The sequence below is a fragment of the Podarcis melisellensis genome (genome assembly GCF_964234715.1).
Source record: "Podarcis melisellensis genome assembly, chromosome: 6".
Lineage (NCBI taxonomy): Eukaryota > Metazoa > Chordata > Lepidosauria > Squamata > Lacertidae > Podarcis > Podarcis melisellensis.
The window spans coordinates 35,011,002-35,453,506 of NC_138538.1; the positions used below are offsets into that span (position 1 = coordinate 35,011,002).

General features: G+C 43.3%; 4 protein-coding genes and 1 long non-coding RNA gene across 7 annotated transcripts; 4 read left to right on the forward strand and 1 right to left on the reverse strand.

Annotated features, from left to right (window-relative positions):
- Positions 1-98,130: 98,130 nt before the first annotated feature.
- LOC309372175 (protein-glutamine gamma-glutamyltransferase E-like) lies at positions 98,131-107,011 on the forward strand (the record flags this gene model as incomplete). Its single annotated transcript, XM_081915476.1, has 9 exons — positions 98,131-98,375; positions 99,697-99,864; positions 100,166-100,408; positions 100,530-100,735; positions 102,283-102,411; positions 102,781-102,958; positions 104,666-104,765; positions 106,214-106,320; positions 106,779-107,011. The coding sequence occupies exons 1-9, from the start codon at positions 98,369-98,371 to the stop codon at positions 107,009-107,011; spliced, it is 1,371 nt and encodes a 456-aa protein (XP_081771602.1). The 5' UTR covers positions 98,131-98,368.
- Positions 107,012-107,917: 906 nt separating this feature from the next.
- On the forward strand, positions 107,918-110,328 carry LOC309372665 (protein-glutamine gamma-glutamyltransferase E-like). Its single transcript, XM_081916487.1, has 4 exons — positions 107,918-108,092; positions 109,094-109,245; positions 109,530-109,663; positions 110,166-110,328. The coding sequence occupies exons 1-4, from the start codon at positions 108,005-108,007 to the stop codon at positions 110,311-110,313; spliced, it is 522 nt and encodes a 173-aa protein (XP_081772613.1). The 5' UTR covers positions 107,918-108,004; the 3' UTR covers positions 110,314-110,328.
- Positions 110,329-118,533: 8,205 nt separating this feature from the next.
- On the forward strand, positions 118,534-362,285 carry LOC309372701. Its single transcript, XR_014169632.1, has 2 exons — positions 118,534-118,609; positions 362,036-362,285. It is a non-coding gene; the product is annotated as an uncharacterized lncRNA (long non-coding RNA).
- TAFA3 (TAFA chemokine like family member 3) lies at positions 290,024-378,513 on the reverse strand. The gene is made up of 6 exons (XM_081916490.1): positions 378,249-378,513; positions 346,794-346,882; positions 345,456-345,571; positions 305,600-305,749; positions 298,295-298,419; positions 290,024-292,042 (listed from the first exon to the last, which is right to left on the reverse strand). Exons 3-6 carry the CDS (start codon positions 345,568-345,570, stop codon positions 292,031-292,033), a joined length of 402 nt encoding a protein of 133 aa, XP_081772616.1. The 5' UTR covers position 345,571; positions 346,794-346,882; positions 378,249-378,513; the 3' UTR covers positions 290,024-292,030.
- Positions 378,514-413,455: 34,942 nt separating this feature from the next.
- Positions 413,456-438,275, forward strand: PPM1J (protein phosphatase, Mg2+/Mn2+ dependent 1J). 3 transcript variants are annotated; one of them, XR_014169575.1, is made up of 11 exons: positions 413,456-413,996; positions 421,407-421,530; positions 422,056-422,379; positions 425,136-425,248; positions 429,344-429,428; positions 432,745-432,863; positions 433,567-433,630; positions 434,435-434,542; positions 435,532-435,683; positions 436,462-438,134; positions 438,165-438,275. XR_014169575.1 is itself a non-coding variant. In XM_081916401.1 (10 exons), the coding sequence occupies exons 1-10, from the start codon at positions 413,665-413,667 to the stop codon at positions 436,607-436,609; spliced, it is 1,569 nt and encodes a 522-aa protein (XP_081772527.1). In that variant the 5' UTR covers positions 413,456-413,664; the 3' UTR covers positions 436,610-438,275. The 3 variants fall into 3 exon arrangements, 1 of the variants encoding a protein (XP_081772527.1); XR_014169576.1 differs by having other exon boundaries at positions 436,462-436,965; positions 437,041-438,275; XM_081916401.1 differs by having other exon boundaries at positions 436,462-438,275.
- Positions 438,276-442,505: the final 4,230 nt, after the last annotated feature.

Sequence of the window (442,505 nt, forward strand, 5' to 3'; positions counted from 1 at the left end):
TTCCTTCAATAACCCTGTAATTGTGTTATTTTGTGGATTTGTCTCAATAATCTATTGTGCTTGGTCAGCCGATAATAGGTGTTTTGGCATGTGAGAACAGTCCATAGAATGGATAGCTGCAAGTCCATTATATACTAAGCAACTTCCACCTTGAGAAAGAGAAGTGTCATCACAGGAACAAGAATCATACAAAGGTTACATTTGGGCGTGTGGGCATTGTGTTGATGTGAGTTTGCAATTAGGGATAGGTGGTAGATCCTTCTGTGCTGGTTTTGCATGTGTTCTGTTAATTCATAATTCCCATTCTGTCTCATTTTCACATCAATCTGCATTTTTTTATAAAAAGAACAGTCTGCACAAAATTTGTACACTATTTTATCCCCCAAATTGCATTTAAATACCTATTTTAATGTATGCAGTTATAAATGTGTTTTATCCCAAAATATACATATTTAACGCATTCGGGTGCCCATCCCTTTTTTGGAAACCAAGCACTGTATTGTAGGAAAAGTGCAAAAATCCATGAATCAAATTCATCAAGCATCTCTATTTGGATATATATATATATATATATATATATATATATATATATATATAAGAAAATGCTGTTATGAGATGTTACGAATGTGCCACTAAAATATTGTTATTTCTTGTTTTGTTTTGGAATAGCTTTTCATTCAACAGCAAAAAAAAAAAAATTACCAGACCAATTGAAATTCCCCCAACTCTTCTTCAGGGAATAGCTCAAGGCTGCCGATTCCTGAGTGCTTTTCAGTTTCTGTTTATCATGAAATAATTTCCCAGTGCTATGTTTTCTAAACTGCATTGAGAGAAACAAAGCAAAGGGTCTGAGGGTTGGTTTCAACAGACGACAGCCTGGCGGAATTGCAGGTTTGACCTCATTTTATCCTCTGAGTATTTAGAGATTGCTTTCATGCCCAGCAACCATATGAGAAGAATATAGATTCCTTCCTGAGTACATTGAACTTGGAAACAATAAGTGACCTCTAAAGTTGAATTCTACAGCTACAGGAATAGAGAAATATTTTTTCTCCCTCCCCCTTTCAGAAATGATGAGGACAAATTTTATATCAGCACAGAGAATGAACAGCTGTTCAACTAAAAATAACCAATAAAGTGAAAATAGGAAAGCTTTTCCAAATTATACCCTTTTAAAGAAATCGTTATGTGTAGCTCTGTGTCTTCTTTATTCCATCCCTATCTCTGCCACTATCTAGGAGCACAGATAGCAGAACATAAGGGACTTGACAGGAAGTTGATAGCTTCCTATCTGTTGTTTCTCTGCAAACATTTGCTTGCACAAAATATGATTCATGCCAGCTTGGGCTCCATGCTATTTCAGTATTGGAAGAAAGGAGGCTGGAATGAAAGATGTGTCAGAAGTCTATTACTGCCACTACCAGCTAATATTTATTTAGTGCAAAAGCATTACCCGCTGCCTTGTGGGACATCTCTGGGAGAGGAAACGGTAAGGAGTTAACCCCACACAGTGGAGTTCCTAAGATGTTTGGATGGCATCTTTTACTCCTCCTTTTGGCAACTCCTGCAGCCAAGCTGCTGCCAAATGTGTGGCTCTGCTTTCCTTTGGACCACAGCAGCAAGCCTGTGTGTGTGTGTTTTGTGGTCTGGGCAGCCCTTGACCTCCATACAAACTGCCCAGGATTGTACCCTGATTGTACCTTCTGCCAATGCAACAAAAAACAACATGGGAGGCAGCAGTTACAAATTACTGGTTTCTGCAGCCACAGTAGGAGCTGTGATTCTCCAGCGGTTGCACTTCACCCCCAGAGGTGCACTCCATTGTCTCTCAAGACATACAGATGCCAACAAGTGCCAAAGCAGTGATCTAGGTGCTGTCCATTACATACTGGTTAGACATATTACTCTAAAATTCTGGGCTCAATACCACTAGGGCTGCATTCAGAGGTCACTTTATTTCATTTCCCCCATGTTTCATTATCTCACCATTTTCATGTTTTATATGATCTCTCACATCATGTAAAAGCCACTTCTGGAAAGCTAACAGAAAGTAGCAAAAGTTTAGCAATCATTTCCATGTTATTTTCTTCCCCCCAATATATATACAGTATATATATAATCTTTTTGCTACCCCGTTAACCCAGAAAGTAGACTTTGTTCTGCCTTGTGATCTCATGTGATAAGATTTGGAGCTGTATTCAGGCATACAATTATTTCCTGCCATTTAAAATTTAGCATGGCAAGGTGGTATATTGGTCAAAAAGCCACAGGTCTGTAATGCAGCAGGTAATGCAGTGTGAAAAGAACTTTAGAATCTGGGATAGAAGTGCTAGCATTAAAATAAGAGAACCTTAACACAATAATCCCCACATTTGAAGGCATCCTAACTATCCTCCAAAACATGGAGAAATCACACACACTATTTTGCATCCAGTGTGCCCATTATATTGCACTGAGAAAGCAAATGGATGTTTCACTGCTCCAATAAGGAATGTAGCTTTGATTCACAAATCAGAGATCCAAAATGCACTTCCATCCAGTATCTTTGTGAACACAAGGGAAATATCCAACTAGGATGCATTTAAAGACAGTCTATTTATTAACTCACCCTTTGTATTTTTTTGATATCTCTTCAGTAGGTTCACTGATCTTCTAGCACCATCAGGTATCCTTCCTGGGATCACCAAGGAGAGCGATCACAACACTTACAACTTTGATTTATCCCCCCCCCTCCATCCTCTTTCAGTTCTTTCAGCTGTCTCCCCCCTCCTCATAGTATGATTTCTATTGCATACCCTTTCACCTCCTAGCTAGCTGTTTGGTGTATCCCAACAGAAACTTAGTCTGGTTGAAGTGCCCACCCTCCATAGCATGACAACACAATGGGTATCATACTCCCCAGTTTCCCAATTATCTGAATTATGTAAGTTGCCTCTGTCAATTTCAGGTGGGAAAAGAGATTTTAAAATGTAACATTATAAACCTACAAACAGGCAATAGTCGATGATATTTACATAATATGGGGATTAACTTTCTTTTTGATAGACACTATTTAAATCCCCTGGTCAAATGAACATTAAGGCTGCAGTCAGTCCTAACCTTCCTGAAAGTAAGACACATTGAATTCAGAATGATTTAATTCTGGGCAGGTATGGATAGGATTCTGCTGCACGTCATCTTGATAATGGTCTGAAGGCACATATGGTGTTTCTTTCTATGTCTGATGGTAAGCATGATTGTTCCTATATACGGCATGGATTGGATACATGGATAAGACATGGTGAGCTCTTTGGAGAAAGAGTGGAGCATAATGGTAATGAATGACTATGCAAATAAAAACCATATTTTAAATACAACGAAAGGGGGGCATTGTGAGGCCCTTTTCAACATGTGCAAACTTTAGATGAATACCAAAATAATGCCAGCCCAAATAAAAGCTGTTCATCCTTTCCTTGTTGATACCAACATCCAACAGATATGTTCACAATGTCACCCCAAAGTGAAACTTCAGCCCTGCTATTCATTCCCATCTCTATAGAACAAGGGATACTTTGCATTAAAAAAAGCCAAGGAATGGATTCGGAAACAACCAGATACAAGAGCTTTAACTGACATTTGCTGATCAGTTGAGTTTTCTCTATTTTTGCTCACTTTTGCACATTTCCCCACTAATGCTCACAAACTCTCAGAGCTGGATTTTCTTGGGTCATGACATTGGTTAAATGTTTCTGCTTCAGGTGACTTTATTAAGCAGTGCATAACTCAATGCCTGTCTGCCTGTTTTACCTATGCCTAGTCATTATTTCTTTAATGGGCACACACTGAGAGACTTTCAATTCACAATACATTTCATTGACATTAATACAAATGCAGGGGAAGTTGCCTGTAACACAGTATTAATGTGCCATGAAAAATCAAATGAAAAGCCTTAGCTTATTAAACATAATTGACAAACCTGCACAAATTTCAGAAGTTCAATAGTTGGCTCTGCTGCAAGCAGGACAAAAGTCCTGTTGATGTACACAATACCAGAATTGCATGAGAACAAGAAGGCTGTGTCATATAGCCTCCAGTCATATGACCTCTGTATAGAATTAAATGCTTTAGGGGAAATGTACGAGAAGCCACAAAGCAATTATGGATGCTTCATTCAAACTGTATCCTTTACTCCCAAATAATCACTGCCCCAAAGGTTTGACTGTAGGAGATTTGGAGCATCATGTTTGCACACTTCCATCAATTATAAGTACACTAAACCTCTTTCTGAAACAATTATAGCATCATTCTTTATAATGCATGTGCAGCTACCACAGATAAGGAATATTCCATCCAATCAGGTCAAGCACCACATAGATTCACTGTGCCAAATTTCAAACACTTGGAACAAATTATCAGAACAATCATGTTTTACAGTGGTGTAAGAAACCATCTTTTTCTATCAAAGGACCTGTAGCTAATGATGATTATCCTCAAAAAACCATCATTCAGATTTTGGTATGGAAGTTCAGCACCATGATTTGAAATTAACTTTGGTTAAATTAATTGATAGTCTTGATTTGCAATGTATTTGCTTCTAAGTCAACTTTTAGGGTGCATGGGATGCCATCAATAGATATGGAGAGCATCTGGGTTTTTTAGCTCATTCCATAAAGTACTTGTGGTTCCACCCAGTATTGGTTCATTCACAAGTGTATCTTGATTTCAGTAAGGTTTTGACAAAGTCTCCTATGATATTCTCGTAAGGAAGCTGGTAAAATGTGGATTGAACGAGGTAACTGTTAAGTTGTGGGCGAACATATCAGATGACACAGCGATTCTCCCAAAGCAGCTCTTTATTTGTAAGCTGGAACAGAACTGGCTGAGGAGCTCAGTCAGCCTGCTTATATTGCGCTCCAGAACAATGTAACTGTTGCCATTTTCTAAAACTATCCAATCACTGAACGTCACTTTCAATCCTTCATTTGCATACAAACTATCCAATCACTGAACGTCACTTTCGATCCTTCATTTGCATAACTATCTACAGTATCCCCCTGCTGGCCCACGGTGAGAACTTCAGTACATAACAGTAACTGTCAGGTGGTTATATAGCTGGTTGACCAAACCCTAAGAGTACTTATTAATGGTTCCTCATAATCCTGTAAAAAGGTGACAAGTGGGGTGCTGCAGGGTTCTGGCCTCAGCCCATTGTTGTTCAACGTCTTTATAAATGACTTTAATGAAGGAATTGAGGGGATGCTCATCAAATTTGCAGATTACATGAAACTGGGAGAGGTAGCTAATGCCACAGAAGACAGAATTTAAATTCAAAATGACCTTAACAGATTGGAGAACTGGGCGCAAGCTAACAAAATGAATTTCAATAGGGGCAAATGTAAGGTTCTGCATTTAAGACAGGAAGAATCAGATGCACAAATATAGGATGAAGGGGACCTGGCTTACTAGCAGTTCATGCGAATCGGATCTAGGGGTCTTGGTGGACCACAAGCTTATGTCAACAGGACCACAAACTTATGTCAACAGTGTAAAGCAGCAGGAAAAAAAAGCTAATGCTATTCTAGCCTGTCTAATGTCCAGATCAAGCGAAGTAATAGTACCACTCTATTCTGCCTTGGTCAGACCACACCTGGAATACTGTGTCCAGTTCTGGGCACCACAATTTAAAAAGGATGTTGACAAGCTGGAACATTTGCAGAGGAGGGCAACTAGGATGATGAAGGATCTAGAAGCCAAGCCTTATGAGGAATGGTTGAAGGAGGCTTAGCCTGGAAAAGTTGCAGACTGAGAGGAGATATGATAGCCATCTTCAAATATCTGAAGGGCTGTCACATGGAGGATGAGCAAGCTTGTTTTCTCCTGCTCTATATGGTAGGACTCAAACCAATGGCTTCAAGTTGCATGAAAGGAGATTCTGACTAAACATTTGGAAAAACTGATAGTAAGAGCTGTTTGATAGTGGAAAAGTCTCCCTTGGGATGTTATGGATTCTCCTTCCTTGGAGGTTTTTAAGCAAAGATTGGATGGCCATCTGTCATGGATGCTTTAACTGAGATTCCTGCATTGCAGGGGCTTGGACTAGATGACCCTTGGGTCCCTTCCAATTCTAAGATTGCATGTTTCTACGTTTGATGAGTATGCTGCCCAGTCTTTCTTTTAGGTTTTATGGATCTGTACAAAAGAGCAATGAATTTTCCTTCAGAAGTCTAGCTCAATATTGTGATGCACTGGATATTGTAATGCACTTGGTATTCATTATTACTTCCAGCTAAATAAATAAATAAATAAATAAATAAATAAATAAATAAGCAATTGTTTAAAATTGATACTTGAGAATACATCAAGGGGTTGCATGGCCACTTCTGCAGTCACAGAGCTCCCTCTGCCCCTACTGATAACAAATTGGTCACTATTCTCACTACTGACACCAGTGTTTATTAGAGGAGCAGGAACTGTCTTGGACTGAATTCAGTACTCAATCTTCTGTCACCCCACTTAACAAGTGGCTGGTACTATTAAACTTGATTCAGCCAAAAGTCTGGCATTACATTCAGAAGAAGTGAGTATTTACTGCATGTGCACCTAGGTGCTGGATATTCCTCCTGCATACTGGAGATGGAAATGCTGAATCAAGGTATGAGTAACATTACAGAAAGATTTGTACTGCAAAATTGATATCTGCAAGGTATTTTTGGGGTGAATCTCTGCCTCTGTCATGTGGGTTATACAGATTTTTAAAAATCATTTCTGTGAGAAGCAAAAGTACCTACATATGATTCTGAATTTGTCTTGGTTAATGTGACTGGGTAACTAAGCGGTGGGAAACTAATGGGTGATTAGAGGCTTAACAAAAGAATATTGGCATACCTTGCTGGTTGAAAATCTCTTCCTTATAAAGCGTTCCCTCTTTTGGCCTTTTTGGGCGGGGGCGGGGGGGGGCGCTTCCTGCAGAAGGGACAGAGAAGCAGTTTGCAGCAAGTGTGGGCATGCAAAGGTTCAAATAGAACTGGTCGTTTTTAGCTGGAATTTGTTAAAAGTGAGCCACCCTTTAAATACACTTGTTTATTTGAATACCAGATGCATGACTGGTGGTTAAGCTATCTGCCTCAGGAGTGTGATCCTAATGTGCTCTATTTGTAGAACTGTAATTTCTTTTTTAAAAATCATTACAAACACATCTTAAGACTTCAGTGTCCCTCTGCCATCCAAAGGAAACAAAATCCTGCAACGCCAGCCCTTGGGGAACATGTAACTATATTTTATACTAACTAATCATTTTAGCTTTTCCTGCCCTTAATTTCTCTGAGCTGAACTGTACAGGGATTCCACTTTGTTTGTGTACACCTGTACCATTTCCTCAGAGGGCCTTTTGTGTTTGCTTTAATCAAGCACTGTTTATTAGATAACTGTCTTCCCGTGCTTGATCAACACAAAAGAGCACAATTCCCTTGACAGCGCATTAAATTGGTCTGAGGGGAAATGGGAAGAGCTGCGTGCCATTGGAATGCCAAGCCTTGCTGTGCAGGAGAAGAGGATATTATTGACACAACCTGTTGGGTTGCTCTGGAAGGAATGCCAAATGGAGGGACGGGAGGTATCAGGGAAATTAGAATCCATATAAATGAAAAATTCTAGTATCAAAACTCATTTGATTAAAGAGTAGAGTTAAAGCATTAACAAATTGCTTCATGTAGTACCAAAAGCTTCAAAATTTTCAATTGTGGAAACACCCTTAATCCCCATGCCATGAAGGCAATAAGTATGTTCTACCAACAGATATATTGTGCTTGCTTACAATTTAGTTTCACCGTACCCACATTTTCTCGGCTGCCGAGAGGCTGCCGAGACCATATAACACTGGTCTTGAAAAACCTACACTGGCTCCCAGTACATTTCTGAGCACAATTCAAAGTGTTGGTGCTGACCTTTAAAGCCCTAAACGGCCTTGGTCCAGTATACCTGAAGGAGCGTCTCCACCCCCATCGTTCTGCCCGGACACTGAGGTCCAGTGCCAAGGGCCTTCTGGTGATTCCCTCACTGCGAGAAGCCAAGTTACAGGGAACCAGGCAGAGGGCCTTCTCGATAGTGGCACCCACCCTGGGGAACGCCCTCCCACCAGATGTCAAAGAGAAAAACAACCACCAGACTTTTAGAAGACATCTGAAGGATGCCCTGTTTAGGGAAGCTTTTAATGTTTAATAGGTTATTGTATTTTAATATTATGTTGTAAGCCGCCCAGAGTGGCTGGGGAAACCCAGCCAGATGGGTGGGGTATAAATAATAAGTTGTTGTTGTTGTTGTTGTTGTTATTTTCTCTTGGTCTTTCAGTTCCAATCCTCCTGTCCACAGATTAGGGAACACCCATGCCAGGGTCACTGCTACATTAAGATTTAATAAGATATATGCTTTTAAATTCGCAACTCCCATATCTGATAACCAATTTTTCGCAGCTTTTCTTAAGCTGCAAATCACAGCCCCATGGATGTTTAACAACTTGGTTTGCTGTGGCTATACATTTCTAAACCATCTAATTCTGACAGCTGTTGTGCCAGAAGCTTCTCTGTGTTTTCAGCCGCAAACTTGTACATGTTTAACCAAAAACACGAAGAGCAAAGTAACTATTCCAGAGTATCAGACCACCAAATTTCTGATGTTTAAACCCGCTCTGCTTGAAAATTCTAAAGGTGTAATCAATTCATTCAAGAGTCAACCTCTTGCAAAAGCCAATTCTTTGCACATTTAGACACAAAACTTGCCTCCTTTTTTTGGTCACCCCATCTTTACCCCATGATACCATTTTTACCCCCAATGTCCATCCAACTTTTTTGATTGTGTCACGAGAATGGTCAGGCTCCATAATGATTAGGAATGGAGGTTGTCTGACTTTTTCACCTTAACTATACTTCTTGTGAGCTTAAATACAGTATGAGCAGTGTTTTCTTTTCTTGGGGGATGCAGGGGTATGCATACCCCTAAACATTTTGTGAATCTTTGTACTTTTGTCCATTTACTGTATTTATTTCCCCCGATTTGAACTATAAAATGGTGATTTTCTTGAGTCAAAATGAGAGTACGCCTAAACATTTTTTTTAAAGAAAAAAGCACTGAGTGTGAGATTAGTAAAGCAGCTTTCTACCTTCCTACTGAAAAATGCTAGTTTTTTGTCCTTGCAGAAGCTACACAAACTGTATCATAGCTCATCACTATGCACTTTGTCATTTCTGATATTCAGAAAACTATGCATGTTATTGTACTTTACAGCATTTCAAAAAGCTATCACATGTGAATTGCTTTGGTTGTAAAAGCATTCTGACAGCTCAACACAAGTCAAAGCATTTGGTTTTAAACTACTTGGCCCCTTGGCCCCTGTACCTCTCATTATACTGTTTATTGATATCTGGTATGCCATGGAAAGATGGTTCATATCTGGCTTTGGCTTATGTCTTTTTAAGAAGTGATGGTTTGTATCCAACATTATTCATACTCCAGATAGACTCACTGAAACAAATGCATGTGAGTGGAATAGGACCACCCCCTCTCCAATTCCCAAAACTGTAATTTGCTCGAATTTTTTTAATTCTGAATTTTAAATTAGGGTAACCCACACTGGGATACGCTGTAATGAATTTAACAGCAACTATCCTCAATTTTTACAGGTCTACTTTAAGTAAATCTTTGTTGGATAAAACCCGATCAATCATATCAATCAATGCTGTGTTTTGATTGATACTGGGTATTTCACAACAAATTCAACATGTTGCAATGTTTGTAAAATTCATTTGAACTGTTTGGCGTGCTAAAATGTTTTGAAATGAATTTGGCCAAGATGGTTTGTTGTACTAGTGCTTTGATACTGTACTGATGCATTGCTACTTTTCTAGCTGTTTGAGGCTTATTTATGTGGAAAAGCATAACAACAATAAATAATACATGGCAAAGAGCAGCTTGTGCTAATAAAGCAACCCAGCACTGGCAGCACCATCCTGGGCAAGCCAAATGGATCAATATCCACCCAGCTGTGCCAGCTATCAACTGCAATCCTCATATAACATGTTGAAACCATATATTATGGCAGAACCAATATATCTGGCTGTGTGGTAGTATAGAAAGGAGATGACTTTCTTTGTTTTATTTTTCTAGTCTTACTGTGTCTGTTCTCTAGTGAACAACTCTGGTTTCTTTCTTTCTTTCTTTGCAAATTATAAGTAACAAGGGTTGTTGTTGCTTGTTTCCAAGACCCAAAGTGTAGCATTTCACTGTAGCTGATGTTAGAATTGATTTGTGGAGGCAGCTGTTTGATTTTTATTTATTTAATTTATTAAATTTATATACCACCCTACATCCAAGGATCATAGAGCAGTTTGCAATGTAGAAACACACACAAAAAAACCACATAAACTCCAGCTTAAAATGCCACAGATTGTTTAATTAGCCAGAAGAAGAGGAATGTTTTTGCCTGGCTCCTAAAGATATGCCAGGTGCCAGGTGAGCCTACCTGTGCAGAAGAAGAAGAGTTTGGACTTGATATCCCACCTTTCACTCCCCTTAAGTAGTCTCAAAGCGGCTAACAATCTCCTTTCCCTTCCTCCCCCACAACAAACACTCTGTGAGGTCTGGAAACGATGCCTTATGAGGAACGGCTAAGGGAGCTGGGCATGTTTAGCCTGGAGAAGAGGAGGTTAAGGAGTGATATGATAGCCATGTTCAAATATATAAAAGGATGTCACATAGAGGAGGGAGAAAGGTTGTTTTCTGCTGCTCCAGAGAAGCAATGGATCCAAACTACAAGAAAGAAGATTCCACCTAAACATTAGGAAGAACTTCCTGACAGTAAGAGCTGTTCGACAGTGGAATTTGCTGCCAAGGAGTGTGGTGGAGTCTCCTTCTTTGGAGGTCTTTAAGCAGAGGCTTGACAACCATATGTCAGGAGTGCTCTGATGGTGTTTCCTGCTTGGCAGGGTGTTGGACTCGATGGCCCTTGTGGTCTCTTCCAACTCTATGATTCTATGATTCTAGGTGAGTGAGGCTGAGAGGCTTCAGAGAAGTGGGACTAGCCCAAGGTCACCCAGGAGCTGCATGTGGAGGAGCAGGGAATTGAACCCGATTCACCAGATTACGAGTCCACTGCTCTTAACCACTACACCACACTGGCTACTGGAATGCTCTTAACCACTATGCCACAGAGCATTCCACAAGTGGGAAGACACCGCAGAAAAGGCCCATTCTCCTGTTGCTACACTCTGGACCTCTTATCTTATCTGGATTGAGCTTTCATTTATTGGCTCTCATCCAGTCCATTACCAAGGCAAGAGAATGGTCCAGCACATCCCCTGCCATATCTGCAGATGTAAAGGAGAAGTAGTAGCATGCTGCTGACAACATACTCCAAAATTTTGGATAACCCCCCTCAGAGGTTTCCTGTAGATGTTAAACATCACGAGAGATAAAATCAAACTCTGAGGAAATCCACACTGAAGTATCCATGGGGCTGAAGAGCACTCCCTAAGCATCACCCTTTGGAAACAACCATCCAAGTAGGATTGGAAACACCACAAAGTGATACCACCACTCCTAACTTGGACAGTCGCTCCAGAAGGATACTATGGTTGGTGATATCGAAAGCTGCTGAGATGCTGAGGAGAATTAACAAGGGCACATTTATCCTGTCTCTCTCCCAACAGATGTCACCAAACAGGCACTGGTGGAGGAAGAGGAGTGTGGGGGGAGTGCACCGCCCCCTGCAGCATGATCCTGGTGGGGTGCCATTGCGGCTGCCCCCCACACACTGGGCATTATGCCCCCTCAGGCAGTGTGCCATGCCCCCAGGATGCGCATCACGCCCCTGCGGATGGCACGTCACACTTCCCAGACACGCGTCACGCCCCTGGGATGCGCGCCAGCCCTGCCCCCGCTTGCTCTCCAATCCCAGTGCTGGAGCATGAAGCTCGGCCACTGCAAACAGGGTGACTAAAATATTTTCTGTGCCTCTCTCCATGCCCCATAATTTCTCTCTCTCTCTCCCTCCCTCCCTCCCTCTGTTCATAACTGGACTGCTACTGCAGAGAAGGTTTCACCTCTGGCAGCCATCCAGCTGAACTCCAAAGATCCAGGGATCCAGGTAAGTTCCCAAAATTTGGGTAGGTCTGTATAGGAGCAGGTGGTCCTTGAGCAAATGGTTTAATAACATGTCTCAGTTTAGAGATGGGTGTCTCCAACAGAGACCCTTGGTCTCAACTTGTTGAATGCTCTTTACAGATAACCACTACAAGTATGGAATACCAAAAGTCTCGAACTAGCTGTTGAAATCTCTAAAATGACTGGCTGCTCAAATACTGCAGGAAGATCAACTGGTAAAAATACTCATGTCCCTGGCCCTCTTTGGACAGTTACTCATGGCTGGTCTGCACAACAGCTCTCTCTCCTGATCACTTGAAATGGCATTAGTCCTGGTGCAGTCCTTTTGATCTGAATCGCTGAATGCTCAAGGGCTCTTATCCACTTATGGCAGAGCTATACCACTGTATTAAATTCCAAAGATGTTTCTTTTTCTAGACTGAGCCTGAATTGGTTTCTAAGCTTTTAGCCTAAATGATAGGATGGCAGAGAGAGCAATCGGAGGAAAACACCATCTCTCCAGAGAATCACAAATTACAAATAGGATTACAGTTCCCAAGTGATGCTCTCTCTCTAATACACATTAAACAGTGTGAAATGCAGCTATTTGACTTCTCTTAGTTCCCAAAATAAAGTGAATAAAATACACTTATATACTGTGAACTTTTCACACTCCATTTTCCCATATAAATAAATACCATTCCTCTTGGAAGTGGTCAGAGCAACCACACTGAAGATGTGCAACACCTAGCCCATAAGGCAATTTGTGAGGACTCTTTAAAAACCACCTGTCATATAAACATCATATTTCTAGTGCACTTAAAGGTAAATAAAGGACCCCTGACAGTTAAGTCCAGTCGCGAATGACTCTGGGGTTGCGGCTCTCATCTCACTTTACTGGCCAAGGGGGCCGACTTTTGTCTGCAGACATGTGGCCAGCATGTCTAAGCCACTTCTAGTGAAACCAGAGTAGCACATGGAAACGTCGTTTACCTTCCTGCTGGAGTGGTACCTATTTATCTACTTGCACTTTGACATGCTTTCGAACTGCTAGGTTGGCAGCAGCTCACTCCGTTGCAGGGATTTGAACTGCCTACCTTCCAATCAGCAAGCCCTAGGCTCAGTGCCACCCATGTCACTCTAGTAAAACCTAAAAGTACATCACAGTGTATGAGTGACCCTGTGTCCTCCTCAAATCTACGTGCACCCTGTGCCCTCCTCAAATCTGCTCCAGAGAGTAGGGGGGGAAACCCAGAACAGATTAAGTTGGCAAGTGAGGATAAGAGAGGAGGGGGAATTCCCCTGCACATGCTGAAACCCATGCAATGATTGAATGAGTTAGTTAGAAACTGCCCCATGCCATTTGTAAGGACCCAGTGCTTTCCAGTAGCATCAGAGCTTTTGGTGGTCAAGCAGCATGGCTAGGTTTTTCCAAAAGGAGGAAATCAGGCAGAGCAACCATCTCCTTGAGGAATGCAGACAGCTATAGTCTGTTCCAAAAATTAGTTCAGCCAGACACAATGGCAGAGAAAGGATTGGGTAACAAGGCTACTGGACCAAGAAACAGAGATGAGGACAGCAGAGTTGCAGTGAAATATTGAGTCTTAGCTACACACAGCAAATGTTCTGTACCCCCAGGCAAAGTCTGCCAGCAGAATAAGGATACAGAAGCAGAGAAAGGCACTGATAGATGAAGGCAGAAAATTGATGAAGCCCCTTGGAGTCCAGAAGTTTTCTGGTTTTCAAGGAGGAGAACAATGCTCTAGATCAGTTTCCATGGTTGAGCTTTGACACTGATGTAAAGCCCCAGAAACCAAGAAGCACATAAAGAGACATATGGGAAACCCCTGTAAATAACAGTGTTAGGTTTATAAGGGCTGTCAACTCACATATCAATCTGTCCAAGAGTTAAAATTTTCATAAGTGGGACTTCTCTAAGTGACTTCCCTGCCCCCCATCAAAGTTGAGGTGGGCCTTTTCAGTGATGGCACCTCTGCATATGAAACGCCTTCCCCAAAGAGTTTTGTCTGGTGCTTTTATAGTTAAGCATAAGGTACCAGGTTAAATCCTATTTATTTGTCCAAACTGTTAATGAATATTGACTCTGATTTTACCAAAAAGGGGGCACACATTGTTAGACTGGTTTTCCCCTGCTGTTTTATCTGTTGCTCACTTGTGTCTTAACTGTTTATTTGTTGTTTACTTGCTTAAAGCTTTTGTATACTGCCTACTGTCACAAGTGATTTCAAAGTAGTTTACACATATCAATAATAAAACCCCACAAATCATGAAGCATAATTAAACCATCAACTTTAAAATAATTATAACCCACACAAATACACCAAGGGAGACAGAGGCTGAAAATAATATAGACAGTTTCTAAATGCTTGGGGAAAGAGGAATGATCTTACTTTGCAGTTAAATTGCATCAAAGTCATGGCCATTGTTGTTTCAGCAGCTGTTGCATTCACTTTTTACGTCCTTTATTATTACTGTTTTTACTGCATAATGCTACTTTGAACTTGTGGTTTGCTTTTTAAATCTGATTTTATTTTATTTTCTGCCTTTATTTTTGTTGATCCCCCCATTGTATGTCACTTTGGATACTTAAAGCTTAAAAACGGGATATCAGTTTTTGAAACAAACAAGCAAATAAACCAATAATAAAATCTTACCCCCCCAGTCAATCTCATGATTGTCTCCCATAAATTTGAAACGCTTGTATACGAAAGTTCACAAACAAACCAGTTGTCAAAAGTTAGGGACACAATTGGACATGGATGCATGTTTAAGGCATGTGTTTCCCAATATGTTTTGCGGAATGCCATTTGAAATCCAAATTGTTTATGTGTCCATGATCAGTTGTAAACCCTTTTGGTGGTAGCAGCAGACAGGTTTTCTGGACAGGCAGAAGGACCCACACAAGCACAGGAACAATCAGTCCCCATGTGTTGCACATGGGAATTGTGTACGTGAGCTGAAGATTAGCTCCAAAATCTCCCTGCAAGAACTGCCATCATCACTGAATTTATTTCTATGCTTTCCCAAATTATGCTCAAAACAGCTCACAAGAACAGTAAACAAATCCTCAATATGTAGGTATGGCAGAAACATTGACATATTTATGACTAACACTTCATAAGATAGTATTTATAACCCCATCAGCAAGCTAACAAACATTACAGTTGAAATTTCCCTGAACGTAATGAAAAGCACTTCTTTCTCTCTCTGTAATACTTGCACTTGTCTGTCATCATGCTGTAGTTTGTGTGGCTGTCAACAGTTGGCAGTAGCCCTGTGAACTACCACATGATGACAGTTCGGGAGAGGAGGCTGTAGTGAGGAAGTCCAAAGGAGGTTGCCACAGCTCAGCTGAGAGGATGGGCAGGAGAACCTTTGTGGGGCTGACCCATGGAGGCCACATTTTGAGGAGGCAGGTTGGATCAAAGCTGATCAGAGATGGCCAGCAAATAGGGTGCTGGTTAGAAGGGCTTGCAGGACAGCATAAAAACAAATTTTGGAATTTATCAAATAAACAAGCATCTAAATTTGAGGCCCCTTTAATAATGAGTTTGGATTTGATATCCCGCTTTATCACTACCCGAAGGAGTCTCAAAGCGGCTATCATTCTCCTTTCCCTTCCTCCTCCACAACAAACACTCTGTGAGGTGAGTGAGGCTGAGAGACTTCAAAGAAGTGTGACTAGCCCAAGGTCACCCAGCAGCTGCATGTGGAGGAGCGGGGAATCGAACCCGATTCCCCAGATTACGAGTCTATCACTCTTAACCACTACACCACACTGGCTCTCACAGGGCCTTTGAGCACTTCCCATAAGATTCACCAAATGATAGACTACAAGTAGAGTTGGAAGGGACTCTGAGGGCCATCTAGTTCAACTCCCTGCAATGCAGGAATCTCAACTAAAGCATCCATGACAGGTGGCCATGCAACCTCTGCTTTAAAACCTCCAATGACAGAGTGTTTACAACCTCCCAAGGAAGTCCATTCCACTGTCGGATAGCTCTTAATGTCAGAAACGTCTTCCTGATGTTTAGTTGTAACTTGAATCCATTGGTTTGGGACCTAGCCTCCAGAGCAGGAGGAAAGAATCTTGCTCCATCTTCCATGTGACAGCCCTTTAGATATTTGTTAATGGCTATCAATGGAGTGCTTTTTATATACAGTGGTACTTCTAGTTACAAACTTTATTTATTCTGGAGGTCCGTTCTTAACCTGAAACTGTTCTTAACTAGAGGTGTGCTTTCGCTAATGGGGCCTCTTGCTGCCACTGCACCTCCGGCACATGATTTCCGTTCTCATCCTGGGGCAAAGTACTCAACTTGAGGTAACTCTTCCGGTTAGCAGAGTTTGTAACCTGAAGTGTATGTAACCTGAGGTGGTTGTAAGCAGAGGTTCTACTGTATAAAGGTAAAGGTAAAGGGACCCCTGACCATTAGGTCCAGTCATGACCGACTCTGGGGTTGCGGCGCTCATCTCACTTTATTGGCCGAGGGAGCTGGCGTACAGATTCTGGGTCATGTGGCCAGCATGACTAAGCCGCTTCTCGCAAACCAGAGCAGCACACAGAAACACCGTTTACCTTCCTGCCGGAGTAGTACCTCTTGATGTACTTGCACTTTGACGTGCTTTTGAACTGCTAGGTTGGCAGGAGCAGGGACCGAGCAATGGGAGCTCACCCTGTTGTGGGGATTCAAACCACTGACCTTCTGATCGGCAAGTCCTAGGCTCTGTGGTTTAACTCACAGCGCCACCCGCGTCCCTACTGTATATACCATGTTAAATGGTTAAAAAAATTGGGCCATTGAGATTTCACAAAAAGGTACGGTAACTTAGAAAAACACACACAAAAACTTACCAGATTTTCTCCAGAAAGGGCAAATCCAGATTTGATTCCAAAGACCATCCTCAGAAGCTCAGGATGGAGCTGGTGGCTCTATGGTAGCCCCTAAGTGGTGGAACTCCCTCCCCACAGAGGTGGTTCTGGCACCTTCATTATACAGTTTTTGGCAAATGCTGGAGATCCACCTGTTTACTCTGACTTCTGACACTTAAGAAGTATATTTTTACGACCCATCTTATTTTTTGTAATTTTAAATTGCTCCTAACTGTTTTAAATATTGTGTGATGTTGTATTTCAATATTTATGTGTTTTAATTGTTGTAACCTGTCCAGCAACCTTCCACACTAAACACCCACCAGGAAAGATCCCCAGTCATATGGCATTCAAAGAAAGGAAAAGCTCTAGTAAAGTTACTGCAAGATGTTCCCTTATGTGTCCAACCGAACTCTATCCACTGAGATATTTGTTTTGCTGCAAATTTATTGCATCAGGCCATGTGAACTTAGAAAACTGGATTGCACAGATTTAATTTTCACTGCACTTAGAATCCTGGTCAGAGGTTTTCTTTGCTCTCTAGTCCTCCTATTCTCTCTCCCCCCCCCCCCATATTTCATATTCATTTGTTTTCAGAGTGTTGGGGAGGACACCAAGACCTCACTGCAGAAGGCTACACTGTTATTACTCAGGTAAAGTGAAACATTTTCTGGGACATTATTAGCTCTTATTTGCTAATGGATTAAAGGGCTTTAATGAGCTACTGGGGGCCTGGTGAAACAGCTCTTGCTAATGGGCCTCCTACTCTTAGCTTGGGGTTGTTTATTCTCATTCTGTACTTTGGGCAAGGAGAGGAGAGGTCAGTGGGTGTCATGCTGATTGATGCATTTAAGATACTCCTCCTATGCCTGATGATAAGGACAGCAGTTTTCCTTTTACTTCTGTTCCCTGCCTTACAAAAGGGACCCATGTATTCTGCTCAGTGCTCAAGATGCAGCTGGATAAGTGCTGACTTTTATTTTAAAAACACATGGTCATAGTTTATCTATCTCCAGGTGATTGGGTAAAAGCTTGAAATTATAGCCTTTTATTTTTTTAAACTTTAAATATCTGTATGGCACCTTCCATACCAACCCAAAGCAGATTACAGTCTTAAATGGATCACCAGTAAACAAACTGTGAAAGATAATTTCCACTCGTCTCAACGTAAATTACAGCACAATCCTAACCATGCCTACTCTGAAGTAAGTCCTACTAAAGGTGAATGTTTAAAATCTTAGGAGGAATCTTTTTTTTTTATATATAGATTTTTATTAAAATTTTCCATAAAAAGCAATAAACAAATCCATTTATGTATCACATATTTTGCCTTACTTGGACCTCCCCCAACCTCTCTGACAATCGTTTGTATTTCAAATCTTCTCTTCACATTCCTTAGTTTTGTATTGCCATTAAATAATATTTCTATCCTTGCTTGTCTTTCGACAATACTCCTTCTATTTTCACAAAGCTTCTTTAAAACACGCTAGCGTTGTACTATCCTCACATATACTTTCCAAATACTCTGTAAATTTCCCCCAGTCCTCAATAAAATTCTGGTCCTTTTTGTATCTAATTCTCCCTGTTAATTTGTCTAGCTCTGCGTAATCTATTAATTTTAACCTCCATTCCTCCAAGGTCGGAACCTTTTCTTGTTTCCACCTTTGTGCTAGCAGTGTCCTTGCTGCAACAATAGCATATTGAAACAGTTTGAGATCTCTCCTACTTATATCCGTTCTTGTTATTCCCAGAAGGAAGGTTTCTGGTTTTTTAGCAAAGCTATATTTTAGCATTTTCTTTAGTTCGTTGTATATCGTTTCCCAGAACCCCCTTACTTTTTTACAGTCCCACCACATATGCATGAATGTACCCTCCTTCTCCTTGCACCTCCAGCATTTATTACAGGTTTTATACATTTTTGCCAATTTTGCTGGTGTCATGACACCATGACAGTAGGAGGAATCTGTATAGAATTTGAAAAACACCTTTATGGCTATCTCCCATTGAAACAATTACAATAGAGAGAGTTAATATGGACGGACAATGGTTGAGTTACAGGGAACTGCTGAATTTTACAGGTGGGGTGGGGAGCCAAAACTGAAACCAATGGAAAACTTAAGGAGCCAGGTTGGTTGCAATATCACCAGTTCCACGACATGTTTAAATTGGATAGAAAGAATGGATTTCTGGACCAAAGCTCACAATTTGAAAAAAGAACTCTTACATAATAAGGATAAACTTTTGTTTAAAATGTATAATTTTTTACTAGAATGGGAAACAAAAGACAAGCTTGTTAAAACTTCATTGACACACTGGGCAATAGATATAGGAAATAATATAGACCTCCACCTCAACAGAGTAAATAATTATTGATGGCTGTAAAAGTGGAAAACTGATTTGAATGGTTATAGTAACATATGCAGGGAAGTATGATATGCAAACTGAACCATGGAAAGAGAAGAAGGGAAGTCATTGGATATTTTAAAGTTTGTAAAATGTTTATTTGGAAATGTAAAATTGAAAATTTAATAAAAAATATTAAGAGAGGATTAAAAAAAAAATGATGAAATAGTTTCATTGAGTATTTTAATTTTGTGTGTTTTGTAATTGGTTTCATACTTGTAAGGCACCTAGAAGTCAATTTTGGCCATTAAGTAGTTCATACGTTGTTGTTGTTGTTGTTTGCCTACTCCTGGGCCAGTGAGGTTAAGGACTGCAGCTTTAATATGCACAAATCAATTGCTTGAATTGTGGATGCAAAAATATGGGAAGCCTTATTGGAGTCTACAAGTCCCACCACACTCACTCCAATCTAGCTAAATCATTGTCTTCATGTCCTTTAGAACATGGGCCAATAAACAAAGTATGAAGCAACAGTGGGGATGTCCATTAGTTTGTGGGGATGAACCACTCACCTGACCCAGCTGAGTCAGTGTGGGATACCTGGAGACAGAGAGAGGTGATGAGTTCAACACAATGCCAAAACGCAAAAAAAGATCCACTCCACTGTTCTTGCTGGTGTCTTTGTATTGCAGTGGCCTCCCCACCACCATATTTCCTCTCCATTTCCCTCCTGGTATGCTGCAATGACTCAGCTGGACAGATGTCAGATAAGCAGAGCATCTCCATCTTGCCATGCACAGATGCTCTGCAATGTAAGCATAGCAAAGAACTTCTTGAAACTCTATGTCTCTACAATGGTACCTCTGGTTACGAACTTAATTTGTTCCGGAGGTCCGTTCTTAACCTGAAACTGTTCTTAACCTGAGCTAATGGGGCCTCCTGCTGCCACCATGCCGCTGCTGTGTGATTTCTGTTCTCATCCTGGGCCAAAGTTCTTAACCCAATGTACTACTTCTGGGTTAGCGGAGTCTGTAACCCGAAGTGTTTGTAACCCAAGATGTTTGTAACCAGAGGTACCACTGTACTACTCCAGGATGTCTGTACCAGCACCATCTTTTTCTCTCACCCTCATTGCATAAGTATTTAAAACATTCATCAACCACTTTTTAGGGAGAAACAGCAACAAAATCTCTTCACAATAACCACCTGTACTTGCCTCCAGAATTCATTGTACCTCCAAAATATTTTTTCTACGGCCAAAACAAAAACAGAAATAATAATAATAATAATTTATTATTTGTACCTTGCCCATCTGGCTGGGTTTCCCCAGCCACTCTGGGCGGCTTCCACAAAAACAAAAAATACACTAAAATATCACACATTAAGAACTCCCCTGAACAGGGCTCAGCTTAAAATTAAACCATGGTAGCAAGCATATGGCAGCACCTTTTTGTACCTCTTATGAATGGGGAATTTTCGGTGAATGTCTGGTAGTCTCTTGCTGCTATTAAGAACAAGTGTTTTGCATGGTTGCTCGGCGCTGGAGGGGCTCTGAAAAACATCAGGCCCTGTTACCGCCTAGCTTGTAACTTGTGCACCGTTGTCTGTATAATGGATTGTACGAATGAACCTCCATCCTCTGTACAGGACAGAATTCTGAGGCCATAATAGCTCATTAGCAGGGCCCCTCTTTGCCCCTGCTCTCTGATTGGCCACAGCTGCTCCTCCAATCCCATCTGCTCCAGCTGCCCGTCAATGTCAATTTTCTTTCCCATCCAATTAATCATGTCTGACGTTCCCTGTGCAACCTCAAAGAAGAGAAACTTTCTTGCTGTGTCCTCGGATGCGCCTTCACACAGTGGGAGAAAAGGAAAGCAGGACTTGAATGGGTAAATGAGCAGACTAATGAGAAGAAGATGCATCTCGGCTTCAATTTTTAATGGCTGCTCTGCTATGCAGCACCACAACTACCTGCTGTGAAAACAAGCAATCCCCTTCGACCTGGCAAGCCCGGCTTTCTATCTGGAGGCTTGTCCCAGAACTTCCTTTGGCCTCAGGTGGCCTAATCATATCTATAGGTCCTACTGAGTTCAGTGGAACTTTCTCCCAAGGAAGTATGCATTGGTGTGTGGCTTCAGGGTGTCCCACAAATATCCTCCAGGGGTTAGCAAACTTAGCTTGCTCTTAGGGATGGAGGGGAAATTCAATTCATTTGATGACATTTAAAGGCAAAACCACACAATTTGCACTTTTCTAAATTTTGCAGTGCAGTTCTCCAGCTGAGGAATGCAGAAAAATGCATGCATTAGTGAAACTGACTCTCAAATTGGTATGGAAATATGGAGAACTGAGTGTACAATGGGAAAATGAGAAGCTAAGAGGAACCAAACCTGACATGGTTATCTAACTGTACCTGGAATTGAGAATGTTTTTGCCATTCCACCTTCTCCTTCATAGAACAGATCCCATTTCCCCATGTGCATCCTCTACATCAGACTTCTCCAGCTTGGTGCTGTCTTGGTATTTTGGACTATAATGTCCACCTGCCCCAGCCAACACAGTGAGGGAAAGGTGCTATGCTTCCTTTCCTTGGAATAAGCCACATTGAATTCGGAGGAACTTACTTCTGAGAAAATATGTATAGAATCTGGTTACCAGCTTCCTATACAGTGAAACCTAGGGTTAAGTACTTAATTCGTTCCGGAGGTCCGTTCTTAACCTGAAACTGTTCTTAAGCTGAAGCACCACTTTAGCTAGTGGGGTCTCCTGCTGCTGCTGCGCTGCCAGAGCACAATTTCTGTTCTCATCCTGAAGCAAAGTTCTTAACCCGAGGTACTATTTCTGGTTTAGTGGAGTCTGTAATCTGAAGCGTATGTAACCCGAGGAACCACTGTATTTAATAGGCAAAATAATTTGATTTGATGTTCTCTGCATGGAGCTACCTCTGAACAGTTTTCGGAAGCTGCAGTTGATCCAGAAGGCAGCAGAAGGATGCTGCTGTGTTCTTGCATATGGATCATATTGCACCTGTCCCATAAGTGTGTGGTGTTGGCTGAAAAGAAAACAGATTCTATGTTAGGAAAGGGACTGAAACTTGGAATATTGCATACAGTTCTGGTCCTCACACATCAAAAGGGTTATTGTAAAACAAAAACAAAAAAAGGGCAGCCAAAATGATCAAGGACTTGGAGCAACCTCCCCATGAGGAAATGTTGTAACACTTGTGACTTCTTAGTTTAGAAAAAAGATAAGAGGTGGGGGACATGGTAGAGGTATTACATTATGCATGTTTCTTTTGTCTTTCACTCACAGTTTGAGATGGAATGATTTCTCAGTTTAAGTTATTTCGGTTTTTTATTTCTCTGATCTTAAATTTGGTTCTCCACATTTCTGCATAAATTTGTGAGTTTTCTTTTAAAATATCCTGAAGAAAAATTATTCAGCATGTTATTGTGAATTTCTCTTAATAAATGCATTTTTGTATGTAGTTTTGACTAATGGACACATTTTTGCAGTAATTTCAACCCATACGTTTATCTAATATATGCATTTTTGTAAACACTGGTTGGTTGGAAAACTGCATTGCAAAATTTGGATCAGCATGAATACCCTCTTCCATGCAGAAGCAGATCACTCTTCAGCAACTGAAGTCTAGGGTAGCCAGTTATGCATTGCTAAAAGGAAGGATTTGCAACATCATAAAAAGAGAGTTGTGTCTGCCTGTCTGCCTGTCTGTCTACCTATCTATCCATGTATAATTTACATAGATATGCAACATATCTCTGCATAGCGGATTAGACATCAGATGACGTGTGTGTCTGCTCAGTCTGTTGACTAGGAGCTGCTAAATGTTAATGAGCAAATTCAGGGATCCTGTCCTCTCTTTTTATGGTTCCTAATCTTTTAGTTGGACTTTGACCAAAGAAAGGATACTTTCAAAACAGAGGACTGTAGACACATGGCCTCCTTACAAGAGCCTCATATCATTTCCAGACAGGCAAGAATGAATAATATACGGGACCTGATCATCCTCAGGAGGCACAGCCAAGACCACCACCCCTCCCACTGTGCAATGCCTGATCCTGTAGCAAAACAAAATCAGGGCAATAATTCAAGGGAAAGAGTGAGGTGGGAAAACAAGAAAGAACAATGCAGAACTGCTGGGATGTAGAATAGGAAGGAGCAGGGTTGCAATTACATGGCATTTCATACTTTCTAAAGGGCTTATTGGAATTACAGCACAGTAGCTTTTAATCGTTTCCACCCTAAAAATAAACATGTATTTCTGCTATTTCTGGTTTCACAGAAACCTTGATCTATATTCTTTTGACGGTGTGGTCTGTTGTGATGTTTCCTTTTGAGGAAAGTAGTTTGTATCATCCCGAGACTTTGTTGCCCTTGCTGGGCTAGAAATAATCTTCCTTGCCAGCTATGCTGCCTTGTCGTAGTATAGCAATGAGCTGAGGAAGCGTTTCAAAAGCTAGGCCATTTATCTTGCCCCACTATTTGAACAGCTGTTTCTAGGAAGGCTGCATGGCTGCATGGAATCAGCAGGTTGGCCCATAATGGCATCACACCATAATAAAAAACTAACAGCCAGTCTACAAGGTGCAAGATACCACACAGGACAGGCACACAAGGCAAGCTCCAATGTCTAGGGGTGAGTTGCATATGCCTGGAAGAGGTTGGAGCATGGATGCATATTCCCGTAATCTTTGGTAATCCATGCTTTGGATCACCTCCAAACTGCCATGAGTTAAGATGCCATGAATTCCAGTTCATAAAAAAAAATCTTCAAAAATAAATGCCAAGTTCAGGTTTTTAAATAGGTAGACAAATGTTCATTTTATTCAAAGGGGAGATTTGGGCACTTATTCTCATTTCCAGAGAAGTGGAATTCCTAGATTATAGTGCAGGACAGACACCAGCCCATTAAAATTCCAGAGGCATAAGAAGGCAGGTTTGTTGCTTCTGAAATCACCGGGTTAATGTTTTCTCAGTCTATACACAGAGATTTACCATAAGCATCCTTCCCAGATCTTAAAGCCTCCAGCTTCCTTTTGAAATGGAGTCCTCCTGTTTAACCTTTATGAAGCACATCAAATTGCAAATCTCCAAATGACACTTGCATCCAAACCTCACACAGCAGTGAGGCCATGGACTCAATTGACTTAAATGAGGAATCAAAGTGCTGTCCAAATATAACCAGGAGCTGCATAGCAACTTATCCCTTTCCAAACCTGTGTGTGAGGAGGGTGTCACAAAGCTAATTGTTCTCAAAATGTCTCCCAGTGACTCTCCCCCTGCCCTAGACACAGGGAGAAGCTTTACTTTGTGTGGCTGTTGTTTTACAGGAACATGGATTAGTATTCTAATGCAGAGCTAATACATCAAAAGCGGCAGTGTGCCATTTGCTCTGCCTTTTTTCCTAATTATTACAATGGTTAAATGATTAATACAGTGTAGAATGTCTTTCAGGAGACCTTCATACAGGCAATAATTAAAAAGGACCTTTTCAGTCCTGAACTGGTTTCTTCATCTACTGATTGTAGGAGAAACTTGCAGGCTGCTCTTTATGATGCTGCCAAATCAGTGTTCAGATGCCAGGCTGCATCTACAGACCAATAAAATAAACAGGAGATTAAGAATAATCTCAAAAGGACAGAGTTTAATATAAAGGCTATTTCAAGCCACTTAGAGGTTATTGGTGTGGAGTTTAGGGCTGAATGATCTGGTCTGGTCTGATCTGTTCAGTAAAAATTAGAAGGCGTGCGCCTTCTAAACCACCATTTCCAGGTGATTTATTCATAAGATAATTAAAAACAAAAATTACACATACATTTTAAACAAGACTCAAACAAATATATATATTGCTGGTAGAGCATAAAAAGCATAAAAAGCTGGTAGAGCATAAAAAGGAACTCAGTTTATTTCAAAGGAGCTACGTATATTTCAAGTATACGTAGGTGTTCATTGTTACTGCAATCAATTTGTTCTGATGTTTTCATCAGCATCTGGAGACCACAGTTTCTTTGTCCCTGTAAGCCATTCTTCTCAAACCTGGGACTCCACCAGTTCAGGGCAACATGGCCAATGATTTATGGGAATTGTACCCCAGCAACATTGGGAAAATCCCAGGCTGGTGAAAACTGCTGCTAGCAATTAATCCAAAGCCTTTCCCCTTTAAGATGCCAAAATCACTGGGATTTCCTGAAATTTGCAATTATTAGGTGCCATTTGAGACATTAGGTACAGAATCTACACTGTACCACAGTGTACCTTATCAATGGGAATGGTGCTAATTGCCTATTGTTTCGATGATGGATAGAATAGGAAAAACATTGCCCATAAGATCTGTTTTGAAGGCATCTGTGGTACAGTGTAGATTCTGCAGCATGTGTGCTCAGGATATTTCTCTTCAGGTCATGGCTTGGTTTTGTTTCCCTCTAGTGCAACTTGTCAGAAAGGAAGCTGCAAGGTTTGTGTCTGGAACTTGCATCCTAAAGCAGAACTCTGATCTTGGATTGCAGCTTACAATATAATGATGAGATGTTTCATTCTTTATCTGACTGCCTTTCCCGTATTAAGTTGGTAAAGTTCTTTGGCTGCCTGAGGCCCTGTGACAGCAAGAGAATCTTCGTCTTTGGTGATCACTCGTAGCCGAGTAAGATTGTCTTAGATAAACATGGTTTTAACAATGAGTCCGTAAGTGACTGTGGAGGCCAATTCTGGAACCACACGACCTTCCACAGTGGGGACATTGGTTTCTGCCTTGCACACTGTTATGCACAGGCTAAGACCCAGCACATCCCCACCATCCCTACTATTTCAGGAAAAGAAGATTCAGATGACAATTACAGGTGCAGGGCAGTGTCAAGGGATATCATTGTCTTATGAGAATCACTAGTTTCCAAACTGAAAAGCAATTGCTTGGATACTAAGATAAATTAAGGGTGATGACAGAAGGAAATTTCCCCATTCCTTTCACCCCAGTACAGCCTCCTGGAAAAGCCTCTTTGGAAGAGGGCGGGGATTCTAAATGGTGTGAGATGGGGTATGTAAGACTGCTGTGAAGGGAAGAATTCCTCCAACTTATGGAGTGGACGCTCGGGTTGCGAATGTGATCCATGTGGGATGCATGTTTGCAACCCACAGTGTTTACAACCTGCATCTGTGCATCTGCGCACGCGCGGGTTGTGATTCGGCACTTCTGCGCAAGCACAAAGCATGATTTAGTGCTTTGCGCATGCATGACCGCCGAAACCCGGAAGTAACCCATTCTGGTACTTCCAGGTTTCGGCGGTCCACAACCCGAAAAAACGCAATCTGAAGTGTCTGTAACCCAAGGTATGACTGTAGTTACATAATTTGGGGTGATCATCTCCTTTAGCAACCCCCAGTGTTTCTTCCCATGCTCTTCAGGAGACCTCCCTTCCTCAAACCTCTGGTAATTTTTTTGAGGGGGGTGAGATGGCTCCAGGGGAGGTGGGTATGGGAAACTTTCATTCAATGAACCTCTGTAATTCATCAATCAAATGGGAGATGAAGTAGTTGCAGTGCCTTTTACTTCTTGCTCTTTTTACCAGTGTTCATGCTTCCCCCTTGGAGGGGAAATCAGGAGGTGCACAACTGAGTTTTGGGCAGAAAAACATTTGGAGAAGAAAAGGTTAAATAGCCCATCCCCCCCCACATCCTTCAAGGCCCCGGTTCTTCCAAGTCTCAATTTATCTAACATATATAGTAGCTACATTTAAACTTAGTTCCCATGGCTTGGAACCAGGCTACTTGAAGAAATACCCACCTCAGCATCAACCTGTTGGTCCATCAAGATCACCTGATGCAGTGGCACAGGGTGGAGGGTGGGAGTGGGAAGGAAATGGACAGAGTACGCATGCACATTCAACTGCCTAATGGCATCAGCATCACCCAGGAGATCTCAGTCACAGAGATAAGTAAAGAAGAGTCGTGCTGTTGTTTGGGAAGGTCACTTCCTGGTTTGCACGGAGAAGTAATTTTCAATGCAGCCCAGTGACGGAAGCACACAGCTGTATTGAGGCATCACTGGGTGTTGAAATTTTGCACCTGGGGCAACCACCCCTGTGCCCCCCCATGTTACCCCACTGACCTGATTCCCTTGCTATCAAATCTGAGTTGACTCTCTTGGTGGTGACTCAGGGCAGGGCCTTCTTAGTGGTGGTGCCCCATGTACACAAAGTGTGTATGTCCAATGGCTAACTCTCCTGGAATTTATTCAGGTTTTCTCCTCATCTGTTTGCATTGGTACCCAATAATTAATCTGCACTGTTAATAGGAGTTCTCATTGTTAAAAGGACAGGCTTTGATAACTAATTCTGAATATACTCAGCTAGAATTATTTCTTCTATAAGTGTACAGTAAATATGTAAGTACAAGAAAAAAACTTTTGCTTTTTACATTTTCAAAATGGACTGAGTTGATTAGCCTCAATTTTGATTTTGTGGCAGCAGATTCATTGTGGTTGTTCATCTGCCCCGATCACATACAAAAGCAGGGGTGGGAGTCCATTTTCAAAGTGCATGGGTGAAGGGCAATGAACCCCTCTCATGCCTGTTTCTATTCTTTCCAGAGGCTCTCCTCACTTCTGGTATTGAAGCCTGGCTGAGTGCAAAGTGCTTTGGGAAAACAACTGGTCAGGCAAAAGTAATGATAGAAGAGAAATTTGTGTGCACAAATATGTCCCTTTGCTTCTCCAGAAACCGCATGCTTCACACTATTTAGCAGTACAACTGCCCCAGAGGCAATCTGGAAGTACAACCCTTAAGAGGAATGGCTCACATTGGTGTAACAGCACAATCAAAGGGTTAATCAGGATGGCTGCAAGCTTTTTGGTGCAGCCCAGGGATTTTTTGTGTGTGGAAGCAATGTTTGTTCCAAAACATCTGGGGCTTGTTAATGGCTTGTTCTGCTCCATTTAACTGAATACTTTTCCAAAACATTTACCTGGAAACTCAAGGCATATAGCAATTGCTTGCAATCTACTAAATTATGCACTTTAACTGCTATCTACTTTCCTTAACGAGGAAGAGTGCTTGCGATTTTATTAGGTCATCAGCTAGTAAAATGGAATATATATATATATATATTCATTCACACATTCCAGACTTTGGAGGAAATTTTGGTGTTTGTGGAGGGCAAGAACACATGCTAGGGGACTGCTAGGTGTAGCAGAATGAAGGAGGAGGTATCCTCGTTTCTTTTCCACAGTCTTAATCTGGGGTGGAGGTTTATTGATTGGGGGGGTTGTTCTTGTTTTTATTATGTATTCTGTGTTTTTATATTATATTTTTATGTTGTGAACCACCCCAAGATCTACAGATGAAGGGCAGCATACAAGTGTACTTAATAAATAAAATAAACAAAAGGAACTGGAGAAGGAGACAGTTACTTGCACCATTTTATGGGATTCTACTCACATCTAATCCAGGCTAGAACAACTTGTGTTTAGGGATGGGTTATCTTCTTTGTTCCATGATGCTTCCATGTATGCTCAATAACAGGTCCAGGAAAAACCATAAACCCCCATGTTCATAGCTTTATGGAATTTCAAAGAACTCATTTCAGGAAAGAAGATGGGCACCAGTGGACATCTCAGTCATGCCAGTTATCTAGACTCTAATACTGTGAGGAAACTCAGCATAATAACTAATGCAGGTGACGCTGAGCAACTTCCAATCCTAATCACAGCTAACAGGTAAAGTTCATGACTCAAAGGCCAGGTAGATGTTTCCATTCTCATCCAGGCTAAAACACTGTCTCTGTTTTTAAAGCCAGATGGTGAATGTGGCTGTATGAAGAACATCTAGGCATTTCAAACACTGTCTGGAGTCGAACCTTCTGAGATGCTATTCGAAAGTGCCAGAGGCACACAGAACAGCAACAGTTCCCTCAGGGCCAATTTATATTTGACTTGGGGTAAGTCCTGATGGCTGAGTCCTAGGCACATGTTGATTTTTCAGTGTGCAACCAAGTCCTCATCTGACTGCTTTACCCTCAGCTACATTCCCACTTGAGCCCATATCGAGCTGTGTACATTGGACAGTGCACATCATATCCTTGTAGGATTGCCGGATCCCAGCCCACAGGCTCTCTCGCTACAAGGCAGCCAAAAAAACTTAACGTAGCTGTATCTTCCACCCCAGTGTCACACATTCTTCTCCCCACCAATGATCTTTTTACAATTTTGCATTTCCTGGCCTAGAAATATGCACCTCAGCAGCTTGTAATGTGCACTTCAAATAAGAGACTATTATCACTCTGATGCGACATTTCAATCTGAGATGGAGAAGTCCTCCTCCCTCCTGACATCTGGAAAATTGTATTTGCCATTGTTCCTGATACCTTGCTTGCCTCTCCCTCCCATTGTCACCAGAACGAGTCAAGTAAGCAGAGTGTGCATATGTGTGTGTGTGGAGGAGATGGCAGGAATGATTTAACAGCCCATGTTGTGTTCCCAAAAACAAGTGAGTCTGACTGGGCTTTGAATAAATCACATGGTGAAGACAAGAGTGGACAGGTAAGAACATAAAAAGAGCCCCGCTAAATCTGACCAGGTGGCTGCCTAGTCTAGTTTCCTGTTTCCTTCACCTATGGGAATCCCACAAGCAGGAGATCAAGGCAATAGTGTGTCCCATCACTGTTCCCCAGCACCTAGAAATTCAACAGCAGGCTGACTCGTATGTGATATTGGAGGTATCACATAGAACTATCATGCCTAGTATCCATTGATATTGTTATCCTCCATTAACTTGTATAATCCCCTTTTAAAGGCATCTTAGTTGCTGGCCAACCTAGACAGATTAACAGTTTAGTAGCTCTGGGATAATAGGACAGGTACTCTTCAGTTAAAGAACACAAAGTATTAAATGGACAGCTCTCACAATCAGGGCCAGATTTAAGTTTGATGAGGCCCTAAGCTACTGAAGGTAATGGGGCCCTCTTTGTCAACAACAAATTGTCACTGTTTTTTTGTGTTATATGCTATATGCTATATGGTAATTTATGGACCTAATAGGTATCTAAAGCCATTTGCCACTGTTGCTGTATGTAGGTTTTATTTCATTTGTTTTTTATCTTATATTTTGGAAATGTACATCCAGTTTTTTTCCTCTTTAATTTTTTTGCCCTCCCTCCAAGAGAGTGGGGCCCTAATCTATAGCTTGTTTAGCTTATATGTAAATCTGGCACTGCTCACAATGGATGGATGTAAGAACTGTGGTTCCCCATAGATCTGTATCGGGAGTGGTACCTTTTATCTTGCTCATAAATGATCTCGAATTCAGGGTGAACAGTGAGATGACAAAATTTACTGATAATGCACAATTAGTCAAGGTTGCGGGGAAAACAAAATGGACTGTGAGGAGTTCCAAAAGGTTCTCAACAAGCTGTGTGAATGGGCATTACACTGGCAAATGAGGTTCAGTGTAAACAAGAGATGCATATTGGGGCAAAAAATTCATTACACCAGATCCAACATACAGCATCACTGACAGGCCAGAAAGCATTAACAAAAAAGGCCACCAGGGCAGGACAATATGGAGCAGGCTTCAGATTTAGAGCCAGATATTCAGTCTGCTGCTTAGAAATGGATCGTGCATACTAGTCAGAATCTGCTGTTTCTTCCTCAAAAGCTTCTGTATAGGTTGAGAATCTAGTAATGCAATATTCTCCCCAGCCAACTACAACCTGGATATGGGCCATGGAATGCTGACGTTTGCCAGCAGCTGAGGCTCATGGCAAGCAAAGGTTTTTACTGCGCCAAAGGCAGCGCTGGCCCAAAGCAGTGAAATTGCTAACCCACATTTAGTATTCCTTCCCCAAGTGTTCCTGGCTGTCACCCTTCCTTTTTGGAGTTTTGAATCTGCTTCAATTTTTGAATTGGTAGAGTGTGAAAAAACAACAACAACCCCTAGTAGACTCACACTGCAGTACTGTAAGTGTTGAGCCAAAATTTCCAAAACGTTGAACATTTGTCATGCCTATATTTGACAGGAACTGAAACTATGGAGTGAATGAAAATAAATGCCAAGTCGAATTGCAGAACCACCATGCACAGATCTAAACCTGCTTTGATTTTTCTCTGCGTGCATTTCTCCCTTCTTTTTGCCAGTGTTATTTGGCAAACTCTGCATGAGGAGCCAGGGATCTTGGAATTGTTCTGCTCATTTAACACTTGATGAGATGCTCCTCAAGCACCTTGTGACTGCCATATGCGACCCCTTTTAAATGGCATTAATGCAAATTCTGCTCCCAATTAAGCCATAGCTGTTATCATTAGGCTGTGTCAGCTCCCTGGAAGATGCCCCGGTCAATTAGATAACCCAATTAAGCTGCCAGCTCCCATAGAAGAGACTAAACTGGATGGTGTCGGTATAGTATTGTCCATAGTGCCAGCCTGCCATTGTGGGATAGCAAACCAAAGCCTGGCCACAACCCTGTCTGTTTTACAGGTTGTGAAAATGCTGATCACAACATAAATTTCTTCCTGATTGACTGTTTACATGTTGTGCTGCCAGCCTGAAGGCCACAGCCAGCTGGTTCTGCCTTCAGGGAACAGATGTCATGTTTTGGAGCATCTGATTCATACAGTCCAGATGTGCAGAGCTTAGTGGTTGCTGGAAATCACAAGTGGGGGAGGGCTGTTGCACCCAGGTCTGCCTGCAGGCTCCCCATATACCTATTCTACTAGCCACTGTGAGCACAAGAAGCTGGATGCAATTAGACTGTGCCAGCAGTGATCTTCTTACACTTTTATGTTCTCCAGGATATAGCTGTCCCTCCACTAATCCCCTTCTCCCATTCTGCTTTCCTGCGGGTCACAAGTTTAAACCACATTCTAGCTTGCTATTATAGGGGAGGGCGGAAGAGGGTTTCCTCTGTTTCCAGCGTCTTGAAGCCTACTCATCCACAGTGAGTGCAGGTAAGCTCTGAGAGAAAAGTTCTCTTGCCTCACCTAGGACACTTTCTGTGCTGCCTGGTATGTCTCAGCTGAACTGTAGCATAAAAACCCTCTCTCTTTAAAGAGTAGATTTGGGGCTTCAGAAATGGCCCTCTCCCAGTGGTTCTCAACCTGTGGGTCCCCAGATGTTGTTGGACTACAACTTCTGTCATCCCTTAGCTTGGGATGCTAGCTAGGGGTGATGGGAGTTGTAGTTCAACAACATCTGGGGACCCACAGGTTGAGAAAGGCTGGAATCCCAAGCATGGGTGAATACATGTGCTGTTTAACCAAATCCCAGCTGCAGGATTTGGTCAGAGTGGGTTGAAGCAGCCCAGGTTTGCCCTGGATCAGGTCTACCACATGATCTGTCAAAAGTGGGGTCACTTGGTTGGCAAGAAGATAGGGGAGGATGAGATGCAATCACATGTTTTAAACCCTGATTAAAGATGTTAAAATGTGGTGTGGAGTGGTGGAGACATCCTAAATAAAACCCTAATACATATGTCAGAGACCATGGAGTGCTGCTTCTAGTTAATGTAGGCAATACTGAATCAGATGAACTAATATTCTGACTTTCTATGTTCCTATGGGCAGAGTCAGTGGAAACAATGGCAACTGCCTCTGAAACACTGATTGCTATCTCCTCTAGCTTGTATGTACTAAAGGCATATTATTTTAAATAAACCTCTAAATTTTACATATTTACTAGAAAGAAAATCACTTGTGTGTGTGTGCTTTGGTAACAAACTTTAATGGGATGTCCCCATATATTTTAATTAATTCCTTCTGAGCGAAAACAAATGTCTTCAGACTTCCTTTGTCGGTTCCAATCTCCTTTTCAACTCCCATCTGCTTTCCTCATGGTTTCTGAACTTTAAAAAAAGGAAAAGAAGCCATTGATTTGAGTTCTTCTTACTGAAGGCAGTTGCAATAGTTAGGCTCTTGGGATCCCAGGGAAAGGTTGCCTGAGCCTCCACTGAAGTATAAACAGCTGTGAGAAATGCCCTTTACTTATAGAAGCCAAATGGAGGGCATTAATAATCTAGCATTTTTCATTAGTTATCCGTAGGCATTAAATCCAGCACATAGTGGGACTAACTGAGGCTCACACTGTGTAATCGGTGTTTAAACTTAGGCACTTTGGAAAGTTGGTTTAGGCTTATCAATAAGATCAATGGCCTTATATTGCAATTATCAGCATTCTCAACTATTAGACATCTTTATGGAGGCTAAGGGGTTTTGCAAGTTGACAGACGTGTGTTCATGGGCATTCACAAAGGCAGATATACGATGATTAGACTTTACAGCAGAGAACCTTTGGCCCTCCAGATACTGTTGGACTTCAACTCCCATCAGCCTTAGGCAACTCAACCAATGGTTGCAAGTAATGGGAGTTGGAGTCCAATAACATCTGAAGGGCCAGAGGTTGCTCATCCCTGCTTCTCAGGCTATCTACAGAAAACACAAATATAAGCACCAACATGCATACAGCTTTTGGGTTTGCTGTGTAAAGTATGGAGCTATCCTTAGTCACTGAGCAATTAAGATGATGATGATGATGATTATCCACATAAGGAAAATCAGTACGAGACAGGTAGGAGTGCTAGGTGCACAAATGGCAGAACAGACTAGACAGGAGTACAGAGGTGGCATGGAAGCTGTGCAGCATTTAGATATATTGTCCAGAAGCACTACTCCAGATGCAGGGAAAACATTGCTGAGATGCAGTTGAGAGAGACTGGGTGCAGAAACTGCATGTACAGAAGGAAAAACACACACCGCTGAATCAAAGTTTGGGAAGCCAAACAATAATTAAAGTGAGCAAAGATTAGCCCGCCTCTATCTGTTTAATAGGCAAATGGAAAAAGAAAGGAAGAAAGGAATAGAGCAGGAAAGAGAACCAAAATTCAGCACCACTATTAGGGATAGCAGGAAGGTATGATAGGAAACTAAAAACCCCTCCAGAATGATGTTTTATTCCAGCTGAATTCTTCAACGTGCTCTCGACACAATAATAATGCATTAGTGGTGGGTTTATTGTGCTTTAGTTTGTACTGCAATGCTTCCTGCAAGCTAACACATTATTGCTGTCTGGTGGGGTTACAGGACAAAATTAGCAAAACATTTGTGGAATAAAAAGTTATGGGATTTCAGGAGGTCGTTGTGAAATATACACTGATTGGAAATGAATTGGTGCCGCCACCCCAACACTTTTGCTGGCACAAACAGTGTTAAAAGCAGGATCACATGTGATTAACCCAAAAGAATCGCAAGCACAAATAATCATGAATGTGCAATATAAAGTACGTCTGTAGGGGCCACATGGTAATATGTAGCAATGTGAGAAATATGTAAAAAGTAAAATACTGAAAAATAATGTGTTGTATCCAATGCCCCCTTCTGCTCTTTAATTCAGTGTAGCCTTCTATGAATTGAATGGGGAGGGTCAGACTATTTTTTCCTTTCCTTTTCTTTTCTTGCTAATTTCCCCCTTGTCATGCAGTCCCTTGCATCACCTGACACATTGTTCTGGGGTGTGTGTGTCAAACCCCTGGGTTTTTGGGGGGTGGCAGGGGCCATATTGGACTACTCTTGGATATTTCAGCTAATCCAAAATTATGTACCTTTACCTCCTAAATGCGTTTCCGTGCGCTGCTCTGGTTCACCAGAAATGGCTTAGTCATGCTGGCCACATGACCCAGAAGTTGTACGCCGGCTCCCTCGGCCAATAAAGCAAGATGAGCGCCGCAACCCCAGAGTCGGTCACAACTGGACCTAATGGTCAGGGGTACCTTTACCATTTACCTTACCTCCTAAATAGAGTCTAACAACATTTCCCTTTCAATAGATAAAGGAAAGCCAATTCACACAGAAGTGCTCCCCACTTTCCTGCAGTAATCCATGCAGTTTGATTGGCTTAATCCAAGAACAGTACAATCCGGAGCTGCTTTTGTGCTTTTTTGGATACCTCCAATGACTATTTTAAAATATGATTTTGTAACCCTGGCCTAGGAGCTTGTTTATATGGGAAAAAGGTTTCTGGGGGGCAAATGGTGTTCTTCTGAGTGACCTTTGGATTGCATCAGTGCTGCCAGACAGCAAGACCTTTGGAGAAGGTTCATGTTTGCAGATTTGAAGTGACCTGGGATTAATCAAGGAGTGAGGTGTGTGAGCATGTCCCACTGTGCCTCATTTATTTACACTCACAAAACATGCTCAGGAAATGATATGCTCCCCCCCTCCTCATTAAAGTGATCAGTGGCCCAGGAATGCATCAGTGAACATCCACCAGCTGTTAGAGAGCAAACCTATTTAATAGAGACAATATATATTTTCTTAAGGCACATGTTGACAATAATTCACTGGGCAGAGTGCACCCTATTCTGAGATACTCCGCTCTCCACAAGCAGCACAAATATTTCCAAGCCTGAGACTTGAGAGAATTGCTGCTAGTCAATATTAAAAGTATATCTGTTATTCTAGCGAAATGTGTGGACAAAAGCAATAATGACATGGGACTGAAAAAAGAGCAACTTGTTTTCTATAAGCTTGCATGATGCTGATACCTATAGAATACTTTCAAAGTCAGCATGGTGTAGTGGTTAGAGCAGGCATAGGCAAACTTGACCCTCCAGATGTTTTGGGACTACAACTCCCATGATCCCTAGCTAACAGGACCAGTGGTCAGGGATGATGGGAACTGTAGTCCAAAACAGCTGGAGGGCTGAGTTTGCCTATGCCTGGGTTAGAGTGCCAGATGAGGACCTGGGGGACCAGGGTTCAAATGCTCACTTGGCTGCGAAGCTCCTTGAGTGACCTTGGGCCAGTCACTGCCTCTTAGCCTAACCTACCTCACAGGGTTGTTGTCAGGATGAAATGAGGAGGGGGAGAACCATGTATGTCACATTGAGCACACTGGAGGAGAAAGGTGAGATAATAATAACAACAAAAACGACAACAATGCGGTCACTCTAAAGTGGTGTGTGAAAGTTATGAAGGATGTTTCTTGATCTTGTGTAGAGCAGAGCAGAGCAGAGAGCAGTGTAACCTCAAGGGAAAGTGTGCAAACAAACAAATGGCCATGCAAGCACACACATAAGTAACAGTCTTCCTAAATTTACACCAGGGATGAGGGACCTTGGTCCCAGGGGCCAAATACAACCATCCCAAGTCACTGTCAGGCAGTAGAGGAACCAACCCCCACGGCAGGTTTCCAGGAATGGACAAGACAAGGGAAAATGCTTACCATCAGTGTTTATCCAATATTCACAGAGAGAGGCTTGGGAATGTGGCCTCTTGAAATAATGGCATTGTTCCGAGTAATCCTCCCCTCCTCTCCCCTCCCCCTCCCCTCCTCTCTCACTTCCTCATTTATCATCTCTTCTATGGCTGGAACTGAGGGCCTTTTGCTTCTGAGCCCTTTGCTCTCCTTTTTTTTTTTTTTTTGGAGTTCCCCTGTTCTGGTTCAGCTGCATTTATTTATTTATTTTTTAATTAAGTTTTGCATAAATATATTTCACAGACATACAACAGACAAAAGTAAATGAAATAAACATAAAAAGAAAAGAAAAAAAGAAAAGAAAAAGAACATAAAATACGTACAACATGAACAACACAACTTACATTAATTTTACAACAACATTGATCGACTTCCCTTTATCTCGATTTCGGATAATGTTATCTTAATTATCTTTCTGCTGTATCTATTCCAAAATAAAATTTATAACATAGTAAGCGTTATCTCATGCCTACTGTGAATTTTTTTTTTTTAGATACATCTATATTTCTGATTAACATTTTGATTTTCCCTTTGTCTCTATTTCCATATATATTCTAAATTTATCCCATTCATTACTAAATTTTGTATGTTTTTGATTTCTTATTTTCTGAGTCAATTTTGCCAATTCTAAATAATCCATTAATTTAAATTGCCACTCCTTTAATGTTGGGGTTTTTGCTGTTTTCCAGTACTGTGCTATGAGGGTTCTAGCGGCCGCTGTTGCGTATTGAAGAAGAGTTCTATCTTCTTCTTTAATATCTTTGCCAATTATCCCCAGCAGGAAGGTTTCAGGTTTTTTGAGAAATGTATATTTGAGAATTTTTTTTAATTCATTATAGATAGATTCCCAGAATTTTTTGAGAATCTCGCACGTCCACCACATGTGAATAAATTCGCCCTCTTTACTCTTACATTTCCAACACAGTTTGTCGCCTGTTCTATAAATTTTATACAATTTTATCGGCGTTATGTACCATCTGTACATCATCTTGTACATATTTTCCTTAAGTGTCGTGCATGCCGAAAAGTTCATATCTTTACACCATAAAGCCTTCCATTTATCAAACTCTAGATCTACCCTAGATCTACCGCCCACCTCACCATCACCTCCTTTACTTCCTCATCCTTGGTGTCCCACTCAAGCAACTGGTTATACATTTTTGATAATAATTTTGTTTTACTTTCTATTATTTCAATCTGGAATCTAGATTTTTTCTCATTTATTCCAATCTTTTTGTCTTCCGTCCACATTGAATTTATTTGATGATATTGAATCCAACCAGTCAACTTATTTTTTATTTCTTCGTATGGTCTGATCCTCCACCCGGATTCTGTTTTAGTTAGTAAGTCCTCATACGTCCATCGTTCCCCCTCAATGTTTAATTTTTTAATTGTTAAAATATCAATTGGTGATAGCCACCAGGGTGTCTTCTGCTCCAGCAATTTTTTATTCCTTTCCCAGACTTCCAGTAGTGGCCCTCTGAAAATATGGTTAGAAAAACCTTTATGAACCCTTCCCTTATCTCGCCATAGATAAGCGTGCCAACCGAATCTTAAATTAAACCCCTCTAGATCTAACATCTCTCTATTTTTAATGACGATCCAGTCTTTTACCCAACAAAGACATGCGGCCTCATAGTATAACCTCAGATTTGGGACCGCAAGACCCCCCCATCTCTTTGGTCTGTAAGTAGTTTAAATTTAATTCTGGGTCTTTTTCCCTGCCAAATAAATTTGGAAAGTAGTCTTTGCCATTCTTTAAATATTGCAATTCCCCTAATTATTGGAATGTTCTGGAATAAGAAGAGTAATTTGGGTAATAAACTCATTTTAATTGCCGCCATTCTGCCCATCCATGAGAGATGTAATCTGCTCCATGTGTCCAAGTCCTTCATTATCTCTTTCCATGTTTTCTTATAATTATTTTCCATCAAATTTATATTTTTCATAGTCATCCAAATTCCAAGGTATTTTACTTTTTTGGTTATTTTAATTTCAGTTTGTCTTTCAAGCTCATTTATGGTGTCTTCTTTCATATTTTTAGTCATTATTTTGGTTTTTTCTTTGTTCAATTTAAATCCCGATAGTTTTCCAAATTCTTCTAGTAATTTTATAACTTTGCCGATGCTCTCCTTTGGTTCTTCCAATGACAACATAAGGTCATCTGCATATGTTTTCAATTTATGTTCATTCGCGCCGATTTTTATACCACGGATCTCTGGGGTTTTCCTTATCTTATTTGTAATTGTCTCTAAGACTATGATAAACAGCAGCGGTGATAGAGGGCACCCCTGTCGAGTACCTTGCTCTCCTATTTTTAAGGCTCACCAGGTTCTGGGAGATGGTGGGTCTAGAATGCTTTCTAGTGATAATGTGTCAACCAGCTACTCCAGTTCTGCCTCCTCCTCCTCTCCTATTACTTCCCAACTTTCCCCCTCATCTTCCTCTGAGCTGTGATCTCCCTCAAACCCCAGTTGTAATTCTGAACTGTCTTCTTCCCCTCTGGAAGGGTCAGCCTGGGGAGGCGGTCTCCACCATTCCTCCTCTGCCCAGTCCCTGACAGTCACACCCTCAGGCCTCATCCCTCATCAGCCTTGCTTCATATTCTCTGTGAATGCTTTTACCTGGCTGAAATGTGTTTTTGGACTCTGGTGTTGCCTACATAGATGGAGGACAGAGAGGGGGAATATGAACATGTGTAGAAACTAGCCTTCCATACAAAGGTACAATTTATATTCATATTTGCCTCTGGCCACCACTAATATGTGTCCCTGAATGAAATGTGATCCTCAGGTTGTAAAACATCGCCCCACTTTTGATTTACACCAATTAGGCAAGATGTTAACAGAGCATTGTGTCTTTGGAGCAACAAATATATTATTGCTATGCCACTGCATGCACACTAGAGTTTTACAAATTCACATTGAATGATGTGTTAAGCATTAGTAATGTTGTTGTATTTACCTTTGGCACTTGTGGGTAGTTGGGTCAAGGATTGTTGTGAGGACACGCTGTCAGATCAGCAGGATGATATGAAATTGATGGAGGCAGCCAACAGGCACACTTATAGGCCTTGTCGTGCCAATACCAAATTGGCTGCTGTGCCAGAAGCTTAATCTGAGGCAAAGGGAGATTTCTGTGAATGCATAGGTAGACTTGACGCTGCACTGGCGTAACACAATGCAACTCAAAACATCCTTGCAGTTTGTTGGTACAAACACCATAATTGCTGTGGCTCCTAAAGGTTTTGCAAACACAGTCGTTCACTTGGACTGGTAACATTTTTAAAAAGGTCTTTAGGGCAGAAATAAAAGGGATCTGCTGAAAAACTACAGAAGCAAAATACCATTAAGGAATTGATATTACAACAAGGAATATAAGATGTTCCATAGAACATGGAAAGTGGTCTGAAAAGTCACCAAATATGTTTAAATAATCTGACTTGTTCCATTTGAAACAAGCATATAGAAACCCTTCCCACAATGGTCAGTGAAATATATGCACAGGCTGATATCTGACTATTTGTGTAACAAGCTGCTTCCTGTCTTCTGCTTCCAAAACAAAACACAGAGAGAAAAACAGGGGATGCAGTAAAGTAATAGATTTTTACTACTTCGTCCTCTTCAGGTGTCACTTAGGGCTGTGCCAGACTCCCTAAAAACAGTAGACCATGGTGAGGGTTTGCCAAGTGTGCCTTCCTCTTAGCACATTTCTCCCTTTCATCCTGAGTTTGAGCGTCTTCAAAGCCCATAACAGTTTTGATAAAGGCTGTTCTCCAATTGGAGCGCTCACAGGCCACTGTTTCTCAATTGTCAGCGTTTATACTACATTTTTAAAGATTTGCCTTGAGAGAGTCTTTAAACCTCTTTTGTTGACCACTGGCATTGCACTTTCCATTTTAAGTTTGGAATAGAGTAGTTGCTTTGGAAGAGAGTGCCTGGGCTGGGACAAGAATTGGGGGATAGCTGGGAGCAGAAGAATCTGATGTGCTATAAAGACTAGCTACTCATACAGTGAGCCAGGAAGGAAACAACCATATTCTGAAAGAAGATGTAGAATGCAGAGACTGGTCTCAGTCAGTGATTATGGGTGCAATGAGCCTTGACTGGTCCAGGTGTCCAGCAGCTATCAATACTACCCACTGCTGAAGGTACAACAGTGATAGGCTTCTATTTCCAGGTTCTCTTTATTAAAAAAAAATATTTGAAAAGCATTTCAGATTAAAATTATCCATATGAAATAAGGGGTTATCTCTGACATGGTACTTGGAGGTGAGGTGATTGCATGTGTGGGCATTGTAAATTAAATTCCTCCACATGTTTAGCATGAGGTGGTGCAATCACCACATGAGAACACTTGTACCCAAGTTGGGCATATTTGAATTGACCTTTAGCAGAGCTCAGGTCTGTGGGAAGCAAATCCCTAGGTAATGTGAATCTCTATTGAGATTAAAAGTCTGTGGTAAAATAGCCTAGATATTTCAGTTAAGCAGTGAGCTAACCATTATAGTAAGCCGTTGATTTTCATGCCTTTTTATATGCTGTATTAGCAGAGTAACAAACCTTGTTACAGTTTAATAAACCTTATTTCAGCCTCAACAGCCTTGTTTCAGTACTGGTGGCTAATGCATAAGAAACGGAGCACACTGAAGTCAAAAACCCATATGGAAAGAAGAGAAGATTTCGAATTAGGTTTAATACAATAAGCTGAACATTCCGTACAATTTCACATTCCTACCACATGTGAAAGAAACTGGTGCAGAAAATGGAAAAAAACCACCATTTCTTAAGCTGTGCCATCAAATGCTGCTCAACATAGGAGAGGGGCATATTTTCTAGTCGCCTCCTGGTTCAATGGGCAGTATTCAATTCTCTTTTCCTTACAGCACAAGGGTTTCCACTTTTCAATGTGATTTCCCCTACTTCCCTGTGCCCTCCTCAAATCTGCTCTGGAGGATTGGTGGAACCCTTAGAAAAGATTTAGGAGCCTGCACAAAGAAGAGAGGCAGAAGTAGAAATCCTTGTGCTAACAGGAAGTTTACTTAGCACTGCACTGGCTACCAGTCAGTATTTTTTAACCTTCTCCTTCACATAGATGCTAATGGGAGTGAAAACAACAATGGCATTTCTTGGGCTGGCATACTTTTAAAGCCTTTTTTAGTCTGTGTGTGGAGGGGACAGGGAAACTTTAGAACTGGCAGATCCAAGGCTTCTCTGAAACAGTCCATTTTTTTTAAGGATGTGAGCATTACACAGATAGCAACAGAGCTTTCCTCAGCCTTCTTTCCCCCGCATGAGGAGACCTCTGCCTATCGGCTGTGCCATAAAAGAGGGACGTCCACATAGCATTTAATTCCCCAGTGAACCCCCCTGGGAGCTTAGGCTTGCTCCCTTAGTGTTTCTCAAACATGAAAAAATGCACTGCTGTGCTTTCTAACAAAAATGTGGCAAGAATATAATTAAGGACTGCTGGATGAGATTGAGGTCTATCCAGTCCTGCATTCTGCCTGCAACTGTATGTGATCAGATGCCTCTGGGAATCATACAAACAGCAGGGCATTGATGGTGATAGCTACCCTGTGTCCAGAAACCATCAGCTCATTCTGCTAATCTATTAAAACTGTATCTATAGTGATCTTCACTAGCTCCCAGTCCCTTGCAAGGCAAATGGGGATCACACATTTTCTACCAAGTTTCCAACTCATCCCAGCACCAGCCCTGCCTACGTTCTCTTTGATTTAAAGGTCTCTGTCCTAATGTAACCAATCAGTCAAGCTCTGTGAATGCGCCAACAATTAATCAACCTCAGACTAGACTTTGCTCCTCTTGTGCAAAAAAAGAAAGAAAGAAGAGAAGCTCTTGCTGATAGGAATGAGCAGGATGATGTCATGACCAAAGGAAAAATAAGGTTTAAGTGCTGTTCCATTTCAATTCCTTGTCCCTGCTAAAAGTTAAGGCAATATTTACAAATTAAATGCCTGGGTAAAAGCAACACAGAGAGGCTAATGGCCTTGGATTTAGCCCTTGATTAAATTGCTAGGCTGGCCATCTGATTCCTTTCTACTCTCTGTGACCTTTTGTGTTGCTTTTATTCGTGGCAAAATGAATTTATACACCATGTAATTATAGAAAGAAAATAGTTTTGACCTCAGCTCCATCCTCCCTATCTTAATGTGCATAATTGTTTTGCAAGCCGTTTATTACTGTCACTATTTCCAGTCAGGTGCAGCCGAGAGCACCAGAAGGAGGGGCACGAGGATAAGGGAGGTCAGGAGGTTTAAAGGAATAGAAAACGATTTACCCATCGGGTATTAATTATAGATATGGGCCCAGAAGCTGACATAACTTAGACACAAAACACTTAATGTTGGGTAAACACTAGCGTGACAAACAGTGTTTGTGCCATTCTGGAAGATCACAAAGCGCTTGACTGCCATCAGTTCAGTCAACCCATAAGACTGTTTCGAGACATCCTATCACTCCTGCCCTCCTAAAATAGCACATAGGGATCTGTTTTCTGATGAAATTGTATTGTGCCTGATTGTGGCAGTTCCCAGTACTCTGTTAAAAAAACAAAAACACTTATTGTGGGTCCAGAAATAGAACATTCCACTGCTGGACAAAAGTCATGTGCAGTGTGGGAACATGCACCATTAATAGACATGTAGAATATTTGTGTGATGTCGCAGGTTCAAGCCCTGGCCTCTCCAGGTAGGGCTGGAGAAGACTGAAACCCTGGAGAGCTGCTGCCAGTCAGTGTAGACAATACCGAGCTAGAAGGATCAAGTATCTGATAAAATTATGGAATGTTGGTTTGAGATTTACAGGATGTATGGCTTTAAAGGAGAATGTATTAAAAATGATGTATAGATGGCATTTGATGCCAACTAAATCAGCTAAAATGTATAGGAAAAGAGATAGAAAATGTTGGAAATGTAGGGAAATAGACGGAGATTACTTTCGTATGTGGTGGACTTGTGGCAAGGTAAAAAGATTCTGGGAGTTAATCTATAATGAACTTAAAAATATATTTAAGTATACTTTTCCGAAAAGACCAGAGGCATTTCTGCTAGGTCTGGTGGGTAAAGAAATTAAAATAAAAGACCAGAACTTGTTCATGTACGCCACAGCCGCCGCAAGAACTTTACTGGTCTGAAGATGGAAAACACAAGATTTACCAACCATCCAGGAGTGGCAGGTGAAGATGATAGATTTTGCGGAACTTGCCAAATTGACAGGAAGGATCAGGGACCAAGAGGACCAGAGATACAATAACAATTGGAATAAATTTATTGAATATATAAAGGAGAACAACAAAAATATTAAGACACTAGCAGGATTGGAATAACACCTCCAATGTAAAACAGCAGAGTTATGACAATAATATACGCAAAAAGTAATTGATGTATATACCAGCGGTCGGGAGGGAGGGAAGTCAGGACTCAGCAGAGTCAAAGGGATTATAATGTGACAATAAGGATTCTTGGGAAAAGAATTACATGTTGAAAACAATAAAAAAAATTATTTGCAAGAAGGACCAAGTATCTGACTCAACATAAGGCAGCTTCCTATGTTCCTATGAAATGCATTCTTCAACACAACTATTAAAGGTGAAGGAGTCCCATCCTATTTTGCATCCTGACCACCCTACTATGAGTATATATAACTCCACAAGCGGAGAAAAAATATCCATAATCTCAAGTATTGATGAACATCCATGGAACAGAACTCTCTTAATATTGAAAAGTAACATGTAGGTGCCCCAGAGAAATTGCAGCATGTAAGTTCTCCACCCTAAAATGCCAGGGGCAAGGGAGTGGGGAGGATGGCATGTTACAAACCTGGTGCTTCTGGCACTGTGTTTGCACCACACCAACCTCCCCATTTGGTCACCCCTTGCTCTCTCCTTCCTGGTAAGGAGCAGCGACTCATTGTTGGGAGATCAGGTGAGTGCCACTGCCCTGCCACATCATCTGATACCGCTGATCCCAAATGAAAAATACTAATGCCGCTTTCTATCAAGATTCTATTCTTGGTTAGAATTTGTAGTATTCTGGCAATTGAATATTAACCTTCAAAATGTGCGCTATGAATGTATGGATTTTCTAGGCAATATTTTAAAGCCTTTCTACACCAAGCATGGTAAAATATCCCTTCATGTTCTTGACATTTCCAACAAACAATTGAAACACCTTTAAACATTCTAAATAATTTCTCAGAAGTACCAATGTATCATCATTTTATAAAATTTCTCTTTAAGATCGTAACACAATGTAAATTTTAACCCCTTAGTCTACATATATTCCAACTGTTCCATCTCTATTATATTATAGCCAATTTTTTTGGTCATTTAATCATGCATTCTTTAACCTGTCCTTCTTCTGTTTTGAATTTCAGCAAGAGGTTATACATTTTCGCAATATCATGTTCAGCATCTGTACACAGTATAATTTCAAAGTCCGTCTTTCCTTGCTCTGTACCAAAAGTCTTTTTATCTCCTAATTGCATATAAGAAAACCACTGAAAATTATGGTGTCCCACTGAATTCAGAAAAAAATAAATCCTTAGGGTAAGGCTCCTTCCCTTTTGTACTGACTCAATGGTGGGCAGTCAAACAGTAGGATTGCCTCACCCACCTTTTGTGACCAGATTCTGGTCCCTTTAAGACAGCTGCTGACTGGCAGAAAGCTCCCAAAATGAAGCGTTCCCCATTACTTCATTTCTGTTATGGAAAGCATAGCTTCCAATCAGTCTTAAAACGGGGGACAACTGATGCAAAACATTTATGTCTTGGTTTGGTGGCAATGACCCCTGCATTCCAGTACAGTGGCTCTGTTATGAATGCCTCTGTTATTACAAGAGGACTTATTATTGCATGCAATACAGTAAAGCTAAATAACTTGGATTGGGGTGGAAGCTGCCATATGCATCTTATAAATATCCTCTGTGATGTTTACTTTGCTCAGAGAAATCCATTTTAATATGCTTGCAAGCATATTGTATTGGAGTGAAAAGTTCATTTCCGAATAAAGGACCCACTACCTTACCAGCAACTCTTGAAGTCTTATGTTCTCTTATAGGGGGAAAAATCTCTTTAGCACCGCATTAGTATAAGTACCAAGGACAACAGAAGCTTTCCACAGCGGATTCTTTCTGCTTCTACTATTTGAGCAACCTTGAAAAAGGGCATGTTCCTTCTTTCCTCTTTCTCCTTCTGGGTGACTTCATCTTTTTACCTTTATTTGTATCACAAACCTGAGAGACCTTAGAGACCCTGGATACTGCTTTCATTATATGCAAAGGAACATGGTCCCATAGTTTTGCCTTATTCATAATCCTATTAAATATCTATGCCAGGGATGGCTAACCCACAGCCTTTGAGCCAGAAGGTTTTTTCCTCGTCCCTAAGGACCCTCCCCACCCTGAATATTTGTACAAGACACTGCAAGCTTGTTTATTTATTTTCATGAGTGCCCAGGAGCAGTCATGTGCTCTGCTTATCACGTTTCTGCCTTTTCCCACTACAATCACTCACTGTTAGGGGCTGACTGTGTTGCCTTCAATTGACAAAGAGATAAGAGCTCTCATGATTGTTTTTCCGACCTGAAGCACACATTTCATAACTTTTTGTGATTTTCTAGATCCATTTTAATCAAGGGTCAGACCCAGTTTTCACATAGGAAACTGATTTGGCCACCTCTGTTGGGGGAGTGATGGGGGAGATATGTTTCTGTTTATTCTCTTTGACCTCTCAGTGGCTCTTGATAACATCGACTATGGTATCCTTCTAGAGTGGCTGTCCGAGTTAGGGGTGGGCAGCACTGCTTTGCAGTGAATCGCGCTTTGATCTTCAGACGAAGGGCAGTATACAAAATAAATAAATAAATAGCTCCATAGAATGATCACAAAACATCACCTCTCTTTATCAACCGAAGGCATTGCAACCAACTGGAAGATAGTGACATTAGTAAGGAAAGCTGAAGCAGCAATAGCACTAGTGAGAGTCATTTTTAAATAAAAATAAAAAATATCAAGGAGTTATCAAGGAGCATCTGGAGCATTCTGGAGCATTGAGAATTAAAAGACCTGAGAGTCAAGGGAGAAAGTGCAGTAATGGGCAGCCATGAAATTAAGTGTAAAGGGGGAAGGGGAAAAATTAATGCTGGAGGGGAAAGGGGGAAGTTGATACATTAGTGGAGCAAAGATTGATTTTTAATGATGGAAGGGAATGCAATTAATTTTGGGCTGGGGGTTCTTATTCATTCCTAACAAATTAGTAAAAATATAAAGTGATGAATTAATAAAGTGATAGCTTCTTAATGAAATAATAATCCAGTTGATTAATATTACTGTGGAATATCGTGGGAAATCCTTCAATGACGTCCACTTCAATACGGCGGCCCTCCAAAGGGTCAATGAAGCTCCAAACCAAATAAAAGGTTAGATACCCCAATCTGGAATAAATTGCCAACCCCCCAGGAATAGGGGAATCATTGCTAAATAATTTCTGACAGATGGCCATCCAACCTCTTTTTAAAAACCTTCAATGAAGGAGAGTCCACCACTTTCCGAGGGAGTTCATTCCACTGTTGAACTGCTCTTATTGTCAGAAAGTTCTTCCTAATGTTGAATTGGAATCTCTTTTCTTGTAATTGGGAAGCCATTGGTTGAAATCTTACCCTCTGGAGCATCAGAAAACTAGCTTACTCCATCTTCCGTGTGACAGCCTTTAAGTTATTTGAAGACACCTCCAGGTTAAATATACCCAACTTTCTCAACTGTTCCTCATAACGCTTGGTTTCCAACTTGTCTATATTTTACATTGGTGGAGTCCGACTTGAATTGCAGCTTTGCATCCACATTTTCCTCTATATTTCTTTGCACTAAGATTACATTCCACATAGAACAGTGTTCTGTAAAATTATAGGAAGGCAGGGAGACTTACTCATACATTAATTCCACTTTTCCTCTTCATTAGCAAACCCTCTGGAGGTCATCTTAATCAAGTACTCTGAAAAGAGTATTCTATAGCAATTGACATCACAAGGCGTGCCCTTACTTTATGGCATTGCAGGCACTATTGAATGAAGCTTGATTACTAATTTCCCCCCTTTTCTACTGACCGTATTAAAAAAAAGTTTCTATACTTAAAAAAAAACCTCAGCAAGACATCATAAATTAATCGCTTCATGGGAATATGGTTTAATGACCCTTACAGTCCTATAGGTTAGTGAAAATCAGCTTAAATGACTTCAGTTCTTTCAAGCCAATCCTTATAATGTTTATGTTGAAGAAATCTCTAGTGAGTTGAGGGGGATTTATTTCTTTGTAATTTAAGTGTGCCTAAGACTGAACCTTAGTGATGTATGGAAGTGAGAGTTGGACCAAAAAGAAGGCTGACCACCAATGAATTGATGCTTTTTAATTATGGTGCTGGAGGAGACTCTTGAGAGTCCCATGGACTGCAAGAAGAACAAACCTATCCATTCTGAGGAAAATCAGCCCTGAGTGCTCACTGGAAGGACAGATCCTGAAGCTGAGGCTCCAATACTTTGGCCACCTCATGAGAAGAGAAGACTCCCTGGAAAAGACCCTGATGTTGGGAAAGATGGAGGGCACAAGGAGAAGGGGACGACAGAGGATGAGATGGTTGGACAGTGTTCTCGAAGCTACAAACATGAGTCTGACCAAACTGCGGGAGGCAGTGGAAGACAGAAGTGCCTGGCATGCTCTGGTCCATGGGGTCACAAAGAGTCGGACACGACTAAACGACTAAACATCAAACTAGACTGAACCTACAAATGCTTACTTGGTATAGGGGTTAGGTACCCTCCATATGTTTTTGGACTCCAACTCCTATCAGCCCCAGGTAGTATGGTCAGGAATGTCTAGCAACACAGGTACACCGCCTCGCCCTCACATGGATGCATGACTCACTGGGTACAGTAGGGCACACACTCAAGGAATGTACCTTGGATTGCAGCTTTTCAAGTGTGATGTTATGCATGCCTACTCATAAGTAAACTCAGCTGAGTGCAATGGGACTGAGTCCCAGGTAAGTGCATATAGGAGTGCACCTGTAGCCTATTATAGCAGTAAGAAGTGAGAGCAAAGCTGTTTGTCAAATGCAAGTATTTCTTTCTGTTGATGGTGCTCACTCAGATTCACTTCAGGCGCTTCAACTTTGTTTAATGCACACTGACATCCTTAATTCACTTCAGCTGCATTTCTTCCGCTTTGACAACTTCAGTTGAATCGGAAGCAGGCACTTTGCTCTTGTCTGGTGATGTCTGCAACAAATTGGGGTGTGTATGAGTGTGTGTTTAACAGCAGAAGTATTGTTCAATCTGAAATAGCAAGACAAGGATTCTATGCAAATCTTTAATGATCTGCGTCACCATCATGCATCCCACTCTTCTACTAAAAATACCCGGAGCAGCTTTTGACACAGCACTACAAAGAGCAAAATGAAAACAAAACGAGAAGGTACAAGGAAGTGGTGGGTTCTTAAGTGACAGTTTCACACTTCAACCGCAACTCCACTAGCTGCAGAGATGAAACCCCAGTTGCCTGCATGCACCACACTTTACCATTTCTTTCTAGGTCCTAAACAGTGGATGTAGTAGGCACAAGTAATGGCTGACCCATTTTTTTATATAAGCAAGCAACTAAGGGTCAAACTACATGTCAATCAATTCATGTGGCTGTATTTGTCTTTTTTATTTTTTTATTTATCACAACAAGAGGAAAATGGCATTGCTTTGGGGATAACAGTGCATGGGAAAGAGAGGCTGATCCACCTTCCCCAAGCAAATACTTTCTCAACAGTTTGGCTACAAGGCATAGAAAAGGGTTCCCATTGGTGCCCCATTGCTCGTGATTGGTGATAATGTTTCTGTTAGCGATTTCACACCTCCGATGCTGCAGATGATATTGTTGCAAATCATATGCCAGTCTGGGACAAGTCTGGGAAAGGAGGAAGGTCTTATCTCTTCCGCTGAGGGTACTGTTACACTGTGCTTTTGCTTTTATTTCTGTCTGTTTTATTTTATTTCTGCTGGAGAGAACGGACGCCATTATGCTTTTGTCTGTAGTACATAGTGTGTAAATAAATAGTAGATTAGCTCTACGATGTCTCACTCTTCTTGCTGCGTTATGCCAGAAGATTAGTGTGCATATATCAATATGATGTATGTCTCTAGAAGCGCACAGGAGAAGAAGGGAGATGCCTTTTCCAGAACTGCAGAGCACACTCAGATATCTGGGGGCTTGCAGGTGCCCCCAGGGCATTTTCCAACAGTTTCTACCCTTTATAGGTCTGTAGTAATACCAGGAGTGTCCAGTATGAAGGGTCCTGAGAGTGGTATCAGTGTTCCTTACTGGGATGGAGGAGGGTAAGGTGGTGGGAAGGTTGGGGCTGCATGAGCACACAAGCAGGAGCACTGGATTGGTTCCACAAAACCTAAACTCACTGCTGCACAGCTCCATTCTCACAGTGTCCCAGAAAGCTGCTGCACCTCTGCTGTTGGGAGAATGGTGGGGTGGTACTGGCTCTCCATGCCAGCTACTCTTGAGTTACACCCCAGTGCTGCTATAGGGAAACAAACTCCCAGCAGGACCTCTGTGTCCATTTGCATGAACTGCCATACCACCCCAAGTGGGTCAACTGAATCCACGTTTTCTTCTTGCAGCATATCATCTGCCAAGCTGCCTTCTTTGCTCTCTTGCCTCTGTTTGTTTAGAACAGACGCTATTTATTTTCAGTTTTTAAAAGCTCTTGCTCTACCCAAAACGGTGGTAGTTTCCTGTAGAAATGCACTTAAGCTAATTGAGTTTAAAGATACCTTTGAATTCAATTTGCAGGAATAGGGGGTATAATCAAGTTTCTGTGAAATTTCAGAAATAGCCCGTAAGGTCCCCACTGGTTATGGGAAATGAGGGCATGAAAAATGCATGCATTTTGGGGGGTAGGCTCAAGATCCTGTGATGGAGGAAAGATCAAAGAAATCATATGCATTCTAGCTAGCAGCACAGTCGGTTCCTGCCCCTTAGTTCCCAGTCACAAAGTAAGTTTTACTGGACAGCTGGGAGAGCAAGGTTTTATCAGCAAATCGCAAGACACTGAACCAGATGTTATGGAGTAAGCCACTCATCTTTCCGATGGTCTGAGGACTGAGCTAAAGCCTGGGTTATCTGCATGAAGAGATGGTGAGCAAAACTCCATTGCAAAGTCAGGAGGGTCAATAATATCCATTAGTGCTAATGGGAGGTCAGGAGCGAAGCTCAAAAATCCCTGCACTGCTGTGAATCTGTTGCCCCTGCTTTGTCTTGTGTAAAATCTTTTCATTATAAGGTGCTGCAAGGTGAATACGACTAAGGCTAATGAGCTATTGATTTGCAGATAATAGGAGTGGCTTTGCTCCTAATGACTTGGTTGTTTACTGGTCTCAGACCACCTCTACAATACTAATTATTGCAAATATGTTCTCTTTAAATTAAACTCTGTGTATCAAAGAGGGTGCTGAGGTAGCCCTGGAAAGAAATAATAATAATAATAATAATAATAATAATAATAATAATAATAGGCTAGCATATTCCTATAGGGGCCAAACTGGACATGATGTGAGGGCTCCATGATGAGAAATATTCAGTTTCGTGTGCATGTTTAAAAACTAGCAACCCCAAGTGGCTGCTTTAAAGATGGGAGAAGTGACACTGCAGGAGGGGGCATTTAACACTTAACATTTCCACCAAATGAAAGCCCCTCCCCCCTGCCCACTGCTATTAGTTCTACCAGGGAACACATAGTTGTTGGAAATACAGTGGTACCCCGGGTTAAGTACTTAATTCGTTCCTGAGGTCTGTTCTCAACCTGAAACTGTTCTTAACCTGAAGACCACTTTAGCTAATGGGGCCTCCCGCTGTTGCCGCGCCACCGCTGTGCGATTTCTGTTCTCATCCTGAAGCAAAGTTCTTAACCTGAGGTACTATTTTGGGGTTAGCGGAGTCTGTAACCTGAAGCGTATGTAACCTGAAGCATATGTAACCCGAGGTACCACTGTATCCATGTAGACTATGGATAAGTCAGTCCATGGAACAAAACTTTACTGCATTTCCTGAGGTTTTTCATTCACAGGGTATGTACACAGTGACTTAAAACCAGTGCGGCTATTCCCCATGCATTGCATTTCAAGCAGCATTTGCTTAGTGTTCACATCAGAGGAGTGAGTATGTTCTTTCAATGGGCATAATGTTTTTGGTTTCTGGCAACCTTCCTCAATAAAGATAGGAGTGAGGTAATGTGACTTGATAATATTCTCCTCCCCACCTAGTTCTCTCTCTCTCTCTCTCTCTCTCTCTCTCTCTCTCTCTCTCTCTCTCTCTCTCTCTCTCTCTCCCCCCCCCCCAGTCTGAGCATGCTCACAGCTCAATAGGCTGTTTTGGGAGTTTCTGTCACATAGCCCTTTCCATTTTTTAGTTACCTCTCCAAACCCTGAGGTTCCCCTAAGCCACTTGATATCTCTTTACTGTGTGTGGCTATACAGTGGTACCTCAGGTTACATATGCTTCAGGTTACAGACTCCGCTAACCCAGAAATAGTGCTTCAGGTTAAGAACTTTGCTTCAGGATGAGAACAGAAATCATACTCTGGCGGCGTGGTGGCAGCAGGAGGCCCCATTAGCTAAAGTGGTGCTTCAGGTTAAGAACAGTTTCAGGTTAAGTATGAGCCTCCAGAACGAATTAAGTACTTAACCTGAGGTACCACTGTATAAGTATCCAAACTTAGCTCTGAACTTTAAAAACAGTGAGAATGATAAGGTACTGACACACTAAGAAACCTTCATAGGCAAGTCAGCCACTTCGAGTTACTCCATTCCATGAACCTTTTTTGTAAGTTTAGTTACTTTTCAGTAAAAAAAGGGGGCAATAATAAGTCCAGAAAATAAAAGTATATAGCAAAATTTCAGCAGTATTTTACTTAATATTTTTGTGTGGTATTCACTCCTGTTAAAAGAAAACACATACTTTTTTTTTTTTGCAATCAATCGATCATTCAGGAATGTCAGGGGTTTTACATCATCTTTAACTGTGTTATTTCCCCCCTTTTCTTCTATTTTTCCAAAACAACGCTAGTTGAAATTTGGCTGCTATTAAAAGGATTACATCTCTTGCCTGCACCTATTCTGAGGGAGTTTGGTAGGACTGGAACTATATTTACCTTTAATATTTAATATGATTCCCCATCAAAGGTGTGTCTTGTGAATTAGCTTTTAGTATATTTGATTGGAAAGCATTACAGTATATGTGTTTCCCTTTTGTATTATAGCAGTAAGGGTTAGTTATCCTTTATCACTGGCAATTAAAAACAAGTTACTATCCATAATAATTTCTCATTTTTAAAAATCTCCTATGAAGGCTAGATTTTACTTGGTATCTAAACATATTTTCAGGGATTCTGCCACACTCTCCCATTCGGTGAAAGACTACATGCAATTCACTTTGTAAAAACCTATTAAAAGTGACACTCAAAGAGTCAATAAACCAATAGCTCCACTTTGGTTGCTTTATCAGTATTGATTCAGCTCATAATTATTTCTCTTAATCCTCCGCTCTGTGAAGGTGTCTGATTTAACCCTTTGCAGAAATGTCTCACTCAGTTTTCTGTTCCTCGGCTTGCCTCTCACCTTCCAAGGTGCCAGAAGCGGTTTCCTTTTCCTGGGCAATTTTATGCTTGCAGTAGCAAAGGTGACTGCAGCGGATGATCCATAGGATTGAAAGATAAATGTTGGAATAAGCAGCCTTATAATGCAAGGTGAAAGAATGCATTGAGTGGAGTTTTTGGTCTGTCCACAGACAGATATAACTGCTAGGCATAGCCAACATGGTACCCTCCATACCTTGCCAAGTTAAAATACCATGGAGGCCAGAAAGAAGAACCAATAGCCAAGGACAGGCATGGCCAAACTTGGCCCTCCAGCTGTTTTGGGACTACAATTCTCTTCATCCCTGACTACTGGTCCTGTTAGCTATGGATGATGGAAGTTGTAGTCCCAATACAGCTGGAGGGCCAAGTCTGGCCATGCCTGGCCAAGGATAATGAGAGTTGTTGACTCACAACATCTAGATGGCACCATGCTGGCTACACTTACACTACTCCTATTTGATACATTTCAGCTGACTTGATATGGGGAGACGAAAGTCCTACCCCAACCTTCCTGTGCTGAGTGGGAAGATCTAAAGGGGACTTCTAAATATGTTTTGGTGAACACGCTTCTAATCCTTGATGCACATGGAAACTCCAATAATGCGGGGTTCTTGTTTGTGTGGAGGATTCTAGGTGCCTTCACTCAAAGTGTTTGGTAACCTCTTTCCTATCTTCCCATTTAGTGTGAGCCTTCTACATGCAAAACATTTGCTCTAAGACTGAGCTATGGAACATCCTCCACAGCCCTTCATTGGGCTAGACTTAATGCCTCACCTTCTGCCTAGTCATCACCATTCATCCATCTGGTGGGGTCCCCCTGTCCACTTTAGCTAAGATTTCACTCATACCTTTTAGTAAAAGATATTGCACCCCATCATTTTCTTTCCCAAACACCGAGGAACATATTCAGTTGTTCTCACAAAACCCTTATCTTCAGGACTCCTCCCACTTAAATAACTACAATATTTCCAGCAAAAGGTGAGTTACCATAAATGATCTAAGGAGTTTGCAGTAGTTTTCTATATTAGCTGTTCACTTGGGCAAAGATTTTTTTTTAAAAAATGGTACAGGATTCCAAACAGGCTACAATTTGCATATGTTCAGGACAGAAAACTGATGCTTTCATTTCTCTCCCTTTTTAATTGGTTGCCTTCTGATCCCCAAAACCCAAGCATCTTTAACTACAGTCTCCAGCATTGCTTTTGTAGGATAGGTCTTTCCATTTGTTCCTCCCTTTTGTACATTGGGTCTCCCGCTTTGCAGGAGGATTTCACATACTCTCCGAGAATGTTTGTCAAATCACTGATCAATGAAGCAAACCACCTCAAGCACAACGCTGGCCTAATGCTAGTATCTGTCAGCACCATCTGGATATATCTTTCTGCTAAAGGGATCTAGAATGAAGCTTTAAACATGCTTGCTTATTTGTGGGATTTCAGCCAAATGTTTGTAGTGATGGTGCCAGCCATTTGATTTATAACAAGCATACTTACCTGGGTGTGGATTCCACATCAAAAAGACATCAGAGATGCTGACTGAAAGCTAATAAACCCCACTGTGACTTGAAGTGATAACCTGCAGGGCTCAGGAGAGAGGCTTCAAGCAGAGAGAGACAACAAACTTTGGTGCTGTATTGCTTTGACACCAGTAAGGTGAGGAAAGAGGGATAGATTTCTTTTACTCCATTCATTTATATTTGTATAGCCTACCATCAAAGTCTCATAAATCAAAGCAATGCTGTAGTTCCCTGGAGTTATACTACTATTTTGATGCCCAGCTGTTAGTAAGCTGGAAGTGCCTCATCTCTGGCCCTCAGTTGTATCCTGTTGAATTCGACATGGTGATTCTCAGAGCAGAGCTGCCCATTCAGAAAAAAGCTCATGGTATAGCCCTGCTGGACCTATACACAGTAGAAGTCTCGGTAAGGGATTATTTGTTTGGATAATTGCTCATAGATCTTGGTCCTTTGTTCTTTGTTTTTAACCTATCTTTCACACACAAAATCAACATGTCAGAAAAAAGGCTTGGTTGGAACCCCTCTCTTTGACATATTGGCTTTCTGTGGATTTTTCAAACATATGGAACATTGAAAATGAAATAACCACCTGCATTTTTAAATGGTGCGACCGCATGCCACACTATATCTCCTGAAATTTCTTCTCCTGCACAACTGTCAAAGGCGCAAAATCTTGATCCTCTTTCACCTGGCAGTTCTCATAAGAACTGCCTCAAATATGAGAGAGAGAGAGAGAGAGAGAGAGAGAGAGAGAGAGAGAGAGAGAGAGATTGAGAGAGAGAGAGAGGGAGATTGAGTATCAGTGTAAATTCAGATCATACCTTGAGCTTCTTTAAATTGGTCTTCTGAAGGGCAGATATCAAAGATCCTCCCCTCTTCCAACATTGGCACCATCAAAAATTTGTCATATTTTATGTGGTACCACAGGTTAGGAACTTAATTCGTTCTGGAGGTCCGTTCTTAACCTGAAACTGTTCTTAACCTGAGGTACCATTTTAGCTAAGGGGGCCTCGCGCCACCGCAGTGCCACCAGAGCATGATTTCTGTTCTCACCCTGAAGCAAAGTTCTTAACCCGAGGTACTATTTCTGGGTTAGCGGAGTCTGTAACCTGAAGCGTCTGTAACCCGAGGTACCACTGTACTTTGCAAACCCACTCAAAAAGATGTCCTTATTGACTTCAATAGGGCTTACTCCTCCAGCTAAGTGTGTATAGCATTGTAACAATGTTGCAAATATTACATATGTACCTACCCTCTGAATGTATGCTGGTTCCCTCGGCCAGTAAAGCAAGATGAGCGCCGCAACCCCAGAGTCATCCGTGACTGGACCTAATAGTCAGGGGTCCCTTTACTTTTCCCCTCTGAATGGGCATTTGTCAAACCCAGATATGAAATTACATTTATTAATTGTCCCTTGCACAAGAATATTCTTTTAAAGACAGTTACAGATAGGTAGCCGTGTTGGTCTGCCATAGTCAAAACAAAAAAAATTCCTTCCAGTAGCACCTTAAAGACCAACTAAGTTAGTTCTTGGTATGAGCTTGGTATGAGAAGAAGTGTGCATGCACACGAAAGCTCATACCAAGAACTGACTTAGTTGGTCTTTAAGGTGCTACTGGAAGGAATTATTTTTTGTCTTGTAAAGACAATTCTTTCACACTGAACTATGCCATTTGCAATAAGTCTATTAGGTGATAGTCAACCAAGTTTTACTCAGAGTAGAACAATTTAAATTAATAAGCATGATTAAGTTAGAGCTATTAATTATGATTGATCTTCCCATAGACTCTGATGTAGATTGACAAATATTTTATCGGTTAGCTACCAGCTAAATGGGGTTCTTTAGGCATGTGCTCAGGGCAGGTGTGCTTTTTATAAGATCACACAGAGAAGTGACAAGGTACTTGGCACAGGAATCTCAAACATACTGCTTTGTGCGCTCTATTTTAGCTGCAAGAACTCATAGAATTTGCATGTAATTTCCTAGTTTTCAGGTTCCATGCAAAAATTAACATGTGAAGAATAGCAAGGAAATTTGGAAGGTTATCGGGGGGAGGGCATTCATGTGTGTGCTAATTTTGCAAAGATGGATATCCACACATCCATGAGAGTACTTGTGTTTTATTAATACGGTTTCCTACAAGTGGCTCATAAGTTAGAACTAGCATTTATATCTGTACCAGATGTAAGCCTGCAGATTTTAATTCATGCACAGTGCCTTGGTAGACTTGGTATACTTTTATAAATAATAAATTATGATGATATTCAGGAATCCCCAAATCATTACACCATTTCTGCTACATTTGTTTTGCACTTTTTTCTAGTTAACAACATCACAATAATTTATAACCACAAATTCACACAAGAACACACTTCCTAATTATTCAAGTGCCTTGTTTCTTCTTGTCACTTTCCAGTTCTGCTATTAGCACCTCTGCCTTTCTCCAGTTCCTTTATTTCCACAGAAATGCCCTTCTTATTTTAACTCCTAACAGCTTTCCTAAAGCCATAACCTGCTTTGTCTGTTGTTTAATAGGAAATCAATATTGTTGTAATACAATGAAATTAACATTGATTTATTTCATTGTAACTGGCAGCTAAACCAATAAGGCATTAGTCAATGTGCACACAGTGGGAGGTCCAATGGTCTCTCCAAACCTGATGTATTTCTCTTTGCTTATAATTAATTACAAAATCTGGCTTGAGGTTTGCAGAAGAGATTAAGACAGAATTTCAACTACCAGTAGTTCTCAGTCCTAATGCAACCCCCCCCCCCGAAAACCAGGAGCCATCAGATCGAAATGCATTTCAAGGTATGCATGTTATGTGCAATGGCTTACAAGTTTTTCCTGGGGGTGTGATCTGGCTGAGTGGATACAGAAAATGAAACTGGCAAAACAAATGTAGAAGAACTTCAGTATCTTAAGGTTGGTGAGAGGGAATAGGAAGAACTGCTAAATTATCTGTTACTCAGGAGACCCAGGCTTAGCTTACCTAACTTTAATAGACTTTCATTGTGACCTTGTCAAAATATTTATAAAAGAGATGCAGAACTTTTTTTCCCTTCACACCGAGGGCCACATTCCCTTCCGGGCAATCTTCTGGAGCTCCATATACCAGCAGGCAGAACTAGAAGCAAAAGTGGGTGAAGGAACAAATGGAATAAGCTAGACTAGTTTTTATACATACCATCATATCCTTCATTCATTGTCCACCCAGGCAAACCAGAGGCATTATAAAAGATCAAGGACATATTCTATCCATGCAAAAGCACTCAAAGAAGGTGTGGAGCTGGGGAGGGTGGGCTGGGGAGAAGGTGTGTGGCTGACTATGGTGTGAATTCTGGGAAAGTCCCAAGAGCCAGCTAGAGGAGTCCAGAAGGCTGCATTTGGCCTCTTGGGCTGAGGCTCCCCATCTGATCTGTAACCACTTCCTGTTCCTCTAAATGAAAAGTTTATGTGATGCAATTGTCAAGCCATGCCATGTTTTAGGGCTCCAGCTATTGCTGTTCTTGTTGGCATCTGTCTGTGGAGAGGGACAATGGAGTATATAGTATGTTCAGAAACTACCTTCTTTATCACTGGACCCACTCTTGGTCTTGTCCACTCAATCTGCCAGAGCCTGTCTTCACATGCAGGAGAAGCTCCTAACTCACTGAGTGTTTGAGACCCATCAGCTAGCCTCACCTGGTTTAGCTGACAGTCAAATTCATTCCCAAGGTTGTGTGTTGGCTGCAGTTGCATGCTGACAGCTTCTAGGAGCTACAGGTGAGAGCTGAGTGCAGGGTGGGGACCAGAAGGAGCATGACACATCCTCCACCAGAGGTATGATCCTCTCCCCTAACATCTCATATGCCCCAGATAGTGTAATCTCAGAGATTGTAACTGCGGAATGACATTGAGCTGATGAGTTGCAATGATTTTTAAGCAGCAGTTTCCCCCTTCTCTCATGACAATCTGGTGATTAAATGCACTTATTTATATACATAGTCAGGCAGGTAAATCACATTCAGTATCAACACTTGCCTGTAAATAGAACTGAAAACTCTCCCTACGTGCTTCTATCTTCAGTTCAATCTTCTTTCTTTTATTTTTACTTTTTACTTTTTTGGATGAGAGTAGAATCATGCAACTCTCACATGCCTATGGAGTGTTCACATCGCATGTGATGTTAATTGCATATGGTCTTCCCAACACAAAGGTGCTTTGGCCCCCAGTGAATATATGATATGAGACTTCGGCTTGTACCTAATTTCTTAAAATGCAGGGTGCCTGGGCTTAAACCTGCTTCAGAGTCATACCCTTTGTCCTGCCATCAACTGGTGGCGTGAAGCAGAGCAGTAATGGCCCACTGTGGATATAGTGCATGCTGTCAAATAATGGAGCAGACCTAATGAGATAATCTGCAGAGATTTAATACCAATGGCAACTCTTTCCAGGAGTCTTCTTCCTTAGGCAGAAGTGCCCTCTGAAGGTATACTTGAAGCAACTACATTTATTCCCTTCTTTGGGTAAGAATCACTATCACTTGGACCCTTTCTCTTGTCCCGGCAACAGCTATTAAACTAACATCTGTTCTAAAACTTAGGTGAGTAAGTTTCTTAATTGTATGTCATGGTTAGGGATGTAAGAAAACACCACTTTCCATTCCAACCCCTGTTTGTTTCATGCAGTGCTGCTTCTGCAACATTTTTGCTTCTGACAAAAGCTGTGATATCGGTCACACTGCCTACTGTGGCAGAATTTTACATAATGATGTAATAATTTATATTACTATTTCACGCCATCATGTCACTGCAAAGGAAACACAATTTAAATAGTGGGGGAAGAGTCATCAGTTACGTATAATTTTTACACTGCAAACAACAGTAAATACCAGTTGTATTTACTGGATTGATTTCCATTCTGGACAGGGGATGAATAAGCAAACTTCAACTATTTCCACTCCTGTTTCCATTTCTGTTGGAATTCTCTGACATTCCCAGTTATGGCAGCCGTTTGCTTATGCCATAGAAACTAAGCTTAGTGTTCCCAGACAGTTTAAACATATTTTGGTGCTATTCCACACCTGGCTACATTAAATGGCTGGCGTCTAGCCCATACTCTTGCAAGCAGACAGGCAAATGGGTACCAACTCCCTCTGCTTGATCCCAGGTGTGTGTGAGATGTCAGTAGCAGTGGTGCTGGTGATAGGGAAGGCCTGCAGCTATTCTATGTCTTGCCTTTGCCTTCTCTTTTCAGTGCACTCCTGATGAGCTCTCAGGCTGATTCCTTGCTCAAATTAGGACACAGGTGTAGTTAACAATATATGAGGGGCTTAACTGCTGCCATGCAAGTGAAGGAACAAATCCAAACTGTTTTGCTGTATCTATTTCAGTATTCTAATTGGTTTTGGCAGCCTCCTGCCTTTCAATAGACTGAGATGTGACACACACACACACACACACACACACAGAGAGAGAGAGACTTGTAATCAGCAATTTAAAAACAACAACATAGGAATCATTTCTCGATGGCTCCACCCTAACAACACAATTAACCAATTAAACTATCCTAATCATCAAAGCCAAGGGAGGTGAGTGTGATTAAGCTCTGATTATTTAATGAATTCAAGAAAACAAAGCTGAATGCTGGAAGGGGTAATGGAACCTTTCCTTAGGCTTGGCATGCCATTAAACCCTGGGATGAAGACGGCAGGATGGCAGGACTGCCAGTATTAAAAGGAGGCAGAAATTTCAAGGAGCAGGTAAAATCAATAGAAACATCTACTAATATTGAATTGTCGTTTTCATTAACAGTTACTTACAACCTTATATAAAAAGTATCTATCTGTCTATCTATAGTGCCAAACAGCTTGTGAATAATTTAAAAGCAAATACATAAAACACAACAGAAATAAAGCTTCTAAAGGTGTTCATCCAAGAACAAAAATAAGAAGGCTGGCTCCTGCTCCACCCAACTAAAACATGAACACCCCAACTATGATCTAAGTCTAAATAAACACCACCACCAAAATCCTGGGCAAGCAGGAACATCTTAGCCCAAAAGCTGACAATGGGATAAGCAGTGTGCTTTAATTGAAATTTGAGACTCCAAGGTCCCCTCACTGCAGGGGTGCTGAAGTTTTGCTAAGCCTTAAGTCCAACATTCAGCACAGGGAAAGTAAGAGAGGAAATGAAGGGAGATGGAGGCATGGGGGAAGAGATGGAGAATATCCACTGTGCATTATTATATGCATTACTAACATATATGCATATCCTTTATGACAGATACACAATCACTGCTATATTAATGTCCCGGTTTTGCATTGTATTCCTTTTATGAGGCAGTGAAGCTCCATTACCTGACTTAGGGAAAACACATGGCTTTCATCCAGATGGATAGATTAGAACATCAGCTCAGTCCTATGAAGATACGCCTCAGTTTAGAAAATTGTGATCTGATGTCTACATTATTTTAAGGGGCTTTGTTGTAATGTCTCTGATGGTTTACACCATCTTTTCTCCGCAGTATTTTTGAAACAAGTTTGATTTTATTTTTGTCCATCAACCTGGTTTGAGAAAGGGCCACATGACTCAGTCCCTTCACCTTACCTCGAGGCTAAACTGATTGTCAAATACTAAGCATAGTTGTGATAGATAATGTACAGTGGTACCTCAGGTTAAGAAGTTAATTCGTTCTGGAGGTCCGTTCTTAACCTGAAACTGTTCCTAACCTGAGGTACCACTTTAGCTAAAGGGGCTCCTGCTGCTGCCACGCCGCTGCCATGCAATTTCTGTTCTTATCCTGAAGTAAAGTTCTTAACCTGAGGTACTACTTCCAGGTTAGTGGAGTCTGTAACCTGAAGCATTTGTAACCCGAAGTGTTTGTAACCTGAGGTACCACTGTATATACATACAGGGAGGTGGGACCGATTCGGATGGTCCGCCCCCACCACTTAATGGATCCAAATGGTTTCCAGAGAGTGGTAGGGGATGCTTTATCCCATGTTGATGGCCTTTCAGCCGATTCCCTGGTGGCCCGCTGGAATGTGGAGTTAACCAGGGCTATTGACTGTTTGGCTCCGAAGCGCCCTCTCCGATTGCATGAAGCCCGGAGAGCCCCGTGGTTTTCCACAGATCTGAGGGCAATGAAACAATCGTTGAGACGGCTAGAGCGCCGGTGGCGGATAACTCATTCTGAATCTGACCGGACACGGGTTAGAGCTCAACGTCGAGCCTACCAAGTGGCGATAGCGACGGCGAAGAAGACTTTCTTCACCGCCTCTATTGCATCTGCAGAAAACAGCAGCAGGAGACTCTTTCAGGTGGTTCACAATCTAGCGGAACCACCTGTAACATCGGGGCCCAGTACGGGCCACATGTTCTCCTGCAATGATTTTGCAAATTTTTTTGCAGATAAAATCGCTCAGATTCGGGAAGAAGTAGACTCCACCGTGGGAGCAGGGCCGGGGCGGGAGAGTGCTAGAGTCCTGTCTGGTCAAGTTGTGTGGGATCAATTTCAATCTGTTACCTCCAAGGATATGGACAGGCTGCTTGGACGAGTGAAGCCAACCACCTGTCTCCTGGATCCTTGCCCATCCTGGCTTATAAAAGCTAGCCGGGAAGGACTGGGCGATGGGCTTCGTGGGGTGGTGAATGCTTCCCTCCGTGAGGGAGCCTTCCCAGACCCGCTGAAAGAGGCGGTTATCAAACCACTTCTTAAAAAACCATCTTTAGATGCGGCCACGATGGCCAATTATCGCCCAGTCTCAAACCTTCCATTCTTGGGCAAGGTGATTGAGCGAGTGGTTGCTGAACAACTCCAGGCACGCCTGGAAGAAGCGGACCATTTGGATCCCTTCCAGTCGGGATTCAGGCCTCATCATGGGACTGAAACTGCCTTGGTCGCACTGGTTGATGATCTCCGGCGGGCTAGGGACAAAGGTGAGAGCTGTTTCCTAGTTCTGCTGGATCTCTCAGTGGCGTTTGATACCATCGACCATGACATCCTTCTGGACCGTCTTGGGGGGCTGGGAGCTGGGGGCACTGTCATACAGTGGTTCCGCTCCTTCCTCCTGGGCCGTGTTCAGAAAGTGGTGGTGGGGGATGAGTGTTCAGACCCCTGGCCGCTCACTTGTGGGGTGCCTCAGGGTTCTGTCCTCTCCCCCATGCTTTTCAACATCTACATGCAGCCGCTGGGAGGGATCATCAGGAGGTTTGGGCTGGGTGTTCATCAGTATGCAGATGATACCCAGCTCTACCTCTCTTTTAAATCAGAACCAGTGAAGGCGGTAAAGGTCCTGTGTGAGTGTCTGGAAGCGGTTGGAGGATGGATGGCGGCTAACAGATTGAGGTTGAATCCTGACAAGACAGAAGTACTGTTTTTGGTGGACAGGAGGCGGGCAGGTGTGGAGGATTCCCTGGTCCTGAATGGGGTAACTGTGCCCCTGAAGGACCAGGTGCGCAGCCTGGGAGTCATTTTGGACTCACAGCTGTCCATGGAGGCACAGGTCAAATCTGTATCCAGGGCAGCTGTTTACCAGCTCCATCTGGTACGTAGGCTGAGACCCTATCTGCCTGCGGACTGTCTTGCCAGAGTGGTACATGCTCTGGTTATCTCCCGCTTGGACTACTGCAATGCGCTCTACGTGGGGCTACCTTTGAAGGTGACCCGGAAACTACAACTAATCCAGAATGCGGCAGCTAGACTGGTGACTGGGAGTGGCCGCCGAGACCATATAACACCGGTCTTGAAAGACCTACATTGGCTCCCAGTACGTTTCCGAGCACAATTCAAAGTGTTGGTGCTGACCTTTAAAGCCCTAAATGGCCTCGGTCCAGTATATCTGAAGGAGCGTCTCCTCCCCCATCGTTCTGCCCGGACACTGAGGTCCAGCTCCGAGGGCCTTCTGGCGGTTCCCTCCCTGCAAGAGGCCAAGTTGCAGGGAACCAGGCAGAGGGCCTTCTCGGTGGTGGCACCCGCCCTGTGGAATGCCCTCCCACCGGATGTAAAGGCGATGGACAACTACCTGACATTCAGAAGACATCTGAAGGCAGCCCTGTTCAGGGAAGTTTTTAATATGTGACATTTTAGTGTATTTTTCATTTCTGTTGGAAGCCGCCCAGAGTGGCTGGGGAAACCCAGCCAGATGGGCAGGGTACAAATAATAAATTATTATTATTATTATTAACCCGTTTGTGTTTTTCACAAGCTAAAGTGGGTTGTTTTCTTGCTACTTCCATCTCGGGTATCTTTCGGGGGAATCTTTTTCACTTATATCTGTGAATTTAGATAGATACATATGGAACCATTGGATGGATTCATGCTATTAAATATACCTAGTAAACCAAATTGAAAAATAAAATCCAGTACAAAAGTGAGATGATCCCTAAAGATGAATTCAGCCCCCCCCCATTTAGTTAGATTCTGAATGTAGCCTGAAAAATATCTTTAAAATTATATACAAAGCTGGTTGAATGCTTTTGTTTGATTAAAAATCAACATATTAATCAACACATCAACAAAAATCAACATACTAATTTAATAGACAGTGACTTTGAATCAGTTATTTCGTATTCATCTAATGGGAGACCTTGAGAATGTATGGTATCTTACACTTTAATATTCCATATCCTAAATTCTTATTAAGGACGTGCTTTGTGTTGGGGCTGCATAACAAAGTGAATTGGGGTGATTTGGGGCTAAGTTACATTTTGAGGATGTAAGAATTTGAACATGACTTATGTGGGTAAAATCTAATGCATGAAACCTAAAGTTGCAGAGCTGGTCCCCAGAAAAATGTAGTTTGTCTAAACATAATCTTACATGTGACAGTCATATATATTGTGAAGAGATGTTGGAAGTGGGGAAGATGTGCTTGGTGGGCTAAGAGGATAGGTTTGCTGCTGCTACTCTCCTCCATCCAGTGGGTCATATTGGGGAGAAATACTGTCAGATTTAGCTGAACGTTAGCTACACTATAAGCTAAATGAAAAGAACAACAGAAACTACTTGCCTTATTTTTTTCAAAGCAGTTCGTGAAATTCAGCAGTTGTGGTGTGTCTCAAAGCCTTGTGGACCCTTTGAGTAATGTACATAATGTGGTTCTACCACACATGCTGACCATCAGAAAATAAATTGCACTTGATTCTTTCTCTCCCAAAACAAATATTGTGCAAATTAAAAAGGGTTTTCAGAATTCGACCCTCTTGTCAAATCATCACAATCACCATCCAGATGAAATTATCCATTGTTAACTAGTTAGATGGGGGTTTGCATTTCTGCATGAATGTCATTTTTAAGAATATGTTCCCACTCTCTCATTCCATCCATTTTAACATAAGTTAAAGGGCCTTCACCCTCTGCCAGTCAGCCTCCTCAACCTTGAGACTCATGCCTTAAGGCATACCTTCATTTCAAATCACAGTTCTGATTAAAATATGGGAATGAAGCATGGTGATAAGTATACTAAACTCTCCTTAGCCACATTACATACTGGTTCAAGGTCCCTGCCTACTGTGAGCAGAATACTGTCTCCTCTTGCAGTTTAGTGCATGAAAAACATAATTCAAACCTCTAAAAAAAATAAGGAAAAACAAGGCCCAGTAGATGAGCAGCTCACAAAACATTGTAGGTATACTGTTTGACATCTAATAAAACACATACTTAATGGGCAATGTTTCTTTTTTATGCAAATGCTTTGAGAGATGATGATATGGAGAGGCAGCCATGCTTTGAAACTCAGCAAGCAGAGAAATGATTGAGGAAAGGTAGCTTAGAGTAGGGAAATGATGGCTGGGTTAAGCACTCTTTCCAGTCATTTCTCTACTCTGAGTCACTCAGGGAAACCTACAACTAATAAGAAGCTCAAGGGTTAACTAGAGTCTGGTTACAGTGGTACCTCGGGCTAATAACTTAATTCGTTCCGGAGGTCCATTTTTAACCTGAAACTGTTCTTAACCTGAGGTACCACTTTAGCTAATGGGGCCTCCCGCTACCACCACACGATTTCTGTTCTCATCCTGAAGCAAAATTCTTATCCCGAGGTACTATTTCTGGGTTAGCGGAGTCTGTAACCTGAAGCATCTGTAACCTGAAGCATCTGTAACCTGAGGTACCACTGTACTAGATTTATGTAAATGGGAACAGGAATACAGAGCACAAAGGGGGAAAGTCATTCAACAGATCACTCACAAGTTCCCATACAATAGGCCTGCCCACATAGCTCCAAACACAACAGGGGATAATTACTGAATGATGATGGCTCACTGCACACATGACGGACACCTTCATTAAAGTGGAATGACCAGTCTGCAGGTGAAAGCACGATCTATACGTTTTCCAGTCACCCCAGGTAAAGAATTCACTGATGGAATAGGCAGGCTGATGGAACAGGCATATACATACCAGTGAGCCCCTGCTGAAAGCTTAAGTGTCACCTTGTCTCAAGTCAACACAACTGGAGCTGATTGCTTTAGATAGTCCTCACTTTGAAGTGTCACTCTGCTAACTGTTCAGTAAAGCCTGTATACAGAGAAGCAAGGCACTCCCTATGCTATCCTGCAATACTGAGGCCACCCAGACAACGCATTGGTGTCAGCAAGCTAGTCCAGTGGGGTTAGGGAAAGCAATATAATAAATTCAATGCATGCACTGACCACCCCCCCAAGCCTTGACCAGAGGTTTAACCACACACTGTACACACAAAGAATGTTTCCTGGACAAAACACCACAGCCCTGTTAACTTCTACAAAGATCTGGACCTTCGTCAGCTGGCTATAATAATGCAGACCTACATGATGCTGCCAATCTAGTGATTAAGGGGAGCATTTTGAATCCACCCAATGCCTAAAATTATTAGCAATCAATATGAACAAACATGTTGGAAACCCTTCTGGATGAAATGAGAAATCATATAGAGCCAGAACACTGCAGGAAATGAGCTTTGGTCAGGTACTGAACAAAAAGAGGGAGAAATATCAGGAATCTAGGACGCATTTTGGAAGCAGAAAAAAAGCACATCAGAAATCTTGATAGAACAACATTAAGAATAGAGACTGCAGGTGTGAGGAAAATGAGGTTAAAACAAGAAAGGCATTAGAAGAGGAGCTTGCAGGATGAAGAAGATGAAGCATGTGAAAAGTGAACTGTACAAATGGGGACAAGCCTTGGGCAACAACCAGCATATTGTTCACAAGCCACTAGGAATGCAGTGATGTTGGCCAACCAGTCCAGCAGTATCAGCAAAGGACAGTCAGACAGATTACTGATGGCAAGAGAGAGCACTTAAGAAAGCTGCCTTAGAAAGACTTTTCTACATTTGGAGAAAGCACATGCTCAGCACTTGGATAGCTCCATACATTAGGAGCTAACTCCATAGAATCATAAAATTGTCGAGTTGGAATGGATCCTAAGGACAATCTAGTCCAGCCCCTTGCAATGCAGGAATATGCAGCTGTCCCATACAGGGATCACACCTGCAACCTTGGCACTAATAGCACCACACTCTCCTCAACTGAGCTACCTTGCTTGGAACCTCCCAGGACTTCAAAATCCAAATGATGCACATAGGGGGAGAGGTTACCTTGGTTGTGACAGCATGTGCATGCTGCTAAATAGATTTGTATGCATTATTGCTGTTGCCAGAGGTTGTAATTTCCTGATTTGGTATCAAAATTGTAACATTTTCCCCGAAGCTCTTCCGCCCATGCTTTTTCAGTAGTTCAGGCATCCAAAGCCAGATGCTTTGTAAGTGTATTCACTTTTTTAAAATAATAATAATAATTTTTTTGCTTTTGATTAAACTCTGGTTGATCTCTCTGAATGGATCCAGGCCACATTACCAAGCAGAATTTGGGTTGGTGAGTGTCTTCTTTATTTGTATCAGTTCTCTTGATTGTTTGTTATAACCATTTATGTGGTTGGTCCCCATCTGGATCGAAAACCACGTCTCATTTATTTGGGTTTGAGTGCTTGAAGGGGCAGCTAAATTCCCAAGAGTTTTCCAGTATGGTTGGCGCTATGGGATGTGTGCAGGGCAGGTGATGCCTGAGTACAATTTCTAGAAGGCATTGTGATAAGTGTATTTACATGGCACTAGCAGTGCTTATGTGACAACCTTTAACCAGCAGCGGCTCTCCAGGGTTTCAGGCGGGGCTGTTCCACACTACCTTCTACCTGAACCTTTTAAAACTGGAGGTGTCAGGGATTGAACTTGGGACTTCTTGTGTGCAAAGTATATCCTCGGCCCCTGAGCTGTGGTGCCTTCCTCACTGGCCAATTCCACATGAAGCCAAGGGAAGTTCACCCACCCCAAATGTGTGCTGCACATGGCCAGTTATAAGTGGCTTACACACATTAGATGCCCAGAAGTGCTTTCCATGCAGGTGGTCCATCAAATACATAGCAGATCTCTCTCAGGCACCACTCAGTAGTCCCAGCTAGTTTGAGCACCACAAATCTTCGCATTTTCTTGGAGCTCAAAGGGGGAAATGCAAGGGAGTGTTTGCTTTGAGGATTGGCAAAGCAAATCTCTGCAAATGTTTGAATAATTAAGTGATTCATTTGAAACTGGAGGGAGTATTCCTGTGAGATGGGCAATACCCTTGACAGCAGTTTATATCAAATTTCCAGTGATTCTGTTGTATTAATATAATTACCAGGCAATCAATTTCAATAACTGTAATCATGGACCCATATTTCACTCCTCAATTACCACCCTTATTAGGATTGTTTCTAAATCATCACCTCCTTAAAGAACCCATTGCTAAAATGATTTTCTGAAAAGAGAACAATTCAATAATTACTCTCCATGTTGAGCCAATTAGCCCAGTGGCAGCGGAGCAGAAAGGCATTCTGGCTCTCTGGGACTTCATCAGTGATAACCGCTGAAACCTCAAGCTACTCAACTAGGTTTGTTGGGCTTTTGTTTAAATTTACTTTTAAACGAATTCCAACTTCACAGCTTTCGAACATGAAAAATCTGAATGCATGAACCCATTTTAAGACACAGGACAGGAAGACATATATGGAGGTAATTACTGTAACATAATATTATGTTGACTGACTCCTACCTGAATCCATTGTGTATACAGTGGTACCTCAGGTTACATACGCTTCAGGTTACATATGCTTCAGGTTACAGACTCCGCTAACCCAGAAATAGTGCTTCAGGATGAGAACAGAAATCATGCTCCAGCAGTGCAGCGGCAGCAAGAGGCCCCATTAGCTAAAGTGGTGCTTCAGGTTAAGAACAGTTTCAGGTTAAGAACGGACCGCCGGAACGAATTAAGAACTTAACCCGAGGTCTCACTGTACTTTGTGTGGTGTGGGACCTAGTGTGTTTTCTTTTCCAGTTTAACTTAATCATCACATATCAGTGTTTCCTTCTGATATCCCAGTCTTAAACATGTTCATATGGAAGACCCTCTGAATTCAGTGGAAGTTTTTTCCAATTAAGTCTGAGGACAGGTGCTTTCTCCATATGCAGATGTATTGTTTATTTAGTCAAAGTATTTTAAATCAACCCTTAACTTCAAAGTCTCAGGGTAAAAATATACACAGTCTAAACCAAAAATGTGCAATAAGATTAAAATGGAAATAAACAAAAATGCAGGCTTCAATTCCCCACCTACCTCCCCCCCCCAAAAAAAAACCCTAGAGAAACCTAGCAACAGAAACTCAAATGGTCAATAAACTTCACCCATCCCCAAATGTTTGGGCAAAGACACATGTCTTCACTTGCTGATGAAATGACATCAACGTCATGTTGAGATACACCTCAGAGGAGAAGCAAGTCTAAAGGTGAGGGGTCATCCAGGTAGGACTAAGAGATAACTCCGTCTGAAATCCTGGAGAGCCCCTGGCAGTCAGTAGAGAAAATACTGAGCTAGATGGACCATTGGTTGACTCCGTATAAGGTAGCACCCTATGTTTCTGACATGCTCACTGAAACTGATACACTTACTATGCTTAAAGCATAAGAAAAAAAGGTCATTGCCCAAAGAACCTGCAATCTCAAGTGTTACAGCAGGTGTTGGGAACCTTTGGTGTTCCAGATGTTGCCTAACTACGACTCCCACCAGCCCCAGTAAGGAGGGCCAATGGGCAGGGATGATGAGATTTGTAGTTCAGCAACATCTAGATAGCCTGTATTACAGTGTGGAGGAACAAGAAGAAGGAAATAGATTGGAGAAGAAGGGGTAATGTGTGCCGAGTGCAGTCAAGTGTAGATATTCCTATTTCTTGCTGAAATGAAATGAAATCTGCCAAACGTGAGATTTTGCTGAAACAAGGAGCTCTCTTCTCGGTGTTAAGCAGCCAACAAGGTGCTTTGACTTGCAAATCTCTGAGCTGTCACAGCATTGTTGCATGCTGAAAACTTTTTGGAATATTACATTCTCAAGTGCTACGCCAGAAACAGCCCGTTTAAATGTTCTAAATTCTAACAAATTACATTTCCAACTGTCCAGGAGATCACAGTAACACACAATGAATGCATTTGTGCACACTTCAGGTATAGAATTAAACAGGAAAAATATGATTGTTTGCAGTAAGAAAAGCAGTTCAGAAAGAGTTGCATATAATACATTACCATGTTATACATGATGGTTTTGCACTGCAGTCCTCTGAGATTGTAATGAATAAAATCTTGACAACATTCTTTCCTGCATTAATCATTTTAAGCTGATCCTACAGGATACAAGGGCAAATTAAATTCTATTTGCAATTTCATGCATGGAGCACAGGAGCGGGCAATTCCTGAGCTAGCAGTTTTTCAGTAAGACAAGCGTGTAAGTTGCAATTATGCAGCTACTTTCTCCCATGTGCCAGCTCTCTTATTACTGACAAATTTTGTAAATGAAAATGTATGAATGGTATTAAATTCACCTTCAAGGAGGTAGAAAATTAAAATGAATAACATCAGGCCATGTTTACTGGGGGGTGGGGTGGGGAATCCCACACTGCTTTTAATGTTGAAAATCACAAATGGAAGCCCTTGTTATCTTGGGGTAGGCTGATCTTCTTGTTGATCTTACATGACCCGTCAGAACAAAACAGAACAACCACAAGCTCACAATGAAAACCCCACTTGGTATCATTGGAACAAGCAGAACTATTTCAAGATGAAATCCAAATGGTTCACTGTCTTTTGGTAGTTGTTTATAATTGTATGGCCTACTGTTTCCTCACCACAAAGATATCTTGCTTAACGGGATGGCAGGTTTTTGCTTTTGTTTAAACAGCCAATGATGATAAATACTGCTTTGGCTGCTTTAATTTGGCTGAGATCCAGAGACATGCATTCTGTTCTCTGCTGTGTCATGGGCTCGCTGCAGTTGTTTTTCCATTTCCAACTGAATCCTTCGAAGCAGAGTGGTGCAAGAATTTATATAATGCACTCAAGAAGTGCTAAATGTTTCATGTTCTGCACTTCCCTGAGTCGTAAGGATTTTGAGGGTCAGCCTTTTACAGCATCAGTTCCTTTATGAATGCTCATCAGAGATTTATGTGTGTCTGTAATCTCTCTCCCTCTCTGAATGGGTATATGTATGTGTCTATATCTACACACACACACAAGCCCACAAGCAACCAGGCAGTGCTAATGTGTAAAGCAGAGTCAGTTTCACAAAATATAAATGCCTTGCAGTAACAGCACCCCTCAAAAGACTGCTTCTTAGCAGCCAGTTGCATAAGTCCGCTGGTTACATTCCTACATCTTAACTGTAGGTGGGAAGTGTCCAGTAGTCTCCAGTCATCAAAAGCCACAATTGAAGCAACCATCTTACAGACTTATAGACTCATTCTGCCATTAGCCTGGAAATGGCTATCCTCTTCAATTGACTTAATAGTATTCCTATTACATAGATGTAAAAATGTTACTGCTATTGCGTGCCAAGGCCCTGTGGCCCTGTCTCTCCCTACATGATGCATAACCAGACAAGAAAACAATATTTTGGGTTCAAATGGGCCACAACTTTATTGATTACAAATGTGAGTGGTTGGGCAAAGGGGTGTTGTGTGCTGGATTCTGTGGCCCCAGCCTGACAATTTTTAAGGAGGCACGAACCAGAATTTTACACAGGTCATTTTCACTCAGTCCTAAGCCCCACTGAACTCATCCCTCTGCTCCTGTCAAGAACTGTCGAGCACTGCCCCTTGTGGTGAGGAGTGTCATTACAGAGCTGAAATGTGCCTTGCATTTATAGCCTTGTTTCTCAGTCCTGGCATCTAGCTTGTTCTCTGGTCCTGCACCCTGATATTTCCTCTGACCCTAATTGCTCTGCATTCCTTAGTCCTGGAGCGGCCAGTAGCGGGGCTGATATCAAGGCTGTGTTCACACTCCTGTTTACTGTGGGGAAGTGAACTTTCAAATGGTTATTTTCTGTTCATCTGCCAGAAAAGCAGAAGGGGTACAACCTCTGCTCATTTTAATGGGGGGGGGGGGTCAAAGATGTTAACTTAACAGTTAATGGCCCCAGAGTTGGATATCCTGTAGACACAGTTGTTGCTGCATCAGTGCCAGGTGGAATGTGTCAAATATTTTGCATGCCACCACTGTTGCCAAAAGGATCTCAGGAACCTTGTATCTTCCAACAGGTACCAACATGAAAGATTTTTTTTTAAAAAAAACACCAATTGGTTTGCAGAGCCATCCTCTTCAGTAAGGGAAGGTTTCCAGCTGATGAGCTTCAATTGTCTCTCAGAAACAGACTTTACAGGTGGCTTAATTCTCTCAGCCAGAGAAGACTTTTTATCGAGGCCTCTTTGCGCTCTGTTGCTTCACACTGAAAGCTAGCTCTCCAGCAGAGATTTACAGTTACCATCTGACCTGTTAAGGCAACAATCTGTCACATCTGTGAGATTAACTATATCTGTCCAAGCTGACAGAGGCTCATGCTGCTAATTTCGCATGATCTACCGTCCTAATGGCGCTTTTCAATTGTGGAGGGACCACGTGCGCCAAAGTTGTACAATATAATGGCCTCCCTCGGCGGCATAATGAGGCCATGTAGAATGATCTTAGGCAATTTATTGTGAGCCAGTGCTCGGCATGTAGGAGTTATGGGTCCAAGTCTCACCTCAGCCAAGGATTCATTGGGCGGCCTTTGAGGCTCAATTCCCTGTCTTTAAAAAGGAAACAATGGTATGGTACATAGGCCTGAGGGTGCATTTAGGCAGCACTTTATTCCATTTTCATAATGTTTCCATGCCTGGTAATTTCCACATTTTATGTGATATTTCACACTATGTAAAAGCCACTTCTGGAAAACTAGTAGAATCTAGTGGGCGTTTGGCACTTATCTCCATGTTGTTGGCTTCCAGGAAAAAAATATTTTTACAACCTCCTTAACTGGAAAAAAATCTGGGGGTTTGGTGTTGTTAGTTCATGAGATGAAATTTTGCATGGTATTATGGCACCTAGTTTTTCCCCAGCAACATGGCGGTATATCAGTCTGAAAGCCACAGTTTCTTAGTGCAACAGGTAAAGCAGTGTAAAAAAATGGTAGTCTCTGGGATAGAAGGCACTAACGTTATACTAAGCAAGACTGATGCAATAATCCCCAAGCCTGAATGCATCCTTAGCAGTTTGCCCCAGATTTCTCTAACGCATAAGATTGGACTATGTTTTGGATTCCTGTTTTAGCTGAAAGACTAGGCAGGTTAGTCTTGTTATTTATTAAGCACTTAAATGACATGCAACATCACGGACATCATGTACATAAATTGTACAAGGCCAAAATGCACTCAGTTTCCATACTTAAAACAAACTTCCCAAACAATATTACAACACATTCTTTTGAGCTGGAACCTTCTTTACTTTGGGCAGGTACCTACTGAACGAAGGCAGATTTGTAAGTGTGTCGTACATAAAAACTACTGACTCCTGTGCAAAGGCCACTGCTGACAGAGAGTTCAAGCAGGGAGAAAAGCAGATTTTGTGTTCATTTTGCTGTTGTTGCTGTTTTAGAATAGGGTGTCTGACAGCGAATTTGCGCAGCTGGAAAAATCTGTTTTAAAAAACCCTGGGCCAGGGATGAAGAACCTCAGGCCCAGGGCCAAATGCAGCCCTTCAGGGCTTTCTAGCCAACCCTTGGAGCTCTGCCCAAGACACTTCTCTCACTGGTCCTGCTCAGTGTCCCCCTCATGTGCTTCTATCTGGCTGGAATGTGCTTTTGACTTGGGATAATGCCTTTTCCTTCCTTCCTTCCTTCCTTCCTTCCTTCCTTCCTTCCTTCCTTCCTTCCTTCCTTCCTTGGATAGTGTGATGGAAGTATCTATAGAAAACTCTGACTTGTGTGTGGCCAGACTAGAACCTACTGTAGAAAGTTATAGCCACATCCATTACTTCTTTCCCTTTTTCCATCTGGTCCATTCCACCACTGGCAAATGCCCTCGCCCCAAGTTTGCCCACAATGCAGCTCTCAGTTTGGAAACACCCCCCCCCCCTGAACTGGGCTGTGAATTTTCACGCAACAAATGCTCCAGAAATAAATATATCAAAACTTAAAAGCGAGGAGAGGATTTCTGAACACACACACCATTAATGAGAAAAAAAAATGGTCCCAAGCTACTTGTCTCAAAATTGCTGATTTCTATTTAGATCAGTGGGATATTTATAACCTTGAAGCATCTTTGTGTTATACAGGACAGCCTGAGCAGCATGTATCTTTTACTGACACACTGCCTCTATTGTTTCCTCTTTTCCCCTCCTCTTGACCATCTGTAAGATTACAAATGAAGCAGAGAGACACTTCTGAGTCAATTAAAGGTACCTTGTCAAGACTCAAACATCAGCTCCTGCAGGCTGATATTGATTAGGGGTTTTAAACTGCAGCGCTTGTCAGGGAACACCCCGCTGGAAATAATAATAATAGATATAACAGTAAGAATCCAACAAATTTGATGTGTGTCTTGTAAAGGCAACTGTGTCCTTTACAGACTAATAATTAATTGTTATGGTGCCCACTCACACAAAAGGACAAAAATGTTCATCGGAATAGATCAGTACATGTTACTATCTTCAGGATCAAGAAGTTGTTCCATGATAAGTAATGCTAAATGATAATACTGACCCCATCTCAAGCCTCCCTCTCGCCCCTAGATGTGACATTAATTGCAAAAATAGATGTGATTAATTGTGTGGGATGTGAAACATATAGCAGTCAAGTACAACATTCCTAGAGTGGACATGCTAGGGGATGCTTTGTACCAGCCAGGAGAAAACTTCCTGTTTCCGCCTGAGCTGGGACAAACTTCCTCTGCATGTGACTAGAGGTGGGCATGATCTATTCTGGCCCTCTCTCTGCCCCGGGGAACAAGACCAAGGCAGGGAGCATGCCTCTCTCTCTTTCTGCTCTTCTCCATTTTGTTTTTCTGTGTGTGAGGAGAAGTGACTGCTTGTTTGCAGTCACTTAGGAACTAACTCCCTTATGGGATAGTTCCACATGTGTATATACTTTTGTAACATAAGTCTGCCTTTAGGGATCCAACTGTGAACTGAATGAATGTGAGTAAACTACTGACTTTAATAAGATTGCTGTGTTTATTCTTTTTAAGAGGGACAAGAAGGTAGCTTACCAGGAATCCTATATTCAGAGGCTAAAACTAGCCTGTAACAAGCAAACCACTGTGCGTTTAAAGGGGAATGTTTAAACTCTGCTTAGATATAGAACTTGCTAATGCAAGTTAGGAAGGACATAATTAAACAATATATCCTCTCCTGCATCCCTGAACATTCCCACAAATTGCATGAATGTGAATTAAGGTGCATATTTTTAAAATGTGTGAGTGGGAGAGCAGTGGAGTTGCAGGTGGTGGGGAGGGTCAGTTTGTCTTCTTTCCCTGTCCTCCACCCTGTGGTTTTTAAAAAGCACCACTGGAGCTTCAGTTTTTTGTTTTGTTCCCATCCCTTGCAGCAGCAACATTATTCACTGAGCCTGGCTCCTTGGTTTCTCACTCCTGGCTCTCACTCTGCTAGCACTGACTTCCGGTTCTTGATTCCTTGCTCCACCACCACTGCCTCCAGCTCTGACAGCGGCACCTCTTCTTCACTTTTCATGAAACCGCCTGTCCCCATTTCCTCTTAAGAGCCGTGCTGCTTGCCAGCTTGCTGCCATTTAATCAGCAGAATCCTATCTCCACCCCACCCCCTCCCCATGTCTCTCGGAGCTGCCGTAATCTGCACTTTGTAGGAATTTATTTCTCTCTCTTCTCACCAGCAAGGGGAAGCGGCGGACTCTTGCTCTTCTCCATTGTGCAGCAATGTATGCTGATCATGCTCTGTGCAAAAGTTCAAAGCCCTTTTCAAATGCATTCACAAGGCACCTGGGTGTTAATCAGGTTCTAATGTAATATGCTGTCCAAACCTCTGGAGGGTAAACCCACACTTTCTTCAAAGCAGGCTTCTCTGATAACTTATAACCTCCCTGCACCCCCATCTGCATATTCTCTCCCCTGTGAAAGGAAGTGGGTTTTGCAAAGGCATAAAGGAAAATATTATGCACTGTTTTCCTCTCCTTTGGATCGTCTCTAATGTTATTGTGCTTCTTACTGGTTGGGTGAGATTGGGGAAAATAATCCAGTCATGAGCCAAAGCACCAGATGAAATCCAAATCAGGGCATATTTAATTTTTAAGTGGATTGCTTTGCTTTTTAAAATATGTGCCAGTGCTCTGGAATTTGGGGGAGAATTTAAAGAGGCCTTTATCTGTAGTTAACCAAACATGGTTCCTCGCTCTGGCATGAGAATTTTGCTTTTGTTTTATAGCAAATGAAAAACTGAAATGCTTGGGGCCCATTTAATGCCAGAACCACAATTGAACTCCAATGTCATTTATTCATGTGTTAGTCTTTTGGAGCTTATTCTTTTCCTTTCATTTTACTCTAGATCCAAAATAAAGCAATTTGGGGGGGGGGTGGGAGCAGGAAGAGAGAGAGAGAGAGAGAGAGAGAGAGAGAGAGAGAGAGAGAGAGAGAGAGAAGGGCAAAGAAAACTGACCAATTAACAACTCAATACACTTTTAAGCAAAAGCATTCAATAGTCTTTCTGCACAGAATTTTCCGATGTTAATGTCAAAGGGAGGGAGTAATGAAAGTAAAGAAAGGCAAAAGCTTTCTTGTTGGTTATGTAAAGCCTTTCTCTTTGGCTTGAGGTGTGTTCTGACCATGAATAGGAGCCTGTGGCGGCCCTTAAGGGTGGTGTGGTCAGATATATGGCCAGTAGCAGCATCCTAGACAGTTCCATGTGAACAAATTTCTCCAACCAGATTTTGAGTGTGAGATGAGGCCTTATATTCCACCTGGGCCAGATTGCCTACCAGATGTTGCAGCTTTCTGAAGAACAGAGCCTTGAAGAGCCTCCTCAGGGTTGGCCCCTCAGAGGTGCATGACCCAGTGGAAGCTATGCCTGAGGTCTCTAGCTTGGGGATCTCTGGCTGAAGGAGTTCAGTCTCGGTCTCGGCAGCTTGTGCCTCTGTCTTCCTGATCCAGCTGGTTCCTTCCTCTCTGTGTCAGAGTTCCCTCTATCTGAAATGGCTGCTATTCACAATTGATTTGCCACCTCCAGTAGCAGAAGCACGATGCCTCTGAATACCACTGGCTGGAGATCATGAGCAGAAGAGTGCTATGGCATCATAGGTGGCCACTAAAAGAACAGAAAACTGAACTAGATTGGCCCTTGGTTTGATCCAGCGGGGCTTTTGTTATATTCTTAAATCTTGCAGGGCTGATGCCTTCAAGGGTTAGTTGAAGGCCTGGAAATGTGACACTGGTTGGGTGGAAAACACATATTATGGGTAACAGAAGAGCAGCTGGGTCTTCTATTGAAAGCAATGGAAAAGGAATGGTGATAATGAAAGAATCAATCATGAAAATGAATGTAATTTGGGACAGATGAATAATGAAATTAAAGAGGCTTGAGAGAAAATGGAGTAATGAGATAAACATTTTATTTTCATTATGAATGAAACTATGGGCAAAGTGTCTAACATAATCTCACTAAAATTTAGTTAGGGCTGCTAGAGGCTAAGTAAAATTGCTTCATGGGCTGCCATGTCACCATCTTTGAGCTCTGAGACCGGAGCTGTAAACTGACCCGAGATATGGAGTCATTGTGCAGCCTTTGCAAAGTCATCAACTTCAGCATTTTATCTTTAAATTGGGACTAACACTGACCTACCTTACAGAGGTTTTGTGGTGCCCCATATAAAAATGCCAGTGGAGCACATTTTCATTTATATAACATTTAACTTGCCAATAGTTGCAGCGATTGTGACGCTGTCTTCGTGTTTTCATGCTTTGAAGGAAAAAGGAGGTAGCTTAGGCAGATGCAAAGGAGGACAGGGCTGCTATATCTTTAATAATTGCATGGAAAAGGGGATTTCAGCAAGTGCTGCATTCACCACCCCTGCCTGACAAGCCACATCTGTCGAAACTTTTTCTTCAACAAAGTTATCCAAAGGTACAAAAACGCTGTCCTCCTTTCCATCTGGCTACCACAAGAGGAGGGATGTAGGGCTATTCTTTGCTCCTAATGAGTGTTTCAGTTATGCAGAATTTTATGCAGGATAGGAGTGGTGGTGGAATTTGCTACAAGTGGACAGAGCACGAAAGTGACCCATAGTCACTTGTCTCCTCTCTTTGCAAAGCGGTCTCGCATGCAGCAACTTTCTGCTAATTTCCCTGATACCATTTTTTTGGGGGGAGGGGGTATTTTTAGATTTATTTCTTTTCCAAGTATGGCAACATTTGTTTCAGTGCTATTTAGTCAGCTATTTGATCTGCTAATGGTATTGCTGAAATTTGCACATTAAGCCAACAACTTACATGGGGGTTAAATTCTGGGGATTGTGCCTAAAGCCAAAATTGTGTATAGTCAAAACACAAAAAATGGGAGGGAGAGGAGATTGCCAAAGTCATTTTCCCTGTGACTCACCCTCTTTTAATTCCCCCCGCCCAATAAAACTGAATCCAGTTAAAAGTGTGTAAGTTGTGCGCTTGCTGTATTCACTTTAACTTCTGTCTGACTGATTCACTGTTGAGGTGATCATGTTAGCCATTAACTACCACTAACATTCATTTTTAATTAACCTTTCTTTCACTATTTTGCACTCTGCCTTAGCCTAATGCACTCAAAAAATGCAGTCATTGTCTTACGTCTTAATGCAAACCTATAATATTTATTAATATAACCATAAATGAGCTTCATTTGTATTTTGTGAGTGATAAAATGTGAGTCTGGTGTATATATTATTTACATTATTTATTTAACAGTATAATAAATGGGTGTGTGCTTTTGACATGTTTATGCTTATTGTGTTTCCTTATTAATCCATGAGAATAATTTAAAATAGCAAACTAAAGCAAAATTGTATGGGTAATGAATCCATCGGATGAAAATCCAAATCTGTTCCATGAATTGGATTACATCCCTAATGCTGGTTCATCTTAGGTTTCATAGTGGACTAGAAAAAAAAGATAATCTGCAGAGAAGCATTGTATAACATCTTGGCCATGTGTATGCTGGGACTTGGGACATGAAATTTTCTGGTCAGCATTTACCTCTCAGATAGCAAACCTCAGTGCTTGTTATTTCAAAGGCTTCCAGGCAGTAGGCAACGCCCAATTGTATCCTGTGATGTGGCATTGCTTTGAGATTCTCCTGTGTTTGTTTTCTTGATTTTGCAAATTAAAACCTGAGGCTTGCCTGTCTCCAGATGTTTCAAGTCTCTTGGTGGAAACATGCAATAATCTAGAGGTGCCTTAGGGAAAACTTAAGTGTGTCATTCGCTCCCAACGTGTCCATATCTTAAGCACTGAATGATCATTCGAAACTAAAAGATGAACAACTATTCCCCAACATGAGTTGTGCAATAAGTTGATAAAGGTTTTGCTATTACATATTGAAGAGGAACAGATGTGTCCCAGCTCTCCCCTCCCCTCCCCACCTGCTCTCCCTTCCTTCCCGCACCCTCCTCATTGATACCAGATTGCTTTTGAAAAGCCAACAATGATTTCAGATTATTTTTTCCTAAAGTGATAGCATAAACAGCCTTCCTGGACCAGGTACCCTCTGGATATTTTAGCCTACAATTCCCATCAACCCCAGATAGCAGCCAAGTTGGGGGAGGCTAGCATAAGTTGGTGAAGGCTGCTCCATTCTTACAACCTTTTCATGAGAATTCCAATGTCAAAATCATTCCGTGAATGCACTAATGAGGTCTAAAAGGACACTTGTCAAAGCAAAAACAGATTTCTGTCTTGCACCTTTGTGTACCAGCTAATCTTACTTATTTAGAATTAACAATAGAGTATAAAAATGCAGAAGCACTGGAAATATTAGACCCAATGCACTAGGAACTCCATTCATTGAACTAAATGGGTGTTGTGGGAAATTGCAAGTATCCCATTCATTTCAGTGGGGCATATGCTCCTGGTGGATTATACAGCTGCTGACATTAGCTAAGGAACGTCAGAGAATTCTCAAAACCTATTAGTGAAGCTAGTTTATCCCCCTCCTAAGATTGCTACTTCATTCTGTCCAAAATCTTTTGAGAGCACTGCTAAAGCACCATTTCTGTTCAGACACACACTAACTTGTTCACATTTTAGGCCTTGCTGAATTTTTAATCTATCTTTAGTCAGCCAGAGCTAATAGTGCGACAAGGAGCCATGTAAAAGCCTGTGGCAGTAGCTGCAAATTGCTTTTTACTCTGTTTTCCTTGCAGAATCTCTAGTCCCACTTTTGTTGCATTGCGTTTTGCTGCATTGTTTCAGCACAGGGCAAAGACACAGTGGCCAAATCTGTCCATGTATTCCCCTTACCACCAAGGGCAACACAGCGTTGCAGCAATGATGGCATCCTGCTGCCTCCGTAGACTCTTCCGCCAGGGTTCCTAGCAGGTGGGGGGTGCAAAAAGTCTCTCTCGCCTGCTGGGGATCATTTGACAGGGGTGAAACCAGGCTTTATTTCACCTGGTTCTAAGACCCAGTTTGGCACCCTCCCAAACAAATTTGCGTACACACACAACAGTCAATTTTGACTGAGTACTTTTTACCCCTATGTAGTCCACACACAGGACGCGGGTGGCACTTTGGGTAAAACCACAGTGCCTAGGCTTGCCGATCATATGGTCGGCAGTTCGAATCCCCGTGGTGGGGTGAGCTCCTGTCTTTCGGTCCCAGCTCCTGCCCACCTAGCAGTTCGAAAGCACCCTTAAGTGCAAGTAGATAAATAGGTACTGCTTTATAGCGGGAAGGTAAACGGTGTTTCCGTGTGCTGTGCTGGTGCTGGCTCGCCAGAGCAGCTTCGTCACGCTGGACACGTGACCCGGAAGTGTCTCCGGACAGCGCTGGCCCCCGGCCTCTTAAGTGAGATGGGCGCACAACCCTAGAGTCGGACATGACTGGCCCGTACGGGCAGGGGTACCTTTACCTTTACTAGTCCACACACAGTCTAGATCTACTGCATATTTTTTGTCCCTGAAAAGTGCTTCTTGAGAACTACAGTGGTACCTCGGGTTACATATGCTTCGGGTTACATATGCTTCAGGTTACAGACTCTGCTAACCCAGAAATAGTGCTTCAGGTTAAGAACTTTGCTTCAGGATGAGAACAGAAATCATGCTCCGGCGGCACGGCAGCAGCAGGAGGCCCCATTAGCTAAAGTGGTGCTTCAGGTTAAGAACAGTTTCAGGTTAAGTATGGACCTCCGGAACGAATTAAGTACTTAACCTGAGGTACCACTGTACTTCCCTTCCAAAAATAAAATCCCACTGCAGATCGCTTATCCCTTGCCTTGCTGCCATTTGAAAACAGATGAAAACAGTTGAAGGCAGTTGGGAAGGTTGATTGGGGCTGATGGGAGTTGGAGTTTAACAGCATCATGAGGGCCACAGTTTCCTCATCCCTGGTTTACTAGTCATACCAATCAGGAAGCTAGAAAAAACTGTGTCTGTCTTTCTCAAACCACAATAGCAACAGGAAGTGCCTGACTTCAGATATAAGGAACCCCAGTGCCACTTGGTGATTAAACTAGTTAATGCCACTTTCCACATATACATGATGAGGGGCTATAGGGAAAGAGACTCAGGGCAACTAACAACAGTAATGAAATGGAACAGCAATAGAATAAAAGAAATACAATCCCTAGAAATTCAGAATATACACTCAAATTCATTAAGTTAATATGCAACCCATCTAACAGATCTAGCAATGCAAAAAATAGTATTGAACCAAACCAGCTAAACCTTAAAAAGTCCTTTAAAAAGGTCAGGTCTTCATCAACTGCCTGAAACAGCATAGTAATGGATTCTGGTGGAACTCACTCAGCAAGATGAGTAGGTGCCACAACCAGAAAAGGTCCTAGCCCTAGTTGACCCCAGCCTTGCCTCTGGAGGTGGTGAGGTTTGGAGCAGGGTTCCAGATGACTATCATAGCATGCAGGAAGGAATGTACAAGGAAAGGTGCTTCCTAAGGTACTCAGGTGGCAAGCTATCAAGGCTTTTAAGAACAGCAACTTGATTTGAGCCTGGAAACTAAGCAGCAAGTGAACTTGAAGAGAAGGGAAGTGATCATAATTCTGTTTAAAAGCAATCACATTTTTGAAGCAACAGCTTTGAGGTATCTTACACAGGAAAAACGGGATAGAAATCATGGAAGTAAATAAAAATAAAGTAATGTGTTCCTTGGTGTGAGAACAGAAGATGTGGAAATGTCTTGTAAAATGGACAGGCTCCTGACTAGAGCAGGTTGTCTGGGAATAACAGTGTCTCAGCTGTCATTTTGCCCTACCAGCATATCTGTAGAAGAGAAACTGTGAAGCTTTTTCCTAATGAGCAGTCATATGCTCTTACTCCCTCAACCACTTGGGTCAGCAGGTCTCTGTTAACACCTTTCTAGAGCAGAGCGCCAGATGACGAAGAGGCCACAGCTCAGGTTGGCTGCCGGTGGGACTTGTGGATGCAGGTTAACAAGACAAAATTTCAGCATGCGACACAAAGCACAGAAAAGCTAGTTTTCAGGCAGAGAGTAAAGAGGTGGAGGTCACAACTATAGCTTCTGTTTTTGATGCAAGGTAGAAAAAGAACTTCCAGTGAACCCCAATGTACAAAATGGATATGAGCTCTAGCTGGAATAGATGCATCTGTTTAATTCTGGATCCCTTCCAGTCGGGATTCAGGCCTCATCATGGGACTGAAACTGCCTTGGTCGCACTGGTTGATGATCTCCAGCAGGCTAGGGACAAAGGTGAGAGCTGTTTCCTAGTTCTGCTGGATCTCTCAGTGGCTTTTGACACCATCGACCATAACATCCTTCTGGACCGTCTAGAGGGGCTGGGAGCTAGGGGCACTGTTATACAGTGGTTCCACTCCTTCCTCCTGAGCCGTGTTCAGACAGTGGGGGGGGGTGAGTGTTCAGACCCCTGGGCTCTAATTGGGGGGTGCCTCAGGATTCTGTCCTCTCCCCCATGCTTTTCAACATCTACATGCAGCTGCTGGGAGAGATCATCAGGGAGTTTGGGCTGGGTGTTCATCAGTATGTGGATGATACCCAGCTCTACCTCTCTTTCAAATCAGAACCAGTGAAGGTGGTGAAGGTCCTGTGTGAGTGTCTGGAGGCGGTTGGAGGATGGATGGTGGCTAACGGATTGAGGCTGAATCCTGAAAAGACAGAAGTACTGTTTTGGGGGGGACAGGGGGCGGGCGGGGGCGGAGGACTCCCTGGTCCTGAATGAGGTAACTGTGCCCCTGAAGGACCAGGTGCGCAGCCTGGAAGTCATTTTGGACTCACAACTGTCCATGTAGGCACAGGTCAAGTCTGTGTCCAGGGCAGCTGTTTATCAGCTCCATCTGGTATGAAGCTTGAGACCCTACCCTACCTGCTCGCAGACTGTCTCGCCAGAGTGGTGCATGCTCTAGTTATCATCCCCTTGGGCTATTGCAATGCGCTCTATGTGGGGCTACCTCAGTAACTACAACTAATCCAGAATGTGGCAGCTAGACTGGTGACTGGGAGCGGCCGCCGAGACCACATAAATTGAAAGACCTACATTGGCTCCCAGTACATTTCCGAGCATAATTCAAAGTGTCAGCACCTTTAAAGCCCTAAACAGCCTCGGCCCAGTATACCTGAGCGTCTCCACCCCCATCGTTCTGCCCAGACCCTAAGGTTCAATGCTGAGGGCCTTCTGGCGGTTCCCTCACTACGAGAAGCCAAGTTACAGGGAACCAGGCAGAGGGCCTTCTCAGTAGTGGCAACCGCCCTGTGGAACATCCTCCCACCAGATGTCAAAGCGAAAAATTACTACCAGACTTTTAGAAGACATCTGAAGGCAGCCCTGTTTAGGGAAGCTTTTAATGTATTTTAATATTTTGTTGGAAGCAGCCCAGAGTGGCTGGGGAAACCCAGCCAGATAAGCAGGGTATAAATAAATTATTATTATTATTAGTAGTAGTAGTAGTAGTAGTAGTAGTAGTAGTAGTATGTGTTCTTTCAAAAAGCCATTCTGCCATGCTTCCAGATTAAACCTTTTTTAAAAAAATATCTGTATGAAGATTTATCTTTAGAGACTATTTAAATACATATTTATTTATAAGAAAATAGTTATACACCAATATATATAAAATATCAGAGCAGTTTACAACAGTTGTACACAATACCGTACAATAAAAACCACATTAAATGTTAAATTTAGAAATTGGGCAACTATTGTGGAAATATATATTCTCAATTGCTTGTATAAGCCTGATGGAACAGAAATGTTTTCAGCAGGTGCTTAAAAGTTGAAACACCTGCTGAATCTCTGGTGGCAGAGTATTCTATGACAGTGGGCCAATGACACTAATGGTTCTGCTTCTTGTTGTTTTCAAACGAACCTTGCCAACATGAGGAATGATCAGCAGTGCTCCTTTATATGACCTCAGTAATTGAGCTTTGATATAAAGGTTCAGGAAGTCCCCAAGTTACCCCGAACCTTTGTAAATTAATACAAGAACCTTTAATTTGGCTCAGTGCAGATGTTTCAACAATACTGTCACAGTGGTTAGACAGGTGCCCCCACCAGCAGTCTGGCTGATGTATTCTGTAGCAGCTGGAGCTTTCAAACCTGGCCCAAGGGCAGTTCTACATAGTGCACATTGCAGTAATCTAGCTTGAGCTTACCATTGCATCATGTACAGTGCTCAGGCTAAATACTATATATGTATTTCAATGTATGACTTTCTAAACTATCTTATCATGAAATAAACATTTTTTTTAAACTACTTTGGGTCAAGACTATATCATAAAATTCAGAGAAGTGCAAAAACCAAAGCATAATTATGTTCCATTTCACATTATTTTCACATTTCACATTATTTTAGGGAAGCCAAAAGTTAGAGTCAGACCAGGAAAATTCTTCAGGTAGGAGAGATGAAACAAACACAAGGTAAGAGAACCTAATCACCCAGGGAATATTTTCTATGTTTCCAAGTGTGTGTGTTTTTGGTCACTGATTAACAACTTCAGCTTGTAAACAGATCAGACATTTAAAATGCATTAGAGACAGTTAACTACTTTAGAATAATCAGTTAATTAAAAGCATGTTGTAAGATTGCCAACGAGCCAATCAAGAGTTGTGTTGTGTGTGTGTGTTGTTGTTTTTTTAAAAAAAATATCATGGTACATCATGCATCATGTTGTCAAGGATGTATGCCAGATTAATGAGAAGAAACGGTAAAAGTTGAGGAAATTACATTATAGACTGACATTTGAGAAATGGGGAAAAGGTATAGAATAAGCAAGAAGAAATGTAATTTAAATATTTATGTTATAATGTATTCCCTGTATTCCTAGTACAGATTAAGCCACAATTATTACACACTTTAAAATCACATTTTAAAAAATGAGAACAATCCCAACAATAAAAAAATTTGCAATATAACAACCACACATTAAAAGTATAGCAATAATATGAGTTAGCAGGTCATGTTCAAGATGTTGTTATTAACATATACAGACATGGCAATCTGGGAACAGATTACCTGAAAGACCACCTGTATACCTGTAAAATCACTTAGATCACTTGAGGAAATTCTACTTGTCGGAAGGAAAGCCCTTCACATAGGTAAAGGTGAAGGACCCTTGGATGGTTAAGTCTAGTCGAATTTGACTATGGAGTGTGGTGCTCATCTCTGCTTTCAGGCCAAGGGAACCAACGTTTGTGTGCAGACAGCTTTCCAGGTCATATGGCCAGCATGACTAAACCGCTTCTGGTGCAATGGGACACTGTGGCAGAAGCCAGAGTGCATGGAAACACTATTTACCTTCCCTCCACAGCTCCACAGCTCCCATGATCCCTAGCTAGTAGGATCAGTGGCCAGGGATGATGGGAATTGTAGTCCAAAAACAGCTGGAGATGCAGTTTGGGGTAACTCTGCTTTAAGAAAACAAATGACTGCCAGTGCTGAAACTGAGTCTGAAAAAGACAAATTCCTAATGTGCCCTCAATGAGAATCCTGTGCTATGGCATTGGGGGTTTCCTTATATAGGAGAAAGGCATAATATCTGTAGAAGTTAATGATGTCAATCCTTATCTTCTGCTCACCCTGGATATATGTGTAAATAAACCTTATATCATAGAAACATCTTAAGTCTTCAATGAAATCATTCAAGGAAACCAGCTCGGGTTATATGCTTGAACATGTGGAACTGCTTCCTGCTTGGAAAATGGGGTGTGTATAATTATCCTGTACTGTGTTATACATGTTCCTTAGTCACCTACTGTCCTGATTTGCCTGGAACAGCCCCCAGAGTCTTGCCTCTGGTAGAAGTCCCCAGTATGGGATTATTTTTTAATTAAGTGTGGTTTAGAAATATAAATAAATACAATATATGAAATACTACTTTGGTTGTCTGTAATCTAATCTAGTTTTTTTACCTGTATCTAGAACACTTTTTCCACACTCCTAGATCCATCCCAGCTAGCTAATAAAAATGTGTGTGCGTAATATACAGCAATAAACTTTTATTGTCAAACCACTCATGTTTAATGTTGAGTATAGTGAAATGTTTGTATTTGTGGAAATTAATAACCGAGGAATTCTACCACCCAGTCTGAGCACATGTTTCTTTTATTATCTGTTGGTGAACTGAGGAAGTTTTCTTCCATAATCTGTAAACATAATATAGAAGACATTTTCCAATGGATCAACTTTGTTAAGTGCAGCAGTATGCAAACTTCGGTTACACTGAACTGTTAGGCAGGATCTGCTTCAGGTGAAAGTGAAATCTGCACCACTCCAGTGCATATAGCAAGACTCCAAAAAACCCGGAGTCAATGATTTTGAGTGGATTTTGTGAGCTTTACAGTTTTCTGCTCATTAACAACAATTCTGGGAAAAAGGAGATCTAAATTAATTAATTCCAGTGCTCACCGGAAGGACAGATCCTGAAGCCGAGACTCCAATACTTTGGCCACCTCATGAGAAGAGAAGACTCCCTGGAAAAGACTCTGATGTTGGGAAAGATGGAGGGCACAAGGAGAAGAGAATGACAGAGGATGAGATGGTTGGACAGTGTCTCGAAGCTACAAACATGAGTCTGACCAAACTGCGGGAGGCAGGGGAAGACAGGAGTGCCTGGCGCGCTCTGGTCCATGGCGTCACGAAGAGTCAGACACGATTAAATGACTAAACAACAACAAATTAATTGCAATGTGACATGACCAGGAACCCAGGTATAGTTTCCTGCATGCTGTTTTAAGAGCAGCTAATGTGGAATAGCTAATGTGGAAAAGCTGTATAATGTTCTTCATCTACCATGCCAGTTATCCGTCTAAGAGTGATACATGGGTGAATGATTCATTTTAGCCCCATATGGAGCAGTCCTCAAGCTGGTATGAATTTCAAGATTCTGCTTTTACTTGTTGGAAAACAACAACAACAACAAACCTTATGTAAAAGCATGTGGAATCAGCAAGCACTGTGTGTATTGGGGGGAGGGGGGTTGCCATACATCCAGAATTTCCAGGACATATCCAAAATACTGGAGTTGGAAGCAGTGTCTGGGCAGAAGTTCCTAAAGTGTCGTTTGGGACATTTCCCCTTAAAAATAGCCAAAAGAGCTTGACAACTTTTCTGTCCGAATTTTCACTGTTTGAAATATGGCAAACAGTCCTCCCTCCCTCCCATTAGGGGGCATATGCCCATAGCTTTATCCAGATACTCTCACAAAGGAGTGCACTTAGTTTCATCAGTGAGATATTGATAGCTGGGTGTCCATTTATCAGGGTCAATGCAGCAGCACCACAGCCTAGGACCCTCGTACCTACGGGATCGCCTCTCCTGGTATACCCCATGGAGGACCTTAAGGTCCATAAATAGCAACACCCTAGAGGTCCCAGGCCCTGAGGAAGTTAGATTAGCCTCAACCAGAGCCAGGGCCTTTTCAACACTGGCTCCAGCCTGGTGGAACGCTCTGTCTCATGAGACCAGGGCCCTGCTGGATCTGATTTCTTTCTGCAGGGCCTGTAAGACAGAGTTGTTCTGCCTGGCCTTTGGCTTAGAATCAATTTGATTCTCTTTCCCTCTTTCTTTTTTCCTTTCTTCTCCTGTGAAGAGGCTGCATCTTAATATTTAATGTTGTATTTTAATCTTGTTTTTTAAGTTGTATTTTAATCAACTTGTTTTTATTATTGGTTGTTAGCTGCCCTGAGCCTGTTCTTAGCTGGGGAGGGTGGCGTATAAATAAAATTTATTATTATTATTATTATTATTATTATTATTATTATTATTATTATTTGTTGCAGATTCTGAAGTGAGTACTGCACTGAGTATTTGGACTGAATACGAGGGTGATGCCTGCCCTCCATACTTTATGCCCTCACATGTTCTTTGAATGCTTAAACAGGGCTGATGAGTCTATGTGGATGTATAGGGCTATCCTCTTTTTCTCTCCTTTTAGAAGTGACTTGTCCACTCCCCGCTCAGTGCAGAATCTGAAATACAGGACGCAGTGACAGTAACACTGACAAATGGACACCCAGTCACCAACGTTTTGCAGGTAGGTGGGAGATAGCTTCCCTTGGTGTTGTATCAAAGCATTCTCTATTGATTTCCTCCAATTTTCTAGAATGCAAGAAATAAAACCTCAAAATGTAGCCTGGCTCTTTGCCACAAAGACTTCATGGGCTTTCTCAGCCTTTAACGCTACCCAGCTGCTGGCTGATTTGTCAGTACTAATTAAGCACAGTGCATTCGTACCAGATTAAGTGTTTTTTTATACTTCTGAATAGGTAATTTATAGAGCAACAAAATAAGGTTACAGGCTATTCATATAATGTTGCAAATAAAACACAGCATGTGCTGCCGCTTTGAAAAAAAAATACAAATATAAAGTTCCTCTTTGAGGTCCCATCACCTAAATTACGAGAAATCTCCCAATGTGCAGGCAGAAAACAACTCCTAAAAACTAGTAAGCATTTAGAGCAGCATGCCAGGTCAGTTAAAATGTTGGGTTCATTTCAGAACTTCAGCAGAGGGAATTTTTAAGCATCACACCCATAATTTAAAAGGAAGCAACCAACAGCAATTCAGCCTAGAGAGCCTCTTCTAAAGGCCCATGGCTTTTAGGAAGTCCATATTGATTTCAGAGCATGTTGCTGTAAGCAAGCAACATACCCATCTAAGCCCATGCAGTGTGGCTGGACATCAGAACAGGCTGACCCAATAGAGATATTATAATGCTTGGAGGCCTGCTGTGACAACTTTGCAAAGGAATTTGAGGGTAAAATCACTTGCATTCATATTGCACTGCACAGAAATAGTATATATCTGAAGGTGTCTAAAGCACCATCTGGCATGGGATCAAATTCAGTTGTTGTGGCCTGATGATGTGGGCAAGAGAGGGGTGACTGGGTAGGTCCTGTGGGAGACTGCAGTTAAACATAACTATGAGTGACTGAGAATTATTTGTAAATGACCACAGAGTTGTAACTTAGCTGGTTAGGTCACATCCCCTCTCCTCCAGAGTGGGAGGAAGTGAAGCCTTTCTTCTCGCTGTCCTCCCTTTGCATCATGTAATAAGCCAGGATGGATGTGCTTAAGCTAGTTCTAAGCTTAGAGCATGTGTCTGATGTTATCTTGCTGTACTTTCTACCCAAAAATATGTTGCCTGTATTATCCTTGCAGCTTAATGAATGAAGGAGACCTTGAATCTGTAAGTAAAGCATTTTAAACTTACTTAACAGGTCTGCTCATTGCAAGGGAGGTAGAAAGAGGCCAGCTGCTTTGTGCAGCTGAACGAAATAGAAAGATCTAACAACGTATATTCCTAAAGCTTTTCTGTGTTGCTTATTTTTGTGAGTTTAATGCTCTGTACTGGTGCTCCCTGCGTGCAAGCCCTGTGTTTTGAATACAGGCACCCAGCCATTTCTTTCATTGTTCACCCATACACATCTTTCCACAGGGATTCATATACAATTGTACCTTGGAAGTCGAACAGAATCTGTTCTGGTAGTTCATTCGATTTAAAACGTTTGGAAACCAAAGCGCAGCTTCTGATTGGCTGCAGGAAGCTCCTGCAGCCAATCAGAAGTCACAGAAAACCCGTTGGATGTTTGGCTTCCAAAAATAGTTCGCAAACCGGAACAGTCACTTCTGCTTTTTGATCATTTGGGAGCCAAAATGTTTGAGAACTAAATTGTTCGAAAACCAAGGTACGACTGTATTTATTTCCTCACAGGTCCAGGGAGTAGTGAATGTTTTGCAGAACCATGCAATGCCATTTGTTTCCATGCAGAAATGTTCCACTGAATTTAATGGATGTACACCTTAATGTTGATTTGGTTTGAGGTAATGATATACATGGATCGATTTCAGAAATACTATGAAACAGGAACAGTGAAATTTCAAAGCGAAATTCTGTCATTTGATGAAATGAATAAACTTTTGACACTTGAGTTGTATATTTTTTGGGAATTACCCTGTTCTTGTGATTGCAATTGGTTTTTAATGCTAGGTTTTAAATTACTCTGACTCGCTTTGGAACTTTAGGATTGAAGGTGAGTAATAAACCAAAATAAGAACTATTACTACTAAAAAAAAACCTTCAAGAAAGTAGCTCCAAGATTTTGTCGTTTTGTTTTTTAATTTTTTTTCTTTAAACTGAACGAAATATCGGAGAGAAGGTTCTTTTGATCAGATGCTTGATAAATGTCTGGGCCTGTGCAGCTTCCTTTTTCTCTGGAGAGATAGTTTTATATGAGTTGCTTTTGGCTCCATTGTCAGTTTCACACACACCTCCTACATTCAGGAAGCAAAAAACTGTCAATCTAGCACTTTCTTTCTTTCTTTCTTTCTTTCTTTCTTTCTTTCTTTCTTTCTTTCTTTCTTTCTTTCTTTCTTTCTTCACTCTTTCTCCTCCCCTCAGAAATCTACACCCATCACACCAAAACAAGCAAACAAAATAGAACATAAACTGTGCTGATAAAGTAGGAACACTCTAATTTATGTTCCACTTTTTGCTGGGACTTGTCTCTTATAAAACTCTGCACAATGGACACTTTCAAGACATGTCATTGAAGCCATTCCTGCCACTGGCAACATGGCAGGACTTGATAGGCTAGAATTCAGGAATCAGAACAGCTCCCATTCAGCTCTCACCACTGGCGAATGCACAAGCGTGCTTTATTCAATGTGCAAGCGGCCAAATGTATGTATGATCCAATGCCTGCACGGGAATGTGTTAAGAACATGTACACTACTACACACGAGTGCACACCACTTGATTTGTACAAGGATGTCTAAACGGGACTGCTGTCACAGGCTGCATACACACCATACGCTGAAAGCACACACACACACCCCCCGCCCAAGAACCCTGGGAACCTCTGTTTGTTAAGAGTGCTGGGAATTGTAGCTCTGTGAGGAACAAACTACAGTTCCCAGGATTTTTTTTGGAGGGAATGTGCTTTAAATGTATGGGGTGTGTGCAACTCTCCTTAACTGGGGAAGAGAGGCTAAGATCAGCAACATGAAGCAATCTAAAAAGAACATAAGAAGAGCCTGTGAACTCAGAGCACTAAGAAAACATTGCTAAAGAAAACCAATTGACTAAGCTTTTTTTCCCTGTCTAAGTGATGCAACCATGCCAACTAATGCATGGAACAGCCACTACCCTGGATTCAAGATTAGTGCTGGAAACTACAGGAAAGGAGAGTGCTCTTATGCTCAAATCCTGCTTGCTGGTTTCCCACATGCAGGGACAAAACTTCCCTCGGCAAAGACCCAGTTTGACACCTCCCTAAACACATTTGCATACACACAGAGAAAGACTGGGAGCTCAATGGTGCCCCTCTGAAGGCTTCAGAGACATTCCCCCCCCCCCCCGTAGCTATGGCTCTGCCCACATGCATCTGTTCAGCCACTGTGAGAGCAGGATGGCCCATTAGCCTGATCTGGCAAGCTCTTCTTATGTTAATAGCTGTTCCCTTGTCCTCCTGGTTTTCCCTGACTCTTTACCTTAGCGTTGGATAGCTTCAGTCTGTGCCAGTTGGGGAGAGCAGCACCGGGACATTTCCACCCCCCTCTTTCTAGATAAAGAGAGGAAAGAAATAGGAGAACACACACACACACACACACACACACACACACGTCTCGCTAATTTCCTTCTTGCTAAAGGCGTGCCAATTTGGATTTTAGATCTCTCATGTGATTCTGATATTGGCACCTGCCTCCTAACCATTCAGGCTTCCTGGCATGGTTCCCGCTATTTCTATCACCATGTCTTTATTCCAAGCGATAACGAGCTCATCCAAAGCAAGTAATGTTTAAGGGAGTGGGGCAGAGATAAACCACAAGCAAGACAAAATAAGCATAAATTCTGCATTCCAGGGAGCCTAACACTCAGAAATCAACTAACTTATCCAGCATATGTAGGGATCTTCACGATTGTATGATGAAGACCGAAAATGGTGAAAGAAAGAAAGAAAGATAGAATCACCTCACCTGTATCTTGTTTGGCCAAAGGGTGAATGGAGGGGGGTGCCTTCAATGAGGAAAGGACTTAACAAGGTGTGGCAAGGCACTTACTTTTAATATGGATTTGGTGGGGCAGGGCAATTGCTTCTATGCTTAGGGGACAGAAGAGGTGTTAATCGGAAGGATCTCTTTGTGGGCTCCTCTCTGACAGATTTAGCTAAGGAGGAATCAGTATCATGTATTGGAAGGATGCTTTGCTTGTGACTATCCAGCCTTTGAGCAATGGAGTCTTTGGTGTAAAGCAGAGACAAACAACAGCTTGGGGCCAATATGTGGGGGCGGGGGACATGCAGCATAGAAAGATGTGTAAAGCATGGACAGCAAACATTAAGTCAACACGATTCTTCAGTGACTTGTAAGTAGGGATATCTGAGAACTGAAACAATGATTTTTTTTTCATCCCATGTTTGGAACAGGAACCATTCCATTGAATACGATCAGTATTCACCGTTCTTGATTCTTTCAGTTTACAAATGATATGTAATTGTTTACATTCACAGTGCTGTGTATGATTAATACAAGGTAGAACAGAAAATGATGCCTTCTTGCACCCCTACTTGGAAGGACAGGTTCCTTTCACAGTAATCAGTACATCGCAATAAATAATAAAAAAAATGCTCAGTATAGTGAAGAGTAAACAGTGCATAACATCATTGGCTATACGAAAGTATGATGATGATGAGTTAATTTCTATGCAATTTAATATATTTAAGATATCTCTAAGCAATGTACAGAAAACTGAAGCAACAGCAGACAAAATAAACAGAAATATTACAAAAACAGGCAATTACATATAAAAATGTTGCATTAATACAACTGGGAAGTAGCTTTCCCAGTAAAGGACCATCACAATTTTGCTTTTTTTTTGTTTATGATAGGTCATAGGTTGCAGGGAGATTGTGCCACAGTAGCTCAGAGTTCCAAGGAAGTATTGTACAGTAAAATAAAACCACTTGGCTGAGTACCTTTCCCCCTGGCTACCTGATACAGCCATGCATAGGACAGCTACCACACTGGGTTCAAGATGAGGGGAGGGGTTGCCATCATCACACAGAAGAAGAAATACATCTGCATCTCCAGAGATTTCCCTCTTTGATGAGGCAACAAAGGATGAAGAGTTAATCTCTATTATCTTTTTTTCCAACTTTTGCTGTGGCATCTCCACCCCTTTTTCTTGGAACTGGATAATTCCTTTCAACTTGTCAGTCAATTTATTTGCAGGAAGGGTTTGTCATCATAATGGCTTTCCACAATACGTCTGTATCATTAGAGATGCCCTCCTTTGATGAGGCCACAGGGGATGAACAATCTCTGTTCCATTTTCCCTCTGGCATATCCACCCCTTTTCCTTAAAATTGGGCTAAGCTTTTGAAGTTGTCAGGCAATCAAAGTATGGACAACGGAGAGCTAATCTGCATTTTAGATCCCTCATTTAGTCTGGTATTGGCATCCACCCCTTACCATTCAGACTTGCTGGCATGGCTCTCTCTTTTTCTTAATGCACCAGCAATATTTCTGTTACAAGCTGGTACTGTCTTCACATGTGTTGACACTCTTTTTCACTCAAGAAAACATCAGAAAGAACTATCTGATGGTAAGAGATGATCAACAGTGGAACAGACTCCCTTGGAATGTGGTGGACTCTGCTTCCTTGTTGGTTTTTAGGCAAAGATTGAATGGCTATCTGTCATTGATGCTTTAGTTGGGATTCCTACATTGCAGGGTTTGGGATTAGATGACCCTCCTGTCCCTTCCAACTCTGGCTTTGCATGCACTGCTGTTTTTCACTTCTTAGACCACCCTAGGGTTGCCATATTTCTAACAGTGAAAATCTGGACAGAAAAGTTGTTGAGATTTTTTTAGCTTTGCCCCAAAATGACAAAAATGGCACTGCAGACATGAGCTGCCATATGTCTGGATTTTCACAGACATTTTCCCAATTTCTGTCCAGAAAATCCAGACATATGGGAACCCTAGACCACCCTCTTTGAGAGGATAGTTTCATTCTTTGCTTGTTCTCCTGGCTGCATCTTCTTTTACCAACTCTCACTTCCAACTTCCCAAAGGGGAAAGATAAGTTTTCTCTTTCTTCTTCAGAGGGCAAACAGGAATACAGAAGGATGGGTGTAAAAGGGATGAATCATGTCATCAGTTTATATGCTGATGATATGACATTCCTTTTGGATGACCTGGTTGTTCTGACCTGGGCATTAAAAGTCAAATTAGACAAGTGATTGGTTTGAGGGTCAATTTCAAGAGAGCTGAACTACTGTGTTTTTATAAAAAAATTCCTTCCAGTAGCACCTTAAAGACCAACTAAGTTAGTTCTTGGTATGAGCTTTCGTGTGCATGCACACTTCTTCAGATACACTTCTTCAGTGTGCATGCACACGAAAGCTCATACCAAGAACTAACTTCTTGTTGTTTAGTCGTTCAGTCGTGTCCGACTCTTCGTGACCCCATGGACCAGAGAACGCCAGGCACCTCTGTCCTCCACTGCCTCCCGCAGTTTGGTCAGACTCATGCTGGTAACCTCGAAAACACTATCCAACCATCTCGTCCTCTGTCGCCCCCTTCTCCTTGTGCCCTCCATCTTTCCCAACATCAGGGTCTTCTCCAGGGAATCTTCTCTTCTCATGAGGTGGCCAAAGTACTGGAGCCTCAGCTTCACAATCTGTCCTTCCAGTGAGCACTCAGGGTTGATTTCCTTCAGTATGGAGAGGTTACTTAGTAACCTAACTTAGTTGGTCTTTAAAGTGCTAACTAACTAACTAACTAACTAACTAACTAACTAACTAACTAAGTTGGTCTTTAAGGTGCTACTGGAAGGAATTTTGTTTTGTTTTGACTATGGCAGACCAACACGGCTACCTATCTGTAACTGTGTCATTATGTTACCTCATCTATTCAGTTAAAATTTTCTAAAGACCTAAACATCCTCCTAGTAAACAGACATTTCAGATACTATGGGATACAAGTCACAAAGAACTTAAATAATCTGTTTGCTATGAACTATGTGACAGTCTGGAAAGGAATAGCAAAGGAAAGGAATAGCAACATGGTGGACTAAAATGCCCCCCTCTTTTTCAGGTTGTATAGCTACCTTTAAAATGGTGGTGCTTCCAAAATTATCATATTTATTTTACAAACACACATTACAAATATCTGACAAAAATCCTCAATACTTGGCAATCTAAAATAGCATACTTTCCCCTGAAAGTCACAACCCCAGGGTTCCTAAAACATCAAGATACAAAGCAACTTTGTAGGGTGGATGATCCCAAATTTTCAGATCTATTTTGAAGCTATCAAATTGGACATCTGATCTCTTTATTAGAAGAAGCAGCAATGGGCACAAGTTGAGAGAGTTTTAATGGGCCAAAGTTTTCCAGAGCAAAGCATTATTAATACCCCCCCACACACATTTCAGCCTTACAATGCACCACTACTATGAAAGCAGTCTGGCATGTTGGGCAGAAACACAAGGAAAAACTGGTGCCTGGGATCTACCCTCTAATTCCAATTCATTGTCGGGAGCAGACAATTCCCCTTTAAGTTTCTGCAAACCGTAGGAATGTACAATACAATTTCTCCCAAAGGATTTGTGGAGGACTCAACTGGAAAAAAGGGTATCCCATGGCCGGTGTGGTACCAGGTTAAAATTTGGGTGAATCAACCACACATTAAGGAACAGGCCCTAGGCAAACTCATTTTATTTGAAAGGTTTGTGGACTCAGCAGATGGGATGGATCCTGGGCTGGTCTCTATGCTATATAAAATATTACTCTGGGTGGACATGGGTACAACTAATGAGCTGTGGCCTATGTGACAAATTTCTATTGAAGAGGCAGATTCGACGTGGGGCAAATTAGCCTTCAAATTGGTGTCAGCCTCAATGAAAGAAATGACACTGAAAATTCTACAGAAGTGGCACCTACTCCAGTTCATCTGGCCCACATTAGTCCTACCCACCACCCACCTGTTGGAGGGCATCACAATGATGGGTTCACATCAGAACACTACTGGGAGGAAGTGTTCAAAGAAATTAGAGAGATAACTGGGCAAAATATAGTCAGAGGCCTGGAGTTGGTTTATTTAATTTTTACATAGGGAACAATATGTATCTGTATTTCAAGCACCTTATTGGCCAGCTTTTATTGGCAGCCATGATAGAAATAGCTAGATATTGTAAATATTTAGATAGAATGACATTGACCACATGGTATAATAACTCTGGTGATTAGCACTGAAAGAAAAACAAAACTATAAAGTTTGGGGGAGGTACAAAGGTTTTATTTGATTTGTGGTTTTATTTTCTCATCTTCCTGCTGCCAACACAGAAATAAGTTCGGTTATCCCTACCTGCCAGTGTGAGACGAAGACCAGCAAAAACCAACTCTTCCTGGTAGTACTGCCACCACCCCTGTAGTCCCCCAATCCTGACCCAAGGGAAACCTAGCTTACATGTGGACACCCTTAGGATTTGCAAGGACAAGAACCAAATAGTCTGCTCCCTTCCTTTAGAGCTGTACACCCCAAAATTACTCTGCACATTATGACCATGAAGCCAGGTACCAGATTCAGAGCCAAGCTTACTCCAAGAAGGCACACAAGGGATAAATGCCACACTTAATTAAGGAGGTTATAAACATGAGAATAAGCACCCTTTAGCAATATAAAAGACAGTTCAGAATTGCCAACAGTATAAAGGTACCTTTGGGAATTCGGGTACAGAACAAAATAATGTAGGTTGTTGGTCTCACCCTGATACCAGCCATTAGAGTCATGAACCCCACCACCAATCATCGTTCAGGTACTGCTATTGTAGTTCATGGCTGATCATCTGAATGGAGACCACAGACCAGTTTTTGTACAAAAAGGCCTGGCTCCAGAAGGGTAGGTTTTCTTTCAGCCATTCAGGACTTAGGGCATATTTTCACAGTACTAGAGGGTGTATGTGTTGGAAAATCATGCAGGCACTCAGTGGATTTCTGCACGGATATTGTGACCAAGTTATTGTGACCTTGACATTGTCATAAATCACACTGCTAACAAGATAAACTAATTAAATGGGACTTCTTCCTCAGGAAGTCAGGAAGACTGCACCCAGAACTCTGAGTAAAAAGAAAATAATAATAAATAGGCCAAAAAAGTGGGGTTTCTTATAGGAGAAGTACGTCATCACCTCAGCTTTCCTTAATACTTCTAAATGTTGCTGTTTCCCCCTCCTTCCCTCCCCCATTTATCTCTGGCCCATCTACTTGTTTTGCTTACAACTGGGTGATTCATTAGAACTGGCCAGGTAATCTGTTTGCTAAAGATGTGCAGATATGGATTTTAGATGCCTCATGTGATTCTGATATTGTCATCTGCCTCCAACCAGACTTCCTGGAATGGATCCCACAATTTTATTGGACTGTCCCTTGCTTGTACAGCAAGAAAATCCTCTTTTTTGCAGTATATAAGATGCTTCCAAACCCCATTAGAACTTCATCCTACGACAGCAAGGACTCCATAGCAAATCAGAACTCAAAGAGCAAGAGATAATGGCTGGTGAGTATGAGCAGTCAGCAAACGTCTGCCTTGACAATTTGAGGAAGCAGGGCTTGAGGTAGGTGGGTGGGTGTGAAGACTTAGAGGGGTCAATGGAAAACCCAGAAAATAGGAGGTCTGGGTTCTCTTACAGGCTTCTTTTCAGAAATGGAGGCTCTAGAGATCTCTGCAGCCAAGTTCCACCAGATGAAAAGAAAATATCCCAGAGAGCCTATTGGACAACAGAGGGAACCCCCAATATCACTTGATACATAGCATTTTAAAGCTCTAACTCATCTCATTACGCTCACCATTTGAGTGAATGCATGCATCTATAGGTGCAGAAGTGATCAGAATTTTGGCTATTCTGCGTGAATAAATTCAGAGTAAGAAGGGTAACACCTTGCTAACGTAGCACCAGCTTGCCAAAGTTCCTCATGTGTGCATAGGGAGCTTGAGGCCATAAAGAGGGAAGGCAGACTACATAAGCCCTCTCTCATGCCGCCCCCCAATTACTAACAGCTCTGTAGGCTGCTCTGCTGGGACAATGTGTGTACAGCTGCATTGCTGCTAAGCAGTAGGGATGGGATTCAGAATCACTGATCAATGTGAGTTTTTTCACAATTCCCTTTGGCAAACTTGATTCCTTCCACAAAATGGTTCATAAAAACCCCTTGGTGCAGCCATCTCCTTGACCATTGACCATGCTGACCAGGACAGACAAGGTTTTTCATCAAATCTGATAGTAGCTGGACTGCTTGTGTGCCTTATTCTCACTTGATTAAGCATGTAAGTATGTTTCTATGTTCATTTGGGCATGTCATACTATGTCCAGAAGAACATAGAAGTCAATGGGCTTGCCATGAATTACAAGGACATTTCCAAGTATGGTTTGCATTAATGACTTTTTAAGAATGATACTTGCTTAATATAAAAAGAAGCATTAACAAAATATTCAGTAACATCCACCTTTTAAATAAAAACATGAACTCTTTCCTTACCTGTCTCCTAGCTCTCCTCTATCCATTTATCTAGAAAAAAAAAGTGGCAGAACTCTGCATGAACACCTCCCTTGTTCTCTTATAGTGGCAATGGTGCCCCCCTGAGAGGTGCCAGAACTGAGTCTGGTGAGTTCCGGCTGAAAAAGTCCCAGTTTCATTTTGTCATCATGCAATGGAGAGAGGAGAGCTAGGAGACCTTTAAGAAACGTAACGATGAATAGCTCTGTTGACACCTAAATGAAACAGGATGGTCCTGGGGAGGACTGCTATAGAGGAACTGCACTTAGTCCCATTCATAGCTTGCTGTTAGTGGCTCCATTTTCCTCCTGATGTTCTTGCAGGTTTGGTAAACACTGATTGGAAACTGAGAGAAAACACCATCAAGCACCGTACTGATGAATATCCCGGCAAGGAACTGGTTGTGCGACGAGGACAAGCCTTTTTGATCTCTCTGACATCCAGAGGAGCGTTGCCAGCTGCAGACAAACTAACATTTATTGTAGAAACAGGTAAATACTTTATCTTCCCCTGTCCTCTCAAAAGGGAAAACAGTCCCTCATCTGTAGAGTGGAACTAACCAAGCTTCACTCATATAGTCTTTCTCCAGCCTTCCCCACAAAACCTGCAGTAGGCTATGTGCTGCACAAATCCACAGAAATGTGTAGCATGACTAGGTAAGTCCTCTGATCTCCTTGCAAAGAGGGCATCTATCTTGACACACCAATCCATTTGATGGTGCGTGGATTTCTCAAAATATGAAGTCAACATACAGAGAAGCCACCTCTTCCTCCTCTTACCTTTTCTTTCCAGGGTCAACCTGTGCTCTACAGGCAGAGACACGAGTGGCATTTGGCATCACTAGCACACCAAGCAGAAGATGTTGGAGCGCAGTACAGACCTCTGCTGGTTATGGCTCTCTGAGTGTCTCCATTTTGAGCCCAGTGGATGCTGCCATTGGACGCTACCAGCTCAGCATCAAGACAGACAGCAGCAGAAGCACACTCCCCTCCAGCCTTGGCACTTTTGTGTTGCTGTTTAACCCCTGGATGCCAGGTACAAAACATGTTCCCTAAGTCAGTGCTAGCCTAGCAGTTCAAAACCTGATCTCCTCCAGGTCCACCTGTAGGCTTCTGCATGATTGGTGGTAGACATAATCACTGTGTTGTATGTGTAGAAAGGTTAGAGATAGGAGAGCACTGGCATGATGCCGCGCTACCTGGACAAAGAGAAGTGCTATCACAGTACCTGCTTGTCATTCATCTTTCAGAGGATGATGTGTTCATGGCTAATGAGGCAGAGCGCAAAGAATATGTCCTCTCAGAGTTTGGTGTCATCTTTTGCAACAATGGAAAAACTTTACTGCCATGGAATTATGGCCAGGTAAATATAAAGTGGAGGGATTTCAAACTAGGGATGGAGAAGAGTTTGAACAATGATTAGGAGGCTGGAGGGATTTGCAAACAAGCTGACCCACTGAGAAATCCCCAAACCTTTTTGAAGTGAGTTCCACCAATCAATGGGGAGGAAATGAATTTAATGCAAACCGATCTAATTTGTACTTACCAAACCAAAATGCAACTAACCTTCATAACTGGCATATCTCTGAATTTTGTGATGCAATTCTCTAACTAAAAAAAATCTATACCAAAAGGCATACATTGGGGAACATGTGTGCAAAGGTGCATATATTGCATGGTCAGGCACCACAGCCCCTACCACCCCAACCAGAGAGAAATAACCAGTCAAAACACATACTTTTGGGGTCAAATGAGACCACAACATTATTGATGACTGATGTACAGGTTTTGGCGTAGGCACTGGGAATGGCCTGAATAACCAGCTCACCTGATGGAAGCATATCCTTGGGATGGTCCTATGACTTACATAAAATGGGTATCCCCCCATCCAGATTGCCACCTTGAGGACAGCTATGGCCCTAGCCTCCAACGGGGCATTGGACATCTGAAAATCATTTTATAGAACTAAAACTTGGGAAACTGGCAGATGAAAGGGTTGCAGATGATGAAGAAGTTCCCTGGGCTGGATCTTAACAGACTTTGGATAATTCTCTGGAAAAGCTTGAGATTTCTCTGAGAATATGTGTGCTGGTCCCGGGGGAAGGTACCGTGGGTGTAAGCAGAGTCCACACGAAGAGGGGCGAGGTCCAAGACGGGGAGCCGGGCGGGGAACAGGTACGCTGGAACAGGAGGCCGAGCTGGGAACTGGAACACCGGATAGTCAGGAACAGGAGGCCGAGCAGGGATCAGGAACACCGGTTAGTCAGGAACAGGAGGCCAAGCAGGGATCAGGAACACAGGAAGGTCCAAAGCCAACAACGACGTTGCTCCCGCAACCTGGGGCCAGACTGACTGGGCTTTTATCCTCTTCTAAGGCCGGGGGCGGTCCCGGCCCCCAGGAGCCCCGCCTCCTCTGGCCTTAAGGCGAGCACTCCTCCTGGGGGCAACCAGTTCCCTTTGCCTCTCTGCCCTAAGCCTCTGCAGATCAGGAGAGGCCGAAGGGTTACTGGGCCCTGGAGGAGGCTCACCTGTGGCCACTGAGTCGTCAAGCCCCTCTGGGGCCAGAAGGGCTTCACCTGGGGCCAGCTCCTGATGCTCTGTCACAGGTGCAGGCTCTTCAGCATCTAGGCCTTGCCCCAGTTCAGCCGGCCCTGGAGGCGGGGACTCCTGTGCAGGCTGGGATTCCTCTGGTTCATCCTCTGAATCGGAATCCCAGGCCATCACAATATGTCACATGGAAGGAAGGAAGTTTGGAATCAGTATTGGCAGCTGCCACCCATCAAACCCATTTCACTTGGGGACACTGGAATTCCTGTCACTCCGGTATTCTTAGAAAGCTCTCTCTGTGCTAATAATTTGATGGTGGTGGTGCATTTCACTCACTTGTCGAATATTTTCTTCTGTGGACAGTTTCAAAATGGCATTCTGGATATCTGCCTTTCTATGCTGGACATGGGCTTAAAATACCACAAGGACTCAACTGCTGGTGTGAGCCAACTAAGTGACCCCATACATATTGGGCGAGTGCTCAGCGCTATGGTAAGGAAAGACTTACAATTTTCACTCTTAACACAAATACAGTAGGCAAGTTTTTCTGTGGAGCAGCCTTTGCTAACATGGTGGTTTCCAGCTGCTTTGGATTACAACTTTCATTACCTCTAGCTGCTCATTAGGATTTATGGGAGCTGTATTCCAAAACACCTGGAGGGCACCAGGTTGGCAAAGGCTTCTGTAGAGCCACAAGAGTGACTCCCACCTTCCTTCATGCAGGTGCACATTTTTTTGGTGGTGGCAAAATGCTGGTAATATGTGGCATCCCTAAACAGAGACTGGATTCTGCACAGCATATGAAGAGCAGCAGTGTGTTGATTGCACAATAAATGCGCAAATATTTTGACTTTTTTCCAGATCAACTGCAATGATGGAGACAGAGGAGTGTTGCTTGGATCCTGGGAGGCTTGCCTTGATGGGAAAGACCCAGGAAGCTGGTCAGGAAGTGTGGAGATATTGAGGCAATGGGAAAGCTCTGGATTTGAACCTGTCCGGTATGGGCAATGCTGGGTCTTTGCAGGAGTTCTGACTACGGGTATGTCTCCTTGGAACCTTCTGTGACATTGCCCTTCCAGACATGGCGTTGGGATGAGGAATGTGCTCAAGCACCAGGAACTACATTGTGCTATAGTGGAAGGCAGTGTGAGATTTTTGCAAGTACTGCTGCAGCTGGTTAACAGCCCAACTAAAGGAGGTCAATGTGCATCACTGGAAAGCATGGGTGGCTGGATAAATGCAAAGGGAATCATGGAACTCATTTTAAAATGCATGCCCTGCACAACATGTTCTAAGTACTCAGGGAATAAAAGAATCACAGTCTCCCCTAATTGCTCCCTGGACTGACCCAGAGAGCCAGTCCAGGGAACAAACATGAGGGAGTGGATGGAAGAGAAAGGGGAAGCCCCTATGCTGCTGGTAGAAGTGTAGCATTTGGGAAGACTACCTAGGGCTGGCCCAATATATTCTGGCACCTGAGGTGAACCACAAAATGGTGCCTTCCCCCTCCTCCGACTGCCGCTGCCAGGGAAGAAGGGGTGAGTGAAAATCTACATTGGAAAAAGCAGGGGAAATTAACATTATCCAATGATTGAAGTTGGAATCAAAGCCTGTTGTTGGGAGGAGAGACCCACTCTGGTCCAGAGCCCAGCAAACACCAGAGGGCAGTGGGAGGAAACCAGCAGCACCTCCTCTTCACTGAGAGGCTATTGTAGAGGCATCATTGGGAATGGGCTGCTGAGAAGGCAGGTTATATGGCCTCCAAAGAGTGCACTGCAATAACTGCTGCCTCTGCAAAAGCAGCAGAGGGTGATGCAGGCCAGATCTGCTGCCCCTGTGGATCTTGCCGTCTGAGGCAGTCACCTCACCTTACCTCATAGGTGGGCTGGGCCTGACCTATTAAGCCATACTTCCAGCTGCCCTTGATCTGCAGGAGGGAAGATGCATCTGTCGCAGCTTAAGAGGTACAGTTGCAGCCATTGTCGTGTTCCAGCCAACACAGTGTTGTTGCTTAGATTTCCCAGGTTCCTAGCAAGGCCAAGGAGCTGTCCAGCAGCATAAGTAGCCGATCTCTTGCCAGGCTGCTGAAGCAGTAAGTGAAAAGTCCAGCCCATAAGCAGAATTATCACACAAGACAAGGAGCTGGTCAGCAGGATGTGCTGGGCAGATGGACGAGCTATTAGCCATGATGGATATTATGCCGTGCATCCATGAATCATGAATGTTCTGCCTCCATGGATAAAGGCAGCAATGGTTTTAAATACCATTTGCCTGGAAACTGCAGGTGGGGAGAGTGTTCTTGTGGTCAGACCAGCTTGTGGGTTTCCCACAGGCATCTGGTCAACCATTGTGAGAACAGGATGCTGTACAAGATGGGCCACTGGCCTGATCTGGCAGGCTCTTCTTATGTTCTTATGCACTAGAAACAGACAGGTGGCAAGTGGAAGGTTTTATAGTTGACCCTGTTGGCCCAGAATTTCTGGGAACATCTAGAGAGTACTTTGGCATATGGTTCTTCCTCCTTAGTAGGACTCAGAGCCCCTTGTGCTGTCATGGGCCACAGGGGCCAGTGAGCCAGGCAATTCATTCCATGCTGCTGCCTGGCAATGTGACATTTGATCCAAGGAGCCAACAAAGGGTATCTTAGAAAGAAGTGCTGGCTAAAGAGCATAGTAAGGAACAATGTTGCTGAATACCAGTGAGTCCCATTATTTCCATATTCTCTCTCTCTCTCTTCTTTTTGTAGTCCTCCGGTGCATAGGAATTCCCACTCGCATCATTTCCAACTTCAGTTCTGGCTGTGACAAAAATGAAAATCTGATTCTGGAACCATCAGAGTGTACCTGGTAAATCAGCCTTCTTCTCATCCACCACAATACATCTAGGGCTCCTATACACCAGCATCTGTTGACGAAACCAGAGATGAAAACTGAGGCACAACAGCTGTAGGACAAAACCAGACATCTTTGTCCTTTGCCCCCACTTCTCTGCCACACTTGGCAGGATCTGTGACCTTCCCTACATCCAGACATGCAAAACATCTCCTTGCAGTGACTAATAATTCTTTACTTTCTGTGATAGAAGGCCCAGTTACAGCTAGCTAAAAGGAGGGAGAAAACAGCACTTTGAGAGGGGGAAAGAGAAGAGCTTTGTGCCTGATGTCCAGCTGTATAAGAGTGTGGCCTCTTAGCTGTGTAAAATCCACCCCAAGGGAATATTTACAGCCAAAAAGGCAGTCTGTGAGCTGGGGGTAGGGGTGGGGAGGTTAGATTGAAAGACAGTGGTTATTGTCTTTTAAGGGTATACTGACATAAGAGAACTGGGAAGCTGTGTGGGAACGCTCTACTTAAGTCCCAATTCATTAGGGTGGGGATGTATATTCTAGGAAGAGAAGAAGAATCCCAAACCATTTAGAAGGTCTGATATACAGAGTCTACTACAGGAGCCTCAGGAATGAAATTTCTAAAGGTGGAGGACCTGAAACACAACAGGACCAAAAGAATCAGCCTGTTTTAATACCCACAAGTTATCGAAGTCTAAGTTATAACACCTTATGTGTTAGATGTAAATTTGCTATCTTATTGAAAAGCCTGAGACATCTGCTGAGTTCAGCATATATAATTTGCTAATTCTTTGAAGTTTTCCAACTTCTGAAACATTCTTGTTCGTCATTCTTGTTGTGAAATAGACCCTTTTTCTGTTTAATCTTATAAGTGCCAGAGTTTTCTTTTTGGAAAAAAATAGTCAGAAGGAGAGGGGCACGCCTCATCTCCCTGGACAGCTCACTCTCTATGCTCTGCATTATTCAGATACAGTGGTAGTGACCCACTGTACCATTCTGTTCCAGCAGCACCAGACAGTGCTTGCTCAGTCATAGGATGCTCTGAGGTGTGAGCTTCCCAAAGCCATTTGTGTCACACTGATGCTATTTTGCCTCTTTCTGATGCAAAACACTTTGAGCGTGATATATATAAAATGAACAATTTCCACCATGGCTGCTGTTGGAAGCAGATTGTTAGTTTAGGTAGACTCACCTTGGTCTAATTCAGCTGCAAGGCTCCTTCTTTGTTTTCCTCCTATCCTCTCAACATTCATTCACCCCCAGAAAATCTTGTCACCATGGGTCAGTTGCGTCAAACACAGCATGGCCTGCTAACTACAACAAAAACAAGCAGACTTAGGGCTCCCAGGTGCTCTTGGAAATCAGCTCCACTCACCTCTGAAAGCAGCTGACCCTAAGATTCGGGGCATCGTTGCAAACCTGCACATCAGATGTATTTACTCTTGGCTGCAGGAACTACCATGTGTGGAATGAATGCTGGTTTGCTCGACCTGACCTTGGCTGCATGTACAATGGATGGCAAGTTCTGGACGCAACTCCACAAGGTCGAAGTACTACAGGTACAAGAGCTGACTGCTGGGGGAGTTGGTTGTGTTCAGATCTCTGTTCAGCTTCTCACCATGCTATTGCTGTATGATAGAAATGCCCAGATTCTGTCATGCCCCCTCCATATTTAGAGGCAGTATGAGCCCTCAGCACCAGTTGCTGAAATATAAAATGAATGGGGGAAAGCTGTTGTTTAGAGATATACTTCCCCCAAATGTGGAGGCTTCATTGAGCTGTCATTGCCCATAACTACTGACAGACTCACTATCCATGATTTTGTGTAGTCCTTTTCTGAGCAATTTAAGCTAGCAGTCCTTACCACAAATCCCATGGGTTCACCGTGCAGCATGTAATGTCACACTTGTCTTATTTAAAACAACCTATTTTGTCCCCAGGACATACAGTAGTTCTGCTTGATCATTTTTGCACACACTGCAGATGCAGACCTTTTCTCTTTCCCTTAACTCTCCAGAGAAACTCGAGTGTGGTCCAGCTTCAGTGAAGGCCATCAAGGAGGGAGATGTGGACCTGCCATATGACACCGCATTCGTCTTTTCAGAGGTCAATGCTGACATCGAGGGCTCATTGGACACCAAGTCCATTGGGCAAAACATAAGCACAAAGGCTGTGGGCAGCAATGATCGCCTGGATGTCACTGATAATTATAAATACAAAGAAGGTGATGCAAAAGAGCTTCCTCTATAAATAGGTGGAGATGATTGGGTCTCTGCTATGACACTGGCCTGTATTCAATTTAGGAATAAGCAGATCATTTCATCAGTGCAAGGATTTCTCTTTATGCAGTGTAAAATCCCCCCTCCCCTGCCCTCTAAATCTGTTTACCAACCCCTACCCAGAGTAGACCCCATTGTGCTAAAACTAACATTTGTCTTACCACAAGTATTTAGCTGAATATCACCATTTTACAGTCAATGGCCACTTAACCCATGTTGGCAGCAACCACGCTTTTTCATGATGTTGGACAATTTGAGATTCAACACACTTCTGCCTGCAGCTAAGAATGGTCTACATATATTGTCAGAGCAGGCACAGATGCTAGGCATAAGGAAACCAAAACACACAGATCCAGAGGCAGTTCAAATGCATTTTCAGGCACCTTGTTTTTTGTCCAAGTAAGTGTTGGGCTGGGGCAGTGAAGACAAAACGGATGACATCTTCTCTCTAAATCTGCACTCCAGGCACAACCAATTGTATCTGAATCCATGTGCAACATCCAAGCTAGACCTAGGTCAGTAGTCAACTTGCCAGTGAACCCTACATACCCCAACCATGCTCTGTGTTAGAACTTGCACTGCTGTGACATTTGAGTAGTTAAAGTGCTCTCTGGCCTAGGGAAAGCCAGAGAGAGAAGGCTGATGAGCTTCATGCAATGCACTCTTGATCCCAGGGGCTGCTAATGAACTTGCATCATTTGAGTCAGAGGGCCCTGTCAAATTTTGCCATCCTATTCTTACTTTTTCAGGCTCTGTCAAGGAAAGGGAAGTATTTGCAAAGGCTTGTGCCAAACTCAATCTGAAAGCAAGCCACTCTGAATCTGCCAGAAGCCCGAGAGAAGCTGCAAAGCCCAGTGTCTTAGGGAAAATCAAGGTGAAGAGCCCCCTGGAGATTGGCAAGGATGTCCACTTGGTCTTGAGGCTGACAAACCTTGGCTCTACAACTGAATACCTAACACCCGATATGGCTGCTTGGTCAATTAACAACACTGGGAAACCCATTCATGAGATCTGGAAAGCCTCCATCTTGGTGACCCTTGGCCCCAAAGAAGGTAAGTTTTTTCATGGGTTTCTTCATAACCAGGTATGACTTAAGCCAGAGAATGTGGGCAAGGAAGGAGGATCATTTGGCACCTCAACCAGATGAGGGGACTACTGAAGTTGAACACACATCATTGATAAAACCTGGTGAAATGAATCCTAAATGGTCCATCCTTGTTAACTGATGTGAGGGACAGAACACTCCAAATTACCTGTTGCAGCCTAGCAGGAGATAGTAGACATGGATACATTGCATGTTACATGCCTCTGGAAAATCAAATCACAGAGTTATATCAAACTAAGTTCCACATTGAAATTAATGGATTTAAGTAATTAATTTCAGTAGATCTATTCTGAGCACACCAAACATGAATATAATCTACAGCAGGCATGTCCAACTTCCAAAAGACTGCGATCTACTCCCACTAACACGGACCCCCCCCAATCGTCCAGTAGATCGCAATCGACCTGTTGGACATCCCTGATCTACAGGAAATAAGTTTACCACCACCAAGTGCTGTTGAACCAAACACTACTTGGCAATGATGGCTTCTTCCCTTGGGTTGTTCCATCCCAGGTGGTCTTCTAGTCAGCCTTTGACCAGCAAAGTGGCTGCCTCATGCCTCACCAGAGTGCAGTGATGGACAGTTCCTGCTTTCTCACATCCGGGGAATACGGAGAATTGCCTGTGTGGTGACATCAGTGCATGCCTGCCTCCTTTCCACTTGCTCCATCCCAAGCAAGAAACAGGAAATGATGGAGAAGGGCCTTGCTTTTTCAGCTATTGGCAACTGAGGGAGGGATGCAAAGTTTTTATGATTCTCCTATCCCTCGCCATCCCCCTTCCAGCTAGGACAGAATTACAACAAAGTGGGCCCCAAAGGGGGAGCCCCTCCTTGGGAACATTCTGGTCATTCTTCATCAGAACAACATAAGGAGGGTCTTCTTAAATAAGGAACAACCATCTGCCAGGCTTGTGCAACCACACCTCATAGTGATTTTTTTCCCCTAGAAAAAGAATTTCCTATCAATATTTCATATGCTATGTACAAGCAGTACCTGCTGATAGACAACCTGATTAAAGTCGCAGCTTCATGGTCAAAAAAAGAGGGGGGAAATGTGAACAGAGTCATAATCCTCGAGAAACCCAGCGTCGTAATAAAGGTAAACCCTTAGTCATTATGAGCTGCCATTATGAGCTGATTCCCTTGTGTCTGCCTAGGGTTAAGGCAGGCTCAAATGTCATACATAAAAACACCCCAAGAATCACTGCACTTCGCTACCTGCAACTCTGAGTGCAGGCAGACAGAGGAACCAGCAAGAGGAGGTGGTTCCAAGGGAAAGGAGGAGGAGGGAGCTGTGTCTCTATGGACCTATCATTTTGAACCTGGGTCAGGGTAGCCTTAGGAAGGGTTGCCAGTAACTCTGTTCAACTTTGTTCTGAGCAGTTGCTGGGAGAGGCAAAAGTGGGCAAGGAAGTGAAGGTGGCAGTGACCATCGACAACTGTTTTGATGAGGAGCTGAAGGATGGTGTGCTGAAGGCGGAGGGTAGTGGCTTACTGGAAAAAACCTTCAAGAAAAAGTGAGTATACAAAAAGAAAAAAAGAAAAAGTAAGTATGTGGGGCATCTGGGCAAGTGTGGTGGCTCTGCACAGGGTACCACCTTCCCTTCTCACTGGGTCACAGAGTGAGAATGGAGGGGCAACATCTCAAACAAGACATTCCTCTCCCCTTTGTGGCCTTGTTCTTTTGCTTTCCAATTATCCATCTGCACTTGCAGAGCAAGCAAAGTCTGCACTCCAGTGTGGAGAGCTACAGCAACCAGTATGGAAACAGGCATCTAGAACAGCATTCATTTTGCCCAGCTTGTGATACCTGTGATTGATTGAGTTAATAAAATGATGCTCTACCTATCTATCAAACAGTCTCCAAGGGAGCTTTTCAGCACATGCAAAATACTACCCACTGGCCAGCCTTAACAGACCAGCCTCTGATCCCCCTTAACAGACCATCCTAAGGCATGCACTGTGCTGGCAATCTTCCCAGGCCCAGGCTGACTTATCTCCTTTGCTCCTTATCCACAGTGTACCACCACTGAATCCCCAGGACAGCTATCAAGTCCAGTTTAAGTTCATTCCCAGAAAAAGTGGGACCAAGTATCTGCTTGTCAACTTCTCCTGTAACAAATTTAAAGACAGCGTAACCTATCAGGACATTAATGTGGTCGACTGATTCAAAGCCCTGAATTTGGCCAGCCAGGCCACAGATGGAGGAGGTATGCAGTGAATGAGTCCTGGGCTGCAGGGAAGCAAATGTTTAATATGCATCACATAAGCAATTACCTGAGTGACAGAGTTTAATAAAACTTTCCTTCTTGTATCCCAAACTTGTGGTCTTCTTTTCTTAGGTCTGTTGAATTCCTTTGACAAATCCCTGTAGTCAGAATGTAAGAGCATCCATTGCTGGGGCAGACTAAGACCTGCCTGACTCAGCAAGACATTCCTGGAAAGCTCGTAAGTCAGACATCTCTAGATTGCTTTTGTGCATGGACTCTCCACTGAGCTATCAGTGAGCTGTTGACTCCTCCTCCCTGAACATCTTCAATAGCCCTTTTACAAAACAGCATCTTATACCTCTGAGTGCAGAAAAGTGCCCAGCTACCGGCAGTTGAATCCAGCCTGGGACATTTCTATTTAGGCTTAGTACCACCTAGGAACTGACTAGATGTGGAGGAAGTTTTCATTGCGACCACAGCATACAGGGAAGGCAAATTCAACCCATTCCCTCTCTGTTGAAGTCCTAACAGAAAGGGCTTCCCCTGCCAGCTGCCACTAGTCCCAGAAGGAAAACTCCTTTCTGACCACAGTGATGGAAAACAAATGTAAACTTTTCCTCCCCCATCTCAAAAGTTGGGTTCGCCCATGTGCCTTTTATCATTTTTTTTTTAAAGTGCAGGTGTATTGACTACCTCTAAGGGACCCTTAGCAGCACAGCCAATAAAACCTGTTCCCCTTTGAGGTTGGAATTCCACCTTTGTTTGGCCAGGACACTCCATATTTACAATAGCTTTACAATCCTCACCTATGCAGGACTCTTTCCCTCACAAGATTTAACGTCTTACCATCTGCAGTTTTGCAAGGTAGATTTTTGAAAATCCCATACTCTGAAGGATACTGCCTTTGTGGCACAAAACAGGTCGAATCCATCAGACACATTTTATTTTATTGCCTGTTTTATGCAAAAATATATGATAAGTATTTGACGCCCTTATTTCAGGAGGGGATTTACCGCACTGACTCTTTCAGGGTGTATTATCTGCTGAACAACTGTAGGCATGACGTAGAAAATGTGGCAAGATTTTTGAGTGACACCTTGAAATCACGTCACCATAGGTCCTAAGAGCCATTTTCGTACCTCACAATGCCTGGACAGTTTTATCCTAAAGTATCTCCTACTTTGTTTTCTTAACTGTGTTGTGTCCTGATCCATGTATACGATGCACTTTTTCTATGCCAGTAAAGAAGATTGATTGATTGATTGATTGTATCTAGGGTCACAACTAGTTTAGTCACAGGATAAAATCTGGCAGGAAATGTACACAACCTTGTAGTAAAGCACTGAACAGTGTAATCCTATGTATCTCTGAAAAGTAACCATCACTGATTTTCAATGGAGGTTAGTTTATAGCAGCTGATGTGGTTGGGGGGAGCTGCAGAGCCACCCTTCCAACACTGACATCACTACAACTGGGGTTACTCCAAAGTAAGTGTTTACACTACTACAACCTTAGTGACCAGCACCTATGTGAAGCCTGTTTTCAATCATAAAACCATCAGAACTAAAGAAGGAAGAATCAATTTTGGTTTCTTTTAGTTTCTCATTTTTCCAGTCTTGACCAGTTCTTCTTGACCAATTCTTCTCATTGATGCAGGAGTCTGCATTGGGGGGGGGGATCCTTATGAAAATTTGTCAGCATTTCAGTGTGAATTTTTCCTAATATACACATTTTTGTGTGTAGTTTTGAGTAATATGCATATCTTACAAGCAACTTTTCCTAGTACAGTGGTACCTCTGGTTACGAACTTAATTTGTTCCAGTGGTCCATTCTTAACCTGAAACCATTCTTAACCTGAGGTACCACTTTAGCTAATGGGGCCTCCCACTGCTGCCGCATAATTTCTGTTCTCATTCTGAGGTAAAGTTATTTACCCGAGGTACTACTTCTGGGTTAGCGGAGTCTGTAACCCGAAGTGTTGTAACCTGAGGTATTTGTAACCCAAGGTACCATGTATATTGTACTTTTCCGTGTATAAGACTAGGTTTTTTTACTTAAAAATTATGTGAAAAACTGTGGGTCATCTTATACATGGAGCAATCTCCCCCGCTATTTTCTTAAATTGGAGTCCCTAAAAATACGGGGTGTCATACATGGGAGCATCTTATACACGGAAAAATATGGTAATGTATTTTTTGCATCCTATTTTCAGTAATATATGGATCTGTATGCAAAATTCAAGAAGTACAAATTTTGAACGATAGCTTTGGTTCTGTTTGCATATTGCTATGAGGAGTGTGGATTTGATAGTTTATTGTAAAAATGCAAACAAAATCAAGTTTCTCTCCCATTCATAGTCAGCACTCACACAGCCTTACAATTACAACATAGGGCTTTGAACAGATTTTTGTGACTCTAGGAGACTTACAAAGAAAAATCTATGAACTAGATTCATTTAGGGCAAACCAATAGCATATGTGTGACCCACCCAGGCAGTCAACTGCAACCCTAATCCCAGCTATGTGTACACAATGCCCAGATTCATACTGGCCTCCTGGCTGTCTTCCACTCTGCAAATATTTCTCTAATTTTACTCCTCCATAAATACGTGCTTGTTTCTTCCTCCATTGTTTCCCTGCCTATTTTCAATTTGGCGTTGCACTTCAGTACATTTCAAACCGATCAACCCCACCCCCCATCACCTGATAAATGCATTTTGGAAACATAACACCTAATCCTGAGATATTCTTGTTCTCAGAGTTATTCCACAGGAGCAGGTGGCAATTTACAAACAGCAGATTCTAAGGAGAAAAGGAAATACCAATGCTAATAGCTTACAGAAGGCATTTGGCTCATTTGTGCAAGATAATGGTTTATTGCCACTATAGAAAGGTGATTCGATTAAAACAGACAGCAAGAGAGCGGCAGGAAAAGGACACCGAAGGAACCACAAGATAATAACTACATTTAAAATATCACTTAGCAGATTGATTCACCTCTTAGAAATACAGCTGGTAGATAATACAGTCTGCCATATCCTTTGTAGTTCCCAGACACTGTGCTGATGAATCTGAAGTACTTTTTTTTTTTTAAGAAGATGTGCTTTCTGTTAATGGCATCGAAACCCCATAATGCAGGAATGTGTCTCTCTAAAGCCTCAGATAGTGGGCACTTTTGGTTGGGATTCAATCACATCCCAGCAAATTCAAACCAGAGTTTTCGCAGTGTGAAGTTAAAAACAGGGGTACAGAGCGGGGCTGCAGAACAGAAGAAAGAAGTGGCTTCAGAAATGGGCAAGCTTGATTAGGGCAGAAAAGGGAAGCTCTAGGGGGGTAATATGAAGAAAATGGCAGGGGGGGCAAGGGAAATGAGCAAGGGTGCAGCCCCTAATAAGAACATCACAATACAAGAAGAGTCTTGCTGGATTAGGTCAATGACTCATCTAGTCCAGCATCGTGTTCTGACAGTGGCCCACCATATACCCATGGCAAGCCCCAAAGCAGGACCTGAGTGCAACAGCAGTCTCCCCACTTGTGGTTCCCAGCAACTAGTATCTGTACTTCTGAGTAGACATGCTTAGGATTGCCCTGCACAACAGGAAAAGGGCAAGGGAATTAGCTTGCCAGTGGCTATGAGGCAGCTAATACATTTCTCTGGCTCATGCTCTCAAGGCTATGAACTTCAAACATAGCTGAGGTCAAATATAAAATGATTTGATCTCAGGAGGGCATGACACACCCACACACCACACACCTTTGTTCCGGCAATGTAGCCCAGACCTGCGAGGGGCAGGAGACACAGAGAAGGGCAAGGAAGTGTTTGGCAGGACAGGATTGGCATTTGCTGACTTGCTCTTTTGCAGGTCCCTGAAACACTGCCACAGAAGTAAACGTTTTGTTATTCATCTCATGGCCCAGGAGTTATCAAGGACAGGGCAGTAATAATTACTGAGACTGAGAGTGGAATCAGCCAATGTCAACCTGATTCATTTGATGTGGAAGAGAAGAGAGCTGTATTTCTAGTCTCAGGTAAACCAGGAGAAATTGCCCTGGGCCAAATGTTCCTATGATGTAAGTGGCCACAACTCCCTTTGGAGTCTATGTCTGCCTGTGGAGAATGTAGGGACTTACAGAGTGCCACTGAAAAGGGAGTTTTCATAGAAAGGGGGTGTCTTCTCTCATTTGGCACCTGGAGTATGAATTACCATGGGTGGTATAGCATGAAATGCTTTTATGTTAACCTCTGAAGAAAAGAACACATGCAAAGAAGGAGGAGGAGGAAGAGGAGGAGTTTGGATTTGATATCCCGCTTTATCACTACCCGAAGGAGTCTCAAAGCGGCTAACATTCTCCTTTCCCCTTCCTCCCCCACAACAAACACTCTGTGAGGTGAGTGGGGTGAGAGACTTCAGAGAAGTGTGACTAGCCCAAGGTCACCCAGTAGCTGCATGTGGAGGAGCAGAGTCGTGAACCCAGTTCCCCAGATTACAAGTCTATCGCTCCTAACCACTACATCATACTGGCTCTCCACACAGCAGATACAAATACACAGCCTAGAACATGGGTCACCAACATGACCTGCAGGAACACATGTGCCCATAGACGGCTTATCTAGGGGCCACAGGATCTCAGCCCCCAGCCTCCTGCCACTGAAATTAGGATCTCACTGTGCATGCATAAATGTGTGGTTGCAATGCATACACAGTTGTGGTGCAAATGTGATGCCCACAACAGTTTTTCTGCTTTGCAAATGTGCACATGGGTCCAAAAAGGTTGGCAACCCCTGCTTTGGAATAAACTGGATTATGACCTGATAGCGACTGACCAATGAACAAATCCAGCCCAAGACTTTTTGCCGCCTAAGGCAGAACCCTGCTTTCATCTATTTCCTTTTTTTTAACATAATTTTTATTAACAAGCCAATCATATCACATTATTTCAAATCACATTAATTCCAAATTATACAGCCAATTTTTAAAATTTTGTTGGGGGTACCCATACATCATGCTCCGGACGAGAATCCAAACATCACTTCTATTACTGCATTAATTAAACAGTTCTATCCAGTTCTATCCAGATAGTCTCTTTTTTACTTTCTTCATTCTTGTTGTTGTCATATATTCCTTTCTTTGCGATCTCTGATAATCTTCACAGGCAGGTTAAGAACAAACATCGTCTGCGTGGGTTTTACGCACTCCATAAGTCATATTTCATAGGGACAGCCGCCATTCCACTCCTACTTCGAAAATTTATCTTCAGTCTGCCCATTAGTTGTCCCAGGCTTGTAAAATATCTCCTAGAGGGGTCTGCCAGTTTAAAGATCAAATTCCAAACATCATTCACTTTCAAACAGTCCTGGTTCTCCTTCCCCCATCTTTCTTAAACAAGCCTGTCTTGCGAGACGCCATTTTAAAACTGCGTCATAAAATTTTCCATTCTCCGATCTTTACCAATCCTCTCTTCGTTCATCATTAATTCATCCCACACAGTTTTTAGATTTCTGCTTGTGTAGTAAAATACGGCGGTTCTTTTTTCTTTGGGGTGGAAGGTTATTTATGCTCATATAATATAAAGAAAGAAAACTTTTTCCTCCACCCCACCTTCTTAGCTCCAAACATACCCATCTCTTAATGGCGCAGCCCGCCACTCCGATCCCAGAAATCGATTAATCAGCAGTCTTATCTCCCGACCTTTGCTTGACATATGTGCTTTAACATCTCCAATTATATATTTCCAATTATATTTTCGTGTTAAAGCAAGCCAGCATGCGCGAATTGGAGACGGCGTCCGGGAAGAGCCAAACACACCGAGGGCTTAGCCAAGTGACCGGCGCACCCCCTTCTCTCAAATCTGGGGGTGCATTGTGGCCACTGCTGGCAAGGCAGTCCCCCCATATCCTTGGGGGGGGGGGAAAGACTGCATATTTCCCATAGCAGCCTCTTAATTACCTTGTATGGGTCGGAGAGCTGTTATTGTCGGCCATCTTCCAATGCGCCACCTGGTGGCCCCCCGCTTTCATCTATTTCCATCCAACTTGTGTGCCTCCTGAAACAAATTATTTCATTCTCCTGCATGGCAGTTCCCTGTCGGTGAGAAACCTGGCACAAAAAGAGTCCCCTTAGCAAAACAATTATGAGACAGCAGAATAAATTTCCCAGGATCACTGTGTTCTGGGGGTAGCCGCTATACACCTGTCTGCTGGGGCTGAGACTGGGCCATTTTTAAGAGTAAGGATTTATTAAGGTTTGCCCCCTCCTTAGAAAACATGGATAAACATTGTTTTTGAGGCATGTTGAAAATAGGTCATCTGGAAAAGGATTATATTGCTGACTCTGTGCTGGTGAATTGTTTGAAAAGAACTAAGGCTAGCATTTATTTTTTATTATTAAAATGAAATTGAAATATGAATTCTATATTTGTAGCATCCGTTAGTCAGATCTGGGTTCTGATGAATCAGATGTTAGGTCTGTTATCTGAGGAATGTTCTGCATCTTTATGGCTGCTTCTTGTTTCAGTTTATTTTTGTACTATAGCAACTAGGTTGGGGTAAGTGGGTTAGCTCATGAAGAAAACCATCTAGAACATAATTGTAGTCTGACTATATGATTCAACTTTTTAATGAACATATTCACAACAAAATCCCCCCATGAGACTCCTGCAGAATAATCTGACTGAAGACACTCAAGGTTGCCATTGCTAGATCTTCTAGTCCTTCCGTAGCTCATGTGCTCTTCTAAATGAGCTTCATTCTGGGAAGCAGAATGTTTTTGGCATTGTAACAATATATCCATGTCTGATTATTTATTTTCCGTTATGCAAAGAACTTTTGGATTGATTCCCATATTTTAGGATCTGGAATATGTACTGACTTTATGGTTATGTTGTGTCTCTTTGTTGAGTAAAAATCAATGGAGCACTGGGGATCTAATGGCTCTCCAAATAGTCAGAATTCAATCTCTAATTTCAGTGCATTAGCAGCCAAAGAGAAAATTGTGTATGTTAAGTGAGGTGCGGTAGCAGAATTTGATAAAATCTGAAATGTTTTCTTAGACTGTTTCATTCAGTAATTCTCTATTACCCGTTTCCTTCCTACACCATGTGTCCAATTTCCCCCGATTGACTCTTTTTGTTAATCCAGGTAACATTTAATAAGAAGTGGAAGCCTGAGGTGTTTTATGTTCACCTAATATGAATGTTTCTCACAATTGTAATTTTATGTTTCATTTGAAAAAGCCACAAAAGCTTTTATTTGTAGTAAGGTCAGAAGTGGTAGAAAATAAATTAGAGTTTATTTCTGTCCCCAAAAATGCATTAGGTCAGGTTGCTTTGGAATAGAAGACCCAATATTTGGTCTTACTTGGGGAATTTAGGGAATTTGAAAACTAAAACTACACTTGTTTTATTTACTGTATTTACAGCTTTCATGATGTGCAAATGCATATCCACTTTAGGACATGTTGATCAGTTTATACTGCAGTCATCAGTGACTGTGTAATTCCATTGACACATGTATAAGCTCCGGTTTCACATGTGTTTTTGAAAAGTGATGGCAAGCAAATAATCTAGGTGTTTGGAATGCAATTTGTGCTTATGTTATTTCTATCCAGAAGATTAATTCTGTTCAAGGAAGGACTGTGGTAAACAATTCTATCTATCATCTATCTATCTTTCTAGCAACTAGCATCTATCTATCATCTATCTATCTATCTATCTATCTATCTATCTATCTATCTATCTATATCTATCATCTATCTATCTATCATCTATCTATCTATCTATCTATCTATCATCTATCTGTCTATCTATCTATCATCTATCTATCTATCTATCTATCTATCATCATCATCATCATCATCATCATCATCTATCATCTATCTATCTTTCTAGCAACTAGCATCTATCTATCATCTATATCTATCTATCTATCTATATCTATCTATCTATCTATCTATCTATCTATCTATCATCTATCTATCATCTATCTATATCTATCATCTAGCAATAATAATAATAATAATAATAATAATTTATTTATACCCCGCCTATCTGGCTGGGTTTCTCCAGCCACTCTGGGCAGCTTCCAACAGAATATTAAAATACAATAGTGTATTAAACATTAAAAGCTTCCCGAGCTATCTATCTATTTATCTATAATAGTCATGTGTATAGATGATAGATGATAGATAGATAGATAGATAGATAGATAGATAGATAGATAGATGATAGATGATAGATGATAGATAGATAGTATATAGTCCATCTTTCACCAAATGGTCCCAGGGCAGAAATATTCCACAAAAGTATTATAAAATAAAACCAACACACAAACACACATGCATCAACAAAATGCACAAGTTCAGACTATGTTTAATCATGAGATAAGTAAGAATACTTAAATGGCTCGTGAAACATTACCACCATCCAAAAGTCTGGGTAAAGAGGTGACGCCTATGCTCCTGATTAAAGGCTAAGAGTATTGACAGTAGGTGCATTTAAGGAAGATAATCATTCTAGAGATCGAAAGCCACAACAATGAATGGCTGCTCAGGTCACACTGTCCCTCCCATGCGTCCCCCAAAAGTAGGAGCACCAAGTCTCCCTGCAGATCTTAATTCATTAGCAGGGCAAGGTGGAATGAGGTGCTTTGTCAGATATTTGGAGCCCAAGTCAGTTGGGGCTTTATATGTCAACAAAATCACATTGAATTAGGATTGGAAGTGGCAACCAGCATTGCTCCTTTAAACCTAGCATTGCACAAGCTTGACCAGGAGTGACTATCAGCACTCTGGCCACTGAATTGTGCACCAATTTCAGCTACAAGTTCAAGGGCAGCCCTACACCGAGTGCATTAAATAGTGCACTGCAGCATTGTATGATACAATAGATCATGTACAAACAACTCTCCCCATCACTGTTTTTTGCAAGACCAGGTCGGCGAGAGCCCATATGAAATGGATACGTGACCATCTGCTATGAAGACATGGAAAACATAGCAGTATTAAGTCACCACTGACCACTGTGAATAGTCAAGAAATTTGTGGGAAAACACAAATGAAAAAACCTGGTTGAATGTAAATTCCTAAGAGAAAGTAGGAAATTCCAAACAGCCTGCTACCTAAACTAGCCTACTGAATAGCCTACAAGCATTTAATCAACAAGAAGGGTCAAGGTTCAAATTCTGAAGCTGATTATATACTTTTAGAAAAAGCTCATTATTTGTCTCTAACTAGCAGCTTACAAAAGTTTCTACCCAAAACTCTGTGACTGGAAGTAAAAAATGAGATACCAAGTAAATTTATTCCCTGATTGTATAGCTAGAATTGTCACTCAGTTACAAAATCATTTCCTCATCCTCTCCTTCCCACTCCCCTTGTCTGTTATTTTAATTGTATGGAGAGCTTTGGGGCTCTCCTGTATCCTGCAAATCTTGGAAGCAGATATGAGGCTTTGGGAGCAACCCAGTTTGCTTTGAGCCACTTTGGGAAAGCCCTGCCTTACTTTGGACAAAATCAGAATCACTCCACTACTGTTGCTATCAAAGGGTTAAAAGAGTAGCAGAAACGCTCTAATCACTGAGCAGCTGGAGGTCATTAGGCTTCCAGGAACATGAGTCTGTATAAATAGTCCCCCTGTTTGTTTGTTCTTCCCCTTCTCCCTTTTGGGTGTGTGTTTTGCTGAGATGTGTGGTTCGTCGCCAGGGTTGTTTTTTGGTGTTTTGTAAATAAACCTTATTTTTGATTTACAAACCGCATGCTCCAGGACTCTTTTTTGGGAAGATGCTGCCTCTCCTGCCCTTCTTAGCTGCTGCGCGAAATCCTCTGCCGTGGTGAGACTTTTAAAGAAGGAAGTGCACTGGGCATTTACATTAAACTAATTAAAGTTTAATGGGACAGGTTATGGATGTTTGTACGTCAAGAAGGAGATAAGGAGAGCAGTTCAGAGTGATTTATGCAAGGACTGGAGTGAAGACAGAAGCGGTTGCCGACAACGAAAGCCTCCAAAGCAGCTTGAGTCCTGCAACGTGCCTAGAAAAGTTTTAAAGAGGCACTGCGCAGTTTGTACTCGCTGGAAGACGTCTGATTCCTCAAGGAGCCACCTCAGCAGCTGGGAGACGGTCTACAGGTGTGTGAGTATCGTTCCTAAGCCCCAGGGAGGATGGCAGAGTCCCAGGAAAGTTTTACTGTCCCGTTTACGCGACTCAATGGGAAAAATTGGCAAGATTGGAAGGCTAGAGTAAGGGTTTGGTTGCAAGCAAAAGAGTTGTGGAGCTGTACTGAAGCACCGCCTTTACAGGCAGCTGCAGACGCGTCTGCAGAAGCCAAAGCAGCAGCAGCAGCTTCACAGAAACGCGACAGGAAAGCCCAAGGTCTACTAGTTTTGGCAGTGGGACCAGAGCAAATGCCTTATGTTTCTGAGTTAAAGAACACGCATGAGGTCTGGACGGTTCTGCAGCGGTTAAATTCCAGAAACACTGCGGGGGCCAAGATCCATGCTACAAGATGTTTGTTTGATTTACGTCTCCAACCGGGAGCGTGTGTGAAAGAACATATTGCCAAAATGGTGTCTGCCTTTAATCAACTAAGACAGCTGGGCATTCCTTTCTCTATGGAGCAGCAGTCATACATATTGTTGTCTTCTCTTGATAAAAGCTATGAGACTCTAGCTCTAACTTTGGAAGCTATGCCTTCAACTGAATTAACCCTTGAATACATTTCTTCTCGGCTTGCGGATGAACAGGATAAAAGGCAAAGAGAAAGAGGTTTGTCTTTAAAGGGGAGTTATGCTGTGCCTAGGAGTGTTAATGCTGAGTTTGAGCACACAGTAAATGCTTTTGCAGCTAGACACTGTTTTCGCTGTGGTTCCCCTTCCCATCTAATCAGGAATTGCACACGTGAACCTGGTCAAGACAGCAACAAGGCCGTTACCCCTAGTTACCAGACAAGGAGTTCCAGGGGACGTCGAAGAAGAGGAGGAGGTCGTGGCTACTCCCACAGCACACAGCACATGGCTTCAGCAATGGCGTTGATGCAAGGGCGTGGCCAAGGCAGCAATCTACGCTGGTTGATCGACAGTGGTGCATCTCACCACCTGGTGGCGCCATCTAGTGTACGTTTGCAGAATTGCAGACATTTGCAAACCCCTAAAGTTGTGACAATGGCAGATTCAACTAAACGTTCCTTAGAGACTGTAGGCACAGTGTTCTTGAATTGTTTGCAAACAGAAATTGATGCCTACGTGCTAAAGGGACTGAAGGGGTGTATTTTGTCTGTGTCAGAACTTGATAGAAATGGGTTTAAAACTGTGTTTGAAAATGGGGTTTGCACTATTTCAAAGAATAACGTATCTCTTTTGCAGGTGGAATGCAGAAATGGGTTATATTATTTTGAGACAAGTCCAGATGAAGTTGAACAGGTTCATGCTGGTTGTGTGAACACGCCTACCCATAATTCTTGTGTTCATTTATGGCACCGCCGTTTAGGGCATATTAATTTTCAGTATGTTAAAAGGCAACCTGAATTATCAGAAGGGTGCAAATTGAACAAATGTAATAAGTATTTGGATTGTACTGCATGCAAAAGTGCGAAGGTTCATAGATGCAGCTATCCCAGTTCAGATAGGAAATCTGACAAAGTATTCCAACTTGTGCATATGGACCTGTGTGGCCCAATGCCTGTTGCTAGCATGGGAGGTTCGAAGTATGCACTGTGTCTCTCGGATGACAAAACAAAGGTTACATGGTTTTTTCCTCTCAAAACAAAAGCAGATACTGCAGAAACAGTTAAAAATTGGGTTCATGCGGTAGAACTTGAATTCGGTACTAGAGTACTTGCTTTTCAGACAGACAGAGGGTCAGAATTTACCGGGTCTGTGTTGCAGAATTTCTTTAAGAAAAAGGGAATTAAGCATCGTCTGTCTACACCTTATTCCCCCCAAGAAGGAGGCGTGGCCGAACGTAAAAATAGGGTTCTGCAAGAGTTGGCAAACTCTATGTTGTTTGATGCTAAACTTCCTCAAAGTTACTGGGCGGAAGCCTGGCAGGCGGCTACTCATATTCTGAACCGAGTATATAATTCGGTAATTGATACTACGCCTTATTTTGCTTTATATGGGAAGAAGCCCAAAGTTAATTACTTTCGGGTGTTTGGATCTCAAGCCTATGTACTTATCCCAAAAGCGTTAAGGAAAAAGGGAAGTCCAAGGGCTAGGAAACTCATCTTTTGCGGGTACGAACCACATGCCAAATCTTGGAGGTTTGTGGACCCAGGTGGGGATACTACAAGAGTGGTCCTCAGTAGGAGCGCTGATTTTTGTGAGCAGTCCGGATGGACTCACTTACACGCTAACCCTGACATTTTGAGAGATGATTTAGGCATTCATGCTGAGAAAGAAAGTCCAGAGAGTGATGAGCCAGAAGGGGATGGTGCACATGGTTCAGATGCAGATTCTGATCAGGCACGAGGTTCTTCTCCTAAGGTAGAAAAGCCAGAATCTAGGAGTGCTCCAACTTCGCCAGTCAGTAGGCCTAGCAGACAGCAAAAGCAAAGCAGGTCACCTGCAACACCAAGCCCAAGGGAGGTATCTAAACGGAGGTCTTTATCCCTAGGGGCGCGTCCAGATATAAAGTCTGAGACAGATTCTGACAGCCAACGGTCAGAGGGGGCACAAGAGGAGCAATTGCGCAGGTCAAAACGCGCCACGAAGGGCAAGCCGCCAGAGCGGTTTAAGGTGACAAGTGTATACGTAAATATGGCACAGTGTGAGCCAGAAAGCTATATGGAAGTACAACAGCTTCCAAGCTCAGAAGCCGTAAAGTGGCAGGAAGCAATGGAAAAAGAGATGGCTTCAATGAAGTCTCTCGGTGTGTTTACAAGTACAGAGCTTCCGAAAGGGCAACAAGCTGTAGGTTGTCGATGGGTATATCGTTTAAAGCCCACAACTACTGAAGAGTTGCAATATAAAGCCCGGCTAGTTGCAAAAGGGTTTTCGCAGCGCAAAGGTGTTCACTATTCTCAAATCTATGCCCCTACTTCAAGATCGGAGTCATTAAGAATGCTTCTAGCCTCTTCAGCTAAGAAGGGAAATAAGCTGTTTCATTTTGATGTCAATGTGGCTTATTTAAATGCAGACTTACAGGAGGAAGTCTATATGACACCACCACCAGGTTTTGAAGGAGACAAGCCAAACCAGGTCTGGCGCCTACACAAATCCATTTATGGGTTGAAACAGTCCGCCCGTAATTGGAATTCCTGCTTAAACGATGCTCTAGAGAGCATGGGGTTCAGAAAGAGCGCAGCAGATGCGTGTCTTTATCTAAAAGGCTCGGGATGTGAACAAGAAGCAGTTTTGATATTTGTTGACGATTTATTATACAGTGGAAAGGATGATAAACTTGCACAACAATTTGCCACAAAGCTTGGAGAAAGGTTTCAGATAAAATCACTAGGCAATGTATCTGTTTATCTAGGAGTTAAAATTCAGCAAGATGAAAATGGTAACTATTGGCTTAGCCAAGAAGCTAAAATCCAGCAGTTGCTGGAAAGGTTTAAAATGAACAACTGTGCTGGTGTTAAAACCCCAATGGAGTTAAGTTACACAAAGGATGCTCAAACTGAGCAAAAGGCAGAGTTCTGTAATCCCGGGGTTTACCAGTCAGCGATAGGCAGTCTACTCCACATTGCACAGTGGACTCGGCCCGATATAACATATGCTGTCAACATGCTGTGTAGACAAGCTGAAAAACCATCAATGCATGCTTGGCAAGGAGTAAAAAGAGTTTTAAGGTATCTCCAAACTACCAAAAGCTTTCGCTTAAAACTATCAGCAGAGGGCAGCACACAACTTGAATGTTGGGCCGACAGCAGTTGGGCAGATGCTGGACCAGATAGAAAATCAGTGTCAGGAATGGCGATAAAATTTGGAAATGCACTAATTGGTTGGAGATCAAGAAAACAATCACTTATAGCTTTAAGTTCAACTGAATCTGAGTTCAATGCGTTATCAGATATATGTAGAGAACTGGAATTTTATAAGCAACTGGTACAAGAATTGTTTGGAGAATGTTCCCTACCTATCAGAGTTTGGGAAGACAATCAACCTTGTATTAAACTAGCTAAATCAGGTCAATTCAAGGCGCACACAAAACACTTGGATATCCGTTATCAAAATGTATGCCAAAGTGTAAAACAAGGTTTAATTGAACTAAAGTATTGTCCAAGCCAAGAAAATCTCGCAGACGGTTTTACAAAAGCTTTGAGTCCGCAATCTCATAAATGTTTCTGTTCAGGTTTAAATTTGTATTAAGGTTGGTACAGCTCAGTGTTACGAGCGAGAGGGGGTGTTGCTATCAAAGGGTTAAAAGAGTAGCAGAAACGCTCTAATCACTGAGCAGCTGGAGGTCATTAGGCTTCCAGGAACATGAGTCTGTATAAATAGTCCCCCTGTTTGTTTGTTCTTCCCCTTCTCCCTTTTGGGTGTGTGTTTTGCTGAGATGTGTGGTTCGTCGCCAGGGTTGTTTTTTGGTGTTTTGTAAATAAACCTTATTTTTGATTTACAAACCGCATGCTCCAGGACTCTTTTTTGGGAAGATGCTGCCTCTCCTGCCCTTCTTAGCTGCTGCGCGAAATCCTCTGCCGTGGTGAGACTTTTAAAGAAGGAAGTGCATTGGGCATTTACATTAAACTAATTAAAGTTTAATGGGACAACTACTTTGATTCTGGAATTGGCCTTAATCTGAATCAAACACAGACTCCAACTATTATTATTTTTTTCTATACAGATAATATTGTTATGGTTCTTAAGTGAAAGCTAATGTATTATGTCACACAGCCAAAAGCCCTGAAATTTGTAAGTTACATAACAAGCAACCTAGCTTTCGTGGACAATAAGGAAAATCGAATTTGGACACCACTCTTACAGTGACTGAAACACATCTTAAGGAACATCTTAAGGAAGCTAACCAGAAACAGATAAGAAGATTCATTTGAGCAATCATCTAATATTCATTTAGAGAATTTTTGATTACGTGTTTTCCAAGCTGCTTGTAACAGCAATATTCTTCAGACTAATTTGTAATTCCCAAGCATTCCCTGGGCTGTTCTAGAGGGATATAAACCCTACAGTGTTCTGTTAGAGTAAGAATGTGAATAATTGCCAGTCTTCCAAGTGTGGGAGGAGAAGGCTGTCAGCCTTGTGTTTGTAAAATGAGAGATGTTTGCTCAAGCCAGAGGGTTGGAGATGAGCCGCGTTAGCATAATCAGCCTTCCTCAGTTGCACTGGTTTCCACTCCAGGTTTTCCAACCAAATTTTTAACCTCCTAGTAATAATGCAATTCATTCTGTGCTCTCTCCTTTTATCAATGTCACCCTGTTGTGTGTAAAAATAGGTAATTCAATGATAACATTAACTGCTTCAGTTTGCACTAATGGAATCTCTAACTGGGGTCAGTAATTGCACATCAAGGAAAGAGGAGAACCGAGAGCCTTACATGAAGTCGCCAGTGCCGAAATTGTTTGTGGCAGATCAGCCAGCCCAGTTTCTGCATTTCTTGCTCTGTTGCGGTGGAAAACGTAAGGGAAATATTACAGGAAGCATCAAAGGGGGATCTTAGGAAAGTATTGTTAACCCACATCAAAGATGGAGACCTGAGCAAGTAGCTTGGCAGGGAGAGCTGGCGTCACTGTAGTAAGATCAAACGGAATAAAATACAAAGACTTGCCACATTCCTTCATCAGATGTGCAGATAAATAACGGAGCTTCAAAGCATTTCCCACATTCATGAATGACTGGTAAATAAATAAACAAACAAATAAAAGGGCTGGGCTCCTTGGGAGCTGAGCAACAAGGAAGTGGGGAGCAATAAAGTGCGGCAAGACCAGGCAGTTCCAGACAGGCAATAAAAGAGAAATAAAACAAACAAAGTTGGACATTTCCTTTGCCACCATCATCCCGAGAGCCCCCTTCTCACATTAGCACCTTTTTAGCTACTGCAGTTGCTATTGAAAGCGTTTTTCTATGAAACACAGGGATATATGGATTCTGCAATTCCATGCAAGGACAGAATTTGCTGCCAGGTGCAAAATCCAGCAGCTTGAGGAATTGTGCTTTCATTTAACAAACACATTTTTTCAAGCACTTAACCCTGCAAAGAGAAGAAGTGGGAAACTTGCATGACAAAGCCTCTGAGGCAGGTGGGAGCTGGAGAGGATTCACAATAGCAGGGGATGGGAATTCAGTGTCCCACATAGCTCCTTGTCCCATCTGGAGCAGCATAGAAAAATAAATAATGACAAATAAGCAAATATTCAGTCCATATGTCACATATAGTCCTCCTGAGCAGGTACGGCATGCAACTACGTTTGCAACATTTAAGCTCACAGACTAGATAAATGGTCAGCTGTCTCCAGACTCCTTAAAAGACCCAGCAGTAAGACCACAACAGGCTGCAGAGAATTCACTTATTAAAGTAATAAAACTGAGCATCTCTTTTCATTATTGCTCCTAAACCTTGGCATGTGCCTGCACAAAACAGGGTGGATTGGAGGAGCTTGCATTGAAATTCTTCAACACACTTTTCTCATCATCCATCACACATCAGGGGGGAGGAGGCAATAACCCGTAAATGGGCCACAAGATGTTTGCTTGCATGAAAACACCATATAAAGCAGTTTTCATACGACACACAAAATGAAGGGGGAAATGCCTAATACAAAATCCAGGCAATGCAATAGAGCATCAGTATATGGAGTTTTGGGAAGGAAACTGGTGGAGTGAAGGGACAGAGGAGCATGAAAGAATGCCACTGAGCATGATTCACCTATTCTGCATCCTTAAAGGCTTTTAAAGTAGTGTTGTTTGCAAAAAGTGCCGCCTTCCTTCTGCCATTTGTTAGACTGAGGTATAGAGCAGAAGGGTCTCCCCATTCAGGGAGAGGGCAAGAAGTTGTGCCATAAATGTAGGTGAGCTTTTGATGGTTTCAGGGCTGGCCTACACATGAGGCAAGGTGAGGCAGCCACCTCAGGTGGCAGGATCCACAGGGGCAGCGGTTCCAGCCTCTGATGCATTGCCTGCTGCTTCTGCTGCTGCCATGGTGGTAGCACTACACCAGCCATAGGCAACCTTCAGCCCTCCAGATGTTTTGGACAACAATTCCCATCATCCCTGACCACTGGTCCTGTTAGCTAGGGATCATGGGAGTTGTAGGCCAAAACATCTGGAGGGCTGAAGGTTGCCTATACCTACACTACACTATCTAGTGACCACTGATCCTTAGCATGAATCTTACTTACATATTCTGTTGAAAATTATCGGCTGATGAAGATTATTACAAAACAGTAGTATCATTCTGGAGACACTGTCCTTTTGAGGCTTTTTAGACGTCTTCCGTTGAAACTTTTGAAAGACTATTGAGAGACTTTACTTCTGAAACTTTTGAGACGTCTTCTGTTGAAATTTTTGAAAGATTATTGTGAGACTGTCCTTAGATATCTGTTTTGAAAACACGGCTTGACAGTCCTCGCTACCACTCTGTTATATTGTAGATATGAACTTTGATTGGCTTATTCCTACAGTTTGAATGATATCATTACTCTATTATATATTCAGTACTAACTATTAGTCTTACCCATCGGGTAAGGTGGATTTAATCCTCCTTTTGTTCCAGAGGAAGATATTCACTTCTTCCCTTGTTCCCAATAACCCTTTCTTCCCTGGTAGGAAGAGAGAACACCTCTTTTGTGGTTCACCTCAGGTGCCAAAATGTCTTGGGCCAGTCTTTGATATTTTCATATAGTCATATCTGATTGGCTTCATGGTTGCACCATTCATAGTGAAGTAGGAAAACAGCATCCCACTAAAAATTAAGAACAGAAAATTTCTCACAAGAGAAGCAATAGCCCCTGTTAGAGCAAAAAAAAGGGAGGAAATAGTTGCCAGATCTGTTGCAAAGTAATTTAAATTGAATTGCAGATTCTATAAAGCTGGAAACCAGAGCACATAGCATTTCAAAGAAGTGTCACCTGAAATATTTAATCTTAAAGACTATAGCCCAATACTTTTTTTTGAAAGGATATATGCAGTGACAGATAAATATCTAGAATCATATAAAGCAGTGTTGTTTCATGAAAATTGCTGACCAGGGCAATTAGTATTTCAGTGAGGGAAAGTATGTGTTTTCCAAAGACTTAAGTGACAGTTAAAATAGTATCTATTTTCTTTTCATCATTACCAGTTTATAGGTGCAATAATAAAGTGTAAGCTTCAATGAATTTTGTTGAAGCCACCCAATCTAATAAGCAGAACAACATTAGCTGTTGTGTCCCACTTTGTGTTACCAGTGGATGAAGGGTGAGAAGCATTTAGCGATACCAAAATAACAGCTTAAAGAACGCATCTGTTTTTCTGTTCCCCAGGATTCCAGCTTCTCAGGGAAATGCATCTTTTGAGCCTCAGAAGCAATGCTGACCTTTATAAGAGCAAACTTTTAAAAGGCTCATTTCTTTGCAACAGGATAATTTGAGATTTGTTCACATTTTAAGCCAGCTCATTTCCCTGCTTATTATCAGAATTTGCTGTTTAGACAGCAGAACTGTGGTCTTTGTTCAAATAACGGCTCTGGATTTAGGAGGCTTTGTCACATTTCTGCAGCAGTGGAGGTGGAGGAGAGGGGAATAAATGCATGAAACAAATATTAAACACTAAACACTTTTTCATACAATGGCCAGAAGTGGGTGGTCCTTGTTAATCAAACCTATAATTCCACTTACTCTCAGTGTTTCATTCTGGATTTTTTTCTAATACACAAGCAAAATACAATGGGGAAAGCATAAGAAACTGGCATTAAAAGTTAACCATCCAGAGAATGCAGCCTAGGCATGCATGTGTGTGAATGAACACACACACAAACACACACACAGAGAGAGGATGCTCCTTTATACCAAGTCAGACCATTCCTCTACCTAGCTCAGTATTGCCTACCTCAGCCTTCCCCAATTTAGTGTCCTCCAGATGTTCTGGACTACAGCTCCCATAATCCCAGCTTTTGGGCACGCTTGCTGAGGCTAATGGAAGCTATAGTCCAAAACATCTAGAAGGCACCACGTTAGGGAAGGCAGGTCTACCCAAATTGGTAGTGGCTCTCCAGGAGTCATTTGCTGCCCTCCCTGGCTATGCTAGGGATTGTCCTGGTCCTCAAACACTCTGCACTTCAATTGGGAGAAAGCTGCACTTGCAGAGCACAGGCGATGCTGGATTTCAGCATCAGTGTTGGTCCTTGTGGAAAAATAACTGCCTAGGTAGGAGAAGTGATCAACATTTTCCAACGTTACATCATTGAGTTGGATTTGTGGTACAGCAGAGGAGTTATTTTGTACTTGTTGGTGCAGCACGGTCAACAAAAGAAGACTGTCTCAAGGCAAATCTAAAAAAAGTAGTATAAACACTGACAACTGGGAAACACTGGCCTGTGAGCACTCCAGTTGGGGAACAGGTGTCATAGGCTTTGAAGACACTCGAACTCAGGATGAAAGGGAGAAACGTACTAAGAGTAAGGCATGCTTGTCAAATCCACACTGTGATCAACTCCCGTCTGGAAACCAATGTCCCTACTGTGGAAGGACGTGTGGATCCAGAATTGGCCTCCACAGTCACTTACGGACTCATGGTTAAAACCGTGTTTATGGAAAACAGTCTTACTCGGCTACGAGTGATCGCCAAAGAAGAAGAAGCAGCAGCTAGGGATTGAACCAGGAAGCTTTTGCAGGCAAAATGTTTGTCCTACCATGGGTCTACAACACTTTCCCCACATACACATATATGTGGGATCCTGCTTCTTCAAATAAAAGGTCTTATCTGAAGGATCTGCCTTTGCTATCTGCAACTCAACCTATGAACCTGATGAATGCAGAGAAATGTGGGTTATTCTGCCCTTCTTCCTCCTTCTTTCTGGAGGCTGATGACAGCCTACTCTACTGCTGACTCTTTTCCCCACAGCTTCTAGCTCCTGGCTTCTTATCAGGAATCACTATTACCACAAAGGAACAGAAATACCAGAATCTCACAGCGTTCCTCTCATGTGGCTGTTCCAAGGGAGGTGGCCTTGCATACATGAAAGGTGTGTAGGAGGCCTAGTCATTGTCCCCATGTTACAGAGGCCTAACTGGCTTCAACCAGAAGTCAGGTATTTAATGCTGCCTGTCCCATGCTATGGAACACACTTTCCCAGCAAAGTTTTGGCAAGCACCCTCACGTTTGACTTTCTGATATTCCTTGGAGAGTTGGTGGTTGTTGTTTTTTTATACTAACAGGCCAATGCAGTTGCTTAAATTTTATTGAGTACCCAAACAGAAAGATTATTCTGTACTGCTCTCTCTCTCTCTCTCTCTCTCTCTCTCTCTCTCTCTCTCTCTCTCTCTCTTTCTTGCTGTGTTTGTGTACATACACCTATATGTACAGTGAGTGCCCTGATAAATAAATGGCAGGAATAGTTGGGTATGTCCTTGACTACAGAAGGGAACTGAATGATTAAGTCCTGTGTTCCCTTTCCCTTCTTTAATAACTCACCCAGTGTCTCCAGGTAATATTTACTTATTAAAGAAGATGTGGGGTTGTACCCAGTGTTGCATGAAGAGAGTTTGAATTGCAGAAATGGATGTCTGTTTTCACTTCATTTCCTGTGCACCCCAAAAAATCTGCTCTGGAGAGGCCCCCTACCCTCCAGAGCTGATTTTGAGAATGTGCATCATATATCTTGCTGAGTGAAACATTGCTGTGAATACAAGGAGATGTGGAGTGGAAGCAGCCATGCATCCCTCCCACAATAATCAAATTTGCAGATGACACCAAACTGGGAGGGGTGGCTAACACCCCAGAGGACAGGATCACACTCCAATACGACCTTGACAGATTAGAGAACTGGGCCAAAACAAACAAGATGAATTTTAACAGGGAGAAATGTAAAGTATTGCACTTGGGCAAAAAAAATGAGAGGCACAAATACAAGATGGGTGACACCTGGCTTGAGAGCAGTACATGTGAAAAGGATCTAGGAGTCTTGGTTGACCACAAACTTGACATGAGCCAACAGTGTGACGTGGCAGCTAAAAAAGCCAATGCAATTCTGGGCTGCATCAATAGGAGTATAGCATCTAGATCAAGGGAAGTAATAGTGCCACTGTATTCTGCTCTGGTCAGACCTGACCTGGAGTACTGTGTCCAGTTCTGGGCACCACAGTTCAAGAAGGACACTGACAAACTGGAACGTGTCCAGAGGAGGGCAACCAAAATGGTCAAAGGCCTGGAAACGATGCCTTATGAGGAACGGCTAAGGGAGCTGGGCATGTTTAGCTTGGAGAAGAGGAGGTTAAGGGGTGATATGATGGCCATGTTCAAATATATAAAAGGATGTCACATAGAGGAGGGAGAAAGGTTGTGTTCTGCTGCTCCAGAGAAGCGGACACGGAGCAATGGTTCCAAACTACAAGAAAGAAGATTCCACCTAAACATTAGGAAGAACTTCCTGACAGTAAGAGCTGTTGGACAGTGGAATTTGCTGCCAAGGAGTGTGGTGGAGTCTCCTTCTTTGGAGGTCTTTAAGCAGAGGCTTGACAGCCATATGTCAGGAGTGCTCTGATCGTGTTTCCTGCTTGGCAGGGGGTTGGACTCGATGACCTTTGTGGTCTCTTCCAACTCTATGATTCTATGATTCAATATGGTGCTTAGGGCCATGTCACAGGTGCTTGGTCATGATTCTGTAACAACAGCCACAGTGACGACAACTTGCATGTGTGATGCCATCACATATTAAGAACAACAGCACAGATATCATCTCTGTTGCAATATTGAATTAGCCAGTTCAGGGCTGAATTACATATATTATCTGGTGATGAAATATGCATGTGTGAATTAGTCATTAGTGTGTCACAGAGGCAGGTGATGGTATTTGTACCCCACCCATCTGACTGGGTTGCCCCAGCCACTCTGATATAAAAAAGCATAATAAAACACTACACATTAAAAAGCTGCCTTCAGGTGTCTTCTAGAGATTGATTTACTGCTGGTGTGTGGGTGTGGGTGTTGTTTTGAAATGCATGTTTTATAGAAATATGAAGGACTTTAAAAATGTGCACTCTTAGGGATAAAAATAAAATACATATCTCTGCATCATGTATTGGTTGATGTATAAATTGCCCAACTAAGGAAATGCATGAATGAACAAATGTCAACAAAGGTCTTCCCTGTAAAGGAGTGACAATTTCTGGCTCATCTGTGGCACAGGCATTGTGAGACATTAGCAAGGCTTCTAGGCCAAGGATGCAGCAAACCTTGAATGGAAATGTAATGCATTCATATTTGGATCAAAAGAAATAAAGTGTGCAAAAGCCTGAAAGTTTTTGAAGCACTCTGCATTTACATTATAAAGTAGTTAGGATTTCATGTCTTAGTCAATAACATCTTTAAGTGTTGTCCTTTTCAAAACAACAAAACTGCCTTTTGAAGAACCTGTTTTTGAAAAGGCAGTTGTCACGGCCACCCAGGACTGGTCCCAGCTCACAAGAGACCTCACTCCGTTGCAGCTTATTTACAGGAATAGTTTATTGAAGATTTCTGCTTCTCATACAGTTCAGCATTGTGGCCGTACGTCTGCCACGTTAGACCGCTGAAGTCCCCTCTGACTCCTCCCCTCTTCCGCACCAACTTAATAGCCTGGCTCTAGACCACCTCTTCCTCTCCTTTCTTTTCCGCAGGGTCTTCCTGCCCCCCTGGGTTCCCTCTCTCCGTGACTCGCCTGAGGCTGAATCCTCTGCCGCCTCTTCCCCCCTCTTTCTGGCTTTAGGGCCGGGCTCCTCCCCTGAGCTCTCTCCACTTCCGCGCGCCTCTACGTTTGAACTTGGCGCGCGTACGTTGCTGCTGACCTTTCTTTCGACCGCTACACCACCCCCTGCTCTGCTCTCCACCCTTTCCGGCTGAACACCCTGCTCCAACCCCCTCTCTCTGTTCTCTCCTAATCCTGCTCCCTCCGAGAGGCTGACGACTCCACCCCCTTTACTCCGTTCCGGCTGAGACGTCTCTTGCTTCCTCTGTCTTCCACTGGGCTCCTCTCCGCTTCTCCCTTCTCCTCCCCTTTGCTTGATTAAGGTAACCCCCTTTTGAGAGTCCTCTGACTCGCTGCTCAGACTCGTGGATTCCCTCAGAATTCCGTCATCTTCTTCCTCATCCTTCTGCCCCTCCTCCCACTCGCTCTCCGTCTCCTCTGTCATCTCCTCCTCTCTCCCAGAAACCCTGACATCCATCCCCCCCTCGAAGCCCCCCCTTCCCCCCTCCCGCTCGCCGGGGACCGGTTGTGGAAACTGCGGCTCTTCGGGGGTAGGCTCAGGATACAGGTCGTCTACGTCAATGTTCTCTGCTGGCAGTTCTGTGTAAGCGTATTCGAAGTCGGGTTCTTCCCCCAAATGCTTCTCAGTCTCTGCTTCCATCGCTACTTCCTCCGGTGCTGCCCGCCCAGGACCTATCAGCCACCTCTTACGCCATTCCTCCTCTGGCTGCTCCTCCCACCAATAAGGGGTTTCCGTGTCCACCCCCGAGCACGATCCCCTGGGCGGGCTTGATTCTGGTGTTCTTTCCTCGGGGGAAGAGAAACCCCTGAACGTGCTATCTGACAATGTGGGTGTGAAAAGCCAGTCATCAAAGTACTCAGCTGGCATGGGTCTATGTGGGAAAAGTGCATGGAACTCTTCTTTCAAAAGGGGTTCGTCTAACTCGTAGCCTGGCACCCAACTATTAGCAGCGGCTGGTGTGCCCTCCCTGGCGAGAAAATATTCAACTCCCTCCTCCCCCCATCTCGAGTCCAGTATCTCTGTGACCTCGTTAAGAGGTCCTGGTCTTGGCGATTCCCCCCTCTCAGGCGCCCTCCTACGTGGCTCTGGGGGTGCTCCTGACTCTTGAAACCTGTGTGGGGTTTTGTAGGGAGTGAGCACCGACCTATGAAAGACCGGGTGCACCCTGGAACCTTCCGGAAGGGCTAGACGAAAAGCCACCGGATTGATCTTAGCCTCAACTTGATATGGCCCTAGCTGCCTGTGTCCTAACTTCTTCTTGGCCAATGACCTGGCCGGCATCGCGTGGGCTGCTAACCACACCCAGTCCCCAACCTGGATGTCCTCTCCCGCCCTCCTGTGCTTATCGGCCTGCACCTTATACGCCTGTTTTGCCAGCTCCAAATGTCTCCGCAGCTCCTCGTGCACCTCTTGCAACTCCGCTGCAAACTGGTCGGCATCTTGAGGCCCCCCCCCTCCTGGTGCCGCAAATCTCGGGAAGGTTCTGGGATGACGGCCATTGTTCGCGAAGAAAGGCGTCACCCCGGTGGAAGCGTGTTTCGTGTTGTTGTAGGCGAATTCAGCCATCGGCAGAAAGTCCACCCACGCCGCAGGTCGCTGGTTGGCGTAGCACCGCAGGTACTGCTGCATGATCGCGTTGACCCTCTCCGCTTGACCGTTGGTTTGTGGATGCCTCGCCGATGTCAGGTTGATTTTGACGTGCAAGATGCCCAGAAGCTTTCGCCAGAAAGTGGAAACAAACTGGCGCCCCCTGTCGGACAAGACGGACTGCGGAAGTCCATGCACTCTGAAGACGTGATCGATGAAGAGCTTTGCGGTCTGTTCTGCCGTCGCCACCTTGGCACAAGGGATGAAGTGCGCCATCTTGGTGAACAAGTCCACCACCACTAACACCGCCGTCTTACCTCTGGAGCTGGGCAGGTCTGTAACAAAGTCCAACGCTACCCTCTCCCATGGTTGCTGCGGTGTCTCCAGCGGTTCTAGCAATCCCGCCTGCTTCTGGTGCACCGGTTTGGACCTCTGGCAGATATCACACCTGGCGACGTAGTCCGCCACCTCTCCTCTCATCTGGGGCCACCAAAAGTCTCTAGCCACCAACTCCATCGTCTTCTCTTTGCCGAAATGGCCTGCACTAGGGGCGTCATGCAACTGTTGCAGAACCTTGGCTCGAAGATCGTCGGTGGGCACGTAAAGGGCACCCTTACGAGTCAAAAGTCCATCTTGTAATTGAAACCCATCGGTGTGTCGCGACCCTCCGCGTAGCTCCTCCATCTTAGACTGTGCAAACTGATCCCTTTGCAACGCGCGTCGCACCGCGTCCAGGTCGACTGCGATGGTAGCGCACGTCCACGCCTGCGGTGCGAAAATGTGCTTTGCTGCGATTGGAGCTGCTTCCTCCAAGTATTGCGGCTTTCGGGACAGCGCGTCTGCAATAACATTGGAGTCTCCTGGGATGTATTCTATTTTGAAGTCGAAATCCGCAAAGAACTCCGCCCAGCGCATGTGTCGCTGGGTCTGCAACTTAGCCGTCCGCCAATACTCTAAGTTCTTGTGATCCGTGCGGACCTGCACCGTGTGCTTGGCTCCTATCAAGAAGTGTCGCCACGCTTTGAAAGCTGCATGAATGGCCAACAACTCCCTGTCCCATATGGTATAATTGCGCTCCGCCTTGCTGAGCTTCCGGGAGTAGAACGCACCCGGTCGCCAGTTGCCTTGTGAATCCTCTTGCAAAAGAACGGCCCCAACCGCTCTATCTGACGCATCGGTTTCTACCCGCATGGGTCTGCCGGGATTCACGTGGAGCAGCTGCTCTTCGGAGGCGAAAAGACCTTTAAGCGTCCGGAAGGACCGCTCCGCTTGTTCGGTCCAGACGAACTTCTTCTTCTTGGAACTGAGGGTGTCAGTGATCGCCGCCGTCGCGTTCGCAAAACCTTTGATAAACTTGCGGTAAAAATTGGCAAAGCCGATGAACCTCTGGACCTCTTTCCGATTTCGAGGGCTTTTCCAGTCCAACAGCGCTTGAACCTTAGCCCTGTCCATGGCCAGTCCCTCGTCGGACAACTTGTAGCCAAGGAAATCAACCTCTCTGACATCAAACTGGCACTTTTCCAACTTGGCGTACAGCCTGTGTTCCTTCAGCCTCTGCAGGACCTCCCTCACGTCCTTATCGTGATCCTCCGGCGATTCCGAGAAAATCAGGATATCGTCGAGAAAGCAGACACACTTCTTGTAGAGGAGACCTGCTAGCACGTGGTGCATAAATGCTTGAAAAACGTGGCTGCCATTTTGGAGGCCGAAAGGCATGACTCTGTATTCGTATGTGCCCAGAGGGGTGAACATGGCGGTCTTCCACTCATCCCCTTTCCGGATGCGGATGAGATTGTAAGCTCCACGTAGGTCCAGCTTGGTGAAAATCTTGCCCCTCCTGACGGTCGCTAAAAGGTCGTCAATCTTGGGCATGGGGAAAGCTTTGGGCTTAGTCAAGCTGTTGATGAACCTGTAATCCACTATAAGCCTTTTTTGGGGCGTGTCCTTCTTCTTCACAAAGAAAACAGGGCTGCCTCCCGCTGCTTTAGATTCCTGGATGAAACCTCGCTTGAGGTTATGGTCTATGAACTCCCGAAGCTCTTGCATTTCGTCCTCCGACATGGAGTACAGCTTGGCAGCAGGCAATTGCGCCCCTGGCACTAAATCAATCGCGCAGTCGTAAGGTCTATGAGGCGGCAACTTGTCAGCTTCCTTCTCACAGAAAACCTCCAAGAATTCCTGGTACTTGTGAGGCACTGTTTGCACCATACCCAGATGCAATGGCTGCTCAGCTTCTCCTCCCTGATCGGTCTGAAAGCAATGCTGAGCACAATACGATGAACAAAAGTTGATCTGCCTCTGGTACCACGCAACCGCGGGACTGTGCCTCTCCAGCCAACTCATGCCTAACACGATGGGTGTGTCCGATAAGTGGGTGACATTGAAACTAATAAGTTCTCGATGGTTGCCAATCTGCATCATCATGGGAGGGGTTTGCTGCACCACTTGCCCCCCCAGCAACTTCCTGCCGTCCACCGTGACCACGTTCAGAGGCGTCGTTGCAGGCAGGAGCGCCATGTTGTGCTGCTTAACGAACTGCAGTCCCATGAAGTCGGCGTTGCTTCCCGAATCGATCGTTATTGGAACCTCGAGGAGTCTCCCATCAGGCAACTGGAGTGTTGCTGTGAGCAGAACTGCCGGTTTGGGAGGCAAAGGGTCCACGCTCTGCAGTGATGCTGGGGGCTTGTCTACAGATCCGCCTGGCTGAGCCCCAGTAGCTCTGCTTCCAGCCAGGCACTGTCGTTTCCCTGAAGCTGCTCCCCTGGTTGCACCTCTGCTGTTACAGTTGCCAGCGCTGCAGTGTGCTTCTGGAGCCTCTGGGGGCATTCTTTCGCCATGTGGTGCGCACTGTCACAGATGTAACACTTCCTGGTTCCTCTAGGAGGCTTCGCTTTGGCTGCACCAGGGACAGGGCTCTGGGATGGCTTCTGAGCCCTAGCACCACCAATCTCCATTGGCTCCTCTCTGTCCTTCCCCATTGGCGAGGGGTGCGCACGGCTGAAGTCCCTGTGCACAAAAGGGAGAGTCCTTGCTTGCGCACGCGCTTGGGGCCCGTCCTCCTCGTGCCACGGACGCGCCTCATGTCGAATTCCAAGAGCTAAAGCCCGTTGCACCACGTCTTCTAGGGTCTGGGGTCTGTCCCCCCTAGCGATCTCATCCTTGATGGGGGGGCTCAATCCCTCCCAAAAAAGATCTCTGACCGGTTTACTGTCCTTTGGCCAATCTAAGGCGGTGAGCAATGCAAAAAATTTAGAGTGGTATTGGCGCACAGTCGCTTTCCCCTGCCTCAGCCCGTGCATTTGACGGCGCGCAATGTCCACATCCACAGAGGATTGAAAACAAGAATCCATCGCTTTGATGAACGCAGTTGAATCGCGACGGGCCGGTCCATCTTCGCGCCACAAATTGCGTAGCCAAGCCCTGGCCTCCCCATGCAGGTGCGAAACAATGAACCCCACTCTCTCCTCCTCATCTTTAAAATCGTGACGGAGTAAGTGCAGTGCATATACAACGTCCGCTCTGAAATTGGGATAGTCTTGCAAGTTGCCATTAAAATGCGGAACTAGGGCACCCCCCCTTCGTCCAAGCGCAATGCCCTCCGCTCTGGATCCTGGGGCCCCCGCCTTGTCCGCGCGCTCCCACCTTGCCTGCAAATCCTGGCACGTCTTCTCCAAGTCGTCATTCTTCTTCTGCGAAGCAATGACTGCCGATGTGAGAGCGGTAACCTGATTCCGCAATGCAACCAGCTGCTCCTCAGCGCTCATGGCTGCTCCCGTTCGTGAGCTTCGCAAAAAAAATTTTTGCTTTCAGAGAGGGGACTTACTGTCACGGCCACCCAGGACTGGTCCCAGCTCACAAGAGACCTCACTCCGTTGCAGCTTATTTACAGGAATAGTTTATTGAAGATTTCTGCTTCTCATACAGTTCAGCATTGTGGCCGTACGTCTGCCACGTTAGACCGCTGAAGTCCCCTCTGACTCCTCCCCTCTTCCGCACCAACTTAATAGCCTGGCTCTAGACCACCTCTTCCTCTCCTTTCTTTTCCGCAGGGTCTTCCTGCCCCCCTGGGTTCCCTCTCTCCGTGACTCGCCTGAGGCTGAATCCTCTGCCGCCTCTTCCCCCCTCTTTCTGGCTTTAGGGCCGGGCTCCTCCCCTGAGCTCTCTCCACTTCCGCGCGCCTCTACGTTTGAACTTGGCGCGCGTACGTTGCTGCTGACCTTTCTTTCGACCGCTACACCACCCCCTGCTCTGCTCTCCACCCTTTCCGGCTGAACACCCTGCTCCAACCCCCTCTCTCTGTTCTCTCCTAATCCTGCTCCCTCCGAGAGGCTGACGACTCCACCCCCTTTACTCCGTTCCGGCTGAGACGTCTCTTGCTTCCTCTGTCTTCCACTGGGCTCCTCTCCGCTTCTCCCTTCTCCTCCCCTTTGCTTGATTAAGGTAACCCCCTTTTGAGAGTCCTCTGACTCGCTGCTCAGACTCGTGGATTCCCTCAGAATTCCGTCATCTTCTTCCTCATCCTTCTGCCCCTCCTCCCACTCGCTCTCCGTCTCCTCTGTCATCTCCTCCTCTCTCCCAGAAACCCTGACAGCAGTGTTGTACTTTGAAGAAAGATCTTGACCTCTGGGCATGCTCTGGTACTTAGGGATTGCAAACAATCCAGTTTAAAAGGTGTCTTTTCCTCATGGTGCTAGAGAAGCATTATCACAACATCTGTCTTTCCACAGTAGCTGCCTTACTGAGGAAACCTCTTGCCTCCTCTACACAGCTGAACCAGTTTAACGATTTCCCAAATCCAACACCCTGTTTCCAAAAGTGGTTGGACAGATTTCTTGGGAAGCAGACAAGCATGGTGTAAAGGCAACAGCCCTTTGCCATTGTGTGCTCAGGTTCAAAATTTCAGCCAACTGGCTATCCCTCTCTCAGTATACTCCATTCCATTCCCTCTCTGTTCCCTGCCAACAACCAGTCAGCATTATTTGCCTACTGAGCATGCTCAGTCTTCATAGGGCCATTTTTGAGGTAGCCTACCATTCTTTGTGTTCTTTTCTGAAGATCTTTAAATATATATTTTTGCAAATATATTTCACCCAGGCTTGCTGGTAACCCCCCCTTTTTAATGTTGGCTGGGGCTGTTTTATTTACATAAGGACCCACACTTGGATTAGTACATATAATACCCTGCCTTGGAACCAGGATGCTTTAGTTGAGATTTCTGCATTGCAGGGGATTGGACCATATAGCCCTCAGAGTCCCTTCCAACTCTCCAATTCTATGATTCTAGGTCAGTGCAGTGCAGCTGCAAGAGTAGGAGGAGCAGACTGGCTCCACCAGCGCACCCCCACCATGCCAACCTCCTTGCTGCCTTGCTTCTTCCCCTCCCAATAAGCAGCAGTGACATACTTGCTAGGAAGCTTGTGTGATTGTGCCCAAGTTGTCAAACCACTTCAGCCATATAGCCACCATGACTAACGGCATTCAATAGGCCAAATCTTCCGTGGATTTGTCTTATTTCCTCTTAAAGCCATCTATGCCAGTGTCCATCACCACATTTTGTGACTGTGAACTGGTAGACATCAGCAAGTAAAACGGGAAATTTAGCACTCATGTTTTATACAGTATGAATCTGGGTGACATATCCTCAGTCATCTGCTCCACACTGTAGGTGTTAAATTGCCTTGATTTTAGGCACACTTCTCTTCTTTTCTATTGTAAAAAAGAAGGAAAAAAATTATCTTTGCTGTCAGCCGAAGGAAGAAATATTCATGGCTTGAATGGTAAAACTCAGTAAAATTCACTTTTAATGAGATTGCATTGTAATTTATCCATTACATCATTTTTATTGAACTTATTTATGTCCATTGTACTTTACAGTTTCTATTAGAAGCAGTGGGGAAAAAAGCTAATAAAATATTGTACTCTTCCTTTTGTCATGATATCCTCATTCCATGGGGAGCTGCACAAAACATAGGGGACTGAAAATCATGTGTCCTGACCTGACCTAGGGTTTGTGGCAATGTGAAATATGTTAACTGCACAGTTCCAAGCTATACAGAGAGAGCACAACAAATGAGACTGGCATCCTGGCGCAAAACATGTTTACTTACCAAATCCTGGCATCTCAGGGTAGAGCTGGGAGAGACTTCTGTCTCAAATCCTAGAAAGCTGCTGCCAGATAATGTCAACCAGCCTTCACTGATCTGGTATGCTCCAGATGTTTTGGACTACAGCTTGTATCAGCTTCAGGCAGTGTTACCTGAGACTGAATGGAGTTGTTGTCTAAAACATCTGGAGGGCACCAGGTTAGCAAAGGTTGGGGTGATCAGTACTGAGCTTGATGGGACAGTGGTTTCAGTTGGTATTAGGCAGCTTCCTATGTTCACAGTAAGCATTACTAGCAGGTTAAATTCATATTCCAAATCATGTAATCACAGATGTCAAAGTTCAATGGCACCATTAGTCCAGCTATCCTACGAGTTGAGAAAATGTTTTCAGCTCTAACAAAAACACTACCTTACGGCATTGATTTACCTTTTCGCCAGATGTTGTTGCAAATAGCCTCAGCCTTTTTCTACTCCTTGTTGCATAACTTGCAAAAGAAATCCATAAAAGAACTGGCAGCAGATGACCTGCTTAAAAATGACCATTATTCCTATAGACAGCATCGCCATCAAAGACATTGTGGAGTTTCAAGTTTACGAAATATATATATTTCTGGCAGAAGCAGCTTAGCTGGTAGGCCAGAGACACTATGTTTGCTTCCTGGAAGATGGGTTGTTGTTGTTTATCAGGAGAGTGAGGCAGAGGGGAGGTCAGTGCAATGTGAATGCACCAGCTGAATCAATCCAGTGCTTCAGCTGTTCTGACCTCCTCGCCGCTGAGCACCCCACCTCTGGGTAAGCAACAGTGACCCACCTGCCAGGAACCAAGTACCACTGGAGAAGGAAGAGGGGGGCGGGCAGAGCACACCGCCCTAGCAGCGGAATCCCCCACCCGCGCTGGGTGCCACGCCCCCAGGACGAGTGCCACGCCCCTGTGGGTGGTGTGCCACACCCCCAGGATGCATGCCAGCCACACCCCCGCCTGCTCTCCACCCCCCGGTGCCGTAGCCAAGCACAGTGAGTTCCAAACAACTTTCTAGGTTTCTCTGTATTCAGAGCCCTCCAGGTTAGGGGCCAGGGTCCCAAATGCATATAAAGTGCAGCAAGGGAGCAGAATACCACATTTCTTGGCAATATTTGAAGTGGAATACCTGGAGTTGATAGACGTTTGAGACAGACCGTAGTGATTTCTGAACAGTCCTGGAGTCAGAGCCCAGTGCTAAATGTTTCTAACTACCTAAAATGTAGAACTTTAGGAAAAATTGCTTCCAGATTTTTTTCTCCTGGTGGGAAAACAGCCCTACTTGCATGTGATTCAGGAAAGAGCACATGATCTGGATGCTGTGGACTTCTTATTGGCAAGGAGAAGCAAAAGATACTGTTCATGTTCACCACTCAGCATATATACACAGCGGTGGGGGAGAAATTCAGCCCAGTGCACATTTTATTATGAGCCTGCTTAATTGGTACTTCCTGAATCTCTATGAGGACTGGAACAGCTCTCCTTTGAAATTTGCAGTTCTCCAGATTTTGTGATGCACTTCATGAAGCAAAACATGCACACACAAAATGCATAGGGAACGTATGTGTATACTAGTGAAAGTAATGCATCAAAATGCATTATATTCAGGACAACGGTATGCAAAAACACATATTTTAGGCAAAACTGTGTACAAAATTGGGCACGTTAGGAGAAAAGTACATGAAAATATGCATAAATTTTTGTGTAGGTTTTTCAATTGAAAGAATTGCGGACTGATGTAGAAATGGGGCAAACAACTTAAGACTGGAAAAATGAGAAACTGGGAGAAACCACAATTGACAGTTTCCTCCATGCCTACACACACACACACACACACACAGCCACACATCCCAATAGATTGAAACTCCTGTGTTTAATGCTATGGAATTTAACACATATGGGCCACCACTGTTGTGATATTTAGACCTAAGATCCCCAAGATCTACGGATATGCCACTTAATGGCATCCAAATGCAAAACAACAACAACAAAACCACAACCTCAGAAACTGCAGATAATTCCCTGGAGGCTATTCTGCTTCAGGATTACATTTGCAAGCCCCACCTTCCCCAACGCTCCTAATCTGTATGTACAGAAGGATGAATAAAACGTTAACATATTAGGAAGCCTAATCGGCTCTGTGATGTACATATGCTCTTTTACTCCTGGCAAACGCATTTTAGGGATATGTTGAGGTCAGCATGAAATAATACAAATGCTGTTTAAAGAGAAATACATTTTTCAGTCCCAGCTGGCTGCAGAACTCACAGCCAACTGTGCATTAAAATCCCCAGCTCAGCCTTTCATATAAACTGCTTTTCTTTTTTTGTTTCCATCTAAGTGTGGCCATCATTCAACCTTATAACTGTAATATAAGGTTGTCAAAATGCTTCCAAACAAGCCAGTGTGATATGGCACAGGCAGTTAACCCACATCAATTCTCTTAGGAAATGTCATGTTGGTCCGTAGAATACATTCTCTTTACAATTATTCAGATAAGTTGTCGCAGAGGGCACTGCTCAGCACTGCAGGAGGAAAGGCGGAACCTAAACAAAGGCAGGAGTAAGGCTTGAAATTTGTAAAATGAGAGAGGGGCAGAGAAACACACCCCACACATGCAGGAGTTAGAGGTATGCCGCAAACACTTCAGATAAGTTCACTGTAGAGAAAGAAGGAAAGAAAAGTAAGCAGGAAGCTGCTGTCCTGTCCCCACTTACCTGAGAGTAACCCCCATTGAGCTCACAGGGACTTACTTCCAAGTAGATGTGAAGAAGCATGCGCTGTGCATAAACAAAACTCCAAGGGACTCGAGTTGATTCAAAGAGAAATGTATTTAATTTAAAACAACTCATTTTAGAGAGCTCCAAACGGGGATAAACGTGCTAAATAATTGATCAGCCAAGGCCTAGGAAGGCAGGAGAAGAGGGAGATTTTTTATTTTTTAAAGAAAGAAACCCACACAAACAGAATGAAAGGCAAGATTCCGTAGCAGAGAAAAAGCAACTTAAAAAGAAAGCTCACACAAACATTTTTAGCATTCCGTACATACCTGGCAAACACATTTCTGTTTTCATTTGCTTCCAGCAGGGGTTAATTTCATAATGAATTAGTGAGCACTGAAGGGAAGTCCCAGAATGGCAACCATCTTACAATGTTCTGCACTAACCTGTCAAATTAGGCTATGCTCGACAAAGCACCTGAAAAAGCCGGCACCAGCAGACCCGCCTCTCTGCAGGGGTCTTGTTTTACAGCCAGAAAACCCCTTGGGCTTCTCTTTGTATTAGTTTCGCTCTCATGTTCTTGAGAACATTTCCCCTGTTCCTTTCTGTGAAATAAAATTGGTGGGCGGAAAGGCACAGAAAGCAGGGGATGGAGGATCTGGGGCTGGACTCTGTCTCCCATCAGCACGGCCAATAGCCAGGGGTTATGGGAGTCATAGTCCAACAATATCTGAAGGGTCACAGGTTTCCCACAAGGTTTATAGTGATTTATTCAATGAAAAATACATTGCACCCCCCAACTCTGAGTCTCTGTCTCCAACCCACCCATCTTTGCCTTTGCAAAAACTCTCCATCCCCACCTCACCAGGCCAGTGCAAACCTCTTCCATCAAATAAAACAAACAACCCCATGTAGTTTCATTAAAGCCAATGGGGGGGGGGAGTGCATTAAAAAATCCCATCCACTTCTAAAAGGCCACAGGTAGTTAAAGGCCACAGGTGGTTATACAGTAGTACCTCGGGTTACATACGCTTCAGGTTACATACGCTTCAGGTTACATACGCTTCAGGTTACACACTCCACTAACCCAGAAATAGTGCTTCAGATTAAGAACTTTGCTTCAGGATAAGAACAGAAATCGTGCTCCAGCGGCATGGCGGCAGCAGGAGGCCCCATTAGCTAAAGTGGTGCTTCAGGTTAAGAACAGTTTCAGGTTAAGAACGGACCTCCAGAACGAATTAAGTACTTAACCCGAGGTACCACTGTATAGGAAAGCTTTTGCCTGGCGCCTAAAGGCTGGGAAGGGTACTTTGAAGGAAACAAAACACAACCTGAACAAATGCCGCCGAACTCTTTATAGGACTGTATTTCTGTATTTGCAGCACCGAAGTGACACCTCTGGGGCGCAAGCCTGAGCAGTGTGTATGGAGGTCCTGGGCTGCCCAGATGACAAGACAAGGGGGGCCATTGGAGGACAAACTAGCGAGAAGGTGCACAATGTGTCTCCCACCAGAGATACTGCCCCTCCCCATGCATTAAAACACATTTAAACACCCACACACATAGACCAAATAAACCTGGGAGCTGTAGTTCACCACTGGCAGAGCTATAATTTTCAGCAGCCTTAAAAAGTACCCAGGATTCTCTAAATGTATAATATGCGCACAGCCTGGAGACAAAATTTATGAAAGAACGAAGGCAGTATGAGCTTGCTGCAATTCAAAACAAAACTTCCCCCTTCCCCAAATTGCAGAATGTTGAGTTAATTTCTAGCCCTTGATTGGAAGTTAGTACTCTTAATGAGTAAAATTCAGCTCCTGTCCTCTTCATTCCCTTCTCCCTACTCTGTTGTTCTTATATGGTACTATAATTAATAACTGCAACACTTTGGATACAGACTGTCTGGTTTTAACGAGATGGTTTTTAGTTCCTGACCAATACAAATGTCTACAAATTGTTTCAGGTCCATCCGCTGTGCTCTGTAGTGATTTGTAGCTATTGTAAGTCGGCATAAATGGATATAAAATGGCCTGATTTGATTCAGGATTCACAGCCCTACAAAAGACCTCTTTTGCACGTGAGCACACACACACCAGCAGCGGTGTGATGGCTGCTATGTCTGAGGTTCCATTCCCAATTGCACGCAAAGAGTTTTTGCCCAGGTTCTAGAGCTGAACTTACAGGCTCTGCAATGGAGGCTTGGTACAAATTAAGCCTTGACATGGAGGAAGATTTTTCCTCAGTACAAGAGTCTGGCTTATATTGACGTCTTATCTCTTTCAAGCATTCAGCGAAGTGCAGACGTTTGCTCTCACTGCCTGCCCCAATGGAATAAAACCAGTTGGCCAAGGATGATAGCAGTTGGAAACTAGGCTGGTTCTGCACCCCCCCCCCCGGCAAACATGATGTTTCTGTTTAGAGATTGCCTTGTATCACCTTCCCTACTCCTAGTGACTGGCAGCCTATTTCACTCCCCTGACAAAGGTTGTGCAAAGAACAGCAGATGGAATAAACTAAGTCTTTGTGGCAACAGACATAGAGATAACAGCTGGGAATGGTAACGAACCAATCCGTCCTGTCTCTGCAAAGTGTCAAGCTCGCAGTCCTTCCTGTGCTTTGGACAAAGGTCAAGAGAATTCTAGATGTTCTGTGATAGCCAATTAAACCTATCTGTGGATGAGATTAAACTTCTGCTGCCCTCAATAGGATATCTCTTTAGGACAGTGTATTGTAACTGCCTAAGTCTGCTTACCAGAGCCTCTAAGGTATTAGCACCATTACAGTGCTGTCCTTTAAAGGGAAATTCTGCATCTTGCTGAGGTGAAGAAACAGCCGCTCATACGAGAAAAGCAAGACAGTATGTTTAATGAAATGGTATCAGGCTGTTTTCTTTTCCCTTGCCCTCTGTTGACCTCACTACCACACAGTCTGTCTGACATTTGAAGAATGACATTAAGAATGGCAAAATCCCCACTGAAGTCATGCGTGTAGGCTTTCTATACATAGGTGAAATGCCTGGCAGTGCAACGGGGCCTATTCCCAAGGCTACTGGGTTCTCACATAAAGATACAGCCATGAAAATCTGCTCCATCTTGAATGTCTCACACAATTGTTTGTTTTATGTATATGATTTCTAGCCCACTTTTCAGGATAACCCCCCCCCACCCCAAACAGATTTTGACTTTAAGATGTGGAATAAATAATCAAGCCTCAAAAATGATAAACAATATTCAGTCTACGAATCCCCAAAATAACAGCAGAAAATAAAGCCTCAGTTGAAAAGCACAGGATGCTAAAATTAACCAAATGAAGACAAGAATAACTTTTCTTTCAAATTCACCTCAAGCCCATCAAAGAGGGGTCCATGTGTACTTTGGTTATTTCAAATATGTGGTGCCACAACATAAAAGGCCATGTCATTTTTACTAATTTCACATATCTCAGCAGAGGACCAGAGAGCAGAACTGGCTCATACAAATGCAGCTAGCCAGTAAGATAATCTCATCCCAAACCATTTGGGGCTTTAAAAGTTAAACCCAACAGTTCTTAAAGAATTCAAGTGTGAAATTACTAACAAAAATGCATATGTACCTTCTCCTTAAGATCACCTTCCATACCTGAGGGCTGAAAAACTGTCAATGTAACACCTATTTTAAAAAGGGGATCCAGAGAGTATCTGGGAAATTATAGGCCAGTTTCACAAAAAGGCAATTTAAATGATCAAGGGGCAGGAGCAACTCCACCACGAATGTTACAACATTTGGAACTGTTCCATTATGGAAGAAAAGGATGAGCAATGGGGGTCATGATAAAGGTATATAAAAGTATGGGTTGTGTTTTCTTTTCTCTCTTTTGTTGTATTATCCTTTTCATTATTGTTCTTGTCCTTTCTAAGGTTTGTAACTGTTTTCTCTACTTATGTAACAAAATGAAATAAAGACATATTTGATGGGAGGAAGTATGCTTGGTATGGAAAAAGTGGAGAAAAAGATATTTTTCTTCCTCAGGCACAGTACTGGAACCCTGGCTCATCCGATGAAGCAGAAAGTCTTGATATTAGAAACCAAAATGTTTAATGCATTGTTGCAGTAAGTAAGCAGTATGGGGAGAGACTTTACAAGAATAAGAGGCCCAGAACAGCAGTGATCATTATTTTTATGTAAGAGTTACTCAGGGTTTAAGTAAAGTACCTTTGTTTCTTGAATCTAGTCTCTGGTGTGCTTAATTTAAATAGTTTGTAGCAGCAACTGTTACAATAATGAAATCACTTATTTCGATAGACTGTGTTGTCATTATAAACCAGGCAATATGGCAATAGTGACATGTTGATGCCAATCTATGTCCCTTAGGATATCACTGAGATGTGTTTGTTATGTCAAAGGAAGACTTCTGAAGTAAGCAAAGGCAAAGCAAAGTCAATGCTCATCTACAAAGACAAGCTGATGGATGCAATGAGATTTGGGTCATTTGAAAGTCAGTGTAGGGCACTGGGCAGCATGGATTCAGCCAGCATTGCTATAAAGTGCCAACTGAGTAGCCTGGATTTTGAATATTGAATAGTTAAAAAATGCTTCTCACATAGTTATATAAGAAAATACTTGCTACTCAGAAAGAATGATATGAAATTATATTTGGAAGGTCATATACCATTCCTGTCCTCCTCCTAAAATGTGTTCAGCTTTTTCACTATAAAAATTTGGCATGAGCTCAGATAGCTGCACATGTGACAAGACTCTTCTACTGAAAGGTTCCCTTCCTTGAATACTGCAGGAGTTATAATGCCAATGATATTTCAACATGGCAGTTTCATAGGTTGACATGTGTGTGGCTATATCTGAACAAACTAGTTGCAGTAAGATTTTGAGTATTGGAATGACTAATCTGTAAAATTTTCAGTATTGGAATGACTAATCTGTTAATCACAAAATTGCTGGTGATGTGGAAGGTCTGGCAATATTACCAATCTCCCAGTTCAGTACCAGTAAGCATCACTGAATCTTATCATAAAGATTTTGGGCTGTGGTACCTCTGAGACACAGATGATCACCAGCTCTCAGTGGTGGTTAGAGAGGGAATACGCTTTTTGTGTTAATAGACATCACTTAGTCTACTCCATAACACTGTCACGGGCCTCCAGAGCAGTAGAAGAATGCTAATGTAAAAGAAACCAATTTAATGGTAATATAAACATAAGTGTTATGCACTGCATTGAATATTGTGTTTAACTGCAACATTAGCAACTCAGTATGGTTAGGAAAAATACAGCTTTGTTTTCCATCCTTAAGCTCCTTTTTTATTTAAAGCATATTCACATACTAAGACGATGGAGCTTATGATGAAGGAACCCACCTGCCCAACTCCACCCCCAGATTTCTAATATGGTATGGTATGGTCATCAATAAATCTAGAGACTGGATGTTAGACAAGCGGCAGAATTCCCTCTCTGCTTCTCCAGATTTTGTCCACCAACTCAGCATCAGCTTGCTTTTATAGATCATGGAACTTGTCCCATAAATGCATAGGACTGTAGAGCTGCAAGATTGGAAGACTGCAGTCTGCTGTAATCAAGGCTTTCCAAGCCATTGTTGTGAAGGGTGTCTCCAAGAGAAACTTGCAGGATCAGTACATCAGTTATTAATTTGTCATTGCATATGTCTGGCAACCCATTCCATGCCATGTGGAAAGGACAGTGCTGGAGAGATGTTTGTTTACACTTCTGAGGAACAGTAGTACAAGCATAGAGACTGCATCACTATGACAATAAAAGGTAATAGCATCTGTGATCTCTAAAAGGGTCACATCTTGAATCTGCATAATGATAGTCCATGGCCAATGTGTCAGCATTAATGCACTGAAGTCAATGGAGTTCTGGAAGAAAAGGCTCTGGTGTTTTACATGGTCTCTCTTCCCCCTCTGCAGTAGGTGTCGTTCTCATCACACTACCTTATCATGTAGCCAATGCACATAAAGTATTGCTTGCCTTCCTGTCTCACCTGAAAACAGATGCATGAGGGGGAAATGGCAGTGGAGGAAGTATCTGGGAAATTGCCAGCTGAGCCCCATGTTGATGCAGTGATGAGCTGACTATGAAACTAGATCCCAACACCCTGGGTGATGAGCTGGCAAGCAGGCTGAAATGAAACAAGGAATGTATCACTTGACTCGCTGACACCTCATGCTTCTCTTCTTGTCAGATAAAAAAAAATCTGCAGCCCCTTGAATAGTATATTCTGTGTCTGAGATGAGGGAATGAAAGATAAGGAGCTCAGGTTGCCTGAAATGATGGCTCTCTACATTGTAGCTGAGAATATAACAGAGTGGCTGCAGTGTCTTTGGAACAGTGTGAAGAGCACTGAAAAGCACACTGGATTATTCTGAGCATGCTGTTTTCATAGCTGTTTATAGAACAAAGCCCATCTGAATAAGCGAAGCAAAACTAGAGGACGGAATTATTTCAAGATACTTTTTTGGCATTTTGGAGGGTTAAGCTAACAATCCACAGAAGTTTCTCGCAAAAGACATTCTGTACCCAGTCAGGAAAGGAAACCCGTGGATCCTTTTGTTACATGTAAAGCTCTGATACTATTTAGGACAGCCATTCTAATAATACTGTACCTCTAATACTGTGCTACACCCAGAGAGACAGATGGCCAACGCTAGGAGAAAGGATGGGGGTTGATTCTCCTGGATTGTATGGTGACTTTTGATGCCACCAACTGTGTATCTTTCAGACTGGCTCTGTGGGCCAGGAGATTGGGGAGACAGTGATACGGTGGCTTTGCTCCCCTTTGCATGGCCTATACCAGAGGGTAGTTTGGAAAGATGTTTCTTTTGACTCAAGGCACTTGCATTATGGCAAGAGCCCAGGGGGCAAATGTGGCGTTCCAGTCTTCTCTGTCTGGCCCTCAGGACTCTCACCAGGCCACATGCCCAACCATACCCCCTTAAATTGGTCCCACTTTGTACCTCTCTTCAATATCTCTTTGCAGCTGGAATGTGTTCTTTGGCTTTCCTGGATGGAGGACAGTGTGTGTGTGTGTGTGTGTGTGTGTGTGTGTGTGTGAGAGAGAGAGAGAGAGAGAGAGAGAGAGAGAGAGAGAGAGAGAGAGAGAAACTAGCCTACTAAACAAGGGGCTCCACCCACTTTTGCCCTGGTACTCCCAAGCACTTGTATGAAGTCCATCCAGAAAGGAGTGCAACCCCCGGGCTGCAAACATCCCCCACCCCTGTGTTATGGGGTTCCCTTGCTCCTCGTGTTATTTAACATCTCTAGCAGCCTTCCCCAACCCTGATGCCCTCCAAATATTTTAATTACAACTCCCATCAACCACAATCATTGGTCATGCTGTCTAGGGCTGATGGGAGCTGTAGTCCAAAACACCTGGAGGAAACCAGGGTGGGAATGTCTGGCATAGATGTCAAATAATATAAGGGAGTAGAAGGAACCCAGTGGGGCCCCATAACAAATGTCATGGGTGCTATATAAAGACCAGTGGGAGAGGACAAATGGGGATATGGGATTATGCATCATCTGTATATAGATGACACACATCTCTGTTTCTGTCATCTAAATTGGTCAGGCAAAAGAAGAGTGAAAGGAGCAATCACAGATCTACCTTTGTCACTTGAGGCACAGGTGCCCTTAGTGGCATGGAGTGCTTTCTGCCTCTCAGGCTAGTATGCCACCTGCAACCTTTCTTGGATAGAGATGATTTGGACCAGGGGTCGGCAACGTGCGTTCCATAGGCCAGATGCAGCCCACAAGGACAGTTTTACTGGCCCATGAGCCTCCCCCGAACTGAGCCGCCCACTTGGCGAGTCCTCCCCTCCCCCACGCTGCACTAAACCAGCACAGCACGGCGCGGGGTCTTCCTGAGCGGCGCTGGAAATCATGTCTGCGCAGGCACTGATACAGGAAATCACATCTGCGCCTGTGCAGAAGCGATTTTTGGCGTCTGGTCATGCACAGAAGTGATTTTCGACACCACAGACATGCACAGACGCGATTTCTGGTATTGTGCTGCGCCAGTCCGGCCCACAGACGATCTCTGTGGGAGTGATCCAGCCCATGGCCAGTAAACCTTGCCGACCCCTGATCTGGACGATCCATGTTCTGGTTTAAAAGGCAGGGGGAACAGACTACTGTAAATCATTATGCATAAAGCTGCACTTGGTTCAGAAGCTGCAGCTAGTTCAAAATGCTGTAGACAATATTTTGACTGGGATGGCTAACTTACTGTGAAGCTATCTCACCAAAAATAATTTGGTTATTGGTTTTGATTATGGATCCACTGTCTGTTGATGTTGGCCATCTTGAACAGCTTTTGAAAGAATATCACAACCAATGAAAATAATTTTTAAGACCGCTTCTTATGTAATGCCATAAACATTGTCCCACTTCTGACTGAAAATTCATAAACTGAGAAGCGTTTATGCACAAATCTAGCCATGAGCAGTACATGAGTATGGAGAATACCTCTTGGATGCACTGCATGACTGTACTTTCCTCATGAGCAGAGCCCTCCTATGGGATGTAGCCTCAACACTTTACAGAAGAAAGCATGTTACAGTGAAAGAGCTCTGCTAGAGGCTGCTTTCACATCTAATTTTTAACATGAGCCATATTGATCCACATTGCAACCAGACAGCAAAGTGCTGGAAGAGTTATGCACATGCAGCTCAGGCAAGTACATTATTCCTCTGATGTCAATGGACAATTTGTGTTTGCATCAGCTCAATCCATTGAAGTAAATGGAATTTCATTCTTTGGGGAGATACATGCAGATGGTTACACCTGTGCTTTGGCGCCAGGTAACAATGCAGGTGATTGAATCCACGTTGCCACTGCAGGTACAAAGCTTTCTGAACCTCGTCCTTAGTTGCCACAGACCGAGTGGGCCTAATCTTTCTGTGTTCCTAGCAGCTTCCTTCAGGGGGTGATAGCTACCCAGTTTTCTAAAATAAAAATAATAAATTTAATTCAATTGGAATTTGTAGTCAACAAGTTGTATCTCAGAATATACATCTCAGTAGGTAAGTTCTTTCTAAGTCAGGGCCAAGAAACACTGACCCTTTCGAATCTCTACTTAATAGGTTAAAAAGTGTTGTCTGGATATATATGCACACAAACATCACCTGAGATACTTTGCTGTCACGCAATGTTCATTCTCATAAGTGATTCAAATGAACAGGAAGGCTTACATTACACGAGATGTTTGATGTGGCAGTGTTTTCAAAAAGGTGATCCTTATATACATTTGAGGGCTGATGCAGCTTGTCAGTCTGAGTAAGTAGCCCATCTAGGAAAAGGACAACTCTGATTCTAAACCTCTGCTGCCTTGTGGGATATCTTCTGGAGTGGAGTCCCTAAGACGGTTGGATACTGCCTTGTAGCCTCCTTCCAGCAACTCCTGCAGCCAAACTGGTGCCAAACATATTGCTTTCCTTTCCTTTGCTCTTGTCACCTGGGCAACCCAATACCTCCATACACAATGCCCAGCCTTCTGCCCCAGGGAGAGCACTTCAGTGCCGCTAAAGCAGAGGTTTGACTTCATCCCTCAGGTTTGACTTCATCCCTGGAGGTGCACTCCATCGTCTTTCGAGACAGACAGATGCCAACAAAATATACATTTAAGGAAACACACATAAAAATTAGTAAGTAAGTACAACATGACTCCATGAATATCTGAAGTGGCTCTCAGCCATAGAATGTTGAAAGTCAGCCCAGCTATTTGTCAGCATCACCCTTGAGCCAGTGCCACCAACTGGACTCATACACTTCAGCCCGACTGGGCTAGGCGAGCTGGGTAGCACTTCCAGAGACCACCTTCTGGACAGGAACAGGTCAAAGTGCTGTGGACTCACAGCTTAAGAGTTGTGAGCACTGGATTCACTTCCACAAGTAGACAGTCGTCACACAGCAGAGTATAGCAGAGTCTAGCAGAGTATATAAACGACTCGGAGAGCAGCTCTGTAGAATATCTTCTTTATTCTATCTACAACTACTATACAACTATATACAGAGCTTAAACTGCACTGAGTGTCTGCAGCTGCTCTTAGCAGCAACCTTATCTCTACACACGATCTCTAACACTCAGTCTCTCTCTCTCCAACACACTGACTGACTGACTGACTCGGTGCTGGAGTAGAATAAGTAGAGAAGCAGAACACGCCTCCTTCTCTCTGGAGAATCAGCAGACTCCTCAGGAGATTCTTGGATATGGGAGGGGTGAAATCTCCTCACTATTTGTGAGGAAAGTGCAAAGTTATTGTGGTTGTCTGGAATTGAAAGAACTGTATACAGGGCCTAGGCATAGAGACGATGGAACAGGACTGAAGAATGGGAAGCTGAGCTCACAGCAAAGATGGTGGAGCAGAGAAGAGGTTTTTCCATAGGCAAGGCAGGGGGAGTTGGGTGGTGGTGTTGCTGCAGGTAAATAGAGGTAAGAAGGGCTACCATTTTTGCACATTGAGACAAAATAACCAGAGAATTTTTTTTGGCTGCAAGTCTCTAGTAAGGATAAATTATGTATCTCAAGTAAGTTAAATTATTAAAAACGGCACATCCCCCCCCCCTGAATACTGAACACATCTCTCTGCAACATGTAATTTGCATTTCTTTTAAACACTACCTGTATAAAAACGTTGAACGTTGTTGAATGAAAAACATTCTCCAAGTCGTGAGGTTCCAAGTTGTGTGACACTTCTAAAGTTGTGTTTTGAATGTGATCCATAATTAAGAATAGTGATTTCACTCATTTGTGTGTCTTTTAATTAATTGACTTGATTAATTAATCATGATGATAGCCAATGACTAATTATATCTTGTTTACAGCCCTCTGCTGATTGCCTCTTGTCATTACATATTAGAGATGCTGAAGCTGGCAGTTTTGTTTCAGGATTGTTGTTGACTTCAAAAGAGCCTCAAAAAGAATTTGCTAAAGCAGTGACTGACAAAAAGAGCTAGTGATCACAAGTTACAATTGTGTAAAGCAAAACTCTGTTAAACCATATTGTATAAACACAAGTGGACGCCACTCAGCGAATTCATATTGTACTGAATAGTTTATATGCGGTGACTATGATGGTTGCTTTTGGTTAGATATAATCCCCCTCCCCACCCTGCAAACACTCATCTGCTTTTTAGTGTGCATCTATCCAAATATCCATTTCTGCTTATGTTCTTGTATAAACCTTTTGTAAGAAGTAACACTTTTTGTGTGCAAATTTGCTTAATATAGACATTTTTTCGCGCAATCTTGCCTAATATAACACAATTTGTATGCTATTTTCACTAATATGTGCGTTTTGTGCATGTTCCCCCCTAACATATGCATTTTTGTATATTATTTGCATCACAAAATTCAAAGAAGTGTGAATTTTGAAGGATGGCTGCATTTTGTTATGTGAATGAAAATGCAAGCTGAACCAAATCTCTTCTCCACTCCTACTTGTCGCCTGAACTCAAATCTTCTCACATTTAACTTCTCACAAATGCACTTCAAAACCTATGGGAACAAATCTGCCTGGATATTCTAATAAGTTTCTTCAGGTTTTCTGTCAAAATTACACTGTGGGATCCCTTCTGTGTTGTCTACTGAACCTTTTCAGATTCAGCCTTAACTGATGTGTAGGAAACCTATACCCTTTTCAGTTCCTTTCCACACACACAGCAAACATGGTTCCCAGTTTCACAGAGCACCTATGTAAATACAACAGCATGCATATTAACTGCCCCTTTTCATCACTTGTATGTGCAAAAGTCAGAGGTGTGGCCAGTACGAGATGTGATTTTAGTGGTGGGGCCAGCAGGTCAATCTCACTCCTATCTCACTTACTTCTTCCCCACTTGTTCAGTGAATCCATGGAGTTAGGAAAAGGATATTTAATTGGTTTATTACCGTAGCTCTCTGCAATCAAGGCAAACCTGTTGCTGCCCCATCCCACCCCATGTAGAGTGGTGATTTTGCCACTTGGTTGAGCAGCTCAGCTGAGCTAATCTTCCATTCCTTGATCAACTGCAGAAGCTTGATTTGCAATTTCAAGGTGACAGTTTTCTCTTTCAAGTGACTTCACTTGCTATATTTTTTTCTACAATGAATGAATGAATAACAATAATTCTTATCCATGTATGTTTTCTGTAACTTAAGCTATAATAAATCCATGTTTACAACAAAGCACACCCAACTCCTTCTGCATCTCTTATAATGTTTTTTTCCCTTTAAGTTTCCTTTTTCAACCTTGCATTAAAACAGTTAGTTCACCTCCTCTGGTTTCTTTTGTGACAGTGTGCTAATCACTTAGCCAGGGAGAAAACTGGCAAAACAAGGTGAACATCCAAGCTGCTGTTTACAAGACATGTGAGAAGAAAACAGACATATGTCTGACGGCGCCTCTAAAGATGTTATTTCTCTGGCATCATGCTACATAATACGTTTGTATTATGCTCAGCAAGTCTGGGTGTGAAAACTGCTGTCAGTAATCTCCTAGGTCCATAAACTGAGCTGAGAGAGCAGGGCTGACAGCCAAACAGTGGTTTCTGGCTTTCAGTAAGCCATCAAGAAATTGTATTTTGAACTCATTTGTTCTGCTGGGACTAGGTCAACCCTAGATGCATAGTAGAGAGCATCCTCCCCCTGCTCACAGGCAATTTGACACATGCCTTCTATTTTTGCTAAAGAAAAAAAAGGCATGCAATTACAGTTAAATTGGCATTCTGTCTCTGGCAGTAGACACAACACCATTCTTCCCCATTTGCCTCTACTTCCTGCCCAAATCCCATTACTAAGTGGTTTAACCTGTAGCTGGGGCCAACCCATGTCCCTCTCTAGGCTTTTGGGTACGTGTAAAAATAGATTCTTACACTAATCAAGCTACCAAATGGTTTTCAGCGGCAGCCCCACAAAGCAATGCAACCAGCAAGATACTGTTTCTCTGCACGTCTTTCGCCAGCTAGGATTAGCATGTTAAAATTGCAAGTGTCAGGCACTTCCACCAGTCCCAGTCACCATTTCACAGTGGTTTAACAACCAGTTCCTCTTCCCAAGTGAACCTTAACAACCTTAACAAACTACGGTTCCCAGGATTCTTTGGGGGAAGCCATGACTGGTATAATACTGTTTTAAAGGTAACTCTGATGGGGCCTTTTCCAGTCCCTGACAGTTGTGCTTTTCTTCACTTCAATAATCTTGTTGAACAAATACATCTCCTTATTGTTGCCTGTTTGAAAGCATTATATATTTGATTTTAAGTTTCAGGACTGTGCCTTTCTGTGTTCTGTTCTTTATCTTTCACACTCCGTAAGTGTCAGACACTCTGTCTCACTTTCCTGTTTTACAAATCATTTTTCCCCTTTGGATTCCACCCCCCCTTTTTACCTTGTTCATGTGAAACAAGTGTTCATCTTTGTTTTCTCCGACTCTTTTATCTTCTCCTCCTCCCCTTGCAATTTTCTCTCTCTTGTGACAAGATGACACTCGTAAAATAAAGAGGGTGGAGAGCTGTTGCATTCTTTTGCCTTTGTCTCTGCCAGATAAACAGGCTTCCAGTTGTCTCTGCATTAGGCTGGAAGAAGCTGGGGCCAACTTTTAAGGGCTTGTCACTAGTCCTTCTCTCTGATGCTTTTGTGACTATTCTTGCCATTCGGAGGGTTTTATGTGGTTACTTAAATATGAGTTCAGCCTGAATAGTTTAAAAGGCCACATGGAAAATGAAAGGGGGTAGGGTAGGAAACGCAAATGAGGACAGTCAGAGTCAGCAGTTCACTCAGATTTAAAGCAATATTGACCTCCATGGGAGAGATAGTGGCTCCTCCAGTCAGTTCTGAAGAGGCACAAGGGCTCTGACTGTCACACGACAGTTTATTGCTGTACCATTCAGTTAAATGGAGACACAAGATGCCCTTGAGCTTTCCTTTGCACATGCTCATCAGCTGCCTATGTATAAATGAACAGGGGAGCTAATCAGGGCTGTCTTAAGCATATGCAGCGCTGGGGTGCAAAGATCCGCCCAGCACCCCCCCCCCAGGTTGCCCAGTCCCAGGTGCGCAGGAGGGCGGAGCTGGCCGGCTGCCTCAGCGACTTGCTGGCTCAGTCGCTCCCCAAGTCGCGGCACAGAGCCACCTGCAGTAGAAGAGCCCACCGTGGCACTCCAACTGACAGGTGGGCTCTTCCCCGGACTCAACTCTTGGGCCCCGGACTCTTGGCCTGGTGCCCCTGAGAGCCTGGCACCCAGGTGCCCTGCACCCCTAGCGCCTATGGGTAAGACGGCCCTGGAGCTAATATCTGTATATCAAAGCTTAAGCATAGCTTAGAACAGGAGCAAGTTCTGAGGATAGGGTCTCAACCCCTAATGAAATTTTATGTAGTTGCTATAATATTTAGATGTTGAATCCACTGTAGTCCTCTGCAGGCATTTACTGCAAACATGTGAAGAAGGCTGCAGCATCAGTCAGGCAATCCCAGATCCAACATCCCTGCTGGTGACCTTTCTGACACTGGATTCAGCTGTGTGTGCTGACATCCCATGTGCTACGGACTCTAAAAAGGTAAAGGTACCCCTGCCTGTACGGGCCAGTCGTGTCCGACTCTAGGGTTGTGTGCCCATCTCACTTAAGAGGCCGGAGGCCAGCGCTGTCCGGAGACACTTCCGGGTCACGTGGCCAGTGTGACGAAGCTGCTCTGGCGAGCCAGCACCAGCGCAGCACACGGAAACGCCATTTACTTTCCCGCTAGAAAGCGGTACCTATTTCTCTACTTGCACTTAAGGGTGCTTTCAAACTGCTAGGTGGGCAGGAGCTGGGACCGAAAGACAGGAGCTCACCCCATTGCGGGGATTCAAATTGCCAACAACCATGCGATCGGCAAGTCCTAGGCACTGAGGTTTTACCCACAGCGCCACCCGCATCCCACGGACTCTAAGGACTCTATTTTATCAGTGTGTACCCAGTAAGGGGTACCAGACAGCCTCAGAACTAGGGCTCCTTGCATGTTTGATTCTGCAAAGTATGCTCCAAAAGAATGGACAAATCTTTCTGCTCTGGTTTCTCTTAGTTTCTCAGTTCTCCACATCAGTTTGCGTTCTTTAAAGGTTCTTATGAAAATTCATCAGCATTTTTGTATGTATTTCTCCATTTCTCTTTCCTTCATTCTTAGAAATATTTTTAGACGAACCACGCTAATATGAAACAGCAAAAACAACAAAGACGTTAAATGCAAACAAATGTACATTGCTGCATGGGCCTAATAGGCAAGCATACTTCATCAGATAATCAAGTTGTTTCTGTGCTAGTACATATGACTTGTATTACTATGGGTGGGTAGAGGAAAGTAAGGAAAAGCAATTTTGTAAAATGCTTTTTTTAGAAAGTGAGTAACACATAGTAAAATCAGAGATATTAGACATGAATCGAAGTAAACAAGATTCAATCATTTTTCTGCAACTTTATCTTCCAAGAGGTTTCATATGCTGCATTCCTCTACAAGTGTATAATGAACAAATTACTAACTGGGGATTTCATACCATTTCAGTTCTTACAAAGCCTTTTTGTGCTTCTTTTGCTGTATGCCTGAAGAAACCTACCCTTGGAAGAAGCAAGGAAATGATCAGCATCTCTCTTCCTTCAGGACCAAAGCCCTGATAATGAATTTGGGGCATGTGCTGCTATAGCATTGTGTGGTGGGGGCATTTTCCTCTCCCTCAGGCCTCTCTCATTTTTCATTGCAGGGGTCTATTTACCACTTTCTGAAAACTCTCAATTCCCTTAACAAACTAATTGTTATAATTAAAGCCAACTGTTTCTATGTAAATTTAATTAAAAACTGTTTTCGGCTGATTGTCAATGTTTAATCAGCTCATTAGTAGTATTAATCTCTTTAAAAAAAATAAATCAGCAACTACAAAGCACAGAATTTATTAGCAGCTTACTGAGGAATCTTTACACGAGGGAGCCATATTCCAGATTCACAGACCGGTCCTACATAGTTATGTCAGGTGAGGAAGGCATTTGATAATTCTTAATTGCTGGCTTTGTTTCTTCTTATTTGCAGAGCTGCGCACATCGTTTTGGCTAAGAGCAACAATATCCAGAACTGGATCCTTGGGCTGCTTTTTAAAAAGAAAATGTCTTTTATCTCAGATCATCTCCAGCCCACCACCCCACCCTCACATCCACACATACAAAGAGATCAGTAGAATATCAGCTATAAGGTTCGGTTCTGGAGTTGTTTTACTGTTGGTCAAAGTAATGTGTGCATTTCATGCCTCCACACATGGGAATGTCAGTGAAAACAAGATTCCCACGTGGCAAGTCCCACTGCCTCCTTCAGTTATAATGTACAGGAGCACCTGCCATGTGAACATTGTTTTGATGCTGAATGATGTGGCAAGTGCTTCTACATGCTATGGCACAGAGTGGGAGAACCCTCACTGGTGGCATATCCCAGAAGCAGCAGGGATTCTCTTTTTATTACTATGTTCTGTATTTTGTGTTTTTACGTTGTAAGCTGCCTTGTGGTCTTTGTATGTGATACATAAATTTAATAAATCATAATAAAAATAATTTACTGAGTTTCTCATTCTATACTATAGGGATGGATGAATCTGTCAATTTCCGTTTTTCTCAATTTCTCATTTTTCCAATCCTAAATTCAGCCTGCCACATTTCTAAATCATTTTGTGGTTTTGTTTCTGGGTCCTCTAAGCTCTGGTAGCAGAGCCTCATCATGTGGCTGCTAGCTTTTTAGACTTACAACAATTTTGTCAGCTAAATGATCCTAACTGGCTCAGACCATACAATGAATTTCAGAGATGAATAGGGTCAGGATTTGAACCTGGATTTCTCTACACCATCCTGTCTCTGATCATGCATTGTGAAATGTTGCAAACCTTTGAAAAGCTTCTATAAAAACTGCACCATAAAGGGCATAAGAGTCTCATCTTTGCCATACCTTCCCCCTCCCTGCAGGAAATATTAGCATGCATTAGCCTGGACTTTGCAAGTCTGGTGCTCTCCTATAGCTTCCTGCAACAAATATATTCCTGGGGAGAAGTATTGATTAAATGAATACAGACTAATGAGGTGCAAGCAGTACTGATGAAAGCAGTTAATTGCTTATTGTGCTTTCCTTTGCCTTCTCCCTGGTGGTTTTCTCCCTCCAATGAATAATTAATTCTGCACTATCGTATAAATGATGGCTCCTTATTTGCATCTAAGGATCATTCATTAGAAACTGAGGCTGTCCATTGGCTAATAGCAGGCCAATTAATAGCTGCAGGGTGCCACATCTTTAGGAAAACAAGGCTCTTGGAGATGTGCTGGTGCTGTTTCACAAATCCCGATAATAAATTTATTATGGAATAAGATTTCATGGAGCGGAGGTCACTTCATCAAATGCAGTAATCAATTTGTTAGTCTTTGAGGTGTCACAAACTCTTAGCTTTTTTTTTTTTTTTTTTTTTTGCTACAACAGACTAACACGGCTGTCTCCCTGGATATTTGGAATCATAGCAATGCTGCAAAGTTCAATTGGGGCATTAGCTTTGCAGTTTCAGTTTCATCTCACTTCTCCTATGTACCCTGTGGAAGCTTATAAAGGTAAAGGTAAAGGTACCCCTGCCCGTACGGGCCAGTCTTGACAGACTCTGGGGTTGTGCGCCCATCTCACTTAAGAGGCCAGGGGCCAGCGCTGTCCGGAGACACTTCCGGGTCACGTGGCCAGTGTGACAAAGCTGCATCTGGCGAGCCAGAGCCGCACACGGAAACGCCGTTTACCTTCCCGCTGGTAAGCGGTCCCTATTTATCTACTTGCACCCAGAGGTGCTTTCGAACTGCTAGGTTGGCAGGCGCTGGGACCGGGCAGCGGGAGCGCACCCCGCCGCAGGGATTCGAACCGCCGACCTTTCGATCGGCAAGTCCTAGGCGCTGAGGCTTTAACCCACAGCGCCACCTGCGTCCCCTGTGGTTTCTGCTTTCTTCTCTGTGCAGCGAAGTGCTTGTCACGAGACAGGTTGTTTACATTCCACAGTAAATGCACTGTTGGTTTTCCCACGGGAAGAGGAGACTGGATGTGACGTACACTGGTTTCCTGTTTTTCACAGTTCTCTCGGAGTTCTTTGTTTCCGAGGAGAGATGTGTTGTCTCTCTGCTCTAGCAGAGGCAAGATGCCTGCTTGTAATCTCTCAGCATTGAAGTGTAAATAAACTGAAATTAAGCATGTGGCATGTACTGCTCATTCTTCTGCTGTGTACTGGACTCTGCACAATCAACATTTTTGGTCCTGGCCCCAGAAAAACGCGATCAAGCTGAAGGATGGACTCCAAAAGGTCGAGTCGGAGTTCCGGCAAAGGAACAGAGAAACAGACCGGTGTTATCTTCTCTGCTTCAAGTTGATTGATTGAGAGGTATGTGCTCATGCTCCGGGCAGCCTGCCAGCTCCTAATTAATGGCTTTAAGGCTGGAATTTGAACTTTTAAAGGCCGTTTGCCACGGCACAAGCGTAGAGGCTTGGATGGCTGGGAAAGCGAAAGTAACATTTTAAAAGTGCCTTTGGAATGAGGTTTGAAGCAGCAGTAAAGCAGCTTGATTTAAAGCAGCGGAGATGATGCAGAAGGCTAATGCCAGAGTCATGATGGTTAGCTGCAGAAGGCTGGCTGATGCACGTGGGGAAACTGATGCCATTCAGCCACATGCTCAGCTCAGAGTAGCCTGTGATACTGCCATGATTCAGAATGAAGCAGACCACCAGGGTGCTAGCTGCATGGGTAAGGGGAAGTCTTCACAGACGTCATCCCAGAGTGCAGTGGAACCACCAGATGGCGCCAAAGCTTTGAAGGCAGTGAAATGCTACTCGTGTGGACGTCTAGGCCATATGAAGAGGGAATGCAGATATCCCAGGGCCAAGACAGAGCAGCTCAGCGAAAGCTCATCGCGTGGAAAAGGCCAGAGCAAAAGCAAAGGTCCGGTGTCCAGGACAACGCAGCACAAGGCTATGGTCTCACGCTTCACTCCAAAGGTTGCAAAGGTCCAGAAGACGTCTAGATCTTTCTTCGTGGTGGATTCGGCTGCAACGCATCACATGTGCAACGATAAGCGACTGTTCGTGTCTTTTACACCGCAGGAAGGTGCGATTCACCAGGCGGATGACCACACAATCCCCAGTAAAGGCTACGGAACTGTTGTTCTTCACAGTTTGGACTTATCGATACAGGATGTGCTTTTTGTACCGGATGCCAAGCATAATCTACTCAGCGTTGCGCAGCTGAATGAACGGAACATTGATGTTTCCTTCAAGAACAAGAAGTGCACCATCACAAAGAAAAACGATTATGTATTGCATGCTGAATATGTTGATCGTTTGTTTGTTTTGTATTATGATGATGTTGTGCAGGATGAAACTTGTTGCATTGCAGGTTCTAACAAATGTTTGCATGCAGAATGTATTCACGATTTTCATCGAAAATTTGGTCATTTGCATTTTGAGGCAGTATCTAAAATGCCTGCCTTGGTTGAAGGTATGACTATTAAACCCTGCAGGTACCACATGAAGTGCAAGGCATGCGCAGCAAACAAGGTAAAAATGGCTGCGAAAGGTAAGGTGTCTAGTAGGCAAGCTACAGAACCATACCAGGTTGTTCATGCTGATTTGGTTGGACCACTAGCACCCTCTTTGGGTGGAAATAGGTACTTCATGGTTCTCATTGATGCATTTTCCAGGTATATTTATGTGTACAATCTCAAGCAGAAATCAGAGGCTTTTCCTAGGTTCAAGGAATTCTGTGCTTGGTTGGAAAATGTGCATGGTAAGAAGATAAAGATTCTTTTCACTGATCGCGGGGGGGAATTCACTTCTCAGCAGTTTGAAGCTTTTCTGACTGAGAAAGGAATTCAACACGATTTGTCTAGTCCTCGCTCGCCATGGCAGAATGGACTTTGCGAGAGGGCAAATCAAACATTGCTTCAAGGGTTAAAAACCTTGCTGCATGATGCAAATCTTCCAGAGAGTTATTGGGCCGAATCTCTCTCATGTTTTGTTTACAGTTATAATCGCAGGTTATCTTCAGCGATTGGTTGTACCCCCTATGAAAAGATGTTTGGCAAGAAGCCATATATCAAACACATGAAAATTTTTGGTTCTGACATGTGGGTTCACTCACCACAAAACTCCAAGTTAGACAAGCGTGGTTTGCATGGTATCTTTCTAGGTTATCAGAAAGGTTCTTACAGAATAATGATGACTGACTCTAAGACAATTAAGCTCACAAGAAGTGTTGAGTACAATGCCAAGTGGGGGGAGAATGTGGGAATTTTCCAATGTTATCCTGATGACAGTGATGAGACTGAGGATAGTCAACAGCAAAAGCAGCCACAACAACCCACACCCACTGATGAAGGTTCTGATTGTGAGTCTGAAACTGAATCGGGTGATTCAGAGGATTTCAAGAGTGTGAAAGCCTCTATGCGACCCTCTGAAAGCTCTGATCAAGAATTGGAAGAACCATTGTTCACAATAGGTCACTTTTCTCCTAAGAAGGAAGAGGAAAGTGTTGAAGACTTAAGGCTAATTCGCAGGTCACAGAGAGCCACAAAAGGCAGACCTCCAAAGAGATTTGCTGATGAGTTTGCTAAGATAGCAGTAACAGCTGTTAAAAGCTCCAAGAAGGTATTTGAACCTTCAAGTTTCCAAGAAATCCAGGATTTGGATTCAAAGGAAGCTGAGCCATGGTTAAATGCCATGAAGGCTGAGCTTGATTCCTTAGAAAGGAACAAAACATGGGAGCTTGTTCCAGTAGTTCCAGGAATGAAACTGCTTGGAAGCAAATGGGTCTTCAAAGCGAAGACTGATCAAAATGGCAAGATAGTCAGACACAAAGCCAGATTGGTAGCCAGAGGTTTTGCACAGGTACCAGGTGAAGACTATCACGAGACCTACTCACCCACAGTGAGGTATGAGAGCATTAGGCTTATGCTCAAGCTAGCTGCAGAGGAGAATCTACACATTAGTCACCATGATGTGAATACAGCATTTTTGTACGGATCTCTAGGTGAATCACTTTATATGCTTCCACCTGATGGCGTACAGGTAAAACAGGGATTTGTTTGTGCTCTGAAAAAGTCCCTTTATGGTCTCAAACAAAGTGCACGGTGTTGGCACACAAAACTCACTGAAGTATTGTTTTCTCTAGGTTTTCAGCAAGGGAAAGCTGATCCATGTGTATTTGTCAAAGAGGAGGGGCAAAAGAAGCTGTATTGTTTGTTTTATGTTGATGATTTTTTATTCTTTTGGAAAGATGTCACAATGTACAATAACGCCCTAGCTCAACTGAAAGAGCACTTTGACATGAAAGATCTTGGTGAGGTAAACAACTACCTATCTCTGGAAATAGAGAGAGATCAAGATGGTAACATTCTAGTACACCAGTCATGGAAAATTGCTGATGTGTTAAGCAAACTAAACCTGATGGATGCTAACCCTGTAGACACACCGATGACAACAGGTTATCAGGTAGAAGACACTGGAGAAGCATTTTCTGACACTACACTGTACAGAAGTGTGCTAGGCAAGCTAAACTTCATTGCCAGATGTTCAAGACCTGACATTGCTGTTAGCTGTAATTTGCTAAGCAGACAAGTCAACAATCCTAGTGTTAAGGATTGGAAAGCTCTGAAACGCATAGCACGCTATTTGAAAGGCACTATGCATTACAGACTGAGATTTAACAATCAGAAGTCTGGTGGTCTTGAAATATATGCAGATGCAAGTTTTGGAAGTGACACTACAGACAGGAAAAGTACGTCTGGAGTTTGCTGTATGTACAATCAGGGTCTATTTGATTGGTCATGCAAGAAGCAAACAACAGTTAGCTTAAGTACTTGTGAAGCTGAACTGAATGCACTGTCTTATTCACTTAAGGATTGTGAATGGTTGTTACAATTGTGCAAAGACATGAAAATTCCTGTCAAATGTCCAATCCAGGTTTACCAGGACAACAAAGCATGTTTGGCTTTGCTGAATTCTGAAGGTTGTAAGCAAAGCACGAAGCACTTGCAATTGAAGTTGCAACATGCTAGGGAATGTATTCAGAAGGGACTCGTAACGGTGTCCTGTATGCCAGGTAATGAAATTCCTGCTGTTGTATTGTCCAAGATTGTATCAAGGGATCAACACTGTACCTATGTGCAGAAGTTGGGTTTGTACTGATATTGTATGAACACGCTGCCCAGTGATGTTCACAGAAAGGGGGAGGATGTTGGTTTCTGCTTTCTTCTCTGTGCAGCGAAGTGCTTGTCACGAGACAGGTTGTTTACATTCCACAGTAAATGCACTGTTGGTTTTCCCACGGGAAGAGGAGACTGGAAGTGACGTACACTGGTTTCCTGTTTTTCACAGTTCTCTCGGAGTTCTTTGTTTCCGAGGAGAGATGTGTTGTCTCTCTGCTCTAGCAGAGGCAAGATGCCTGCTTGTAATCTCTCAGCATTGAAGTGTAAATAAACTGAAATTAAGCATGTGGCATGTACTGCTCATTCTTCTGCTGTGTACTGGACTCTGCACAATCAACAGCTTATAGCCGTGCTTATTATCACAGTACAAATAACAGATCACGTGGATGGTTCTGGAGCAGCCATTCCCAATGATTAATGAGATGCATATGGTGAGAGAGAAGCACCCTTAAAATACTGAGTAAATTCAATTTTAAAGCTTGGAAAGTTCATATATATTTTAATTACGCAAACTGTCAACCCAAGAGAAAGGGAAGATGCTACAGTACTTCCAGAAGGGTGTCTGCCATGTTCAGTTTTATTCCTGCATTCAGGGGGTTGGACTAGATGTCCGTTGGTCTCCCAACTCTACAATTCTATGATTCTACGGTTCTATATTAAAAATAATAAAGTGTTGTCCAATTCAGACTAGCACTGGAAAGTTGGGCCTTCTAAGCCATCTGGTCCAAGGCCCTGCCCCATGCAAGAAAGCCAGAATTACAAAATTCCCTGATTAAAAGTGTTTTAAAGTAGTTAACCAACTAGCCAATTAAGGGTTGCAGCCCTAATCTCAAACAGTGGCAAAAAAGAAGATAGGTCCTGTTAAGGCTGCATCTCAGCACTAGGGTATGAGGGCTGCTTCAGCCTTTGCTTGATTTTCATTTTGTTTGATATGTATCTGGTTAGAGCATTCAGTATCTTCAGAATCTAATTGCACTCCTATGTTATTGGTTGTTGTGGCGTTTGCCCTCCGAGGTGTGTGACATCATATTGGGTCATAAGGAAAGGGTTAACTAAGTGTAAAATGACTAACCAATAGGAACCCAAGGAGAGGAGTTAGAACTGTTAAGAAGTCAGTCTGGAGTTAGAGAAGAGATGGAGAGGATAAGTCTATGTTGGGTTAGTCTGATGTGAGAGAATCTGTTAAGAGGAGTCAGTCAAACAGTTGAGATAATCACTCAGAAGGTATTAGGAAAGTATAGGCCAGTAAAGAAACTAAAGTTAAGAAACTGACCAGAGTATTATCTGAGAAACCATAAACTTGTTAATACTTATAAAATAAACTTGTTTATTTGGTTCAATTTAAACAACTGTCTGGACTCAGTGTGTACCCGAGAGTAACGAGTTGGTGGCAGCGGGAAAGCGGGCACAGTGGTGGCACAGGGATCAATAGACTGTCAAATGTCTGGGGACCCTGTGTGATCACCACAGTTGTTAAGATTATTGTTTGCATATCTTATTGGACATTTGGCTCTAAGATTATCTTGGCACAGTCTTTTTTAGCCACATGAGTGCAAAAGTATATTTTATTTATTAAGTACATTGCCACCATATTTTGTAGTTATCAAGCGGTCAAGGAATATATACTCTCTAGGTGTTCCTTTTATTAAATCACTACAAATATGAACAGTCTGCGAGGGATGCATCCCTAAACATTCGTACATGGGATCGGGACTCCCCAAAACATCATCAGAGCTCCAGGTGCATGTACACAGACATTTAAGGTTTTATTTGCCCATATTTGTTTGCTGCAGGGACTACCTGTATTCCTGCACAAATAAACACAGTTACATTTATGACTCTCTCTTCTCCATTGGAATCCTAAGTGATTAGTGGAAGAGAATCAGAGAAGGGGGAAGGTAGAATTCAGAAGAGCCATGAAGTCAAATTTTGGCATGCGGTATGAGCCGAGCAGCTACTTGTAGTCTACAGTGATCCTATAACAACTTTTCTTTGGCAGCAGGTCCAAATGTCTAAATTCCCTCTTCTTTCTGGCTGCTCTCTGTATTGACAGCCATTTCCATCCTTCATCTCTTTAGAATTTTTTTCAAAAGCTCTTTATCTGGTTGCACACACATTGCAGTGCTTGAATTGATCTTCAGAGCTGCTTTCCCTGTCATCTATAAAATGAGATTGGCTTGCCGAGGCTCAGCAGCTCAGCTGTGCTGCATGGACTATTACCAGTAACCCACGTGGTCTAATTGCATACGCTCAGGTACAATGGTGATAGAGTGCCATACAACAACTCGCTCCTTTTCATGCACAGTTCTCAATGTATTTTCAAAGAGTGGTGGCTAATATAGTTCCAGTTATATGCATTAGGGCATAAATACCAGGCTAATAAAGCTGAAAGGGGAACAGCAAAGATGCAAAGATGGTCTTTTCTGTCCAACCCAATGGTAGCAAGTGGTGCCAGCAGGAGGTGGGGTGCAGCCAAAGGACTGCTTTCATGACATCACTTCCTTTTACAAGGCTGGGTCTGGGACATGGTGACGGCAAGCTTGTGGCCACACAATCAGCCCATAAGACCACCACTGACTAATCTGATGGTTCTGCCACTGTAACCACGAGGCACCAACCCCACCACCACCCTGCCCTTCCACTGTCCAGCTGGTGTTAGAAGGTTGGGTCTGAGCTGGGGTGCCAAGTTGAATAAAATATTGGAGGGGACAGGTAAGCACTGCCCTGCATAATTGATCACAAGACGCAGCAATGCCCATCAACTATTGGGTGGGGTGGGGGGCTGCACAGGGAAATATTTTTGAAATACAGAGATCAATCAGCAAACAGTTTGGGAAAGCCAATGAGGGGACATTGCCATTAGCAAAATTGCACCATGGGTCACAGAAAAATTAAATTTGTAGAATAGGCATTTGCATCTGTATTCTGGCCACTTCACTATTGCTCATGTGAACAATGGCAAACCCAGTGGTTATCCATGAGTCTGCTTAGTATTTGGGGCTTGCAGGCCTATTCATTTATATCATCATCATCATCATCATTCCCTGCTCACACACACTCTAAAGAAATTATAACCCAAGAGAAGCTAAAATAAGCAAAAGCCTTGTAAGGCAAAAAGAAAAGGAAGGCAATTAACCTGGAATCCAATTAGTCAGCAGAACTGAAGTCATTAGATAAGAAGCAGGATCTAGAAAGTTGCTAATATACACCCAGGTTGCTGGGTGGCCCAGTGTCTTGATTGGCTCCTTATGTAAAATAGAGAGAGCAGGGCCACAGAGATTAATTAGTGTCACCTTGCAGAGAACCCTCTGGCCTGGCCCGCTCCCAACCCTCATGCACACAACTGCCACGCTTACCTCTTCCAATGGAATATCGTTCCACCCCAGTCATTAATGTCTTCCAGTGGGAGCAAAGAGCAGGTGCATGCCCAGGGACAGCAAAAGGGGCATTTCCCTCTGTTCTTCAAGTAGGGCATGTGACCCTTGTTGCAAAGTTCTGCATCGCTGCTCTCTCTGTCAGCAGTGTGTTGTACAAGGCTGAAACATCATGCACTTGTCTAACACAATTTGCTCATGACAGGGAACAGGCAACACTCCATCTACTAGACACTCAAAGACTGACAGCCGCTGAGGGAGGATGGGAGGGAGAGCGAAAGAGGCCTTGCTGCTCAGAAATCAGGCTTGATATTGATATCATCCTTTTGGCTTTCTGAATCACTGAGTACTATGTGGTTCTGATAATCAGATTTACTGGGAGACGTTCTCTGTCTAAATGCCCGGCAAATCCCTCCTAATCTATTTCTTACACTTTTATCCACAGGGATGGCTTGTGTGTGTAGCCAACAGTAGCCATATTGCTTAGAACAATATTTAGTTTCACTTACCTTTTTTAAAAAAGAAGTGTTCCTATTAACAGAAACTGCAGTTATCATAAATATATGTGGTGATATCCTCACGCTATGAGAAACCCAATTATAGTGAGCAAATGTACTGAGTTTAATCCAAAAAAGTCAATGCATGAGTGGAACAGGACTTTCCCTCCCATGCGCCCACTAAATCTGTTATGACAGCAGATTTGGGGGGTGGGGGTAACAGGGGTGCATGGTGGGAGGAGAGGGGAGTGAAGTTCCAAGGTGCAGGCAGAAGAATTTGCCACTTGAGCTAAGTACACCTGGACAAACAGAAGCTGGGACAGAGCAACAGGAGCTCACACCATCATGTGGATTCGAACCGCTGACCTTCTGAACAGCAAGCTCAAGAGGCTCAGTGGTTTAGACCACCCGCTTCAACCTAGCAGTTTGAAAGCACACCAGTGCAAGTAGATAAATAGGTACCACTGCGATGGGAAGGTAAACGGGGCTTCCGTGCGCTCTTGTTTCCATCACAGTGTTCCATTGCACCAGAAGCGGTTTAGTCATGCTGACCACATGACCCGGAAAGTTTTCTGTGGACAAGCGCTGGCTCCCTTGGCCTGAAAGCGATATGAGCGCTGCAACCCCATAGTCACCTTTGACTGGACTTAACTGTCCAGGGGTCCTCTACTTTTAACTTTTTACATGGACAAACACTTCAAGGCCTTTTTATAGGATTAGCTTTGTACCGAGCATCAGCACCAGATCTTCCTCCTCAAAACGTCCTTCCCATTTTGTAAAAATCCTGTATTCCATTGCCTGGAAGTGTAGGATTGGGAATGCAAAGCATCCCAAAGCTGACATTCATGACTGCAGAGCTTTTGGTTTAAGTTTTAAATGGGGTTTCCTAGAAAAAGGAAAATTGTAAGAATAGATCTTCACACATTTCACTAAATAAGGATCAGGGATAGAGTACTTCTGTACAAAAATACCAAGTTTGTAATGATAATGTAGATGTAAGTAAGAGTAAGAGCAATATGAGTGAAATAAGAATTCATCATGTAAAGCCTTAAGTACACTATAACAAAACTTAATAAACAACTCCAAAGAAAATGTCAGACCCATCTTTTTGTCACTGTGCACATTATGTTTCCGCCCCCTCCTCTAAATGAATGTTTATTACACCACAATCTCACTGAAAACAGATATGCTGTGTTTTTTTCGAAGTAACTGCAAACAAATGGTGGAAGCCAGTACAATCAACTATAGTGCACTCAGATGGTGCTTCTGAAGAATAGATCTGTCACATTTGTCACATCTGCATCTGTCACAGACATTTGAAAAGTGCTGCACGATCACAGCTATCACAGATTTTGCATATCAGCATCCACAGAGGGCAGAGATGGGCACCTTCAGCCTGTGGGTCTCATTAACCCAGCCTGGCCTCCATTTGACCTGCAAGACCATCCTGGCCAAGCCATGCCTACATTTGATGTCATATATGGTGCAGGTAAAGATATGACTCAGCTTAAAGAGTGTTTGCAGGCACTGCTGATGGGTGGTACCTGCACAAAGCACTGGGCACTGGACTTCTCAAATCCTGACGGTCAGAGCTTCTGAAGTGCTCTGCAGAGGGTTTAGCAATCTCCATCCCTCAGTGATTGTTGCATTCTGCAGACAATGCTATCCATCAGGTTTTGCAAAATCCAGCTATCGGTTGATGTACAGTGCTTCAGAAGAACCAACAATCAGTGCTTTGTAGATCTTGCCTTTGCCCACACAGTTTGATTTTGAAATTGTGTGAGCAAAAATCGGTCACCTAACATTATTGCAACATCAGCTGAGTATCAGCTCAGTGACAGGTGACCCCCCACCCACTTTAAAACTTTACCTATGCAGTGGGGAAGATGGATCCAGTTCCCACCCAGACATAGGCACCAGTTTACAAAAAAAATGTGTCTCTGTGCAAATATGGTTTGGTCACAAACTCAATGGGCAGTCATGGGCACTCCCAAAGTGATGGCAAGAGAATCTTCCCATTATGTGTGACCCAAGTTAAAGGCACTGTGATGATAATGATGATAATAATTATAAGATTTGTGAGTCACCTACACAAAGCCTCTCAGCAACTTACAACATAATAATTAGAAATGCAATTTAAATGTAACACATTAAGTGTGAGACCATGTGAGACATTCTGCACCCTCAATGCAGTTTACAGGATTTTCTCAAAAAATACACTTTAACAATTTACCCTTGAATTGTCATTATTTACCCAGGAAGGAAACTTTTGAGATCCAGCTTTGATCTGGAGGAGGAATCCTTCAAAGGAATGGTAATTGATTCAGCAATTAGCACTGCGTTAACATGGAGCCTGCAAGCAGCAGGTCGGAGGGGAAGCTAGGAAAAGACCTTTAGAAGACAGCAAGTGTCCTCTGAATTAATCAGAATAGCCTAATTCTAAGACTGAGAAGGATAAAACAATGTTTGCAGGCACGTGCATAGTGTAGGCACAGTGAAGTAAATATGCAGTCATCACAGGAGAATTGTGTACTTCTTACACAGAAGTGTAGGAATTTTGACATATCTGAAGTGATGCCAAGCAACAGCATGGTCCAAGGGACCATAAGACAATGTCTTTACTGGGAACAAGCCCAAGTTCACACTTTAGCATGCAAGCTTTGAGTTGCATAGAACAGTTCCTCCTGCTGGGGTTTTAAAAATACAGTGGTACCTCGGGTTACTTACGCTTCAGGTTACAGACTATGCTAACCCAGAAATAGAGGTTCAGGTTAAGAACTTTGCTGCAGGATGAGAACAGAAATCATGCTCCGGTGGCACGGCGGCAGCAGGAAGCCCCATTAGCTAAAGTGGTGCTTCAGGTTAAGCACAGTTTCAGGTTAAGTATGGACCTCCAGAAAGAATTAAGTACTTAACCCGAGGTACCACTGTATACAGGTAACTCACATCTGATACTTTTTTTCTAAGGTTGCCATATTTCTGGGAAAACCTGTACATGTCTTCTTTTTGGAGGCCAACATGCCCATCAGGGCGAATTTTTACATTTTAAAGGAAATGTCTGGCTTTTGGGGGGGGGGGCTTGGGCTGCTCTGCACACCATGGCTACTGCCAGCCGGAGCCAAGGAAAGAGGCGCATGGGCGCGGTGGCAGCGGCCCCACATACCCACGCCTGCGTTTCTCTTTCCCCAGCTTGGGCTGTCTTCTTTGTTGCTCTTCAAGATATGGCAACCCTATATTTACCTACACAATCACAGCTTTGCATGGGTAGGGGAAAATAAATAAATAAATGGAGAGCAGAAGAAACCCACTTTCTGGAAAGAAGAAAGTGTCCCAACTAAAGAAGATTGGTAAGTTAAATTAATGGAATATGCTGCAATGGCAAAACTGACAATGAAACTAAGAGGAAGAGACGACAACAAATTTACAGAAGAATGGAAGACGTTTATTTCAGGTTCTTAACCTGAAACTGTTCTTAACCTGAGACACCACTTTAGCTAATGGGGCCTCCCACTGCCGCTGAGCTGCCGTCATGCGATTTCTGTTCTCATCCTGAAGCAAAGTTCTTAGCCTGAGGTACTATTTCTGGGTTAGAGGAGTCTGTAACCTGAAGCGTCTGTAACCCCAGGTACCACTGTACACAGGTTAATACATTAGCAGGGTTTTAAAAAGTACTTGTAATTTTGTTATGAATGGATAATAAGTAATTTAAATAGGTCTCAAACTGAACAATGGACATGCAGTTGACATATTGATAAACAATGGAACCAAGGAAGGGACTAGAGGGAAGTCAATCTGTATTGTTTTGTTTTTGTATTGTTATTTTTTTTTACTTTTTGTTATATTTGGAAAATCAATAAATTGTTATGCAAAGAAAGAAAGAAAGAAAGAAAGAAAGAAAGAAAGAAAGAAAGAAAGAAAGAAAGAAAGAAAGAAAGAAAGAAATCCATTCTCCATTTATTTATTTCCCTTCCCCACCTGAACAAACCTGCTTACCCAGCTTTGGGAAGGCAGCAAGTTACGCCAATTTCCCAAAGCTTGGTTAGTAAAGTGCCAGGTTTGGGGAAGGAGGTGTGAGGGCTCCTAAAGCCCTCCTTCCCAAAGCTGATCAAGCACTTACTAAAGGTAAAGGTAAAGGTACCCCTGCCCGTACGGGCCAGTCTTGACAGACTCTGGGGTTGTGCGCCCATCTCACTTAAGAGGCCAGGGGCCAGCGCTGTCCGGAGACACTTCCGGGTCACGTGGCCAGCGTGACAAAGCTGCATCTGGCGAGCCAGAGCCGCACACGGAAACGCTGTTTACCTTCCCGCTGGTAAGCGGTCCCTATTTATCTACTTGCACCCGGAGGTGCTTTCGAACTGCTAGGTTGGCAGGCGCTGGGACCGAGCAGCGGGAGCGCACCCCGCCGCAGGGATTCGAACCGCCGACCTTTCGATCGGCAAGTCCTAGGCGCTGAGGCTTTAACCCACAGCGCCACCTGCGTCCCGCACTTACTAGGCTAGAAAGCACTTACTAGGCTTTCATAAATAAGTAGGAGGACTCTAGGCCCCTACAAGAGCCCTCCTGCCTTCTTCCCAAAGCCAGGCAAACAGCCCTCCACCTTGCAGTGTGGGACGGTTCCGGGAGTTACTGGCTTTAAGAGATTTTGCTTATAGGCATGATGGCGAGGAACCTAACCCCCACGAAAGATGAGATGCAAGTTACCTGAAGGGATGTGGGATGGTGATTCTCAGAGAAGCTGAGCCTTGCTTGCAGTTTGTTTTAGTTTTAAGCAGAATAGGAAGAAAAGACAAAATTTTCACTTCCCGAACCTTTACACAAACCAAATCAGAGCTCTTCTTTGAAATTTGCACTTCTGTTAATTCTGCGGTGTAATTCTCCAATCAAAGAATGTGTACCAAAATGCATATATTTGTTATATATGTCGTATTAGAATTGTTATTATTATTAATGGCAATATTCAAAAACCAAAGGGGGGGAACACTTAAACCTCACTCTGGCATATATCACAGTGGCCATACTGGAACAAAGAAATATCAAAGAGAGACTACAACGTGAAACTGCTGAATTACAATTCACCAAGAAGTTTAATGCTAGCACTTGTAGATCAAATCAGGACAAGTAAGAGTTTCGCAACATTGCAGGTGTTGACTGGCGGTGCCAATATGTCCCTGTTCTTTCTGCATTTAATTTTCCTCCAGTTTCACTGTTTCACTGTTTCACTGTTTACAACCCTGCTCCACAAAAACCATGTGCATATAATACCTGTAACTCTGTGCATATGATGAATGGACTGTCGTCTACAAATACTTATACCTTTCTAGTGGTTTCCTTATGGCCTGGCCTGGTGTCACTTTTCTGTTGTTTATTCTCCTACCTCAGGTGTGTGAACTTGAAAATCACATTCTGCTTCGACCCAATCAAGCTGAAGAACCGAATAGTGTTCTTACTCCTTAAATATGTATGCAAAAACTAAAAATAAGACAGAAAATGGAGTTAGAATCGCTGCTGTAAATGCATTAACTATTTAGGACAAGTGCAATATTTCCAAATCAGCAGTATCTGGCTGGCTGTTTGTTTCACTGCAGAGGTGACCTTTGAATTTCAAAACCAATCACCCCTTCACTGAAGGAGATTTGGATCTTGGTAATTTTTTAATGGCAGGTTCCTTAACAAGGATACATGGTAGTCCCATTCTTAAAACACCTTGTGTTAGCACTTTAACCGGAAGCCTTAATTTACATTGAACCAATTGACTTGAAGCAATTCCAGATGTTAATCCCCACATTTAATGCTTAGCACAACAATAGCAGTAGGCCTGATCCAGCACCAGTAGTACAACATGTGCCCTTTTAATGCCCCAGAAGTAGGGCACTCATTGTGCATCAATAAAAAAGAGGAAATGCATCACATTTCTTCAAAAAAAAGCACAGATTTGTATTAACATTATATACAGTATGATAATTTATTTCTACTGCTATACTAATTTAGACATTCCTACTACAATGACTACATCTCATGATCATGAGGGAGACTGACCAGGTTATCTGTGTCCTTCCTAAAATATACCTCCCAAGTGTCCCGGAAAAAACGGGACATCCCTTTTTTGTGTGAGATCATGATGGCCATTTTGGGAGCCACAATCTCGCACTCTCTTGCACCATGCTCTCGCCTGCCAAAAGCACTGATTGTGTGTTTTGGGGCACTGTGCAAGATGTCACTCCAAAAACGCTCTTCATTCAGGTTGAGAGTGCAGTAAGAGTCACATGACTCACTCAGGAGCGCATCCCACAAGACGCACATCCCAATTTTGGCTCCGGAAAAGTTGGGCGGTATGCTAACAGTTCTGCTCAGGAGCTACTGACAGGCAATGCTGAGGGCCCTGCAGGATAAATATACATGATGGGAGGGCCAAAAAAATAGCCACTCACCCAAGACCACCAAGTAAGTACAGTATAATTTGATCGAGGCAGATCCCAGTTTATAGTCCAACCTGTTAGCCACTATGCTGTGCCACCTCTCTCACACACAAAGAAAAGAAAATCAGTCAAATTGTAATGCACATACAGTAGTGTAAAATAGACTTCCTCAGCCTGGTACCCTCCAAGCCAGTGCTGTCTAGAGCTGATGGTGTTGTAGTCAAAATATCTGGAGGGCAGCAGGGAAACAGCTTGTTTAAACTGTTTGAACAGTGCAGACTAAGTCTCTTAACCAAATACTATGCCTCAGTTCTACATCCATCATATGGGGACAATGGTTGTGTTCTGTAAAAGGTTGTTCATACCTTCTGCAGACTGAAGTTATGTACCTGAAGATGCCAAAGCCACCTTCTCTAAATGTTCCTTTCTCTAAATGTTCCTAAAATACTTTTTTTAAAACTGCATGCCTCTACTGCCACCTCATACAGACAGATGCAAGAAATTACCATTACCAAAACAGTGTAAGAATAAATGAATATTTTAACATTGATTGCTAACTGGTAAATTAACAGAGAAAGCCTTGAGGCAGAGCATGCAGAAATACACTGCTACTTTTAATATTACTATGAAATTGAAATTGTTTTCGGAGTGGTTCCTATTGCTTCTTTTCAGTGTTGTTCTTTTCTAGCCTTGCCTGTCTAGATTTCAATATATAATTTTCAGGTGTGTTTTCTTGGAGAAGTATAAGATCTTGAACCTGGTAAAGAGTAACAACTGAGGATGTCCAGTTAGCTTCTCAGGTTCTCCCTGCCTCCATAAAAAACAAGAACACCATTGTTCCTCTACAGCATAGCACAATGCACCGAATATGCATGGAGTCAGAGATAGGTAACAATCCCCCCTTCTCTTGTCCTCGCTTCCAGGGGAGAGACAGATTAGTTGCTCTTATCAGATGTCTGAACGATCACTTGCACAGCTGCTTTTGAAATTAGAGCTAAAGTCAGTATATCAATATAAGCTGCAAGTTTCCCTTCCTATTTTCAGGCATCGTGTGAATTGCACAAGTTTTCAAAGGAGACCAGGGGACTTCCCTAGCTAACGATGAAGGAGGAATCAGTTTTAAATGGATTATACACTAAATTTAGTGGTCCTGACCCAATAAAGTTTGCCCACATTAGACCTCCTCTTGCATCAAGCACCTGCTTATGTCCAAGCTGCTCATGCATAGTTGTTGTTGTTTTAAAAAAAGCCCAACAAGGTTAAACATAAAAATATGTCTATTGTACATAGAGTCAATTCACAAGTGGTACCTTATTTCTACAGCTTAACTTTGTAAGTTATACATTTTATGCATTGTTGTGAATATCTCTTTACGTGCTGGTTAGTTTAGGAAACCTAGACTGTATATACATGTAGTGCATTTCATAATATTATGTGTATAATACTGGGTGCAATAGTGTATATAATGTGTAAGAATTGCTTTTAGTGAATTTTTAGTGAATCTCATGGGGGGGATGAAATGCAACTGATCAAAGTCAAGGAGCAAGATGGGAATTAGAAAAAAGAAAAGCTGTGCAGAGAAACTCAACAGAGTATTTATTTAAATATTTATAGATTGTAATTTTCCTAAAAATACAAGAAGTTGATATACAATGTACAACCCCCCCCCCTCGAAAATTCCATCCCTATCCCCAGCATTGTCCTTTTAGGGCAGCAATCCTACATCCACTAAGGGTTTGTCCACACTTCTGCTTGTCCACGCCCCCCACACATGGGAAACCTACTCCTTACCACTGAAATGGAGCAAATGTCAATCAGATTGACATTTCTGCAGATTGATGTTTGCTCTGATTCAGCAGCAAAGAGCAAGTTTTCCCAGGAAAAGTGGTAGGGCAAACAGAAAACCACTCTGACCCATGCCTAGAATGCATGGAACAAACGAAACCACTGAGATCTGTGCTTTCCAGGCATGCGAGAAGTCAAGTGTGGGTGGGCACTTACTCCTGAGTAAATCTCCTTCAGATGAACAGACTCTTATTCTAAGTGCACATTCAAAAGAGGGGGCTTTATGGCTCACACACGGATTAGATAAGTTCCTTCAGCCAAGTTTATCATGGTCTTCTCTGCACATCCCACAGGTCTTGCCTTGGAACTTCAGAGCTCCAGTCTGGGAAGTTGCTCTCCTTAAAGTTGTTTTAAACACACACAAACACACCAAAACCCCATTTCTGCTGACTGTCTGCCTTTTAAATAAATTCTACATTTGTTGAAAGTATAGCTTTTTCTATGCAGAAATTTAAAATGTGGAAAATGCAGCTGAGCCTTATTCATAATGCTCTTGTTCAGCTCTTGTTACCCACTGGTTTCAAAGAGACTATGCAATTCACCAAAGACTCATTGTGTACCTATTAAAAGTGTGTTAGTGGTCAAGAGAAAGAAATGCCCTCTAAACAAGAAAAGGTCTACTGGGAATGATGTGTAGAATCAGAACCAAATCGAGTGCTGCCTTTGACCCAAATGTCCAGGGGAGACAAAAGCCTTTCCCATAACAGTCACGGACCTTTCCGGTTCAGACTGTGTCTCATTATAAGTGGCCTTTGTGACCTCCTATAAAAACTCAACTATTTAAAATAAAACCAGAAGCCCAGCACTCCAACAGGAAGATTGTTTTTTTTTTAATATAATTTTTATTAAGTTTATAATATACAAAATTCAAATTCCAAATACATGTTTCCATAAATTTAGTGGACTCCCCCCCTCTTCCGGACTCTGCATTCTCTGTAAAACCAAAACCTCAGCAATTTGTTGACTTATTTTAAACATAATAATATATCTTCCATTTTATCGTGATATCTGGTCTCTAAACATTTCAATCCGAACCCATTAATTTTTAGTTTCAACACAATAAAATTATTTCATTACACCACTTCTGTCTTGTTGTGCCTTATTTACCAATTCAAAGATTTACCGATACTGAAGCTATAATTTCCTAGAGAGAAGCATTTTTTAACATTCATACAATTTATAATGCTTTTTCAAATAGTCCTTAAATTTTTCCCAAACTTCCTCCGTTTCTTCTTCTCCCGAGTCTCGAATTCTGCCAGTCATTTCAGCCAGTTCCATATAATCCATCAGCTGCGTCTGCCATTCTTCCAGTGTGGGTAGATTTTGTGTCTTCCAGTGCTTTGCCATCAAGATCCTTGCTGCTGTAGTAGCGTACATAAAAAAAGTTCTATCTTTCTTAGCCACCCTCTGGTCTACCATGCCCAGGAGGAAGGCCTCCGGTTTCTTGGGTAAGGTAAGTCTAAGCACCTTTTTTAGTTCATTATGTATCATCTCCCAGAAGGCCTTCACCTTCGGGCAGGTCCACCAGAGGTGTAGAAATGTCCCTTCCTCCTCTTTACATTTCCAACATTTATTATCAGACAGGTGATATATCTTTGCAAGCTTGACTGGGGTCATGTACCACCGGTATATCATTTTCATAATATTTTCCTTCAAGGCACTACATGCCGTGAATTTCATTCCGGTGTTCCATAACCTTTCCCAGTCTTCAAACATAATGTTGTGCCCCAAGTCCTGCGCCCACTTTATCATGGAGGATTTAACAATCTCATCCTGTGTATTCCATTTAAGCAGCAAGTTGTACATTCTCGAAATTAACTTAGATTTTGGCTCAAGCAACTCTGTCTCTAGTTTCGATTTTTCCTCCTGGAAACCCACTTTTTTGTCCGCTTTAAAAACTTCCTGGATTTGAGCATAATGCAACCAATCTCGCACCTTGTTTTTTAACTTTTCCATACTCTGCAACCTCCATTTATCTCCAATTTTTTCAATTATTTCCCAATATTTAGGCCAGTGGGCCTCCATATTGAGTCTTTTACGTGCTTTGGCCTCCATCGGTGAGAGCCACCTCGGAGTTTTACTCTCCAATAAGTCTTTATATTTTGACCAGACCATAAAAATTGCCCTTCTGACAATATGGTTTTTAAACGATTTATGAACTTTAACCTTGTCGTACCACAAATATGCATGCCACCCAAAAGCGTTATCAAATCCCTCCAGGTCGAGGACATCGGTGTTCTCCAACAAAATCCAATCCTTCAACCAGCAGAGGGCTGCAGATTCATAATATAACTTCAAGTCCGGCAGGGCAAACCCCCCTCTTTCTTTCGCATCTGTTAGTATTTTAAACTTTATTCGGGGCTTTTTGCCCTGCCAGACAAATTTAGACATATCCCTCTGCCATTTTCCAAAACATTCCACCTTATCTACGATCTGGAGGGCCTGAAACAAAAATAGCATTTTCGGCAATACATTCATCTTTATAGCAGCTATTCTACCCAACAAGGAAAGTTTCAGTCTTGACCATGTTTCCAAGTCTCTTTTGATCTCTAACCAACATTTCTCATAATTGTCCTTAAACAAATTCAAATTTTTGGAGGTCAGGTACACCCCTAAGTACTTTACTTTTTTAACCACATTTAGTTCTGTTTCTTTTCTGAACTCCTCTATTTCAGTAGTTGTCAAGTTTTTTGCTAAAACTTTAGTTTTTTGTTTATTCAACTTGAATCCCGCCACCCGACCAAAGTCAGAAATTAATTCTAACGCTCTTTTAGTACTAGAGGCTGGCTCCTGTAATGTTAATACCAAGTCATCTGCAAATGCTTTCAGTTTATATTGTTTCTCTCCGACCACAATTCCCTGTGCCAACCGGTCATTTCTAATCATATTCAATAGCACCTCCAGGACTGAAATAAACAACAGAGGAGATAGAGGGCACCCCTGTCGTGTCCCTTTTTCAATTTTGAACTCCTCTGTCACCACGTTGTTTACTATCAATTTAGCTTTTTGTTCTGAATAAATTGCTTCTATTCCGTTTTCAAACCCCCGCCCTACTCCCATCCTTTCCAAATTTTTCTTCATAAACATCCAAGAAATGTTGTCAAAGGCTTTCTCCGCATCAATAAAGATCAACACCGCTCTTGTATTTGAGTTAATCTGTAAAAATTCCAAGATGTCAATGATGTTTCTTGTGTTATCAAATAAATGTCTGCCAGGGAGAAAGCCTGCTTGGTCCTTATGAATCACTTCATTTAATACTTTCTTAAACCTACTTGCCAAAATGTCAGCAAAAATTTTGTAATCCACATTTAGGAGTGAGATAGGACGGTAGTTTTTAAGTTGAGTTTTTTCAGTTTCTGATTTTGGTATCAACGTGATGAAAGCTTCTTTCCACGTTTCCGGTGCCTTCCTCCCCTCCATAATCTGGTTACAAACTTCCAACAATGGTTGTATCAATGAATCCTTCAATGCCTTGTAATATTTGGAAGTAAGTCCATCAGGTCCCGGAGACTTGCCCAGTTGGAGGTTCTGAATGGCGCATTCAATTTCTTGGATTGTAATATTACAGTTCAGGGTTGCTCTCATTTCCTGGGGTATTTTTTGTAATCCATTAGTTGTGACAAATTGGTCCACCTCCGAGCCTTTTTGTGGCCTTTGTGAATAAAGTTCTTTGAAATATCTCTGGAAACACTTTCTAATTTCCTCGGGTTTCTGAACCATTCTCCCTTCAATCTCTAGATTTGTAACTGTGTTAAGCTTTTGTCTCTTTTTCAACTGCCAAGCCAACAACTTCCCGCACTTGTTAGCAGATTCAAAGGATCTTTGTTTCATTTGTTTAATTTTCCATTCCACCTCTTGATTTATCAGTTTCGAATATTGTGCCTGGAAAAACTTCACTTCTCTCAATACTTCCTTTGATTTAGGCCTGGATCTCAGTTTTTTCTCTCCTTCTCTTATTTTCTCCAAAATCTTCTCCTTCTTTTCATTCCAGAGCCTTTTTTTAATCGTGTTCTGCTGTATTAGAAACCCTCTCATAACTGCTTTACTTGCGTCCCAGATTGTTCTTTTTTCCACATTTGTCTTTAAGTTTATTTCAAAATAATCCTTTAAAACTTTTTGGGCCTTCTTAACAATCTCCTGATCTCTTAACAAAGCGTCATTCATTCTCCATCTGAAAGATCCGGTTGTATTTAATCTCAATTCCATTCTCAAAGCGTTGTGGTCGGAGCAGGTTTTTGGGCAGATTTCCACTTTTCTGGTCTTAGGTGCCAGCCCTCTAGTTATCCATATTTGGTCGATTCGCGTCCATGTCATGTGGGCTTCAGAAAAGAAAGTTCCTTCTTTCCCTAGAGGGTTCTTGATCCTCCATATGTCAATCAAATCCAAATTGTCAGTCATTTCGAAAAAGGTTTTTGGTAGTCTGCCGTCTTTCGTTATATTAACACTTTGCGACTTATCCATATTCACTGAGGCGACTCCGTTCATATCTCCCAACATGATAATGTTGTTGTAATCCAAATAGTCCAGCATAGTCTCATGCAGCTTCTTAAAAAATTCCGATTTTCCATCATTTGGGGCGTATATTCCTAGAATTAAAAACTTTTCTCCTTGTGTCTGAATTTCAATTGCCAAAATTCTACCCTGTTCATCTTTGAATAGGAATTTTGGTGACAAGTTCTCCTTTGCATATATCACCACTCCTCTTTTCTTAACTTTGTCCGATGAGATAAATTCTTGGCCTAGCCTTTTGTTAATTAACACTTTTCTGTGGAGTCTTGTCACATGTGTTTCTTGCAGGCAAATAATGTCCAATTGTTCTTTTTTCAAAATATGAAATACTTTTCTCCGTTTTTCTGGAGAATTCCCGCCATTTATGTTCCAACTAAGAAGCTGTAGAGACATCCTGGTCTACTTCTTAAATATCACAGTTGGGTATCTAATTTATCCTCCGTTCCCGAAGGCTGTGGTGCCGGTCCGCCTCCAGATGGTACGGGTCTTGGTGGTAATCCCGGTGGTGGAGGCCAGGAATCTACAGCTCTCTTTTGGAGGTCCTCCTCGTTGTCGTGTAGGAACTTCTGGTGGTCCTCTGGTGTTTTAATTCTTACCTTCTTTCCTTTATAAGTGAATGATAGACCTTGAGGAAATTCCCACCTGTAAGGGATTGCGTTGTACCTTAACAATTTAGCCAAGTCTGTATATGAGGCTCTAAGGTCCAGCAGATATTTAGGAATGTCTCTATAAATTTCTGCCCTTTTACCTTCAACTTCCAGAGATTTTTTTAAATGTTGGCCTAATATCTTGTCTCTTTCCTCTCTTGTTCTCAAACAAACCAAACAGTCTCTGGACTTGTCTTTCTTAACCGATCTTCCCAATCTGAAGGCCGTCACAATTTTGAAGTCTTTATCTTCCTCAACCCCCCAAAATTTAGAAAACAACTGCGTCAAAAATTCCTCTAGGTTGCCCTGCTCCAGCTCTGGGACGGCCCTCAGCCTAAGATTACATTCCTTACTTTTCAGTTCCACCATTGACAGGTAGGCTTGCTGTTCTCCTACCTGTCTTTTCAGAGGTCTTACTTCCCCTTTGATCTCCTCCACCTTTTTGCACGCTTGCTCAGCTTTTTGATTGGCTTCCGCAGCTAATTTGTAGTTCTCCGCCGTAGCTCCTTGCAATTTCTCAATAGCCTGAGTATGCTGGGAAACCTGATCTGTTAACTTGCTGATAGTAGATGTAGCTCTGTCAATTTTAGATGACTGATCGTCCACCTTCTTATTCAAAAGTGCCAGTTGTTCCAAAATTTGTTTCAAGACTAGATCAGTTCCTCCAGTTGCCATATCTTCTGTTGCAAGCGTTTCAACTTCTTCCTCCTGCGCCGTCAGCACAGTTGGTACCGAAGATCTGCGTTGATGAGTCAACGTTGTTTGAACAAGCTGCCCAGCTCTCTTATCTTTTTTCTTTTCTTTAGCTTCCTCAGCTAAAGCTTCCTTAGCTTTAGATGCTCTTGTTTTCCCTGGGCCACTCATTCCCCAGCTGCCTCTGTTCAAGGTCAAATAGTCTTTCAATCCATGAGAAAGGCAAGTCCAGAATGTAAACAATTAAACCACAAAAAATCCCAATAAGGTACAGTTCCCAGACCTCTATGTCTCCGCAAATCCACTAGGGGGGGTTTTCATAAGAAAGAAAGTTTCTTTTCCACCATCAAAGTTCCTATTTCAACTTTTATAGTCCCCAAGTTCGAAAAGGAGGCTTTCAGATAGTTCTGTTTCAAAATAGTGCCACAAGGTAGCAGAAATGTTCCAATATCAGTATTAAAGCGATAGTGTATCCATCAATGCAACAATTTGTACTTAAGAAAAAGTTTCAGCAGCCTGACAGTACTCCTTTGCAACACTGGCAGTCCGATAGCTCGGTTATCTCCTTCAATTCCACGTCACTTCACAATAGGGGGAAGATTCCTTAGCGCAATAAACCAAAAGATTTAATCCTTCAATCTTTTTAATTTCTAAAAGAACACAGTCTGTTAATGCCCCTTCATACTAATTTCAAAGTCTCTTTTGAGCGCTTCAGCCCACATCAGGTTCTTTGCTTTGCTCTGATTAGCAGGACCGGGAGACGGACTTCCTGTTACTCGCCTCCCGTTTTCAGCCGAATTAAATGAATTTAAGTCAATCTTTAGCCAATCTTTAGTACCCCTTACTCACGGGTAAATTGCAGCCAATTCCGATGATTTTCAAGAAGAAAGGTCGACGCTCATCAGCAACAGCAGCGCGGCTTCACTTCCGCGAAAAGAGCGATGAACTCACAGCGCCGCTCCCCCTTTCACGTTCCGGAGCCTCTTACGAGGTCCCTTCCTCGTTTCTGGGGGGGCTTCTGGCACCCGCCGAGTCCCACGGCCGCAGGCTCGCTCTGCCTACGGTTTATCTTAATGGGTCTCCGCTTTGCCGCAGCGGACGACCCTTTTTCGCGGAGCCCCTCTTCACACAGTAAAGAGGACCGCCATTGCCGTTTTGCGCCGCCTCCGGAAGTCCTCCAACAGGAAGATTGGAGGGGGAAATAAAATATTTTATTAGGGGCTGGTAGTCCATAAACGTGAAAGAGTAAATAAAAACCACCCCCCTGTGGAAAAATTCAGTGAACTGGGGAGGTACAATAAATTATAGGGCTTGCAAGCCCTTTCGATCAGCCAGCCTCTCTGTATTATGCAAAATGTCATTGTATGCCCAGCGTGTGCAGCTGAAATAGGACAAAAATTAATTACTTTTTTTTCAGGTAATTACCATATGTATAAGTTTGCCCACTGTTCCGAGTTCCCTGAGAACACCAGTGTCAAGGATCAGAATGTGGTGCGCTGTGGGGAGCCAGCTCCCTACCAACTTATTTAGTAAGCCAGCAGGCTACCAACCCCTAGTTAATATTTCAGCAGTAGCCTTCTCTGCTGTCGAGTTTGTTCCCTGAACCATTTATTGCATGTTCAAAATCTCAGTGGAGAAGTTGAAAAACAAAAGGCTTGTGCTGAAATGTTTTATTACAACTGGGACTGTATCTCTGGGAACAGTCTCCTTTTTTATTAATGCGAGCACAGCAGGAATCAGCAAAACCCTGTTGGCACTGGTGGCTCAGCCATTAAAGAAAATGGGGCACTGCCCCACCAACCTCAGTCTGCCCTCAGCCAATCTCCACCAACCTATCTGCCTTCCTATTTACACCCAGTTCAGGGGGTGCCTGTCAGTTTCCTCTTCCTTAATCTCAAAGTTGGCTTTGTAGAACTCAGCGAATAGGAGGATGGGGTAAAATGAGAATTAGTTGGCTCTGCCTATCCTAAGCTCTGGCTTCACCTTCTCTTGGTCTCCCTGCCTTCCACCCTACCAGTCCCAGCCACCACTGCCAGTTCAACATTGGAATGGCCTCCCACAGAAGGTGGTGGACTCTCCTCCAATGGAGGTTTTTAAGCAGCGGTTGGGTGACCATCTGTCATGGATGCTTTAGTTGACATTCCTGCATCGCAGAGGTTTGGACTAGATGACCCTTGGGATCCCTTCCAACTCTACAATTCTATGAGTCTATTATTGTTTTCTGAGGTGGAGACTAGGCCTCAATATACCTAGGCTGAGGTATAAGATTTGGTATGCCCAGATAACGGTATGAGTACATAGAATCATAGAACTGTAGGGACCCTGAGGGCAGTGGCATCGCAAGGGGGAGCGGTGCCCCCCAGGTGCCATGTCTGGGGGGGTGACAAGAAGGGACCCCAGAGGGGTGCTTGTCCCACCGCCCCCAGGCGCGGCAGCGCAAGCAGCCATTGCGCCGCCGCAGCCGCATGTGGAGGATCCTCCGTTTGCAGCTGTAGCCGTGAGCAGAGGATCCCGCCACCGTCCGTACGGCATTCCAGTGGCACCGGCAGCAAACCGCTACATACAATGCATGTGCGGTGTCGCACACATGTGCTGTACATAGCAATGCCGCACATGCCCACAAGCAGAGGATCCCGCCGCTGTGAGCAGAGGATCCCACCAGAGGATCCATACAGCGCTCAGGCAGCACCAGCAGCAAACCACTATATACAATGCATGCATGCACAGTGTCACATGCATGCACTATATGTAGCGACGCTGTATGTACGCCCTATGTAGCGACACCACGTATGCGTCGTATGTAGCAGCACAATGCATGCGCAGCCGGCAGTTTCACTCACCCCTGGTGTTGGTTAGCCTTCGTTCACCCCTGCCTGTGGGTCACTTAGTCCAATGCCCTGCAATGGACGAATCTCAGCTAAATAATCAATAAAAATAATAAATGAAATTCTCTAAGACAAGTCAAGGTTGATGGCCTGATGATTTATCCAGCTTTGAAAAGATACTGTATTTTACTTAGAACACATCCATATACTTCACTCATATGCTAGCTCTGTTTCTTGATAATTACCTACACTCAAATCCCCTATGAAGTTATCTGTAGATCATTCCTTGACATATTGGGACAAAGGAATATGTTGCATTGATTGTTTGCATTGTTGTGCATAGGTTAGTTACACTTCTTTTAGAAGTGCTAAATCCTTTGACAGCACCTCAGCCTCTTTGTGAAAACACCTCCATCATATCCAAGCAGATATGCAGCCTTCCTCATCCTAATGCTTTCTAGATGTTTTGGACCATGCTCCCGTCAGCCAGCATGTAGCAACCCCTGCTAGTGCCTGTAGCTTTTTTAAAAGCAGTCAAAGTTGTTGAGCTTTTTGGGGCAATTCAAAATAGCCAATGACTGTTACAATACAATGCGAACACAAATCGCACAACTGCAAAACAGAAAAAAGCATTGCATACACCAGAACAAGGCAAAACTACAATGTTAGCATCCCTAGGATTTAGCACTTGCACCATCCAGAAAGGTTGTTCTTATATTTCTTGCCGCTAGTGCAAAAAGGGCCACCCTATAGCTGATGCACTTATCAACATTTGCCAACAACCATTTAATTTTCAAATCATCTGGTTGACCTTCTAAGGCGATCTTGCCAAGCAACCACAGTGCCACCTGCAAACTCCCCAAAACAAAACCCCTGGTATGCAGTAGCCCACATAAAAAACACTGCAGACCCCTGTGACACCCTACAGGCCCCACATCCACCTGGTGAGGACTGCAAAACTATCACCACCTGCCCCTGGCTACCTACGCTATTGCCATCAGCCCCAGCCAGAACAACCTGATCTAACTGGCATTTTGGAAAGGCAATAGGTGCTACAGTCCAATTCCCTGGAGAGTGAGGAGATTTCACCACTCCCATTCCAAGAATCTGCTGATGAGCTCTGCTGATTCTCCAGAGAGGAGGGGGCGGTTTCTGCTCACTACTTATTCCACTCCAGCCTCACATCAGAGAGAGAGACTGAGTGTTAGAGAGAGAGAGTGTTATCTCTGTATAGATAAGGTTGCTGCTAAGAGCAGCTGCAGACAGTGCAGTTCAGCTTCTCCATTTAGCTCTGTATATAGTTTGTATGATAGTTGTAGATAGAATAAAAGTAGTTATTCTACAGAGCTGTTCTCCGAGTGGTTTATGCTCTGCTGTACTCTGCTGTGCAACGACTGTCTTCGGGAGTGAATCTGGTGCTCACAACTCTGAGTTGTGAGTCCACAGCACTTTGACCTGTTCCTGTGCAGAAGGTGGTCTCTGGAAGTGCTACCCCCAGCTCGCCTGGCCCAGTCAGGCTGAAGTGGATGAGTCCAGTTGGTGGCACTGGCTCAAGGGCGATTCTGACAGAGAGAATCATAGAATCATAGAGTTGGAAGAGACCACAAGGGCCATCGAGTCCAACCCCCTGCCAAGCAGGAAACACCATCAGAGCACTCCTTACATATGGTTGTCAAGCCTCTGCTTAAAGACCTCCAAAGAAGGAGACTCCACCACACTCCTTGGCAGCAAATTCCACTGTCGACCAGCTCTTACTGTCAGGAAGTTCTTCCTAATATTTAGGTGGAATCTTCTTTCTTGCAGTTTGGATCCATTGCTCCGTGTCCGCTTCTCTGGAGCAGCAGAAAACAACCTTTCTCCCTCCTCTATGTGACATCCTTTTATATATTTGAACATGGCTATCATATCACCCCTTAACCTCCTCTTCTCCAGGCTAAACATGCCCAGCTCCCTTAGCCGTTCCTCATAAGGCATCGTTTCCAGGCCTTTGACCATTTTGGTTGCGCTCCTCTGGACATGTTCCAGTTTGTCAGTGTCCTTCTTGAACTGTGGTGCCCAGAACTGGACACAGTACTCCAGGTGAGGTCTGACCAGAGCAGAATACAGTGGCACTAGAAGGTCAGGCAATTAAGACAGTGTAAACTTCAATAATTCTAATAACAGCAAATGTAGATCCTGGTTCCTCTCCCAAGGAACTCCTGCATCTATCAATCATTATGACTTGATTGAACCAAATGAAATGTATATAAATTTGAATTTTTGGAAGCAAGTTTGAGTTAGATTCCCGCTCTCATCATTTGTTTTAATCTTATCATCTTGTCATTGATTTTTGCTTCTTTCTAACATGAAATTATCTTGCAGATCTTCTACATTTGTGTAATCTGGGTTTAGCTTCATAAAAGCCAGAACAACGATAGTGCAGATCTTCATTCTTCTAAGGTAGTCCAGACATATTAGAGCTGAGTAGATGGCCCTTGCAGCCAGGAGTTATCAAAACACAGGGAATTTCCATTCCAGGTTATAACTAGATAAATTTCTATTTTTTCCTAAGTCAGTATGAAGCAATCTTTCCTGTGTTTTTTTGGGATCACTTGGAGAAATGGCTGTAAACGAGGCAGCCGATGGTTGACTGAACACTAGCTGAGTGATAATATGCTATAAATGTCACCAACCTACAACTATTCTGTTAAAACACAACCCAGCCCTCGCTGCCCCCCAAAATTCATCCTATTATATGTATCCAGTCTTGGGGTAAATGGAAAAGAAGAGCTAGAGGGTTTCTGTGTGGGAGAATTCATTCATTCGGTGATTTCACAGTTGAGAGAATAGCCATCTCTGTAAAAGCCCTGGGATGATAACAAGGACTTGCTCCTTGATATGATAATCCCAGGAGTTTGAGATGTGGCGTAATGGTTAATAGGAACATGACAAGGAAGTCAGGCATGGGAAGAAAAGAGAAGTGTTATGGCAGGTAAATTGTGCAACCTTGAGCTATAGATTCCGAATTAAAAACACGAAGCACTGGAGCGAAAAGATGGCACTGACAGTTGCCTGGAGCACACTAATAAGATGAACAGCCCCTACTGACAACTTGGTTGCTGTGTTGCTGAAATATTGTATGAAGCTCAACCTGAGTGAGGCATCAGTTCCCCTGCAAGTCCACCCCACCCAAAAAAGGAAGCTGAGTAAGCTTAAAGCTGCATGTGATTTTTTTTTTTGAAAAGGAGATTAACATGGCTACCTCAGCCTGCCCAATAGCATCCCTGTGGGTGAGCCAGTGCATCTAGCAACCATTTGCTTGCAATACCCTATAGTGAACACTAAGGAAGGAAATGTTTCTTCCACCATGATAGGCTGTACTGGGGTGCCACATTGTTTGGAACTAAACCTACACTGCCACAAACAGAAGGCAGTTCTACTCTGTGCTATTTTTCTAGAAATAGTGGTGGAGGAACTCACCCTGAGTGCCTCCCTTGTTCTCTTATAATGGCAATAGTGCCCACCTGAGAGGTGCCGGAACTCAGTTCCAGTGAGTTCCTGCTGGAGGGAAAGCCATGGTTCTACTAATGCAAGGTGTATTCCTCAGTTTCTACCAATTTCCCTCTCCCTGTTGCAATCTTCTGCTACACCACAACCCATATCAGTCTGACAGCAATCTGAACTCTCATACCTTCCTTCCACCATGCCTTGCAGAACTGCCAAGTGTATGAACTGGGGCTCAGGTGAAGAATATCCGGCTGCCATCTCCCTTGAACATTGTATTTTATAGTTATTTTGTGTTCTGAATGAAAGACTTTCCAAAAAGAAGCAATTACAAAGGTGCAATGGAGTCATAGCTTCTAGGGTGATCTTCAAAGCCCAGGGGTGGGTTTTAATTGCATTTGTTCTGCATTAAGCCTTTAAAAAAGAGAGAAGACTTTTGTTTTAAAGACATGCCACTCCTTTTCATTATTAGAAACCAAAAACTGAAAAAGTGTTGGGTAGGAATATGAGAAAGTTGCAACTGTTGGTTTTCAGCGGGGCTTTCCTTAGGCAGAGGAAAGTGGCTGCTTTAGGCAGCTTATAGGGCAGCTATTCACTGGTTGGTTCATTTTATTTTTTACTGTCCGGGAGGGGAAACATTTGTGGGACTTTCTGCCTCAGGTGCCAAAATAATTTGGGATCACTTGCTGCTCTCTGCCGTGGGTAGCAACATATCTAGGTCTGACCCTGTTCACATTCACACCACACTTTCAAAGCACTATGATGCCACTTTAAACAGTCATGGCTTCTCCCAATGAATTCTGGGAGCTGCAATTTGTTAAGTGTGCTGAGAGTTGTTTGGAGATGCCTATTCTCATAACTATCAGAACTGTAGGTCAATGAAGGTGGGGGAGGGGTTTTCTAACAATTCTCAGCACACTTAACAAACCACAGCTCCCAGAACTTTGGGATGCGGGAAAACCATCATGGTTTAAAGTAGCATCATAGTGCTTTAAATGTATGGTGTGAATGTGGTCCCTGATTCGTACATCCGTATTTGTGATAGGTGAAAAGAACTTAGGCATCACAGCACCATGAGAGCCACATTCAGAAAGAAAGCCAGAAACTTCAAAGTCTTCTTTGCATGTTTCAATGTTCCTATGTCCCCCTGAGGGAAAAACAGTGCCAATCTTGTTATAGCTTCTCTGGGGTTGGCTTATTTTTGTGTATCTCACAACAATGCTGGTGCCAAAAGTGCAAGGCTGACTGTTGTTTTCTGTGTCTTTTTGTATCTGTGCTGGAGGGGTATATTTCTCATTAGCTTCCGATAAAGGAAATGCCATGAAGATTGCAGGCAACAAAGGCAGCAACTGAGTGAAATGGATTGTTGAACTATGAAAAAAGGCCAAACTTTTGATATCCAGCAGGTGCAGAGTCTGACCTTTACATGGAAAAACATGGCTTGAATCTAAATGGCTGCTTAAAATAGGTATAAGTTATATAATATCTACCACTTTATATTCCGCAACCCAACAGATGGCTCAGACAGCTAACTGCTAATTCATTTTTTTAAAGCAGTTTGCCTACAAGAAGATGGTATTTTAAGTGGAAAGAACCCAATGCAAAGGTTAAAGAAGCTAGTCTTTTCAGGGCAAGATGACAGCTCTGGCTTCAACTGAAGTGACAAGCATAGACAGACAGTTGTCCACTTAGATCATTAGCTTATAACCCTGTAGGCACTTCTCTCTTAAACACCTAAATGTCTATTTCTAACCTCTGCATTTTTATTTTAAAAAGTTATTTAAAAACTGCATGCAGTAATTTTTATCATACCCTGTATATTTACTACAGGGGTGCTTAACCATAGACTTGGAGGTCATATGCTACCCTTCAGGTCTCTTTATCGAGCCCTAAAGATTCTGCTTAGGCCACACCCCAAGTCATACTTCTCATGGGTCCTTCTCCTGCCCCCATTGTGGGCTTTTGCTTGGCTGTGATATGCCTTTGAACTGCGGCCACTTGCTTGCCTGCAGGGAGAGATGTGAGGGTTGGGTGTGGTTGTTGAAAAGCTCAGACTTTTGTGTGACTGGTTCCACCCACCAGTCTGACATGCATCTCCTGGAAGTTTCCCTAGATGGGAATGCAACCTTCAGGCTGAAAAAGATTCCCTACCTCAGCAAGAGGTGTGGTAGCAGTTCATAGGATTGTCACCGCTCCATTTTTTTTAAGGTTGAATTGAAAGCATACTCAGATTTATGGTGTTGCTGGCCACCATTCTCCCCACTTCCTCCCCCCCCCATAGGCCACCAGAAATCTGATTTAATGTTAATATGATGTCATGTAGTCAATTAGGTCAGGTTATTTGTTGGTGACCAATGCCAAATCAGAGTTAGGGCAATGCTTTCTACTTTCATTTTGGTGGCTTACGGGTAAAAATAAAGAGGTAAACATGCCTTTCTGCACTGAGAAGCGTTATTGCCACCTCCAGCAAGACTACCAGAAAGTGTGGGCAAACTGCTGCCCCCCCAAATGCCCTGCCCCAGCTTCATAGCCTGCATGCAAGGCATTATTTCAGTCCCATTGTACTGATTTTAGCCAGTGGCATAGCATGCATTGCCAGCACCCGGAACCACGCAGAAGGGTGGGTGGGAGAGAGGGAATAAGATGGAGTACACATGCACATTCAGCTGCCTAACAGCGTCTGTGTCACCCAGCACATTGCAGCCTCAGAGATAAGCAAAGAATAGCCATTCTGGTGTCCAAAGACGTCACTTCCTCATTTGCATGGAGAAGCCAGTTTTCAACAGAACCCAGTGACGGAAGCACACAGCTGTATTGAGGCAGCACCGGGTGTTGAAATTTTGCATCCCCTAACAATATTGCGCCTCCTGCTCTCCCACACCACGCCACTGAACTTAGCTGAACTGGGTGTTGGTGGTTGTTGCCACCCTTATCATCATATCGACTGTCATAGTTTTCTAGTTAAATATCCTAGGTGAACTTTAAAACAGCCAATTCATGAAAATTGCAGATTGAGCACAAGTCAGACAGTCCCTGTACTTTCTAAAAATAATGGGCTTTGTATGTGATAGGAATCTTTTATCATTTGTATCATAATTAATATGAATTCAGTGGGCAAATTGGATACTGGCCTATATTGACACAGAGCTGCCTCTAACTCCAGAGAGATTAGATTGTTCTCTTACAAACATCTCCTGTCCATTATGCCTTATCTACTTCATGGAGGTGGCAAGGCAGATGGCTGCACAAATGATACAGGAGCCCATCAACTCAGTCCGACTCACACCAATTAATCTCTTCATCAACAACACCTTTCAGCATTCTCCTGCCACTCAGTTTTTTAATCAAGTGACTCAATGGGTTCCTATAGAAACCAATTGCATACTACTTTAGTGTCATGGCTTTCATCTGAAGAAGGGTTATTATCAGAAGTGGAGCTCTTTCCCCCTGAATCTGTAAGAAAGTTCAAATAGATATTTTAAAGATCTATACATATGGTTAAATGCTCCAATTGTCCCCTGCATGTTTCAGTGTGTGTTTCATTTCTTCTGTCTGGGTTCCCCATTCTCTGGATGAATAGTATGAAATTAATTTTGTGGCCATATATTTAGTGTCTCAGTGGCCTGCACCCTTAGTTTTCATTCAAACTAGAGCATTGTTGTTAGCATTACTTATAGGACTTTTAGGTTATAGCCCTCACATAGAATCATGAAACAAAACATATCTAAAAACAATACAAATCAACATAATAAGAGATAGCAAAAGCATATCAGGAGGACAAAGCATGACTTCCTCTGATGGTTGGGTAGGCTTATATGGAAAGAGGCAGCTGTTTCAATATCCAAGTTGAACACTCTTTAGGGTTTTATAGTTCAAGGTCAGCACACTTTCATTTGAGTCTTGAGAAATTTGGGTCTCCTCCCTCCCTAGATAAGCTAGACTGGCTCCCTCCTGGTTGTCCTTCTGCCAGCAGTTGAAGAATTGGCTTTGGGGGATTAAATTTAAGGGCTGGTGCCATGCTGTTTTTATTGAAATTATTGGTATGTTTTAAACAGATTTTTCTGTCGATGTGTAATTCTATTTTAATGATTGCTTTTTCTATGTTTTTAGCAGTTCTTGTTTTTATCTGCAAACCACTTTAAGTCTTGTCAGGGAAAAAGCAAGGTATAAATGTATAATAACATAATATTAGTGTCATTTTGTCAGGCAATCAGGATCCTGCCAACTTTCTACCTGCTCATTTTTCACATTGAACTTTCCAGATGCTTTTCAGAGGTAGCCCATATAGAGCATCTTATGTTCTGTGATCTATCCTCCCCTGCTGCCTATCAACTAACATAAACAAACTCCTCAACTCTAAGTGCAAGGATCTGCCTTTTTAGCTCATGTTATTATGTAAAATTGATTGATGATGGTAATGAAGCAGATGATAATTTAGCATTCACATTTTACATTTTTAATGTGTTACACCCCCAAAACTCCCCCCCCATCACAATCCTTTTTGTAACCCATATCCCCACTTGCTGTTTCTTCCTGAGCTATGCAGTCATCATATGTGCTAGGGGTGATTCATAGCAAAGCTGTTGCAGCCTGAGATGCAAAAGACAAGGAAAAAATGTGTTTTGTGGTATGATTATCTGTCTAATTTTAGCAGTGTTGGCTGTCTAGCAGTCAAATAGGAGGTACGTGACCTATCCTGCTGAACAGCCATGGTGCTGATTGGGTCCACTTATGTCCTGGCAAAATGCAAACTCACGTCCTGAGTAAGCTTCAGCCCTGGCTGTGATAATGTAATATTTCCCAGCGAGGCTGAGATAGTTCTTTGTGGTTGAGCAAGCACTGTAGGGAAAGGCAGGGTTTGCTGTCAGCACAGTCAGTCAGGAAGCATGTAAACAAAGTTCTAGCTGAGGGAGTGTTTCTCTAGTGCAAGACAGATCATTTAATAATTTATCTTCACTACAGACGTCTTGGTGTAGAAGAGCCCTTTAGCAATCCCCAAACAGCAGGCTGATAGCAGCAATAGAAGACTTTGCATCTCTATAATGCCTTTCATCCAAAGACTTTGCAAAAGACTACAACAAAATAGGGCATTAACTCTCATGTCACTCCTGTGAAAGAAAGGGTGACCGGATCAAAATTAGCTGGGACCTTAGGAAAGACACACCCACCTTGAACCAGTACAGCCAACCCAAAATTATATTTATAAAAGTGTTTAGTTACCATTCTGCTTCACACATCCTAAATTTTCAAGACAAGCCAGCTTTATTGGAGGACAAGAAGGAAACCTTTTCAAAAGAAAAAAAAAATGGTTTAAGGTTTAAAGTGTGACTTAACCAGAAATGCAACAAAGAAAGATTGACACCGCTTCATGGCACCCTAATCTCTGAACGGTGCGAGACTCCAGGGGTTCCAGGTGCTTATCTAAGGTTCATGTTTCCTTTCAGAAAGGAGGCACAGCAGACACTGTGGTGTCTTTATGATAATTGGCTTATTTACACATATATACAACCTGAGCCTATGATGGAGGGATTCATGGCATTAACACTCCCAAAGGGTCTTGTTTCTCCCATAGCCACAGCCTTGGATTCCAACAGAAATCAAACATTGCTCTCAAATGTTGCTCTGACTTTCTCTCCAGCTTGCTGTTTTACTTCTAACTAACTGCGAACCCATTTGCCATCTCCCACAGAGCCCCTTCCTTTTGTTTCCCTTAATGGCCCATCACCCAGGCTATCGCCTCAAACCAGAAAATTAGCCTGGCTTATATTTTAACACTTGCTGGACCCAGGAGTAAGAAGGATCACACGTTCAACCTGCTTCCTCCTGCCACCCAAACTGAGAGCAATAGCAAATAATAAGCCCAGTTTTCCAGGGAGCACTACAAATCAGCATGTGTAGCTGAGGTTGTGGTGTCTGCCTCCAACACCAAAGCAATTTTAAATGCTGAACAGGGCCTCAGAGGTTTGCTGGCACCAGAGATATTAAATAACAAGAGAAAGAATGGATCCATTGCTCATGTGCACCACCTAAATAGTTCAGGGGAACAGACCCATCCACTCTGAGTCTGAAAGCCAGTTCAAGATATTTTATGTGTGAATTTGCACCCAGTCTCTCTTCTTCTTCTTCATATCTTGCTTTGTACCCAGACCAAGGCTGTCATCTCACCATCACCTCCCTGCTCTCCCTCGCCATGCTGGCATGTCACAGTGATGCAGCCAAAGGGAGGTCAGGTGAGCTGTGCACCTGCACTGCACCATCTCCTATTGATTATCACCTTGAATTGGGCCCAGAAATGAATGACACTTGGCTAGCAGACTGAGCAGTCACCTTACCTTAGTCTTCTCCACTATGGTAAGATGTATTGCATAGTAAACTATTGCATTGTAAGTATTATATAGTAAATTTATACTGTAATAACAATTTATAATTCTGCTTCTATGCATATAAATTAGCATATGAAAATGTTATGCAAATGTGTGCCCCCTTTTTTGGCTAACTTCCTCCAAGATTGTGACATATGCAGATAGTGTTATAAAATTGCCAAAGCTATCAGACTCATTGAATCAGGAGATTCCCTTTCAGGCAAAATGTTCAATAGAGAACATTAACTCTAAGATCTTCCTCTCCACTGGGAGGAACAGCGATAGAAGAAAGAAAATCTTTGCATTGATGCCAATGAGAAATCTGAGACAGTTTTGCCTTGAGTTGTGTTTCTCCATCAAATGCTCCGAGTGTAAATATTTACTGGCAACTATTCCCAGTCTATTAGCAAGTCAGCTTTGTGCTGCCGGTGTTACTAGGGGAACTACTTCAAAAATCTGCTTGATGTATTCAAACCTTCTCCAATGTATTCATTTAATTTGTTTATATCTAACTTTTGCTGCCGCACATATGGCTTTTGCTTGTGTTCCTGCTTGATTAGTTTCTACATTTCCATATGTAATTTATGTCAAATTGATCACAGGTGCATTCAGAGAAGAAGGAGGAGAAAAACGGAGACATTTACAGAATGTCCCATATATGCAATATTGAACCTTCTATGTGGATGCTGTAGACCCATTGGGCTCATGTGTTATAAAGCCTCTTGGATAGAGACTTGTGGCAGGGGAAGGAAAAGGGCAAGGAAGGTTACCTAACCACAGTTCCACTCCCAGAGGAATGAGCAAGTTTTAAAGTTTGGATCCCATCTTGAAGGAGGAGTTTCCCGATCAAAGGAGAGTGTGTTTAAAGCATAGGAATCTTCCTTATACCAAGACAGGCGAAACGTCCATCTAGCTAAGTACAGCCTACACTGACTGGCAGCCACCCTCCAGAGCTTCAGGCAAGGACTCGTATCTCAGCCCTACCTGGAGATGCTAAGGATTGAACCTGGGATCCTCTGCATGTAATGCAAATGCTCTACTGCTCAGCTACAGCCCATTAGACAGGCTACCAGGATTCACAGAAAGTGTGGAAAGCAAGCTGGGTGCTAACGGATTTGTTGGTGGATTAATTGGTGGCTGCAGTGCCCCAGACATGGGGTTTTCTTTTGCAAAGCCTCTGTCCGGATGGCTTGATTGCATTAGGGAGACAGGAGGCATCTGCATATTTCAAAATTATCATGCCTATTTGTCCACTCATGTTCCTTAGTTTACCATCTTGTTTCAGATGGCAAGGACACTTACGATGCTCAGTCTTGTCTTAATACTCCTACCATTTGCACAGGCAAAAACTGGTTCAGGAAATAACAGCACATGTATGATTACTCAATCTTATACTTTTCAGGGGAATGCAGGAAGGGTAGTTGGCAAAAATCAGGCCGATAAGTGTCCCTCAGGCAGTAGTTTTGTTACTGCAATTCCTCCCTGTATAATATACGAAAGGAGATTATTTCCCTGGAATTTTCTTTAGCCCCAGCCATTCTCCAAGTAAATGGTTTCTGCACTGCAGAACAATTTCATGCACTGATATTGCCTGAGCTCAATTGTTCCAAACAGTGGTTTGTCTTTATAAAGTCATATAGGCTACAATACAGCAAACTGAGCACAAACAGGCTCCACTGAAGTATGTGGAAAGAATCATGAGAAAAGGCCGCTCCACACAATAGAGGCTTCTTGAGGCAGAATCTTAGGGCATTGCAACTCCTGAGAATCACCATGGACTTCCTCTCAGTGATACCATCTTTGCATGAGATTGAGTCAGCAAGGGTCTAAAAAGAGATGTTCTTAGTGGTTGTTTCCAATTATAACATTCCCTCTCTTTTCAATAAAGATCTGATGATCTTTCAACAGAGCCAGTGTTCCTACGCTGGTGTTGGCATGATCTTTAGAATTAAGTTGGAAAATGGTGGACATGTTTCAGTTAATTATATGAAATCTAGTCTTATTAGTGTTTTAGTATTTTTAGCTTGCTTTTTTTTAACTAACAGAAACCCTCTTGATGGGCAGGCCAGACAGGAAGCAAAATAAATGAATAGCATAAGGGATCACCAAAGCTTTGCCCTAGAATATTTATTTTTAAATGTCAGGACTCAGGACATTTGGAACATGCTAAGGAATAAAAATAAAAGGCAGATAATATTTGAACGTCTGCAGAGTGGGGTGTTTTTATACTCACAATTGAATGATGACAGTTTCATCTCATCTGAATTTAGGGGTAAAATATTGCAAGGCAGTATGATTTCCAGATAGAGTTGAGCCCTGGGATCTCCCATTTTAGAAATTAAACATCAACCAGTCATACCAGCAAATTGTATTTGCTGTTAAGCCTAATGTTTGAGCAGGAAATCGAACCCTTCACAAGACTTGGATGCATATATGTGTGTGTATATATATACAGTGGTACCTCGGGTTACATACGCTTCGGGTTACATATGCTTCAGGTTACAGACTCCGCTAACCCAGAAATAGTACCTCGGGTTAAGAACTTTGCTTCAGGATGAGAACAGAAATCGTGCTCCGGTGGCACGGCAGCAGCGGGAGGCCCATTAGCTAAAGTGGTGCTTCAGGTTAAGAACAGTTTCAGGTTAAGAACGGACCTCCAGAACGAATTAAGTACTTAACCCGAGGTACCACTGTGTGTGTGTGTGCGTATCTTGTAGAGAATCTACTCTAAGAATCGACTCTTTAGTACTTTGATAATGTTCTGTCATACCCTTAAAAGAATGCATAATAGATGGGTATCTTTTACATGTGTGGACTACATCTGCTGCACAATATGAGAGTATCAGTCTCACAGTCAGATTCCTAGGAGACCTGCATGGTTGGCACATGGTGCTGCATGGTATGTGGGTTTGTCATGTGATTTTTCATTCCCCCCCCCCAAAGTGTATTCCATCGTGAAACAAAAATGTTCCACTAGTGTGCTAGCCACCAGTATACAACTAGTCTCTGAGTTTACACTTTCATAGAAAATGGATAGATTTTTTTTCAGATCCAAATCTACAACAATGGCATATGCTGATTTCTGTTGCTAGGACAGGGTGATGATAACTGGAACACCTTTAATAGCCATGGGATGGAGGAGAAATTCTATTTGGTTTACATTTAAAGCAGAATCCACCGAAGCAATGTGAGAACTGAAGGACAGCCATCCTTCAAATTTTTGTGACACAGTTCTCCAACTAATGATTTACAAAAATGCTACTGGGGGGGGGGCTTATATATAAAAATGAGTGAAAACATTAGAAATGCATTCTATTGAATTGCTTGGGAAAAGGTGTACATTAGTCAAAATGTCATGCAAAAATGTGTTTATTAATAGAAATTTGCACAAAGAAGAATTTTCACGAGGACGTAAAAATCCCCCAACAATTGTGGTGAATTGAATGTACATTTGAAAAAATGCAAAACCGAGAGAATCGAAGTTGTCATTCTTCCACGCCTAGTATAGACACATTCCTCTTCCTGTTCAAAAGTCAGATGATTTCAAGGATTCTGAATGCATGATTGGGACACCTGAGGTGAAAACGCTTCTTGACTGCAGTCGGGGCTGGATGGAGCCTGAGAAATTCATATTTGAAAGTGGTGGTATTTTAAGAAGTCAGCCAGGTGTCTGGCTGAGGAGGAGGTGAAGACAACTGAGAAGAGTGATGAGATGTGACAGAGGAAAGAAAGAGGCAGAATTGGAAGATGCAAACAGATGAGCTGACAGCAGTAAACAGGTTGAGACTGAAATTGCCCTTAAAAGGGGGAAGTCAAAAGATGATTTGATTAAGATGAGTAAATGACAAAAAGGAAAAGGAAATTGGGAAGAAAAGCCCATCAGCATCCCACACAGCAAAAAGAAGAGCAGATCATTGTTGTTAATGAGGGCTCATGCCCATCATTCTTATCACCAGCTTCTGTCTGGAGCATCTAGCCCCTGAGACATGGCGGAATGTATGCCTATATGCAGTTCAGATCATATTTCTGTCTAGCATTGTCATTCAAATACATCTCTCTCTCTCTCTCTCTCTCTCTCTCTCTCTCTCTCTCTCTCTCTCTCGTTATGCTGGAATTGCAGGCTCAGCTTTTAAACTTCTTTTTCTTAATAAGCAATTTGTACAATCACACAAATTGTATGTTCTCTGATGCATTAACTTTGCCAAAACATGGTTGAGAAGAGATGGAGGGCATGAAATAGCTTGGACGCTGCTATTGTAAAGTAGATAGGCTTAGCTGCTGATCAAAGAGATTAGAAAATGAAATGGAAATTCAGTAGGTTAATATACCCAATGAGTTATGACTATTCGGGAATATAAGGGTCTCATCAGCAGTATTTGAATTAATATTCAGCTGTGAGTCCTGCAAGCTTCTGTATGTGAACTGGGAGGGGTCACCGTCTTGTCCTATGCCTCAGGCAACAAAATGTCTTGGGGTGGTCAAAGCTCTTAAGGTGTCCATTTAAATTAGTGGGTGAGTAGAACAATGCCATATACTTTGTAAGACTCAAAGTAGAAACAAAAAAATAAGGGAAGCCAGACAGGACAATAGCAATAAACATGGAGAATGTAAAGTTCTTTCCAGATCAGTCATGGAAAAACTATACTAGCCTATACTAGCCTAATCAGTCCTGAGGTTTATGGTAGGATATTTCTTCTGAACCTCAAATATGATGATCAGTACAATCATTTAAAACAGGAAAACCTCAATTGCTGATTCATTTCAAGCAAATTTATTGGCTTCAGCTCTGCATGCCTATTGTTTTCCAGGTCACCCTCTGGGACCGCAACATGGTGAGAGTTAGGCCTGGGGGATATCAGTTTTTGGGTTGATTGCTCCACAGTGGTATGCAGTCAGTGGACTAGGGGGACTAGGCTAGTCCCCTAAATGTTCCCAGTATTAACGCTTGGTGCCTCCTTCCCAAAGCCTGGGAAGCTTCTGCCTAGCTTAGGGAGGGAGGCATGATGCTTATGTGTGTGACGTTGGGAAGTCCACCCCTCCCAATAGCCCTTGGAAGCTGGTGCCTCTGCCCCTAACTGTTCCCTTACGGAAAATTTCACCGCATGTCACTGCTGCTCCAGGTGCCCTGATCAAGTGTGAGGTGTGTAGCTACCAATTCTATGGTCATTTTGGTAGGGCCATTTGGCACGGCCAACCATGCAACAGACTCCTCAGAAAGTGTTATCTAATACCCTCTCTATGGTCTTTTTGACACATAGGGAAAACCTTTTCATTCACCCAGTCCTTTCTTTTAAATTTGGGGCAGAAATTGTTTTATGCAGAAAACAGGAAATGTTTTCTGTGCTACATTTGTATTGTATTGTATTGTATTGTATTGTATTGTATTGTATTGTATTGTATAACATACTGTATTCTCCCAGGGAATATTTATTGATGGGCAGTCATAGATTTTTTAATCATACAAATCCTCCCCCTCATCACAAATGTACATAACCCTCTCCTCAGCATTGCTTTTTAATTGCTGTTATTTGAAGGACTCCCTTTCCTCCTCCATGCAACTTTTTTCTGCCTTCCACAAACACAGGCCTTCCACAGGCTAATACAAATTCTGTTAGCAGGCTGCTATAAAGAAAGTTGTTCCCTCCTGGCCCTAATGTCTATCATATCCCACAAGCACCCCTCTCTAACTTGACAGCAACAACTTTCCTTTAGAGCTCAACCACTTGGCAAGGGGCTTAGTTTGAGCAGCAAAATACTCTTCCACCTCCCAGTGGTCTGGAAGAGAGAGGAGCTCTTGAAAATAGAGAAGCTCTACATCTTTGTTGTACAAGGTGCCATTTTGCAACAGGTCTAATGTTCTCCCAGCCACTTCTATCAAAAACAACAACTCTCACTGAAGCTTCCATGCGCAGAGCTACTGGTGCTTAAAATCTGTAGTGAAGTGGAACTTAGAACCTTCTAAATAATGTCTTCTCTCAAGTTACAGGCTACACTCTGATGCTTCTGCTGCATAAAATAAAATACGGCAATTGTGGCACATCCAGATAATGCATTGAAATTTCACATAAGTGATGTATGAGCACATATGGGGAAAAGTCCCCCAAACTTACTGAACCAAAGTCATCTGTTCTGCTGATCTGTCTGTAATCTGTTATCCTGTGCTTATTAGAATTGCTTAGAAATGTTTGTGATGAATGTTATCATTCATTGGCCTCTCTGAGATGGCCATTATACAATCTCAACAGCTTGAGCATTGCACTTGTGTTTCCAGGGTGAACCTTGTTATATGTGCCTTAATCAACCTCTTTGCACTTGGCCATCAGCAATGTGGAACAGAATAGTTCAGGTTGAGGAGGTTTAATCTTGTGTGTCACATTGTAACCCTGATTGCAATATATTGCTGATTTAATCTAGCCAAATGATATGCATCTGAATCACATCCCATCAGCGCAGCTCTGGCAAGCACAGGCACTTCAGCAGTGCTGGGGGTTGCAGAATGAACAGATGGCACAAACAGAGTGACTATGTTTCCCAAAACACCGAGTTCTGTACCTGTGCACAGAAGTGGGTGCTCTTAATACACGCACAAACACAATGCACCCACATGCTCAGCGGAGGATCTTTAATACATGCATTGGAATATTTACAGGAACAGGAGACTCACATTGGACTATTCTGTGAATTTTGCTTTGTGGCAGAAAGCAAAGACACTCATATTTTATATTATTTTATTGCTATCTGCTGCATGTAGCCACATCTGAAAAGGGTATATTGTGTAAGCTTGGCATTTGCTCAGGCTATATGCGTGCATGTAGACATGCAAACATGCCAGCTACTTTTCTTTAACCACCCCCGCCCTTTGTATCTTGACGCATTTTCATTCCATTCTTCCTCCAAGAGTTCTTAGTGGCCAGATCCACAGTGGGACATGGCTCTCAATACAAACCTGCCTTTGGTTTTTGAACCAAACCTCCCTGATGCCTCAGCTAGCATGATTATGTTGACTGGGGCTAATCGGAGGTGAGGTCAAAATATCTGGAAGGCACTGGATTGGTAAAGGTTGGTATAAATGTTTTATTAGGTTCAAAGAATGCTGCCAGCAACTCTACATAAAGCTGGAGTTCCCCTCACATCCACAGGGAAAGCTCACACGTTCCCTTTTCAGCCATCACAAAATGCAGTGGAAAGGGGGAAAGTAAGATTGCTTCCAGATGTCATTATTTTTGCAGGTGGGATTCAATCCCATACTTGCAAATTCAAGTTGTGGATTTGGCACTTTTACTCATCTATCCTGTCCCCCACCATACAAACTGGAGCACTTGTGTTAAGAAAAGAGATGCAACAGTGCACTGAATAATGTAGGGTAAGAATTGCTTGGTGTTACATTATACAAGTGGGATGCAGGTGGCGCTGTGGGTTAAACCACAGAGCCTAGGACTTGCTGAGCAGAAGATCGGCGGTTCGAATCCCCGCGACGGGGTGAGCTCCCGTTGCTCGGTCCCTGCTCCTGCCAACCTAGCAGTTCGAAAGCACGTCAAAGTGCAAGTAGATAAATAGGTACCACTCTGGCGGGAAGGTAAAGGGCATTTCCATGCACTGCTCTGGTTCGCCAGAAGTGGCTTAGTCATGCTGGCTACATGTACGCCGGCTCCCTCGGCCAATAAAGCAAGATGAGCACCGCAACCCCAGAGTTGGGCACGACTGGACCTAATGGTCAGGGGTGCCTTTACCTTTACCTTACATTGTACAACCTCCCCACAAACAAATCCAAACGAATGCTCAGTTAATAGCAGGTGCTGTATAGCCTCTTTGAAAACCCGTCAGAATGAATGCTCATGCATCTGCTTTGTCCTGCATCCTGTAATTATGTTTTTAAACCATCTTATTGTTTAACAATTGTTCATGTAAAATTTTCAGAAAGCAAACATAATGTAGCATAAATTCAGGTAAGATTTATTTTATTAATGAAACTACAATAATTAGACCTCATGAATAAAATAAACAGGAAATCTACAGCACAGAAAATATAATCTACGCCAGTGCTTTTTTCTAAAAAAAATAATAATTGTTTAGGGGTACTCTCATTTTCCTACTCACATTGAAATACTGCCCCTCAATGATCCCAAACTTAGATTCACAAAATGATTAGGGGTATGTGTACCCCTGTGTACCCACAGAAGAAAAAGCATTATGCCATACATGTAAATAAAGCCAAGTTGTGGGTCAAATACTAATTAGGCATGATCTGATTAACACTTCCAGTACTGAAACTACAAAGTGAATACAGTATGATAATCCCTCATCTTTCATAGGTTCCAAGGGTTATGTATATACACAAAAATCAAACCTTTGGAGCTGCCCCATGGCTAGCAGGTGAGCAAGAGATGAGAGAGCCTCTCTCCCTCCCCCTCCCCCAGCACTCTCAGAATCAGTGGGCCAAGTGGGCCTTGCCCAGCAAGCAAGGCAGAGAGATTGAAAGCTCTTTTTTGCTTTCAAGCAAAAGTGAACAGTTTGAAAGCTCAGTGGACAGCTTGAAAGCTCTTTTTACACCACGTCCACTTGGGTTACCTGGCACACAGATTGCTTTTTAGCTCTCTGCCTTCCTTGGGATTTGACTTGTACAATTTCGCCAGCCCACCGTCAACTACATGTGGTTGAAATCATGCAAGTGAAATGCACATAATATGGCAGGGCTACTGTACTGCAGTCCCCCCCCCCCACTTTGTTTTGGACTGGGAGGGTTATGTATTGGTCAAAGGTTTCCCTCTACCCATCCCTGTCAGCGCCCATCAGCCTCAGCTTGCAGAATGTCACCAGCGTCACTGAGGTGGACAAAAAATCTGTATTTTACCATATCATCAATGATAGAGAGCAGCTGTGAGAAATCTCACTTTTTAGCTAACAGCTTAGCTGCCAATGTACTTATGAAACAAGTGTTTGATACATCGTTAAAAACTATACCTTGCCCTTCCTCCGGGGAGCTGAGAATGATGTATATGTCTGTCTCCCTTATCCTCGCAACAACTTTGCAACTATAAAGGTTTCTGAGTGCTTGCCTCTGGTGCCACCATAGAAGGATTAGCTTAAATGGGTTAGGGTAGTGAAGCAATAATCACACAATCACTTTGTATATGTCCAAACTCAGCTCACGTTCCTTCAGGATATATCATTCAGGGTTCCATGCTTCATCACACCTTGATTTATGCCTCATCACACATGTTTGGGATGAAGGGTGGGATAGAAATTGAATGAATAAATAATACATGTATCTTGCACATAGGGTGCAAGTTTGTACTAGCTAACAACTCACCTTGACAGAAAATCAGCCCAACGCGTTGCTGGTGGAATACCCAGGGCCACTTCTACTGTTATTTTATTTGATGTTTATTTATTTATTTGTGCAATTTTGCAAATCCTTTTTAAAAAACAAACAAACAAACCTTTAAGCATAAAATGGTAAAATAATTATCAATCAAATACAGATAAAATCAACAGAATTTAATAAACAAAGATACATGAGAGAGCTGTGTGTCTAGGTAGAGTTGCTGAAGTGTTTAGCAGGCACCTAGAACTCTATAATGAAGGTGCCTGCCTTAATAGGCAGGGACTTCCAAGCACTGCCACATAAAAGATAGGTTTGTCACAGGTGCCATTAGGCAGAGTAGGCCCACGAGATATTACAGTATTTGGATTTTTCTCCTTTGGGTACAACAATGCTTCAGGCCAATCCTCATAACTGAGAGCCATGGGAGTGCAGATTAAACCCTGCCACAGACAGATAGACAGACATCAATAAAAGTTTCAACAAGGACATAAATGTCTATAGTAGAGTTGAGGTTCCTTAACCTTCAAAAGAACTCTAGAGTCAGTAAAGAGGTAAGGGGACCCCTGAATGTTAGGTCCAGTCGCAGATGACTCTGGGGTTGCAGCACTCATCTCGCTTTATTGGCCAAGGGAGCCAGCGTACAGCTTCTGGGTCATGTGGCCAGCATGACTAAGCCGCTTCTGGCAAACCAGAGCAAAGCATGGAAACACCATTTACCTTCCCGCCGGAGCGGTACCAATTTATCTACTTGCACTTTGACATGCTTTTGAATTGCTAGGTTGGCAGGAGCTGAGACTGAGCAACAGGAGCTCACCCTGGTGCGGGGATTTAAACCACCAACCTTCTGATTGGCAAGCCCTAGGTTCAGTGGTTTAGACTACAGTAGTGCAGTGCAAATATTGCACAAACATAGAGAGTAGCATTATTTCCACAAAAAGCCAAACAGATGTTCAAGCCAGGCCCTGATTTATAAGGTACATCATGTTTCAGATTGAAAAAACATATGATGAATTTCTCAGGTGTCTCATTGATTTATTGACCACATAGCAATTTATAAGTCATGTCAGTAACTTTATAAGTAACACAATTAATTCCAAAGTTATTCCTGAGTTACCCAAGTTGGGTGTCACTGATGGATAAGCAAAAGGACTGACTTATAAGTTGATGCCGAACTATAAATCAGGTAGCCGAGTAATAAATCATGAGATGGATGGATTTGATTACAACGCTGAATAGCAAGTCATGCAACTGTATCACACGTGCTGAGCAGTTTGGCCAGTGCTTCAACATCCATTTTGCGCATTTGTTTGGAAATGTGCAGATTGATTTAACAGGCAGACGCACAAATCATCTCTCCGCTTTGTAACCCAAGCAGATTTAAAAGCTGTGTTTATCCAAGCCATGTTTATCAATGCACTCTTGATTTAGCACAAAGGTGCCTGCTTTACCTGATGTACATTTGCTACTCTGCAGGTTGTGCCTGGATGCACAAAAGGCAATGTCGCTTGTTCCTTTGTCTTTTGTCAGGCAAGACAGGAGAGATATGGATTGATGCCATATGCTTTGTAAACAGAATTATAGGATGTTAGACCGGGAGTGTTAAAAACCCTTGCAAAAAATAGATCAAGAGTGGTTGGCTCTTGTTAACTACCCCAGGCAGTCATTACAAGAGATCTGAGAATTTCCTTACTGACTTCTGTTAATGCTGACAAGGCACATGAGTGAATAATGCCTGAGTGAGGCTGATTATAAAACAGGGCTGTGGTTACTCATCATGCTGCCAGCTAAATGTCTGCCGTCTTCTTCTAATACTTCCCCTGCCCTTCTGATAAGCAGCAGCTATCTGCAGTCCTGTTCAGACATTGCGTGGCTATTCCCTCCCCCCCACAGGTGGAATAAATGAAAACAGCCGACACAGAGTTTTTGGTTAATGGGCGAATATGGCCACAACTTTATTGATTACAGGAAAGAAAGGTATTGGCTTTAGGCATTGGCCCCTAACCGACTATCCGGTCTAACCGGGAAGGGTTAAACACCAACAGGGGGAGCCACCCGAGATGCGTATCCCTAGGCGCTCCCCGAGGGGTTACCACTCGGGGGCGCGCTTTAGGCCCTAGCCTCCGTAGGTTTCGGACGAGGCGTTGCCCCTCGGAGTCCTTTAACGAACTACCCTTCAAGCATTGGGGGAGGTGATGGCGTTCCTCCCCCCAAACCTCTTCTGCATGACAATACCCCAGCCAATGCCTACCGCCAAAAACCGAAGGAGTTGTGACGATTTGCTACGAGGTAGGCGAAAAAACCAAGTGGCTCACAAAACCAGCCAATTAGCCAAATGGAAAAACTCCTACCAGGCCCCTTGCGGCGACCAGCCGAAGCCCGTAGCAAGGTCAGGGGCAAACCTAAAGGGCGGGTGGGTGGGAAACTGCGTCGTCTCCGAAGGGAAAAGGGGTGAGCCAAGGGCTGCCCCGACCTTAAGTGGCCTTACAAAGGCCCGCCCCTGCCGCCAGCCGATTGGCTGGCGCTGCAGGGGATGCTAATTGAGGGGAATCCTTGCCTCCCGCGAGGCTGACGCCAGCCCCGCGGGAGCGGGTGTGGGCGGGGTCGTGATCCCGTACCCCCCTCCTCCTGACGATCAGAAGGGGCATTGTTTGATCCCGTGTTGTTCAGCATGGGAGCAACAAGTGGTCCAGCACCAAGTAGCCCCACCCCTGATGTTGCACCCTCCTCCCTTTCTGCCCCATGGACCAACATGGAGGAGGTTTCATGTGTCTTATTGTATGTATGACAGCTTCTCCAGGATCTGCCCCCTTGACACAGATGTTCACATTGTACAGACATAAGGGCAGTCAATGTGGAAGCAAAGAAGTAGAGGATTAATTTCTCCTTGCCTCCTGAATAAGATGAAGCTGTGGAAGTATCGAACTGGTGTCAGGAATCAATGAGGTGCTGAATGAGGGCCAGTGCACTGAAGATCAATCCTGATAAGATGGAGGTGCTGTGGGTATATGCTTCCTGGGTTCAGGGAGATGGCAATAAGTCTTTTCTGCATGGGACTGCTCCCTGGGGATCAGCTTTGCAGCTTGGGTGTTCTACCCAAGGCACCTTTGTCACAAGAGACATAAGTAGTCTCAGTGGCATGGAGTACCTTTCATCAGCTTTGACTGGTTTGTCATCTGCAACCTGTCTTAGACAGTGGTTGTTTGGCCACAGTTACACATGGTAGGATAACCTCTCATTGGTATTACAAGAATGCTTTATATGTAGGACTGTCATTTAAGATAGTTTGGAAGCTTCAGGTGGTACAGAATACAGGTGCCAGGATTTTTACTGGCACAGCCAATTCAGTTCATATGTCACCTGTGTCAAAAGAGCCCAGTTCTGAGCCCAGTTTCAAATGCAAGTATTGACTTTTAAAGTATTACGGTAAATAGAGTGGGCCCTGAAGGAATGACTTCTCCCATATTATCTTGCACACATTCTCAGATCATCAGTAGAGCCCCTTGTTTCTGCTCCATCATTGCCAGAGGTGAAACTGGTGACAACCAAAGAGTTGACCTTTTCCAGGGGATCCCCTCCCCAGAGAGCCTTGCCTGCAGCCAACAATGCATTCTTTTATTCTTCCACATTTTTTTAAAAATGTAGGCGTATTTAAAAAGCTTGCCAATGACCCAGTTTTACCTGCTGGCCTGTTTTTATTATGTTATTTTACTGTTTTGATGCTTTAACAGTGCCAATCACCCAGTGAAAGATAGCACATAAATAATGTAAGTAAATAAAAACTGGTACCTTGCAGTTCAACATCTTATTTAGAAGAATTCAGTTTTGTAAGGAGAGGGTTTTGTTGCTGTTAGAATAATAAAATCATAGAATTGTAGAGTTGGGAGTGACCCCAATTCTCAGTCACCAAGTGCCCAGAATTCTCAGTTGTGTTACAAATGACGAATGATCAGATATTGACATCACTAGCACAAGAAAACCTCAACAGTGATTGCAAAAAATTGAGGGTGGTAGAGATGGATGAGTAAAACTCCTCTTCTCTCTAGCTCAACCAAAGGATCGTGCAAACTAAAGCAAAAAAGGAGGGGAAAGGCAGAAGAAGAAAAAAAAAACAGGTACCCAAACTGTAAAGTAGGAAAGCAATGAGATTGGAACTAAATTATAGACCTGAAAACAAAGAAATGTCCTATTTCTCATATGGATATATTAGTCTTGCCTCAAAATATCTGATGTGTGATGTGACAGTTTGCTTTTAAAGGAGAACAGGGGGAATTGCTCTGAATTAAGAAGCACCCATGTTGTTGAATGCTCTGTGTTTTGCACTAGTGATGATGGGACTGTGCCACACACCTGACCTCCCTCCAACAGAGTCACTGTTGCATACTAGGATGGGGGGGGGGAGTAGTAAGATGACGGTGAGGTCAGCCTGTTGCAAATGTGCCAGTGGAGCCAATCCAGCACTCCTGCTAGCATGTTTGCATTGTGTCAGCTGTGCCGCCTTGCCCCAACCTTCCCAGTATGCAGCAGCAACACAGCTGGAGGAAGCAGAACAACCCATCCTCTGCTGGTGTTTGGTTACAAAGAGTAGCACCCATCCTCCCAATGCAAGATAAATCTGGACATTTTTCAAAGGCTGAAAAGCCAGCTGCCTTGGGTTTCTGAAACTGGACATGATGGAGCAACTGACCCCTATGTTGACTTTCAAGAACAGTTGGCTGCCCTAGAATGGCTCACCTGACTTGCCTCTTTCCTCAGCTGAGACAGCTGTCCTCCTAATAGCGGACTCTTGTCAAGGACAGGGAGGCAGTTGAAAGCTACAACAAATCCCTTGGGTGGTCACCTTGTTGCTTCCCGGACTGTCAAAATGTCTGAGCTGGATGTTTCAGACATGGCATTGCTTTTCCACAACTGTCACCCTTGCTCCTGACTCAGCAAACTATGGGGGCTGTGTTTGTTCAGGAAGGAAAATGTCCTCTCTGAATTTTCTGCACGCTGTGTGACCCAACAGCTGCCTCCAAACATGGGCAAATTACATTAATCATCAAAGCTCTGTTCCTTTCAGCTCTGTCAAGAAGCAGAGAGGCAGCAATGATGCAGGGCAAACTGGGGCAGGAGCTGCGTGATTGATACAAGGCCACCGAGAGGAGAACAGCGCTCAGGTTAGGATGGGACAAAGTCAATAGATTTCAAAGTGTCGGTCTGTGAATGTAAATGCAGCACTCAGGAAGGCACACTCGCTGTTGATGGCCTCCTTTCATTCAGCAGGAGGCCACGCTCCACAACCTCCTGCCACCCGCTTGCACTTCTGGTTTTGACATGCATAAATCATAGCAGCACCATCCTCTCTCTCTATAATTATCTCCAACGCAGTCGGCCCTCTCATCTCAGGATGGAACTCTGAAAACCTTCTCTACAAATGGGAATATGCATTTTGTATATGTAAACAGTGCATTAACATACAAATTGGTTGTTGTTAACGGTGCTGCTCATTGAAATTTTTAAAATATACATTTTGGGAAGTGGGAAACGGCTTGTTTTGAAAAGAAGGGATTCATTTTAAACAATTATCATTTCCTGTTAATTACTCTATGGTGCTTTCCCCCCTTAAAATGTGCATTTTCCTAACCGTCCATAAGTCAAAAATTAGCTTACAGACCAAGAATCCAGGGGTTGTTTTAAGGTCATTTCCTCTTTCTTGTGTCATAGTGAGCATCTGGGATGAATGTTACTTATGATAATGTGGCTGTATGATTGCTCCATCTCAAACGTAGCCTGCAAATTCAACCCACATCTGCAAACTATCATACTCTTGGCCTGTAACAGCTCAAGAGTGGTTTGATGACGCAGAGTATGGAGAAGACTGAGTGCATCCCTAGAAAGAGCACCTGAAGCTGTTGCTCCTACAACATCTGGATGGCCACAGTTTCCCTATCCCTGTCCTATAGCTCTTGTTTGCCTTGTAACCAGCCTTATTCTATGCCAGAGGTCAGCAAACTTTTTCAGCAGGGGCCAGTCCACTGTCCCTCAGACCTTGTGAAGGGCCAGACTATATTTTGAAGGAAAAAAAGAACAAATTCCTATGTCCCACAAATAACCCAGAGATGCATTTTAAACAAAAGGACACATTCTACTCATGTAAAAACACGCTGATTCCCGGACCGTCCGCGGGCTGGATTTAGAAGATGATTGGTCTGGATCCGGCCCGTGGGCCTTAGTTTGCCTACCCATGTTCTATGCAGTTCCACAGTGAACTATCTTGCTTCCTTGTATACATCTGGAGTCTACTCAGTTCCACAGTGAGCTAACCATGGTGTTGATCTGGACTCTTCCAAACCTTCACTAGTACCCCCTATGAACTCCAGCCTACAACAAGCTACAATCCCATTTTGGGTAGTGGTGCAGTAAATGTGGGCCGAGTTGAAAATTAACATAATTTTCAACTCGGCCCACATTTACTGCACCACTACCACTGACAAAGCTGCCACAGAAACATGTTCAAGTATACTCAGTCCAAATTCTTTACAACAGTTAGTCATGGGGAAGCTGATCTAAATGTAGCTTTGACCACAAGAATTGACTAGTGGCATGTGGTAAGTGTTCCATCTCGTAGTCATATTGTGAAGCAGGACATAACATATGACTCAAGGCCACCATGCTGTGATTTTCTGCATCCACATTTTGCATGAGTGACAGCTGACAGAGGTTAGAAAACCGAATGGTGGGTCCAACCAGCTGTATTCCTCCAAGAAGTGGAAAGCTCTTCATATTCATTCAGGCCAGCTCTTGCAGGGTTATTTGGTATTGGCTTATTTGGCCTGGTACTTGCTACAGAAAAATGCAAAATGCAGTGCATACCATGTAGTAATAATTGCTGGCCTTTCTGCTTCAGCTTCCATAATTTTTTATCATTTTGCAGCCTCTGATTTTATCTTGTGACAATTGCAGGGATCTGGTCCTACGATTTTTGTCCTCATTTTACCTGTGAAGCATGGGAGTGACTGTCCTGTTTTTCACAGTGGGATCCACCAGGACAAAGCTCTTGAGCAGTAATTTATTAGATGGGCAGATAATCCTTTGTGGTTCAGCACAACAATATAGGTAGTCTTTTCTCTGTTGATTAATGTCTTCTGAATAGAGCTTTTCATAAAACAGAGGCTAGACTCTTGGGATGTAAGTATTCTATCTGTTAATGTATTTGCTACATAGAGATTTCACCTGATACAGCACTGAGATACAAGGAGTTCACCAGACATAGCATGGACATACAACTTTGCACAACAAAAGCCAGGGTGCATGCTTGTTGCATCCTTCTCAGCTACCCTCCAGCTGGAGGATACTGAGAAGGATGCAATAGCTTGTGATGGGACAGGGCGCCATGATGCACCCCCTCAATCTGTGCCAGGCTGACGGCCCCCTCAACCCCCTCATACTACACCACTGTTTACATCTGCTTTCATGTCTAGAAGTAAGCAGCACCAGCCATGACCACATCTGTTTTTGCCACATAGTATGGCAGGGATGCGGGTGGCGCTGTGGGTTAAAGCCTCAGCGCCTAGGACTTGCCGATTGAAAGGTCGGCGGTTCGAATCCCTGCGGCGGGGTGCGCTCCCACTGCTCGGTCCCAGCGCCTGCCAACCTAGCAGTTCGAAAGCACCTCCGGGTGCAAGTAGATAAATAGGGACCGCTTACCAGCGGGAAGGTAAACGGCGTTTCCGTGTGCGGCTCTGGCTCGCCAGAGCAGCGATGTCACGCTGGCCACGTGACCCGGAAGTGTCTTCGGACAGCGCTGGCCCCTGGCCTCTTAAGTGAGATGGGCGCACAACCCCAGAGTCTGTCAAGACTGGCCCGTACGGGCAGGGGTACCTTTACCTTTACCTTATGGCAATCTTAGGAATAGCAGCAACAAAACATGAAGGAATGAATTGTTTGCCAGTGGGGTGGGGGACCTCCCCAGAATCCCAGAGCTAAATCACACTGCTTGAAGAAAGCTTTGAGATCTAGTATCAGCATAGAATAGAAGTTTAGTTTGATTATATTGTGCCTGATCCAGACCTGAAATGAGTCCACCAGTTTTCCTTGAACCAACTTATTCATAGGAGCCACTTGAAACTAGTTAAAGTCATGGTTCAAGCTGAATATCATGCTTTAGAACTTTTCTAAAAATTCGGGCGGAAGGGTGGCCTTCCAACAACCCACCATGCTTTTGGCAGACATCTCTTAACTAAGACAATATTCACCTTTTACAATATTGTTTGCAGGCAGCCATTGTTCATTGCTGCTGCTTTGGGGCCATTTTCTTGCCTTCTAATATTTTTCTTCCTGGATGGGCAATCTCAGCCAACCACATCTTAAAGGGAATCAGAGTTTGAATGGTGATGTCACAATTTTATGTCACCTTCAAATTTTGCTGCACATTGAGAAATGAAGCCTTCAGATGTTGTAGCTTGGGGATAAATGAAGCCCATTGAAAGTGTGATCAATGCTTCCTAAGTCATACAGGGACAACCTAAGCCAATTAGGGATCACATATGCATGGAAGGTGTCATAGGACAAGTCTGGACATGGACTGGAAAAATATAATTTTCACATAAGAACTGCCTTCTTTTAATTGCTAAAGCTGGAATCTTATATACACTTATGGGGAGTATGGCCCACTGAATGCAGTAGGGCTTACTTCTGAGTAAGCTTACTTGGCTTGTACTATTAACTATTCAACTAACATGTCTCATGATAAATTTTGCTTCACTGATGTAAGTTCTCATGAATTGTGGCAGAATAATACCTTTGGTTTTTTTAATATAAAAAAAATAGCATAAAGGTCAGGGTAAGAATTGCTTGCATATTTCAATACCAAATGCAGGAGATGTATTAAAAACACAAATACAATCACAAGGATCCTAAACCTGCAGCTCCTGCAGCTGACTTTCAGGACTCTTTTGAATATAATCTGCTATTTTGAATATAGTCCTTGGACTGTTACTGGGTATCTTTCCAATGTTTCATATAAGGCACCTTGATAGATACTAGGATAAATAAAAATCTTACAGTAGAACGCTGTATTCAAAGGCTGAATTATTTTACAAAACATGTTGGCTTGGACCTTGAGATAAGTTAACTTCAGGGAATAAAAGTTCGCTACAGAAGAAAAACTTCTCATCACCTCTTCTCACTTGCACCCCACCTTTGGTACCAGTGGAAAAGAGGGGCTGGGAAAGTTTCATTCATTTTAGGATCCAAGCTAGTCTTGCCAAACCATCTTGAAAGTCCTAATGCAATCCCAAAGTGCCTTTGAATAAAGGCAATGAACAGAAGGTCTTGCAATGTAACCACTAATCAAACATTTCACAGTGCATTTCATATAGCCTTTTCCTCTGATTCTGTCAGTCATTTCATTCTGTAAATACCTGAAATAACTGGACTCAGGGAACAGGCTGGGGAAAAACAGAGGACTCTGCATTTTGATTTGGATCCTTTGGACCACTTTGTTTGATTCACAATGAATTTATCGGCAAATATCTTTTTTAAAATTTTTAATATCGAGCCATCATTCTACTCATATGGTATATGTTGTTGGAGACCTAGTCCTGTGTATTGCTTATGGCGCAGAGCTGACGTCAAGCGACAGGACATGAGTTGTTATACTAATGCACTTAGACATGGGGAATTAATAGGCACAACTGTGAAGGCCTGGGGTTGATTGTGATAGTATCAAAATGCCACGAGGATGCCCTGAACATAGAGCAGACAAATAGTCATGCTCTAAGCATTTATCTGGGAAGAAGCAGCTACTGAGAGGTTATAGGGATACTATATTCTTGTATTGGCAATCATGAATCCCACTAGACAGTGGGAACAGCGATTTGAAATGTGTATGGCCAGATTTAAATTTTGTATTTGCCAACTGCTTTGTTACTGAGATGCTTCATTGAGCTGGCACTCAGCACATGCCCTGAAACTACTTGGCTCTATTTACCTCAAACTGTGTGCAGTGAGTGCTAGATTACTGCCAACAAAAGAAGAGAAAGGAAACATTGGCTCAGTCTGACCACACTCCTTAACACAGCATATATGGGACTGAGCAGAGTGCAGGCTCTGGATGTATGCTGATTAGGCACCAGTCCCATTTGCCACATCTAATGGAAGCATATGCCTCAGTTCAGTCATGAATCAACCCTGTCAAGAATAAAGGTTTCTTTCTGACCAGCATGATCCACCACTAATTCTATTAATATGCCATTTGCATTTCCTGGGAGATAGCCACTGCTGGTTCCCCGGTTCCCAGTCAGATTGTGTCAGAGACTCGAAGGAGACTAGTGTGCATGGGGGAAGGGGAGGGACTAGAGTCTGACTTGGGAGAGGGGGCCAGGGATTTGTGGGGACTTGTACAAACCAGGAGGCAAGAGGCAGAAGCAGCTTCAGAGCTGGAGGGTAGAACACATGAGGAAGGGCAGAGGAATTAGAGGCAGGTCAGACAAGTGAAGGGCTGGGTGCTTCCCCACCCACTTTTGCACCAATGTCTCCCAGAACCAGGAGGGGATTGAAGAGGGAAGAGCAGAGGCAACTTCCACACAGGCATAGTCTCCAACTGTGTGCGCACAGCACTTCAGGGGAAGGTAAATGAATGGGTGGAGGAGGAGTGGCCTTCTGTTACTGCAACTGCTCCATAGAGCACAGACCTGCGAATACATGGATATTCAGAGCCATAGAAACAACTGTCAGCTTTGACAAGGGTTAACAATCTGCCGTGTGCATTCCTTTGGCTGGGGAGCACCCTTGACAGACTGGCTCAGGATACACCTAAGGTGGGCTATTCAAATAAACTGCAATAACCTCTGTGGTGTGCAAAGGACTCTGCACCAGAAATCCAAAATATAATGTGCCCATGGCTACATAGATAAGCCCACCTGGTCATTTAATGTGTGAACCAGGACACTTGTAGGCTTTGTAACAGGTTGGTAGTTAAGTGTAGGCTTTCAGTTCTCAAATGAATGGTCTTTTTCATTTAGCATGGCTCCAGTATGTCATATTTTCCTTATAGAGAGAAGGGCAATGTGTTCTTTATGTACAAACCAGTACAAGTTCAGTCTCACATCTCCACATAATGGATCTCAGGTACCAGGAATGAGATAGATACGTATATGTGCCTAAGACCCTTGAGATTCTTGCAGAAAAGTGTAAAATAAGGATCATTGAGGTGGCTCATTATAAAGTAGTCCCTTATATCATCCCAGTTGCTTCCTATTTGCCTCTACATCATACGTTTTACTTTCCACATCAATGTATTCTTATGCACTCACTCACTTGGGAGCAGCGGGTGCGGGGAGACCAGAAAGGCAATCACACATCTCTAGGCTGCTTCCAAGGTACGTATAAATTATAGACTTAGAGTTTACTCCCAGAATACTTGGTTGGTGTTTAAAAAACATGTGGCCTCCTTTCCAACAGTTGAATGCCAGAGTGGAAATCAAGACATTGTAGAATTGTAAGTACAGTGAACAAGATTTCTTAAATATTCCCTAGTGGCCATGGATTTTCAAATGCTTCTCTGTGCCTGCAGTGAGGGTTGGAGGGGAGGGCAAGGGGGGGCAGGCAGGGGAGAGAGGGAGAGAGGGAGGGGTGACATGGAGTTCTGGCACAGAAAAGAATTTGCTCTGTTTCTTTGTAACATCAGAGCAGAAACCAATAAAAGCCCAAGAGCCATGCCTTGCTGTCCCACAAGACAAATTCAGCCACTGTGTCCAGACCTGTTGAACCTACCTGAGCTTGCAGGGGCAATTTGATGATTCTGTAGGCGGAAGGGGTAGACCTTCTGCCTATAGAATCACCAAATTGCCCCTGCAAGCTGAGGTAGGTTCAACAGTCCTACCACCCCCATTTCTGATCAGTGGCAAGAAATCCTGCCATGGAAAACAAGCAAGATGTGCATGTTGTCAGTTAATTTATGGAAATCTACACTGTTTATTCTACCAGCTGGATCAGGGCTCTTTACATGCTGAATTCCAGACCCCTAACCATGATGCTTCAGGGTCTTGCTCCCAAGCACATTACCCGAGTACAATGTATCTAACCTTTTCACTTCTTCGAACCCCCAGTGTGTCACCTGTGGTCATGTATATGGCCCTTTCTCTCATCTGTGCACCCACAGCAGAGAGACTCATCATTTGCTCTCAGCAGGAGCCTCTATTAATCACTGCAGGTGCATATGTGCTTTCTGCTAATGCGTTTCTCCCTCCTCATTGGGGCTCTGTTGCAAAACTGGCTGCCACCAGCTGATATCTTAGGCAATTAATTAAGATGTCATTTATAGGCCCATTGGGTGACCTTAATTAAACTGTAAAATGGTGAACACTAATAAGAAAGATGATATCCCCGTAGGTGGCAAATCAAGTGAATTAACCTCCCAGTAAGGAAGCGTGGCTTCATTTGATAGAGGGTCTGAGGAACAACCAAAGCACTGGAGCAGGACTATGAGTTGCCTCCCCCCACCACACCCCCTGCTAGCAAAGCACAGGATGCTCTGTGAAAACGATGCTGCAGCTAATGCATGCATTTGGGACCTCCCATAAAGCCAGCTCTCACTTATGTGGAGCGCCTATTGATCGAAGTGTCTTGTATATTCCCTACATTGTCCCCCATCAAAATAGCGCGATGGCAATGGCACTCCCAGTAATTGGAGCTTCTAATTGCCAATGCTCTGGATGTCTCCCAAGCCATTCTGATAAATGGCGCTATTATGCACACACAACGCAAACAGTCACCCATATTTTATTTATATGCATCTTGCAGAATTGAGTCAATAATTTACTCTAGAGATGATTCCTATTCAATAGAGTTTTCTCTTTGATATATTAGCTACTTTGAGTAAAAACCCAACTTACTCACACCAGTCAAGATTAAAGAGCGGCAGAATGAAGACAGAGCAAACTGTGGCCGTCTCTAGAACATATCCTGGAGCTAATTTTTAGGGGATGGGGGGGTAGGGAGGAGTCTGGACTCACTCTATAGCCAGTAAGGGGGAGGGAGGAAAATCCTATTGCCATATGTCAGCCTTTGCCAACCCTGTGCCCTCCAGCCAGCATATGTGTGAGCTTTGTGCCTCACCTGGGATTTGAAACTGGATCTCCCAAGTCATAAAAAAGATAAAGGTAAAGGACCCCCTGGACAAAGTCCGGTCAAAGGCGACTGCGGCACTCATCTCGCTTTCAGGTCAAGGGAGCCGGCGTTCGCCCGCAGACAGCTTTCCAGGTCATGTGGCCAGCATGACTAAACCACTTCTGGCGCAACAGAACATCATGACAGAAACCAGAGTGCACGGAATTGCTTTTTACCTTCCTGCTGCAGCGGTACCTATTTATCTACTTGCACTGGCATGCTTTCAAACTGCTAGGTTGGCAGAAGCTGGGACAGAGCAATAGGAGCTCACTCTGTTACGGGGATTCAAACTATAATTATTTCTTTCCTACCTTTAAGGATGCAAATACAAATCTTTCCAAGGTAGGGCACCAAAGATCCTTATCACTTGGTGTGTGGGTGTATTCCTTATTATTATTATTATTATTATTATTATTATTATTATTATTATTCAAAATACAAGTCTTCAGGGTCTTTCCGACTGGGTACGTAGTATCAGTTCATCATCTTACTCTAACAAAGAACTCTGGGCCAAATTACATAGTATGTTAGTTCATGTAGCTGACCTTTAAGTTCAGGAGGTTTTAAAACACAAATTGCCACCATGCAGGGCAGGGAGAAGTCTTAGCAATACTGGGTATGGATGCTTTTCCTTCTACACTCCAAATCCAGCTCAGAGTCATTACACCTGTAGTTTGCATTGGGCTGTTTGTTTGTTTGTTTGTTTGTTTGTATTAAAGCTCTCATATGCTTCAAGTGGCGCTGTGTGTTAAACCACAGAGCCTAGGACTTGCTGATCAAAAGGCTGGTGGTTCGAATCCCCATGACGGGGTGAGCTCCCGTTGCTCGTTCCCTGCTCCTGCCAACCTAACAGTTCAAAAGCACATAAAAGTACAAGTAGATAAATAGGTACTGCTCTGGCCGGAAGGTAAATGGTGTTTCCATGCACTGCTCTGGTTTGCCAGAAGCAACTTAGTCATGCTGGCCACATGACCCGGAAGCTGTACACCAGCTCCCTTGGCCAATAAAGCGAGATGAGTGCCGCAACCCCAGAGACGGCCATGACTGGACCTAATGGTCAGGGGTCCCTTTACCTTTTATGCTTCAAGTGGAACTTTTTCTCACTATGCAGCTTCTAGATTATTTGGTGGAGGTGGGGAATCAGGACCAGAGACATAGTGGGGACAAAGAGTTAAAGCCACGTACTCCACACCCTTGAATCCTGCTCCAGATCAGGGGCCCCACACTACCCCACACTAGCACAGCTAACTAGGGGTGTAAGCAGGTAGCAGTTTCCACCCTGTCCTGTGTTCATCGCAAGCAGCACAGTTTCCATTCTGCTTCAGTTCAGCTTCCACTAAAGCCAGCCTTATTTCTGCTCCCATTTCCATGTTTGACAGAATGCTCCAATGTGCCAACAGCTAATGCAATGTGCAGTTTGGCCCTCGGATAGCTAGCACTAAAAGAAATAGAACTGAAACATGGCAAACAAGAGGCATGAGAATGCTTGTGGTGGGACCCTGAAGCACAAAAATTAGAGTGCTCAGGTGGAAAAGAGGGCAGGGCAACTATTGCACCTTTAATAGTTGCACAGAAGACAACGTTGCAGCAGGTACAGTTTGCCAGGCAAGCAACAGCTGCTGAAATGCCATCTTCTACACAAGGCGAGCAGGATAGCTCTGTTGGCATGAGCATGAGACTCTGAACCTCAGGGTTATGGGTTTGAGCCCCACAAAAGATTCCTGTACTGCAAAGGGTTGGACTTGATTACCCTTGAGGTCACTTCCAACTCTATGATTTTATGATTAAAGGTGCAGGAGCCCTGGACTTTTTCTCTCTTTTTTACATCTGATTTCCCTACCTAAATTATTATTTGGGAGGGGGCATCTAAATGGACAGCTCACACACATACATGCCAAACACACAGCCCAGTAAAAATAGAGCAGGCTCAGTAGCCAAGGGATGTTAAGTGCCAGCTGGAAAATGAAAATGGTGGGGGAAGAGTGAGAAGCCCTTCTGGGAGGCTGGCTGGAGCCCTCAACAGCAGAGAGGATTCACTGCAACATTTTGTTGCAGGTCCCACTTGCCATGATGAATAACCATTCCTCCCGGAATTGGTCTTCCTGTTGTTGCTGTTTAGTTGTTTAGTCGTGTCCAACTCTTCGAGACCCCATGGACCAGAGCATGCCAGGCACTCCTGTCTTCCACTGCCTCCCGCAGTTTGGTCAGACTCATGTTAGTAGCCTCGAGAACACTGTCTAACCATCTCGTCCTCTGTCATCCCCTTCTCCTTGTGTCCTCCATCTTTCCCAACATCAGGGTCTTTTCCAGGGAGTCTTCTCTTCTCATGAGGTGGCCAAATACTGGAGCCTCAGCTTCATGATCTGTCCTTCCAGTGAGCTCTCAGGGGTGATTTCCTTAAGAATGGTTAGGTTTGATCTTCTTGCAGTCCATGGGACTCTCAAGAGTCTCCTCCAGCACCATAATTCAAAAGCATCAATTCTTCGGCGATCAGCCTTCTTTATGGTCCAGCTTTCACTTCCATACATCACTACTGGGAAGACCATGGCTTTAACTATACGGACCTTTGTTGGCAAGGTGATGTCTCTGCTTTTTAAGATGCTGTCTAGGTTTGCCATTGCCTTTCTCCCAAGGAGCAGGCGTCTTTTAATTTCATGACTGCTGTCACCATCTGCAGTGATCATGGAGCCCAAGAAAGTAAAATTTCTCACTGGTCTTCTTATGCCCTCTTAAAATTATCTAAACTATTAGCCATCGTGTGCTGTAGGAGCAAATTCCATAAATTAGGTATGCATTGTTTTGAAGAAGTACCACTTGTGCTTATAAAGCGTCCTATCAAGAAAATATTATTAGGTACACATGCTGTGCTAATAACTTTAAAAGAAAATGGGAAGTTTCTCGTCTATTTTCTTTTTTTTAAATGTTAGAAGATTAATGGGGGGAAATTCTTTATATCTACTGCAGCAGCATTAACTTTAGGAAGAGTCATTACAAATTTCTGTATCAATGGCATTGAGTTCCAGAAAAATTAAGTAAGATATACAGCAACTGAAATATTAGAGATGTGATGAGGACAGAGCTGATTTTGAACAGATTATTGAGAATATTCAAGGTCTGTTGAACACACTTGTAAAGTATATTACAGGGTGCATAATTCCATTAAAAAGAAATAGAGGTGAAAGTACTGAGTTATATTAAATATTCAGTTAATCAGGGGGGAAAGAGAGACCTGCAACAAAATATTGCTGCACTGAGTACTCCTGTTCAGGGTTCCAGCAAGCCCTATTCCTGGATACTCCATTCTGCCCTGATCCCCCAGTTTTCTGTTCTCCCTCTGCAACAGCTACTCAACATTCCTTGGCCAGAAAGCATGCTTAGTCCTCACTGGGCTCTTTTCTTGTTAGGTAACAGAAGGCAGCCTTCCCCCAATCTGGTGTCGTCCAGATGTTTTTGCAGCTGGGTTCCAATTCCCAGCAGCTCCAGCCAGCACAGCCAATTGCCCAAGAAAATCTGCAGGGCATCAGGTTGGGGAAGACTGACATAGAGTAGGAATGGGAAACCTGTGGCCCTCTAGATGTTGCTGGAGTTCAATATCCATCATCCCTGACTATTGACCACTGTTGGGGAGCCACTTTTAAGTTGTGGGTGAACATATCAGATGACATAGCGATTCTTCAAACAGCTCTTGTTTATTCACAGGCCAGGACAGAACTGAACTGAAGGGTTCAGTCAGCCTGCTTATATAGAGCTCCAGTACAATGTAACTGTAACAATTTTCTAAAACTATCCAATCATTGAATGTCACTTTTGATCCCTTATTTGCATAACTTTCTACACTATCCCCCTGCTGGCCCAGGGTGAGAACTTCAGTACATAACAGCCACAGCTTCTCTATTTCTGACATAGAGAAATATGTGCTGCATCCATATTCCTATCTTCTGTATTCTATTAATACACATTCATGAAGTATGCATAGGATACAGTGCAACACCTGCATGGCAAAGTTTAATATTTGTGTCTGTAAACCGTAAATGAAAATAAAATATTTATTAAAAAAATAAAATTGGTATTTGTACATAGAAAGCAAAGGTTCTCTCCTGGAAACAGAGATGCATATCTCAAAGAACAGAGGGCTGATTTTTCAGCATCACCAGAAGACAGAATATTCAGCAGGCAATTACTTCTGCTGCTGAACCCAAGCAGCATAGCGGAGCAGCCCGATAACTACTGCTCACCTCATGGCTGCCCGAGAGCACATCCCTGGACCACTTCCCAGAGTATCAGACACTTGAAGGAAAATCAAGATTGATTCTGCTTCTCTTGCCAAGGCTCTCCTCCCCTTTCAATTTATTTGGACCTCTTCAGAGACTCTTGCTGAGAAATGCATCAATGCTACATATTGTGGATTCTCTTTGTATTTTTACCAGCACTCCAGGGCCAAACTCATAGCAAGACTCAACTGCAATGGTCTGATGAATTTACACCAAGGAGAATTTGCGGCTCTGGTTTGCCATGGTTAACCGTATGATGACTGGAGGCAGGCATGTAGGTGAGGAGCTCAGCCATTGCAAATGTTGCAAATCTCCATTTTCCTATAGCAAGGCATTTAAAATGATTTTTCTTTTTTTTTATGAAGGCAGATATCTCAAAGACATTTTTAACAATTATATTTTATAGCATTACATAGCTTTGTGTTTGATGAGAACCACAGAGCTAAAACTTAAGGTTATATTTCACTCTTTAGTACAATTTGGTTTAACTAATTTCTGAGGCACGCAAATAATAATAATAACAATCAAAGAGTCTTGTGGGACTTTTAGGACTTACGTCTACTTTGTAATTCTGTATCTATAATCTGTCTATATATATATCTATTCATCATCATCATCAATTGCATTTCTTGTCTGCTCTTCAGAAGGTCCTAAGGTAGGTTATAGCATATAAAAACACAGTTACCGTACTTTTCCGTGTATAAGACTATGTTGTTGTTTTTACTGAAATATTATGTTTAAAATAGGGGGTCATCTTATACATGGGTAGTGCTTCAGAACAGGTATTATCTGTATTCTCACCAACAAGGCATGCCAGGCAGATGTAGCCAGTAGAGGAGGAAAGATGTGGATACTGTATGTCCACATGCCACATTCACAGCCCCATCATGCCCAACACACCCAAGAAATCAACAAAAACTGTACACCACTACTGTGGTTGGCATTGCTAATCCCCACCCTGTGCAGTCAATGGGAGGGGAAAAGAAAACACAGTGGTCCACTCAGCCACTGTGAAACAGCAGGACTCTGGCTATGGTGGTTGCTCTGCCAAAGGATCTTCTTCCCCTCACCCCCAGGTCATAAAGGTAAGTTAGGACTGCTCTGTAAATCCTCTGGGAAGTCTATTTTAGCATTGCATTGCATTTAAGTTCAATAACAACAACAACAAATAAATGCTGGTATTCCTCTGATACATGAATTACATTTGTTATTCTTTAATGGACCTTGAATCCAGGAAGCAGTGGCGTAGCGTGGGTTGTCAGCACCCGGGGCAAGGCAAGTAAATTGCACCCCCTAACACGTGGATTTTAGTAGGGACAGAGAGCTGCGAGTGCGAGCACGCCCCCCCAGATGTTGCGGCCGGTGCGGCCGGCCCCCCTGCACCCCCCACGCTACGCCACTGCCAGGAAGACATATGGAGTCATCACATTGATCCGTCCAGTCCAGTATTCTTGCTTACTCTGAGTCACAGAGTTACACAGAGCCTCAGGCAGCAGCCTTCCCTAGCTCTGAGACCTGAAATCAGGACAAGTCGGAGATTCAACCTGGGACCTTGTGCAAGTCAAGTCCTATTTATTTATCTATTTTATTTATTTCATAAAAATGTATATATTGCTTGATTCTAAAAAGCCTGAAAGCAGTTTACAAAAAGATAAAATCAAGGGGGAGGGAATCACAAGCATGCTTTAAAATGAACAGATTTTTTAAAAGTAAAAGTAGGTATGTGTTTTTCCACTGCTATCTCTTATAAAAGAAAGAAGGGGGGAAATTTATGTTTTTGATACAGAACTTATTGTTTTGACATATGCAAACATTGTTCTTAGCATATTGAGGTAGCACTCTATTTCCTTTTTCCATCTGGTATTAAATTGAACCTGTGTCTGTGTTGTTTAGGCTTGAATACTATTAATTCCAGACTGCTGGGGGCATGTCTGCAAAAGATGCTTTACTAACAGGCATTCGGTGGTGGAGGGAACATATACATCAAAGCAGTGCCAATTTAAAGTGCTCCATGTAAAGAGCTGGCCACAGCTTGTGTTCTTCAGCACAATGGAAAGCCAGGAAAGCAGTCAAATAACTAAGAAGAATGGGACAAAGGTCAATTCCCCTTGAAAAGAGGAAAAGGAATATGTTTAATTTCAAAGGAAAAACATTCTTCATAAGAAAAATAAATTAATACAAAATTGGCATGTCAACATGAACAAATAAAAGATCATGCATAGTAAGTGCTATACCCGGCATGCCAAAATTTAGATTTCTATGAGACTTTGACAAACTAAAAATGGAAATATGGAACAAAAGCTCTTGCAGTACAAACCCTCCTGAGTCGTGAAGAAGAAAAGCAAAGAGCAAAAGTCCCAAGAGTCGAGTGAAGAAATATTCTTCCCAAACTTCTTAAGAAAAAACAGTACAGTGGTACCTCGGGTTACAGATGCTTCAGGTTACAGACTCCGCTAACCCAGAAATTGTACCTCGGGTTAAGAACTTTGCTTCAGGATGAGAACAGAAATCGTGCTCCGGCGGCTTGGCGGCAGTGGGAGGCCCCATTAGCTAAAGTGGTACCTTAGTTTAAGAACAGTTTCAGGTTAAGAAAGGACCTCCAAAGAATTAAGTACTTAACCCGAGGCACCACTCTATGTCCTTCTGCCGGCCAACCAGTACAATCTCTGAGCCAGGAAGCAGCAGCAGGGGCAAGAACTTCCACGTACTTCTGTGAGCTGAGAGTAGGCTCATAACACCTAAGGCCTCAGGTACTGGGGCAGCTAAGGAAGGGGAAGCATTCTGTGATGGTTGTGGCAGATGGCACTGAAGGTCTTCCTGTTCCATGGAGAGGGGTGGTGGTAGCTCAGTGGGTCAGTTTCTCACTATTTTCAAAGCCTCATTGAGCTGCTGTGAGGCTCAAATACCATACTTAGCTCCTTGGAACAAGATGATGGATGGATGGATGGATGGATGGATGGATGGATGGATGGATATATAGATACTGGGAGTAAGGGATGATGACAAAGCTGTAATGATTACTATGTAACCCAGGCTTCCTCAACCTGCTGCCCTCTAGATGTTCCTGGGCTACAACTCCCATCAACCCTTACCAATGGGCTGATAGGAGGGAGTCTAAAAACAACTGGAAGACAGCAAGTTGGGAAAGGCTGGCGTAACCAGCTTTGTCTGGTATGCCTGCTACAACCTAATAAGAGGGATAGCCTAATAAGAGGTAAAGTGTCAATCTTGGCTTTAAATCATACTTGGGCCCTCTTACATGGACAACTCTTCTCCTGCCCATACATGTACAGAGAATTGATTTTTATTTTATTTTTAATGAGGAGACATTAATAAATCTTTCCTAAATAAATGCTGCACAATTCCTTGAGTGATGAAAACAGCAAGGTTAAAAATGGCAGCCTTGCCAAGTCCAAATGTTACCAGCCACTGCTGATTCTAAGGCAGCTGCCTCTTGGATACATTTAAGATCCTTGTTGAACTGAAGATGAAGTGTCCGGATATGTCAACTCCTTGCATGAGAAAATGAATGTCTGCCACCAGAGCCACCATGATCTAGTTTAAATAGTGTTCTGAAGAAAATGTTTTCAGAAACCTTTTAAAAGTGCATGAGGCCATTAAGATTCTCCATGTGACCTCCTGCATTGCGAGAGCTGGAGAAATTCACCCATTGGCCCCTACATCAAACCAAATACTTCTGAAACAACCAGGGAATGCCCTTTTAAAATGAAATACAGTTTTACTTTAAACAGTTTCCTACGGGAAGGCAACCTTCGCTTGGCCTGCAAGATATCCCAGTGCCCACAGGCCACACACATGCAGATTTTAAGTGAGATGAACTTAATGCTCTGCTCCTATCAATAACCGCACTATAGCTCTTCGGGAGCAAAGTGCTCATAGCAAGCTGAAGTTTACATGAACCCTTCTTTCATATCGCTCTTCTGGTTATGAGACTACGGGGGACTGTTCACAGACACTGTGCTCTGATATATTCCCACTTGATGTCAGAGTAAGTGGTCTGTGAATTGTCTCCCTATGTTATTTAAATTTCTCAGTTTATCATGCTCTTGTTGATGTTAAACATGACTGGCTAGAACGGCAGAAAAGAAAGAGCAAAGCCCAAACAGTCCGCAGTGCATGGCCAGAAGAAACTGATCTGTCACTTTATTTCCATATCAGCCCTATTAAGGTGTTGCATTGAGCAAAGTTTTACTGGGACTACATGCTGGGAAGGAAAAATGGGCTCCACCATAATGGTAAAGCAGAGGGGTAATTGCAAGAATAATTGGTGTCCCCCCTTCCCCCCAAGATTCCCGGGCCTTCCCAAGATTCTGAGGCTGCATACACACCTTAAATTCTAAAATTAATGGAGACTGCTTGTTTTTCTGTGTTGTCCGGCAATGGGAGTGATTCAGCATTAAAACAGCATTCCAGCATTAAAACAGGTTCCAGCAATGGGAGTGATGGTATATCCACACCTGCCCAGTGATACTCTTGGTGGGCATATATCAAGATTACCATCACCCCTTCCTTCTTCTTTCACCTGGGGCAGAGAGGGAACGGCATGGAGAACCTAATCAAGAGGAGAGTGTTAAACTGCAGATCAAGAAAACTCGGTTACCCTTCTGGATGGCAGGATCTAGAATCAATCTTCCTTGAAACCATTATGTTGAGGATGAACATGAACGACTGTGGATGCAAAGCCAGAACAACAGTGGGTGTTTCCTAGGAAGAAGTGTGCCTTTTTCAGAGGATAATCATTAGCAAGTGTGAAGGAAGCGTTAAGTAGCTCTTTGCCTGGAACATGGTCCTCCTTTTTATACCATTCTCTATTTTGACCAGGTCCTATATGCTGAAACCTGGATCTTCTGCCTTTCCTCTCTCTTAAAACTTACAAGATTGTTTTACTTAGTTTACAGAGCTGCTAGGCGTGCTGCAAATTGCAGTGACAGCGAGATCTCAGACACCCACTATCTTAATTTGTGCATACACTTAGATATGAATATATATCCTATGCAAATGTGAAACAAATTTATGGATGGTAGCCAATGCTAATCTTACTGAGAGTAGACCCACCTAAAATCACAGTCATGACTACCTTGGTTCCATTAATTGCAGAGGGTCTGCTCTGTGCGGAACTTAGTTGGATACAAGCCTTTGCCACAGGACTGCTACCCAAGTACATAGCAGCACCCCTGGTTGTGGCATTGTGCATCCCCTGCCACTGGTCCCTTGTCAGGTGCTACCACTCCTTCCCATCTGATACATGGTCTTTGTTTTAGGGTTATTTCATTAATGCTGAATTTATTCCACCAAAGTGTTTAAAATATTCATTACTAGTCTTGTCACCTTTAAAATTCTGCTCTTCCAGTGTACTGTCAATAATTGTTCACTGCAGGCAGAGAACTTTAGAATGTCAATACCCCAGGAAGAAAAAGTCTTAAATGAAAAAGGTGCTAAGAAGAAGAAGAAAAGTCAATCAAAAGTTGCCAAAATAGCTCATGCCAGAATGAATTTCCACTCGGGTGCATTTTAAGCAAGGAAATTATTAACACATGCATCTGGAGCAGGTACATTAGAAGGAAGTCTGCAGAAAGAGCAAATTAATATATATGTATATTACTAAACGTATGAAATTGTAAATAAAAACACTGAGCAACAGGGCAGAAATAATTCCAAATGGAGTATAAAAAACCCCCAGAAGATCTCTCTTGGCTGCTTTCATGAATCTCATCCAGCAGTGGTATATCTGCCCATTACAGCTATTATCCATGGTGATTATGCTGTTGTACTTTATTTTATTTTTTTTTACTTAGCATTTTAAGCTTTGTCCTTCTACTTAAAAAACAACTCCCAAAGTGTCTTGAAGTAAATTAAAACAATCAAAACAGAACAAAGCAAATGGTTAAAGTAATTAAAAAGAGAGAGAGAAGTAAGATTACCAGCAGCGTTAAAATTAGAGCTAAAATATATTAAAGGCCTTGCCACATCAAACAGTTTGGCACATGGCATCAAAAGGGCATAAGAATGGAAGCTGGGCAAACCTGCCTAGGAAAAGATGGGAAGTCATAGCAGAAAAGGGACCTATTCTGAGTCACTGCTCACCTTACTTCTGAAGATTGAGGCATCCAGAGAAGATGGCCTCCATTGTTGGACAGGATGGGCAAGTCCTATAAAGGTGTGTTGTGCCTCCTACAGAGCACTGGGCTAGCAAGATGTCCCACATGGGTACTAGCCAGAGGGAAAGTTGAGAAAACAGCACTTGAAAGTTCAGCTTATATTGTTTAAGACGCCGCCAAAGGCTCAGGGTGCTGCAGTTCCATTGCGAGTTGGAAAAGTTGTCATCTAATGCATCTAAAGTGGGAAAAAGCCAGTAGATTAGCCTGGGAATCTGTCCAAAATTCTCATCACTCTCTGAATTTTGGAGTTCCAAATTATCTGGTCTCATTTCCAAAGTGGAACTGATGCATTAAGAATCCTCTAGTGTTCTAGGATTATGATGATAACAGTCTGCTTGTCCTGGTTTTCCCTAACTGCTAGAACAAGTCCCAAATGTCTTGGTTATTGTGATGTTTTTATTGATAACATTGGTTTTATTGAATTTTCTTATATTGAGGACTGCTTTGTTAATGTTGCAAATGAAAAGTCGTATATAGAACTTTTATAAAATTAATAAATAAATATGATGATTTTCTACCGAGCATTGCATATGCCCTGCACACCATTGTGCATGTTCTGGGAATCACCAGAGGTCTGCTGGGTGTGAGGAGACATGGTGTCAACCACAGTCCTTATCACAGATCAGTGGATCTACTTGCTAATGCCACACAGAACAGACCACTTGTTCATGATGTTGATCAAAAGAGCTCAGCAAAGAAAAATACTAAAACTCAGCAAACCAAAATGCCAGTGAAGGAATTAAATTCATTGTGAAGAAAGATTAACAATGTGTGAAATTCAAAATGGAACATGGAAGATAAAACCCACCTTTTCAAATTTGGAGATCTTGAATTTGTTAAACTAGGAATTTGCAGCAAATATTGGCTTTGAATTAGCTCTATTTTAAAAAATAAAATGAAATGAAAAGTGGACGTGGTCTACATAATGTTGAAGCATATTTGCCTAAAATTCAGAGAAAATGATTCCTTAATATTTCCCACAAATCCTATATCCTTAACCCAGAAGGATATTCAATATGTATCTAGGGGCAATTAAACAACAATTATGTAGACTAATTCAAATGGTTGATGGACCAGTAATTACTATGATCTATAGATGCTACACCAATTACTTCTATGTAATTTCCACTTTCCAATAAAAGAGGAGGATCTTTGTATCAGCCTTTTTCAATCAGTTTCCTTTCTGAAGGATTTCTGCAGGGTTAAAGGAAGCAGCAAAGTCCCTTCAGTGGCCAGGACAGGGAGCTGTGCAGGTCAGCTCGCACTGACTTGTTTAAATAGTGTGAAATTGTTCTTTATGAGGCCACTCACCTTTTGGCAAGAGAAGCTGGCCTTTCCCAGTGTCTAATGTTCTCTGTTACCCTAGATGTTATTTGTTAGACAGAGAAAAGAGAGAGTCCAATTTAGGCCCAGTTGTTCAGCATTTAGATTGCTAAATGTTAAGGGCTTAAAGATAAAATGGCCCACATTGTAGGTGAAGGATTGACAGGTATGGAATTCACGGGTGGTTAATCTTTTGGTTCCCTGCTGGGGATTTTAACAGCATTTCCTTTTTGGAATTGCAATTTGTACTGTTTATTGCTCCTGTGTTCTGTGTCTGTAGCATCTTCAGTTCAAAGTGGGAATAAAAGGGGGGAGCTGTGGAAAAGACAAATGTCTTCTGCTTGGTGAGAAATAAAGGGCAATTGTGTCATACTGTTTCTTTGTTCTATTTGGACAGATGTTTTCCAAGGATGCAGAGGAAAAGTTTAGCTGCTGCACTGATGAATGCTGCAAAGAATATGCATTCAGGGCCTTTCTTTCTCTCTTTGGATCTGGGGCACCATTTCAGATTTCAGCAAGATGGGCAAATACGCTTCTGTAGAGAGAGGCAAGTTTCTCTGAAATATTTAGAGATCTGAGGTAGCATTCAGCTAAATAAGTTACAATGGTATACAAAGTATCTACAACATACATTCTTTTTAAAAAATCCCATTCCCGCCAGTTCTATCTATAGCATTTCTAAGAGAGGGAGGAGTGGTATTCAATTAAATAACTGCATCGAGTGGAACAACTTCTTATGTCCCTGCAGAGATGGCAACACCGAATCAGTGGTGCATGCCCTCCTGGCTTGGACTCTTTACAAAGACCTGAGGAATGACATTATCATCCCTCTTTTATTTTTTATTCTGGGCTGCCCAACCACTGTCACAGTGTCCTTTCTCCTGGCAGATCAAGAGGAGCAGATGACAGCAAAGGTGGCAGGGTTTTTAGCTGGGGCAATCAGAATAAGGTCCGTTATTTGACTGCTGATTCAGGACTCTAAACTGTCTTTTATATAACTGACTTTTTATTTTGTTCTATGTATACCGCAATGTTCTTAATGTTCTTTTCTTGCTATTGGCTGACACAAAAAAAGTTTCATTCATTCATTCCACTTGCGGAATGGGACTTCCTTCCCCCTTTCCTCCCCACCCACACCATCCAAAATTTTCTCGGGGGTTGGGGTTGGGCAGACCCCAGAATTTAGTTTAAGTGCAGGGGGAGGAGAGTGGGGTCAAGTCTAGTTGTGCAAGTGGAAGTTGCTTTGCTCTTGCACAGGGGTAGGCAAACTAAGGCCCGTGGGCCGGATGCAGCCCAATCGCCTTCTCAATCCGGCCCATGGACAGTTCAGGCATCAGCGTGTTTTTACATGAGTAGAATGTGTCCTTTTATTTAAAATGCATCTCTGGGTTATTTGTGGGGCCTGCCGGGTGTTTTTACATGAGTAGAACGTGTCCTTTTATTTAAAATGCATCTCTGGGTTATTTGTGGGGCCTGCCTGGTGTTTTTACATGAGTAGAATGTGTACTTTTACTTAAAATGCATCTCTGTGTTATTTGTGGGGCATAGGAATTTGTTCATATTTTTTTAAAAAATATAGTCCGGCCCACCACATGGTCTGAGGGACAGTGGACCAGCCCCCTGCTGAAAAAGGTTGCTGACCCCTGGCTCTTGCAGCTATGCAGTAGAATACCACCCCCATTCTTAGAAACATTAACAATTAAAACAGGGAGTGAGGAGGATGTTTTCTAAAGAATATTTATTGTGGCTACCATGATCACTACCATATCAAAGTTATCAACACTGGTCAGCCTGTCACTCTTTTTTAAAGCCTTTGACATGCATGCCTAGTACACAGTGTCACCTGTAGCAAGTCCCCACTAACATCAGTTGGGCTTACTCCTAGCTAAGCAGGTTTTTAATGACTTGCACAACTCATGATCCACCCACCAGGCATGTATTGTGACCTGCCACATATTTTACAGCCCTTGAGTTTTTGCAGACCCAGATGTGCAACAAACATGGTGTGGGTGTGTAAGCCACCAATAAGCCACAGCACATGGCTTGTGGTGTGTTTGGTTTGGTTGATCACAAGTTCTGCAAGCCTGTTTAATACCCACAGCCATCCCGGGAGCCTTCTTGTGGGAAACAATCACAGTGGTCTGTGACTAAGCAATCACTATCAGGGGCCATATTCACACCATACATTCAAAGCACTATGACACCACTTCAAACAGTCATGGCTTCCCCCAAATAATTTTGGGAGCTGCCATTACTTAGGGATGCTGAGAGTTGTTAAGAGACCCCTATTACCCTTTGAGATATATAGTTCCCAGAGTGGTTTGCAGGGACCGTTAGCTTTGTAGTGGGAATGGGGGTCTTGCCTCCTGACTACTCTCAGCACCTTAAAAAACTCAGGCTCCTAGAGTTCTTTGGGGGAAGCCATGACTGTTTAATGTGCTATATTGGTCCTTAATGTATGGTGTCAATGCGGCCAAGGAGAATCACCTTCCCATGCGCTAATAGCACTTTCTTTCCCAACTCCTTAAACACCCTCAAAACATCTTGCAATAGACTTAAGATTGTTTGGGCCCAAGACATTTTGCTGCTGAAGGCAAAGGACAAGGTGCCCCCCCCCAATTTCTTGTGCAGAAGCTGATTACACTGGCAGACGAATCTTATTTCAGCACAGTGCCTTCCTGAGGGTGGCAGTCTAGTTTAGCGGGTGCAGTTCTGGCCTCCAACACCTCCGCTCCCTGCCTCCCAGCAGCCACATCCTAAATTGGCCACCTCAGTCTATTCATGGTAGGACCAACTCCAAATGCTAGTCACAAGCACTTTAAAACCAGTTACATGTGTTGATCCATGGTCTGTAGCAGAAGAGCTCATTTGGACAAGGTTGGGAAATCCACAAACATATGCCTTAAGGGGGAAATAATCTAGATTGGAGTGGGCATATTTTAGAGGCTATCAATATCCATCCAAATGTTTCCCCTTATTATCTGTAATGAAAATATGTGTTGGGAGTTTCCATATTTGTCAAAATAAACAGTAAAACACATGCCGATGCCAGAAGCCAAAATACTGGGGTCAGTTGTTCCTATTGTTGTTGGGTTTGTGCGTTGGAAACTGGTAGGGCCTTTCTGTCTATAATGTGCTAAATTCTGTTTTGCTGAACAGATGGAAACTTTGAGAAATGAATAATAGACAGATTAGATGTTTAAATAAATAGAATGTTTGGTTGCCCTCAACATCCTAATGGAAGACAGCGCCTGCTTTATCCATTCTGGCTGTGGCCCAATCTAATTTTCCTATTCCTGCTCTCAATGATATAATGACACTGCAATTTGATCCTGCCTTTGCAAAATAGGATGAAGGTTTCACTCCTCATATTTATTTTGTCTGGGGACCTGACAGACCTGGCACTCAGCTTTGATCACTAAATCATTGGGCTGACCTCTCAGGCCTCCTCACTTGATTCCTTTTTAATGAAACTGTCCTGAGGAAAAGAAAATTCTTTAGAAGAGCTGGCAGAGACAGCTACATCAACACAGAGAGGACACAAATATACCCCCTTTTACACACACACACACACACACACACACACACACACGGGGGGGGGGGGTTCCATGTATCCAATATGCATAATCCCTGTATTAAAAGATGTGATTGCATTGTGTGAGCAGCGAGTGGGCTTGCAGTTGTGTTTTGCAGGAAGCAACAAGGATGCTCAGGTGATACAGGCATGCAGAGAAAGTGAAAAGACTTTCAGGTTCTCAGAAACTTGAGAATTAGAACCTGTGTCTGAGGGACAAGCTACTGCAGACTCTCAAGATGTTTCTGGCATGGCTGATTCCCCATGCAAACTGAGGGTGCATTCCCAAAATCTTCTGTGGTGTTAAACACAGCTTACGGTGCCTTCTCAGCACTGAACAATGCACACAGCAGATTCATGTAGGTACTTCTCCCCCGCCCCAGACCGTACCACCTTGTAGTGATGCAACCTCTCGCAGTAAAAGGACCTGCCCACATATAGAAAAATAGCAAGCCAAGGAGGCTAGCGTACTTTATGCTAAGAGTGTGTGTGTTTACATCCATGCATGTATGTGTGTGTGTGTGTGTGTTAGCCTTCAAACTGCAATATGAAGAGTCCAGTCTATGGAAACTTAGAATAATAGAATTTTAGAGTTGGTTCAAACAAACACACAAACAAATGATAGAATTTTAGAGTTGGTTTATGAGGAAGGGCCATATGTTCTTATGCTCCTAATCTCTAGCTAGTCCCAGGGAGGAATCTTGCAACTAGAGCATCTCTCTCAGATGTTCCTCTTCTTCAGGCTAAAAATATACAGGTCTTTTAGTTGTTCCTCATAGGACTTCATTTTTTAGATCCCTCACTCTCCTAGTCATATGATTCTGCTACAGGCGTACATTGCCTGTAGATCTGGGTAGCATTGCCTCTGTATGCTCCTGCCCCTCCACCCGTGGCAACAATACACACCAGGTTGCCCCATTTCTAAAGAGAAAATGAACTCTTCAGACAGCCTTGAGGGACCAGCCTTGCTCTGTTAAATGTTGGGGACTGTAACACAACTGCTGCTCATTGGTGGGCAGCCACTGAATCTACAACCAATTTCTAGGAATTAACTGTCTCCCAGTATGCCATTAAGTACCCATTTAGTAAATAGTGCAGCATTATCGCTCGAAACAGGTATCTTTCTCATACTTCTTTATCTGGCAAAGGTAAATGGAATAAAGTATACGAAATGCTTTTTCTTTGAAAATGACATTCAAATCCTCCCACATGACTTGCCCATGAAATATTCTCAAAAAACACAAGGGTGTCTGTCTGTGAGTCTCTCTTCTTCCTTTTGTCAGATCTGTGGACAAGATACATAGCCTGCAAGGCCTATAGCCTCAAACTTACCTAAGTTCAGCATAGAAACAGATAAAAGCAGTTAGCTAAGTGCAGAGTGGGTTTAGGGGCATGGAACGCTAATGACTCAGGATGGGGGTTTAGAGAGAGAACGATCTGCCACCCTGGCTCCTTTTTCTGAAACAAAGCAGCAAATTGCAAACTGGGTAAGTGTAGCACATGCCAAGAATTAGGCTTGCCACCTGTCTGGTGGCATTAAGCCAACGTAACTCTTTCTGATACCTTTTTGCAATATGGCAAGGGACTATTTCAGTATCTGTGTGTTTGTGTGTGGGATGACAATGAGAGGATGAGGGGATTGGTGGTGAGATGACAGTGAGTGGTCACAGGGAAAAGAGAGAGCAGACTGGAAGGAGGAGGTGTCAGAGGCTGAAGAGGCAACAGGGTCTAGTGAGCAGGAAGAGGCTGGGGCAGAGAGCGGTCCAGAATCAGAGGCAGGAGAGGAGGGGGACACACCAGGAGACAGAGATATGGCGGGCTGCTGAAGAATCCAGAGAATCTCTCCCTCCTGATGCAACCATCACCTCTCCTACCTGGTCTCCCAGAACACTCAGAGAAATGAAGAAGGTGGAGCAACAAGAGACAAGGGGAAGGAACCAGGGAGGATTCTTAGAGAGTTTTATTGTTGACCTACTCCTGACTCTGGCTCCTGACACTTGGTGAATAGGAGGAGCTGCTAGTCTCCCAGCCCTGTTCCTGATATAGATCTTCATCCCTCTTACCCCTGCACATTCCTGATGTAGATCTTCAGTTTGGCCTCAGGTGCCAAATTCTCTTGGGCAAGCCCTGGCCCGGCTACAGTTACGTCCATCCTCCAATAACAACCATGCTAGACTGATATAATGTGTGATCAGTGGCTCTGCCTTTGAAAAGTGTTCAGAGACAATCGGTGCAGAATGTGGCATCCATATCATCCCAGCATTAAATAATTGCATTGGCTTTTGGTTTGTTTCTAAATCCATGCCAATGATCTAGTTTTGACTTTTAAGGTACTAATCAGTTGAAGGCCAGAGTTGTCTTCTCCCATTTGGACCTGCTGTCAAGTGAGATCATCCCCAGAGGCCCCCTCTTCGTATGCTCTGGCCTTAAGCAGCTGGCAACATGAGAGGGGGGCCTTGTCTATAGTAGCCATCAGATTTCAAAACTCTGTCCCTAGGCATATTCATTTGGAATCTTAATTGATGTCATTTAGGAGCCAAGAAAATTCTGTCATCTTTGGGGGAAATTTTAGTGGTACTGGGATGGGCTTCTATCTGCTTTCACTATTATTTTTTACCTTGCTTCTCATTTGCTTACATGTCTTACATGTCTGCTATTGAGTTGAATGGGATCTATGCCCAGGTAACTGGATATAGGCTTGCAGCATTAATGGCTGATTGATATTTCGTTGATTATGGGATGGATCCAGACTAAGTTAGTCTTCACTTAGGTCTCAGTGACATCAGCGTGAAAGTGAGACATGATGAGCTCAAGCCCTATTGACTTCAACAGAGTGCAGTCCTCTGTGCGTTTACTCAGAAGTAAGCTCCATGGGACTTACTCCATGTAAGTTTGCACAGGACTGCAGCCTAAGTAAGAGTCTGTCTCTAATCCTTTGTTTTCATATGGATTTCTTTTGTAAACCATTTCTAGGGCATTTGTCAAAAAGTGAGATACAAGTCCCATAAATGAAAGATAAATTGAGAGATAAGCCATGGATTACCGGTACATGCTCTGATCTCCAGGTTTATTATTTCAGGGTTTCTCCAATTTTTCCTTGTTGGAATGTCATTAGTTTTGATTAGCTAATGTAAGAGAATTGCAAAAAAAGTAAAAATGTACTGCCATCATAATATGAGACTTACATAGGTTTATTTTTTGTTGTTCTCAGAAACAGGCTGTATGGGATTTCTGTATGGGATTTTGTGTGTGGGTGGGTGTATGCATGCGTGGGTATTATTTTCCTAAATTCTCAGCATTGGGGCCTTAAGCAGTTGAAATCTGTCAAAAAAACAACTCTCACAGGATTCCTCTGAGGCAGAGACAACCAGGCAAAAGAGACACTGGGGTCTATTTTAAACATACTTAGGCATTTCATATGACCTACTTCTTTTCAAAAAATAATTGAAGGAAGCAACCACGTGACAGCCGTCCTCATGGAGCACCACTAGCACCTTATGCAAACCAGACCTGTCATGGTGACTAGGGAATAATGAGCTGTGCTGTGCCTTGGGAGGCAGATTCGAGAATGTTATTGTGACATTTGTTTTCCAAATTAAAAAGCAACCGCCAATTAGGAAGGATCTTCCCCCTGACTGTTTATAGCAATAAAGATGTAAAATAGGAATACAATATCAATTTCTGAGTAACCTAATTAAGTTTCAGTTTCTCAGTCCCACAGGCAGATGGCCAGAGGAACAGGATGTTGCTGGCTTTTTCTAGCACGGTCACTTTTTAGAGCCAAGTTAGACAGGGACACAGAGAAAATCCTCACAAGAACAGATTTAAAAATCCAACCTAACCTCAAGCACCCAGAGTTCACAACCATCCCAGGAGTCTCTTTGAAATGGGGTGTTGCGCTGGGTGAGGTAATGGGTTCTGGCATGTGCAATGCCCAGTATTGTTTACTATGGCTATTACAAGACCAGTTATTCATTTCCTGGGGACTTTTGCAGTAAAAATGTTTATTTGCTGAGACAATGGGCTGAAGAACAATCTTCAGGCTCTTGATATAGGATGAAAGCTCTGTTTTAATTTTTCTCCCAGCTTTGACTTTGTGGGCAATGCACTGACCCTAAATATCTACTCCTCCAAATGATTATCCAATAACCCACTTCTGCCACAGATGAACACCCTACCCTCAGATGATTGCCAACTAACAATTTAATTTCAGAGTGGTTAACATTAAAGAGTTTTCATCTTCCTTTTCAAGGAAGTTCATCATTTTCTAAAAAGCAAAATTCATTTAGTTACCAGAGAGAAAAGGACAAATGTTTGACAAATATTTCCAAGATTCAGGTAGGTAGCCATGTTGGTCTGACTCAGTCTCATATTTTTTCTCTCTCTCTCTCTCTCTCTCTCTCTCTCTCTCTCTCTATATATATATATATATATATATATATGCAGGTTTTGGTGTCCTCGGGTGTCTTCCCGTGTAAAAGTTGGGGTGTCTAGGCGACGTTTCGACGAGGTCTCACTCGTCATCTTCAGGCTGGTGCTTTCGGCTTCTTGTTACTGGAACAGAGCAGGATCTCAGTGTTTGAGTTCCTATAAATACTGTTGAGGGGGTGTGGTGTATAGCCTCCAATGTTCTGGGCAGAGAGGAAGTTCCCAGGCTAGTGTGCCTTTTCTTCTTTTGTTCCTTAATTACTTGAGGGATATCTTGAGTGATTTCTTGAGTGATATCCTGAGTACCACTTAGGTGGGTCATTAGGTGTGGATTAGTTGCTAAAGTCTTTGTGTCGCCTAGACACCCCAACTTTTACACGGGAAGACACCCGAGGACACCAAAACCTGCATTCCTGTACCCGTGAAAATCTACGAAAGCATATATATATATATATATATATATATATATATATATATATATATATTTAAGGTGTCACTGACAGATTATCTTTATGGCACCCACAAAATATCTCAACAAATATTCCCTCAAAAATCCAGAATGCTCCTTCTGCTCAGTTCCTATTTGCAGTAGTTCAGTCTCTCCTGCAGGGCCCCACAGCAGCTATTTTGTGACTGGTATACCTGGCAGCCTCTCAAAATTTCAAATGTGCGCACAGGCTCCAAATGGTTGGCAATCCCTGTTGCACACTATCATACCAAATCTGTAGACTTTGGTTTTACGTGTAATCCCTGGAATGTAACCCCCATGTACGTTGCGAGTACTCCAGTTTAAATCTCACACATTCTTATGTTGTTTTCTAGCGATGGTGAAGTAACTCAAAATGGAGTCTAAACCCACTACATCCAAAGTAGGCCTGACTTCCTCTCAAGTATGGGCCTGATTTGGGAGCTTGATGCTGCAGCAAAAGTCTTCCCCACTACCAAGACCCCTGGCAGTCCTCCCTACTGCCCCTGAGTAGCATTATTTCATGTCCTTCTTGGTAAAACAAAACAAAAACAAGTTTCAACTCTACGGTCAGCTGTGACTGACACTTAGGTTTCAGTGAGTCTTTCTGAATTTTGTTATGTTCTGTAGGATTTATGCATCTGCAGTCCAGCATCTGTTGCTTGTACATTTACCCTGTGTTCCACCACTGTAGTTTGTGGAACAGTATCCATGTCCGTTTTTTCTTTCACAGATGGATGCATCTGGCTGATATCAAATGGTGCAAGTCCTTAGGTCTGTTACAGATTGGCAATCCAGAATCAGCTGGAGATGTTCTTTTTAAGAGAGTGACCTTAGGGAGCCATCACTATGGTTGCCATGGTTGCTGCTTTGCTACTACAGTGGTACCTCGGGTTACATACGCTTCAGGTTACAGACGCTGCTAACCCAGAAATAGTGCTTCAGGTTAATAACTTTGCTTTAGGATGAGAACAGAAATTGTGCTCTGGTGGCGCAGCAGCAGCAGGAGGCCCCATTAGCTAAAGTGCTTCAGGTTAAGAACAGTTTCAGGTTAAGAACGGACCTCCGGAACAAATTAAGTACTTAACCCGGGTTACCACTGTACATGCCATCCCACATTACAGAGGACAGCCCTCTTATTTGAAGGCATCCTTTATTTGAAGGGCAGTCTGGTTAAAGAACCACAAGAAGGGTGAGCAGCCACCTTGAGATTGCCCAACAACAGATAATAACTTGACAGCAAAGTGAGCTGGCACGTAGGTAAGGTGTATAGTAATCATTTCTAAATTTGCAACTATCCATATCATTAAGCATATGCAAAATTCATGCAGATCTGTGTTCCCTTTATCCTCTCTAGTGGTGATCCAGTTCCCCATTATTATTTTTTGGCAATGTGTAAATGACCCTTGTGAGCATTTGGAAGGAGTTTAGAGTCATGATAGCATGCTCAGCTAATTTGGTGCCATGTTATTAAATCAATACTCTGGCAATGTGCTAGAGGGGTGGCAAGTTTTGATACAGCACCTCTTTTATAAACATTTCTGCTTGGCTTTGTCCAGGGTTTTGTGTGCATCTAAGTCACAATACTCTTGACCTCACTATGCAGCCAAATGTAACAATGTTGTTCTATTGAAAAGCATCTCTGCTGTATTGCACCGCAGCTGATGACAGCTATCTTCAAAGGCACCGTTCCCAAACCACCGCCTCCATTTCATCCCTGTGTTGTTTTGCAAAATGCGTGGTATAATATCATCACCGTCACATTACAAGCTTTCCCATCTTCCTGCCCACTTAACTGGCTGCCAATTGCAGAGGTAGGGAAACTTCCCAAGGTGATAACATGCCATCACACTTCAGACCACACTGTTTGCATTATGAAATTACCAGGGAAAAGAGGAGGGGGTGCAAGGCAGCTGCTGCTTTTGGTGGCAGCCACACACGCCATGGCCATAACATCTGGTTCAAAGCTCCATGAATGTGAAGGACAAGATGCATCAACTGGGGTCCAGTACAATGATCAGATAGTTCTGAGTTTTCAGCACAGCAATTTTCAATATCCCAGGAAGCTGCTTGTTAGATATGGCTATGAAAGAAAGTTGATGTTTCACTTTCAGCTCTGGTAATTAACCCAGTGTTCTTTTCAAACAAAATATCACAGCCTTTAATTATTTCCCTCCCTTGCTAACCGTTTGCAAATATCATCCATTACCTAAACATGACATCACTTGCCTTCTGTGAGCCACTCAAATCATATCCAGTGTCACTCGCTGACAGGCGAATGGTAAAACTGCATTATTCAAATTGCATATCAGTCACAAAAATTGAAGAGTAATTTGTCAAAGTCACAGCCAGGCTCAATAACCATTTGGCGACGACTAAGTAATTAATCAATAATGCATTCTCACCTTTTCATTTCCCTAGATTGCAGGCACTGCTGCACTGAAATAACAGAATGAGATGTTTGATGTCTGCTGGCTTGGCAGCTCACATTTGCAGGAAACTTTTAGCACTGCTTGCACCCAGGAATGGGGTGCTGTTGGAAAGCAGTCAGTAACACATACAACATAGTACTTCCAGGGATTCTAATGAGACAACACTCCTGTCAGTGATACCAGAATGGCTTTTATTTTTAAAGAAACATTCTATTTTATTCTGTCAAAACTAGCAGATGTATAAGGATCTTAATTCTGTCATAGTTGGGGGGAGAAATTGGGTTTACTTCATATGTTAATGCAAACCTACCTAGTTCACACTTCCTGAAACAACATGTGGATGAAAATGCAGCAGTCTTTCAAAATGTACATGTTTTTGAATTGTGCGTTGCTGTTCTCCAGTCAAAATGTGTGTGCATTAGGGGAAAGTGTGCATAGATTGGTAAAAATGCATTATAGGGGCCTCTAATCACTATTAAGTAGGCAAAATTGCTTGCAAAAATATGTGTATGGGGCAAAATTGGACACAAAAATGTATATATTAGAACAAATGCACACTAATATGCTAATTGATTTTTATGAGGGGTTTTTTAAAAAAAATTGCATTCTGATACATAAACTTAAAGATTAGAACAATGAGAAACAAAGACAACTAAGGTTTCTAAATTGGTTTTCAAATACATTCTGATCTACTATACTAACGAAAACATGTGCAGATTTAAAGAGGGCAAATTGTGAATCCAAAGTGCAAACTTTCAAGTTTTTAGATGCAGAATAATGCTAGGGCACAATATCTGCTTGGAGCAGGCAGTTTTGGGATCTAGACTACAATGTACAGGATTTGCAATTAATGTACTTAAACAACTTTCAAAAAGTGAATGTTATTGTGATAAATATGATTTTCTCCTTGAAATATTGGTTCAGTCCTTGTGAACATCGTATTTGTAACATTTCTCCTAGAATTAGGAGATTCTTTGTCTAAGCTTAAACCTCGAGAACAGCCATTTTCATTCTTTTTTGTGTAGTTTTCCCTACACAAAGTTACCGGGTTCAGCTAGACTGGTAAAGAAAAAGTGATTTATATGCGTTGTATATGTGATATAACATTATGCCACCAGTTACAGATAGGTAGCCATGTTGGTCTGCCATAGTCAAAACAAAAAAAAATTCCTTCCAGTAGCACCTTAAAGACCAACTAAGTTAGTTCTTGGTATGAGCTTTCGTGTGCATGCACACTTCTTCAGATACACGGTTCTTCTGTGTATCTTCTTCTTCTGTGTATCTGAAGAAGTGTGCATGCACACGAAAGCTCATACCAAGAACTAACTTAGTTGGTCTTTAAGGTGCTACTGGAAGGAATTTTTTTTGTTTTGATTATGCCACCAGATGGCAATGTGGAGTCCTATTTTTCTCTGCCTGTTTTCCCTGTTTAAATTTACAACGCTCTAAACTGAAACGCTTCTTTGATGTGTCAAGATCCAGTACTAATGGAAAGCTTTTTGCTTGTTCTCTGTGGACAGCTGAATACTAATTATTTAAACCAGCAAAAGATAATTAAATCTAATGAATCTCGATTCTGCCCAGGTTATAGCTCTACTAAGGCATTAATCTTACTAATTACTTAATTTTACTAACACACTCTTCAGTGAGTTCAACAATGCATGTAGTGAATCTAGCAGTGAGGAATGAATGTATCACAATTGATTTTGAGTTTAAAAGCCCTTCTGAACTGCAAATCTCACTATTTTATTAATCAAATTATCACTTTTAGGGCATTTGAAAAAAAACTCCTCGCAGTCTCAAAGGCAAAATAGTATTTATTACCCTAGTGGGTTATTCTACTCTGGAGACATTAGAAAAGAAAATGATTGAATTGAAATTGCCAGCCTAGTCACTAAAGAATTGTGTAGATAACTGGGAGAACTATGAGGTTAAATCATTCCTTCATCAGTATATTTCTAAGCCTCCCATATATATATATGGTGGCACCTCCGGATGCTGCACCCCCCTGCAATCCCTACACAGATCTGGCTGACACAGGCCACAAAACCACAGCTCGCCCCTATACACGAAGCCAAGCCAGAGCACAACTAAGTGCAGTACAGCCATCTTCTCAGAAAAACTCTTCACAAAGTTCAAGAGGTCAAGACACAAAGACTTTAGCAACTAATCCACACCTAATGACCCACCTAAGTGGTACTCAGGATATCACTCAAGAAATCACTCAAGATATCCCTCAAGTAATTAAGGAACAAAAGAAGAAAAGGCACACTAGCCTGGGAACTTCCTCTCTGCCCAGAACATTGGAGGCTATACACCACACCCCCTCAACAGTATTTATAGGAACTCAAACACTGAGATCCTGCTCTGTTCCAGTAACAAGAAGCCGAAAGCACCAGCCTGAAGATGACGAGTGAGACCTCGTCGAAACGTCGCCTAGACACCCCAACTTTTACACGGGAAGACACCCGAGGACACCAAAACCTGCATATATATATATATACACACACACACACACACACACACACACACAACAAATGGTCTGGTTAATTTTTGTTCCACTTTAGTTGCACTAGAGCTGTTCCAGACATTAATAATATGGGGAGCACTGGGGAAGCACTGCAGAACAAACTAAACCACTAATGCACTATTCTTGTGTTAAGAGCAAATTGCAGAATACAACTGGAATAAAACACCTGTCCTAAAGAGCCAGCTTCTTACTAGACACTGTCCCCTTTTAGATGTTCAGTGAATGTATATGCAAGGGGAAACTGGATCACACCATGTCACCATAGCATAAGTTGCAGAATTTTCCTTTGCCAGTGGACAAAGGCTTGGGGATTTGCAGGCACCAATGATCAGTTGGTTAGCGACACTGGCAAACCCTGCTTCCTTTGCCCAGAAGAAAATACTAGCATGAATTGCTACCCAATGGAAATAATTGTTCAGGTACCTTCAGTGAACAAACACTGATGGAATCTTGTGAGAAAATTGCACAGGGTTAAAGTCTAAATAGGATAACTTCCAAATGCTAATGTCTTTCCTCAGGCATGCTTATGGTATATAAAAGAGTGCTTAAATGGAGTCCTTATTCTGTAATTCTAAGATTAAATCCTCACTGATAGTGCCCTGCTTGAAGAAGAGTTTGAAAGATATTGGCATTCCATATCTCCATTAATCTTCACGCCCTAGTAATGTTTACCCTAATACGTTGCCTTAATCAGATGGAAAATTAGTACCTGAATAAAGTCCCAATGGAAGTAGGGATTGATGATTTACTACCAAACTCAACTTTCTATAACTTCTCTAGGTCTCTGGATCGATCAAATTCTTTATAGACAAGCAGAAAACATCCGTGCCTATTTTTGTTGGACAGTGTACATTGGATGAAACACACCCTCCGCCAATGATTCATGAAGGTGAAACTAAAGCTTTGTGCAAGAACATCTAGCCATCTGGATTTGGTGAAGAGAAGTACTTAGTCAAGAGAACATCCTCCAGTGAGCTCATCCTTGCATACTTTCCTTCGTCACTCAGAGAAACATCTGATCCACAGCCCCATAATGTCCTTTTGGGTTGGTTTTTATGAAGATGCATGTCCCTAGCAGGGCCTTCCACATGCTGCTTGGCTTGGTTCCTTCTGCTGCTTCTGAAGCAGAGTGATTTTGTACAAAGAGATTAATCTCCTAAAGAGGATAAGAGGGAATAGGCAAGTAGCTGCATGCGAAGATCAGCCGTGTGAATTGCAGCATCAAGAGCAGCCATTTCCTTCTTCCCCAGGAATTTTGCAACAGTAAAACGAAAATCCATCATTCATTTATGCTAATTGGGCTCCCAGGTTACTTGGCAGGTTTCCGTTGCTGAGAAGCGTTTGTTTTCCATTTGTCTCTGAATAAAGGTTCAGACTGATCCAGCTTGTTCTGGGACCGTTGCTAGAAGTGGGATTTGCTGCTTTATGCTACTAAGATGCCTTAGGCACCTTAAGAACATAAGAAGAGGGTAAGGAGTCCAGTGGATCAGACCAATGGCCTATCTAGTCCAGAATCCTGTTCTCACAGTGGCCAACCAGATGTCTATGGGAAGCCTACAAGCAGGATTTGAGCACAAGTGCACTCTCCCCTCCTGGGGTCTCCTGCAACTCCACCTCTGTAGATATTCATGCTATATGCACAAAGGTGTAGGGCTACTAAAGGTAAAGGGACCCCTGACCATTAGGTCCAGTCGTGACCGACTCTGGGGTTGCGGCACTCATCTCGCTTTATTGGCCGAGGGAGCTGGCGTACAGCTTCCGGGTCATGTGGTCAGCATGACTAAGCCGCTTCTGGAGAACCAGAGCAGCGCACGGAAACACTGGTTACCTTCCCGCCAGAGTGGTACCTATTTATCTACTTGCACTTTGATGTGCTTTAGAACTGCTAGGTTGGCAGGAGCAGGGACTGAGCAACGGGAGCTCACCCCGTTGCGGAGATTCGAACCACCGACCTTCTGATCGGCAAGTCCTAGGCTCAGTGGTTTAACCCACAGCACTAGGCACAGCCTAAAGGGGGCTTGTGTTATAGTGTCCATTTCATACCTCCATTCTACCAGATGCAAAAATGCCAGAGACTGGCAGGGCTCCAAAGAGTGTGTGGCAGAGGCTGCAGGGCCAGAGGCTGATCCAGGGGAAGTGAGCAGCGATTTATGCAATTTTGTGCCTCCTGCAAGACAGAAACCAGGAATGGAGAAAGGGGAAGAGTCTGAGTAGTCGGAACTGGGGGAGGAAATTCAGGATGCAGGGCAAGAATGTAAGAGAAGTTGTCAGTTGTTTACATGTAGCCCATCATACAAGGGTACTGTGGGATGTGGTCCCTTATGACCACAGTTTCCAAATATATCTATGAGCCCCAAAAGGTTGGTGTGTCTTATTTCATAAAGAAAGGAAATGACAGGGCACATTGTTTCCAAACATGTTCCCTCTGGAAACATTGCAATATCTGCAAAATGTTCACTTCAAAAATCGATCTGGGCACACCCTACCGGATTTCCCCAGTATCTGCTTACCACAAACATTTATGGGGCAGGGAAATAACTTCTGAAGGACTGTGCAGAACTACACCCAGCCAATAAAAGGCTTGCTTTCCTCAGTAAGCCCAAAATTGGAAAGAAAATGGCTGTTGAGCTAACAACTTGGAACTTGGGAAACAGACAGACAGACAGACTCCAGATGGGTGGGGTATAAATAAATTATTATTATTATTATTATTATTATTATTATTATTATTATTATTATTACTACTGTAATGGAGTATATAAAAATTCCAAATTTCAAACTGATCCAATACAAATTACCTCAGGTACAGCAAGTTAAAAGTACAGCAAACTGACATTTTAACCCCTTTAAAACCATTTTTTGATGCTGTATAGCATGTTGGGGCTTATAATGGCAGAACTTTTTTATTTTATTGCTCAGCTTAACTAAGGGACACTTCTGTCTCCCTTAAATAAATAAATAAAAATATCTGCACTCATTACAAAATGTGCAACCCATACCGTTGCCTCTGGGCCATCAAAAGCTTAATGTATACAGCATAAATTTCTGAGCATTCAGGCTTTTTTTGTAGTTAGTTATTGCCAGCATTTTCATATCCTACATTTCATTCTTGTTTTTTTACAGAATACTGAAATGCCATCTAACTTTGTCCCATGGTACTGAAATGTATAATAATTTTACTGATCCATATGCATACCCACTCAGCCTTGCAACTCAGGCAACTATTTCTAAAGTCACAGAACGTTGCTTAGAAGTGTGCATCCATAACATTTATTATTGTTATGAATGGAAGACAATTTCAGCCCGTTTATTAACCGTAGGATGAGATTCCCAGGATATTTAAATAATTGATTGTCTTAGACATTTCACACTAATACAAATGCATCAACAAGTATTTAATTGGATCACTGCTTGATCCCAGCACTGTGCTATGCATCATGTTCCTTGTAAATCAATTTCACATTTTATTATGTATATTTTATATTTCTAAGAAAATATCCTGGCAGCTACTTATGCAAAGTGTTCATGTTATGTTGTGTGACTGCTTCCTTTTGTATAACAGTGCTAATTTGTATATGTTAATTTATTCAAGGCTACTTAATCCTATACACATTTACCTCATTGAGCCTAATGTGCACTGAAGCTCAACCTAGCCAGATTTATAATAATAATAAAAAAATCTCAATGCTTAAATATTAATTGTGCTATGCTATGTATTTCTACTCAGACTTAAAAATTAATGTAATTTTGTTCATTTAAAAGCATTTATAGACCACTTAATATTTCAAAAAATCTTAGCAATGTATCATCTGAAAAACAGAGAATACTGGTATATCATTAAAACACAACCTAAAATCAGTAAAATAAATCTCTTGATCTGCTCTCTGGACAGCCACCTCAATGAGATGCTGTTGTTGTTGTTTAGTTGTGTCCGACTCTTCGTGACCCCATGGACCAGAGTACGCCGGGCACTCCTATCTTCCACTGCCTCCCGCAGTTTGGTCAGACTCATGTTTGTGGCTTCAAGAACACTGTCCAACCATCTTGTCCTCTGTCGTCCCCTTTTCCTTGTGCCCTCAATCTTTCCCAACATCAGGGTCTTTTCCAGGGAGTCTTCTCTTCTCATGAGGTGGCCAAAGTATTGGAGCCTCAGCTTCATGATCTGTCCTTCCAGTGACCACTCAGGGCTGATTTCCTTAAGAATGGATGCGTTTGATCTTCTTGCAGCCCATGGGACTCTCAAGAGTTTCCTCCAGCACCATAATTCAAAAGCATCAATTCTTCAGTGATCAGCCTTCTTTATGGTCCAGCTCTCACTTCCATACATCACTGCTGGGAAAACCATGGCTTTAACTATACGGACCTTTGTTGGCAAGGTGATGTCTCTGCTTTTTAAGATGCTGCAATGAGATGTACCTTTTTATTAAACGGGGATGTGGCAAGTGTGGGGACTCACACTTCTATGACAAGTGTGGGGAGCCTGTGCCCTGCTTCCAAGATGTTGTTGGGCTGCAATTCCTGTCAACCTCAGTGAGCATGACAAATAATGAGGGTTTCTGGGAGTTGTAGTCCAGCAACATCTAGAGGGTCACCAGTTTCCAATCCTGACTGTTTCCAATCCTGACTCTGTGTCAGCCTTCCCCAAGCTGATGCCCTTGAAATACAATATTCTTGGAATACAACTCCCATTATCTCTGACAATCAACAATGCTGGCTGGAGCTGCTGAGAATTGGAATCCAACAACATCTGGAGATCACCAGGTTGGTGAAGGCTGCTCTCTCTTGCCTAATTTATGCTCCAGCTATAGAAACACTGTCTTACATAGTCTGAATGTACCTTTGATCCAGATTCCTCTCTTAAGAGTAAAACAACAAATCTGCAGTCTCCAACAGCATGGGAGGTGCTGGGACTCTCTCCATAATGGCAGCCCATCACAGCCATGCCTGTCTTCTCACATAAATACTGCTATCACTGTGTCTAGACAGACTAAGAAAATTGTACACACAGAGAAGTAGGGCAGGAGTTGTGGGAAAGCAATCAATTGCAGATCCTGGAGTTTGGAGTTGTTTTTTGCTAGTTTAAAGAAAGTGTAGCTGGGCAGGTTATAATTATAGAGACAACATTTGGGTTGGTTTCTTTGTCTCCCCACTCCTGTTCCTATCTATTTATGGCTTTAAAACTATGTCTGCGTAGAAGGCTGGTCTATTAAGGCTCTCTGGTTCTTTGCAAACCAAAGAAGTTGGACTGGAGAGCCTTGAGGGGGGGGGCTCTCTGGATGCCACATAAGTCCTCAATGGACACACGAGGGCCCGCAGACACCCCAATGGCAACCCATGGACAAGATTACCTTTTCAGTGGTAACTCTGGCAAAAAAAAAATGCATTAGAAAATTATTTATACATACATACATACCCTGCCCATCTGGCTGGGTTTCCCCAGCCACTCTGGGTGGCTCACAACAGAATGCTAAAAATACGATAAAACATCAAACCTTAAAAACTTCCCTAAACAGAACTGCCTTCAGATGTCTTCTAAAAGTCAGATAGTTGTTTATTTCCTTGACACTTCTCGTAGTGAGGGAACCACCAAAAGGCCCTTGGAGCTGGACCTCGGTGTCCAGGTGGAAAGATGGAGGTGGAGATGCTCCTTCAAGCATACTGAGCCGAGGCCATTTAGGGCTTTAAAGGTCAGCACCAACACTTTGAATTGTGCTCAGAAATGTACTGGGAGTCAATGTAGGTCTTTCAGGACCAGTGTTATATGGTCTCAGCAGCCACTCCCAGTCTAGCTGCTGCATTCTGGATTAGTTGTAATTTCTGGGTCACCTTCTGGGTCACGTAGAGTGCATTAAAGTAGTCCAAGCAGGAGATAACTAGCTCATGCACCCTGCTGGCGAGACAGTCCATGGGCAGGTAGGGTCTCAGCCTGCATACCAGTTGGAGCTGGTAGACAGCTGCCCTGGACACAGAATTGATCTGCGTCTTGTGTGGCTCTGTTAAGGTGTTGGAATGTTCAAATAATAATGGACAGCTGTGTGTCCAAAAGGACTCCCAGGCTGCTCACCTGGTCCTTCCGGGGAACAATTACCCCATTCAGGACCAGGGAATTCTCCATACCTGCCCTCCCCCGACCCCCCCAAAACAGTACTTCTGTCTTGTCAGGATTCAGCCTCAATCTGTTAGCTGCCATCCATCCCCCAACTGCCTCCAGACACTCACACAGGACAGTCACCACCTTCACTCGTTCTGATTTAAAAGAGAGGTAGAGCTGGGTATCATCTGCATACTGATGAACATTCCAAGGTTTCTGGCTATTCTGACCTGAAGGAACATTTCAAATACTGCAGTCATTGACCTCTGGGTTTCATTGGTATGCACCTCTTTATGTGCTAAAATCATGAAGCCAATTCCATTGCCATATGCTGTACTGTTAACATGGCTTTGGGTGGGTTATTTGCCAGCCCACCCCCCCACCCCCCATCAGGCAGACTCCACTAAGCAGTATAACTGCCTAGTGTAAAGTATATGGATCTACACCTGGGTGCAGCCTCTATTAATTATGTAGGATGAGATTCACATGTAATGAAAGAGGCTAAGGTTGGATGCTATAATCAAATTAAGTAATTCAGAAGAAACTGGTCCCACTTGAATAACCGTGGAGGGCTGTTAGATTGCAAGAGAGGTCAAAATATAATGAAAAAGAAAAGGATGTTGAGCATACAAAGCAGCGATGAACTTCTGGTTGGGAAAATACTGCGGAGGGGCTGGCTTGTAAGTGGCATTGGTGATCCTAGTTTTGCCTAGGTCTGCTTCAGACATTACTGGAGTGGATTAGCTATCACCGAAATGAGAAACCATAGGGGAATTGCACATAGGAAGCTGCTTATTACACCCACTTGCATTAGATGATTTTAGGTCAGGAAACATTTCCCTCCATTCAAAAATGAAAAGTATCCATTATCTGATTACTATTTGAATCACAGCTTCATACAAATATGGCTTCCAACATTGATCTCACCCCCTGATGATAGTACCCAAATGTCACTACAGCCTGAATTTGGAAAGAGGCTCTATCTACGCTGGGTTCATTTTGGTAAACAACGTTCTAAATTAGAATTCCTGGTATTTTATTATTATTATTTGAACATTCCAATACCTTAACAGAGCCACACAAAGCAATGGGTGTAAGAGGCATTCCTACAACTCCTGTCACTACTTCTGCTATATTGCTCAACCACCTCCTATTCTGCCTCTTGAAATTCAATGGAGCCTGCCAGGTGAAGTGTTGGAGAAATGGGATCTGTGTTTGATAAATCACTTCTCATGTTTGTCACTGTGTGCTATGGTGTCCAACCAGGTCTGTCAGAAGCTGCCATGTATCTGGTACGTTTTCTATAGTTTTAAAAAAACCAAAACATTTCAGAAACTGGTGCGTCATCTTCACTAACTTAGAGGTGTTAGATGGGAACATGAGACCCAAATCTCCTAATGCTTTGTGACTTCCCCAGTGTTTGAGCTTCTTGTAGTCTGATGTGACCTCTCTGAGATTAGAAAAGTTACATGACTTCAGCCATATTTTGCCCAGTACCATACACACCTGTTTAAGATGTGAGACCACCAGAAGCAGCCTTAATACATTGTGAGGTATGTATTATCCTGGAGTTCTACAAAAAGATTTCTTGAACTATTCTTACAGCTCAAGCTGGGCACTGAGATTTTTAGCTTTGAGTTCAAGTCCATTTCCCTTGAAAAAAAGACACTGTGGTCCCATTTCCTAGCTAATGTCTTTGGCAAAAAAAAGCAAAAAGAGAGAGAGCGCGCGCAAAGGGCAGAACAAGGGCCGGCTGCTTTCTGAGCCAATTCTATTTACTGATTGGATCAAGGATTAAAGTAGATGTTCATTTTTATAAAGTGATTTCTAACCTTGTTTTCCTGCTGCTTTGGATGGGGCAAGGGAAAAAGCCATAGGTTTGTGTAAGGCACACAATTTAATTTGTACATTTTCAGCCCGTTATTAATCTCCTGATTTATTGCAGCCATTTGATTTCTGCAGCATTGTTTCGTAATAAAGGCATTATCAAGAGCCAGAAGTCACTCATCCAGTGCTCATCTGCTGTGGATTACTTCTCCATTTTGTACTTAATTAATGGGTCATATAAATAAAGCTGAAGACTTGGGAGTCATTGTCTTCTTGGGTCTGGGAAAAAGACCAGGGCTAAGAGACAAGCAGCAAAAAAAGGGCATTTAGGGCAGAAATGAGAGAGTACCCTGGTCTAATGGCTACAGATTCCTTTTCTGGCCTTGAGCACTGCACTTCATCTCTACGCTTCAATTTCTGTACCCCAAGGACATAATGGGAATAGCTACTCAAGTGGAATCTGAGATAGGATGCATTAAACATACTGAGATGAGATACTGTGGAATGGCAGGCCTGAGCCCAATAATATTCTTCCATCAACTCAGCCAATGACACATGCATCCAGAGTAATTTGGATTTTCCAATCCCCGGGTGTCAGAGAAACAACTAGCAACTGGAGGTTTCATAATGGTGACAATACTATGCCAAGATTACCAGGTTTTTGTTTTGTTTTGTCATTACCAATCTAAAATGTTAAAAGCCATTTCCAGTCTGGTATTGGTGCCCAAGCTTCTTCTGAAATGCTTTAGAATACATATCCCAGCTGAGTGGCACAGGCACAGACTGTGGGCACTCTTATATTTAGGGAAACCTCCTAATCCTAATTTATAAATAATAATACCAATAACATTATTGTTTGTTTCATCCATGAACTGCTTTCCATAAGGCACAGATGTATGTGTGTGTGTATAATAGACTTATTTCTACACTACCCTGATAAGAAAGCTGAAGGTCACCATAAATGTATATAAAACCAGTGCTTTTTCTTCTTTCTTAAGAAAAAAGTCGCCAGTACTCCCCATGAAGTTGTTACAGTAAGTCACACTTTGAAAATTTGAGTGGGGGGAAAGGTACCTGTACTGTGTATCCTTAAGTACCCGCAGAAAGAATAAACACTGCATAAAATAAATATACCAAATCATAGAAGTGGGGTTAGCTTGCTATATACTTTCCTTTTCCCTAGTAAAGGCTCATTAAGTTTGCCTTATGTTTTTTGCCTTTGCAGCAGCTGACAATGTGCAGAGTGCAGTGGGAGCCCTCCATAAGTGAACTATACCAAACTATTTTGCAGGATATTGATCAGCATGGTGAGGGCGATGATAGGTGTAGTCTCTCCTCTTCCTAGTGGGTATGCCTTCTGGCTAACGATGCTGGAGGTGCAGAACTGCCTGAGGGAGAGATAAGGGAGCAAAGAGGTGTGTGATGAAAGGCAATCCATACAAGATGCAAACTATTTTGAGCACTCTCTAACAGCTGGAGTGCCTTTGCTCTCCCGCGCAGGAGTATCGCACATGCAGCCCATTAGCAGAAGTGCTGGAGTCGTCGCAGATTACTTTCAACCACCAGAATATTTCACAGGATGCTGAAATCATCAGTATCCAATTTGGATTTCATTTAGAGAGAGGGTGGCAGGCAAACATCGGCGGGGAAACCTTTGCTTAATAAGATGCAAGGGCATTAAAAGACAAAAGAATAGGGAGCTGTTTGGATTTCTCCTGAGGCAAAATTGCTAGGATTCCCCCACCCCCACCCCCAATTCATTTTCTTCTTCCAAGATGAGGTTACCAGATTTGTTCAATGAATCCGGGGACACTTTTCAACTTCCTATTAAATAGATGGATTTTGTCAGAGGACTAATTTATAAATCCGGGGACTGTCCCCGGGAAACAGGGACGTCTGGTAACCTTATTCTAAGAGCCATTTCTCATGTTATATTTGGGCTGGTGTGAGGTGTCTGTGTTTTTGTATACAAATGTACAAGGCGTGTTTTACCTTAGCCAAAGCAATAGGAGGCAGAGCCAACTCATTCTACTTTTGACCTTGTGCTTCCTGCTGAGGAAACCCCCTGCATCCTCCCACCCTACCCAACCATCTATAAGAACTCCTCTTTATGTATATATATTTTTATAACCTACTTATTAGGTGCAAGGATAAATGTACTTGCACACATAGTATAGTTCAAAGTCCAAGTCAGCAATATGACTTACATAGGAGTCAGGAAGTCGAATTGACTGGCATTAATTGTTCAGAGAACAGGTGATTGATTGTTGCCCCCATTTTATTTTATAAATAAAAACCACTTTCACAAGACATCTGATTTTCCAAGCCACTAATAAAGAAATATATCTCTCTTTCTGCTTTATTTAAAATAATCCATACCTTTCTTGCCAGCTCTATCAGTAGCTTTTCAAAGCCATCCTAAATATCTTTGCAGAAGCTTACAAAAAGCATGGCCTATCTCTCAACATCCAAAAAAACCAAAGTGCTGCACCAACAAGCACAAAATAACCCCTCTGCAGTGCCATAAATCCAACTCAATGGTGTAACGTTGGAAAGTGTTGATCACTTCTCCTACCTGGGCAGTAATCTTTCCACAAGGGCCGGCATTGATGTTGAAATCAAGCATCACCTGAGCTCTGAGAGTGCAGCTTTCTCCCAATTGAAGTGTAGAGTTTTTGAGGACCAGGACATTCACAGGGAAACCAAAATGCTTTTTTACAAAGCTTTTGTACTACCAACCTTATTGTATGCTTGTGAAACATGGACCACTTATAAACAGCATCTCCAACTCCTTGAAAGATTCCATCAACGGTGTCTCAAAAACAAATTACACATCACTTTGGAAGACAGGCAAACTAATGCCAGTGTACTGGAAGAAGCAAAGATCACCAATGTTGAAGCAATGATTCCTCAACATCAACTTTGTTGGACTGGTTATTCAGATGCCTGATTATCGTCCTCCAAAGCAACTACTCTATTCCGAACTTAAAAATGGAAAGCGTAAAATGTAGTATAAACACTGACAACTGGGGAACACTGGCCTGTGAGCACTCCAATTGGATAACAGCTTTTACCAATGGTGTCATGGACTTTGAAGACGTTCAAACTCAGAATGAAAGGGAAAATGTGCTAAGAGGAAGTTTGGAAAAGCCTCGCCATGATCAACTCCTGCCCGGAAACGTATGTCCCCACTGTGGAAGGACGTGTGGATCCAGAATTGTCCTCCACAGTCACTTACAGACTCATTGTTAAGACTGTGTTCATGGAAGACAATCTTACTTGGCTATGAGTGAATGCCAAAGAAAGAAAGAAGAAGACATTTAAAACACATCACTTACCCCAAAGAATCCTAGTCCTCTCAGCTAGCTACAATTCCCAGTACACTTAACAAACTACAGTTCCCAGGATTCTCTGAAGGATATAAAGTTATTTAAATGGTATTTTACCCCAGAAACAGGGAGGAAACCATGTGACTGAGACATTGTTTGTCCACAGTGCAGAAGCTTGGCTAGAACATGTGAGAAAAGACAGGAGGGAGGGTAGGAGTGTTAATTGGCATATGGAGGATACCAGAAGATTGTACAGTGGAATGGTGCCTGCAGCAAGTTACCACCCCTTGCAATGTCTTTTATTGCACATTAAGTGTGAGCATGAATATTTCATTCACTCTGTTCCATGAGAACATCTTCACTGATGTGCATGTTAATAAAACATGAGACCATGTTTTTGGCACCTCCTTGGCTGTCCCCTGAATAGGCCCCATCACAGTTTCATTAAGCAGAACAAACACTCAGGGTTCAGATCCTTATAGCATTGTTCTAATGGAGTCACATAGCATGTACTTTAGCAGCAAGATGTGTTCCGAGGAGCTTTTGGGTTTCTGGAATAGTAAAACGAGTATAGTCATTGATAAAGACTCAAAGCACGTACCCCCAGAAGTGAGGAAATGAGGTGTCTATTCCTAACTCTCTTGGAACCATTGGAAAATTGTCTCCTTCCCACAGTATTGGTCCAAAAAAGGACTGAAGTGGGGAAAGCAAGCATTTGAAAAACCACAGGATAATGAGGCATTAATATACCATTATTATTATTATTATTATTATTATTATTATTATTATTATTATTAAATTTATATACCACCCTTCATCTGAAGATCACAGGGAGGATAAAAATATAAAAACACAAACATACATACCATAATAACAAACAAAAACAGTAACAGTCCCCCACAGTTTAAAACGCCATAGATTATTTAATTAGCCAAAGGCTAATGTTAGGTTATAAGGTATTGCTAATATGACCAGCAATATGCAGAGTTGCTAGACTGAAACAGCAAGTTTTAGATCTCTAGATAGAGGATCCCAGACAGCAGCTTTTTAAGCATACAAATCCCTCACTCACTATTTTGGGCCATTTTTAGGTCACTGCATACTTGAATGTATTTGCACAATTTTTTGTTGATATCTCATAATTGTCTTCAAATATCTTAAGGGCTGTCACATGGAAGAGAGAGCATGCTCTTGAGGGTAGTAGGACTCAAGGCAATGGCTTCAAATTACAAGAAAGGAGTGTGGACTGCCATGTACGTTGGGCCGGTGACATGTTGGGACAGCCCCATGGTTGTCATGGTGGCCATGGAGTCCTGAGCAGCTTCAGAGCCAGCTGCCTCGGCATGGACGTTGAAGTCTCCCAGAATCAGCAGTCTGGGAGTCTTCAACACTGCCTCCGAGACCAGCTCTGTCAGCAGGGAGACTGCTGGGCAGCAAGGTGGGCGGTAAACCAGCAGAATCCCTGATCTGTCCCAATTGCCTAACGCCAGGAACACGCACTCTAGATTCTCACCGCCCAACTGGACAGAGAACCTGGACATAGAAAGAGAATCTCTATAGACCACAGCAACTCCCCCTCCCTGACCCTCGAGTCTGGCCTGATGCTGCACTGAGTACCCAGGTGGGCACAGCTGGGTGAGACCAACTCCACCCAGTTCACCCACCCAGGTTTCAGTGATACATGCCAGATCAGCCTCCTCATCCCTAATCAGATCATTTTATTCTGGGCTGACCTGGCATTCAACAGCAGCAGTCACAGACCCGAGGTTTGGCTAATATGACAACCACAGTTCCCCAGATTGGAGGAGAGCCTGTGCTGTGTGCCCCTTACCCAGCCTGCCCCTCCTCCCACACCATACCTCCCTTTACCCAGTGTGCTGGGCCCGGGGGTAACCTGAGAACCGTGGTGCAGGTCCGGTCCAGAATCTGAAGGTTCCGCTAGGAGTCAGTCCAACAGGGTCAAGGCAGGACACGAGGCAGGAAACCAGGCAAGGACAGGTACAGGACCTCAGGCAGGATCTGGCATACAGCAATGTTGCTCCCACAGCCTGGGGTGGGGGTCCAACAGCCTTTTATCTTTGTCGGGGTAACGGCCACTCCAGATCCCCCAGTGACTCACTTCCCTGTTTTGCCCTAAGGCGAGCACGAGCACTCCTCCTGCGAGTACTCAGGTCTCTCCTTCTCTCAGACCTTAGTCTCTGCAGCTCGGGAGATGTCGGTGGGTTACTAGACCCAGGGGCCACCTCAGCCTCCCCTGACCAAACCGGTAGTGGAGCAGCTGTAAGTGATGGCCCAGCTGAAGGCAATGAGGTAATCCCCGCATCTGGAGCCAGGGCAGGCTCAGGCCCCTGACTCGGCCCAGCTGGTGTTTGTTGCAGGAGAACCTGTGCAGGATCAGGCCACAGACTTGGTTCAGATGATCCCTGAGGCAAAGGATCCGGTGCAGACTAAGACTCCTCTGGTTTCGAGTCCGAGCCCAAGTCCCAGGCTATCATACCCAGAACCACTGTAATTGGGCCTCGCCCTGCTGTCCTCCCAGGCACATCCCACCAAGTGCCCTTACAACCCAGTTAAAAACAGTTAAAACACTAAAATTAAAAATTAAAAGGATATAAAAAGCAAATTAAAAGAAGAAGCTGAGGAGCAGCAGCAGCCCTTATAAAACAGGCATCCCCAACCTTCGTCCTTCCAGATGTTTTGGACTACAATTCCCATCATCCCTGACTACTGGTCCTGTTACCTAGGGATCATGGGAGTTGTAGGCCAAAACATCTGGAGGTCCACAGGCTGGGGATGCCTGTTATAAAACCTGTTACAGATAGGTAGCCGTGTTGGTCTGCCATAGTCAAAACAAAAAAAATTCCTTCCAGTAGCACCTTAAAGACCAACTAAGTTAGTTCTTGGTATGAGCTTTCGTGTGCATGCACACATGGTATCTGAAGAAGTGTGCATGCACACGAAAGCTCATACCAAGAACTAACTTAGTTGGTCTTTAAGGTGCTACTGGAAGGAATTTTTTTTGTTTTGTTATAAAACCTGTCAGGCTCTGCCCTAGGCCAGGTGGAGAGAGGCAGGAGCAGGGCCTTCAGGCTCTCAGCAGGGTGGTCCCAAGCTTTCTTCTAACAAAGGCAAGTCACTGGGAATAGCTTACACTAATGCTCCAACAACATATTTAAAGCCTTTTTACAGTCTCCAGTCCACAATTCATAGTAGTAGGAGAAGCATTTTGTCTGAGTATTTCAGAAACAATGGTAAGTACCATTAAATTGTTCATCACCCCCAGCACAATACAAAGCAATATCCTGTCCTTAGCAAAATCTGTGGTATCTGTGATAGATAGTAGAGATTCATAAAGCAGGAAAAAACCTGAAACTAGCTATACCATTTCACCTAATTTTTCCTCCCATTTCAATTTTACACCTTTCAGCAGAATGCTCAGTGGTTAATTACGTTTCCATCTTATTTCTTAGATAATGTTCCTCTTGTTCATTGTTTCTTAGCTGCTTGATGGGGTCCCCCCCCATTTTACCTTTCATTTCACCTCCTAACATAGCTCTAAATTTAGTTGGCTGGCAATTTGGGCATATTTTATACATGATGCCTTTATTATTATGAAATAAAATGAAATCCTTGCCTTTTAATTCACTTACTAATAATTCTATATCAAGGATTTTTAATACAAAAAAAAAAATCTAACCACCCTTCTCCAGAAACTAATTGAGCTACGTATAATTATAGCACCCCAGGAGATGATAATGTACCTTATTAGTGACAGTCCTGCACCTAAAAGGCCCTTAAACTTCCTGTGCCTAAAAGCAGTGCTTTTTTCTGGGGGTATACAGGGGTATGGATGCCCCTAAACATTTTGTGGGCAGTATTTCAATATGAGTAGGAAAATGAGAGTACAGTGGTACCTTGGTTCTTCAACTTAATCCGTTCCAGAAGTCTGTTCCAAAACCAAAGCGTTCCAAAACCAAGGCACACTTTCCCATAGAAAGTAATGTAAAGCGGATTAATCCATTCCAGACTTTTAAAAACAACCCCTAAAACAGCAATTTAACATGAATTTTACTATCTAACGAGATCACTGATCCATAAAATGAAAGCAATAATCAATGTACTGTACTATAAAATAAATAAGACCGTATTGTAGATGATAAAAATTAAAATTAATGCTTTTTCTTACCTGCATTAATGATAGTCATTGTTTGGATGGGGAACTTTTATCCATTTCCACAGTCACACAATCCATCAGTAGCTGAACTGGGTTCCACATAGTCACAAAAACAAATTAACCAAAAAAGCCTCATAAACAAAAACTCAAAATAAATAGCAAAAACATAAGCGCCAAATACAGTGGTACCTTGGTTCTCAAACTTAATCCATTCCGGAAGTCCATTTGACTTCTGAAACGTTCGAAAGCTGAGGTGCAGCTTCTGATTGGTCCAGGTGCCCTGGAAACAATAGCCAACAGTTGCATTGGATGTTTGGCTTCCGAAAAATGTTCGAAAACAGGAACACTTACTTCTGGGTTTTCGGTGTTTGGGAACCAATGCATTTGAGAACCCAGGTGTTTGAGAACCAAGGTACTCCTGTACCCCTAAACATTTTTTTAGAAAAAAGCACTGCCTAAAAGTGTCTACATCAGATAACACAGGAGGTGTTAAAATTCAGATTTGTGTCCACTGTCACTTGCTTGCTGTGTGATCAATTTTTTTTGAGAGGATATAACTTCCGACAATTCAGAAAGCCCTATTCAGGCTTTCTAACCTTCATGAATGAAAGGGGAGGCAGAGATGTGCTTGTTGAGCCTGCCCCCACAGTTATGTCTCTGTCAAAGAATAATAGAATCATAGATTTGTAGAGTTGGAAAGGATCCCAAGTGTCATTTAGTCCACCCCCCCCCCGCAATGCAGGAACCTCAAGTAAAGCACCCATGACAGATGGCCATCCAAATTCTGCTTAAAAACTCTCAATGAGGGAGAAGGAGCCTGTTCCAGTGTCAAACAGCTCTTACTGCCAGAAAGTCCTTCCTGAGGTTTAGTCACTGAAATGTCAGTGTTGTGGAATGAGGGATGCATGGGGTCGGTACATATTTTGCAATTACCAAGTGGCTGCTTCCAAAAGCAACTTTTCTGTAGTTAATTCTAAATGCTCAAGATGCCATAGTTGGAGAAGCTTCCAATGTGGAACACGGTCGTCGTCGTCATCATCATCATCATCATGTCCCTGAAGTCCAGTAGATAGATGACTTAATGTGTGTGATGGCCTGGGATTCGGACTCGGAGGCTGAACCTGAGGAATCCCAGCTTGCACAGGAGTCCCTGCCTCCAGAACCAGCTGAGCTGGGGCTGGGGCTTGAGCCTGAAGGGTCCTCACCTGTGCTGGATCCTCAGGTGCAGGCACCAGCTGAGTCTGCTCTGGCTCCTGAGGTGATAGAGGACCCATTGCCTGCAGGTGCTCCACCCTCAGCCCCGTCAGAGGAAGCTGAGGTTGCCTATGGGTCGGGTAACCCTCCAGCCTCTCCTGAGCTGCAGAGGCTCAGGGCAGAGAGCCGGAGGGAACTAAGTTCCCGCAGGAGGAGTGCTCGCCTCCAGGCCAGGAAACAAGAATGGCCAATGATCAGAGATGATGGGACTTGCCGTCATAAACATCTGGAGGGTACCAAGTTGGGAGTGGCTGTTCTGATCCACAGTCTTGTAAGGACTCTGTGCCACTCAGAGAAAGAGAACAGCTGACAGAAAGCACATGCATGTATGAGAAGGAGAAAGAGTGATGTAGGAGACACACAGGCACAAAAGGGTCAAGTGGGTCCCATGATGGAGGTTGGCATTAAAAGTAGGTTCTGGATCTGGAAAGTCTTAAAATCACTATGTGGGTGTTGATGGGCAATCCTATGTGGGCATTTGCCTGTCGCATGCTTAGAGTTGTGTAGGGAACAGGGCTACACTTGCAGGCCCAGTTTATGACATCTCAAGCCTTTGTGTCTTGAAGTATTCAGGTCTGCAGCACGAAGCTGTCTCTTTGTGTGGTTTAGATTGTGCCAGTTTCCAAATTGCATGGATAGCCTATATATGAAGTAGACCAAGCCTGCCACTGCAGACCTTTTCCTTCCAACACATGGAGGGCAGGCTTATATCAGGGGCTATATCAGGGGTAGGCAACCTAAGGCCCGTGGGCCGGATGCTGCCCAATCGCCTTCTCAATCCGGCCTGCGGACGGTCCAGGAATCAGCATGTTTTTACATGAGTAGAATGTGTGCTTTTATTTAAAATGCATTTCTGGGTTATTTGTGGGGCATAGGAATTTGTTCATTTCCCCCACAAAATATAGTCCAGCCCACCACATGGTCTGAGGGACGGTGGACCGGCCCACGGCTGAAAAAGGTTGCTGACCCCTGAGCTATATTATATTTAAAAAATGAGTGAGCTATTCAGAAACTATTCTGTTTTTAATTTGGTGAAAATAGTATTATCATGCATTTTTATGAGATAGCCTTTTCTTTATGAGAAAGAGTAGGAAAGGGCATGGCAATGGGATAAGCCGTTGGCTTCCTCTGGTCTTGAGGCAGCAGCTTCTGCTTCCTGAAAGTTTTGAAATTAGCACAAGAGCTGGCGATTTTCTGTATTTATATGTATTACCTTGGTGGCAGAGTGGAAGATGCAAGGTCAGCAGTTACTGCTGACACCAAGGGGCTGTTGCGTTGCTAAAGAACTGCAGGAAGTGAAAAATGAGCATCAGAGGTGGCTGTAATGTGAACAATAAAATGGTTTTATAACACCAAAGTCAGATCTCCTGAAGAAAAGATCCTTGGAATTATAAACAGGTTAACCACAGTGCATAATCAGGCAGCGGTTTGGGCCACTAAAGGAAGGCAATACTACACATGAGCTGTGACTGATATCAATAAATATTCATAATGCTAGAGCGATCAGAACCACTAGTCAGAATCACGGCTCCGTCAAATTACACACAGTGCAAATTCACCTATAAAGGCAAGGATCTTGCCCTGGTTAAGCTGGCATCGAGAACAAGCAAAAGATAACAGAAGCAGTCCTCAGTTAATGTAATAAGCATCATTTCAAAGTGTGGATTTTTTAAAACAAATGCCTCCTGCAAAAGGGTCTCTAATGTCAAAAGCATGGCTGTAAATTAATTGCTTACAGTTGCAAGCTGTTTACCTGGGAGTAAGTACCATTAAGCTTAATGGTGATTACCTCTGAGTAGATATTAATAGAATTGCAGTGTGTATCACTTCAGAAAAGTATAAAAATAATATTTTAATTTCTTCAAAATTAGTGTGTGTGTGTGTGTGTGTGTGTGTGTGTGTAGATCATATTATGAGCATCAAAATTCTGTAACATTAGAAGTTTAAAGGAAATCAATGTCACAAAAATATGCATTCCTGCTATATGTACATTTTTAAATAACAAAAAGCCAGTCCTGAGATTGGCTCTTAATCTCTCTCTCTCTCTCTCTCTCTCTCTCTCTCACACACACACACACACACACACACACACACAGCTACAATAAACCTACCATTTAAATTATGGACTGGTCAGTTCTTCATCAGACGGCAAACGGGCAAATTTAGCAGGGGAACAAATACTCCCCCCCCCTCACTGTACATGAAACTTCCAAACCACTGTCAGGATACCTATTCAGTGTGAGGGCAATGATTGTGTGTCACACTTAGGTTTGGCATTGTACTATCATCATGTAGTCCAACTTGACTAACTGCGTTGCAGTCTGGCATCATCTTGATTGCTGCTGAGCTGGGACTGCATCAGGAAGAAATCCCTGTCTTAAGGAAAATGGTGCCAAAGCTACTCTATTTGCAAACATTGGTTAAACAAGGGAAACATAGGAGGCTGTCTTGCACTGAGCTAGACCATTGGTCCATTTAGTTCAGTATTCTCTACACAAACTGACAGCAACTTTTCAGGGCAAGGAGGACTCTTTTCCAGCAGTGAGGCTAGCAGGTCCTGTCCTATCTTCCCAATTCATGATTATGATCACATGAAACACATAGAGCTAATGTATTTCCCCCCAGTTATTTGGGTTTCCAACCAAGGCAGAAATTCAGTAGGAATAAAATTTTACACATATAGAAACCTTATGTAAGTGAGTGCTCCCTCTTGACCAGAATTAGAAAATGGGAAGGAAAAGACCATAAACTTTCCCTAATCAGCTTTAAAAATTAAAATTAAAAATGTAGTTTTCCGAGCCCCTGAAGGCAGAAAGCAGCAGACAGAGAAGAGATGGCTCATTCTAAGAAGCAATCCCCTCCACAAAATGATGGATAGGCTGATGTTTGCAGAGGGTTTGTTGTTTGGGCTGTACCACATATTTCTGTGTTCCTCAGGTTTTATCATGACTCTTCTTAAAGCACCTTTCTGGGGAATCTCTGACACTCAGGTTAACCCCAAGCAATGTGGCAGTGGAAGGCCTGGCTAAGAAATAATGACAGGCGCCTTGTCAGTTGTCACTTGAACAGAAAATGTCAGCACTGACCTACTGAGAAGAATTAATTAGAACTCCCAAATCCATTAGCACATCCTCAAAGGGCAGAACAGGGAGCAAGTTAAGAAGTTCAAAAGTGGGGGAATGTACGGGGAGTTTAAAAGGATTGCATAGGTTGATTTTTCAGGCACTGAGGTGGAAATGTAGCACATAATCAGACAGACATAAAATGCCAACTGTTTCAGGACCCAGCAAGATATATATATTTAATCTTATCAGACAAGAGGACTGACTAAATGACAGTCTTTTCTCCTTCATGTGAAAGCATGAAAGAAACTTCAGCGTTAACATTGAACGTGCAATATAATATGGGACACAGTGTTCTGTCTCACAGGGAACTTCAATGTAGGCCTGCCATGTTCCCATCACAACAGAGCACCTAGATGGTTTAGAGCTCAACGTCGATCCTACCAAGTGGCAATGGCGATGGCGAAGAGGACCTTTTTCACCGCCTCTATTGCATCTGCAGAAAACAGCAGCAGGAGACTCTTTCAGCTGGTTCGCAATCTATCGGAACCACCTTTGTCACTGGGGCCTGGTAGGGACCCCAAGATCTCCTGCAATGCTTTTGCAAAGTTTTTTTTGCAGATAAAGTCGCTCAGATTCGGAAGGAGGTAGACTCCACTGTGGGAGCAGGGCCGGGGTGGGAGAGTACCAAAGTCCTGTCTAGTCATGTTACATGGGATCAATTCCAATCTGTTACCTCCGAGGATGTGGACAGGCTGCTCGGACAAGTGAAACCGACCACCTGTCTCCTTGATCCTTGCCCATGCTGGCTAATAAAAGCGAGCCGGGAAGGGCTGGGCGATGGGCTCTGCGGGCTAGTGAATGCTTCCCTCTGCGAGGGAGCCTTCCCAGACCCGCTGAAAGAGGCGGTCATTAAACCGCTTCTTAAAAAAAAAAATCTTTAGACCCGGCCAATATTGCCAACTACATAACACTGGTCCTGAGAGATCTGCATTGGCTCCCAGTACGTTTCCAAGCACAATTCAAAGTGTTGGTGCTGACATTTAAATCCCTAAACAGCCTCGGTCCTGTATACCTGAAGGAGTGTCTCCACCCCCATCGTTCAGCCCGGACACTGAGATCCAGCACCAAGGGCCTTCTGGAGGTTCCCTCATTGCGAGAAGTGAGGTTACAGGGAACCAGACAGAGGGCCTTCTTGGTAGTGGCACCTGCCCTGTGGAACACCCTCCCATCACATGTGAAGGAAATTAGCAGCTATCTTATCTTTAAAAGACATCTGAAGGCAGCCCTGTTTAGGGAAGTTTTTAATATTTAATGCTGTATTGTTTTTAACACTCGATTGGGAGCCGCCCAGAGTAGCTGGGGTAAAAATAAATACTACTACTACTACTACTACTACTACTAATAATAATAATAATAATAAATGATGTGTTTACCACCCTGGGCTCCTTTAGGTCCAGATTCAACTAAATTGTTGTGCTGGCTATGGCTACCCTTTCTCCCCACCCATGCACCCCCTGTGCGTCCCCCAATAGCACATGGGGGAGGAGGGGAGATATTGTTCCATCAGGCAAACAGAAATGCTTTACTGACAAAGTAATCTTCTTACCACTACTTTGAACTTCACCCTTAATAAAGTGCCATATCTAAAGAGTTTCATCTTGCCCTATTACTGTTGTATTCCTCCCACCTGCTTTTCTTCATGCATCACCCAAAAGAAAGAGATCAGAACAACAGAGGCATACCCCACAAGTGTCCCATAAAAACCGGGACATCCTGTTTTTTACTTAGAGAACACGGCGGCCATTTTGGTTGCCATGATCTCGTGCAGTTTCATGGCACAATGTTTTCCCTGTGAAAAGTGTTTTTTTCAGGGCCACAATGTTGTGCAGCACAAACACACATTTTTTTTGGCCCCATGCCCCCAAAAGCACCTTTTTTGGGTGGGTGGGGAGAAACAGCAACACAAAATTGTGCAAAGATCACAGCAACCAAAATGACCACTGTTCTCTTGCAATAAAAAATGGGAAGATGGTGTTCAGGAAGCTGGTGTCTTAGATTTTGGAGGGCATGTAGAGGGGACATATATCCTTGTAAAATCTGCAAGGACCTAGTGGTCTCATGCTGGCTATCAAGGCATTAGTGGATAGCTACAGATTTGCCTAGAGGTAGTGCCAGGAGAACATAAACTTTCAGAGTGTGCTGCCATAGGAGGCTGCAGCAACACAGAATCATACCATTAGTCCATCAAGCTCAGTACTGTGTACATTGACGGGGAGTAAATCCCTGGGATCTCAAGCAGGAATCACCCCCAGCCCTACCTGGGAGATGCTGAGGATGGAACATTCTGCATGCAAAGCAGATGCTCCATGCTACTCAGAATTTACTCTTTCTGATTCTAAACTGAGGAAAATGGGGATTGGGTTGCAGGGGAAAAACAGCTGGTGGGGATTTGTCTTTAAGAAGCAAAAGCCAGATGCCCCTGGAAGCTGATAAGCAGGACACCATCTGTAGTGGGTGCCTAGCAACTGGTATCTGGAAGAGATGGCAAAAGTCACCAGATATCTCTCCCACCTTCCTTGCACAAATGGAAGAGCAACGTGGGATCCAAGCCTGTGCCTTTAGCACAACTTTTTTTTTATTTGTACTATAGTCGTTTTTGGATGCCACCCCAGACAATTCAGAAAAGTGACAACTAACCCAAGGGGAAGAAAAAGTCTACAAACTTTAATACCAGCCTCTTTTGTCACAACTGTCTTAGCACCACTTTGGGCACATCTGCAGAGGTATGTGCTCAGTTTTAGAAGTGACTAATCAATTGTTTTCCCAGTAGAGAAAAAAAAGGAGCTGTTTGTTTGCATTTGAAGATAAAGGAACAAAAGCAGAAACTGTGGAAGACGGTAGCAGAGTGGAACACATGGCAGGCAGAAACCGCCTGTAGAGGAACCCTTTGATTGCCGAAAAGGCATTCTGAGCTTCTTCACTGCCTAATCTTCAAATAAATGGCTCTGCTTTAGGGGCATGAAAAATCCACAAAAGAAAACAAAAAGCTCTGTGTCTTTGCTCACCATTCTTACCTGCCTCCTTTGATGATGAAGTAAAAGCGACGAGAACTTGGGGGGACCAGGAGCCTAACGCTACACAAGGCTGCTTATAACATTTGCTAACATTTCCCACTCTATCATCACCCAATACGGCCTCAGCCCAGTATACCTGAAGGAGTGTCTCCACCCCCATCGTTCAGCCTAGACACTGAGGTGCAGCACCGAGGGCCTTCTGGCAGTTCCCTCGCTGTGAGGGAACTAGGCAGAGGGCCTTCTCGGTAGTGGCGCCCGCCCTGTGGAACACCCTCCCATCAGATGTCAAGGAAATAAACAACTATCTGACTTTTAGAAGACATCTGAAGGCAGCTCTGTTTAGGGAATTTTTTTTAATATTTGATATTTTGTCTTATGTTAAATATTCTGTGTGAGCTGTGGGATAATAATAATAATAATAATAATAATAATAATAATAATAATAATAATAATTTGCTCAAGTTATTCAGGTTCAGATGAGAGAGGTTTGCCCATTTATTTTGGCCAAAAGACAACAGGCACCAACTAAATCCTTCTATCTCTGCAAGAATTTCTGCTTATGCAAAAGGAATTTCTCACATCCCCTCTCCTAGCATGTGTCCTCCAAATCTGTTCCTGCAGGTTGGGGGAACCACCAGGACTGATTTATCGAGGCATGGGGTGGGGGTTGAGACGTCCCATTGCACAAGAGGGAATCCTTGTGCTCATCGGAAATGTTACTTAGCATATTCCTTTGAATACAACCCTCAGTCTTTAAACAATAATAAAAAACCAAATACTTTTCATGGAAAAATCCAAACCTCAGCCAGCCAATCCTACTGATGGCTACATTAGTGATATGGCATGCTTGTTTGTAGCTATTTTTTGGACTTGCCTCAAAGTCACAATGTCTTTGGCCTCTATAATAACAGAAATGAAAACTGAATTATTATACCAATGGGCCCACTGGTTATTCTGTTGGGTTATGCAAAAAGTGCAATATTCCCAGATGGCAGAGTAACTTATAAGTATAGTTATAAATGGGAGGTTAACCTAACATCTATCGATAAATGGCTTTAAAGATTATAAGATATGATCAGGCCCACAAACATAATTACAGTAGTGCCTCGCAAGACGAAATTAATTCGTTCCACAAGTTCTTTCGTCTTGTGAGTTTTTCACCTTGCGAAGCACGGTTTCCCATAGGAATGCATTGAAAATCAATCAATGCGTTCCTATGGAAACCACCTTCAGACCAGGTCCGGGGACAGTCTGTCCCCCGACCTCTTCTGAAGGCTGGGGGGGCGGACAAGGGCTTTTCTTCCCACCCCAGCATTTTAAAAAAACCCCGGGACAGCAGAGGACTTCTCCGCTGTCCCGAGGTTTTTTAAAATGCTGGCAGGCGGCAGCGAATGCCCGCCAGCATTTTAAGATCGCCCCGGACAGCCTTCGCAAGAAGAAAGCCCATAGGGAAATCTCCGGGGACCTCTTTTAAATGCTGGCGGTGGGGAGCAAAGCCTTTCCCCCCCCTCCGGCCTTCAGAAGAGGTCCAGGAAGGCGGACGGGGGGCAAAAGTCTTTGCTCCCCCCCCTCCGCCTGCCTTCAAAAGGCATCCGGGATAGCGGGAAGCGCTTCCCTGCTATCCTGGACTGCTTTTAAAATGCTGGCAGTGGGGAGGAAAGCCTTTTGGCCCCCGCCGGCCTTCCTGGACCTCTTCTGAAGGCCGAAGGGGGGGGAAGGCTTTGCTCCCCACCGCCAGCATTTAAAAGAGGTCCCCGGAGATTTCCCTATGGGCTTTCTTCTTGCGAAGCAAGCCCATAGGGAAATTCGTTTTGCGAAGCGCCTCCAAAACGGAAAACCCTTTCGTCTAGCGGGTTTTTCGTCTTGCGAGGCGTTCGTCTTGCGGGGCACCACTGTAGTGTTAGAAGGGGATATAGAAAATAACTTATAGACAATTGAAAACTTTTTTATTCATTCTTGGAATAATGAAGTTTAGGATTCAGTTCATTCCTACTCCTAAACCTAACTGAGCTTAACAGATCATTTATCTGTCATTTGTTTCCGGTTTATTCAATTTATTCATCACTTTGCCTCCCACATTTACAATATTTTTTTCATCCTTACTGTTGAAATGAGCAGTTTGGCCATTTTTTTCTTCCTCCAGTTTATATATATATATATTGTTTCTGTTTGTCCATGAATGAAAACAAAGAAACAAAATTGGGGGTGCAGGTGAGGAAGAGAAATATTTGTTGTGGCGTGGAAAATTCAGAAATCCAGTCAACCAGCCCTATTGATTGCCATGATAGTAGTCTGTCAAGGCTGTTTGTGGTTAAGAAGCATGCTGCTGTTCCCATTTGAGTACCGTTGAAGCAGTCATTCGTTGAATAAAGATTAACCCCCATCTGCTCTTGTTTTCATCGCTGAGCACACTTCGAAATTCTACACCCACTCTTGGCTGCTCCATAGCCAGCCCCAGAGAACAAACACTGAGCTACAGCAGCACATCCAGGCCCTGCTGGTACCAGAGGGGTTTACGGTCTACTTTCAATGCCTTCTGCTTCATAGCTACCAAGGCTGTGATGTTATTACTGATTTGTTTTGTTAGATGTAGGAAAAGCCTTTCTGGTTGGCTAGCTGTAAAAAGTTGGTTTCCTTCGGAAAAATGCAAGAGCTCTGAAAATAAAAATTAAAGTCTAGTGGTGGGTTAAATTTGTTAAATAAGACCAGCCAGTTCTTTTTCACCCTTATATTCCAGCCACCATACCAACCATTTGTCTTTGTACAAACGCCCCAATTTTCTATCTACATTTCTGGTTACAAATCGGCTGTCTAAAGCACCTGGCTGCTATTCTTTAAAATGAGGAGCTGCGATTGGTTCAGTTGTTTTTAGATGTAAAACCAGAGTCAAATATATTGGGGGAGCGGGGAAAAGGCCTTCTTGATCCCTAATTTTCTACTTCCACAATATAAGGGACGTTTCTAAAATGAGGCACACACACAAAAACAGACACAACACTTAATTAGCCGGATCTTTGTTGGGGAAGAATAAGTCGTGACAAGAAACTCTTCTTGGACAATAGAATAAAATGTGTGTGGTAAACCATCATCCAAGGCTGCAAAAAGTAGATTTTATATATAGCCTATATTTAAGAAAAACCTGCATATATTCTTTGAGTTTGTACTCTTTTCTTTGGTGAAGCTACACATTTTCAGTATTAGGCTATGATTTATTACTGATTTATCTGTTGACTCTCAGGAGGCATGCTGTTCTTTTCTGCTTTGGCAAGAGTCAGTGGGAGGGTGGCATGTTTATCAGAGCTGGTAGCAGTGAATGTGGAAATAGTGTAGTGTCACCTGACCAGTCTATAGGTACTGCGGGCTGTGGAACCCAAATGTGTTATGATGCAGGATTTGGGGAAGAAGGAACAGAGATAACAAGTGGAGAGAGGGAAGGAAGTACCGTAGAAGCTTGGAAGAAAAGGCTCCTCCAGACAACCTGCTTATTGAGCATACATCCTATTTTCTATTTTCCTAAGTGTCCCTATTTTCCAGGGACATCCATGATTTAGAGAAGCCAACCCAGTTTCTGACTTGATCCCAGAATGTCAATAATAATGATAATGATAATGATAATGATAATGATAATGATAATGATAATAATATACTGCCTTATGCCAGGAGGTCTCAGGGCGGTTCACAGAACAAAATCAAAATATAAAACCGTAAAATATATAATCAAAATAAAAAAGACAACCCAATAATCCCTCCCCCCCCCCAAAAAAAAACCCTCCACATTTTAAAAGGGCATACAATGTCAATCAAATTGACAACAGGCCTGGTTAAAAAGGAACGTCATTCTGCTTTATTCATTATCCTGCAGTGTTTCCCCAGTGTTACCACATCACTGCAGTCTGGAGGAGCTCCTCCTGCCCCCAGACTCTTGTGGTATCAAAAGTTACAGAATTTCAGCAGGAAGCTACATGACATGCACTGCTTGGAAACCAAGCAGCTTGTTTGCCCTGAATGTTTGCAGGCACAAACATTATTGAAAGTGGGGTCCCGTATAACTGCTCTGATACCAACATGAGCACAAATAAGCATGAAAGCACAATAAAAAGGGCATCTGGGGCAGTCATGTCTTGAGTCTTTATTGAGCACTCATTCTGATTTGTTTGCAGGGAGGTTATTGTATTTGCATATATTGTTGTACACTGCCTTGATGTTTTAATATGAGTGGGTGGTACGTAAATATTGTTATAGATAAAATAAAATAAATACTTGTCCTAATTTATTTGAGTGGTTAATCACTTGCTCATCCCACACTTTTCAGTGCATTTCCCTGTCACTTTCCAAACCTCAAAAAAAACAAAACAGGCTTGTTTTTTTGTTTTTGTTTTAAGATGTGGGTCTGTTACAACAGAGGACTTTAATCAAAAAAGGCTTACTTGCAACTGCTTTCCAATTGGTGCATCACTGCTGCTTATGGAGAGGAGAATGAGGAGCAATGCAGAAGGGAGATTCATATGGTACAAATGCACTGGCAGACCCAAACCAGCATCCTTGCTGGTGTGTTTGCCCTGCACGTTTTTCTCTACTGCCTCCCCTCTCCCCTTCTCCCTCCTGTTAAGCAACAGCAACTCCCCTGATGGGAACATAGCAGCTCTGCCTCATTCTGCAAGCCACTTTGGCTTTAATCCACTTTAATAGTGTGCACCCAACTTTCCAGTATGCACTTGAATCCCTCCCATAAAACACTGTCAGTCTGGAGTCAGCCAAAGGACAGTGGGGATGGAAGGTGACCTGAAGCTCATACCAGTGGCGTAGCGTGGGGGGTGTAGGGGGGGCCGGCCGCACCGTGCGCAACATCTGGGGGTTAGGGTTAGGGGGCACAAATCCACGGGTTAGGGGGTGCAAATTACTTGCCTTGCCCCGGGTGCTGACAACCCACGCTACGCCACTGGCTCATACAACCAGCTTTAGTTCATTCTAATGGCCATATTTCCACACACTTTCCCACCATTTGGTTTCAGGACTACTCTAGATTTTCAACTCCCTGAATCAACAATGGGGCTTTTTTTGTCCTTGAATTTGTTCTTGTGAGCAGTAGCTAGTAATATGTTCATGTCTATCAAAGCACCCACATGTCTGCAGTCCCTGTGGTGATGTTCACTCAGAGCCCATCCCCATGCACGGAGACTTTTTCAAAACATCATTAAAAAGTTAGTACTTGAGCTAATGTTTGTTCTCTCATTGATGTTGTTTTTTACTTTTTAGTTCAAGGCTCGTTTATTTTATGAAGATTATGCACAAAGAATAAGCCCAAAACAAATTCACGGGCACAAGCCTTCGTTAATGCACAGAGTTAAAAGTAAACCTCAAACTACCGGTAAATGCTACAAAGATGCAAAAAGACAAAAAGGAGCTAGTCCTAATATTAACATCCAATCAGGGTAACTTAATTATTTGGTTAAGCTGCTGGCTTTAAGGGAACAACAGGTGGAAGAATTAAATTGTAAGTTCCAAAGCCTAGAGAGAAGAGACTTTCAGAAGTACACAATCCATATATATATATATATATATATATATATATATATATATATATATGCCTTGTTTACTGTACCTGCTAATTCCTTTTCTCTACCACATCAAATAGTCTGAAAAGCAGTTAAATAAATTATTTACACTTACAAACAACTGATCAATGCAAAAGCCAGACAGAGGTCACTCCCTGGGCAAGACTACATCTTTTCAAACTGCCAGCCTCATACAAAAAAACAACATCCCATTTCTCTGCCCATGGCCATAATCCAGCAAGGCACTTAGGGGCTCCGGGACTATAGCTCAGTGGCAGAATATATAGTTTGCATGCAAAAGGTCTCAGGTTGAATCCCTGGCAGCTCCAGGTAGGGCTCTGAAAGTCTCCTGTCTGAAACCCCAGAGAGCCATTGCTAGTCAATGTAGACAACACTAGATGAGCCAGTGCACTGACTTACAATAAGGCAGTTTCCTGTGACCATTAACATTGAATAAGTAACTTTAGAGCTAGCACTGCCACCTGTTTTGCAAGGCAGGGGCTTCTTTTAGCAATAATGCCAGTTCAGCAGCAGAGATCTTATCACGCTAGGAAAAGGTTGTACCGACTTGCTTTCCGTCTAACAAGCCACAACAATGAACAGAGAGTTTTTGCTAGGAAAAGAAGATACCCGTATGAAAAAACGTATTTCCCGTTGACTGCCTGCCCGCTCTTCACATTTTAGAGCTGTAATGAAATTTAAGGTTCTCCCCTAAAGCAGCAGCAGGGAACCTGGGGCCCTCAAGTTGTTATCTAATTCCCATCATTGGATTGGATTGATCTTTATTACGGCCATTGGCCCATCACACGACAGTTTCCCATACCACCATAATGTACTTGAACCTCCAAATTTAAAACCTCCAAAACTTACAAAAAACTGACAAGAACCAAAGCAAAACAAAAACAAAAGACCAACATCATACATTACAAAATTTGTAACATAAACATCGCCCACTGCTCATAAATTGATAGAAGACATCAATGGTGATAATACCTAATTACATCCTAAAACATAGATCATGGTTTAAAGGGATTATCCGAGCCACACAAGAGTCCGTTTCTCTTCTTTAGGGATAGGACGCTGATCAAGAATCTGGCAACCATGAGTGATCTTAGGGGGTCATCATCATTTAATAGATATCTCAGTTTGGCTTCAGTTGTATCATCGGCAATTCCCTTAAGATATTGAGCAAGAAACTTGCTCCTGGCCGATAAGTGAAAAGCACAATCAAGAATTATGTGATGCAACGATTCCGGTGCCCCACAATTACAATCACATAAGAGCGATATCTGTCCATTGGAGAATCTATTTCTCAGCACGTTTGATGGGAAGGTGTTGAATCTTGCCTTTACAAAGGCATATCTATGAGCCGAAGAAGTTAAGGAATTCAAATAGTTTGGGAGCCTTAAGAGGGGTAATAAACCAAGGTTTAGAGGTGAGCAGGTACCGTTGCCCAAGACCATTTTCTGCTGCAAGTCCATCTCCTCTAGTTTACAGGTTACTGTTCTTTTAGCTGGAACTATGTCCTGCTCTAGTAATTTGGATGGGGAGATTCCCAATGCTGTAATTTTCAGCTGTAATTTTTTTACCCATGGGCTCTGGAAATCATCTCTCCACATACATTGTATCAAGTACAAGTTTGGGAGATTGTGCCATAGAGATAACCAATGACAAAGTATGTGCTTCCACAGAGCGTTTTCCAGGGATACAGTGTTAAGTTCCATGCGTAACGCTGTATTACTTACACAGTTGGGCAGTTTCAATATCCCTCTTAAAAACTGATTTTGAATAACCTCTAGGTGAGATAGATTGACAAAAGTCCCCCAAATTGAGATGGCATAAGCAATTGTCGGAATCACCTTGGCCTTGAAGACTTTCAACGCCGATGGGATATGAAGGGCCCCATCGGTGAAGAAGAATCGCAAGATCGCCAAGGAGATAGCTTTGGCTCTATTTGTAACATAGGCTACATGGGCCTTCCATCTAAGGTTATGTTGTAACCAAACTCCCAAATATTGGAATTTATAGACTTGTTCGATGGCTCTCCCATCAATTTTCCAATTATGGAGTTTCCGGCTCTTTGAGAAAACTAGTATCTTAGATTTCCCATAATTAATTGTAAGGGAATTTGCGTTACAATATGATCCAAAAATTTTCAAGGCCCTTCTGAGACCTACTCTAGAAAAGGAAAGGATGACTGCGTCATCCGCATATAGTAACAAAGGGCAGCGATAAAGTGCTAGGCGGGGTGCATGAATCCTTTCTTGAGCCTCTATTAGGGGAGTCCTCATGTCGCTTATGAACAAATTGAACAGGAATGGAGCCAATATACAACCCTGTCGGACACCTCTGTTAATGGGAATTGAATTGGTGAGATCACCCTCCGGGGTGAATCTCACTCTAGCCGCTGAGTTCTCATGGAGTTTGATTATTAGCCAGAGAAGCCTTCTGTCGATGCCCCAGCGGGTGAGTTTTTCCCAGAGGATGTTCCTGGGGATACTATCGAATGCTGCCCTTAGGTCAATGAATGCCACACAGAGTTGGCCACCCTTTGGGGTGGAATATTTCCAGGCAAGATGCTGTAAAATTAGAATATGATTAATTGTTGACTGTTTTGGGCGGAATCCAGCTTGTTCGGGCCCAATTAATTTTTTCTCTTCGGACCACTGGATAAGTCTGCTCAGCAGGAAGCGGGCATACAGTTTCCCCACTATTGAGAGCAGACTGATATTTCTGTAATTCCCCGGGTCATCTGGTGAGCCCTTTTTGTGGATTGGAACGATAACAGCGTCCTTCCATACTTCCGGGATCATTCCAGAGTTGTTAACGGCATCGAAGATGGTCGCCAGGACTTTGGCCCACCAGTCCGTGTGGTATTTTATAGCTTCTGCCGGGATCAGGTCTGGCCCAGGTGCTTTCCCTGTTTTGAGTTTAACGATCAGATCATGGATGTCTTCCGGATCGGTGGGGGGCCAGAGGGGAAGCTGATCTTGGAATTCATCTCTTGTGTTAGCAATACAGTCAGTTGTGGCAAAGTAATTTTTTAAGTAAGATTCCCAAACCGGGGCAGGAATAATAGTCAAAGGGTATTTTTTAGTTCTTTTATTTACAAGGAGCCAAAATTGTCTGGAGTTCCGTGATGATGAGGCTTCTATGATTGCCTGCCATTGATTCGCTTGCCATTCCTGTCTGGCTTCCTTTTGAATTTGCTTGTAGGCCGATTTTGCTTGGAAATATTCTTTTGGCAAGACCGTTGCCCCGGAGGCTTTATACTCTTTGTAGATGTTACCAAGAAGTTGTCTAGCCTGTTTACAAGCACTGTTAAACCACAATGCACCTATCTTCCTTTGTGTTCGGTTTATTTTATGCGTCGGGACAGAGAAAAAAGACCTTAGATCTTCCGACAAATTCGAGAATAGTCTTAGAGTTTGGTCATAATCATCATAATCCTCGATTAAGCCTGAATATGCTTGTTTTAGTCCTTGTTGAAAATATGCTGAGTATTTTTGGGCCTGTAGTTCGGACCATTTGACACTTTTGATTTGCAATACTGAGTTCGTAATCAGATGTGTTGGGTGTCTGTCTCCATCTGGGGTCCAGTCTATAGTCATTATGGCGACCAACGGTAGGTGGTCGCTCAATTGAATATTTTCAACTTTAAAATGGGAAAATTTGGGGAATATATCATGAGATACTACCATATAATCCAGGACACTGTTTGCAGAGGAGCTTATGTGTGTAAACTCACCCGGTACGTCAGGCGGGCAATTCCCGTTTAGAATCACTAGGTTTAGACGTAGTACTAATTGGTAAAGCAGGGTTCCTGCTTCATTTACCCTTTTGTCTTTGGAAAGTCTTTGATTATGGAGGGAGAGGTCATTAATGAATTCTGGGCTTATCCACCATTTGGCTTTGATTAAAGACTCCCAGTTGGTTGCAATGCGAGCATTGAAATCCCCTGCTATAACATTGGGTATATTGGGGTATTTGGAGTGACAAAGAGTAAGATGTTCCTCCAAGATTCCCCATTTATTGTATAAGTCTGCAATGTTGCCTCCAGGAGGAAGATAAACATTTGTTATAACAAGTTCAAAGTTTTTCCCCGTAACCAGGGCTGTAATTGCAAAGGTGGAAGCGTTTACAAGCGTGAGTTTTGCCTGTATTTTCAAGGAAATTGCTATAACTAATCCTCCACTAGGCCGGCCTCCTTTAGTAGACGGGCATGCCGGTAATGATGTAACATCAAAACCATTAATATCTACTCTCCCCTCTTCCCATGTTTCCTGCAAGAGAATTACTTGGTGTGAGTTTATTAGTTTTACAAAGTCCGGGTCAGATTTTTTCCCCTTCCAACCTGCTATATTCCAGCTTAGAAGGGAGAACGGGGGAAGATTTGACTGAGGTTTGGGTAGTCACAATGGAGAAGGGGGGAACGCTGATCTTGGTGGGTTGTCAAATTTAAAGAAGTCAGTAATTTTCCTTTGACTAATGGTAGATGACTTCTCTCCTTTTGGCGCAGGTGTGCCTCTTGAGCTATTGTGAATAGAGATAATATTTGACGTTTTTAGCTGTCGGGCCCAACTAGGCCCTGAAGAGGCTCCTGCCAAGTCCACTGGGTCCGTCCTCTTTGGGGATCTAACCGATCCACTTGTGATCATTTGGTTTATATGTCCTGCTGGGTCTTCAGTCCACTCTGTGGTGACTCTCGGCATTGTGGTGTCTTCCTCACATGATTGTTGGATTTTTGGTGCAGAAGCCTGGCCTGAGGTGGCCACTGCCGTCTCAGGACGTGGATGGTTTTCGATGTATGTTGATTCCAAGTCCGGCATGGAGGGGTGAAGGGACAACGATTTATCCAGGGGGGTGTTATCCTGAGTTCCATTCTTGGATTGGTTATTCACGGAGGGAACAGATAAGTCTATTAAAAGCAGGGATGAGTTACCAGCGTGAAGGGGAGGAGAAGAGTCTGCCTCCAGCAGTGGGACCTTCCCATCCACTGCAGAAGGCACCTTATATGCTGGGTATTGGGGAATTGTTGTTTCCACCTCCATTGGGCATGGCACTGCTAAATTAGAGTGGGTATCATTCGTAGGAACTCCGTTGCAGGCGATCCTTAGGAGCTGAAGTTTAAGTAAATCCAGTCTATTTATAATTTCTTGTTGCTCCATCGCTGGTAACTCTCCAAAGGAGGCGATAAGCTCTCTTTCCTCCTGGGGTGTCAAAGAGTTACTGGCACACTCGTAGTGTTTAGTTGTAGGAGTGGGGGTACTATGAGACTGGCCCAGACATGGGGTGTACAGCTCAGCCCTCTTTTGTGGTTCAGGGCGGGAGGGTTGTACCGTCTCCTTGGTTAATCCCTCTGATAGGAGGGGTCTAATTTTGGAATCCATGAAAACTCTCGTTGGAAAAATACCAAGATTATTCAAAAAAACTTTTTGCTTAATAATAAGAGAGGGGATTTTTGCAGAGTGGAAAGCCAGCATCATTCTCTGATATCTGTTCTGGCGGACTAAGGGAAGCACAGCACAAAGATCTATTTGTGATGCCTCGAGTTTTAGAAGCCATCTGAGGTGCTCTTTAGTCCCATGTAGCGTTGTCCAACTTAGGTCCCTTTCCCGGAAGGTTAAGGAAATCTTCCTTGGATGTAGAATCAGGGATTGGCGATTCAGTGCAGGGTTAAGATTGTATTTGCAGTTCTTCATACGATCAGTGTTTGGTGGAGCTTTCTGCCGGCGCAATGGAACATCTACTGCCCCATCTTGGGCTGTCTGTGCCGGCAGGTCATCCAGTTTTTGCTGAAGGCTATGCAGCTGAAGGGATAGGCCGTCAATTCTCTTAAATATACAGTTTAGAGTTCTAATTATTAGATGGAGTTGCTCGCATCCTGTGCAGTCCGATTCAGCTACCAACTCCTCCTTCGGATAGGGACCATCCCCATTTGTGTTACCATTAGCGTTTCCAATTTGTGACGTCTCAGGGGCCTCATCTTCTGATGTTGTTTGAAGTGCAGTTAGAGGATCGAAACGATTTTGAGTTGCTATTGAGTAGGTACATTCCTCGGGGCCTCTCCCTCCTTTAGGTGAGCCCTTTCTTAATTGCTTAGGCCTCGGAGAGGATAATGCCTCGTCAGAGTCTCTTGGACGTTTTCCATGACCCATAAATCAATTTTGCAGGAGAACTGTCGTGGGCACTGTGCTGGGGAGCTCCTTAAATCCTTTAGTCTTCCTCACAAGAATACTACCACTTCCAGGAGAGTGGTGCCATAAAATTACTCACAGTAAGGCAGTCAGTTCAAGCCTCTTCCTTCCCCTCTTCCTTGTTCCTAGGGTTTTCGAGAAAGCTCGGTTCCAGCAGTCGGGCAAAATTCACTTCGTAGTATGCAATAAACTAAAAGCTAAAGGAAAGAACTGGTCGACAGGGCAGAGGATTTATGCCCAGGAGAACCTTTCACTTATCTCTCCCAGTTAGGGAGGCGGCGGCAGCCGTGGCAGCAAGTCTGGGCGTCGGAGCAACCCAGATAAAAGAAAACAAAGATAAAACAAGTAGCGGGATACTAAAAGATACTAAAAGACAGCCAGCACAGCCAGCAGATCATTAAAACTCACGGATAAAAACAAGGGAGGATAAAAACCGCTTAAAACAACTTAAAACTTTGATAAGGGTAAGCGAAATTACCCGGAAACTATCATCCCTGACCATCTGATGAAAAATGGAGTTCAACAACATCTAGAGCAGGCATGGCCAGACTCGGCCCTCCAGATGTTTTGGGACTACAACTCCCATCATCCCTAGCTAACAGGACCAGTGGTCAGGGATAATGGGAATTGTAGTCTCAAAACATCTGGAGGGCCAAGTTTGCCTATGCCGGATCAAGAGGGCCACAGGTTCTCCATCCTAGGCCTAGGAATAGACAGGCATATGCTCTTGCTTCTTGAATTGCTGAGATGAAGATTGGATTTCACAATTCCCCATCTCTTGTGCCAGTGAATTTGGTTTTTGGCTTTTTCTTTCCCTGGGGAAATTCTGCAATCAGATGCAATTCTGCAGTCAAATTATTTGTTCATATACAGGTTTTATTGATGCAGTTGCTTATCCAAAGTTAGAGGCTCCCAAACCCGTATGACCAGCCCTATTTATAATGAATAGAATGTTCAGTTTACATATAGGAAAAAGCACATGTTCAAATCTCTCCTTACCTATGAAGCTCAATGGATAACCTTATACCTATTTCATGGGGTAGTGGTGGTTCTGACCCTGGGGCCAGACTCTCTTACTTTGGGGGGAAAGGCTGTAGATTTGGAGGGATGTTTTTTCTAATGGTCAGCCCCCATTGTACATACAAACTAGAACCACCAAAATGATTCTACTTCCCCTCCCAAGGTGGTTTCATTGCCCTTGTTGGACTCTGAGGACTCTAGCTCAGAAGTTTTATACAGCAGTTACAAACCTGTATGAATACATGGACCCCTGTTTTACCACAGGTGGTTTTTTTTCAGACTCCCCACATGCTAATTGTTGTATTTTTAAGCTTCGTTAATGGAGAAAATACCTTAACAACAAAAAACTATTATGAACGTAGCAGGGTGTCAACCCAACAAGTTTCAAATGCTGATCTGCACATTCACTTGCTCTCTCTCTGTTCCCAAATGACCAATTATGATATTGCTGCATGGCAATATTGCTGCATTTCAAAACAGTGTGAGATTCCAGGGGATCCAGTTGTGTACCCAGGGTTTGGTTTTCCTCAGAATGAGGGACAGCAGAGACTGTGCTGTCCTTATGATATATGGTTTATTTACACATACATCCAACCTGAGCCTACATTGGAGGGGCTCACAACATTAACACCCTAATAAGGTCTTGCTGCTTCCATAACCACAGCCTTGGATTCCTGCAGAAAATCAGGCATGGCTCTGTCTCCCAGCTGCCCAGCCTGCAATCTATTTCTGGCTTCTAGCTCATGCACACAATCCTCAATTCTGGATTTTGTATTTCTAACAGACAGTTGAGGCTACTTGGTTACCTTAAGGGCCCATACTTAGACTATTGCTATTGTTGGACCCAGGAACTAGAAGGGATTCAGGCATACAGTCAACCTCCCTCTACCAAAAATAAACCTCATACCGCTATTCACAGGGGCTATCTTCTACAGGTAGCCACTGTGAATAGTGTTGCGAAGTTTTGTTTTATTTTTGTATGGGTGGGGTATATGAGGTGTTAGGGGAGAAGTAGGGCACATCATGCTATCTCTGAAACCACCTATCCCACCTGGAGGCAATGAAGCCAGTGTTTCCCACAACAAATCATAAGCAAGCAGGTGGAACATCAGATAGTCAGGTCACAGGCCATATAATGCTTTATATGGCAAAGTATCCTTAACTATTGTGTGGGACTGTACCACACAATAGCCAGTGCATAAATGTAATCAATGGCAAAATATATGCGGTTCAGTGTTGCAGTTAACAGCCCAGCTGTTTTATTTTTTTCCAGTTGGTTACTGAAAAGTCTTCATTGGCAGCCACGCAAATAATTCATTATACTAGTCAAGTCTGAATATTAACAGGGCATGGATAACTGTGGCTGAAATGTGCTTCACTAGGAAGCTGGTGACGCATCAACTCATTGGCTGCAGGTCCGAGTAGCCACACACACCCTAATTTGGTTGTCCATCTGCAAGACTGGAACTAAATACAACCCCACATTGCTCTTTCAGGGGGGAGGCAACATCTTCTAGTGATTCGTGGGCCAAGTGCACTTGCAGCACCTCTGCCTTGTCTAGATTGCATGGCTCGCAAGTTCTTCCTGATGTTCCACCTTGTCTTTGTCCCTCTGTGCAATTTCAGTGCAGCTGGAAGCAGCAGGCAAATTTAGTGTAGGAATTATTCTGAAGCAGCTCCATGCCTGTTCTATACAAAAAAAGATGAAGCCGCACAATCGCAGCTACAGAATCAGTATCCATAGATTTAAAAACACTGGGTTCGTTTTTTAACTACTTAACCTCTTATTGAAACAAAGGTGACATTAATGTTCCATAATTGTAACAGTGGGATATGTTACACTAGGGAACTATTGTAAAAAAAAAAAAATCAAAAATCAAAACTCTTTGCCTAAAGTTAAAACATTTCATGTTTCCATTTTTTCTGCCATTGTTTTAAAACATTTCCTACTATTTCCAAAGACTGCTATAACCGCAAAGGGTAGTGTTGAGAGTGACCAGATGCGAAAATCTTCCACCCTTAATAGTTGTGTAGGAGAAGACATTTCAGCAAGTGCAATTTGTCATGTAAGCTACAACTGCTGAAATTCTTCCTTCTACAAATCTATTAAAGGTGTTAGAAGCCCCATCAAGTTTTCTATCTGGCCACCCTGAGAAAACAGGATAGTGACAAGCACAGGGCATGAGTTAGAAAGAAGAACCTATTGCTTGAGTTACGAAAGGCTCCAAAATTTGCAATCGGAATATTTAATTCCCTATCGTTCCCTTTACCTGAATGAACCTTGGAGCTGTAGTTTTGTAATTTATTACTTGAACTATTTTTAAACAATCTCTACATCAAGTTGAAGTTCTTTAAATTGGACTTGAACATGACAGCCCGTCATTTTGATTGATTTAACAACATCTTGGCTGTCTCTTACTGCAGACCCAGGTCATCAAGCCTGAGCTCCTACAGCCGCAGCCTGCCATGAATGACCAGTGGCAGAACTGGCAGCGACAGCAGCAGCAATGGTCTATGCTTATGATGCTATCTTACTCTCGTGCTAATTATACTGCTTTAAATATGCTCTTTATATTTAACTTCCTTTAGTAATGTTTTCTTTTGAAATGTTTTAAGATAATATTTTTATTTCTTGCTTTGAATGTATATTTGTCTTTCTTCAGTAATGTTTTATTCTTGATTGTTTTAAAGGTAAAGGTAAAGGGACCCCTGACCATTAGGTCCAGTCGTGACCGGCTCTGGGGTTGCGACACTCATCTCGCTTTATTGGCCGAGGGAGCCGTCATACAGCTTCCAGGTCATGTGGCCAGCATGTCTAAGCCGCTTCTGGTGAACCAAAGCAGCGCACGGAAATGCCATTTACCTTCCCGCCGGAGCAGTACCTATTTATCTACTTGCACTTTGACATGCTTTCAAACTGCTAGGTTGGAAGGAGCTGGGACTAAACCAGTGTTTCCCAACCTTTTTTGGGCAAAGGCACACTTGTTTCATGAAAAAAATCTCGAGGCACACCACCATTAGGAAATGTTTAAAAAATTAACTCTGTGCCTATATTGACTATATATAAAGTAACTCTCTTTAATAGGCATCAAATAAACACAAAGAAAGTACCGTATTTTTCGCCCCATAGGACGCACTTTTCCCCCTCCAAAAATAAAGGGGAAATGTGTGTGCGTCCTATGGGGCGAATGCAGGCTTTCTCTGAAGCCTGGAGAGCAAGAGGCATCGGTGCGCACCGACCCCTCTCGCTCTCCAGGCTTCAGGAAGCTGTCCGCAAGCCTTGCGCGCCCGGCAGGAGCTCCCGCCCAGCGCGCAAGGCTTGGGGCGGCAGCCTGTTGCCCGAAGCACAGGGAGCCCTCCGGAGGGCTCCCCGTGCTTCGGGCGAGTGTCTGCAAGCCTTGCGCGCCCGGCAGGAGCTCCCGCCAGGCGCGCAAGGCTTGGGCGGCAGCCTGTTGCCCGAAGCACAGGGAGCCCTCCGGAGGGTGCCCCGTGCTTCGGGCGAGTGTCTGCAAGCCTTGCACGCCCGGCAGGAGCTCCCGCCAGGCGCGCGAGGCTTGGGGCGGCAGCCTGTTGCCCAAAGCACAGGGAGTCCTCCGGAGGGCTCCCCGTGCTTCGGGCGAGTGTTTGCAAGCCTTGCGCCCGGCAGGAGCTCCTGCCAGGCGCGCGAGGCTTGGGGCAGCAGCCTGTTGCCCGAAGCACGCAGAGCCCTCCGGAGGGTGCCCCGTGCTTCGGCGAGTGTCTGCAAGCCTTGCGCGCCCGGCAGGAGCTCCCGCCAGGCGCGCGAGGCTTGGGGTGGCATCTGTTGCCCGAAGCACACGGAGGCCTCCGGAGGGTGCCCTGTGCTTCGGGCGAGTGTCTGCAACCCTGCGCACCCGGCAGGAGCTCCTGCCAGGCACGCAAGGCTTGGGGCGGCAGCCTGTTGCCCGAAGCACAGGGAGCCCTCCGGAGGGCTCCCCGTGCTTCGGGCGAGTGTCTGCAAACCTTGCGCGCCCGGCAGGAGCTCCCGCCAGGCGCGCAAGGCTTGGGGCGGCAGCCTGTTGCCCGAAGCACAGGGAGCCCTCCGGAGGGTGCCCCGTGCTTCGGGTGAGTGTCTGCAAGCCTTGCGCCCGGCAGGAGCTCCTGCCAGGCACGCAAGGCTTGGGGCGGCAGCCTGTTGCCCGAAGCACAGGGAGCCCTCCGGAGGGCTCCCCGTGCTTCGGGCGTGTGTCTGCAAACCTTGCGCGCCCGGCAGGAGCTCCCGCCAGGCGCGCAAGGCTTGGGGCGGCAGCCTGTTGCCCGAAGCACAGGGAGCCCTCCGGAGGGTGCCCCGTGCTTCGGGTGAGTGTCTGCAAGCCTTGCGCGCCCGGCAGGAGCTCCCGCCAGGCGCGCAAGGCTTGGGGCGGCAGCCTGTTGCCCGAAGCACGCGGAGCCCTCCGAAGGGCGCCCCGTGCTCCGCGCTGCCAGCTGCCGCCCGCAAGCCTTGCGCTCCCGGGGGGAGATCCCCCGGTGCACAAGACTTGCCAACACCAGCGCCGAGCGGCGATGGGATTTGGGAGGGAGCTCGCTCGCCGCCCCGCGTGTGCTCGCCGCTGCTGCCCCGCCTCTCGCCGCCGGACTCGCCCGCCTCCCTCCCACGGCACACCAGGCAACATCTCGCGGCACACTAGTGTGCCGCGGAACACCGGTTGGGAAACACTGGACTAAACAACGGGAGCTCACCCTGTTGTGGGGATTCAAACTGCCGACCTTCCGATTGGCAAGTCCTAGGCTCTGTGGTTTAACCCACAGCACCACCCGCATCCCTCTCTTGATTGTTTTATTTGATGTTTAAATGTATTGTAAACTGCTTTGAGATTTTCCCCCTTTAAAATACAAAGCAGCATGGAAATGAATTAAATAATAATAATAATATTCTACAATTACTGTTCAATACAGTGTTCCACACTTCCAAACCTAGAAGCAAGGCAAGCTATGTATTTGAATAAATAAAAATCTGCCTGCTCATGGATGTAGCTAGGATTTTTGTTGGGGGGGGGCAAGACTTTGTTTGGGGGCAGGACCAATGTAATTGGTCAGTTAGTTAAGTATTTCTATTGTTTTGCTTGATCTACGAGGAGGGGGGGAGTTGCCCCTCTGGGTCCCCCAGCTACGCCCATGTGCCTTCTTCTTCCTTCAAAATCCACCTTTTTGTCCAATGGATTTTGTCGTAGTTGAAAAATACTTCCCTCTTCTAAAGCCAGCATGAAGCTCTCAGCAACGAAACCTAAATTACATTTTGACCATTACTTGCAAAGCAAAATGAAAAGTCAGAAGTAGGCACTCTTTGATCTCAAGGCTGCAGTGCTGGGGATTTGCTCAAAAACTTGTCACATACAGAAGCATGCACTTAACCAGGTGTTTGTGGGATTATCAAACCCAGTGAATGCACCAATCAACTACAGAGACAAAGAGAAGCCCAGATTTTAAGTGCTACATTTGGCCACAGAGTAGGACAAATAAGAAGGGTATTCTACATGAGAAGGTGCAAACACTACACTCAGCTGTGAAATATGTAATGAAAAATCTGCTCCAAAATGCATGATGGAACAAATCCATCTCAATGACCTTGATCTCCTAGGCAGGAAGGCTTTAATGGCAACAATAACAGCCCTGTGAAAATGAACATGTACTTCATCAGGCTCCCCTCTCCCAGGAATCTAGATTGCTCAGCTCATTTTTTATATAAGTATTCTGTTCCACATTCAAAAAGTAAGTACCAAACCAAAAAATCACATTAATCACTCATCTACATATAAAATAAGCATCATTTATGGAAAAGATTCACTGTCTGTAACCAAGCATTCATTCTTCCCACATCATTTTTAATTTTCTCTCTAAACCAGGCTGGCAAGACTGTTCTTATTCCATTTCATTGCTCATCTGGGAAGATTGATTTAGACACCAGAGAAATGCATAGTTCAAAAGTGTAAATTAAAAGTTCAGGAAACCTTGCAACTCTGTTCTTCGCCAGAAGTGTAGCTCTTCTCTGGTCTGTAATTATTCCTACTTCTGCTAATAAAACACATCCTTGGAGCTCATGTGACTTTCTTCAAAACTACATCTTTTTTAGAGCTCAGTAGTTGATAATTTAGGGATGCGGGTGGTGCTGTGGTCTAAACCACTGAGCCTCTTGGGCTTGCCGATCAGAAGGTCGGTGGTTCAAATCCCCCCGACGGGGTGAGCTCCCATTGCTCGGTCCCTGCTCCTGCCCGCCTAGCAGTTTGAAAGCACGTCAAAGTACAAATAGATCAATAGGTACCGCTCCGGCGGGAAGGTAAATGGTGTTTCCATGTGCTGCTCTGGTTTCGCCAGAAACAGCTTAGTCATGCTGGCCACATGACCTGGAAAAACTGTCTGCGGACAAACTCCGGCTCCCTCGGCCTATAAAGCGAGATGAGCGCCGCAACCCCAGAGTCGTCTGCAACTGGACTTAACTGTCAGGAGTCCTTTACCTTTACCTTTTTAGTTGATAATTCAGTATGCAGGAAACTGGCACTCGGGGTTTGGGAAGATTCCTGACTAAAACCTGGGACAACTGCTGCCAGGAGGGGCTAGCTAGGAGGGGCTGCACTGTTTATCTGGCTTCCTCACAGCTCACAGTGATGCTGCGAGCAATGGGAGCTCACCCCATCGTGGGGATTAGAACCGCCAACCTTCTGATCAGCAGGCCCTAGGCTCAGTGGTTTAGACCACAGCACCACCCATGTTCCTATTACATTATTGTTGAGCTTTTTTTTTTTTACAAAAATGCCAGAAAAAATATGACATGCCAAAGATCCACTGTCTTTCAAATATCCCCCCCCCCCCAGATGTCAATTCCAACTTAGAAATCCCAGTAATGTCAGGGAAGATCCAGACCTGTGGCAGCCCTCCATTTTATCCCCTGCCCATGTGTTCTCCCACCCCAGCGGCATTAGTGAAAACAGTGGGAAGTAGCCATAAAGTGACCAGGTATAATTACACAGTATTGCTAAAGCACATTGAGGGCCAAACTAGACATGATGTTAAATGTGAGGTGCTCGTTTCTCCCCAAAGGCAAATTGCATCAGCAGAGGGGTATAATATTTGGGATTGCAGAAGGCAGGAAGGAGTTTTAACTATTTTCTCTGCTGCTGTGGTCCTGAAAACAACCCCCTGCCCATTTGAAGTTGATATTTGCTTTCAGGGGATCCCACTCCCTGCATTGGCACCAATCCCTCTCTGCTGGTGCATATCAGGGAAAATGTATGTTAAATGCAAAGGCATATTTAACATCCCATCTAGTTTGGTGCCAGCTGACATTTTCTGTGGATTTTGCATCTCAATTCCAGAATCTATTTCCTAGTTCAGTTCTCATCAGCCTATATATGAAGGAAGCTAAAATCACTTTTCACTCTACATTTGCATTAAATCTCACCTGTGGCTGCTTCATTCAGTTTGGAGAGCTCCAAAAGGCCTAGTTACAGTGCTCCATATTCCAATATTATGTACACTTCCTTGCTGGTAAACTGCATTGAACACAGTAGAATTTACTTCCAAATAAATCTGCATAAGCTGAGGCTTCAGATTACTATATGAGCATTCACAGGTTATATTAAACAAGTGTACAGTACAATCAGTGTAGATGTCTGCAATAGCTAATTCTACATTTGTAGTTATTTAAATGACATGGTTCAACAAATGTAGAGTCTGTGTACCTGTGCCTTCAATAGCTGAGCTGTACAAATCAACAGCTGTATGCTCTTTCACACAAACAGCTTCTATCTGTGTTCAGTGTAGCAAAGCATAGGAACAAGCCTCATGTGAGACTCTGATGCCTGTCTCTCTAGTCTCCGCCTTCCATTTTTTCCCTGCTTCCTTTGGGGTACTGTCATCAATACTCTAGTCTGCTGGTCTTAACTACATTTCCTTCTAACTAATCAGAATTCCCAGGGCAACAATTTAATCATTCCGCCACCAGTAACTCCTCTACCCTCCTTACACATGTGGAAATACAGCTGCTGGTGGCAAATAAAAGACTTTCTGTCTATTGCTTCCCCAGCCCAATTGCTTTAAACTCTTGCTTTCTCTAGAAATATTTCAAACAAAACACACCTATATGAATGGATGCATTGTAAATCCACACACTTTCTATGTGCATTTGTACATCTCAAGGCTTGGCAAAGCCCTGATTATTCGCTGCCCTGTTAACTCAGTTTAAAAGCTGCCTTAAAGATTAATGAAATTAACACAAGGCTAACGCTTTTGCCAAATCTCCCAACGGCAGCAACATCTTTTGCCAAGTGCTTCAGTAGGATGCTGGAATTTCCAGCATATGAAATTTGCTTTGGTTTCCCTACACAATGAACACAGGCCAGAGTCTAGAATCCAGAGGGAAGCTAGGAGTGAAATCCAGAAGAACAAAGAGGTGAATTGATTTGTCTCGCTTCAACTATAATGATCACATTAAGTATAACCACAGTTTACTCCTTTCTGAGCTGTTGGAGATAAACTTTTGTTATCTTGGGGCTAAACTACACATGAGGAGGAGGAAGGGCTACGATTCAGTGGGAGAGTATCTGGTTTGCATGCAGAGAGTCTCAGGTCTAATCTCCATCATGTCAAGGTACAGTTGGGTGAGTCTTCTTGTCTGAAATCATGGAGAGCTGCTGTCACTCAGGGCTCAGTCACACTCACCTTTTGCCCTGCACTTTCTAGGCACAGGTCTGTGCTTTAAAGCTCTGGGTTGAAGGGATTATTGTTCTGGTTTTGCCCTGCTGCTTTGTCCAGGAAAACCGACTCTTTAATGCTGAAGCTACAGTCATGGCTTCCACTGTAATGCAAAGAGCAGAATGCAAAGAGCAGAGACACAGTAACATCCTGATGTAAAACACACAAGGTGAAGGAAGCTCTTTGGGGGATTAGATAGTAGGCAGGGTAATGCCAATTTTTAAAATGGGGGGGGGGGATCCAGGACTCCAAGAGAGTCAGTCAAATACCGATCCCAGAAAAATTGTTGTCAACATTTTTAAGCAATGCACCAAGGAGGACAAGCCTTGCTGAAGAAGAATCAGATTTCTACAAAGAGAAGTCATGCCTCATCAGGCTCTTAGAATCTTGTGAGAATATCTGCAAATGGATAAATACGATCTCATGGATAGCGTATATTTTAGAACTCTCGAAAGATGTTTGATAAAGTCCCAAGAATACTTTGCAGTCTGAGCATATGAGCTCAGGCCTTCTTATGGATCAGTAACTGATTTGGGGGAAACATGCACAGTGTGTTAAAACTCATGACAGTTTTGACAATGCTAGGAAGTAAACAGTGCCGGGAAGAGTCTGCCATGGATCAGTATAAAGGGCAATGCTATTTAAGATGCATACGTGACCTGGAATCAGAACTGGACTACACCAAGTTATTCAGGAGAGCAAAGCTCCAAACATATGGAGGAGCTTCAAAATAATAAATGAGTTAACTGAACAGCAGGTGAGGTTCAATAAATACAAAATGATGCAAATAGAGATTCCTGTGTCAAACACATTCACTAAATTACCACTGTCTGTTCAAGCATATATATGAGTTGGAACCATAAGCCTCCCCTCTATGACATGTGTACAGACACTATTCCAAGTCATTACAGGGTAAAGAGGCCTATGCAAATATCTCATATGCAACTTGCCCCTCTGCTTGGAGCTTGTGTTCCTTGATGCAGGGGAAGGGAAGAGGCCAGATGGTTATATGGCAGGAGCGCACCAGCCTCCAATTCCCTGAGTGGATCATTTGTGTGCCTGCATCTGTGCTAGGAAACAAGGCTGTTTTGCTGAATAACAGGGATAGAGAACCTCCAGATCTTCTTGGACTACAACTCCCATCATGCCTGACCATGGCCATTGGTTATGGGCCAAGACTCATGGAAGTCCAACAACATCTGTTGGGCCACAGGTTTCTCACCCCTGCTTTACAGAGTTACTTCTGCCCACTGACAAGTCACTGACAGTGAATTGGACTGAACCTTATCCGAGTCGTTACAAACCCTTGGGGAGCCAGCAACATTTTGACAGGCTTTTTATACTCAAGAAAGAGTTACACCACTTTGCCAAAAAGGTAAGGTAATAGATTGACATGGTTTAAGCAGGTACACATAATGAGGTTCTTCTCTTTCCTCCATCAGAACAACCCCCCCTGTTGTAAACTGCTCAATTGCTTTTTCAATTACTTGAAGATGATTTCAGAAAGCCCACAGCTTCTCCTCCCCCACTTGGCCTCAAAAACAAGCTCATATTTAAATGAACAAATCCACCCTGCAGAGATTAAAACGAACTTTAATATTTCACAGCCTGGTATTTACATCGCATCCGAAGCAGGTATAACATTGTCTGTTACAAAAAAACGTTTAGATAACAAAGTCAGCAGGTCATACAGTCACAGCATGGAGGCCAGGCCAGTGCCAAGTTGGACAGGTCAAGGCAGAGTTTTGAAGGTGCAGCTGTTTGCCCATTCTCTCCGGGAGCTCCTGACATCCATCTTGGTTGAGTTGGAGTCAGGTGTTCACTTTGGGTTATACTTAGCAAGGGTAAGCAATCATTCTCAGCCTCAGCCACCACCCTCCCCCAAGTCAAACCAATGAACCTTCATGATCAAGGTAGACATAATGAGACACAGACATGGAACATGTTCATGGATGCCAATTAAGGTAGCTGGGAGCAGATCTCAACATTCCAATAGGAAAGATCAGCAATGACTTGTCTTTAAGAAACCCTTACCTTTCTGTTATATGCCTGTTGTTCTAATTTGCTCTGAAAAATGCTAAGTAAGCTTTGAATAAGCATTTCCACTTTGGGGTTTAGATGTCCTGTGCATCCAGAAACAATGAGAGAACTTCACCAAAGCTATGTCGTTTCTCTCTGTCTATTGTCTTCTCCTACCCTTTCCTAAAACCTTGTCAAATCCCACTGAATTAAAGTGGATCATCTCTCCATTTATATCAGCAGAAGCAGCAATGGCATCATAAGCTGGGAAGTTTAACTTAGTTCTCATAATATTTTCTTGTGAGGAGGTATAAGAGCAATCAATTGGTCCCTGAGAGGGATCTGCACTCATTACAGTTGCCAAGTACAAGTCCTTATTTAATACTAAATGTAACTAAGCTCTCTCAGTTCTCTGAGTAAAATTTAAGACTGTAGCAGACACAACATAGCAAAGAGAAGAACACACCTTCCCCCCTCACAATTTCTAATATTTGCAATAGAATTCTGACAATAACAGTAATTTGTGTGACTTTGAAGGAACAGAAGAGATGAGAGTATAAGCCTGATTAATTACTGAACAGGAGAGGGAAAGACCAGGAGAGAACATTTTTGGTGACTCATGAAAAAGAAAGAGAAAGCATTATGAATACTTGTTCTCATCTCTTGTGCTTCCAACAAAGTGTAATGAACTTCTGTCTGTACTGTAGATTCTTCCACCCGTCCAGGTACAGAATCTGAAGCTGGTAACTGGGTAAATGCTGGAGCAACTGCATGGTCTTTCTTGTAGTTCCTCTAGTTTCACAATTTGGTTCCTTGTTTCCAGAACTCGAAGCCTGTCTTCTAGGAAAGCGACAAAAACATGAATTGGGAAGATTTTGTAAAAACACGAATTTTATTTTGAATTGTGAACTTGACACCCACTCGACACCTTGATTCTCTTTAGTGATCGTCAGAGCCAGCCTACAGACACAGGAGAATTCAAAGGAAGGAAAATTGCTTTCCCCCACTTTGCAGTTATCAACAGATTCTATGCAACTCCAATATTTAATTGAGCACTAGGGGAAGAAATACGTTCTTCTCTTTTGCAGGTATATCCATGGTATGGAAGGAGAATGTGGAGCAGTTCTTGTAACTGCATTCAAGACCCATAATTGTAGACTTAGTAGCAGGTGATGGTTAAATACCTTAGAGGCTGCACTGAATCAGTGGTTGATGCAGTATTTTATCTTCAAAAACAAGGGAAATTTCCCAAGTTCTCTGCCCAGACAGGTACGTCACCCCTTCCCTGTAATCCTTGGTGCTGTTCTTCCAGGAGGGAGCAAATCGCAGCACCACTCCCTTGGCAGGTGTACACGAGGAAGAACAATAAAGTGCCCATGAAAAATAGGCATCCTATACCACAGTTGCATCCTATCCTGTGCCAATGAGGTCCTTCTGTTTCCAGGTCTTCAGAACGTAGAAGGAATATCTTGCACCTGGAGAAAAGCCACGTTGTGCCATTTCTGCAGTGCCAGCCATGTCAACACAGATGCATATCAGATGAGAGCAGATCTTCTCAAATCTACCTTGTCACCTGGGAATAAAGGAAAATGCATTAGACAGATATCTGGTAATCTAAGGAATTATCTCTGATCCAGAACCTCCTGTGCATTCCAGTGCATGCACAGAGTTCTTGTATGAATGGGCTTTCCTTGCAGGTGAAGTTGCTCTGCATTGAAAAAGATGCACTGAGAGTTTGCAGGAGTAGAGAGGATAAGTCGACCATTCCTATTCAGCATTCAGAAGACGTCTAACAAGATTTTGCAGACCTGTTCCTCATAAGATAACCGATCCCCCAAACGTTTTTCTTTCATTTTATGGGGAGAAGAAAACATTCCATAGTAGTGAGCTGACTGAAACATGTAATTTTCAGAAGTCAACCATTCTGGAAGCAAACAGAGGGGCGGGGAGGGAGGAGACAAGCCAAAATGTTTACGTAGGAAAATCATATCAAAGTTATTTAAGCAAGCATATGGTTGCATTCTGACATGAATTTCAGCCCACGTGGGAAGGTTGCGGTACATCAGATCATCCTGGGTTTTAGTAAGAGACGTTGACAGCCTCTTTCTATATTTTCTCCATTTCCCCACCTTACTTGTCTTTTCTCAAAATTAAAAACCCCAAACATTGTAACTTATTCTCTTAGGGAGTTACTTCATTCCCTGGTTAATTTTGTTCAACATTTTCATAGAGATATTCACCAAGAACCTAATATTTCTTTTGTGATCAATCACAGCCAATTCAGGCCCTATAAGTATGTATGGGAAGTTAAGACCCAACAGAGTACTGTGGTATCAGCATGATTATGTGGTTGGAGAACTGGACTAGAACCAGGAAGGTCCAAGTTCAAACTCTCTCTTAGACACGAAGATCACTGGGTGACTTTGGACCAGTTACCATCTCTCAGCCTCATTTACCTCACAGGGTTGTTGTGATGAAAAAAGGAGGCGAGAACCATGTAGAGTGCCTGCAGCTTCTTGGAGGAAGGCCAGGAAAACAACTGAGTAAAAGGATTTTTAAAAAAGAAAAGCTAACCTTATTTATAATCACATGACCTTTTATAGGCAAGTTCCTGTTTTGTTAGATGCATTAAATCTTGCATTGCAGGGGGTTGGGGTCCCTTCTAACTCTACAATTCTATGAAATCAGGGATGGGGAAAGAAACATGGCCCTCCAGACATCTCTAACTGGCCCTCGGGTCTCTCCAAGGCCATATCCCTTGCTTAGGCCAGACCCCTCTGTGGGATGGCCCTCTGCCATGACATCGTCATGTCCTTTTGACTGGCTGGAATATATCCTTTGACTGTGATCATGCCTCTTGCCTGCCTGGATGGAGAGATGTGGTGTGTGTGTGCGCGCGCTGGGACCTCTAGTTTCTGCGTTGCTGGAGTGTAACCCACTGGTGTAAGAATCACCTCTTGGTCCACCCACTTTTTATTCTGGTCCTGCCAGCTCTGCCACTGTCTGCTGAGAGGTAGGTTCCAGTCTATGAAAACTTGGGCCACAATAACTTTGTTAACCTTTAAAGCGCCTCAGACTCTCAGTGGCTTATTATCTTTATGAAGGGGAATCAGTCACCAAATCCCAGAGATCAATGTAAGGATCAATAAAAAGCCAGCCCTGGAAAAATATCATTGACATTTGAAAGTGACAAGTTCAGCCCCGTAACAGCAGCCTGCAGAATCACTCTCAGCATTGGAAAGGCACACAAATCTTAAGGCAGGATCCTCCATCCACCAAATGAACATGATCTTACAGTGGGTTTGCAAATGGGTGCAAAATAGTCTACTCCTGTGCTTGTCTGCTTGGCCTCTGCTCCATACGCTCAAGCCATGCATTTTTTCTTGCATGCATATAGACAAAAAGGGGCAGTGAAAGACAGCCAAATCTTTCAAATCTAAAATGCCTACTGTGCACCTAAGATTGAAGAGCAACAGCTAAGGATATTTGGGGGGAGTGGGGGGAAGATTTATTTGGGGCAGGCCAAAATGGAATCTGTTCAAAAATGCGTAACTTAACATGTTAATTCTTTCAAGTACCTCAAGGCTTCCAGTTCCAAGATTACCTTAAGTGACCTTTTTAGCAGCAGAGGTGCTAGGTATTATTATTATTATTATTATTATTATTATTATTATTATTAAGCATTCTTTAGCATTCATCTAACATAGCTACATTTACATGACTCTGCCTGCAGAGAAAATGTAGAGTGTGTAAGCCTTTCAAAAGAATTTAAAGCAAGTATCTGCATTTTACAAGAGAAATCATTAAGAGAAGCTCTGAGGAGGGGAGGGGGTAAAAGAGAAAGGTGTGCCTGACATGCAGGCAATAATTTATATTAAGCCCAGAGCCTGCTTTTCTTTGCTTCCATGTGTCCTATGTGCACGGTAAATGGTCTAAACAAATTCTTAAACAGCAGCCTGAAAATTGTGTCTCGGCTTTGAGATGCTGGGTTATTCCAATGGCTGTGGATGATTTCATAGTCTTCAGATGTACCGAGCCCTATTTACCCATTACAATGTCCTTTCTTATGGATTTCACAGTAGGACTAGCGATTTCTGTCAAGGCAGCCATCAGAGCTGTGGATGCATTTGAAATTTTGCTATTTAAATTCTATCCCTGCCCTTGTGTGCATGCCAAACAAGAGACACATTTCAGCAGGAACAATTTAGCAAATCCATTGCAAAAATGGCAAGGAGATCAAACTGAGAGCATCAGAGAGAGAGAGAAGCTCAATTTGTACGCAGCAGAGACCCACAGCTAAGGGGGGGAAGATATGCTTATTATTTAACTGCCCATCCAGTAATACCATAGCGGTTAGATCCCAGGCTTCAAAGTGGACAGAACAAACAGAGGCGGTTTGCTTTAATGCAGAGGCTGAGATGACCAGATTGAGAAAAGCAACTCACACGTTGCTCTTTGAAGGAACATAGAGATAAGGAAGGGCAAACCCTCATTCATTTCCCAGACAAAAGTCACAGCGTGCTTCCAGACAGTTGCTTACTTTGCAAGCAGGTCACTGAGATACTACAAACCAGACATTGGCATCAGAGGGTATTTAAAAAAAAAAAATGTTCATCAGCTATCCCCCAGAAAGGGTAAATCCAGATTAAATTAGACCTTGTGTGGATGTTGCCAAAAAAAAAAAAAAGAACACCAGTCCCAAATAATCCCCAATCTGGTAGTATCCATGTTCTATGGCGGGGATACAGAGCCTGGGGCCCTTTGATGGACTCCAGCTCCCAGCAGCCCCAGGAAACATTGCCAATGGTCAGGGATGATGGGAAGTGGAGTCCAACAACATCTGGAGCACCACAGGTTCCCCATTCCTGCTCTATGGTATCCAAATGCTTAGTGCAGACAAATATTGCTTGTGTCTTTAAAGAAGTAATATGGGAAGCAGTTCTCCAGGAACTGCTGAAGGTGGCAGGAGTGTCAACAGGTTCAACCGAGCAGTGCCTTCGTGACGACTGGTTTCTTCCTTGTCACTGCAAATCACATTCAGCCCTAAGAGAATACATCACCTGTCCTCTTCTTCAGCCTACTCAGAACTTGCTGTTTTCCTGCCTCCCTGCAGTCTCATCAGACTACATTTTGTTCCTTCTGTCCTGCTATTTCTGGCACATAAGCACCAAAGCCCTTCCTACACACACACACACCATGGTTGCAAGAGCATGGGTTGCCCCACACAATAAAGACTAGGGTTGGGTTAGGTTTCTGCAGTATGTCTCTGGAATGTGAAAGATGGATCAAGGCATTAGAGCTACGGGGGGGGGGGGGGATGCTACAAGAAGGATAGTGTGTTGTTTCCTGTTGGAGAGGGGAAGCCAGAATGAGAGCCTGGCTGTGGGCCAAATGGGTTACTGCCAAGTGCTCCACATTCTGAGAGCACAAAGGGTGCGCGAATGATGTCGAATTGTAACACTGCCAGGAAAAGTGGGGAGCAAGCAAAGGGGAAACAGATAAAGAAAGGTTGGTGGTGCGGAGTTGCTGTGATTGATTACTCAGCAGCATTTTGATTCCTGAGCCAACGGAGGCTGCTCTGATGCTTTCTCCCTCTCTTCTTCTTCTTTTAAAAGCTCTTCACTGTGAACATGCTATTTGCCGAGTAAAAGATAAGGAAGGAACAACAGGCTGCTATTTTGCAGGATAATTTTATGGGGTGTTTGCGTGGAAAGGAGATGGAAGCACGAAGCAAGCAAAGCCTGAAGAATAATTATGCTCCACTGTATGAACAATGATTACAAAATTATGCAACTGATTAACCATGACATACATGTAATTACTAATGAGTTTGATAAAATTTTAATTATACCTTGTTCTTCAGGGTATTCAGCAAGCCATGAAAATAATAATCATGTAGCTCTCTGTCACAGATGATTGCTCCAACTGGAGGAGCTGTGACAGGCTGGAAAGTCCTTGGCTGGAACGTGATGCAAAGCAGAGGGAAGTGGCTGCAACAAGCCAAGGCTGGCAGGCGTCTTACAGGCAAACCATCCTCCACTATTGTATTTCTTGGGATGCTGGGAGGAGTTTCATCTACACACTTAACCGCTCTTGCATAAGATGCTGTTGCTAAACACCCATTAGAAGGGAAGACCCCAAACCCATTTCCATCTACCGGCTCACGTTTGCTTTGACTCTGCAACTGATGACTCACTCTACTCATCCACTTCTTATTTTGTCACTCTGCTATTGAATGCTATTCAAGATATATAGGATTAATCTGGAAAGAAACTTGTTTGAATGAAGTCATCTCCAGCGGATAAAAATAAAAGGTTTTGAGTTTCTGGGGAAATGATATTTAACTCAGATGAAGTGAGAAGGTTCATTTTTAAAGAGCACACTTCCCCCAATTCCCTCCTAAATTTTCTTTTCTACTGCTGTGTAAATTCTGATGAAAGCTGCACTTTCAAATCACTCCTAATAACAAATAAAACCTGCCAACAGGACCGCACAAAAATGGGGCCATATAGAAAGAAGAGTGGGGTATCAGTGTGTATTCAGGTTTCCCCAAGGTTTGAAGAAGCACAAGAAGTACTGTTGTAAGTTTTTTGGGGGGCAAGGATCCCCTAAATTCCTAGGCGCCTGACATAAGCGAGTAGGAAGATCAGTTTGGAGTTTGCAAGCTGCAGAGAAAGTGGAGTCAGAGCACCAAGTGGGCTGACAGGCAGAAAAAGGGACAGAGAGCATGGCTTTTTGCTATTTTGGATCTAAGACTATGAGAGAAGCAAGAGACCCTCTTGGGGGCGTGCCTGGCATCTCTGGAATTTCACACCACTCAGATTGGGTAGTGGTATAGCAGTACTAAGGGGGGGGACTTAAAGGGTCAACCCCCCCCCCAAACAGCAGAAGAAGGACCGATCATGCTCAGTAACCGCAGAATGCTGAGCATCTGTTGGGGGTGGGGGTAGAAGTGAAAATCAGGGGTGGGGGGGAATAGAATGGAGTATCCTGGAAAACGGCCTGACTGGCTGGAACTTCACACTGCTGGAGCAATCACACTACATTGTGTTGCACATCCCAATTTTGAGTAATAAACAGAAAAATTCCCATTTTGAACAAAAATGGCTTTGTTCAGAATGTGTGTCCGAGCATTAGAAAAAGCAGTTCCGATTACATTTAAAATAAAAAAGGTAATATAAGGAACTAAACAACCCAGTAACTGAAGCAACAATGGCACTCTAAAGTTTCTCAGAGTAGCTTCAGGCTTGATGGACAAGGATCTCAGGTAGGTGTATGAAGAGTCTTGTGGTTCCTGTCTCCATGTACTCTAATTTGATTTTTTTGTCACATGAAACTGTATTGAGATCTCTTAAAACGTGCTGCAGTGTAAGCTGTGGATCTCCACTGCCTTCCTGACATACAGCTGCTTCTTCTCTTCTTCCCTTCCCAAACCTCCTGCCATTGCACTGGCCATGGCGATCCTTTTTTAGGTATATAGCAACTGCCTAACAAATACACAAAGAAGTCAGATATCCATTGTCACTTATCTGAAATCACTTTGAACTGAGATCTTTATGACAGGTGGTCAGGAATGGACAAGATGCATTGTGGGGCTCTTGAGCCATTATACGCCCTGAACATACTGTTGTTTACTTGGCCTGCCAGATATTACAAAACAGAGTCAACTATTTGAAATAGATTCAAAGCATCACAATTGTCATTCACAAAATTATGCACTAAGTGGATCTCATAAAAAGGATCACAACAATGCCCTCTGGGGGTGTGTGAGAGGGGGAGCATTATTTGACTCGGCCTTCTCTCCCCCATCTTGGATTAGGAATACCTTGGTGGTCTTTACTTTGTTTCCAGTACTGCAGCTCCATCCGGACAAATCTGGTAGCACTTTACACTCTTCTCCTTCTACACATGGTTGCATTTGGCACCACCACTTCTGAAGCACTATTGAGGCTAGGAGAAAACAAAAGGCATAGGACTTTAAAAGCAAAGCAACGACACCAGACTGGACACTACAGTTATTTACTCCTCAGGAGAAAGTGTATGCAGTCAGTGAAGTGGATCATCTCTTTGTGGCAGCAAAAGGCCCCAATATAAACAGAAACTGAAAGAAACGTTGACCATAATCTTAAATGTTATCAGGTCAACTCCAGAGTGGACCAATATGAACACTCAAGTCAATTCCCTTTAATTCATTCATTCATGTTGTCGTTGCTGTTGTTATGATTATGAATTTCTATACCACTTAATATCCAAAAAAATCCAAGCAGTCTACAATCAAACATAAAGCATCAAACACAACACTGCAAAATATGAAAATAAGACAATACTAACTAAGATCAAATGCAAGATGCACATTTAAGGCAGCATGGTTAGCAGGAAAACAAAATAACCTCTTAAACACATTTTTTTAAAAAAACGGTGCAGGAGCATCACTGCATCTTCAGACATCCCAAGGATGGAGTGCTGGCTAGTACTACAATTGAACCAAGCAGCCCCAAAGCATATTTTAATACTTGTTTCTCTACCCACTATAGGGGCCATGCCAACTTGCAGTGCAACACTGGAATAATCTGAAGGCACAGGTCATAAGAAAAGCTCATCTCATTATCAACCCAAGTTCTGCCACAAACATGACCAAAGTCGGAAGGATCATCAGGTAAATCCTTCAGGACCAGAGAGGAAGAAATGTAATGAAAGAGCAGCAGTGTTCTGTTCAAAAGGGAGATGTGGGGATTGAATGAGCTTGGCAGGAAGTGCACACCATGACAGAATTGGTGGGAAGAGTTGTCTTGGTGAATTAGGGCTTCCCTGGCTCCTGACAGTTTCAAAGACAAAATACATGTTAATGACAAATAGGCAAGAGAAAGCAACCTTGAGAGGCTAACTGAAACAGAGATGTTGTACCTAATGGTGCCAGGACCCTAATTTAAAATCAGAGCGAGGTCTGCTTCTCTCAAATTCTTTCTGACCTTAGACATTGGGCTAAAGTCAAAGGTAGCATTGTAGGAGACCAAAACTGCAGGGCCTGATTTTGCTTGGTCTGTCATCTTCTTCTCAACTCAGGACTACAGAAAGGCTAAGAAAAAAGAAATGGAAAGACTTGGGAGAAGGAAGAGACTGGCCCAGACATGCACAGGCAGCTGTGAGCCTCAGGTTCACATTCTCCACTTTCTTCTCCCAGCACAGTCACTTTAGCTTCCAGTTTTAAACTAGCATTACATCCCAGCTGGGAGAACACTGTTTAAATTCTGGTTTGTTTAACAAACCTGGATCATAAGCCATGGTTTGCTCCTGAATTGTTTAAACCAACCATAGTTAAGACTAGATTTGTTTCAAATATTTACATCCAGCCAAAATGTTTTGGTGGTTTCAGGAGGCCTTTGGGACAAAGGAGAACAACTTTCAGGATTAGTGTACTTAGTAAACTTACAACTACACAAGGTGATCCAAGAGCTTTTCATCCATTTAAAAAAAAAAGTAAGAGGAAATCAAAGCAGCTAGGATGCCCAGGTGCCACCATACATTCTCACAACAGGACAGGAATATCCATGGAAATGATGCATGGGAAACACATGGCCCTGCAGGTGTTCTTGGATCCCTACCTCCCATCAGCTGCAGCCAGCATGATGAATGGTCAGGGATGATGGGAATGGAGTCTAACATTTGCAGGGCCTTAAGTTCTCCATCCTTGGGTTAACATTAAATTTGAAAGACTGTACTGGGTCCTGGAACTTGTCCAGAGTGAGTAGCAGGTGCAATTTGGGTAAATACTTCTGCGAATGTTGATACAATTCTAGTTCACAGCTCAAGTACACAAGACTGATTAATTAATTAATTTTATTTAAACTATTTGTCAGCTACCATTCAGCCAAAGCTCGCTGAGCAGCTTACAAAACTGTAAGTACACAGCAAATAACAATCAAAATGAATTCACAGCAAGCAGTTAAACTTTATATATGACTTGGTTGTTAAAAAAAGCTTCAAGGCAGTTTATAAAACAGATAAAACAAAATTACCAAGAAGAAATAAAACAATAATTCATTTTTTTCATGAAGTTAAATAACAATAGACTAAAAACAGATAAAAACTGCAAAATCCTGGGACAACAAACAGGTTTTCAGCTAGCACTGAAAGAAAACCTGGAATGAATATTAAAATGGCACCAAGGGAACTTTCCTGGTAAGAGATTGTAAATGTGGGGTGCCTCAGCTGAAAAGACCCAACCCCCTGCCTTGTTTCAGATGGTGGAGAAATTGGGAGCAGGGCTTTTGAGGCCAATCTAAAAATCATGCAGGAGTAGGGCTGTACTTCGGGAGATGAAAAAACTTCCTAGTTCTGCACATTAATTCTTCAGGATGCATAGAAGAAGAGATCTCAGAGGCTGGGGGTTGCCAATCAAACAGCAGGTTTCCACTACTGGGAAAAGAGAAGGCCCGTTTCACTGAGGGGATGAAGTTTTTATTCTCTGAGCCAATTACTCCCCCCCCAAAAAAAATCCAGCAATAGCCAGAGTTTGTTGAGCCAGATCCATTGGTAATTCAGAACCTCTCTTCTGTGGTGAGTGAAGGGAACTCCTCTTCCATCTACCCGCACCGCCCTGCAAGAACCGGCTGTTGATATAAAGCAACTGAAAAGGGCCCTGAAGCAAAGTGAAAAGAAGACTCTCCTGACAGAGAACTCTCTATAATCCAAATAATTGTTTTTGTCTCTTTTTTTAATGTTTACAACAGAGCTACTTGCATCACAAATTATGTGGTAGAACCACTATCCCAGGTTATTTGGAAGGTGATCTAACTAACTGAGGAAAGCAGCCATAGCTCTGTGAGACAAAGGGTCTGTTTTACACAGAGAAGGTCCCAAGTTCAGTATCTGGCGTCTCAAGGCAGGGCTAGAAAGACACATCTTTGAAATGTTGCACAGCCATATCTAGTAAGTGTCAACTATACTGTGCTAGATGGACCACTGGTCTGACTCAATATAAGACAGCTTCCTATGTAATGGGAACATTTTAGGTCAAGTGAATAGTCCTTCTGCAATTCTGAGACAGTATGGAAGGGAGTAATGATGTCATTTAGGCCCCATATGTACAACACATTTAAAGCAGTATCATGCCACTTTAAACACTCATTGCTTTCCCTAAAAAATCACGGGAACCAAGTTTGTGAAGAGTGCTGAGGTGCTGTTGAGATGCCCATTCATCTCACAGAGCTACAACTTCCAGATTTCTCTAGGAAGAGGTGGTCCTGTAGCTAGGTGGGGCACCCATATTTCTAGGCGGGGCATTTATTGGACCGTGGAGGCACATATAGCACCAGTCAACCCTATGCCCATATTCACTGGTGGAGGTTGGGAGGGCCAGGCCACAGGAAGGGAGAGGCAATGACCTCCTCTCACACTCATCTATGCAGAGTGTGTTAATTCACATAATGGGCTGTGTAAAGGCCAAGTTAACAGAAAATTTAGTAAGAACACCAGGATGACTGCCAAACGAACACCAGAAAATGCAATGCAAGCAAAAGTTTGTGCTATAACTAAGAAACTATAAACAAGTATGGAGCATGTTTTTGTTACTGTTTTAAAAAAAGTTTTAAAACTGCAATGCGAAAAGAATAAAACCAGGTTTAGTATCAAGCAAGAGCATACTGCAGTGCAACGTTAGGGAGAGCGGAGCTTCAGAATAATATGCCTAAATTTCTTGTTGAAGTCCATGAGTCTGAGTCCTTAACTCTGTTGTATACTGTATTTACTGCGCAATATGCTTCCTTTTGTAAACTTATAAAAACGCTTGATAAACATCTGTGAAAGCTTTTGGACAGTAAGTTCACTTTTTCAGCAATGAGAACCAATTCTCCCCTGCTCATCATAACCATAAAATAAACAAACTTATATCTTACTGCAGGCAAACAAATATGCTTCTTTTTTTTGCAGGCAGTGTAGAGAACAAAACTGAAACTGAAACTGAAAAGCAGAGCAAAGTCCAAGGGGTGGAGTCTAACTGTGGCCCACAATACAAGATACAGTGGTACCTCAGGTTAAGTACTTAATTCGTTCTGGAGGTCTGTTCTTAACCTGAAACTGTTCTTAACCTGAAGCACCACTTTAGCTAATGGGGCCTCCTGCTGCCACCGCGCCGCCGGAGCACGATTTCTGTTCTCATCCTGAAGCAAAGTTCTTAACCCGAGGTAATATTTCTGTAACCTGAAACGTATGTAACCCGAGGTACCACTGTACTAATAACTGACTTTTCCATGGTCGTGTTACACTAGAGACTGTTTTTTCAAGATAGGGTGATTGTTTGATTGTTATAACGAAATGAGCAGGGTTTTGGGTGGGGGGGGGGGGGGCTGGCCATAGGAGAAGTTCATTGTTAACCCAAGCTAGACTTCTACTTCCTTCCTAGAACCTGTATTGGTGACAGCTTTCACCTAAGCAGTTAAAATGATTCTGATCATTCCCAGAAGTAATAGCTCAACCAATGGTTTGAAGGATGAGGTGACTGGGAGATATGAACCATATTATATTAGAAATCTTTTTCTGCTTTCTTAGCACTTTTAATTGCTGAGGTATGTAGAGCATCCATAAGAACTTTATGTCTGGGCTGCAACTGATGCGGGCACGATAATTTCTGTGAAATTCCAGTGGATAATTTCAGGGAAACTGCTTTGTTCACAAAATAAGAAGCACCTTTGTGAGGCTGCTTGGGGATGCAGCCTTTCATGGGAATTGTATCCTGTGTTTTTTAAGTAGTTTCTTGGCATCATGTACAAATCCATTTGCACCAGCCAAGCTGCCAAGCCGATCAATAATGCACCAGCAGAGGCTTCCAGCCACTTCAGATAGATCCAGAATGACACAGCTCAATAAAATATAGATGGGGGTGGGTGGGTTAGTGCTTTGCACAGGTGATTAGATGGCATGTTCTTATTCATGCTGGTAGCACTTACATTGCAGAAACAGGCTTTTCTAAGTAAAATAAAAATAAAAATAAATCAACAATAGACCTTAGAACCAGCCTTGGTTACCTGGTTGCTGACTAAAAAATAATATAAAGGAAGCAGAGCCCTGTAAAGTGAGCCCCTTTCAGAATTAAACTAAGGAACATTCATACAAGAGCATTAAATATTGGTTCAGAGTTTGAAACTGAGCAAATCAACCCACAGCTCATTTATCTCTAAGTAGTCGTAGTGATTTATCTTTCAGAATAAGTATGGAACCTTCGTGTTGAGGGGCGAAATGCAAACTAAATAAATTGACAACAGTGCCACATATAACCAATTAACCGAGCCACAATTGTGTTAAAAACATTTGGAGCTACAGAATTCTGAAATACCACCCAGTGGTTCCTTCTGTGCCACATCCCCTACCTATCATATATGCTGGAGTTCCATGATCTGTATTCTCCAGCAATGTAGGCCTTGTTTTGCCAGGGAGAAGGGAAGAAGAAGAGCACTTGAAATTATATACCAATTTCCTTTATTTTTTAAAAAAGCATTTTGGATATAAGAGTAAGGATCTATGGGACCTATGGGAGGGCTGTCTATAGCCTACTGTACTATTGACAAAAATGATGGGAAAGGTCAGTCTTGTTGACTTCTGTCCCGCATGTGACTTCCTTCCCTTTAGCAGCAAAAGTGTTGGTGGTCTCGGTTTTCCAGGAAGAGCAGGAGTCTCAGTTTTCTAGTTTTCGAGCATGTCTGGTCAATGCCAATATCCATCGCAGTCAAAAACAGAGGTAGTCCACTAGTCTAGAATTTCACAAGTACTGAATCCCAAATCAATTACCTAACAATGAATTATCCTGAGAAGTTTAAAGAATGGTTGCAAAGATATGCCTGAAAACACATCGCTCCAAGAAGGTCCCCATGTGCAGCCAGTGGATAGAGCCTTAGATCTGGATGAGACAAACTGAATTCTGTACCCCGACTGTGAAAATGAAACAACTAACGAGTTACTTCAACGGGACATTTTTGAGAGTGAATGAATTCCAAATCCTAGCAAACAGTAATGATGGGCCCTATGACTCTGTTCCCCTGGGACAGCATACATAGTTCCCCATGTTCTGCCAGTCTGCCTTCAGTCTCTGCTCTTACAATGGTGTTGTGACTTTTGTTACTAGTTCAAAAACATGCAGCTTTAATAGGGAGAAGCCAACTCCAGATGTGAAGAGTAGAGAACCAGCGTGAAAGAAAAAAGCCTTTGGAGACGGTGTAGTGGTCAATGTCCCAGGCTGGGACCTGGGAAACCAGGGTTCAAATGCTAACTCACCCATGAAGCTCACTAGGTGATCTTAAGCCAGTCACTGTCTCTCAGCCTAGCCTACCACACAGGGGTGTGGTGAGGACAAAAGGGAAAGGGGGAGAACCATGCATGCCACATTAAGCTCCTTGAAGGGAACATGGAATCAATAAGTTGTTTTTGTTGTGCCCCTTTCTGCACCAAAAATGTTCACTTGAAGAACATGCAGCTCAGCTCATGACCTCAACCATTTTGATCTGTTAGGTTGCAATCCTAACAATGTGTACTCAGAAGTAAGTTCCCACTGAAGTGGGTCATGATTGCTGTGTTGGCCTTAACTATCTCACTCTGCCCCTAAGTGGTGTCTGCACCCCACACAGATGTTTTGGTGCTGGCACAAATTCAAAACCAGGGTAAGAAATAGGAGCGCCACTTAGGCAGTATTGTTGACTACTGTACAAAGTGATTTGAAGCTGTGCAAACCTGGATTGACATGGCTTGCTTGGTGACAATGGCTGAATTACTAACTTCTTGATCCTGAAGATATTTACGTTTATTTGAATGTGTCTTTATTCAAAGTGAATCAAGCTGTCGGGGCTGGTTTCTCAAATGCACATCCATCAGCTGTCAAATGATAATAATAAATTCTACCCATTTGAAAAGTGTGTTGTGCTTTCATAAAGAACCCGGTAAGAGCAGGAGATTATTTCTGATTGCAGCTAAATATACAGCCGATTTTGCTTAAACTACGAAGCCAGAAGTATCCAATGTAAATCTCCCAGCAGGCACACCTAACTAGAATTAAGGCTCCAGAGCTAGGGGTGGAACTCTTAATCCATTTAACAGCAATTTCCAAACGCAAATGCACACTTTACAGAGAGACCTGCTCACTTACCGTCTACACATGAAGGAGCAGCGTGCGTTGTCCCAGCCACCTGACCTGGAAAGCAGGAACATTTCACTGTTTGTGAGCGCTCTTCAATCTTGTTCTTATTGCAGCACCTGTGAGCAGCGATGACTTCGCATGTGCCAGGCTCTATGTGCACTGCAAGGAAGAAAGGCACAGCAAATTACACAGGGATGTGGCAGTCAAAGGGGATTGTGTGTTTGTGTTACAGCAGCAGCAAATGGGCCATACAATGCTGAACATATGGTGATACATTTTAGAGGAATGATCAGGCCACAGAGTACAAAATGCCAAGCTGGACCCGTCATGTCTGTTCAAAGATGCTACTGTATACAAGATCCAAGGAAAAGGTTGTCATTTCTCAGCAACAAGTTAGAAGCAGTACAGAAATCTAATCGCACCATTCACAGATTGCCACTGGACAGCTGGAGCTCTGTTGACTCTGAAAGAACAGCTGGCACTTGCAATAATAATAATAATAATAAATCCAGGCAAGGTAAAATGTACTCAAGGGAGATAACTTGTTAGGATGTGCATAAAAAAATTAATTCTAAAGGTGGCACCCATGCCCATTAAAAGACCTCTCTGCAAAAGGTTTTGATTGGAAAGAGCTCATTTGTATGATGCCCTTGACATAATTTCTAGATTGTATCTAGCTGCATGGATCTAATGTGTTACAAACCACAAAAATGTACACACCCATTCCAGATGGGTCACATCTTGTAGATTAGAAGTGGGGAACCACATATATTTGAAACACCACTAAAAAAAGCATGCAAACACCCTCTTCCACCCCTGTGCTGCCCCTCTTTGTGGCCTTTTGTTGACATTTTTTGGCCACTTCTATGTTTGGCATGATGTGCGTGTGTACATATCAGATGTGCACATATCAGATGTGCCTAAAATGGTTGCTGCCTGCAGTGACTAGACATAGTGGCTATGTTATGCCTTTACTGTCACGCAGCATGTTTCTGAATGCCAGAGAATTGCAACTGTGAAAGAGTGCTGTTGCACTCAGATCCTGTTTTGGGCATCCGGATGACCACTGTGAGAACAGAATGCTTGTCTAGGTGGGCTGTTGGCCTCATCCAGCAGGCTCTTCTTATGTTCTAATGACTTCTAGATGTTGGAGTCCAACTAGTTAGGGAAGTCCGGCTGGATGAGAGGAACTAGTGCACACCATTCACTCACCAACAAAGCTATCCCATTCTTGTCATACATTCCTGTTCCTCTCATTCCAAAATCAAATTTAAGACAACAGTTTATTAGACCAACCTACATATCAGAAAACTGTGTTCACACTTTCAGGTTCTCCAAAACCTTTCAACAGGCTCAGTCAGGGAAAGCCAACACAGTGCCTTTCATATGCTGTCGGACCTCAGTTCGCATCTTTCCTGGCTATTGTGTCATACTGGCTAGGCCTGTTGGGAGTTGTAATCCAACAACAGCTGGAAAGTCACCACACTGAACACTCCTAGGTTAGATGGTAAAATAGGCAAGCAATGGAAAGGAAAAACCTGGCAGGTAGTGAAGCCATGGATACAGAGTGGGCTATGGGAGGAGGCAGCAAACATTCAAGGAAAGCTTTGTGAGACGCTGATCAGGTTGTACCTAAGTTGCTGGGCAGAAGCAGCTGGCAGGGCAGGGTGGCACTGCAGAAACAGCCTCCCAGTAGCAACATCACTGCCTCTTACCAGGAGCAATGGAAGATGGGAGTGCCAGATTGGCTCTGCTAGTGCAGCCACCAGTGGGATATGGAAGGATGTAGTAGACATTCAAATGAGTCTCCCATAGGTCCCATGTATGTTGCACCTAGGACTGCTGGGTAGCAGCTATTGGCAGAGCAAGGTGGTGCTGAGGGTTGTGGCTCTTAGGGTTGTGGTGCCACTTAGCAGGAAGGGTAGGGCAGGACAACAGCCAGGCTGGGCAATGCAGATGCACTGGTGTGTCCATGCCACCCTGAACTCAGTGCCACCCTGTCCTTCCGCCCCTCCACCCTGGTAAGTGGCATTGATCCCTCTGCGAGGAAGCTATTGCATGGTGCTGCTCTGCCCTTCCAGCCACTTCTGCTCATGGTAAGAAGGGAATGCAATGGCTGAAACCTTATCTTCAGGAATAGAAAATCCAGCTGTTACCCAGGCATGTCTCCAACCTTAGGCAAAAGACACAGGCTCTTTGGTAGGTAGGAAACAAGACGAAAGAGACGTCAGGCCATTTCTGTGTTAACAGAGCTGGAAGTAAAATTTAGGCAGTGTGCAAGGTTTTTTTAAAAAAAAGATTAATGGAAGCTAAATCAAGTAGTTTGACCTAGCAGCTTCAGGAAATGTTCCATTGTTTAAAAATCCTTTTTGAGATGGATGACTCAAACAGGATCCTGTATTACATCTAGCAAAGTATTTATTTTCCTTATAATGCATCACATCAGTGGTTCATAGATGTCATGCATGTTGACCCAAGACCCTCGGCTCAGGTCAATACGTCATTTCTGGCAGGTACCAAGAATGCTCTGAAGCTCATGATTTTGCACTTTGCCCTACTAAATTTTTGCTGTGCAGTTCATGAATCATCCAATACATTATGTATACTTTCCCAATTCTCAGCTGAATTGACTGTTCTTTCCATCTAATTGCCATTTCATTGACACATTCTTCCTTTTCTCACTAAAGTTGTCAACAAACATACCAAACAAAACAGCCTTGAGACTGACTTTGGAAACTCAACTGGGAACCCTTTCTTCAGCTCAAAGATTTGCCTTTTATTACCATCAGAGAGTCTTTCATTTGAGCTGTTACTTTTCTGTCTCACAATACAGATATCATTCAAGGGCTATCTGTTCCCATTTAAGTAGTAATTTCTCTCACAATATGGTATCCAACATTTTGTAAAGGTGCAAATACTGTGGATTTAACTGTATTTCACTTGCCTCAGAAAGAGAGATTGCTTAGATGTAACTGCCTTTGAGTAGTCATTTGCATAAAAGGAGCAGCTATCTTTTTGGAATTTGTGGCCATATCTGGAAATTCAAAAAATTGATGCAGGCACCGCCACAAAATGGCTGCTGTTGAGGCCTGGCTAGTCACAAATGACAAGTAACTTGCCCAAGAGACAAAGTGCAAGGCAGAGCTTAGGGCATGAGCCTTTGCACATAAAACCACTCATTTGATCCCACAGTGGTGGGATATTTAAAAAACATAGAATCATAGAATCATAGAGTTGGAAGAGACCACAAGGGCCATCGAGTCCAACCCCCTGCCAAGCAGGAAACACAATCAGAGCACTCCTGACATATGGTTGTCAAGCCTCTGCTTAAAGACCTCCAAAGAAGGAGACTCCACCACACTCCTTGGCAGCAAATTCCACTGTCGAACAGCTCTTACTGTCAGGAAGTTCTTCCTAATGTTTAGGTGGAATCTTCTTTCTTGTAGCTTGGAACCATTGTTCCGTGTCCGCTTCTCTGGAGCAGCAGAAAACAACCTTTCTCCCTCCTCTATGTGACATCCTTTTATATATTTGAACATGGCTATCATATCACCCCTTAACCTCCTCTTCTCCAGGCTAAACATGCCCAGCTCCCTTATCCGTTCCTCATAAGGCATCATTTCCAGGCCTTTGACCATTTTGGTTGCCCTTCTCTGGACACGTTCCAGTTTGTCAGTGTCCTTCTTGAACTGTGGTGCCCAAATACAGATACATTGGGCTCATCCATACTGCTGTTTAACATGAACAGTAAGCTTTCTGTACCTCCACTGATTCTCTATTGTCCATATGATGTTTTCTTCCAAATTACTGCCTTCCCAACTTTTCTCCCTCCCTCAGTGTGTACTTTCTTATACTTGGGATACTGTGAAAGTGAGAGAGTATGAGAAAATCTAGATTGAGTGAAGGGGAAGTGTGGGCTGGCTGTGTTTTGGAAGACAACATCATATGGACAACAGAGAATTAAGAGAAGTACAGGAAGATTACTATCCACATTAAACAACAGGATCAGTGAGCTCAATATTACATCCCCTTTGACATTTTCTTCCAATGTTCAAACATTATGTAAATGAACTAAGCAAACAAAGAATGAGTGATTCAAATCAGTTCCTTAAATTTCCAAAGACTATTGTTCATATGAGAAAGAAAGGGGGGGGGGATTAGTTAAGGGAGAGGGTGAACAGAGCAGCCCATGGCTCAACTCCAATCCTCCAACTATTAGAGAATTAGAGATGGAGAAATATGACAGTTTCCCAGTTTCCCAATCTTAAATTAAGTTCTCCAAATTTCCACAGCAATTTGGATTCTTTTTTTTAAAAAAAAAAATCACCCTCTTGAAAATTCACCCGCATTTTAGCACTCCTTTCTTCTAATGAACACTTTTTTGTATGCAGTTTTAACTATTATACATATTTTGCACAGAATAATGCATGCACACACACAATTTAATCCACATTTCCCCCTAAAAGTGCAAACAAAATCAAAACTGTTTCTCATGCCTAGTCTAAATTGATGACAAGTCTTTTCAGTCAGCTTCATGGTGCAATAATCAGTTGCAATTCCCTCCATAGTTTCACCACTCTTTGCAACACCACACCACAAAACTCTCAAATGACAAGACATACCATTTTGGAAAACCATGCCTTTTAGTGACTTCCATACAATTTCATATAATTCCCTGGAGCACCCATTCAGTTAGAGCCTTTCCCAACGTTCATAATTAAACAAATCCAAGGGGTCATTGCTTATTCAAATTACACACTACAACTCATTAACCACAGAGAAAGGAGTATGGGGTTGGTTACTCTGTAACATGGTGCTTTGCTGTCTATACGTCCACTAAAGCCCATTTTCTTTTGCATACTCAAGCTTTCATTAAAACTGAATTATGACGGTATTTAAAAGAGTGAGTCAAATTTATGGTCAGGAATGTTATTACTAAATACTTCCAGGATAGGTAATTGTGTAATTATGACGGGCAGAAATGAAAGTGATGGTTCATTAGTAGAAAACGTCCATGAAATAATAATAAATAAAGCTAAATGGAAATGGTAGTAATGCAGAGCCTTCATTGGCTCTCAGCCAAGGGCTTCCCTGGGCTTGCAGATTTCAAACGCTGGCTGATACTTGTAATGGGATATTCTTTAACCCTTGCAAGCTAATGGGGCTGACATGGAGCCCAACAGCTTCCTGAAATACTTGTAGGACTCTTTAAACAAACCAGAGACACTTTATGTTAAGGGATGGAGAACCTGCGGCCCTCCAGATATTGCTGGACTCCGAGCCCCAGTCACCATGGCCAGTGTTGAGGGGTGAAAGAAGGTAATGAGGTCAATGCGGTGCACTGTGCCAACCTCTCTGCTGCCTAGCTCCTTTCCCTTCTAGTAAGCTGCATCAATGCCGGTGATGGGAGGTTAGGTAAGCACTGGTGTTGTAGACCACAACCAAGCCTATCAATCTAACAATTTAAAAATACATAGGAAGCTGCATTACACTGAGTCAGACAACTGGTCTATCTAGCTCAGTATTGTCAACACTGGTGGGCAGTGGCCTCCAGAATCTGAGACAGGGGCCATTTCCAGCGCTACCTAGAGTTGTCAGAGATTAAACCTGAGGCCTTCTGTTTGCAAGTTCTGTTTGCAGAAAAGGCCCCTGTTTGTCCTCAAAATAAATGAGTTCTGGGCCTTCCCCAAATCAGTTTGTTTACTGTACCAGTTGGATGCTTCCTTGTAAGGCACTCTGTCTATGCTGCTGCTTATCAGCCTTATATAATCTAATAAGCAGCATGTTGGGGTGCAAGGTGCAATACTGCAGGAGGGACTTTCAGTAAACTCTCAAACTTCTGAAGTGTTACACCCCCTCATCAAGAACACAGTCCTAAGGGTTTAAAAGAAGGAGATTGCAAATGCCATCAAAGCAATCTTGTCCAAAGTTGTTAATGAAGGAGATTCTGCACCATTGTGCAATAGGTACAAAGGAAATACCTTTTATAGACTTGGTAGCCCTATTCTGTATTAAAGCTAAAGCCAGACAATTGTTCAGCCTCTCATCAGCAGTGATTACGTGCACCTTCCAACCTCTTTTCTTCCTGCACTCTCTGCTGCCCACTGGCTGATCAGGGAAGAAGATAAATGCATCCAATTTCCCCACCTCATTCCCCTGCAGACTTTGGGGGAAAGCTCTTCAGAGGCTCCTTTGGAATATTTGGGGCCATTGTTCAGATGACGGACAAGTTTGGCTGAAAAGTTCTGTTCATTCTCTCAAACTACCTCTATTTTCTGAGTCACTTTGTACTTTTTGGAAATGTCCTTCCTGCTAGTTAATTTCCCACAGCATTCTTCAGGAAGAATTCTCCTTTTCCACAGCATTCTTCAGGAAGTACATCAATGGGTCATATTACCGGTACAACCCGATGCATCCTCAATAGTTTGAGGTTAAAAGAAGTAAGCCGATTTGCCTAGTCCAACATTTATCTAGCCCTTGTGTGTCTAATGCGCCTTCCCCAAGTTCATGAGTTTTAGCTAGAGGGCTGTCAGCCAATCTGCTTTTGAGACAATGCAGTCTGTTGCTTTCATTAATTAATTGACTAGAATATAATTTACAAGCTATTTTTAGCACTTCCATCGCTGTGCATGGCACTTTACAAAGTAGCATAAGCAATAGGCGAGTCCTTGCCTAGAAGAGCTTGCAATCTCAATTTAGTAAATTGAGGGAAGATGAAGGTAACTAAAGGAGATGAAGGAAGATCCTAAGGATAACAAGAGATGGATAAAGATATTTCAATGTGAGCCTTAATAGCATCATTGGATATTGAGAGCTTGGACCCAAGAATCCTAGGCCTTAAGCAAATACCTACTTCACAGGTAAGGATTGCAAAGCCAGAAAATAAGTGCTCAGGGAATGGCTGTCTATTCTGCATGCTTCACTCACTGGCTGGGATGCTTTCTTCCTCCTGCTACTCAAACACACAGATGGCTGCATATTCCCAGTTAGGTAGTTATCATGGCTCTATGACAGCTACTAAGATCTGCATGCACACTCTTAAAGCAAAGTCTATCTGACACCCTTTAAACATGGTGAAGAGTTCCTACCCTGGATAGAGCTTCTCTGTCTATCTTGGAAGCTATTTTGCTTTCACTGGGTTCAAAATTCCCTTTCCTGTCCTTGTTATTTTTAAACTACAGCCTCTCTTCTCCATCATACAGTTAACTGTTATTCAGAAATAATAATAAAAAATGCAATCCATGCAAATAGCTAATCAGACAGAGCCTTGACTCATGGGGTTCTTCCTCTCCAATTACGGTTTTATGCTAGCATAAAAAACTTAAACCCATGCAAGATGGTGAATCCAGTTTGTCATAATCTCTCCTGCCTTCTACTGCTGTGTATATCATATTCCACATTGTTCTGGAAGGCTCCCCACATCCTAAGTAACAGCTGTGGGGAGGGGGAGCAAAAATGGGGTGTTCCACCTTACATGAGTGTAAAATAATAATAATAATAATAATAATAATAATAATAATAATAATAATAATAATAATAATAGAGAAAAAAAAAACAAACCCTGGATACAACCCATTATGACTCAGCATTGCTGCCAAGCTATTGGTTCTCTCCAGATCTTATCAGCAATGATTATGAGGGGCAGATAAATCCAGGTTTGTAATTAACTAACAATTTATTTTAAGAATTTGCTCATTCTTCAAGCAAAATTGTCATTTTATAAACTTTTCATAATACCCACTTAAAAGGCATTTCATGAGCAATTAAGCTGTACTTTTGACAAGCATTTAAAAATGAACATTAAGAATGCTTTGAAATTAACAAGATCAAGTGAATGCTCTAAAGTGCAATACAATCTTTTATTAAAGATTAGAGACAAAAAAAAAAGAGTGGTGCATTTGTTCTGTTTTGCCCTACAAGAAGGTTTAACTACTCATGCCACTTCAAGAAACCTAGCAAGCTGCTTTTAAAGTGGTCAATTATTTAAGCATTTAATGAAAGGAGCAGCTTTTAGGAATACTTAGCACGTTAGAAATTAGGAGCATAGGGCTGTATTCAATTAATTTGCAGTGCTAGCAGGAGCCGGTGCGATAATGCCCACGAGCACAACAGGATACCCTCTCCTCCCCACCCCAAATCTGCTTTGGAGGGTGGAGCATGTAAAGAAAGGGGGCAGGCTTACATCCTTTATTGCACAACTGACTGGCAAGGTAGGGCAGCTGAGTCTCCACTATCTGATAATCCCTACCACTAAATCCCTGTGAACCCCTATAAACCTTCTCAGGGAAACAGAGGCACTTTGGCTCTAGTGGATCCAATCTGCCCTTCTCCATTGCTGGAACACCCTGTTTCTGGGCCTTCATAGGCTACCATTGGTGGATAATCTGGCTGTGGTAGATCGATGGCCACAGAGCTTTCTGCAAGCATAGTGGGTGCTACTGAATGGATGTGTGTCCCCCACTGAAGCAGAGCAGCTCTCTGCTATTGGGCTCCTCCACCCCACTCTTACCACCTCCAGCTGGTAGATACGATGGTTAGGATTACTCTACAATACCCCAGATGCATTTTTGGGGGGGTTTCTGATGCTGTTCATCATTTCTAAATACCTGCTTCAACTAAGATCATAAGAGATCTACAAGGGTGACATTCAACTAAGTTCGACCCATTGAAGTTAATCTAACTTAGTCTTTGTTAGGAGCAAGTCAGCAATAAATCACATGAAGTAAGTTAACTCTTTATTAGAATAAACTGGATCTGCTCAGGAGTGCCAGATCTAATGAGAAACTATTCTTCAATAGGTCTTGCTCCTCTGAGCCAGTTCTAGAGACTGAAGGCCTTCTCACACCTACCTAAGGCTCCTCCTCTCCCAGGTCTTTCCCAATCAACCTGAGACTCCACCGTCATGTCTGCCTTTGCTCCTCCTGTTTCATACCTCTTTTGGTCCTGGGAGACCAGGGGGAATGGGAGCTTGCCATAGCAGGATGTGGAGACACCCTGGCTTCTTCATCAGCCTTCCTCCTCTCTTGCTTCAACTTCAGATTCTAGACTTCCCTCTGCCTCCCTCGGTCCCTGCTCATTAAACCCTGCTACCTCTTCAGCTTCTGACTCCTCCCCATCCCTGGCTTCTCCCTCTCCTCCCTCTGGCCACTCATCATTATCCCACCACCATTCTTCTTTCCTTAGAGGTTCCCCAGCTGATGCCTTCTAACATTCCTCTGTGTCCAGCCAGTCCATGACAGTCATGCTCATTAATTTCAGTGGGTGGTATCCAACTTATTAAATGTATGTGAGGAATGACTCCCACTCACACAGCAGGATTCCCCTCCCCCTCTCCCTGAGTGTACCATCCCAAAATCTGCTCCAGGTTATCAGGGGGAAACTCATATTTGATTGAGGGGGGCCTGCAGGGAAGGATAGTGGGGGGAAATCCCATTGCTCAGTGGAAGTCATTCTTGCAAAGTGCTACTTTGATTGCAACCCTACTCTGAGTAAAACCTTGTTTAATGCCACCCTGTTTAGGTGAACATGACCACTAAGAGGTGGATGCCATTCCCGGTCATGTGAGAGAGCACAAAAGATTCATAAAACATCCCCCGCTTTTGAGATTGCAGCACTGTGCAGTCACTCTTTAATGCAGATTACATTAGCTTGTCTAGGAAAAGGCGTTTTGATGATGTGGAAACTCTTCCAGTCAGCCTACATGCCTCTATAATCTGCAGTTTGACAGCTGCTCAATTTAAATAAGCATCTGGGATTAGACTATTTGATGCCATTCCTCTTCCAGCATGCTAATTATTTACTAATACAGCAGCAAGGAGCATTTGATGTTGGAGGTGGTGCCTTAGTAGCTTCTGCTGTCACCATGTATTTAAGTCACCAAGGATGTAGGTATTCAGGACTCTCCCACGTCAGAATGTGGAATCACAGATCTGATTGCACCTTTATATTAAAAGTTCCATATATATATATGCTATTTATTTTAAACATCTCTAACCTATGTTTATAGTTAACACTGTAGTCTGAGAGGTAGCTTACAGCATTCATTTAAAACAAAAACATCATTAAAAAAATCAACATTAAAACCTAGCAAAACACAGCCATAAGACTCACATAAAATATAATAACTTCAACCCAGCTGCAGGAACTACAGCACAACAACAGGTACAAGTTAATAAAAGCCTGATTTTGTGGTTTACATTATGATTATTATTAAAAAAAAATTCTACTGATGTTTTTGCTTCTGTTTTATTACAGTAGGTATGTGGGGTTATTGTAATGTATTGTTCTTTTATAGTTTATGTTATGCTTATACTCTCTTAAAATGTTGCAAGTCAGTTAGAAATTCCGTATGTTAGTACTTGGCTGATACATTGAATAAATAACAACAGATGCCACAAAATGCAGAGATTAAAATAATAGTTTTCACCTGGTATATAAATGGCAAGAGTGGAAACAGATGATAAGTTAAGGAGAAGGTGTTCCACAATGCGAAATTTGACTTTCCTCTTTAAAAAATGGTTCCAGGGAACTATTCTAGAAAATTTGCATTTTCACAAATATCACTGCAAGCATTGTTTTGCCCAGAAAATGTCACTTCTAAATGTAGTGTACAGTATAAACAAGGCAGTAGGAAGCTATTTTAAAATCATATATACCAACTCCTCGATGTACATTTTCCATTTTCAATAGGAGGAAAATGAAAAATCCAATTTAAAGCACCGCATGTGCGAATAGCCTAATTCATTAACTAACAATTCAAAATGCAGTTTTGAAATGTGACCCTAACTGAAAGCACCCCTCGTGAATGGAGGGGTGTTCACTGAAGATCACAATGTTATAACCACCTTGATGCATTCTGTTAATTCTGGTGCTGTTTCAGACCTTTCTGTGAAACGGCATCTTACATTTTAGTCACAGCTTGATAATCCACCAGGTGACTTTTTTCAGTGACAATAGGATAATTGCAGGATGGGATGGGGCAGGGTGACTTAGGGTAGAGAATAGCCTTGTTCTGGTGGAGAGAGCTGTTTAATGTGTCTTATAGCTCAGTTGGCTAGTGCATGGTTTTGCTAATGCCAAGGTTGTAGGTTCAGCTGCATATTCCTGCATTGCAGGGGGCTGGACTAGATGATTCTCCAACTCTAGGATTCTATGAAATGAGGCAAGATTGAATGTATTGCCCTCGGCTGTACTTGAGGGACGATTCCAACAGATTCCACATGAAAAACGCTTATATCCCTGTGGAGATGGCAGTACCAAATCGGTGGTACATGCCCTTCTGGCTTGCACTCTTTATAAAAACTTGAAGAATGAGATTATCACCCCTCTTTTATTGTCCATTCCGGGTCGCCCAACCACCGCCACAGATCTTGGCAGATCAAGATGAGCAGGTGACAGCAAAGGCTGCAAGGTTTTTAGCTGGGGCAGAATAAGATCTACTATTTGACTATTGATTCAAAACCCTAAAACGTATTTTACATAATTGACTTTTTATTTCTATTCTTTGTATGTTGCAAAGACGATTGCAAAGGCTGAAGATGGTGGTGGGAACTTGGGTATTTCTCAAGTATTTTGAAACATTTCCCTATGAAAGTCTGAACATAACTGATGCTTAATATTATCTGTTTCTGGGAAGGGCCCTAAAACATCAGCACTAAAGCATTTTCTTTATACACAAAGGGTCCTAGTTTTGACACACACACACACGCTTCTCCAGGTAAGGCTAGGAATTGTCTCCAACCTGAAACCCTGGAGATCTGCTGGCAGTCAGAGTAGACAATACTGAGCTAGATGGAACACTGGTATAAGGCAGCTCTATGTTTCAGTCTGTAGTGGATTTGAGCCCCATGTTGGGCAAACATTTCCTGCATTACAGAGGGTTGGGCGTGATGACACTCATGGTCCTTTCCAACTCTACAATTCTATGATTCTATAATTATATAGTACAGTGGTACCTCGGGTTACATACGCTTCAGGTTACAGACTCCGCTAACCCAGAAATAGTATCTCGGGTTAAGAACTTTGCTTCAGGATGAGAACAGAAATTGTGCTCCGGCGGCACGGCGGCAGCAGGAGGCCCCATTAGCTAAAGTGGTACTTCAGGTTAAGAACAGTTTCAGGTTAAGAACGGACCTCCGGAATGAATTAAGTACTTAACCCGAGGTACCACTGTAAATATCTCCACACTAGTTTATTCCAAGCTGCCCCTCAATTCATGGACCTTTGTGCATTTTCCTCTGTATTCATGTGTGTTGCTTCTTCTTCCACACTTGAAGGATGTATTATGTTTAATAATGCTAAGTGTGTGTGCAGTTGCTCCCATATGCAAACCAAATCATTTTTATTCAATGTGATAAGAGGGAAGAGAATACAGTGGTGTCTTTGCAGGTTCAGTAAGTGGGGTGTATGCAAGATTAAAACTTAACCTCTCTCCTTTTCCCTCAAATGAAAATGAACTGAATGGATAGGCAAAGTGGTGAATGGGTGTTGTGTCCATATTCAGGGTTTTCTTCCCTAAGTATAAAAGAAAGAAAAAATCCTGTGACAAGGAAGGTGGTGGTTGTGAGGTCATGGGCTGATTGACTGATAATTTAATTCAAAAACAAAGGAAATAGGCTTCAAGACAAGTGGCAAAGATGGCGGTCAATGCACTTGTTCAAACCTAAGCAAGACTTAGGAAGCTTAGTGCTTCTTTAACGAACTGCTTACTTTCATGCTGATCAGGAATCAATTATGAGAAAGTGCTGACTTCATTGGCTCCTTCCTCTATATTTCATTGACAAGATTGCCTAGAAATTAGCTGATACCAGATATACAGTGTGCTATCCAACATTAGTCATGCTCAGAGTAGATCCACTGAAATCAATAGGTCTACTCAGAGCATGACTTGGCTATACATCATCCACAAGATTCTACATGTGAATTTATAACCATTTCCGGCCATGATTTGGAGTGGATTTCTGATTTTGGTGTAAAGGACAACTAATGACCATGGTTTGCTAATATGCACATAATGACAATATATGGTTAGCACTAAACAACAACCAAATTGAAAGAGAAGATGTACACAAATGCAGATCATGAGCTGGAGGATCATCTTACTTGAGCGAGGCAAAGCAATCATATAAATAATATTTAATCTTGTGTGCTGAAGGCCAAAAGATCCTACACACTGTTTTTTCAGTATTCATTTAATTTTATAATGCCCTATATCAATCAATATCTAGGAAGGGTACACTTCTTAAAAGCAATAATTCAACATATGAAAGCTCAATAAAACCACTTATAATCAGCAATGAACTATAAGACAGCGAGCAGATCACAAAAACTGAGTGGCAATTAATGACTCTCAGTTGGCCCAATGCCCTGATCAGGCCTTAACCTGGCACCAAATTGAAGCCACACTGGGCAAGAGACAGGCCTCCAAGGGAAGAGAAGGGTTCTTACCTGTGTGTAAACTAGTATAAGCTACACCATCTCTTTTAGAAAACTCACAATCTGAGTACACAAACTAGCAGAACAATTTGGCTTAGTCCCAATAAATCTTCCACCTTTGGGGGGGGGGGCGGAATCTAACTCTGGTTCCCATCTATTGCCTCTGTGGAATCTCTTCGCAACATATATGTATTTGTTTTCATTTCCCCCTGTCTTGCCTTGATCGTATACTCCCTTTTAAAAAGGAGCAGTAAATTCAAGATTAAAAAGAAAGAAACCGAGCCTCCCATCTGCCAACTATGGTTTTTTCAAAGTACAGTACAATCTATACGAGTCTTAAGAATATCTTTTCTTTGAACTTAAAGCCTTTGCAGATGACCTAGTTTTGACCTTGCAGGAGCCAGAACCTAGTACGAAAAGAGTATTACAATTGATTCAAGATTTTGGTCGAGTGGCGGGATTTAAGTTAAACAAACAAAAAACTAAGGTGTTGGGGAAAAACTTGACAGAGCTAGAGTCAGAACGGTTTCAGAGAGAGACTGAGCTAACGGTGGTTAAAAAAGTGAAATACCTAGGGGTAAACATAACTGCAAAAAATTTGAGCTTATTTAAGGACAATTATGAAAAATGTTGGTCTGAAATTAAGAGAGATTTGGACAGCTGGACAAGATTAAAACTTTCTTTGTTAGGCCAAATTGCTGCCATTAAGATGAATGTATTGCCAAAGATGCTGTTTTTGTTTCAAACATTACAAATTGTGGACAAGACGGAGTGCTTCCGGAAGTGGCAGAGAGACATCTCTAAGTTTGTCTGGCAGGGCAAAAAGCCCAGAATTAAGTTTAAGATACTAACAGACGCGAAAGAAAGAGGGGGCTTTGCCCTGCCAGACCTAAAATTGTATTATGAAGCTGCAGCTTTCTGCTGGCTAAAAGACTGGCTACTTCTCGAAGACACTGACGTACTGGATTTGGAAGGTTTTAACAATGCTTTTGGTTGGCATGCATACTTATGGTATGATAAAGTTAAGATCAACAAGGCCTTTAAGAACCATATTGTCCGGAAAGCTGTGTTTAATGTCTGGACAAAATATAAAGACTTATTGGAAAATAAAACTCCAAGGTGGCTTTCACCTCTGGAAGCTAAGGCCCGAAAAATACCCAATATGGAGGCCAAATGGCCAAAGTATTCCTAAATTCTAGAAAAAGATGGAGACAATTGGAAACTGCAGAGTTTGGAGAAAATGAAGGATAAAGTGCGAGACTGGTTACATTACGCTCAGATTAAGGAAGTTTTTAAAAATGATAAAAAGTTAGGGTTCCAGGTGGAGAAATCGAAGTTGGAAACAGAACTGTTAGAACCTAAGACTAAGGTACTTTCAAGAGTGTATAACTTGCTGTTGAAATGGAATACACAAGACGAAATGGTTAAATCGGCTATGATAAAGTGGGCACAGGATATTGGGCATAACATTATGTTTGAAGACTGGGAAAGGTTGTGGACCATTGGGTTGAACTTCACTGCATGTAACGCTCTGAAGGAAAATATAATGAAAATGATATATAGATGGTACATGACCCCAGTTAAACTTGCCAAAATATACCATTTGTCTGACAATAAATGTTGGAAATGTAAGGAAAATGAAGGAACATTCTTTCACCTCTGGTGGACTTGCCCTAAAGTGAAGGCCTTCTGGGAAATGATATATAATGAGTTGAAAAAGGTATTTAAGTATACCTTCACCAAGAAACCAGAGGCCTTCCTTCTGGGCATTGTCGGCCAGAATGTGTTAAAGAAGGACCGAACATTTTTTATGTATGCAACAACGGCAGCAAGGATACTTATTGCTAAGAATTGGAAAACTCAAGATCTACCCACACTGGAAGAATGGCAGATGCAGCTGATGGACTATATGCAACTAGCTGAGATGACTGGCAGAATCCGAGACCTGGGAGAAGAGAGGGTTGAAGAAGACTGGAAGAAATTCAAGATATACCTACAAAAACATTGTAATTTGGTTGAATGTTAAGAAGGATGCTGATCATAACTAACTGTCCACCACTAAACTAGATTTTAATTTGATGATAAGTGAGATTAAGAAGATTACATATTCTCTTTTGTTAGAGAACTGTAAGATTGTATTAAAATGAAGGGATATAAGATTCTAAACAAGATGATAATTTGTTTGAAAAGATTTTATTTACGATGTAAGTGGGTGCGGGAGACGTGAGGGAGTCCAAATAAGTGATGAAAGTATGTTATGTAAATGAAGTTGGTTATTATTTATGCATTTGTATTTTTTTAAAAAAATCTTAATAAATTATCTTAAAAAAAAAGAATATCTTTTCTTTGTAACTTCAGCCCTCCAGAACAAACACATGGGGGTGTAGAGACAAGTGGAAAGCCAGGTTTTTAGAAGGCACAGGGGAGCCGAGGAGGCTCCTTGTTCCAAAAGTTGCAGAAAGTGACAAAAACAATGTCAGAGCCCTGATCGTGGCAGCCCTCTCTCATGTGTTCACTTTATGCAGTTTTGTAAGCCTGAACAGGGTTTCTCTGAATCTCTAATCTAAGAGCATATGGTAAAGTTGAAACTATCCACTTCCCTTCAGAAAGCAGCTGGGAAAATGTTTCCCCACAACAGAATCTCTCTATATATATGTTTGGCAAGTGTCATGAGCACAGCCTCTGCAAGTATTTATTTATTATCCTTCAACAAAGGATCACAGGGCAGTTTACAGTACAGTGGTACCTCGGGTTAAGTACTTAATTCGTTCCGGGGGTCCGTTCTTAACCTGAAACTGTTCTTAACCTGAAGGCTAATGGGGCCTCCTGCTGCTGCCGCGCCGCCGGAGCCCGATTTCTGTTCTTATCCTGAAGCAAAGTTCTTAACCTGAAGCACTATTTCTGGGTTAGCGGAGTCTGTAAACTGAAGCGTATGTAACCTGAAGCGTATGCAACCCGAGGTATCACTGTATAAAGAAACAAAAATACATAGCCTAATGACAGACATTTTATTTAGCCATAGATAATTTAATTAGCCAAGGCCTGGGTTAAGAAGCATGTTTTCCCCTGGTGCTTAAAGATATATAATGAAAGCACCAGGCAAGCTTCCCTTAGTGCAACTTGTAAGCATTATTGATATTATTATTATTTATCTATTTGCATATCTACTCTGAGTGGCTATTCCCATCCCTAATCAGCTTCTGGAACCATATGAAGAAAGAGAACATCCATCCTAACACACAAAATAAGTTTATGGGTGAGTCTAATAGGCTACCAACTGAAACACTGAAACTTGGGTGGCAACCCATGAGCTTGCATACCATAGTTCCATAAGGACAAACCACACAGGCCAGGAAAGTGTTCTTGGCCACCACACAAAGCCCATTTAGAAGACTGTGGCTCTCTCTCTCTCCTCAATTCACAAATGAGCCTGCTAAATGCTGCTTGTCTCCTTTGCATCATTCTGTCAAGTTCTGCCAGCCTCTTGCAGGTCTCAGTAAAGGATTCTGGCCAGCTTAGCTCAATTTGTTCATTAGATCTGGCAACCAGGCTAGGAAGCAAAAAAAGAGCTTGAGATAATAGCAGGTGCTCAGAGATGTGCAAAATGCTGAAGAGTCTCAGGTGCTCAATGAGCCAGAAAGAGCTTCAGAAATCCATGCAGGAACCACACAGCTGCCTCAGCAGAGCAGCTGCCCTGCAGAATGACAGTCAGAGACTTAGAAGAAGAACTGGTTGTATGAGCGAGGTGGCTGGGTACCTAAGGCACACAGGGAAAAGAGCGACAACATATCCACTGAGAATAGGACCAGACTGCTTTTCAGAAAACCTAGGTTTTATCCTAGATGGATACAATGTAGGTCATATTTTTCAAATGTGACCAAATTTCCCATTTCCCATTTGGCAAAGATTATTCTGAATTCTTAGCCTATAATTTTTATTGCTTGCAATCCTTCCAGGGTTTTTTTTTACCCACTGCAAATTAACAAGAATCCTTTCTGTTTTCCCATCCAACTCACACTTTTGTCTTGGGGGAGGGGGAATAACACCTAATGCTGTTGTTACAGCTTTATTAAATTGACACAGCTCTTTAGGTGTAATCTTCCATTAATTCTGTAACAGTTCCTATTCCTGCTCTTATTTACTGATGAGTTAGATGCAGTATACAAATTTTGTTTTTAAAAAACCCAACTACTTTAAGTGCTAAACTGTATTCGAAGGCACATTCAATGCAAGCTACAACTGCTTATCTCTATTTCGCCTCTCACATTTTAGCCATGTTAAGTGGGTTCCAGTGGCAAACCGAAGCATTTTAGCTTTCCCAGGCCTTTGGTTTGTAGGAGTATGAAACCCCTAATATTGTTTTCAGATATGGTAGGCACTGTAATTGAATGAACTAAAGGTTTTTCGTTAAGTCTTTTTTGTGCTTTGGTATTGTATGGACAGTGTTCTCGAAGCTACAAACATGAGTCTGACCAAACTGCGGGAGGCAGTGGAAGACAGGAGTGCCTGGCGTGCTCTGGTCCATGGGGTCACGAAGAGTCGGACACGACTAAACGACTAAACAACAACATTGTATGGTTTTAATGTGTTGCATCCCACCCTGTGGCCTTTTGGTGGAAGGCAGGATACAAGCAATTAATATAAATGAAGAAAGAAATGGTTTATGAACCATGCATGAACATCAGAGTTGAGCACTCCTGCATTGCATGATCTCACTTGGAGCTTCATGCCAAGCTTGTATTAAGTCTGAGTTGGTTTCCTGTTACATTCAAACCAGGGGACTCAGGCTAACATCCATTAACAAACCAGAATAATAAACCAGCATATCAGTGGAGAAGCTTCATAAACATGGGTTATGTGTTTATGATGATGAGAAACTTCATCTCTCACCTGGCCTTTGTGGGTTATTAAAGTTTTTTTGGAGCACATTCTTTCTCTTATTATGTTTACACAAGCAACACAATGGAGTCCATTTATCTTATGTTTTCCCCTAAGTACCACTCAGCATGACGATGAAAATGGAGAAGAGTGGGTGTCTTTTTCTTTGATGGTCTGCTGCACAAGAATAACAACCCTCTCTCCCCTTACAAATTGACAGTCTCCAGATGAGCAGAGCGTGCTTATCATTCATGTTCCACAAGCAGCTCAATCATGTTTGAGGCTCCTAAGTAAGTAGCCTGGGGGATGTGGACGACTGCCTCAGGGGTTGCTGGGAGCAGCCACCAAGTATTTTTTGAAGGGAGAAGTGCCTGAGGACAGTGGAGCATTAGCTGATTCTCAGGAGGAAAAGTGACTGAGAGTAGCAAGTTTATACCATCTCACTTCTGTTCCTGCAATTTTCTTTTTCTGTTCACACCCATTTTCATATTTGCTACTCTTTCAGGGGTTGTCTACTGGCAAATGACCAGCAAAAACTAGAGAAGAAAACCAAAGCCTTGGTTTACTATGTGTGTGAGGCAACGCTTAGGAAGATCTTGGGTGGTACGCAACTAACATGCCCCATATACACAAGGATTTCCTCTTGTACAGCTGGACTCCCCACCCCACCCCCGTGCATGCTCCACACCCTCCTCAGATCTGATTCGGTGTGCTGGAGGGAATCTTTGCATTCGCTTGGCACTACAGTGGTACCTCAAGTTGTGAACTTAATTCATTCTGGAGGTCCGTTCTTAACCCAAAACCGTTCTTAACCTGAGGCACATATTCGCTAATGGGGCCTCCCACTGCCACTGCCATGCGATTTCCGTTCTCATCCTGTGGCAAAGTTCTCAACCCGAGGTACTACTTCCAGGTTAGCGGAGTTTGTAACCTGAAGTTTTTGTAACCCGAGGTACCACTGTATATTGTAACCAGAAATGTTACAATGAAGTTTAGAGACTCGATCTGGGTAGCAAAACATAAGACTTCCACACACTATTCAAGAGGCTGCTAGGGGCCATGAATTTCAAACAGCAACTTGGGAAAGTAGAATGCGCTGGAAACCCATCTCATTCACTCCCAAAAATTACACTGGAGGACACATACCAATTCTGCCAATTTCCCATTTCCAGGCCTGTCTCCCTCTCTAAACCCTGAACCAAGGATTCTTTCCATACTCCAGAATGCAATTATTGAGACATCTAACCAACTACATCATGCTCAGAAATGACCCCACACCACATTCCTAGCCACATGCCAGACAACTCTTCAGTTCTTTCTTTCCCATCCTCTCCAGGGTACAGTCTTAAATTTTAAAAGAGGCTGTAAGAATGTATACAAATTTGCCAAGGTTAATACAGTTACATGGCCTGCTTTATGCTCTAGGCTTACTCATGCAGCTGAAAACACTAGGGTTTGTTTTTGTTTTTTTACTAGAATTTATTTATTTTTTTAGCAGAGCTTTTTAGCCAAGACTCTTAGCCAGGCAAAGAATGGCAATCCTTCCCTTTCTCTTTTACTTTAAGATAGCACTGAAGAGCTTTTACATTTAGTGAAGTGACAAAACTCCTTTGTTCAGGGGCTCTTCAAGAGGCTCTAGCAGGCTTTTAATTTGGCAGTAGAGAATGAATTAGATTTTTATCATGTTGAGGCACCCTGACAACAAAAACTTCCAAAAGATGTCAGAAATATAACTCTACCATTGAAATCATTATTATTTTTTAAAGAATGCATCTATTTTGTTTCCGAACCCCACAAATTCAAGCTAATGAAAACTCCTTAGAACTGATCTTCCCGTCTCTTTGGCAGACAAATTCTGAACAGCAGGTGAAGTTTGGTGTATAGAAAGGCTTTGGTCAGTATACAGTTAACACACAGTTTTAGGTTCCCACTGGGATGGTAAAATCTATGTCTGGCAAGTAGGGATTCGCTTTAAAGAAGCGAACAGATTAGCACGACTTGAATAAATTTAGCAGTATAAAAGGAAGTGGAGATAATCAGTAAGAAGGATAGAACTTGGTAACTTAGAATACACAGAAGAGAAAGAAAAGAAAGGACACCAGAGTAGGAGAAGAAGGGAAGTCCTTAGGTGTTTTGTGTTGTGTTCCTTTGGTGTTGTGGTTTGGTTTGCATTTTTCTCCTTCTAAATCTTTACTTATTGTTTTTGAAGTCTATGTAAGAACACAAACTAAAAAAGACTTTGCTTTTTAATAAATAAATAAATCACAAAACAACTATAGTGCTCAGTTAAATGCAGTATCTCCAACTTTCCATGCTTACAGGAAAGCCCAGCTGAGAACATCATGGCGTTTTCAGGACATGCCAGCACCCAGGAAGGCTGCAAAGTAAAGACTCACGGAATGAAAGGAAAAAAACCACAAACACAACTTGGCCACCTTGAAAGTAAGGTGAACACGATAAAAACATTGCATCCCACCCAGCAGAAATGCACCAGAATTTCCTTTCCCCTTCAAAATCTTTTCAAATGCAATTTCTAAAATGAATGAACGTTCATGAAAATTCATGAAGAACAAATGAACCTACAGAAATGAATGGGAGAAATAAGTGAAAATCTATCCTTTCCTTTGTCGTAGGAAACTAACAAGAGACATTGCATTGCTGCCAGTGGCGTAGCGTGGGTTGTCAGCACCTGGGGCAAGGCAAGTAATTTGCACCCCCTAACCCGTGGATTTGTGCCCCCTAACCCGTGGATTTGCGCCCCCTATCCCTAACCCCCAGATGTTGCGCCTGGTGTGGCCGGCCCTCCCTGCATCCCCCACGCTACGCCACTGATTGTTGCACATATATCCCAAGCTGTGAACCTGCTCTAGCAGTGGGAGAGCAGTCTTCTTCCAGCCGTGCTGAATGTCCAAATGTGTAGAAGTCTGTTTGGATTAAATTTGAAATTTGTTAGTCCATCCCCATAAGAAGAGTCTGCGGGATCAGGCCAGTGTGGGAAGCCCCCAGGCAGGCCCTGAGCACTCTCCTGTGGTTTCCAGCAATTAATATTCAGAATCATTACTGTGGTCAACTAGGGGGACAGAGCTAGTAGCCACTGATAGGCTTATCCTCCTTGAATATGTCTAATTCTCTTTTGAAGTCCTGCCAACCTAGCAGTTCGAAAGCACATAAAAGTACAAGTAGATAAATAGGTACCACTCCAGCGGGAAGGTAAATGGTGCTTCCGTGTGCTGCTCTGGTTCCCCAGAGTCATGCTGGCCACATGACCTGGAAGCTGTACACCGGCTCCCTCGGCCAATAGAGCGAGATGAGTGCCGCAACCCCAGAGTCGGCCACGACTGGACCTAATGGTCAGGGGTCCCTTTACCTTTACCTATGTTTGTAGCCATCACTGCCTCATGTAGGAGTGAGTTCCATAGTTTAATGATGTACTATGTGAAACTAATCCTTCACTGACTTCTGGCGCTGGTTGCTACCACGCAGGAATCTGACTAAAATGAGTTATTGTTGTGTGCTTTATCCAAGCGGTAATGACACAGAACACATACAGGATTTTTTATTTTTTTTATTTTTATTTTTTTTGCTTTTGCAGGGAGCAGGAACAGAGAGAGAGAGAAATTGTTTCAATTTTGTACAATTGCACATGTTCAACCCAATAATTTAACTGGATGGCTTGTTTTTGTATTGTTTTTTAAAGTGCAGTTGAATTTAGCTAAGTAAAGTTGGTTTTCTCTTATCCTTAATAGTTCATGCAGTTCAACAAATTCGGCCACACACAAAAAATCAATAATGAAAAACAAAACACACGCACAAATCAAATTGGACAGATATATATCTGTGCAGATGTCCATGGCTGTTTTAAATGGATAAGTATACTGACCTATAACCTAGCAAAACTATATGAGTGGCTGGGGAAACCCAGCCAGATGGGAGGGGTATAAATAAATTATTATTATTATTATTATTATTATTATTATTATTATTATTATTAGCAGCAGCAGCAGCAGCAGCAAAGAAAATATTCTAATACAGTGCAGAGCTTCTAAATACTAGTTTCAGAAAACCACAGAAGGGGAGAGTTCTCTTCTGCTCAAGACCTGCTTGCAAGCTTCCTACAGACATCTGGTTGACCCCTGTGAAAAATACAGCAGGCTCTTCTTATGTTCTTATATAATGACAGGTGCATAGCCCCACCCTTGTATCAAAGCTGGTGCAAGGGGTGGGGTGGAGGGGGGGACCTGGCCCATTGGGTCAAAAGGGTTCCACACTCCTGATTTTGGATAAACAACTTGTTAACTAAGTCCAGGATGAGCCAATGACTCTCCTAGCCACACAGGGAGGCCCAAAGGGGTGAGTGTCAATGCTCTGAAATTTGGCAGGAACCCAACAGTGGCTGAAATTGCTAGAGCTAGAAACCTTGACATTTCCCATTCCCACATTGCACCATTATAGAACTAAATTCATACAGCTTCGGTAAAGCTCTCCGCTTAAAGCATATAAAGCATCCCACAAATAACACAACATGTCAGCCATGATACTTTACAATTCTATGATTCTTCCCCAATGAATGAAATGCGGAGGGATAGGCCAAAGTCTTCCATAAGTTAAGATGGAAGACCTAAGTAGTAACTTTCCTAGCAGTACCTGCTGCAAATCTGAAGGTCTGAAAATAGTAGCTGACAGGAACAAAAAATAAACTGTCAGTCATAACAACTTAAGGTTAAGATTAGCTGAACTGTGCATTTCCTCACTTTTTAGAGCTTAAGCTGAAGAGGGCTTTTAACCTCAAACAGCTTAGTGTAACTGAATCCGAAGTTTCTCTTGAAAGTTTCTGCATATGGAGACTTAACTTTTGATGAAGATGGCTAAGAAAGGCTCCATTTGCAGACATCTTATCTCTCCCCCACCTCCACTTAATAAGGGAGGCAGAGGAGTATGAAATGACTCGATAATGAAAGGTTAGAGCAACACTCAAAGGTAAAGGGTGTATGATAAAACTTATGAGATATCATAACACAGATTTTTTTTCCAGAAATCCACTCAAACAAACAGTTGTCAATGTGAACAGGTAGGTGTTATACATCAGGAGAGTAACTGTGAACAATGAGGTAGAAAGCCATTCCTATGGTTTAATTAACTGTGGCTAATTAAAGTGAAAATGAAGGCTTCTTGTGGCTTTGTAGGAGAGGGGGTGCGTGTATCCAAGAATTACTGTGGCTTGTTCACATTGGACTAAGCCGTGGTTTAGCAAATGTTAGTGCGACATACCTCAATTCTCAAGCTATCTTCAACTTCCAGCAAGAGCCCTTATTTTCTTTTCCTTGACCCAAGTAAATTACTGTCCCTGTTTTTGCTTTTGGGGAGGCTTTGTTAAAATGTTAATGCATGCTGTTTGATATATGATTCTTAGGGTCAGCTCCCTCCCCACCCCTTAAAACAGAGGGAAGCACTGCTCCAATCCCCAAGGCACCACCTGGGTCCATCTGCCAAGATTGGTTGGACAGATATTAACATGGGGGGGGGGGAAGCAACCTCTGTCTAAGTAGCACTGCAGGGGCAGCATGACAAATATCTGTACTGCTGAATGCATTTTTATTATTCTGTACCTAAATATTATCCTTGAAAATAAATATAAATATACAAAAAAATGCATAAAGTCTCTGTCTGGGGGGGAAAGACAACTCTAGTCTAAATCCATTTATCTCAAAGCACTTTAGAAACATGGAAGAGAAAACAATTTGCAGGGTTGGGAGCTGAAACTGTGTCTAACATCAGAAGGGATGTTGATAACCCTAACATGTTTTCTCGGTAGTAACATTTTGCTGGAAGAGTTTCACAGGGAAAATAGCTGTTTGCTTTACAATAATCATTGTTATGATTTGAACTCATTCTTCTCGATTATTAAGATTTATTTTAAAAGCTCCAAAAACACATGGCTGTTATTAAATTACTAAGAAGTTCAATGAACAACTTGTAAAGAAAGAAAAACAATGTTACAAATCAAATTTCAATACATAATGAGATGAGAATTTCTCATTTACGATTCCTAATTTTGTAGGAATTTCTACTATTTTTAAGTGTGTCATAGCAGACAGGTAAGATGATATTTGAATCTCAGGATGAAATGAATATTTTCCCATCTGATTCTTTTCACTTATTTAGCATGCATGTGAAGAAACAGACTTTGAGGGAAATTTATACTGGTGGGGGAAAGCATGTATCCTTCAGAGAGAGAAAAGAAGGAAAGAATTAACTATGGTTCTTGAAACTAAAGGAAATTACTGCTGCTCTGGAGAGAGAAGGCAGCACTTTTTTAAAAAAAAGGTCTATATGGGTAACAATGTGGAAAACAATAAGCCTCTTTCCATGTTGTACTTTTTTTGGTAAGTCCGCAAAGGGTCCATCATCAGTGACAACACAGGCACTAGCCAATAGGTGCACATCTCCATCTCAGTAATACTTGTACTTCACGGTGAGGGATTTTTTGAAGATTGCAGGAACCTTCTCATTCTGTTAAACTAAGTGGTCATAAACAGCTATTTTGTGTTAGTTAATGTCTTGGTCTAAGACTGAAACAGGGAAGAGAATTTCTTAGAAAGCGAGAGGCATTTGAAATTTAAGCAATCTGCCATCACTGCAAGCTTCTCTTCCTGCAGCAAATTGGGCTTGTTCCAGGCTACCTTCTCTGAAAGATACATAGACCATGCTTCATCTGTAGCTGTAATAACAATCAGAGAACAGGCTGTGCAGAGCACAGAATCGATAGGCAGTGTAAACAGGTGACACAGAGAGGAGATTGGGCCATAAAGAATAGGTATGAAACTGCTCTGATTCCCTATGCTGGAGTGGGTGCTGTCAGGGCACGCTATTTATCCTGCTGCCAGATCATTCTTCTGTGGCTAATTGCATTTTCCCACCTTCTAATGAGCTCCAGATCTCCGGCAAGGAGCCATAAAAAACCAAAGAGCCCCAAGCCACACCAGGATAAAAATAAAAGAAAAAAGTGGGTCAGCAGTGGCATAAGAAAATTAGGCACCTGGCATGACAGTGGAGCAGAGGCCTTTTCCCAGGGAAGGGAAGTTAAGCAGTCAGCAAAATTTATTCCTGGAGAGCTAGCATGCTAATTTTGGGCAGCTCGAGACCACGTTTACTCCAGCTCCCGCAGACATAACAACATGGATCCATAAAATCATGAAATCTTTATTTCCCTGTGCAAACTTTATTGCACAGATAGTCTGCTGTAGTTTTGCAAGGAACATTATGAAAACTACACATAACCAGAGTAAAGAGGTGTTTCGATTCACAATGGAAGATTAGCTGTTACACAGCACTATGACAATTTAAAGAATTATTTGGCAGATAGGTGAGTGGAATGTGATAAAAGTAGAAGCTTAACTTTTTAAAAAATCATGTGCTGGTTTTCATCTGCTCTTTGTGTTATTCGCTAGTTGTATAATTAATGGGTGGTATTTGACGAAGTCATGCTCAGACCAGACCCACTGACACCAGCTCCTTAGAAATGCCAGCTCTGCTTCAGCATCCTAAGATGACTTGGGCTGCATACGCACAATGTTTTATTCTGCAATCACTGGTGGCCAAGTAATTTTTTCCTACATAATCGGCACACAATCTAAATTTATTGTATATTTCTTACCCCTGAAAAGAGCTTTTTGGGAAACTGGTTTCATTCCAAAAAATAAAAGCTCATTGCAGACTGATTCTGCACTACCCTTCAGTGTGTCCATTTGAAAACAGCTGTAGAGCCCCCCAGCAATGGAGGCCGTGTAGCCACACTTGCCCAGTGATGTTTTGGGTGGGTGCATACCAAGATGGCAATAACCACTCCTTTCTTCATTCACCTGGGGCACATGCAGGGTGGAAAGGGGGGGGGAATAACCTAATCAAAGGGTTTTCAAATGCATATCTCGTGACATGCGTATTGAAACAAGGTACATTTTGATGGGGGGATCTGAATCAAGAAGTGCTTTGCAAAATCCAGAGAAGTGTGAAATCTGAAGGATAAGCTGCATCCTGATCTGCATATTAGTAGTCCAAGAGAATTAATCAACACTCTCAAGGAACCAACACACTTTTCACTTTAAGGACAGATTATGCCCCCAAATGCATAATAACTAGACCAATACAAGTGACGCTTGAGGTGTGGGAGATTACTGATTTTTGGAAGTGCTTTGAGGATGGAAGAGTGATGTGAAGCTGAAATGCGAACTGACAGACCCAATGAGAGAATCCATGAAAGGAAAAGTTCCTGGTCCCCCCACATCCATTTTCAATTGTGTCTACCACTCAGAGTGATGACACCCTGCTGATTAAGTAGACTTTTGTAGAGGAAGAGTTATCTGTAAACTATTGCTTTGTGGAGAAGGATGATACCTGGAATCCCAAGCTTCTCTGTCACCCTCAATTTAATGTTACCCATGGATATTATATTTTTGAGGAACCATTCTGCAACATCATGGTAGTTTCTGCAGTTACCTGGGCACCTAATTCTCCAATACAGTTCCAAATTGTTGTATTAACTAAGAGAGAGTGGAGATCTGCCAACAGTTTATCTTTAACCACGGCTTCTTCTATGAGAGAAGAGTACTCAATAACTACTTTTAATTGGAAGAACTTTAGGGGGTTTGTTAAAACAAGTAAAATAGGTACTGCTGGACCCCCATATTGGCTGTTCCCTTTGAAAGAAACATACTGTGATTTGAAAAAGGGATATATTCAGCTTAATCTGTAGGCTATGATGCCAGAATTGAAAAGCATAATGTAATGGAACCTCATACCATAACAATGGGTACAATTAACAAGCAAATTGATCCTCTAATTTGGAATGCCATGACTTTAAATTATATAGAATATCCAGTTGTGGGATCCCATGTGCTTAAATTGAATCAGCCTCAAGAGATTACTTTGTAGCCTCAAAATTCTATAATCCTGGCCCAACTGCACTGGCTGCCAATTCATCTCCAGGCACAATTAAAAGTGCTTGTTTTGACCTATAAAGCCTTAAACAGCTCAGGACCGCAATTCCTCAAGGATGTATCTGACCCAGACCCTGCAACTATAATCTAAGGGCCTTCTTTGTGTGCCCAGAAAAGTTCAGAGAATGGCAACACAGAACGGGCCTTTTCTGTGCCTTTGTTACATATCTTTAGGCACCCAGAAAAAGCATTCTTCTTCTTCCAGGCCTTTGGCTAATTAAACAAACTGTGGTGGGGAATATTGTTTTCGTTTGTTATAATTGTATGTGCTTTTGTGTTATTATATTGTAAACTGTAAATCTTTGGATGAAGGGCAGTAGAGAAAGTTAATAAATAAATAAGATAAAGAAGAGATGCAGATCAAGTGGTTCATATTTGCAAAAAAACAAATTCTTGAAAAATCCCTAGTCAGGGGGAGTATATTCATGGTCACACATTGGAGCATAGATGGTAATGGCCAGATGACAATGGGAATGGGTCTATCTTGTTAGTGGCAGCTAACATTGCCACAAAACTCCAGTGATCTGCATGCGGCTTTCATTTCATATTATGCATCTGTGCAAAGAGAGGATCCTGCTCTAGAGAGCATGTATAATGAGAGTAATAGTTTTTTCTTCTCCTGCAACTGCCCCCCTTTCCGTTTCTTGCTGAGCTGGAAGAAACCTCCTATCAGTTCTATCTGAGAAGGCAAATCAGAGAGTGTTTAATGCTGAGCAGCAGGAAACCCTTTGAGAGCCTGGGGCAATCTCCTGCACTGTATGCAATGCTTTTCACTCCAGTTTAGCTGTTATTTTCCCTCCAGAACTTTTGGGGGGAAACACATTATCTTGCAGGAGCATATATGCATTGTAAAAGCACAGAGCTTTTGAAGCCTGGATGTACAAAATAAAATTAAAACCATGCCCGATTCTGACTGACCTTTAACTGAGCAGCCAAACACGTTCTTTGTGCCATTACTTGAAAGGACAAAGTCTTTCTCCAGAGATCTGCAATTGCTACTCATATCACTTGTCACACAAATACAGACAGACAGAAACAGCATCATCCACAAATTGTTTTAAGAAATGCACAGACAATTACTGTGTTGCCAGACTTAACTCACACTGGGGAATTCTGTCTCCCATGTGTGATACATAGTCTTTGGCTCTGTATACATCAGTGGTTAATCTCAGCGGTTGATCTGGATCCAGTGTGTTCCCACTTCTGCCCTGAACACATGATGTTAGCCAGGATCCACAGGCACCTACAGGCAGAGTTTCTTGGAAAACAACCACCCCCCTGTGTTTTCATGTGGTTTCCCACAAGCCAGCCTCATTCTGATTTGAAAAAAGTTTTACTTATTCAATGCTTGGCGAATCTGAGGTGTGAACAATGGAAACATTTGCTGGGGGTGGGCCTAAATATCTGGTGTCTGTAGTGGGTGTGAAATACCACTTCTGCCTTTGACATACAGTGCGGGATAATTTCACTTCCAGAACACTACTCATAGAATCTTAGAATTGTAGATTTGGAAGGGATCCTGAGAATCATCTTAGTCCAACCCCCTGCAATGCAGGAATTTCAACATGCAGTTCCCCATCTTATCTAATTTATCTATCTGAAACCATACTGGACATTGCCTAGCTTTGCAACTGTGCTAGCAGTTTTATTGATGCCTTTCTGGGTCAAAGGAAAAAGGAGGGGAGGCAGAGCACCCTTTCCTTCTCTCTGCAACCCCTGCCCCTGCCCCCAATTGCAAGCCTGATCAAGGTGGGAGCAACTAGTTCACTTTTATCTGCTGCTTTAAACAGGATCAGTAGCCTGTTTCCATCCCTAGTCCCAGAAGAGAAGGGCTAGGAATGGAAGCAAGGCTGAGCATCAGGAGGAATTACATGTTCGTTCCTCATAAACATCATAAGCAACCAAAGCAAGAACCCTCTGCTTGCTCAGTCTTGCTTCAGCCTTATACCGAGTCAGACCATTCTTCCATCTAGTTCAGTATTGCCTACATCAGGACTGGGAGCAGCTCTCCAAGGTGTCAGGCAGGGGAGATGCAAGAGACTGAACATGGGACCTTCTTCCATGCAAAGCTGATACTCTGTCACTGGTCCTTCTCGAGAGAAGGGGGAAAATTGTCTGCCATGATGGCAATAGCATCAATAAAACTACTTTGCCCACTGAAAATACGCTGCTGAAATAAATAAATAGGAGTGGACTTTTTGATCTCAGTTCAGTTCTGCTACTGAAAACAACTCCCTTGACTCATAATATGCTCAAAGGAACCCTCTTCTTCAAAATATCTCTTTTCCATCTGGCTCTGCTTGGTAAATCTTGGGTTTCTTGTTAAAATACACACACACACACACACATCTAAAACTTGCAATTCTAGATTTATTTATTTATTTATTTATTTATTTATTTATTTATTTATTTATTTATTTATTTATTTATTAATTAGTGGCTGGTACCCCTTGGAATCCTAGTAAGATATGAATTAGATTCAACAAGCATGAAGTTTGTCTGTCCCTGCCAAGGCTGGCACTTCCATGGGGTGATCTGACTGCCTCCCCCTCCCTGCTGTTGTGCCACTGCCACTGGCGCCACAGCACCTTTGCAGTCGCTGCTAACACGGCACTATCATGGCTTGCACTGCATTGTGGCAGCAGAAGAGGCGCAGCTGCAGGTGAGGTGCAGTTGTGGTGGTGGGGCCAGTGGCAGTGCAGGCAGCGAAATAGGCTGGATTCTGCCAACCACAGCAAAACAGGCCCAGGCCACCCTGGGCCCCTGCTCTAGATTAAACAATAGGCTGCTTTTTAGGGCTGTGGAGCTGTTGCAGCCAAAACTCAGATCCCAAACCAAATCAGTCCAATTCATGTCAACCTGAAATTCAGCCGGAGGAGGTTGAAGTAGCCCTGAATTGCACCAGGTTGGATCAGATCCACCTGGAACAAGCCCGGATGGCCAAAAGTTGGGTGATGAGGAAATGGGGTAATGAAGGAAACACAAGATGCCTGTGTCTCCTCCCCTCTCCACTCTCAGCCACATGCTTAATTGTGGCTTAAAGCCCTAAATAAACATTGTGCAAGCCCCCTTTATTTGATTCAGGGCATGGATACAGGTTGGGTCATTGCTGGATCATCCTGAGTCAGATTGGGACCACCTCAAAATTCAGGTCCCAAACTGAATGGGGGCTATGCTATTTTTGCCATGATTTATGCACTCCCGAGTAGAATCAGTGCTTTTCAGTATATGGTTGGAGGGGCCCCCATTTTTCTACCACCACACTGCTAATGATTCTAAGCTTTTCAGGCTACTGACCTGAGATGTGGTAAACGTCTGCTCCTTAGCTCTCTGACAGCCAAACATCAAATCAGATAATGAATTCTACCATAGAAGGATCCCACGCTCATTTCCATCCCAGTTAGAGGCCAAGTGAGAAATCTGTATTCTGTGCTCGGCACAGCACATCGCTACTACTAATATTCAATGAATAATTAAAGTTTTTAAACTCACTTCTGCCTTTCACACATGTATTATTAAATGGCTACTAGAGAGAACTAGACCTGTTTTTACTGCTCATTACTACTAACACCTTAACTGAGCACAGAGGGGGGGAAACATATTTTTATCATCTTGTCACATCAACTGCAGAGCATATTGCAAAAATAATCTGCATGGGGATGATACATGCACTCAGCTTTTATGCCACCATTTATATGAAGTATGCACATGAATGTCTGCCATCGGGCTGGCAAAATGGTTGTCCTACAGTTGTAGCTAAACCATATCAACCATCCTTGGTGAGGACTGTAAGCATAAATTCCATCTTATCTCACATATAGATGCTGAAAACTCTCTGCCAATCAAAGCTTTCCAGTAATCCAGTATGACCACAGGCAATATAAACATATTTTAAATATATAAATAAATGTGGACTGGTTGAATTGGGTGGCCACACAGTACAAAGATTCTCTGAAACAGTTTCAAACCCAACAGCTTCTATTCCAGGTGAAGGGTTTCTTTCTAGACTTACAGGTTCCAACCAGAGTGATTTCTCTGTTCTTTGCCATCATCCATAGAGGATAGTTACCCAGACCCCTGTAGAAAATTCTGTGGTAAAGGTCCTGAAACTGACAGACTCTTGCCCAGATCCAGACCCTCAAAGGGAGCAGCTGCACTGTTCCCTGCCAGAGGCAGAAATGACACTTTACTCATAGAAATTACTCAAAGCTACTTACGAACCGACCAGAAATACTAAAACCTATTACAATAAACATAATCAATGGTTCCCAGCTTAAACATACTACTAGAGGCTATGTAGAGCCACTGTACAAAATCTACACAGAAAAGGACGATGGTTTTGTTGACTCCAAGTAAAACTGCTAGTGAAGTTCACCAGCATAGATACTGACCTCATTGCTCAAAGGAGAGGTGAGCATTACTAGATTCAGGAGCTTATAATTGTCACTTCAAAAGGAGAGGTTGGATGGCCATCTGTCATGTATAAACTAGTTGAGATTCCTGCATTGCAGGGGGTTAGATCAGATGACCCTTGGGGCCCCTTCCAACTTTGCAATTCTATGATTCTATGAGAGGCCCCCCCCAAATTCTTATCTGTCTCAGATTAAAATCCAACCCGGAGAAGAATTTCCAGTGTACTCATCTACCATTTCCAATGCCTCCATACACTCCCCCCTCCCACAACATTTACCCAGCTGTGGCAGCAGCTGAACAATCATATCCAGCATTCACTATCCTCTCTTTTCCATCAGGCTATTAGTGCACAAGGAAAAAAGGGCTACTTCAGACATGTAACTTTTCCCATTTCCACAGCAATTCCAAATTTGATATCCAAAGCTATGGCTCCAAAAGTCAGCTATTATGTCCCCCCCTTTAAAAAACAACAACAAACATTACTTATTTTCCAGTCCAATCCAATGTGAGCTAAAAGAGGTAGACCCCCTCACTAATTTTATGGCATTTAAACAAAATAGATTTCTTTACTTAGGAATCTGGAAACGAGATGACTGTTTAGGGCTTTTAGATCTGTCGCCTTGTCTAATCGCCACCTTCCTGTTCAGCATGTGCTTGTTCAAGAACAATCATTTTTCTAAAATCGGTTTTCTGAAACTGAATCCAATCAGTCAGGCCCAAGCAGCGCACAATGTGAAGGCACCACAGAGCTGCTTTCAACAAGCAGCTGCATTTAAATAGATGCATACATCAAACAATGCGATTAAGGTATTTCCACATGAAATAGGGGTGGCATTAGGCTCAGCAAGGCAATGAATTTCCAGCCTAAGTTGCCTAAATGGATGCAGTCAAGCAGCTTTGGCTTGCGATCATTAGTCCTCATCATAATACCATTCTTACTTTAATAAAAATCCATCACTGTCGATGAGGAGTGGGGAGTGTATGAGTGGGTAGATCTTTAACAGGTGCTCTGTTCCGCAGCAGGAAATCCAGTGGATACATTCACAAAGCAATCAAGCTATTTACCAGCAGGAGTGGAGAATCTCAGGCCCAGGGCCAAATGCAGCCCTCCCAGCTTCTTAACCTGGTGCTCGGAACTCTCCCCAGACTCCACCCCCTTTCTCCAAGCCACACCCCTCCCTGGCCCTGCATTGCAGCCTGCTTGGGTGTTTTTGCCTGTCTTGGACTCACAGCTCAGTTGTTGCTTTATTCCAAAAATCACTACAATGCCCAAACATTGATCAGGCTACAGAAAACACCAGGCTTCCTCAAACTCGGCCCTCCAGATGTTTTTGGCCTACAACTCCCATAATCCCTAGCTAGCAGGACCAGTGGTCAGGGATGGTGGGAACTGTAGTCTCAAAACATCTGGAGGGCTGAGTTTGAGGAAGCCTGGGTTACATGGTTCAGAAGTTCAGAGCTCTAAGGAACAAGCTAGATGCATGCTAAGATTTGGTTCCAACATTTGATGTGTAAATGAGCTTCCCTTTGGAAGAGCAGTCATCTGTGTGGTGGTTGTCCTGAGCCAAGCAAGCAAGCAGGCACTCCTGCAAGTAGGTTGCATGGTCTACTTGCATGGACTCAGCCATCACAACATTCTACGAGAAGGAGTCAGCATAGCCAGCTCACTATCCAATTTAGCTTCAGGAAGCGCAATCGCATCAGGAGGATCTACCATGACATTTGGGGCATCTGATGACACTGAGTTGTGACTGTCTCCAGGCAACTCACCAAGCCTCTCCCTAGCATCCAGATCAGCACCTCCCAAACCACAGGGCCCTTCCCCTAGATCCAAGCTCTGCATTCTCATCCCAGTCCTCCTCCTGCTTCAGAAAAGCCCTGCAAAGAAGTCTCAATGGGACTCATGAAAAGGGTTTGCCTTCTGAATTGGCCACCAAATTAATTTTCAATTCTGATTTTATTTTATTTATTAGACTTATATACTGCAATTCATCATAAGATGTCAGGGTGGTTCACAGAGTTTTGAGGCCAGATCTGTACAGGGTAGCAAAAGATCAGATCCATTACATACTAGGATCACTTCTCCTTCAGAGCTGATCCCTCCAACATTTGGCGCTTCCTTTGAAGTTAAGTCACCTAGTGTCATGATGATACAAGGCAGAAACAAAGCTCAGTACCTTGCCCAAATCAGGGATCATGGCTTTGCTCAAAATACAAACAAACTGCAATCAATAAGCCAAAAAACCCAGCCTTTAGCTACAGAGCAAACCAAACCTCAATCCCTTTTTTCCTGATATGATTCTGAGTCAGCAGTCATGGTTTGTTTCCTTCTAGCAAGGGCAGGGAGCGTCAGGAAGCAAATCACACAGTAAGCTATGTCTTATGGCTTGCTGTGACATGCAAATATGATGAATATCTAAATACTGCAAGCCTTTTCTATCCACAGAATGCCAGCTCCCCCTATGCAAAATCTTCCCCAAACTGGGGCTATCTTCATTTACAGCAACTGTTCTCCTTCCTAGGAATCCCCTGATGGATTGCACCCATGAGATCACTTGCGGAAACTGCAACTATTGTAGGCAAGTTCTGCATTCTCTCCAAAATGATATTATTATTGTTACGTTTATCTTCATATGTACCTGGCTGCAGGTTAGCAAGATGATAAAGGGGCTGAATGCTCATTGATTGTTTGGAATAGTCACACTGGGAGATATAGGTTAGTTGTGAGCAGTGATATCAGGGATTATAGGATTAGAATTGTTTTATCTATAGCGGGGAATGGCAGAAGTGGAACAGGGGTCTACGTAAGGTCATACATTAGCAAATGCAGCTGCAGTCTAACTCTTCTGCATCTTCCCTCATATACTTGATGCACAAATTTACATTGCTAAAATTAAATTGAAAAACATCAATGTGTGGCCCAAATATGTCCCACAGATGGTAAAATCAGCAGCTTCTGGATGCAGACGGGATTTTGAAAAGAATCTACAGAGTGAGAAGGCCTAAAGCAATTTTCTGTGCTCATATGTAAAACTGAATGCAGTGCATTATTGGTTTATTATGTACCACATTTTCCACAGATGTAGTACAGAGAACTTGATAAATAAATACATAGATACACACATAAATAAATAAATAATCACCACACATGGGAGTACTTCTGTAAGTACTGTATTTTTTGCTCTATAACTCACTTTTTCCCTCCTAAAAAGTAAGGGGAAATGTGTGTGCGTCTTATGGAGTGAATGCAGGCTGCGCAGCTATCCCAGAAGCTAGAACAGCAAGAGGGATTGCTGCTTTCACTGCGCAGCGGATGATCCCTCTTGCTGTTCTGGCTTCTGAGATTCAGAATTTTTTTCCCCCCTTGTTTTTCTCCTCCCAAAACTAGGTGCATCTTGTGGTCTGGTGCGTCTTATAGAGCAAAAAATACGGTAATTCCTACGTATGGACTCATTAATATAGCCCTAAGCGGGGTGGAACAAAACCAGGAGTATTGCAACTTTTAAAGGAAATGAAAGATGGAGCAGGCTTGTTTTCTTCTGCTCCAGAAGGCAGGACCCGAACCAATGGATTCAAGCTAAAAAAAGGAGATTCCAAATCAACATCAGAAAGAACTTTCTGACAGTATGAGCTGTTTGACAGTGGAATGGACTCCCTTGGAAGATGTGGTGGGCTTGGAGGTTTTTAAGCAGAGGTTGGATGGTCATCTGTCATGGATACTTTAGCTGAGATTCCTGCATTGCAGGAGGCTGGACTAGATGACCCTAAGGATTCCTTCCAACTCAACAGTTCTATGATCTTGGAAATAATCTGTGTGCCTTTCACAGAGCTCGCTATGTGCACGTGGCCCTCCCACTTTATTATGCACAGAAGCAAGTTTAGAACACAGTTCCTATGCCAAAACGCAGGGAAGGGTCACCAAGCTTGATTGCCTTAATGCCAGACCATGATGGGCAGAAACCAAGGGCAGAAACACAAACTGTAGAGGCATTACTGCAGTGTGAGATGCAAGTACGCCGCAGACGTGGATGGAATTGATATCCAAATCAGGAGATTAATTTGCCCAAGTTCCACCAGCTCTCCCCATCGAAAGAAAGAACTTCTCTTTTAAATGATGTGCAAAACAACTTGCATATGAAAATGACAGAAATGTTTTGTTGTTGTTTTTTTGCAAATTGGATGGCTACAATGCAAGCATACCTTTGAGACGGGAGCATCATTTGCCTTTATTCCCCGCAGACAGGCGTTTATTATGCATCTCTCTTTCTCTAAATTCCAACCACACTTCGAGACACATGCTAGACAGCAGAAATGGGATTTAGGCACCTGCGGTAAACTAAAGAGTCTCCCCCAAGCCTGTGAATAGGAAGAGCACCAGAGCAGCTACTCACTTTTAATTGCTCCCTGTAGCATGGAGCAATTAGGGAAGCAAGTCTCAGGCAGAAATCCTTTGAAGTCCTCATATCCTGAACTCCAACTGCCTGCAGCTCCATAGCTCTCGGTTCAGATACAGCAGAAAACAGTGGGACAGGTTTTTGGCATGCACGACACATTAATGCCGTTGTGTGCTAACTATGTTCACGACTGCCCACCTCTGAAAAATCTAAATTCTACATTGCCATGTTTAGATGACTCTGTGTGTAGCAGAAGCTCATCCTCCACCCAACGGCATACTTGGGAATGACCCATGCTGACAATGACAGAAGCAAGTAGGTCAGGTATAGATTCATATTCCTAGATGCATATTCCTAACTCTGGGGTTGCAGATGACTATGGGGTTGCGGTGCTCATCTCGCTTTACAGGCTGAGGGAGCCGGCGTTTGTCCGCAGACTGTTTTTCCGGGTGATGTGGCTAGTATGACTAAGCCACTTCTGGCAAAACCAGAGCAGCACACAGAAACACCATTTACCTTCCTGCCGGAGTGGTACCTATTTATCTACTTGCACTTTGACGTGCTTTTGAACTGCTAGGTTGGCAGGAGCTGAGACCGAACAACGGGAGCTCACCCCATCGCGGGGATTCGAACAGCCAACCTTCTGATCGGCAAACACAAGAGGCTCAGTGGTTTAGACCACAGCGCCACCTGCGTCCCACGAATTGCCAATGCCACTCATTTTAAAGCCTCCAGGAAAAGCTCTCTCTCCCCCTCTTTATTAAAACACATTTATTCAAAAGTTACAACACAGCTTCATCCACTGCCATAATATCACAGAATGATCACTCCATTCCTCAGTCCCATGTCACTGTCATGTTGGCTCACCAAATACTCTCAATCTGGTTTACTGGACATTTTAAAGTAATATATCCCCTCCACAGCACCTCTGTGATGATGGTGGCATTAAAATATCCTGTTCTTTTTCAATAAAAGAGAAAAAAGGAGACCAAATCATGCCAAAGGAATCTTTCTTGGAGATGCCTTTGATTAGATGAATGTGAGGCATTCTAATAAAGCAATGCTCCAGGTGTTATTAATCCAAGCCTTTATTGGTATATTAGAGGCTTTCTTCCATCGTTGGGCAATAACTAGTTTAGCTGCTCTGAACAGGAAGGAAATTAATTCTTTAGATTTAAGGGTAGAATTTGGGGCCAAATCTAGCGATAGTAAGGCAAGTAAGGCAAGGAGAGATAGGTTGTTTAGTGATTTGGGGGGGGGGGAGTCTGATTCAAAGCTGTTTACAGCTTTAAGCATTAGAACTGTACCTTCAAACAGACAGAAAAATAAACTTGTAACTAGGTACAGTTTGTGGAAGTGCCAGATACCAAAGCTCCTCACATTCTCCATCAGATGAAGTTTCAAGGAATAAAGCCATAATATGACTTCTAACCTTAACCAAGCTTCGCTGCAGCAAAGACGTACATATGTTGGTAATCTCTCCAAGTCAGGCTGCAGGCTGAAATAAGTTGGAACGGGCAGAAAGCACTCTTGACAAGAACTGCCACCTGCATATACAGCACCAGGCCAGAAATGCAACAGAAATTACAGGCTGCAAAACTGAATCAACAGCCGAGGAAAATACCAGCGATGACCAAATGGCTACCCACGATAAGAAAATTTGTGGGATTTGCAACTTGAGTCAGCCCTATGACTAACACAAATAAAGAATTAACCCAACTAAAGAACACTTCCAGTTCCTTAGAATTAAAACATAAGAATCAGTTTTAAAATCCAAAAACTAAAATACAAGAATCATGGGAACATTCGTCGATTTCTGAGGTTTATTTGCTACTTGTTCAGGCAAAAAGGCATGTTGCTACAGTATTCCCACTGGACACAATGAACAGGTCAAAATGTAAATATCATAAGGCTAAGCTTCAGCTGAAAGCCTTAAGCTTGGGGGGTGGGGGACAGACAATAGTTTTATACCTTAGTGAGCAGAAGTTCTCCATAGTTTGTTATTGCCCATTTGACACATCTGAGTGAACCATACAGTAGTTAATGGTACACCACAAGAGCAGAGATGACTCCTGCTTTGCTCCTCGCCTAGCACAAGCAATAATACACAATGCCTGGAGTATCCTGACATCTGAACCAGGAATAGTGGTTTATTTTGCTCAAACTCTAAACTCTCAATAACACACCTTGGCTACACACCATGGTTTGTTTGGAGCAACCCTAAGCCAGAGGTCATGTTTATTGTTCCCACCGACAGCAAGGGAGAAGCAAAGCAGGAATCACCTGCACATCCATGATAAATCATTAGCTGAATCACATTTTGTTGAGTTTTGCATCCCATTTAAAACGTGATAATAGCATAGGAAGAGCCCCGCTAGACCATGCCAAAGACTCATCTCATCCACCAGCCTGTTTTCACAGTGGTCAACCAGATACCTATTGCAGCAAAGCGACTGCACTTCTTGCAGGGAGAAGACCCTTCTCTGCACATGGAACATTGAGCTCTGTCGCAGAGATGTCCACTTGGGAGTTGCATTTGCCTGGTGTCATTTTCAGAGGCTATTTCAGGTACAATAAGCACAAATGGGAGAGTGCCCGCAGCATTCCAGCAAGTTCTACCCAGCCACCCCATGCACATTCGTTGTCGTTTCTGAAAACACTACTATGAGAACAACTGCAGAGACAGATAACTCTGTCCATGCATTTGGAAACCCTGAAGAAACAGGACTACCAAGCGAGCAGAGAAAAGCTGCCCATGTGTGCAATCACATATGTGGGAGTCATTTCAAATATTACAATGAATGTCTGTCATTCAGGGACTAAGCCTGCTGCTGCAATGCTGCTCACCATTCTCCACAATGCACATTATAGGTGTGAAAGGGGCTTGAGTCTGTCTCAGAAAGGAGGTTTATGTTGAAGAAAAACTCAAGGGTTCTGAAGTTTATGCATCTTTTTTCCTAAGGTACACTCGCAATCTGCCAATGCCTTTCTTGGCTTGGGCAGCCAGGAAATCACCCTGCAGCCAGGCTCTTCTTTGAGACTTGGCAGGTGCCAAACCTCATGTGCTCATGTGAACTCCACCCAGCAGGAGACAGTGTTGAGGCAAGAACCTATGTAATGTTGTTTCTTCCACCTTCTCCAATCATTAAAATGGCCTTTTGCAGAGAGGAGGAAGGGATGAGGGTCTGAGGTTCATTTTTACTGAGTTCAGTAAGTGGCTGGCTTCCCCCTCCCTCTGTGCCCAGTGTCAAATACCTGCTGGCTTTATGCAGCTGTTAAGAGCATTGAGAGAGCATGCTCTGAGAAAGAATTCTAAAATAATAGTGGTGTTCTGTCTTTAGAGTCCATCTGAGTACACCCCTCACACCTGGAATTTTGAACAGACTTGAAATTCTGAAAAAGTACCAAGGGCACCAGTCACAAAATGGATGCTGTGTATAGGAGAAGCCAAAGCAGTGTAAACAGCAACTGAACTGGAAGAGAAAACAATCTCTGCTGCACTGTAGATTTCTGAGGAGTATTTATGGAGACTTCTTGCAGGTGCCATAGGAGGTACTTCTGGACACAGGGGTGACTCCTGCTCTAAACCTCTCAACATAAAAAACTGAACCTTCTTCAGAAGTCCAGTTGGTAGCATCTTGCAAGTCCTCAGAAGGTCTGGAGATGCAAGAAGTCTAATCCTGCGCACACACTTTTAGTCAAAGTGTTGCAATAAGAAACAAGGGCAGATTCAAGAGAGATTGTTTGGCTTACCTGAATGGCTTCTGTGGTGTGATGAGGCTAGAGTCAGCCTTCCCCATAGCGTTATAAGGCAGAGAGAGAGCACCAATACCCCTTTGCTCAAGCTTCGGATGTCCCTCTCACTCATTCTGCCAAGGAAAAAGAAATTGCATTAAGATCCACATGTCATAGATAAGGCGTCTACAGGTCAGAAAAATCCCAGCATCTCAGACTAGATCAAGTTGCTGTTTCTGGAACAAACAAGCTTTATTTTAACATATTTCAGCAGTTCAAAACTAAACGAGTGGAGCATATGGCACAATTGGGGATCCTGATAAACCAGGATTTACTTTCAAGCAAATGTAAATTAAAGTCCCGGAAGACCTTTCCCTCTGAAAGTGGGAAGGTCAGGCCAACATACACAGGGAGAGGTATGTCCAGAGATGCTGGGGGCAGGGCCTGCATCCAGGCCTGAACATGGCCATGCCCTCACACAGCCATAATAATAATAATAATAATAATAATAATAATAATAATAATAATAATAATTTATTATTTGTACCCCACCCATCTGGCTGGGTTTCCCCAGCCACCCTGGGTGGCCTCCACAAAGACCAAAAATACACTAAAATGTCACACATTAAAAACTTCACTGAACAGGGCTGCCTTAAGATATCTTCTGAATGTCAGGTAGTTGTTTTTCTCTTTGACATTTGATGGGAGGGTGTTCCACAGGGCAGGCGCCACTACGGAGAAGGCCCTCTGCCTGGTTCCCTGTAGCTTTACTTCTCACAATGAGGGAACCACCAGAAGGCCCTCGGCGCTGGACTTCAGCGTCCAGGCAGAACGATGGGGGTGGAGACGCTCCTTCAGGTATACTGGGCTGAGGCCGTTTAGGGCTTTAAATGTCAACACCAACACTTTGAATTGTGCTCGGAAACGTACTGGGAGCCAATGTAGGTCTTTCAAGACCGGTGTTATGTGGTCTCGGCGGCCGCCCCCAGTCACCAGTCTAGCTGCCGCATTCTGGATTAGTTGTAGTTTCCAGGTCACCTTCAAAGGTAGCCCCACATAGAGCGCATTGCAGTAGTCCATAGCACACAACGACTATGTTTGTATTTTCTCTTTTCACAAGTAGTTGTAAAATATAGTCCAAATAACTTTGGAGCAAAATGAGCTTCTTTTTGGTGCCAAAATAAGTTGGTCCAAAATTCAGCCCAGGAAAGGGAATTGGTGGCATAAAAGAAGATCTGTGTGTTCCAAATAGATTCCTGCCACTTTAAAAAACACACCATTTTTCCAAGATTCATTCAGCAACAACAGGCTTTCTTGTGAAATAATAGAAATAAGTATTTGAATAATGATACTTACCTCCTACTGGGGCTTCACAGCTATTGTCTGTGCATTGGACAATCTCATATAGACTCGGTATTTGCAAAGAAGGGCAAACATCAGGACATCTAAAAAATGAAAACAAACAAAGAAACAGCTACTTAAATTTACAGTGGACAGCGTCTGCCTAAAAGCACCAGTGAATCATACTGCCCAAGACAACACTCTAGAATAACACATACAGTAGCTTGTAAACAGAGGCTAATCCTCTTTGCAGAAACAGTGGGTTTATTATTATTATTAGTCCCTCTCCTGCCCTCCTCATATTTCAGCTAACATCATGGGTGCTTATTTTACAGAGGACAGTCCTCTCTTTGAAGGGTTGAATAGAACACCTGAACAGAAATCTGGGAAGGCAGGAAAGTGATAAAAGGGCAGAAGATCGCTGTTGAAGGAAACCAAAGACCTGCCTAGTCCAGCATTCTGTCCTCCTTAGCTGCAAGACTGTCAGGTATTATTCTTCCCTTCTTCCCTTGAGGACAGTGGTGGCAGCTATTTTTGCCAGGGTAGCCCACTAATAGGATAAATGGAACATTTGCACTGTGTCAAGTTCTGTGAGGCAGATTGGGGAGAAGAGGATGCACCAGGCAGCTTGCTGCTAGGAACTTTTTCCAGTTCTTTCTGGACTCTACAAAATGACTGGCTGAGAGCAGCAGCTAAAGGGCAATACAGTAGGTGAAAGGGGCGTGTCCATTCATGTAACTCCAGCTGGAATACATCTATATGGGGATCACAGTCAAACTGCTCTATACTTTGGATGTGAGAAATGTTGTTAAAAATGGGCCCTTGCGGAAGTGATTTTTCCCAAAACAGGTTGCGCTTATTGTAAAGTGCATTTCTAGCACCTAAAGTTATTGCATTTTGTTTCCTTTCTTTTTTTGCCTGCTGTCCAGAGCACCAGATCCTACGGCAAGCCTATAGCTGCCATCCATCCTCCAACCACATCCAGACACTCACACAGGACATCCACCGCTTTCACTGGTTCAGATTTAAAAGAGAGGTAGAGCTGGGTATCATCCACATACTGATGAACACCCTGCCCAAACCCCCTGATGACCTCTCCCAGTAGCTTTATATAGATGTTAAAAAGCATGGGGGAGAGGACGAAACCCTGAGGCACCCCACAAGTCTGAACACTCAGGGGTCTGAACACTCATCCTCCAACACCATTTTCTGGACACGGCCCAGGAGGAAGGCGTGGAACCACTGTATAACAGTGCCCCCAGCTCCTCTAGGCGGTCCAGAAGGATTTCATGGTCAATGGTATCAAAGGCCACTGAGAGATCCAGCAGCAATAGAAAACAGCTTTCACCTTTGTCCCTAGCCCACCGGAGATCATCAGCCAGCGCGACCCATGCAGTTTCAGTCCCATGAATGAGGATGTCGAAATGTTAAGGGACAGCAAGCAGTTGCAGAGCATAGTCTTCTTGCCTGTGCAGTCTCCATTTACCAGGGATGGGGGGGGGGACGACAATTCACAGCCTTGTATATCACCTGCTGCGATTTAACGGGGTCCAGAGTGAACAACCACAGAAGCTGTAAAACTTTAGTGCCCAATCAGAATTTATTAACAGGGAGCTGGAGAGCGAGTGTATGTTGTTTGTGGTGATTGAGAGGCCTTCCTGGGCACAGGGCCAGCTCACAACTGTTCCTTGTCAAAACATAACACTGGATCTCTAATGATTTATCTGTAAGCATTTTAATCTGTCGTTCTATGACAGCAATTCTTAAACTCTTGTTTTATTGTGGCCCACTATTCTAATTTGCTTGTTCTTCAGGAATCACAATACAGTATTTGCTATGAGGCTGCCTGAAAGGCTTCTTGGATGAGAACTAATCTCCTTCCAAACTCTGAAACGGCTGTAGCGAATGCACAGAAGAGGGAGCATAGTTTGTGTATGCACCATATTACTGAGTTGTATTTGTTAAGCAAGGCCAGTAGTGGGGGGCAGATCCATTACAGTGGATGAGGCATTGCCCTACCAACCCCCACCTGCCCTCAGAGAGCCCTTCCTTGCCTGCTTTCTTACTTAGATGTAGCCCAGGGTATGGCAGTGCCTGCTGGTTTCATCCCCCACAGACTCAGTGTTGCCCTTGTTCAATTCATCTGTGAGGAGCATGGGGACAAAATTAGGGCCACATTAGCAAGAGGGCTTGTTGCTTAATATGAGAAGAGCTATGAGTCTCAATGGATGCCGTTTACTTGATGACCAACTGCACCATCCCCTCAGTAGAGATGCTGGAGGATTCTGACAAAAACAGCAAAGGGAAGTGGAAAGGTTGCAGGTTGTATGTTCACCTGTGGTCAGGAATGGAACTCAATCCAGCCAAGATAATCTGTATTCATTCGCATTGATGTTGTTTTAAATATGCAAATGATACATAATTCATTACTTTGAATACATTGTTTTTGACATTTCTTTTACATTGAAATGAATGCAAGTTACACAAATAGTTTCATAAATTGCATAACTTATGTTAACTAGCAGATTGTGAGATGGCTAACACAGTATTTGGCAGAAACTGAACTGCAGCAGAGCAGAAACCATGTGGATTATGATGAATACAGGTTGGATTGGAACTTGCTGCCTTCTTATAGCCCTACTCCCCAGCGCCTGCTGTCTTATAGCTATGCTATTATGGTGATGCCATGGACTGGCTGGATGCAGAGAAGTGGTGGGAGGCACCAGCCAGGGTTTGCAAGCCCCCTCCGCAGAGGCTGGCCCCTCTCACTGTCCTCAGAGCTTGCTTACCGGTAACCTCCTTTGCCTGACATCCAGACAGACCAGGGAGATTTTGATAGGCGACATTTTCCCAAGCGTGGGAAAATGCACACCCCCCTCTCCTCCTGCTTCTTCAGGGAAAAGAAAAGTAGTCAGAAATCTATTTACATGATGTTTATTTCTGACATTACAGCACTACAGACAAACACGTCCTTTCAGTTCAGTTCTTCCAGAACATCTAACAAACTTCCTGTACATGCGCACACGGAAGGTTTCAAATTGCACTCTTCACAGACAAAACAAACAAACAAACAAAAACTCTTCACAGAGACTTTTCCAGCCTGTGAACTTCCTGGGAAATTCTTCTTTCCCACAGATAGGCGCATCATGTGATGTCAACAATCTGGCTGTTTGCAGCTGTGATGTTTCCATATACTGACACCCCCATGGGAAGGAAGGCCCAGAACCAGGGGAGTGGTGGTGGGACAATGATGAGCGGTCAGAGGGAGAAAGAGCAGGCTGTGAGGAGGAGGTGTCAGCAGCAGGTGACAGGGTTTAGTGAGCAAGAAGAGTCTGTGACAAAATACAGTTCAGAGTCTGAGGCTGAAGCAGAGGCTGGAAAGGAGGGGGTCGAAAGCTTGCTGAAGAATCCAGGGAGCCTCCCCCTCCTGCTGAGACCAGCTCCCCTTCCCCCTTGGTCTCCAAGAACACATAGAAAAATGAAAAGAGGTTAGTTGTGCACAGACACAGTTTGAGACTGTGTGGGTTAAACCCTGAAAAGGAGTGCTTGCAACTGCTTCATCAGGGCAGGACCTCCTAGGAAGAGTTGCTGAGACCACTAGGCTGGAGCTCTGTGGTTTGTTTTCTTGAATAAAAAGAAATCACCTCGGGTGATATATTTTGTTGCTGACCGATTCAAGCCTTGACAGGTGGGCACTCAGTTGTACAAGCACAATCACAAACCCTTCCAATTTTCCCCTATTCTCAGATAATTTTTTTGTAAGGTCTCATAACATGCAAGTCATGCTATGGCATGGGAATCAATGACACAGACATTACAGAGACTAATGATCAATTCAAACAGCCTTCTTCGCATTTTTCTAGTCAGACAATGGTGAGATCCATTTGCAAAGTGGTAGTATAAAAAGGTCCTGCATGAATTTCCAAACTAATAAGGAAAATGTTGACTCACAGCCATTTGGGATCCTTTTAGCGACCCAATTTTATATGATTCTAGCTACAAGCTTATTCAGAACTCACAAGGGGAGCCTAGAATAGAAAAAGCTCCCAACACATAGAGGGCTATGAGAATTGCAACAGAAGGAAAGGAACCAGGAAGCAGAGCCTCACACTCCCTTCTCACGCAACAATAATCTCATGAGGAGGAATGTTGGAGAGAGGGAACAGCCGAATCCAGCACGGAACCAGGGGTACACAAGATGACTTCTAAATGCGTTCATGTGAATTCATGCTTGTTGAAACAAGTGGTTTTCATGTACTTTTTCAATGGTAATCCTATGACCAACACAGATCCATTGCCCACTCAACCACAAAAAAAGTTAATGGAGCACCTACTGAGACCCAACTTTTTACATAAATTCTGACCTTGATTTGGGATGTCAGAAAACAGCCTACCTCAGTCCGAAGCTCTTCATAGGCTGCCCAGCTCAACTCAGAGTCTTTCTGAACTATTTGTCATTCCCACTTCCTCTCAGTTCCATTTTCAATTAAGCAACAGGCCGCTAGCCTGTTGCCTCCCAGTACCCTGAAGTGGACTCATAGTGGGCCTAGCCAGCCAGGAATCTCATCCCTTTACAGGCAACAGCAGCACAGAACACAGCCAAACCCCCCTAAGCAAGGAGACCGGGAGCAAGCAAGGAGGCAGCTGCCAGCTAGCTAGTCCACCCACCAATGCTCTGTCCCAGCTGGGGCACTTCCCTGTGTCTGCAACCCCAAGAGGAGCAAAGCAGGCGATGGGGGGGTGGTAGGCAGGCGAACGGCTCCTTGGAGCATCCTGTGCTGAGCATGCCATGCCAGAGAAAGCATGATGAGCAGGAGTGGGTGGTAGGGCAACCCAGGGGAGCTATCAGGTAGCATCTTTTAACCTGGCAGCATTCCTCTCCACAACAGTTTTAAGCCAGCCCACCTAGGATGAAATTAAGCATCACAATAGTGACCTGCCCTGTGAGATATTTTCATTCTCCGGAGAGTGCATTTGAACTTCACCTGCTCCTCTTCTTCATGAAATGTATGAAAACAGCAGTGCCTATGTGATCAAATCTCCATTGTTTGTATTAGATATCACAGCCACTGGAAGTAATTTAAGGGATTGTTGGGATGGTTTTTTTCCAAACTCACTGATGCAAATCTGCACTGCTGATTTGCTTGTTCTTCTTGGCAATCTGTGGCAAAAAAGTTTTTGCAAAGGAATAGAAATGTGTCTTGCTCCCAAAGACACATTTGACCTCAGCTATTTGCTAATTTAATATTACTCCATCTACTGGTCAGGATTTATTATTTTGATTATTCTGTATGTCTTGATCCTGAAATACCGCTTGCATGAATTTTAACCAATTTAAAGAGGGTGTTAAACTTGATTGAGCTAAGCCAGAGTTCTGACTTAATGAAGAGTCTTATTCTGCCTAATTCTGATTGGAGCTGGAAAAGGGGAGGAGCTCTATTGAACAGAGCACTAACACTGAACATCTGAACCAAGCAGAGGTTCACAGTCAGACTCTTCATGTAGATACACATATATGCACACTCTGCCCCATAAAGTATACAAGCCATTGACCCAAAAATGAGAAGTGTGCATAAGAGTTTCCAGCTGCGGAAAAGAAGGAGCCACACAGTGTATAGGCGTACGTACTAGAAATCCCAAAGACTAAAAGACTAAAACCTCCTGACCTACTGTTACCAGGTTCAGATGGAAATTTATAGTCTCAGGCATGATATTTATATAAATGCTTTATTATTATTTATTATTTTTTTTATTAAATATTTTCTTGTTTTACAGACGTAAGTGTAATGTCTCTCATATTTTTTCCATGTAACATTTTTACAAATCTGTTTCATTTGTTGAGACATTAGGGGGAGAAAAAAAAGAAAGAAAGAAGGGGTGGCGGGAGGGAAGATGGGTGGGGGTGGGGTCGGGTGGCGATGTTTCTGTTATGCTTAATGTATGTAGGGTTTGGTGTCAGTGTTGCTTGTGCTTTTCACTTGTGTTCCTTTGGTGGTGAGAGAGGTTGGAGTTGGCCTAGGCTGTGGTTAATTGTTTGTGATTGGCTGTGGTGATCTTTGTTTTCGTGTGTGAGTGGGTGTTTTGGATCAGGTTAGCCATATTGATTTGTATGCTGTTGGTGGATTATTGTCGTTGCTTTGTTTGAAAACTTGTAGCCCTAACTCACTGTCCTTTCAGCAGTGCTGCTCACAGCAGCTGGGAGCTCCAGACTAAAAAACGTGCCCTCAACTCTTAAGTTCTGGCAGAATCATCCTGCACAGGGCTTGGCACATGGCTTTGGTGCTTTGCAGTGCACAGTTTGCATGCATTGAAATGATTTAACACTGGCCAAAGGGCAATCAAGCTGAGCGCTTTCTGCTCTGTACCTATCATTATACATGCCCTTCCCACATTCCTAGCACTGCTGAGGGGGCAACTAGCATGATTGGCTGATTGCATGCGGTACTAATATGCTTGAAATTAAGAGAGATTGCGAGGCTGTGGCCATTAGGGCTCTGACTGATTGAAAGTCACACACAAAGATCTAGTGCAGAACCTTAGACAAAAGAAAGATGGAAGGCGGCGGCAAGGGAAGCCCATTGCTAAGGTCCTTGCACTTTCAAGTGGGTACATCTTGGCACCAGTGGGTCAGGAAAAAGCTCTTCACAGGAAGGGTATTTTATTAAATGTATTGTTTGCAATCAGCAGCCCTGTCTCCAAGGTCCTTTCGAAAGTGGCATCCACAGAAAGTGGAGAGCCTGATGGTTGCGACATTGCAGCTTCGGAAAACTCTCTATGCAGGGTAGCTTGCCAGAGGCTCACTTTGTTACCTGGAATGCAGACTTTCATTTATTTATTTGTCCAGGCATTGAATGAGTAACTTTAATGCGCTCCTGTATTTAACGCTTGTTCTGTTTTACGGCTGCTTCTTCCATTTTAGCCTTTGTATTTATAATGTTGCATTATTTTTTATTGCGGTTTTAATCGAGTGTTTGAAATCTTTGACAATTTTAATAACATAGCGTGTATAATAAAATATAGTAGTCGTGAATGGTACTCTTCTTTGCAAGTGTTTTTAAAGGTCCAGGACCCCTTCCCTCCCTTTATTTTGGTATAACTGTCTCCTCCAATGTGATCACCTCCAGATGTTTCAGACCACAATTCACAGCAGCCCCAAGCAATACAAGCTGATGGGAGTTGTAGTCCATCTGGAACCCACCACACTAGAGCTACAGAAACTAGATGCAGAAAGCTGCCCTTTTTCTAAATGGTAGATGTTTATGACACACACAAACATACATACAATATATTTCATAATGCAATGCTTCATAATAAAATGTTCCTATAGGATGCATTAAAAATATATATCTTAGTTTATATGAGCAGTATGTGAGTTTATATAAATGCTTTTCTCTCCCCCCCCCAAAAAAAAAATGCAGAAGAAAATTAAGAAATACAAAATGCTCCATTATAGCTCATAAAACTTTTTTTAAAAAACTAGGCTTATTTTCTCATGCCTACTCACACCCTGCTGTGTGGTATATGTCTGTTGAAACAACAAGATCGGCTAATCTGGTCATGCATCAAAGTGGTGAAGCAGCTGTTTAGAAAGTGCATGAAAACTGTTATTATACAGCAGCTTACACATATCAACACAATAAAAGCAGCTGCACAATCTGGACCCTTTGAGAACCTGTGGGCTCTGAACATGGAGTAGTGTGTCCCATAATCTTCAGTTAAACCTCATAGACAGATAGGGGAGTGTCAGTAGGTGACGATAAGACTAGGTTCTGTGGAGTCATAATATGCGGGACCCTCATTGTCAACAGCACCCCTACAAATGGAGAAGACCTCCATATGGAGGCCTCCAATCACACGACTGTCTGATAACACAGTGCAAAGAGACCAAGAGCAAATGGCAACTGAATACGGACACTCTGTGACCTTCGGATGAACTGAAAGATTGCATCCGATTGCTCAGAAATGCCCCTTGCAAACATATCATGAGAACCGTACTGCTCATGTTACAAACACTACAGATCTAAAGCTCAAATACCAGCATTGTGTGAAAGAGCTAAATGAAAGAAAGATAAATGAACACACACACATGCACTTGGTCAGTCCCTCTCTCTTTGCAGTGAAACTTCCGTTTAGTTTGAAAGTCTCTCAAAATCACCTGGTACTTGCACTGCAAAATATGCATCTCCTAAGTAGATTGTAATACATAACACACCATTATATGATGCAGCCGAAGAAAGACAGAACCCTATCCATATGGGGAAACTGCCACGCTATGTGTTGCTCACAGAAGGAGCAAGAGAGGATCTCCATCAATTTTCTTCCTTCCGAAAGCAAGCCCACATCAGCCAACACCATCATGTCCTCCCCCTGCTGTGCTGACTTACAGTGTGTGGTGGATTGGACAGCCCTAAATGGATTAAGGTTGAGAAAAGAGCCAAATCATCCCTTGCTTTAAGAAGAAAAAACACATACTGGAGAAATGGCTACGATGATCAAAGGATACAGTCTCATGCCAAGACTCTGCAACCAACAGAGCCTTTTTGAACTCACTTGAGAGACATCTTCCACAGTACATTACATGACAGCAAACCTTACTTACTACCAAATTAACACTCCTTGGAGGGCCTTGGCCAGCATCCCACTTGGGGCAACTATATTGTGTGGGTTTGTATTCATGGAAAAGCCTGATGTCCAAAACAGTTAACAACCAACCTAAGGGACACGGGTGGTGCTGTGGTCTAAACCACTGAGCCTCTTGGGCTTTCCGAGTGGAAAGTTGGCGGTTCAAATTCACACGACAGGGTGAGCTCCCATTGCTTTGTCCCAGCTCTTGCCAACCTAGCAGTTTGAAAGCACACCAGTGTGAGTAGATAAATATGTACCACTGCAGCAGGAAGGTAAACAGCATTTATGTGCACTCAGGCACTCGTCATGGTGTCCCATTGCACCAGAAGTGGTTTAGTCATGCTGGCCACATGACCCAGAAAGCTGTCTGTGGACAAACACCGGCTCCCTCAGCCTGAAAGTGAGATGAGTGCCACATCCCATTTCACTGGACTTAACCCTTTCACTGGACTTAACTGTGCAGGGGTCCTTTGCTTACTTTTTACTTGCGCATAGAGGGCAAGAAAAGTGAATGGGGCTGTGGAGCCATGTGTTTAGCCCCAAAACCCCACATTCCTTCTACTCCTATTATTCTTCCACTGCTGTGTTGAGCCCAATATCTACACCTATCTATTTAGATATATTTGTATCTTCTCCGTGTGTGGGGGCTTCCCATGGAGTTGGAACTCTTGAGTACTCAGGGTTCTAAATCATGTGAGGATCCTCCACACAGCGAATAGGTTAGAACAGAGATGTGGGCATGCAGCCTTTCTTGCCACCCTAACACATCAGCGATGTGTTGTCTAGGCAGCCCAGGACCACCATACATACTGCCCAGGTTTTTGCCCCGGGGAGACTTTGGTGATGCTACAACTTGGGTGCTGCTAAAACTGTGGTTTGGCTTCCCCCTCAGAGGCACACTCCATTGTCTCTCAAGACAGCTGAATACTAACAACCAACCTGAACATGCATTTGTCACAATCTTACAGCGCGTTTTTCTGTAAGTGATGAGAGTAGATTCCAAACTTGGTAAGTTCGGAATAACCAACTCTTGAAGTCTGAGCAGCCTCAATTCAGTAACAAATTGACCCTGGCTTCTTCTGAATTCAGACCTGGAGGACTGGGCTGGAGAGATGTCTGGGTCCCGTTGCGCTCCCGATGTCATAGGGAGCACGATGCAGTTTTGAATTCAGAAGTAGGGTCAAGAAATAATGAAGGGGTTTTGTTTACTTTCTCGGGGCGAGGGAAATCACTCATTTCGCCAAGGCCAATTCTGAACTGTGTGGTGGGTAGGTCACCCATCATTAATCTGTGTGCGCTTGCATTACCACATTTGTGGGTGCATCATAAATATGTGATGTGCGGAGAAGGCTCCAAGGAAAAGCCAGAAAAAGAGGAGGGAGGGTGAAACTGCATTAACTAATGCAGGTTAATTGATCCTCTGGAAAGAAAAAACACATACACAGAGTGCCGATGAGATCTCGGTTACACAAAGGCTGCTTTGCATTGGATTGTCAGTGTAAAGAGGCTTAGAGCAAGTGTCAGTGTCATTTACACCCCTTTATGCCTGCAGAGAGATGAAATGAGATCGGGGTGACACAGACCCTTAAGCAAAAAGTGCATCCTGTCCCAAAGGGATCTCTATTTAGCCTGTAAGGTCCGGATAGTTTCCCCACACTGCACCCCCAGGCACTCTCACCACTGGAGGGTTCATTATCCTTTCCAGCATCCAGGCATTGCTACAGAGCACCCTAACTTAATAAATGATTCAAGCAGAGCTAAGTGATGGTGTGGGTAATTTGCAGTGCTAAACGTAATGTACACTGTGAGCCACTCTGAACAGACCTTGCTTGCTTCCCAGATGATGATTTTATTACTGTACTGTGGAAGCATGGGAATATGCACCATGCCCAGCAAATATTAATGAATGAGGAATGCATACTAGGTGACTCTGGAAAGTGTCAAAGAAAAGGCAACTCAGACTCTGGAATCTGGGGGGATCCCAATGAAAGTCAACCACCCCACCCTGCTTATTCCCTCCGAATCACCCAATATTTTTTTTTTACCTGCCCCAAGGTCATCTCAAATAAGATCGCCCTGAGATTCACCAGGGGAAAGAAGATCCCCAGTGAGGGATAACAAATGCTATTTTTAAAAAGCAGTCAAGCTTGGAGAATGGCACTGAGAGTTATTTCTAGGGCAGACAGAGGGACAAGGGAATGCTCCAATGGCTCGGATGGCAACAAGCCATATGCCTCAGATAAGATAACACAAGCCCAGGCTTCCCAAAAAAGGCTGGGCAAGAAATGAGGTTCAGTCTGCATTTAAAGGCAAACCTACAGAAGTCACACTTTTTGAAACAACAGGCAAACTGAAACGCAGCCACTCTTTGAAAGTCACACTTTTCTGAATTTTGCAGTGCCGGTCTCCAGCCAAGTAAGGTATACAAAAACGCTGCACAGTAAAGTATGCATTAGTGAAAATAACATTAAAAAATGCATTATATTAGGGGACATTGCTTGGGGAAACTGTATATTAGGCTAAACTGCATACAAAAAAATGTTTATTTGGAGAAATTCGCACTAAAGTCCGTGCTGGTGAAGGGCAAGTAATGAAGGTAACAACAAGAATGCCAAACCAGGGATTGCGGTGTGTTACTTCCACACACCCCAAAGCAAAGTCAGTGATACCAGCAGAGTCACAATAATCAACTAGCTATGATTTACTGTGATGTGAAAACTAGGTGATTGCCTGATTCTGCTGTCCCCCTCAGGTTAAAAAAAAAAAAAAACAATAATCTGCATACGTTCCCTAGGTCCTTGTGCCTCAACCTACTGGGACTTCCTTAGTGTCATCTACCTAATGGCTCGCCCTATCCTGAGTTCATCAAAACCTTCATATGCACTGCATTCCATGGCCTGTCGGGGAGTAAAGGCAGGAAGAGCATGTTTAAGGATGGAGGGTGACAAGTCTTCAAATCCTTACAAAAAGAAAAACAGCTAGATGTCCAATCCATGTTATGCAAAACATCAGAGGGAAGAATGATGGCGAAGGTTGAGATGTGGAATTCTTTATGGACTTTTCCTATTTCTTCTCAGAGGCTGAACACTCTGTTCTGCACTAAGCCAGAGGCACCTTTTTAAGCACATACAGAAGGAGAGAAAACTGACAGATAAAAGAAGTATTACCCCTTAATTCCATGAAGTTATTTTAGTTGGGGTTTTTTTAAAAAAAATCTCCAGCATCACCCTCATTGTGGGCTGTGGGCTCTCTTTTCCATTTACCGAAAACATAATTCTCCCATATTTCTATAGAAAATGCTCAAAGTGGCAAAAACAAATTGAAAATCCCAAGCACAATTACTTGCAGGAGCCCCTTACCCATGTGTGCCCACTTGACTGCTTCAATCTGTGGAACTGGACATTCGTTCTGCACTTGTAAGAAACTGCTTAGCGTGGCAACATTTACACTTTGGAATTCCTTGTCTATTGACATCAGGCAGGTGCCTTTACTGTACTCTTTTCACCACCTGCTAAAAACATTTTAGTTTAGGCACGCCTATCCAGACATGTAGAAGTTACATGCTTATTTATTTTTAGCTTTTTTGACATTTATCATCTTTTGAAGATTTTTAGATACCCTCTTTAACTGTTTTTATTTTAATTTTAATTTTAATTTTAAAATGCTTTATTTTATATTTTTGTAAACCACTTAAGAGGTTCTTACCATCAAGTATAAATTTTGTTAAATAGGTAAAGGTAAAGGTACCCCTGCCCGTACGGGCCAGTCTTGCCAGACTCTGGGGTTGTGCGCCCATCTCACTCAAGAGGCCAGGGGCCAGCGCTGTCCGAAGACACTTCCGGGTCACGTGGCCAGCGTGACATCGCTGCTCTGGCGAGCCAGAGCTGCACACGGAAACGCCGTTTACCTTCCCGCTAGAAAGCGGTCCCTATTTATCTACTTGCACCCGGAGGTGCTTTCGAACTGCTAGGTTGGCAGGCGCTGGGACCGAGCAGCGGGAGCGCACCCCGCCGCGGGGATTTGAACCGCCGACCTTTCAATCGGCAAGCCCTAGGCGCTGAGGCTTTAACCCACAGCGCCACCCGCGTCCCACAGCGCCACCCGCGTCCCAACAGCGCCACCCGCGTCCCACCCGCGTTCTCTTTGTTAAATAAGAGAAACATAAATAAAAATGTGAAGGTCGTAAGATTTTCTCCTTAAAAAATATAAACAAACAAATAAATTTAATATGACAACAAAGAACATAACTCACCCACATAGCAACATAAAAACTATGACCAGCAAATAATGGGAAATTTGACGACAGAAGCACTGTAAGCTGCCCAGAGTGACTGGGGAAAAGACCAGCCAAATGGGCGGGAAATAATAATGATAATTCTAAAATAGCAACTTTCCCCTCCACTGGAAAGCCTTAAAAAGGAGGCAGTTGCTGGGGCATAACCACTAACAAGGTCTGCCCCACTTTTGGGGGGAAGACTGAGGAAAAGAAACAGGGCCTCTGGCGGCTGTCTAAACACTCAAGTGGCTAAGCACACTTTTAACATGGTTCTGAAAAGGTCAAACATGCAATAAACCTCACAGTTTTCTACTGTAGCAAGGCCAGTTCCCACCCACCCCAATACCATTGTGTTCATAAAAGATATTATACTGTTAGGCCGATTAGGCTTGCCCATCTTTAGCAGCTAAGAGCTCTTGCTGCCAAAAGACATTATGGCAGCAAACAAAACTCCCAGAACCAATTTCCGTTCCCTGCTACAAAGTACCCCATTTCCACTGAAAGGTTAAGATTCATACTCTCTCGGCATTTATTTTTATTCATAAAAAGGCATTAGCTCCTTCTCTGGAAAACACCCGAAGCAATGTACAGCAAAGCAAAAGGGGAGGGAGATGCATCTGTTTAACACAGTGCATTCTTTAAAAAACAAACAAACCAGTGGCTGTTTAGTGAACCAGCAGCAATAAAATCTCCATTTAAAATCAAGCTCAACTTAAGCTATTTAACAGCATTATGCTGAAAAACCTTTCTGAATTCCTCCCCAGTCCAGCTTTAAACTCACTTGCTGGCAAAAAGAGCGCAAGGATGGACCTGGACAGGCTTCTCAGGGCAGTTCAGCCCCGGGAAGAAGACAACCGCAACTGTGAAAGCCTCATTCTGCAGTCAAACATGTGTAGAATTACTGCCTCCCCATATCTATTGGACTGGCATAGAATTTGATAGATTTCAGGCTAGAGAAACATACAGGTTTTGGGGGTTTTTTTGCCCAGGCATGTGATGATGTCCTTTCAGGAGACTAAGACAGTAGCCATTGCTGGTTTGTTTTGGCTTTAACAAAAATGTTTTTGTTGGAAAACAATATATCATAAAGTAAATTGTGAGCTGCCTTGCAGAATATGGTTGAAACGGGAGGGAGAGGAGAGAGGGAGGGAGAGTATGTATACATTAGTGGCTTGAAATGCAGCATTATTGCTTCCAGACACGCCCTGCTGCTTTTCAGGTTTCAATTCCACATTGCTGTACACAGTCCAGAAGGGGCAGGGATGTCTTCCCTTGATGTATATTACTTGATTTGTTTCTCCACCTTTGCAACCCCATCAGACTCCAACCCATAGAGCTGTTCCATGCACATGGCCTGTCCTCTCCATGTGTGCCATGGCTGTCTCAACTGTACACACCTCAGCTTCCACTGCAAAGTGAGTATCTGGCTAAAGTTTTCCAATTGGATGGAAACTGGTTCAAGGGGAAACGGAGTTTCCAACAGGAGTATTTCTCAAGAAACCACAGGATAGATCTGGATTGCGGCTAACGTGTTCTCATGAAGATACAGTTTAGATGGGTACCTGACGCCGTCAAAATTATCTAAGATGTACAAAAACAGTTCGAACGAATGATGACGGTGTGGAGTATCTGAAGGAAACATATTCCACATGTGGTGGGGATGTCCAAAAATAAAAGAGTTTTGGAATGTTATATATGATGAACTGAAAAAAAATATATAAAAGTAACATTTCCCAAAAAACCTGAGGCCTTCTTATACTTGGAACAGTAAATAGAGAGATAGCAAGAAACTTTAAAAGAAAAAAAATTGTATACAACTGCTGCTGCAAGAATCCTAATTGAACAGAACTGGAAGGGGGAGAGGGTTCTTATGAAAACAGAGTGGCTAAATAAGTTGGTAGAGTTCAACGAAATGGCTCAAGTGGCAAACAGGCTGAGAGGCAATATAAATCAAAATTTTATTCAAAAATGGGACATGTTTAAGAAATATTTAATGAAATACAATAGTAGTGTGGCGTCAATGACAGCATTTGAATTATTTCTGTATATATGAACTATAAAACCAAAGCAAAAGGTTTTGTAAGTAGTAAGAAATTACAAGATATTATAACTAGAATAAAGCAATAACTATTTGTATAACTGTATAATAGAAAATGTGAATACATTGGGGGGGTGGCGGGAAGTCATACGTATTCATGTAAGAATGTGTGGTGAAATGTTTTGTACACGAACTGATTTTTATTTGCAATCCTTTTTTGAAATACCATATATAAGAATGTTTTGTTATCTATTAAACTCAATAATAATAATAATAATGATAATGTGTTCTCAGTTTCAAACGCCAGCAGTGGGAAAGTGAGTAAACAGTACTGTATACAGTGGTACCTCGGGTTAAGTACTTAATTTGTTCTGGAGGTCTGTACTTAACCTGAAACTGTTCTTAACCTGAAGCACCACTTTAGCTAATGGGGCCTCCTGCTGCTGCCACGCTGCCGGAGCACGATTTCTGTTCTCATCCTGAAGCAAAGTTCTTAACCTGAAGCACCATTTCTGGGTTAGCGGAGTCTGTAACCTGAAGCGTATGTAACCCGAGGTACCACTGTATTGTCTATGCTGACTGGCAGCAGCTTTCCAGGGTTTCAGGCAGGTTTTCCTTTCTAGCCCTACTTGGAAGATGTCAGGCACTGAATTTGGGACCTCCTGCATGTAAAGAACATGCTCTACAACAGAGCTATAGCCCATCCCCAAGTTTTGTTTTCTCCACATATGCATTAAAGACCCATATTTATCTCGAACAGCTCTTTCCCCAATACAATAAAGATTCTGTACTTTAGAGAATTTCTTCATGTTAAGAAGACCTCATATTAAATTCTGTTGGCTCTATATTTCTGAAGTTTAGTTGCATATAACACAATGAAGCAAGTCACATACACACACACACCAAAAAAAAAAGCAAAAGAGAAAACCAACCCCCTTGATGTATTTAACTGATGACAAAGGGGTCTGATTTTTTTTTTAAGCCCTTTATGTTCTTTTCTGCATTCCTTACTCCAGCGTGGCATGTTCCATATTATCCCAACCTCTGGGGATTCCTGGTCTTCTTTTTACAATGTACAGAGACTGCAATCTTTGCAGGAGGTTCAAATGACAAGCTAAAAAGAATTGTAGCTTGAATGCTTATCCCAAGAGCTTCCCCTCAGATAACCCATTTTCAAGAGCATCTCTGAAACTGAGAGCAACCCATGCTAGGTCCACCTATAGATGTGCATGTGGGGTTCTAGAGATGAGGCGGGGGGCTGGTTTGGGGCAAACATTCACCATGAAAGGGGTTCTGCACTTTTTTGTTTTTAAAGAGAGACTTGGTTTGAGCTGTAGAGGGGAGGCAGCTGAGCCAGGAAGATTCCTGGGTGGAAGCAGCAGGGAAAGACCATTGCTCAGGAAGGGCTCATTACATTTCAAAGCAAAGCCTGTGCTTCTTTCTCTAATTTACACACACATTGTACCAAAACTGAAAGTGACTGGCAAAAACAGCCCTAAAAGAGTCCAGAAAGGGCAGAAAATGTGTGAAAACAGTACTTAGCAATCCCAGGAGCCATTGTACTGACTATTGAGGCCTGTGGAGAGTTGGGAGTTTGGGCAAGGAGGTCTGGAAGGAGCAATTGCAGTAGAGTTTGGCATCTAGTATGTGCTTCTGGGTTTTTTTCAAGGGTTTTTCAAGGGTTTCCAGAAGTTTAGAGGGTATTTGCAGGCTTTTCCAATAGTGTTTTCAAATACACACAATTTCACGGAAACGCGCGGTGCCTCAGAACGTAATCCCCACATAGATTGGGAGTTACCTGGCTGTAAAGAATCATCTGTGACACTGGAGAGCAGCAAGACTTGAGCCAGGCTGGGGACAAAGCTGCCCAAGGCTGGGGACAGTCTGGAATAGCAAACTAGAGCCACTAAACTGCATTTTTGAACCAACCATTTGCAATTCCGCAGGGGCTTCGGGCCCTGATCATCAAAGTCCAAAGAAAGCTGCAGTCGAGTCACTTGAAATCCCCACGCAGCTTTTCCTCCAGGCTTGATTGAATCACCAGGACTCGACTCCCAAATAGATTTTCAATGCCAGATTTAATCCCCAGTGCATGTGAAATAGGATATTAACACATTTGCATTGGTTAGCTGCCCTTAAATAATAATCCTTCTAGCTGCTTGTTCATCAAAGAACAATCCTGACGTTACGGGAAGCTGAGGATGGCATACATGGGGGTTACTGCTACTTTATCCTCACTGCCTAACCTGGCTAGCCCAATCAGTGTTATGGCAGAGCTCACATTTGAACCCCAGTCTTCTTGATCCAAGTCTGACACTCCAGCCACCATGGTCCCTCACACCTTTCCAGTCAACCACTTTTAAGCCCCATTACCCCAGTTCTGTCACTGCAGGTGGTGACAGCAGCCACAAAATTAAAAGACGCCTGCTTCTTGGGAGAAGGGCAATGACAGGCCTAGACAGCATCTTGAGAAGTAGAGACATCACATTGCCAACAAAGGTTCGTATAGTTAAAGCTATGGTTTTCCCAGTAGTGATGTATGGAAGTGAGAGCTGGACCATAAAGAAGGTTTGATCACCGAAGAATTGATGGTTTTGAATTATGGTGCTGGAGGAGACTCTTGAGAGTCCCATGGACTGCAAGAAGATCAAACCTCTCCATACTGAAGGAAATCAACCCTGAGTGCTCACTGGAAGGACAGATTGTGAAGCTGAGGCTCCAGTACTTTGGCCACCTCATGAGAAGAGAAGACTCCCTGGAGAAGACCCTGATGTTGGGAAAGATGGAGGGCACAAGGAGAAGGGGGCGACAGAGGACGAGATGGTTGGATAGTGTTTTCGAGGTTACCAGCATGAGTTTGACCAAACTGCGGGAGGCAGTGGAGGACAGAGGTGCCTGGCGTTCTCTGGTCCATGGGGTCACGAAGAGTCGGACACGACTAAACGACTAAACAACAACAACCCCAGTTCTGAATTCAGGGAACTCAACTGAAGTCATGACCCACACTTGACCCCAAGCATGCATTGGAAGAATCAGAAACTGTTGTGTCGGGTCCCCCCCCCCCCCCGCTTTTATTCCAAAGAGGCAGGGTGTCTTCCCCTTCAACCCACAGCAAGGGTATTAAGATAAACAAATGAAACCCAACACGTCATTTTGTCATGACCTGATGATTGTTGGCTTTCGCTGACAAAAAGGCAGGGCTTTTCGCTGGTGACACCAGTGTTGTGGAATGCTCTCCCTACTGAAATATAAAACGCCCACTGATATTGACATTCTGTCAGTTCTTGAAGACACACCTGTTAGCATTCCCCTGATCTCCTGACTTAAAACTCCTGTTTTAATGATTGTTTAAACGGTTTCTGATTGTTGTGCTGTTTGAGTGGGATCATTTCATTGTACATTTTAATTGCAGGTGCTTATTTTAATGTTTTGATGAAAGTGTCTTATTATGCATTTTAATTATGTGCGTTTCTGTAATTGGTTTTATGCTTGCAAACCATTTAGAAACCACCTTGGCAATGAGGCAGTGTATAAATGAAATAATAATAATAATAATAACCTACTTTATCCTGACAAGAACCCTGTCAGGTATCCCAATAGTGATTGGCTCAAAGACACAGTGGATTTTGTGGATGCATGGGAACTTCAACTAATGCCTCCCCAGATACTCTTATATGCATGCATGTCAGGGGTTCAGGAATGGAGGCACAGGGGAAGGAGGAAGCGGAGAGCGAAGGGGAACAATCCGAGGGCAGTGTAGGTGAGGAAGACAGTGGGGCAAGAGATTCCATGAGTCTGTCCAGTGAGTCGGAAGATTCACAGAAGGGGGCACCCATAGCCAGAGCAAGGGGGTTCCTGGGAGGGAGGCACCAGAAGCAAGGAACCAGTGGTGACTCCCAAAGCAGCAGCTGGAGATCGGGACCAGTTTCCCCACCAGAGCGTAGCGGGGGGGAAGAGTCCCAGGTGTCAGGACCGGTTTCCACTCCAGGGGAAAGAGAAGATGAGGCAGGGCTGACCACGCCCCTGTCGCTGAGTGAGGAAATAGAGGGGAAGTCAGATCCAGCGAGCCCCCCCGAAGGGGGAAGCAGTGACAGAAGCAGCGTAACGGTCAGGAGGAAAGTTGCCGGCTGGGCGCGCGCGCCAAGTTCAAATGCACAGGCGCGTGGGACAGCTGGGAGCTAGGATTGGGAGCCAGGTCCTAAAGCACGCCGGAGGCAGGGGGAAGAATCCGGAGACTCTTCAGCATCAGAAGAGTCCAGAAAGGGCAACACCCCGGCGGGCAGAAGGACCCAGAGGAGAAAGGAGCAAAGGAAGAGGTGGAGCAAGGCTAGGGTCTTAAACTGGTGTCTGGGGGGAGGAGATTCAGACGGAGCTTCAGCGGTCTAGGGTTGAGACGTAGAGCTGCGCGCCGCGGCTTTGGAATCGAAACTGAACCTTAATAAAGACTTTTATATATAACAAGAACTGGCGTTGGTCCTCTGTGAGCTGGGACCTTGGGCAGCTCTGACAATGCATATTCCAGGAGTGTCTGAATCCCTAAAATCTGAAAATGACAAAAAGCAAAAAAAGTAGATATACACTGGTATCTAACTTCAGTGGGATTCCTGTCAAGATTCCCCTTTTCTCCTTATGTCCTATTTCCTTTGCTCAGTCTCTCCCCCACCCCCAAGTATCACTGAATCATTGATGGAAAAAATAGAAATAGAAAAGATTTAGAAAAGGAGAATTAGAACAAGAGAAACTCACAGAACAAGGATCTCTCTCTCTCCCCACCCTACTCCTGCTCTCTCTGAGAGAGAAAGGTAATGAACAAAAGATGTCCCGGCAGGGAAAAGACTTTATTGAAAAGTCAGTTCTGGGGAGGCAGAGAATTCATTATTCCCTTTCTTTGACCTGTGGGTGGTTGGGAAGGAATTGACCCACTCACTAGGGAGCCCCTCGCAAAACATTTACTCCATATGCATCTCCAATCTCTCCTGTGACAAACAGACCTGGGTGAAATATATATAGGGATCTAAGCCTGTCTGTGTAACAATCTATTTCACACATAAACACCATTGTGAAAAGGGTGAAGAAGTCATTGTGCATTCCGTGTTCAGAACTATTGAGATGCAATTAGGATAGAGAGAGTAATGAGGAAGCGGCCAAACTACTTTCAGGCATCCCAGTTGTTTTCTTTTTCACGAAGCACCACCTCCTGACCTCTGCGAGCAATTTTATCCACCAAGGCAGGGGAACGAAGTGTCACAAGAGCCTCTTCTCCATAGCACTATTTCTGCAGGATTAAACATCTTGTCAGCTGCACTTACCAACCTGCCATCAGATGCCTGTCTCTGTCAAGGTCGTCCACAGTTCAGCATTATAAGAGGGATGTTACAGCTGATTTATCAGCTTCCCATCAGAGCTCCTGGATGCCTGCAGGCCACAGGAAGAAGACACCGTACTCCAAGTGAAAGGGGCTCTCCACAACCAAAAACAGCATGCCTGCTTGAGAGGGATGGTGAAAGTATCGAGGAATGGGTATCAAAAATTGATAGCAAGCTCAGGTATTGGGGGTAGGGGGAAGAGACCCATCCTCTAAAACTGGGATGGACAGAAGATAGATTGAGATCTACTAGTATATCTCTGAGTGAATTGCAGCAGATCAGCTGCCAATTGTGTAACAATAGCAACAACTAAAAAGTTTATCCCCAAAATTAGGTGGCTGAAAAAGAACATTAAAAAAAGAAATGGAGTGGATTTCCATGAGCTTGGTTCTGGAACTGATTGCTGAGCATGTACTCAGAGGCACCCTGTTCTCTATTTCTTAGCCCACCCCTGTTTTGCACTAGGCTCTGGTTGGTAAAACTCAGGGGTCTGGTTAAAAAGAAAAAGTAGATCCTTAAAACCTGGTGTCCATCCATCCCTTCTCTGAAAGGAAGAGCAAGAAGATGGTACTAGCAGTCAAGCATAGAAACAGTCACTAGCTCTTTTGAAGAAGAAGAAGAAGAAGAAGAAGAAGAAGAAGAAGAAGAAGAAGAAGAAGAAGAAGAAGGGTGTTCAACCTCATAAGTGAATCTTGTTCCCTATATCTCCATGAAAAGAAAATGGTATGGTTCTTTAAAGTCTACTTGCCCTTGCTGAATCTCTTCCTCTACCTCTGGATTAACCACCTATCCCACCCACAATAGGCCTGAATTAGCATTAGAGCCAGTATAATTGTAAGAGTACTGGGAAGGGGAAAGACCCTCACAATTTGAAATGGTAAATGCAAAAGTAGTAACAATGCATCAGACCAGCTAGGCATAGGCATGGCCAAATTTGGCCTTCCAACTGTTTTGGGACTACAACTCCCATCATCCCTAGCTAACAGGATCAGTGGTCAGGGATGACAGGAAATGTAGTCCCAAAACAGCTGGAGGGCCTGAGCTAGGGGCACTCTTGCTTCTACAATAGGACTTGAAGTCAGGCAGCTGTCCACAGCCAGTGGTGCTGAAGGCAGAACAGAGCCACATCTTCTTGCACACTGCATTGTCCTGCCTACAAACAAATTGGCCCAAGAGAAAAGAGACTGAGAGCATCTGGAAGAGAAACACCTGGCACAGGTTTAAATGGAATGGGCAAAGGCTCTTCTCTTGCCCTGTATAGCAGGATGGGGGAAATAGTGCCACTCCAACTTGCTTTCCCCTTCTTCCAGTTCCAAAACAAAATACATGAATATGCCATTTATTATTGCTGAGCAGCAGAAGGGGCACAGAAACTACTGTATATGTTCTTATAGCATGGGAATGTGGCTGTTGCAATCAGAGTCCTCTGCCATCAGACAGAAGAGAAGTGGACCTGCCTAGATGCACAGAGTGTTGATTTCTTCTCTTCCCCTCATACCAGAATGTAGCCAGAAAATTATATATATGGCACACTTTTCAAAGCATCTCCAGTAAGGAGCCTGCCTCCTTATTCTGAGCCCCAAGAGGTACAACAGCAGACAGTTCATAAGGGACTCCCAACCTTTCCCTGCTTGGGTGCCTCATCCATCTGCTGAAGGTCAGTCAATAACAGCCAGATGTTCGCAGATCCTCCAGGCAATTGAAATGTGAGCCTCTGTCCTTGAGCAAGTCAGAGAAATGCTTATCACATGAATGAATTACTTGAGCAGCAGCATCTGCATATAGAGCAGCCAATTCAGTTCTCTCACAGGGATAGCCAGGTTGCAAGAACAGAGCAACAAGGCAGCTTACGCCACATGCTGTCCTGCACCCTGAAAGCATCTTACCATCATCAGCCACAACTCTTTGACCCTCCACTCTTAATCTCAACCCCCTTCCTTCCAAATACATGGAAAATAATATATGCTAAAGACACTCCCCATTCTGAGTGAATGTTGAGCCTCATTACCTAGCATGGTGATCAGACTCAGGGATTTTAAATTCATCTAGTACAGCCATGTGGCAGGAGCAAGAGATTCCTTCTGAAAGGAAGACCTCTTGCTCCAGCCACAAGACTGTGCAAGATGTGTTTAAAATGGGTTAATCAATGGGCAGTACTTAAAATAAGGAGGAGGAGGAGCCTTATCCTGTAATGAAGGGCCAGGCAGACCTTCAACTGAAATCAGCTGATAGATCAGAAGGGGGTTTCAACTTGACTGCAACAGTCTTTGTTCCATTTTCACATTTGCTAACCAGAGCACCTGTTTGAGGCAAGAGAAGAGCAAGGGAAGTGCAAGAGAAGTCCTGAAGGCATGCACAGTGGTCCTAGGCTAATCCCAAGCTCAGTGGAAATAACCTCCTCCCAACTTCCCTTATCCTACCAATTACTGCATGTTTTTCTGCCTTGTGTCCTCTTGGCTTTACTTGCAGGTGGCTTTGAGCATTACATTTTATTGTTATTCTTCCTCAGCATAAAATCAAATATACAAGCAAAATATAATCTAAGTTACAAAACACAAGAGCAGCAAAAGGTTGTAATTTCCAAATAAATACAGAGCAGATAATGTAGAAAAAGAAAAGCAGCAGAACACATCATAAAAGCCAGTTTCCACTAATTAGTTTGGCAAGGGAGTTTTGGATATCTGAATTTGACCTATATATACTTTTTTTTTTTTACTATTATCTTTTATAGGCTTTTAGCTTTCTGAGTTTTATTTGTGTTTGTTTTGATTTTTGTGAGCTGCCTTGAGTCCCGGTTTGTCCAAGTTCTGGGAGAAAGGCGGGATATAAATACACATGACTATTATTATTATACATTACATTGAATATTTTTCCAAAGACAGTCCTCTGGGTCCCAGACATACTGAGGGAATATTGGCTCACATTTCTGCACACATTTCCCATGTGATGTGGGCCCCCTGAAACAGTGGCAAAAAGAGTAGATCCTGTTCTTTCTGTTGGGAAGCTTGGAGAAGCATATTTAGGACTCGCAAGATCCGTCCATCCTGGCACTGATCTGTTCCACAACAGATTCAAATACAACTCCCACCACTTGGAGTTGTGGACATAGGAAACAGCCATGCAAAGACCCATGATGGAGCTTTTACAAGGTACATTGGAAGATACAGCCCTGTTATTAATGATACAGCTGCACTCCATTTGCATTACTTGTTTCTGTGGGGATGTCATCTTTTGAATTATGGCACCACCGGCTCTAACAGATGCCTCAAGTTATGCAGAATCCATTTGTCAGTGTCCACAGGTAAGCCAGGATCTGCGGCCTGAGACCCGTTTCTTGAGCTACACAGTAAAATTGGCCTATCAGCGAAGCATTTGTGTCTTCAGGCAATATCAACACGATACCTTTGGCCCCTGTGTTACAGTTTCCCTTTATAAGAAATATAGAAAAAGGAAGGAAAAACCTCCTCCCTTCTTCCCCCACACAACTGTGCATAATGCTTCTCATGATCCCTGCTGGGGGAACTTTCACTCCCTACAAACCAGATAGGAATAGATGCCTTGCCCAAAGCAAAACAGGAAGGAGCAGTGACAGGCCCACCCCCTCTTCTCCCCACCCCCTGAATCTTCAAAGCCCCAAGCCTGCATGACCACTGCCAAAATGCTCTATTGTAATCAGCAAATGAGGCAAGCGAGGCATGGAGCCTTGACTTGCAAGCCAGACAATGTGTTTTGTGACAATGCCAGTTAAGATACTACGGGCTCCTGTCAGCTCAGTTGCCAAAAGGGGCTCTGACAGGAATATTAAAGACAGAGAGGCACAATGCCTTCTAGGGTTCACTATCCCTCACAGCTTTCCAACTTACTTTTATGATTTTCATGTGTTCATCCCCCAAGCATTTAATACCCCAGGGGTGCTGCTAGCGAGGCTGTCAGACACTGATGAGATTATATTATCAAGATAAAAGAGAAGCCACATCCAGTGCCCCCATTCCAGCAAAGGCTAATAATTACTAAGTGATAGAGCACACTTTTTAAAATAATAATAATAAAAAATTCCATTTTCCAGCCTTGGTCCACTCAGCCCCTATTGTGCCACCATCATTAAAGCATTTTATTTAATTTTTCAATGCAGTCCTTTTTTCAAAAGAGCCACAGCGTCGAACTGCGAGAAATAAATTGCTACAGTGAGTTAGCAGGGGCTAATCACCAAGAGTCAAGGAAAATTATGATCTCAGCACTAAAGTGTTGATTTCATTTCTAAAAGGTTATATGGTCCAGAGTGAACATTAAAAACAAGTCATCCCTCCACCACTGATGGAAAAAAGCTGCTGTAAAACATACACCCTCCACCTACCAGCAGACTGCATAGGACTCTACTTGATGGGCAGTACGTGATGTAAATGAGGGACTGAGCCTAGGGCTTGGCGATCAGAAGGTCGGCGGTTCGAATCCCAACGACGGGGTGAGCTCCCATTGCTCGGTCCCAGCTCCTGCCAACCTAGCAGTTCGAAAGGACATCAAAGTGCAAGTAGATAAATAGGTACCGTTCCAGCAGGAAGGTAAACAGCGTTTCCATGCGCTGCTCTGGTTCGCCAGAAGAGCCTTAGCCATGCTGACCACATGACCCGGTTGCTGTATGCCAGCTCCCTCGGCCAATAAAGCAAGATAAGCGCCGCAACCCCAGAGTTGGCCACGACTGGACCTAACGGTCAGGGGTCCCTTTACCTTTACCTATCACACTGAATTATGCTCAGGGTTTAGGGAAGTGCAGTTCTGTGTGCTGCAAACAAGCCTATGTTAACAGCTTCACCGGGCCACACAAATGGTCTCTGCAACCAGGTATCACATCTTATGTTGTTCATCACAATTCCTTCTAATTTCAGTTCAAGTCGCCTCATGCTTGTGTTTATATAGCCAAAACTGCACCACTCCCACACAAGAGAAAGGTTCCAGCAGACTCAAAGTAACCCTGAGGTTTGTGGATGTGTTAGTGGGAGATACTAAAGGGGAGACCCCCAAAACAACCTCATAAGAACTCAGTGGCACAGAATATTGAGAAAATGAGGCCCAGCTGCATTACATTTAAAGCTATTTAAACATTCATGGCTTCCACCAAACAATCCTAGCGACTATAGTTTGTTAAGGGTGCTAAGAGTTGTCAGGAGACCCCTAGTCCCCCCACAGAGCTACAATTCTTCCCAGGGAATTCTGTGAAATGTAGCTCTGCGAAGGGAATAGGGATCATCTAACAACTCTCAAATTCTGTGGTCTTCACAATCCAAGCTACATCTCCAAGTATGATTTCTGTCATTTCTGGCACCTTGCAGAAACGGACTCCAGATGAACAACTGGAAGGACTTCTACATAAATGGATGAGTGGTATATAATGGGCTTTAACACTATTCCACAAAACATGATGCCAGCATTAAATTTATACCATACCTAGCAATAACATTTAGGAGGGGAAACCTTCTCTAATGGAACCTACAAATTATGAATCACTGACTGACTCCAGGGTAATTTCAGTTATATCATCATTTGGACAAAAGTAAAAAAAGTGCCAGTTCTGCACCATTCTCCACTTTGGTACATCATGTTTTCCTCATTATGCTTTCTTCATTTATTCTACTTAATGGTGCACTTTCCCATCAATGGCCCTCAAAATTGCCAGCAATAAGACACCAACTAACATGTTTTTGAACAATAACCACCGTACAATGTCATTCAAGAAATTGCCTTAAAAGTAGGGGCCACATTTCCTTGTGGATAGCTTTCTGTGGCACTAATACAAGGGATGGAAGGGTCCAGACATGAAAATGGACACAGCAATGGATGTAATCCTTGCTTTTGTACTGTAGGTTGCATCTCAGCCATGCAAAAGACAGAGGTCTTACATACACACCTCTCCTTCCTCCTTTCAGGCAAGCAAGAGGTATTAATACAGTTCAAGGGACATATTTCAGCCCAGCAAAAGTACATGTTGGTGGGGCCTCTGAGAGGGGGTGGGGCCCCGAGAGAGAGAGAGGGAGGGAAGTCTCTAGTTCAGGCATGGGCAAACTCAGCCCTCCAGATGTTTTGGGACTACAACTCCCATCATCCATAGCTAACAGGACCAGTGGTCAGGGATGGTGGGAATTGTAGTCCCAAAACATCTGGAGGGCCGAGTTTGCCCATGCCTGTTCTAGTCAGTAAGAGGTTTAGAGTAATCTCTCATGCCACTCCAGCAGCTGAAACTACACCCATATACAGAACCCATGAGGCAGGGTTTAGCAGCCCTAATCTGAACCATTAGAGATACCTCAAACACACCATTATTTCCTTAATGTCCACACTCAGGACAAAGTAGATTTTCCACACAGCTGTCTACATGCAAGGTTGCTCATATATTTAAAATATGAGCTTTCCTATACTGGCTATCCAGCCGATGACCACCTGGACCCACAGCTGAATCCTAAACCTCAGTGCCATTCTGTGGCAGCAAGTTCCACAAAATACAGGTAGCTGTGGAGAACCTGGGAGTCTCTTTGTAATGCTGCTGGAAAGATCCAGCCTAGAAAGCAGAGCCTCAGAAAACACCACATACTCCAGGGCCATTCTGCAAGGAATATTCCATAATAAAAACAAGAGCAGACAGGCTTACAGAAATTAGACCATCGCATCTCCCAGCACATGCTATGCTTTTGCTTCATCGTCCCTCTCCACAGTTTCCTTTGCCATCAGCATCTGTCCACAATAGCCTCATGGCATCCTTAGCCAGGGGAGAGCCAGAGAGTTGAGCCTAAGGACTGAGACCACTTCCCACTCATGGAATACTGGAAATACTGACAGCAGCACTAGAAACCCAGTGTCAGTTTCTAGCTCCCCTGGCCTTAAAAAAATCAAACAATGTAAGGGAAATTTGTGTCTGTAAGTTGTCATGCCTTAAAATAGTTACAGACAAGTGGGACTGTAGCAAAATGTTGCAGTATAGAGTGCTCACTCATTTTGTTCTGTTTTCAGCTTAACAAACACAGTTCCCAAAGCCCTTCCACTCCTCAGGATTGGAAACTAACCTACTCATTGCTACGTTCACAGTCGCTCCATCTCCATCTTTCTAGCCCACATTCCAATAGTATATAGGAACACAGTGGTATCTCGGGTTACATACGCTTCAGGTTACATAGGCTTCAGGTTACAGACTCCGGTAACCTAGGAATTTTACCACGGGTTAAGAACTTTGCTTCCGGATGAGAACAGAAATCGTGCTCCGGTGGCGCAGCAGCAGGAGGCCCCATTAGCTAAAAAGGTGCTTCAGGTTAAGAACAGTTTCAGGTTAAGAATGGACCTCCGGAATGAATTAAGTACTTAATCTGAGGTACCACTGTATATAGAAAACAACCACAAAGAAATATAGGCTTATACAGTATCCAGTTGCAGCAGTAAATAACTGTCCTGTCAAGGCAAGGATTTTCACTTGGGTCACAAGACTTTCTCCCCTCCTCCCTCCACCCACCCCATACATCTGTTCAGTTGGTTCTCCGAAATCTCCAGAGCAGATTTAGAGAGGGTACAGGGCACACAGGGGAGGAGATGGGGGGGAACCCACTGTGCAAGCAGAAATCTGTGCACTGGTGAGATGAAGGAATTGGATACCACCTACAGAAGCACACTTTTGTGGTAAAAGTGGGAGGGTCAGGCACCTCAAACGGTATTGTCGCTATGAAAAATAATCAGTTTCTCAATTTTGTACACTACAAAATTTAGTGAGCTCCTGGTTCTCAATTGTATCCTCCTTAAGCTGCAGGTGATTCCATTTTTAAATAACCTTGAGCAGAGGATGCTAACAAATCACCACCACCATTTTCTCTCTTTCATCTTACAGATCCATTGCTGCCTTCACTATGTGATAAAGGAGCTTGAGAGTGTTGTGGTTCAACCACTGGCTAAGCCATTTTGGGGCAAGCACTTTTCTTTGGAATCTCAGTCAATTTTGTGATGGTTCAGTCTTTGGCAGCTGAATATATTTATCATCTGGTTGTGGGCAGCTGGTGACCTTATAGCATCCTGGTTTCAGCATGCCTGAGACCATGTATAATTTTAAACAGTTGTAAAGAAGATATTTGCTCTTCTATTTGTGTAACAGATTAGTGGCCAAAAGGAGGAGACGATTCAAGATTTCTGAATTTTGTAGATACTCTGATGGTCACAAGCCACTCATTTCAGCAAGACTACCTGATTTGAGACAGCCACAATTTTGAGTAAGATGGCATCAGGGCTCAGGTGCTACCTGCAAGGCCAAAGAGTTGAATTTACAGCAGTCTTCCAAACATCATATTTTCTCCAGGAAAAAGTAGTAGCAATGTCTCTACCCCATGATGTCACCCTCCTATCAAGGAAAGGTGTCAGCATTATTTATTTATTTATTATGGAAGGAAATGTGGAGTTCAACATAGGCTCATCTGCTACTGCCCATGCATTAAAAAGAAAAGAAAAACTAAAACATGTTCTGCATTTATACAGATACAAGTGCACACAAAATTGGACTCGCAATTCCTGAAATCACACAGGAGAGACCTGTGGCCCTTAAGCACAGATCAGGGTATCATTCTGTGCCCAGCTCACTGCAGCCACAAGCTGCTGTCAATTCTGAGCAGCAGCGAACTTTTGACAAGCCCTAGAGCACCTGCCACTTGTACCAATTGCTTTGCTAAGCCAGGTGTTCTCATGCATCTACGAAATTAGGCAGGGAAAAGAGAGGGGATGCAATTGAAATGCTGCAGGGAAATTGTGCTGGCTGAGGCTAACTGGGCACATAGTCTTGGCCAGTATGGCCCTCTTGAGGTCCTCTTGACCAGCAGTTTCTGCTAGTCAAGAGAAGAGGTCGCCAGACAATGGACAGTGTTTTAAGCTGCAAGGAGGACTGCTCCCATACAGCTTACATGATTGGTGGAAGGAGGGAGAGAGAAAGGAGATAAGTCTTGGAAATACGCAGCTTTAAGCAGACATTCTCTGAATCCAACTTTCCTCTACTGTTAGAGTAGTGTGCATCTTCAAATATACATCCCAGTGCAGAATGTCTATCAACACTGCATTGCTTTCAAAGGAATATGAATTTGGATGGTGCACATCAGAACTCACATTCCAAGGCATGTAAAGTGGTGTGAGGAGACCATCACTCCACTAGACCGCACACAAGCCACAGCATTTTCATGAGTTGGCCTATGTTATCATCATCATCATACTTATGTCCTGCTCTTCCTTGAGAAAGCCCAGAGTGGCTTTCCATGAGGCTCATAGGGGTCTCCCACTCAAGCATGGGTGGTCCAGTACCTCCTAAGTTCATCTGTACTGTAGGATTAGATGCTCCCAGACTCAAAACAGGCCTACATGTAAACAGGTGACTTTAAGTGCATAATAGGATAAAGGGGGGAAGCATTTCTAGAAAGTAGCAAGATGCCTTGAGTGTAATTTGAGAAAGAAAATTATTTTGGTTTATGCTTCCAAGGCCAGCCCAAGACATTTTGCCACCTGGGCAGATCACAAGTGAAATACTCCACGCAAGTCAAGCTGTTTCGACATCTGAGGCAGAAAATCCAGCACGCGCTGCTTCTTCCCCTCCCTGGAACTACAAATGCAACAACACGCCTAATTACGAATCTGCTACCTTTTCACAACACCCACAAACAGCTGCCTCAGGCAGCCACCTCCCTCTGCCTAATAGTAGGGTTGGCCCTGCAACAGCATCCAGTGAAGCAGGTGTCTTAACCTGCAGGTTGGGTGGTCCTGAGAGAAAGTAGCAGCAGGGGATACAGGGAGGCCCCAGCTAGGGGTGCCCTCCATGTGGCTGTGCTGCAGCCCTCAGCCGCAGCCTGCTTCTCTGACACCTACTGTGACATCAGGGTTATCTTTAAAGCGATGCAACAAAATGCCACTCTCGCTGCAGAAGAAATTACCTTGATCCAACACCCCCCCACCCCCACCCCAAAAATAATTAGGGGTGAGGCAGGGCAACTCCCCTTGTAGGTAAACACTTCTTCGCTGTACCCTTAGGGGACCCAGGAGGTGCTCTCCATTCTGTGGTTGATGCCAACAGCCTCCATCCTACCCTTCCTGAGCTTGTCCGTTGCTTCTGTGAGCCAGCTAGGGAGCTCCATCGCACGAGGGTGAGGCTGCAAGGGGAATGCAAGTCAGCAACGGAATCTGGGACTGGCAGGACACAAGTGGGGCAGGAATGTTCTTTCCTATGTTCTATGCGGGCCCGAGATCGACCCCTGCGGAGAGCAAGGTGCTGATTTCGCATGCTAAGGACCAGAACTCAACAAATCCCCCCCGCAAGCATTGTTGGGGAAGGTATGAAGACCTCCAAAGATTCACTGCCTCTTGCAGATACCCCGCCCGTACTGTGCTTTCCTATTCTACGCATGGAAGACTGCTGAATTAACAGTAGGGCTGACCGAGGAGTATTAGGAGCAATTGCTGTTGTTGGATTTCCTGGATTTCTTGTTAGTGGCCGGTGCCATTTAGTTTTGCACTCGGAGTTTTGCTCTCCACCGTGTTCGGAAAGCTTTAAATCATTCTCTCTCTCTCTCTCTCTCTCTCACACACACACACACACACACACACAAACCCCTCTCAAGAACACCAGTTGTCTTCAAACGTGCGCACTGCCAAAGCCCAGCCAAAATGGAGTGCACGTCAGACCTGCCCAGACGGCATCGGAGCCGCCGCGAACTCCGCTCGCCTTCCTTTGCAAGCGGAGCCTGGCTTAGCAGACCCCGTTTCATTCTTCTGACTGCCGACGCTCCAGTTTCCCTTGAAGCAAGAGCGAAGAGACCCCCATCCCAGATCCGATTTCGACAACGCGCCCGGCGCTGAGAACGCTGAAGTTCAGTTCCCAAACTAGCTCGCCCGTCGCTCCAGCCCCGAGAGCGCGCAACGCAGGCACCCTGACCGGCCTGCTGGCCGAAACCACCGCGTCCCCGGTAGCCGGCCAGGCACAAGCAGGCGCGACGGAGCGGCGCAGCTCTCGCCGTCCAGCCGGCTGCAGGACCACCGCCAAGCCCCCAAACTTGCGCGAGAGGAGCCCAGAGGCGGCTCGCTGCCCCGTCGAGCCCGCGGGGAAACTTGGCGCGCTCGCCCCCCTCCGAAGCGGCCGCGCCGAGCCATCCCCGACGTGCTTCCCTTACCGGTGGGCGGCGCGTCCTGGCGGCGGGCCCCCTCGGCTCTGGCGCCCCTCTCGCTCTGCCCAGCTTGCTGCGCCCCGGGAGGGCCGTCGGGATCCGTCCGTCGCGGCCGCGAGTCAGCAACGGTGCCTCGTGCCCACGCCTCCTCGGCTCTGGCGCCCGGGGCCGCCTGGCATCGCCTCGGCCAGTCTCTCCGGCGGGGCTGCCCGGCGTCTCCCTGCTGCCGCTCGGCACGCGCGCGCAGCCTTTGCAGGAGGCTCCGCTCGCCACGGCATCCGGCTGCCTTTGCTCCGCGCGCTGCCAGCCTGAGCCTCAGCCTCCTCCGGGGGCTGCTGGGCGCGCAGAGGCGGGCGCACGGAAGGACCGCAGCGACCCCTACAGGCCGACAGGGGCATTCTTCCCTTTTTTTGGAGGGGAAGGAGCCTCTTAGGTTCCAGGGATCTAGCGAGGTCCTCTTACTAGATTCCTCCCTTCCGTCTGAGCGTAGGGGCGGCGCTGCGCTTCTTCCCGCGGCAGGTAAGAGTCGTTGCACCTTCATCATCAGCGGTGTGGCAGGCAGAAATTCAACAGGTGGAGCCTTTTCTCTGGCATGCTGGTGCAGAGGTAAGGGAAGCGTGACTGTCTGCCTGACGCGAGGCTGTTCGAGAGCAAAAGTGGCGAGCCTGCGTTGTCCCTTCGCTTCCAAGGCTACAAGGAAGGAGATGCAGTTCCTTCCTTGCCTTTGGGTGAGAAGCTGCATTTTGGGGGTCGCTGGAGGTCGATCAAGTTTGCGCTCCCATCCGCGCTTAATTGGGGTTGGGGTTCAGCACGGGACAGGATCAGGGGTGCGTGCATATTGTGCCAAATTTAAAGGAGAACAAAGGCAAAGCGCTGAATTTCAAAGTATAAAATGAATTTAGTGGAAGACGTTAGAGGAATTACTAATTGGCTCAGTATGTCAGTGAAAGCCAGCCTGGCAGAAAAATAGAAAACACTAGGCTAGGACTTCTTGGCATAGTGCAAAGCCACTGGTTCACATTTTGCTTCTGCAGTGCACACATTAAATGGCATTAGGAACTCACTGTTTCCCAACTCCCACCAGCAATGTTGGAGCATCACACTGGCCTGCCTTTCAGGGTTATTGTAAAGAATCCAAGAATACGTGTGAAATATTTTCTATGCTCACAATTTCGATATAAATGCAAAATAAGAATATAATGGCTGACCACTCTCCCTGCTTTCTACAGAGGTCACTGTGAAGAGCCTCCCTCCCAGTGTCCTTTCTTGCTCCTCCTCCTGACAGCCTTCTGCTGCCTGAAGACAATATAAAGGGCATGGTTCTGTCTCCTTCCAGCCCCAGCTGTTCAGTGCCATTCTGACCATTGCAGCTGTATGATGCTTGGAGCTCAGGAAGGGGATTCCCGTTGCAGTTGCAATGAGTGGGGTGGTGGTCAATGCAGGCAGGCTGCTGCTGCTGCTGCAGAGTGGCTGGCAGTCCATTATGACCTGATGCAAACATATCTACAGCAAGGTCTACTTTAGCTGATGGGCTTCTGGGGCCAGGATGGATTGCAACTTTGGACCAGTTCACAAAACCTGTTTTATTCTATATGTAGGTAAGTGGTCTAGTCCCTGCCATTTCCCAGTATGTATTTGGATAAAGAGTGTAACATGCTCCCCATGCTTGGTATAATCACAACTGTAGAGTAAATGTGTAGCATGAGATAACATTTAAACATTATTTGGCCGAGCAATATATCACAAGAATGCACACACTTAAAATGGGCCCTGGGTGATTCTAACATTTTACTATTCAGGATGCCAAGATCATAAAGCTTAAAAGACAACAATAACAATTTAACGGTTATTGAACAAGAGAGCTAAATCGAATGCATTTTTAATACTAATCAAATAATTGAGGGAAACCCCTTAAGAGTCCTGTGATAACAAGCCAATAGTGTGTTACTCTCCAAATAAAAACATTTTCGTTGACAAAAGTGAAACCAAATCAGATAAATTTCTTTCTTTTTTTTAATCACTAAAATTCTTGTTAAATTAGACCAGATTGTTCATCGGATGAAGCCTGCACAATTAAAATTTCACTGTAAGTACAAATATGTTTGTTTCCAAATCATTTCACAGAAAATGAAATCCCCTTCCCACAGAAGCCTGCAGCTTTCAAGATTTCACGAAGTTCTTTCGGTATAGAAAAAGGCATGCTGAGCCGAAGTAGTTTTTATTCTTCACAACTAACAGCTCCCCAGGCAAGGAAGAAAATGAAATCCTAATGAAATTCGTTCTATCCAAAACTCCAAAAGTGGCCTTTTAGGACAAAACCGCTGATTTTATGTATGTAGATTTTATTGAAAAACCACACTGCTCTTTATACCAGTACTTAAGTGATCTTGTCAATTTCAGAACTGCCTGCTAAGGTTCTGAAAGGTCAAGTGCTTAAGTTTGGCTTATATGGTCTTCTACATTTAATGCTGTACAGAAGGAGCCCATATCAATGGGTTTTGTATAGGAGGCCCAGAAAAATTAACTGGCTTGTTCAAGTTTACCCAGAGTCTTTGGTGGAGATGGAACAATGGCTACTAAACCTGCTGGCTATTTTCTACCTTCACTGATCTCCATATGTCTGAGAGTGCTGTTGTGCTCGGGTCTTGATTTCAGGCTTCCCATGGGCATCTAGTTGGCCACCACGAGAACAAGATACTGGACCAGTGAAAAACGTTTCTGTACCCACTTTCTCCATGCCAGGCATCATTTTATAAACCTGTATCATGCCACCTCTTACTTGCCTTTTCTCTTAAACTAAAAAGTCCCAAATGCTGCAACCTCTCTTCATAGGGGAGTCGCTTCATCCCCTTGGCCATATTTGGTTGCAAGGAAGTGTCCCTTTGCGCTATCCCACTTCCCTCTTCTGCCAGCTCATTCATTCATTGATTCATTCATTCATATGCCACTTTTCCATCAATAAATCATGCTCAAAGCAGCTTACAACAAAGAAAAAAGGAAATGCATTCCAAGTAAGCATTATAGAAGATTACTTAAACAACCACCAAGTGGAAAAATAACAAGGGGCTTCACAGTTCCACCTTAGTCCTAGAAACACCCCTCCCATGATGTCGCTCAGTGTCCCTCTCCTGCAGCTTTTTATAAGTCTCAGCAGTTTCCTTGTTCTCTAGGACCTTACACTTTTCATCAGTACAGCATTGCTGGCGGAAGGGGGAGTTATTTAACACGTTCCTTCAGTGTCATTTTCCTGATCTAAATTCCCCCCTATGTGCTATTTGTCATGCGGCAGAAATCAAGAATTATGTGGGGAGCATCCTGTTGCTGGACAGAACAGGGCTTGATTGACATAGCCATTTGGGGACAAAAGGGCGGGAGCATAATTAGACCCTCCAGGCCTCCCCATTTTGCCCACAATATTGTTTTGGCCACACCCAACTGCCCTACTCCTGATGTCATGCATGATGTCAACTGTGGGACAGGTAAAGACATGACTGGGCCAAAGGAGGTTTGCAGCCACTTGTAAGATTGTTTAAGATTTAACCCTAAAAAGGTCTTGGAGGCAAATCATCCCCCAACTTGGACCATTGGTCCATCTTTGCCAGGGCCAGCTACTCTGTCTTTCTCAGAACTTAAATCCAGTGTCCCTTAGCAGAAAATAGCAGCGACTGACCCAGAGGCCTTCTGCATGCAAAGCAAATGCTTTGCTACTACTGCTCCTCCTTTGGATGACGATGATTTATTACTTATACCCCACCCATTCAACTGTGTTGCCCCAGCCAGTCTGGGTGGCGTCCAACATAATATAAAATAAACACAGTGAAGTATCAAACATTAAAAACTTCCTGACACAGGGCTGCCTGCAGATGTCTTTGGAAAGTTGTGTCGTTGTTTATCTCCTTGACATCTGGTGGAAGGGCATTCCGCCACTACTGAGAAGGCCCTCTGCCTGGTTCCTTGTAACTTCACTTCTTGCAGAGAGAATGCTTAGAAAATTTCCATTAGTGGATCTATCAGTGGCGGGAATCATGACTGTTACTACAGTTGCATAGTGTTTCCCCTGTGGTCTCAGTTTCAGCCTTTTACTGTCCCTATGATCAGATCATAAAAAGATCGGAGCCACCAGGATATGACTCCAAAATCCTATAAAACAGAATAGGTGGAGCGGATGCAAGTGAAATAGAAGAGTGTGTGTGTGTGTGTGTGTGTGTGTGTGTGAGAGAGAGAGAGAGAGAGAGAGAGAGAGAGAGAGAGAGAGAGAGAAAGCACACTTCTATGAAAGTGACGAGGCAACATTTTGGAGCAAAGAGTTTATACTGGAGGGAGTCCTTGAGGTCAAAGGCTATGTGAACCAGCACACTCTGCAAATACGTAGTAGCAAATAAGGCCACAGAAGGTACAGTGGAGTCCTTTAGTTGTGGAGCAGCCTTCTCTGTGCAGGATGCAGCAGCAGCAGCAAGAAAGAGGCACGAAATGAAGATGTGTGGCTGCAATCAAATTGCCCCGTAAAAGGAATCACAATAAATTCTGCCCTTCCCGATTACAGGGGACAGGCAAACCTTCGAACCCATTAAGGGCTGCTCCTTTTCTTGATGAATTATCCAGGATGCACCAAGCTATTTGCTGAGCTCTACTGTATTACACTAATTATAAATTAATATATTGCTCATTACACACACTGAAGCTATGTAGTCAACTAATGCACTGCACCAAGGAGGCTATTTTGAAGCATCCTCTGGTGTTCCAGTGATCTAGAGGCTTCATTTATTCATGGATTGGTTGAAAGGCCACTGCTGAAGGACTGTTCCCCGCCCTCCAAAACTCTGAGCTGCCAGAAAGTGCATTACCACTCCAAAGGTAACGTTCTGTACATCAGGCTATAGCCTCCTCCTTTTGAAGCTTTTATAAGGCACTGCAGCAGGGAAATTTCTGTGTGGAAGTGGAGCAAATAATATTCTTTCATCTTCTTTATTCCGGGGTTTGAACTGACTTTCAGTTTTGTATGGTCTGCTTAAAACACACACACATACACACCAGTGTGTGCTGCATTTCTAAAGCAGGGCACTTACTCAAGCCAGGCATAACTAATCTGGATTAAGGGATCCTGAGTCTGCACTTGTACTTATGAACCACTTTCCTAGATCAGACTAGAATCTGCTACAGTAGAACCTCAGGTTACAGCGGGGATCCATTCTGGAGGACCCACCGCAACCCTAAAACGACACAACACAAAGCATCGCATCTCCGCACACACGCGATTTAGTGGTTCTGTACGTGCACGAACAGCATGAACCCAGAAGTCACCCATTCCAATACTTCTGGGTTTGTGCCAATCTCAAGCCAAGGGTGACGTAACCTGAGGCTCCACTGTAATTCAACATTCTTTGCAACAATCCCAGCCCCTAACAGGCACCACCAGGCAGTTCAATGGAATTTAGGGATCTGCTTTGTAGGCATCTCTCTTTGCCTCTGTTTATGCTCTGCTCATCAGAGGATCAGCATGGCTGGGCATTTGCTGAGGGCCCATACCCAGAAGGGGGCCCGCTGACAGCTCACTCGTTCACACACCTCTCATTCTGGCCTAGACAGATGGTGGTGGTAAGAACGAAGAGCAATAGATGGCACTACCTGCTTGCTCATCAGCTCTCTGCCAGAGAAGTAAGGAAGGGGTAGCAATGATGAGGAACAAGAGGGACAGGAAGTGATAATGGAGAAGAGGAGATAGTCAAACTGAGGAAGGGGATCCAAGGAGGATATCTTTCTTTCTCAAGGGCCCTCAAAATGCTGGCAGGAGCAAAAGAAGAGCCCTGCTGGTGAAGGAGCTAGAGAGACCCTCTTGGTCTAAGTGTGTCCATGATGATGGCTTGCAACTGACATGACCTACTTAGCATGGCCCATTTAGCTGTCCACAAGGTGCTTTTAGAAGAAAAGTCAAACTGTCCACTTTCGACAGACTTTGTGGTTGGAAGTTTCCTGGTAGTGCTGGTGCCTTTTGGGAAACACAAACGTTCAGACTTTGTGGTTGGGGGGTTCCTGGCGTTGTTGGAAAGGCAGTGTCCAGGAGGGAAGAGGTTGTGACAGAGAGTAACCACTGAATCTGCTAAAACGTTTTATTTAGGAACTAATCCCCTCAAGCCTTGAAGACTGGCCGCAAGGTGTTTCCTGTGAGGCTCAACTAGGTATTACCTGCTTGACTTTAGCAAAGCATGTCTGTGATCACACGTTCTTCATGTGTAATGATGTATAACTGTATAAATATGTGTCGTGAGCTCCTTAGAGTCAACAGATTTTTCAGGTATTAACCTATTCTGTGCCTTCTGAATAAACACTTTGGCTTTCCACCCCAGTGTGTTCCTTGATTATGCTCACCCTGCTCAATTGGACACTTGTCCACAATGCTGGATCAGGCCAAAGCCCTATCAAATCATATCATCCTGTTTCTGGAGTGCCTGGTGCCTGTGAGAAGCCTGCAAGCAGGAGCTGGGTGCAGCAGCACTCTCCCCACTTGCGATTCTCAGTAACTGGTATTCAGAAGCAAGGTAAAAAAGAAAAAGGTAAAGAACCCCTGGACAGTTAAATTCAGTCAAAGGCAACTATGGGGTTGCAGTGCTCATCTTGCTTTCAGGCCGAGGGAGCCGGCGTTTGTCCACAGACAGCTTTCTGTGTCATGTGGCCAGCATGACTAAACCTGTGTCATGTGGCCAGCATGACACAATGATGGAAACCAGAGCACACAGAAACGCCATTTACCTTCCCGCCACAGTGATACCTATTTCTCTACTTGCACTGGCATGCTTTCGAATTGCTAGGTTGGCAGGAGCTGGGAAAGAGCTCACCCCATCACGGGGATTCAAACCGCTGACCTTCCAGTCGGCAAGCCCAAGAGGCTCAGTGCTTTAGACCACAACACCAGTGCCTCCGAGAGTGGATGCAGATCTGAAACTAAAGCGGAGATTACAAAGATAGCATCAATCTCCTGCACTGTCTTATTGAAAGGAAAGTAGACCCCGTAGTACTGCCCTTGTAACTTCTCAGTGCTCAGAGAAGGGGGTGGTGCATAACACTGTTTTCTGGGAAAGAAACATTGGCTTGTATTCAATGCAGCACTAAGTAACAGTCCTATCAATGCAAGGATGGATGCTTGTGCAACAGGCATCTCCTTCCCCTGTGCATGTCCTGCACCCTCTTCAAATCTGATCCAGAGGTTTGGGGGGAAACCCAGAATAGAATTAGGGAGTATATGGGGGGGGGCTGTAAACCTTTGTGCTGATGACACCGTTGCTTAGTACAGTAGTGAATTGAATACAAGCCATTAATACCAATGTGAAGGGGAAGAAGGCACACTACTGCAGGGGAACTTAAGAGCAAATGTCTCTTTCTCTCAGGAAAACTGATAGACTAGAATGGCTGACTTCTAGGTGCTAGTGCTGGCAATGAAAATGTGCCATTCTAGATCCACTGGGGCTGCCATTATGGCATGCCATCAACCTCCTCTTCAATCACAGTGACATCCGCACACTAAAGTTATTATGCATTTTCTAACACAATTCTTAATGCCTGTATTCCAGAAAGCAAAATGTCCGTCAGCCTAGCCTGTATCATCAGGTTGTTTGTCAGGAGAAAATGAGGTATGGATAGATTTGACCTTGCAATGGTCCCATCCAAAAAGCCTACATGAAAAAATCTACAGACAGATGCACGTTCCGTGAACCCCTCAAAACAAAGCCTGAATACAAACAGTTTTGGGAAGCCCGTTTTTCTTCTTGAAATGCTTTTGCACTTTGATTAAAGGTCTGAGCAAACTCAGGAATAAATAAATAATGCTAAGAGCTCTGGCAGCCCTCCTTGCATGATCCTGGGATGTCAATAAACTAGCAAATGATACACAGGGCTGACAGGAAGAAAATGACCTGTGTCTGATATTGCATCGGTGTTTCTGTGTTTACTTTTACAAATTGCCCAGGAGACCCTTGTGAAAAAGCAACAAAAAAACCTGGGTGGGGGAGAGGAAGAGGAGCGCTGTAAGAATAGGCAAACTGGAGGCCATTAATCATATTTTCAGTCTGCTTGTCCACTTATGATCAGCCATATAAGAGCTCTGCTACTTCAGTAAAGCAACCTATATAGTGCAGGTAGGAAAGCAGATAAGAATGATAAAGGCCATCAATGGATGCTCAGGAGGAAGGGTAGTTAATGGAGCTGGAACTTCACATTATGGGTGCTTCCAGGCTGCCACTATTTTTTCAGGTCGGATTCAGCCCCATCCCAGCAAATTATGGCTGCAAAATTAAAGAATGGTTTGGAGCTCTTGTGAGATAAACCTGCTTCCCTGATAGGATCTGGACTTTTTGCAATTAAAAAAGTGACTAGAAAAGGCACCGTGAAGGGTGGGATATGCAACACTGCCTAATCTCAACACAAATCCAGGGGGGTGATGGATCACACTGCAGGATTCTGAATCATGTGCAGGATCACACTGCAAGTTTTTGGACTTTTAGGAGAGGGATCATTTTGGAGTTGTAGATCATGGAAATGCATATAATGACAAAGTGTGTCTATAAAATGGTCTGTTATAACAACTCTGCAAAACATGGACTCCTTTTGTTATGATTTGGCATTAGCATTACCAATATGCAAAGCTGGAAAAGCATATTGTTGTGTAAGTTGTTGGTGTGTGTGTTTGTGTGTGTGTGAACTTAGGTGTCTTTTCTCACACTCATTCATCCATTTTCCAGAGTGCTTTCTTTCTTTGCTGCCTCTGATGCAGTCCACTCTACTACACAAAAACTTGTGCCATTATTAAATGTGTTAATCTTTAAGTCACTTTGTTATTTGTTCATCCAATTTCCTAAAGCTTTTTATTTGTTTTAATTTGATGATGGAATGTAAAGAAAGGGTGGCGAGTCTGTAGTCTGGTTTTGCTATTAAACCAATCACATTGGCACAAAACTCATTCTCTCTCTCTTTTCATTAAAAAAGATTTGTCATTACAGTGGTACCTTGGGTTACATATGCTTCAGTTTACAGACTCCACTAACCCAGAAATAGTACCTCGAGTTAAACTTTGCTTCAGGATGAGAACAGAAATCGTGCGTTGGCGGCGCGGCAGCAGCAGGAGGCCCCATTAGCTAAAGTGGTGCTTCAGGTTAAGAACAGTTTCAGGTTAAGAACGGACCTCCAGAATGAATTAAGTACTTAACCTGAGGTACCACTGTACAAATACATTGCTATAAGCATGCAAATTCATGTTTGGTGCTGCTCAGTCTAGCTCTGTGCCTTCAGAATGCCATTGCCAGAGGCCCCCTGTCTACCCTTGCAAGCCTCGCAGTGCCAGCTCCCCCTTTTTTTTTAGCAAGCCCTTTCCCCTTGTTTCACATTTGCCTAGGCTGTAAATAAAGAGGAATAATGAGCTGGCTCTCTCAATTCTCCTTAAACTGCTATTTAACCATAAAGAGGGAATGTGAGGCCCTCTAAGGATGCCTTGATAGATTTACCCTGAGCCAAGATGCGTGAAAGTGGGCCCAGCAGCCTGAATAAAATTAAACCCTCCAAATGACAGCAGTGCCAATAGGAAAAGATGACGCAACTGACATGGGCTGCAGAGCATTGACACAGAAGCCAAGTCTAAGCTGAGGCCACAATTCATCACAGAGTTAAGTGCCCTTAAATCCATTCAAATTGGTGGGCTGAAGTACATATAGCTCAAGGGGCAAGAGTCTAGAGCAGGGGTGGGTAACCCACGGCCCTCCAGACATTGCTAGACTGCAGCTCCCACTATCCCCCATCATTGACCATGCTGTCTGGGGCGGGGCTGATGGGAACTGGAGTTCAACAGGGTCACATGTTGGGATGGGCAAATGGCATCCATTATGGTTTCTCTCAATTTGTCTAATCCTCTTTTCGAGCCATTAAAGTGGCCGCCCATATCAATACCATATCAAGTTCCCACTGCTAAGTTCTTGTAAAGGTAAAAGGTAAAGGTACCCCTGCCCGTACGGGCCAGTCTTGACAGACTCTGGGGTTGTGCGCCCATCTCACTTAAGAGGCCAGGGGCCAGCGCTGTCCGGAGACACTTCCAGGTCACGTGGCCAGCGTGACATCGCTGCTCTGGCGAGCCAGAGCCGCACACGGACACGCTGTTTACCTTCCCGCTGGTAAGCGGTCCCTATTTATCTACTTGCACCCGGAGGTGCTTTCGAACTGCTAGGTTGGCAGGCGCTGGGACCGAGCAGCGGGAGCACACCCCGCCGCAGGGATTCGAACCGCCGACCTTTCGATCGGCAAGTCCTAGGCGCTGAGGCTTTAACCCACAGCGCCACCTGCGTCCCTTGTAGTTCTTGTAGGAGCAAACTATTGCACCATAATAAAAGGTAAAGGGACCCCTGACCATTAGGTCCAGTCGTGACCGACTCTGGGGTTGCGGCGCTCATCTCGCTTTATTCCGGGTCATGTGGCCAGCATGACTAAGCCGCTTCTGGTGAACCAGAGCAGCGCACGGAAATGCTGTTTACCTTCCCGCCGGAGCAGTACCTATTTATCTACTTGCACTTTGACGTGTTTTCGAACTGCTAGGTGGGCAGGAGCTGGGACCGAGCAATGGGAGCTCACCCTGTCGCGGGGATTCAAACCGCCAACCTTCTGATCAGCAAGTCCTAGGCTCTGTGGTTTAACCCACAGCGCCACCCACGTCCCATTTGCACCATAATAGTGCAATGCAAAATCTGCACACAAAAATGTAACACAAGGAGGTTAGGTTCTTGCGCACTTTGATTGTATATATAGTTGCTGAGAACATAGACTGGGCTGGGCTGTTTTAATTTCATTAGTTCTTCCATATTTCCAATATGCTGGTCTAGAGGAAATCAATAACGACGCTGCTTGCTTCTGCCACCCCTGCTTTTCTCCCCTGATGTGCAGAAGCATCAGTCTTTGCATCCATGCACAGCTGAAGCAAAGATTCTCTATTGTTATCAATTCACAGCAGCACTGTTTGTTTTTGGTAAAGCTGATGCCCCAAGCAATATTTTTTTTAAAATCCTAATTTGCTTGGCCTTATCACTGGGGCCAGTTGCAGGAGCAGAGAATTCAATTAGTTCAACACAGCTGGAAGCTTGGTGCATCTCGGACTCAGGAAAGGCGGCTGTGTTGCGTGTTCTTTTCAAACTGGAACTTTGTGGCTTTTCATGCTGGCATCGCAGGGGGTTGTATCAGCAGTAATTATCTGGATCTGCCTCTGTGTGTTTTCATGCTAGTACTTTGACACTGCTTTGCTGTAGGAGGTGTACAGGAAATGCAGGCATCAGAACTTGTGAAAGTTCTCTTGCTTCCTCCCTCCCTCACACACCAGCAGCGAAGGAAGGAAGGCAGGTAAGGTAAGAAGGCATGGTTACTAACCATGATGGTTATGCCCCGAATACCAGTTGCTGGAAACCACGGGAGGGGAGAGTGCTCTCGTGCTCAGATCCTGTTTCCAGGTTTCCCACAGGCATCTGCTTGGTCATGGTGAAAACGGGGGCTGGCCTCAATGAGCCACTGGCGCAATCCAGCAGTCTCTCCATAGGCATGTGTATAGGTTTAGAAGAGATTAGGTAGTTTCAGAATAGGCAGAAAAAGCACTCTGAGATAGTTAAGTGCAGGGTTTTCTCTCTGTTTCTGATGCCAGACAGCAGATCTGCTGCTTTGTAAGAGGGCCTGCTAATGCCCTCCAGTGATGTACTATCTGTATATTTGTGAACCCAGCAAGTATTACAGAAATACCCAAGTCCCTAGAGTTTTGTCATATGAAGAAAGCCAAACCAGATGCAGCTTCTGCCGGCATCTATCTTCTGGAAGTGGTAGTGTGGGGACTGGCTCCATTGAGGGAGGATGGATTCATCCTCTGCAGGCAGAAGCTGCAGGTCAATTCCAGCCTTTTTCTTCTGCCTGTGTCTGTCTCTGTCTCCGTCTGAGCTCTCTGGCCACCTTCCGTGGAGAGAAATCTGTGGGTGTGGGGGACTGCTTTTGTGGCACACCCTCAGCCCTCAAGATCTGCCCTGCTTGGCAAGGTCAGCTTGGCATGGGTCTTTTTATCTGCAGGGAAAAATATCCTTTTTTGGCTTTGTTGACCATTCTTGTTGTCATTGCTTTGTTAGCTTTTTACCGCTTTACCTCTTCCTTGTCCTTCTTCCTTCATTGAAATAAGTAAATAAATGGATAATTCCTGAGTGCAGACCCTAATGAAATGTGCTGGGCATACCTATGACAGCAACCAATACCTGCCGTCTATCTTAGTTGTAGCAGGAGCGCCTAGCCAAATAGTGAATCTGGCAATGCTCTGGCCAGGGTAGCATCAGGCAGCCTGATAGTGAACATGTCACTGTGGCTTTCCACAGATGTGTTGGCATCAGGCCTTTCCTATTTCTGCTGTTGTTACAATACAATAACTGCAAATGCTGCCTCTGAGCAAAGAAGGCATTAAATAGGGCAAATAAATAGGGATCAAGAGAGGGCCCCAGCACTGCAGGTGCCGGAACACTGATTGCAACTCACCAAACTCGGAGCAATTCTCACTCCTGGTTGCCTCATTAAAAAGCATTTCGGAGCCCAGCAGTCATCCCGGCTGCCTGATTACATTTGCACATATGCAGGGCTGTTAAAAAAAGGGAAAATATTTAGAGAACGCACCGGTTTGGTGCCTTTTGCAGTCTTGCATTTTAATCAGCATTCCCGTGCAGCCCCTGGGTGCTTTGCAGAACTGGATGTAGCAGCTCTTCACTATGAGAGATGGGCTTGTGAGAATTAGTGTTATGATTCAAACAGCCTGTGTGCCAGGCATCTACGGATTGGCTTAGGGAAGGGCGGGGTGAGAAAAGATCATTATTGGGAAGCGAAGAAGAGTGCACTGCTGCTTGGATTCCAAAGCACATGGTTAATTAAACTTCAAGGCATATGCCTTGCCATTAGAGAACCCACCAGGAGACTGAACCTCAGTCCCACATCAGAGGCTGCAATCACTGGCAACATTTAGGAACAGGGCATGAAGCACAGCAGCTGAGACTGCAGGCCATGAAGGTGGGTTTAACATCTGAGAGAGAAAGTTAGGTACTTGTTAAAGGGCAAGGGTTCTCTTGGAAGCAAAGGGGGGGAGGCAACTGGACATTTGATCCCTCCACTTGTCTAATAATATTAAAATGTATAAGACATTTATAACCATGCCCTGCTAGTTTGCCTAGTGCTTCACCAACAGCAAGCAGTTGTGTGGGATGAAGCACCTTGCATTAAACAGGTGAGTGCTGAAAAATGGCACCTGCACATTTAATTCCATCCTCTAAACTGGGTGTGAGGACCCTTTGGCCCTTCAGATGTTGCTGAACTACAACTTCCATCAGCCCCAGCAAGCATGTCCAGCAGCCAAGGATGATGGGAGGTGCAGTTCAGCAATATCTGGAGAGCTAAAGGGTCCCCATCTGTGGTCTAAGACGGCCTTACCTGCTACTATCATCCCCATCTCCCTCTCTGCCCCACACTGATCATTACAATGTACAAATGGTGCACAAATGTCTCAGGGAACCAACTGCTTGATGTTTTAGCAAGAGATTCTCTGCGCAACAGTTTCTACTCAGGAGGAAAGACTTTCTTACACTTCGTTCCTGTGCTGTCTCCACAGTACATTGTTCATATTTTATTGTTCTCCACCTTGGGAACTTGCTTTTTAGTTGCAAAGCAGGCTATAAATACACATGCACATACATATACGTATACATGCATGCATGCCTCTCAGCCTAGCCTGGCTCACAGGGTTGTTAGGAGGACAAATGGAGGGGTGGGAGGTGGGGGGGGGGTAGAACTTGAGTGAAGGTTGAATATAAAGAGTGGAATTCCATGTTGCACTATTATGATTGTTCCATAGGACAAACATTTCTGCTTTCCAGAGAGTAATCTCTCCTCTCCTCCCCCCCTCCCATGTTTCTTGGGGTTCCCCTGATTCCCCAGAGGTGATGGGGGTGGAGATGGAGTGAGGAGAAGGGGGAGAAAGCTCCATTGTGCTAGCAGGACTTGTTGCCCTGGCTCTTGTTAGTGCAACAAATGAGCTGAAACCAGCCCAAAATGTGTCAACACACACACACAAATTAGCAGTACATACAAATGCAGCCCATCTTACTCTCTAAGGAGAGCACTGCTGGGTCACACCAATGGTCCTGTTTCCCACAGTTGCGTTTGGGAAGCCCACAAGCAGAGCACAAGCACAATAGCAACTGTCCTGCTCAAGTTCCCCAGCAACTGGTATTCAGAGAAGTGTGCTGCCTCAGATCTTGGGGGTAATAGAAATCTCATGACCATGACTAGCAGCTAATAACTCCCCTTTTAAAACCACCCGAGTTAGTAGCCATCACTACATGTGGTGCCAGCCAATTCCTCAAATTGCAAAAGTGGGGAGGAGACAAGACATTCCTCTGTCTACTTCCTCCAGCAGTGCCTTGCACTTCTTGTTCATCTATATGAGTGTTGCATCTAAAGTACGATGCGATGTGGAAGACGTACTTTGGACAAGTCAGAGGCATTCCTGGTTTTCACAGTATAAGCATCCCTCTCAGCATGTGCTTCCTATTGTGGCAGGGGAAGATGGCTAGATGGCTTAAGGCTGTCTTGTGTTTCTCCTAGTTACAGATAGGTAGCCGTGTTGGTCTGCCATAGTCAAAACAAAAAAAAAATTCCTTCCAGTAGCACCTTAAAGACCAACTAAGTTAGTTCTTGGTATGAGCTTTCGTGTGCATGCACACTTATCTGAAGAAGTGTGCATGCACACGAAAGCTCATACCAAGAACTAACTTAGTTGGTCTTTAAGGTGCTACTGGAAGGAATTTTGTGTGTGTGTGTGTGTTTCTCCATTTATTTATTTAATCATATATCAGGAAAAGCCCTTCAGCTCCTTATTGTACTTGGCTACTCTGGTCAAATGATGTTTCCACTCTCAATCTAGCAGTTCACCAAAATACTTTCCAAGAAGAAGACTACATACACAAGCCCCTTCTCTGATCATGAGAACATTCAATGTCCCAAGCCATTATTATTATTATTTGCTTTTGATTGCTTGAATTTGTCTATCACTCCTTTCCCTCACTCTTCAGAGAGATCTTCTGTCCCATTCAGTTTGCAACTTCATCACACATCCACAGAAATAGGCTGCAGGTGGATTTCTTCCCATTGTGTGCACAAAAATTCACAAATGCAAATACTCCCAAGGCTGTTTGTCTAATAGTAGAATATTGCTTAGTCTCCATCAAATGGTTCCCAAATCCCAAATAGGTAAGGATATTTGGAATAAATAGCCTCACCCTTCATTCCCTTCAGATCTCTTTGGCTGTCTGATCCTACTTCCAAATAACTGCTTCTGACAGCTGTAATCTAAACCATCCTGCCCTGTTTTGCTCTGGGACCCACTTTGGGTCTGCAGGGGATCATCCAAGTAAATTGCAAAGCAGAACAAAGCTAAACAATACAAATATCTGTCATCACATAGCTCAGATATCCACCTTGCCAGGAACAGCTCTCTATTGTCAGTGGAAGTAAAGGTAATATAGCAACAGACTAATATAGGCTGACTAAATGCCCCAAGGCGTCCCAAAGTGCATTTAAGTCCATGCTTCGTGGCATATTGAGAGGCCAAATGACCACTGGTCTTCACGTGGGCATTGCTGAAAATCTAGCTAGAGAGCACCATGGCGGCAGCTGAGCAAGTTACAACAAATAACAAATAGAGTTATGGGCATCCCATAATAACTAGTGGGCTTATTAAAGTCCTCATCAAAACTTGTCTGCCCTGGAATGCATAGTTTTCTCCAAGGTACACAGTGCTATATGCAATCTTGCCTAATGTACATATTGTTAACACTCCACCCCAATCTCCACTCTGGGGGTTCCGGGTGCTTTTCTAGGGTTCAGTTCCATTGGAATGAAGGAGAGGGGAATGCCTGCTCCTTTTCCTAGAGAGCACAATCACTTAGCTCATTCATTGAGATGCTGATGAGCACTCAACTGGCCAGCTAAGCCATTACCTTGAGAGCGGGGCTAGTTTGGCAGGCTTCCTCTTATACATTATGCCCTCACAGATATAGGATTAAAGGTTTGGAAGGGGCCACAGGTTTCCAGCCGGACTGACCCCCTGGAAAAATTATAACAATAGCTTTACAAGCAACCCACCCTAATATGATGTATTTTGCATGTTATGTTCACCCATACATGCATTTCTGCACACCTTCCCCCAGCATGGGCATATTTGCCCACATTATTGGTTGGAGACCTGCATCACAAAATTTGGGAATGTATGAATTTCGAAGGGCAGCTGTGTGTTCACTTTGTGTATTGTTTCAGGAAGTGCAAACTGGGTAGATTGGCTTTTAAATGTGCACTGAATCTAATTCCTCCCCCATGGTTAGTGGAGGATCCAAATGGGCTCATCTTCTGAGCACACGCAGCCGCAATGAAGACAAGTGTTTGGAAGTTTACTGGCAAAGCACTCAATTACATCAGTTCCTAAGATGCAAGGGATAGAAGCAGCAATCCTGCTAATTGCCTGGCTAGGCACCTCCTTCTTCAGACTTGTGCTCCAACCCAGATAGTTGCAGCAACAGCCCAACCACATTTAACCCCCCCCCATCTGACATAGTGCATGTAAGCAACTTGTGATTTCTCCTACATGGCAGCTCTAGCTGCTACCATCACTTTAAGCCCCTCCATGTCACTGAAGAGTGGGGAAGGGGACAGAGGAGATTCTAACTGCCCAACTCTCTCTAGGACTGTCTCTTCTACCTCTGCACCTCCCCCACCTCCTCTTCTCCCATCTCTGACCATCCACACTTGTCCTTTTTCCCCTGCCTGATGGGTGGCTCAGAAGCCCACAAATCATTGGCCCCTCCCACTCTTGCCCCTTAACTCCTCTGCCCACACTTCTGACTCCTGCCTGCCCCTGACATCTCACTCTCTTAATAGAGATTGACCAAAACTATATCATTATCATTATTAAAATTTGCATACTGCCCTTCATACAAAAATCCCAAGAAAGTTCACAACAGAAAAATACAAAATGAGAATACAAAATACATAATAAAACAAAAACAAACCCAGAGCCCTCTTTCCCTTAGGGCTTAGTGGTGCGTTGCGCCAGGGCGCCGGCCTCTCAGGGGCGCCCAGCGAGTGGGGGAGCTGCGAAGCTTTGCTGGCGGCCTCTCCTTTCCCTGCACGCCCGCTAGCTGTGCCCCACCAACCCTAAGGCTGGGGGCCTGCAGCTTCCCTCCCAAGCCTCCTCGGGAGGTGAGTGATCCCCACAGAGACTTAGGATGGAAGCTGCGTACCTGCCAGCCATATGGTTGGCGGGGCGCAACTTCCCTCCCAAGCCTCTGCGGAGATTGCTCTCCCGCAGCAGCATGGGGGAGAATTGCACCCCCTGATAGTTGGCAGTGCACAGCTTTGCCCCCCACCCATACGTGGCAATTTGGGGGTGCTAGGTGGATATTTGCACCCCGGTGCTGCATCTGCTAAAGATGGCCCTGAACAAACCCTCTCCAAAAAAAGCCATAGAATGTTAATCAGCTGAACACCTGGTTCAAGAGGAACAGTTTTGCCTGGCACTTAAATATATGTAATGAAGGCACCAGCCAAGCCTCCCTGGAAAGAACATCCCACAAACGGGGAGCCACCGCAGAAAAGGCCCATTGAATTCTACACCAGCTGAAGTTTCCAAACTTTCTTCAGAGACAGCCTTGCATATAACGCATTGCAGTAATCTAACCTAGGAGTTAACCGAGCATAGACAACAGTAGTTAGGCTATCCCTGCTCAGATAGGGGTGTAGCTGGGCCACCAGCCAAAGCTGATGGAAGGCATTCTGAGCCACCTGAGCCTCAAGTGACAGCAATGGATCCAGAAATACTCCTTAACTGCATACTTGCTCCTACAAGATTTTATTTACAGTCAAGCAATATTATAGAACTGTAGAGTAGGAAGGAATGCTAAAGATAATCTAATCCAAGCCTGTGCAATGTAGGAATCTCAACACAAGTCCCCCAACCAATTTGAAATCATACCAGACCCTGCTTAGCTTTGCAAATGGGCTAGCAGTTTTATTGCTGTACCACTAGGATTCATACGAATTACAAAGATAAATAGGTGGTTAAGCACATAGATGGCATCGTATATTGAAAGGCAGGGGAAGGAGTTGGGAATTTTATGGACACAAAAATTAGGTTCTGAATTGCTTCTCTATTATCAGACAGTTCCTCCCTGCTATACACTAGAGAGCTAGGTGGTGGTTGTTTTAAAAATCAATCTCTTGTTGCCGACTCTTCAGGGTCAAACTCTCCTAAATTACCAGCATGTTAATCATTGATGAACGTGGCGCCATCTGCTGGGAGCTTTGATTCATTGATGCTACAAAAGTTCTGGAACAGAATTGTCAAAGACATTCAAAACATCATGGAGCTCAAGGATGGTTCTACTGGGAATTCTGGGTGCAGAAATAATCACCAAGATTAGAAACTAACTTTTACGTGCGCGCCCCAACACAACTGCTTTGCAGTGGCTAGAACTCAAAATGCACTTAAATGGACAAGCAATAGTCTGCCTTCATCTTCAGGTAGGTATAGAAAGCTTCAGGAATATTTACTAGGAGTAATATATTGACTGAGCTAAAAGTGATACCAAGTCAGAAGTGTAATCACACTTTCATGCCCTGTGCAATTGACATGCAATTAAAAATATCTCAAAACAGGAGTGCCCCACCAGATTTGAGACGGCAAGCCGGGTTGGGTAGGGGGAGTCCCAGGGTGGTGGTGTTCATGCATTGAGGGCTGCATCACCTCATTCAGAGCCTGATAGCATCGCTTCCCTGCCCCGAGCCCAGTGGACTTGTCCTTTCAGTCAGGCCACACCAGCCTTTCTGAAGAAGCCCAGAGAAAGGCCACCATAGCAGCTCTCTCAGGTGGATGGGGGTCAGTTCAGGAGTAGATGACCTTTTCTCCCTGATGGCCTGGGCTTCCTGGGACATGAACACATGGCTGACAAGATCGTGCTGTGTGTTATTCTGCCCAGTCCCAACAGCTAAGGGGGGGGGAGGAGGAAGTAGGTACAGAGCAATAGGGAGAGAACGGGCAAAACAGAGAAGTGGCAGCTTTGTGGGTTCATTTCTTTGTACCCAGTGAATGGAATAGTCTGCCTTTCCAAGTCAGCCTAAAATTGGGCTTGGAGGTAGAAGGGGCTTCCCTTCTTATAACAAGCTTGATGCATGGAGGCCATTTTCTCCCCCCTCCCCTCCCCTCCCTCCACACCTTAATGGAGCATGAATCACCTAGCTTGCGAGGAATCACTCCTCTGTGCAAGCCGTTTGCAGGTGGTGGGAAGAAAAGGGGGGGCACAGCCATTAAATACAGATGAAAATGGAGAGACATCTGCCCAAAAAGAACATAAAAAAGGAAAAAATGAGCTCCTTGAGGCCCTTTGACTCCGTTCTTCCCCCTTTGAGAGAATGAAAGCTTCAAGTGCTTTGGAGGAGACAGCCTGGAAGGGGAAAAATGAGTTAGCTGTTTCAGAGTTGGTGTGCAAAACCTCTTACTAGTTACAGGCCAAGGGTTCCTTGCCTGTGAGGGGTGGACTTGCCACAGGCAGTCTGGGGCACCTACCACAGCGTGATTGAGTGGATCTGAAAGGAACTGCCTATTTTGCTTGGGGCAAATGGGTCTGGCGAACGCTTTGGCCCAAACAGGAAGCAGCCATTAGAGCACACAGGGTGGACACTGGTCAGTACACAGAGGTCTGCTCTGCATTGCCCCTGTGAGAGTGGGAGGTGCGCACTCTGAAAACATCAGACACATCCCCGTTATACCTTTGAAGCGCTTGGCTTCCACCCAAGAACCCTGGGAATTGCAACTTATTCCCAGTACTAATATGCATACTATATTTCCCAGCATTCTTTGGGAGAAGCTGTGTGCTTTGAAGTGTGATGTGGTTGTGACCATACATCCCAGTTTTGTAGTTACTTCCACTACCTCAAGATCTCCCTAGTTTTGAAGCTAGAGGTATTTTGACGTTTCTGGGTACTTCAAGTGCAAGGAAGTGACCTTCCTCAAATAATTCCTCCTCACCACCAGCTGGAGTCTAATTCTGTTACTTCCATGGTCCTCACTACACAAATCTGTGCCATGGTGCCCAAGGCCATGAACTTCAGCCTTCTGATTTTAAGAATTTTCGTTCACTAAACAGGAGAAAGAAATAGGCTCATATTATAGTTGGTTCTTTTTTCAGCACCTGAGTGATGGACAGCATTCTTCTAACAAGCATGGGTATCAGTTCCAGAGAGAAATAGTCGGGCAGAAGGAGAGAGAGAAATGCTCTTCCCAAACTCTTTTTTCAAGCTGAGTTCTCAGAGCACAGGCAAAGGGGTTCACTCAATCTGGCATGTAAGCAGGAAACAGTACTTAGCACTTGGCTAGGCTGGGGAAATCTCTGGAAAAGCTGTAAAGCTGTGGCTTCTCCCTTCTCCCTTGCCAGACTGTCTCTTCAAGCAACAGCAACATGCAAAAGTTCGTGTGTTGTGGATAAAGAGAAGCTTCCTTGCCATGGAAAGAATTGGCCTTGACAAATGAGTTTCCGGTGTTGTTTTTTGTTTTGTTTTTAAGGAGGAAAGGGGTTAGGGTTCACTCTGTGATAGCTACTTGCTTGAAAGTCAAAGAAACACATGCAGAAAATATATTTTTGGCTTCAATAGTTATATCAAGTGTTTTGGCATTCTCTAGTGTTCCTGTTCTTCTTTGGCTCTCTTCATTGGGTGAATTTTCCTCAAATTAGTGGGGAAGCTGTTTTTTTATTTAAAAAAATTTAAAAACCTACATGGAGATCTGCACACTCTGCAAAAAAAGTGTTATCTATAACACTGGAACCACTTAAGAATCAGATTGTTCCCCCTCCACACAAAAAATAAACGTTGGGAATCTGAGGTGAGATACCCAGGCAGCAGAAGTTCTAGTCATCACACGGAGGTAGCTTAAGGTCCAACAAGTTTACTGTTGCAGGAGATAAAAGCTTCAGCAATAAAGTTCCAGACATTGATATATACATACAGCTTGTAGCCTTTGCTGATACAAATATACACAAAGCACAAAGTATTTCTGTTCCAGCAATTCCAAGACATAACACGGACTTTGGCTCACTTCACAAAACTCAGTGACTGACTGATGAGCTGACATGATTCATTCAGTTATATAGTTGGCACTGGGCTGTTGCCATAGCTACTGGCTCGGCTGCCCCTGCCCCTGTTGCCTTATCTCATACATGGGTTCATTTGTGCCCATGAGAAAAATTAACCTCCATGTCATGTTCTACAAAACGTCAGGGCCGTATGTTGAAATGTCTTATCCCTGGGTCCATATTCAACAAAACTTCTTTTGTGGTTCCTTAAAATAAAGAGAATAGAAGGCCAGTTATGCACAACTTCACTTGCATGAGGCACTGTTAGCAAACGTACAGGAATTCTAGCTTTTTAGTGTAATAACATCCCCTGCGGTTTGATTTCAATGCAAAACCCAATTCCTCTGGGGAGGACGGAGGCAGGGCAGAGGAATGGGGGAAGCATGAAGATTAATTCTGGAAGAACAGGGGATGAGACTGACGCAAGAGTGCTGACCTATGTAAGACATTTGAAGGGAACTAGGAAATTGGAGCTGACTCAAAGGGGCTTGCAAAAAAGGAGGCAATGGGAGGCAGGGGAATGGGGTGGAAGATGAAAGCAGGACCATGAAAGGGTTTGAAGAATGGGAAGGGATGGTGAGGGTGTTTAGTTATTTTGCAATGGTTGGGTTGAGGAAGATTTGGGCTATTGTGGGGAGGAGTTGTGTACAAGGGGAGTTGCACAAAAGGAGAGGAGGAGGCATGGACATGAAGGTGAGAACAGGAGGGCAAAGCAGGGCTGCAGAATAACAGAGAGAAGTAGCTTCAGAAAGGGAGTTGGGAAGGTGAAAAGTGAGCTTATTGCTTTGAATACTACCCCATATATATATATATATATATATATATATATATATATATATATGCAGGTTTTGGTGTCCTCGGGTGTCTTCCCGTGTAAAAGTTGGGGTGTCTAGGCGACGTTTCGACGAGGTCTCACTCGTCATCTTCATTCGTAGATTTTCACGGGTACAGGAATGCAGGTTTTGGTGTCCTCGGGTGTCTTCCCGTGTAAAAGTTGGGGTGTCTAGGCGACGTTTCGACGAGGTCTCACTCGTCATCTTCATATATATATGCTTTCGTAGATTTTCACGGGTACAGGAATGCAGGTTTTGGTGTCCTCGGGTGTCTTCCCGTGTAAAAGTTGGGGTGTCTAGGCGACGTTTCGACGAGGTCTCACTCGTCATCTTCAGGCTGGTGCTTTCGGCTTCTTGTTACTGGAACAGAGCAGGATCTCAGTGTTTGAGTTCCTATAAATACTGTTGAGGGGGTGTGGTGTATAGCCTCCAATGTTCTGGGCAGAGAGGAAGTTCCCAGGCTAGTGTGCCTTTTCTTCTTTTGTTCCTTAATTACTTGAGGGATATCTTGAGTGATTTCTTGAGTGATATCATGAGTACCACTTAGGTGGGTCATTAGGTGTGGATTAGTTGCTAAAGTCTTTGTGTCTTGACCTCTTGAACTTTGTGAAGAGTTTTTCTGAGAAGATGGCTGTACTGCACTTAGTTGTGCTCTGGCTTGGCTTCGTGTATAGGGGCGAGCTGTGGTTTTGTGGCCTGTGTCAGCCAGATCTGTGTAGGGATTGCAGGGGGGTGCAGCATCCGGAGGTGCCACCATGGTTTGGCTACTGGATGGTGTCTGTAATTTATCTGTGGAGAGGGTCTGGGTTTGGCCCTCCCCACAAAAACTGACACCAGATCCAGAGGCACACAGAACGCTATCACCAATCAACCACACCAGACCCAAACCCAGACCCTCTCCACAGATAAATTACAGACACCATCCAGTAGCCAAACCATGGTGGCACCTCCGGATGCTGCACCCCCCTGCAATCCCTACACAGATCTGGCTGACACAGGCCACAAAACCACAGCTCGCCCCTATACACGAAGCCAAGCCAGAGCACAACTAAGTGCAGTACAGCCATCTTCTCAGAAAAACTCTTCACAAAGTTCAAGAGGTCAAGACACAAAGACTTTAGCAACTAATCCACACCTAATGACCCACCTAAGTGGTACTCAGGATATCACTCAAGAAATCACTCAAGATATCCCTCAAGTAATTAAGGAACAAAAGAAGAAAAGGCACACTAGCCTGGGAACTTCCTCTCTGCCCAGAACATTGGAGGCTATACACCACACCCCCTCAACAGTATTTATAGGAACTCAAACACTGAGATCCTGCTCTGTTCCAGTAACAAGAAGCCGAAAGCACCAGCCTGAAGATGACGAGTGAGACCTCGTCGAAACGTCGCCTAGACACCCCAACTTTTACACGGGAAGACACCCGAGGACACCAAAACCTACATATATATATATATATATATATATATATGGAGCTTTTAACCGGCTCCAGAATTTAGTTATCCAAAACCCATTTATGCTGGGAAAACTTCTTTTCAAAAACTGAAATCTTTGATTTCCCATAATCAATTTTTAAACAACTGTGCTTGGCCCAGGTCCAGAGTGAAATAAATAACTGCATCATCGGCATACATTAGGATACATATTTTTTGATCTCCTAGTTTTGAAATGTGCCCTTCTGGGTCATTGAAGACATTTTCAAGATCATTTAGAAACAGACTGAACAAAGCAGGAGGAAATAGATTGAGAACACGGCATTGGGGGAGACAGGTTATCTACTCCTCTTGGCATTTCTTCAGCTTGAAGATACACACACACACACACACACACACACACACACACACACACACCTGATTTTAATCCCGGAGAGGAGAAAATACTGTATTACTGAGATCATCTAAGAACCCACTCAGAATTTATTTCTGTCCTGGGAATATACTCTCCAGTTAGTTAGTTAGTTAGGTAGGTAGGTAGGTAGGTAGACAGTATCGCGCCGGAAACAGTGGCATTCCTTCCTCTGGCCACTAGATGGTAGCATACAGCAAGACTGGAGGTAAAGCTCCGAAAACAACACGCTATCGTAAGGCTTTAGAAACCTGATTGTGCCATTTCACACTAGGCAGTGGCAGTGAGATCAACAATATTATGTGCTGTTGAACAGCCTCTACTACTAGCTTAAGCAATAAGGAAGTAGGATAGCTTGTGTTCTAAGTCTGAGGACTGCAAGGACAAGAACATGCAGACAGTGGTGCCCTGTGTGATGCTAAAATTTGGCTTGCTCCCCCGTCTCTCATGCTCCATTCTATAGCATTGTTATAGTGTTCCCTGCAGTGTGGAGCCCAGTGCAGCCAAACCGGTCATGCTACCCTGAAATCACCTCTGATGTAGATTAACAACGAGAGGGTCCCTGCAGACATCATTTTCATTGTGCATTCACGATAATTTGTATTCATAGTGGACTCCAACAATTCGGCCCCATCTAGCATGGCCAATGGTGAAGGAACTGATCCTACCTTATATCCTGCTTGTCGGTTCAAGGAAAAAATCGGCATGAGAATTCCTAGATGCCAAGATCTACGTATGAGGCAAGTACACTTCCGAAGTTTGCATACTGGATGTGCTTCCTTTGGTTTGATAAAACCTTTGGGCTGTTGCATATAAATCTCTTTTGAGATCTAGCCATGCAAAAATGTCATTTTAATGTCTATTTGTTTGGAAGCTGCTATGCTCAAAAGCAGCCTAATGGTGGTGTATCTGCAAAAGTTTCATTACAGTCTTCTGAAATATACTCGGAGTCGAGAGTGGATTTCATGCTCTTTATTGAGCTCATAGTGGTGAGGAGGAATGAAAGTTCCCCCACTTGGATGATGGACTCAAGGGCATCCTGATCAAATTTGCAGATGACACCAAACTGGGAGGGGTGGCTAACACCCCAGAGGACAGGATCACACTTCAAAATGACCTTGACAGATTAGAGAACTGGGCCAAAACAAACAAGATGAATTTTAACAGGGAGAAATGTAAAGTATTGCACTTGGGCAAAAAAAATGAGAGGCACAAATACAAGATGGGTGACACGTGGCTTGAGAGCAGTACATGTGAAAAGGATCTAGGAGTCTTGGTTGACCACAAACTTGACATGAGCCAACAGTGTGACGTGGCAGCTAAAAAAACCAATGCAATTCTGGGCTGCATCAATAGGAGTATAGCATCTAGATCAAGGGAAGTAATAGTGCCACTGTATTCTGCTCTGGTCAGACCTCACCTGGAGTACCGTGTCCAGTTCTGGGCACCACAGTTCAAGAAGGACACTGACAAACTGGAACGTGTCCAGAGGAGGGCAACCAAAATGGTCAAAGGCCTGGAAATGATGCCTTATGAGGAACAGCTAAGGGAGCTGGGCATGTTTAGCCTGGAGAAGAGGAGGTTAAGGGGTGATATGATGGCCATGTTCAAATATATAAAAGGATGTCACATAGAGGAGGGAGAAAGGTTGTTTTCTGCTGCTCCAGAGAAGCGGACACGGAGCAATGGATCCAAACTACAAGAAAGAAGATTCCACCTAAACATTAGGAAGAACTTCCTGACAGTAAGAGCTGTTCAACAGTGGAATTTGCTGCCAAGGAGTGTGGTGGAGTCTCCTTCTTTGGAGGTCTTTAAGCAGAGGCTTAACAACCATATGTCAGGAGTGCTCTGATGGTGTTTCCTGCTTGGCAGGGGGTTGGACTCGATGGCCCTTGTGGTCTCTTCCAACTCTATGATTCTATGATTCCCCCAAAGTATCTGCTTTATATACATTATTTACACAATGGGCTGCATGTGATTGGCTAATTCCGGGATTCTCCTGTAGGCCAATCAGGTTGTGGATTCACTTCCATCTGGAGCTGGATTGGGTGGTTCCTGCGGACCAATCATACTGCTGCATTGTTCTAGGACCAATCAGACTGCTGCATTCTGAATCCTATTGTTCTAGGACCAATCAGACTGCTGCATTTTGGATCCTATTGTTCTAGGACCAATCAGACTGCTGCATTTTGGATCCTATTCAACTCAGTACATAACATCTTCCCTATATGTACTTTTGTGAGTAACCATTTGCCCCAAGTCTTGCTTTGTAGCACCCAATTTCCCCTTCTGCACGCTGCTTTACCTTAAACACCCACTGGCTTCCAATTGCCTGCCTGCCAGGGGGGAGCTTGGTAAGGATCTGCTTCTGATGCAGTGCATCAATCTCTTCCTGTGCTGCATCCCTCTTGCAGGCAAGCCTCAGCAGCTGGCATCTGCTCAATCTCTTCCCAAGTGGAAGGTTCTCGGGATTGCACTGACTTTGTGAGGTGGGGCAATTGTGGGGCTGGAACACCTTTGCTGAGCATCTGATGCCTCACTCTGGAGTCTCATCAGTCTCTTCTCCACTCTCCAATGCAAGCATCTCATCATCAGTCTGCTCCCCTCTGGCTCTGCTGCTTCTTGGAATCTGCTCTTCTGCTTCTCCTTCCTGTTCAGCATCTACGCTAGGTGGTGTGACAGTAGATCTGGACTGTTATACATCCATTCAGAAAAGTTCACGAGGGCTAGTGTTTCCTCCTCTGAGTCATCAGAAAAGCCTATCGCAGTTCCTCTCTTGTTAGCTTTCCTGTGTTCACCAAAATGAACCACACGTATTGTGCTGACTTTCCCTGTCTTCAAGTTCATCACTTTGTATCCGTTGATCCCTGGAGCATAGCCAAACATAAGTCTCTTCTGTTATGGAATCTAATTTGTGACGACTCCCCTTGGGTACATGTAACATGCCAAGCACACACACGTGACACACGTTAGGTACACTTCCATGTCTAAATTTTAAAAGTGTATGTGTGATTCCCTTGCTTGGCAGTCTATTTTGCAGATACAGTGGTACCTCGGGTTACATACACTTCAGGTTACAGACTCTGCTAACCCAGAAATATTACCTCGGGTTAAGAAATTTGCTTCAGGATGAGAACAGAAATTGTGCAGCAGCGGCAGCAGGAAGCCCCATTAGCTACAGTGGTGCTTCAGGTTAAGAACAGTTTCAGGTTAAGAACAGATCTCCAGAACGAATTAAGTACTTAACCCGAGGTACCACTGTATATTGCAGTGGCTGCTGTATCTCCCTACATGCTTTTGGGAGGGTCAGAATCACACAATATGCTCCTAGCCATTTCCAGAAGAGGAGTTTCATGTGGTGCAAGATAAGCCCATGTTAGTTCAAGGAAAAATAGGTATAAAAAGGATAATTCCTGAATGGCATGATCCAAGTACATTTTGGTGAGAGAACCCCAGAAGAGACTTAAAATCATAAAATTTGCAGCCAAGTAAAGTGTGGAAATATAGGCTGTTAGACCTTTAAAATATTTCCTTTGCATTCCAAAACCTCCCCATTCTCCCAGCATAGGAAAAGACCACACTTCCGTTAAGTGAAAAATTGGTTTACATAGAAACTCTTCAAAGGTTAGGTTCATGTGCTGTTCCATACATCGGTCAGAAAAGTCACAGAGTCAGTAAAACATAGTTTAGTTCCAAAGTGGTGAAAGTTCCTAAATTATTGGTATAGGAACACAAGAGTGGTTGGCAAGAGCCATGCGGTCAGAGCTAGAGCAACCAGCTCAAAACCTCTTCACACATTGAGTGTCTCATGGAGACAGGGGAGAGGTGAACAATTGGCTTGATTTCCTATATCCTTCCAGGGTGGGGGGAAGTAGACATAAGTAAGCCTGGCAGGACAACTTAGTATATAGTACAGTGGTACCTCAGGTTAAGTACTTAATTTGTTCCGGAGGTCTGTTCTTAACCTGAAACTGTTCTTAACCTGAAGCACCACTTTAGCTAATGGGGCCTCCTCCTGCTGCTGCGCTGCCGAGCACGATTTCTGTTCTCATCCTGAAGCAAAGTTCTTAACCCGAGGTACTATTTCTGGGTTAGCAGTGTCTGTAACCTGAAGTGTATGTAACCTGAAGTGTATGTAACCCGAGGTACCATTCAGACTTAATCATGTTGGTTATGTGAGGCTGCTTCTCTGACACTACTCTCTGTCTCCCTGACTTCTAATTATAAACCACACCTCCAAAGTGAAGATGCAGAAGGTGTTTCATGCACTGCTCAGTGTTGTCATGGAAACCCAGATCTTTACACAGGTCCTAGACACAAAAGCGTCTTTTGCAGGAACATTGGAAGAAACTCCCAGTTATGCACAGTGAAATGTCCATTGGGAAAATATCACTACTTCCTTTTAAAAAATGTAACTCATGCCTTGAAGGGGGGGGCAGAGATACAAGTGTCACACAGATAACACTGACAATATTTAACCCAAGGGAGTGGGGCTTACGGCGCGCGCACACACACACACAGAGGTGTGGCAATGAAATGACAAATTAATGGTCATTTCCTTGTGGCCTGTAAGGAAGAAATTTACAGCAGAATTGTTAACTGATGTGCTAAATACTAGTGATCTCTCTGAAACCATCTATCTCCTATAAAACAAAAAGAAATACGTTATATGCATAAGGGTGCTAAATTTGCAGCAGTTGCACAGAAGCCAAAAAGGAAGTGTGTTGAAATATCTGTTATAAATTGCCAGCACGTCCATTTGCATCATTTTATTTATGTCTGCCGTTTGGCTGGAAGGAGTTACATAGTAGCTCCTGCTTTTATCGTTATTGTCTTGTTTTAATCTTGCATACGCATGATACTGCAGTGACCTTGCTGATTAAAAGCTATAAATCTGATTTGTAATTCATTGGCATAACACACACATTTGAGAATCCATAAATTCTAAATAAACGTGCTGTAACAACAAACAGGCAACAAAGCAAATTCAATCACCTCTCCCAGGACAGGCATTTCTCTTAGACTTATGAATTTGTTGGGTGAGTTGCACCCTGAGTGAGGATGGATCCAGGCACCAGGAGCACCGCCATTTTATTTTGGACTTTCTTTATTTGGGTGTGTTCCCCCCCCTCATAAACCCAAAAGATGAGGAATTATAAGGTGGGGTTGTGGAAGGAACGAAACGTTTTTTCATAAGGGGTGGGAATGTACTGTTGTGGGTACATTCTGGGATTGTGTTGTGGAAGAATATCAAAATAATGAACCAAAGTAGTACTAAAGACCCACAATTACTGCTTTTTTTGTCATAGCCACTCAACAAATAGTGGCAAAAAGGTGGCAGCCAGAAGGGCACTGTTTGAAAGGGAAGATTTGAAAGCTTCTCGGTATTTAAAAAGAGTAACTGTGCAAATGTGAAAAGCTAGAAATGGGGATATATTCTTATTATTTAATAAATTTCTATATCGCCCTTCATCTGAACATCACAGGGCAGTTTACATATGCTTATAGACTTGCAGAATAAATGGCGCCCTATTATTGACCCTGTGAATAGAGGAAACTAGCTGGATACCATCAAAGACTCATGGATAGCTATGGCATGATATATTTCAAAAATGAGGTTTGATATTTTTAATTATTGGTTTTAGTTTTTAATTTTTGTGTAGTTTTATAATTGTATGATAATGGTTGCAAGCTGCTTTAGTATTTTCTAAATAAATAAAATAATTAAAAGTGAATCGCACAATGCAGGTGGTGTGGGGTGTGGATGGGTGCAAAAAGTTAGCTCCCAGGTCTTAAAAGTGGTGGAAGACTGACAGGCAGACTAGATAATATATGACATGCGAAGTGTATCGCTTCTAGATAGGCCCTAAGCGCATATTATGTTCCACAACAGTGCGGCCCTAAAGACTGCACCAACTTTTTCATTACACACAAGGGGCAATTTACAAGGCAAAACACAAAGCAGCTCTTGAGAATACATGTTGGCCATCCCTAAGCATTCACAATCCAATCTGTGTTTACTCAGAAGCAAGATGCACTGTTTTCAGTGGGGCTTACTTCCTAGCAAGTGTGTTTGGAATGGTAGTATAGCAGCAGAATCAAATACACATCCACACAGAGCTAAGTCCCATTTGCTTCAAAAGAGCTTACTCCTAGGAAGCATAGGATTGCTGCCATCTTCATCTTTTTTTAATGGAACTGAATGTGTACTTGCTGCAATGAATAGAATCATCTATCATCTTCAATGAAGGATGCCAGAAGAGGGTTGCATAACTGACAGTTGTAGTACTATTAGTCTGATAGTTATCATAGATCAAAGGATGTTCAAGTAATTATGATTATCATTGCTGTTGCAATAAATCGCTACTGAGAAGATGATGAGTTGTCTACAGTAGTAACACAGCTGTAAGAAGAAGTAGCCCTCTGGGCATTGGGATTTTTATTATTTTTACTGCTGCTGTCCCTTAGCAATGTTTGGTCATACTGTCTGTCTGTCAGGAAGGGTCACCAATGAGAATGAACATGTCCTTTTCCTGGTCTGAGGGTGTGTGCTTTCCAGAGGCTTCCCTTGCAATCGTGGGATGTTAAACGGACACCCTATTATGCATCCAGAGAATCCAGAAATATACTCAGAGTCCTGTAGTGATTTCATGCTCTTTATTGCAGCTTGTAAAACAGTGATTTAATTTCCCCCTAAACCTCAGGCTTTTATATACGTTATTTACACAATGAGTCCCATCTGATTGGCTGATTCTGCTTCCCTCCTGGAGCCTGATTGGTCTTTTTCTGCAGGCCATTCAGTTGTTGCATTCTACAATCCTACCAGCCTAATAGGCTGATTAACTTCCTCCTGGAGCCTGATTGGTCTTCTCCTGCAAGCCAATCAGTTGTTGCATTCTAGGATCCTACTTACCTATTGTTGTAGAATCTAAGCTTGGTACATAACATGCTCTAAAACCCTAACTTCGATTTGATGCCATTCCCTCTCTAGTTTCAGTTGTTTAAGAAAATCAGATTCATTGGTAAAACTGAGAAGAACTGTGCACACTAAATAAATGCACATAAATTCAATTTTCACAATTCATTCATCATGTGTGTGTTTGTGGTGCACACACATACTGCACACCGGGGGAGCAGCAGTGATCCTTGAGCCTTTTCTAAGAACTGGGACATGCAGAGTGCTAATGAATCTGCAAGTGCCATTTCTTCCTTAAGATATGCAAGCAACTCCACCTCGTTTCCCTTGTTATGAAAATCCGTCTTCTCTATTTTGCAGAAGGACCACTGAAAGAAATGAGCCAAATGAAAAGAGCCAATTCCATGCACGCTTCATTGGCTAATGTTTTAGTGGTCTGGAGCAACAGCTCAGATCCCTTTTGTAGCCGACTTCTCCTTTTTCTTACTGAAGACACTGGCCGTCATGTTCCCCACAACTTTCCTGTCGACCTCTTTTCTTAACTAGGCATTTTCATAGCCTTCTCCCATTACCCTGACTAGCCACCATTGTTTTGTTGTTCTGCAGGGTTTTCAATCCAAGAAAGGTGCTGTTTTAGCACATTTATCTCTGGGCAGGTACAGCAAGGGCATAAGCAGCACAAAATGCTGAAAGATCAGAACTGGGCTTGGTAGGGAAACAAATGCCTCATCATTTTTCTTGCCTGCACTCGCAAGAAGGATGCCAATTTGTTCAATAAAAACTTTGTATGCCTGTTTCACACCCAACAGGCACCAGTTCAAAGCAGCTGGCCAGAAACCAGAGCTGCATATGAAAAGAGAATATGTCCAGTACTCTTCTCACCTTGAATGTACTATTTCCTCTCAGGTCTGGCAAAGAATTGAGTCATTCACAGTGTCTTTTACAGCGTGATTAATGGCAATTGAGGAAGCACAAACTAAAATGAGTTTTTTTAAAAAAACAACAACCTCCAAGCAGGTTCTCTGTGAAGGGAGACAGACACATTTTAAAACACTAGCACAGTATTTCTCCAGAACCATAAGAAAGCTTAGGGTGGTGGCTACCTTTCTCCATCCTACTCCCTTCCTCCCAGGGTATAGGGCCATGTGCAGCCTTGCTGCAATCTGACAGCAACACAAGAAGGGATACATACAGAAGTAAACTATCACCATGTACATCAGGAGCTTAACCACAATTTGAGTGGAGCAGCAAGCACACCTGCATTTCACAGGACAAATCCTAGAAGCCCTATTGAGTTCAACATATCTTGCTTATCTTAGCTGAGATGTCTTATTTCCAGCTAAGTGTATACAGTACTACAACCTTAGCTTTTCAAAAACAACATCAGGCATGCCCTGAGCTCTTGTGCCTTTGGAATCTAATCTTCACCCTGTCTGAATTTTGCAGAATTGCTGGGACTTCCCTTTTGTGTGTTGCCACACTTCATGACCGTTCCTCCAAGGATATCAGTGGCTGTCCTGCTTATCCCAACATGTCTCTAATGTAGGTTAGGTAGACACTAGGTCAGTCACTTATAAGGTAACTTGCCCAGGATCGTCCGATTATCTTCATGGCTCAACAGGAATTTCAACCCACACCTCCCTGGTCCACATCCCATATTCTTTTCACACCAGCTCTCACCAGTGAGAAAAGAATGAGAGTATTCACAGCTCTCTAAAATGCATTAACCATTACTTCACTGGTTTTTTGTCAATGTTGCTTAGACAAACCAGAGTGATATGCAACTAAGCCAGACTCAGAACAGTCATTGAAAGGGGTGAACATGACAGTTAGGTCCATTAATTTCAGCTGATCTACTCCAAGTAAAGTTTAACGGAATACCACCCATAGTGATTGTCCTCAAATCTCTATCTCCACTTCTGGCTCCCAAAACGTGCTTGCTCTACCAAGCCACACTCCGGTCCTGCTGCTGACTTGGGTTTTGTAACCACAGTAAAACTTGCTGTGTAGGCAGGAGATTTATGTGTCATGCTGAGCAACAAACCAACTAACAAGGTAGACCTACAAAGAGGACTCAGAAAATACTGCTCCTTTTAGATAAATCAAACAAGTACTCTTTCATGAATTCCTGAGCTACCAAATGACTCAGCTTCACAAGGGGAGCTTTGCAATTATCCTTGTTCACTAGACTATCCCAAGATCCAGCAGCCAAAGACTCCTCTCTTCATCCCCTGCAGTTGAACCCTCCATGTGAAACCCAGAGTCCCTTGTAAACCCAGAACAGAGCACATACTACACACTCCCAATTAGACAAGAACTCTGGCACAGGGAAAACAATAAAGAAAGGTGCTAAGAACACTGTCTGTGAGCGCATGTGCATGTTTCTTGGCTAGGCAGTGCAGTGCTAATGGAGGAGGAGGGTGACAATGTCACTCTATGGCAGTGACATCTTTGGAGCCAAGGCAATAAGTACTATATAGAAAAGGTCTGGGGGGACAACATAAAATGGAACATGATGCAGTGGAGTCTGCAGAATAGTCATAAAGGAGTGTAGTAACATGGTGCTGCGAGCAAAGGAGAAAGCATAGGGTCACTTCAGTAATGCATGTTTCTGTTTCTAAGGATGCAACCTAAACTCATTTTGAGCATCCTTTACTGTCTGAGATGACCAGTAGCTGCTGGGGGCCTGTGTGGTGACTCTAAAGCAGCAAAGAACTAGGATACCCTGTCTGGAGTAATAGTGATTTGGATGGTACAGTGGTGCTTACCAGAGGTGACGTGGTTGTGGGAGGGAGGCAGGTTCAAGACCTGTTACAATTTCTGCAACAGAGGCCCTGTTTCCAGCATCCTAGAGTTACCTAATCAGCATGAAAGGGTAGCTTTTTAGGAACTTAGAAATCTTCACACCTTTTGTATAGATGGGAGTCAATTGGCCCAAGAGGGTGTGAGTCTGTCACTGGGGACCGGCTCCTAGGATCACCCTAGGCCAGGGGCCAGCAACCTTTTTCAGCCATGGGCCAGTCCATCATCCCTCAGACCATGTGATAGGCTGGACTATATTTTGGGAGAGAAAAAAGAATGAATTCCTATGCCCCAGAGATGAAATAACCCAGAGATGTGTTTTAAATAAAAGCACACATTCTACACATGTAAAAACACGCTGATTCCTGGACAGTCCACGGGCCGGATTGAGAAGGTGATTGGGCCGCATCCAGTCCCTGGGCCTTAGGTTGCCTACCCCTGCCCTAGAGAGATAGCGTGTGGGGAAAATATTTGAGTCATTTTGTTTGGTCCAAAGCTAAACATTTAGGAATAGTGAAAACCCAAGGTACTTCAGTGTCAAAAGAATGGCGTGCAAGTTCAGTTACATACAATGGAAGTTCAAGAAACAGAATCATAGAGTTCAAAACAAGATAGTGGAGCACTCCAAATCATTTGTCCATGTACAGTGGTACCTCGGGTTAAGTACTTAATTAGTTCCGGAGGTCTGTTCTTAACCTGAAACTATTCTTAACCTGAAGCACCACTTTAGCTAATGGGGCCTCCTACTGCCGCCGGAGCACGATTTCTGTTCTCATCCTGAAGCAAAGTTCTTAACCTGAAGTACTATTTCTGGGTTAGCGGAGTCTGTAAGCTGAAGCATATGTAACCTGAGGTACCACTGCACATGCACAAAAACAGTACTTGTAGAGAAAAGGCAACACATGGATAATGCATCTGTATTTATAATCCATGTATATTCTCAGAAGCAACTATGCCTGTGACCTCACAAAGGGGCCCTGCACTTCTGAATTTGCAATGCTGCCACGCTACTGGCGCTCACCTTATTGTAAACTGAGGCAACAAAGGGCTTAGGGCAATTGGATTTGGTAGGCTGCAATAGTACACTGGCTTGTCCAACACAAAAAGGGAATCTTTTTGTAGCACCTCAGAGACCAGCAGCATTCCCACCCCCCCATTCCTTGCATTTTTAAATCATCCTCTAAATTGAGCTCAGGCCCTTACACGACAAAAACCTAAAGCAGTATAAAAGGTAAAGGTAAAGGGACCCCTGATCATTAGGTTCAGTCACGGACGACTCTGGGGTTGCAGTATACATATGATCATATAGACATCACTTTCCCCTTAAAATAACTGAAGATCATCGATGCTGTGTGCACGAATGTAGTAGCATCGAGAGCCCGCAAACATTTGGTCCACTAAATCTCAGTCCACCCAATAAGAAGCCAACGAGGGGCAGCCACTCTGCGGCGGGGAGACTCTCCAAAGCAGCCGGGTGGGGGGAAAGGGCGCGCGCAAGAGGGACTCCTCCGAGGTGAGGTGCTAAGGAGTCGCTTTCGCCCCAGAGGCCACTGGGGTGGGGAGGACACCGAAGGACGGGGCTTTGAAGACGCCCGCGAAAGGGAGGCCCTCGCTCGGCTCGGGGCGCCCCGAGAGGATGCTGGAAGCTGGTTGGGGAGGGGGAAGGCGCTCGCTCGGAGATTCCCTGACTTGGCGGCGGAGCTGCAGCCCGAGCCGAGCGGGCGGAGGCGGAGGAGGGGAGCGGAGCCAGGCAGCGCGCCTCCCTCTCCCGCCTCCCCGAGCCCGCGGCGCCCGGCAGCGTCTCCTGCAGCATGTTGGGCAGGGTGCGCTCCGCGATGGCGCAACTCGTCGGGGGCCTGGGGGCCGGAGGAAGCCCCTCGAGCCCGCCGCCCGCCTCGGCCTCCTCCGGCTCGGCGGCGCCGGCGCCTCCGCCCCCTCCGCCGCCCGCTGCCCCCGGGCCCAGCTCCAGCGCCGCCGCCAGCACCGGTCCCTCCCGGGAACCGCCCCGAAGCAGCTTCTCCAGACCGGCTTTCCTACAGCTCACGCCCGAGGAGCTTCTGCGGGCGGATGACCACACGGGCCGAGCCGTCCAGAGCCCCCGCGAGAGCCGCCGCCGCCTGCCTTGGAGCACCGGCTACGCCGAGTAGGAGAGGGCGAGCGAGAGGGGAGGGCAGGCGGGGAGAGGGCTGGGAAGCATACCCCGCCCAGAGATTATTATTTTTAAGTGGGGGTGCGTGCTTGTGGGTCTTGTAGTTATGTCTGTCTCTCCCTCTCTGCCTTCCCCAATCTCGGGCGTGTTGCGGGTGGTAAAGTGACTCTGATCATATTCAGACAACTTTGGGATTGAAAGATAAGGGCTTTCAGCGCCAAGGCGAGCTTACAGTCTGTGTATGGTTCGCAAAGCGAGCCTCCAGCTACAGAGGCAGTCTACCACTGAATACCTGTTGCTGAGCGCATGTTTTTTCTACCACAGTAGGGGCGCACGTGGTGCTTGCGGGCTTCCCGCATGCATCAAGATGGTCCTTGTGGAATACGGATCCAGCACCAGAGCCCCTCTATAATCTACCCTTTAACGTCGAGGTAGATTCCAGCCTTTCTTAATCATTCTAGCCATAGCTCCCTTAGTATGAGGGTGTCGAGAAGGGAGGGTGTATTCACGTGTAGATGAGGTAACGCGATGAGACTCGGGCTCTGGCCTTTCCAATCGGCTGATCAATTGATACTGGCTCTTTCCTCAAACGCGAGCAACCTCACCCCACATCCCCCACTCTTGCGCCGTGGGTCTTCGTGCAGCTGCGCCGCTCACCCTCTTGCAAGTTAGCCTGGCGCGCCCCGCTCTCTGAGGACTTGTGAGCTCAGGTGCGCGGTTAGGTGGAGAAGCCTCGTCGCGTAGCCAGTCAGTTGTCCAAGATGCTTAACTCACCTTGGACGGTCTGAAGATGCTCTGCGGCCGCACATGGAGAAGGCGGGGCGGGGCTACGGGGCTGGGAGTAGTTCTTTAAGCTAACCAAGCCTAGCAGGGTGCTCTGTGTCCGGTTTCGCAGAGGACAATCTTCGTTTGATGGGCAGTGAAGAAGAGAAAGAAGATACAGAGGAGAAGGGAGGGTGTTTGAAGTTGCCCATTCACTGGAGAGTAGACAGAGCAGGCATACAGGTTAGCTCCTCGCAATCTTCCCTGCTGTGCTTAAATTGTAGCAATTATTTTTAAAGTTTGCGTTTAGTTATATGCAACAACACATGCAAATTTTATGCAGTTTTTATCCAGTGTGTTTCTTCTTTTTGGGTGATGTGCAGGAGGGAAAACGTGGAACACTGCCAGTGTATCTATTTTCCCCTTCTGCTGTTAAAGGCATATTGAGACTGTTACCTGTTTACATGCAACCTGATCCTTATGAGGAAGTGAGCTCAGCTGTGTACAGCAGAGCTTTCCAAACTGTGTGTCGCGACACATTAGTGTGTCGGCTGCAATGTGTAAGTGTTGCACAAATTCTCCCACGCTCCTCCCAGGGCTGGAAAGGTGTTAGTTTCACCCCCAGCTTGCTAGTCAAACTGATTAACTGTGTCGTGAAATGATGCCTGTTTAAAAAGTGTGTCGCCAACACGAAAAGTTTGGAAAGCTCTGGTGCACAGTGACATTTTTATGTTTTAGGAACTGTGCATAGGCTTGCTGTGGGAGAATCTGTCTCTCTTGAATGATTTACATTAGGTGCAGCTGAGAGTCCCAGGAAAGGCTTGAGTTCCTTGCCACCTTCTTTAAAGGTATGGTGGGCAGGTGTTGGATTAGTTGCTGGGAGAGGTCAGTGATGCTATCAGACTGAGTCTCCTAACCTTGTTTTCTTCAGAAAGTTTGTAAATGATCATTTCTTGCAACAACACCCACCCACCCAAATTTGTCATTACAAATGGACAGCTCCTGTCTTTTTCTTCAGCTTTGTTCATAATAAATACAATATGGGACAATATAGAAAAGATTAGTATAGCTCGTGAGGGAGGATGACCTTCGAATTCATGAAATATTCCAGATTTTGTCATATACAAGATGATTAAACACTGAAAATCAGGATCTCTCAGGGTCAAGCCATCATGAGTTTAAAAATAAAACTTTCCATGTTCCACAGTCCCCATCAAATTACCATCCCCACTTTGCTACTGTTAAAGGAAAAACAGACATTTTAAATGCAGTCTTGCATTTAATGTTAACCCACTTTTGGCTCTCATGCACACCCACACAAGCAGTTCTCTTGTCCTTGCAGTTGGAAGAAAAAGCTTGAAAATATGGCTAAATGTATTTTTGGAGAGAATCCAGAACATACAAAAATAGCAAACTACTTTAACAGAAAATACACCCTCTGATGTCTGGGGCTTGTGTGGGTGAATTTTTAATTTTTATTCTAAGATCGCTACACATTATTCTGAACAGGTTCCTATGGATAGAAATTCAGCAGCTAAAGCTTTTATGGGGTATAGCGAGATGCAGTGTTTGGAGAAATTGGCATCTAGCTGGTGAAATACAGGAGTTTGGACAGACAAAGGTGCTCATGCTTGTTTTAGCTGGGTCTCTTTTAAAAAAACATATAATTCCTAAGGTTTATATTACAAAACACTGAAATTGCATAAAAGAGAGCTTTTATTCCTCCTCTCTTTATTCTATTTTTATTCCTATATACATTTCACATATCTACATAAAATTATAGTTTCAGTTTCCAGTCAGTTAAATGTTCCACTTTTCGTAAAAGTGGATGACTCCTTGCTGCTCTGTCCCTGACCTTAGCTTGCCTTTGTTTGGCAGGAAAACACATCTTGGTTATAAGAAGGTTACTAGGGCTCAGCCCTGAGATAATGATACAGGTTCTAAAAATAATTATCTAGATAGGGGAGGTGCCCTTTGCTGATCTGGTTTTCTTTTCTTTCTGATCTTATTATTTAGGGAAGGAGAGACCTTGACCATTGTTGTCAATTGAACACTTGGATCTGTTTCCTCTGAAGAAGCTTCATTAAAATTACTGGTTACTCTCAAAGTTGCAGGTTGTGTTTGTGCAGTGAATATTTACTTGGATAAATGCTGCTGAATTCAGTAGGGCTTATTCTTAACTAAGCATGCATAGGATCTCAGCCTGAGGCGTAAGTGCACTTAACTGGAAGGCTGGATTGAAATCTGCTTCAAAATAAAAGTGTTTAAAACAGGGGTATTTGGCTGTAAATGGAAACATACATTTGTAGCTGTGTGGAAACTGTCTGAGCGTTGCCGTTTGCAGGATTTGAAACTTCCTAGATGAATGTGGTATATAAATGTAATTAATAATAATAATAATAATAAACAAAAAAACCACCATCTTCTAACAGTTGCACATACAGTGGTACCTCAGCTTAAGAACTTAATTCGTTCTGGAGGTCCATTCTTAACCTGAAACTGATCTTAACCTGAAGCACCACCTTAGTTAATGGGGCCTCCTGCTGCTGCCGCGCTGCCGGAACACGATTTCTGTTCTCATCCTGAAGCAAAGATCTTAACCTGAGGCACTATTTCTGGGTTAGCGGAGTTTGTAACCTGAAGCGTATGTAACCTGAAGCGTATGTAACCCGAGGTACCACTGTAACTGTTGTACATCGCTTTGAGATGCCTCATGAGAAGCGATTCAGAAATAAAATAAATAAGAAGTAAACAAATAACCAGGACTGACTGCTTGAGGCAGAGGGCAAGGTGGCACATCCCTCCATTCTATGCCCAAAACTGACTGGACTTCAACACTGGCAATGGGATGACTTCCTCCAGGGCACTTGAGGGCAGCAGGCTTGTTTAGGATGTGTGTGATAGGCCTGGGGAACATTTAGGTCTAATGTCAAACAGTGAGGAATAGCCAGAGTGTTCTGGAGGAATAGCTGAGTGTGGGAAGGCTGCCATTGCTGCCCATAGCACCTGCCATCTGGGATTAGTGCCTCTCCCTGCACATAACTGTCCAATGGTGCCATGGCCCTGCTCAAAATGAGCCAACCTAATCCACTAATGCCTGTTTGTTTTACAGTGGTACCTCGGGTTAAGAACTTTGCTTCAGGATGAGAACAGAAATCGTGTGGCAGCGGCAGCAGGAGGCCCCATTAGCTAAAGTGGTTCCTCAGGTTAAGAACAGTTTCAAGTTAAGAACAGACCTCCAGAACAAATTAAGTTCTTAATCCAAGGTATCACTGTACATACTTTCATCATGCATTGCTGGAGAATGTAGAAAGTTAAGGTTCTTTTAAGGGTAGAAATGTACCAAAGGACCACTTCATAGGCAACAAAAGGTAAGAAACACAAATCTGGGTTTGATTCCTGCTTTCTTAAGAATCTTACCCATATAATGAGCATGTTTGTTGCAGTTATGCTTTATCATTTGTAGATGCACATTTCTTTGTAATGTCTGAAGCTGCCCACAAATCTGTGAAGGCTGAGCTAAAACTCAACACACTTGGTTGACATTATTTCTGAGAAGGAATGTAGGTGTGCCATGTAAGCTGCAGTCTTAACTATGGCTACTCAGAAGTACGTCCCATTGAATGCAGTGGGAGCTACTTACAGATAAGTGAGGTCAGGATTGCAGCTGTAGTCTTTATGGGATAACAGTAAATTGAATCACGTGATATGTATAAAATCACAGCACTGCCAAATTTCAAGCAGCCTCTGCAGCAGTTTTTCTTACCATGGGATCAGGGATAATTGTGATTCAGTTCACAATTGGAGGACTTGCTTAATTCCCGCTTTCCCAAAACAAGACATGAACTGAAACAGCCCTCTTTTGAAATTCGCACTTCTCCAAATTTTACTCTGCAAGTTTGTCAGCCAAGTAACGTGTACAAAAATATATATGCTAGTGCAACGTGTGCATAGAAATGCATATATTAGTGAAAAATAACATACAAAAATGCATCATATTAGGAGAAACAGTTTTGCAAGATTTGACGTATTTGCCCATCCCTGCCCTTGACAGTGGCAAACAGCATGGAACCCTCAGGAAAAGCTTTTCACAGCTTGGAAGTGATCTATCTCCATCTTCAGGAGTTCGCTGTCTTGCAGTGGGGCCTGTACCAGCTGGCCCTGCTCCTGCCATTCTGTTCCTGCCCCCTGCTCTCATTGGGGGAAGCTATCCAAATTCATGCAGTATCTCCATGGGCTGGCATCCTAATCACCTCACTGGTATATAATTTCCCAATGTGTGGAGGCAAAGCCAGCCAGGATAGACCCACTCTCCCCCTTACATAATTGAAAAGAACTATTTTTGCCTGATGATTACAGCAGATCCGCAGGCCAGTTGAAAAGTTGACAACCCCACTAGTTGTATGTCACGGACAAGCAGATATATGACAAGTGAGCAGGATTTAGCCTGCAGGCAAAGAACACACCACCAGGATCTGTATGGTGATACCTGGAGCAGGTTCTGTGTGCTCCACTTCCTTCTCATTTTCTGAGGTACTATATATCTTCCAACTCTTCCTTCTGCTTCCTGCCTTTTCAGAAGAGCTTCAGGAGAAGGAGGCATTGTCTTAAAATATATTTAAACAGACAGGCTATGGTCTGAAGGCACATGAAACACAGACAGAGCATCTTTGCTAAAATGGGGGACTGAACTATGTGGGACACCATGTATATTAGTTTGATGGCAGGATCATGTATGATTTTCTTAATTATTTATTTTTGCTTTCTGTGTGTGGTTGTTTATTTGCAGTTTAAAACGATGACACTCCTCCAGTTTGTTTGTACTTCCAGTTCTTTTATGTGTTTAAAATTACATTGTTGCTTCAGAGGCACGTGGAGGGTTTTGCTAACCTCTTGGCTCTGGGAAAGTGTACGTGAGAGGAAGTTTGAGAGTTTTAAAGCTCTCAGACTCTGTTCAACCACACTCCTCAAACGTCAACCCATTTTTGCTCTGCAAACAGAATTTCTGCATGCTCTTGTCCAGGGAACGTTTCCTGTTTCACATTTCTACAACTTCCTCCCACAAAGATGGGTTGTTGTGTTTTTGCAACTGACGTTAGTATTGCCCTCATTTCTGTAGCCAGCACAAGGAAAAACTGAGAGATACCGCTTAACAACTGATGGGAAAGGTGAGGGATGAGGATGGTTGCCATTGGTGGCAATCTCTTCTCTTCCACAGAGGAAGTAAACAACCAAGTGCTCTGAACTGATCCTAGGTTTCCAGAGTGCCTGCAGTAATAAAGAGCGCTCAGGAAACATCAGCCCCAGATCAGAGCTCTTGGCTGCCTACTTTCCCCATGGAGGAGGAAAGAAAACTGCTACCAACAGGTTCTGCCCAAATGGTTTCCCTCACATATTATATTATATTATATTATATTATATTATATTATATTATATTATATTATTTACTGGCCTTCATCAAAAGAGCTCAGGGAGGTTCACAAGGTAAAAATACAGGATAAAAGCACAAATAAGTAGTTGAAACAGAAGCAACAAGACAATAATACGCCCCCCTCCCACAAACACATTTAAATGGCTGTAGAATTTTAATCAGCCAAAGGCCTGATCAAAGAGGAGTGTTCTCACCTGGCACCTAAAATATATATAATGGAGGCACCAGACGAACCTCTCTGGGGAGAGCATTCCAGAAACAGGGTGTCACTGCATAAAAGGCCCATTCTCCAGACTTCATGTGGAGGAGACACACAAAGAAGGGCCTCAGATGATGAACACAAAGTCCAGGACAGTATATATGGGGAGAGATGATCTTTCAGGTATTGCGATCCTGAGCCATCACTAGACTCTGAGCTGTTTTTCTTTCTTCCAAGGACAATGCTGCCACTGATGCTGCTACCAACATTTTTAGTCACAGTGCTGGTGCATGGGCCACTAGAAATGGCTTAGTGGACCTGTTGATGCCCACAGACCACCAGTTCAACAAGCACTAAAGAAACCAGTGAAGTGGGATAAGTGTACACACCACACAATTCCAGGGCCAGGTCTTAGGCAAGGAGGATTGCCCAGTCAGCAGACAGCATACTGTGCAATGTGTGAAGCTGTGACTACCAAATATGCCCTCTTTCAGAATATCTTCCACTTTCCTGCAAGAATTGACATGGCACTAAGTCAAAAAAGCTGTTGTTGTTGTTGTTGTTGTTGTTGTTCTTCTTCTTCTTCTTCTTCTTCTTCTTCTTCTTCTTCTTCTTCTTCTTCTTCTTCTGTGACTACTTGTAGCTTAGTAAGATTGTCTTCCATGAACACAGTCTTAACAGTGAGTCCATAAGTGACTGTAGAGACCAGTTCTGGATCCACACGTCCTTCCATAGTGGGGACACCGGTTTCTGGGCCAGAGTGGGTTTGCCAAATGTGCGTTCCTCTTAGCTCGTTTCTCTTTTTCGCACTGAGTTTGTGCTTCTTCAAAGTCCATGGCACCTTTGGTAAAGGCTGTTCTCTAGTTGGAGCGCTCGCAGGCCAGTGTTTCCCAGTTATCAGTGCTTATGTTACATTTTTTTATATTTGCTTTGAGAGCGCCTTGACGCATGGGAAAAGGAAGTTCACTAATCTAATCAAACACTGCCTGATTGCATCTTTCTTTCTGCCCAGGGTGATAAATGCTGGCAAGAGCCAACACAACGAGGATCAAGCATGCTGTGAGGCAGTGTATGTGGAAAAGAGACGGGCTGTGAGGAACCCAGCCCCCAAGGAAACCTCTGGAGATCTAGAAGGGGTGAGCAACACAATGGCTAGAGTTCCTTCTAAATGTTGGCTCTCAGTCCTATATCTACCTTCTCGATCCTGGTTTGAGGAGAGGAGAAAATGATTTCAGTCACAGCTGATGTATTGACACAAGATGTTTGGAACTTCAGAAGTTCCCTTGAGATTTGTTCCATTCTCCCCTGCAGTATTTATTGTCAATGTTGTTGTAAAAGGAATGAGTGGCACATGAATTTGCCATACGTGCCCTTCAAGCTTTTTTACTCCATAGCCTTTTAAACACAGATCCTTCCCTCTGTTTTTCATCCTCCAGTTGCATTGCAGTAGATCAGGAGACCAGGAAGAGGATGTCACACTGTGATTTAAGTTAACCAGTGGTGCAGAAGGAGCTGAATGTTGCTTCAACAATTAAAGTTTATGGAATCGTGTAATGTTACTACCTCATTTATTTTGGTTTTTAACATGTGTTTTGTTTCCTTCGGCTCTTCGGGGCAATTCTCTCTTATATTTGATTTGATTTGTACCTCATTCCCTGCAGGGCACCAAAGGCCTGACTTTTTACTACTGGGGCTTGTTTGATGGGCATGCTGGAAGCGGAGCTGCAGTCATGGCATCCAAGCTGCTTCACTTCCAAATCCGTGACCAACTCCGAGACTTGGTGGACATCTTGCAAGACTCATCCCTTCCTCCAATCTGCCTAGAAGATGGTCCCAGGACAGTTCTAGGAGAACCAAACAGGGTTCCTCTGGCTGAGGAAGATGCTGAGGTCCCAAACAATGTCCTGCCACGCTTCCATATGGAAAAGGCCGTTTCCCATGAGAGTTTGGTGGTGGGAGCTATTGAGAATGCATTCAAGCAGATGGTGAGTGTGCTAGGAAAAAATGGGGGGTATGCTGAAGAAGAAGGTCTGATTCAATGCTATAAAAACATTTTAAAATATTTTACTGGACAGAAGTGGAGTGCAATACATAGAAAACTGAGTTTGCACATGGGAGATTCCAGGTAAAGAATTCTGTTTGACTTTGAAACTGACCAAGTGACCTTGGGTGAATTATTCACTCCTGAATTTTCCTAAATCTCAGATTTAAATTAGAAAAGTATAGCTCTGATACCCAGCTGGAATCATTTGAGGTCACAAATGAAAGAAACCTAAATTAATTGTTTTGTGTGTTTTTTTTAAAAAAAAAAAACAAAACATTTTTGAGGAGCCCACACAGTGACAGACATGGCATAAAGTGCAAGCTGCAGACAGTTCTTGGATCTGGGATGTGTTCCGTTCCTGCCTGGCTGTCCTCCATCCAGAATGTGGATTCACTTCCTTTTGCAGCCAAGATGCTGACCGGGCAACCCATGACTATTTTGGTCTGACAGGGTATTTGCTTACCCAGCTTTCAGATCATGAGTCTGCTCTGCTTGGCTGTTCCTCTGCAGCTCAGCCTTATGAAGTTCAGGCCCCCAGGCTCAGTTGCTGCAGCACAGGAAGTAACAGAGTCAGAAGCTGCATACACTATAAGCATATAATTTTTCATGGCTTCCCACATGACAAACTGGGTGTAGGTGTGGGGCCTGAGAAGTCGAATAGTGATCCCCAGACCTTCAGTGCACAGAGTAAATGTGCTGTTGCTACTGTTTCACCTCCACTTTTAAAATAAGTTAGCAATAGAAGCATGTAAATCTGCACTATAGAGATAATTTGTCCATCAGTGTTGTCTACACTGTCTGGTAGCAGCTTTCCAGGGTTTCAGACGTGGTACATTCTGGGTCCTACCTTGAGATGCCAGGAATTGAACATGGGACCTTCAGCATGAAAAACAGATGTTCTATCAATGAGCTACAGCCCTTTCACAAATGCCTTTAAAAATATTTACAAGTCTCTCCACCACATTCCTTTCTACCTTGCTGTAATAATTAATCATGTAAACACTATTGTTTCTTTAAATAGTCATTGTAAACAATACCTGCAGGATAGCTCAGCTGGTAGAGTATCAGACTCCTAATCTTAGGGTTTTGGGTTCAAGCCCCGTGTAGGGTAAAAAGATTCCTGCATTGCAGGGGATCATACTAGATGACTCTTGTGGTCCCTTACAATGCTACAGTTCTTTGATTCTAATAATGAGGAAGTGAATAGCCCTACTGAACTGAGTGTGTGTGTGTGTGTGTGTCTGTGTGTGTGTGTATTCCCTGATCCTATCTTGGGGAAGTGCCCAGTGCATTCTGGGATTGATGTGTGGGCAGAAACTTCCTCAACAATGCTCACACACCATGATATTGTCATCTTGTGATGAGAAGCCACCACACACAAACAAATTGCATCATTGGAACAGCACACAGTCCTTTGCAAGATTGCATATTAAAGCCATGCAAACTCAGATAAGGGAGCTACTTCAGGAGAGGATGGATGCACTGTTGCTGAAAAGCAAATATGTTCTGCTGGATTCCTAACTGCCGGTAACCTTGGGAGCAAAGGGAAGGGAAGTTTCTACAGATTTTTGTTGAATTCATGGGGAAGGAGGAGGAGGAGGAGGACAGGTTTAACCCTTCCTCTTAATGTATTGCAGTCCCAATCTCATTCCTTTTCCTTTCTGTGGCAGCTTTTTTTTTTTTTTTTTAAATGAATGTTAATTATTTGCATGCAATTAAAATCCTAGCTTGGTCTAAATTGGAAGAGGAAGGGAAGGACTAAAGGTCTAAAACAGATTAGGAAAAATAGGCATTGATTGCTTTTAAAAACAGATTAGGAGTTGATGTGGTTCCATTAGTAAAATAAGGAATGAGTCTGAGGGTTCTGCTGTTCTTCTTGACCCAAGAGGAAACCAAATGCTGTGAAGCCAATTTCAGAGATTTAGTAAGTTTAAAAGATAACCTCAAGTGAGTAGATCCATACACCAGAGTATAGAAACATCAATATTATTATGTCAAGTATGTATTTATCTGCAAATGCTTCCCCATTCCTACTTAGGTAAGTGGGGATTGGAAAAATGTCTGCATTTTTAAAGGGAAATGCTTCAATTTATACACACCCTTTAGAACAGAAGCAATACATGTCTATTTTGTTCTGGACTGAGGTATATGCACTTCCCAAGAAACATGCTGGAAGTGCAGGTACCTATGTGGGAAGCTATTTGCGAGAGCGACAAAGTGGTGAGTGGGTAAAGAATGAATCACTCTCTGCTCCTGATTGCTGCTTCCCCCACATGGCTTTTCCACATCTTAAAACAGATCATTGGGCTTCCTACCACTGCATGCATTTACACTTTGTGTAACATTTGGACCCAATTGCAAAAAATCTTGTAAGGAGCAGCTTGTATTGGCAGGGCACTGGGAGCTACCAGAGCTTTGATGTTAAATCATTGAAGCAGCTTGGGTGATTGCTGTAAAAGATAGTCCTACTTCAGGGATGGAGGACCTGTGCTTGGGTTTTGTTGTTGTACCACATCAGCATGAGCTGCCATGGACCAATGGCCAAGGCCAGTGGGATTTTGGAGTCCAACAACATCTGGAGAGCCAAAGGTTTCCCCATCCCTGTCCACCTTGATGTATGTGCTTCCTGTCTTGTTGTGCTGCACCTCTCTTCAGAGAGCTGCCTTCCACAGTGAGTCTTTTCTTCTGTCTCCCCAGGACATTCAGATCGAGCAGGAACGGGTGGCTCGGCATGCAGCAGGAGGCTGCTGTGCCCTGGCTGTGGTTTATCTCCTGGGGAAGTTCTACGTGGCCAATGCAGGTGACAGTAGGTAGGAGAGAGACGAGGGTGGGAAAGGCTACTCTGCTGCTTGCTGGGTCGTGGCAGCCCAAGCCATGTTACCAGGAGAAGAATAAGATTCATTGACTGCCTAGTGGGAATGAACCGAAGTCTTTCCCAGTCATAGTTGCGAGTTGGTCATGGAATGGAATGTCCTCATGTAAGCAAGTGAGCTTGGAAAGGTCATATGAGAGCCCAGGAGAAATATGTCTTTCAGGAGTGTTAGAGAGAAAGCCACTTACCCACCAAAGTCTAAGTAGATCTAGAAATATGTGCCCCTCCATGTGCTTGCCTATGCCCTATGGTGGAGGCAGTAAACCACCAGGGAGGTATACATAGGGTGACACTAGGAAAGGAATAATATTCCCTGGCCTTTACGTAGTCATTATCTGAGTTACCGAACCACTTTGATGCCCAAAGGTGTTTGTACAACCCCCACCAAGCACCTGCATTTTTTTTAAAAAAGATAATGTTGTTTTTCAAAAACTTAGCTTTTTAAAAATCATATATTGCCTGGTTGCTCCCATTAGTACCCAGCTGCTGATACTGTGAGGCCAGAGGTCCCATTTGGACCAGCCCATATCATTTTTTAAAAAAAGATTGGCCACACCAACTTTTACACTTTGAGCACACCCATTTTCACAAGTTGCCCTGGAAGGATGGACCATGAGTCAATGAAGCCTCAGTCTGGAAAAGGCTGTTCATCCTTTATATACATAATGGAGGTGGGGGAACAAAATTGGAACTGCCAGCCCGGCTTGTGCTCTGTGTTTTCAGCAGGTATAATAGCATTAGGCTAACAAGTGTTTCCCCATTTTCCTCCCCACACATGCAGGCTTTACTGTACAAGGGAAAGGGGGGAAGGGGTGCTGTGTCTTAGGCGTGGAAAAATCAATGTTTGTTGATGCGTTCCAAAAAAATGTTTTTACTGCTTGTCTCTTTACCTTGGCCTTGTAGCAGCAATTTTAAAATAAATCTCTCTTTGATAATCAGGACATTCATCTAGTACTAATGCCAAATATGAAAACAGCTATATTTCAATGAGTAACTGTTTTCTTTATTTTTAACCAAAACTCTTTAGTAAACGTTGAAAATAAATGAAAGCATTTTGAGAGTACCAGTATCTGACAGATGCTTTTCATAGATTTAAAACAAAAAACTAGTATCTGATATTTTTCGGCCAACCCCCCCCCCCCCCGGATTGTTGAAATCCTGCTCAAAATGCCCTTCTTTCACCTTTGGGTTGCTGACACCCTTGTATCTCAGGTCTTATTGATTTTAGCATGTGAAGAGGGAAAGACAATATTAGAGGAGTCACCTCTCCCCGCCCCCTTTAAGGCCATGCTGTACCTTTTTTGCATTTTCTGAGTCTTTTTATAGTCTCCTTTCAACCCTAATCAGTATGAGGAATAGGCTTTAGTGTGCAGCAACCATTCTGTTATGTAGATTCCATCCTGATGAATGTGGGTGTGTTTTGAAACTGTTTTTGTCAATCCGTGGTCACTTTGGTAGGAAATTAGGTTAGAGAACAGGAAATCAGGAGGTTTGCTGATGGTACCTATAAACTGCAAGGAAGCCATTCTCAAAGTCATAACCAGCTTGGATGCATGGTCTGTGTGTGAGTGTAATCAGCGAGATATTGTATTGTAATCCAAGTGTGGAGTTGTCTGGGTATATCTACGTTACAAACTTTCATTGGCAGTATACCAGTTTAATAGAATCCTGGGAACGCAGTTTGGAGAAGGTTGTGATGATTCTCCAATAGAGATTCTTAGCTCTTCTTCATCACTGAACTGTAGTTTAGGGAGAATAACCCCCATCATTCACAGGAAAAGGGTTCCATGAGTAGAATAGGCAGTGAGGCTGCAATAGTGGCCCTACTCCCAACACTGCGAGTATTCCCGGAACCAGCCCCAACATCTAGGCACTGGTGGGAATGTCTGAAGAGGAGGAGCCTATGCGCATAGAGTTCCATCTGCATAGGCTTCCACATGATCTGGAACCACAATTGTGTAGCACCCCCAATTTCATGGAAGCCAATGTGCACACATTTTCCTTTCAGGGGCATGGCAAAGATACCATACAACATTGGGACAACAGTAAATAATGCATAAAGTAGGCTAAGGAATAGTTGCTAGGCCACTTTTAGACTATAGAGCAGTGTAGATGTCTCCAGTTAATCCATAGTTGATACAGTGTCCATGGTTACAATTGTTGTTAGTGATTCATTTCTAAACGTGGAATACCATTACTTTCTTGGTGCGTCATCTTTAACTTTTTTCTCATCAAATGTCTTTTTGTTGCCTTAAGAACCTTTGGAATATAGATGAATGAAAGTGAAACAAGGATGCCAATTAGGGCAAGGGCTCCCAAACAAGGGGAAATGATTGCAGGTTGTTGTTGTTGTTGTTGTTGTTGAGTTGACAAGTATTGGTTTTGTTTTCCCCACTGAGTCTTCTGCTTGTTCTGTTCCTCATTCTGATTTCTCTGTCGGTCTTCTTTGTGGTTTTGCATGAAAAACAGAGATGCTACCCTCTGCTCTGTGCATGTTGAAAAAAAACCAAGTAGGAAACAATGAATGGATAAAAAGATAGGAAGGGCAAATTTGTTGGTAATGTTTCCCATGCATCAGTCGGGAGCTCTGGGCACGTGTCTGTGGCACATCCTCTCTATCACTGTTGCAGACAAATGGAAGTTTTTCATCAAACCAGAATAATTATTTAAATATGTCATAGTCCATTCTTTAGTGCAGCAGAACCGGGATCCTGATGCAAGACTTAGACAAAATTAGAACTGCCACTTCCAGCAAACCTGGAGGCTTTGGGAGTTAAGCACAGTTGCTGCCTACCATTGCAGTTCAGTTGAATTTTGTGTCTTCTTTTGTTCATAAAATCTTTTTTGTTTGAAAACAGCAGCACTTCTCTTGCTCAGTCTCAGTACGTTAGCAATCAATAGTGTTGGCTGGAGTGAGTATTGTGCATATTCAAATTTATGTATTGAACACTTTGTATCTTATGATGGTTACCCATTATGTTGGCCATGCTTCTCTTCTCATGATCACCTTCCATTCTTTCTGCTCTGTTTTCTAGATTGATTTTTCCTAATGCTCTGCTTCCTTTCATCATGTGTTTGTGTTGTCCAATGTCCCACTGTTCAGGGCTGGCCCACCCATGAGACAGGGTGAGGCAACCACCTTGGGCAGCAGGATCCACAGGGGCAGTGGGCCTTGGAGGGCTAAATCGGCCAGGAACCTACTGGAGTTAGGCTAACATGCCAAGAACATCCCAGGCCTTCCAGTCAACCGGGGACTTCCGCCCCGGACTACAGACAAGCTCTGCAGAGCCTGCTGATCGGAGTTGTACTCCAAAATATCTGGAAGGCATCAGGGTTGGGAAGGCTCTAACCCATTTTACAGAGAGGTTTTTTTGAAGTGGGAGACGAATCCCAAATACCTATGCCTGCAACTTTCAGTACAGATAGAGAATTACTGGTACTGGGCTGAAATGTGACACTTGTGTTCAGATCTCTTCTGCATGGACCTCACTGAATGGCCTTGTGTAAGACAAGGCCTCTAGATTTAACCTTCCTTATGAAATAAGGAGCTACAGTAATCCTTAGAACACAGCAGGAATGAATTCTGCCTCTTTAGATTGAAAGGGGTGCTGCGAGCTAGAGGATTCTCTCTTCCTCCAATTGTGGTAGCGCAATTGACAGGAGGCTATCAGGGAGACTTTGACTGATAGGTCTCTGAGCTCCATGATGCAATTGCAAATGCCTCATAAGATGGCATTTTGGGAAAAGGAATCTGTGGGAGAGGGAGCCTCTTTAGGCTACTTAATGTGTGGCAATGCATTGCATTTATCAACTGCCTAGACCATTTTCTCGTGCCACACTTCATGCTTATTCTTCTCCCCTAACCACCTGCACAGTAATCACCTTTCTGTATAGAAAATAAGCATACGCAAAGTGGACCTTAGCTAACACTGCTGCTTCCCTTTGCCCGCGGATGTCCTTTCTGCTTTCCCTTCCTATACTGTCTCTTTCTCTCACATGCTCTCTAATGTCCTCATTCCATGTTTCATTGCAGGGCCATTATCATCCGTAATGGGGAAATCATTCCAATGTCCAGGGAGTTTACTCCAGAGACAGAGAGGCAAAGGCTGCAGTTTTTAGTAAGAATTAACTTTTTTTTCCCCCTATCTGATTTACTTTAACCCACTGCCCAACACTTAGCACTATCAACCAAACCCACCCAGGAATAAACGTGAGAATGTGTTTCAGTACGAACAATGTCTTCAAGTGCCCCAACAGCTCACCAATAAATGTATGTCTAAACCTACATACTTACAGTGTTATGTACATGTACAGCCTAACAAACCTCAAAATACTGTTTTGTAGTAATTGAAAATACTATTTTGTAGTACAAAATTATAAATGGAAATTTAATTTGAAAAACAGAATAGCAAAACATCATCCACTCAGGAACCAGTACTGATAATGGAAGCTGTACTGCAATTATTGATGGAGGCGGGTATTAATTACCCTGCCTTGTGCTGAATATTCAGAACTCCAGTGCTTGGAGGTCAAGGACATTAAAAATAGTGCTAAAAATGAAAAGCAACCTGCGTGAACAGGATTGATGTTTTAACTGATCTAGCAATAAACCTTTGGAGGTGGCAGATATTGTAGCTGATAAACATTCAGTCTCTTCCTTCCATATTTCCAGGCTCTCTTAGTGAAGGTACAATAAAGAGAGGACCCAGCCTAGATGTGGTGTTAATTGCGTCCATCCACATAACGTGTGTTTTCCATCCACTGCCATGGTGCTAAAGAAAATGCACCACAAACTGCTCTTTGCATCAGGAGGGAAGCAATGGAGACTTTCCCTCCAGAGCATATAGCAGCTTTGAGAGACAGTTAGTCTTGGGACCATCGCAGGCAGGTGGTGGTGGTGATGAGGGTTAAACTCTTCCTGCTCACCGCGTGTGGTCATGATGCTGCTCAGGCTTCCCTGTGGCTGCTGTTTTACTAATGTGTGTGTGAATTGCATTTATTTAACTCTAACGTCATGCCTAGTTTGGTCCAGAGGCTCTGGTGGTGCTGGGCTCCTGCCTTTCTGCTTCCAAAATGCTCTTGAGCACTGCACAATGAAAAGTAATACAGGCCCTGCTCACTTCCACCCTTTCACTTTGCTCCCCCTGCTGACCCCCGGATTCTAGAGGCTTGCAAGGTAAGGTTCACACACACACACACACACACAGAGAGAGAGAGAGAGAGAGAGAGAGAGAGAGAGAGAGAGCTCTTTCCCCTAGAAGAGGAAGGAGCTGCCAGGGTTTTGTTAAAATTATTTGCATATTGCATGAGTTCTGCCCTAAGGCAGAGGAGGGGAAAGAATCCCTGGGAAACACAGTGAGAGTGTCCAAAATGCAAGCAAGCAAGCAGAGGTGCTGCTGGCAATGCTTCCTGGCTCACAGTGGACCTCCTTGGCAAGACACCAGGTGGAATCTTATCTGCTGTTCTATATCCAAACAGCTTCCATGTCTTGGAAGGGAGGAAATTGCACCGAGTAATGGATCCTCTTCACTGGCTGCGATAAAGAAACTGAGCACTCAGAAAACCAATCTTACACTTCCCCCGTGGGCTTGAGCCGTTTGCTTTGAGCCAAAGCCCTTTTATAGCTTAAGCCCTTTTCTGTAAGTAGTGCCAGAGCAACGATCCTTTACACTGGGCCAGTGTGATCTGAAATGCCCCACTTAAATCATTGCAAGAGGGAAACCTGATGTATATAATCTTCTGTAGTTTTGCTTTTGTACCATAAAAATAGAATTTGTTCTGCCCGTTTCCTCTTTTCTCTGGATTAGTTACACTCAAAATACACAAGGGGGTGAGTAAAGGGAGATTCACTGCATAATTTGCTGCCCGTTTGAATCCTGGGCCCCATTCTTGCGAGGTTTACCAGGTATGCTGAATGTAGATACTGCCTTCTGGGCTTTTGTTGCTGGCTCTTTGGCTGAGGGTTTGCTTGTTGAGTAATGGCCTCTTTTTAAAGACGTTGGCAAGTCATGGAAATCACAGTGCCAGCTCTGAAAATTAAATCCTGATTAGGGCAGCAGTGCCAGGAGGACAAAGAAAGCCCTTTTCCTTTGCAGGATGAAAAGGCAACCAATCTCAAAGCCACCTTTAATTTCCTCTGAATGTATGTGTGGAAGAGAATGAATTGCTGTAGTAGGAGCATCTAACCTGGTATCAAAATGGGATTCTGACATCTCCAGACATAGCATAGGATTCAGTCTGTATAGGTTTTAGTCTATCAGGTTCTCCCCCGTTTGCACAGAAATAGGATAGATTGTCTAGAGTAATGGAAAATTATTGCCTATTCAGCCAAACTTTGGTGCTTGCACACTCACTGAGATTGGTGCATTAGCCTCCCTTAAATATCTCTTAAATAATTTCAGCTTCTGTTTTCACTTTTGGATGTTTTTTGTGCCTGGAAGCTTTTTCTGCACGAGACTCAGTCTTGTTAATTCATGCTTCATCTAGCAATTAGGTAGCTGCTTCATTAAAACCACTTCAACCAAATCCTTTGCAAGTCACAAAGGTCTAGTTGCTCTCTGCTGAGTGGTTTTTTATTAACCAAATGTGACTTTATAAGGTTTTTCAAAACATTTGTGGCTTGGGGGAGATCATTGTTAATTCTGCCATGAGCAGAAGATGCAAATGTGCCCTCAGGAGTCAACTGTAGTACTGAAAAGAAAGTTTTGGCTCCAAACAAGATGAGATATTAATCAAGACTGGGCCTTGTGTTTTTTTCTTTATTGTATAATAGCTCCAGGAATAGGGATCCTGATATGATATGTTGGGCAGAGTGGGGATTTAACCCGTGTTCCTGATCTAGATTGCCTGCCCCTTGGAGCTGCTATTTGCTCAAGCAGTAAAACTGTCACTATTGCCAATTTCTAGGGCAAATAATTAAGCTGCTTAAAATTGTGGCTGATCTTTCAATGTGGCAGCACCTACACTTTTGAACTCCTTGCCTATTGACCCTCACAATACCATTTTAGATGCCTACCAAGAACTTTTTCAGTTCAACAAGCCATCATTCCTGACCACTGGTCCTTTTAGCTAGGGATGATGGGAGCTGTAGTCCCAAAACATCTGGAGGGCCGAGTTTGCCTATGCCTGTCCTAGATGCTCAATCTGTGTGTGAGAGCGGGGATGGATAGGTGTGCGTTGGAGAGGAGGGGATGGCAGGATCTGCACTTTCAAAGATGTTCCCCAAATTACCTTCTCTGTAAGTGTAAGAGATTCAAGCATACAAACATATATCTGAAGGAAAGCATGGGGAACAAATCATAGAAGAGTTTGTGAATGCTCAGTGCGCCCCCCTGAGGGTTCTTTGAGATCTGGGACTTAAAGATTTCTGTTGTTTGGGTGGAGAAGATCCAGGCAGTGTTCATCACTAAACTTGCTCTTCCTTTCCTCTCCCAGGGCTTTTTGAGACCTGAGCTGCTGGGGAATGAGTTCACTCACCTCGAGTTCCCTCGAAGAATCCAGCATAAGGAAGTGGGGAAAAAGATGCTGTACAGGGACCAAAACATGAATGGCTGGTAACTCTTTTCATCTGATCTAGATTACACTGATTGCCAGAATCAATCAGAAATGCAAGACGAAGGAACTCGGTGTTCTAGTGACAGCTAGTTACATCACCACTGCCCTACTCTGCTGGACTAGAAAAGTCTCTAATTCTCCCTTTTTTTCTTTTTGCCGTGTTACTAAAGCCGAAGACCGACAATGAAGGCATTTTTTAAAAAGGGAGTTTATTTTGGTATTATAGAGGAGTATGATGTGCACACTCATATGGCTATTGCTTCTGCTAAAGAGTTTCTGCAGATTTTTGTATGGCTTAAGTAATCCTGCTTGGTCAAAGATAACAGTGGGAGAAAAGCATATATTTTGTGGGTGTTTGTGAAAATCCATGCCTGTACACTCAGGGAAATTACCTAAGTGGAATGGTTCTGACCTGAGCTTGTTGCTTGCTTGACATTGGGATGAGGATATTCAGTTGTGCTTTTCATAGCAGCCAGAGCTCAGTGGTAGAGCATATGCTTTGCATGTAAAAGGTCCCAGATTCAATCCCCAACATCGCCTGGTAGGGCTGAGACAGACTGTTGTCCGAAAACCTGGAGAGCTGTTGCCACGCAATAGCAACAGTACTGAGCTCGATGGACCAGTGGTCTTACTAGGGTAGCTTCCTATTCTAACTTTCATCTGCACTGCAACACATTTTGTGTGGTTTCTTTTTCTAACCAGGGCATATAAAAGGATAGAAGAAGATGACCTGAAGTTTCCACTTGTTTACGGAGAGGGTAAAAAGGTGAGGCACTGAGTGCATTTGAAAATCGTTGGAGAAGTGGAGAGAATTTTCATTAAACGAGCATGAGGATTCGGAGTAGACCTAATAATATAGGTTGATGTATGCAATATTGGTGTCAGAAGCACACTTTGGCTTTGACAGAGACGGCTCATTAGTAAGTCTGCACTGAGCAATTTTGTATGATACCTACCTGCTTGTTCCCCCACTCCATAGGACACAATGTATGTTATGTTTAAAAAATTTAAACCATCTTTCATCCTGATGGGTTCTAGGGTGAATACACAGCAATACAATATAATTCAGTGCCCTATAAAATAAGAGAAAGCATAAAAGCACTTCATACAACACTAAAAACAGAATGGCAACACATAATAAAACTAGAAAGCGAACAAAGCCCATAAAACCAATTTAAAGCAAGGAAGCAAGGAATGTCTTGGCCTGGTGCTGAAAAGATTGCGGGAAAGTGTTCTGAAGTCAGGGCACCACCACAGAAATGGACCTCTCTTTTGTACATGCATAGTTCATCAATTGATGACACCCAGGGAAAGGCTTAATCTGTAGATCTTAATGCATAGCCAGGCTGGTATGGGAGGAGGCATGTGGCATGCTCAAAAATTGAGTCATCTCTTTTAATTGAGATCTATATTATGGCCGACTGCCTCTGATCCTTCTTTCCATACTTATGAACCTGGGACCTTCTGCATGCAAGGCAAGCCAGAGTGCTAGGAGCCTATCCGAGTTGCACAGATGCTCATTATGTTTCTATCCTATTAAGAGACTTTCCCCCCTTACGTTTCCTCCTAGGCTCGAATGATGGCAACTATTGGGGTGACGCGGGGTTTGGGTGATCATGATCTCAAGGTGTACAGCTCCAACATCCACATCAAACCTTTCTTATCCTGCACCCCAGAGGTGAGTTCATCAGAGCTAAGATTCTACTTCCTGGAATTACAGCTGCTCAGTAACAGCATATATTTATTTTTCATCAAATATTCCAAAACTCAAAGTTTTCTTGGGCGGGGGGTGTTCCTGGAGCTTTTTGATCATCCTTAGCTCTCCAAACCAAGTTTGGCTGCTGGCAAGATGCTTCTTTCTGTCACACTCCATTCTGATTTGCAGGATTGTCACACACACCTCCAGCATGCACACACACACACACGCACTCCACTCATGTGTCCAGCCTGTATAACACACACACATCCACACAGGTGGTGCTTCTAATTCAGGCTTGAGTGTTTAGACTGGGGTCTTGTCCACCACCATCAATAAATCTATACAGTAGTCCCTTTAGGACACTGGAGGGAGGGCTCACAAGGGATCAAATTCTGAGGCAGAATAATTCTGGTAAACAGTGGGTAAGATTGGTGTAGATGCAGAAGACAAGAGCTAGGCTTCAAGACAACATCAACAATTTATTTATATGCTGCCCATCTGACTGGGTTGCCCCAGCAACTCTGGGCGGCTTTCAACAAATAAAAACATCAAACATAATAAAACATCAAACATTTAAAATTTCCCTATACAGGGCTGCCTTAAGATGTCTTCTAAAACCAGATAGTTGTTTATTTCCTTGATATCTGATGGGAGGGTGTTCCACAGGGCGGGCACCACTACTGAGAAGGTCCTTAGCTTGGTTCCCTGTAACTTCACTTCCCATAATGAGGGAACCACCAGAAGACCCTCGGAGCTGGACCTCAGTGTCCAGGATAATTCTACTGGGTAGCTATAGTGCTGCTGTTCCAAGATTCCTGTGCACACTTATGAATGAGGTGTCTAAGTGCAGAATTTTTCCTCACCTCTGGGGAGTGAGAGGACTCAGAAAGTGCTTCTCCTTGAGGAAAAGCATTTGCAGAGCCTTGCCACCAGAGCAGTGAGGCTGCATCCCTTACGTTTCTCTGCAGGTTCGTGTTTATGACCTCACACAGTATGAGCACTGCCCTGACGACGTGCTGGTGCTGGGCACAGATGGCCTCTGGGATGTCACCAATGACCGAGAGGTTGCCAATGTGGTATTTGATGTCCTAATGGGTTATGAGCCCAATGACCCTTGCAGGTGAGTGGGGCAAGGTTTTGCACCTGTGTGCTGAGGAATACTTACACCAGAGTGGTTGAGCAGAGACTTTATTTCCTAAGATTCCGAGGTCCATTGTTTGCTCTCAGTCTGAGGTTGGTTTATTCTCTTACCTCTTTTCTATTCTGGGACATGAATGCCTTTTGTTTCTCTTACCTTCAAGTCCCCTGGTGGTGTTAGGTCTTAGGGGCAAATTACGTGTTTGTTGTTCATGTGTGTCTGTGTAATGAAGCACCAATTTCTTGGAAATTAAAAGCAGCCTTAAGAGGTTGCAATTTTGAGTGGTAGGTGCGGGGAGAAGGTTTCTTAACCTTTTAAACTGGCAGCTGTTTTTCCATTCAAAATCCCATTTTTATGCTAGAGGTTCCTGCCCACTCTTTTGCTCAAAATTTCATCTTCCCAAAATTTGCTTCCTTTTTTTTAAGATGGAACTTCATTACATACATTTGAATATAATCAACCAACCATTTGCACTTTACTGTTTTTAAACATGGGTGGGGAACCTTTTCTGCCCAATGGGCCCAATCCTTGTATCCCCACCCACTACCAGGCCAAATCTGAAAGGTGAGTGAGAGTGAATGAATGACTGGCCTACAATTTCCTAATTAGTTGCACAGGGAATGAAGTGGGATGAGATCGTTATTGTGAACACCATTCACACTTAAAAGAAGTACAATTATTTTTTTTTTTAAATAACTGTACTCTACCATGTCTCTTGCATTGTGGGTGTGCATTCTGATGGGCTGGTTCTGTTTCCCAGGTACACAATGGTGGCCCAGGAGTTGGTGGTGAGGTCCAGAGGGGTTCTGAAGGAACGTGGCTGGAGGCTGGCCAATGACAAGCTGGGCTCTGGAGATGATATCTCTGTCTTTGTTATTCCCCTTGGTGGTCCAGGAAACTACACCTGAACCTCAGGTTCCAGGGACACAGGGGTCATGATTCTAGACTTTACAAAGGAGAAGAAAAGCCGAGGGAAAGAACCACCATCTTGCAGCAGAACTGGAGGCTGTAGATTCTCCCTACACCTGGAACATTCATAATGCTGGAGTCTTCCGAAGAGGATTGGGGGTGGGGGAATGTATGACTGCACCTTGGGTTCTTGTCCCACTCTGTCTCAGCTTTCTAGGTTCCAGCTAGGGACACAAAGACGTAGCCCTGGTCCACACTTCTGTTAACGGCAAGAAAGTCAAGGCAGAATCGTTCTTCTCAGGATTTACACCCATCAGCCCTGGAGACCTGTAGGAAATCTTGCATTCCAAGGGCTGTATTAAATTTGAGCTTTCGGTCACATGGAAATGTCCTCTAAATTGGGTAGCAGGGAGTCTCCCTGCAGTGTTAGCCATTTTGTGTGTTCTTATTCTGTCTGTCCCGTGGTTGCAAAGGGGCAGCTGAATTTTGCTTTGTCAGATGCCAAGGACACCTCATCGTCATGACAGTTGTGCCTAATTGCCTAGAACATCCCTTCCTTCCCTTCTTGCTAAAGGGAGCACCAAGTAAGTACGGCTGATTGGTTTGTTACCATTCCCCTGGCTTGCCATAAGGCGGCCCCTGAAGCTTTCACTCCAAACCACTTGTTGCGTAGTATGGGGGGACGCATCCATAGGGGTTTCTTACACTAATCCTGGATATTGCTGTAACTCGGCCAAGTTGGTTGGTTCTTCATGAATGCATCTCCAAATGGCAATGAAGGAAAGGTGCGAATATATTCCTGCCGTAGAAAATGTCCCTGGGGGGAAATCAGCTGTGCCTCACTTTCACCAGATGGGGGTGCACTTAGAAGAACAGACAGAAAAAAAGTGACTGTGTTGAGACATCTCTAGTTGGTTTAACAACTGACCCTTAAATAACAAGATACAAAAATCTACTGCAGCATAGGGAGTTACCCCATCCCAGACTTACGCCCCAGAGAGGTCACTTTGGTGCTGCAAACGCAGCAGAAACATAGAAGACAGCAATTTCTACAAAGGGAAGAACTGTAGAACGGTCTGTACTTCTGGTCTGTTCACCTTCCATGAAAAGTAATGTACTTCTTCTTGAGTTGAAGTTCTACCTCTGAAGCCCGAAGCATTGAGTTCTTTGTTCAATGAATAAGAAGCCTTCAAAATTTGTGATGGGGAAGAAATGGATTCATTTTTTTTCATGGAACTGTCGTTTTCCACTAGCTGTGCTCTGCAAAAGCAAGACCATCCCTGGCCGGGGGAACTTGCACCTTAAATTTGCCCTTGTACTCTATCTAGCTGTACGTTAACTGAGTTTTAAGAAGAAATTAATTTCAGGCTTCACAAAAATACCTGCCACCTCCTAAGCGCAGACAATATACAGTGGGACTTATTTCTGAGCAGACACGTGCAGGATCTTTCTGTTGGGCTGCAGCCCTATGCACAATTACTTAGAAGTAAGCCCCTTGGAACTCAGCGGGACTTTTGAGTAAATGTGCTGTTATACAGTTTCTATTATGTAAAGGCAGATCCTGGAAGGTTGGATCTCTTTGTAGAGTGTGGCATTAGTACCTGAGAAAAGATTAAAGAACCAACTGAAAAACTGCAACTATTAAGTTGCCATCGTTAAGTAAAAGCTGGCTAAGGCTCTTTCTTGCTGGAAAGCATTTTGGTATTGCCTGATTGTGTGCTGTCACTTTCTGGTGATTGTGATGTATACCTTGTCACCAGTGAGAGATGAGTAAATAGAACGCTTCTCTTGGGAACCAGAGGGGAGGAGTGGGTTTTTAATTCAATAAGAAGTTGCATCCAGATTGTATGCTAAAGAATCATAGGGTTGGAAGGGACCATGAGGTAATTCAACCCTCAGCAGCGCAGGAACATGCCTCTGTCTCTTACCAGGACTGAACCTGCAACCTTGGTGCTATCAGCACCACACTATAACCGACTGAGCTATCCAGCTGATATATCCTGCTTCAAGCATTCAACAGATTTGGCAAGGAATGTGTATATTTCGTAAAGTATTAGTTGAGTACTATAGCCCTCTTTACGCGGGTGGCACTGTGGTCTAAACCACTGAGCATCTTTGCCTTGGTGATCAGAAGGTTGGGGTTCAAATCCTCGTGACTGAGTGAGCTCCCATTGCTCTGTCCCAGCTCCTGCCAACCTAGCAGTTCGAAAGCACGCCATTGCAGGTAGATAAATAGGTACCGCTGTGGTGGGAAAGTAAACAGCATTTCTGTGCACTCTGGCTTCCATCACGGTGTTCCGTTGTGCCAAAAGTGGTTTAGTCATGCTGGCCACATGACCTGGAAAGCTGTCTGCGGACAAACGCCAGCTCCCTTGGCCTGAAAGTGAGATGAGCACCACACCCCATAGTCACCTTTGACTGGACTTAACCATCCAGGGGTCCTTTACCTTACTTTTTTACTTGTACACAGAGGGCAAGCAAAGTGAATGGGGCTGTGGAGCCATGTGTTTGGCCCCCAAACCCCACATTCATTCATTCTCCTATTATTATTCCACTGCTGTGCTGAGCCCAATATCTACACCTATCTATATAGATATATCTGTATCTTCTCTGTATGTGAGGGCTTCCCATGGAGTTGGAACTCTTGAGTGCTCAGGGTTCTAAATCATGTGAGGATCCTCCACACAGCGAATAGGTTAGAACAGTGATGTGGCCCTGCAGCCTAACACATCAGCAATGTGTTGTCTTGGCAGCCCAGGACCACCATACATATTGCCCAGGCTTGTGCCGCTAGGAGACTTTGATTATGCTACAACTTCGGTGATGCTAACACAGTGGTTTGGCTTCCCCCTCGGAGGCACACCATTGTCTCTCAAGATTGATGAATACTAACAATGATTTTCTACACAATTCTCTACTGCGTGAAGAGGACCTGCTGAAATTCACATACAGAGCTCTCAAATTTAGATAGGTGATCTCTACTACACACCTTTACACATTTTGGTTATTGAGTGTACATCTAAGATGTGAGATTGAGCACCTAATACTTGGGAAAGAGGAGCATCCTTCAAATGGAGCTAACTGAGTGTACACATGGCAGCAAATTGAGATTTGTTGCTGTGTAATGAATGATGATTCCCTGTCTTCCTTCCCCCACCCCTCCCAACTGCTAAGTGAAAAGAGTTTTCTCAGGTCTTTCTTACACTAATCTGGTTTTGTGCCAGCTGAAATGTACAAGGTGTATATGCCCTGAGTAAACGCAAAGCAACCTATTCTCTTTGGAAAGGTTGCCGTGCTGCATGGTGGACTACAAGCTGAAAAAAAGGAAGCTTGATTGATTTTCTGCCAAGTCAAACAATATCCTCCAATCCCAATAAAATTCTGGGTGCAGATGCCATGTTGCAACCATGCTAATGTTACCTTAGTTGCTAATGGGACTGCTAATGCAACCACATTGCTTCAGTTGTCAGATGTCAGGGCTGGGCCAAAGTGTTCATTCAAGCAGCAGTACTGACTGCAAAAGTGGTAATCTTCCCCTGCTCTGTGCCTCTCAGGTGTTGGACTATGACTCCTATCATCCCATACCATTTGCTAGGGCTGATAGGGACTGTAGTCCAACAACATCTGGAGTGCACTAGGTTAGGGGAGGCTGCTCTAAAAACTTCATGGTAGCCAGTCTTGCCATGCTGCCCAACAGAGGGCAGCAGTGTTGTTTTCCCTCCAAATTGTTCTGCCTACAAGTCCTTTCAAAGGCCCGACTGTACTATCCAGTCCACATGTAATGATTAGTGGAAAACATATTGCCTGCAAGGGAGAGCCCTCTTGTTATTCCCCTTCTGTTGTTTCAGTATTTGCCCCAGTGGGTAATGGGGAGTGCATTCCCTCCCTGCAAAGGGGAAATTGCACAGGTGCTAAAGTGCCTGTGTTTCAAAACATATTCCAGAGAGGCCTTGCCAGTTTCACCTGGACAGCAAGTTCCACCTCAAGCCTCTTCAGCCTGAAAATTCCTATTGTGAGATGCGGGCGTGAGGAGGAGCAACTGGCAAGACACCAAACACAGAGGTCTTGAAATGAATCGATATCTGCATAAGTGCCTATGTTGTAGACAGAGATCTGGGTCAGAAAATGACATGGGTATTCTGACTGGGGTGGGTGTGGGGATCACAAGACACAAGCACTATTGTGGAACAACACATAAAGATGGTGTTATACAAATCCATCAGCAACTACTGAATGCAGTCTGCAGTCACTGATGGGATATAAATGAAGGTTGCTGAAAATGCTGCCACTTGAATCATTGGTTAAATGTCAAAAGCATGAAGAAGGCTCCCCTACATCCTCCCCTGAGGAGTATCTAATGCAACCACACAGCCCCACTCTGAAGGTAAGTGGTGCCGGAGAAGGGGGAATTGCATTCCCCCCAGCAATAATACTGTATATTTATGTTTATATCTGAATGTTAGGTATGATATCCTTCCTGCCTCCCACAGATTCTGGAAGTAAGGTAGCTCTAGAAACATGGGTGCCCTGCAGATATTTGACTACAGCCTTCATCCTCCTTGATGTTGACTGGGGCTGAAGGGAGTTGAACCACATCTGGAGGGCACCTTGTTGGCTATCCCTGATCTAAAACCTGTGCAACAAATTGGCTACAGCTGTGCATTTGTGCTATAAACTAGCATGATTTGTCTGGGGAAATCCTATGAAACATTGCTCTCGAGGGGGCTTTCTAAATTGAGAGCATGCATTGAAATCAATCAATGCTAATGATACTAAATTTAATCTCAAAGTGAGCTGTGATCGATGGCCAGCTGATGAGCTGTTTTTTGTTCCTATACGCTCCTTGGCAGAAGTTTTGCTAGCATCCCCATGGCATTTCAGCACCCAGTGCCAAGACTGTTCTTTCAAAACACTTCAGCTCAACAGAATGCCATGGAATGAGCAACCCAGTTCCACTGAATCCCTTCTGCTTGAAACAATCAGCCCAGAAAAGAAAAAAACTATATGGTAGGAGAGTATTTCCATTCAGGGGTTGCGGAGAGCAGCTAAAAATGTTGGTTGCAAAGGCAAACAAACTGCTTGCAAATTGGCTGTGTTCTATCTCTGCTCTTGAAGTCAGCATGCCTCTGAATATCAGTCACTGGAAATCACAAGTGAAGAGTGCGCTGTGGCATTCAGGCTGGGCTTGTGAGTTTCCCATAGGACTCGACTGGCCTTTGGCCTGATCCAGCAGGGCTCTTCTTAAATTATAATTTTGCTAGATGGTAATGCTACACAGGGGAAGAAGGAATGTGACTCTGCCATCCTGTGTTTCAAAATCTGCAAAGGTTACAGTTTTAAATGTGCTTGAAAACCATATTTTTTTCAGAGCTGGAAGCTTGGTCCCATAACTCCCGATGTACAGTGACAAGTTATTACTGTAGTAGCTTCACCGTGAGGCAAAGGCGCTCTGCTCTGCAGTCCCAGGGACTTTTGGTTTTGCTGAAGCCAGTGTTGTCCACACTGTGATGAAGATTAAATATCTGCTGTTACCACCACAACCCCTGAGACCAGGCTCCCTCAACCTCGGCCCTCCAGATGCTTTTGGCCTACAACTCCCTTGATCCCCAGCTAGCAGCACCAGAGGTCAGGGATGATGGGAACTGTAGTCTCAAAACATCTGGAGGGCTGGGGTTGAGGAAGGTTGCCTGAGACCAAGTGTCCAACCACCATTGCCTAGTGGCAATGCTCACTACAGTGAGCTACTACTTGACTTACAAAAATGAATGCCTTGTTCTCCCCTGTTGGGACATCCAAATGTGAAGTATCTCAAAGCATTACTTGCTCTGTTTCAATGCTCATCTTGTCTCTAGATTCTAGAACCAGAAGTGCACACAGCAGCAGTGATGCTAGGAA

What these genes read in the sequence shown, in the direction of transcription:
- LOC309372665 (XM_081916487.1), top strand. Translation starts at nt 108,005, where the DNA reads ATGGCTGCTTGGTCAATTAACAACACTGGGAAACCCATTCATGAGATC. An exon ending in GACCCTTGGCCCCAAAGAAG is followed by an intron (nt 108,093 to 109,093) that starts GTAAGTTTTTTC and finishes TTTTTCCCCTAG; the next exon opens with AAAAAGAATTTCCTATCAAT. An exon ending in GAAAAAACCTTCAAGAAAAA is followed by an intron (nt 109,664 to 110,165) that starts GTGAGTATACAA and finishes CCTTATCCACAG; the next exon opens with TGTACCACCACTGAATCCCC.
- TAFA3 (XM_081916490.1), bottom strand. Translation starts at nt 345,570, where the DNA reads ATGAGTGAGAGGGACATCCGAAGCTTGAGCAAAGGGGTATTGGTGCTC. An exon ending in ACACCACAGAAGCCATTCAG is followed by an intron (nt 305,750 to 345,455) that starts GTAAGCCAAACA and finishes TCTTCCTTGCAG; the next exon opens with TGCACATAGAGCCTGGCACA. An exon ending in TGCTCCTTCATGTGTAGACG is followed by an intron (nt 298,420 to 305,599) that starts GTAAGTGAGCAG and finishes GTTTTCTCCTAG; the next exon opens with CCTCAATAGTGCTTCAGAAG.
- PPM1J (XM_081916401.1), top strand. Translation starts at nt 413,665, where the DNA reads ATGTTGGGCAGGGTGCGCTCCGCGATGGCGCAACTCGTCGGGGGCCTG. An exon ending in GGCAAAGGCTGCAGTTTTTA is followed by an intron (nt 429,429 to 432,744) that starts GTAAGAATTAAC and finishes TTCCTCTCCCAG; the next exon opens with GGCTTTTTGAGACCTGAGCT. An exon ending in TCTTATCCTGCACCCCAGAG is followed by an intron (nt 434,543 to 435,531) that starts GTGAGTTCATCA and finishes GTTTCTCTGCAG; the next exon opens with GTTCGTGTTTATGACCTCAC.